At 35.0% G+C, this 510,158-nt stretch overlaps 1 protein-coding gene across 2 annotated transcripts; it reads right to left on the bottom strand.

Moving 5' to 3' along the window:
- Positions 1-112,179: 112,179 nt before the first annotated feature.
- NDST4 (N-deacetylase and N-sulfotransferase 4) lies at positions 112,180-350,179 on the bottom strand. Of its 2 annotated transcripts, XM_047798919.1 has the most exons (14): positions 349,748-350,179; positions 320,452-321,670; positions 234,165-234,252; positions 227,102-227,256; positions 201,883-202,068; positions 199,381-199,509; positions 145,426-145,608; positions 132,429-132,525; positions 128,270-128,393; positions 126,168-126,342; positions 119,823-119,993; positions 118,817-118,926; positions 114,933-115,035; positions 112,180-112,341 (listed from the first exon to the last, which is right to left on the bottom strand). In XM_047798919.1, the coding sequence occupies exons 2-14, from the start codon at positions 321,427-321,429 to the stop codon at positions 112,222-112,224; spliced, it is 2,619 nt and encodes an 872-aa protein (XP_047654875.1). In that variant the 5' UTR covers positions 321,430-321,670; positions 349,748-350,179; the 3' UTR covers positions 112,180-112,221. The 2 variants fall into 2 exon arrangements, with proteins under 2 accessions (XP_047654875.1, XP_047654876.1); XM_047798920.1 differs by lacking the exons at positions 119,823-119,993; positions 349,748-350,179 and having other exon boundaries at positions 112,222-112,341; positions 320,452-321,429.
- Between the last annotated feature and the right edge of the window lie 159,979 nt (positions 350,180-510,158).

Raw genomic sequence — 510,158 nt, 5'->3', positions numbered from 1 at the left:
GATGTAGACACTTTGTATTACAACATTCTCAGACTCCCAGGTACAGCATTGATCATTTTCTGTTAAAGTCTCCCTTGGTGTTTGTTTATCAGCTGAGGTTGGGAGTACTGTCCTTAGAGAATCACCTCTGAACCTTACCTACCCATATTTAACACCTCTCCCACTAGATCGTGCTATTACAACACCCCTCTCCAACTGTGCTGGAATCCACCACACTCAGAAGACTCCAATTCCAAAACACCTTCTCCCGTGACCTGATACCTGCCTCCCCCCCCCCACCCCTTCCTTCTCTGCTGGGAACCAGGAGCCATGAAACACCACTGAGACAAGATGTAGTATCCTGGGTTTTTCCCACCCGTTTCCACCAAAACTACAAGAATATTTATGCTCAGATGACCTGAGAGATGGTCTGCCTCAGTGCCCTGCTTTTAGTTTTGCATCGTAATTAGGCGTATTAGACTCTTGAGGAGGGGCATAAAACTCACAATTAACATGAGAGAATGTTTGTTCTTGTGAAACATTTTGTGGACTGTTGCTATTTGTAAATGGTAAGCATCTTCTCTAAAATACACAACCTAGTGAATCGAAGAAGGAATATTCATTTATCCGAAAGAACTTAAGGAATTTCCAGGGAAGGGTAGCGTGGGAATTCATTTGTCATTCAGTGGATGCCTATCACATTCCAGACAATATGCTAGATACCATGGGAATTGAAAGGTGACAAGGGCAGTCTCTCCTTCAAGGATGTTGTGATCTAGTGGGAGGTATGGATACCTAAGTAATTATAGTAAAGTGCTGGGTCTGAGAGTAGATGTATGTGCAGGGTACTGTGGGAACACTGGAGTCCAGAATACATGTCAGTGAAGCCTTTGTGTGCATCAGAGAATTCATACTCGTTACTGGCTCGGCTTGTAACACAATGCCCATGACATTGACTGCTTCGTCAGGAACGTCCTCATGAATTTTTTTTTTTTTTTTTTTTTTGCATCATGTATTGAACTCAAGCTTTGGTTGTCTGAGGGTCCTGCCTTGAAAGGCTCACCCACAAATTTACTAACCTTTAACTTTGTATGACAATTGGCTTATCATGAATATACACACACAGAGATACTCTGTGCTGGTCACTATACTAAATGTGTGTGTGTGTGTTTTGAAGCATTTAACAGAATGGGCCCTCAAATCAGTGGTATTAGTCCTGGATACGCTGAATAGACTTATTTCCTATTATTATGCTTTTGGTTTGTGAAAGTTGTTATTTAAGAAAATATGTTTTATTCATTAATTCACCAACCATTTATTAAGGCTTCTATTCACCTGGTGATATTTTAGGTGTCAGTGGTGCACTAGGCTAGCATAGCTCAGCTATTCACCAAATCCCAAAATGGTACTAAAATGGAATGACTCCACTTTGAAAAGGTTTAAAAATGGGGGAATCAAAATAAGGTGACAGAATAACTTCAAGGGATAGTACAATGATCTGTTTTTGTTGGAAGTATAATTATTTTTCATTCTTGTTTCTATGTAATTTAGCTAGTTTGTAAATAGAAAATGAAAATGCTTATTTGTAATTGATATCATCAAAAACAATTTGAAATTGAAATTTTTTAAATCTTACATGACCAAGTTTAAGAATTATATGAAGCTAATTAGTGAAATTCTCCAAAATATGCCTTAAAGTACTTATTCTCCTCCTTACTTCTGGGACAGTAAAAAATTTAGCCAGCTTTTAAAGACATTTTCATGCAAAAATGCTAGTAAAATTTTTGGCGGACAGAAAAAAAATTTTTTTTTCTAACAAATTTTAGCTAGCAGTACCTTAAAAATCCATACAATTAAGATATTCACATTGTCACTTTTCTACAAATTCTGCAAAATGTTACAAGTTCCCAATCACTTGGGTATTTGGGTTTCTGACTTGGGGCCGGAGAAAATGGCATGAGTGCTCATTGTTTTCAAAATACAGAAACCAAAAGGCACGCAATAATTATGTAATTTGCACTCTTTGCTTTTGGTTAAATAATTTAAGAAAAAATTGGAGTTCCTGTCGTGGCTCAGTGGTTAACGAACCCGACTAGTATCCATGAGGATGTGGGCTCGATCCTTGGCCTCGCTCAGTGGGTTAAGGATCCGGCATTGCGGTGAGCTGTGGTATAGGTCACAGATGTGGCTTGGATCCCAAGTTGCTGTGGCTGTGGTGTAGGCTGGCAGCTATAGCTCTGAGTTGACCCTAAGCCTGGGAACCTCCATATGCCTAGGGTGTGGCCCTTAAAAAAAAAAAGGGGGCAATAAAAAAAAGAAAAAATTCATATAATTCACAAGATAACTGACAATATGCCTAGTTAGTGTGATAAAACCAGCAGGTTTTTTTTCAGCAAGCAATATATAATCCAAGCTCAAACTGAAAAATCACAACTACATGTAAAATTACTCAAATAATTATAGTGTAAATCTACTCAAAGAAGTCTAACTCCAACATTAACTATCTCAAGACTTACAAAACATTTTATTAAACAATAAAACCCAAAGTCCTCACTGAACTTGATACAACTAAAAATATTTTATTGCTTAGTTTCGATCTACAATTTGTTTTTATTCTTTCAGTAACCCTATTTTGTGCAGTAAGTAGTCATTTCTGTTACAAAGGCAGAATTAGCTTGAATTCAATATAATAGTCAAACTTTAAAAAGGTAATTTCTATTAACCCATGGATCCTTAGTCCCAATATTAAGATCAATTTTCCACCTAGGTTAGAAATAAGTAAAAGACAGTGCAACCAAAAATCATTTTGTATTGAGATCCTAGAAACAAACAAGTAATTCTGCTGTTGAAGGACCTATTACTCTTAATACAGCATTGCATTAGAATGTCAAATAACTATAATGTTTAGAAAGGAAGAATTTTCTATTTTTATGCTAATTCTACTTTAGTTAGCCTCATGGAACTGTGGCTGAAGTCCATGAGTATTCCTTACTTTTAGTAGAAAATGGTAACTTGAGTATAAACTTTTAGATAAATAGCATGTAGCATTAAAGTTCAAGTTGATGTGTGATGTTCTCTTTCTGGGTGGTGTCTATGCATTTTTTTCACAGATCAAAGGAAGTGGTAGTCTAGAAAATCCCAAGGCTATGGTATAAAAATCATCAATTCTGTCTCCAATCCTGATTCTACTGTCTGGATATAATAAGCTCAATTTATGAATAAGAAGGTGGTTCAAAGGGCTTAAATATGCTGCTGTGAACAACTAGTTAAAGCCTTGGCCAATAGGGAAAAAAAAAGCAAAAATAAATGCTTATGTATATATATTACATACATATATGAAAAATGTATAGTGTTACTACTTACTCTGTGTGTGCATGTGTGTAGTTAGCATTTAAGTTATGCTAAGCAATTCTTTAGAATTAGATTAGAATTAGAGTCTAAAAAATTAAACCAAAAACTCTTACCTCTTTTTGTTTGATTGGCAGTATTAAAAATACTGGAAGATTTAAAGCCTATTTCAAGAGACAAAATCTTTGAATAATGTTCAAAAGAACTAGTGAGTTTTAGCATCTAAGTCAGATATATGTAACGCTCCTTGATAAAGTATTGTGAAAACAGGATGAAATTGTTATAGAATAAAATCAAGCTACTGCTCTGAATATATTCTTCCTCTTGGAGCTTCCATCTTATTATTTATTCTAGAATAAAACATATTTTGAGATTTAGAAGTTTAAAACTAGATCTTAGTTATGAACAATATTTTCTCTTACGACAAATTCAACTGGCACAGACAGTTTCTCATTTAGGGTCTCAAGGAAATGAGAACAATGAAGAATTGTACTCATGTGCCTCTGAATACATGTCATGGATCCAAGAGAATGGATAAGTCAGTTTCTCCATCTGTGAAACACAATTAACTTTTGAGTTGAACGTGTCAGCTTCTGGTTCCAGATTTCATATTACATGTTGCACAACCTGCCTCTTTCCTTCCCTGCTTTTCATCTTCTTGCTCCCAAGCTTTTGGTTTCCTCTCCTGGGTTTTCTCCTTTTCAATGTTTTCTAAGTTGCCCTGCCATTTCCAAGTCTATGGTGCACAGATTGTGCTTACATGTAAAAGTATGCTTTTTGTTTTTAACAGAGTATGGAAACACAATTAGAAGTTCAAGATTTCCAAATTACAGAAGGCCAATTTGAGGAGATCTTTAACTGCATTTAAAAAAAAATCTTTTGTCCACACTAGCTGAATGTCATTTAGGATGTCAGGTCCACCAAAAATAATGAATGTACAGATGGTGCTTCCTTGTAGGATTGGGGGAAATTCTGCACTGGGTAGGGCACTGTGTGGCCCTCCGGCTGGGGGACCCTGTGAACTGAGTTCAGGTGTTGCTTAGTGAGCTTTAAATTGTCCAGCTATGGATACCCCTTCTTCCCTTCCACTTGGTCAATCCAAATTTGTATACAACTGCTTAGTACAAAGACCTTCCTCCAGTGGGATTCTGCCTCATATTCCTTATTGTTGCTCCTCAAAGGATCTTCTGCACTAAGATGCATTTTTTCTCTGATTCTCTTTCATTATTTAGCATCACTAAATAATAACAGATATTAACAGAAGATGCTGGAACTATATATAGCCAGCTGTCAGGTAGAACCAGAGAAAGGCCCAAACCTGGCGGGTGGCAGGCCTTCACAAACGTATCTCCACCTAGGATGGCAATGCTCTCATCTTCCCACAGCAGTAAACAGAAAGGTGGGGGATGATAGCAAAGACAACCTAGGAAGAAGGCAGCAGTTTTAGATCAAAAACTACCTCAGAATGCCCTTCATGCTTTTCACAGTGTATTTTTATTCCACTTGGTATATTTCCGTAATATTTCAGAGAGGCTTTATCTGAATTGGATGAAGGGTTTCTCCAACCATGGAATTTGTATTCTGGAATGATGGCCCTTTTTTTGTGGGGGGGGGGGGGCGGGAGGAGGGAGGGCGCACCCATGGCATATGAAGTTCCCAGGCTAGCGGTAAAAAAGGATCTGCATCTGCTGGCCTACACCACAGCCACAGGAATGCCAGAGCCAAGACGCGCCTGCAACCTATATCACAGCTCATGGCAATGCTGGATCCTTTAACCCCCTGAGGGAGGACAGGGATCAAACCTGCACCCTCATGGATCCTGCAACCCTCAGTGGGTTAAGAACTAGTCAGGTTCTTAACCCACTGAGCCACAATGGGAACTCCTTTTTTTAGTGGCCCTTTTAAAAAATGTATTTATTTTTTATCAGGTATAGTGGGTTCATGGTGTTGAGTCAATTTCTGCTGTACAGCATAGTGACCCAGTCATATATATATGTACACACATTTTTTTCTAATATTACCTTCCATTATGGTCTATCCCAAGGCAATGGATATGGTTCTCTGTGCTATACACTTTTTTTTTCTTCACCAAAATGAAGGTTGGAAAGGGACAAAATCCAGCAAGGACCTTTAGAAAGTCTTGAATATAGGAGGACCCAGGGAAGTCAATGGGATTTGGCAAATGCAAGACTTTGGCAGTATCCAGGCATCTACAGCCATGTGGGTCCTATAATGTAAATGTTTTACTGATGTAGCTTTCAACATAAGCAAGTGTGTTCCCTAAGAACATAGCTGTAGAACTTGGAGTGGCAGGTAGAGTCAGGTCATGTCTTTGTGCTCAGATAGAAAGCTGCAAAACATCTGTCTGCTGGCTATCTATTTTCTCAAGAGGGAAGGACAGCCATTTAATAATTTGTTATTCTCCAATTTTAAAAGTAAATAGTTTAAATTTAGCATTTGAATCCAAGGAATTTTGTTTTATGGCCAAGTGTGTTCTATTAAATCTCCCTCCCAGCTTCAGATGTCAGCTCTAATACATTGTAAAAAGCTTTAAGACCTTAAAAAGTTTCCTTTTTTCACATCAGGATTTTCTCATTTAATTGATCAAACACTTCCTTTCCATAGCTGCGGTTTCCTACGTCACTGGTTAAGAAGCTACCTCTGGATATTTCCTATAAATATTTTCAAATTCCTTACACAATGGAGCCTATGAAAACTAAATAGAAGAAACGTAGATGAGGGACATAGTACATTTTTAGAAGGTGTTTTAGATTCTGTGACCATTTCATGTTACTTCTATTTCTTTAACTTTTTATTCTATCAAATGAATGGTAACCTTGGAGTTTTGTTTTTACCTCGTGGCTTTTTACTACCCAAGTATTAAATTTCTAGTCTTAAGCGTGTCATCCTAAAATCCTTTCAACAAATACAGAAGACCAATTACTATGCCTTTCCTTCACCTGCGGAAGATATAAACCTTACATTTATGCAATTAAACTGAATCATTTGTTATTTTATTTATCACTGCGTTCAGCATGGGATGCCAGGTCTATTTGTTACTTTCAAGGTTTTTTTTTTTTTTTAAATAATCTTTGCTTTTGGATTCAATTGTAAACTAAAAATTAGAAGCTACGTGTTGCTTAGTTTGGGGCTGTAATGCAGAATATTGTTCAAGGCTACACAGGCCTTCACCCATGTCCCAGCCCCTGAAGTCCCTCACCAGTCAATCCAGATGCTCTTATTAGTTCAGGGTAGAAGAACACCTTGTTGTTATCAGCATCAAATAACTCCCATTGCTCTTGTTCTGGTGTCTCTTCTCCTAATAGACTCGCTATTTCATTGTAAGTCAAATATCCACTGGCATCATTGTCAGCACCGTAGAAGAAGATCTGAAGATCTATGGATATGAAACCCTTCATATATTTCAACTCAAAAATCTACCACCCTTCAGAATATAGGAGGACCCAGGGAAGTCAATGGGATTTGGCAAATGCAAGACTTTGGCAGTATCCAGGCATCTACAGCCATGTGGGTCCTATAATGTAAATGTTTTACTGATGTAGCTTTCAACATAAGCAAGTGTGTTCCCTAAGAACATAGCTGTAGAACTTGGAGTGGCAGGTAGAGTCAGGTCATGTCTTTGTCCTCCTTGGGTTGGTGTTTCTGTTCCTTGGACACAGGTCATTTTACACCCCACTCAGGTTTTTGCAGTACATCTCTTTAACAAGTCAGTTGTCCCTTACCTTTATTTGAATACCAATGTACCACTTCATTCTACTCTGAACTACTGGATCGTTTACTTTAATACTTATTCTTCTGTTATGTGCGTTCTCACAGGTGTTTTTATTTTTTATTTTTATTTTTGGTCTTTTTGTCCTTTTAGGGCTGCACCCGTGGCATATGAAGGTTCCCAGGCTAGGGGTCCAATTGGACCTGCAGCCGCTGGCCTATACCACAGCCACAGAAACTCAGGATCCAAGCCATGAATGAGACCTACACCACAGCTCATGGCTACACTGGATCCTCAACCCACTGAGCGAGGCCAGGGATAGAACCCACATCCTCATGGATGCCAGTCCTGTTCGCTAATTGCTGAGCCATGATGGGAACTCCCCCTGGGTGTTTTTATAGTTGAACCATAAACTCTGTTTTTAGTGTTTTCTATTTGCCTTATTCATTAATTAGTATAGGCATTTTAATGGACTGTATTCTTCATGTACACTACAGGTTTTGATGTATCTATTGGATGTTTATTCTCTACTAAAACTATTACTAAAAACATTCATCTGACCAAATTGTAATGATCCTTTTATCCATGTCCTTGACTTATTTGCTTATAGTCCCTTTCTAACTTGTATTTTTCTAACATTTCTTAATGTTACATCAAAAGTAGCCTACTCTTTTTGCTGTCAGTTCTGAATGTGCTGACATTGCCTATGCTAAGCCAGATGTCATCTGTAACATTTGTTTTAATTAGCACATGATCAAAGGTTTCTTCATTTATAGCACCACTAAATAATATTCTTTTGTCAGTATTCTTATTATCCTCTCCATCTCACTGCTCTGAGTGCTGCCTTTATTAAAACACAACCAAACATTGTTTTCTGTGTTTCTAAAGTGCCAGGCACTGTATGTGACCCTAGGAATACCAGGATGAAGAAGCCACAGTCCCTGACTTGAAGGAGACAAAATCCATAAGTAAGCAGTGATCAGTAAGCAGTGGATTAAGTATTGAAATGTAGGTATAGACAGTGAGCCATTGAGGTGTAGAGATGAATGAGGGAATGTACCACCTGGGGCTGTGGTTGAATTATAAAGAATGAATAGAAGTTTATCAGGCAGAGAAGTGGGTAGAGGCCCTTTCTGGAAGGCATGGGGAAGGTACTGAGTCATGGAGGACTGTGGCACATTGGGAAACAGCAAAACAGGGGGAGTTCCCATTGCGGCACAGCGGAAACGAATCTGACTAGGAACCATGAGGTTGCAGGTTTGATCCCTGGCCTCACTCAGTGGGTTAAGGATCCGGCATTGCCGTGAGCTGTGGTGTAGGTTGCAGGCATGGCTTGGACCCTGCGTTGCTGTGGCTGTGGCGTAGGCCAGCAGCTGTAGCTCCGACTGGACCCCTAGCCTGGGTACCTCCATATGCCATGGGTGCAGCCCTAAAAAGCGCAAAAACAAAACAAAACAAAAAAAGCAGAAACAGCAAAGTAGTTTGTTCTGAAAAGAGAGGATGTGGTGAAGAAGGGATGGCCACCATCCTAAGGGAAAATGTTTTCTGATAACAGTCTTTCTTTGGATCTTCAGTTAATTGCTGTCAAGCACAATCTGCACAGCATTAGCTAGGAAGTAATTTCCCCCAAAAGCCTAGGTCTGTGCCTGCAGAATACCTGGTCTGTGGCACAGCTCTCACCTCTGTTGGTGTCAAGCTTCTTGTATTCAGATAATTAGACATCATGCAAAGGCCCTTTGATCATGCTAAAGTGTAGAAAGAGTCTAAACTAACACTCTTTAAGTTTACCTGTGCTTGGCATAGAAAAGCTGCAAAACTAGTTGTCCTGTGTCCAATGTTTCTTAGCTAGTTTGGAGGAAATGAGGTGTTTTTTCATTTTAACATATAAAGAATATGTGCTAGTAATGAAAGGATTCAGCAAAAGCAGCAATTTATACATTGTGTTTTACTTAACATTGGTAAGGAAAACTAAATGCCTAAGATCATTGGTTGACAGAGTGTTTGAGAATGACAGTGAGACAGTAAGTTTTATTATCTAGGCAGTAGTGTGTCCAATGTGAGAATGGAGATGACAATGTAATCTTGTCCATGAGAGAAAAAGAGGATCTACTACAGCAACAGTAATATACAAGAAATACGTAATAGCCCAATGCCACATATTACGATTTTTAGAGATTTTAAATCTAAATCTAGCTCTGTATATTATCCGATTAGTACTTGTTTGTCCCTAAGTTTTGGGCTTTGTTTTAACAGTTATTATTGTTTTTGTTGATCTCTATTTCACAAAAACTTGTATGCCAAATACCAAACCTAGGTGCCGGAAGTAGGTCTGGCTTCTGCAGCTTCCCAAAAGTGTGGAAGGAAGGGCTGGGCAAACCCAACTTCAGGTCGGTTTTGCAGAAACCATGTGTGGTAAATGAAGCAATCATGGCATCTGCCTGTTAATTCAACAGCTCTCTTCTCAGATTCAATAACTTTTCTCTGCCAATGGGCGAAGATATGCTATAAAGTTAAGGAAAGTTTCAGGAAAGTTTTAGGAAGCATCTCCATGGGTCTTATAATTTTATTTATTCATTTATTTATTTTATTTATTCCAGTGTCCATGGAAGTTCCTAGGCCAGGGATTGAGTCCAAGCCACAACTGTGATGCCACAGAGCCTGGGATCGAACCCATGCCTCTGCAGTGACCTGAGCCACTGCAGTCAGATTCTTAATCCACTGCATCATAGCCCGAGCTCCCTGAGACTTTTAACTAGGGTTTGGGTATCTTGTCTAGCTCTGTGGGTATGTTCTATCTTTGCTGCTGGCAGTAACACTCCTCTTTCTCGGGAGGGAAGGGAAATACAACTTTTTTTCCCTTAATCTGGACACATTTTTGGAGTGAAAGTGAGAAAAAGAGACTGGGGAGGCAAGTAGCCTTTGGATAGAAGCTGATAATGGTAGAATCTTCTAATCGATTCAAAATTCAGTCTAAATATTGATGTTTTGAATATGATGGGTTCCATATTAAGTCCTGGGGTGCATTTCTATGACGGTTAAAAATATGGCACAAATGAACCTTTCCACAGAAAAGAAAATCAAGGACTTGGAGCATAGACTTGTGGTTGCCAAGAGGGAGGGGGAGGGAGTGGGATGGATTGCGAGCTTGGGGTTAACAGATGCAGCCTATTGCCTTTGGAATGAATTAGCAATGAGATCCTGCTGTGTAGCACTGGGAACTATGTCTGGTCACTTATGATGGAGCATGATAATGTGAGAAAAAAGAATGTATACATGTATGTGTAACTGGGTCACCATGCTGTACAGTAGAAAATTGACAGAACACCGTAAACTAGTTACAATGAAAACAAAAATTATATAAAGTTGAAAAACAATAGGGTCTAGCTGTCTGATATGCTGCCAGACCTGAGCATTTAACATAATAGAGCTGTCTGAACAACAGTGGTTGGGCCGGGAAAACTGAGATTGGCTTCCTGCCTGTGCAATGAGAAGTAATTTAAATATCAACGCTGAGCGAGCCTTGGTTACATCCTTGACTGCTTCTCCCATAGAAGTCTTGTTCAAGTGCTTTTGACTAAGAGGGAATCAAAAGTTCCTTCTTTTCAAATCATATCAACCATTTCTTCTGAAAATTAAGTAAAAATGACAAACTACTGTAAGCGAACGAGCATTCCTCTTAAACAAAATTATCACGGGTTTTATTTTATACTCTCTTGAGAGAACGTGAGTGAAATCCTTCCTAGAGGCTCTTCTATTTGGGAGTCATGACCATATGCTTAGGAGGACAGCTACTTGGCCATGATTTACTAAAGGTTATGCCTTAAAATAAGTTTCTGTTTAAGGAGGTTGGGTTAGTGGCCTTTAAGTTTTTTTCAAGTATTCCTGGGTGGACCTTCTAACAAATTAGTATCATATGTGCTTGGAGTTGTCAAAGCCATACTTTTTCTTCCCTTCCTCTTTAATCCTCACCTCTAGCCAAAAAACTTTTTGTCACAGAGACTGCCCATTTCTGAAATATCCTTCTCTAGTCTCTCACTCGCTGACTTAGCTTCTTGTTAACGGCAGTAGTACCCACTTCTACTACACTTTATTGGTGTCCTGTTCCGTAACGGTTCCATTTCTTTTCTCTCCATCTAAAAGCATCTTTCAGAGAGTTCTCGCTGTGGCGCAATGGGATTGGTGGAATCTCTGGAGCAGTGGGACGCAAGTTTGATTCCTGGCCTGGCACAGTGGGTTAGGGATTCAGTGCTGCCACAGCTATGGCGTGGGTCACACCGTGGTTCTCATCTGAACCCTGGCCCAGGAATCCCATATGCCGAAGGGTGGCCAATAAATAAAAAAATAAGTAAACAAATAAATAAAAGCTTCTTTCTGGAAATAATTCCTTTGATAACAAGTCTGGGCCTTTGATCCCTAACATAAATGGCTATTGTCCATACAGACAAATTTTTGGTCTTTTACTTTCCTGCTGTATCCATGTAGCCAAGTCTAGTGCTGAGTCAACCCAACCACCTGTGTTCTCTGTTCCTATACCTGGATTGGTAAGCAACACTGGCAGAAGTCAAATAGCCACATAGGTTGATGCCACTAAAAAATTAAGTTCTTCATTTTAGTTGCACTGCTAATGATATCATTTTATTCGTTTCATCTCAGCTCTTTGATCCTCCAAAGCTATCTCAGGCCTCCATCATTTTCCCCTCAGGTCTTTCAACTTGAGATACCCCCACTGGTTCCAGCTGATGATCTTGCTTTTATGTTACTGAAACAAATGATGTTGATAAGCAAGTGTTCCCTCTCCTCCTGCCACTTACCTAACTCATTGTATCTATGCCTACCTTTGTCTTCCTTCCTATAGTTTCAGTGAAAAAAATAACAATATAACAAAACAAATGGTAAGAAAATTCACACGCATTCCCTCTTAATGTCTGCATTTAATTTCTTTATCTAGACTCTACTTGGGAATGCTTCAATTTTGTCATGCCATCGAAAGATGCAAATGACATATCTAGGAGGCATTTAAACATACAGATCTGGAACTCAGGAAAGAAATCCTGGCTGGAGAGACATATTTAGGATTCAACGACAAATAAAGATTGAATTGGAGTTCCCTGGTGACTAAGTGGGTTAGGGATCTGGCCTTGTCACTGCTGTGGCATGGGTTTGAACTTCTGCATGCCATAGGTGTGACAAAAAAAAAAAGATGGAATTAAGTTGTGGCAGAAGAAAAATGCTGGCACATAGAATGCACTCAATGTCAGCTATTGCTTGTCCCTATTCCCCCAATCTCTTCCTCATTGCCTCTTAATTACAGACATTCGCACTCATAAATCACGCATGAACTCTGGATCATCTTAAGCGCCTTCCTTACTCACCACCTCCATTCAAGTCTGACTCGAATTCCCACCTCCCACCGTTCAGAGGGTTATCTCTTACCTGACTTATTGCCACACCTCTCTCATTGTTCCTCCTGCTTCCAGATTTGCTTCCTCATAACCCCTCTTCCTTCTACTTAAAGAATGGTCTGTCTAAACTTGAACACTCAATCATGTTACTTCTTACTCAAAGCCTTTAAATCACTCCCTATTATAAAATCTAGACTGGCATGTCAGACCTTTCATTATTGGGTGCTCGACACCATCCCCAAACTTGTTTTTTGCCACACACTATACCATCACACCAGCCGAATGAAACTACTTATAATTCCTCATATGAGTTATACTCTCTATAGTCAATACAAGCTTTAGCATTTCTTTCACCTCTTCACAATTCTGTTCACACCCTGTCCTTGGCCAGCCCTTTCCTCTTCAAATCTCAGCACAGATATGACCTCCTAGATCAAGACTTCTCAATCAGAGATATGCGCCCTGCCCCCAGTTTTTCTTCTGGTTTTCTGTATTCATGCCTGCTCATCGTAATTTTCACATACCAGCTTTTCCACCGCAGACACTGTATTAGAGGCTTTTATATCTGTTTTTCCAGCACTTAGCACAGACCTGAGACCCAGGAAACACACATAAAGTGTTTGTTGAATGAATGAAAGAGCATTATAATTCTTTTTTGTCTTACTGCATTCATATCAAGATATGTTAGGAGCTGGGATGAGAATTTGGGGTGGGAATAGGGCTAAACTTAGGTATGAGGTAATGTAATACATTTAACTGTTACCTTTTGATCACTCTGTCAAGTAAGAACTCCTTTCTAGCTTTCTCCCAGCACTAAGCACATATTTATTTTCCTTTCTCCCCTAGGGAGCTTTGGGTCCCTCCATTGCAAGAACCACGTCTGTCTTGTTCACTGCGTGGAGTCAGTGTCTGGCACAGGACAGGTTCCCAGCAGATGTTGTGGAATTAACTAATTCATTCCCTTCAGGGGGAAGTCTAGGGGAAGAGTGAGAGAGCCTCTGTTTCTTTCTTGAGTCCTTACTATTCTCGATCCTCTAAAGATAACCTTATTTATTTATTTATTTGGCTGCCTTGGCAGCATGTGGAAGTTCCCCGGGCCAGGGATCAAACCTGCGCCACAGCAGTGACCCAAGCCACTTCAGTGACGATGCTGGATCCTTAACCTGCTGCACCACAAAAGAAAGCCAAGATAACCGTATTTATTTATTTTTTAGGTTTTTATTTTTTCTGTGGTAGTTGATTTACCTTGTTCTGTCAATTTCCACTGTACAGCAAAGTGACCCAGTCATATATATACACATTCTTTTTCTCACAATATCCTCCATCATGTTCCATCACAAGTGACTAGATATAGTTCCCTGTGCCACATAGTAGGATCTCATTGCTCATCCAAATGCAATAGATGACATCTACTAACCTCAAGATAACCTTATTCAACGGTTTGTGTAGAAGTTGCCTTTCTTCCTTGTTACCCTGATTAATTTACAGATGTTACAAATTAAGGCATAAACACATGGGCTTTCCATGTTTGGTGGAAAACATGAATTCAGTATAATGTGTTTATCATGATTTTAAACACTATATATGTATATATAATTGTGCTATAATATACGGTGTATGAATTATATCTCAAAAAAGACGCTGTTTAAAAAAAATACAGGAGTTCCCGTTGTTGCTCAGTGGTTAACGAATCTGACTAGCAACCATGAGGTTGTGGGTTCAATCCCTGGCCTTGCTCAGTGGGTTAAGGATCCGGCGTTGCTGTGAGCTGTGGTGGAGGTCGCAGACATGGCTCAGATCTGGCGTTGCTGTGGCTCTGGCGTAGGCTGACGGCTACAGCTCTGATTAGACCCCTAGGCTGGGAACCTCCATATGCCGCGGGAGTGGCCCTAGAAAAGGCAAAAAGACAAAAAAAAAATACAAACACATGCAAATATATTAGTTTAACCTAAGTGGAAAGCTTACAATAAAATAAAAACAATTTTTAGCCATGTCAAAGGCAGGCAACCTAGAGTTGTTTTCTTAAGTTCTTTAATCACCATTTCCACCATGTTGGAAGGCTTTGTTTTTTTCATGAATTAATATTAACAGGTTACTCATGAAATATGCAGATAATACAGAATTCATTCAAAGTTTTTATAATTAGACAAGTGTCACTCATAGTCTTGGTGTGGCTTCATTTTATTGTTCTAAAACTTGTATACTAATATTTAAGTTCATATAATTTTGCTTTCATGTTATAGAACAAACTGTGTATAGTAGCATTGCAGGACAAAATGAAGAAATTATACTTTTCCATTATCCCGAGGCCTAGAGTTATTTTAGAATTAAATATATTTAAATATATTGAATGTTTTGGCAAAAGAAAAAGTGTATGCACACATCATTAAAATTGACATTTAATATTTACAGGGTAGATATTACTAAAAATAAGGCCAGTGGTTTGGAGGCAAACTGCTTATGACTTGTTAAATCTCCTCCAGATATTATGCCTGGGCACTCAGCTGCACATCAAACTGGAAGACTTACCTGCAAGACTTTCTGAATGAAACGATTATCTTAGGTTTCTCTTCCCATCTTTCAGAATCTACACCATCCTTAGGATCTTGTGATATTGGTTCTGGAACAGCTTTTTTAAAGAAAGCCAAACATTCAATGAATCTGTTGGTATAAGAGATGTGAGAAAATGAATAGGCCCATACTTGGTGTGGAATATCTAGGCAAACAAAATCTGGGTCTAAATTATGCCTCTGACTCCATAATCATCTCACCAAGTGATGTGGAACAGAAGGTGTAATTCCAAGCTCTTTTCAGTCATCAACACAATAGAAAGCCTACATATTCTCACAGGTTAATGTTTCACTTCCTTCTCCCCTCTTGGCTTAGTGCTTGTCTGTGTGTGTTATTCAGACTTCTCCACAGGATAATTCACTTCTTTGTTTTTTCAAAGACACAAATTTATTGAGCGCCCACTCTGTGCGAGGCACAGGACCATGTATGTGGATACCAGGTTGAATAAGACATTGTCTTCTGCACAAAGACTCTACTGTCTAACAATACGTTTGACAGCGAGACGTTTTCCAAAGCGTGATGTAGGAAGTACCCAGGTTGAGAATTTTAGCAGAATTAGTGTTCTCAAATGTAGCTTGAAGCCATGGGGACAATGACAAGCATGAAAAGAATAACTCCAAATAGCTCAAACAAATCAAGCAACAGCTACCACTGGAGAACTGTAAGAGGAATTTTGACTAAATATAAAACATCAGATGGCATGATTTCAAAGACTCTATTCTGTGCTGGAAGAATGGAAACTCCCCAGGAGTTTGGGGGGGCTGGTTCTAGAGAACAGCAAAGGACAAAGTGCTGCGATCCATTTCGTGAATGAATATAGTTGAACCCATATAAATGTTTATTACATGAGTTAAAAAAAAATCCAACACTACCTCACCTCTGCATTTTGTGAGAGTGATAGCTCTAAGGGCATTTTACCTACGAAGTAGAAGTTTGCCTCAGAGAGAGAAGCAGGTAATGAAGACAGCAGATTTCCTCATTTCAGTCCAGCAAAGGCACATTTTTGGGTATCATACTTTAGGGTAACCACTGCCCCAACTTCCAGATGTGGATCTTCATTAAACTCTCCTGAAAAAACCAGTCCTCTATCTACTCACTCACCTGGGAAAATTCATTTCTCTGCTCCTCACCTACCCCAGCACAGCTGAAGCTTGCTAGAGAAGCCTCTCGTTATATGCATTGTCACAGCCTTAAATGGGCTGTCGATGCAGCCCACGCTTCCCTCTATCCTTTCTTTTTCTTCTTCTTTTTTTTTTCTGCCCACATCCTGCAGCATGTGGAACTTCCCAGGCCAGTGATCAAACCCACACTGCAGCAGGGACCCAAGCCACAGCAGTGACAATGTCAGATCCTTAACCCACTGGGCTTAATCAGGAATTCCCCCGCTACCCTTTCTTAGTAGAGTTGCTATTTTTATGTTCTCTTTTTGCTAATCTTTCTACATTCTCTGTGCTCCCTCATATTCAGACATCGCGGTTTTTTTTTTTCCAAGAACTAGAAATAGTCATGAACTTTCTCCTGCAAGCACTCTGCATCAAATCTACCAGTCTTCCCTGCCTCTGTATCTGAATTCTTTTTGCCCTAATAATTGTGAAAATGCATAATGTCTCAGTTCCTATCAAAAGGCAGTTCCTCTCTACTTGCAGTTTGGATCCCATTCTGATTTTTCAAGATTTTATTACAGCAGTTACTCACCATCTTTCCTGTGTATTATTTTCTCTCCATCTACATCTCCAGCAGAATAAAAATGTTCCTTGATATCTCCCATCTTAAAAAAAAAAAAATTCTTTACATGGTGTTTCCCTCCAGTTAACTCATGTTTTCTCTTTCCCTTTAACTGGAAAACTTCTCAAAAATGTTCCCCCTCCCATTCTTTACATCCACTTTTGCTGGACTTCCTCCTCCTCATTCTATTAAACTGATTTTTTTTTTGACTTCCCATAACTTCCATTTTGTCAAAGTCAAGTATCCCTCTTCATCTTTATCTTATGCAAACGCAATCTCTCAGAATATTGACGTTATTTCCTGTGTCTTGAAATACTTTCTTTCCTTAATTTTCTGCCTCCATCTCCTCTTTTACAAAGGAGAACATAGGACCTATGTTTAACTTGTGTCAGATGGTAGTTATGAGGGTTGATGAGTTAATACGGGAACAGAACTTAGAATAGTGCCTGGTATATAATATTTCTCAATAAATGCAATAAATGAAAGCTATTAATGTTTCCTAAGATGTATTGTCCTGTATCCCCTATATTTCTTTTTATAAAAAAATTTTATTAGAGTCTAGTTAATTTACAGTGTTTTACCAATTCTGCTGTACAGCAAAGGGACCCAGTCCTACATATATATACATTCACTTTCTTATATTATCTTCCATCCTGGTCTATCCCCTCCTATATCAATGATCTCATCTAAATTTGATTTCTAGCTCTCTCTGCTATCAGATCTCTAAACGTTGGAGTCCTGGGTCCTTTTCTCTATGGTAACTGTCTCCATGTATGATCTCACAGAAACCACGCCTTTGATTATTATGCATATGTTGATGTCCCACATTTATATCTTCAGCTCTTACCTGGCTCTACAGTTCCCAACTTGACTGTCTACTTGGCATCTTTCCTTTAAGTCTAATGACACTTCAAATGTAAAATGCCAAAATCAGAATTTTTAGGTTCCCCCATGATTTTCCCATTTTGTCTCTAGTTCTAAAACTGGCCCAGTTACTTAGACATTTTGATTGCTGTATTTTTCTTTTTCACCAATCCAACAATTAGGCCCTGTTGGTTTGGATGTTTTCCTGAAAGCTTTCATTTCTCTCTGCCTCAGCCATGACGGCCTCCATCTCCATGTTTCACAAAGCTCCTGAAAGGTCTCTCACCACCTATTCTTGGCTTTCTAATGTATGGTTTAGACTCAACAACCAGACTCCTCTTTTTTCTTTTCTTTTTTTTTTTTTTTTTGTTTTAGGGCTGCACCCAGGCTAGGGGTCAAATCGGAGCTACAGCTGCCAGCCTACACCACAGCCACAGCAACACGGGATCTGCGAGCTACACCACAGCTCACGGCAATGCCGGATCCTTAACCCACTGAGCAAGGCCAGGGATGGAACCTGCGTCCTCATCGTTCCTAGTTGGGTTTGTTAACTACTGAGCCATGATGGGAACTCCCAACCAGAGTCCTCTTTAAAAGTCTTACATCCTGCCATGTCACTCCTCTGCTGAAACCCTCTGGCTTCCCAAGCATCATACTGTGGTCCACCTGGTCTGTGGTTCTCACGGTCATCCATGCTTTCAACCAGCTATACTGCACTTTCCACTTCCTCACTGAGCTTCAGCCTTACTGGACTGTATGTGTTTCTCAAACAGGCTCAGCTCATTTCTCCCCTCAGGTCTTTGCACTGCTGTCCCCTCCCTGCCGTGCTGCTCTTTCACAACTTCATCCGATGGCCTTTCTTCTCACATAGGCCTCTGTCCACGTGCCAACAGCCCAGAGAGACCTTTCCTGATTGTTCAATGCAAACCACTCTTCTCTGGTGGTTTCTTATATAAAGACTCTTAATTTCTTCATAACACTTATCACTATCTAAAATCATTTTATTCATGCATTTCTCTCTCTTGTTTATCTTTATTTCTCCCACTGAAAATGCAGTCTTGGAGTTCCCGTCGTGGTGCAGTGGTTAACGAATCCGAGTAGGAACCATGAGTTTGCAGGTTCGGTCCCTGCCCTTGCTCAGTGGGTTAACAATCCGGCGTTGCCGTGAGCTGTGGTGTAGGTTGCAGACGTGGTTCGGATCCTGCGTTGCTGTGGCTCTGGCATAGGCTGGTGGCTACGGCTCCGATTAGACCCCTAGCCTGGGAATCTCCATATGCCGTGGAAGCAGCCCAAGAAATAGCAAAAAAAAAAAAAAAAAGAAAGACAATGCAGTCTCCACAGAAGCAGGGATCTTCTTCAATATTGAGTCCTTAATGAGCAGAGAAATGCCTGGTACCTGATACTCGCTAAATAAATATTTTTGAATAAGTGAAGTTTCAAGAAGGGATATTTTTCATCAAATGTGGGAACAACTAAGGAAAATCCAGGTATCATTTCTGTTGGCAGCGCTAAATCTTATAGATATCCTTTCTTTACAAGTAAGTGAACAATACATCCCTTAGAGCATAACACCACCCTCCAAACTACCCCTGGTCAGCACCGGCTTGAAAATCAAAAGTATTGGGTTCCAAAGAATATGGAATATCCATACTAAAGTTTCAGAGGAAAATCTGCTAAATATAGATACTTGATTTCTCAGTTAATTTATTGCAGGCTGCTGTGACAAGTTGGACAATCCCCTAATTCTCTTCATTCATGAATTGTTGCTAATAATCTCTACCTACTTGCAAGTGTAAGTTGCACAAGTAAAATACTTCCCATGTAAAATGCCTTGCCAGTACATCATTGTCACAAGTATTACATGTGACATTTAGATTATTTACAGAAGCAGGGATAGTATGGAAAAATCCAAAGTCTCTCTTCTCAGGATTATTGTTATGTGTCATCCATGCATTTATTCATGTCTTTAACCTAATATGTGCCAGGAAATATGCTTGAAGATCAGCAATAAGTTACTAAACACATTCTATGCCCACACTTTTCTGAATTTCATGCTGAAGCCCATTATCATTATAACTAATGATCAACATACCAGATGTATCATGACTTTCACTAGACATTACATATGGCAGTTCTGTAGTATAAAATTTCTTTTGTTTTTCTTGGACTGATTGAGTTGGTGATATATACACATTTAAATATTCCATCCTGATAATATTCGACATATTCTCCATAGCATAGAGATTGTCCTTAAGTTGGGAAAGTTGCAAAAAATGTCATCCAAGTCCTAGAAAGCAAATTATACTCAGTGAATGTTTAACGGAAGATAAAAATTACTCAATCAAAATAGTTTCAATTATATTACATTATGTCAAAAAAAAAAAAAAAAGAGAGAGATGCTACAGAGCACACCTAGGGAAAACATTTAATACCCAAAGGTGGTTTATTACAGTTATGTTATGAAAAAAAAAAGCCTATATTTAAGATAACATTCATTATTTAAATTATGTTATTATCAATTTTTCTTTCTTCATCTCTTTAGTTTTAAAAGTCTGTCCATCAGGTGAACCTTGCCTTACCCTAAACAAAGAAAAGAGATGATTAGGCTGGATTTTTCAAATAAAATTCTACATGTGGCATGGAAGTTTGCTCTTTGGAGGAATTCCACTATAAAACCTTATGAAGCAAGTACTTCTATCATTATTTCTCATGGAAATAAATCCAGTGAATTAAAAGTACATATTAAAATTATTTAATACATTTAAGCACGTAAAATTAATTACCAGATTTCCATCCTGGGCTCATAATAAGGTTCATAATGATATGAACAGTTTCAATTGCAAACAGTCTTGTAATTCCCCACATCAATGAGGCCTCTCATGGGTGAAAGAAGCCAACCTATGCTTATTTTCTAAAAAAAAAAAAAAACCTGGAGAGAAAATACACATAAATATATATATTCATAATTTTTATTATGAATATATTAATATATATGTATTCACTATAAAATAACTCTCAAGTTGGCAACACCTGTCAGCTGGGTCTACTAGGGGCTCTGAAGTAATAAACAGTGACCTCTCTATTAATATACACTAGAGTTATTTTGTGTTGCATGTAGAAACACATTATTTAAGCATTAAGAATACTGTACTAAAATTAGGTTCCTAGTTGTGCTGAGAAATAGAATACTTTTCTGAAAGGAACCAGAAATCCAATGGCTGAGGCTTGATAGTTAATGTTATGATAAATAAACCTTTGGTGACATCTAGTGGTGAAATGTAGATTTACCTAGTCACTTTTTTTTTTTTTAACTTTTAAGATGCCAGTGTTGAATGTAATTGCTGAGATAAATTGGAGACTGGAAAAAAAATGGAAAAATTTAGTAAACTTCTCTTCTTAAGAAAAAATAGCTTAAAACTTATCAGTAACAAAGGGGATTGCATAAAAGAAAAAAAACTTTCACTAACGATTTTAACATTTTATTGATGTTAAAATGCATCAGAGAATAAAATTTAAAACAATTTATTCACCAGTTTATACTATAAATGTATTTTTCTGTAATTATGTTTGACATATAAAGATTTAAATTCTGAGAAGTACCACATTTTCTTACTCTTATCAAGTAAATTCCAGAAATGTGGGTTTTCAAGAGAATTCAGATGGCACCTGTGTATATATTTTGTGCTTTCCATGATCCGCCACTTTTCATTATATTTTATTACCATTATATTTTTAGGATGATGGTGTTTAGATGTCTTTATAATTTGTGGCGGTAGATTTTATTGATCCAGGTTTCCAATTTATATATTATTTAAGCAAAATAATTTGCCAAACAATGGAGCCTTTGATTTCTACTTGGCTTGAATACAGTGCTGGAGATAGAGCCTATATTCAGATGTATGTCTACTAATAAAAAATCAGGGCAAATTAGTTAATATCTCTAAGCTTCAATCTGTTTTTTTTTCTTAGAATAAGCATATTGGGTTAAACTCTAAGCGCCCTCTGAATCACAATCTTATCTGATTTTTATGTGGCTATGCATATGCTTTATTTACTCTTTGGAACAAAATTCTACCAAAGAGTAGGAAACATTTTTCAGTTAGTCTTCTGAAGGTTGTGTCTACATATTACAAGTGGAATTGGAATTTTGTTAATTATCCAGCTAATTTAATTACGTTAGGCATTTAAATCCAAACTCAATTTTTCATAGCCTCATTTACCTACATTAATGTGACTATATTGATTAAATTAAATGTTTAGTCTACACTTTGCTATGTTGATTTAGCCCTGTGAACTGACAGGGAAATAATGAGAGTATATAATAATGTAAACTACTACAGTTTCTCAGGGGAAACATGCATTTTCTTTACACTAGATAAGCTCCACTGCATTAATCATACTCTAAATGAACAAGAAAATATTGGAAATATGTGGTCAAAATTTTAGGAACAGTTATTATTTTTTTTTTTAGAAAAAATTTCCCTTCCTTCTTTCCTTCCTTCCTTCCTTCCTTCCTTCCTTCCTTCCTTCCTTCCTTCCTTCCTTCCTTCCTTCCTTCCTTTCTTCCATGGTGTGCAGCAGCTTGATGTGAGATTTCGGTTCCCAGACCTGCCATCAAACCCCAGCTGCCTTGGTGAGAGCTCCAAGTCTAACCACTAGACCTTCGGGGAACTCACGGAACAGTTATTACTTTTATTAAATCATTTAAAAATATCTACTGAATGCCTGCTACATGCCAAGGGCGCTGTGTTTAGAGAGACAGTCGAGAACAGCAGATCCAAGCCTTTAAAGAGCAGCCAGCCAGTCTAGATGGGTCTTGATGAGGAAATTGGCATCAAACTAAACGGAGCGCTGCAGCTTCCTATGAAACTTTATAATAATGAGTATAATAACGAGACCCTAATTTTGTCAGAAACTTTAGGATGCATATTAAAAGGTGTTTTATACACTATTTCTAGATGCCTCTAAAACAAAAATTTCAGGCAGTTTTAGTCTGTCTTCTTGCCGAAACTAAACTTGAGAGCTTTACTCAAATACAGAATTGAAAGACATCAGGGGGTGTGATCAGTTACAAGGTGTGTCACAAGTAATGGCCTACTTTTTAAAAAATAGAGCAAACTCAAAATCACTCTGTAATAAAGCTATTCTCACTCATGTTTTTTCTGACATTTTGGTAAGTGGGAGAAAATGTCTAGAGCTGGTGCATCGGGACTTTCATGGACTTGTAAGAAGGCATTGTTGATGCTATCTGTGTGTCCTGAACATCAGGGTTGAAGAAACCAAAGCCCTTACCTTTGCTTTGGAGTATATTTTGTAATTAAAAAAAAAATGTTTGCATCTGCTAATACCCAATTTTTGTAATATTTAATTTTCCTTTGATTTGGTGTCATATATAATTCTTAGGCTCTCATGCTTTTCAGAAAAGAGGACAATTTTTTTTTGTCTTCTTGTGAAAAATCTACAGATTTTAAGGCTGCAGCTGGCATCTTTGGCTATAGAAAGGAGACCCTAATTTGCACCCAGCCCTGCCCAAGTTATGTGATTACCACAACATGATTTTACATGCAAAGAAATGGAAATGGATAAGCGTTAATTAGAAAAGACCTATGCCATCCTCATGTTCATTGCAGCACTATTTACAATTCCCCAAATATGGAAATAACCTAAATGTCTATTGATGGATAGATGAATGAATGAATGAATAAAGGAATGAATGAATAAAGAGGATGTGGTTCACATACACAATGAAATATTATTCAGTCATAAAAAAGAATGAAATCTTGCCATTTGTAACAACATAGATGGACCTTGAGGACAATATGCTAAGTGAAATAAGTCATAGAAAGGAAGACAAATATTGTATGTTCTCACTTATATGTGGGATCTAAAAACAGCAACAACACAACAGGCTTATAGATACAAGAACAGATTGCTAACTAGCAGTTGCCAGGCTCGGTGGTGGGGGCAAGTGGGTGAAGGGGGGTCATAGAGTTCTAGTTATAAAATAAATCGTCATGAGGATGTAGTATACAACATGGTTAATAGTTAATAATATGGTGCTGCATATTTTAAAGCTGCCAAGAAAGTAAATCTTAAAAGTTTCATCATAAGAAAAAAATCTGTGATATGTATGGTGATGGATGTTCATCAGATTTATCCTGGGGATCATTTGATAATATAAACAAATATTAAATCATTAGGGTGTGTACTTGAAACTGATGTAATGTTAAAGGAACATTACATATCCAAAAAAAGAGAGAGAGAGAGAGAGAGAGAGAGAGAGAGAGAAATGGAAGCTGTGAGAGGCTGAGTTACCTAGTGCTAACAAATGTTGGAAGAACAATGACAAAAAAAAAAAATTGTACGTAACTTTCCAAATGAGAATGACCTTATTTTAGAGTATTCTTTTCAGTCTTTTAACTATACACTGTTTCATTTTTAAATACTTTAATTTTTAATCAGTATAAATTTGTTTTAGAATTTCATGTGAGATATTTGCCTGAAATGATTTTCTCCCCAGTTGATAAACAATTATTCCAGCACTCATTACTATATGCTTTCTTTATTCTGATTTGGTCATGCTTTCTTTCTCACATGCAAGTGTTTAAGTTTATCAGCACCAATGCCCGTGTCTTGTTTAAGGGGTCTATTTTCTTCTCGCTCAGGTTTCATCCTGTTACTTGCTTTGCTCATCACTGACCTTGATGAATATTCATTGAATGAATGGTTAAAATTTTTACTATGATGTCTGCTGATAAGCTAATTGACATTTGGATTTTTTTGACATCAAGTCAGGGTGTCTGTCTTTTACAGTTTGTTCCTTTGTTCATTACAGTGCAATTTTGTTCAAATGTCTTCTAAATATGGTTGATCGCAGATGTATCATGTGAAGACTTCTGAAAATCCAGCTTCACTCTTTGATGCAGCATTTTTTTTTTCCAAGAAAAGCTCTGTGACTGCCTATTTATGAATCACTTAACATTTGACCAATTAGCAACAAGATACTGATTCAGAAACAAAGAGAAAGTTTCAACAAAATGGCATGAGCAGATGACAAATCTGGGAAAGAAAGCCTCTTTTTTTTTTTCTATTTAACCCCCTGACCCTCCCCCTTTTTTTTTTTCTTCTGAACCAGAATAGGGATGACTTCAAAGATGCTCTTATGCTATTGCATAGAATTATTCTGTGCTGTTTATGGATGAAGACAAGCTAGCCATTCAGTGAAGCAACTCTGCTGCTGTCTTCAACACAAAAGAACAATTCAAGGAGAACTGACTTGATATCTAAGTATTACACCCTAAACATAAAATATCTGCAGTCTTAGTCTGAAGTACACATTTGAAAAGTAAAGCAGAAAAGACATGTGAATATAAACTCAGTTATTAATACTACTCGTATCATTAAACATAGTCTATTTGGAAACCTTCCCAAGATATAAGGAGTGATTTATTTGTTTGGGGAGGTAGGTATGGAAATTCCTCCTCCTTCTCACTAAACAATCTCATTTGAGTTCTTCATGTTCAGTAAATTTTGAGCACTGGGGAATACATTTTCCTTCCTAGAACTCAATGTGGTTTGCATTAGTCCTTAATAAATATATTATGATATGCTATATACCTCCATTTGCAGTTCAGAAATCATTGTGTAGCTTCCTGCCAGCCACCTCCAAGATGAACAAATAGGCTATTGCACTCAAGGTGAGTAACTGTGTATCTTTTAAAATTGAATTATTAGCCTTTTAAAAAATTAATCACCCTCACTTGTGTACCAACCTCGACAGAGCACTGACCTCCTCTAAGCGATTTTGAAGGTTATTCAAAGTGGTGGTGACATTTTCAAGTCGTTTTTCAAAGGCATTCCTTTTCAAACCCACAGGATTCTGTAGCTGCTAAAACAAAAGCATCACAGAGGTGATACACCAGGTAAAAACAGTGAGACCATTAGTTGGGTTGCAGATAAAATTACTTGAGGCTGTTTGATTTTTGAGTTTCTCCATCAAGTATTAATTATTTTTTCAGCAGGGTAAATGTGCCAGTGATATTTTATTAGTACAATACGACATCCAATGGATAGAAAAACCCAACCTTGTCCATATTCTTTGAAGAGATAGGAGAGTTGCTGATTGTTTCTAAGAAATTGTCCACCTTGAAGAGTTCCTTAAATTTTAACTCATATCTCTATATCATCCCTTTAAAATAATTATCAACATGATTGTTGCACAAATAAGTCAAAAATTTTCTGTTGTAATTCTTTTTGTTGCAGTTGATCACTGGAAACTTGCTGCAGACAAATAATTGTTTCTTGGGTCATCAGACTGTTTTCACTAAGTCAATATGTGTCATTTTCTTACATAGAATTACATTCAATAAGTTAAAATAAATCTATAAAAGATAGGTTTTTCATCCTAAAAAGAACTAGTTGTTGTGAATTTTTTCCCCTACAACTGGGTATAGTTGGGCTGAGTCAATGTTTGGTTGATTTTCTAATTTACATAATTAGATGTGCTTTAACAATTTAAAAATACGAACAAGCCGTTAGTGCTGGTACACTAAATCATAGCCTGTGTAAGCAAATCTTTCTAATATGCCGCTGATGTCAACAGAAGTCAACTGAAATCAGAGTGAACCTTAAGCCTAGAGTTTTCCTGTCAGCAGAAAGCAAGTTGTATGTGGCCCAAGAGGAATGAATGGATTCTTATTAACACCTCAGATTGGGTTTAATCATCTGGACTGAGAGTTTAAGAGCCACGTTGAAAAAACCTTTGAAAAGGGAGCCATGATAGACATGATGTAGAAAATCAGATTAACAGCATTTTTTTCATTTATTTATTCAATGAATCAATTCCTCATGTACTTATTGAATGCCTGCTGTGTACTAGGCACTTTGCAAGAGTCAAACTTTGCAAGTGCCACGTTTCCAATTATTTTGAAAACAAAGGTATCAACATTTGGTTATTTGAGATAGGAACAGATGAAGGTGGTGGGTTTTTTTTTTTAACTTTTTTTCCTTTTCTTTTTTATTGAGGTATAGTTGAAAATGGGTGATTTTAAGCATTTTTCTTTCTTTTTTCTTTTTATGGCCACATCTGTGGCATAAGGAAATTCCTGGGTTAGGGGTCAGATTGGAGCTGCAGCTGCCAACCTATGCCACAGCCACAGCAACACCAGGTCCCAGCCGTATCTGTGACCTACGCCGCAGCTTGTGACAATGCCAGATCATTAACCCACTGAGAGAGGCCAGGGATCAAACCCACATCCTCACTGAGACTATGTCGGGTTCTTAACCTACTGATCTCCAAGCATAATTTTAATTAGCACATTTTTCCCATAAGATTGGATCTCTCTGTATACAAATTTGTATTGGGCAAGACAGGATAGAACAGATAAAGTGCTAAGACAATGTCCTTGCAGATTGTATTTGAGATTTGCTGCTGCTTAAAGACCACTGAAAACTCTTGACACTTGAGGGAGAGCTTCTCCTTTCTCACCACAGAGGATAAATAACCTACACTTATTTTATCAGTACGATGTCCCAGGAAACTAGAAATTCCTGGTTTAGTATCCACTCTTGGCAGTGGGAAAAGATTAGGCAGTGGAAAAATTTCTAACCAGATTAGTGAGATAATGAGAAAGATAAAAATTGGAAGCAGTCGTTCAGAATATGATTAAATGTAGCAATGTGTATGTTTACTTTATAATTTAATCACAAGTAATTCTGTGGGGGGAACCCAAGGAGGTGGATATATGCAGGAGGGAGAATGGGTAGATAGACAGACCTATCATCCATGCATGAACTTGGTAAGTAAGCTGTTGAAGCTCGCATACAAATTCCCACAAGAATGATTTAATTTTCTCAGTATAACATTCCAGTACCAATTGCCAAGTTCTTAGCTCCTCTGTAATTGGACCATATATGATAACTGAGCTGAAATGTACTGTGTATAGAGTATAGGAGGGTTGGGAAAGTTGTTCCTTTTCTGACTGTATAAAGCTTTTTAATAGTTGTATTGTTTTGTTTGACACTATTTTCCTATTTGGTATAACTCTAAATGTGGTCCATCCTGTTTTTTTAAAAGGCAGCTCTTTATTTCACCCCAAGGGTGAGACCATCAAGATTTCAATATCAAATGTATTTTTGTTTTTGTTTTTGCTTAATACAAGGACAAACATCTCAGGCCAACATGCAGTAGGAAGTGTAAGCTGTATTTAGGCACTGATGTTCCAGGACTAACCACTGTTACACTTTATTGCCAGAAATTTCCATGGTAATCTGAAACTGGCGTTCACTGAAGTAATCGCAGTCTTTTTTATTTTTTTATTTTTACGGAAGTTTAGTTGATTTTCGTCGGGTTAGTTTCCGGTGTACAACACGGTGATTCAACCTCAGTCTTTAAATTTATGGACAGAAATTACTAAGGATTTCACTGCACTGATTAACATCAGCTAGTTATAACGCATAAAGATTTACATGGTAATATTACTGAGAGACTCCAATTCGGTAGGAATGGGTTATTGATGCATCAGATAATGCCTTCGAGAGGGAGGAAATTGCGATGTGTTCTGGTCACTCTCCCCCATTTTAACTTACTTCGTAAATATTTTATATCTCTAGATGAATGGTCCCCTGCTACAGACAATTGAATGATAAGCATTCTCTTGTATGAAAATGAATTAGTGTTATTACCAAGTCTTAATAGAAACTAGCTCCAACGATCTATTTCCTGGCAGGAAAAAGAGCTACACATAAAATATTCTAAAGCGAAAGCTAATATAGGTACAACATTTCGCTTATTTACAACTTACTGCGTGTTAATATGTAGAATCTCATTTTGTGCTCTGTATGATTTAGCGGACATTTTCACATTATCGGAGCAATGCGTAGACCCCTATAAACATGTTCTAAGCTAAAATTATTCAGGCACGCACTATGGCTTTGAATCGTGAAGGCTTGCCTGCCCAGTTGTTGCTGTATAAGATCACACCCACTCTTGTCTTCCTCTTACCCGTGGGTATTACCTGGATCAGCTGGAGCAGAGGTGATCAGCCCCTCTAGTCAGGTACATGCCCTTTTAAAATTTGTACAAGAGGATGTCAGCCTGCTCCCTTCCATCTGCCTATTGAAGCAGACAGCACTGCACTGAACCCCCACAGTGAAAGTGCCTGTACTCAGGGTCCTTTCTAGGAAAATAGTTTTGACCTGTCTTTCAATAGCTTTCAAAAGCTTGGTTACGCTGAATAATAGTCACAAAGGACTGTGTAAAGATGATATCATCCGTTTATGTATTGAAATGTGTGTTCTCAAATATTTTTAGTCGCAGAATACTTTTTAATCTAATGGGATTGCATGTGCGGCCTAAAAAGTAAAATGGATTGAAAGAGGAGTCTACCCCAAGGGAGTTTCGTTCAGTTGAGATGGGCCCCCTGATGTCCTTGGAACCCACAACTCTGCAATGAACAAACCATTTCTCTAAATCTGGGCTTGCAAGCCCAAATATCCTTAGAAGTCTGCTCAGGTGAAGGTATGTTAGTCTGCGTCTAAGAAATTTAGGAAGTACTGTGGGATATGTTATAGAAACAAAGATCATATGAGGTATGTATGTTCTTGTTACAATATAGTGTGTGTGTGCGTGTGTGCGTGTGTGTATGCTTGTCTGTGTGAGCCTATATACATTGGAGGATAACTAACCAAACCATGTAATCTAGGAAAACTATTTAATCTCTCTCAGATACTGCTACCATTTTAAAAATAGAAACATTATTACCTAACAAACAAGTTTGTGGGACAATTAAATGAGATGATGCATATGAAATACTTATTAGAGTACTGCACACAAAATGAGCGCTCTGTAACGATTGTGTAGTAATATTTCTTTTATCACAGGAAGAATGTAGGCTAACATAGGAGCAAATGAAAACCATCAACTATGTGTTGAGAATTGATAGCTTTATTTTTCATTTATGACTCCATTTTTTAATTTGCTGAATTATTGTGAACTGGATTGCCTGCATCATTACATTTCATCTCTAACTACTTCCAATGTGCATCTTTACAAAAATACGAGCACACATGCACCTACAATAGCATTACTACATTTGAAAATAAAAATTCCTTAATACCATCCAATGCTCGCCCCGCTCTCACACTGCCATTTGTCCCCAAAAGTTCTTTTATTGTATGTTTATCCAAAAAGCAATTTTAAATGGAAAAACACTTTTGCTCTCTATATAGTCTAAACATCACTTCACCATCTTAAGCAGTTAATTTCATACAAGTTGGCTAGTAGAACAAAACACATGTTAGGCAAGTGGAAAGAGCAAGGAAAAGACCTGGCTAGAACAGTCTGTTAACCTGAGCCAACAGCCAGATCATATGCTGTTCATGGCAATTGGTATTTTTGCAGTTGGAATCCATTCCACAGGATTGAGAGTCATGCTTTTAGAATTCATCAAGTAATTTGACAGTAAACAATATTACAAACCTGAAAACTGACGTTATAGAACAGAGAATTCACGACTATTTCCATCGAAAGAAACTGGTCTGATAAATTATGCATATAATGGTGCAGCCAGATGATTTTGCCTTTCATCTCCTGAAGTTCCAGTGTAGTGGACATACTCAGTTTGCGAACACATTCAAATAGAAAGGAAACCTCCTGTGAGGTGAAAAACAAAGGAGCATGGAAAGCAAAGTTACTTTTTATAAAGTTAGTAATATTTTCTGTGTACTTGGCTGAATTACAATTCAATTGAAAGAATTCATCATCAGGAAGAGATATTGGTATATGCTGATATATATATTCAGCACAGGAATAACATTTTAGTAAAGTCAGGGCAGTTTAAAATTTACATCTTCTATTAGAAAATGATAAGGCAAAGGGTTATGTTTTTGCTCATCAAGTGTGAGTGCTGGTTGCCTTGATTTCTGAGCTGTTGACAAACATTTCCACCACCTGTGGTTTTGTGCTTAGTGAGAGACTCACAGAAATCAGAGAGAAGATAAATAAAAATAGAACTGAGCATTTGTTTTTAAATATACTTTAGCCTGAGGTTTTCCAAGTTAGACATTAAATTCCAAAGAGTTCTGATCTTTGAAGGTAAGGCTAAATTTGGTTGTCATTCCTTCCCTCTCCTAAATCCCCATCTCTCTTTCTTTCTCTCCCTCTCCCTGTCACAGTGTCCTTGTATGATATTCAGAAATAATTTGACAACTTCAAGAATCATCAGTATGAATTATGCAGGAAGCAACTGATGTATTGTGAGTTTGGGGAGCTAGAATCAAATCAGATGTTTCAACCATTCCTTCTTAGGGTCCTTCCTTGTCTCCTCTGCTCCATGTTTTCTCATCATAAACATTCTTTCTGAGTGATCACATTCATTATGTTTCAGGTAAGTTAGGTTTTCTTTTTCAAAAATATAATTAATTCAAGCAATAATGGAGCACCTATTTTATATCATGCACTTTTAGAGGCACTAGGGCTCCAAGAGTAAAGACGATAGAAACCTATCTATCTGCATGGATCTTGCATTCTGGCGCAGAGAGAGAGAAACTTAACAACAATAACCAAAATAAACAAGTGAGATATATAATGTTCAGTGGAGAAAAAAGAAGCCAGGAAGAAAGGAAGGGAGTTCTGGTGAAGTGGAAGAAGGAGAAGGCGTCAGAATTATAACTAGAATAGGCAGGAAAAGATTTTATTATGCCAAGTACCTTGTTGTGTGGGGCTCTATTTACTAGAGGAAGTGGAAGAACTATATTTCAAAGACACATTTTTTTAAGAGCAGTGTTAGGTTTACAAAAAAAAAAAAAATGGAGAGGAAGGTACCAGAATTTCCCATATATCCCCATCCGATACATGCATGGCCTCTTCCATTAGCAACATCACTCACCAGAATGATACTTAAAAACCAAATATGAACCCACATTGGCACATCACTATTACCAAAAGTCCAGAGTTGGTATTAGGGTTGAATTTTGGTGGTGTACATTCTATGGGTTTGGAAAACTATACAATAACCCATGTCCTCTATTCTAGTATCCTACAGAGTAGTCTCACTGCCCTAAAGAAACCTCTGTTCACCTATTCATCCCTCCCCCAAACTCCTGGCAACCACTGATCACCTTACTGACTCCATAGTTTTGCCTTTTCCAGGATGTCATATACTTGGATTCATACTGTATATAGCCTTTTCAGATTAATTTATTTTATGTAGTGTATGAACTTAAAGTTCCTCCTTGTCTCTTCATGGCTTGATAGTTCATTTCTTTTTAGCAGTGAATAATAATCCATCATCTGAATGTACTACAGTTTATCCATTTATGTACTGAAGGACATCTTGGTTGCTTCCAAGTTTGGTAATTATGAATAAAGCTACTATAAATATCCTTGTGCAGATTTTGTATAGACATAAGTTTTCAGCTCCTTCGTATATATACCAAGGAGTGTAATTGCTAGATCATATGGCAAGTCTAAGTTTAGTATTTTTTTAATTGAGGTATAGCTAATTTATAGGATCATGTTATTTTCAAGCATACAGCGCAGTGATTCAATTATATCTATATCTATGTATATCTGTATCTATATCTTTATCCATATCTATGTAGATCCAAATTTGCTCTTCTTCTTCAATATTACGTTGACTATCCTGGATGGTTTATAATATTTTGTACAAATGCTCAAATGGGTAGATTTGGCTGTGACTTTCATCAACTAGGATGAGAAGCCAGTTGGTGGTGGCCTAGCTGAAAAGAGTTGGGAGGTTACTGCCATAGTTAAATTAGCTGTGACCAGGGATATTGCAGTAGGTATAATGGAGACACGGTCAGATTCTGGAAATATTTTGAATGTAGAACCAATAGAATATGGATATTAGAGAAAGGAAAGCTTCAGATTATCATCTAAAGTTTTTGACCTGAGAAAATATATGCCAGTGAGTTTACTTTTTAAAATTGAGATATAAAGAGTTCGAAGAAGCAGGGTGTGTGAGTGTGTGTGTGTGTGTGTGTGTGTGTGTGTGTATAAGAGGAGGAGTTAAGAGATATATTTTGTTTCAGATGACTATTGAACATACAAATGTTGGTTCAGTATAGAATGTCTGGAATACAATAGGCTGAGTTTCAGAGGTGAGTTCATGGGTAGAGATATCAATTTGGGAATTCTCAGCATTGCATCTCAGCCATGAAGTTAAATGAGATCACTCAGTAAGTGAGGGAAGATAGAGAAATGTCCAATGAGTGTGCTGTGGGGTACTTTGCTTTTTAAAGATTGGAAATAGGATATGAAAACAAGCAAACAAAAAAAGATGAAGAAGGAGACATCACTGAGATAAGAGGAAAATCAGGGAAGGGTGGTGACCTGGAAAGCAAATGAAAAAAGTCTTTTGAGAAAGAGTGTGATCTGCAGGATGGGATGCTAGTGATAGGTCCAGCAAAATGATAGCTGATATTTGTCTTTGGGTTTTAGAATATGGGGTCATTGGCAATCTTAAAAAGTCTGTTATTTTGTGTTTGAGGAAAGTGTTTGAGGAAAAACTTGCCTGGAGTAGGTTCAAGAGGGCATGGGGGTGTAGAGATAAGGAATGAAAGATAATGAGTGTAGGCAACTCTTGAGAGGTTTATTTAAAAGAAAAAAAAAATGGGACAGTTGTGGACAGAGTTGGGAGAACCAAGAGAATACATTCAATTTTTAAGGTAGGAGAAATAACAGCATGTTCATATATAGAGGGAAATAGTCCAGGAAACAGGAAAGACTGAAGCTTTGAAGCTTGAGATGCACAGGAGCGTTTCTGGACTGATATCCTTGAGTAGATGAGAGGAGACTAGACTTAGTACACAAGTGAAAGATTTGACTTGAGCTAAAAGCCAAGGAGAATCATCCAGAGTAAAAGAAGTTAAAGTTGTAGGGCACAGATGTGGGAAGGTCGGTAGAGACAGCGGTGCAAGCATGCAGATGTAATCTTCAGATTGTTTCCTTTCATTGAATGAAATAAGGTCACTGACAGAAAGCAATGGGGGAAGTGATGTGAAGGTTTTGAGGAGAGAAATCGGTATAGACTTGTTATTAGGAGAGTGGCTTAGTAAATGGACTAGAGAAATACAGTATTTTAGTGGGGACAGTATTAGGGAGCCACTTGATGGAAGACACAGGGAATTTAAAGTGGTTGTGATCTTCATGTGTTGTCATCACCACATCTATCCTCTAAGTGCAGGCTTAGAGTGAATTGAGAGCTAGTGCTTGGGTTTTGCTAAGTGAATCTCACAAAGCAAGTGAGGGGGGTGATTATAATAATTGGTGAGGGATTTTAAGCTGGTGAATTGACTGAATAAAGTGAAGTGAGAGGAAAGTGGGAGGCAGTGAAAACCTAATACAATCAAAGCATTATTGCTTTTTTCTGGGGTTAAAGGATTGTTGGAGCTGGAGTACATATTAGTTTCCTACCACTGCTGTAGCAAGTCACCACGGACTTAGCAGTTTAAAACAGTACAGATTTATTATGTTAATCTTGGATGTGACAGGTCTAAAACATGTCTCATTGGGCTAAAAATCAGGGTGATGGCAAGGTTGAGCTTCCTTCTGGAGCTGTAGGAGACAATACTTTTTTCTTTTTTTCTTTTTTAGCTTTTAGAGGCTGCCTGCTCCTTGACTCCTGCCCCTCTTCATCTCCAAAGCTAGCAATGTCTCTTTGTGTCTTTCTCAAGATGTCTTTTGCTCTGAATTTTTTGCCTCCCTCTTCACGTTTAAATGCCTGTGATTATCTTGGGCTCACCTAGATAATCCTGAATAATCTCCATATTTTAAGGTTAGCTCTTTAGGGGAGTTCCTGTTGTGGCACAGCAGAAATGAATCTGACTAGTATCCATGAGGATGCAGGTTTGATCCCTGGCCATGCTCAGTGGGTTAAGGATCCAGAGTTGCTGTGAGCTGTGGTGTAGGTCACAGAGGCAGCTTGGATCTGGCATTGCTGTGGCTGTGGTGTAGGCCAGCAGCTGCAGCTCTGATTAGACCCCTAGCCTGGGAACCTCCATGTGCCATTGGTGTGACCCTGGGGAAAAAGAAAGATTAGCTCTTTGGTAGCCTTAATTCCATCTATAACCTTAATCCCCCCTTGCAAGGTCAGAGAGCAGGTATTAGGGCACTGACTTCTTTGAGGGCCATTATTCTGACTATCACAACGTATTAAAAGTAGTGAGCAGGAAACATGGGGAGGAGACAACATATTACAATGAAAGAGGTCATCGAAGTGTGGAAAGCTTGACGTTGTTATTTGGTAATGGGAAGTCCTAGAAGTCGAGCATGCACCAAGTTCAATGGAGGAGAAGACTGTAGAAAACTAAGAGGCTAGAGTATTGAAATGATCATTTTTAAAGGGTTATGAAAATATCCATGAGATTATGGCAAAATCAACTTGAGACAGAGAATTTCAGAGATCTCTGAGATAGAACATTTAATCAGAGAATAGATTTTTACTATTGTTTAGCAAATATTAGGCTTGCTTTGGCAGCATCATGGCACAGCGGAAACGAATCTGACTAGGAACCATGAGGTTGCAGGTTCGATCTCTGGCCTTGCCCAGCAGGTTAAAGATCCAGCATTGCCGTGAGCTGTGGTGTAGGTCGCAGACGTGGCTTGGATATGATATTGCTGTGGCTGGAGCATAAGTCAGCAGCTGCAGCTCTAATTAGACCCCTAGCCTGGGATTCTCTATAGGCTGTGGGTGCAGCCCTAAAAAGCAAAAAAAAAAAAAAAAAAGATAAAAAATACCTCAGATACAATGTTGTCATCAGATCAATTCAGTTTATGCTTCTGAATAATATGATAAGAATTGATCACCAAAAGGCAAATGAGATGGAAAAAAATATCATGAGCTTAACACTCAGGGTTCCTTACCGTTCTCATCTTTTCCTGTAAATACTTTCTCACTAAAGTATAAAACTCTTATGAAGTGCCCTCTTCTGGATTACCTCTAAGTGACAGCTCCAGATTCTCCATGCATTTGCGGGGGCGAACAAGCTAATGGAGACCTGACTCTGTTTACACCAAGCTGCCTGTATCCTTCAGACCTAGGATTACCTTCTTCCAAGATACAACTATTGAATTTCACCTGATAGTTTGAAATGTCCCCATTTTAAGCAAAAATAAGCTTAAAGAGAAAGATTGGCTGAGTCATATGCTTATTACAATAAAACAATAAAAATGCATCTAGAATGACAATTTCTCATCATCTACTATCGCCTATTGTCCGTGATTGAGTATGTAGGGAATGCAAGCATCATGGGGATGAAAAGAGAATAATACTTGGTTAAAGCCATCTGCCGCTAATGAATAAGGAGTCTTCATCTCTCTGTCCATCTTTCTTTCAAAAGATTACCAGACAGCTGCAAAGAGGGGATCACCCTCAGTTGTTCTATGATTGTTGCAACCCAAATCTTGTTGTTCTGGGCAAGCTATGCTGTGATTCACTATTTTAGGGGAAAAAAAGATAGCAATGGTGGAGACACATACAAGTTGTTATTATTTTTGAAATGTTAAAAAAAAGTGGCTTTAAAAATGATAGGACAGAAATCACAGGCATACCATTTACTGGCCTAAAGAAATTTACTTTAAAGAAGTATTTGCATACTAATACAAAGGCATACTATTTCTGACTTAAAGAAGTCACAGCACCCATAATCTAGATTTTTAACTAATATCCTCTATACTTTCTACCAGGTAAAGTGGAAAAGAATTAGGCCATTTTTCTTCTTGTAAGAGGACTAGCAAAGAATTATTCTGAATTCTCTGATTCAACATAGGAATCCAGACAGGGAAATTTTGGTGTGAAAATTCCATAGCCTGAATGTCACATTCTCTTTTATGCCTTAATTATTTGTACTCAAGTTTTCAAAGTATTTAACCCATGATCTTTTCTATCATAGAAGTGCTAGTCTTACCCTTCTCCAGTCTGTCCCTTGTCATTATGACACCAGGAACCAAAAATTTGACAATTATTAAACTACGTGTTTATTTCCACCTGGTGCCCTCCCCTCCCACCCCACAAAGACCTTGACATATAACTTATCCACGTTGTTCTAGTATAGAGTACCTTTCGCTCAGGAACTCAAGTCATACCTGAGTCCTCCTTCCCTTCTTATTCGTCTTCCTTTCCCTCAGCCAGTCAGCCCCAGGGCCTTCTCTATTTTCTATATATCTCGCATCAATTCTCCTTTATCACTCTCGGAGATTTTATTCAGGATCTTGTCACTTCTTTTCTAGAACCAGCCTTCTAACTGGACTTGCTATGTCTGGTGTCTCTCCTTTCTAATTTTACTTCTTCCCTTCCCTCAAACTTGTGTTTCTGAAATGAATTTCACCTTTTCACTATTCTGATTGAAAAACTCGATTCAGCCCTTATTATATGCGTGACAGTTAAGATTTCTACCTTGGCTTACTTTATGAGGTCTTCACATCACCTTTCTTGGACCACCCCCTACCATCACCTCATGTTCCAGCCACACTGCCTCACCACTCTTCCCAGGGCACCGCACACTCAGCATGCCTCACCCTTCTTAGAACGAGAGATTGGAGGGGCAGTTTAGATCAGTGCTGAGGGCCATGGATTTCAGAGTCCACTTAAACAGAGTCTCTGCTCTGCAATTTGCTCTCCGCAAATTAGGCTTGATCAAGTTACCTAAATTTACTAAACCCAAGCCCCAGTAGATCATCTGTGAAATAGAGATAATAGCATCTACTTCTCATAGCTGACATGAAGATTAGAGGCACTTACTTTTATAAAGTGCTTAGCACAATGACTGGAAAAGAGCAAATGCCCAATAAATAGTAGTTATTATTCCATTACTGCTACTGCTGCTATTACCACTATTGCCATTCCTACTATTGCAGTTGTTTTTGCCTTTAGTTGTTAAGACACTTTTTGAAATTCTCAGTGATAGATATCTCTTTTCCTGAGAGAGTGCTTGATTATTAAAAACAACTGAAAAATATGTTGATTCAATTCTTTTAAAAGGAGTGATTAAATTTTTGATACTATTCTGGTCATTTGATTATAAAACAATGTTCAGGTCATTGACTTTGAAAATATGTTCAAAGGATGAGTTGAAAAGTGTTTGGAGGAATATCAGCATCATAAAGTAGGTTTAGGATGACTGTGTAATTAACTATCCAATAACTTTTACAGTGAAAAAGGCATTATTAATAATTATGCTGAGAATAGAGGGATAAACAAGGCTATCCCCTGGTGAAGTCCCTTCTGCCCACGGAGTTATTTTAATTATTTTATCCTAAGTGAGAAGCAAGGACTTGGGTTGCAGAAAATCCAAGGCCAAGCATCAAATATTATATCAATGACATATAAACATTGAATAATATATTATTTAACATTAAATAACCCCAACCCAAATCAGTTATTATCTTTTGGATAAAGCTAAATTTACCTTTGCTAGGTTTCATGATGTGTGTGACATATGGAAACAAAACCCATTAAACTGGCAACAGTCAGATACATATTCACTGAAATTTAATTTTGATGAGGGAGAAGAGTAGTTTGGATCATTTTCCAAATATGGTAAAGACAAAGTAGCTCATATGTTAAGTTACAGTATGGCTAGCTGCCAATAAGCTTTTGTGAGCTATTGAAACAACAGAAAAATTTCAGAATTTTCATTACTATTTGCATAAAGAAGACGCCTGTCAAGTAAAAGGTGATATTGCATGTTCTCTGGAAGAAATAAAATGACAGGTATGAAAATACAAAATAAACACAGTGTTGAAAGGTTGTTATCACTATTGGGGAGATCCCAAAGAAGCACCCTCTTTTCTCTTTGACATCTATTTCATATGCCTTTCACACCTTTTCCAAGAAAGGTGACACAGAGATTGTTTCTCCTGTTTGCTTAGTTGGCAATCAGTAGTCTGCACTACGACAGGGAAATGAAATGCAAGCAAAGTGCTCTATCTGCTAAAGGAACACATTTCTGAGAGTATTCACCTGCTGAGAATCTCACATATATTTTAATAAGTTGTAAGTCTCCTATTTTTAAAATTATTATCTTCAACTTTATTGCATGCTTATTACGTGCTTACTGTGGGTAGAATACTTGGCTAGGTACTGAGATTGCAAAAGTTTGTAAAGCAGAGTTCCTTCCGGAAAGATGTGGTGGCTTTAAATATGATGTATCATTACATTCGCCCAGCAATTAAGAACAGCTTCACCAAAGAAAGACCCAGTCTGCGCTGCCAGAGTTAAATAGACTCAGAGTTTATACCTTTTTTTTCCCTTACTTTTCCAAGTCCTAGTCCTTGACTCCTTTTTCTAGACTCAAGTCCAGGATTTTGGTTCCTGTCATTTTACAACTTTGTCCTCACATCTTTATCTAGAGTAGTCTCATGAATTATATACTCATGAACACATCATGAATTGCTCTTGATGTGTTCAATTGCTCCAGAATCCACTTAGAATCTACTTGGACAGGAGGCTGGCATTTCTAGGAAGGCAATGTTACTAAGAGATGCAGAATATCACAAAAATAAACTTGTCAGAAATGTTTGGAAATACACATAAAGTCTGGATAAATATGACACTCATTCAAAAACATTTATTGATCATCTACAATGCACCCAGCGTTCGTGAAAATGCTTTTGCTAGCAATCAAAGAGCAATAACTTTACTCCTCTCATGCTGCTTATATTCCATCGTATGCATAGAAAACAGACAATGGATGGTATGTGTCATTATATGTAACATCCGATAAGATGTTATTTGTGCAGAGTCAAGAAGGAAATAAAGGAGCTGAGGATAGATGAGGGAAGAGAATTCCAGATAAAGAAAACTCCACCTGCAAAGGCCCCAGGTTGAGTCTCCTTGGAGTTTCCAAAGAATGCTAAGTGGGGTTAGAACTCAATGAATAATAAGGAGAGTTTAAAGAAATAGGATGGGAGAGGTTGGCAGAGGCAGATGAGGAGATTCATTAGACCATGTTGAGGATTTTGGACCTTACTGTGTGAGATGCAAAGCCATTGAGAGTTCACAGCCAAAGAGTGACATGGTCTGATTTCCATTTTAAAGATTTATGCCAGTTTCTGTGTGGAGTATAAGCCACAAGGAAGATACACGTGGAGACCAGGACACCAGTCCTGAAGCTATCGGAATATATCATGTGAGAGAGGTGAGGGCTTGGACTGGGTGGAAATGATAAATATGGGGAGAAGAATTTGAATCTTGGAGGTGTTTTAAAGGTAGAGTTCACGAGATTTGTAGATGTGCAGATGTATGGGCTGTGGCATTAAGAGTAAAGATTAAGATTGATTCTAAGTATTTGGGCTTGAACAACGGTAAAAATCAAGTTGTCATTTATTAAGATGGAAAGGACTACAGAAGAAGAAGCAGGTGTGTGTGTGTGTGTGTGTGTGTGTGTGTGTCTGTGTGTCTGTGTGTCTGTGTGTCTGTGCATACGTGTGATCCAGAGTCTGGTTTCGGACATGCTGAGTTTAAAATTCTAATTAGACAGCCAAGTCAAGAGTTTGAGTAGAAAGAGCTCACATAAAAGTTCAGTGCTGGAGTGTGTATTTTGAAGTCACTAGCTTCAAAACAACATTTAAATCTCAGTATATAGATGATATCACCTTGAAGTGAGTGACGATGGCAGATTTAGGCTCTGAGCTTAGGGAGCATTCGAAGATTAAGAAAGTAATAAAATGAGGACACAGCAGGAGTGTGATTGAGAAGTGGGCAGTGAAGTAGGCATAAGAAACATGAGAAAATCACATCCTGTGGCAGAGTGAAGAACATTTTTCAAGAAGTAGGGAGAGACCACTTGTATCAAAGTACTGCTTAGGGATCTGGTAAGATAAGGTCCCTGGCATGGTCACTGGATGTGGCAACATGATGGTCACGGCTGAGTGTGACCAAGGGCATTTCCAGTTGGGTGGCCGAGACATAGACTTGCTAAGAGGAATCAGATTCAGCAAAGTCCTGGAAGAAGCTAAGGAGTGATTTCAAGAACAACATGAATTATTTACGGAGTGCTTAGGATATCTAGATATTTCTTCAAGGTCTTTCTATCCATTACATTTCTATGAGGAAGGTACAAGTATTAGTCACAATTTATAGGCAAGAAGACTGAGCTAACAGAAAAGCTAAGTAACTTGAAGAACACACAGTAAGTAGTGAAGCCAGGATTTACAACCCAAGGAGTCTGGTTACAGAAATCTCACTCTTAATCTGTATGTTATGTGAGAAGAACCATTCCAATCAGTTCCATAATTTCCTAACACTAAGACTGCAAAAATTAAATGGGCCATTTCATAGGAATAACTTTGATGAGGGTACATTCTGGTTTAGATGAAGGCACTAGCAAACATTTCAGATCTTATGGCCTCATGCCTTCTCCTTCTGAAAGTAAAACATTTCCAGCTTATATTAAGTAGGGAAGAAGATGAGAAAATACACTGAAAATATGTGTCATGTGATTACTATGTACCAGGCACAGCAGCTACAAAGTCATTGTTCTCCCAAAAATTATAGTCTCAAAAAACAAAGTCAGAGTTCTTGTTGTGGCTCAGCATGTTAAGAACCCAACTAGTATCAACTAGTATCCATGAGGATGCAGGTTTGATCCCTGGCTTCACTCAGTGGGCATTACCGCAAGGTGCAGTGTAGGTCACAGATGCAGCTTGGATCTGGCATTGCTTCGGCTGTAGCATAAGCCTTAGCGGCAGCTATGACTCAATTGCTCGCCTGGGAACTTCCACCGTATGCCTCAGGTGTGGCCCCAAACAAACAAACAAACAAACAATAACAAAGGCCAATTAAAAGGTGCAAAACAATGAAATATTTTGGAAAACCTTGTATTAGAGCAGGCACAAGAGCAATAGAAACACCAAGCAATAGAAACACTTGTTTCCCTAGACTCAGAGCCTAGGGAAACAAGTATTGTTTAAGTTGAGATATGAGGAATTTATTAGATAAATACTCAGTAAATTGCTCAGTGGGTAATTTTATGGAGGTATATATAGATTAGGGTTGGCAGACTAGGATTATGGGTCAGATCTGCCTCTCTACCTTTTTTTGGTCAATAAAGTTTTATTGGAAGATAACCATGGGTCATTTTTGTACATATGGCTGTTTTCTCACTAGAGTGGCAGAGCTTAGTGGCTGCAAAGTAGAAAATATTTACTATTTAGCTATTTATTGATGGGTTTTCCAACCCTTTCTATATATGACCTACTGGATTGCATGCATAAAGTTACTTATCATTAAAATAAATGTTTTTAAGGTACATTTGTAAAGATTTGTCATTTAATTGAATAATGTTTAAAATTATTTTGAATTAGCTTCTCTAATTAAAATTATTTGAAAAAAAATGTAAAAAGGTCTGGAATCACTGCCCTAGCTTTTTTTTTTCCACCCCACCATGCCCTCAGCATGTAGAAGTTCCCAGGTCAGGGATCAAACCTACAGCATATCAGCCACTTGAGCCACTGCTGTGACAAAGCTGGATCCTTAATTTGCTGCACCACAGGGAACTCCCTGGACTAGATTTTTATAATGCAATCAGTGACTTATTTGTGTGGCCCCTTTAAGATGGGGCACAAGCCCTCCAGATCATCAAGGTCTTTTATACTCCTTGTTTTTCTCACTCTTGGATCCTTGTCACTTATTTATGTTACTTTTCTGGACTCTCTGGGAACTTGAGTGTTGATGCTTGGAAAATGAATGTAAGATGAAGTGTGTCTTTTTAAGCAAAGATTGGTGCATACAATCAATGGGAGTTCAAAGATTAAAATTTAGTCCATTGGCAAAGGCCTTGACTCATGTAAATGAATTTTTAAACGTTGAACCCTCATCAGATTTATTTTTTGTCTCAGCATAACAGAGACCAAGATTGGAGCTTCCTATTTAAGAACAAAGGAAACTCAGGTGTTTACAAGGAAGGAAAGAGAGAGATTTTACTGGACTCCAAATTTGTGGAAATAGGAGAAGTGAAAGTGAAACAACACGATAGAAATTAGTCAAGAACATGTCTAACCCAGTTTTACTTGAATAAAACATGAATTAATGTTACAGTTCTCATGACCAGTATTTTCTTTGTAATGTTACCCTTGTCTATCATATAGTCTCCTCTATATTTCCTTCTGGTTATTTCAGAGACAGAAGAGTAGAGAAGGCACAGGAAAATAGCATTCCTTTCTGCAATGAACCTAGAGAAATTGTCCAGCTGGGGGAGAAGAAAGCAGAAAGATGCAGGTCAAAGGAACCGGATGTTAGAAGTCAGAGTCGGGGGGTCCATCATGGCAGGAGGCTCTGTGTGGGGTTGCACATGATCAACAATAAGAGTAATATTTTTCTGATTCCATGCCAGAGCTGGGCTTCTTAGTATATCTTCTGTGTAGGCTGAGAGGTCCCAGAATGTGGGCTGAGGGTTAAATGATCCCAGCTGTGAAGATTACAGAGCAGCAGGACTTTGTGCTTATACTTTTCAGAGCCAAATGTTTGGCATTTCAATTGCATCAACTGAAGTTTAGCAGAAAATGCAATTCTTCCATCAAATATAATACAAGTAAGTGGATATCCTTTGATATCTCTACATTGTAATTTCAAGTAGTAGATTGAGAAACAAGTTGCCAGTTGCCAGGATTTCTTTTGAGCCCAAAAATGTGAATTAATTCTTTTTTTTTATACATTTTTGGAAAATGTAAATAATAGCTAATCGGGGAGGAGAGGGAAAAAAAATGACTCACATTATGTTTAGGCACATGGGTAAATTTTTCAGAATTGCTGTGTTCCTTATGATCTAACTAAAGCGTTGGTGTAGATTCATTTGACAGCTTTCTGAGTATATAGTTACTTTTCTTTGTTAAAGAATTTTTAAGATGCTTCATGATTCTTCCCGATTTCCTGTCTTTTTGTTTCTTTCTCCTTTTGTTCTATCTTCCATCTTTTCCCTTTTCTTATTCTTTTCATCTCTTTGTCTAAGAAAATAGACACTGGTAAAGGGGGTAATTTGGCAAATTACTTAAGAGCAAAAGGTTCTTGAGAAAAGAAAACTTCTCTGTTCTTTTTTCTTTATTTCATCTTTTATATTAGGTTGAACCTTAAGAAAGTACTGATACTGAATGCTTTTGACTTACAAAAAAGTGCAAATGCATGTGGTTCAACCTATTTCAAGGTTTTTTATGTTACTCTTCTACCCAAGACACTTGGAATTACTTCTCATTGCTCACAATGTAAAATTCACACTCTATAGCCTGGATATTCAAGATGATTCACAATCTGGGCACAGCATTTTCTACCACAAATTCCCTAATCCAAGCAAATCAGCCCAACTCAAGACCCATTTCCTTTAGAAGCCTTCAGAGCTCCCTGTTGAAACCAGTTACCTTCTTCTAAACACCTGGTGCTGTATTTACACACAGACTGTGGTGTACAACGTGTAATTACATGAGAGCTGATTTTTGGTGTTGTAATGCTCTGTGAGATGTTATTGCGATCCCAAAGTAAGTTGAAACTACTTATGAAAAGAGCCCTTGTCTTAAGCGTTCTTGTGTCTCTCCATCTATTCTAATATCTTAGAGCACAGTAGGTATTTGACTACTACTTCTGAAAATTTTCTGGGGAGTTTTGGGTAGCGTTTGTTCAAGGCTTCGAGAACTTTGCCCAAACTAATATATTCTGGGGGTTTGAAAAGTATTAAAGCTATGAATTCTGAAGTTTCCCTTGCTATGCCTTTTTGTATAATGTTAGGAGAAGATCATTTAAAGTTCCTGTCTTGTCAGAATCTAGATTCCAGACTTAAAATTTCATTGCTTTTTTTCAATGATCTTATTCAGTTCAAGAAAGTTGTCAAAATGTGAGAAGCAGACATGTTTTTGAGAGCATCTCAGCCAGTGTACCAACAAAAGCATCCCTTTGCATGAAATATGCAAACTGTCCAAAAGAAGGAAATTAAACCACACCTCACTCAAACAATGAGCTCAGGGGAAAGAGGCGAGGTGGGAAAGTTTATTTTAGGCAACCCACTGCATGATTTTTCTGCACGTGACAGCAGGGCTGACACAGGGGTGCAGGGGCTGCCATGTGGCAGGTAGGAACTGCTGTGGAGCTGGCAGAGGCCCCAGCATGTGACTGGCAGGAGCTGTCTTTGGGCAGCTGGGAGCACCAGGAGGCAGCAGCGGTGAATGTGGGGCTGGCAGCAAGACGGCTATGCAGCTGGCCCCGGAGACTCTGAAGCAGTAACCTGGCTGGAGCTGCTGTCAGCAATTCAAACCAGGCATCGACCCTGCTTAGAGTTCTCTGAGAAATCAAGGGTTGATTCTACCAGATTCTAAAAATAGTCAGCCAGACCACAGGAACTGGCAAAGCCGAACATTTCGTGTCTGTGTAGAATGACCTTCTTCCCCATGAATACCTATGATGGGTTATTTTGTTGGTACCTGTTTTCTTCAACGGAAACTCCATTAAGATATTTTACACCAACGGACAGACTCTTGAATCCATCCTTGTAAATGCTTAATTAAATGTTAAATCTTGACCAGGAATAAGCTAGGGAAGCACTGGGTTTCTAGCCAAGGTTTATACATTAGTGCTCAAAGGTAACGTTCCATTTTTATAGAAAGAGATTGTAATCTAATAGTAAAGAGAGGTCACCTTTGCTGACAATCCACGTTTGTGCTTTGCAATTGTTTTAATCCAAAGTACATCCAAATGAAAGCACATTAGGGCAGCTAAGGTTAGAATAGGGTTGCTCTGGAAAACACACACACACACACACACACACACACACACACACACAACTCCTGAATGTGCTCAGTTTATTTACAAAACGATGTGATTATAAGGAAGGAAGATCAGTAGTACTGTACAAAAGCTGAGCAAAAAGCATAGCTGAAGAATTCTTTGCTTTTATTATGCTTGCTACTACGTCTACAAGAAATTAATTTTTAGCATTTACTCAGAGCAACATGATAGGGATTCGTATTTCTCATATTGAACGTATGGCATCTAAAGAAATTGTAGGGCAGTCCAAAGGCTTTAAGGAAATGAAACCTGTTACTCTGGAGAGTGACAGCAGCACTATTTTTGAAAGGATAATCTCTCTTCTCAAATCTACATTCTTTCACCATTTTCCCTAGATTTCTTTCATGCATTTGATGTCGTCTCAGCTCTTTGACCAAAATTTCAAGCGATCTCTTTTGATAATACCATTTAACCATATTTGCAAGAGTAGGTAACTCTGTACATAGTGTAGTGGTGAGAAACAGTTTTTGTTATGTGCGTGTGATGGGGAGGAATGTGGGGAATATTTTGCAAAAGAGAGCCTCTTTCCTATTTCTGGCTCTGCTGGCATTAAGAGTCACTTTGGATAAGTCACCTGCTTATATTTCAATTTATTCCCCAAGAGAATGGGAGTTAATCTAATGTAACATCCCTCTCCTCTAGTCTGAAGGACTGCTAACTTCTGAAATTATAATTTACAAATTGTGGTGTGGTCCTTAAAACTAGAGAGAGACTTTATACACTTACATAGTCAACTTTTTCTAACATTTTTCACACGACCCAGTAAATTAACTAGAAAGCTTTTCACTGCTTTCAACTTAATCTAGCGTTTTTATTAGTGTGCCAGTCACAACACTGAATATATGAATTTACTTATTTTAGTTTATATATATATATATCAATTTACCTTGATATATCGATCAAATACTTGATAGAAGGATATTGCAAACAATATGGAAACATTTCCCAGATGTTTACAGCTAATAGTCTTTTTTGCTATGCCATTTTATTTTCTTCCATGTCTCAAGACGTCCTAAGCAAGCTCACTACCGAATATTACTTTCTAATATTGCAGGGTATATTTTTTTTCCTTCTAACTGTAAAGATGACAGCTTTCCAACATTACCACTATGGAGGAAGAAATGACTCTGAAATGAAGGTGTAATTATGAAACTAGGCAAATTAGAGAAAATACATCCATTATTTGGATTTTGATGATCTCATGAGTCTTACTTTTATTTGCAATATGGATAAACTTGTTTAATTTGAACCCAGGATCAAGATCACAAAAGGGCACTCATGAGGCATTCAGGACAGTCATGACATGGGGTCAGGGGGTCCTGGGCTGGGAACCCATCTCACCTTCCTGCCAGCAGGCACCCCTGAAAATGCTAAACTTCTCCTAAGACACACTGACTCACTGACAAAATGGAGGCAGTAATAGAAGGGCTACCACAGGGCTTGTGTGAGGGTTCAACACGTATTTCATGGGAAGACTTGGCCTAGACCCTCACAGCGTGAGGAAGGACCCATAGGCAGCTGGGAGCTGCATCCTCATCTCTCAGGTTAGTCCCGGTGCCCGCGTGACAGTACCTGGCGTTTCTCTTTAGGGATGTCAGTTTCATTTTTCTCAGGTGACACAGACTGCTCTTCAGTATTTTTGGAAATACTAGTTTCTATGGAGGCAAATCTCTGGAAGATAAGACGAAAGTAAGCAAAGCAATAAAAATCACAAGGGAGCAAATTTATGGGTACAAATAAAAGCTGTTAGAACTGGTCAGCTTTGTTTTTCAGGATATTGGCACCTAAATTCCCTAAAGATGACTTAAGCTATACTAAAAAAAAAATTAGATCTTCTTTGAGGCAAACTGTAAATTTCTCACTAGTTACATTACAATTTAAAAGAAATCTTGCTTGCCTATTGTGTCTCAGGCCTTCTGCCGTGTCTTGGGCGTTCAGTAGGAAACAGACTTTGCTATGGAATGCTAAAGCCCATCTCCTGCTGTCCTGCCGCTGACAATGGAGTATGGAGTCAGATGTGAGTCATGCAATTATGAGTGTGACAAGTGTGGGGAAGAGAAAAGGCTAGGTGATAAGGGAACAGAGTAAGGGAATTTACCCTAATCTGGTTTGGTCATAAATTCTCTCTAGAGTAGAGAATATATGATTTCAACCCTAAGAAGAAGACCAGTTAGTTGCATCAGAGATAGGGAGCTTTCTTTGCTAGTAAAGTGTTTTTACTGAGTCTTTATGATCAATATTTAGTTTTTTCAATTTGCTGCTATTATAGATAGAGAGTATAAAGTTCTTTTTTTTTCCTTTGCTATGTACAACTTAAAAATAAAAAAATCAATGGGATTAAGTGAATACTTGTTATTGGCGAAGAGTGTTGTAGCGGGTTTACTGGATTTATTAATGACTCTGTGAAGTATTTGTATCTGGTAGATGCAGAAACTGTGAGAGGTACAGAATCGATGTTTCCAAGGTCACAAAGGCAGAAAGTGATGCAGTTGAGATGTGTGTCCATGTCTGGTGTCTCCAATGCTGACAAGCTTTGTAGTTCTCAGGGCAATAGAACCCCAGTCAGAGTAAGTATGTTCATTAGCAGGAGTATGGTATTTGCATTTGACATTCTTTAAACTATATCCACACATGTTTAACAATGCACTGAATCAAGATTTGCATAGAAGAGAAATTTTTGACACTCGGATGAAACCAGTTGTTGGGTTATTACTAAATTAAAATACAATAACGAAGCTCCAAAGGAAGGATTGTTGCCTGATTTAGTCACTGTTAACCCCAAGTTCCTAGAATGGTGCCTGGCACTATAAAGTATTTGTTGAATCAATAAAGTGACAAATGAGAAAAACCGGTCAAAAACAAAAGGGTCACACTTATTATTGGGAAGGAGAAAGACACAGCACTTATTAGGATTTGAAGTTGATTAACTTTTTCATATTCTTTTGAATGGAGATAGGCATATTATTGGACCACTTTAATGGAGAAATTACCAATTTAGAAATTATTTAAAGCCCTGGAAAAGGATTCTGATGCCAATATCCTGATTCAGAGTAAGGGGAAGACAAGTAAGTTGCTTGATATGTAGTGGAGTCAGTTCATTTTAAAAGATAACTTGAAGATAAAGTGGAAAGTTGTGTCTTCAAAGATGCAATGACATTAATTTTAGGGATAGGAGATGGTTATTGGGAATGTCTTCTTAAGCATTCCCATAAACCATTATTGAAATAGATTATTTTTTACATCTGTTTCCCTACATTAAAAAGTATGAGGGTCTAGAGAGGAATGTTGATGCACTCAGAATAGTGTATTGAACATGTAAAACTAATTATAAATATAATAACAGCTCTACAAAAACAAGATATTACCATATTTTAGAGACATGACCAATTACAATTAGAAAGCACGATCCTACAGGATTGCTGTTTGTATTTATTCAGTCATTTATTCATTCAACAAATATTTAACAGGAAGAGAGATTATAAGAACTAACTTTAAGCATGAAGGTTAAATTTTGCATAAAGTTAAATTTTGTTAAACATGAAGTGTTGAACCATCATGACTGCCTTACCCTGGTAAATGATTTTTATTTAAATGAAAATATTTCATGTGACTTAATTCCAAGCCGTTGATTTCACAAATGACTTAAAAATATATTTCACTTATATGAGGTTATGTGGAGTAAGCCTATGGTTCAAGTCCTGGTTTTAGATTAGTATTACCTAGAGAACTTTAAAAAACTTTTAGATGTCACGTGCCACTCTGGAACAACTGACTGAGACTTTCTGAAGTGGTATCTGGGAATATATATCTATCTATCTATCTATATCTTTTTGCCTTTTCTAGGGCCACTCCCACAGCATATGGAGGTTCCCAGGCTAGGGGTCTAATCAGAGCTGTGGACGCTGGCCTACGCCACAGCCACAGCAACTCAGGATCCGAGCGGCATCTGTGACCTACACCACAGCTCACGGCAACGCCAGATCCTTAACCCACTGAGCAAGGCCAGGGATTGAACCTACAACCTCATGGTTCCTAGTTGGATTCGTTAACCATTGCGCCACGATGACGGGAACTCCAGGAACTAATATTTTTAATTTAAAAGTTCCCTGGATGCTGCTGCTGCTGTGCAGCAAGGTTAGGAACCCTGAAACATTGCCTATTTTTGCTAAGTCAGGAGAGTAATGCAACCCCAAAAGGAAAAATATCATTAAGTTGATCTTGATATTCCATTAATGAAATTTAAATTCTTTCTTAATAATTGAAAGGCAACAAAAACCTAAGCAACAAAAATATTTTCTTAGCTCTCATGTTGAATAAGGGAGGCCATGTATAACAGCTTTTTAGCTAGGAGTTGCAGAAATTAGCACTTGATCTAAGGAGATATACACATGACTTCTGAAAGCGTTACTGATGCCAAGCCTAGCGTGAGGAAGGAAGCCATGTTAATCACACGGGTTTCAGGTCCATTAGAAACACCATAGAGGGAGAGAAACTCCTTTTTGCCAAATGGAAAATGTCAAAAAATCAGCAGGGTAAAAAAGAATTGGATTTTCATGCTTCTAAGAAGGGGGGAAAGAAGCAGAACAGAAACTAAAAAAACAGGCCAGCCGATTCTCCTAAATAAGTCAATGTAGTATGTGTCCATCATTAATTCAACATAGTGCTCTGTTTAATTGACCACCTCTTTAACATAAAAAGAACCCCTTCTCTTGACTCATGTCTTCTCCCTACCTGCTGTTTCAAACTACAGATCTAGGCTTGGTAAACCATGAATCTGTTCTTACCTGCTGGTTTAAATCCTTCAATTCAGATTCTGTCTGTTCTTTTCTGCTGTTCATTGTTTCTACATCTGTCTGCCCCCTGGCAGAGTTAAAAGATGCTGTTAAAAGAAAAATACAGACGGTGAGATCACTTTTGAAATATTTTTCAGAACATGATGAGTTTTCATTAGAGTATATGGAATGTATGCTTTAAATAACGTACCTATTATATAAAGAAGTTAAATCTTTAGTATAAACAGTGTAATGAGGCTTGAAAATTCAGAACTATCTTGAGAATTGAGTTTATAATTATAAATAGAAGACTTCCTTCCAAATGGAATCAATATTTTCTAGCAAAATTGGTTACAAGAAATGTCTTGTAAAAATAACCATTTTTTATTACTGTCTTTGAGGGGAAAATAATCAAGGTGAATTGAAATGTATCCTGTATAAACTAATTTGTATAAATTAATATGTATCATGTATAAATATTGTTCCTTTATAAACTCTTATAAACTAAGACTGTGAATACACAGTGATGCATACAGTAACACTTAATACTGAAATATCTGAAAATTCTAACCATGGAAGGGTCTTACATGGCATTTGGCTTCAATACAGATGACATACTGGGGAATGCAACCCCTAATACATGTACTGAAAGACAGAACCCTCCCTGCAATTGAAACTTGTGCTGTAGGTTCATCACATGGACCAAGGGGATAATAATAGTACCTGCAATTAATTAAGACACTTAGAATGGTGCCTGGCACAGTGTAAGCTGTGTGCTATTACCAACATATTTGCTATTATCAACATTATTAGCACAGTTCTCTGTAATGTGATTCCCAAAGAGATAAGTTCCTCTGACATTTAAACACAAAAGAGAAAAGAGTGAATTTCCTAAAGGCTTTACAGTAGATGATGTTGATGTCACTCCTTTAAGAGTCTAAAGAAATTAAGCACAGCACAATAAAAAGGAAATATGCAAGGCATAGACATATATAAAGCATATTCTATGACTTAAAAAAAATATGCTTTTGATCCACCTATGTACTTTGAAAATACCTATCAAAATACCTATCAATACCTCTTGGAATGTGAGGTATACAGTTCATTGATGACGGGTAGGTAGCATTGCCCACTAAAGAAGTATGAAGAAAATTTGAAATGCATTTCCAGGTGTGTTCATTGAATGAAATTCATCAATAAAAATGAGAAATACTTTTAAAGTTCTTCATTTACTGTGTATAGGAGATTTAGCTTTGATGACATATCCGATGGTCAATATAGAAAGCTCCAGTTCACATTGACATTCAAAATCTTTTTTATAATTTTAATTAAAATTTAAAGGAGTCCAGTGAATTATATCGTTAACCTTTCACCACTAGAAATCAAGGAATCGCATTTTAGGTTGATGTGAATAATGAGTTTGTTATCTCATCCAAGCGTCCTTTTGTACATGTCCCCATGCCAGAAACGGGATTATTAAATCATCACATATTTGGCAGTCTTCAAGGAGAGAAAAGTGGGAAATAGGGATTTCAGGTCAGGACTGTTTTTGATTGACAATACTGCATAACAAATTTAGGGAAGATTCTTCTCAGTTTCATTCATTGTTCTCAGCACTGCAATTTTTTTTTTTAATCTGGAAATGGTTAAAGGTCTACCAAAGAGGGAAGAGAAGCATGATTTTTTAAAAAAAGTTTAATAAAGCAGAAATTTGTTCAAAAGTTTTTAGCAGTGCTGTCTGTGATATGGCTGATTACATCTGTGTTTGGATCTTGTGATGGAAAAACTGCTAGAGGACTAGTGCTAATCACCTGGCCAATTATTATGAACTTCTGAATTTTATTTTTATTTATTTATTTATTTAGTCTTTTCTAGGGCTGCACTTGCAGCATATGGAGGTTCCCAGGCTAGGGGTCTAATTGGAGGTGTAGCTGCCGGCCTATGCCAGAGCCACAGCAACACAGGATCCGAGCCACGTCTTCAACCTACACCACAGCTCACGGCAACGCTGGATCCTTAACCCCCTGAGCAAGGCCAGGGATCGAACCGGCAACCTCATGGTTCCTAGTCGGATTCGTTAACCAATGAGCCACGATGGGAACTCCTGAACTACTGAATTTTAAAGCAAAAGAGAAGGTGAAAGAATGGAAAGAACTTGTGTTTGATGAAGATTACTGGGGTTGAAATATTCCTCTATTGCACATAAGACATAACCTGTATTTTAAGAAGGGGGAGGGATGGGGGATAGTGGGAGGAAGTGGAAGGCAATCCAAATCAGCAAAACTTGGCTCGTGACTAAAAAAACTGATGACAAAGAAGGGAAGCTTTGAACCAACAGTGCTGTACGACAGGTTAATTCCGTTTCACATGAGCAGAATTGATAAATCTAAAGAGGAAATGCAGCCTTTGTTTCTCACAACAATAAAGAGGATTTTTAGTCAACAACAGACTCGAGGAAATCTGTTGGTGGCCCCCAAGAAAAAACCCCCAAGGCTGTTAATGGCTGGTGACCGAAGTGTAAGGGCCCGTTTTTGTGGACAGGCTATTATGAGGAGGGAAGTGGATTGCCTTCCCACATGAATTACCGTTTCCATGGCAGAGTGTCTGATGAAATTTTGAAATGACCTTCTTCCCGTTGGCCTATATTGTAGCAAATGCCACTGCCAGATCAATTGGCAAGGAATCTCTAAGGAACTATACACATTCAGGTAGAAAACAAAAGGGCTCGAAGATATATTTGACTTGACCTCTTCTTACAATGGAAGATTATAAGTTTAGAGAAGAAAGAAAATTGGGAGTGAAAAAATGGTAGCTGTGTAGAAAAACAGGATTTATTTTCCTTGACATGTTTTAATCTATGAAAATATGTTTTTGATTTGGATTGAATTATTTGGTAGGGAAAAAAGAACGGTGACCCAGATATTGCCAATATAATCAGTAGGTTTTTAATCTAAAAGTAGAGAGGGGGAAGGGAGAGAGGAAAAAAAAATCTTTGGTTAAATTAAAAACAAAAAAGGAACTAGAGTCCATAGATTATTATAACTAAATTTTATTGAGTACTTAATATATATTATAATTCTAAACTTCTTCCACCCATTAGCTTGTTTAATCATCTCCACTAACTTACTGGCTAAGTTTTTTTTTGCACTTTTTAGTGAAATCATCAGATGTAGATGTGGAAAATGGGACCTGAAGAAATTTAAAAAGACTTGGTTAAGGTCATTTGTTAGTAAAGATATAAAATCTGCAATCCAACTCCTGAGCTCATAGATGTGAATATTATTCTCTATGGGCAACCATGAGAAATTGCCAAGCAACTTAGTAAAGAAAACTTTGAGTGTCCTCTCTTTAGGATGACCAAGCAATAAACAAAACAAAGGTAAAATTTACATACAGGTAAGACTTGCCAGCCAGATGGAGAAAATGGATGATAAAATTTAGGAAAAATTGAAAGAAAAAAACTGATAAAGGAAATACACAAGTTCCTATAGTAATGGGAGCTTCTTATTATGAGGATTCATCTGGAAGACAAATTCTTTTAAAAGCATACAATTTGATGACTTTATAACTGGTTGTATTAGTTTCCTAGGGTGAGATAACAAAACACTGCAAACTGGGTGGCTTAAACAAGAGGCACTTAGTGTCCCCCAGTGCTGGAGGCGGGGTCGTTTCCTTCTGAGTGTGGTGAAGGAAAATCTGTTTCATGCCTGCCTCCTAGATTTGTTGGAAATCTTTGGCATTCTTTGCTTTGTAGATGAATCCCTCTGATCTCTGCCTTCATGTTCACATTGGGTTCTCCTGGTGTGTGTCTGGGTCCAAATTTTCCCTTTTTAAAATAAGGACACCAGTCCTATTGAATGAGGGACTTACCCTACTCTCGTTAAGACAATTAATTACATCTGCAATGACATTATTTCCCAGTTAGGTCCCAATCTGAGGTACTGGAGTTTAGGATTTCAAGTTTTGAATTTTTGTGAGGACACAATTCAACCCATACCAGAGATCTTGAATTATATTTTCATTTTTCAGAACACAGGACAAGTAATAATTGGAACGGGTACTCTGTACTTAGTGATGACCATCAAATAATGGTGGCTGAATACACCGTTGTAACTAAAACAGGAGATGCCAAGCAGATAATGTCACATAAGCAGTGGAAAGTGCAGGAATGTAGATTATACTAGGTAAAAGTAAAGATACTTATGGGACCTCATCCTGGGACTTTAAAAGGGAAAGTAGTTTGGCAGGGATTGAGAGCTCACAAACCAAAAATTCTCCCAAATGAGGGATTCCAACAGGAGTGAGTAAAAGTTGAGAAAGAGTAAAAAGTATTGTGGCATTGCTCTTTCCAGAAAGAGCATTTTGAAGAGCTCAAGTCTATAATATAGAACATCAACTAACGCTTAGGCTCTGTTGATTTAAAGTGGAATTCGTCATGCACAAAACATGGAAATTGGTTTACATGACCAAGAACTCATATTAGAAGTGTTGTAAACGTATACAAATTACATCAGGAAATCGCTAACCCTGAACAAAATGCGGCTTCAGAAAAATGTCAACAGTACCAAAGGGCTTTTTCAGGCGTGTTAAAAGCAAGGAGAAGACAAAAGTAAGCCTGCTGCTTGGGACAGATGGTATAATGTTAACAGACGACAGGGGAAAAACAGAACTCCTTCACCTCACAAAGTTTTAGCCACTTTGTCAGAGGAAATGATCCTTCCGCCGGAGAGGGGAGAGCACATAGTGTCAGCTGGGAATTGAGCTGCAAGAGAGGTGAGGTAATTTATAGAGTGGACCTGGTGTTCCACGTGATCCAGACAAATTGTATCCTCGGTTCCAAGGGAACTTGGGGAAGGGATGCCCAAGTCTGCTGCTAATAACGTTTTGAGGCCTTGTGGGAAATGGAAGGTCGCTAGGAAATTGGAGGCAGAAAATAACATCCTGGTTTCCAATAAATAGAAGACAGAATAGATTATCTGTACTGCAGATTGGTGAGCCTGAAGCAGTTCCAGAAAGAAATCTACGGAACTGCAGTTTTACAAATGTTGGTTGTCAATGCCTTATGGTTCTTCCTGTTCCTGGGCTCCTAGCAGAAATCACAAGGATAGGAGCCCAAGAGGGAAGGGCTGGAGGTGAGGAAGAAGAGGTCCAGCCCTGAGACCCTAAACCCAAACATCAATACTTTGCTTTTTTTCAGATAAGACTTTGGTTGGGATGAAGAACTCTATGAATTTTTTTAAATCATGAAAATCACATTGTACAATGGACTAATAAACCCTTGATCTGTGAACACTTGGAAAGAATTGCAGTGAGCACCACTGCTTATGGTGAACTGAGTGAAGATCAATAATGGGACTTTCTTTCTTTCTTCTTTTTCATTTTTCTTTTGTTTTTGGTTCTTATTCATTTCCTCCCTCCACATTTCCCTCCTCCCTCCCTTTTCCCCCTCCATCCTCCTTTTGTTTCTTTGTTTTTAATCTTCTTTCCTGCCTTCCTTGCTTATTAAGTTTACCAGAGAATTTTCTATACATGCAGAACTTGTTTTTCTGCAAGATATTGACAATAGCTTTTAATAGCATTTTTGTGGATGAGAACGAGGGGTGACTTATGGCATAATTAGGTAAAATTGTGAAAAGTTGATTAATTGGATGCAAAGGTTGAAAATCTAATGAGCTGCTAGCAGGGAAAGATACCTAACATGAAGTCTCAGAGCTCTTTTCTCTTCACAGTAATACTCGACATTTTCAATTAATAACTTTATTTCAATTAATAAAGCAGGCTGATCAAATTGGCACATTACATGAAGCTGTGAGAAAAAAACATATTTATTTTTAGATCCTTTTTAAAAATTGTTTCCAGCAGGCTGGAGGAGGAAGAAAACCTGTCTATGAGCCCAGCATGCCTGGTGACCACACCAGCAGGGGAGGTGGGATAGGTCACACACTGGGGATGGACAAAGGGAAGTTTTAGCCCTGCCTCTAGAGAAGTATCCAAGTGAGGAAACTGTGAGAGGGCACAGATGGGCACAGGAAGGTCATTGTCATGGCTGCACAGTGAAAGCCGGTCTCAGAACCCATCTATGCCAAGAGAGACGGTGAGGTACCTGTACCAGCTGGAGGAACAGATGAAACCGAAGAAATGACGTGCTCCCCACAATTATACTGATGTTCACCCAACCATGAGTGACACTTTTATCCTGCCCTTGCTACTCTGGGCTCCTGGCACAAGCGAGGTAGGAAAATGAAAAAGGTGGAAATAGGTAGCATAAGAGGGAAAGACTTTTGAGAACTGGAAGAAAGCCAGAGAGGGACTGGGAAGCACTGGCTAAGAGAGTAATACATCAATTACATTAAAGAGTCACCTAGTTGTATGTTTTGATTCATAATTTTCTATCCCTGTTAAGTAGCAACATTATTTCCCAAAGAGAAATAGAATCTCATAGGGAAGTTTAGTTTTCTCTCTCTTTTTTTTTTTCTTTTTGGCTGCACACCCAGCATGTGGAAGTTCCCAAAACTTTATAAAAGGTCAATAGATGACAGTTTCACAAATAGAAGTTCTGTTGTATAGTATGGTGTGTAGGTCACACATGAAAAATTAGTCATTTTAAGATGAAAATTAATAAACGAGGGTGTTCCCAGAAAAGGCTGAGATGATTTGTGTTATTCTTACCCCAGGCATAGGAGTGTTAACACTCTCCCAAATGGTCTAACCATACAACTAATGTATATAAGGTAGATGCAGGGAAGGGGGCAGGGATGTGTTTCTCAGGAAAGGATGGCAAACCAGGGTCCATGGTGAATAAGGGGAAATCTAAGCCATATGCTAAACCAACCTTGCTATGGAAAAGCCAGAGGAGTGGGTTTCCCACTGTAAGTTGTTGTGATGCAAGATTCTTTTGGGATATTGCCTAAGTGTGTAAGGGAAAAGATATAGGTGAGAAATAATCCTATACAAGCTTAAGAGCTGACTAGGACAATGTATTTCATAGTGGCATGAGGTAAGATGAGGCTTTCTGCAGGCATTCGATTTTTGTGTTGAGTTTATATTATTACACAATGAGTTGGTCTGGGAAATTCAAAGTTACGAAGATAAAATCTTGTCCTCAAGTGACTTACAGTTTAGTGAATTAGGCATATTAATGACTACACAAATAAATTGCTCTGTCATGAAAGAAACATGTTGCCTGTATACAGAACAGACACAAAAGAGAGATGGGGGCGGGGGAACCAGAAAAGATTCTCAAACGAAAGATATGCTGGAATTGAGTCTGGGAGGATGAATGTATTTCTTCCAAATTGACTAGAGAAGGGCCCCGTAGGGAGGAGGACTCCATGATGTTCCACAATGGAAGACATATTGTCAGGAAATAGCCTGGCAAATCTGAAATGCCAGGAACTCAGTGCTACTGGACTAAAAGAAAGAATATCATGAGAAATAAAAGTTGTAAAGCCATATGTCCTAGATCATGAAGAACTGTAACAGGATGCTAATATGTTCTGCCAGTTTCTCATAGAGAGTAGGGAACCAGTGAAGATTTTTTTAAGCCCCAGAATGGAAAATCACACTGGCAAAGGTTTGAAGAAGAAGTGGAAGAAAAAAAAAGAGCAAAGACAGAGGGACTTTTTTGAGACTGGATCAATGATCCCTGGAAGGAATGAAGAGGTCCTGAAGGTAAGCACTAGTGGAGATAACGCTGGAGAGAAATAGCATTAATAGATTTTGGCCACCTTCTGCTTTTGGGTAGGAAGGAGGATAAATTCGTCTTGACTGGATCTCAGGTTTCTGCAAGAACATTTACCAAGGACAGGAAAACAGGGTAGGAGACATTTCAGTACATTTAGTTGAGCTCAGTTTTAGACATGTTGACTTTAGGGTGTCTGGGGTCACCCAAGTGGCCATGTCCCATAGGCACTAGGCTATATAGGTCTGAACTTAGAAAAGAACTAATTACTGATTCTGTTTTCAAGCATATCAATAGCAGCTGAATCACTGGGTTAAGTGTTTAATGAGAAATATTATTGTGCAACGATATGTTGTACATGTTGTGCAATGAGAGGAAGGAGTGTGCAAAGTTTTAGGTTATGTCAACATTAAACACATTCATGGAAGGCCAACAGTCAGGAGAAGTGATTAGAAGAAAAACTTGGAGAGAGCAAAGGAAAACATATGTGATATATGTAGCAGAAGCCAAGGAATCAGAGTTTCCAGAAGACAGAAAAATGCAATTTTGTGGCAGAGAAGTCAAAACAAGTTGAGGACTTGACTGCTGTAGATTGAATTTTTGACCGAGTTGCCAGGGCAGAAATAATATTGCAATAAGTAGAGCAGGAATGCCAGGTGAAAAAAGGAACACATTTGAACATAAATGATTAATTTTAGGAATGGGACTAAGATTAATTTTAAAGAGGAGCCATCACTCTTCGACACTAAAGAAAAGAAGTGATGGTGGGTTCAACTATAGCTAAATATGAGTGTGGAAACAGAAAACCTTGGATGACCCTATTTTTCTCAGAAAAGGAGGAGGCAAGGGGGATGTGGCTGGGAAATAGTGCAAGTAGCTGGAGGAGGGTAGTTGCCCCCGACACCTGCACTCAATTGAATGTATTGAAGGCATCACATGCTCACCCTACAGAAAATCTAACTCACAATCACCCTGACAGCCTTGACTGCTCTTTTTAGCTCTAAATCCATAGATTTCAATATGTACTTTAAGTGGTTAGCTCACAGATAGCTTGAAACCTAGAACTCTGCCTTGTCAAATCTTCTCTCTCATCCTTCCAAAGCCAGGGTCTCTCTTACCTGATTTTGCCATGCACATACCTCCAAAATCTCTTATTTGTGCTTTGTCTTTCCATCCAAAGCTTCTGTCATTTCTTATCTATACACTGCAGTATCCACCAGCATGTAAGCTACTTGGAAACTGAGACACTGCCTGTTAACTATTGTCTTGTTAACCATTCTATTCCCTAGAAGATTTGCTGGGGCTGGCCCTTAGTAAATACGAAACACATATTGATTAAATGAATCAAAGAATAGCTTTCTAACTGATTTCCTTGGCCTCCCATCTTTCTCTATGTGTATTCCTTTCTCTGAACCCTGGCTACTCAGAGCACAGTTGCTGGACCCAGAGTAGCTGAGTCATCTAGGAATTTGTTGGAAACGCAGGTTCCCAGGCCCCACCCTGCTGGGAGCCGAGTTTCAAAAGGAGAATTTTCAAGAAGAGAATCTGCCTGATGACAAAGTCCAGGGGATTCTGAAGAAAGGCTGCAGAGCAGCACGTCCGCCAGCACACAGAAAGCATGAGGCTATAATGCCTAGGAAAACATGTTTCTAAATCTCTGTCCTTCCTGTTTTTAACAATTACTCTGTGCTCTGTTTACCGTGCCTTAACTCCTCGGTCCTCGCCTTAAAGAAAAAAACTTATTAACTTGTTATCTAAATCTTGGGAGTCATTCTTGCTTGCTAAATGTTTGGGAAATTAACTCTTCGTTATCTACACCTAAATTCCGTGAGTTTTTAGAAAGATTCCTTTTCCTTCTAAGAGAATCATAGATAACAATGGTATTTACTACTTGTAGTTTTAGAAGAAATTAAGTTTTATAGATATAGTTTGAAGCATTTAGAGTTGTTAATTAGTTCGATAAATTGTTTTTCTTTGGCTGGTTTATTAATCTATAAAGAGAAAATAGGCGTAAAGGCCTATTGCTGATTGTTAAATATCAGTTAGTGTAACAGGTTGTGGTTGTTGAGTTACTAACCAAGCACCTGCCCTAAAAACACAACGCATTTGGGGGAATCACAAAGGTCACGAGAAATCTTACACCTCTGACATTTGTGGCCAGTGTGATCTATTAGTCCTACCTGGTTATCTTTTAATGGGTTTAGGGCATACCCCGCCTGGATAACGTGCTTCTTAATCTTTAACTCTTATTGCTTCTGCAAGTTATAGTCTCTTCTCCTATTTAAGTCACTGCTATCCACTGATAAAGTTGAGACTGCGTGAACACTACTCGAGAGTGTGCGTCTCCGTTATTCCTGCGCCTGCCGCCCCCTCCTCTTCGGGAACATCCCTGGCTGCTGGGGCTGGACTCTGGCACACCCCCAGACACACTGAATCAGAATCTGCGTTTAACATCTGTAGGTGATTTGTAGGCATGTAGAATCGGAAAAGCTCTCAGGCCCTTAATGCTCTATACAGCATTCAGAGAGATTTTTCAAAATGCACATATAATCATGTCACCTCCTCTTTTCTTAAAAACATTTCAGTGGCTATCCTTGCTAAAAACTAAAATCAAATCATTGATATATTTGAGAAGACACTGTTTGGTTTTGTTTCACCCGTCCCTACCTCCCCACCAACTGCCTTTCCTAACTGGGTCCCTTTCAGCCACTCTGGCCCTCTCTCTCAGACACCTGAGCACACCTTCCTCCTTCCCACCACAGGGCCTTGGCTCCTGCTGTTTCTTTTGCTTTGCTCACTTCTGTTCTCACCCCCCGACAATACTTTTCACCTCCATAACTCTTTCTCATATTTCAAATCTCATGTCAACTTAATTTTCACTCAATAGAGCCTTCTTACTGACCCTCTCTATGGTTGCAAAGACCATTTTTCTTTCCTATGTGGTATTTAACAGTTATAATACTTTATTATTATTACTTTTTGGTATATTAGTATTGTTGGATTAAGGGCTGGCTCCACAATTGAGTGTGAGGTGCTTGAAGGCAGAAAAACAAACAACAAACAAAAAGTCATAAATATACAAAGTGTCTGTTTGGTTCACAGTAATATCTCAATTGCCCAGCATAGTGTTTATGATTGATATGTGTTTAAAGGCAAAATGAAAGCGAGGAAGAAAGAACGAATTTATTTTTCACAATGAAGTCACTAAGGAACATGGTAAGACTTGGAGAAAGAGAGAAAATGGAATAGTTATACATTTCTGAATTAATAAGTGGCAACGGTCAGGAAGATGTATATAAAAACTTTCAGAGGGAGATATTACAAGATTTATTAATGATCTAACCAGGGAAAAGGAAAAATAAAAGTGCCGTTAAACCACTGAGGAAAAAAAATATTCATTAAAGTTTAAAAAGTAACTGAGTAACTGATTTTAATATTGTTAAAAAGAGTAATCCTGCTTTTTCTTTGAGTTTACTAAACCAGACAGTAGACATTTTTCCAATCAGTATTTTGAATTTTTTTTAACCATCTTAAAAAACAGATATGAGTTAATTTCCTCATCAGAACATGGGGATGATGAATCTCAAAGGAAAAAAGTAACTTCTCCAGGTCATGTAACTGATGTGAGCTTAAGGTTGCTTGAATCCAAAGCAAAATTATTTTTTACCATATTATGCTTATCTCTATGAACAAATATTATTTATATAATACGGTTTCATCATTGACAGATTTTAAGTCTTTATACTAAAGAAAAACATTTTGAATAAAATAATAAAACTTCTTTTTTTGTTAGAAATTTAAAAAAATGCAAGGTGTACTCTTTCACAAATAAAATTTCATATATTGTCAGTAAAGCTTGTATCAACAGAGAGCAGATTAAATAACAAAAAGATCCACCAGTTCCTTCATCAGCATTATCTAGCCTTACAGTCAAAGGCTACAATGTGAGACAATATTTTACCCGGAAAAAAAGTGCACAAAATTTGAAAAATTATCAGAGGTTCATATATGTGTATTTGGGATTATTTTCTTTGCTTTTGGAAAAACTGAATATGTGTAATGAGCAGGACATTTGCAAGCCAAAAATCCAGTCTCCAAATTAATTAACGAGGACAGAAGTAATCAGATAGCAACATCTATCCCGAGGTATCTCTCCTTCTAAAAGTGACAGGACTCTAATAGACAAAGGCTGACTTCTGAATCTAATCTGCCAGCGCCTTTCAGGACGCATTCCTTGTTGATGTCAACTTAAATTCCTATTGCAGGAAGGACAGACTAATAGAACAGATTCCCAGAGCAGTGCTGAGGTTAACAAACAAACAAACAATAAACAAAAAGTCATAAATATACAACATAAAGGAAAACTAAGACTGGTAAAACTAGCATAGTAGTAAAACCCTTTTCTTTCTCATTAAACGCAGAAACGGCCTGAATTTTTTTAAGGTGAAAATTCTCATTGTAAATCCATTTTTTTTTCCTTACCAAATAGGCCCTAGTAATTTTGTCTTGTAAATTGGACTAGAGGATTGTATGAGGTCTCCCAGAGAGAAACTGCTGCAATGATCACCACTCTCCTTCTCAGCAGGACCCCTGTGCTGCTAAGTGTGATTTTCTTTTTCCTTCTCCAAAATGGAGATGTTTTCCCAGCTGATAGAATTAATGGGGGAGAATTGTGAAGGATGTGACACTAATAATCCCAGGAACCGAAAAAAAAAAAAAAAAAGAATCATAGTACTCTTTGCTGCTCAGGGCCATTTTTGCTCACCACTTCCTAAATTACATCCATTGTATGATTTACAGGCATCTCTCTTTTATCCGGAGAGTCATCTAGATCAAAACACTAATAATATAGGTTTGTTGACAAATGCCACAAAGCCGACTTCATTCTCAGGATCCTTCTTGAATTTCTGCTTAGTCACAGGCAGACCACAAATGGCCATGACGATAATCTTAAAATGATCTTTAATACCCAGCTGCCCATCTTGGCAGCATTGGTTTTTCAGGGGTATTACTCAGTGCTTCAGTGGTACACCAGGGTCATGTAACTCACCAGCGCTCTCAAGGGGGACATCTGGCAGGGAGAAATCAATGTTATGATGCACATGCCAAGCCAGGAGATCAAAAGAGTTTTCTGGATACGGAATATTTGGCAAGTTCCAAAAATGAGAGAGAAAAACAGATAGTTTCAGGGCAGCTGAATACAATAAAATTTTATTCCTCCTCAACGTCACACGCGTAAATATTTTTTGCGTGTGTGTAAGAAATCCAGAAAGCTGGTAGAATTTTAGGTCCCTTGAAGGGCCAGAAGCTTATAACAACTTTCTCTGCAGCTACCATCAGAGGAGGAAGAAAATTGAAGGAGTTATTTTTCCTAAGTGACATTGTTTCCAATTAATAGACAGAGGGATATGAAAAGGGTCATGTGGTTTAAAAAAGTCCCCAGTATGGAGATTTGCTGAAATAATTGTCCAGGTTGGAAGCTTCATCAGCCCGTCAGATCTTTCCCTTGTACAAGCACTTTTATAGTATACTTTCAGAGACCACTGTGTAACCTTCACAGGCCAAACATCTACCCAGCAGCACATGATTAAATTCTCAAACATATATAAAAAAGAGCCCTGCTGGATATTCTCCTTTCAGCTGGCTGGTATTTCAGGCTTCACAATGTAATGTTTTTTATAACAGCTTGCATTGTGAGGAAAGGCTGTATAACTGGAGGACTAGCCAGCAGTGGTTGAAGAAAGTGCATGTTGCAAGCTGCATGTCTTCCTGAAACTATTAAAGGCATCACAGCCATTCAAAATTCAGTAATGTTTATTGCACATTCACATGCATTCTAAACTACCTACCTTGATCAAAAGTAAATGTTAAATTCTAGCATTAAAGATGATATTGTTGCGTATTATTTCTCATATAATTTAAGGGAATGAAAGAGGTTGACATATAACTTATTATTATCATTATTATTAAGTACAGGTGGTGTAGGTAGTAATGGCATAGTATTGGAATCAGAATGTAGGCTCTCATTCTGTGGTTAGTTACACAGGTACTACCATCTAATTCTCTGAGTTCGGATCCCAGGTTTCTGATTTTTGTCAGATGCAGGACCTTGGTCAAGGATTTTGCCTCCCTACGCCTTGGGTTCTTCATCTGTAAAGTGACAGTAATAGTATTTTCCTAAATGGGTACAGGATGTTTTGGGGATCAAACCTTGCAAGGCATTTCAGACAATACCTGGCAAATTGTTAGTATTCAGCAATTGCTTCAGTTGTTCTTTGATAACTTTTCTTATTACCAACATTGTTCTTTGGATATAAATGTGTTATAGATATAGATTAGATATAGATAGATAGCAGATTATTTTCTTTTGGTTTACTCTTTATTAAGGAGAGGACCATCCAAAACCTTGAAATGCTTAAGTTGGCAGCAATAGAGTTTGCTGAGTGTGAGACAGTATTATGGCAGATGAAGAAAACATAAATGAATTATCACTTATACACATCAGATCTGTCATCTGGCATTCATGAACTTAGAGACTAGTACTAGGTAACTATCTGTAACATTATTTTTTAGACATGAAAGCCTTATAGTTTTCTTCTTTGTTTTAGAGGGTCTTTTCTGGAGATTCTGTATCTAAAGAATATACACATCCAAGTAGGTTAGAAGTCAACACTCCATTTTAATGTTTTTGAATTAGTTAAGAAAGCTCTCTGTGCTTTTTATTGCACTTCGAGCCAGTTCTTCCTGATTGTTCCACATAGTGTATATGAATGCTGAATATGCCTGATTCTTATCATGATAAGCAAGAAGCAGGACACAGTCATGAGAAAGACAGGATTCCAGTCTTCTAAGAAGAGGATAAACATAAACGAGTACAACTGAACATGAGGAACACTTTTCCTGGGGTTCCATGGGGGTAGGAAAAGGTGAATGGTCAACTCTTAAAAAGAGTCAATATTTGGAGTTCCCGTCATGGCTCAGTGGTTAACGAATCCGACTAGGAACCATGAGGTTGACGGTTCGATCCCTGGCCTTGCTTAGCGGGTTAAGGATCCGGCGTTGCCGTGAGCTGTGGTGTAGGTTGCAGATGCGGCTCGGATCCCGTGTTGCTGTGGCTCTGGTGTAGGCCGGAGGCTACAGGTCCGATTAAACCCCTAGCCTGGGAACCTCCATATGCAGCGGGAGAGGCCCAAGAAATGGCAAAAAGACCAAAAAAAAAAAAAAAAGAGTCGATATTTGGGCTGATTGCTAAATGAGAAGTGGTAGCAAACATGGAAGAGAGGAAGGAGAAAGAAGGAGGAGCTTTATAAAATCCATGCTGTGCTTGGTACAACTCCAACTTTTACTTTCTGCATTCGTGGGGAACACACAGAGGGGATACTGGGGAGGAAAGCCAAGTAAGCAGAGTCTCACCACAAAGGCTTTGCAAGGAAATTTAAATTTTACTCTAAAGGCAAACGAAAGCTTGAAAAGCTTTGGTGGGCAGCTAAGTTTTACAACACCTAGTTGTGGGGGGGGGGGATGAATTTTGGGGTGGTGGCAGGTAATTTAATTATAACCTTTGAGGAGGAGTTACAAGCCAGCTGCTGTGGACTCTTTGGATTCTAAAGTCGTCAGGTAAAACTTTATAGTCATCATTGCGTGTTGTCTGAGTATTCGTATTTCCATCAGTGTCTCTGGCTCAAAGTTTTTACGCTTTTTGTCTTGTTTTTCTAATATGTATAATCATATTAGAAACCAGAGTAAATAAAAAAGTGACTCTCTTGCTGGAGTTTTGTTTGACCACAAATTTTTCACCAATTCAAAAGTGACAAATCTGCTACCATTTTGCCAAAACATCTAAAACTGAAATGTCTGAGACGTTCCGCAGTTGCTATGCACATGTGTATAATCATATTTTTGCTATTTCAAAGTAGTTATTAAATATTTTTTTATTTTCAAGAGCAAACACAGCTTCAAGAAGTAAAAAGGAATTTTTCTAGGAAAATATCTCCATAATAGTGAAGGCAAGTGGGATTGTTTATCAGTGGAAGAAGCATGCAGGCCTAAGGTAGTTTTATGATAAGAAAAAATATAGTTTCGCTTCCTAAAGACATTTTGCCAAAATACCCACATAGCAGTGACAAGCTTCAGTTTTATTTTACTTCTGGCATATGTGTGCCATTTTAAATATTATCAGGGGATCTATACAATTTGTTCTGGTCTCTGGGAATGGGTGGCTTTTGGTAGTGCATGGAACATTTGGAGACAGGTGTGAATATATTCAAAAAATATTACTTTTTTTATACAAACACATATGCACATCCATGTAATATATATATATATATACATATGTGTGGTAGAAATCTCCATGATTCAACAGATCTCAAATAAAATATATTCTGACAGACTTTGAATGAGGGGAAGAGTGGCAGTGGTTTCTGAGCCACTGTTGAAAATTGTAGAAAGCTTACCTATTTTTCCAATAGAGAAAAGAACTGTAAAACCTTCTAACCTTTGAAAGAAAAACAAATCAACTGAGCTACCTATGCCTACATTTTCACCTGGGACCTATCTAACTTAAAACTGGAAATGTGATTGAAAGACAAACAAGAAATTCATTCATTTACCTGACATTCCCTTTTTAAGTATGCTCAAATCTTGATGAATTTTTAGGACAAAGAAACTTAAAAAAAATCTGGGAAATTAGTAGCAGCCGCAGAAAAAAAGCATGCCAGAACCTTTGGGGTTGATCCTAGGATGAAAACTTCTTAGTTTTATAACTTCTTAAGAGGAGTTTCCTGCCAAAACATAGACAGTAAGTTGTTGAATTAGGGTATATTGTATTCTCACAGTTACAAGAAAGCAAGCCGTATTTCTCTATAGCGATCAATGAAATTACGAAAAGTATGTAGAATGCAACAGGAAAAATTGCACAGCGCAATACATTGAATATCTTATCTAAAATGAAATTGTTTGCCTTTGAAATAATGTAATCCTTTTGTTTTGATACATTTGGTTACTAATGACATTTTTAGGGGGGAAGAAACACCTCAGTATTTTAAGTTAATATATCTGGAAGGGGAACTTGCAGTTGTCATCAGTCCATGAAGTGCAGCTTTACTTCTCTTATACATGGCAAGAAATGCAGGGCTACTGCTCTATTATCACATTAAATATAAACTTGACCTTGACCTATAAAGCCAAAGAACTCCTCCCTCTCTCCTTCTCTCCCTTCTTTCCTTCCATGTGACTATCTTTTAACCTCGTGCCTATTTATAAAAAACATCTCAGTGAGGTTTTCTTTCTTCTTTGCATTTTTCCATTTGAACACTTTAATAAGTAACTTCATCTTTATCTTCCTGCTAATGGTATCTTTGAAGGTTACTGAGCAGAGGAGAGTTCTGGCCATGAACTGCAGGATGAGTTGGTGGCATTACAGTCTGGAGGACATGTGGCAATTACAATAGGTCACACGTGAAGGACTGGTTAGTTGGTAGCAGTGAAAAGGGAAGGGCAAGACAGTTTTGAAAAGGAGAAACCAGAGAGACTTGCCAATTGGCTGTTTGAGGAGTGAGAGCTATAGTTGTAGGAAAGACTTCAGCTACCCTGTGTTAAGGAATAAATGATGGAAACATATATAGTAAAGAAGAAAGAGAGTGGAATATTGTAGAGGGAAAGTGGTGGCAGTAGTTACAGCTGGAGAGAAAAAAAGATAATAATTTTTTAAAAACCATGTGACTAGATAGAATATCATATTGGAGGGACAGTCATATTATTTCTTGCAGCTATTCACACAGCAAGAAGTCTTCGTGATGACAAGTGAAGCTGCCCTCTCAAGATTGGAAAGCACACTGTCCTATGTCACTTTGGTTAGTTTCAGTCAAAATTCGTAAGATATGATAAAGGATGGGCAAGGTGAAGGTAGAGAGCCTGGTCGTGTTAACCAGTTCTGGTTAATTTTTTTTCCCAAGATTAGATAAAATTGCCTTCATCTTCTGCATGCACATTGTGTGTATGAGTGTTACTCTGGATTATGCTTTGACTACAGTTATAACAATCATAACTAACTTACTAAATGCTTAGTGGCCTGAACCAAGCAAAGCACTCATAAGCATGACCATATTTATTTTTCACATTAAACTTGAAAGGTAGTAGTATTATCATTTCCATTTGACTGATGAGGACAGTAAGGCTTGGAAAGATTAAACAAATTTGCTTACCTTCCCAAAGCTGGTATATGTCAGAACCAGGATTCAATCCAAGTAGTCTGACTCCAGAGTCTCAGCTTTTAACAAATATGCTTTACTCTCAAACTCTATGTTGGGTTTGAAGAAAGGTAAATCACTTCTTTGTGGATTGACTTCATCTCCACCTTTTTCACTCCATGTAGAGATTGAAGGACTTTTAGAAATGCAAAATAGCAGCATACAACAACTTCTTAATCGGCATAGAGAGATTCTATGCAGCCTGGATTTTTGTGGGGAAACATGGCTTTCCCATCCTTATCCAAGAGCATATACTGTGGATGCTTCAAAGCTGCCATGTATGTATTTAATTAAGCAGTATTTCACCTGAAATAAGTGATTCCTTGGGTGTAATATTTCTTGCTGAATGCTTTAACACAAATAGCTAAAGACATTTTTCCCTTTACTTGATTGTACAGATCTGGATTGCTTTATCCCTTCTCTACGTAGCAAACTTCTCCTTCAACAAGACTTAGATCAAACTGGATTCCTTAATAATTCAGGGAATTAGTAGCCCTCTTTCTGGGATTATCTAGCACTTTATATAAGACTCTCACAACATGTGACTTTGAGCAACCATCCCGTGGGGGCAAGGATCATACATCTTTATATTTCCTACTGTCTGACTCATGGGGAAATGTACTAGAGATTGTTGAGCTAGTGAATAAATGAAAGGTAGGTGTATTTTAGAAATCCATTGTGAGCTTCTGAAGCCTGAGTTTAATAGCCCTTTGTTCTAAGGAGCACAAATGACTTTTGGAAGTCCTGAGGTACAATGGAGATTTGGTGAAAAAAACATTTCGTTTATGAGCCAAATGAAATTGTTAGTAATTTTACTTTAAAGCCATAAGGCACATTGTCTGACTACATTTTAAAAAATATGACTGTTGATGGAGCCTTCTTCAATTTTTTTCTCTCTGATTCTGAATCTATTCGTGATTGCCCTGAGTATCATCTTGCTGTTCAGAGTCATGTCCAATTATATTTAATTGCATCACTTTCACAGTTAAAATTTCCACCAAGACCAATTTTTCTGTGTTCCTGGATGGTTTTATGAGTAATCTATTATTTTTTTAATTTCCAATTTGAAATAATGACATGCTCAATTTGCTTCTTATCTTTGTCTAAATATATATGTCTGTGGGTATCAATTGCCTCTATCCATCCTAGCAAAATTGTTTAATTCACTTTAATTGTAATTTTGCTATGTTTTGTTTCAACTAAGCACACTATAAGATTCAACACTTTTTTTTGCTATACAATTCAATTTCTCAGATGGCAAATTATTGGTCCAGAACAAGCAAGTGACCTGAGTATTTAGCCATGGGGGATAATGGATGTAAATGAAGGATTTATTTGGCACACTTAGCCCGAAGTGATTGTCTTTTTTGTTGTTTGTTTTTTGCATTTGGAAAAGAATACATTTTATTCACTACTAGGCAGAAATGATAAAAGGAACCATTTTTCTCCAACCCCCTATTTTAAATAACATATATAAACTTATTCCTGCAACTTTAGTGAAATCACTTCCTCTGAATGAAGTTATGCTCTCATCTACATAGAGAGAAAACTCTGTTCAGCACCTTCAGTGGATAGAAAGAACTTTGCTTGGCAATGGAGTTTGAGTCAAGTATTAGCAAGTGAGATTGCCACACAATCCACTGCTTAGCTTGTTTCCAACCAGAGAGGCAAATGCTTGACCATGAGACACTATTAATCATTTAAGTGGCTGCTGTTAGAAGGTTACCATTTGCACTGAATTTAATCTTTCCCCCAAGCCGTTGAAATCACAGTAAGTTATAATAATTTATAACCCATGATTGCAGAAAGCATTTCCCGAGCCCCAACTACATGCCTAGCACTATGTCAGTCTGGGGAAGTTAAAAGTTACAGAATACAAGGCTCTCCGGCAGCCTGCAATCTAGAGGGGCCCATGATCATCCCACAAATTATTAAGGAGACACTCAGAGAGCAGAGGAAGGACAGTTGGAATGACTGACCTAGGGCCACAACTGGGAGGGGCCAAGTCAGGTGTTTAACATTTGTTAAAGTCATCAAATCTAATGTAAGCACTTAAACGCTCAATCTACCTCCAGCAGCCAGTGAAATGCACAAATGTTTCAATACCTTTATAAAGAGAAAGATGGATGGTTAATTTCATAACTTTAAAACTTAAAAACGGGTAAACAACATTTCTTGAGCCTGTTTTCTCATCTGCAAACTAAGAGAATCTACCCTATAATTTTGTTGCCAAGACAATTAATATATTCAATAATGCTTCATACATCATACTCAATAAATGGTGACTCCTGATTTTAGTCAGACCCTATATATGAACTTTAGAATAAAAGAAGATTAAAGGAAACATGTAGGATTTTCTAGGAAGACTTGGTCTAGCTCTTTCCAACGTAAATCGGTTCGGTACAGCTTCTAAATTTTGGAAAAATCTGTAATATTGTCACATAGAAAGCCTGGGAAGAATCTGGAGAGAATCTTTGTCACGATATTCTCCGCTCCCCCCCTTCTTCTTTCCCTTTCTCCTTCCTTCCCTACTTCCCTCCCTTTTTCCCCTCTCTTTCAGCACTTGGGGTGCATTTTATTTGCCCTTGTTGAGGGGACTGTTATCTCCCCAGGTTTTCTTGGGGGCAGGGAAAATAGAAAGACAGCACAGAAAAAGAGGGGCTTTAAGTTTCACAAAGAACCTGTTTTGTGCTCATCTGCTCTGGAATCTGAGAACATTCAGCTTTAAGCTTGCCAAATACCAACTTTTCTAGTAGTCAGTGCATTTACATCATCGATGAATGATCAGAAACAGCATCATACAAAACATAACTAGATGAAATGAAGCTGGGAAAACCCAAACAAAACCCGGGACAGGTATTTTTTTCCCTGTTCTTGATAACATACACCACACTACTCGTCACAACTGAATGGGCAAAAACTTCGACCTAAAATCTATACATTTATAGATTTTCTTTCCACAAAAATGAGTGTGCTCCTGATTTTTTTTTTTTCCAGTTAAGATGTTCGTTTAAGGAAAGAATGTGTTAACTTTAAGCAAAAAGGACGTAAGATGTCAGTAATATGAGCAATTCCTTTTAAAAAATGTCTACACTTTTAATTAAAAGAGACCATTTTTGTTCAGGAGGTAGAATATCTGATTTAAATTGTTTCTAGTTCTTACTTTTCTTCTCCTTAATGGAATCATTGGGCAAATAGTGTAGTGCTTTATAGGTCTAAAATTTTTTTTCACCTGTGTATTCTTCCTCCATTTTCTATGCTTAAGAAGAGGGATTTGTGGTGTTACCAGGAGAAGGGGGATTACTAAATGACATTTTCAATTGTAAGAGTTCTGTGTGATTTAGAGACACTGAATTTAGTGGTTTCAGTTTTATTCTTTTTACAAGAAAGTGTCACTTTATATCATGTGAAAAGTACCCTTTCTCAACTGGGACACAAAACATGAAAATACTTCTTTTAACCTTTCAATACATCTCCTAAGCTAAATCCAAAATACTTGTCTCTACTTTTCACACTGTACAGACTATTTTTTTCTGCAGTCTTCACCCCAGATTAATTGTGATGTCTAAAAATTTTTGATTATTCTAACATTTAATAGGTCTGTTTTGATGTTTATATGTCATGATGACATTCGACTTCTGCAATGCAAATTTATAATAATTAGGATATGCAAAGCATATTATTATTTCCAAATAAAATAAGTGTTTCTAAAAGTGTATTGTATTGAGGTAACATTAGTTTACAACATTCTGTAAGTTTCATAGTTTTTTTTTTTTTTTTTTAATCAGCAAGATTCATGGAGAATTAATGACCCAAGCACATCCTGAAAAATCACTAGGATTACACTTGGGATTGTATTTACCTGCAGCCTCTTTTGATAACAGAGGCTTAATGCAAATAGACATTGAAAGTTAATGTCGTCACATGGTGGAGTGAGGTAATTTACTAAAAGCACCTATAACTATTTTCCATAAAAACACGTGCGAAGCATTTGCAGCCTTCACATTACATAAAATTACTAAAAGCAAAGCTAAGAATTTAGGCTGGTGTTATATTCTACACCAATCTGTGTCTCACTTTCATTGCTGTCTGCAGTTTTTTAATCTAAATGTCTTTCCCTTGTGTGGAATTAGCCTTTTTTCATAGACAAGCTGAAATCTCTGAAACTGTCTGTCATTATTGTTTGCAATTTGGAGCTATTTTCCCGAAGGATTGTAATCAGTTTGCTTTTAAAGACTAAGTGATAAGTTTGAAAGAAAGTGACGGGCAGTAAATTAAAAATAAAATGATTGTAATATGGAAATATATAAATTAGCTTGAAACATTGTCTTATCATATTTGGCCAATTAGTCTGACACAAGCTCTAAACCCAAGCGCTTATAAATGTCAAATCTCTGTGAACCCAAAGTGGTTCAATTTTAGCCCTTCTATACACCTATGATTCGGAAAAATAAAAGAAGACTCCTGGTGACAAACATTCCGAAATGACCTTATTTACAGCTAATCCATATTGGACAAAAACCACATGGTTTTTTATTTTTTATTTTTTTGTTATGCTTGGCTCTAAATGAACAGATTTAGAGTAGCCATAGATTAAATCTGAGTAGGCAAGGCTTAAGAAACAAGTTTTTTTAAATGTTGATACCTTTATGTTTAGAGATAGGTAATCTGAGAAATACCCACACGTTTAATAAATATCTCTTCAAAATTATTAGAATCACTTAGCAACTACATATGATAATAAAACACCCCACTATCTCATATTCCAGTGCTTAAATAAAATATTTTATTGTCATGTAGCTCATACCTTCATATGTCTATAGATAGAATTTCTGAGTCTTCATTTACTCTATGTCCACATATAAACATATAGCCGTATATCAGGCAGTCAGTTTTGAATAAAATTAGTCTATCCACAGATCATAACACTTACCCTTTTTGAGTTTCCTGCATCACTGTAACTTTACTTTTGTTAAACTCTTCCATGTCTGAGTCATTGCTTAAGAGAATGTATTTTTCCTGCTTATCCACTTCCATCATTTTCATTTCTGAAAGTCTTGATTCAATAATCTCTGAAAGTTCACATAAATCTTCAGGTGGTTTTAAACGGATGCCTATTTATATCTTATAGCAACATATAGGAAACAACTTCAGGGCAGAAGGCTTATTAGTCTGAATTCTCCAATTCAGCATTAAGTCCTAAACCCAAGTGGCTGATGGGGATTTTCTGGCCAATCTCCTCCCAAAGCTGTCATGGCAGGTAAGATTTCAGTGCCACCTTCACAGGACTGGATGTGGGGAGGCAGGAGGAGGGAGCAAATCTGGCCACAAAAAGGATTCCTGTGTAGGGAGGGGACAGGAAATCCAATATCTATGAATAGCCAGCAACCTCTTTGGTGAATTTTCACCTACATATTTCTCTCATCTGAAACTTATTTTTTAAAAGTCAAAAAGAAGAATTTTTAAAAGGAGAGAAAACCACAGTGGCATCTTGAGGTTACATACCCTGTGAGACACAGATACAACACTGAACAGCATTCATGAGCCAGCTTTTCTTCTCTCTACCTCAGGTAATTCTAATCTTCCAGCTCTGGGATAATTTTTATTCAACTTGGAACACAAATTATTTCAGATAATATTTTAAAAATATTTCTTCTGATATGTAACCCTTGCAATAAAGGATTAATACATATATGTTGGAAATAAATAAAGCTCATTACTCATATGATTATTGACAAGGGGTAGAAAATTAATAGATTTCTCCTATGGGCACAATTTTCTTCATGACCTATTGGTTCTGTTTATTTTGTAGAGGTGGTTACCTACATGTGCAGCTGTTGTCTATTAGAGAAATGGGTCTCAGTCTTACTTGAACATCATACTCATCTGTGGGAGTGTTTAAAAAATACCAATGGCGGGGCCCCAAACCAATTAAATTAAATCAGAATCTTTGGAAGTAAAATTTATTTCAAAAAAAACCTCTAAGTAATTCTAAGATCCAGCTCATATTAAAAAAAAAATACTGACTGGAGTTCCCATCACGGCTCAACAGTTAACAAACCCAATGAGATCCATGAGGATGCGGGTTCAATCCCTGGCCTTGCTCAGTGGTTTCTCAGATCTGGCATTGCTGTGACTGTGGTGTAGGCTGGCAACTGTAGCTCTGATTGGACCCCTAGCTAAGGGTATGGCCCTAAAAAGACAAAAAACAAAACAAAACAAAACACCCAAAAAACAAAACTGCCTTCAAAGTCTGTTTTCAATTGTTGCTTATTAGGTAACACTTTTGGGTGCAGGCATCAGGAATCTACTCTTACCAGCTTAGACAAAGGATTTGGGGTGTGAAAGAGACTTGGCTCCAAGCTTTTGCCCTTTCCTGGGACTGGATGTAATGACCATGGGATGCTTGAATGGTGTCTCTGGAGGGTGGGGTAAGTGTGTTCTCTGTGTGGAAGAAGGAGTAAGAGACATTTGGTGGCCACAGGGTTGGCTATGCAGAGACTGACTAGCTGGTCACCAAACTGTTTTCCACTCTCTACTGGGGACATAGCAAGATGCTATGTGGGTAGTGTGTGGCCACTGAGTTCCAGCCAATGGAAGGTATAGAAGGGGTTCTTACTCCTGCAGATCTGAACCACAAACATTCTTTATTCACTTGCTCAGCCCTGAGGACTTAGAGGAAGGCAGAATCATAAGATGGAAGCAGCTGCTGAAGCCTATAAATTGACAAAAGAAAGACTTCCGCTAGGAGAGCCATCTCACCAAAACCACCCCATTGTGAACAGCAGATACACTCTTACCATGTAAGCCGTGGTAAAACCACTGAATTTGGGTGCTTCTTCTTTACAGCAGTTAACCTGGAGAAGAAAGTATTAAAGGACAAGTTTAACAATCAAGATTCAGAAGACAGGATCCAGGCCAGCTGTGAGAATTCTGGCAGGGCTTTTACTAATTTACACCTCAGGGCTCTGTTTGTAATTGAGGTCCCACAGGCACCAGCCTCCATAGTACCTCATCCTGAACTTCTGTTTGCTGGAAATAAAAATCTGAATGGTCCAGAGGTGATTAATAGGGAGTTCCAATCATGGCTCAGCAGAAACGAATCTGACTAGCATCCATAAGGACACATGTTCCATCCCTGGTTTTGGCTTTTTTTAGTGGGTTAAGGATCCAGCATTTCTGTGAGCTGTGGTGTAGGTTGCTGATGCAGCTCGGATCTTGCGTTGCTGTGGCTGTGATGTAGGCTGGCAGCTATGGCTCTGATTCGACCCCTAGCTTGGGAATCTCCACATGCCTTGGGTGTGACCTCCCCCCACCTCCACCAAAAAAAAGACAAAAAATAAGCAGACAAAAAAGAGTTGATTACCTGCCAAACCTTGGATCAGTCAGTTAGATGTGGCCAGTGGAAAAGAGTCTGGCTTGGAGAAGACAGGATAAGTCTCTTAAGAGCACTTTTCATACCAGCAGCCAGGCCTTTCCCCTTTCCACCCCATGTAATTACTTTTTTTCTGTGATATTTCAATTATTGCTATTATTTCTACAATGCTTTTACATAAATCCCCTCAAAGTCCATATGAAATTAATAGGATGAAAATAAATGTATAAATAATAAATAGGTAAAAGAGTCTATTTCTCCTTTTTAAATTAGCAGTGGTATTTATTTCTCCACAGGACTTTGGCATCATTTATACTCTCCCAACTCTTCAAAGGTTTCTAACAGTAGTTCACTGATCTCATTTACACATTTCCCTATATCTTGATATATAATTATCCTCCCACTATGAGAACTTAATTCATTTACAACAGCCTGGGTAGTCTCTTACAATCTCCTGTTCATATTAGATTTTATTTCCTCCTTACCATGCTGAAAATCATTCTCCTTGAGAGGAAAGACAGAAACACCATAACAGAGAAAATGTGCCTCGTGTTGTCCCATCAATAGCGCATCACAGCCTCCTGAAAATAAGACTTTGTATTTCATCACTTTTTGATTTGAATTAAACAAACAAACAAACAAACATTCTTAAGAGCAATTAAAAAAAAACTAAATCCATTAGAAGCTTTGAATGGAAAGACATTGATTGCACTAGTATGTGTCACCTTCTTATTTATCTTTAAATACATTTTCCCCACCTTTTTTATGTGGATTTTAAAGTGCTCGCTCATCAGAGCCCACTGTGTGTACTTTTCCTGGCATTCTTTAGGTATCTTCTTCTATCTTTCTCAATGGAATCATTTATGACTGAAAAAATAAATATTATATTTCTGAGAGCCCTTAAGCAGTTTCTATGACAGAATCTCATATCATGGGATCAATACTATCTCTTTCCTAAATATTTGGATTTCTGCCTTCAAGGATACATGTCTTCATCTTTCAGTTATTATCAATTTTAAAATGACATGGTTTCCTTGTCCTTGTTTCATTTTTGCAATGAGAAGGAATAGTGCCACCCAAGGAGAGCTAGTCATCCTTCAAAAGAAGTGACTGATGATCACATTTCAAGATTTTGTTCCCAGATTTGCTGCCTTGGAAATATAATTGTTAATGTATGCAGAGTCACTAGCCTAGCTGCCAAACTAGCTGAGAGCACCACAAAATGAAATTTAACAATACAGGACAATTTATGAATTTACACAAACAGATATATATCAACTAGGACATAGAGATACTTGCATTAAATGATGAGCTAATTCTTCCTCTGTAGTCAAAAGCACACGAAAAGTCAAATTATAATCTAAAATCATGAACACATATAAATTAAAATGAGTTCAATGGTTTTAATCATTAGGACATCATTCTGTGATAGCCTGATGCATCACCCTAAGAGGGAAATATCTAAATACAAAATATTTTTTCACAGTGCTGTTCAGGAATTTCGAAAGACTTTCAATTTGGGGGATTTCTTAGTTCCATAATTATGTTTTACTTCTGCTTTTCATTTACAGGTTTATAAAAATGAATTGTAAAGACAAGACTATTTTTTAAGAAATTATTCACAGTTGAAAAGAACTTTTAATTATCATGTAAATGTTCTGAAATTGATGTGAATAGACTCTTAGAGGTTTGAAGACAGTCTTTTCAAAATGCATATTTCCCTTACAGTATATTTTCCCTTATAAGAAGCTCCATAGCCTACTCAATTTTGAGAAATTCTGCTATAGTGGATTGATTGGGACCATTGGCCCAGATAATACCCAAAACACTAACATTTGAGAGTGTAATTTCTCCTAATTCTTTTCCTCCACTTCTGTGAACACTCGAGCTTTTATTAGATATCTTAACTCATTGAATTGGGTAACAGTCTTGTCTATAAGCCATTTATCTCCCTATTAAAAACTAAAGCTCTTTTATCTTTCATAAATTACCTGCAAAAGATTATTTTTAATCCAAGTCCAAGTTTCAGTAAGATTTGCTCAGAAAGCCTTGAGTGTGCAGAAACATAAAAAATTTCCTTGCTGCCCCCACTCCCTAAGGCAAATTTGCTTATTTCTATTTTAAGCTCTTATGTGTTAATAGTTTAACTCTCCAAAAATCTCACTTTCTCTATTTTCAAATTCTCTGTGGTTTCATCCTTCGTGATTTCTGCTAATTTCACTTCAACAGAAATTCATCCTTATTGGTCTAGAGTAGTGGTTTTCTTTCTTTCCAAGATGAATCTTTCATAAGGTGAGAATTTGTTAGGCACTAGATTTATTAACTAAATACACTCCAAGGATTTCCCAGTATTTTGAAGTTGCCAGTGGCTCTAGGTTTATTAACTAAATAAACTCCAAGGATTTCCTAGTACTTTGAAGTTGCCAGTGGCTCCTTACCTTTGTGACAAGACTGGATCAGATGGTCAAGAATACTTCCACAATATTTCCATTTCTCTTTCTGTTTCTCTTTACTGAAATATATTACGAGTCAACATACATCATGCCAGCAGATTCATATATATATATATATATATATATATTTTTTGGCCTTACCTGCAGCATGTGGAAGTTCCTGGGCCAGGAAATGGAACCTGTACCACAGTAGCCACTAGAGCCACAGCAGTGACAACACTAAATCCGTAACCTACTAAGCCACCAGGGAACTCCAGATTCACAAAATTTCACGCAGGTGCCTATGTTCGTGAGATAAATGTATGGCTGCAACTTCAATTGGTCTTTCAATGACACAACAAAACCACCATGTTTTTCTTGTTGGTTCCCTTTTCAGTCTATATGATAACTTTATCAACCATGCTCTACATTTCCTCAGAATTCTCTTGTCTGCCCTCTCTTCATAGAAATCAAAGACTTAATGGGTAAATAACATTAATTTGAGCTTGGGAGGGGTGGAGAGAATAATGAGAAAGCTATCTGTATCTGCAACCACCTTTATCTCTTTCTCTTTTCCTCCAGTGATTAGTTATTCATTGCTATGTGCCAATGAATAGATGCTGTTACTAGATTTACAGCCTAGGAGTCAAGGAGAAATTCAAGTACAACAGTAAGTCCAATAGGACTTGATAAGTGCTATTACAGAGGTATGACTGAGTTTAGGGTACTAACAGAATAGAACCCAGTCATACATCTACACCTTTTGAAACTCTATACTTTTTTTTTTTTCTATTTTCAATTCCACATTTCTTTGATGTTTCTCAAAATGAACCTTTGAGTGGAAGGTTTTCTCAGACCTAAAATATATTAAAAGTCTTCCCATCTTTGTATTTTTGTTTGGTGTTTCCTTTTGTCTGGGTTGTCATTCTCTTTTATATACACCTGTCAAGATATATTATTAGGTCCAGCTCTACACTTATGTCCTCCACAAAATTCTCCAATAACACTGTTCAACATATATCTCTTCTTTCCTTAAAAGTTATGGCAAATAGCCTGCTGCAATATTTACTGTAACAATTAATTACACTTTTGCTGTTGTTATTATTATTCTTTCACTTTATTTTAAATTATTTTTTATTAAAGTATAGTTGATTTACAATGTTCCAATTTCTGCTGTACATCAAAGTGACCTAGTCATACATATATATATTCTTTTTCTCATTACACATTCACTTTAGCAACTACCACACTCAACAATAATTTTGATTGACTGGTATAAGTGGCAGGCATTGTATAAATAGCAAATATGATCCTTCATTGAAATGGCTTATTCCTAATATTATTTGCAAAAGGGCTGATGAAACAACTGCATTATGTTAATAAAAGTTATTACTTTGTGGATTAGAAATTGTTAGACATAGATAAACATACCAGTCTTCACATACAAGTGAACCAGAAGGACAAATGAGCCTAAATAATAAATTATAAGTCTGCAGTGTGCTTTGTGTCACTTGACAATGAGTTCCATCAACATAAATTGATACTATGGACAGGTTTCTTATTAATCATGCTTCACCAGGGCATTGGGTTAAATGTTTAAATAACAGCATGAGAGGAGTCTTGCTGACAATTTAATTCCTGATTTCCAGGCTCTGGAAGACAGAGTTTCTCCTCCCTGGAGGAGGGGAAGTTCATTAAAATGTCATTATTCTGCATGTGTAACGATGTCGTTTCTCTTGGTCTCTGTGCAGGTAAAGTTGCAGTCAGTGTGTGGTGATGAAGTGCCAATGATTGATCCTCATAGATGCCCTCCTTTCCCCTCCTTACAACGAAGATCCTGTTTTTAATCACCTTGCTGTGTACTTCCTTTGCCTTATCCATTATGCAAGGAGGTCAGCTAGTTACATTCAATATGACTAATTAAAAAGTGAACTCCAATGTAAAGTGCACGGAGGCACTCTGGTAATTGCAGGGATATCTGTGAATAATAATGACAATTAATGAGACCTGTAATAGCTTTGTAAATAGTCATTTGCCCACTCACAGGAGGTGAATAGGAATTTACACTGAGTGAGGACAGTCAACTCTCGTGATTCATTTGAGTATTCCTCTTCTCTCCCTTCTCAAGCCAACTAGGTTTTTGGCATTTCAGAAATTCCTGAAAGAGGTGGACTTGGAACCATGCTCCAAACGATAGCACAGTGTCCCAATGCAAGGAACACCTCTGCGTGGGCTACTTTATGGGAAAAAGACACGGTTAAACTGAAGTACATTTGGTGATGGTAAGAAGGGTGCCTAGATTCAAAGGCAGAGGAAGTGTAGAAGGTAGCTGAAAGTAGAATCTTCTAATTTTATTGCTAGGAGAGGCATTAAAAAAAAAAAAAAAACTATCCTCTTGAGAAAACTGGAGTTAAGTAAGGTAAAAAGAGAAAAGTGCTCCAGGTCTTACAACTTGTTTGTGTCAGAGTTGAGACAAGAAGGTAGAAATCCTGGCTTTGTGTAAGTGATTGTCACAGAGCAGACCTCCGAGGGTTTTGACAGGCTTGGGAAGGAGTATAAATTGGAATGTGTTGGGAAGCCCTCACTACGATGTCTTGGTCTATCTAGGAGTTTAGCTATAAATGGCAGGTTGCTAGAAAAGGAACATAAAGTTGCACAGGTGAAACTAATAGCCAGAAGTACATGAAGGGTGACAGCAAAGAAGACAATGAAAACAAAAGACATTGAGCATTGCTCTCTTAATTCAAGCAGAAGCATCTAAGCATCCGGCATTGCCTTAAAAGCAAACAAATACACTTAGCTTCTGGATAATTCTTTGTTCTTTGGGAAAATTGGGATCCCTTTCTCTTCAGGGCATTCCAAATTCTTCAATCCCATTCTACCTCCAGATCTTCAAGTGGTATTATGTTGAGAATAGTTTCCTTGATTTCTGACAAGGTCAAATCCATCCCTTCTTTAGAGAATTTCACCACATTATAAATCTTTCTTTTGTTACAGCTCTTCTGTTTTGTTTTGTTTTGTTTTGTTTGGTCCAGTTCACTTGATTAATATGGGTTTTGTCACTAGGTTTAAAGTCCTATGAGACCAGAACAATATCTGTTTTTAAATACTGTTGTATTATTTTTCCCTAGCTTGTGCCTGACATATAGTAAGCGATTAGTTATAATGAATAAATGAATAAATAATGTATGAAAAGAAATGAAATAGAGGATAATTTTAGAGGGAAAAAAACCATAGCATATTGCTCTGTGAGGGATGCTGGCTCAACTCCTTCAGGACACAGCCTGTGCCTGCCTTTCTCACTGAAAAAATCTTTAACACAGGTTGTTACTTGATGCTCAGCTTAAGATAAGTTTAGCGATTGAATTGATAGCTGTTTCTTATGTTGGAAGGTAAATGTTACATTTAACTAGTATATTAAAATCCTGGAAACTCCCATGTGGTGCAGTAGTTTAAGGATCTTGTTTTGTCACTGCAATGGCTTGGGTCGCTGCTGTGGTGTTGGTTCAGTCCCTGGCCCTGGAACTTCCACATGCCTCAGGTGTGGTCAAAAAGAAGTTTTTTTTTTGTTGTTGTTGTTCTTTTTTTTTGTTTTTTTTAAATCCTAAAAATGTTAACAAGTTTACCAGACAGTGGAAAATTGTGTAGTCTGTGGGAGATTTACATAGGACATGATTCAATTGGCTGCCAAGACTCTTTGCCTGGGCTAGAATAGATGAGTACCAGCTTTTCAGAACTACAGGCTCTCTTAAAATTCCCACATTATCTTCAAGCTCTAGTTAACATCTGAAGGGGAAGTTTGTGAGAGATTTGGTCAGTCCCACTCAGATTTCACTTACATATTCTCATTTATTAAAACTTGAGGAAGACTTTAATGAATGGTACTGAGATAGCTGGAAATCCAAACTCAAGAAATGAAATTGCATTACCCACCTTATATTATATATAGAATTAACACAAAATGAACAATAGGCCTGTGCCTAAGGGCTGAAAATATAAGAGTCCTAGGAGAAAAAGATGAGTAAATCTTCATTGTTTCTTAAATATAACACCCAAAGCACAAGTGATCAAAAAAAAGAGAGATAAATTGGACTTGATGAAAATTAAAAATTTTGTGCTTCCAAGGACACCATCAAAAAAGTGAAAAGACAGCTCACATAATGAGAGAAAATATTTGCAAATCACATATCTGATAAGGGACTTGTATCCAGAATATATTATTTACTCTAAAAACTCAACAATAAAACATAAATGATCTAATTAAAAATGGACAACATATTTGAATAGACATTTCTCTAAAGGACATACACAACGATTCTGTCTCAAATGAAAAGGTACTCAGTCTCATTAGTGGTTAGAGAAATGCAATTCAAAAGCATGATGAAATGTTACTTTATACTCACAAAGACGCTTGGGGAAAAAAAGACAGAGAATGACTAGTGTTGATGAGGATGTGGAAAAATTGGACCCACATATAAAGCTGATAGGAAGGTACTGCACTGAAGTCAATTAGGAAAACGGTTTGGCAGTTCCTCAAAATGGTAAACATGTGGTTTCCATAAGACCAGAAATTCCACTCCCTGGTCTGTACTCGAGATTGAAAACGTATGTCTACATAAAAATGTGTTCACTAGCATTCATGCAAACATTATTTATAGTAGCCAAAAAGTGGATACCGTCCAAATGCCCATCAGCTGATGAATGAATAAGCAAAATGTGGTATATCTATATAACTGAATATTATTCAGTCATAAAAAAAAAATGAAGCACTGACACTGTTACAATACAGATGGCTCTTAAAAACGTTTTGATGAATGAGGGACTCCAGACACAAAGGTCACATTGAATAATTAGTTTTATATCATACATCTAGAATAGGCAGAGGAAAGAAAGTAGATTGGTAGTTTCCAGGGGCTGGGAAGGAGGGGGAAATAGGGACTGAATACTACTTGGCACGGAACTTATTTTAGGGGTTATGGGATTATTCTAAAATTTGATAGTGATGATGGCTATACATCTCCATGAATATAATAAAAACACTGAATCATACACTTTCAAAAGGTGAATTTTATGGGATTTGAATGATCTCATAAAGCTGTTACTTAAAGACAAAAAGGAAAAAGAAAAAAAACCTCAAATGAAAACAGCAAAAACTTTCACCTGTGTGCATTACTGATATTACAATCTAAGATTAGCTTCAACGGACAGAGATGTGATGATTTTATATGTGCCCTTTTTCAAATTGTAGAGGTTACACAGAAAATAAATTTGTAGATTATTTTTGTTCAATATGTTCACATTTACTTCTAAAAGAATAAGCTATTTGGAATAGTGATTACATGCCTATGAATTACAATCACATAGGATGATTCCATTTAAACATTTTTTGTCATGAATATTTCATAGATACACTTAAAAGGGTACATGTTTAATGCAAATGTGTTATCAGGTTGAAGACTTATCACCCTATGTCTAAGACAAGAAGTTTTGTCATAAATTCTTTGTCATCACGTGTTTTTGTTTTTGCCTCTATTAATACAGTCGTATGTTTATTTTCCTTCCGTCTGTTAACATGGTGAAATTCATCAATTGATTTTCTATTATAAAAACATCTTCATGTTAAAGCTACAAGTTAACACACGATATGTAAAAATGTTGTATTTGTCTGTCCTCTTTCATACATTGCTGGCAGATGTCTAAGAGTGTACTAGGGTGCCCTAGATCTAACCTCCATGACGTCAGGGGACACACACTCTTACCAGCACCAACCAGACTCTAGCCTTTGGTGGTGCGTTTCAAGTGTTGTCTTTCAGAGGTTAGCTTGAGCATCTCACAGGTACATTAGGCCATCATAACTAAGGCCAATTGGGATTAATTTTTTCTTGGAACTTTGGGGTTATAGAAGTAGGATCAGTTTTAGCATCAAACCTATATGGACCTGTGGTTAACAATTATAAAGGGGAAGACTGATAAAAATCTTCACATTTTTCTCTTTGGGTCAACTTTTTTTCAGGCTCATTCACAGAGGACATCACCCTGCTTCTTTCTCTGGCCTGTTTCAAATATGAAATGGATTACAGTGGACATAAATAGTCATTTATTTGTAGTTAGTCGGAGGATTCAGTTACAACACATGAAAGTCTTTCCAAAGGGGGTTTGAGGTCTGGAGAGTTAAGAAGGCAGGATAAACACATTACATTTGGAATGATGGACTAGAAAGATTAGCACTCACTGAGAAGGATGGGGGCAATTCCAGGGCTTAGTTCTCCTACTTCTTTTTTGGACCAACTGATGTATTATTAATTGCTAGTTTAGCAGGTGTTCAAAAGGACAGAGAGGACCTCTACCCTATTAAATATTCCAGTGTGGGATTAATTTCTGTACATTTAAATTCTGTACAACACAAAACTACTTTCTTCCTTTCATTCTTCTAAAACCTCTGCTTATAAGCATTAAGAAATTGATTATCTTAATCCTACAAAGATGGAAAATTTAAAGTAAAAAATGTAACCTATTCCACAGTATTACAGAAATCTTTAAAATGTCAGTCTGCCATGACACATACCTTGACTATTTACAGGCATTGTGGAAAAACATTATTTATTTCTATCTCTATTATAAATTTTTTTCTTATTTAATACAAATAGATTTGTTAGTCACTTCTTTTCTGCACCACGGCGCTCTTTTAACAAATTAATTCTTAGATGGAAGTCCATATACAAAGCTTACATGAAGAGGACTATTGGATTTGCAGCTCAACCTTCTCAGCCATTCTCTTAACCATTTACCCTGAGACATGGAGGCACCTCCTTAGGATGCCAAACAAACACTTTGAAAAATGGTAGAAATAGATGTGCAATTGGAGGTTCTGTCTTTACCCTTAAGCTTCATCTCCTAGTAGTTCTGTGTGGAAGGGGAGGGGCTCTCTCCCTTCTGCACTGAGTCAGCCTCTGTTAGAATTCATTCTCTCTCTCCCCCCTGACTTCTGTCTGCTATTCTCAGTCAATCATCGGATATTCTTTGTTTTCCCTGGAGCCACGGAACTAACCCCAGGACTTAACTCTCTCCCAGCCCAAGCTGGATCCAAACCCATAAACAGATCTAGGACTCAGCACCATACTACTTCTCATAATCCTTGTAACCACAGCGGTTATGCATCTCTGACTTGGAAGACCTGAGAATAATAAGAAATGAATACATTGCAGGGAATAATTGAGTTATATGTTAAATATGTCCATTTCCAGACCAGAGAAGATAAATATAAATCCTTTAGAAAATTCTCAGAATTCCCATCATGGCTCAGCGGTAAGGAATCTGACTAGTATCCATAAGGATGCACGTTCAAACCCTGGCCTTGCTCAGTGGGTTAAGGATCGGACACTGATGTGAGCCATGGTGTAGGCTGGCAGCTGTAGATCTGATTCGACCCCTAGCCTGGGAACTTCCATATGCCACAGGTGAGGCCCTAAAAAGGCAAAAGAAAATTCCCTTAATGCATATGTTCTTGTTCCCAGTCTTGTTGTCCTGAATCTATATCCACACTTCTCAGAATTAGACACTTATTCATTGATTGTGAGTATCCAATCCCTTTTGGAAAAACTTCATTTTACCAGGATTTTTCTCACCCTAGAATTAGGACCCCCGACCCTCTTCCTTTTACCAGGAAATTCATGATTAAAATAAGCTATAGTCTAGGAGTTCCCGTCTTGGCTCAGTGGTTAACGAATCCGACTAGGAACCATGAGATTGCGGGTTCGATCCCTGGCCTTGCTCAGTGGGTTAAGGATCTGGCGTTGCCGTGAGTTGTGGTGTAGGTCACAGATGCAGCTTGGATCCCACGTTGCTGTGGCTCTGGTGTAGGCTGGTGGCTACAGCTCCAATTAGACACCTAACCTGGGGACCTCCATATGCTGCGGGAGCGGCCCAAGCAATGGAAAAAAGCCCCCCCCCCCAAAAAAAAAACCCAGCCATAGTCTAGTTTCAGTGAGTTAGCATTATTCTGGCAAAATGACACCACAGGGTGGAGGGAATACACCAGAACAGGGAGGAATGACCCTAATCATTTCGAGTCCTGGCTCCTTTATTTTTATTTATTTATTTAAATAATTTTTATTTTTTCCATTGTAGTTAGTTTGCAGTGTTCTGTCAATTTTCTACTGTACAGCAAAGTGACCCAATCACACATACATATATGTATATGTATATATGTTCTTTTTCTCACATTATCCTCCATCATGTTCCATCATAAGCGACTAGATGTAGGCTCCTTTAATTTCTCCACATTTTTCCCCCTAGGTTTTTGTTTCATTGTTAAATCTTGTAAAGACATTCACAGAAATATAAACACCAAAAACTCACATGGCTTTCTCAGATCCAAAATCTACATGCATATTAAAGAGAAGAAATTTTCCAGATGGCACTATAATATGTCAAGACTTTTCCCGGCTTACTGTGCATAGAACATTTAAGATAATTATGCAAAGCATTTCAATTCTCCACTTCTGATGTATCACAAACCTGTAGAAAATCATAACCATCAAGATTAAAAATACGACTATTTTCTAGTGGTTTAGATGTTTTAACAAAATATAATATTACAAATATATCTAAGCCCAAGGTAACAAGGCAGTGTGTATATTTCTCATGCATGTGTTTTACTGCGGATGCAAAATACAGTTCCTCCTTTTTAATATTCCTGTTCCAGTCCAAACACTGGGGCCTACTGGGACCTACTCTTAAGCCTCTCCAAACATTTACCTGTGTTTTTTCTGCAGATATTTACACAAAGAACCCAGGGAAGAAAGTCGGAGTACCTACATTTTTTGAGACACAAATCTATTCAGATGTCTTACCTAGCTTTTAAAATTGGATTTTTACATATATTATATAAATGGGAAAATTGAGGCTCTAAGAAGTAAAGCGACTTAAACTATGCCCAGGCCATGTGGTGGTAAAGAGGAAGTAGTGGGAATTCATCTGACATCACTCCTGAGCTGGAAAGGGGAAAGTTTAGGGTCTCTTTAGGGTCTCTACTCTCAAGAGCAGGTTTGTTATTTAAACTATGAAATGGTTAATGTTAATAGTGTCAAATGAAGGATGACTCTACAGTGGAAAATGAGTGTCGCTTTAAAAAGTAACTCACCGTTACACTGTATTTAAACAGTTTATAATAGAATTTCCATTTCTAAATGCACATTTGAGTCCGAGAGATATCTTCAAAATAAATTTGGTAATGATGACCAAATTTTAAACTTTCAATAAGATCTCTTCCAGAAAAATAACATTAGAAACTATGCATAGACCAAATGAAATATGTATAATCATTTCTTTATTAGTAGACTTCTGATAGTGTTTGATATACATTTAGCTTTAAGAAACAACTAGGAATTAATATTATTTTGGTGTCTTCTAAGATTTTGACGTCAATAGCTGGGGTTTGGTTTATTATCACATATTTACTTTTGCTTTAGGAAGGCAGCTTATTAAAGTGTTTTTGTTGGCATTACCCTTAATGAGACTTCATAAGAGTAAACTGTGTTCTAATGTTTTGATGATCTCAATCTTAACAATAAGGCTCTAATATCCAATACATAGAAAGTGTTGTCATATTACCCCTAAATCTTAATGAGGAAAGGAACAGCCTTCCTTACTTTCTCTATTTTTCCACAGGCAGCTGGAACTTCATTAACAGTTATGTGACTAATAAAACATGGCATCTAATTTCTAATATAGAAACAAGGAAGTACTACTACTAAGCATTATTGTAAACTGGGTCACAGCCACATAACGTATTACCTGAAAAAGCTGAGTGGTGTTGCAATTAATGAATAACCTGGAACGATACCTGGACTGAAGTTTTTTTTTTCCAACCCATTTTTTTATAACACTAAGTGCAAAGCTTTGCAAAAAGAAAAAACACCTAATGGCATTATTATCAGTACACATACAGAATATAAATCAAGTAGTAAATAGTGGAGGAAAAGGTTGGGAAACGTAATAAATATTTAAAGACTTCTAATTTTTTTTACTGACGTGCTATTCCTCTCATATAGGTGACTTTATTTAACCCCCATAGAAAAAGCTGTGTATTGATAGGATTACTCCCATTTTACTGACGAAAAAACTGAGGGTCAGAGTGTTTGAATAGTCTTGGTAGGAGTAAATTGTGTGAGTGGAGTCGATAAGTCATTATGTTTGATTCTGGGACAATATTGCTCATTAAATTGCAACCCCTGTGAATGAGCAAGAGTGGTTTGAAGGAGGAATGTGTCCTTGAATTTCCAAAGAGGAGATTCTGAGGCGAAGTTTAGTGTGTAAGATAATTATTAGTGTTCCTAAGATTGTGGGAGGGAGATGACGAGGGAGGTATGGGCAGGGGAAAGTCCAGCAGAGACCCTCGCCCCAGGATGGGCTCAGCCTATCGCACAGGGAGCCACGAATAGGACATCTTCTCAGCGTTATTTAAATTGAGCTGAGAAGGCCAGGCCTTCATGCTTCCACATCAGCCAGACACTGAGTATGAGCCTCGAAAGAAAGAGGTTTGACTATCTGGGAGGTGGTTCTCTGCAGCTGTGTCTATCACTGAGGCCCCACAGCAGGTGGTGCTCAGCAGCCAAAGCCAGGAGTTCCTGGTGAGGCTCAGAGGGTAAAGAATCCGACTTGTATCCATGAGGTTGCAGGCTCAATCCCTGGCCTTGCTCAGTGGGTTAAGGATCTGGCTTGCTGCAAGCTGTGGACTTGGCTTGGATCCCACTTGCTGTGGCTGTGGCATAGGCAGGCAGCTACAGCTTTGATTTGACCCCTAGCTAGGAGCTTGCATATGCTGCAGGTGTGACCATAAAAAGAACAAAAGAGCATCTGAGGTTGGAGGTCTTGACCTCCTAATAGTGGACTGAAAGCGTATCTGGCATGTATGTCAACAGTGTCCATCTCAAAGTTGCTCTTTCCCAAATACCAAGCGAGCTAAGGGTTTCCTAACAAAATTGGTTAAAGGGAGTATAGGAACGGAATGTCAGTTTTTTTGGATCTGTGAAATATTCCAATGAATGGCCATTTTATCTATTACAAGCTGAACTTGAAAAGCAGCTGACATACTGCAAAACCGAGATACAAAGAGAGGGATTTGCTGTCTGTCACAGTAGATTGTTGAGCTTAGGACAGGGTTGCAAATGTACTTTCTGAGATAAACTGGAAAGCTATTTCTCCACGGAAAATGACAGAGGAGCAAGACCCTAGGTAGGTAACAACCCTAGGAAATGTGGATAAAGGGATCCTGTGTAACTCAAAGCACTTCCCAGGGAAAGGAGCAGATTCACTGTTCTGAACAAAGTGCAAATGTGTACTGGATTTCAGCTGAGATTGGGCTCCCAAGTGCAAGATTATTTTGAAAAAAAGCAAACATGATACAACTATTATATTTATCAGACAAAATACATTCTAGAATGGTATTTTTTTAGCTAGACTTTTCTCTGAATCACATCAAGTTAAAAAATATTCAATTGATGACAAAATGTTTATTTAATCTCTCTCTTGTTAATTGACTATTTTTTGCATATGCATTCATTCCACAAATGAAAACTACTTTCAGGTAAATTAGGGTCCTGATACTTTGAAGTTTGTGGTTCTTCACATTTCTATACCCTTTGGTTCTCTCTTGTTTTCTCTTTCTTATTGACCTTAGATCGCCTTCATTTTGAGAGAGGGAAGACATGGAGATGAAAGAAAATAGCAAAGGTTGCTAATGATATGCAAAGAAGTGTGGCCTGGACAAAAATAAGTGACAGTTTGGAAAGAACACTGAGAAACAGGACAGAACATAATTTGTCTTGTATTTTTGTACTTCTGCTTCACCTAGAGGGTAGGCATGCAGGACGACCTCCAAGCCTGGCACACAGCAGACCCTGCATAAATACTAGGTGAACACTAGTGAAAGGACAGATCAATTCAGTTTCTCATGTGATAGAAATGTATCACATGTACCTTATGGCAATCATGCAAAATCATCAGAATCAAGAGGAACCAACACAGTGTTGTCCGTGGCATCCTCAGTGTAACTTGCAAGCAAGTTGAGACCTTTACGCTCTGTGATAACTTCCAGGGATATTACACAGGGATTACCTGCATTTTTTCCCTTCAGCTAGTATTTCTAGAGATATCCATCTTGATATAGTTGCCAAAGAAATGTATTTACCCAAATCCTATAATTGCAGGCCATACTAAGCTTTAGAACAGCTTAGACACTGTATCTTGAGAATAAATCAGCACCCCAAATTCCTAGCTATTTTAGGGTAGAAACCAGGAGAAGAAAGAGCCTAGTTAGAAGCAGAATACTTTTATTATTGGGGGAAGAACTTGATATTTGATAGTTTCTTTTATCCTCATTGGCATTATTTGCCTTGGTCTTGATATCTTGAAAATCTTGGCATCTCAGTTAACATTGAAACAATAAACAATGATCAGTAAGAGAAGGAGATGATACAGAAAAGGGAAGAAAACACCCTATACTTCTGTTGACAAATATAGACCCCTTGAAAATAATAAGAACTGGTCAGTAATTTTTGGATGGGGAAGAAAAAAGTGGCAAGGCTGCTATAGTTAGCAAAAGAGTTCCTTTTGTAATTGATGAGGGGAAAGAAAATGGGGGAAGTTCCCTTTAAAAGAATAGAAAGAAGGAATACTCTGGAGTGTATGAGCTATCATCTCAATGACAAATAGACTTATAGATGGAATGTTACTGGCAAATTCATTACATTAAATATTGTCTGCCCTGTTCTTTAATACTTGCCTTCATCCACTACTCTATAGAAACTCTCACATAGGTCGATAACTCTGTGATGGGTGGGAATCCATTTGTAAAGGAGACTAAAACCTTTTTTGCTTTCTTAGAGTTTGCAATTTAGTGTTCAGATAGGGGTTATTGTTTTCATGTAAAGAAAAAAAAATAGAGCCCTGGAACACTCACTACCCAGAAACATTTTCCTCTGAAATGTACACATCCGTCTTACCAAGGCCCAGAATGGAAATCACCCTCGGATAGACCTTGCCTTTCTTTGGATCCTACTCACTTTTGCATATGTTCCTGGCCTTCTGTACTTCTTTGATAAAGAGAAATTTCTATATACTCAAAGTTTTTTTACTTCATTATCTTACCAAATCAGTCTTTCTCCAGTGTAGCCCTGGATTTTAATCTCAATTCTGTAATTTATTATCTATATGACCTTGATAATTAATATTCTCACTCTCACTGAGCCTTGGATTTCCCTTCTGTTGAAAGGATAAAACAACGCTAATACCGTAAATTTGAACATTGGGTCAGATAATGCATGATTTTGAGCATCTCGTCACAGGTTTATTAGCCATTCCAATTTTCTCTTTTGTGCTATGCCTCTTCATGGTTTTTTTTTTGGTTATTGTTTTGGTGATTTTTTTAAATCAGTTTTTCAATTGGGCAATTAATTCACTCTCTAAGTTCCAAGTTAAATTATTTTGTGAAATTATTTGCATGCTTGCTTTTCTCCTTTTCTAGGTGACTAGTGTGGCCTGAATGAGGGTTTGGGCTCGGCTGGTACTGATAAGGAGGGGAAGAAGAGATACACTGAAATAATAGAATATGTTAGGTTCTTATTTCTATTGTGAAGGATACATCTCAACCTCTAGATCTATATCTTTACCTACATATCTGTATCTTTCTTATATATACATATGTACATTTATACACCTACATATAATTATTATTACTATTTTTAAAAAGATAAGGGAAGAAAGTTCATGTTTCCTAGTAATATGGTAGGAGACTTTTGTAGCTGCTTAAAAGGAGAGAAAAAGCCTAGAAATAAGATTGACTCTATCAAGCCCTGAACACACTATTTGAAATCATGTCATTTTATTATATTATATACTATATTATTTCTATAGATAGTCATTTAAGTGAGTGTGCCATGTAATGAGTAATTTTGAGGTCTTGTCAATTTCCTAAAAATAAGAAATTAACCCAATGAATCTGCATTACACACATCTGTTTCAATTGTCTTTTCAATGAAGGCAATTACAGAATACATTTTATTTTAATTTAACGACTTTCTTGGATACGCTATTACAAAAAAAAGCTTTATAAAGTGACATTACATTCTGTCATTCATTGTCCTTGCTGTTTACATTTTGTCATTCTGCTCAGCCTGAATACTAATGTGAGGGAACCTGTTTCACTTCCCTGGTCTAATGCATTAATATTAAGATATATAAGACATTAGGTACTTCAAATAATAATATAACTTTTTTTATTTTGTATATACACCACTCTAAGTTTTGCCAATTCTCTGCTAAATTACTGAAAAATAAGTATGCAAAAATAATATGTGAAATCTAGAAAAAATATGTATAATTTTTGGGGAAAAGAAAGGGTTGAGAATTTAAGTCTTAACCCCCTTGCCAAGTGTCATATATATTTGTGATATTTACTTAAATCTAATATTTTAAAATAAAAGAGGGACTTTATTTTTAGGAAATTTTTAAAGGTTCAATAACATTTTGAGTTTTCAAAAGGCAGAATTTAATATTCTACACCATGGGTTTATTCTTTTTATCAAATCAGCTAAATCGAGAACATATTGCTATTGAAATTTACCAAAATCAGTGTTTTGACTCAGTAATTGAATTCTCAATAAATGTTGACAGGCCTGTAATATATTTTTAGTGATTGAAACACTTGAAATGATGCATACCTAGTTTATGGATATTCTACAATATGTAGTACAATATGTAGATAAAAAAATTAACATTTTTTATCTCGAGTCCCAAGTTTCAGTCATTTTAGTATATTTCTTTAAAGTATACACCTGGAACTCAGTAAATATGAGCACTTTTTAATCTCCCTTTTGGAGACATGTTTTATTCTTTAGACAACAAGAAGTCTTAAAAATATAATGTCATTCCTGAGCACACAAGCATCTGGAAGGCAGCTCAATTTGTAAAAATTGCAGTAGATTTTTATTGTCTAGCCTTATTACAAATTTATCAATCTAAAATGCACTTACTGTTACTTAAGTGAATCAATTGAGAAACTAAATTTTAAAAGTGCCCTTAACTTCAGAGAAAAACCACACTCAATGAGCCGTAGATGACCATTAAGGAGGGCATTTTTCCAAATACTGTTTATGACATTGTGCTTATGCTCCTTGACGTCTCTTCAAGGTAACTTACTTGTTTATAGTTACTTTTTAAAAATTTTTGATTTTTCATGTAACAAGCAGATACAGTGCATTGGATCATACAAAGACCCCTTTACGGTTTCACATCATTTTTATGCTACCAGTATCTTAATTTCTGTATTTGTGTTTATAATGAGTTATAATAATAATCACCTCACTTTATTCCTGGGGTGACTTACTTAGAGTGAACTTATAAAAACTATTGTTACAGTTGCTGTATTGATGGCAAAAATTAAAGCTTAGACATTTTGGTTAGAGGACATTTTTACATGCAAATTTAATGAACACTGCATTTTGAGAAAATTTGGAATGAAGTATTCATTTTAATAATTTGATATTTCTTAAAAATACAAAATCAGGGTACACTATTTTCCATCTTATAACAAACTTCCAAGTGCCTTTTTTATATACTAGCATATCATTAAATTAATGCTATATCTAGCTAAGTTTGCATGATTGCTTAAAATTATTAAATACTGTATTTTCTGTCATGTGATATTTTTCCTAGCTACATAGAATTCTCAGTTTCCTAACCGAAATTGTTCAAAATCTGATTTTTTAATTTGGTCCACTGTAAGTTGGACCATGTTTTTGTATGTCAGACATCAGAATGATGGGGGCGTGTAGACCAGAATTCACAAGTGGTACCAATAGCTGCAGATGCACTAAAATTTTTAAAAGGTATTATAATGCTTAAAAATGTTTTCTGTATCACTCTAGTCTGAAAAAAACACTTGCTTTTGGATTGATCACCTGCTATATCTGGTTAGAGGAATTTTTTGTCCCAAAATGATACTGATAGACCATCAAATCTCCTCCTTTGGGCTGCATGTATAGACACACATATTCAGGTTGAAAAATCAACTGAATTGTATAAGAACCATCTATTTTATTTTATTTTTATTTTTTGTCATTTGTTTTTTTTTATTTTTTAGGGCCGCACCCGTGGCATGTGAAGGTTCCCAGGTTAGGGGTTGAATCTGAGCTGTAGCTGCCGGCCTACACCGGAGCCACAGCAACGCCGCATCTGAGCTGCGTCTGCGACCTACACCACAGCTCATGGCAATGCCAGATCCTTAACCCACTGAGCAAGGCCGGGGATCGAACCTGCAACCTCCTGGTTCCCAGTCAGATTTGTTAACCACTGAGCCATGATGGGAACTCCAAGAACCATCTGTTATACTAAATTGAACTTTCTCTCTGAATTTTCTTCACTCCTTTCTTCTCTAATTCCTGGCTTTCCCCCATCACATACTTATTTTGCTCATATTCACAATTCAGAATTTAATTCAGATATATCTTCCTATGGGAAGTGTTTCCAAACCCTACTGCATGGATCAAGTCCCATGTGTATGTGTGTGTTTGCGTGTGTGTGTGTGTGTGTGTGTGTGTGCATTTATAAGGCATTTTTAATTGTTATTTTTGTGTTGTTTTGCTTTTTAAATTTTTAAATTGCAATATAACCGGCATACAACATATTAGTTTCAGGTGTACCATGTATTGATTCCATAGTTTTATGTATATTGTGAAATGATCAACACAATAAGTCTAGTTGACATCTAAACCTTAAACAATTAACAATTTTTTTCTTGTGATTAGAACTTTTAAGATTTACTATCTTAGCAACTGTCAAATATACAAGACAGTATTATTAGCTATAGTAGCCATGCTGTACATTATATCCATAACAAGTCCCTTCTTATTTCTCCCATATAAATCCCTGTGTAGTTTTATCAGAATATTAGCATTCTGCATTGAAATTGACTGGTCACTTGTCTTCCCCCATGCTTAACTCTAAACAGCTGGAAGGAAAAAGCTGTATCTCTGTCACTAATATCTAGTAATCCTGAACTATTTTAAGGGATCTGTAAATATCCATTTGGTGAATGTTTGACTCTAGTGTGTGTGATCTTACAGCTGAATTGTCAACCCATCTGAAAATGGTCAATTTCAAGCACTTCTGGATTTAAAATCTAGGAGGGCCTGATATGCATGGAATATTTCTTTCTTTCTTTTTTTTTTGTGCGGGGGGGGGGCTTCACTCGCAGCATATGGAAGTGCCCAGGCTAGGGGTCGAATCAGAGCTGTAGCTGCTGGCCTACACCACAGTCACCGCAATGTGGGATCTGAGCCATGACTGTGACCTTCACCACAGCTCACTGCAATGCTGGATCCCCAACCCACTGAGCGAGGCCAGTGATGAAACCAGCATCCTCATGGATACTAGGCGGATTCGTTTCTGCTGCACCACTGTTGGAACTTCCAAGAAATATTTCAACTGATGGAAAAAGAATGGGTATTTTAGAATAGTTGGCATCATCTTACATAATTAAATTAGTGATCTGAAAACAATCAGATGGATGTGTATAGGCCTGGGCATTGGTAGGTCAGTATTACAAGAATTTTAATTCCTATGATTTTGGTCCAAGTTCAAGGAGTTTTTTGAAAGAAGTTCTTAAGTACAGTGTTGTTTTATCATTTACTTTTATTTTACTTGATTCGTCAAAGCTAAATGATATATCTCAGGGGCAGATCAATTAATTTTATTGTGCTAATTTTTATATTCTGGTTGGAAAATCAATAAAAGAGTACATTTATAAAACAAATTATTAGACTAATATGGTAGTGGTCATAAAGTAATTAGATATAGTTCAATAATAAAGCGCTATGGCCATATACATTTTTATTGTCTGTTATCTCATTATTTAAGGACATGATATACGAAGTTAACTAGTACTTTAACTCTTCTTGTCAGATACAGCTATCTTTTCTTAGATACTATTTAATCTTATGAATAATAGCGTCTCCTTGTTAGAGAGAAAGTTGTTCTAGAAAACACATTTGGAAACGCTGCTTGCATATCCCTTTAAATTCAATCCAATCAAATGTGATTTAAATAGAGCTTAGCCAATTTTTAATATTCAAGTTAATAATTTTCATTAAAAATGTGTTTGGGCACTGTTCTGTTCTGAGTAGCTTTCAGTCTAGGCTTAACTATACATAAGCATCTCTAAAATCTCTTCCTATAACTGGGAGATTTGTCTAGAATAGTCTGGCAATATTTTTATTTCTATAATTAAAATAAATCTATTTACAGATACATCACTAGTATTTGTAGTGAAACCATATAGAATGGCTCTAACCTTTGTAGCATGTGAAACTATCTCTCGAGGCTTTGAAGGCAGGTAACAGCTCTAACGTTCTCCTTCATAAACCGTCTTATGATTTGCTCACACTCTATAAAGCTTCTAGACATGGTTCTTTTTTTATTCATACTTATGTTTTGAAGATCCTAGGGTTTATCCCTAGTGTCTAAACCTGGATAAAGTTTACTATATATAGTACAATGAGATTTTCACAAATCTGAACTAAACTTTAATATTTTAAATGATTAAATAAGCCTACCCCTGAAAGTACATGATACGCTCATCTATGCCCTGCTGAATATGAAGAAACAAATACATAGAACCTAAAATATCCAAATTGAACGTGTGTTGTTGATTTCAAAAACTGTGTCAACATTTTTGAAGTTCTTAATGATATAATAAAAATGATATATGGCTATATAAGGGGAAGAAATACAATTATCGTTATTTTACTATTTCAAAAATTTCCATCCAAGAAACTCAAGAAATTCAACTATAAAACAAAAATTTTGAAAATCATCATACATATAGTACCAAACCAAAATAATTAAAAGATTTTCAAGCTCCCCCATGCGAAAAAAAGTTGTTCAATACTGAAAATTAACACTTTAGAAGCACACTGGGGAAAATATTTCCCCATGCATAATATGAGCTAAATGATAAAATACGTGGAGGAAACTAATTAAAATTAATTAGGTATCTTAATAAATATTTCTAAAATCTTATTTTACATATATAATTTTATGCAAAAAAGACTTTACACAGTATTTTTGATAGAAGTCTGAATAATTTAATGATATTTTAAATTATATTTTGTATATAGTACAATTCTATTCAAAATCTTAATAGGATTATCATGTCTATTCACTTTTGTCAAGCATTATAAGTGTATTGGAGAATAAACAAGAAGAGATTTAAAACTTCCAAAAATCAAGAATAATTCCAATTATATGAGTAATAGCAATATTTCAATAGAAGGAAATGGATAACCTACTTAAAAAATTTGATAAAAATGGCACTATAAGCCTGTAGGGGGATGAAGGAGGGAAATTTGGACAAGTCCTGTTACTTGACAGGTGGGCAATAGTTTCTTGTGGGATAATGAGACACCCTTATTCATCAAGCAGAAACCTGTAGTAGAAAACCTGTTGATATTTGCTGGGGCTTTTTTCTGAAAGAAACATCTCTAATACATATAAGTAGTAAATACATAATACACTTCCAACAATTTTATTAAAATGAATAGAAACTAATTTGTTTAATGAAATTGGTAACTGTACAGTCGCAGAATAGTGTCAAATATGCACTAATGTCTCCTAACTTAAAAAATGTGGACCAGCCAGTAATATACAACACATGGACCAAAAAAAAATCTTTCTTGTTATGTGTTTGGGAATCATGGACAAACAACACTTTTTGTTGTATATTTCATCTTCATAAATACCAGGAAAAGTGATACTTTGTATCATATTGCCAATATAATATGTTAAAGTTTGCCTGTTATTTGCTGTCCCCGAATTTCTTGTTCATCTGTGGAGCCCTACAATTGTTATTTGGATCAAAAATACTATACCAATTGCCCAAATTAACTTTATTTTCTTTCTTGTTTTAAAAAGTGATTTAAGGAAGTTCCCTTGTGGCACAGCAGGCTAAGGATCTGGTGTGGCTGCAGCGGTGGTGCAGGTCCTATCTCTGGCCTGGAAATTTCCACATGTTGTTGGAGTGGCCAAAAAATTAAATTAAAAAAATGATTTAAGCATATTAAGAAGGAAAATAGTGACTATTGAACAACTCTTCATTTGTACTTTTCTCTTGTTTTATTTACATGTAAAATCCTTTTAAATGAAATTATTGGTTGCTAAGTTATGACTTGATAAATTATGGATGGGAAATAACTATCACTGATACCAAATAAAATGAATGTCATTTGCCTAATCATGTAAATGCTACACTTAATTTTTTATTTTACAACTTATTTCAACCATGAATTCAATGGTTTAAGTTCTTTCTCCTTTTTAATCTAAATCTGACACCAAGGCATATGTAACAGAACTGCAGCCTTTGGGAAAATTCATTGGTGCCGGTGTGTCTGATAGGAAGCACAGATCATTTTTCCAACTCTCTCTGGTTTCCTCCGAGCAAGGCAAATGGCAGCAACAACAAAAGCCATCCCCCTTATAGAATTTAACAATTGGTAGAGTTAAATTCATTCTATGTTATAATCCTCATCTAAGGTTCCTGCCGTAGATTTTTTGAGATGCAAAAGTCATATCTCCTGACCTCCTGGGTGCCCCCTCTCTTCGAGGCTTTCTGGATTGCAAGGACCCTCTGCCCTGGCCTGGCCAGCCCTACTGCAGGGAATTCGCTGATGTTATCCCAAAGTGTTGGGCTGATTTCTGTGGCTTGTCTTGTTTTCCTCGGGTTCCTCATGATGCAGGCTTTCTAGGACCAGTGCTGCATGCAGTCTTTTAGCAGGTCCCATTCAACCAGCCTTTTTTTCTTGTGCTCATGTTATTGAATCCAATATGGCTTTTCTTGTTAGGCTTCTCTGTGACTCCTGTGGAATAGATCTTTGCTGTTTCTGCCTTTAAAAAAAGTTGTAAAGGAGGCTAGGAAAAAATGCATTCAGCACCCTCTCCAGATCGGTGAAGTCTGCAATAAATCCATAGAACTTATTGCTGTAACTTTGAGCTTTGAAACAGGCCAATTTACTTTTCTTTCTGTAGGGTCCAATTCATTAGTCTCCTGTAATAAAACTTTTATTGGAGAGGTTGAATCGTAAAGTCAACCAGAAAGAAAGGATTTGGTGATAAGAGGTGTAAGTGTCATAATATGAAGAATAAAATGCTACAGACAAAATAAAAGTATTTATTTGGTGCTTTTAGAAGTGAAACAGCCTGAAAAAGATAACAATACTGCATTCCCTGTAAAGATAAATTTCAATTTGGCAAACTACTGTGGTGTGGCATAGTTTCGTGCTTTTTCTATTAGTTGCACAATTACTAATCTGTATTACTATACGCACCCACACGTAAAACATATGTATGCATATATGTGTATATATTTTGTGTATATATGTGTATATATTTTCTATATGTATACATACTTAGATATGCACATATTATATGATATATATAATATGATATATATAATATAATTTACATGCTATGGTTTTATGTTCATTACTATCTTGGTTTTCCTCTCAATTCCTTTTTTTTCCCTCCCTTTTGCTAATATTTTCTGACTAGAGCAGATGACTTAATTTGAAAAATGTGGATAGTTGTCCCTCATTTATAGAAGTTTGGGATAGAGATAAGCCCTTGCCTGCAATCTTTTCCCTGGTCGATAGATAAGATTGTGTAGCTGCATTATTAAATAGTAGAACAAATTAAATAAATGAACAAATAGAAATATTTCTGCACAATTAATTAACCAATCAAAATTAGTTATAATTCTCCATCAAATGTTATATCCTCTCTCTTTTTTACTACTAATTTCATACTCTTCAGAATTAGAAAAGAAAGAATATAAGGCTGAAGTTTTAGTTTTAATTTATGATTTTCCTTTAAAGTTCCAATTTATTCTATTCTTAAACACTTAAAAATAAGTGAAAGTTACCACTCCTCCAAGGAGCTCATTCCAATTGTCCTATTTACTGAACAGTAATTTTTAAAAAAACAAAAGGACATTTACCTTTGTATAATTTCTGACTCCTTTTGTGACATGTTCTTGAGACAAATAGGGTTTTGAAACCTATTCTTATTCTTGCTAATTTCATCTTCCTTGTTTATACCCAAATGTCTATTAAGACTTTCCCAGTTTCTACTTTTTCTCTTTACATGCTATGGTTTTATGTTCTTTACTATCTTGGTTTCCTTTTAATTCCTTTTTTTCCCCTCCCTTTTGCTAATGTTTACTGACGGCCTAATACAAAGTTCTAGAGGGGTCCAGGCACAGGTTATACGACAGTGAAAAAAAGAAAACCCCTTCTCTCGTGAACCTTATAATGTAATGAACAAAAAAATAACTCACATATCAGTTGGTGATAAGTGGTAGGGAGAAGAATGGAGCAGGGATATAGATGCAAAAATGATGGGGTGGAGGTCTGGAAAGACTTGTCTGATAAGGTGATATTTAAGCAAATATTTGAAGGAATGGGGAATGAGGGGTGCAGATATCTGGGGAAGTTGTATTTATGTAGAGTGAACAGAGAGTGTGAAGCCTCTGGCCTCCCATCTGGCATGTTCAGAGGAAAGTAAGGAGCGAGTGTGAATGGAAGATGGTGGGTGAAAAGAGAAGTGCTAAAAAGTTGATCAAAGAATTGCTCTGTTGCATGTATGGAAAATAGGCTACAGGTGCTCACATTTGTAAGTAAGAAATGCTATTTATACCCTTTGAGAAGATAGTGGGGGCTTGAATTAGGGTGCCAGGTTTGGATGTGAGAGGGTATTCTTGGAATCTGAATAGTTAAGAAAACAATACTGACAGAATTTGTTGACAGATGAAGAACGTAAGAGAAAAAAAAAGGCGGGGGGCGGGCCATAGTTGACTCTGCAGTTTTTAGACTAACAAATGAACCTGCCCTTCCTGTCAATGGGTAACCTATTTTTCCTAGGAAGGAAAATTGTCCATTGGGCTATAATCTCTTCACACATCACCCTCCCATAGTATGAAGTTCACTTTAGAAATTCCATGCCCTGGGTGTGATTGTTTTTAGCACAAAATAAAGCAAAGCAATCAACTCTAATCATCTGTTTACTGCTTTCATTTGCACTAATATTGCATCAGTATTTGTGAATGTTCACCATTTTTTATGTCGTGTTTGCCATTAAATTAAATCCTCTTGTTCCTTTCAACTCAAATCTGCATAGTAGAGGCTAGTTATGAATCCCACTCTTTTTTGTCTTTTTAGGACTGCACCCGCATCATATGGAGATTCCCAGGCTAGGGGTCGGATCAGAGCTATAGCCTCTGGCCTACACTACAGTCACAGCAACACGGGATCAGAGCCACGTCTATGACCTACACCGCAGCTCATGGCAACGCCAGATCCTTAACCCACTGAGTGAGGCCACGGATTGAACCCATGTCCTCATGGATACTAGTCGGGTTAGTTAACCACTGAGCCATGACGGGAACTCCTGTATCCCATTCTTTTGTATAGACAGCTCAATTACAATCCCCAGCCTTCATTGTGATGAAGAATGGTCGTATGACTGAGTTCTGACCAATGAAACATGGGCAGAAATGATGAACACACCTTCTAAGCTTGGCTTTCAAAGAATTTCTTGCTCAGAAAATATCCACTTTCTCCTACCCCTGCTGCTTCCTGGATATTGACCAAAGGCAATCTTGGGATTTACATGGTCAAAAAGGCAACTTTCTCATAAGTAGTGTGAAGGAGAACAATTTTTTCTCCACTATTTGGAGAACTTCTATTTTATGATACTCCTAAAAATTTGTCATTAATTTGTTACAGTAGCTACTAGTATATTAACTAATTTGAATATTGGTAGCTTAAAAAGTGACACTTATGGTAAAGGTAAATTAACATTTGTCATACTGTCCAGGAGTATAGGTAGATGTTAAGGAGAAAACTCTTTTAAGAGTCCGGATAAGAGTTGCAAAACATTTGATAGAACTGTCATACACGATAACCTGAAAGACAGATCAAATACCTCCAAGACTATATTGTTATGTAGAGAAATTTTGTGATAGAATGTTTTTGATTTGTAATAGAAGATGTTGGAAGAGATGGACTCAGTCAGGTGTTTGTTGGTTTGTAGGCAAATGTAAAATGGAATACGGACTTCAGATATTTGAGGCCTCAAAAGTTTGAAAAATGTGGATTCTCCTATACCTCCACCTATGATGTAAGATTGAAAGAAAACTTCAGTTACAAAGTCCATTGAGAGTCAGCCCTTTGACAAAAATGAGATCGAATGCTACCTTTTTCTTCTTTTCTTTCTTTTTTTTTTGTCTTTTGTCTTTTTAGGGTCACACCCATGGCATATGGAGGTTCCAAGACTAGGGGTACAATCAGAGCCATAGCTGCCCACCTACACCACAGCCACAGCAAAACCAGGTCCGAGCTGGCATCTGTGACCTATACCACAGGTCAGGGCAATGCCAGATCCTTAACTCACTGATCGAGGCCAGGGATTGTACCTGCAACCTCATGGTTCCTAGTTGGATTCATTTCCGCTGCACCACAACAGGAACTCCGAATGCTATCTTTCCACTAAAGCCTGATGTCTCCATGGTAGCTGCCATTACATTGAAGGAGGGAGGGAGGGGATGGAGGAAGAAAGAGGGAGTGAGACAGAGAGATGAGTGGAGGAGAGTGGAAGAATCACCAGAGCAAGAAAATGATGGAATAAAGCAGATCTGAGAACGAGGTCTAGGAAAGAGTTTGTGATAATCACTGGCACATAGAGCTGAGTGGAAACAATTAGATGAGATACCCACTAAATTTTTGAGGGCAGTATATCAGCAAAGAAATCATGACACCTGCTTAGAGATAGGAGCCTGCAGAAGGGGAAAAAAAATTGAGTTCCTTTTTTTTTTCTGGGAAAAATTAGGTTTTAAGAAAGAATTTCCAACTGCGAGGCAACCCCTGCCTTCTCAGTAGTAATGCAAAATCATCACCATCCATTGACAGCCATGCACTTCTGGTCCTTTCATTTTCTAATGGGAATGTTTATTGTGGTTATCAAGCCTGGGTTCATGGTTGTATATTTGCCTATGATGAGAGAAGGTAACTTTACATGGATTTCAGATCATGGAAGCCATCTCTGGAGCTGGTGGAGAACCCAAGAGGCTTCAGAGATTTCTCCACATTGAGCTGAAGTGACCAGAGTGGATTTGGTGTCATCTTCCTTGGGGAGAAGGTGAATGTGTTCCATGTGTAGGAGGAAGAATGTGATGGATATTCGGTGATGGGCAGGGTGGACTTCAGCAGAGAAGTCTAGCTATTTACCAGATCTCTTTCCCTTTCCTCTGAGCTTAGAGTGGGACTGCATTTCCCAGCCCTCCTGCAGTGGTGTGTAGTCCTGTGACCAAAATCTGGCCATTGCACTATGTCCTGGAGTGTTATGTATTATTCTAAGGACCATAAAATATTCCTAAGTGATTCTAGTCTCACTTTCCCTGTCTTAGGTGAGATGTCCAAAGTCCATAGTGATGATGGAAACCATGCTTGTGTTTCAGGATGTGAAAGCCTGGAATGGCACCATGGCAACACGGAGCAAAATTTCCTCCCTTCACCATTCTCGCTCCCCACTGATGGTGGCCAGCTAGTGTTCTAGGTGCTTGCATTTATTTTAATTCATACAATTCTCACAATACCCTCAAGGGTAGCCGTTATTATTATCTGCAATGTGAAGATGAGGAAGTTGTAGTGAAGTGAATTGGGTAAGGAACGTCACACTGTGGGTAAGTGGTATTGCCAGGATTTGAACTGTGACTCTGGCTTCAGAAAAGCATGCACCACATTATGTACTGTACTTATTCAGGATGACATTATTTAAAATAGTTTGATGGGCTTTGTTATGGAAATCACAAGGGATTCATAAACACTGGCTCATTTCTGAGAATAGCACACACACTGCTAAAGGCTTGCTTGATAATTTATGCTATTTGAAGTTAGCTGAAGAAGGAGGTGGTTGGATTCTGTATACACTGTGTGTTACCTGTGACAAAGGCATGACTTCTTATTAAGTAAGTCTATTGTCATATTTCTTTTTGGCTTCACTGTGGTACTGAAATGGGAGCCAAGCGTCCTCAGGGCCATGTCTTTGGGAACATTATTTATTTCTTCTATACATAGCTATAAGGTTACATATGCTTAATTTTATTAAGATGTTAAAGGCTTCTGGATAAGACTCTGTGTGATTTTTAGGCAACATCCTGGGAACATGTAGGAGAGAATTACAATTGATTTGGACCTGTGAGAGTTTAGTATGCAGACTTTATTACCTGGAATTTCAGAGAGAAAAACATTTCTATAGTTCCACTCTGTATACAGTGAAGAGAGCTTATTTTAGATAATGTAGGCAAACCACAGTCTATTGGTTTTGAACCTCAAATGACATGTGTTATAATAAGCCCATCACCTCCAACACTCCGCACCACATATTATCCCATCCTTGACTTATGATCCATCTTCATCAGCAAAGAAAATAGGCGAAAATATACTTGATGTAAAATTTCCTCTCCTGATACCCACTCATTTGTACATTTGGTCCATGTTCCAAGATGCCACCTCTTTCTCCAGGTCAGAAGCAGTTGATGTTTCTGTTTTGTTTTTGTTTTTGTTTTTTTGAGATCATTGTTGACAGTTATATAATCCACAGTAATTTTTCTCTCTTACAGTAAGATCTATGTGATCTAGAAATGGTCAGTGGTGGCTGCAAGACTGCAGTCGTGATTCTTTTAGATACTTGCAAGTTAGTTGCTGGTTTCTCTTTTTGGTGGCATAGTCTTATCCTACTGCTGGTGTCTTATTCCTGGGGTACCATTTGGATTTCTGAAAAGACATGTAAGATTTAAGGAAATGAGAATGAAGCCTTAATTAAGAATATCCTAGAAATAATTGTGTTTACATGGACAAATCTGATTATATGGAGACATTTTTGTTGCATTTGGTTTAAACAAGAAAGTATGAATGCTTTTGACATAGCAATTCCACCTATGCTTTTTCTTGGCAGTGTTTCTGCAGACATTTTAAATGTGTCATTAAACAATTAGCATTACTCTCTTTGTCAGTAGGAAAATTAAATCTCTAAGACTCAAGGGCCTCAATGGTTAAATACGAAGTCAATGATCTCTTAACCCCTTCAGTGTGTTGAATTCATTTTAATTATAAGCCATGCACTTTCACCACACAAAGTGCATTGTAGACAGGCGGCTCTTAGCTTTGTTTTGATTATCAAAAAACATATTTGTGGGAAGCACTACTATGAGATCTTTAAACCAATATAAAAGAGCAACTGTTGGTATAGTTCAATTCCTGATGTGTCTAGGAATGTTTAATTTGGTCTGTTTGGCTGGTCTTATTAAATAAGAACAGGCAACTTAGATATATAAACATAATGACTCTTTCAGAGAACAAGCAATACTTCTAAAGGCCCTAAGCCTTGAAAATTTACATCTTGGTGGCTCTGAATGAGAGAATGACTTTATAAGTTTTATGCTTACAAATTGAAATTCATTTCCTACAAGTGTAAAGATGTAAAGCAATGTACATATTCATTTAACAATTACTTATTTTGTGCCGAGTGTTCTGTTGTGTACAAGAGATACAAAAATTAAGACATCTCTCATTTTACTAATGTACAGTTTAGTGTGTACGCAAATGTGAAAAATTATGGTACAATGTAGTACAATAATAATAGTGTAATCTAGACTATCTAACCAGCTGGGATTACAGTTCTCTCTACATGATTGTTATTACCCAGATATTCATGGCTTGATGCCAAGGGAAAGAAAGATTTCTGGTACAACTTTCAAGCCCGAGATGCAAAGTTGAGGGACTTGCTATTTCTGTGATTGAAATATGAAGGAATTGGGAAACAAAAGAGAACCGGACTTCCACAGGCAGGTTGCTTGAAATTCACAGTGTTACTGTTTCAATGAATTAGCATTGCCATTTCAAGGGTTCTAGGCAGCTGCAGCATGTAAAAACCATGCGGTTATTGGAGAATTGCAAATAGGTGCTTGTTACTAGAATTTGGAATGTACTTTTTAAAAGATTGTGAAAAAAAGAACAGTCAGGTAGACAAAACCTCAGGTCATAAAGGAACTTCATGGAATCTCTACTGGAATTTGCGTATCTCCTTTAGGTGTGGGAAACATTTGACGTTTTTCTAAATTAAGGAATAGTTTGATCCTATTTACAAATTACAAAGACTGTTCTGGAGTTTCCCTCGTGGCGCAGTGGTTAACGAATCCGACTAGGAACCATGAGGTTGCGAGAGTGGCCCAAGAAATGGCAAAAAGACAAAAAAAAAAAAAAACCCAAAAAACAAAAAAACCCCACTGTTCCAACATTAGCATGGTGTATGATTTAGAGAGAAATGAAAGCTCCAGGTCAGAGTTTGTGGCAAAATTCTAAGAGCTATGAGGAGATCCTCTAGTAAAACAGAAGTATGGTGTGAGGTCTAAAATTAAGACTCAATATTATATGCTTCCTTGACATCTGATGAAACTAGAATGATCTTGAATGGCTTTTCCACAAAGTCTCTTTCCCATTCTGCTCCTGTGGGCAAGGTCCCCTAGCCAAAACTTGTCCTTAGCAAGGGGTGCATTTTCTGCTTATTCCTGAGGAGTGGGTTTTTGTTCCCTGCCAGCCTGCAGAATTATTCAAACAAGCCAATCACATATTCCTGTGGGAATCAGGGGTCACCTCACCCTCTTATTGCTACAAAGCTCTCACAGGCCCTGGTTGTTCATTCTTCCCCAAGTGCAGCCCCTTTGGAGTGCTTCTGGGCCTTGAGGATATGTAACAAATAAACCACAAGCCCATTCCTCTAGTGTTGGGAGGAGTGTGTTTGGCTTCCCCTGAAACCCTTAGGGCAAGAATTCCTCTTTCAACGATGGAGAGACTAGGAGATGATCAAAAACGAGTAGATGAGAAGAGTAGCGATTAGAACTGTGCCTCTAGCCCCAGGTGGCTATCTATCCCTTGAAATGTGGCAAGTCCAAAATTGTTATGTACTGAATGGGTGAAAGACAAATTGGATTTTGAAGACTCAGTATGAACGCAGCATATAAAGATCTCATTAGTAGGTTTTTATTGACTTCATGTTGAAATAGTATATTGGATGTATTAAATAAAATACTAAACTTAATTTCACCTTTTTATAGTTTTCTCAAGCGGTTACTAGAAAACTTGGAATTACATCTGTGGTTTACATTTGTGATTCACATTACATTTCTACTGAGCAGCTATGGTTTAGGGAAAGATATTCAGGAAAAAAAAATCAGAGTAACTTGAGCTCACAGAAGAGAAATATTCTTAGAAAGACAAAAAGCTTGATTTGACTTGATGCAGTTTTCAAGAAAGCAAAAGAGATAGAGGGGAAACAGAAAATTGACCTGAAAAGGGAAGAGGTCAATTATGGATGTGCTCAATTTAGGTGTCAAGCAGATATTTAGATGGTTTTGAACAGAGCAAGGTGGGTAACAGCTATGGTACTCATGACCACATTTGGGGCTGGTGATATAGAATCATTAGTTCTGGCTTGAAAGCCATGAAAAAAATTTACTAGAGCACAGCAAAGTAGGAAAGAGATTAATGACATATAGTAAGGTTGGACAAATAATTAAGTAGATTGGTACTGCTCAGCACATTTCAACACATTTCAATGAATTTTTATTGAATATCTACTATGTGCCAGGTTTTGGTAGTATATAAAATTCAGACATATGAGAGACAGTAACATTTTTTAATGGAAATTAACTATATGTGTCTTATCTGGGGCTTGAAACACCATATATTTGCAATAAAAATGCCCCAAATAATATTATTTTGTATTAATAAATATAATAGAAAACAGTATATTAAAGTATAATAGAATATGCCACTTGTGGAAAGGAGAACTTATTATAAGAAGGTGAAATTGGAGATAAAAGACTTGTAGAGAATTCAGATAAATTTTCTTATGATTTTTAACTCTAGGTTTTTTATGCATGATTTGTTATTATATGTATCCCTTCATTAAACTTTATGATTTATCTATGAGGAAGCTGTACCTCTAGATCTGATATTCTAATAGATTACCTGTTGGGTTGCAACATATTTGGATAGAGAGATATAAAGAGATGGTACAAGGGAGATAATCTGGTAGATAAACTGAAGAAGTAGTAGGAAATAGATGAAGAGACTTCAGTAGAAAGGAATGAGATGGAACAATTTTTCTCTGAATGTTAATTAGAACAATAGTGAGAAGCAGAACAAAATTTATTTTTGGAAACTGATGGTGAAGACAGTGTCTCATTTTAGCCAAATACAATTAATGATATGTTTAAGATATATATATATATATATCTTAAACATATATATATATGTATATATAAGATATAAGATTTATATCTTATATCTATATTTATTTAGCCAAATACAATTAATGATATGTTTAAGATATATATATATATCTTAAACATATGTATATATCTTAAACATATATACAATTAACGATACAATATTGTATATATATAATTCATATGTATATATCTTAAACATATATATGTTTTATTATTAAAGGGAGTAGAAAAACATTCTTGTTTGATGAAAGAAGAGACAGTGATTTGAATATTACACGTTAGTTTTTGGAAACGAATATGTTCCAGCCTAACTACATTAAGCATTGTGCTAAATTGATTCATATATTCTCATTTAATGTTTACAGTGACCCAACGAGTGATACTTTATTGTCTCTATTTTACAGAAAAGGAAACCGTGACTCAGGGAAGTTCCACAAATTGTCCGAGTCCACACAGCTTGCTCAGGGCAGGCCTAGGATGAGAAACTAGATCCCAAGTTCACTCTCATAACCTTCTGGTCACACTTGTATGTTTGTAATTCAGGGAGTAAATATACAGTGAACAAAGCAAAGGGGAAGGAAAAAGTTCCACCTACTGAATAAAACTTTGGATTTTAGAGGAGAAACAACGTTACTCTAATGGCCATACCAGCAGTAGTATTTATTCCGAAGAAGTGAGGACCAAAGATGCGTTATGCATGTTCTACATCAGTTATTTAACAATTTCAGTAAAGGCAGAGTTCTCTTTCTGCTTTTTCTACTCACCTCACTGGCTCACACAAGAAACTATTCATTTGCACATATATAGACATATTGATGTATAGATGTACCCACGGCCAAGCTGTGTTCTTGTAGTCGAGGTAAAATCCTGTATGCAAGACTATCAGATGGCTTTATTTTGGAAATAATTGGCCAACATTGTTTTTGAGGTGCCTCCATCAAACATATGGTTAATATGCTACTGAGCCACCCAAAACAAGCTTGTAAGATATTATTCAACTATAAAGTATTTGCATAATTAAAAATGTACACTCATTATAAACAAATCACTTTATATCATATTAAGATAGTGAGACAGAAGAATGAAAACTGTATATGGTACATGGGAACAGGTTTGTTGAATTCAGGTAAATTAAATCTCTTATTAGACAAAGAGCTAATTTTTTCCAGAAAAAAAATACAGTATTAGAAGGCATATGCATTTTTCTTACCAGCATTCTTCCTTGTTGCTTCATTGTTTTGAGGCCTTTTTAAAGACAAAAAAAGTTTGTTTTCCTATGAGATTTGTAATGTAATTTTTAGAGACTGGTATTTGACAGGCATGTTATTTCTTTACGTAGGCTCATAATGAAATATTGTTCCTTATCTTTGTCAGTGTAAAGTAATTGGTGGCTATATTTATAAGTTAGGCAACTGTAATAAAGAAACACAGGGAAAGAGAAGACACTGGCTTGTTTAAAGGTTTTAGTAGTAAGTTCTTTAAAATTTTTAAAAATATGTCATTCAAGACCATGAAACAGGATCTATTTAAATGTTAAATAATTACATATGTTAAGTCTTGAGTCAATAGTTCTGAAGTAGCCAGTGTGTAAAAATTGGGAAAACCAAGATATTCTTAAAACTAATTTTTTTTTCAGATTTTTTATAATCTTCTCACAGCCCAGAGTCTATGTAATTTACTGTAAGAATTGAAGATGAATTACTTAATTAAAATTTGTTTTGTCTTCATTATCACTGCTAGTAAGAAAAATGTACACACTGATTGAAATGAGCTAGGGGAGAGAGACTGGTTGAATTTGGGGGACTATTGCTCCCAGATATCTGTAGGCAAGAGAATGATACTGTATACATTATCCAGAAAAAAAAACAAAAACAAAACAAGAAAATTAGAAAATCTGGTGATGAGCTAGACTTTGAATTACATGAGTTTTACTTAATATGAAAAACTTCTCTTTTCTATAAATATCTCTGTTGTCCCACTTGGGAAAAAAAGAGTTAATCTCCACTTCATAAAGTAAAAAATTAGAATGTAAACTGGAGGAAACTAGAAAACAGATACATTAGAAGTTAGAGTGCTAAGTACACAATTATGATTTTAGTGTGCCTGACGGAATTCTATCAAGCACATGCTCTTAGTAACAATAAGGTTAAGAAATTGAGTCTCACACTTAACAACAAAACAACGAAAGTACCAGTTTGTGATTTGTATCAACTCATGCCCAAGAAAAATCTTATATATTCTGAAAAAAATTAAGAACCTTTAGCTGCAGTGGGAGAAAAACAGAAAGACAAACAAACAAAAAAAATCTTAATAAAGTATAAATCCAAAGTTGAATCCTGAAATAAACTATGTAAAGATTATACTTGAATTCTTTACTTAAAAGAATAAACAACAAATCAACAAAAAAATGATCTTCAGTTTCCTTTGAAGACATTGAATTATGTGAAGCATTATTTCTCAAATTATAGGAGAAGATAATATTATTTACAGCCTATAAAAATTTACTCTGGAGGAAGGAAGGATTGATGGCAATGCTACCAAAGCCAGTTTGATTTACTGTTCTGCTTCACGTATAACTGAAAAGATTAACAAAGCTTTAGTATATCTTCATTGACAAATGAGACAAAAATCCAACCAGCATGACAATAACTTCCAAAGAGGAGAGCAATCTATAACTCCAACACAGAAAGAGCATCACTTCTTCTCTGGAAATTATTTTTTTGGATGGTATGGCTGAGAAATAGGGTTTAATTTGGAGAATTAGTGGTATCTAAAGAGGTAAATTTTAGATTACATTTATCCTGTTAAGTAGGCATTAAAAACAATCTTTTGCATTAGGGTATGTATTGGCATATATAAAAGTTCATGCTTTGAACTATTGGAATATACTACATAAAAGGCACAAGTGCCTCAATCTATCTGTAAACACATGTTGCTATTGTCATTCCATGTATTCTCAATAGTTTTTTTTTTCTTCTGTATATAGTGAAAAAATATATAAATGCTACATCATTGTCAAGGTGGAAATACCTAGATTAATAGTATGGTGAGATTGTTTTACACATATAAAGATGGTCTTATACATTGAAGTTAATACTATGCAAAGTATACACTTTCTCATTTATTTTCTCTGATAAAAGAAATTTAGACTTTCTCTATCAAAGTCTCTGATAGATGTTGTTGGAACCATGATGTAAAATTCACCTAGAATGGCAAGCCCTGCCAGATAAAATACTATTATCAGTGAATGTGGAAACTTTCATATAATCTTCTCCTACAAGAGGAAAACAGATAAAAAACGTGGGAGGTTACATGTTCACAACTCCTTTAGCAAGTCAGGGAAATTCATAAAGAGAATGAACAGAGGAAAACATGTGTGGGCTAAATATAATAAATAATAAATGCTCAAAATAAGGGTGTGGAATTATAATTTCTTTTCGTAACAAAAGCAAAACTGTTTTCAAGTTAGTGAGGGAAAATGCTTATAAGCCCTTAATTCAAATACTGGGTATGACTAATATCCTTTGTAGATATCTTAGTGCTTAGCTTTTCCTCAAAATTCTAATTTGTCATTTGCTTATGGTCAGGGTTCTCAGTCAAACATGGAGTTTCCAAAACCTTACAATTAACAGAGGAACTGGGTTGTATTAGGATCTCCACACTGGAAGCTGGGCGATGCCACAAAATCCCACATTATTTCCCAAAAGCTCACACTGGGATTGATGCTAGTAAATGCCAATGCGTGTGTATATAACAGTTTTCATTTTATGAAAAAGATAGAAGGAGGTTTATTCATATGGTTTTCTGTTGACAATCACAAATGCATTAAGGGGATAAAAGATGTGGGGTTTCTTTCTCTGTTTCATAGTAAAAGTCAGTATCTTGAGGGCCTTGGTTCTCCTCTCTGGTGCTATCTCACTTTTTGCAGCTCCTGTCTCAGCCATGATGGTAGAGGCTGCCCCAGTCTATGCAGCAGTTTGGACAGTTCCACATTATGATCTCGGTAGTAATTAGAGAGGAAGGTTCTAGACTGGAAAGCAAAAAGAAAAAGAAGACTTGAAGGAAGGTATTAGTCTCTTAGATGAAATTGTGCACATTTCTTAAATTCTATTACAACAAGAGTGCCTATAAAATATGTATTTCTTTGTATTTTCCTATAGATATCACTCATTTTTACCTTTTGAAAGGTTTGGCAGTAGTGTAGCTATAAAATTAAAAAGGGTACATATATGACTTATGTGGCTTATACACCATTAAAGCACTTATTTATTGGGGGATTGAAAAAGTCTATGTAGGGAGAAAGGTTGATGAGAGGTATATAATGCTGAAGAAGAATGAGGTAGATAGGAAATGTGGTAGCAAATCTACAGAAAAAAACACCTACTTTTTTTTTGATATTGATCACTTTCTGTAAAATTGGACCATAGCATAAAAACAAAGAGTGAACATAAATATAAAAGCTGGATTTCCTGATTAAGGAAATAACTTGTAATGTTATAAAATATTTTCTATATTTATTCAGAATCAAAACAGATTTTTTAAAAATCAACAGGTTCTACTATAAAAATATAGTCTCATTATAATTATCTTTCTTGTGATTCTTATATTCCTAGCCAAGCTGGAGTGACTGACCATTTTTAGATGAAATATTTTTAAAAAATGATTATCAGATACATCTGTGGTTTTAGTTTGTTTAATTTTATGTCTGGAAAACAGAAAACTTATAATTGGGTTTTATCTCTAGATGTCACTTACCTCATATCATAACCCAATGAACATAGTTCTGTGTCTCTTTGATAAAATAGTAGAGATGAATATTTTTCCTGTGAAAATATACACAGTAATGGCCCACGTATTGGTGTATTAGTGTACCGGTTTCCATCTGGTCAAAGTTACACTATCTCTCTTAAGCCCTTCTCAATATTTGAGCACAAATTAGTCTCTTTCTTCATACAACTCCCTTAGCAACTTTTGTGTATACTGTGGAAATGGACTTAAGACAACTACATTTTGTCTTGTACCATGAACTAGGTATTTCATTACATTTCTTCCCTTAAACCAGATTGTAAACACTTCAAATTCTGGATAAGATGCTTATGGAAGTAGTGGGAACATTGCATTGATTTCTTGGCAGATTAAAGTGATTTTTGAAGCCCTTTTGAAATTATTGAGTTCAAAGGTAAAGTTTGAGCACTTTCTGGTTCTTCTATTTCCATAGCAACACCTAATCACTTCTATCCTCCTTTTGCCCATCTTGCCATAGGAGAGATACTCATTATATCTGCTCAGCTGATTGCTAACTGGTTTTCCAATCTTGGTTTAGCTCCTCATACCATAACTTTTACTGAGAGATTTTTTCCCCTGCCTTTTTGTAGTCTGACATTGTTTTATAAACCTTATTATAAATCAGTGGTCACATTTAATTTACCCTCCTATAGTAAATCTGGGCTCATAACTGTTTTATTCTGTATCCTATTTGTGATATTGTGATTTATAAAAAAGAAATGCATATTTGGTCACTGACCCTGTTTCTGGCACAAAAGCTCCAAAAACTCTTAGAATTTCCTAAGTGAGAGACTGATAAAGGTATCTTTTATTATGTTAATGAGGTGATTTTGGATCTCAAATAAGGATTGGGGATGGCTGCCTAGAAAACCAATCTTGTGATTAGGAGGCTGGAACTTTAAATCCTACCCCCTTGACTTTGGGGAAAGGGAAGGAGCTGGAGGTTGAATCAATTGCCATTAGTCAATGATTTAAGCAATCATGTCTATGTAATGAAACTTCCATAAAAACCCCAAAAGATGAGGTTTGGAGAGTTTCTGGGCTGGTGAACATGTAGAGACTTGGGGAGAGTAGGGCATACAGAGAGGGCCTGGAATGCCCTTACCTCCTACCTTGCCCTATGCCTCTCTTACATCTGGCTGTTTCTGAGTTATATCCCTTTGCAGTGAAAGTGATCTAATAAGAAAACTATTTCTCTGAGTTCTGGGCGCTGCTCTAGCAAATTAATCAAAACCAAAAAGGGGGTGGAAGTCTCCAATTTATAACCAGTTGGTCAAGGGTGCAGGTGATAACATGGACTTGCAACTGGTGTCTGCATAGGGAGGGACAGTCTTGTAGGACTGGGCCCTTAACCTGTGGGATCTGATACTATCTCTGGTCAGAACTGTGTTGAATTGTGAGACACACAGCTGGTGTCTGAGCATTGCTTGGTGGTGTGGAAAACCTCCTCACTATATGTCATAATTGGTGATCAGAACAGTTTACTCTCCTTTGCTTAGCTCAGTACCATGCATAGTAAGGCACTGGATATATCTTTCATATATGATAATAATACTTGTATTAAAAATCACTTGTTTAGCAAATAGTTTATTTAAGTACTTTACACAATTGGAAAGGAGTTGTTCAGTAAGTATTTATGTTTGAATTGCATCCCAACAGCATAAGATTTCTACAGATACCAGTCACTTGTGTTGATCTATCTATCTTCTAAATATACCAAACTATTGATAGCAAAGACAGAGCAGAAAAAGGAATCAAATTCATTGCCTACTAGTTTTGAAATAGTTGTATGCACAGGGTTCTACCAGAGCATTTCGAAGATTAGGAAACTATTACCTCTGGATCCATGGGTGGATATTTTCGACCTTTACTTTTCCCAAGGCATTTGGTCTTTCCTCCTTCCAGCAGTTGACACCAGAAGCCCTTTTGGGGATCAAAACTACAAAATACCAAATATATAAATGATAATAAAAATATGATGATTATAAATTGAATACAGAATTCTGAGTGAGAGATCCTCACCAACTGTATAAAGGAAATTCACTTTTGTATGCCTGTTGCTTTGATTTGATTTAATTTGATTCTACAAATATTCATTGAATTGATTTAAGAGAATGTGGGATTAAATAAACTCTGTGTTATTATATATTTTTGAATATTTCCACTCCAGTGCAAAAGGACATATAGATCTTTTACTTTTTCTTATGATAAAATTATTGTTTTATATTTTACCTATTCATCCATAGTAGATCAAGGATGAATCAACAAAACTACAACCCATATATAAAGGATCTTTAGAATATTCATTTACTTCTTAACATGATTTCCCTGCCAAAATATATTAACAAATTTCTTTGAAATCATTCAACGGTATATATTAAGGTGACTGAATATAATGTAAATATACTTCTGTGAATATCGACATGAATTAAAGCTTCTAAGAAAAACACCTTATTTAATATTTTTAAAAAATTTAACATATTTTTTAACATCTGAAAATGTTTCTACTTTTCAAGGAAGAAATGCAAAGGGTAGAGATATAATTCATTATATTTTTCCAGACAACATGGGATATAGGTTATATAACGGTGAGTGGAAGATTAGACAACTTTTCATTTCTTTGGTTGAAGGCAGATAATCCTATTGGATAATTCAGATCCCTATACTCTTAAAAGATGATTCTAATGTTGTTTTGCTCCCATGGCTGTACAAAGTTACAAAAGTAAGAATGTGTGGCCTATTGTTTCGTTTAAACTCAGATATACAAGAATTTTTGTTTAGGAATAACAAGATAGGAAAAATGAAAGAATGAACCAAATAAGAAGGGAAATTTTAAATTTATTGCTATGGGACTTGCGGCATGCATAAAACATCAAAAAGGTTTGCATTTTTGTTGCTCAGCAGATGTTTTAGAAGGATGAAGCATAATTGACTAGGACGTAAAGTTAATTAGTTGCAGAATATTTTGTTGCCCTGGGCCCATTCCTATAATACCAGTGCACCTGCAATTTACTTCTGCACATATGTGAGCTCATTTTGGGGGAGAGGGAAATTTTCTCCACAGTTCCCTGCCTGATCTATTATTAGAGACCTGATCCTTGCAGTCCAGGTTGTCCTAGTACATGTTATCGATTAAAATTAAATACATCACTGGTTAAATGGATAAAAGGAAGACAAAGTCATTTTCAACCTGGACGTTTCAATCTGCTCCTTGCATAGCACAGTCCTTTCTGTAGTTTTCATTAATTTCCCAAGAGGAAAAACAATTCAGCATGCTGTGCAAAATGAGATGGGGAAGTCGGCATAACGGTGCCCCTAAACAGCATTTTCTGCCTCAGGATGAGAATATTTAACCGTATTAAGTTAAAATACACTCTGGCAACCAAGCCAAGCTATTTATACACACACAGAGCATCTCCTTTGCTATCCAGTGTGCAGAGGTTTCAGGATGGGCTGCCACCTCTCCTTGCTCTCCGCAGCAGCTGTTGGGAGGCAGAGCTTAAGACATCCTGAGGAAGGAAAGCCATCCAGACAATTAAGAGCCATTCTTTTAAATAGGGTTGCCATAACCTTGAATTCGCATGATTTTGCCGTCCTGGTTTCATTTTTGTATTGACAATATGATATACCCTAAGTCTAACAAAGGGCACTTATTCTTACTAAATTATATCATTGCTTTATGGTTTGGTTTTAGTAGGGATGAAATTGTGAAATTAAGATGCAAAAGTTTTCTCAAATAACTGTTAGACAACTTGGAGGACAGGGATTGGTTGCCCTATGAGTTCTTTTATTACCCTGAACATCACTACAGCTATTAATTTTTGTGATGTGTGAGACATTAAAAACCATATATTCTGTACTTATTTAAAAATCTCTTTTTTAAAAAAGTATTACTTTATAGGTTTATTGAACCATAGGCAAATATCTGTAGTAAACAGAAGAGAACCATTCCCTAAACTACAGCAGGGAGGCAGGGAGACACGCCAACATCAATAACTATTACTGTAAATGTATTATGAGAAGCTTTGTCTACTTAATCAGCAGGGGCCATGCCTTGTGTTGTTATTACCATGTGTAGGTAAAAACTTCATTAGACTTGTTTTAGTGGATAAGGAACAACTCAATCTTATTACTGCTTTTCCTGTCCCTCCGTTACCCTCTCTAATTGTCTAATTGCTGATTCTAATCTGCTGTGAACTGGGAAATTATATCATCAAGCTTGTTAGAACTTTATCTAAAATTTAATGTGCTTTAAGATCAGGCCTTGTGAGGGAGTCAAGAACATGCCTTTTTAAATATATATTTGGCTGCTTGGAGCTTTGGTTTTTGTTTGTTATTTTGCTTTTTTATACCTTTTCCCTTCCATTCTCACTCAAGTACATGATTTTATTTTCCCAAGATGGCTGCAGCTATGTCCCCCCTCCCACCCCCTCCTTGACAGAATGCCTTTGCTCCTCCCCACCAAGAATGGAGGCTCCCTTCCCTCCCCTTGCAATTGGACTGGCTTTATTAATCTGGTTCCAATTAATAGAATATGGCATCAGTGATGCTGTGTGACTTGCCAGGCTAGGTCAGGGAAGGCCTTGAACCACATTCTCTTGACATATAATTCCCTCTCAGAACACACAGCCATGACACTGCCAGAAACCCACACAAAGAGATCTTGTCCTGCTGAGCTCGGCTTTGAGCCATCCCAGTCCAAGAGCCAAAGACATGAGTGGACAAGTGAAGATGTCTCCAGAAGATTCTAGCCGTTCAAGCTATGCCCAGATATTCATATCTTCTCAGATACAGCCCCAAGTATTCTGAGCAGAGACAACTTGTCCTGGATGTGTCCTGTCTAAATTCCCAGTCCCCAGGATCTGTGAGTATGAAAAAATGGCTATGGTTGCATGCCAGTAGGTTTGGGAAGGTCTATTGTGTAGTAATAGACAACTACAAGGTTATATGAGATTATATTTGGTTATACACAATTTAATATATACAGAGAAAAACATGAATGTGTCCTCTTCCCAGTTCTGCCCCAATACCACTCACTTTCACAGGGCTAACAGTGGCCATCAACGTTTTCTTTCTTTTTTCTTTTTTCTTTTTTTTTTTTTGTCTTTTTGCCATTTCTTGGGCTGCTCCCACGGCATATGGAGGTTCCCAGGCTAGGGGTCCAATCGGAGCTGCAGCTGCCGGCCTACACTAGAGCCACAGCAATGTGGGATCCGAGCTGCCTCTGCAACCTACACCACAGCTGATGGCAACGCCAGATCCTTAACCCATTGAACAAGGCCAGGGATCGAACCCGCGACCTCATGGTTCCTATTCGGATGCGTTAACCACTGAGCCATGACGGGAACTCTGATCAGCGTTTTATTTCTAACCAGTAAATTCCTTGGCGAAAAAGATTATATATTTTCACCTTTGTAATCTCAATTCCCAGAACCCTTTCTGCACAGAGTAGGAATGTTAAAAAGTCTACCTAAATTTATATTGGAAAAAAGCTCACAAAGGGGAATTTGTGACATATAAAGTGCCTTTAAGGTAAAGTGTTCCTGGTATTCAAAGGGGAGATACTACATGAGTAATGAAGATATTCCTTTGACTGCTTTTGAGTAGCATAATGATGTATAAATTCATAGCTAGTATTAATGATGCTATCTACACACCTACCAGTGATAATTTATGATGGCAAATAATGGAAATGAAATCAAGCATGAAAATAGACTCACGTTAGTGCTTCAGAGTAATTATAATGAGGTGTAACTCCCAGAAACTTCTGGACTTCATCCATCACAGTAGCTGGGTCAGATCTCAGCTGCTGTCCATCAATAATTAGCAACTGTAGAGTCAAAAATAATCACTTTATGAAGAACAAAACTAAATTAAGTAGACTGAGCTGCCTCCATTGACCCGATGTGATGTTAATCAATTATATCAGTATGAATAGGAAGAAAATGTACACTACTTAGCATACATTTTAATGTTTACTATTCCTGTGTCCTTCCAAACAACCAAGTTTGCCAAAGGCCTTAATTATAGTAAATAAACATTGACACTCTCTTGATTTAGTGTTCAAGAGAAACATCGTTTTCTGTCTGTTCTGTAATCAGATCATTATCTCACCTATGAAATCCAGTGAGTTAACCTTGGAGCCCAGGGCTTAGAAACAGCAGGCATGCGGATGGAAATTGCCCATAGATTCTCCTTACAAACCAGGACAGAGAATTCAGGTTTTAGTTGTGACCTGATCTAGGATGAAGAAGGTAAAGGATTTGGACGCTGTCTTCAAATCCTTATTTCCTGTTCTACCCCAAGTGCCTGGAGTTGTTATATCATTTCCCACTTTGACCATCTAATCCATGACCTCCTTCTTTCCCTAGAAGAGTCCCAAAGGACAGGTGACATGGGTACCTGCACAAGGTGTTCCATAAAAGTTTTGTCTAACTGGCTGATCTGCTATTATTTGCGGGTTATTGCCTACAAATCAATGCCTCCTGTGTGAGAACTTCCACTTTGAGACCAGCTACCATCCAAAAAAAGATCCCAAGAATGTGTTTCACTTGACATTGTAATACTGTTACTGACAGGAAATATGTACAAATACACATTTATTCCTTAGGTAGAATCATCTCTGATAATAAACTGCTGTCTGTGGCAATGTTAATTTATATTTTCTGTTTGTCGGTGCAACACAATCATGATATAATAAACAGGAAATTCATTTCAGGACATTACCTGAGAAGTAGCAAAGTAAGTTAGCCATCTTTCTATGTGGACTGCATACCATCCAGGCACTAGGCATCTCCTCTGTAAAGTTTTGAGGTCAGCTGGGGCCCAATGTCCTGTTGTGATAACTTCATAGAAATTAAACCTCAGGGCAGCTGGATCTTCATGTGATCGTTGGTGCTTCAATAAGAAAGTCAATTGTAAAATTAATTTTCTTTATGTCTGCATAGGTATATGCGCATGTGTGTGTCTGATGTGTGTGTATACGTGTGCGTATGTGTCTTTCATTCCAAATTCCAAATCAATGAAAAATGACTAATTGATTTTAGAATGAAAAATAAGGTGAAAAGTGCATACTATATTGAAACCTAGGCATTGGCATATTGCTTATTTAAAGTACAAGCCTTCCATATATATCAAGTAGCATTCAGATAAGCCTGTAGTTGTCTTCATGTCTAAAACATTTAGGTGCAAGGCAAGAGACAGAATACAAGGATTTTCTCCATGGGTCTAATCAGAAGTGAAAAGATGTCAGGGATCAGACAAATCAAGCCTAATGTAAAGAGATTTCTATTGGCAAGAATAGGCTTACATATTACTGGGCTCATTGTTTCATTACGGCCACTTCTGCACGTTCTGACAATTCTCCAATATCCCTATGTGGCAGATGCTATGGATATGGAGAGGGCAGATATCTATTCATAATGCTTGTTTAGGTGTCATATTTATGTTGATATTGCCCAAGGCATTTTGCTTTTGCCCTCCCAAGGGTTTTCACCTAACTCTGCTAATTCCTAAATACCAATTCACACTACGGTTCAGTACCAAATCCTCTTAGTTCTTCACATCAAACCATTGTTGGTCAAGCTCAAGAGCCCAACACAAGTCACTGCAGTTTCATAAGCATTTACGAAGATCCTTGCCAGAACAAAGGACTGCAAAAGATTCTAGAGATAAAAAGACATAGGCAAAACGACACTGACATCTTTAAAGAAATCAAAATCTTGTATGGAAGACAATAGATGAACAGATTGTAATAAAGTCATATATTTGACTAGAAGTGTAAGTTACTTGCCAAGATAGCCAAACCAATAAGCGATTAGTTCTGGATGAAAGATGAAGGTACCTTTTTGAATGGTTGAAAATTTTGAGCTAAAATATAGCGACAAAGATTTTGATAAGCAGAAAAAAATAAACATGGCAACTCAGAGAACTTTAAAGTAAATTTGAATGAAGGAGAATGAGGTATGTGGGAATGGATACATTGATTTTGCAAGATATCTAAAAGTGAACTTAAAGAAAATATACTACAGGATAAGGATGGAAGTATATTAGGGCCCGATAGAATTATGTAAGAACAGGCCTTATATATAAGTTAGAAATAAAACTTACTAAGAAAGTAAGGATGACTAAGTGGTGAAACATTAAAGAGTAACTACTGAGCGGTAGATTGCTAGAAATAAAACTTTTGAAGCCCTGTCATAATTATGTAACTATTAACCTTCTTATTTGTAAAGGCATTATGCTACATGTATAGAGACTATATGTAATTAATATAAGGTGTAGAAATGACATAACTTGAATAAAGATATTTAAGCATACCATGGGCATATTAGTAAAGTAATGCTAACATTTCTACTTTGCACAGTGATAATATGGAATTGTACTTTATCTGCTCTATATTGACTTATACCAGTTAAGCACCTACTTTTTGATATTTATGCAACTAAAAAGATTAATATAAAATGTGACCAGAAGTCACAAAGGAACTGGAAAAAAAAATAGCACTACAGCTCCTCTGTGAGGCCCATTATAAAAAATGTGGGGTAGAAATTACAGTGGCAGGTGACATTTGTAGGAGTGTCTGAATTACACCTGCTGAGCTTCAGATTTATGGTACTTACTGAATAGACAGGACTGGCGAAGTAATAGGTTGCATTATTTTGAAATGTGGAACAGGCTGGGACCCTACTCTGAGCAATATAGCAATAAAATGTACTATCAGAAAAAATTATTCCTTTCAAATGTGTATGTTCAAAGAATTTTCTTGAAGAAGCAGGCATAAATTCTCTCTTATTTAAATGGTTTACTCCATGTGGAAAAAAGAAGATTTCATATAAATTTACCCTAAATAGTGACCATGCTTTCTGCTGGGAAAATGTGCAACATTTTGCCCCAAGTATTCACATTCAAAATATTTCATTAAGATGTAACATCTCAATATTTTGGGTACAATTTTAAAAAAATGTTTATCTTGCTTTGGTGATATAAATCTTGATAAAGTAAGAAAGACACATTTTTGTATCTCAAGGGAGTCAGTGAGTCATGGATTCTAACAATAATTTCTGGATTTTGCTTCCAAAACAAGTGTTCCACTTGGATCCCCAACCACTTCTCTTGCAACCCAATTTGCAGCATTCTATTTTCTGTACATCTTCATTTGTTCTCAGCAATATGTTTATTGAAGAAATTTTGAAAAGTCAAGAAAAAAGAAAAAAATTACTAGTTATCTTACTATGTCATTAAAACTTTTAGTCTTCTTTATTTTGGAATCAATTTCTGTATGCTCTCATAACACTGGGATTTTAGTATGCATAGTTTGTTACCACCATAAGTTAAAGATTATCAGCTTTAATTAGATCTTCATTGCTGTGGGCAATTTTACATTTCTCTGGTCAACTTGATCTCACCCCTGTATCAAGATTTCATACCCCCTTTTTTTCTCTCCTCAAACCACTGCCTTCCAAATTACCCCCCTCTTGTTCATTAGATTAACTCCTCAACTTTTTAAAGGAAAAAGAGCCCACCACAATCACTTTAATTTCTCTATCCTAGACCTTCAGATTTATCAGTGTGTACATGCATATCCTTCTCTGTCCCTTAAATTTCAATGCAGGTTTTCTTAACCACACATCCATTGATAGAATTCAGAGGATCTATAAACTTTTATCTGCAAAAAAAAAGCCTCTTTATTTTTAGTAACTTCTAAATTAAAATTTAGTATTTATTGTAGCTGTGATTTTACCACCAATAAAGATCAGTTCTTTTTTTTTTTTTTTTTTGTATTTTTAGGGCTGCATTTGCAGCATGTGGAGCTTTCCAGGCTAGGGGTCTAATAGGAGCTGTTGCTGCCAGCCTACGCCAGAGCCACAACAATACCAGATTTGAGATGCATCTGCAACCTACACCACAGCTCACGGCAACACCAGATCCTTAACCCACTGAGTGAGGCCTGGGATCGAACCCGCAACCTCATGGTTCCTAGTCGGATTTGTTTCCACTATGCCACGACGGGAACTCCAAGATCAGTTCTTTTATATCACATTACAGGTCTTTCAGATATATCAAACTCTTATGCTCATCACTACTTCAACGTTACAGTAGTATTAGCCTCATCACTAGATCTTGACTTTTACTGAATCAATAAATATCTGTTACTGACTTTTAAAGTATTTTGATATTTCTATATAGTTGTTTCTTGTGCAATACTATGTAATATAATGCTTTTTTATAGATCTTTTTAAAGTTATACTTGTGGCAAAAGGAAGTTCCTGGGCTAGGGGTAGGGATTGATTGGGAGCCACAGCCATAGCAACGCGGGATTCTATGCCACAGCTTGCAGCAACCCCAGATCCTTAACCCACTGAGCGAGGCCACACCTGCATGCTCACAGACACGATGTCAGGTTCTTAACCTGTGGAGTCACAGTGGCAACTCCAGTATAATATATTTCTGAAATGAAGCCCATAGGCTCCACCAGACCGCCAGAAGGTTCCCAGCACGAGAAAGAACTCTGGAAATGGAGTGCTTCCCTCCCATGTAAGCTATTTCCTGTAGCTGTCCTTTCTGGCATTTTACAATCCTCACAGGGTTGACTCCCCTTTTTCCCTTGGGGGTGGGGGTGGGAGTGGGGAGGGGCTTTAACATCCCTCTTCCTTTGAAAACTTCTCATTATAATTCCAATCACCATTAAGCACCATTACTATAGAACACATCTTCTCTGACCCTCTTGTGTCCGGTTTGCTAAAGGTTCCACTTCCCTCCCTCCCGGACTTTCAACTCTGTAAAGATAATTCTGGCCTTATTCTGCCTAATTGTCTAATTTCTTAGCCGCTGTTTGACACTGTCCTCACCTCCTCTATTTGGCAGTACTCCTTTACCTGTATTTGGTGTCACTACACTGCTGGATTTTTTTCTTCTACTCCTCTGGCGATTTTCTCTTGTCCCTCTGGCAGCCTTATTCTGTTCTATTTTCTTCTTCTCTGAACCTTATTCTTGGGCAATTTCACCATTTTTATGGCTTTTTGCCTCTGATTCACATATTTCCGTCTCCCGCTCAGACCTGTCCCCAGAGGGCCAGCCATCTCTACTGCTGCTTTCAGTACAACAGCAGTGATTCCAGAACCTCAGAATCTCCATCTATGTCACACCTTTCGCTTCCTTCAGGTTGCCCCCACACTTGTATTCTTCTTCAGGGCTTCTTTTTCATGGGAATAAATGGGCATCATCCAGTTGCCCAGATTGGAAATCTGGTTTATCCTTGACATGGTGTTCTCACCAGGTTCAGCTGATTTTAATCCCTAAGCATCTCTTGATACTTTACACTTCATCTAGTTTCTACTTCCTATCTTCGTCCATGCTACCTCCATTTCTCAGGAAAACTCTTGCAAAAGCATCTATTTGATTTCTCCTTTCTTCCACTCCAATCCATTCTTCAAATAGCAGATAGTGTCATGTTCTCTAAAGGAATTCTGGTAGTTACACACTGGCTTAACATTTTCCAAAGGCTTTCAATTGCTCAAGGAATGGCGCCATAAGATTCTCCCACTTGGCTGCCAGCCCCTGTGTGTCCTCAGGCTCATCTCCCACAGGATTTCACCTCAAGTTTTGCTCTCTAACTGCATGGACGTGTCTTTAGTTCTTTAACTGTGCTGTGGTTCTTTGCACCCAGTGGACCACACATATTTTCTCCTCCCCGACTCTCCCTCTACCCTCACTCAGTTAATACCTATTTGTCTTTCAGTTTAAGTCTAGAGTTTATTTCTTTCTCTCTCTGTCTTTTTTTTTTTTTTTTTTTTGCTTTTTAGAGCCATGCTGGCGGCATATAGAGGTTCCCAGGTTAGAGGTTGAATTGGAGCTACAGCCACAGCAACATCAGATCTGATCTGCATCTGCATCCTACATCACAGTTCACGGCAATGCCAGACCCTTAACCCACAGAGCAGTGAGGCCAGGGATCAAACCTGCAATCTCATGGTTCCTAGTCGGATTCGTTTCCACTGTGCCACGACGGGAACTCCTAGAGTTTATTTCTTTAGAAAATGCTCTCATAGACCTTCCGCACTTCTTCACGGAACATTCAAAATTTCTAATTCGATATTTTATGATATGATAGATATTATTGATTAATATCTATCCACACATGAGAATGAGCATAATGTTTTAATGGTCATTCTATGGAGTAAAACTGTAGTTAAATGATGAAGAATACTCCATTTCAGTGCGACACACTTCTTATTGCTGGCTGTTAACTTTTCCTTTTGTTTGTTATTATTATGATGATTAGTACTGCGATGAATAAAAAAAGGGATACAAAATTTTATCCCTTTGCAGTTTTCTTAATGGATTACAAAAGAGGATTCATAGCACAAAACTACCGTTACAAATCTTTTGATAACTGTTGTCAAATTAGTTTTCAGAAACTATCTCCATATATATCTGTCTATGGGAATGTTTGAGCATTTTTATCATCATGCCTTTGTCAGCAAAGAGAATAAACATGACAAGTTTTGCCAAGATTATTTTTTTTCAAAGTATCATTTAATTTATCATTTGATTTAAAGTATCATTTGTTGATCTCTAATTGGGTTGATCATTTTTTCACGTAAATTGCTGTGCAGTTGCATTTTTGTGCATGTGTGTAAATTGTTTAGCTATGCCTTTTGCTTATTTGCTCATTTTTCTATTAAAATATTATATTTATTTATTTATTGTCATCAATTTGCAGAAACTTTTTTTTTCAAATTAAGGGAACTTAGCCATTTACCATGTATTGTTAAAGATGCTCTATTTAGATACTTACTTTTAATTTTGAAAATTGTGACAGACCAACATTTTGCATGTTTATATGGTTCAATCTATTAATTATTTGACTGGGAGTTTTTTTACGGCATTATGCTTGAAATTCCTTGACTAACTTAACATGAATTAGGTTATCAGCTCTTATTTCTCATCATCATTAGCTCTTTTATTATTTGACTGTTCAGTGCATCTAGACTTTAGTTTGTTAATTCACCATTGCTTACATTCAAGCTATGACCAAATGCTCTTATCATATTTTTTACTGCTTCATACCTGGTACCAAGAGTATGCCCTGTCTGAGGGGTCAATGAGGATGGTGATGATCTTGGCTTTGGGAACCAGAGATGCAGCTCGTTTGGGTGCTTCTTCTGAATGGAAGTAATTAGCACTCTTTTCAAATAGAAAGTCACTTGTAATGTTGGATGGAGTAGGGAAAAAGTCCATATACCTGAAGGCAGAGATAGATAATTAATTAATTTGTGGTCTAATTTTTTTCCCTTCTGTACTATGCATATGAAATAATTTAAATATTTTTAGATTCATTTATATCAATTTCTAATTATTGGTATTATAATAGTCAAAATAGACACTATTCTATGCAATCTGAATGTGAACACAACCACAGGTATTATGGTTCTAATGGAGTATTTAGGGCAGGGGAAAGAGTGAGGTGAAACAGGTCAGTTATTAAGGAGCAGAGGAAAAATCCTTTTGATTTGAGTAAATGTTCTATACTATTGGCAGCCAAATTCAGAAAATTTAAGTTTACCCTTGGCAAAAAGCAAATTATACCATATTGCCTAGTAAATATTTTAAAATAGTAAATTTATGTTTGCAAACTTGAATGCAAAATTCTTAAATTGAGATTAAAGTGCACAAAAGAGGAATATGTGTAAGTCAGAATAGCTATAAAATACTAAACAGATTAGGGCATAGTTGCTTTCCTCCTTTTTAACTTCTGCATAATTTGTAGTATGTGTAGCAATGTGAACACATTATAGTCTATCTAGAGTAATTAAGGGGATATTTCCTGCCAGTTGATCCTGTGGTGCCTCGGTAGGTTCACTCCTCCATATGCTGTTGGAACATTCCTCTGTGTGTAGATTATGGAATCAATATGTTCAGAGGTTAATTCAGTGCGAGGCGTTAATTATGTGTGTAACCCTCCTTACAGCTCATCACTTCTCTAACCCTCAAATGTTCTAGAAATAAATAATGAGAGCAATTAAGAATTCATATAAGACACTTATTTTCCTCTTTGACATTTGTTATTATGTTTCCCAAATGTGAAGTGGTGAAAAGTCTCATCCATATTCCTGCTTAACAATTTGTGTTCCATTTGAGCTCACAGATAAGAGCAAATTGCTACTCTGCTTTGAGTAACTTGCATGCAATTTCAAAATCCACTTAGTCTTTTTAAAGTAAGGTAGGATAGTGATAGCCTGGGTGCAGAGTGGATATGTCTCTACTCATGAAGAGAAGTCAGATCTTCTCAGTGGCATTGCCCCTGCCCCACTCCAATCCTAGCTGCATCTTAAAAGAATGATGTTTTCATTGAGGACAGATTCATGGGTGATGTTGACGTAACAGTGTGTGCTACAGAGTTATGCACTGAGGGGAATTTGCCTTGGGGGAAATTTACCTTAAATACTTGGGATTTGGAAATCAGGTGATATTTTCCTTAGAAAATTGGGATAGAGCTAGAAAAAAGCCCCAGAGTGAAGATCAGTTCCAGTATCAGGTTTATTCGATTTCAGTTTAGGGAAAATGTTGTGATTTTTAAATTTTCATAACTTATGAAATACAAAGCAATTTTCCTCTTAAGCACATGTGTGACTAGCATTAACATGATTTTGGAAACACGCTGCTACTTGCATGACAAATATCAGCTTGTGTTATAATACAACATTATTATAATGCATTATAACATAATAGTCTATGTGGTTAATGAAGATACATGTCACAGAGTATAAAATAAAACAACTACTGGGTTATTTGTTTCCTCAAACATCATTGTCAAGACAAATTATGTATTTAGTTAAAAAATTCTAAGCACAGTAAAATAATAATATGTTTAAGGAGAATTTTAAATATCCTTATGAATAATTCTGATGAAAAATATTCCATAATCCTCTTTATTCAATCATATTAATTTACCAGAAAAATATTATCATTATTGCATGGTCCAAATCAAATTATAGGCAACACTGATTAAACATAGCATCATTATAAATTAATTTCTAATTCACTATAGTAGAATTGAACATAACAAATTTATTCTGTCATTATGTAGATGCCATGCATACATCTATAATTGCTTAGCTGTGAGTGAGCATGTATTAATAATGGGCCTTATTTGTTGTTATTTTTCTTACCAGTCAATTCCCTTGTGGTAGTTGTTGCCATTGAAGAACTGAACTTCTTCAAATGTTTTGGGGCTGGGGAGATTGCTGATGATGGAAGGGTGCATAAGAAGAAATAAATAAAGTGCTGTTGTTCCTATGATGAAAATGGAGGCAAAAGGTTATATGGCAGTTAAAGACAACGCAAATATTATTTTAACAAAATTTTTGCTCAAAAGGTAATATTCAAAAAACCAGTTCATTCTGGTGTCAAAGTGATTTCCTAAAAATCAATTAAGTGCATTTCATGTGGCAATGATTTATGTTCTTCTATTACTCTTCATGATTCTATTGACCTCAAGACCCTATTTAATATGAGTACAGGGAGGGATAAATTAGGAGGTTGGGATTAACATATACACACTATTATATATAAAATAGATAACCAACGAGGACCTACTGCATAGCACAGAGAACTATATGCAATATTTTGTAATAACCTAGAAGGGAAAGGAATGTGAAAAAGTACACACTTGCACATCTGAATCACTGTGTTGTTTACCTGAAATAACATGATATTGTAAATCAACCATACTTCAATAAAAAAAAGAAAGAAAAATATATGAGTACATAGCCAAAGTAAAGCAAACTGACAGTATGCTAGGCGAGAAGTTCAGTTACTGGATGGTTCAATTTCCCCTCCCGGAGTCAGACGAGTGACTACAGTATCAAGACGTGCAGCACAATACTTGAACCTCAATATTATATTCAGATCAATTGTAATAAATCAAACTAGTGTGCTGGCTGAACAACAGTGACTGTAGCTGGGGATCTGGAAGCAGAGATCACCAGCATACTGCGTCATTAATGGAAAGTAACAACGGGTCTGAGGGGACCAAAGAGATCCAGACTGGGAGGCTCCTAGTGAAATGGGAGGGCAAAAAGAAATAAATTCCATTAAAGAGATTTCACTGCTAATTGAAAAAGATGTTTAAAAATTAACAAATACAGAATCAAACTATATAAATGTAATAATGTAATAAATAATTAAAGGAATCAGACCTGGTTACAAACTGAATTAGAGGCCCGAAGGACAGAATCTCAAACACATTGAAAAATGTAGACATGAAAGTTAGAGGGCAATAGCTGTCTTAAAGAACTGACTTGATTTTCTCCTGAAAATAACAGGAGTTCAAAAAGGAGAAAATGTGAGAGGAGGAAAAAATCTTGCAGGGAGAAGAAATAAATTAGAGATGAAGTGGTATAGAATTGCAGCTGAAAGGGAACAGGAATCCAGAACTTTTCTATTTTTAAATATTTTTTTAGGATGGGATCTATATAAAAGCATTTAATTAATGATGAGAAGGATGCTTGTGTGTGTGAGAGAGAGACAGAGATAGAGAAAGGGCGAGAGACAGAGAGAGAGAGAGAGATTTTTGAGACACAAAAGAGCTGAAAATATTGATCATTTAATATCCCTGAGATGTTGAGAGGGGATGGGTCCAGGGCACACATAAAGGAATATTTTTGAATTGTTGCTGGATATTTTAAAATAAATACCCCATAACCTCATTCAGTATCATGTGCACGTGTTTAGTCACTCTGATGGTGACAGAATTGCACTCAGAGCTCCCCTGGGCTACAGAAAGTCAAAGCCTTTATCTTCTGAGCCACACACCTTCCTGCTGCCATGAGCAGGGGTGATGTCAGGAGGCATCTGAGAGGAAGTAAGGAGAAAGCACTTTCAAGAAAGGACAGGAGACACAGGACTCAACAGTCTTATAATCAGCCATAAAATCTGGGTCCAAGGCTTCAAAGTGTATGTTTTCAATTAATTATCACCTGTGTTTTCATCTATCCTTGACATTCATTTTTATCCATTACCTTTGATACGAATATTTTGCAGAGGTAGTTTCTTACTGCTGTAATGCTTGAAGAGAAACGTTATTCTGTTTTTTGTTTTTTCTCTTTTTTAGGGCTGTACCTGTGACATACAGAGGTTCCCAAGCTAGGGGTTGAATTGCAGCTATAGCCGCAGGCTACATCACAGACAGCAATGCCAGATCCTAGCCATGTCTGCGACATACACCACAGGTCATGGCAATGCTGGATCCTTAACCCACTAAGGAAGGCCAGGGATCGAACCTGTGTCCTCATGGATGCTAGTCAGATACTCTGTTTCATATACAATAGACTTTTTAGTTTTACCAGAGTAAGTTTATTAGGGTGAAGCAGAGAGATTGTGAGAAATCAGTGTTAACAATGGAAACTCTGATCTTCTAGAAGATTTAATTGAAGCCAATGAATTATGCTTTTAGAATTATTGTGCTAAATTTAACCCTCTGGAAATCCTCTCCTAACCTGGAGATTCTGGGTCAAAATCTGACCCAGAATCATGAGGAATGCCTATGTGTACAGAAGATTCTATCAGGACTACAACTTAAACTTTTCCTTAAGCCCAGGCCTAGCCAGCTCTCTGTCTATCCACATTTACTCCCCAACTTTCAGCAGATGGAAATTTTTTCCCAGGATTCAACAATGGAGAAGTGGGTATTTCATCCTTCCATTCTCACCTCACATCATCTGAGAGGATAGGGGTTTGAGGACCACTTTTGTGTCTCATGTTTATTGCCAAATACGCATAGGCCATCTTGAAGTTGTTTAAAGATAACTCTGCATTAAAGGCCAGATTCTTAGCATTTATCTTCCCATCCCCCAGGAAACTTACAGCCTTTAACAGCAGTGGGAGTTTTGCCAATTGGAGCAATAAGGAGAACAAACGAAGACTTCAGACTTCCACGATTAAAGGGATTTTACAAATTATCACAATCATTTTCACATTAAAATAGCATTTGAAAAGCACATAAAATATTACCATTCAATTTCTTTACTTTAACTTGTTTGTCTTGATAGGTCAAGTACTAAAATCTAAAGGTATAAGTTATTGTCTCTATAGATACAAACTGTAAGGGAGATAATTATTTACATTTACCTGTAGTTTTCTAGCAGAACTAAGAACTAATATTCAATAACAACTTATAGAATGTATGTCTTTAAATTAAATTTTTAACATAATTAATAACACAGGAATGTTCTGTTTCGTTAGTAGTCATTGCAGTGTTAGAACTGCTGTGAGGGAGTTGGTAGAAAATTAATGCACAGTTTAAACAATGATGACCACAAAAGTGATATATCGGAAAGTATATGTTGCTTTTTTTCACCCTCCCTTTGCATGTGTAACTTACTGTTGTAATACAATTTACATTCTCTGAGGAAGAAAAGATTTCAACGACCAATGTCTAATAGTCCAGAAATTTTGCCCACAACCTTAAAAATGATCTACTTGCTTGTATTACAACTATCTTCATCTAAGCCAAGCTTATTTACTCTGACTGTTTTGTGTTATGGTTTGTGCACTCACTGATGAAAATGCTTCTAGTCAACGTAGTGAATTCAAAATGCAACAACTCAATAAAAACTTTAATTAATCAGGACATGAGCAAAGAATATAAAACTGTCACATACTGAGAAAAGTATAAAATATTCTAATTGAAAGTGCCATCTCATTGGTGAAATACTTTCATTCTCTTTTACTACATTCTTATACACTTGTCCTTTAGCACATGAGAAATATCAAGGGAGAAAGTGCCTGATAAACCATAGGTGTATCAGAAAATTAAGTCCAAAACATATTTATACATAATAATCATTAAAAAAAGACACATGTAGAATATTTGAAGGTAAAAATGGCAGTGGTTTTGAACCAAAAGATTAATTCAAGGCTGCTTTGCAGTATAAAATGGTTTCAGTCAAGCCAAAGCACTTCCCCTCCTTTTTTATAACTTAGTTCAGCAGTTAATTAGGCAAAGCCACAAAAAGTAGAAATTAAAAATCAGATAATACAACTGTGATAATACATAAGCTCAAAGTTGTCAAAAATTTGGTCTGCTGAAGTTTTAAAGTTGATACTTAAAAATTTAGTCCCCATAAGTCTAAACGAGAAACTTTTGGGTACTTTGAGGATCATGGCATAAAGATGGTCCATAGGGATGAAGAGTAATTCATATAATGAACTTGTATGGGTGTCTAAATATTTCACAAAGCAAAACTTGATCAAACAAAGCCATATGATGATATATTTCCAAAAAAAAAAAAAAGAAAAAATGTAAGCAGCACAGTTGGTTGTTCTTACCTGTTTTTTGTGGCCCGATTACAAGGAATTTTGGTAAGTGGTCACAAGTTTTCTCTCTGGACCAGATGTCTTTGTGTCTTTTATCATCACATGGATTCTGTAAGAAGGAAGAATAATGAATCTTATTGTGTAATGAATGCCTAGCTCTGTTTCATAAAAACTGTTCAAAGGACAGGTCCAAATTCTTGCCTGGTACCTTAGAACTAGGAGTTAGAGATTCTGTTCTGGTTCTGGTTCTCTGACTTCCAACTTGTTTCCTCATAAAGTGGCCCCTTCCTTTCTTTCAAGGCTAGAACTTGGCATCAAGCTGCTCCTGCGCTGTCTTGCCATATTCGTCTGAGACTTGGCTGGATTCTAATTGCTGAAACTCTACCTTCTGAATTGATGTTTTAATTCTATATACCTGAGATGTGTTTCTACCTAACTTGAACATAGTTTCTCAGGTATCTGTGCTCTGCCCTAATCGTTCCTAGGAGTTCTGGTTCCCAGAGAGGGATGCTTCCACCAGGAGGCACAGGAAGAAGATCACCACATGAAAAGTTGTAGCTGTTGCCCATTCACTTTGGACCCCTTGTGCCAGTAATCCAGGAGGTGTGGAAATGAGTTACCATCCTGATAGGTGTAATCGACCCTGATTCAGAGGTGGAACAGCCACTATTCAGTGAGAAATATCTTTGGCACTTAAATAATCCATTAGGTTACTTATTGATACTTCTGTGCCCGATTTTAACTGTAATTGAGGAAGCAGAGCTTCCACAGACGAAGGCTGGGCTGGGCACCTGAACAGAGTTTACCACAGTGTATTCCTTGCTTCACAAATTAAGTTATCTTTATCCAGGCACAGCCTTCCTCTGTCATCATTCCTAGGGAAATTTATAAGAAGAGCTAGTGAGACAACCTAGAGCTGCTGCTACTGCAGCTGGTCCTGAGACTGTACCTGACTCACCAGGCCAGCCATCTAGACCAGTAGAAGTGCTAACCATAGGTGGAGGAAATCCAGAAAATCCAGAAACTGCAGCAATACAGCAGCTGCTTTGGCATCACCTGCAGCAACGTGATGGGTTTCCAGTGTCTTCTAAGGATCCTCTCCTATAGGTTTCCCCAGGAATTATGTCCACAATCCTGGGAAAATTTTGCCTGGATGAACAAGTGTGATATGGGAACCGAGTATAGTGAGAGGTGGGGGAGTGCTGAGTGCTTTTTCCTCCACTGAAGGAAATACCCTCTTTCTGGCCAGGGCAGCACCCTATCCTCATTCCTACCCCACTTCCGCCCCCAGCCGGGGAGACCGAGTATTGCCCTTGGCCAACAGGAGCCCCCTGACAGAAAGTCATGGTTCCCCTCCCCACTCTCTGGAGGTGGGTCATGTCCAAGGACTGACCTATACAGGATGTAAAAGATTGGCCTGCTTGCCTCTTTATAGTAGCCTTTATTTTAATTTATTATTTTTTCTTTTTATGGCCACATCTGTGGCTTATGGAAATTCCTGGGCTAGGGGTCAAATCTGAGCTGTCGTTGCTGGCCTACACCAACAGCCACAGCAACGCCACATCAGAGTCCTGTCTGAGACCTACACCACAGCTCACAGCAACACTGGATCCCTGACCCACTGAGCAGAGCCAGTGCAGAGCCCACATCCTCACAGAGACAATGTCAAGTCCTTAGCCTCCTGAGCCACAACAGGAACTTCAAGATGAGATAACTCTCTCCCTGCAGACCTGGTCAAGGCCAGACTTTCCTAAGACCACATCAACGCTCTGCTCTTTTCTCTTCTCTTTCTTGTTCCACTCTTGCTCTTATAAGCTTTTTCTGAAAGCATTTTCTCAATAAGTCATTAAACCAGATCCCTATATCAGACTTGATCCCACTGCATTTTCCATCTCCAGCTTCCTCGGGAACAAGAGTATAGTGCAATATAAAAAGACCAGTTATGTATAAAGACAACTGCACTATGAGAGAATTTGCCTTGGAATAGGTTCTGCTATACTCTTAGATTTCTTGATGAATTCATTGATAGAAATTGTGATAAAAGGAGTTAATTTCAAGTAATAAACTTAACAGTCCTTATCTGTTTTGCATAACTGAATTTTGTTTTATTTTTACTGGTCTCTCTATTTTCTGGAATCTTTTTATTCAGTATTTAATCTTGAATCCTCCATAGCCTAGCTTCAGTTTAATCCTAAACATAAATTGCACCATAGAAGAGAAGGCTAAACTATCCAGTCTCCCTTTCTTCCTTCGGTACCAGAATATCCCCTCTGTTTGGTCTCTGGGTTGCCAGCTAGATGCTATATTTCACGATCTCTCTTGAATTGAGCTTTCTTCGTGAATCATTTTAGTTTACATGAGCCAATATGATGTAAAGTATCTTCTTTTGAGGCTAAAGTCACTCTCCCTAGATTTCCCCTTTCTGGTATACCCATTGTCAGCTATAAAATGGCTCCAAAGGCAGCATGAGCCACGGACTCAGAGCTGGAAACCATATATGCATATGTTGAACACCTGCCAATCTGGGAACCTGGAAAGCCATGTGGACCAGAGCTATCTAACTCTCCTAGACCGTCTGCCCATTTTTAGACAGTTGTATGAGTGGGAAGTACATTTCTACTTTACTTAGCCACTATATTTTTGGAATGTCATCATTCTAGCAACATTGCCTCTACCCTAACTTAATGTGTTTCAAAGCACTTGTCTGTGAGAAGGTAAAACACTTGTGTCAGAATGTGAATTACTGCACTGCATGCTTCAACAAGAACATCCTGCTACCAGAAAAAAAAAGAAAATTCTGGATGAAGCAGCCAGCTGCTTAGGGATATAGTTTGTTTATATGCTGGCACAAACTTCTTGTCTCCTGGCAAATCAGCAACAATAATTCAAGCCTGTTCGTGGGTCACACTTTGAGTAGTACTGTTCTGAACTAATAATTGCCAACATCAACCCAAAGCTTCAGTTATGACTGTTTTCACTGCTATAGACATGCTCATACCTGCACCTGAATCTTTAAATAATTTATCTTTCTGTGCAATGCTCTTATTCTTTTCCACAACGCAGAGTCAAAATCTTGCCACTTCTTCTTTCTGAAGTTAATCTCTACTATAAATCTTTCCTGTCTATTGAAGAGGGGCAGCATAGCCCAGTTATTAAGAGGGTGAGCTCAGGAGGGAGACTGCCTATGTCTTAAGCAATTTTCCGAAATTCTCTGGGCTTCAGACTCTTTATTCAGAAGATAATGATTGACAATATCTACCTCACGTGGTTATTAAGAGCATCCAATGAATTAATATATTTAAAACGATTAAATTGTGCTCTATAAAAGGGCTTATTCTGTAATCCCACCATAACCTTTATTTATTTATTTTTCTCCTGTGTCCAGATTAGTTAAGCAATTGGAGCAACAGAAAGGGGTTATTCTTTTCTTTTTTAGGGCCAAACCTGCCACATATGGAAGTTGCCAGGCTAAGGGTCGAATCAGAGTTGCAGCTGCTGGCCGACACCACAGCCACAGCAATGCGGTATCCAAGCCAAGTCTACGACCTACACCACAGCTCACGGCAACACCAGACCCTCAACCTGCTGAGCGAGGCCAGGGAATTAAACCGGCATCCTCATGGATACTAGTCAGGTTCATTACTGCTGAGCCACAATGGGAACCACCCCCCACATTTTTTTTAGGGCCGCACTGGTGGCATATGGGAGAAAGAGGTCATGCTTGCTGATGGACTAGTTTATTGCATATATCTATCATGAGAACTGCTTTCCTCGTCCATGGTTAGAAGCACCAGCACCTAAGGAGGTTTTCCCTCCTCACAGCCAAGTGGTTAGACTTCTGGGATGAATGAGTTACCTGGTAGGGAAATAGCCTGGAGTTGTTTTAGGCAAACTTGAGGCTATAGGCTATCTTACTAGATGACCCAAAGACCCCCATATAATCCTAATTCAAGTTATTTCTGGATATTCTTGCTGTTTTGATACTAGACTCATTTGTTGAATTCTTTTAGCACATGGCATCACTTAGGGCTGAACTCAGAGATGACCCCATGCAGGAGGCCTTCCCTGATGACTGGAGCCAGAGCACTTCCTCCCATCTCCTGTTTCTATCTCTCTTTAACCACTTCCTGTCACATTTTTTTTTCACTGCAGTGCAGTACCTGAAATTATTTTATTCAAGTATGTGTTTCTAGCAGTATTATATAATATGTATATTAATAGTATATATTTGTGATAATTCTATTCAACTAGAATCTAAGTTCTCTGAAGCGAAGACCTCTGCCTGTCTTCTTGATTGCTACAATCAAGAAGAGGTGGGTTATAATTACTGACCGAATGACAGATTAACTGCCTTAGGATAGGCACCATAAACAGTTAGTAACAGGCATAGGAAGAACTTGATATATGTTTGAAAACTAACATATTGTGAACTGTGTAGACATTTTGCTTCTCAAACGCCCTCAAAAAACCCATTCACAGTCTCCAATGATGTCTTTCATGGTGGCCCCAGAATCTAGTTCTTGCCGTTTACTCACACCATTACTTTAGAACTTAAATTCTGTTTTCCTATTATCATTTAACAGCTTCATTTGTAAAGAAATTTCTTTTTCAATTGTATTTTAGATTAAGCAATAGGAAGGCAGCTTCCATTACCTATTCTTACTGTTTCCCCATATGTGATTCAACAAAGAACAAACCTCAGAGTACGTGTTCAGTTCATTTGCTCAAATGGTTTCTTTATGTGGTTTGGATGAGCAAACTGAGGGCTTATTCAGAGCCACTACTGAAAGTCAAAGGCTTTTGTGAGAACTCTCTTGGTTCTGTATGTCCAAATAGACCAGTTTTTTTTTTTTTTTCATTATTGCAGTGCACATGTCTTTGCCATTCAAATTTCTGCAGGCAAAACTGGTGAAATAAAACTTTCACCGAAATAGGCAGATTCAATGTAAGACTTGGAAAGAGTTTCCTTTGACTCTAGCACACAGAACATGGATAAACACTTGTTTTGAGAGACAGAAACACTAGTTATTTCTAGTTGTACTTTCCGAAGAAGTTATATTGATAGGAGTAAACTATCAAATAAAATTACCTGCATGCTAAGATGTTACAATACTGTTTCAAATGTTTTTATTCTACATATTACTTCTGTTTTTCCTGTAGGTATCTTTATGGTTGGGGGCATTTTATACCTCAATCTAGGCAGATTGTCTTTGTAACTGCATTCCTTCTATGTTATGCTATTTTAGGGCTATCCGGATGCCCATATTTCTTGTTTCATCTCTTTTCCTGGCATGTTTCCCCTTGTTTCTGTTAATCACAACTTTAATAACAGGATGTTTGCATTTCCTATTTATATTCTGAAAATGTTTGTTTAGACTTTTCCTACTCTGACTTTCCTTACGCTGTCTGAATAACAGCTAACACAGTATCTAACTTTTATTGATCACTTCTTATATTCCAGGCACTTGCTTGACATAGATTATTTCTAATCCTCAAAGCAACCTGGCAAGACAGATATTATTATCCCTTTTTTATAGCTAAGGAAGCTAGATGCAAGGTGTTTTATTTCGGTCTTGCTGAAGGTGACACAGCACATTAGTTTAAGAGTTGAAATCCAAAGCTGGGGTTGTCTCTGCAGTTAAAGTGTGTGTGTGTGTGTGTGTGTGTGTGTGTGTGTGTTTGCGGATGTGCGCATGTGTGCACATGAGAAAACACTGCCATAGTTATGAAGAAAAAGGAAGCATTTCTGTGCACTTCATATTTTGTTCCATTGCTCTTGTTTTAATTTTAAGGGTCAGAAATTATAATTATATCCCTATCTGACTGTTATCTGAAAATGTTACACATAGTAATTTACCGTTTTCAGTATCTAGCACTGTACATATATATATGAAACTTTGAAAAATATTCAGTTAACATTGCTTTAGGCAGTTCATGGTTATAGTGCCAGTATAGTAAAAATGCATGTAACTAGCTTTCATACAGGTGAGGGGGATGCAGGTGGCTTTTGCACACGGAACATGTGATGATGTGAGGCAGATTTACTTTTAAGGAGCAAAGTGGACAGAAGATTCCCTGAGGGGAGAGGAACCAGACTTAGAAAAGGCCATAGATGCTGATGAAATCCTGTTACTTAGAACGGCCTGAGCACCCAGCTTTTCTCTAAGTAAAAACTTCAAATTCACAATCAAGCTAAAAAACACCTACATTAAAAAATCACACTATTAACCTTATCCTGAAGTTCACATTGTTATAGAATACATGAAAATAACTCGTGTTCTCATTAGATCTGGTTATTCCAACCTACACTGCCTTTCCTCCACCACAATCTGCTCTGCTCACTGCCTCCCCACATCCTTCCCTGACAAGGACGCCACGGAATTATCAATTCGATTTATTATCCCCTCTCAAGTCAGGTGCCTTTTCCAGATAACTAGGAGATCTCTAGACCCTCATAGCCAAAACATGAAAAGTGCCCAGTACTCAAGGTAAAAGGATTATTTTGTTAATTAAAAACATTTCCAGGTTGCTGGTTTCCTCTCCATTCCCCTCTGCTTTTCTGTACTGTCCTCACTGTTTGAAGGCAAATGCCATGAAAGGTGTTTTTGTTTTTCCTTTTAAATTTCTGCTTCTTCCTATCTGGTTGGGTTGCTTTAACTTTTCTTCTGCTTATTAAGTTTTGCTGTGCATATGTCATTAAACAAAATCCTCTTCCAAATCTATATGACACAGGCTGCTGAATTTCAATTTTTTGTCTCTCAATGTCATTTAAGCCTAATACAATCCAAGTACACTGATGAGAAATTTTTAATAGGTTAGAGATGTTGATTCTCAGGGCTTCAATCAGCAAATCCTTATGGAGAAACTGTGAGACACACACCATCTTTCCAAAGGCCCCCCCTCTACCTGCACACCATGGAGGCCCACCAGCTCCTTGGAAAAGCCTTTCCTTTCTGTATGCACTGATCCATAATGAATGCTCTCTCCTCAGAACTCCTGGGAGCACTTAATAGTCTGATTCTTACCCAAATTTTTCAACCAAAGTCATCTGACTTACAGAGAAGCCTAAATGCCAGCCTCTGGGGGTGGGAGTGGGTAAGAGGGGCCTGTGGTTCATGTGTGGGTCTGGGGTGAAGCACCACCAGTGTTGCTTTAAGCACAAAGTACCTCTAATTTATCCTTAACATCTATGCATTTTTTTTTACCATATGCCATCTTTAATTCAATAAATTTATATTATTTGTATTTTCCAATGAAATAGTTTCAAAAGTAAAATTGACTCCAGGAGAATTTAAGTGTGGCCTCTAGTTCTGAGTATCTTCAGACGACTACACATTCTTACATAAAGTACCTCAAATTATTATTTATGGTTTTATGAATATCCTGTCAGGGAATCTGGAAAACCAAGTCAATAAAAGAAATTGTGTTTTTAAACTCTGATTAATAGGTTGGTCTCATATAATGTATTCACTCACAGTATGACATTAATATTATCAGACATTTCCATAGGGCAGATACAAAAAATTGCTTTTTTTGTTGTTACACTTGAATTAGGGGCTCAAATTAATTATTTTATGATGATTTTGATTCAGAAAGTATGAAAGTATTATAACATTTTATTTTATTTTATTATTTTATGAACTATCTGCAAGTAGTTCTTCCGTGACAAAACCTCAGTAAGTTACTTGTGTAGAGAACTTGACACCTGACAAGAACGTATGTGCAACTGATTGATGGGAAAAGGAAAATCCATGACTTGTGTCACCATTTCTGGATGTCAGAATGTCTGACAGCCTTGTGTAATCAAGAAGTGAAGTGCTTCATTTTAAATTAAAGAATTAAAATTGTGAGGAATTACCGATCTATTTGGAAATCATTTCTGAGAGATTTAAATGCTATTCTGAGTTAGGAAGAGAAACATAACACAGTAAGACATAAATCCAAATTGTGATTAGGAAAAATATGTCAGATGATGATAAAGTCTGTGCCTCTGCTCTGCTGTCTGTGAAGTGATTGAAAAAAAAAAACTGTTATGGCTATTTCACTGGAAAGGCTAAAAAATGAATAAATGGAAGTTAAAAATGTGAAATTATAGAACTCTTATTTCCCCAGCTGTGGGGTAATTACTCACACATCAGTGTTCCTTTAATCTCAGCATCTCCCTCACAAACAATTTCTACCACTTTTTCTTTGAAGGTGTTCCCCTCCTTTTTCCCCAATAACCATGAAGCTATTCAAGGTTTCTCTCTCACGCAGCTAGATTATTATCCTAACTTCAGCTCCTCCCTGTTCTTACCTGTCAGAGATAACAGACTTTTGGTATCATCTTTATTGACCAACACTTAAAAAACTTATTTTACTCTCATCTTCAGAACCCACATAGAGCTGCTCCTTGCTGCCTGTCAAACCCAAACTATTGCTGTAGCTTTCAAAGCTTTCCTGACCAACTTGTACATGCTCCTCAAGGTTACTTTCCACTACATCCCTAGTCCTCACTAAGAAACAACTGTGCCGTCCTTATTAATCTTTGCGTACATGCACATATCTCTGCTTCTGCTTATCCATTTGTGAGACCTTAATGACAGCAGCTGTGGTTCTATGCTAGGTTCTAGGTTACAAACATGAATGAATGAACCTAGTCTCACCCCTTAAGTTTTGAGTGGGCTGGTGTATGACAAGCACAAGAGTCTTCAATGCCATGTGGTAAATGTAATAAGGGAGTTGTAAATAAGATATCGCGTGGTAAAAAGAAGAAAAAACACAAAGACAAATTTATAATGTCATTTTGTTCATATAACCAGGAGCTATTATAGTTGGTAAGTTCCATGAAGCCAAAGACCTTTCTTTTTATTATGGAGGTACTTCCAAAGCAAAGCTTCCATAAATTCACACCAAATATACCATCAGATTCTTCTGAAGTAATGAGGTATTCCTGATACTTCATTCCACACAATCCATGATAGAAGTAGATTCATTTTTTATTTTAATGTAAAACTACCATCTTTGTGCAGTTGGAATTACACCCGAGTAGGAATAGGGAACTTGAACTTCAGTCCTGACTTGTCCCTAATCAGCTAAATGACTTAGAACAAGGGCATTTCACCACCTTCCGTGTTTAAAATGAATAGGTGGGGCTAGATGTCCCTGTTCTCCTCCTGTTCTTACAGTCTATAACTCTGTGTCAGCATTCTTCCCACAGACACATCCTAATAGAGTCTATGGTGTGTATGGCCTTAGAGCTCGTGATTGGTTTATGTCACGGATATTCAGATTTCATTGTTTCTAAGCTGGAGTTGGATGATTTCACAGCTAGACTCAACTAAGGCACTAACTCCCTAGGGTTAGCACACTAGGGCTTTGCTTTCCTACTTTTTTAATCATGGAGACACTGGCCTGGAAAGAGAGAAACTGCAGCTCGTTGAGCATTCCCTTGGTCACACCGGCAGGCAGGAATCCACATCATGCTTGGCATGTTTATTGATAGTGAGACTCTGGAGTGACTGACTGAAGATTGAGACTGAGCTAACCTGACAGCTTGAGAGCTTAAAAGCATTGATTAGTGAATGTGCAAGAGTCTGACCTTTCAACTGCCTCCATGTTGTGGTTTTGGTTTCTATAATGAGAGTTTAAGAAAAAAAAGATGAAACCTTATTATTTCATGCTTTGTAGTGATTATTCTACCCAAGTAAAAAGGGATATGAATAAATAGGAGCTCATGAGTGTAATTTTAAGAATCTTACACATCAGGGACTGCAATGAGGAGGATACACTCTAAGGACAGAGTTCCATGTGTGTTCTCAGCACAACTCTCATATTCAACAGCTTTGAAAGAATCCACTTCCAATGAAGGGCGCACACACATTCTGCATTGTGCTTACCATGCATGCATGCATGCTGTCCAGGTCTTGAGAGATATTCAAATTGCACTTTTTAATTAGGTGAAAAGCAGTTTTCACATACATGGTAGGTGGTGCTAATGAAAATTTACATAAGGAACCAAAGAAAATTAAATAGATGTAAAGATTATTATTTTGCACATTTTCTTTTTACTTGTGGCAATAAAAAAGTGTGAATTGAAAATCGAAGGAAAAATAACAATTGACTTACTTTTTAAAAGGGAAATATACTATATAAGAAGGCATACTTATAAGTACAATAAAGTACCTGCAACATTTAATTTTGAGAATGTATAGCAATGGCAGAGACACATAATATTAATCGATCCTGACTTAGCGGTGTTTTGATGAATGGGCTATAAACCATTTAATTAGTGTTGGTTATGCTTATATGTTTTCCATAAAATTAAATTCACATTGTATAAAGGACATGCTGATAAAGAATAATGCTTATAGCTGGTTTGTTTGCTATTATAAACAGGACTATGAAAGGAAGAGAAAACCACCAGGAAAAGGAACTCAGAAAGTATTATGGACTTTACCTTTACTTGACCATTTGCAGCTTTCTCATACTCTTTATGACTGGCAAAGTTTATCAGATTTGCTTAATAAGTCAACTATTCTCAAAATTTCATGTACCGAATAATTCCCTCTTGAACTTAACTGCTATTCTGCTTTCTACTTCTTGTTTTCTTTCTTAAATATATTTGAGAATATATGGCACTTTACTTAATGGGAAATGTTTACAATTTTATTTTCCAGTCAAAGGAAACTGTGTAAGTAATATAATTCCCATGATAAGTGGGAATCTTTCAGTAAACATTACTCTTGAGCGTTATTTAAAAACTCTTATAATAAACTATATTTTGTTAATATTTATGAAAATTTCTAGACATATAAGTGATAATAATGAAAACAAAATTTTGTGAATGCTCTGAAGCCTTTTCTGACTAATCATGTTATTTATTAGGAACTCCATAGGAATTTACCTTTTTGATGCTGTTCAAAATTAAAATAATACACATTTTCAAAAGTTTTATTTGTGAATACACATGTTCATATGTCCTCCAAAGTGACATAGTTCTCCAAAGAATACTTCTATTTTCTGTTTCTAATTTTCTTTCATACCCCCAATCAACTGATCATATTTAATATTCAACCAATATTTATTTATTTATTTGTTTAATTTTTTTGGACGCATCCCTGGCATGCAGAAGTTCCCAGGCCAAGGATTGAACCTGTGCCACAGCAGTGAGAAATGCTGGATTGTTAACCTGCTGAGCCACCAGGGAACTCCTCCATCAATATTTAGAATCATCATGTTGACCAAATCATATTGGAGCTGGCATGCCTTTGATTAACAAAATGAAGTGTTGCTGGTATGGAAACAATACCAATAAATACAATTCTTTATATTATCGGGGGAGGACCACGCCCACAGCATATGGAAGTTTCCAGGCTAGGGGTTGATTTGGAGCTGCAGCTACTGGCCTATACCACAGCCACAGCAATACCAGATCCTTAACATGCATCAGCGTGGATTCTAGTTGGATTCGTTACCACTGAGCCACAATGGGCACTCCAATAAATAAAATTCTTTATTAAAGAAAACTCAAATCATATTATGATATACAAACTCTTCATTTAAAATATCATTTTCTCTATAGGAAAAGAAAGAGTTGAGCTTGGGGTCATCAACTCATTTTTTATATCAACTGCCTGCTACCTTTGTTAAATTGGCTACTTTTTATTTTTACTGTACCATGAATTATAGATATCTTATAAGTAAATGTGTGAGAAAATAATTGATTTACTACCGATGATTTATCAATTTTATAAGTATGTGAGCACTTTTCAGTAACTACTGCTTATGGGACATGACGCTTTGCCTTTATGAAATTCAACATGTACTTGGTGTGATTATATACATTATAGGAACTAAGCCTTTATCTATTTACCTGTCTATTTAACTTATACACCAAACATAAGGCTGGTTGAGCTACTGAATAAATCATCAAAGCAAATTATGACTTACGGTGGCATTTTTAAAACACACTTTGAAATAAATAACAGCGAAAAGCATAACAAGGAAATGTTTCACTGACTTTGAGAGAAAATGTTGCACTTACTCCTTGCATTCTCTAGGACAACTAGCCTTGCCTTATACATAGTAGATGCTTAATAAACATACAGTGGATGATTTCTTGGACATATAGACACACAGGGGCATGGAACATGGGTTATGGAATAAAGAAAAACACAGGGGAGAGAGAGAGGATGGCAAAAAGCCTGTTTGACCGTGATTTCTCATTAGTGATGATGCTTCTCCTCTACTGACTACTTAGCAGGGGACTATCTGATTGCTCTCTGCAGTCAGCTTATTGACTGTGTGGGTCAATGTAATCTGATGCAGAAAGAACCAAGAAAGTGGGGGGCAGCATTTTCCCAGATAACCACTAAGAAGCAGATAGTTTACATTTTCGTACGCTGAGGCTCAGTGGTTCCCACATAAAATTATTTGCAAAGGCAATGCTAAAACTGACAATTCCTTCTTTATCAATAGACTGATTCTAGTGAAAGATCAGGTTAAGAAACCATGAAGACATATTAAAAACAGAATCTGTATGAGCAAGTTAATATTGAAGTTAAAATTGCTTTTCCCTTTTTTACTTATACTCTCTGCATTGTACACATACATAACAGGTTCTGCATCACAAGCTGTAGTTACAGGGCCTTAGAATATGGTGGCTCTTGGCTTTGATCTTCCTAGATATCCGATACCTACCCATGTCACTGCTAGTTAATGCTCACACTAAATGCAAGTCAAGGTGATTGATTTTGAGAAAACACCAACAATAAAACAACATCCTCAATGTAAAACTTCCAAACTGTCCAACCAACTAACAAAACTCCAGAAAAACAAACCAAAAATACAAACACTTAATCCAAAAAACAAATAAAAAATGTTACTGAAGAGAATGAAACTACTGGATACCAAAGAAATTTGCATTAAATGGCAGTTTTAGTATCTCCCACAGAGTTCCTAATGCAAATTCAGCGCTAACACATTGCTCATTCCTTTTCTTTTACTGCAGGAAAGAATGTTCACTTACCTGCCAGAGAGGGTCCTTTTGCTCAGGAAAGAGCTCAAAGTACTTATGGGCTAGTTGCACTGGAGGCAGAGTTTGCAATTTCAGGTTGGTCCAGCTCTGCACAAAGTTGGCCAGATTCACAAAGGTATACAACCCTAGGCGGTCATTCCCATAGTTTGACAAGTGAGTCATGAAAATGCTGATCTGAAAAATATACAGCAATGACCATAATATCATATGCACATGCTGAGAAGCGGCATAGATGTTCTAGGCACAGTACCACACCTAAACATGGAATTTCATGAGAGGTACAATTATTATTTTAGGTGATGTTACCCTCTGAATTATTTTCCTCCACAGATTTGTGTTGAAATTGTAACCCCCAGTGTGAATGTAACCCCTCAAAACAGAACCTTTACTGAGGTAATTAAAGGTCAGTTCTGGGGCCCTCATATGAAAAGAGAGAGATACCACAGTGCATCTTCTCCCCTCCGGCCCCACTTCTCCCTCTGTCTCTTTCTCTTTCCCTCCAGCCAGTGCACAGAGAAGAGGCCAATGCAGAAAACAGTCAGAGGGTGGATATCTTCTAGTCAGGAAGAGATTGAATTTTCTGACATCTCGATCATGCACTGCTAGGCTCCAGAACTGTGAGAAAATAAATTTCTGTTTTTTAAACCACCCAATCTGTGGTGTCTTGTTCCTACAGCTTGCAAAGACTAATATAGGTAGAAAGCCACACATTAGATTTCTATTTCAAAGTCAACTTAAACCCACTCTTAAAATAGAAATTGGGAGGAGTTCCCATGTTGGCACAGTGGTTAACAAATCCGACTAGGAATCATGAGGTTGCGGGTTTGATCCCTGGCCTCAATCAGTGGGTTAAGGAACCGGCGTTGCCATGAGCTGTGGTGTAAGTCGCAGATGCAGCTTGGATCCTGAGTTGCTGTGGCTCTGGCGTAGGCCGACGGCTACAGCTCTGATTTGATCCCTAGCCTGGGAACCTCCATATGCCACAGGATCGGCCCTAGAAAAGGCAAAAAGACAAAAAAAAATTGGGATTGACATCCTTTCACTGTTTGTTAAAAGTATCGTACTACTTTACATATCAGCTTTTTTCCCCATTGTGGAATCAACACCATCAAATCCAATAGCCTAATAAATCCCAGCCTAGTAAAGAACCAGTATAAGACCAATTCTAAAATTAAACGATTGTTCCAGAGCTTTTTTGATATAAATATGTATAAATATTGAAATGAAATCAGACTCAAGAAAAGTTGTCTTTTTGTGGTTCAATGAAGAAATTTTACTGCAATAAAGAAATCACTAATATTTGCACAGAAACTGATTGTATTTAGCTAAAAACTCTTCTGTATTCATTAATTCTTTTAAGATTTTTCATACCTCCTTATTAACTCTAAAAATATCATAACATTTGTATATTGTATTTTTGTGGATCAGAGACTAGGAAAAAGTAAAATCTAGACTGATCGCTCTTGAAAGAGCAACAAAAATTTAAAAAATAATTACAGATTATAATCTAATATACAGTCCATCAAGAGTGTTAGAATGAAAAAAAAAAAAAACTAAAAAAGGATAACCTGCATAATCTTGATCTAAATTGCAGAAATTACTAATGCAACTCATAAGAAGGGAGTTCTTCATTCTCTACCATATTTGTACATGCTTCTCAACCTCACAACACATATATGTATCTTAAAAATATATTTTATTACTTATTATTTAGATATATAAATATTTCAGATAATTTTTAATGTTAAGAATAACATTAAAAGAAATACATTAAATTAACCAGAAAAATAATACCCACAGGTCAGTATATTTATGTATATATCTGTATATATATGTACATATATATATATATATGGAAAATCAAGTGCCACATGGCTCTAATTTTTGTACAGTTTCTCACTGAATTTTTCCTAAGGGTTTAGTTTCTTGGTAGGCTGATTTTGGCTGCTTGGACTATTTTGGAAATAAAAATGGGTTTTCACTAAGCCATTTTAATATCATGTCACTACAACCTGGTTAGAATTGTTAGCCATGCAAAAAATTTTATATTGTAGAATTCTTGTTCCAAAGATCTGTCTTAAGATAACTATGAATGCCCCAAGAGGACATTTATTTTTCTTAAAAATAATAGAGCATATTGGGTTAATACCAAAAATATACAAAGAACTCATACAACTCATTATCAAAAAAAACCCCCAAAAAGCAACTGAAAAATGGGCAGAGGATCTGAATAGACATTTTTTTTCCAAAGAAGACATACAGATGGCCAACAATAACATGAAAAGATGCTCAACATCATTATCAGGGAAACACAAATCAAAACCACAATAAGATATCATCTCAGACATGTCTGAATGACTATTATAAAAAAAGACAAGTATAATATGTGTTGAAGAAGGTGTGAGGAAAGGGAACTCTCTTGTACTGTTGCTGGGAATATAAACTGCTGCAGCCACCATGGAAAATAGTATGGAGATTCCTCAAAAAATTAAAAATAGAACTACCATATAATCCAGAATTTCTAGTCTTGAGTATTTATTCTAAGAACATATCTAGTTAAAAAAGATATATGTACCCATATGTTTATTGCAGCATTATTTATAATAGCTAAGATATGGAAGCAATCTAGATGCCCATCAATAGATGAATGGATAAAGAAGATGTGGTACATACACACACATACATATATACATATACGCACAATGGGATATTACTTAGTCATAAAAGATGAAATCTTGCCATTTATGACAACACAGATGGACCTAGAAGGTACTATGCTAAGGAGATAAGTCAGACAGAGAAAGACAAACAGCACATGATTTCACTTATATGTGGTATCTAAAGAACAAAACAAATGAATAGATATAACAAAACCAAAACAAAGTCGTAATACAGTTGCCAGAGAAGAAGGGGCTGAAGGGAGGGGAGAAATAAGTGAGGGAGATTAAGAGGTACAAACTTCCAGGTGCAAAATAAATGACTTATGGCTATGAAGTGTACAATGCGGAGAATATAGTCAATAAATAGGTAATATATTTGTATGGTGACAGATGTAAGTAGACTTATCATGGTGATCATCTTGAAATGTATAGAAATCACAAATCACTATGACATGGACCAGGAACTAACATACTGTGGTAGGCCAATTAAATCTCTAAAACATACAAACAAATACAAACTCATAGAAAAAGAGATCAGACTTGTGGCTACCAGAAGTAAGGGGAGGAAGACTTGAATGAAGGCAGTCAACAGGTACAAACTTTGTTATAAAATAAATAACTAGGAAGGATGCAATGTATAATGTGATAAATATAATTCATACTGCTCTATTTTATATATGAATATTGTGAAGAGAGTAAATCCTGAGAGTTCTCATCATGAGTAAAAATATTTATTTTCTAATTCCTTTAATTTTGTATCTATATAAGACAATGGGTGTTCACTAAACTTATCGTGGCAATCATTTCATAATGTATTTTAAGTCAAATCATTGTTCTGTACACCTTAAACTTATACAGTCCTATATGTCAATTATATCTCAATAAAACTAGAATTAAAAAAATAATAGAGCACTGGCTTGCACAAGAATTAAAAGAAATCAATACTCTGATAAGGTAGTATAAGTTAAAAGTATCAGGTTTATGGAATGCCCTTTACTAGAATGCTAAAAAGGATTCTCTGAGGAAAACACATTAAAATGATTAGAAATACTCCTCATCATGGTTAAAGGTGGGGAGAAACGTCGGAGAGCTTGGCCCACTGTCCTTAATATCCTAAACTACATAAAATATCACCTAAAAAGTATATAGTGCTCACTACATGCAAAGCATGAATCTAAGTCCTTTACATTTATGAAATAAGTCCTTAACAACAATTTTCTAAGATAGGTACAGTTATTGTCCCTTTCTGTAGATGAGGCACAGTTAAATAACTTGTTCAAGTTCCACATCGAATCAATGGCAGAGCAGAATTTAAAACCTAGGCAGTTTGGAAGTTCCTGCCGTGGCGCGGTGGGTTAAGAATCCAACTGCAGTGGCTCAGATCCTGGCAGAGGTGAGGATTCGATCCCTGATCCTGTGCAGTGTGTATGTGGCATAGGTGACAGCTGCAGCTCTGATTCAATCTCAGGCCCAGAAATTTACATATGCAGCCATAAATTAAAAACAAACACACAAACCAAAAAACAAAACAACAACAAAATACCCCTAGGCAATTTGATTCTCAAAACTGACAGATGATATACCTGAAACCTTCACCCAAACAGTTTTATGTATAGAGTTTTACATTCAAGATTTTTTCCTTTTTGAAAAATAAAAGATAAAGAACATCTACCAATAGGAGAAAGTGGAAAATCTATGTAAGTATTATTTGGCAACTTAAAGTTTTTTTTTTCTTTTTTAAAAATTGGAATGACAACATAAATTATTTTTGGACTTTTACATGAAAACTTCTAAGACAACAAATTATAGTATTTGACAAGAATTTTACTGAGAGACTGCAAATTTGTCTTTGAAGGCAGTATCACTCCTATCATATTTCCAGTCCATTTCCCACCCCCTCTCCCCCCAGGGTGTATTCAAAGCTTTTTATCCCAAAGGTCAAATAAGATAAAAACTATTTTAAAGAATATTCTTTATATAGCTTATGTAGATAGAAATTTAAATTAAACCCTTCAAATGTTAGTTGATAGAATGATCTTGAGGTTCATGTGGAATCATTTGAATAGGTTTAGGGTAACTATGTCACTGATTTTTACATTGGCCAAACTCTCACTCTTAAGCTCTTTTTTTCTTTTTTTCTTTTTTCCTTTTCCAAATAGGAAGTACCCTCTTGGCAGGATTTAATTATAGAGTTTCTAGACATAGCAAGTATCAGTGGTTGATGACCTTATAATTGCAATTGTTGTCATGAGAACGTCTTTGTAAATCACCACAAAATAATACACATTTGATCCCAATAAGTATGCATTTACCTCATGTCATTACTGTAATTAAGAAATAAGACAGTGTAAGTAGTATTCTCCAGGATAATTACAGTTTCTCAGGACTGAAATTATGAAAAACCAGGCAGCAGGCCGAATGCCTGAAGAAATATTACAATGTCTTAGAAATCTACCACCTGACCTCTAGTCTAGAGATGGCTGTTATTTTAAGACAGAACTTTAAGGCATCTGTAAGTGCCTAAAATCTGACAAAAATGTAAATAAAAATACTACTTGGAGAATATTGTAAAGATTATTTTTATATCATGGGCAGATGTATACTATTTTGTTAGGGTATTACATATTACCATAATGCTTTTAAAAGATTTTGTGGTCCACTAGTTCTAAGTCATTTATCCAGAATTTCCTGAGGAGAACAAGCTTTGCTTTCTGAAGGAAGTATTACAGTGATGCAGGGCAAATGGAAAAATCCACTTAGGAAGGAAGCAAAGTCTGGAGATGCTACGTGGTTCTAAGCTGAGGCACACCTCTGCATTTAAATGCTCCTTTGCTGAGAAAAAAAATGACACTCTGGCCAGGAGGGTTGCAATCACTGTGTACAGGGCAGCATGTGTACATGCCTTACTGGTTAGAAATAAATTAGTGCTGGTACATGGTCAATTGACTGTACTTTAAGAAGAAAATTTCTGCAAGCGCAGCTTAAAAGTGCACATTTCACTTGCTAAAAGCAACTATGGCGCAGGCAGAACATTTTAGTTTTAGTATTTATGGCCAAATGACTTGTTCATAAAAAAACAAAACCTATTTGGAGAGTTAGGAAAAATAAGACGAATTAAGAGTGGATGTGGTTTGAAGTATAAATAAGGGAAGACGAAAGAAATGCAGTATGAAGTAGCAGCAAATAATTTTTTGCAGACATAACATATTGCTATTTTTTGCAGGACTGTGTGGTTCTTCCACTTATCCTGGGCTATTATTTATTTATTTTAATTGTTATTTCCTTATATATATAGTAGGACTATTCTTGCTCAATACTCCCCAGAGCATCACCTTGAAAAGGTACAAATGCTCTATAGATGCAAACCCACTGTACCTCCAAATATTGCAGCTCAGAGATCTTCATGGATTCAGATAAGCAGTGCTTTACCTCTCACATGATAAAGACAGGCAAGGACATCATGTTCAATGGATAAGTTTAAGAATAAGATATCAAATGCCAATAATGTGAGTAGGCCACCTGCAGAAGGCCTTCCGGATGAGTCACCAAAGTCCTGGAGTCTGTCACCAACCCGGCCTCTGGGCTGTCTTGATCTTGCATTGACCCTTCCTCAACAATCAGTACTCTCAACTCCACTATAACTGAAAATGAAACAAATCGAAATTCTTTCTTTTGTCTGTTGTAAAAATTAAAAACCAAGCTTGAAGGCACTCTCATAATTATTCATTAGAAACATACAACAGTGTTTCTCGATGCCAGATGCAATATGCATGTGCTAAATTTAGGAAGATCATTACCTGTGGAACAAATCCATTTAATGATGTATCTATAGTCCAGAGAAAAAGGAAGTTTTAAATACAGTGATGTATAAATCTTGATAACAGGGAATTGAATAAAAATGACAGAACCCTAGAGGATAAGCCTTAAATGTGGGTAAAAGCACTGCCCATTGTAGCCACAAACAGAATAGTATTACACAAATGCGGGCAAGGAGCTGTTCTTCCAAATCTTGAGTTGCAAGTCACACATTTGTTTTGTATAACATTTTACTTTTCCTCTCTTACTAACTAGAAAGGATAAAGGAAAAGGGGGAAAATACAAAATAAAGTTTTCCTTTCAACCAGAAAATGAAGCATCAACTCTCTCTAAATTGAGTTACATTACTTTGAGACTGCCAATACCAGAATATTTTCCTGGCTTTTCCTACATGTATGACAAACACAGTGTCATTGTAAATTATATGGATGTTAGATCCATAACCAGAATATCAAGTATAGTGTCTTAAATTGGTAATTAAAACCACTTTTAGGAGTTCCTATTGTGGCTCAGGAAGTTAAGAACCCGACATAGTCCCCATGAGGATGTGGCTTTGATCCCTGGCCTCCCTCAGTGGGTTAAGTATCCATCATTGCTGCAAGCTGTGGCATAGGTTGCAGATGCAGCTCTGATCCTGCATTGCCTTGGCCATAGTGTAGGCCGGCAGCTGCATCTCTGATTCGACCCTTAGCCCAGGAATTTCTATATGCTGTAGGTGTGGCTGTAAAAAGAAAAAAAAAATCATTTTTAGAATATATATTCTTATTTAAAGTACACATTAGATACTTGGATATCAGTTTTAGGCCTTCTACTGCCTCTAAAATGAAATAATTTACAGAGTAGTCAGATACCTGGTTCATAGGAAAAACACATTATTGTAACAAACACAGAAAGAAACAATAGCTTTGCCAAGCAAGGAAGAGATGTATCCTGTTTTAAAGCAGCGTGCCCTATGTTCATGACGTAGCACAGAACTTTTCAAGATAAACATTAAATGTTAGCAGTTCATTTCCATTTTTGCCCCTGTGGTCCTGCTAGTGTGCTGCTTTTTGAGTGAGTCCATTGTGTTTAAAAATATGTCCATTAGCTTGTTAAATTATTGATTAGGCTTTTAGTTCTTAAAAAATGTGAAGATAGATGGAACATAGGGGAAGGCATCTCTGATGGCACATCAGATGGGCTCTGGTGTTGCAGTTGTATTCTTCCTATAAAAGGCAATCGTATGCCTTTATTCTGAATATAGGCTGGAACCACGTAAGTGATGCTAAGCATGTAAGACTAATTACCAATTTGAATGCCAGTATACTTCTAGATTTAAATACTTATGACACAATTGTTGTGTAATAATCAGAGGCACCCCCCAAGAACTGCCTTTTTGGTCCTGGGCAACTAATGACTTGGTGTATGCATATAGCTATGGTCTCAGACACCAAAAGTAAGGGATATTTGCCTAAACCTAATACAATTATATTATTCTTCCACTTGATCTAAAAACGTGTCATTAGCTTGGAATTCATTATTGAGAAATACCTCTCTATTTAAAAAAATAAAGTTGACGTTGGTAGATGCAAACTATTACATTTAAAGTAGACACACAATGAGGTGCTACTCTACAGCACAGGGAACTATATCCAGTTTCTTATGAGAGAACATGATGGAAGATAGTATGAGAAAAAAAAACGTATATATGTTTGACTGGGTCACTGCTGTACAGCAGAAGTTGGCACAAGATTGTAAATTATACTTTAATTAAAAACATGTATTAAGTATTGAATGATTAGTTAATGATTGATCATTTTTTTAATACATGATGCTGTTGAATCATATCATTGATTTATTTGTATGACTTTGCCATGAGGTTTTACGCTCATTTTTGTTGTTTTGCTTGATGAAGTTCTAGGAACTCACTGTATTTTAGAGAAAAGGAAATGAAGATCAAAGGGTTCAGGTGAGCTTTCTGAGACTACAGAGGGAATCCCAGCAAATAAGTGCTCAAACATGTACATGTGAACTGACAGTCAGTGCTCTTGCACACCCGAGGTTCTCTCCGAAAATTTGGCTACCAGTTCATCTAAATATTATTTTCTGCTTTTTCTTCTTTATCATTTCAATTACCTGGTAGATTTAATTTGTAACAATTCTTGGTTAAAGCTAACATTTCTTTATGTGCTCTTCCTAGAATTGATCCAACATAAAATTTCATTTACACATTAAACATTTTTTTAGAACTGCAAGAAATAAAGTCAATATTTCAATGTTTATATCTCTACACACATACATTTGAACTGATTATTGACTCTGAATATTTCAAGACAAAACACGCTGAAGAGAGAGTAGTGGTTATTTTATTTGTGAAGATTAGCATAATTCTTAATAGATATGTATTATAAAAATTGAAAGTAAATCCAACCTTCCAATCTTAAAGAAATACGTTTGATTTTAATAGACCTTTTGAGATGTACTCCTCTAAGAACTACTTTAGAAGGAGAAAGAAAAAGATGAGAAGAAAAAGAAGAAAGGAACAGAGAAGGAAAGAAGGAAAGGAAGGAGGAAGGGAAGAAGGCAGGTAGGCAGGAAGGAAGAGAATAAAAGGAAGAAAGAGAAGCAAAGAAAGCTCCAAAATAGAACACATCTCACCAGCTGTAAGGCAGATGGACAGGAAAAAAAGTAGAATGATTTTAGTTCAAGTCTTTAAACCTCTACTGATAAACTCCAGCTATTGATTCAAATATTCAGGATACCTCCCTAAGCAGAGGGAGCTCTTTTGCTCCATGTGACTTTCAATGTAGTTTCATGTAAGATGTACATTACCACAGGCATTTATTTTTTATTTTTAGTTTTAAATTTTTTTTTGCTTTTTAGGGCCACACCTAGTGCATATGGAAGTTCCAAGGCTAGGGGGTCGAATCTGAGCTGTTGCTGCTGGTCTACACCACAGCCATAGCAATGCCAGATCCCTGACCCATTGGGTGAGGCCAGGGATTGAACACGCATTTTCATGGATATTAGTCCGATTTGCACCACCACAGGAACTCCACCATAGGCATTTATAATTAATAACTATTCTTAATGTTTTAACATCCCATAGCCTCGACTATTAAAAGGAAGACTTTTCTTGAATGTGTAAAAAGACCAATCCTTTGTTTTGAATTTGGAACAGGTTCAATGAAAAAAATAATCCTAATCAAACAGTTTAAAAAAAAAAAACAAAAGAGACAGTAATCAAAATGTTACCCTGGGGGTCCTTATTGCTTAAGTCAGAAAACATAGAGAAAGGGCTTTGGGTTGCTTTATAATTCACATGAGTTTGGCTGGCAAACAGTGGGGCAGTTCTACATGAAATTTGGAACCAGAATGCCTAGATTTCTGACACAGAGGATTTTCTCTGCCTTACGATATCAATTAATTTCTCTGCTGTAAATGGAAACAATAACTTAGTTTACAGTTGTGTGTGATACTCAAATGAATTGGGATCTTTTAAAACATTCTGCAAAATGAAAAACATTGTATAAAATTTATCATCATTATACATATTTAATTAAGGTAACTATGGCATAGTTAACATACCCAAATATAATTTTTAATTAGTTGATTATCTCTGAGATAATATCTTTTGTAAGCAAAGTAGATGTCTCTTTGTTTCACTGAAATAACTGCATGTACCATGCTTCTGTTAATTACTGTGATTTCTGGTATCTGAAAATGTTGGATACATGTATACCAGAGTAAAAATCACTAAGTTTGATACCTAGTACATGAAGCTCCTTTGTAGTCTTCATCTAATTTCTTAATAAAGGCAAATTTTATCCCCCAGAATTACCTTTGAGAGTTGCAGTTAAAAAATCAATATAGGAGGAGATTGTTAACCCGAATCCTTTGTTTCATTTCAAAAAGTGCAACAAGGAGATTTTAGAAATAGACAGTACTCAGGGGTTAATAGCTTGATGAGCTAACATCTGCTTTGCACTACTCCTATGCACCCTAAATCAAAGAACACCCCTAGTCTTCTCCCTTGCCCTTCAAGGCACTCACTGCCTGACATATTGTGTATTTGTTTAGTTATTAACTGTCTATTCCCTCATTCCCATGTGAGAAGGTAAGCACCTTGAGTCCAGTCACTCTACTGCTGCTATATCTTCAGGGTTTGTAAGATGTCTTGTGATACTAGATGCACAACAAATATTTATTGAATAGGCAACTGAATCCATGGTACCATACACTGGTTTGCTAGTAGAAAATGTGAAATAACTTTATTGCTTTCTAATGATTCCCCTTATTCTAAAGATGTGTATGTGTGTGGGGGGGAACAAAACACTCCATCCTAAATTCCTGAAAATAGCTGGCATTTAACAGGATACGATAAATTGCTAAATTGCATTTTTGTGTTTTCCATTTCCATTATCAGACTGAATGCAACAGAAGTTCCATTCTGCATCTGATTATTTACCAGTGTCCCAGTTTTTCAGTCATAATATTTGGTTAGTGAATTATTAACAAATCCAAACTGTTTTGATTCAAGACCAACTAGGGTATAAACAGTGATCTTCCTGAATACAGAAGTTGGGCAGTGACTTCGTCAAAGCAGCCATAAATAGGGCAACTGTTCTAACAAAGAACAGAAGGCTCCTGCTCTACATCAGTGAGCAGGAGCTTTACTCTCCATTTTTCTTGTACATTAATAGAGGCCTAAGTCATTAAAAGGCAACACATGCTCACGACCATATCATTATTGCATATATTTGTGTTTTGTTTTGCTTTAATAGTCAAGTTTTTAGATGTTGCAGTAATTGCCTTTGAGAATGCCCTGATTTTGAACAAAGATCTACCATTTTTATACAAGCAGAGACAAACAACCAAAGCTACTTAGCATTACGCTCTTTCAAGAGATCAAATCTCCTTTCCAACATGTTGCAATAATAATGACACTTAAAAATCATCAAAGTGCAAATTTATAATGCCAGGAATAATCACAGGTAGTTCAGTCCCTGGGTGGAAAAAAAATATGTCTATTAGTAATTGGCATAAGCTATACTAACGGCCTCAGAGTTCAACAATATTCAAGAAATAAAATGTAATTTTTGTTTATTCAAACAATCAACCAACTGATAAACATTTATTAAATGCTTACTAAGTGCCAGTCAATTAGGAACTGGAGATATAATTGTGAATAAATTATGAATAGTTTCTATTAAGGTTAAGTGTGATGTAAACACATAGCATATCTGATACAATGTGATGTGGAAATTCCCTGCTCTATGACATTACACAGACTCATCGGGTTGGGCATTGATCCAAGACTTGTGCAAATCTTGAAAAAAAGAAGCTTGGAGCTAAGATGTGAAAAATAGTGATCTAGGGTCACTTTAGGTAAGAGAATGGGTTGCAGTAGGAGTGGATAACATGAGGCTGAAGTCATGCATTAGATGAAGGAACTGTTATGTGTGCAAGGCAGTTGGTGCAAATTTACTTTTTAGAAACTAAAAGTGCAATGTTGTCCATGCAAAGGGATAGGGAAGCAAGAGAAAAGAAAAGACCAGTTCATAGTGATCGGTTTGAATTTTAATCCTAAGAAGAATGGGAAACATTGACAGACACTGAGTAGTGATGAGACATAGTCAGATATGCATTTTAGGAAATAAACCATGATTATCTTAAGAGGAAAAGTGAAGATTGGAGGTCAGGAGTAATATAGGAGATTTTCATAGCCATATAATGGAGAGAAAATGATGACCTGGCCAGTGGCCTTGGAAAAGGAGAGAAATGAAACAAACTCAGATAATGTTAATCAATCTTGAGGAGTGATGCCAGCAATGTAGCTGAATAAGATGTCCCTGACTCATGTCTCTCCTTCAAACAACAAACTGACATACATCCATGGACACGAGTGTCTTTGAGAGAGATGTGAGATGGAGCATCATATGCCAAGGGACCTGGAAGGAGTCTATCCCATCTGTGGGTTGGGTAATAGGCACACGGTGTGGTCCCTGCAATGGCCTGTTCACAGAGTCTAGCCCCTCTTCGATTTGGTCTAGGAGTCCCTGGAGAACATTGTCGTAGACAATCACCCATTGATGGGAGAGCCCTTTTGGAAGTTCAGGTTCTGGTGGAGAAGTTCCAGCACACTACTCATTAAAGCAAAAAAAAAAAAAAAATGGATGCAATGGAGAAGGTAAGAGAAAGAGATTGAGTGTCTCCCACACCACTTCTCCCCTAAGACAGCACAGTTCAGGGCCACGAGAGATTTTTCTCAACCTATGATTTCTTCTGAGGAAGAAAGTGAGAGCTTGTGAGGATGCACCCAGGGACCCCAGCTGTGCAGGATACTGCCAAGGAAGCCTACTTGTCTCTCACCTCATCCAGGGTCCTGAGTCAGGAGCTCTGTGACTAGGAGGTGGAAAGAGACTGGGAGAGTGGCAGATAAGACTCTCCAGGGGATTCAAGGGTTGTGGATTCTAACCACTGCTCAGATTCCTTCAAGAAGCCCATCCAGAAGCCTCTGGTCATGCTTGTCAGCAGATTCCCCCAAATGGCCAACAGGAAACCCTCAGCACTCTGCGTGCCTCACCCCTACACAACCCTGTGGCCAGCTCTCAGTGCATGTGCCTGAGGGCAGGAAGAGCCTTGGTAGACAGTGAGCATGCATAGAAAACAAGGCAGATTCTGAAGGCTGTTAAGAAGCCACATATTTGAACTTCAGCTCCACCTCTGGGAAAACAAAAGGAAGACTGTCAGAATCCAGCCTGGGGTGTATTGCAGGATGAAGAGAAACATACAAGTTTAAGAATTCTCTCAAAAGAGAGAAGAGAATGTGTGGAACAAGTGTATTTATAGAAGAACTGAGAAAACCTCAGATCCCTAGCAGGGCTGTGGGAAGGTATCTTTCCCAAAGTCAGTTTCTAAAGACTGGAGGAGGTTACTGCTACTTCAAATGTGAGGATAGAGATGCAAGATTTAAAGGAACATGAAAAATCAAGAAAATACCAAAGGATCACAATAATCTTCCAATAACTGACCCCTAAGACATGGAGATCATGGAATATTATTCAACCATGAGAAAGAAGGATATCTTGCCATTTGAGATAATATGGATAGACTTTGAGGGGATTCTGTTAAATGAAATAAGGCAAACTGAAAAAGACAAATGCCATGTGATTTTACTTATATGTGTAATCTCAAAACGCCAAACTCATAGAGACAAGAGAGTCAAATGGTGGTTATGAGGGATTCTAGGGCAGGAGAAAAGGGGAGTTATTTGTCAAACAATACAAACTTCAGGTTGTGAGAGGAGTAGTTCTAAGGAACTAATGCATGACAGTGATTATAGTTAATGATACTGTATTCTTGAAAGTTGCCAAGAGAGTAAATCTAATTGTTCTACACACACACACACACACACACACACACACACACACACACAATAATTATGTGAGGTATTGGAGTTGTTAACTAACCTTACTGTTGTAATCATTTTGTGATATACATATCACATGATATATAAATATCCACCTTGTTGTATGTCTTAAACTTACACCAAGCTATATGTCAATTTATATCAATAAAGATGGAAGAAAGATAATGAATCTCTTATGATTTGTTTGATTATACATGAAAGGTGAAACAAAGAAGTGATCAAAGATGACAGTTTCTGGCTTAGATAAATGGATGTATACTGGAATAATTTATACAACAGGGAAAAATGGAAGAATGGATAGAAGAAAAAAATTAAGAGAAATAAAAACTTTAAAAGAGTGACTATAGAGAATCAGATAGAAAGTTAAAAAAGGAAGCACAAGCTCTTGCTATCTCTCCTCTGAGGGCCCTAATGAGTCTTCATAAATTTATAGAGACTCCAATCCATATGATATTCTCGAGCATTTTGTCAATTAGAAGGTAGCTATAGATCTGAAGGAAGCAAACAGTTGAATTCTTCCAGAAATAGGGATTTGCCAAATTAATGGAATGGAACAAAAGTGGGACAAGGAATTTCTTAGCAATGGCTGGCAGACAAAGGTTGAAATTATCCCAATGTGCTTTCTGTAAATTAACCACCTTTTCAATCTTTTAAAGTATATTTTTATGCTTTAAACTACTCATTTTACAGTTACAGAATGTCATTAAGGAATGGGAGGGAAGAATTGTGAATATTCTGTTATAAGGTACCCGCACTGCATATAAAACAATATAGTGGTATTTGAAAGTTGTCTCAGGTTAGTTAAAAATGCATATTGTAAACTCAAGGGCCACCATTAAAAGACTTTTATTTTTTTAATTAATTATTATTATTTTTTGTCTTTTTGCCTTTTCTAGGGCCACTCCCACAGCATATGGAGGTTCTCAGGCTAGGGGTTGAATTGGAGCCAGAGCCACCAGCCTACACCAGAGCCACAGCAATGCCAGATCTGAGCTGCATCTGCAACCTACACCATAGCTCATGGCAATGCCAGATCCTTAACCCACTGAGCAAGGCCAGGGATCCAACCCGCAACCTCATGGTTCCTAGTCGGATTAGTTAACCACTGAGCCATGACAGGAACGCCCCAAAAAGACTTTTAAAAGAAGTATAAATTATATGCTAAAAGAGAAAATAAAATGGAGTCATTTAAAATGTTCAGTTAAAACCAGAGAAGACAAAAAAGAGGGGCAAGAGCAAATGAAACAAATAGTAAAAAGTTATAACATGGTAGATAGGAATCCAACTGTCACATTAGTTGTAAATGTACTATATCCACCAATCAAAAGATAGAGTTTATAAGAATGGATTTAAAAAAAGATCCAATTATATATTGTCTACAAGAAACCCACTTTAAATATGACTCAGCTGGATTAAAAGTAAAAGGATGGAGAAAGATTTGTCATGCTGACATGAAATAAAGCTGGAGTACCTATATTTATTTTAGAAAGCTGGTTCAAGAACAAGAAGGATTTCATGGATAAAGAGTACATACACTGCCAAGAACAGACACCAGATTTTTCACACTCAGGCATGTACTCTCTCTCACACACATGTGCAGGTACATTCATGTACATATGCACTCACACACATTTACTTGCGCATTCACACGTAGACTTGTGTGCACACCAACCAACTCCAAGCTACTGGGAAGACAAGAAGACCCAGCATTTAGATAAGAAAAAAAAAACACTTTGGATTTAAAATCACAACTTTCAACTTAAAATATTTATAATGTTCTTATAACTAAAAGTGGCTAGAGTTATGGATTTTGGCTAAGATATTCTTATGGAATTCCCTACCTTGCAGGAAGCAAGGTTCAATGTCACACAGGTGAGAGTTTTCAATAAACATTATATAATCATATGTTTTCCAATAGTGTTTCTTTAATAGTTCACAGTGATATGGTACCTTTAAAAATTATTTTATCTAAACACTTTAATAGAGGTAACGCTTATACCTATGTTAAAACTTTTTTAAACATGGGTTAAGTCAATATCCACTTACAATATTGATTTGAATTAACTTTTAAGAGGTACTGGGTCCTCATTTAAGAGTATCTGGTTTTTTGGGTTTTTTTTTGTTTTTTACCTTCGTCACCTTTTAGTAAAGAAGTTGTATAAAGGATATGAATGGTTCTCCAGCTTATGCTAAACTAAGTGTATTAGAATAAATCCTCTATTGAAACATCATGATAGACAAATAATATCAAAACACATACTGTAGTATTTAAAAATAGGAGTACTAAAATTTTGATTAAAGTGAGTCAGGTGGCTAAAATGATTTTTGGTTTGGGGACTGACTCTCTTGTGTGATGGTCATCTCAGTGACTTGTGACCTTGGTGGTTTGCAATGGTTACATAAGAAGATAAAAACTGGATCTCTCCATTTCACCGTGTTGTGGTTTTTTTTTTTTTTTACTACTTCTGTCTTCTTCCTATTTTCTACTCTTTGTTATATGCCAGTATATGTATGGGCTTTGCGGACCTCAGCCTTTTGTATTGAACTAGAAAAACGTTGTATAATTTCCAAGCTGTCAAAATTTGATCTGCATGCCAGCAGGCTATATTTTTAAATACATGAATAGCATTGTGAACAAAAACATCCCTGTCAAGTGTCCATTTCTCGGTACCAAAACAGCTCCATCCTTGGTTATCTGTCACAGCCGTTCTTTGAGATTTGAGTGTTTAACATGTGTCATCTCCTGACAGTCTACCATTACAGATTACAGTCTGCTATTATAGATTAAAAAGTATAGCCCATTCACTGCTGTTGGATCTCCTGGAACACTTGGATCTGGTAGCTCAAAAAACAGCTGCAGTAACACAAAAGGATTGCTGAAACAGAGATTTTGGATTGACAGAGCACTAATTTTAATAATGGCAAATTGTCTCTGAATTCAGCACTTCCCATATTAATTACCCTTCTGCACCTGAAACAAAGTAATTTATGTGGCCGAAAATTGTTCTGGTGCTTTAATTTGGTACTCCTATAGAGATCGTGTGTTTTTATTTCAGCATATCTGACATAAGAGTTAAATGTTTTCTTAGTAATATTTCTTCAATGAAAGGTCAATGAGGCACCATGCGAATGGAATTTTTTCTCTTCCGCAGTCCCATAGCACTTTGAATATGACTTTATGCTATTTTTTACTATATTTTAATTAATTAATTGTTTCCTCCACAAAATTGTGAGCATATCTGGAATAGGTAAATTTTATACTTTTCTTCATCTTAGACTCTGCATAGTTCCTGCAGTAAGACAGAACGGAAAACACACACTCAGACGAATGTAGGGTTTAGCAACTAAATTATGTTAAAAAAAAACAGTTTAAGTTTATAAATTAAAAAAAAAAAGGCCCAAGATGTGCATGATAGCACAAATTCACATTCAAAACAATAGGGAGTGGTGATATTGACTGGCAAGCTCATGCTTTGCTCTCAACCCTCCAATAGATGGCCATGTCATTTTACAAGATTTCATATAAATTTTACTAACATGTTTACTTTTTAAAATAAATGGTGAACAATATTCCCCCCAAACAAAATATATCATTGAATTGAGTTTAGGTCATGGGTTGACATTTTTTTTTTTAACCTCCAAAGAAGTTACTCTACAAATATATAAATGGCTAAAAGTAGGACATCAAACACTATATATTTTTATAGCCCACTTATTTTGAAACATGGTTTCATTAACTAGCTGTTTGTATCTTAAATTTATCATTTATTAAGATATACATCTAAATGAATAAAACTAATAACAATTTTTTTTTTGTCTTTTTGTTTTTTAGTGCCACACCGGTGACATATGGAGGTTCCCAGGCTAGGGGTCTAATCGGAGCTGCAGCCGCCGGCCTACACCCCAGCTACAGCAATGCCCACTCTGAGCCATGTTTGTGACCTACACCACAGCTCACAGCAACGCCGGATCCTTAACCCACTGATCGAGGCCAGGGATGGAACCTGCAACCTCATGGTTCCTAGTTGGATTCTTTCCTCTGTGCCACGAGGGGAACTCCAAAACTAATAATAATTCTATTGATAATGACTTTAGAATTATAAAAGCACTAAAAATAAAATGCAGTACAATTCTCTCTTTTTTGGCTGTATAAATTTATACATCAAGAGCATAGAACTGAATGAGTACTTGCAAGTTTTAAAAGTTGCTTTTCTTTTAATTTAAATATTTTAAGCCACATACATTGATCAAACAAGCTTTTGTTTATCTCTTCATGAATTTTTAAATTTCAGTAATGGGCTCCATGCAGCACATGAAGAAATTTTGTCAGACTGTTACAAATAATGAAATTGCTATTGATCTTTCTAAAATATGAACCCCCAATATTTTTTGCTTTAACCATCCATACTGAAATTTAGGAAATCAGAAGAGAGAAGTGAATGACTGCTTGATCCAGATATGGCTACTTAAAATATTTAAATTAAAAGAAACCTTTCAAATTCTGCAAGTACTCCTGCACTTTGAAAAATCTGTGCTCTTAATAAAATTATTATTAATATATGACATATTTTCGTGAGCTCACCATTTAATAGGGAAATAGCAGATATAAAAAAGAGTGTTTTGAACAGATCCAGCATTTGTCCCAGTTTTTTTAGAGTTATACTTACTCGAGACCATTGACAGTTATAATCCAATGAAAATGTCAACAGAGAAATTAAGGTAAAAATTATGAAAATAAGCAATGCAACATGTTGTATGGCAGTTAGATGAACACAACGGATAGCATTTGCTTTGAAAATAGAGAGGAGGCGTTCAGTATGTTGGCATGGTCCAGGCAGAATTCACAAAATAGGAGAAACTTCCAACTAGATAATAAGTAATATAAGTAAATTTTGACTACCTAGAGAAGAAAGTTCTTAGTATTATTTGACCCTGGATAGGAAGGAAAGCATGAACATGAGACACATGAGGCACACTGGGGAATAGCAAATTTTATGACCTGACTGTGTCCCCCTAAAATTCATAAGGTTAAGCCCTTATTCCCAGTATGCCAGAATGTGACTCTATTTGGAGATAGAGCCTTTAAAGAAATGATTACATTAAAATATGGCCCCTCCATTAGGGTGGGTCATTCTAAGAAGAAGAAAGTGATACAAAGGATGCATGAGCAGAGAGAAAAGACCATGTAAGGAGACAGCAAGAAAGTGACCATCTGCAAGCCAAGGAGACCTGAGGTCTCAGGATCATGGGCTTCTAGTCTCCAGAACTGTGAGAAAGTAACTTCTGTTTAAATCACCCAGTCTGCGGTATTTTGTTATGGGATCCCCAGCAAACTAATACAGTGAGCACTCCATCTCAGCAGTAGATTTATGTGGATAGACAGTGGGATGCAGCTTAGGAAAAGGCCAGACAGGGAAGACCACTAAGTCAATCACTGTTGAGAAAGACATTCATGGGATGAAAAGTGAAGGCATGGAGGTATATTACACTGGGAGCTTGTTTCACTGTCTTACGTAGTAGAGAAGCAATGATTCGTGTAGCTCTTACTTCATGCCTAGAATCGGACAAGGAACTTAATGTCCATCAAGTTCTTCCAAACAGAGTCAAGTCCCTGGATTTACTGAGGAACCCTCTAGATGGATGAAGAAAATACCTTCTTGTAACTATTTACTATTTCCCTGCCAGTTGTTTTCCACTGTGTGTGTGAGGATTTCACATTGCCAATGCTTGGTGAAGAGAAATACATATTTGTGACATAAGCAATGGGCCTCTGAACCTAAACAATGTAGCAGGTTGTACCCTATCAGGTATCGTCTCATTTGTACGCACACCTCTTAAATTTTTATCTTTATAGTTTACAATTTTGCTTATTACCAAATAGATAGATAGATAGAACTAATCATTTTTGATGAGAAAAAAGCTGATTTCTCTTACTCAGATACCGTTTGCTGCTTCATTCAATGAGAAAGAGAAACACATGATGAATGATGGAAAGAAAGAAATCCATCAGCTTACGTGGCTCTGGATTTTCCACATCTCCTTATCTCCTGCCTGCTTGCCGGCAAATAGCAAACAAGTTTTGAATATTTTTATGAGAGTACACAGGGCTTAGATTTATGAACCTCTTACAAACAAAGGAACTCACAGGAGGACTGAGAAAACTGGAAAAGATAAGAAACAGTGATGCGTTTTAGTGAGTATGTGGTATCTGTGAGATAGGCCTATGTCGCTGCTTTTTAAGAGATGCATAATAGCAATGAGTCCCTTGTGAACTACACTCAGACAACAACAATGCGGTGACAAGAAACGAATGTGAAACCAAGTATTCCTAAATGTGCTAAAGTGGTTTTTTTTTTTTTGTTCTGAAAAAATCGGAATTCCAAACAGTTTCCTTAGGAGAAAACAAGTTATTTATAAACAGACTTTTAAGAATATTTGAGTCTAACCTGGTACACTCTGAGGAGCAGCAGCAAACTCTTTGTTATAAATAGTAATTGACTTCAAAAATTAAATAAGATTTTTTAACGTAAAGAAAGAAACCAGATAAATTGAAATTAGTAAATATTGTAGCAATGGAATCTGGATTGTTTTAAGAATCATGCAGGAGAAGATTTCAAGAAAGTTCAATGCTTCAGTGGGAACTCTTTAAGGAAATGTCTGCCTACACACACATCTATAAGATCTGGGGTTAAATTTTAGGTTAATCATATGCTGACATTCAGCAGCAGCTACACAAAAGAGGCTCTGTGATTAAAACAAGCACCGCCTGTGTGCTTGTTGGCATAAAAACAAATACATATTCATGTATAGATAGGCTTACTAATTATTTTATGAAATCCCAAACTATCTAGCTAAAAGTAATTTAACATTTAAAATCCCTGAAGGAGTTCTCATTGTGGCTCAGCGGTTTAAGAACCTGACTAGCATCTATGAGGATGTGGGTTCGATCCCTGGCCTTTCTCAGTGGGTTAAGGGTCGGGTGTTGCCATGAGCTGTGGTATAGGTCACAGACATGGCTCAGATCCAGCTGTGGTGTAGGCCGGTAGCTGCAGCTCCAATTTGACCCCTAGCCCAGGAACTTACATAGGCTGCAGATGTAGCCCTAAAAGGCAAAAATAAATAAATAAATAAACAAATAAATAAAATAAAATCCCTGAAATGTTAGATAATTATCTTTGCTCACTTGGAGCACATTCAATTCACTAACGTAATTAGTTTATTTTCCCCATGCAATTTAACTTTTTCACCTTTTGGACTACCTGTGAGCAGGAATACTGATGCTTTATCCAGGGAATTCCCACTTGCTGTTACTAGGTAAGCTCAGATTTCCTTTATTGCCTTCATTATGGTAAAAAAAGGGAGGTAGACTCTTCTCATATAATTGAATGTCTGGGTCCTAATTAACCTTCTAGTGGAGTTTGCATATTAATACTGCTACTCTTCCCCCTAACATTGTAGCTAGCACTCCTTTCAGAACGTGACTATGCTCTATTCCAAGTGATAAATTCCCGGGAGAAATAATACATCTGAGAAGTATAATTAGTTCAGTTTCAAGCTGCTTGTTCATTAAGGCTCAAGCTTAAAAGCATTTATTTGCCTAGTCACTGATTCAGAGGGCGTCTGAAGTTTAATGTCTAGTCATATGCACACTGTGGTGTATGGAAATGATGGTTAATGGGGATCTGCTCTATAATATAGTACAGAGAATTCTACCCAAAATTCTGTGATAACCTATGTAGGAGGAGAATCTGAAAGAAAAAAAAAAAGGATATGTGATATGTACAACTGAATAACTTTGTTGAACAGCAGAAATTATTACAACATTGTAAATCAACCGTAATTCATAGAACTTAAAAATAAATAAAAAGGTCTAATCAGTAGTACTCACAGAGCAGCACCTATATTCTTGTTTTCCAACTGTTTTATAATGCTCATTTAACTAATGCAGCAGCTAAGCTCAGAGAGATTACATAACCTATGCACAATAACACAGACTGAGCTTAAAACATAGGGAGTTTATGATTCTCAGACTTTCCTAAACACTAGTCTGTGTGCACTATACCATTTTCTTATTAATCCATGATTTTTTTTTTTACATTTGATAAAAACTTCCCCCTTAACATCTTTAATTTTGCTGGCCATGTTAATTACGTTACATATAAGTAGCCCTTGACTTTGGCCCTAAGAAAAACAATCAGTCACTATTTTGTCTGTAGAGATCATGACAGTTTAGCTACCCAGATCTTATATCCCATATTCAATGTGTTTTTTTTTTCATTCTATATTTTGGTATTTTGGAAATCAGAACCACTAATTTATGTCTATTCTAATTTTATTTTTCTTTATTTCTCTTTTCTTTTTTCTTTTTTTAAATGTCATTTCCACCTCCAGGCTCTCAATCGTACACCTTTGCTGAGCTGACCCTTCCTCACATATTTAGGCAGGCTGGATATTATCATTCTTTCTTAAATAACTTCATGGCATAAAATATGCACATCTACATTTTCAAACCCATTTTCATAGATTTTTACATCTCAAAAAATGCATATGTTTGAGCAAAAGAACAGCTACCCCTTTTGTCACTTAAATATTTCAATTTGTAGCCCCTTTTTTAAAAAATGGGGCTATGCTTTCAGATTGCCTTCACAAGATACTTATAAGTGGCTCCTTTTAGTACATCTTACACTGAATAGGTTTCAGTTCCATTTACTTTAGACAGTAAAGTATGTATCTGTGATGAATATACAGATTATATAACAGGTTATTGCTTATCAAATATTAAGGAGAGGTCAAAGAAGGGAGTAGACTGTTGATGACCTTGACGAATGTACTAAGTCAAATAATAAGCCTACCCAGAATGCGATATCTGGCAGAGATAATAAAACCTGTGTTCACATTAGGTAATAAAGTGTTTGAAGTTAAGCCATACTTGGAACAAAGCACAAAACTCAAGAGAGGTGCAGCAAAATTGATAATCCTCACAGAGGTTTAAAAAGACCTTTAGAAAATGTCAAAGCAAACATCCATTATAAACTCCTTTAAAAAATGTTATGTGCTGTCTCTAAATGGAAGAGCTAGCTGCAACTTCCAGGAAGGTAGACTTGGATGAGAAGAAAAGTAGAGAACTTGATATCAGATGCACTCATGTGCAAATTCTGCCTTCATCATTTTCTACTGCTGGCCATGGGGAACCTGTTTATTATCTCAGAACCACAGTGATTTATCTGCAAACTGGGATGATGATACTCACATCATAAGGCTTCTATGGGAAGAAACATACTTGGTTCATAGTGAACACAAAACTGTTTCTGAATGTTCAATGAAAATACAACAATGACAATGATGGATCTTAAGAGATCTTGGCACTTTTCTCAAGCTGTTTCTTGGAAATCCCAGTGCCTTATCACACTCCAAATTGCTTGCTGTTTTATCCATTGATAGTTCTTTTAGATCCATTGTAAAGCACGTATACACATTTTGAATAGTTAAAAACAGAAAGTTCTTTTTTTCTAAAATCTCTTGACATCTTTTTTGTAGAGTCTGCATTTGTACCATTTTCCAAATTATAGTTTTGGGGTAAGAATATTTACAAACCTAATACAGTTTATTGGGAAGTCTTTAGGTCAGACTATAAACAAAATGTTAGAGCAACTTTAAATAAATAATAGCAAGACAGTGGGATCATTCTGATAAAACTTCATTAACACACAAAGCCTTGCCTATAGAATCATAAACTTACAAGTTATGAGATGAGGACTCAATTATGGGAAATGACCTGGGAGATGCCCCAGCACATGGTTTCCTCGAGTCATCACCACCAATATTTTCATAATTCTATATGGATGTCGACTGCAATGCATAAGCTTTTCACTAACCGAAATAACAGCTGTTATTCCTATCTCAGTACAAGAAGCAGTGCATAGAGATAGTTAAGGATTCCTGCAACTTCTTCCCCAGTATCTCCAAACAACTTTAACTTATCCTCTTTTTCACACCTCCTGCTTCCTCAGAATAGCACAGACGAGGCTGAGGCTGGCCCACCCAAATTTAATCCTGTGTGCTCTTCCTGTTACTCTCCTCTGTCCTCAGGGCATTTTTCCTATTAATTACCCACTCTCTTCTATTCTAAGACACACTCTTGCTAAATTATTCTACCTACTCTCTTGCCACTATCACTTTGCCTACAATCATCTAGTCCCTTTATTCTAAAATAGCCTTCAATTTACTTATACCCTGGAGCTGCTATGCAAACTTTCTCCTACCTCCCCCTGACTGAATTCTTGAATTTTTTTCATTTTTGCCCCTAGGCACTCACTCATTAGTAGCTTTATATTTGGCTTTGGTTTTGACCTCCATATCAGCAACTCTCTTTTGAAAGTCACTAATAACTTTCTAACTGCCAAATCTAGAAGACTTCATCAAATCTAGAGGCTTCTTCATCAAATCTAGAGGCTTCTTCATCCTGCTTGAGGTATCAACCCTCTTGACAATGTTGACTTTTCCTTTCTCTGCAGTGCTCATCTTTCACTGTGCTAACAAACACAGGTCACGCTTTCTTGTTCTTTTCTATTGATTCTTCCTCTCCTCTTGAAAAGTCCTCTGAGTTCTGCATACAGTCTTTTCCTTTTCTCTTTCTACTCAATATTGTCTCCTAATATTATATAAGGTCTTGTCTCTGATAATTGTCTTAAAGGAATCAGAAATATCTTCAAGGCTGAAAAAATTTAGTGCCACATTTGCAGTCTGTGAATGCACTTCTGTTCTTCTCAACTCCTTGTTTTATCTCTCCAAGCTAACATCCCCTCTCCACCATTTCTATCAGTTTAAAATCTTTATGTCCATTTGACGATTAAGTCTAATCTGGCACATCTCTTGCGCAGTTTTTTTTTTTTTCTGTTCCATTTGCATTTCCATCATTCTAATTAAGAGTCTTTTCCACCTTAGCTTTATTGCAAGAATCTCCTCTTTGCTATCAACTTCCATCTTTGCCCTCATAATTTATCCTTTATCAACCACCACCTTATTTACCGTAAAGCATATCTTTGTCTTTCTTCCTCAGAAATGTTCACTGCTTTCACCACCTACTGATTAAAGTTGAAGCTGCTTCAACACTCTTTGAGACCCACTATGATCTGTATCAACCTATAGTCTCAGATCTTGACTCTGCTATAACAGCATGCTACTGCCATTTCTCAAACATAACATTTATTTCCCCGCACCTTTACATATACTCTTGTCAATGTGATCACCTTTCCAGTTTTACCTTTGGAAATTCTAGTCCTTCTACAGGCTCACCTCCTGAAGGATTGGAGTACTTCATCCTTCTCTTACTGCCTGTACCACACATACTGTGTGAGTTTTGTTGTTGTTGTTGCTATTGTTATAATAAGTGAACCATATGAAATTGCCATTTTGTAGGCCAGAAAAGATTGAGTACAGGGAATTTTAGGTTAGGTAGTGTTACCTAACATTTTCCTTTGTTAAATTAGAAGCTCTCCTAGAGCAGTGTCTGTTTGGCTCATTTTTTAATTGGGTGGTTTGTTTTCTTACTGTTGAGTTTTAAGACTTCTTTGTGTATTTTGGATGATAGTTCTTTATCAGATGTATCTTTTGCAGATAAATTCTCCAAGCCTGTGGTTTGTCTTCTCCTACTGTCTATTACTTCTTGTATGAGTTTTGGCAAATATTATCTTTCAAGGAATTGATCCATTTCATCTAGTTTATCAAATTTGTTGGAATAGAGTTGTTCACAGTATTCCTTGATTATCTTTTTCATGTCCATAATCTGTGGTAATAAACCCTCTTACATTTCTAATATTAGTGATTTGTGTCTTCTCTTTTTTTCTTCCCTGGCTAGGGTCTTATTGATTTTATTGACCTTCTGGGAAAAAATCTTTTGGTTTCATTGATTTGCTTTATTGAGTTAATGATTTTTTTTTAATTTTAAAAATTTTATTATAGTTGATTTATAATGTTCTATCAATTTCTGCTGTATAGCAAAGTGACCCAGTTATACACACACACACACACACACACACACACACATTCTTTTTCTCACATTATCCTCCATCACATTCCATCACAAGTGATTGGATATAGTTCCCTGTGCTACACAGCAGTGTGTATTCATTTCAAATGCAATAGATTGTATATACAAACACCAAACTCCCAGTCCATTCCAGTCCCTTACCCCCCTCCTTGGCAACGACAAGTCTGTTCTCTATGTCCATGGGTTTGTTTCTGTTCTGTAGATAGGTTCATGTGTGCCATATTTTAAATTCCACATATAAATGATATCATATAGTATTTGTCTTTCTCTTTCTGACTTACTTTATTTAGTATGAGAATCTCTACTTCCATCCATGTTGCTGCAAATAGCATTATTTTGTTCTTTTTTATGGCTGAGTAGTATTCCATTGTGTATATGTACTACATATTATGTTAAGATATATTCCCTTTATACCCACTATGGTAAGAGTTTTTATCATGAATGGATGTCGGATTTTGTCAAATGCTTTTTCTGTATCTATTAGATGATCATGTGGGTTTTGGCTTTTGTTATTGTGGTGTATGACATTAATTGATTTGCATATGTTGAAACATCTTTGTGAACGTGGGATGTATCCCACTTGTCAGAGTGTATTTTTTTTTTGCTTTTGCTTTTTTTTAAGTTTATAGTACTTTTTTTTACTTTTTTATTTTTTTATTTTTTAAATTATTTCCCCAATACAATTTTTTTTCCTACTGTACAGCATGGTGACCCAGTTACACATACATGCACACATTCTTTTTTCTCACATTATCATGCTCCATAAGTGACTAGACATAGTTCCCAGTGCTACACAGAAGGGTCTCATTGCTAATCCATTCCAAAGGCATTAGTCTGCATCTATTAACCCCAAGCTCCCCAACCACCTCACTCCGTGCCCCTCCCCCTTGGCAATCACAAGTCTATTCTCCAAGTCCATGATTTTCTTTTCTGTGGAAAGATTCATTTGTGCCATATATTAGACTCCAGATATAACTGACATCATATGGTATTTGTCTTTCTCTTTATGACTGACTTCACTTAGGATGAGAGTCTCTAGTTCCATCCATGTTGCTGCAAATGGCATTATTTTGTTCTTTTTTGTGGCTGAGTAGTATTCCATTGTGTATATATATATACCACATCTTCCTAGTCCAATCATCTGTTGATGGACATTTGGGCTGTTTCCATGTCTTGGCTATTGTGAATAGTGCTGCCATGAACTTGTGGGTGCATGTGTCTTTTTTAAGGAAAGTTTTGTCTGGATAGATGCACAAGAGTGGGATTGCTGGGTCATAAGGTCATTCTATGTATAGTTTTCTAAGGTACCTCCATACTGTTCTCCTTGGTGGCTGCACCAGCTTACATTCCCACCAATAGTAGGAGGGTTCCCTTTTCTCCCCACCCCCTCCAGAATTTGTTATTTGTGGACTTATTAATGATGGCCATTCTGACTGGTGTGAGGTGGTATCTCATGGTAGTTTTTATTTGCATTTCTCTAATAATCAGTGATGCTGAGCATTTTTTCATGTGCTTATTGGCCATCTATACATCTTCCTTAGAAAAATGTATATTCAGGTCTTTTGCCCATTTTTCCATTGAATTGTTGCCTTTTTTGCTGTTGAGTTGTATAAGTTGCTTGTATATTCTACACCACATTAACTAAAGAAAAGTCAAAAACCACATGATCATCTCAATAGATGCGAAAAAGCATTTGACAAAGTCCAACATACATTCATGATAAAAACTCTCACCAAAGTGGGCATAGAGGGAACATACCTTAACATAATCAAAGCCATTCATGAAAATGCACAGCAAATATAATACTCAATGGAGAAAAGCTGAAAGCCTTCCCACTAAAATCTGGAACAAGACAGGGATGCCCACTCTCACCACTGCTGTTCAACATATTATTGGAAGTCCTAGCCACAACAATCAGACAAACAAAAGAAATTAAAGGCATCCAAATAAGAAGAGAAGAGGTAAAACTGTCACTGTATGCAGATGACATGATATTATATATAGAAAACCTTAAGGACTCAACCCCAAAACTACTTGAACTGATCAACAAATTCAGCAAAGTAGCAGGATATAAGATTAACATCCAAAAATCAGTCATATTTCTGTATATTAACAATGAAATCTTAGAAAAGGAATACAAAAATACAATACCTTTTATAATTGCACCCCAAAAAATCAAATGCCTGGGAATACACCTGACCAAGGAGGTAAAGGATTTATATTCCAAGAACTATAAAACATTAATCAAGGCAATTAAAGAAGATATAAAGAAATGGAAAGATATTCCATGCTCCTGGTTTGGAAAAATTAATATTGGAAAAATGGCCTACTTCCCAAAGCAATCTACAGATTCAATGCAATCCCTATCAAATTACCCATGACATTATTCATAGAACTAGAACAAGTAATCCAAAAATTTATATGGAACCACACAAGACCCAGAATTGCCAAAGCAATCCTGAGGAACAAAAAAACAAGCAGGAGGCATAACTCTGCCAGACTTCAGGCAATATTACAAAGTCACAGATATCCAGACATTGTGGTACTGGTATCAAAACAGACATACAGACCAAGGGAACAGAATAGAGAACCCCAGGAATAAACCCAGACACCTATGGTCAATTAATCTTTGACAAAGGAGGCAAGAAGATAAAATGGGAAAAAAAAAGACAGTCTTTTCAGCAAGTATTTCTGGGAAACCTGGACAGCTTCATTCAAAGCAATGAAACTAGAACACACCCTTACACCATGCACAAAAATAAACTCAAAATGGCTGAAAGACTTAAATATAAGACAAGATACCATCAAACTCCTGGAAGAGAACACAGGCAAAACATTCTCTGACATCAAACTTATGATATTTTTTCATGTCAGTCTCCCAAAGCAACAGAAATAAAAGCAAAAATAAACCAATGGGACCTAATCAAACTAACAAGCTTTTGATTTTGCTTTTTATTTAGGGCCACACCTGTAGCATATGGGAGTTCCCAGGCTAGGGGATGAATTGGAATTGCAGCTGCCACCCTATGCCACAGCCATAGCAACGTGGGATCCAAGCCACATCTCTCACCTAAATCACAGCTCACAGCCATGCCAGATCCTTAACCCAATGAGCAAGGCCAGAAATCTAACCTGCATCCTCATGGACACTAGTCAGCTTCGTTACCACTGAGCCACAAGGGAACGCCTGAATGATCTGTTTTATGTGTTATTGGATTTGGTTGGTTAAAATTTTTTTGAGAATTTTTGCATCTATATTCATCAAAGATACTGGTCTATAATTTACTTTTTGATAGAATCTTTGCCTGGTTTTGGTATTAGGGTGACGGTGGCTTCATAGAATGTTTTTGGGATTATTCCTTCTTCTTCAACCTTTAGGAAATTTTAAGAAGGATGGATATAAATCCATCTTTGTATGCTTGGTAGAATCAACCTATGAAACCATCTGGTCCTCACTTTTGTGAGTAGGGAGTGTTTTTATTACATATTCAATTTCATTTCTAGTAATTGTTGTCTTCAGTTGATCTATTTCTTCTTGATTCAATTTTGGTGGGCTGTATGTCTCTAGAAAGTTGTCAATTTCTCCATGTTGTCAAATTTGTTGGCATATAATTGTTCATAGTATTTCTTATGTTTTTTTTTTTTGTATTTTTTTTCTCCCAGGTTAATTAGGTTCTTATAAAATCCCTGTAGCTTAGTTAAAAATTTCTCCCGAGGAAAGATATTGTTAAAAAAAAAAAAAAAACGGAGTGCTATGAGGTGTTTCAAAATGGTTTCTTGTTCCTTCCCTCTGCTGGAAGCATAGTGGGGTTTTCTCATATATTCACTCTTAAAAAAAAATTGTTATTGAAATGTAGTTGATGTACAATTTTATGTTAGCTTTAGGTGTATTATGTGGTGATTTAATATTTGCATGCATTGTGAAATGATCACCAAGATAAGTCTAGTAACCATTTGTACTCATACAAAGTTATTACAGTATGATTGACCATATTCCTTATGTTATATATTACATCCTTGTGGCTTATTTTATAAGTGGAAGTTTCCTGGTTGAACTTCTGAATGAAAACTCAAAAAAGTGTGGGAGGTTCCCGGAACCTGGGTCCCCCTGTTGGATCCTCAGACTTGTCTCCCCTGAGCCTTCAGGTACTTATCAGCTACAGTTCAGGTTTTTCCACCTGGCCACTGGTTTATATGGAGGTTTCTGCTCCATGAATTGTGATTCCCTCTACTCACCACTCTGTATTTTCAGTTTTAGGGGGTGGCAGTTTGTCCTGTGGCCTCACTTCTCTGCCCTAAGAAGAGTTGTTGATTTTTCAGTTTGTTTAGTTTTTTTTATTTATTGTTAAGATGGAGTGGGGACTTCCAAATTCTTTACATGCTGGAGCAGAAAACTAAAGTCTGGATTGATTCACAGTAAAGAAAAACAAAAAGAAATAAAGAAAAAACAACACATGCACAATCTTTAAACTTGAAACACCTGTAATCTAAACTTTGGTTTCCTGTCTTAACTCTCCAGTACCTAGAAATCTCTAGATTATAGACACCTACAGGAATTTTTAAGTTACAGATGCCAAATGCAGAAGCTAATGGAATGAAATAAGATTCTGCAACTTTTAGTTTAGGGTTCCTTTGGGATTGGCATTATAATTTTTATGTTCATTTTAAAAAAAAAGTTAGTCTTGATACCACATATCTTTCATAATATTAGTGATTTAAATATGAAAATATTTTCTCTTTGATTAATGCATATTTAGAAGTATGAGAGAGATCTTCTAATTCACAAACTGTTATACTTTCCAAATGAATTATATCTGAGTAACAGTACTTTTAACAGTTCTTATTTCTCACTCAAGTATAAGCTTTTGCTATAACATATACCACATATTTTTCATGTATTTTTCTCTCATCAACTAACATATTAATAAATATATACAATATAGAGGAATCCGAAACAGTAGGATGATGACTAAGGCAGGAACAGAAAATTTCACAGATTTTTTTCTTGTTTATTTATTCTAGAATTAAGTTATTATTAAAAATAATTATTGCTATCATGTTCATAATTAATGAAATTATCATCTACAAGAAAATTTTGGTGTCAATGATACGTGTTCACTTTATATGCATATGATACTAGATTGTTTAAGGATGATAAAATACATATAAAAAAGAAATGTATATGTATATATGAAACTTACTTTTGACAATATTTATCCAACTACTTTGTTACCTGGATGCTAGAAATAGCTGAATGTTAAAATATATTTTTAGAATAACTATATCAGTACTGAGATACTGGACAAAAAGAATATACCATTTTGGTAAGATGTAAAGATTGTTTTAGATAAAGAACAAGATATAAAATATCAATAGCAATACTATTAAATATGTACAATTCCAAGTAGACCCATAGATATTATGTCTAATATTTCCTCCACTCACTACTGTAGGTCACATATGTATAATATAAATTTTTATATAATTAAACAATTTTGAGACTTTGTTATTCTTGCCCATCCATATAATTAACAATTAAAGACTGGAACAGAACCCAGAAGGAACATTTTCACATGTTGGTAATGGGTTGTATAGTTTAAAATTTCCTCATATTCTTAAGACTATGTTATCTACATCATCAAACCATGCTGAAAATGGAAAACAAGTGGAAAAAAAAAGGGACTATAGTGATTTGTTTAAAGTCAGTTTCTTTCTTCATCTGCCCTGCCCAAAATATAGAGGCATAGTGGAAGTTATTTTTTTTCCCTCTTGAAAACGAGTCTGTGGTACGTGCATAGTCTCAAACTAATTAATATACCATCCTATAAAACTCTTACATTATGTACCCTTGGACCACTTCATTGCTAATTTATGAGAACAAAGCTTGCTAAGTGGGCTATTCTTCCTGGGCAGAATTATACAGATAATATTTAGCTGCTTCTTAAAGCCATTGTGTAGCACACACAAATTGAATCTCTCTGTAATGTGTTGATAGGGATTTCTTATCAACTTATCAGCTACATACAGAGAAGACAATCTGATTTTTTTAATCAGAATGTCCTTATAAGTGTAGATAAAGGGCTTTATTTGACTTTGCCTTAGATTAAGAATGCTTTTCAAAATTTAAGCTATAAAACATTGAAAAGAACTAGTGAAATTGAGATACAAAAGAGAAGTTATTTTCATGACTTTCTCTTTGTTTTCCATTGTCTAGCTGATTTTAAAAATAACTTTTATGATTTAAAGAACTTGCAAATGATAATTACCACTCATTTTGGAGCTCTCTTATTTGTAAACAGTCCTTTGAATTAATTTTATTCACTACTGTGGTCAGTTTTTTAGCGAATATTATATTTTCAAATCAACCAGTTTCCAATTAATTCTGAATGGTGAACAGCACGGTTACAAGTTCTGTTCTTTCCCATTTACTTACATTAAAGATTCATTTTGGGTAATCAGAGAATTGTGTATCAGCTATTTTTTACCTTAAAGGTTTGCTTCTGACACTTTAATAAATTATCCTGTAGTCTGTGCTAGAAGGTAACTGAATTTTTTGCTCAACAGCCCTCTCGTTGACACATGTTCATTTATTACTATTTCTTCCATCAGCTGACTCACTTGAGGCTAATTCTGATGAAGTGTTTTCAAACAAGGGCCACTATTGGTTTACATTAATGAGGAAATGGTGGAAAGGCAGCTTTCAAACAGAAGAAATTAGAAAAAGAAAAATTACAAACCTTGGGATCAATTTTTCTATGAGTCATAACATAATTAACTATAAAATATGAGGCTGAAAAGTATTACTCTCAGTACACCCTGATATTTTACTTCATTTAGGAACTCTGTATTAAGAAGGAAAATGAGGGAGGAGGATTGAAAAGAAAGATAGACTTACACAATCACATTTATGAAGAAAAATTGTGCAGAAAAGCTTGAGTTAGGAAGAAACAGATTTAATCATATATCTGGAGTTGGATGATAAAAGTCCCTTTGACTTTTATGTTTGTACTGTAATTTTTCTATCATGTTATCACCCCTAGCAGCATTTCTTGTTATGAAAGGAGATATCTGAGGGAGATTATTCTATAGATAAGTATTCTTTAGTAACATACCTTTCACTATAAATGTAATTTTTAAACTTCCATACTGTAAGCAAATGGATTGGTTAACCCTTTCTGTTCCGTAACTCAGTTAATTTCACATGCCATCACAAATACAAGATATGTAAATTACCTAATTATTAAGTTTCCCCCATATTTATTGAAGCAGAATAAAATGATTTTCTTTATCTGTCTTGCTATAGACCTTCTGACTTTAAATCTGGAGGATACATATTATATGTAGAAAACAGGTCTTTGTCTAGACTTCTAGTTAAATTGCATTTGAATATATCTAGGATTCTGGCTCTTCTGAAGAGACTGGTGCATTTATTTTTCACAATTAAGCTTGTTTGTCAAGACTGGCATCTTTGCATGTTTTATGAAAATTTTGCTTTCAATAAATAAAAATAATAAGTATCTTTTTCTAGTGATTCATGATTCCATTTTCTTTGCAACCATGTTTTAATTTTATAGAAAATAAGGGCTAAATCAGCTTAATCTACTGGGAAAGTACTTTGGTATGAGGTAAAGAAGAACTAATTGTTCTCTGATATGCCTCTAAGAAACACTGGCAAATTACCCCTGCTTACCTCTAATTTTCTGAAACTCTGGGAAATATTGTAGAGGTCTTTGCTGTTTTAGTTGGTTGCTTTGCTCTAAAGTCATATCTCAGGCTTGTCCTTGGATTTACTGTAGTCTCTGAGAAGACACATGTGACTCAGAGAGCCGAGGGTCTTTTTCATGAGATCTTCCCTGATTACCTGTTTCTGACATGTAATAAATGTCTAACTTCAAGCACATTACATAACCTCATTATGCCTCAGTTTCTTTAACTATTAAATTTAAAAAGCTACATAATAGCACCTCTCTTGAAGGCTGTTTTGAAGATGAAACTAATTTAATCCATGCAAAGGACCAGAATAAATAAAGAAACTGACTTTAAACAAATTATTATAATCTATTTTGTTTGTCCATTTGTTTTCCACTTTTATCCCGGTTTGATGATGTGTGTAAAGCAGCTTTCAAAGCAGGTAAAAATTTTAAACTCCACAGCCCATTAACAAAGGGTGAAAATGTTTGGTACATAGGAAAGCTCTCAAAAAAGTTTTCATTTGTTTTATTTAACAAATCTATTTATAAGCACTAAGTTGCACTAGTGAAGAGAAAATTAATTTCATACACAAATTCAGCTCTGAAGCTGCTTATCATCTAAACAGACAGGAGAAAAGGGAGTTTTACTATGGGATAATAGGCACTTGAAAGTTAATATAAGCTATTGTGGGAGCTTAGAGGAGAAGCTCCTAACTCAACCCAGGGTGAGGTGGTCAGGAAGTTTCCAAGAGGCCATTATACTTAAACTGATTGGGAATAGATAAAAGGAGAAGGTAAATGAGGGCATGGGAAGAACACAGGCTCTATTTCATAGGAATGAAAAAAAAAAAGCAGCCAATGTCAACACTGCTAGATATTATTGTCCATGCAATGAATGCTGAGAGACCAGTGTGGACTAGATTCAAATGGAGAAGAGATTTGCATCTGTACCAAGAGGTTTGGACTTAAAGCAGAATCATTACATTATTTTGAGAAGAGTGACTTGAAAAGATTTTTGTTTAACACAAGATATAACTCTGTTGGGTGTGTAGAAGGTGAAATAAAGGTGAAACACTGGTAAGAAATATATAGCAATAGGAAAATGATCAACTGAATAAGGCTAAAGTCATAATATAGTCTATAATATAAGTTTTCATAGGATAACTTTAAATGATTCTGATGCCTGAAGAAAATCCTCATGCTGTAATACTAAGTTAAAAAGACAGGATAGAAACTATATTCTATGGCAATGCCTATTTATTGATTTTCTTTTCTTTTTAAGGCCACATCTGTGGCATATGGAAGTTCCCAGGCCAGGGGTCAAATCAGAGTTGTAGTTGCCAGCCTACACCACAGCCACAGCAATGCCAGATCCCGAGCCACATCTGTTACCTACACTACAATTCACAGCAATGTCAGATCCTTAACCCACTGAGTGAGGCCAGGGATTGACGCAAGTCTTCATGGATACTAGTTGGTTTCTTAACCCACTGAGCTACAATGAGAACTCTGGCAATTCTTATTTTAAAAGTCCTTTACAGCACCTTAAAATGTTAAAAATGGCAGGATATGGATGAATTTTTTCTTGTTTTATTTCCCTTTATTTTTCACATTGTCCTCAGTGAGCATGCATGTATTGCCTTTGTTATCAGAAAAATACATAATTTTAAACAGTTAAAATCAAAGCTGTTTAAATTAAATTCTGGTGAGCTTTTCCCTTTCTGGGACAGTAAAAAACTATGCTGACCTACTTTTTAATTATGTACAGTTTGTTAAATATAAAATGCTTGGCCCTTCCATTCCATGTCATATGCAAAGCCATTTTACGAGATGGCAGATGCAGGATACTTGTGCAATTTCAGTTATGAATTCCATTTGGATTTAGATTTTTTTTTTGTTATCCAGGGTTAGATATTTCACTCTAACTATACTGGATAAATAACAAAATCAAGGAACATGTTAACATATACATGAACAGTAATCTTGCAAATCTTTTTCCTTAGAATGATAAATTAATGCATATACGCCTGAACTTTTACTATTCAAAAGCAAATTTGATTTAACCTAGGATTTTTTTTTTCTTTTTGCAATTATAGTAAAGAAAGTAAACCATAGACTGAAGTAGAATATTTTAAAAATTGTTTAACTAATATGAAATGTGTTCTGATATTATTAGGTTTAAAAAATAAAGGATATTTTTACCAATAAAATGTTGCAAAATATAATGCTTAGAATGGACCAATTATTTTCCTGTTATCTCAATATTATTCCTCTGCCAATGTACTAACCAAAATAGTATTTTGATTTGACCCAAACTTTAAAGAATATTTATATATTTATTATTGTTTTCAAAACTCCCTTATCAAAAATTGACCCCCTCCTATTTAGGAATATCCTTCAAGGAAAAGTAAACAACAGCCATGATAATAAAAAATTTAGGAAGTTCCCATCATGGCTCAGTGGTAACCAACCCGACTAGTATCCATGAGGACTCAGGTTCGATCCCTGGGCTCACTCAGTGGGTTGGGGATCCTGCGTTGCTGTGGCTGTGGTGTAGGCCGGCAGCTGCAGCTCTGATTTGCCCCCTAGCCTGGGAACTTACATATGCTGTGGTGAGGCCCTAAAAAGCAAAAAAAAAAAAAAAAGTCGTCCCTTAATCATTTGCATGACTATAAATAAAGCATTTTGAAGATGGTAAAGTTGTTAGGTAATTCATTACATATAGGCTGACATGGCATCAGGGTTAGTGGCTTAAAAAAATCTCAACTGCTAAGACTTATTTGAAATTTAATTCAATGCCCATTCAAGAATTTATAAATTAAGATATCACCAATTTCCTTGGGCAAAGTCTTACTCATTAGTAAAAATAATCTTATGCATTAGTATGAAATTAAAAGGTTATTGAGATGAGTAGTAAGATGTATCATTAAAATGCCAGAAGAGTTGCTAATATCTCATTTGAAATGTAGATTTTATTTTGAATTTTGACTTAAATGGTTTGGCTTTATAAGGAGCTCTTCTTGGTTCGCATAAAGAATTATTCCAGGACAGATAATTCTTGGACTATTGTAAGAGGATGGTATTTAGAGCTGTATTTATTAGCTTATCTTGTCTGTTAAACATTTATGAGCTGGTTCTTTATCATCCAAAATGGCAAGAGAGCAAGAAAGATGAGCTGGAAAAAAAGATACTATGAGACCTTGTAGACACTAAAGAGATATGATCATGGGCACAGATTCTGTCCAGGATGCCTTAAATATGTCAGAGCACTTTCTCTTCAGACTTACTCAAAAGCTTGATGAAGGAAAGGAGGAAAATTAAAGGTATCCAATGAGGCATAAACTGTAAAATGTGAGCAAAAATGGAAAGCTCATCTCAATCATCCATGTTTTTAATTTCTCAGAATTGCCATTTGAGGAAATGAGCATTTCTATTAGAAGAAAAAGAAGCCCTAAAGCGTCATCATGTTTCGATATTTTTACAGTCATCATAGGAGTGGGTTTTGTGTGTGTGTATACTGGCTGGCTCTTTGTCCTAGAGAAAATGAGATTTTCCTTGCAATTATTAATAAGACATAGCAGTCTGGATAATATTCATAAAAATAAGAAAGAAATTTTGCATAGTATTGAATCTGTTCTTCTGCTCTGTTGATGGATCATTCAGTCCCATGACTTTATATGCCATCCTGATGCTAATATATCTTTTGGTTACAGAACTCCTGAGCTGCAGACTCATGTAGCAAATAACAAACACATCACGTTATGGATGCCAAAAGATTATCTCGAAATAAACTTACCAATAAATGTCCCCAAACTGGCTCCTCTTCCAATATTCCCCATCTTAGAAAATGTGCTTTCATTCACATGCATTTAATTTTTTAAAATAAGGTAACAATTGTCCATTCAGAATTAGTACCATCTTGAGACAGCAGGAACTTGGGATGGGGATGCCTCGAATTTCCAATTCACACTTTTAATCATTATCTTTTGAAAGGCAAGAGCAACTATTTGTTTCCCTTTATGTTTCATTAGGTTCTTTTTCACTCCTAGCATCACCAGGCAGAGAATAGGTAACCTGAACCTAGAGGGTGGCAAGTGGACATAGGGGCATTTTTTTTATGTCTGCTCCTGTAATTTCTCCTTTACTATGGATGTTGATCTGATCTTTATTATTTCTTAAAATATTAAACTGGCACTATCCTTAAGAATTTTTTTTAGATGAAGAAAAATTGAATATTACATATTGCTTAGCAAAATTGTTAGATGTGAACCCTAAAAGCAAGTTCCTCCAGTTAATTGATAAGATGATCCCTGAAGACAATCATTCTCCCTAATCCCCATCTCTTCTCAGGGATTCTTCTCCAACAATCAAAAATAGGTGGCCTCTGCTCGGTCTTCTAAGAACAAAACTACGGAGTTGTCAGATCCCCAAGAGGGAACCTCAAAGGACTGGTTGAAACCATAATGGAGCCGGAACACCAGTTGTACTTGAACTTGATTTCATTTTTTAATGGTTCGCTATTGTCCCCCCTCAGCCCATCAGTGAAACCAGATAGTGTGCAATGAGGTTAAAAAGTCTAATTAGACATACATGATATTAAATTTATCCATCTTTTATAATAATCTGTTTAACAGTCAAAATGCACAAAAAATTTATGCCCTCCTTTTATCATCAAAATTATAAGTTAAAACTTATTTTTCTTGGGTAGTGACAGTCTTAAGAGTAGATTTCTTTCTGTTTTTATTTAAACACAGAAAATATTTCATTAAAGATTCTAGGTGAAGCAGTATAAAGTCTGTGTCTTTTTCTAAATATAAGTTCATTTTAAAGTTTAATTAATTGGTTGTTAACTTATTATTTTTATCTTTATAAGTGACATTAAATATCAGTGGGTGGTATAAAACTACTATTTTTTTGTGGTCTAATAATAGAATGATTCTAGAAGTAATGAACGGAAGCTGTTAATTAAAGAGAACAGAAAGAGAAGAAAGAGAAAAAGGAATGGGGGAGGAGAGAGCAGAAGGGGAAGGGAAGAGAAGGGAAAGAAGGAGAAAGGAAAGAGATTAGGAAAGAAAAGAAAGAAAAAAGGGAAAAAAAATCACAAAGGCCATGGATCCAAAATTCAATATTTTCATTTGTTATACAGTTTTAAAATCAGTTTAAAAAGACTAATTTTCAAAAGTCTGGAAGTTGTTCATTTTGCAAAGACAGACAGCCTAGGAAGAAAGGATAGCACATACTGTTGGTCTCTTACACCACCGTCTTTGTGAGCAAAGGACTAACAAGATTTATTCTTGTGTTCCTTGAGATGAGGACAGCTTTTTAAAATGTTCTGGCAAACTCATGGTCTGTTAAAAAAAAAAAAAAAAAAAAGCTATCCTTTCTCAGGGAAGGTCATCATTTTGATGAAACAGTGTGAATATTAAGAAATATTCGTATTAGCTTTGTCTCGAAACCTGAGTATCATGTCCCTCGGTGCCCCTATGAAAGATCCATGAAATCCTGCACAATGCAGCCCCAAGCCCTCTGCCCTCTCCTTCTCTGCGGTCACTCTTATCCCTCTCTCTTCTTATTATTTGTTTTTTCCATACTCTTTTCTTTATATGTCCCAACCCATTAGCTCATTCCCTTCCTCAGTGTGAAATGCCCTTCTCTTTCAATGACAGTCAAAACTCTATACATTATGTTCAGCTCAACTGTCACATCACCCTTGTAGACAAACCCTTTCACTCAGTGACAATCTCCTTTTTTCTGGGTTTTCATGCCTTTATGACTGCACTCACCAAACAGTATCCAAATTTTCCGTTGTATGTTTATATCTCCCACCAGGCTGTGAAGACGGCACTCTTGTTTTCTTTTACCCCTGACACACTGATCATACTTAATGGGTGTTTATTGAATGAACCAAGGAGCCTACAGCTTTGAGGTAAGCATGGAAGTCTGAAAGGTATCTATATCCACAATTAGATAAATGTATGTTGGAGTAGTTACTACTGTTAATATCCCTCTCCCTTGAAGATATTTTTCCCAAGTTATATTACTATTTTGAACAGTAGTCTGGCTTGGAGAGACAATGTAAATTGACTGCTGAAAGAATGAGGGTTTTGGAACCTGACCTCCTGAGTTTAAATTGTAGCTTTCTTTCTCTACATCTGCATACTGGATTAATTAGCTAACTTTTCTGGATCGTTTCCTCATTCAGAAAATGGAGATCATAAGACCATCCTCATTTTACAGTTGTTGGGAGGATTAAATGAGCTAAAACAGGAAAGTCATTTAGAATTTTAAATACAGTTAACATCGAACAAATACGACGTACTATAAATAGAACAAAGAGCTTTAGTACACTACAAGTAATGGGTGTCAATATTTGAGTGAATATTGAAGATAATTTGGATAAAACAGTAATTTTTCAGATTTTTCCTCTTATTCTAGATTTAGATTTATGTCTCTTAAGATGTGATTACTAGGTATCTTTTTCTAATTTTAGGCAAATATTAATCTAGCCAGTTTGATAAGGTAAAACAAAATATTACTTTAAGTCAAATTTGCATAAATATTATAAAACACTTCAGGTATATGGATTGTTTCTCATAAAATGTAAAATCATCTGTGTGCATAAAAACGAGTAAGCAAACAATGATCAAAAATACATAATTGCTTTCATTTTCACGTTAACATTTTAACCTTTAGCTAAAAATCAGTTCCAACGCTCATAAAGATACTCATACAGGAATACAGTGATTAACAATCAAATGCTTAGCAATTTCTATGGCACTCATAACCTCCCTGTACCCTCCACCCCAACATAAATGTTGACGGACTGATGGAGCTAATGTGGAATGGATCACTGGTGGTGTGAGGGTGGGGAATGAAATGGGTAAGGGAGACAGATGATGAACACATAAGTCAATAGGAGAGTTCTAGACAGTTGTAAACACTATGAAATAATACGACAGATAAATGATAAGTTCACTGGTGGCCTAGTAGTTAAGGATCTGGCATGGTCACTGCTGTGGCTCAGGTGACTGCTATGGGGCAGGTGTGATCTCTGGCCAGGGAATATCTGCATGACAAGAGAGTAGTAAAAAAGAAAAGTACATACAACATACAAAAACAATACTGGTGTTCTCACCATGGCTCAGCGGGTTAAGAACTCAACTAGTATCCATGAGGATTCAGGTTCAATCCCTATGGGTCAAGGATCTGGTTGCCGTGAGCTGTGGTATAGGTCGAAGACACAGCTCAGGTCCAGCGTTGTGGTGACTTTGGTGTAGGCTGGCAGCTGCAGTTCCAATTTGACCTCTAGCCTGGGAACTTCCACATGCTGCAGGTGTGGCCCTTAAAAAAAAAAAAAAAAGACAGATAAGTGATCAAGAATGGCTGGGAAAAGGTGGTCAGGCAACCACTCTCTGAGGCGATGACTTTTGCCCTGCGACAGAAAGGGCAGATGAAATCAAGGCTTACAAATTCCTGGAAGAAGCTCATTCCAAGCTGTGATAGTAGCACAGAAGCCCTGAGGGACAAAGAATCTTGGCCTGTTTGAAGGATTGTATGGAAATAAGCATGGCATGGTTGGAATGGAACTTGGTCAATGAAAAGATGCCAGAAGAGGGCCAGGTCATGGACCAGAGTGAATTTTATTCTGAGATTAAATGAGAAGGTTTTGGAGGGCTTTAAGAATGGCCACTACATGCTCTATTTTGCATTTAACAATATCATTCTAACTGCTGTTGGGCATAAGAGATTCTATGTGGCCAGAATAGTAGCAGTTTTCTGAAGGAGAGATAATGGAGCCATTGTCTAATAGGTTCACTGGGGAGAGAAAAGCACTAATTGGAACATACTTCTAAAGAGAGTTGCTGGTACTTACTTACAGATTTATTCATTAAACAGATATAAAATAGGACCTACTAAGAGCATAAACAAGTAAAGGCTCCTGATGTTACTGGGAGTTTGCCTGTTCTTTAGAAAATCATTTCTAAAAACCTAATAATTGTAATGAGTCCTTACACTGTAAGTCACTTATCACTGTGCTTCCTATGGATGAGCTTCTTTTCCAAAATTTAAATTACTAAAATATTCAAGAATCACTATAAGCTATAGCATATTTATTTTTAAGATACATTCAGCAAAAGATGGGATAAGATGTGATTCCAATTTGGGGCAATGCAATATGTTTAAAGTTTCTTTTTTATTTCTATAAATAGCTCATAAGCCCTAAAATCTTTGCGTTTATGAGCATAACATCTCAGTCCACGCAGAAAGCTCTGCCTATATAGATTTGCTTGCTCAAGCAAGTTGTTTAAGTGAACTACAGAATGGACTTCTGAAAAGAAATTGCAAGAGAATGGCAATTTTCAAGGCACATCTTTTATTCACATTTGATTTGAATGTGTACCTGTGTGTGAAAGAGAGTTTAAGTGGATATAATAACAGCTTCAAGAAGGAGCGAAATTCTGCTACTTACGCTTCATACTTTGAATGGTACTATTGGATACCTTAAGCCGTGTTGAAAGTGACAACTCTAAATCAAGGGAACACTTCATGAAATCTTATCTTTTACATTGTTTAAAGCTAGTAATTTTCATATAATGCTGAAGGAGGCTGGCAGTCACCATGAACTCTGTTCACAAAAACAGGACCTTTTATCTACTTTAAAATCTCTTGGCTCCTTCTCTAGTTTTAATGTTATCACAGAGAGGTAATTGAACACTGACTGTTCTGTTAGGTGTGAAGTCCAGTGGAGACAGATCTATAGGATCGATGCTGGTAGACATGAAAAGTATCTTTCCCCTTGTGAATTGTAATGAAATCCAGCCTAGTGTTTTCTTGGTTTGTGGAGTTGTGTTTTCTTATTTCTATGAAATTTGACTCATTAGTCTAAATTACCTGTAATTGTATTGCATTTGGGAAGGTTCTCCATTTTTCATATCATTAATTTTATGTACTAAACACAGAGATTGCTGTAATCCTACTTCCTCATTTGAGCCCAAGAGTCAGAGTTGACCATAAAACATTATGAAGTATGGAAGTAGCGTTCCCAGAAAAACTTTATTAATAAAAAAATAATGAAACACCGTAGAATCAGCAACAATAACAACAAAAACAAAAATCATTGGCAAAACCATCTGAGGTACTTTGGTAGACAACAAAATCAAATTTAAAAAACCATCTTGACTACCAAGCAAGCACTACATTTTGATGACTCAATTTGTTTCACTGGAGTAAAAATAATGATAGAAATTTTATCACTCAAAAATAGCTCAGAAAGCCCAATAAAGTGACACAACAAGAACATTTTCAGAAGTGAAACCTATAATGGAATAAACACCTTTGTAAAAGAGAATGCCTTTATCACATGATTTATGAATTCTAGCAGGGAGAAACAAGCAAAATTCAAACTGTAAATAAACCCAGAGTTTATGGATTACTAACACACCTCAAATATTACTTGATGATAAAAGTGATATATACTTCTACTTTTTCAAATAAGAATTATGTCCACATTATTTACATTTTCTCTAAAAAAATCAAAGTACTTGCTTTTTTGCCACATCTCATACTATGTGTGTAAAACAGTAAGGGAACCAATATTATTTTCCCCATTTTACAGACAGAAATTCTGAAGCACAGAGAAATTATATGACTTTTTCTTCAGTGTTTAGTCAGAAAGGAAAAATCAAGCCAAACAAGATGTTCTGGGTTTGGTTACTAAATAATACAGTTACAGCCCTCCTGCTTATCTGATTTTATAAACGAGAAGAAATGGCTTCCCATTTGCTTTCTTCATTCTTTCCATCCTTGACTCCTCTCCTCTCCTTCTCTTCCATTCCTTCTTTTTCCTTCCATATTTCCCCTCTACACTTATCCCCTCCCCCTTTCCTTCCTTCATTCTCTTTTCTTTTGCTTTTTCTTCTGATACAATTTTAACAACTCATGTGAAATGGCAAGTGGTAGATACATGCAGTTCTGATGCTATAATTTTTATTTATTGTCTTATTTAACAAGTACCTATTGATTCAGTACTATGTTCCCGGGGATGCACACCAGCACAGGTGAGGGAGGCAATAGTCAATAAACATAAAGATACCACCGTGAGCAGTATACACATTTGTATATTTAGCAGTGAAAGTGGACCTAGACCTGTGAGAGGAACCAGGTGAGAGAGAGAAATTGGAGGTAAAACCTGAGGGAAAGTGGTGAGGTTAAGTCAAGAGTAGTGGGAGTAGAAAAGAAGTGCAGGTGTAAGAAGGAGTGTGTATGAAGGCCCTGACTCATCTGATAGAACTGTGGATCATTTGGTTCTATCACTCCCTTGCTTAAATTTTGTCTCTCTTCACAACAGAATAATAGTATGCAAACTGTCAACATGTCATACAAAAACTTTCATAATTTTACTTACACATTCTTACAACTTTTCATTTTTTAAAGTTTTATTGAAGTATAGTTGATTTACAACGTTGTGATAAGTTCTGCTGTACAACAGTGATTCAGGTATGCATGTACATACATCCATTCTTTTTCAGATTCTTTCCCCATGTAGATTATCACAGAATATTGGATAAGGTTCCCTGTGCTATACGGCAGGTTCCTGTTGGCCAGTCGTTTCATATACCACAACGTGTATATGCCAATCCCAAACCCCCAGTTCATCTCTCCCCCCTCATCCCTTTGGTAACCATAAGTTTTTTTGCAAAGTCTGTGAGTCTATTTCTCTTCTGCACATAATTTCACTTGAATCCTTTTTTTGGATTCCACATATAAGTGCTATCATATGATGTTCATCTTTCATAACTAGCTTCACACAAAAAAATTATAAGCCAATATCACTGATGAACACAGACACAAAAATTTTTAACACAATACTAGCTAACCGAATCCAATAATACATTATAAGGATCATACACCATGATCAAGTGGGATTTACCCCAGGGATGCAGGATTTTTCAATATCTGCAAATCAATCAGTGTGATATATTATGTTAACAAATTGAAGAATAAAAGCCATATGATTATATCAGTAGATGCAGAAAAAGCTTTTGACAACAATCTAACACCCCTTTATGATAAAAACCCTCCAGAAAGTGGGCACTAGGGAACCTACCTTAATATAATAAGGGCCATAGAAGATAAACCCATAGCTAATATCATTCTCAATGCTAAAAAGCTAAAAGAATTTCTGTCAAGATCAGGAAAAAGGCAACGATGTGTACTTTTGCCACTTTTATTCAACATGGTTTTGGAAGTCCTAGCCATGGTAATCAGAGAAGAAAAATACATAAAAGGAATCCAAATTGGAAGAGAAGTAAAAATGTTTGCAGATGACATGATATTGTACATAGAAAATCCTAAAATGCTATCAGAAAACTACTAGAGCTCATCAATGACTTTGGTAAAAGTGCAGGATACAAAATAAATACACAGAATTCTCTTGTATTTCTATATGCTAATAATGAAAGATCAGAAAGAGAAATTTGAAAATGATCCTATTCACCATCACATCACAAAAGAATAAAATATCTAGGAGCACATCTACCTAAAGACGCAAAAGACTTGCATCTAAAAACCGTAAGACACTGCTGAAAGAAAGCAAAGATGGTATCAACAAATGGAAAGATATGACATATCCTTGGATTGGAAGAATCAACATTGTCCAAATGACTATACTACTTAAGGCAAACTACAGTGTCAGTGCAATCCCTATCAAATTACCAATGGCATTTTTTACATAACTGGAACAACAAAAATTTAAATTTGTATGGAAACACAAAAGGCCCCAAATAGCCAAAGCAATCCTGAGAAAGAAAAATGGTGCTGGAGGAATCAGGCTCCCTGACTTCAGACTTTCCATTTTGTACTCCTGCAAAAGGCAAACATTTACAGTTCCCAAATTTGCCATGACCATTTTACCCTCCTTAACATTCTACGCCTCCTCCCTCTCCCACTCCCCATATCCTCCATGTTGCCTCCTTTGTCTGATGAGTCTCTACAATGCTCAGTTCAAATATCAACTCCTCTGGACAGGATTTCCATGCCTTCCTTGACTGAGTTATGCACACACACGAACATCTACACAATAGAATGATCTTATAGCAAACACATCAAGGTCTCCATGGAAAAAAATCTAATGAACAAAGAAATAAAATGACTGAGAAACAAACAGTAATTTGTAATCTAAGCAACCGATGGCATTCTAATAATTCATTATAAATTAAGCACTGGATTCCCAATTACTTTTATCCACAATTTTTACATTTGAGATTTTTATTCAATCTGAAAGAAAAATTTTAACAGATAAATATCAATTTGAGCTAACTTTAGTAACAGCCCATTCTGGATATCTGCTAATTAGACTGTATGGGTGGAAATTATACGACATTTTCTTTTTAATTCCTCAATGGATACCAGCAAATTTAGTATTTATATAAGTAATCCTTATCATATTAGTATGTAAGCTACTAATGGAAAAAAAACTGAAACAAAATAATTCATTTTCCCAAAATACAAAAATATGAAAATATCAACATGTTTTAGAAAACAGCTAATATTTGTATTTCACAATATCTGACTGAGGAATAGCCAGAGGATGACAAAGCAGGAGTAAACGAAATGAAAATAAGTGAAGTGATTCAAAATGGTCTTTCTAAAATTAAAAATAAATAGATAAATATATTTTGAAAATAAACAAGACAGATTGAAATACCTACATGTTATATAATTTGTGGAAGATAAAATACAATCAGTAATTTTGAATGCTATCATGGGGTAAATACTCACAAACCAAAAAAACCCTACACGTTTCAGTGCTAATTTTATAGGCTCCCATATAACCCAACTACTTTCCTACTATCTCACTAACTCACTGAGTAAAATAAACACCAAGGTAGAGGGTTTTTTTTTTTTAAAAAAAAACAAAAAACATGAATTCACTGATTTTGCTTCTAAACTATCTCTGAATGTCAAGAGCATTACACACCTAATATTTATATAGCAAGCCTCAAAATAGAGAGAAAAATGTTTTATCTGTCATCTAACATCTATATAAATAGGAGGCTGTATTTTTTGCTATTGAAAATTTACTTATGCTAAAGAGCTATTCCACTACCTTTCATAACATGCTTTGGGAGAACTAAATTATCCAGTGACACAAGATGAAACAGATTTGCCCAATAAAATATTGCTGCTTTCATTTATTTTTCCAAGGAAACAAAATTGAAAAAAAAAATGCAATTTAATGGATTTGTTCATGATGTAGAAATATATAGGAATGTAAATTGTGTTCCTTCAGGACCTGTAGCAATCACTGCATTAGAAAGATGCACGTCTACACAATAATAGCAATCTTTCTCATATTTGACAAGAAGACAGAGTTCAAGTTTAGGAGACAAAAATATTCTATTCTTTTGTGGTGGCATACTTTATATTCTGAACTACTAATTGCTAAGTAAATCCGACTGCGGAAAATTGAACAAAGCCTGCACTACCCCCAAATCAGGAAAAAGCAACATTTTTTCCACATTCTCAAAAATCTTACACTAACTCTGATCCTGATTTTCGGTGCGGACAGAAAAAATAATATCATCTGTAGTGAGGCCATGGATCTTAGCTGACTCCAGATTCTACAACATCCCTGCTGTGAGTGAGAATCTCTGCAGAAGTGGTGATTCATGTCCTTCTGTAAAGGTTAGTCTTGCAAATCTCTAAGAAAAGTTAAAAAAAAAAAAAACACTCAAAAATCAGATAAAGGAAAAAAAGGAGGTGACTGTAGGTCTTTCAGTGAGTGGAAATAGAATTTTCCACAATCTATATACTCTACAGGGGTCCATTCTTCTCACAGTTGGTGGCTGTTCTTCCAGGCTCTAAGCCTCTGAGCTCCCAATAAAATTACTTGTTTCAAAGTCCCTGCCCAGATAAGAGGCACATTTTACTGTAGTAGAGCTTTTAGGTTAATTTATTATTTTTTTTTAAATAAACACTGCTAGAACATGTGTCAATATTTCCCATGACCTTAAGTTAGAAATATTATTACTTTATAAAGACATATTTTAATAGAATATATATTTGCTTTGTTCTACTTGAAATATTATGTGATTGTTATAATTTTCTATAAAGCATGACATTTATAGGACATCAAAATCATTAAAGAATACGTGGATGCCTTGAATATCAGTAATCTCTAATTCTTTATAATCCGCTCTAAAAAAAGACAAGAGATATTTCTTGCATTTTATTTTGTTGCATTGCACATAAAATATGTTTCTGTATCTTCCACATTTACTTCCATGTTATTTCAGCATTAAAAAGAACTTGAAGTTCAGTTCAGGTTATTTCATGCTGATGTTTTCTTATGCCTTGCAGCTGCCTTTTCTCTAATCCGTCTGAAGAGCCAGCACTAATCCATAATGAACTGCACCTGCTATTAGATTCCATGAATTTAGAGATTGATATACATGAAGAAGGAAAGCTCATTAACCAGCCTAGGTGTATGAAGGTTCAGGAGACTGCACATGAGGAAGTATATCATTGCATTTCCATTATACTCTACTGTCAATTTCAAGTACACTGCTCCTTCAGGCACATATTTTTTGTTCACCTGAATTTGCAACTGGGCAAAGAACAGACAAAGGTTACTGAGTCTAGGCACTGCTCTGAACTTTGGACAATGTAGTCAGTTTCCTATCTCCAGCACTGCCATTTCAAAGCACTCTAGAATTGGAGGATCATTAGATATATTTGTCAAGAAAACTTAGACAATTCCATTTTTATATTGTACTTTGTATAGCACAAAATTAAAATGAGTAAGAAAAAAATTAAATCCAGCAATGTATATTAATTTCAAGCTTTTATAGTTACCAGTGACACCATCTGATAAGACTCCAGACTTCCTTTATTATTGTCAGTTGCTGCATATTTTATAGGGTAGTGTCTCAACTTGAATGATGGTGGGTTACCTGGTATAAGCTGTTTCACCTCATACATGATTAAATTATATTTCTTCCTGTCTGTACAGAGATTACATTGAAAATACAGGAAGGATTTGGCACCAGGGAAATACATGTTAGTATCTGACAAGTGTGGAACAGTGCAGGAAAATATCAATATGTGATGAGGTCATGATAGAATCTAAGAAAAATAAGAGGAAGTTATCTGAATGTTAAGTGGACAGATGCTTAGCTCTTCTTTGGAAATGTCATTCAAACGGTCCTTATAACATTTAATTTTCAATTGTTAGATTTATTTGGGCAAAATAAGTTGGTATCTAAGGAAATCAAGTAACCCGAATTTCTTGCAGTTTGCTGAATCAAAAGATCTAATATGCAACAGCAACAGGAGTTCATACGTGAGTCAAGATGTGAAAATATATTCCAATTTGCATTTTCTGTTTTATGGTATGTTAGAAAATGACATATTTTAAAATGTGTAAAACTGTGAGAACAGAATAGCAGCTATAGTCAAATTAAATTGTAAAAAACTGTTAAAATGCATAAAGAAAAAAATATCAGAGACTTTTGAGCACAGAAAGGATACAGGTCTCTTCTAGAGGGAGACAACACAAAATAATGTGAATTCCTACATTGGAAGCTGAACATGGAAAGATGCTATGCTGGTCTGGGTGTGCCTCATGCCTTTTTGACTACAGGGCAGTGTTGTGGAAGTTATAAACCAGGAAAAGAAAAACAAAACAAAACATATATGGACCTTTTCAAGGTTATTTAGTCGAGTTCCCTTCCTTTAGACAAATGAACTCCCAAGGTGGTAAGAAAGCACTATATCATTATTGATTCTGTTTTAAAGTACTCTAGAAAGGGAGATTCCAGAACATTCTCTCATATACCATTTCCTGCTTTTATTAGCCTCATAGGATGCTTACATACAAATGAATCCAGAAACTACCAATCAGTTCAAAATGGACTGTTAAATTTGTCAATAATACTTCTTTCAGTATACTGATGATAAAAATTTGTTTTCTCCTACTTGCCTCAATACATCTGTCACTGAATATCTTCCTATTTTATCTCATTTTAACAGTTCTTACACATGTTGATAAGTAACCATTCCCCTTTTGCTCAAACCTTGAGATCACAGATTATAACTAAATATATAATGCTGGTTTTATAATATGTAAAATTAAACCTACCTCATATTTCTAATGTGGTACAATGCGAAAATACCCCAATGTCTAACTGGGTAAGAGTAGAATCACATAGTCTTAGCATCTGGCAGATGAGATATTAAAAGTAATTCTGTTTTCCTACAAGATTTCCGTTTAGACAACTTCAAGGAACTGAATATGCCATGATGCGGCCCATACGATTTTCTGGCAGATTGAATCTATCTTTATATAATATTTACTTTTATATAATGTTGGAATTATACCACTGTTTTCTCTGAAAGTAATTTGGGGGGGTTCATTATTTTCTGTTAAGTTTCATCTTGCTAGATTTGGTCTATAATTCCATTGTGCTAAATAAAATCTGGTATTAACATTATCATTTGGTATAGTTACCTTCTCTGCCAGCTTTGTGTCTCGCTGCCTATATCCTTATTCAACTATTCATTAATATACTAAAACCCAATACAAAGGACAAAAATCTAGATCATTTTATAAATCTGCAGAGAATATCACCATGCAAGAGATGTCATAATATATGATTTTTATTGTATTTCCCTAATGTGAAAGTACAGATCATTAATGAAAAAATGAAATAAAGTTAGATTGGACTTAAATCATTAGAGTTTATGCTAACACTTGTTATCACTTATCCTACTTATAAGCCCTCAAAAACAGCAGTTTTCCACATTTAGAATCAGTTGGAATAGCAGAAGAGGTGGTCATCTTTCTGGATGATCTCATGGATGTTGACTGCTTTCTACGAAAGTCGTATTTCCCCAAGGGACATTGATACCTAAAATAATGCAATCATAGACCTCTCCTTTGGGAACTGGCTCTGTTAGAATATGAATATTCCTTAGAGTTAGCATATTAATTAAATCATGTTGATAACATATCTTCACATCAATCAATTTATAGATTCTTCTTCTTTAGCATGATTTTGGTGAAAGAATAAGGAGACACTCTTTACGGGGACAAAGAATTAAGTGATGATTGGAGAAAAAGAATAGATCAGAGGAGAAGGTTGGGTGTCAGTATTATTTTTTTTCTGTTTTATTTTATCTTTTCTCATTCCATTCCTGCAGGCTCCTTCTTTGCCAGACATTGAACTTAAAATAGTAATTAATCAAGTAGGTTCAATTCTTTTTTTCTGCAAATCATTGAAATGACCATTGATCATAGCCCATCAACTATGGTGCCTCTCTATTCAGAATAGGACACATTTACAAAAAATCTCCAAGCTTACATTATCTTAACTTCATTCATCATTTCCTCCTCTTTTTCTGTGTTTGCATTTTTCCTCACTCACCACCAGTCTGCTTCCCACCTTAAGTTCTTCATTTGGTGTGATGGTTAATTTCATATGTCAATTCGACTGGACCACGAGTTACTTAGATATTTGCTCAAATATTATGCTGAGTGTGTCTGTGAGGATGTTTTCAATGAGACTAACAACCAAAATGGTCAACTGAGTAAAGCAGATTGCCTTCCCTAATGTGGATGGGCCTGAATAGAACAAAAGTCTTGCCTTCCTGTGAGTAAAAAGGAACTCTTTCTGCTGGATTGTCTTTGAATTGGAACTTTCCTCTTTTCTTCCTTCTTTCCTCCCTCTTTCCTTCCTTCTTTCTTTCTCTTTCTTTCTTTCTTTCTTTCTTCTTTCTTTCTTTCTTTCTTTCTTTCTTTCTTTCTTTCTTTTCTTTCTTTCCTCCTTCCTCTCCTTCCTTCCTTCCTTCCTTCCTTCCTTCCTTCCTTCCTTCCTTCCTTCCTTCCTTTTCTTCCTTTCTGTTTCTTTCTTTCTTCCTGTCTTTGAATTTGACCTGAAACATCAACTCTTCCTGGGTCTCAATCCTGCTAGCTTTTGGACTGGAATTATACCATCTGCTCTCCTGGGACTCCAGCCTGTGGACTGTACAACTTCAGACTTGTCAATCTCCATAATCACATGAGCAAATTCCTTATAATCATTTCTCCCCTCACAAACCATCCTCTTGGTTCTGTTTCTCTGGAGAACACTGACTAGTACATCTTGTAACTTCTGCTCATGTGGCTCTAGAACTAAGCCTCGTTTTGATCTGGTTCTGTCTGATGCCACCTGCTGAATGTCTACCCAGAGAGCTGAGTAGCATCTACCTGGATGGCCTATGGCAACACTATTCATGTTTTGAGCAACACTGTTCCTTACTCCCATATCTTTGTGGATCATTATTTGCCTGATCCAGGCTTCATACCACTACTCATAGAATGCCCTGTACTATCCACATTATTGACCATCTTTAGCATTGCTCTTTCTGCTGTCTATCTGGGTGTCTCTCCTTTACTCATGGGTCCTATTTTGAGATCACCATCAATTCACAATGATAAAGTAAGTGCAGTTTGTGACTGGATAGAATTCTCTTGAAAACTCCCCTCTTTCACCATCTATTATTCCTCCTGCAATTAAAATAAGACTATGTGGCAATGAGAAGTTTTTTAAGTGAGGTCAAAGTTGTTTTGTTAGTTCACAACAAACGCTAAAGATAGCAATGCCAAATAGTCTTCCATCTTATTTAAAGGACCTACTATTAGTTTCCAAATGATGCTTTATTAGGCATATTGAATTCAAAAATTTTAAAATCATTGTTATAAATCCATCTCATTAATGACAAGTAGTCAGATGGGTACCTAGGAAGTAAATATGAGCAGCAATCAGACCTGGGGGCAAGAGGTTGAGGGCGGGAATCTCCACTGTGCTGATGTTTATCTACTTCCCCTAAGGAGGCGACCAGAGCAGATTAAGGGTCAGGAGTGTAGCCCCAGAGTGAAAATGGTATGAAGATGTGATCCTTGCCTCTGTGGTGATCAAATTCTCAATAAGTGAAGGAAGGGATAAGGAGAAAGATTTCTCACATTTGTTTTCATTAAAGTATGTATGCACACTCACATTTCCAAAATTTTTTCTTATAATGGTTTTGGCATCTTCTAAGTCTCAAAGAGTTTGAATTATACCAAAATTATAGAATATTTGTAAAGAATACTTTTGAGGAACACTGAAGATTATCTACTTCAACCAACTTGATTTATAGGAGAGCAAGTGAGTTGTATGAAATAGAGTGTCTTGCTGTTTCCAGATATTCCTCAGTTAGTGGCTCCCCAATGCAACAAACTGTTTTGCTTTGTTTTGTTTTTAGTAACTGCATAGTTTGAGGAGAAGTTGTTTACTCATACTCAAATAAAGCATTTTTGCCCCCACTTCCTTACCTTTCCTGTCTAATTTACAAGTTTTCAACTTTACTCAGTGTAGGTTTTTACATAATTTCTTCAGGAACTAAAAACGCCATATATAAATTACCTAAATAACTCATTTTAAACAAATCTGGAACTTTGCCACAGACAACTAAGCTATAGTTTTGTTTAAAGCATGAATCATTTTCTCTGAGTATGAAAATTTCTTACACTAAACAAGGTGGACATAGCATACACCTCCTTATTTCATATTTTTTGTGTGCACTGGGATGTAAAAAAGGACATGCCTCTCTTAGATCACAGAAATGGAATCTTTATGAGATAAAATTGAGAAAGCTAAAATAATCCCAACATTATCAAATGACAATACATTCCCAGACTAATATACTTTTCCACATATAACTGGAAATAAAACTGAAAAACTGTGAAAGATAAAAAGGGCACAATTGAAGGAGAAAAGAGACAAATTCTCTATCTTTGATTCCAAATAAAATTCATGGAGAGTTTAAAAATAGGTCTCAGATGACCATAGCGTACAAAGATAATGCATAGGTATGTATTTTCTATGCAGTTTTGCATTGTGATCATTTTTAGAGACTGAAATATGTATGTCTACTGATATCTTGAGCTAGAAGCAAACTCAGTTTACAGACAAAATATGCACCATCATATTGCAAATGTTAATTTTTAGCTAGAGAACTGCACACCGAAACATGTTTACTATAATTCAAGAATAGAAGCTGACATTGAGATGTTATCTTACATTTATTGGTGATATTCAACATGTGAATCTTAAATCTGTGTTTTTCTTGATTGACGACTCTAAGGGAATTCAGAAATTTGGAGATGTAGTCTCATTTCTCTCTAGTATGCCTAGTATTTGCCAACTATTCTTGTGAAAGAATTGGCAATAGCAACAAAATGAAACATACATTTGAAAGCTCTGATGTTATCATAAAAAGCAAAAGTAGAATACGTACTGGGTTTAGAAGAATTGTGAGGAAAAGTTCACCTCCTCTGATACTTTTATCCAATTCCTGGGGGCCCCCTGGATACTCTTTGTAGAAAATAGTGTGTGTGAACAACCCGCAGGTCTGTCGAGGGAGGACCTTAGGAAAAAGGAGAAAAAGCAGTACATTGTCAGGACTTAAACACTTCATCAACGTCATGATTTCAGAGTCTGCAAGTTATCATTTCTACTGGAGTTCCTTAGCTCTTATACCCAAAATCTTGTTGTAATCAAGAGCTGATGTTGCTGTAATAGTGTAAATGTTAAGGGAGTTGCCAAATCAAAGCTATGGGATGTGCAGGTTAAAGTATTTTCACTCATTCCTACAAATCTCACTCACCATCTGTGTTGTTTAAAAAACATGGTTAAAAAAAATTCTTCTTAGGTTTAATTTACTCAAACATGGAGATTCTCCAAGGTCACATTTTTCATGGTATTCATTCATTACTCTCCTTCACTCTGAAGTGTATGTCTTACATGGTTCTCAGGTTCCAGGGTTTAAACAATCAAATTTCATTGTCCTCACCACCTTTACTTTGTTTTGTTTTTACTACTCTGAATTAAAAGTTTAATCACAGTAGTGGATAAATCATCTAATGATTGCTTCTGGCATATTCTGTGTTTAATTCTGTGGTAAATCTGAATGTTCAACAGAGAAAGCAAATAAGTAATTTTATTCCCCAAATGTATTTTGAATAATAAACTACTTATAATCTGATGGAAAAATGCATCCAACTGCACAAAATAACTATAATTTTATTTATTCTTTGCTTAGTTTTTATAATAGTTCGGATTAAAGTCAAGGTAAATGAATGCATGTCATACTGGTTTAAAGGAATGTTTTTATTTAATAATATACCAAATGTCATGTGATTCAAGAAGGGGTAAACTGGCTACTTTCACTATGATTCGAAATTATAGCGAGTAATACTCTTCGTACCTCCTGGAATTCTATGGACATCAATACCATTATTTGCATTATCAATAGCTCCATTTAAACCTGAAATTTCTTTAGGTATTCTAGTATCAATTTACAATAAAAAAAATTAGTTTTATGATTAACGAAAACTAGCTATTAGCTCTGGTTAAGGATGTGTGCTATTGCTTTTTCTTGGGTTTTAATTCTGATAGGTACATAGACAAGTAGATAATTCTAAGAGCAATCTGAATAATAGATTAAAAACATGTACCTATTTAAAGTGTAGAGAACACTTGTAAATGTTTAATATGATCTTGACAACTGACCATGTGAACATAATCTACAACATTGGACATCTTAAGAGGGGCTATTTTATCTCAAAGTAAAGAATATCAAATTTTTCTTTCCAATGAATAATTGTAAATTCCCATCTAAAATTCATTTGTTTTGGGACTTCCTGGTGTGGCTCAGCAGAAACAAACCTGACTAGTATCTATGAGGACATGGGTTCAATGCCTGGCATCACAGAGTGGGTTAAGGAGTTGGTGTTGCAGTGAGCTGTGGTGTAGTTTGCAGACTTGGATCTGATGTTGCTGTTTCTGTGGTGTAGGCTGGCAGCTGCAGCTCCGATTTGACCCCTAGCCTGGGAACTTCCATTTGCTACAGGTGCAGCCCTAAAAAGACAAAATAAAATAATAAATTAAGAAAAATTTAAAAATGAAATAAAATTCATTTGTTTTTATTCTAATTTATGGAATCATGTATATCATACTTATATCAGATTATTCTTTTTTAAACCTATACATATGAAAAGCAAATATTCATCTTCATTTTTATAGTATCCAAGGAAAAGAACAGTGAAAAAAAGATGGTATTCTAAGATACTCTTTAGTGTGTGAAAGCCAAAATAAACTGAGTGGATAAATTTAACTCTCAGATGCCATTAGATTATGTCTGTTGATAACGTAGTGACTTGAGAGGTGATTTCTTGATTTATAAGCCCACATTTTGCCTGGAAAACTCTAAATAAAACCACCCAAACAAACAGACATGGAGAAAATCTCCAGAAGTATAGAGTCCCTAGACAAAACTTTAATCCGGAAACTGCAGTGGATCATCTATATGAAAACCCTTTTCAATATTTTGATCTTGTCTTGAATTTGCCAAAACTGCCCCACAGCTTAAGAAGCAAGTCTATATTATATATGGAAGGGATAAACAACAAAATTCTACTATATAGCACAAGGAACTATATTCAATAATCATGAAATAAATCATAATGGAAAAGTATACATATATATACACACACACATACATATATTATATATATATACACATACATATGTAATCACTTTTCTGTACAGCAGAAATTAACACAACATAGCAAATCAGCTATATGTCAATAAAAAAGAAGCAGTCTATAGCCAAACAATGTATTAATATGTGACTATCAAGGTATGAAGGAATTTATTATATCCATGTAAAAGAGTTTTGGAGTTTCATTCCACATGTAGCTACTAAGAGCCCTCAATACACATAGCAGTATGTGCTCACCATAATGCTATTGTGAATGAAGCCCTTTCGGTATCGTGCAGGTTTCAAATGTGGATATTCTTCAGTGCTGGTGACCTGTATACCCCAGACCTTCTTCCAAGCTGCATACAGCTGAATATGAACTGGATAGACCCCTGAGTGATGTGGCGCCACAGCATAGCCCATGTTGATAGGTATTCCATGTTCCTATAAGAAAGGCAGAGAAACATCATATGAAGTGTGGCCAATTGAATTCAATTAAAATTGTTTCCATGAAATCTATGTCGGATCCATTAAATTCTATGCTAAGGATGAGAAATATAAAAATTAATAGCATAGAGTTATTGTCCTTCAGCAGCTCATAGTCTTATGGGCTCTCATGGTATGAAAGACATAGTAAATACTTTGGGGATATGGTGTGTGGATAAGATTCATTCTGAACTTTGAATACAGGAAGTTTGGGGGAAAGAAAGAGAGAGAATGTAGCCCTTCCTCAGACAGATATAGATAAAAAAAGTGTCACTTGATTAAGTGCCCAAATATGGGCCCAATGTAGTGTTTGTATGTATGTGTGTGTGTGTGTGTGTGTGTGTGTGTGTGTGTGTGTGTGTCTATGATGTTGAAGACAACAAGAAAGGTAAGTATGAACCATAAAGTGATGAGCTTTTACTGCTAAACTGAGGGACTGGGAATTATTATTTTTGAATAGTGTAGATAGGAAGATTTATGAGCATGGAGGGCCATGATCTGCTCTATGTCTTAGGAAGAAGGATATAGTGGCAACATGTTAAGATGAATTAGACATGGGGAAGAAATAAATCAAGGCTATGAAGCTTGATTTTTGCATTAGGAAGTTATTGCAATGGTGTAGATTAGGGGAAACCTGAGTACCTATACTAGATTATTGGTGGCTGGATTAAAAGCCAGCGGATAAATGCCATAAAATATTCAGTGATGTTCTGGATACAGAGGGTAAAGAAAAAGTAAAGACTGGTATCGGGTCTTAGCAGATAAATTTATTTTTATAAAACTTTCTGTTTACTATGAAATGCTTGCCTTGGAAAGCAATCAACTCTAAAGGAAAACAGGAATAAATTTAAAACAAGAATATGAAAAAAACTGTCAAAGGATGGTACTATTTTGTGAACTACATGATACAGATCTGCAGCCTTCTAATTTCTGCTTCTTTATATTTCTCCCTTTAAATGCTTATCTGCTTTATAAAGATGCCTTGTAGGGTTGAATCTGCCTCGTAGGGTTATAAATGACAATATACAGTAATACACGAAGGCTGATTGAATCAATAAACAGAACACAAAACTGTTGACTTGACAACAGCCATTTATATTTTCTATTCCATGATACATAGTACAAGAAAAAAATTCAGTCTGGCATAATAAGCAGTGAACAGATCACATATCTACAATACCTAAGTCATATGCCACATTCAGTTCAGAAGGTGGGTCCTAAATCCTTTGCAAGTCTCTTTCATTCTTTCTTTCATAGAATGACCCTCATCGTATAGCCAAATTCACCTCTCTTTTACTAGGAGTATGTGTTTTCTAACATCTATTACTATAAATGACTTTGTAGAAAGGCCGAATTATGAAATCAATGCTGTAAAATGAGCTGAAGTCTTGGGCTAGGCACTGGGGAAAATTCATTTTTTTGTGTTTGTGCAGAGGAAAAATACTTCTTCCAGAAGCTTGTACTTTCAATATAAATCAAAGTTGGAAAAGTCCAGTAACAAAACTACTTGGAAACTACCAGAGGGAGTAGGCAACCACTGTTATCACGACAATCACTGGAAAATATGTACTGGGAAAAACCTTAGATCTCTCTGGTTAGTTCCATGTGGCCTAGAAAATTGTCATAAAACATTCTGAGAATGAGTATCATGGAGTAGCTGAGTTGTGGATGCACTGGATATGAGATGCAGATGACCTTACTTGTGAGAGAATCTAAGGTCAAGAGTGTTCAAACCTGTCTGTCTGGAAAACAGAATTTGTGTGACTGTTCCTTTAGAAGTAATTCTGGTTTACGAAAAAGGAGAAGACAATTTGTTATACTCTTATTAGTCTTTCACCGATTCATGCTGAAGTTTTGTAAGTCTTGTCCCATGATTAGAAGAATGACAAAATCAACAGTGCGTGAATCCTAATAGTCTTCACTAATCACTTTGCTAGTCCTCATTTTTTATCACTGTGTAATATTTTACTCCAAATTTTGGGCCTAGAACACTAGATAAGTATATGAATCTTCTAAAAGCAAAGAGACAAGAAATAAAATCATGAGAGAATTGAAATATTAAACAACTGTATCTCTTTAGAAAAAAAAATTACTTTTGACAGGTAGTAAAAAGAATTGTAGAACTTTCATGAAAAAAACTGGAAGGTAAAAAGCAATTGATTTGATGAGTAGGAAGGAAGGGACAGTAAAAGGATTTTATTATATTTATTGATTTCTGGGATCTTAATGTTATACTGCTCATAGGGTCATCTTATCTCACTGACAACTGGAGTTCAATCAAAATGGTAAATCATACCAGGTAATTATGAGTTTATATTTTTCCAATATAAATGATAATACAAAATGAAAAGCAATTCCTCAGTAATGCTTTTTCTGCTACCAAGGGTTTTGCTGTAGAAACCTTCATTCTTTACTGTCCAGAGCTTAAAACATACTTCACAGTGACTTGGTCAACTAAAAAGTGAACTAAATATATATTCACACAAGATAACAGAATGACAAAATTTGAAAGACTTTCTAATGTGAAGACAGGAAACATTTGAGACTATAACATTAGACATATAAATGACACAACAAACTAATTCAAATGTGGCTTTTATTATTTATTAAAACAATGTCTCTTACAGGATCTAGGAGTTCTATGATATCATAATATGACATGACACCACAGATATTTACGGGGGAGCTTAACTTGTTCTAACTTCCTAGTTACATTAAATTTCCAGTTGACTGGAAAATGAGATAATGTGGTAATTTACAGACAGACTATATAAAAATAGGGTCATCATTTTTCAAAAACTAAAGTAAAATAAAGGATATTTAACACCAAACCTCGAACAGTAACGGACATGACCTCATTTAATTTTTCTTTAATTTTCCCTACTGATCATTTCTGCTTGCAGTTGCTTAGTACCTGATATTTACGAAGTGTTTTTAAATTTATGTCTAACATTATTCTTGTAATCACCTTGTTACGTAGTGATGTTATGATCAAAAGCGGAAACTGAGGCTCAGAGAAGGCAAGTGACTTGTTCATGATCACAAATGTAAGAGTTTGAATTACACCCAACTCCTCTAATTACATCACTTTTGTTTTGCTACTGAGTTACTGCTACTGTGACCTTCTCTCCCCACTCCCAGTTAATGAATAGAAGCACTTTACTGACAAAAAATAATTGATTTTAATATATATTTCTGAATTGGAACTCCTACCACTCTATTTTTACTTGGAGAGGTTATAAAGCAAAATTATACATTTTCCAAACTCTGCAGCTATCATTTTTGATGAAAACAAGCTTCAGCCAATTAGAAATGCTTAAGACAGATGTCAGAAGGCAATAGGTGGGCAGACCTTAAAGTCTGGCAGCTCCTGGATCCTGTTGCTGGTAATGTAACCTTTTTTCTGAAGCAGTATTGGTGCCCATTTGCAGGGCGGCAGTGAAAACTTATTGCTTCTGTCAGAGCTCCAGTGGCAGCTTTAGAAGTGGTTGCTCCCTTAGGGAACCAGTTCTGTCTGGCTCTGCAAGTCCCTGAGGAGTATAGCCCAGAATCTGCTCCATCAGCCCTTCCAAAGTTTTCGGAACCATTTAAATTGCTGAATAAAAACTCTCTGTTTAAAAAAGCACCAAATGGCTTCTGCTTCTAATATGGAAATTTGACTGATACAGGTGCTCTTTCTCCTTTCTAATAAGTATAAATGGTTCAAGTGAGATGTCAGTGGTCTGACTTCTAGGAAAACAGAGGAAGAGTTTGCTGAAGCATTGACTGGTATTTTCCAAGAAAAGTCATTGATACATGGGAAACATCTATTTGTTTAGCTGGATACTATCATACCATATACATGGCTATTAAATCTTATGTACCAATTAGCCATTGACTAGTGTTTAGAGAAAATAACTAGGAGATTAGTTGTTTGAATAATAAATGTCACAGGTCAACACCATGGTGAAACCATATAATAACACAAAGAAGGCGAACAAATCCCATTGAACGGAAATTGCTCCAGTGGATTTTGATGACTGTAAGCCCCTTTGTGCCAGCATGGAAAGCAATGCCCCTTCATGAGGATAACCACATCTCAATATATGGGCAAAAACATCTGCAGGCATCGTATGCAGAGGCAGAAAGAACAATTCTGTGATCAGTCATTGGTGGACACTTTTTAGAAGACCTGATATACTATAGAGAGCCAGAGAAAAAAAGGAGAAAAAAGGAGTTGAGAAGATTGGGTTCATGGGCATATAGGAGATAGTCCCTGGATCTACAACAAATAGCTGGAAAGAAACCTGAAAAATGGATGGAAGTCCTAATTAATACAGAGAAGAGGAAGAGCCAGACACACAGCATTGGCCCCTACTATGAACGTACATTTGCACTCCAGAAGGAATGGGTTATGAGACCAGATCTAATACGTTTAGGATGGTTTAATATTCCCAGTGCTTAGCAAGATGGCTAGCACATTATTGTTTGGTAAATATTGTTTTAGAGGAAATAAATAAAAATTGTATTAAATTCATCATAGATATTTAATGAATGACTATAAAAGAAATAATGATTGCATAAAGGAATGTAATTATAATAAAGAGATAATGCATTGATCAGTACCCTTTTGAATTTAATGTATTGATTTGTCCTCCTAAAAACACACTTTCTAGGAAGTGACACCAGTGCTAAAGAAAACAGATCTCATTGTCTATTTTTCCCTTTAATGAGGACTTGGAATCTATTAATCAACTTTGAGAATGATCCCAGGATCATTGATTTTGCACTATGTTTTGGGAACTGAAATTGTCTTCTGTTTTCATAAGTGATAAAAGCAATGACTGTGTTACCCTGGAAATTGGCTGGGTCAGTCCTGACACTTTTTGGAGTGAAGTCTAGTAAATGGTGACATATCTCTGGAGAGCTCTGTGTTTCAAATGGATTTTTCTTTTGAAAAAGAAATAGCACAGCAATGGTACTGCTTCTATAGTGTGAACTTTCCAATTCTAAGTGGAGCTATTTTGGGCAATTGAGACACATCCCTTTAATATTCTTGACCCTGCTGAAGGTCTACCTAGGGAACTAACAGAAAAGCTAAGTAAGTCTTCTTACTTACTCTATAAAATGTGGTTGATTAGGCACTTTCACTGCTAACTTTCTGTGGTCAAAATTCCCACTTTATTGACAATCATTCAGCACATATTTATTATTTACTAGAATGTACCAGGAACCATTCTAGGTGCAGAGGATACAGTAGTGAAAAAAAGATAGAAATCCCTACCACCAGGAAGCTTAGATTTCCGTGGGGTGAGACCAAGAATACACGAAACAAGTATGTAAGCTGTATATGATATTAGAAGGTGCTAAGAGCTATGGAGAAAAAATAAAGCTGAGAAAAGGAGAGGAATGAAGGGGTGGGCCACAATATTAAACAGATTATTCAGTGAGGGCCTCATGGAGAGGATGATATTTTGAGTCAAGGTCTAAAGTGAGGGATGAAGCCATACAGATAATTTAGGGAAGATTATTCCAGGCAGAGGGGACAGTACACACCTTTTTTGAAGCTGAAAGCACTTCAGGTATTTTTGAGGAAGAATAAGAATTCAATTATTTTCGGAGCAGATTTAGCAAAGGGGGAGAGTAGCAAGAGATAATGTCAAGGCACAGTCTTGTTGCCAGAAGCCTTGTCAGTTATTTACTGAACAACTCCAGGGGGCACCGTTCACACTGACTATCCTTTTACAGAGGTTGTTCAATGCAGTATATCTGGCAAGAAGGAATGAGTGCAGACTGTTTAAGTCATACATGCCACAATAAGGATTTGAGTGAGACGAGGAGGTACTGGAAAGTTTCAAGCAGATAGATGATCTAGACTATCATTTAAAAAAAATTCTTCCGGCTGCAATGACGAAAACTGACTGGAAGTGACTGGAAGGACGTCGTCAGGAGGAAAGTAGGATTCAGTTGGGTTTTCTAACAATCTAGGTGAGAGATAATGATAGCCCTAGATCGGGCTGGGACAATGTAACTGGTTAGAAGTGATTTTATTCTGGATATATTGTGAAAGTGGAGCCATGGAACTTGATGAGAGATTGATTATGAAATATGAGAGAAAGTGCTCAATTAGAAGGATAGAATTTCCATCAAGTGAGACTGAGAAGTTTAAGAATTAAACATATTTGGGGGAAAAAGATAGGATATATGTTTGAGATTAGACACCCAACTGGGTATGTTAGGTAGGAAGTCAAATAAGCTTAACATTTAGAGGAGACAGTTCAATTGGAAACCTAAATTTGGTGAGTAACCAACATATCAATTTTATTTTTCATAAAACTCATTAATATCACCAACAGAATGAATGTGTAAACAAAGAAAAGAAGTCCAAGGATAAGTTTTGGGACAGAAGAGAAAAAAATCCAGGAAATATACTGAGAAAGTATTGCAGTTGAGATGGAAAGAATGCCAGGAATTGACTATGAGAACTGACTTGCCTGCCCACTGGGTTTAACACTGGATGTCAGGGAAATTATTTTAGAAGAGAAGGAAAATTGCAGGAATAGATAGATTAATATAGATACATAATATATGTCATAGATATATATCAATATCTGCATACAGATAGATTGGCCAAGCCCATTGTTAGCGTTTATTTCATCCTCATGACCCCGGCCAGAAGGCAGCGGTAATCCCCTCACAGAGAAGGTTAGGGGAGCTTGCTGACATCATGCAGCTGGTGTGGGTCTAGACCTGGGAAGAGAGGCCAGAGCCTGCACTCTCGCCCACGAAGGCACAGAGTAGGGGAGGAGGGTGGGGGTACCTGAAGCCCTGAGAACCAGGGCGTTGTGGTCCGCTGAGCCCCTGGGCCCGGTGGCCTCGATGCCTGATGACCAAGGGCGATCATTTGCCAGAAGGAGTAATAGCGGCTGACGGCTGGCGAGACCCGCTGCAGGACCTGTGTTCAGATGCTGTTCGGCCTGAAGCTCTGCTCCAGCAGCGCTGGCACCCTCCGGAACACAGTGGTGATGTTCCAGTACTCGGACTTCCTCAGCTCCTCCGAGGGATGAAGTTGCAGTAGATGAGGACGCCCGGAGGCTTCAGCAGACCGAAGCAGGAATGGTCCATAAGGAGTCTGAACTAGTGAGTGTGCCGGTCCCCTCAGAGCAGAGGTACGGCTCGCATAGGATCCGATCAAAGTGACTGTCCGGTAGGGTGGGCACCGCCTCTTCCCACGATTGTTTCAAGGAAGCCACTCTGCGAGGCTGCCGCTGCGGCCAGTCCTAGAGCCGCTGGTGGCGGCCACTGCACTCATAGAACCAGAGCTCCCAGTTGGGGGCCTCCCGCACTTTCGCTGCTGCAAGGACCAAGCTCGCCTTCAGGGCTCGACCTCTCTGCCAGCACGTGCAGGTAGGGGTCTCCAAGCTCTCCGTCCAAGGTTTGCCAGGACCTGTAGGTGCATATCCGGGGCTTTGTAGGCCACAGGCGCCGCTCACCATGCGGGCCTGCAGTTCCTGCCAGCCTGGAAGACGGGTCGCCTCTGGGTCGCTTGTGCTGTGGGCGGGACCACACACCCAGTCCACTTGGGACACGCAGGGCCGCCCCCTGCAGGGCCTTCTGGGTGGGGGCCTGGAGTGCTATTCTTCAAAAGTTGGGAAGGGACCGAATTGAGTCCAAAGGGTAGAATTTGGTCTTTGCATTTCCAGTTCTTTTATTCATAGCGTCAAGACAGAAGCCTAGGTTGTGTGTTCCCCTCACAGGATGCCAGTCCCTTATACCTATTTAGGTTTCTGTTAAGTTTATGAGTGGTACCTATACATTAAAAAAGATTGTACTAAATAATTAGGACCACTTGACTAGTTGTAACTAGTAACTCATTATGAAGATTATTATAATTTTTGCGGTTTTTCTGTTTAGATATGTTTGCAAGTTTCGAATTAAAATCAAACCTATTATTATATTTCCATTGTGTTATCATCACGTTGAAGCCGTAGTTGTAGTAACCATGTGGAAGTCCTCTTTCATTCGACTGATACTGTTTTCAGTTGAAATAACCTCAGCTGAGAGCGAGGATGGGGCAAGATGTATACTAGTTTGCAGAAAGATAAAATATGAAACAGTGGTCTAGGTGAGTAAAATTAAGGTCTGTGGTCATGGCTTTAAGGTGAGAACAGTTAAGTGTTGATCCCAGCCACATTCATTTTTAGGGGTACATGTGTGGACTAAGTAGAGATTTGGATTGTAATGGAATTGAGGCCTGGTAACGGAGTATGAAGCAGGAAGAAGGGCAAAGGAGTTCAGGGAGGGTTCAAGGGGATGCGATGATGACTGGCTGTTGAGAAACGCTGAATAAAAAGGAAAGCAAGGGGAAGACTGAGGGGCAGCAAAGATGTGATATCAGGCTATTTCAGGAAAAAGCTTGAACTGCATTTCAGTACTTTTCTCTTCATTTTGCCTCTGCTTCATGGAAAGATATAGTTCTGCATTTTTACTTAGGAACAAGAGAAATGATACCAGATATTAAATATTTAGAGTTTCTAACAATGCCTTTAACCTGGAAGAAATAACATCCAAGATTCTTAAGTATGTTAAGAGTCAGATGGAAACAAAAGTAGAATTATCTATGCCACTATGGTATCATTTCTATGGTTACTAGAGGCAGAAACATGCAAAAAAAAGGTCCTCAAAATAGTTTTGCTTAATACAAGTCACAGCATTTTCACAATATGTTCATTTGTAATTTTATCACAAATAATACAACTAATTTACCTTGCCATGTATCTATAGTCTTAGTACCTGAAATATCTATACACACTACATATTAAATTTTTTTTTTTTTTTTTTAATCTTCTACCTGATTGCCTACATTCATAGACTGAAACACTGGCTTAGGTGAAATGGCTGTGTGTGTGTGTGTGTGTGTGTGTGTGTGTGTGTGTGTGTGGTTAGACAAATTGAGGAGGGCTACTTGTCCTTTTTGAAGCTGGCTAGACTCTCCTTCATTTTCTAATTTTGCACTCATTTCCAAACTTTTTGAATGCTTCTACAATTATATAGCTGATGGCTTGGAATCATTGATTTAAACACACCACTTTGCAGAAATAGATTTGCATAAACTATTACTTACTCTGAGAAATGGAATATATTTCTAATATTATTTTTGACTCAAGCTGAGATTTCCCTTAGGAGTCATTTTCCCCATTAATGTCAGCTTAATGCGTTTATGGAAAAAATGCTTTAAACATTCGGTGTAGAAATGAGCCATCCCTCTGGTTGTAAATTTCCCCCTCCACCTCCAGAATACAAGGTGTTATTACATTTTATCCTTTTATGACATCCTATGCCTTCTCTAAGAGTTAAATTAATCCCCATCTGTGATTGTTTCCAATTTTGTGGAAACTTTACTAACTCTGTCAAATTTTATCAGAAAAGTTTATGTTAATAAATTGTATCTAAATTGTAAACAAAAACTTAAATTATGAACACTTAAATAACTGCCTATAAACATGATTGAATTACTGTATTATTCTGTAGACATGTTGTCTTACCAAATACTATATTTCCATTTTGTAATCTTCATGTTAAAGTGGTATCATATTTGGAAATCAAATTATCAATACATTTTCATCTCAAAACAACTCCACTTCAGGCACTCCATTTTTCCCATATTATTAGCCACTTTTAACTCTCTCCGCTGTCAAGATGTTTGAAAACAATTTCTCATAGTCTCATATTGCTCAGGTTACTGCAGAAATGACTGCAGGGAACTGAAGTGTCCATGCTCAATAGGTAATTACGGAATGATGAAAATGTTCAGCCAATATAGATAAAGCATAAAAGAAACTGTCGAGCTGAAAGAAATTTTCCAAATGTAAATAACAGAAAAGAAAAGAAAAAGAACAACGTTATAACTAATGCTTTGGATGGATTATCTAACTTGAATAGGGTTTACTCAGTAGAGCAACAGTTAAGTTTTTAAGAAATCTTGAATGCTTTGGTTCTTGATTAGCTCACAATCATTTAATAATTAAAAACAAGTTTGGTCATTGAAGCAATAAGATTAAAATCTGTCAGTGAAAGTTACGCTATTCTTGAGCATTCTCAGAATTCACTCACAAACTTGCTATCTAATAACTGATAGATAATTAGGCATAACATTTTCACTATGGACATTTCTTAAAGAGTGTTAGGCCATGTTCAGGATATTCTATATTCCTTTGAAGGGTCTACACATTTTAGACAGTGGGGCAAGTTCATTGGGCAAATTCAAAGCAGCTTAAGAGAAAAAAATGCAATAGAAAAGCATTGTGTAGGGAATGGTCAAACTGTTTACAAGAAAAATAAAAATGAAAACAAAGAAACAGTGCATTTAAAAAAAAGAGAGAGAGAGAGAGCTTATTTTTCTTGAATAATTGGAAATCTGGAGATAAGTGGTTGGTTGGGAAGTTCAAGAATGCCAGAAATGAGTGATGTCTCTGATTGTCTTGGCCGTTCCTTCCTGGTTTTAAGATGAGTATCTTCATTCCAGCCAATAGCACCATATATGAGGCAAGAGAAAGGAATAAAGGCAAGGTAGGGAAGGGCAACATCAACCATTTCTAATCTCCTTTCCTAAAAGTTCCATACCACGACTTATCCATGCATGTCACTGGCCAGAACTATGTTAAATGCTCCTACCTGAAATAAAAGTCTTTAGTTAGAGATTTTGGCTCCACAAGCAAACTTTGGCTTTATTCACTAGGAAGAATGTGAAAATGGATACTGAGTATGCATTTAGAAGTGGTGCCCAAGTATTAAAGACATCTACACCCTGAAATGAGAATGTAGAAATCAGAATTATCATTCCCTGTTGCTAAGCAGTCTACTTCCTAATCTTACCCATAAAAGACACACAAGAGTATTGATCTAGGAGGTTCCAGGAAAGCAGGAGATTTGAATACATTAATTAGGAGAGGTGATATGAGAATCTGGAGAATTGGAATTCCAGAAGGTAGAGTTCTAAGCAAAAATGATCCGTACAGTTGGATTTAGGGTCCCTGAGACTCTAAAACCGGGGTTGGGAGTTGGATTTCCTGCCTATTCTCCCACCTGAGCTACAAAGTCTCATTTTCTCCTAGTTCTGAACTCAAAGCTTCTTCTGACACCAAGTCAATTTCTTCTTCCTTTCCTCAATATTTTATGTGCCTTTTGGAGATTCACAAGGGCAAGGATTATCAGAAATGTATTTTCTGTTCCACAAATTTCATATACGCAAGGACACGGTAGGTTACCAATAATCACTATGGAAAGATGTGCATTAATTAGGGATCATGAAGTACTGCCTCTCATTGTGATTCTAACTTGATATATCTTACTCTGCCTCATTATGTGTGCAGACCAAATTTGGAAGACTGTTTCTCTAAAGTGCCATGTAGTACCTATTTTGGGCTTCACCAGCAACATAATGTCTCTGTCACATATTTTTTGTTTGTTTGTTTGTTTGCTTGGTTTTTACAACCATTTAAAAATGTCAAACTCTGCAACAGAAGAAAGGGTGGGGGAAAAATGTAATTGTAATGTATACATGTAAGGATAACCTGACTCCCTTGCTGTACAGTGGGAAAATAAAAAAAAAAATTATAAAAAAGAAAATGTCAAACTCACTCTTAGTACACCAGCCATATGAAAACAGGCTGCAGGCCAAATCCCATAGGCACTAGTTTCCCAACCCACAGAAAGGTTGTTGCCAAAGTGATATATGTTTTGCTGGAAGCATGGGACATGTTTTGGCCTCTGTCTTGTGCTCCTTCTCACCTGCTCCCCTCTTTTGGATGCTCCTCTCCTGCCTTCTGTCTCAAGTACACCTACCCATTTTTCACAAGTGTTGTTATCTCAATTGTCTCTCCTGGTTATTCTTTTTCTTCCTTTTATAACTAACCTTTGTCTCCTTTGTGGCTACGCTGGGTTCTATATGTCTCTCTCAAAACCCTGAAATGCCACTCTGTTAAATTTAGGTTACATCCCTGAGAATAAGCAGCATCTCATTCATTTTTGCATCTTTGTCACATAAAGGGCTTGATAGATAATACATATTCTTTAATGGTATGTTGAAGAGAGGAAAGAAGGTAAAGAGGGAGGAAAGAAGGAAGAAAGAAGTGACAGACAACTGAACAAATGAAAGAAGGGAGTTACTTTCCATACTGGAGGAAATATCTGAAAAATTTTAGACATAATTGGAAAGCAATAGTTTCAAAGATTCAAGGGTTCACATTATGTATAGATCAACTCTTTTAAAAAATATTTCACTTCTTTAAAAACACAGCTTTTATCATCAAGACTCTTTTTTTTCTTGGAATGTTTGGTAAGGTCTTAGTCTCTTTTCATCACTAAAACTTAGTGACTACATTTAGTACTGGATGATGGGTGGATGGAGGATTGCCAAGCAAATGAGAATGCCTCATATCTGTTCCCAATCTGCATTTTACATTACCTTGAAAAAGTCACTTGGTGGTTTTACCATCATCATCAACCTCTTATTTCAAAAGGAATGATCACATACTTCCTGAAGAAATATGGTAAAAAATGATAGTAGCCGTAGTGATGAGGAGGAGGAGGAGAAGGAGGAGGAAGACAAATACTTTCTGAAATATTTATGTGTCAAGCACGTAGCTAAGCATTATACATGTATAAACATGTACACACATCATCTAATCATCATTAAAAACCTATGTGGTAGAAATTGCTATCATCCCCATTTTACATATTGAAAATTAAAGCACAGGATTTTTTTTGTTATTGTCTTTTTAGGGTCACACCCATGGCATATGGAGGTTAGGGTGAAATTGGAGCTGTAACCTCTGGCCTACGCCACACTCACAGCAATGCCAGATCCGAGCCTCGTCTGCGACCTACACCACAGCTCACGGCAATGCCTTATTCTTAACCCACTGAGTGAGGCCAAGGATCGAACCTGCGTCCTTATGGATACTAGTCAAATTCGTTTCTGCTGAGACTTGATGGGAACTCCCAAAGCACAGGAATTTTAAGTCATTTACTGAGGGCACCCATCTAGAAATCTATACATAGAACTACCATATGACCCAGCAATCCCACTCGTGAGCATATATCCAGAAAAAACTTTCCTTTAAAAAGACACATGCAACCGTATGTTCATTGCAACACTATTCACAATAGCCAAGACATAGAAACAACTCAAATGTCCATCGACAGATGATTGGATTAAGAAGACGTGGTATATATGCACAATGGAATACTACTCAGCCATAAAAAAGAATGACATAATGCCATTTGCAGCAACATGGATGGAACTAGAGACTCTCATCCTGAGTGAAGTCAGTCAGAAAGAGAAAGACAAATATGACATGATATCACTTATGTCTGGAATCTAATATACGGCACAAATGAACCTTTCCACAGAAAAGAAAATCATGGACTTGGAGAATAGACTTGTGGTTGCCAAGGGAAGGGGCATGGAGTGGGGTGGTTGGGAAGCTTGGGGTTAATAGATGCAGACTATTGCCTTTGAAACAGATTATGTGAGAAAATAGAATGTGTACATGTATGTGTAACTGGGTCACCATGTTGTACAGTAGAAAAAAATTGTATTGGGGAAATAACTATTAAAAAAACAATAATAATAAAAAGAAAACAAGAAAACAGACAACTCAATTAAAAATGTGCAAAAAAAAAAAGAAATTGGCAAAGATGCAGTTTGAACCAGGATAGGTCTGAAGGTAAACGTATGAGCTTAATTAATACTCTGAGTAGTTAGGTAATGTCATATACAGTGTAAACCCATGCCATAAAATATTTTTATTTATAAAAATAGCTAAGGTTTTGTTTTTCTCAGAGGAACATAACTTTTTATTTTTATCTTGTGCAGCTTATTGCTCTGTATCATATAAATAAAACTTAATATTTAGAGGAAATATTTATTTACCTTGAAGCAAGTAAATTAAATATTAACAACTACTTTAAGCAGTTATCAGCTTATATCCGGGGGAAAATCTTTGTTGTTAATGTTATATGTACCAGCACTTGGAAAGAATTGGAGCTTCTCTAGTTAATCTTAAAATATTATTTAAATGTATACAAAACCACGAAGCAGAAAGAATGATGTTCAAGACTTTACACTTACCGAAAATAATGATAACAAACTACCCAGAACAGACAGATTCAAGCTTTGATAGATCTTATTAATGTATCCGAGTAATATAAATAGTTCATTTCCTGCCCAATATTAAAGTGCATTTTGTAGGTGGTATTTATTCCTTTGATGCTGAACATATTAAGGAAAAAAATGGTTATTTGACAAAAAAAAAAAAAAAGATGCTGCAGCTAAAATAGGAATTTGGGAGATGAAGGTGGCTGATGGTGCCCTCTTCTAGGAAATCAAATAGATAAATATGTATTATAAGGATTTTCTGTCTAAGGGAAATTCTTTCATCTCCCTGTCAATATAAGACTGACAAGTCAAAGACTTTCCATGATATAACATATGACAAGAACAACCCTTTTTTTCCTCTAAATCCATTACTAAGCAGTATGAATATTAATAACCGATGAAAAACCATCTCTAGTTTCCAGGCAAAAAGTTTATGCTATGCTTCATATTGTAGGTTTGGTGAAAACAGGAACTGAGAACTTTAACAACTACTTGAATAAACTAGCTAAGAACTTTACTAAACAATGTCATCCTGCTTGCGAAAAGGGTTCAAATCTTTCTGCTATCCATGGGTAGCTGAGAGAGAAATCAAAATATTTTTTCTTGTTCTGCAGTATATGATCATCATACCATGTGTACAATTAAGTTTTCATAATCTTTCCATTAATCTTTGAGGTTTTATACAAGAACATCTACTTCTCTCAGTACAGAAAGAAAGGTCTGTGTTCTTCCACAATTATTCAGCTTTGCAGAGGTCACATATATCAATTACCTTAATTACCTGGACTATGGTTAACAAAAGGCCATTAGGAAAAGAGAACACACAAGCCGGTTTATTTTACCTTGGGGAGATATTCTTTGGTTCTCCCACAGATCACCAGCTCTTGCTTGGGGTGCTGCACGGTGGAATTGAGAGCATTGGGTTAGGAACCAGAAGGCAGAGTGTGGGTTTTCTGTGTGACTAAGTATAAGTCATGTATGAGCTCAGTTTTTTCACTTGTGAAATTGCACGCTTTCATTATCGCTTTAGAAACAAACCTAAGAAGCCTGCTCTATCTGATTTCCAAGCTCAGGGCCACTGAGATTCCTATAATTTTAGAGATATCAGGGACCTCCATCTAGTTTGACCACTTCATTTTACTGAAATGGGAATCTGGCTGCCAGACTCAGATGACAAGACAGTAGTTAGAAGAGAAAGCTAACGATATTACACACCATAGACTGGAAAACTAGAAAAGTAGATGCAAAAAAAAAAAATTCTAGGAATATAGTTCAGGAGCAAATAATCCACATAATCCCAGCCAACTCTAAGAGCACAGCAAGAATGCAGTACATTAAAATCATTGGTATTAATATGTATTGCTTAGTACATATTTATCAATTTGAAAGCCTTAAGTTATGGATTTTAAAAAGTTAATCTCTGAAACTGTTAAAACAATAAAGCGCTCAAATCCTGAAGATTTTCAGTGACAAATGGGTAGCTCACTCATTGTAATACAACATTCCATCTTGACATTGCATATATTAAAGGTTGAATCTATAGGTGTACAATTTTGACTGTCCAGAATAAAACACTGAAGTATTAACAGGAAAGTATAAAAGCATTGTGGTAGGCAGTACTGTCACAGAAAAGGAATGAGGCGATGGATGAATTGTGTCTGTGAACAATACTTTTGAACAATATAAGACAACTACCTGCAAGATATAAAAAGGAAAAATAATTTACAGAAATAATGATGAAGAGGCATCTCCACTATCCATGCAGATATATGGAAATACTTTTAAACTATTGGAAAATGCCATCTATAAGTAAATGTACTATACTCAGTAACGAAATCATTTAAGTGCTCAAATAAATGAGCTTCAAGTTTGCCGCCTGGTGTCCTATAATCTTCCCACGGTGATTTTATTATTTCTTCCTTCCTAAGACCATTTTACTCATCATAGGTTTCCAATAAGTAGAATTAAATATATTCAAGATCATACAAATATTCCATTTATTAAACATTTAGCAAATTTTCACCGCTCTGTCTTCCAGAGAAATGCCACTTAATATTCGATTTCATTGTTTAATGCTTTTTCAAACTTAAAAATATGTTTTTCCTACTCTGCTTTAGGATTTAAGATATGGATACGAAAAAAGACACAACAGATTTAACAAACAAATTATTTTTAAAACACAGTGGATTTCAATTTGAAAACCCAGTCTAGAAATTCTAGTTTATCAGTTAAATTACCAGCAATTACAGCTGCATTTCTATCACAGGGTTGAAATCTAAAAATAGTATGGCAACTTTGATATGGAGAATTAGGGTAGTGGATGACATAGATCAAAGTATATAAAAAACAAGGTAAAATAAAATTGGTCCCATCCTTAGGGAGCAAGGAAAAGGGGAAATGGAAGATAAGACCAGAACATAGGTAATTTATTTTTAGGTAGAAGGAATAAAGGCAATATTTTCTTCTCACCATTCTATGTATTTTTGGTACTAGCAAGAATAACTTTTGAATTAACACAAGATGATGTCACTAAAATATTCCTTAACCCATGCCTTTCTAATTTGTTGTTAAGCATGTATATATGGTGGGGAGAATGGGAGGTAAAGAAATGCTCCTTTAAATTCAAGAACATTGGAGCCTAGATGGAGTTAGGTCAGGAGAGACTTGTAGGAAGATCCTTGGGATCAAAGCAGAGTCACCAATCTGGAAGGATGAGTGCAACACAAGTATGACAACAGTGAAGATCAAAGTTGTCATCAAGGACTGGTGAAAGGAGCCACATTGGAGACTTTCAAGTATCAATCATTAAAAAATCAGATGGTTGGATAAACAACAAGGCAACTATCTATATTCAATATCCTGTGATAAACCATAATGGAAAATATGAAAAAGAATATGTATGTACAACTGAGTAACTCTGCTATACAGCAGAAATTAACACACTATAAATCAACCATGCTTCAATAAAATTTTAAAAAATCAGATAGGAGACATATATGATACAAAGGAGCAGATGCTAGGAACTTGTGGGCTATTTTTTTTTTTTTTTTGTCGTTTTTAGGGCCATGACAACAGCATATGGAGGCTCCCAGGCTAGGGGTCGAATCAGAGCTGTAACTGCCAGCTGACACCACAGCCACAGCAGGATCTGAGCCACACACAGTAGGATCTGCGACCTATACTACAGGTCACAGCAATGCCGGATCCTTAACCCACAAGGCCGGAGATGAACCAATATACTCATGGATACTAGTCGGGTTTGTTAACTGCTGAGCCATGATGGGAATTCTGACTTGTGGGCTATTTTAAAGCAGTTTGGAAGGCTTTGAGACAAAATGTGATAGAATGGGAATTACATGTTAAGAAGATCATTTCTGTTCCTTTGATAAGAATAAACTCAACAGGGCCAAAAGTAAAACTGGAGACCAATGAAGAGGCTATTGACACAAATTAGTCAAGAAATGATGATAGGAGTTCCCATTGTGGCTCAGTGGAAATGAATCTGACTAACATCCATGAAGATGCAGGTTTGATTGCTGACCTCACTCAGTGGGTTAAGGATCTGGCATTGCCATGAGCTGTGGTGTAGGTCTCAGACACAGCTCGAATCTGGCATTGCTGTGGCTGTGGCTGTGGCATAGGACAGCAGCTGCAGCTCTGATTTGACCCCTAGCCTGGCAACCTCCATATGCTTCGGGTGCTGCCCCAAAAAGGAAAAAAAAATGACGATAAAATTCAGCATTGGAATGGTACTATAAGGACCTCTGTCAAGCCTTTCCTAGCAAAACATTTCATAACTGGTAGAAATTATAAAAAACAAAACAAAACAAAAATCCCAAGCTTTTAAAATCTCTGGAAAATAAACCAAGAACATATAGCAAATGAGGAAATAGTTATTCAAGAAAATCTAAGATTGGTAAGAACAGTGAAAATATGTGGCATTTGAGCCATGGCCTTACCCCCATCCCTGCTTTCTTCAGTTTAGAGTGACAAAATCCCTACCTGAGTTGGATGTAGCCAAGAACACAGGGGGTTCCTTTCTCTCTCACTTCCAGTCTAAAGCTATGGTTCACCCCACTCCCTATGGGGTGGCAGACCAACATCATTTCCTATCCCTCCAGCTCTGAATGCTGAAGCTCTGTTTTAGGCAAAAGCAGCTGAAAGATATGAAACTCTCCTCCTCAAGGTAATCACCCTCAGAGAGAAGAAGCTCCACCCTAGATGCAGATCAAGAATACTGGAACCATGATTTGTCCTGGCTCAAACTCAACTGTAGGGTGGTGGTTCTAAGCCTACAATCAGAACCAAGCTGAGAGGACCACCGGGTACCATCTCAACCCATCACCCTGGTCATAAATCTGGGTTTCGCATTGAAAGAAGTGGGCCATTGTCTCCACACTCAGTGCTGGAGCATTGGTACAGAGATTTTGCCTGGGGTTGGAGGTGGAGACAGGTCATAAGAAGAGAGAGTTCCTACATTCTCTCCAAGGGAACTGACTTTATCTGAGAGGTTTAAGAAGTTCAAGCCTAAGTTCACTCTTGAAAACAAATGATGATTTTGATGATAAGCAATTAAGAAGACCTTGCTTTTTTATTTTAATTAACAGCAAGCTAATAATAGACTAAGCCAACGTTTACTAGAGAGTAACAAAGAAGGAAATATCTAAGATTACTCTTGGAGTCATAAAAAGCCTTAGATACTGATCTCAAATACTACTGTGAAAAGGACCGCATTTTACTGGTTCAGACTCTGGCACAATTTTCACCCTTGGGCATTGTCCAAATAATGAAGCATACCCTTGGTAATTAGTACCAATATTGGCTATTACCATATCTGGCTAATTTTTATACCAGAGATAGCCAGTTAACAGAGCCATCAGGGAAAGATGCAAAACAACTTTGCTAAAACAATTGTTATTCCAGAGTGATTGTGCTCCCTCTGAGGAGTAGCACTGAGGCTGCATATTGTGGGGAAAGAATTTGCCTTAAATTGCCCATTCATATACTAAACAAATTAATAAGTAAATAACAATTACAACAACAAAACCCTGGAGGTTGGGGGGAGGGGATCAATATCAAATTGTACAACTATAAATGTAATAAATTCACTGAGTAATAATAATTAAAAAAACAGTGGTACAAACATTATTTAAAGTATTCAGTTTTAAACAGAAAATTAAAAGATATGCAAAGAAACAGGAAAGTGTGACCTATAGACAGGAAAATAAAGTAAGCCTTTAAAAGGCCCAGACGCCAGATTTGGAAGACAAATATTTCCAATATATTCTAAGAACTGAAATAAACCATACTTATAGACATAAAAGAATATATGATGACAATGACTCATCAAATAGAGCATATTAATTAAAAAATTATAAAAAATGATCAAGTAGAAATCCTGGAATTGAAAAGTACAATTACTAAAATGAAAAATTTATTTGAGAGGTACAACAGTACAATGAGCTGGCAGAAGTGAGGTCTCATAAACTTAAAGATAAATTGATAGAGATTATGCAAACCGAAGAACAGAGAGGAAAAAAATTAAGAAAATTGAAACAGAATCTCAGAGATTTGTGGACAGCGTTAAGTGCATCAGCATATTTGGGTATTACTCTAACGCCAAACCAGACAAAGATATCATAATGGAAGAAAACTACAGATGAATATCCTTATGAGTATAGGTGAAAAATCCTCAACAAAATACCAACAGTTAATTTCAGCAAATATAAAAAGCATTATATGATACACCATGTCCAAGTGGGATTTATCACAAGAATATAGGATTGGGTTGACATCTAAAAATCAGTTAATGTATTATACTATAACTATAAAAAAGGGGGGAAAAACCCATAACTGAATGGATACCATAAAAAGCATGTAACAAATCCAACACTATTTTATGATAAAGATACTCAACTGAGCAGGGACAGACAGAAACTTTAACTTGATAGTGGGTATCTATGAAAAGCCCACAACTAACATTGTGCTTCATGGTGAAAGATTGGACACTTGCCTCCTAAGATCAGGAGTAAAGCAAGGATATTTGCTCCTATCATTTCTATTCAACATTATATTACAGGTTCTAGTCAGGGAAATAGACAATAAAATGAAATAAAGTGTATCCAGAGTGAGGAAGTAAAACTATCTCTATTTACATATGCCATGATCTTGCATATAAGATTATCCTGAGAAATCCATTATAAAACCTTTAAACTAATAAATGAGTACAGCAAATTTGAAGGTTACAAGATCTATATACAAAAATCAATCGTACTTCTACACATAAACATGAACGATGTGAAAAATTCCATTTACAATAGCATCAAAAATAATAAAATATTTAGAAACAGGTTAATAAAATAAGTACAAAACATAGACCCTGAAAGTTATAAAAATACTGTTGAAAGAAATTAAAGACCACCTAAATAAATGGAAAAACAGCCCATGCTTATGTATCAGAAAAGTTATCATTGTTAAGATATTTCCCAAATTGATCAATGGGTTCAGTGCTGTCCCTGTCAAAATCCCAGCTGGCCATTATGCAGATATTGATAAGCTGATCCCTAGATTCATATGGAAATTCAAAGAAACCCAAATAGCCAAAACAAGCTGCATGTTGTGAGTTGCCCTCAAGAGTGGCCCACACATGGTGAGGAAATGAGGGTGGACCCAGGCCAGGACTGAGGACGAACTCAAGTCCACATGCTAACTATCCATGAAGAACTGAATCTTGTTAACAACCATATGAGTGAGTTTCTGAGCTGGTCTACCCACTGGTTGAGCCTTGAAATGACCGCTGCCCCAGTTGACACATCCACTATCCTACTCCTTTTATTTTTTTAAATGAAATCTCTACATAGCTGATTTAGTGCGTAGGCCATTATGACACTTAAAGACTGTCCATAGTTGCTCTTTGATGAATCTGGGTTTTTATGAAAATAATTTAAATGTTAGAATTTTTCATATCAGGAATATTGTGTCATTATGGAAAAAAAGGTATAGCATTCATAAATATGTTAGCACTTTAAAAGCAGAATTTAAAAACCTGTGCCTTAATTTCAAGAATCCTTTACTTATTTACTCATGAATAAGGTTTCTGACTGATAAAATGTCAAAAAAGCAAAACAAAACAGAAACAGAAACAAACGCTCACAGCATTTTTGTAAAGATAGCATTGAAGACAGAAAGGGCTCTTTTCCCCCTCAGGATGTTTTTTGGTCTGCTACTGGAACTGAAAGGCTCCGTTCATTTGGAAATTCAATGAATCTATATGGAAAACTTAAAACAACAAAATACCATTTCTTACTTTTATCCCACAAATCTATTTTTAGAATAAAAATAAATAATTCAGGTTTATGCTACAGGCATTCTCTCTGTGTTTGAAAAGGAGATATTAGTTAAGTCCCGAATGATTTTTGGTAACTTTTGCATCAAGCATTTTAGGATTAGCCAATTATTCTTGTTTTCTTTAGCCTTAGTGTGTCTGTTGTCATCTTTGAAGTGTTGCTTCTATTTAGTGATAGCAAAAGGTATGACTTAGTTAAAAAAAAAGAATCAAAAAGTATTTCTCCCTCGTACAGGTGTAGTATCTTGTAATGACCCTACATTGGTTGCCTGTGCTAATCTATACAAACACACACATGTGTGCACACACTCACATATATTTTTCATGAATTAAACACACATACAGATATATGCACACCAAACACACACTGCATACACATGCACTCCTGGATTAAGTATGGAGATAACACATAACTGCCCATACATACCCACATTTGCACTGTATACATAAATCTGCCTGGATTAAGAAAGGAAGATGCTTTACAGTAATAATGGTTCTTCTGACATAATGAAATAGGAAAGAAACAGTCTTGAAATATGTTTTCTCATGATTTTTAGACCTATTTTCAACAGAAAATAAATTCTATCCAGAGAGAATTTGGAGAAACTCTCTGAAGATACCATTTTGATTGATGTTTAACTGTTTTTGAAATATCAATACAAAAGCTATTAATATGTTATTTGAATCATTTTTATAAACATTGTGAGAACATCTGTGCTTTTCACTGATAGTCCCTGTGCCAGCCAAGGTCATACCAAGGAATAGGGAGGAAAGTCAGGATGGAACAAAAAAGAGATTTAACATTTTTTTTCAGTATAAATTGGTCGTTTAGTTTGAAAATCTCTTTCCATAATTGCTTCGGTTGCAGGTAGGTGAGTATTTCAAGATGTTCATTCCAAATTTGTGGCCTGGTGCTGTCAATGATCACAAAATTTTAGATTGGAATTGATCAGTGGATTATCTGGTCCAGTGCTTTTGGCTGGCAGATGAGCTGATGTAAATTAATTATCTAAAAACTCCACAGTTTAGAGAATGAAAAAGGAATCATTACCATTTCAGGGGAGGAAACCCGAAGCATGAAGACATTAAATGAGCTGCCCACTGTATTAGAACTAGCAGTCAGGGATAAAATTTAACCTGCTAAAGTAGTGCTTTCCACTATCCTACCCTATCTTGATACCATTGAAGGTTTTGAAGTGTCATCTAGATATGGAAAGATAATAATTTAATAAGAAAGAAATTTCCTGGCTCTCTGGGCAACACACATACTGTCATCCTATGTTTACAATTAAAGGTGGAATCCTGAATGTCACTACTTGAAAAGTCCTGAGAAGTTTTATTGAACTCAGCACCAGAAGAAAAAAAACAATGTCATTTTCGTATGTGTGTGTAATGGGCTTCACTTTAGTTGTACTATTTTGATTATGCAACATATAATAAGATTTTTTTTCCTACAAAATATATTTATAGGCTTCAGTCTAGCTTCTAGCCACACTGACTAAACAAATGTAATTGTTCTGAATGGACTCTAAATAGCTTTCAACATTTCATTACAAAGCAATTATATCTGAGTCTTTCCCAGTGTTCTTGGCATGGCTTTTAAAAAAGAAATTACACAAACAGGTGAAATCAACCATTATGAAATATAATCGACACACCTAAAAAGTCAGCCTTCAGAGTGGGAATGAGGTGGGGGAGGTTTAAGCCAAGTGATAAACAGTTTATTTTCAAGGTAACTGCACTGAGATTCAAACACTCTTACTCAAGGTAAGTTTATTGTTTGAAAAGGCAATATTTACCTAATTTTACAATGTTATGAAACAGTACAAAATTTGTTAGGTAAAGACTGGCTTCTTGTATATTCATATTTTGAAAAATATTTGGCTTTTTTAAAAGAAAGACATAACTGCATAATTGGCTGCATTTAGAAAGATCATTATTGAGTAATTAACACCTACTGAATTCTTATTGTATGCCAGCAATGCTCTAAGCATGTTGTATGTAGCCTAAAAACAATCCTATTAGGTAGTTGTCACAATTATTTGCATTTTTACAGTTGGGGAAACTGAGACACAGAGACTAAATAATTTTTGTTTAAGATCAAGCAACCACTGATGATCAAGACTCAAATACAGGCATTCTAGTGCTTAAATTCATAACCTTAACTGCTTTTGATGATGCCCCCACTTAGTAGTAAGGATGCTATGTGCAGATTGGACACAGGCCTGGGGATTTATAGATAGAAAGAGGGGTGAACCATTAACATCATAACTAGGCATAATGTTATAAAGTATAGTATTCATATGGCCATAAGTCCATACCTCCTAACTAGGCTTAAAAAAATTAAATATATCAGCAATAATACAGTGCAAATAAACTGCTTATTTTAAATGAACACTTGAAGACAGAGGTTTTAAGTGGGGCTCCGGGTTTTGGGGGGATTTACCTACCCCTTCTGACCATCCGTCCCACTGTATAAAGATATGACACTGTGCATCTGAATATTTTTCTAGAGAAAAAACTTTTTTCATTGTATTGTTCAAGGGATACATGATTTACTTGATATCTAGCATAGAAGTAGGGAAACTTTTTCAATAAAGGTCCAGATAGTAAATATTTTAGGCTTTGTGGTACATATGATCTCGTTTGTAACTACCCAACTCTGCTGTTACAGTGAAAAAGCAGCTGCAGACAATGGATAAAGAGTGTGGTACTGTTCATATAACACTTCTTTTATTGGTGTTGAATTTGAATTTTATATAATTTTTATATCACAGAATATGTGTTTTTGATTGGTTTTCAATCATTTAAAAATGTAGTAAAAATTCCCCCCAAACAAAGCAATTTTAGGTCAAAAACAGTAAAAAGCAAGCAGCAGGCCAGATTTGGCCCATTGGGCCAGAGTTTGCCAACTCCTAGTCTAGAGTGGTGTCCTCAAAGTTTAGTCCCAGCAGCATGGGCATCCTCTGAGAATTCGTTGGAAATGCAAATTCTCAGGCCTATCTGACAATCTACTGTATCAGAAACTCTAGCATTGGGCCCAGCATCTGAGTTTTAAAAAGTCATCTAGGTGAAAAGAATACACGCTAAAGTTTGAGATCCACTGGTCTAGAGTCATTGTTCTAATTGTCCAATTTATCCATTTATTTATTCACCCTCACAATAAATACTATTTGAGATGGCAATTATATGCGCTAGGAATACAATGGAGAAAGTACTATTTTTCCTTTTTGTAGAATAATCCTATTATAAGGCAGGAGATGGTAGTTTTCTGATGATAACTTTTTTTTGGAAGTACATTTTAGAGCACATCATGATCCAATACATATATAACACATGCCTGAAACAAAATAATATAAAGCAACATATATCCTTAAAATTTGTAATGCACTGTTATGTTTGGCTCCATTCTATTTCTATTAGATTAAACCCAATAAATTGACTTTACAACCCACTAATACATCGCAACTCATAGTTTGAAAAATACGGCAATAAGGTATGCTCACCAGTGCAAATTCCTTGTTGAGAATCATCTGCTCAACTAAAGATGACTCATTGTGAAAGAGGTGGGGCTGCATGTGGCTCCACATGTGAGGAAACCACCAGAACTCATCCACAGACCGAAGCAAAAGGTCATCTCCTGCATCCTCCTCTTCAGTCCCTATAAAGCATGTAAAAATAGCTTCAGTGCAAGTTTTGTATTAGCTTAAAGATTTGTCAGATTTTTGTTCTTCTTGCTACTGATACATAAATCCAATTTTGTGTTATTTTACTAAAGGAAATGAGCATAACCTAAGTTACATCAGAGGCAGTGGAGTTGGGGGTTGGGATGGGATGGGGGTAAGTGTGGTGGCCACAGATGCAGATAGTGGTTTAAATTTAGAACTTAGTGGTATTTTATCACTGATGTTGTTTAGAATTGCTAGAATATGGTGGTAGTAAAAAACAGATCGAGTTTTAGTTGATTATTTTTGTTTTAAATTTATCATCTGTTAATTTTCTCCTTTATTGCATTCATGGAAACCTGATTAAAGATGATGATTTTTTTACTTTTAAAAATTTATGCATAAGTCTCAAATTGGTCTGAACAGTTTTAAATTTAACTGATGAAGTTTGTTAATTTTTTTCTGATTATAAAAATAATCTTTGCTTATTGAAGAATATGGAAAAGATAGACAAGTGATACAAAACAAAACAAAATCTAGACAAAACCAAAGCAATCTTCCAGGACTATTTTTGGTATCATTTTGTTTTTTGGTATCAGAAATATTTTGCTATCTTTCATTCAATATTTTTTGCTTTTTTTAAGAAGTTGAATTCTTAACTATACAAATACATTTGTGCCCTTACATTTTAAACTTACCATTATAAACATAAACATCTCCCATTTTGATAAAGATATTTCATAAAATGTAAACAATAAATTTATTAACATAATAGAAAACTTGATAATTTAAGGAAAGAAAAACAACATCAGTAACTTACTTTTAAGGGAATTCACTATGTCACAGCTATCTAAGAACACTTTCACTGTATGAAATGATATAGTTTTTGTATAATTCTACAATATTCAGTCCAATTTTCAGATATTCTGAATCAATAATATAAGAACTGATTCATATGTGGTCCTTGAGATGCTTAATTAAATATGTAAAGTACAAATTCTAGCTTACAGGGAGAGGTAAATTTATTTGTATTATTTTTTCAAATTGGAATAAGTTTTAATGGGCAATTTCACATTATTTACTTAAATTTAACAAATAAATATTAAAGGTCTTTTCTAAAGATCTTTTTAAAATATTCCACTTGTGTGTCATATAGTAAAGACTGCATGGATTATGTAGTAGTGCCATGAAGTGGTTAAAGTATATATTTGTTAAAGCATAGGCTTGGCTATGTGACCTTGTACAAGTTCTCTGCGTCTTGGTTTCCTGGTTTCAAATGAGGATATAAATATCTATGTCAAAGGTTCTTGTAAATAGTCAGTGAGATGAATTTATTAAAGCACTTAACATTGTGACTTGCAGATAGTAAGCAATTCGTAAATATTTGCTTTTATTTTTTGGTCTTTTTTGGGCCGCTCCTGCGGCATATGGAGGTTCACAGACTAGGGGTGAAATTGGAGTTATAGCCGCCAGCCTACACCACAGACATAGCAACTCAGGATCCCAGCCACGTCTGCGACCTACACCACAGCTCATGGCAATGCCAGATCCCTAACCCACCGAGCAAGGCCAGGGATGGAACCTGGGTCCTCATGGACACTAGTCAGTTTCTTTAACTGCGGAGCTACGATGGGAACTCCTGCTTCACTTCTTAAAAACAGTATCACTGGTTTATACCTGTTGTGTTCTAAATGTACTCTCACACATTCTTAAAAATATTGCCTGCCTAGATTATTAAATTCTTAAAGTCAGAAACTGGATGCCTTTAACTTGCATGGAATCATGCCCCTTTCCCAGGAGAGTAAATAAGGGACTATTTAATTCAGTCAGTATTAATATATAGTCAGTGAACTTTGGAGACTTTATATGTTTGCTTAAAGGGATGTCAACTTTTATGTATATTTATATGTATGCATTATTCTTGGTATATGCTCCACAATCCATAATTCTCAAAAGGTGTAAGGGGTGTCAAGTTTAGTGTTTTGGCACCATTACTGTTACAAAGGTTGCTAATATGTAAAGGGTAAAGAAACAGAAGTTTTGAAAGTGATACAGTTCTCTAAGATGAGCCAATAACTTGAGCCAAAATTGTCATAATACATAGACTTATAATTCATTGACTTTTGTTAATATGTTAAGAATTTCAAATATTGAAATCCAAATGAAGATAAGTTTGTCACTTCCTCAGACGAATTTTAAGTTTGAAGTGTTTATGCTGTAGACCAAGTGTTTCTTATGGTCATAATTTAGCAGACTAAGTCGTAGATTAGAAAGAGCTACTTTATGTCACATGCGGTGAATGAACTGATGTCCCAAGGTTCTGTTGAATATATAGAATGTTTGAGAAATGCTTCCATTCACTTTAAACTTCACAGGTTGTTTGAAAGTGGCAGGAAGTACGTAATGCATACTTAACAAGGAATGAAGTCAATTACCAATTTAAAGAAAAATTTGCAGACTATTGATATAAACAGATGCATGACTGGGCATCAAATCTTGGTAATTTTTATACCAGAGACTGTGTTAATTTATAAGCACTCCCATAAGGTTAGGAATGACATTTGAAGCTTCTTTTTTTTTTCATTCCATGGATTAATTTCTCATCAGCCTTTCTCTTATTTTATATAGTCATATACTTCAAAGCCATGTAAGGGAAGCTCATGACACTAGAGGTTGCTTAATGAATAATATGATATCAAATCATGCTAAGGGACAAAAGCAGAATTTTAAATGTTTTCGAATTCAACTAAATGAAAATATTAAATTTTTGACTTGTATCCATGTATTTTATAAATCTAATTTATGATTAAAATACATGTGAGAATATAATTTATAGTTCACACATGACTACAGTAAACACAAGTTCTAGTCCATTAAGGTGTCTGTTCAAACTGTGCCTTTCACTTCTAACCTGATCTAGATTCAAATCCACATCATTACTAATTAAAAACATGGTATTTTTTTCTCATTTAAAAGTTATGTCATTTGACTTTCCTAATTCCTAGAAGTCCAAATGAAGAGAAGTTTGAATTCAGAAGCAAAATATTTAAACACTTATTTTTTTGTTTCCACTTTTAGAAGATATGTGTTTTAAGTCTGTCAAAGTAAGAATAATTTTAGCAAGATCTGGGCTATAGGTTAGTTTCCATAAGGCACATTTGTGATACTAAAATCGGGAGTTCCTGCCGTGGCGCAGTGGAAACGAATCCGACTAGGAACCATGAACCATAAGGTTGCGGGTTTGATCCCTGGACTCACTCAGTGGGGTTAAGGATCTGGCGTTGCCGGGTGCTGTGGTGTAGGTTGAAGACTTGGCTCGGATCCAGTGTTGCTGTGGCTCTGGTGTAGGCCAGCGGCTACAGCTCTGATTGGACCCCTAGCCTGGGAACCTTCATATGCTGCAGGTGCAGTACTAAAAATAAATAAATAAATAAATAAATAAATAAATAAATAAAATCAGAAGTATAAAATTCCAGTGTCTGAATTATCAATTTTGTACAAATGTTTGTCTTTCTTTTGCTATTATATTTGAAACAATTTCTAAATGTCAAGAAGAGGTTTCATATTTTCTTTATACACTGAACCTGGCACAGTTCCATATAGGTGGGTATAGAATAAACTAAATTTTAAATTAAAAAAATTGTCTGACAATGCAAATTGATTAAAGCTTTTAATAGTTCCAAAAATGGAAAATAGAGCCATGTGAATTATTGACTTTTTTGGCTAGTATTTGATACTTATAGAAACATTTAGAAGTAATAATAATAATAAACATTGACATAGCATGACTGCTATGCACTGTTCTAGGCAAGAGATACCATTATAATTCCCATTCTGGAGATGTGTAAATTGTACAGAAAAATAATCTGTTTATGTTCACATAGCTAGTGATATGTCAGATCTTGGATTTAAACAAAAGAAGGCTGTTTCCAATATCTAGTCTTTGAACCAATATCTTATACTGAAAAGCAAAAACAGACAAAAAAAAACAAACAAAAGAGAAAGAATGTAACACTGTTTTTCACTTTATTTAAAAGATTTTTTAAAGGTCTATTTTCTTATAAAATAAATTCTCATGGAAAAGACCAATGTTTATTCAATTTGCAAACATTATACATGAGGTAATTGTTTGAGTCATGTTCAATTTATTATCAATTACAATGAATGAAAGTCACCAGAAATCATGTCCTACGAACAAAATTTGTAGCCCTTCATCCCAAGGCATCTTAATCTTGTAATGTCTCCATTTTTCAACTGAGCTTTCATTGCGCAATTCTAATCAAGCTTTAAATATTTCCAGATTAAAATATTTGACTCTAAACACCATGCTGCTTTTATTTTCTTTCTTTCTTTCTTTCTTTTTTTTTTAACTTTTAATCAACAGTATGTCCTTCCCATTTCGATTTGGCAGTTGTGAATGATTGACTTTTAGGGAAGGCTTAGTGATATGTCCTTTTCGGGTGAGATTGCTTTTAGCATGTGAAGGACAGAGAAGCGGAACAGGAAAGAATACATGGGAAATACAAATAAGTGAAGCAGTCTAAGAATGCAGAATCTATCATTATTACACTGGGCATATGTGATTAAATGTCTTAAGAACAATGAGGCTCATCAATCAGAATCTTCATGCATTGGGAAATCAGATCATCCTGGGAGAGATGTGAGACCGTCACTATGATAGGGCCATCTTCTCATGGTTACACATCACAATCAAGTGCATAGGTAAGGAAAGCACTTTTCTGATTTGTTAACCTCCTGATAGTTAAACCTCCATATAGGGATGTGACTAGATAGGGAAGAGGTGTGCCCTCCGGATAATATATATATATCATCAGTGTTTAACTGCACTCTGGAAGAAACCGTGATATCCTGAGTGAATAAATAAGTGGTTAATATAGTACAATTGCACCCTCGAAAAATGTTGACTCATTTCAGTGATTTTACACATAAAGTCGCCAATCAAAAGAGAATTTCTCATTTGTGAATATTATTAAACTTCTAGGACTTATACATATATACATTGCTTGGTGTCTCAAGTGCACTAAGAATGTATTAAACTTCTAGAACTTATATACATTGCTTAGTCTCTCAAGTGCACTATGATCACAGCATAAGAGAATATAGTATTTCTTACATTGTTTTTATTAGGTCAGTACCAACAAAAAGAGTCTATTTAAGAGATATAATTAAAACATCTTTTTTGCTATTGTTTGGTATCTTCCTCCACCAACCATACCTGTGATACTAACTAGTGCATTCATTTCCTAGTGGATGTGTAGTGTGTACATGTTCAGGATTATAAAAAAGAAATGGGAAGTGTAATAACCTGCTATCAACATTAACTCTGCAAGTGTCTGGCAGGTTTAATAGGTCTGAATATGAAAAATAAATAAAAGCTGAGGCAGTTATCTATATATATTTCGACCAAAAGAATGGCTTTTCTTACCCTATACAGCTATTTAAGACAAAATAGTATTGTTTGTGTGTGAATGCCAAATAATCCCATATTTTTTTTCCCCAGCCTTCAGAGTTATCTGCTTTATAACTTCATAGTCAGTGCTTCTTAGGTCTGAACTCATTTCTTGAGGGGGCTTTTGAAGAAGATTTACAAAACCATGTCTATTTTCAAAATTGTGGCTGGAATTGCTTTGCCTGTGCAGATACGATGACCCAAATCTTTTTTCTGCAAACTGTCCTTTTAAAATATGCAATGATTTTATTATCAGCTGATCTAAATACAAAATTTCCTTCTATTACTTTAAACAGATTTACATGTTTCAAAGCAGGAGGAAAAAAGCATTAAAGAAAAACCAGTAAGATATTGCTGCTTCAGTATTCTAATAAACCATGCTGAGCCTCTTTGTGTAAACATTAAAAGCCTTTCTGGGTAAACAAACTGCATTTATGATAATTAAAGACTACCTTTGCATGGGAATTTTTAACAAGTCAATAAACTGCATGCATACATACAGAATACCATGAAATAGTTTCACTAAGGTACTGTGAAGTAACAACAATGCAAAGTCCTAAACAAAGCATTTAGCTTTCATCAGAGATGCAGAAATAGGAGCAGATGGTAGGTGCTGCCCTAATACAGGCTCTAAGACACCATTTTGTCCCATTTTCGTTATTACTATAAGACAATCACTTTTATGAAAGTAGTTTTCTCTGTACTAGTGCCTGATGTTATAATGCTCCTATTCAGAAAATGAGAGTCAAATCTGGAGGTGATGATGGGTAAAGAGGTGAGAAATATCAGAACGTAGAATAGTGTGTGAGCACCAATCACATTTTAAGGATTTGAACAAAATTCAAGATGTGACTGGATAGATAAGAAAAGAAATACAAGCCTGATTGTATGGTTTTAATGTATGTTGGGACAAAACATTGTTAATATTTTTAAGGAACATCCTGCAAGGGAAGGTAAATTAAGCTAGATGACTCTTAAAATCTATTAAATTTCTTTGAGGCTATAAAATGCCTCTCTCATCACCAGTTGTTTTCTAAAGGGAGATTATACAAAAATGACTGCCACTGAGACTGTCCTACAATTTAAAACACTGTCCATTATGATTATCCTTAGTCCGTCATTGCCAGCATCATCATTGTCACCATGCTTCCTACTTAGACTATGCTGACACGAGATGCACTTACACACTACAACAATGGTTATAGTTTCTTTTACTGAGTTAACAAAGTCAGTTCTCGTCCTCTTTTGCCCTTGATTCGAACGGTGTTCCCCAAAGTAAACAAACTCATTGCTTTTGGATTGGGCTACTCATGAGGCACCCAAGCCTTTCCCATAATCAGTCTGGATATGCTATTTCTCCTACTTAATGAAACATCAAAAATCCTTCTCTCCTATTTATATGTAGCTGCCTGAGAACACAAAGCTCCTTCTTACCTGTGTGGTAAAACTTCCCTGAAAATCCAAGGTTGAAGGTAAAATTTGCAACCTGAGTGCGCAGTAAATTTTGAGTCTCTAGTAATGCCTGAAATAAATAAGAAATTAACATGATTTTAGAAAAATAAATATGAAGATTTGGGATGCCTCTTTTTCAAATGTGTATGCATGAGTGAAACAAAATAATGTGAGCTTTGTTGCTTTTTGGGTTTTTGACAGCTACTGTTATGTGTTATTCATATTTCAGATGTTATAATCATTGTTGTTACTATTTTTATTGAACAAATTATGAAGCAGTTAAGTCCTAAGCAGTTAAGTCCTAAGCATATCATTGAGAGGCAATTCTATAACCACACAGCACTGAAATCAGTTTTCATTTCTGTGTGAAACATTTCTTGAAGTTCACGTTAGTATACTTCTTTATCTTAGGTAAAATTTTTCAGAATTTTTGGATGTAGACAGGTCCAGTATTTGTCGGGTAAGGGATAGGAAGATAACTTTCATTTGAGTTGCAGTTGAATATTTTGTTTAATTGTGCTACCTCTCCTAACAACTTTTTTTTTGTCTTTTTGCCTTTTCTAGGGCCACTTCCTGTGGCATATGGAGGTTCCCAGGCTAGGGGTCCAATCGGAGCTGTAGCCACCAGCCTACACCAAAGCCACAGCAACGCGGGATCCAAGCCATGTCTGCATCCTACACCACAGCTCACGGCAACGCCAGATCGTTAACCCACTGAGCAAGGCCAGGGACCGAACCTGCAACCTCACGGTTCCTAGTCGGATTCGTTAACCACTGCGCCACTACGGGAACTCTCTTCTAACAACTTTTAAGACAGAAACTTTGAGTTGAAAGCTTGGATTTTTATTTTGTAAGCTAGAGAACAGCTTACATTTTATAGGGTTTTAATTACAAATCTTGAGATATGAACAAGGAAAGATAGGTAGGAAATTGGTAATTCCAAAAACAAATTTCCTCTAAAGATGGCAACATTTTTCCTAGTTTCTCAATTTGGAATTTTTCTTGGTTAATTTCTTGTTTGTAGAAAAGATGAGAACATGCTGATAATAAACTTCAGTTCAGACTTAGTCCTCTCAATTTTCTGCCAATTCTTCCACCACTATTTTTCCTGTATCGATGTACATAACGCAGCTCAGAACTCTCATATCCTTTGGCTTTTTAGTTTGTTTATTGATTTGGAATTTTTTTTTTCTGTTTTTTAATGGATTTTTTAAAAGGGGGCTTATTTTGTCCTGATGGAAATGAGGAACTCAGTTCAAACTGGAGATATTACTAAGACTGATTTTCGATTACTGCTATTCATCTTTTAAAATGAATAAAGAGACAGAAGGTTAGACAGTTTCTTTTGAGCATTAGTTATGGTGTCTAAGCATTTGCTACAAAAATTTGTGAATCTAACCTTTTATTCCCCCAGAGGGCTTTCCTGCAAACTTGTAAAGAAAAAAAGAGAAAGAAATGACCAAATAATTAAAAAGTTCATAAGCTATATAGCCCCCCCCCAGTTATCCAAGATTATGATTGTACTGGCTAATCTCATTTGAATATTATCTATTAAATAGAAAATGGGAAAAACAGACCTATTAGTTTGACTTAGTTATATGAAACATTCAAAAAAGTTCTCCAAAGAGAGAACTAGATACTAAAAAGAAGGTAGAGTTAAAAATAAATTTATTAAGACAAATACCATATGATATCACTTATAACTGGAATCTAATATCCAGCACAAATGAACATCTCCTCAGAAAAGAAAATCATGGACTTGGAGAAGAGACTTGTGGCTGCCTGATGGGAGGGGGAGGGAGGGGGAGGAGTCGGGAGCTTGGGCTTATCAGACACAATTTAGAATAGATTTACAAGGAGATCCTGCTGAATAGCATTGAGAACTTTGTCTAGATACTCATGTTGCAACAGAAGAAAGGGTGGGGGAAAAAATGTAATTGTAATGTATACATGTAAGGATAACCTGACCCCCTTGCTGTACAGTGGGAAAAAAAAATATTAAAAAAAAATAAATTTATTGAACTAGTTGAGCTTATTAGTAAAAAAAAAAAAAAAAAAAAAAAAAAAACAAAGAAACCCTGTGGAGTATAGCTTTAAAATTTAAAAAGAAAATATTGTACACCTTTTTTTCTTAGGGAGTTCCTTTTTCTGGCTTTCTTGTTTTATTCAATGTATATCCCCTGAGCTTCCACTTGAAATAGTTTTTCTAAAAAGTTCTTCCTCCCTCTGTTCTCCTCACCACTCAAACTCCAACCCCTCAACTTTCTGCCTTTGAGCTCTTGAGTTATTCTTTCTTCCACATTTATTTACTCACCATCCGCTCTTAAATTTAGTAAATATTTATTGTAGATGGATACAGTGTTGGGTTTGGCAAACATAGCCTCTGTAACCTTGGGCTTTTCTGAGAGGAAGAGAGATATTAAAGAGAGGGTCACACAAATGTGTAATGACAAGTCATGCTACAAAAGAAATCTAGAACATGTTGTGACAGATGCAGTAAGAGATTTAATTTAGACTGGGGAATGAGTCCACACTTAATGCTTTCTTAGGAGCGATCTAAAAGATGAAACAGCCTATGTTTTTTTGAAATCAGCTTGACACCACTTTAGGAAGGGCTTCATTGTCTTGTTCTTGGACTTAAAAAGCACTAGGGACACATACTCCCCGCCTTCCTCTGCTCTTACACTCTGCAGTTACCCACACATCCCAAAGGCAGTAAATGCATTTCAACACTGAGCCCGGAGAAGCCATCCAATTAATGACTCAGCTTTGTTGGCCATTTTACTTCTCACATCTTTTCCTTTATCTGTGAAATGGGATCATACTTAACACTTGTTTTGTGCTACTGTTGTGAGGATTACACTGTATAAGGCATATATAGTGCTTAGCTAAGTAGCCTGGTAAGTAAGAACTAAATAAATGCTGTTAATGACCACTTAGTGTCATTCTCTTCCCACCATTTAGGTAGCAGGGGTGCCTCCATATTCCAGTTAAGCTACAGGCATTGTTATTTCCCCACAGATACCCTTTCTCTCCTCTGCACTGTTCCCTACCTCCTACATTTCTCTGTTTTGTTTTTGTTTGGCCTGAAAAGACTCTAGCTGTTTCCAATCCCATTTTCTAGCCCCATCTATCTTTCAAGCTCTCCCCAAATGCCACCTTTTTGTATGAAGCCTTTCCTGATGTGTTAAAGATTTTCCTTCTCTCATCTCCCAAAATAAGTTCCTAAATTATTTTTGACTTGAATCATTTTCCATTTTACAATATCACTTTGTATCTTAGTTCTCCTATTAATACCTGAAAGTTGATCAAACTTTGCTCATTTCTACACATGCCATGTTGTTATATATATTTTCGCATATATGGAAGCCATCCAAAATGTGATAAAAATGTACATTAATGCACAACAACCAATTGAATTAGTCTCATTTATTTTTATTACTAACATTTTTTTTGGGATGATAAAATGATAAAAATGGCTCATGGGCTATACCATTAAATGATACAGATAGGTTTCTGCATTTCACTAGCACATTTATAATATGGATGTCTTATAATTTTTTATTTTTATTTATTTATTTTAGAGCCACACCTGTGGCATGTGGAGATTCCCAGGTTAGGGGTCTAATTGGAGTTGTTGCTGCTGACCTACACCAGAGCCACAGCAATGCAAGATCCGAGCCGCGTCTGTGACCTATACCACAGATCATGGCAACACCGGATCCTTAACCCACTGAGCAAGGCCAGGGATCAAACCTGCAACCTCATGGCTCCTAGTCCGATTCGTTTTTGCTGCACCACGACAGGAACTCCTGGATGTTTTATAATCTTATATTGTAAATCACCCAGCAAGGTAAGCTCACAGAGGCAAGGGTAGATGGATTTCCTTCTACTGGTGCTAATTAGCTATATGAAGAATTTTATAGGCTTTTTCCATTGTTAAAAGAAGTACAGTTGTCTAATTACTGCCTCCCAACAAGTAATCTAGATTAATGTGGGAGTAAAAATGACAATATCTTTAAGTAAAAGCAAAAACAATTGGTAAAAAGAAGCAAATTCTAAAATATTTAAGCTTTCCTACTTCATTGTAACTAAATGTTCTTTGAGGCTCAAAATTCAAGGAAGGAAAGGTTCCATGTTGTTCAATGACAGAGACACAAATTCATATGTAAAAAATATATAAATTATAAAAAATAAAAAATAAGTGTAAAAGAAAAAAGTATTAAACCATAAAAAGCAATGTAGAAAAAACCGCTGAAATACAGGAAAAATATAAAATCTCAGAGGAAATATCAGATATGAAAAATACAAGTTTAGAATTATGAATAAATAAAATATAATAAAAGCAAAAACACCTTATTTTAGGAAAACTTGTTAATGGACAAGAAATGGTATGTCTCAATTTGAGATACAAATCAAATAGTTAAATATAGGAAATAGTACACAGTTATATGTATGCTATTTTTATATGAATATTTTGTGCGAAAATTTGACTAACTTTTGAAAGTATATGGAAAATAAAATTATTTAGTGTTTGGCTAATAAACCTCAGTTATTTTCTTTTATAGTTTACAAGTCATAAATATAAATAAAGATATATGTATACATGTATATGGCGTTGACGTTTGCCCTTGCATTATTCCTGAAGAGTTCACTAAGTAACTTGATTGGATATTAAGAAGAATAACTAAATACCTTGTTTAAACAAAAGCAGAAATTCATTGTTTTAACAAGTAATACTTACATTCACTTATTATTCTTATAATTAGTTCCTCAGTATTTAATAAAGCAAGTCAAACTTGGCCCTATACAACATATTAAAGAGAAAAATCATTTTCAAACTGGACATAAAATTTTCTAGAGGCTATTACTAAAATTGTCAGTTCTGGGCACCCACTTGTAGAATTATTGATTTAGTCTTTCTGTGATAGGGCCCAAATATGGATATTTCATTATAGACCCCAGTTGGTTCTTAAGAACAATGAAGCAGTTGTTTCCAGTTTACCCATAAGAAATGAGATGAATCACTGGGATGTTTTTCCCAGGCTCATTTTATGCATATTCTGAATTGGAGTATAAGATGGAGCATAGGAATCTGTGTTTTTAAACAGGGAATCTTATAGCTTCCAACTAGAGATTGTAAACATCACAGAACTTCAGGAAATATTGAAGGTTCACTATTCATATTTATTTCATGGTATATTGTATATGTCTTAAGCCATTCTGATATTCAGATTGTTTATCATCAGGCTAGCCCTTTCCCTATATGTACATGATTAATAAGTCATGACTATATACATTGGTATAGGCTTACACTTTCAGAATTTCAAATCAAACACCAAAGGGTGATAGTTTTTTTTTTTGACTGTCTGCCTTGGAGAGTTTTTATTATATTTACTAACTCAATAAAAATGGCATGTTATTTACTCTTACAATATCTGATATGGGAATCAGAAGAGGTTACATCTATACTTATTTTCCAGATGGAAAAAAAATTGCTTCATGGAAAGTTTAAACAGCCCACCCAGATAACACAAGGAGAGGGATTGAGCATGTTTGCCTTAATATTTGGTCCAGCCTTAACCTCATGTCTTGCTACAGTAAGTTTGTATGGCCACCCAAGATGAAACAGACTTGGGATTTCATGAACTTTTGTGCAGAGACTATTTGTCAAGGTACAAATGAAGATGAATAGGACTGACCTAGGGTGCAAATAAGAAGCTTTTGAAGTTTGCCTTTGATATGATAGTTTCTGCCTCCCTCCTCGTTCATCTCTTTCTCCTCAGAAAAAAATCTCCATTTATTTAGAAATCTACTCTCTTCCTTTTTTTTTTTTTGATGACCTCTTAGTGCTATTAAAAAGGAAATAATCTGATTTAATTTATAAACTGACAAAAACTTATTATAGGAACACACTTAGTTTTCTAAAAAAAATTCATGTTGAATAGCTTAGCTATGATTGCGGAATAGGTAAGTTAAGGAAGAATGAATGAATGATTCTGATAATACTAAGGAATGTGGGGATCTTTGAGGGGAGAAAGGCTTGGGGTTTGGGACTCCTTCTGTGGAAATCACATTTAATCTGAAGAACAACTTGCCAGGTAGAAAAAACATCATAGTGTTTCAGAGAAATTATTTTTCATCTTCTTGCCGATCATCTAAGTGTCCACAGCTGTCTATCTCCTCTCGCCTAAGTCTCCAGGAAACAAGGAAACTGGAACTCTCTGGGCTCTCTTCCTTCTTGTACCATTACTCACTCATGTATCCATTCATACAATATTGATTGACCCTTGGCTTCTTTTTAGGCACTCTTCTAGGTACTAATGACACAGTGGAGAATGTAACATTTGATATAATTGAGCTTTTGCGATGTATTTAGGTATTGTTAGGTACTATGAGAAGCAGTCTACTTGAATTATATCTTTAAATTTCTTCATGATTGCTTTATTAACTCTTAATTTACAACTGGGGAAAGCAAGTTGCAGAGAGCCTAAATAAGCTACATAAGGTTTTGGAGACAGAAAGTGTCTGACAGACAAAACTGCTAAGTTTGTTGTTCTCGTGGAGCTTACATTCTTTTTAGATACTCATTAGGTACACAGGGCACATCAATCAAATAAGTTTTTTTTTGTCTTTTTCAAATATATCTAGATATTTTAATTCCAGATTCAAAACATTAACCAAATATGTCATACACACACACACACATACACACACACACACACACATACACACACACACGCACACATATATATACACACACACACACATATATATATATATATGTATATATATATATATACACACACATATATATGTATATATATATATACACACACACACATATATATATATATATATATATATATATATATATATATATACTCATGTGATAGCTCTAGTTTAAATTACTTTCCTTGTCTTTTTTTTTTAGGGCCATACCCATGCCATATGAAAATTCCCAGGTTAGGGGTCTAATTGGAACTGTATCTGCAGGCCTATGCCATAGCCATAGCAATGCTAGATCCAAGCCATGTCTGTGACCTATACCACATCTCACAGCAACACCAGATCCTTAACCCACTGATCAGGGCCAAGGATCAAACCCACATCCTCATAGACACTAGTCAGGTTCATTACCTCTGATCCACAATGGGGTCACCAAACAGTTATTTAATTGAAATTATTATTAATGATGCAGAAATAATTACAGTACATGCTATTATTGAAACTACACAAACAGGGCACCAACATTTCACCAGGATAGGCAATGAGGATTATGATGGTCTCTCTAAAAAGTGTCCACTTAGTTGAGAGAGAAATAAGAGGCCGTCTATGCCCCAAACAGGGGCTCTGGATGTTGTGTTCCAGGCAAAGAGGCCAGTGAGAACAAAGCTTTATGTCAGGAAGGACCTTGGTGTCTTCTAAATACACCACACTCTACTTCACCTCATGTAGGATATGATTTAAATTTTATTTTATTTTATTTTTGTCTTTTTTGTCCTTTTTTAGGGCTGCACCTGCAGCATATGGAGGTTCCCAGGTCAGGGGTCGACTCAGAGCTGTTGCTGCCGGCGTATGCCAGAGCCACAGCAACGCTAGATCTGAGCTGCGTCTGTGACCTACACCACAGCTCACAGCAACGCTGGATCCTTAACCCACTGAGTAAGGCCAGGGATCGAATCCACAACCTCATGGTTCCTAGTCAGATTCGTTTCTGGTGCGCCACGATGGGAACTCCAATTTACATTTTAAATTGATTCCTCTGCCTTCTTGCTAAGAAGGAATTGTAGGAAAACTAGAGTGAAAACAGGGACATCATTTAGGGAAATCTCAGTAGTTCCATTAAGAGAAAATAAAGGCATGGCTTCTACTGGTGGTACTGAGACTGGAAAGAAGTAAATAGTGTAAGTATTGATGGATGGATGTGGGAAGTGAAGTGGAGTGGTTTTATTCGTGATTCAGATTTCTGACATGCAATGTGGTAAGGGAAGAGTTGAGAACGTTCTGAGGGGAAAATCACTACTTCCATGGCCACACTAAACATTTCTTCCCCACAACAGGATGGTTGTGATGTTGAAACCTCTGTATCACCCCTAAGAGGAAAAACAGAGTTTAAAGTCACACAGCATCATTGTTTTTGAATGTTGGTACCCATGGTTGGAGGTAACTGCACAAGGAGTGTATATATTAGTAAGGGGAGTGGTCTCATAGTACCTGAATACTTTTTGGATATAGAAAGGTTAAACACTGATACTGAAGATAGAGGCGAAGAGAAACAATGAAAATTGGTTTGACCTTGTAAAATAATATTAATTCTTGTCACGTATGTGAAGAGTTTGCATTTTCTGCTTGATTATCAAAGAACACAATGAAGGTTATATAAATCATTAAACTCGAAGTGCATTTACAGTGTTATAAATTTTATTTGATTGTATCAGCAAAGCACTCCATGTGTCGTCTTTGACTCCCTTCCCAGTGGCTGTGGATGGATTTGTCCTGTGCCCTAAACTTGGTTATGGGGGAATGTCATTGGCATTTCTGTGTCCATAGAATTCTATGCCACTGACTTCAGTCCATTCTGAAAGTATGTGAGATGAGCTTCTGTTTCTGCTTTCTGATTAGCACTCTGATTCTCATCTTGGGATCAGGAAAATTCTGTAAACATGGTAAAATACTGCCCAGGTCTTAAAAGCCCCAGTTTCTCTTCAACTCTATCTCAGGTGCAGCCCACACAGGACATCTCAGATTGTGGGTGTGGCCTGCTCTCTTTATTTCTTTTTCTGTATGTCTCATTTCCACCTAATCAATTAGAATTTTGAATCAAATAAATAAATTTGAATTAAATACGAACTTGTATGACCCTTCAGATAGTATATACTTGAACCGCTGGCTTTTTCCATTATAAGTTAGTTCCTCTAAGTCTCGTCTTCAATTATATTATTTCATTTACTTTTTCTATAGACTTTGCTTCCAAGGCTCCAGCATGGCCTACAAGATTTTCTGAGATGTAAAAGATAAATATAATGTAACTTAATGGAGTTCATGGTTCATGTAGCATGATCATTTCCTTAGGATTTTATCAAGTAATGACAAAAACAACTGTATCATTTTTCCTAGGCCCAAACGCTTAAGTAAATGATAAAGTAAGAGGGAGATAGAACTATCTTATATTAGGCTTTTTGGGGTATGTGGAAGGAAATTTATTCATTGTTAACCTGATGACTGAAAGAAGGCTTCAGGAATCATTAGGAATCCGAGAGCTGAGAGAAACATACACATGTACAACAAAATAACAATGTCAAATTTTAACTAGGTGAAGATGGGAGCAAAGTCATTTATAACTCAAAATATTTCTAGAGATTTTCAGTAAGGATCTGCACTAAACTAGGCCCAGATTCTGTGTTAGGGTGAAACTTTATAACCTGAATCGCCCTGCAAAATCCTGACTTCTTCCCTGGAAGAAGAAATATCTTGATAGAAATATCTTGTCTGCTCTGGAAGCACCAAAGCAGAAATAGAATCACCACCTTCAGAGCTGGCTTGAACCCTGGGAGTGGGAAAGCTTGGGCTTCCTTCAATAATGAGTCATCATGGACGACTCTATTGTATAAGGGGAGATAGCATTGAAACAAGTTCCTGATTACAAATTTCCAAGTGGTGATCTATGAGTCTTACGGTCTGTAAAATTTTACAATTGCATGAAAAAATAAAACCATGTTCAAAATGTTTGGGAAACACTCTATATTATAACCCTCTTGGGAGGTTCTCAATTCACTTTAACATACGGAAGTCTTCAGTAGGAAAGATTTTGTACTTGGTTTATCTTAGCTTTTTCCCTAAACTATTTGCCAGCAACACACACTCCTACCTGCCTAATGTTAAGATAAAGTCTTAGGCAAAAACATCAAGTGGATGGCTAACACCTGGGAGCTAGAGGTGTTTCCTGGGTAGCTATATCTTTGATCAAATACAGGTTCCTATTTAGTATCCAATGGAAGTTGCAAAATATAATAGCTGTGATGTTATCTGGAATGTGGTTCTGCATATGTATTCAATTTTACAATCACATTAGCTCTCTGCACGTGATCTGTAGAAAGAGTACTTTTCCATTATCCCAGGATTTATTATCCCAAAAAAGCTCCAGGTCAAAATCAATTTCTTAATATTATGAAACTGTGGAAGAATACTTAGAAATAACAATTAGACTTTTGATGAATATGGTGTTACCTACCACTTGATGCATCTTATTCTTGTTGAAAAATTATTGCAAACAACTATTAAGTTGTGTTCATTACCAAAACTACTTTTCACTTCAAGTTCCCCCCCAATTTTTTTTTTATCATTTTAGTTTTTAGGCCTTAAAAATGTACACCTCTAAAACAGCTATGTCCTTAATCAAGGTTAGATATTGGCATTCTTCCTTAGGAATCCTACTCTGCCTTTGCTCACATTTCTCATTCTCCATTCTCTTATCATTCAGCACAAATCTAGGGGTTTTATAACAATTCTTGACACAACACAGATAATTGGTAACTGTTGGTTCATGTTGTAATCGATTTCCTTAATTTCATCTCTAGAAATACTTCCTGCTCACATACAGTCGGAAATCTCTTCAATGTCGATGTATTCACTTATTAGCTATATTATGCCATTCTTTCATTAAATATTATGTTGTAACAATTCCAAAATGTTTCTTCAGCACAGAAGTAATACTTTCTATTCCCAGTTTTATACATCTCCCCATTCTTTCATGGATGCATCTTGGAAACATCAAAACTCTGTGCGATTTTTAGGGTCCTGGAGACAGGCTTCAGAGAGTCCTGTCCTGGCTTTGATAGCCACACTGGTCCTGTAATTATTCTCCTAAAAATGTCCTGGGACCACAGAAGGGGAATTCTATAGAAGGTAGGTATTCAACATTTTAATTTCAATGTTATTTTTACAGTCATGCCATTCAAGAATAAAAAGAAAAAAAAATTTTTGTCCATTTCCCTAATTTTTGTTTCACAGGAGTAAGGGATATATTATTAGAAGTGTCAAGGGACGGCTGCAGGTTTTTATCCACTTTTACTTAGTAACGTATAGCCACTTCCCAGCTTCTCTGTGATTTTACTCACAATCTTTCTCTACACAAAATATAAATGAATTTCAGGTTAAAATCCATATGATCTTTGCAATGACCAAACTTTTCCTTTTACTAAAGCTATTTCACTTAGACGACACTTGAAAATTACAAATCATGCATTATAATTTTGTTACTGCCTTTCTGTTATTAATTTAAAGACCAAAGTTTTGCCTTATTTTATTTGCTACATTAACAGAGTGAATCTTATAAAACTGAAGTTACCACTGAAGCAGAGCAAGGTGATAATGGCAAAAACAGTTATGTACAGTAATGATTCAACTGATTGGTATGCTACAAGTGATTTGAACAAAGGTAAATCACTGACTTTACTCGGGATTGAAAAATTGCACACATGTAGTACAGGTGGTACGCTGCTATGTATATCACCTATCCTACATGTATTTTATATATAACATATGTGTATGTGTGTGTTTTATGTTCCACAGTGAATATATTTGTCTTCTCTCTGAATAAGAAGGATATCTATTTTTAAATACATAATTGGGCTAATAGCTTAACAAACTATACCTATTAGGAAATATACTATTTATCATTAAAGGTCTACTTTATTAAGGTGGTAAATGATAACTTAATTGCCTAGACTTTTAAAAAGGATCATTATTTCTGAATATTGACATATTTGGATAAAATAAGAGTGTCAAATTTAAAATTCAAAAACATTCTCTTGATGGCTTAGAAAACAAACAAAAAAAAGGATTAGTACTGATAATAGTATTTAAACGAAAAGGGTCATTAGAGTTTTTCATTTAATAATTGTAAAAGCATAAATTCAATATTTAGTTTACTTAAAAAGTGAAATGAGGAAAAGTTATTTGTAAATAAACACATCTACCTGTAGCAACAAATTGTCTTTAAGTGAATACCAAAACTTTATTTCCATAAGGAACTGTATTTCAGCAAGCATTTATCAAACCATTTCTATTATCCAAGTGGCCTCCTAGGTCTTGCTAATATACTGTGGCTCTTTAAAAATGATGTAAATAAGTAAAGAGTCTCCAAACTAATAGTCTCTGAAAGAGTTCTGTTTTATTTTCATGGGTTTTTTTTTTTTTTACCATATCTGAATGAATCTGGATTAGTTAAAATGTCCATGATCAATTCTATGCATTTTGTTCATACGCTACATAGTTTAATATTTTGCAAATGCACATTCAGATGCATATATTTTAAAATGCAGATCACAAAAATCATTTCCAAAGGCTAAATATCAAGTCGTGAGTCAATTTATGTACATGTGAAGCATTAAATTTTATTTATTGCTTAAGCCCATATGTAGTAGAATCTTCTCATTATACTGCTGGCATGGAAAAAGTGGATATATTTGTAGTTTTTTTATGATAAATATGAAATACATATCATTATCTATATAAATCATGACCAATGTATATTGCAATTTATGGTATAGATTATCTACCTTAATTATCTATCTTAAATTATAGAAAATTTAAGGTAGATTTTTCCTATGCATAGTAGACAGATCATCTCCCAGCAAGTCTCTCCTTCCTTCTGACAAAACTTAAGAGTTTTGAAAATAAAAATCTCCTGTGAGATCTTGTTGTCACCTCCTCAAGCTCAATTCTATTTAAAGCCTAATTACAATTCACATTCTTAACAAAACAGTCTTGACATCGTCTGATAAACACCTAGTGGTCTACCAACTCCGCTTCCCAGTAAATGAAGAGAAACTAGAGAGATATTCATAAAGGAGAATAACAAAACAACAACAAAAATATATTAATGTAATAGTTTTCATACAGCTCTCATTTCCCAACAAAAGAAGACATTCCAAGTGTTATCTATGTAAATGGTATCCATTAGAGATCTATGACTGACATTGTCCACTTTTCACCTTATATTTTTTATAAAGGAATTTGGCTGTAATTTAATTTTAAGAGGGGCTCTCAAATAAGTGAAATGTATTGCTGTATTCACTTATTCAGGAACTATTTGACCAGCTAATATATTCTAGCTGTTCAACATACCGGAGATTCGGCTTTGAACAAAACTAAGTTCTTTCTTTAGGAGTTCATATTCCAGTGGGTGAGACAGACAATAAAGTCATGGTACAGTTTAAAATGACAGTACTAAAAATCCACTGGACAACTTTGATTAGCAGAGATATAGTGTTCATCACACCTTAAAATTTGGTCATCATATGAAGAATGGACTGAATCAAGGAGGACATGTATGGAAGAGGGAAACATTTAGAGGGAAGAACTAGCCTAATTGAGAAATGAGTGTCTTGGAGTTAGTGGTAATGTAGGAAGAAAGTGGGGATATAGTATGGGATATAGTTCGAAGATACTTAGCATTCTAAATATCAAATGATAACATGAATGCAGGTGGTGAAGGAATTGGATGTGATGCATGATGATGCCTGCATTTGTTCCCATATTTTGTGCGTCACATGAACGTTGTTTGGAAATTACCAGCCACTTTTATTCTCGGGTATTGAAGTAGCTCTTCAAAATCCCCAGAGTATCATTTAGTTAGATGGCTTTGGCTACAAAAAGCAGGTGTTCCTAATCAATTAAATTTTTTGGCAAAACAACATTTTTTTTTCTTTCTGTGGTTTCATGAGAACTCAAAAAATGTGGACTGAGGAAGTTTTTTCAAATATTTTGGAAAAAAAATTGGGATGCATTATCAAGTAAAAATAGTGCTGTAATGATTTATTTGAGAAGAATATTAGATACAGGTTAAATAAAGAGGAAATACATTGAAACATAGTTAACCTCATTTAAGAAATCTGAATGAATGTAGAATGAAAACCATATCATTATCACTCATTTGATGGAAATGTTGTGGTATAGATATTAGATGTTAAATAGGGTTTATGCTTTCATTGTATTCTCTGAACTGTTGAAATAAAACTATGAAAGTTATTATTTTAATAATTATGGCTCATTTAGCATTATAAAATTTTAACAAAATATTAGAATTTGTTGAAACTAAAATCTTTGTACTTTTATAACTGAAGTGTAGTTAATTCTTTTAAATAAGTTCTTAAGAATCTCTTTCCCAGAGTATATTTAATCAACTACAGGGACATTTCATTTTATTAACCAACTCTTTAGTTTGACATTGCAAATATCTCTCACCTTGGGCCATAAATGAGATAAAGCCACTTAAAAAGTCTTACTCTCACATTCTGCATTATTTTCCATTAATCTCTAGAATTACCTTTAGAGATTTTGAGCCATCTTTATTCTTCCTAATTGCTGCATCTATTAAGCAAGACAGATATTTTTCTACAATATCCTTGTTAATTACTAACATATCCCACATTTACATAATACACTTTTTGGGGCAATTTCTGTGGTAACATTTCATGGCTAATAGGAAGCAATTTGCTTTCCTTTATTAAGTGCATTAAAACTTCATGCCCTAGACATCACTGACGGTAAACATTTGATTCTGCTCAAATTTAATGCGCTGAGGCATTTTGCTGTGCCATATTAGGTTTATTTATGTGCTGTGTTCTGCATTGTTAGCTGCTAATGAGACTTCAACTCTTATTGCTCTAAGGCCTGAACACTAACCTCATTTTAATGAGTTCATTATTTGCTGTCTTCTGAAAGGAAGACAACAAATTTTCCTTTTAATTAAAGGTCAAAACACCTCTGGTGAAGGAAAGGGAAGAGGTTATCAAACCCTAGGAGAAGCTGAGAGATAGCTCTTTCAGATTTCAAAGCTAAAAGGAGAGTTAGCATAGACTGGGGCAGTCAGTGGTTTCTCAAGAATACAGACAATCAATCTCTAGAGACCAAGGTGCATCTAAATTTAAGACAAATGAGAACACTACAGCATGATAGCTAATGTGCCTAAGACTTTGTGAAAAATGAAAGTCAGCCAAAGTAATTAAAGAGGCTTTACTCCTAACCAAAAGGGCCACCTGGATCAATAGGGCTTCAGGAGCAAGATTTGTCTTTTGCATGAAGAATGAGTTATGGGGTTGAGAGAAAACATGCCATATTAATGGAGCCAAGAAAAACGAATCTCAAATATTTTATCACAGAATGTACAGCAAAAGCAAATCGATATTTTGGGGGAACTATTTTAAATAATGTAAAAGATATGTGGATCTAGCATGAAATATAAGAATATGTATATTCAGAGGAAATTAAGCCCATAAACTGTGAAATTCCTGGGAATGTCAGTTGTTATTTGCATTTGCAGGCAATGCATACCTTTAACCAGTGGGGAAGGTGAATTTAAATAATGTATAGTCCTGTCATAACAGATAGTATGAACAACTTGCTCCTTCTGTTAATTTTAATATGAATGAAACTAAGAGGTTAAAGCATAACAATTAGATGGAGCCTTTGCCCTTAATGGTGTGGTTAGATTAAAACTCAAAAGAGTGTGTTTTGCTGGGAGAACATACACATTCCACGCATGGATAATTTTAATCTTGTACATTGCTTTCTAATTAATACCTAAATGTTTAAAAATAGTATATTTTAATTTAAACATAAACCTTTAATAACTTCATAGTTATATATGAATCTACTATATACTTTTTTATATTTCTATAATTGTTCCTGGCTGAGAGTCTATGATCTATAAATATTTTTATTCAACAAACTTTTTATTTTAGGATTTTTTAGCTGTATAGAAAAATTGCAAAGATAGTACAGACTTCCCATCTGCCGACACCCACTGCATCTTATATTAGCATGGTATGTATGTCACAATTAATGAACTAATATTATACGTTATTATTAACTAAAGACCATACTTTATTCATATTTTTCTAAATTTCCCCTTAAGACACTTTCTTTGCTTCAGGATACCACATTACATTTAAGGATATGTCCCTTTAGGCTCCTCTTGGCTATGAGATTCATACCTTTTTCTAAGAGCAGTTTTAGGTTTATAGAAAAAATAAGCAAAAATACAGAGTTCCCATATACCCCCTCTTCCCTGAATCCCCTCACGGATTATCCATTTGTTACAACTGATTAATATTGATATATAAGGAATAGTTTACTCTAAAGCTCCTTCCTAGTATTGTAATTTCTATAGGTTTTGACAATATAGAATGTCATGTATCCACCATTACAATTTTACGAAGAACAGTCTCACTTACTTAAAAATCCCCTATACTCCACTTATTCATCTCTTCTCTGTCCTCCTGGCAACCACTGATCTTTTTTTGCTTTCTCCATAGTTTTGTCCTTTATAGGGTATCATTTAATTGGAATTACACAGTATGTAGCTCTTTCAGATTGGCTTCCCTCACTTAGAAATATGCATTTAAGATTCCTCCGTGTCTTCTTGCAGCTTTGCTGAATAATATTTCATGTCTGGATGTACCATCGTTTGTTTATCCATTGACTTTTTGAAGGACATCTTGGTTACTTCCAAGTTTTGATGATTACGAATAAAGTTTTTATAAACATTCATGTGCTGGTTTTTGTGTGTCTTCACACACATGTGAGTAAATACCAAGGACTGCAGTTGCTGGATGGTATGGTAAAATATGTTTAGTCTTGTAAGGAACTGCCAAACTGTCTTCTAAAGTGACTACACCAGTTGATATTCCTACACGTAATGACTGAAGGTTCGTGTTGTCTTCTCCTGCATCTGGTGATGTCAGGGCTTTGGCTTTGGCTATTCTACTAGGTGTGGTCGTGATAGCTCATTTTAATTTGCAATTCCCTAATGACATTTGCTGTTGAGCATCTTTTCATACACTATTTGCCATGTATTTATCTTCTTTGGTGAGGTATCTGTTTAGTTCTTTTGCCCACTTTTCATTTGGGTTGTCTGTTTTCTTTTTGTTGAGTTTGTAGAGTTCTTTATAAATCTGGATGCAAGTCCTTTGTCACATATTATTTGACAAATATTTTCTCTTGCTTGTCTTTACATTGTCTTAATAATGTCTTTGACAGAGCAGAAGTTTTGAATTTTAATGAAAATTCTTATTATTTTTTTCCTTTCATTGGATAATCCTTAGAATAAAATTTATTTGGCAAATTGACTCAATACAAAGAGGCAGATCAGTTTTTATTGAGTATCTTTTATGTATATAGCACCATGATGTGGACCAGCGTAAAATGAGGTGGGAAGGAGACAATACAGGAAACATCCCTTGTTTTCAAGGAGCTTAAATACAATTATTGTTGATTATCAAGAAATTTATTTATATATTTCTTTAAATGACATTTTATGGCTTTGTCTAAATGTGAATGAAATCAAAGGTGGTCAGTTATGTTCACTTGAAATTTATCCAATGAATATTAATATAAATTAGCTTGAAGGAAAGTTTTGTCTGGATATAAAGCAATGATCCTGCTGTATAGCACAAGGAACTATATCTAGTCACTTGTGATGGAACATGATGGAGGATAATGTGAGAAAAAGAATATGTATCTGTGTGACTGGGTCACTTTGCTGTACAGTACAAAATTGACAGAACACTGTAAATCAACTATAATGGTAAAATAAAAATCATTAATAAAAAATAAATAAAATAAAATTCCATGAAATGAAAAATAATTGGCTTCAAAGCCCAAAATACAGTTTTGAGAGTCAGTAAAATTGGCTTTGCATTTTCCCATTGACAATCTCTTTGCTTTTTCCAAATATGCAGAGGGTGAAAATAAGATTTGGAAAAGAAGAGAATTTTTTTTAAATGAAGACATTTCAGAAGTTTTCTTTTTATATTGAGAAAACATACCATACTACTATACTATGAATGTCTGTTGAGTGTTTTAAAGCTTTCAAAATATTGTCATATAGTATTTCACTTAATGTTCAAAAAAATTCTAGCACAGCTTTATTTCTTGCACAGGTGAGGTTAACAAGTCATTGAGAAACTGGTATGGCTCAACCAGGCTATGAAATCTGAACCTTATGATTCCAAAGCTCTTGCTCTTTATGGTTCCTGTGGGAAGACTGGCTACTCTGCTGTGTGGCATCCTACTCACTGATGGACTGAACTGGGAACAGTTTAGCTGAACTATGTATATTTTACTTAGAGTAGCCCTTTCAGTTTTAGAATTTAATGTTTCAAAGGAAGGAGTTAAAACTCACATCAATGAAATTGTATTTAAATAATTTTATATAATTATAATTTAGTTTCATACTGAGCTACAGATAGTAAGTGCTTGGAATTTCAAATAAAGCAATGAGACTCAAATTGCAAAGCATCCATATTTTCAAAAAATTAGTTGAGATTGTTTTAAATCCTCTTTGCTCATTACTAATATTTACATGCTAGGAACCTAGAAGTATTTTAAATATAAGAATTTCATCTGGGTGTGCACTACTAAATTGGAATATTTCATTTATTTTGAAAATAACCTGAAGTAGTAATGTATTTTTTCATATTTATCCCTTATCTGATAAGAATAAGATAGGCTGCGGACTTATTTGGGTTTTCTTTGCCCTCTAACCTTAAATTACTGTTTATGTTTTAAAAAGACTCTTTTTCGATATGGTGGTGGGTGAGGAAACGAAGAAGGCATAGAAAGTAGCTGTCTCAGCATTAATTTCATGTTGGTTGATGCCTTCCAATGGAAACCTATTCTGCTGATTCTTAGATCTGCTTTTGTTGGATAACCTGTGTGTTCTTTTCAGCCTTTTTTGACTGAGTAACAAATTTAAAATATTTTTTATATTATATTTGAGCTTCTGTTTTAAAAACCAAATGATGAAAGCAACTGTCTGTATAGGTTTTTATGAATCCTGGGAATCTACGCACTCATAAAATCTGTCTTCTGCTAAGGAGTACTCTAGTTATTTAAAGTTATATCCTTGTCCTTAAAGTGAAATCCTATAAAGATATTGCTCCTCTGATTTTAGTGTGTCACCTCAATTCAGAATGTAAAATCAGATTAGTAATTGTGTTTTTATTCATGACTCATAAATGGTGAACTATATTCTGTATCTTCTTTTCTAGGGACACTTTTTATTGGCAAATCTTAAGGAAATGGTTAAAAGTACGATTCTGCATCTGTTTCATTTTTGAAAGCCATATTTGACCTTGCTATTTGGTTCAGAGACTGATGCCAAACCGTTAAGATACATTTCTGTAAGTTTCAAAAAACATGTGCTGACTTTTTTGATGTAATGTTCCACCTGTTAAAAATCATATTCTTATTCAATAAAACCTGTACAGATGGAGTACTTAGTATATACTTGAAACTACTGCATAATATTATCAGGAACCAAAATGAATAAAAATCACTGTCCCCTTATCTAAAAGTAGTAATTTTCTGTTGAAAAAACAAAATAAAATAAAGCTGTATAAAGGCAGCATGAAAAGAATGATATAATAGAACCAACTAGATATAAATGCTTCATGAATCCAAATTAAAGAAAAGAGTAGTGTAGTATAATGTTGCTCAGAGGAAGTTTCATTAAGTGCATTTTTAAACAGATCTTTGAGGAAACAATAATATTTGACTTAGTGTAAATAAAATTTGGGAAAGTTGACAGAGATAATGCAAAGGTGAATTATTTACTATCATATTCTTTTGTAAGTTGTAGTTCTCGTCTCTCCCTGGTCTGATTTTGGAGAGAACGGGGTTATTTTTAATGACATCTCACAGTTTGAATATCTGGCTGTGAGAATACATTTTGTTTCCACATTTCCCATAAAGTGACATACTGTCAAATTTCCTGCACCTCTTTACACATGTGTCTAAGAAGCTTCTACATATATAGTGACTTTCTATTAGCCTATATTTTCTCAAATATACTGAGCAATGACAAGTAGAGAATAGTAGGCATTGGATGGTACTGAAATATGTTAAAGTCCATTTTAAATAACCAGGGAAATCCTGCATTATTTTAGAGTACTTTTACTCATTAAATATTAATTTTGAGTACTGATGAGCATGAAAATATGCCTGAAGATGGTAAGGATTTTTTTTTTTTTAATGTGTAAATCATGGTCTCTATCCTCAAAGGCAATCGGTATGAAGGAGAACATGTACCTGAGTAATTACAATAAAAATAGAAAAAGTTTCATAAGTATTTTATCAGCAAAGTGCTATGAAATTTCAAAAGAGGCTTAACATTGTTGTCTTGTACCAGACAACAGGCAAAATACAGAAAACGCAGGCCCTAGAGTGCAAGATAAGACAGGTGAGGCAGAGAGTTTTGTTGAGCCAAGTGGGAGAAATTAAAGTACTTCAGTACGGTTTTTTGAAGAGAGTTGCAAATAAGTCCTCTTCAAAAACTTTCATCTTTAAAACTAGAATAATCTGGCAAATGTAGAAAGATCAGTCACGGCTATTAGATGGGATTTGGACATGACAGAGGAGACCAGCAAAAAAAAAAAAGAGGTTATTAAAGTAATATTTACCTGGGCTTTAAGAGCTTTGGTGGTGGTAATCATCAGTGGAAAAGAAGAGACAAATGTGTCTGGCAGAGGAAGAAAATGTAGGACTTGCCAGTTTTCTTATACACCAAGAAATAGAGAGGAAGTAGAGAAAGCCTTTAAGCCTGAGTGTCTAAGAAGACACTCACTCATAGAAAGATACTGAAATTAAAGGAAATAACTGGTGTGGATATTGACATCAATTAAGTGTTAATATTAAATACCTTAACTGAGTCAAAATGACCTGAAAATGAATTAAACATTCAAAATGAATTATGATGTTCTTGCATAAATGCATGTGTAAGCCCCTCCCAAAAACAATGATAAAAGTACAGGGGAAAAAAAAAAAAAAGAATGATAACTAAGCTTGAAATAGTAAGATTCATTCAGACTTTTATGGTCAGTATTCAAAAGTTGTAAGTATGGACACAATTCCTATTAATTTGTATGTTAATACAGGAGTAGATTAATGTTAATTTATAATAACAATTCATTCCCATTTGTAATGGTAATTGCTTTGATGATCTAGATCTGTGATCTCACAACTATAAGCAAGTATTTTGAGACTGCATCCCTAATACATTAATATTTATTTTTATAAATTATATACTTGTGCTCCTATAATCATTTGTATACTTTATAAAACTTGCAAAATGAAAATGAGTAAATGAAATGAACACTATTTTAAATATTTTATTCTATTTATTAATATCATAACACCTTTTTTGTTGCTAACAAAAATTATAATGTCTTAACTGGAATGAATGTGACCTAATAAGTTAGATCTGATTAGAGATCCTTGTTTGAAAACTGTAATGTAACTTGACTGACAAAATGTGCACTAAGAAAGTGGGAATACTGTGAGCTGTGCTATTTTCTGGCTGTTCATTTGTGCTTGGGTTATTGGTATTATGATTAATTGGAGGTCTCTTCCTAGGAATATTTTTGAAAGTACTTGTTTCATCTTGGGAGGGGATTAATTTAGTCAAACTAGAGCATAAAAATCTGTAAATGCTTTTATACGGTTTCATAAGCTGCAATATGTAGCAACAGAGTGGAACGGAAGAAAGCAGAAAGGTTGCTACTTTCAAAGCTGTTCACTGCGTCACTCCCCTTTCCCTCCAAGGATGCTGTGCATATGGCCTGAGATACGAGGCTGCCTGAGATTCAGCTTAGTGGGGCATCAGCGTTCATCTCTACAAAATAATATTTTAGGTCAATATCTTTCTTACTTTTAGATCAGTGTCAACCAGTGTCCTCATACCTTTTTCCCAAATGCCAATGGATTGCCTTATATTCAACACACATTGAAGCAGAGCTCGTCAGAATTTTTTTTTTCTTCTACAAGAAATGTTATTTATTTATTTATTTTATAGTGTTTTTTGTGGGTTTTTTTTTTTTTTTTTTGCTATTTCTTGGGCCGCTCCTGCGGCATATAGAGGTTCCCAGGCTAGGGGTCCAATCAGAGCTGCAGCCACCGGCCTATGCCAGACCACAGCAACATGGGATCCGAGCCGTGTCTGCGACCTACGCCACAGCTCAGGGCAATGCCGGATCGTCAACCCACTGAGCAAGGGCAGGGACCGAACCCGCAACCTCATGGTTCCTAGTCGGATTCGTTAACCACTGTGCCACGGCAGGAACTCCCCTATAGTGTTTTTTGATTACTCAATGAATTTATTACATTTATAGTTGTACAATGATTATCAGAACTTCTTAATAGGAGTGAAGGTCACATTGTGGTTAGGAGCTCAGGAGTCAGTACGCGTGGGTTCAGAATGAGCTCTACCACTTACTTTACTTATGTCTGCTGTTTCATAGCTACCCCATCTGTAAAGCGAGGATGTTACATACTTTGTAGACTTTTGGAGAGGAATAACTGAGGTAACATAAAAGGCTCCTATATATGAATAATTTGTGGAACATAATAAGCCTTCAATTAATATGAATTGTTTTTATGTGTCATTAAAGAATCCATCTGAGGTCATACAGGTTCCAGAATGTGAAGTTGTATTAGTGCCACAAAATCAAATGTGCATATATGTTAGAGTTTTTCTGGCATTACTTCAAACCTTTCTCTTTGTCAGTCTTCACTATGATATCTTCCAATGCGTGGGGGCTCCTGTGTCAGCTGTAGCTTTGTTTCCTTCTGGAATATATTAGTAGATTCCTTCCTCTCTTTTAGAAAATTAATTTTCAATATGTGATAGAATATAATTTTCTAAAAATAATCTAAGTTATCTAAAAATGAAACAACAACTGTGACCTAGACTCTTTTTCTTGGAATGGAACTCTCAGTAAGAAATTCGGTATAATTTGCATTTCAAATGTAATGGGAGTTATGTTTCATCATTTCATGTAATTATTTATTTTGAATAGGTCTTCCTTGGCTAACAATGATTTTCTTGGTTTCACACAGAAAACAGGATCCTTGGTTTGTTAAAGTAGTACTGATAATCAATTCTGGGACCTCTTTCAAAATTTCCATCTAATTTCCCCTAAAGCCAAACTTAACCAAGCTATTTAATAATGCCGGCTCCACCAACCCTCAGCCAGTACTCCTTATCCTGTTCTACATTTTCTTTATTTTCCATAGACTTAATTCAGTCAATATTTTACATAATTTACTTATTATATATGTTAACCCCATCCCCCCCCCCCCACACACACTCTTTCAAATAAGGGTGGGGAACCTTTCTTTCTTTATATCCTTACATATTCTCAGAGGCTAAATTAGTACCTGGGACATAGAGTGCTGAATAAATATGCATGGAATGAATGATGGCAGTGTTTGGAACTGATGGAAATCAATTACTTGGAGGTAGGTGCTCAAATTCACAGACCCAGGGTGAAGCTGTTTCCAGTGGAGCTGCAATTACTATCACTTGGCCAAGATAAATAGAGAATCATGTTCAGAGGTCCACCATGTTTTCCTTAGTTACTGAGCCATTTTTCCTTAGTTACTGAGACATTTTACTGACAGGTATTTGAGCCCATTGGGTTAGATAATCAGATGATACTATAAGATTTTAAGATTGTGACTTGAAGAACACTTTGACCTTGTGAGAAATAAACCCCTCAAATTAAAAAAAACCAAAAACCAAAAAACAAAAACCCAAGCAAATGGCTTTCATTTTTCCTGTTAATTGATCAGCAAGCCAGAACTAACTAGTTAGCATGATTAACCAGAAAATGCCATGGCAAATGGAGGAAACCATAAAAATCCCGATAGACTTTTTGAGCAGTAACATAAAAATCTCTGAATAAGTCATCTGCTTCTCTTGGAATAGGTCACTTCAGAAAGTCGCTGAAATTCTCTCTGATTTGTAACTTCTACAGATCATTGAAGTGGTACCAGAGGTATAAATTTAGAGACTGAAATGTGTGCTAAACTGTATGCTCTAACTCACACAATTCCTCTCCCAGAATCTCAAAGAAGCAGTTTAACTGTTGTTTCTCATTTTTTTTTCTAATTTCACCTAAAATGAGTAGGAAGTTATACAGTTATGTATTGTTTAATGATATAATCAGATGAAGCCAGAACTACCTCATGACTGTTAGGGGAGTTGTGAACCTGGAATCCGTACATGAAACATTTACAATGATATGTTGACAAAGATTTCAATTTGAATTAAGAGATTAGATTCATAATAATTTATACTACTGATTCATTTTCAATAAACTGATACTTCTGCTATTTTCATTTATCAGTAATGAATGATGAAAGTATTTTAACATCTCTTCTATATAACATTGTCATTACACTGTTAAAATTCTTATGTTAAAATACAATATTACTTTGAATAAGTATCCACGCTAGATACATGTATAGTTACTTTATGTGGTCCAGTGCATTTCTACTAGGCCACTGCATATGATCAGAGACTAAATAATGTTAAATGATCCTGACATTTCTGTGCAAATTTTGTTTGAATTCTCTAAAATTGTCTTTCCAATCATTCATTTTAGTTAGAATGCCTTGGTTTTTGTTTCCTCTTTTGTACATTTGATTTCTACAAATACCTTTTATAATTCTCTATAATGATAGCCCCTTTTAAAATCTCTTTTGTTACTGTGGAAAAAACTTCTATTGGTCTTTTGATGCACTAAAATTATAATTCAGTAAAGATTTAAAGTAGAAACTTGGGTTGTCCACTGACAGAGTTGCCAAAACTTGGTTTTGCCTGTCCTTAAAATAGAAATAAAAAGACCTACCTTGAAGAATTAATGTGAGGTATAAATTATATAAATCATGAAAATCTACCTTGTGCATGTACTTTTTATGTGTGAAGAAGCAGAAAACTACGATCATAAGATTTCTTTAATTCCTACAGCAAATTCCTCTTAGAGTAGTGATTGGGACCTGTTATTCAGGTTTAACTTCAAATTTTTTTTCAGAGAACACCTTTTCACCATAAGGACACATTTAAATAATGGCAATAAGAGGTATTCTCAGGGCTTACTCTTCATCTCTTAACTCCTCTTTCCAAAGTTCCAGCTCAGACCTGGAGGTGATTGCTCTCTGCATCAAGCCTAGTCCCGCTCCCTGTACCTGCCAGAAAGGGGATCAGCCCAGAATCAAATAAACATCCCTCATTTTTATTATGACAAACTCCTTAAGTTATTTAAACAAGGCCAATATTAAAAATCAAATTTTCATTCAGTATGCAGCCTTCCACTGGCTTAAATTGAGAACTCAAATTACTTGCCAGTGTGAGGCTCTTCATTCTGGCTATATTAGAAAATGGCTCTGGAGATTTCCTTTCATGTGTCCATAGGTGGTCTAATAGACCAAAATGAAAAAAAAAAGTCATATTTAGAAGAAATAACTGCTTGTTTTTACGTCAGTGCCTCCTTAAAAATCAATGATGCTGCAAGGTGTTGTATTGAACCAGCACTTCAAGTTTCCATATGGCAGCTACCTGATCTGGCCATGCTGTATTTATTTAGTTGAATGTAGGGATGCTGGAGGGGTCACATTTCTCTATTATCCAGGCTGATGTTATTACTTGTTGCTTAGCAAATATTTTTTTTCTTCCAGCTTCTGAGCTTTTGGGGTATTTTTCACTTCTGCTGCAGCTCTATTATAAAAATTACTCTTCCTCCAAATCTACATATAAATCTAAAATTTCCATGATGATTTCCTCTATTCTTCATTAGGAGAAAAGAAATTTTCCTTTTCCACCTTATTTTCATTCTACTTCTCCTAGCTTATTTAGTCAGCAAGGTGAAGGGGATAGAATAAAGCAAAAATGGAGATAAGCTCTCCAAGTTTGTAAAGGAAATACATATCTATAAAATAGGCAATGATGCTATAAAAATTCATAAAATCAGTTCTTCAAGGTGTGAAATATGTCAGCATTGTAATTGTTTGGTGACAGATTTTTCCAGTAAGGTGGAAAATAATGTGCACATCCATTTGCAAGTAATCTGAATATATAGGCTAAATATTACATCCAAGGAAAGCTGTGTCAGTGATTCAGCTTGTAGTTATTATGGGTCTATTCTTAACTTCCTATATAACAGGGATCAGAAAGAAGGAATTTAATCTTATTCATCTTCATATTTCTTATATAAACAAACATGCATGGTCCTCTGTCCATAGTACAGACCCAGCAGGTATCAGATTGAATCGAACTGAACACACCATTTGATTTCTTAATATACCCAGAGAGAAATATGACTCATTATGGTAGAATTATATAAGTGATGTTCTTTTTGCCCACTCCAACCATCAAAATCCTGATTTTAATAAAGGAGTGATATTTCTCTGGTTCTAGGGATTTTAAACTTGCATCCTTTTGAAGAGGATTAAAGGATTTGTTGGAAATGACACTCTATATTGGAAATTATATGTAGTCTATGATCCATAAGCATCTACAATACGTTGTGATAGTCATCTCTGGTTTTCCTCTGCTGATGATAACTTAAGCAGTGTGGCTAATGGAATCATTCTGCTTTGGACTGGATTTCTGTACTTAGAGAGCCTGGGGATTAGTCACTTCCACCAGAGGCTCTTATCCCTTGCCTGCTTTCCTGTCATGTCCTCTGGTCTCAGAATTCTTGCAACTGTCCACAAAACTTAGTGATTGTTTTGCTAAATGGAAGAGTGGCTGTTTTACACTGTAACTTTCTCTGTCTGTCCTCTAAGTGAACATCTTGTATCTACAGCCTTTTCTGGAGATCGGCTTTTTTCTGGCATACTGTGGGTATGAGAGAGGCTTTTTAAAACCTGTTTTAAGGGGAAGAATCACTTCCAGCTTAGAATCCAAGTTGAAAAAGGATTCTCCAAAGTACAGAGACCTGAAGGTCAAGGTTCATATTGTGCAACTCCATTAACTATTCCCTGGGTAGTGGATACTCAGGAGTAGCACATACCTCCCTCCCTTGATGAAGGCCTTAGGGAAGCATTGTTTCTAAAAGAAAGCAGACTCTGGGCAAGAATTAAAAGCAGTGGCATAACATAAGTGCTGGAATTCAGGCTTTTAAGCCTCATTGCTCTCAGCTATATCATCAATGTGACATTGCTGATAGAGGAAATTTTGTGGTCTGACTATAGTTTTGCAATCAGACTTTTTTTTTTTAACTTAACCCCAGACTTAATCAATAGAGTGTTTTGTGGTCTTGCCTCTGTTTGTCAAGGCTACTGCATCATGGAACATACTTTGCCCTTTGGTTGAGGGTGTCTTAGTGGCAAAGAAAGAACACTTTTAGGCCTTGGATTTAAATTTGGCTTGCCTTTCCCAGATAAGTCACCTTAACCACCAAGACTCATAACAAAGCATGATTTGCTATCCCCTCCATTCTTGGTCTAAACTTTGAATCGAGTTGAGAATACATCTTGCTTATCTCCTATGACAGTCACAAAAAAACTGAGAGAATGAGCTTCATGAAAGCAGCCAATGTCTGTTTTATTTATTGCTATATCATCAGTGGCAAACGGTTTCTGATTTGTACTAAGTACTTTATTTATTATTATTATTTGGTCTTTTTGTCTTTTTAGAACCGTACCCGAGGTATATGGAGGTTCCAATGCTAGGGAACTGGAGCTGTAGCCACCAGCCTACGCCACAGACACAGCCATAGCAACACTGGATCTGAGCCGCATCTGTGACCTATACCTCAGCTCATGGCAATGCCAGACCCTTAACCCACTGAGCAAGGCCAGGGATCAAACCTGCATCCTCATGGATGCTAGTCGGCTTTGCTAACTGCTGAGCCATGATGGGAACTCCTGATTTGTACTAAGTACTTTATTTTTATTTGTAATGATTTTTATTTTTTTCCCATTATAGTTGGTTTACAGTGTTCTGCCAATTTTCTACTGTACACATGGTGACCCAGTTACACATACATTTACACATTCTCTTTTCTCAACTATGTCTAGTTCCCAGTGCTACACAGCAGGATCTCATTGCTAATCCATTCCAAAGGCAATAGTCTGCATCTATTAACCCCAAGCTCCCAATCCACCCCACTCCATGCCCCTTCCCTTGACAACCACAAGTCTATTCTCCAAGTCCATGATTTTCTTTTCTGTGGAAAGGTTCATTTGTGCCATATATTAGATTCCAGATATAAGTGATATCATGTGGTATTTGTCTTTCTCTTTCTGACTGACTTCACTCAGGATGAGAGTCTCTAGTTCCATCCATGTTGCTGCAAATGGCATTATGTCATTCTTTTTTATGGCTGAGTAGTATTCCACTGTGTATATGTATCACGTCTTCCTAATCCAATCATCTGTGGATGGACATTTAGGTTGTTTCCATGTCTTGGCTATTGTGAGTAGTGCTGCCATGAACGTGCGGGTACATGTGTCTTTTTTAAGGAAAGTTTTGTCTGGATATATGCCCACGAGTGGGATTGCTGGGTCATATGTACTTTAAATGCATGTGTGCAAATGAATGCATAGAAAAACACATCAATGTCCATTTTATATTTCATCCGGATATTTAATCACCTGCTCATTTTTGTGAATGTACTTTTAGGTTGTTCTTCCACAGAAATTGATAGGTAATAAAAAACTAACCTCTCTATTAAGCATTTATTAAGCACTATTTTAAGCAGTATATTCATATTAACTCATGTAATCTGTACAAGTTGGGTACATGTCCCCCATTAATTCACTTTATAGATGATGAAACTGTGGCTCAGAGAGGTTAAGTATATTGCTTAAAGTGAAACAGGTGGTATGAGGTGAAGCCTGGATTTAATAATAGATGATCTTCAGAGTCCTTGCAGGATCTATGGATTTTGAAACCTGGTTTGCTAAGTACCAGTAGTGTGACCATTTGGATATTCACTCATCTCTTAATTCCATCATATGTAAAATGGGACTAATATTTGTATCTACTACCTAATAGTTTCTTGTGATTGATATGTTACATAGAAAGTGCTTACAATTGTTTCCTGGCCAACACAAAGTGCCCAATAAGAAGTGGCTAATATGATCACGATAAATCAAAACATGTATCATAATTGTTATTTGAATGTGCATTCAGTTAACTAAACTTATTGCTTACCTAACTTTTGCCAAATGGAGAAGATTTAAAGCAGAAAAACTGTATACAAAAAGACAGTTATTAAAGGTCACAGATGTTCACGGCATGGTAAAACATTCTGAGTGCCCTATCTTTGCTTGTCCTGCTAAGAAGCTGGAAGTTTTTTTTTTGGGGGGGGCATATTCAGTTTTTTTTTTTTTTAACAAGGATGTGTTTATTTTTTAAAAGTTTTATTGAAGTACAGTTGATTCACTAGGTTGTAATAATTTCTGCTGCACAACAAAGTGATTCAGTTATACATCACACAATATAGGTTGGAAATCATATTTTATGAAACAGGTAATCAGAGAGGTTTGCCAGAAAGATTTTTCTGAGGTATGGGCTGCAGTAGGGAAAAAAAATTGGTAAGGACAGTTAATAAGTTTATAATACCACCTGATGAGATATTTAATAAGCCTATAATTGACATTTGTGGAAGGCCTTTGGTGGAGGCAATCAATTAAAAGACCTAGTTTTATCAATCCTCATTTGCCAGTCTTAGTTTAAGTGGCACCATTTCCATCTTTCTAGAATATATTCAAAATCTGTATTAAGTATACACTTCTGACTTTTTTCCATCAGTTATGAAAAACTGTCAATCTGTGTTGTGATGCAGCAACGTGAAATATAAAATTGTTTTAAAATATTAAATTTTATAATTGTTTAAAAGCTATAGTTTATTAATCCAATTCACTAAAATATCATAGCAGCTAGATCATCTGACACTAAATGGGAATTGATTAGATTATTATGCCAAGTCTAAAGAATGATAAAATGAGGGTAAAGTTAATGAACATGAATTACAGACAATGTGGAAAAATCATGTATATTCATTTTAACATTTTACCAGATTTCCCAGGAGTGCAAACTTTCATTTCTCATATATATTGCTGCATGTGAATATGTACTTGGTAGAAGTTTGCTAAGAAATCAGATATTGCAACGATAAATAACAAAGATACAAGGAATTTTAAGATGTTTTAGTTTCTTTACATGTATGCAGTGAGAATTTTGTCTAAACATAGTTCCAAGTGGATGACTAGTCATTTAAGAAAGAAAGTAAAATAAAACTAAACAAGTCCCAAATCTCTTAAAGCAGAAACTTAAAAACTCTCTCTTCATCATCCCAAGTCTTGGTATGATACTAATTTTTATTCAAAAATTATTTCCCTTCTCCAAGAGTTTTCTGCATCCAACTGTTCCAATCCTATTTATCTTAAAATTTCTACATCTTTTCCTGAGCCTTTGTTGAAATCCTCCACCCATCATAATCTTTGATTTTTTTCCTTAGAGTGGTCATTTTTATTTTTCTTGCCAATTAGTCGTTTCCTTGTACTGTAAGATCAGTCATTTTTTTTTTCCATTGCATGAGGTCTTAGTGGGACTACTTTTTATTTATTTTTTTGTCTTTTTGTCTTTTTGCCTTTTCTAGGGCTGCACCCGCGGCACATGGAGTTTCCCAGGCTAGGGGTCTAATCGGAGCTGTAGCTGCCGGCCTTCACCAGAGCCAGGGCAAAGTGGGATCTGAGCCACGTCTGCAACCTACACCACAGCTCACGGCAACACCGGATGCTTAACCCACTGAGCAAGGCCAGGGATTGAACCTGCAAACTCATGGTTCCCAGTCGGATTCGTTAACCACTGCGCCACAACGGGAACTCCATTAGTGGGACTACTAATGCCTGCCCTGCTTTATCTAAGAGGTGAGCACATACTCAAACTAGGCTGACCAGACTAGCTCTTCCAGGAATTTAATTACTCAGTGGAATGATCCAAAGATATACTGGTTAGAGCTGATTGACTTATAAAAGTGAAGCTGTAGACGTTGAGCATTTTTTTCATGTGCTTGTTGGCCATCTGTATATCTTCCTTAGAGAAATGTCTATTCATGTCTTTTACTCATTTTTTAATTGGGTTGTTGGCTTTTTTGCTGTTGAGTTGTAGAAGTTGTTTGTATATTTTAGAGATAAAGCCCTTGTCACTTGCATCATTTTAAACTATTTTCTCCCATTCTGCAAGTTGTCTTTTTGTTTTCTTTTGGGTTTCCTTTGCTGTGCAAAAGCTTTTCAGTTTGATGAGGTCCCATGGGTTTATTTTTGCTTTTATTTCTATTGCTTTGGGAGACAGACCTGAGAAAATATTTGTAAGGTTAATGTCATAGAATGTTTTGCCTATGTTCTCTTCCAGGAGTTTGATGGTGTCTTGTCTTATATTTAAGTCTGTCAGCCATTTTGAGTTTATTTTTGTGCATGGTGTAAGGGTGTGTTCTAGTTTCATTGCTTTGAATGAAGCTGTCCAGGTTTCCCAGCAATACTTGCTGAATAGACTTTCTTTTTTCCCATTTTATGTTCTTGCCTCCCTTGTTAAAGATTAATTGACCATAGGTGTCTGGGTTTATTCCTGGGGTTCTCTATTCTGTTCCATTGGTCTGTATGTCTGATTGATTATTAGAGAAATGTAAATCAAAACTACAGAGATACTACCTCACACCAGTCAGAATGGCCATCACTAGTAAGTCCACAAATAACAAATGCTAGAGGGGGTGTGGAGAAAAGGGAAACCTCCTGCAGTGTTGTTGGGAATATAAGCTGGTACAACCACTATGGAGAACAGTATGGAGGTACCTTAGAAAAGTATACATAGAAGTACCATATGACCCAGCAAGATATATGACTCTTGGGCATATATCCAGACAAAACTTCCCTTAAAAAGGACACATGCAATTGCATGTTCATTGCAACAGTATTCATAATAGCCAAGATATGGAAACAACCCAAATGTTCATCGACAGATGATTGGATTAGGAAGATGTGATACATATACACAGTGGCGTACTACTTAGCCATAAAAAAGAATGAAATAATGCCATTTGCAGCAACATGGATGGAACTAGAGACTCTCATCCTGAGTGAGGTCAGTCAGGAAGAGAAAGACAAATACCATATGATGTCACTTATATCTGGAATCTAATATATGGCACAAATGAACTTTCCACAGAAAAGAAAATCATGGACTTGGAGAATAGACTTATGATTACCAAGGGGAAGGGGCATGGAGTGGGGTGGATTGGGGGCTTGGGGTTAATAGATGCAGATTATTGCCTTTGAAACGGATTAGCAATGAGATCCTGCTGTGTAGCACTGGGAATTATGTCTAGTCACTTATGATGGCGCATGATAATGTGAGTAAAAAGAATGTACACATGTATGTGTAACTGGGTCACCATGCTATAACTGTAGGGAAAAAAATGTATTGGGGAAATAAAAAAAAAAAAGTGAAGCTGTAGAGAGAATGACCATTAACTTCCATCACTTAGACTATCAGGGCCCTCTGGATCCCCATTTTGAAAACTGTTTCTTCCCCCCTTCAGCTTTTTAATACATGTATGTGAACTACCATATACCTTCCAATCATTTGACTTTGCTTAAGGTAACCAGAGCCTGATCCTGTTATATTGTCAAATAAGAACTCTGTATATTATGTAACTTCTACTGGAGTCCCACATTAGAATTTAGTTACACATTTATAAGAGGTTTCACTAGATTTTTTTTTCACTAATGTATTAGTCTTGTGTATAAATAACATTGTAAATTCCTTCTGGGTTAAAATCATGTAGTATACTTTATTTTTACAGAATCCCTCAACATAGCACTGGGCAGTGCTTAATAATGATTATTAAAATATGCCCTGTTTTCGATAATGGTTTCTAGGTTTCAATTTACTTCAAAAAATCAACTCTTTTTTTGTCCACTTTGTGCATGTTCCAAGACAGATATTTTCATCACACCCAGAGGCAGCAATGCCCATAGCAAAGGACATAGGCAGGGAGAGGTTTGAACTTTCTCCACCACCTAGGAGCTCTTGTCTGCTGGGGTGTGTTATACACTATCTCTGTAGGTTATTTCCTCTTCTGTTAGAGAGTTAGATAACTTCGACCTTAAATTGTGAGGCTACTATAGAATGATGGAAAGGGAGTATTATAAAATTGGTACTAGGATTTAATAAGTGTTAATTATTTTATAATTCTTTTGTAAATAAAGAAAATGAAGCATGAAATGTTTCAATGGGTTTTGCCTGTTCACTTGGTCAGTAAGTGCCTGAGTGCAGAGGAGACTTGCTCTGTGTGCCCCAGACTCCTGGGCAGCCTGTTACAGCAAGGATCTGCTCTCTCCTTGCTTATTGACCCATGGCCATCTTTACTTTTCAAAATTAAATATATGTCCTGCCTTTTGGCTATCTCCATGGACCTAATTTCCTAAATTTTATTTTTTAAATTAGCTAAAAATAAAATAATTAAGTTGAAGCATATAAACAATTGAAAATTGATCATTCGTATTAACACAACATCATAACTCATTAAAACAAAAATAACTATACTGTTTTATCATGATCACCCTTCAATATTCATATGGAAATATATAAGCATCTTTAGTGGAGAGCTAGAAAAACTGTAGTCTTCCAAATAGTACAAGACAGATTTCATTGCTTTGGGAGGTAAAGGGATTTAGCTGACTGCTTTTGCAGCTGGCACTTGGTAATACTTTATTTCGCAACCCCTAAGCTTTGGTTCCCTATGAGCAGTGACTACAATGGGAGGCTTTCTGAGCTGTGGCAGGAAAACTGCATCTCTATTTGTCATTCTGTAAATTAAGCTGACCTTGAGCATGGAATTGGTATAAATATACTTTCGTCTTACTGTTCACCACACTAACTGTCCCTTCTCAGTCAGCCCCAAATCACAGCACCATTTGAACATATAAGAGAAAGTTATTCTACTATAACAGATGTATTAGTTTGGTGAGTTGTTCTTGACATGTATGGTATTTCCTCAGTACTTAATATTTCATCCTTTTCAGGGCTAATTGGGCAAAAAGTTCCTAGGATTGTCTCTATATTGGTGATAGGAGAAAAAGTGAAAAACAGTTTAACCTCTTTCACCGGAAAATTAAGCTGTAACCAATTTAATTTTCCGGTGGCCAAACTAAAATATAGTTGAATTTACAAGGTTGGGTATTTTTCAATCTTACCATAATGTGGGAATTACCTCTCTAATTTTAACAAAGACTTGATAGTTTAATTTAAAATTTATCTTTAATTGTTAAAACTTAATAGTTTAAAGCTTTAACGTATCACTAACTCTATGAACATTCATTGAATATCTATTATGTGCTTGGTGTTCTACAGTCTAAACAGAAGAATAATTCATTTATCATTCTATTATCTTTCTATTACTTTAAAGTAAATATTTGTTGAGTATGTGTTTAACCTAAGAAATGGCCTAGAGCTTAGTAGGTTTTTCTAAAATTTCTGACCTAGAAGAGAATCTCTGCGTTGGCCTTAAGAATAGCCTCAGAGATATGACAAGCTCTGATAGGTCTTTCTGGATGGACAAGATGGGGACATCTTAATGACAGAATTTTCATCATATACACATCAAATGTAATATATTACAAGAGGGCATAATAAAACCATCATGTCATAAATATACCATTTGTCGTTTCTTTATTACCATATAGTTGCCAGTGACTCATATCGTTAAGAATATAAGATGATTTTGTGGTTCTTCGATGAGTAAGTTCGTTGACTAAGTCTAGCACCGTAAGTTTAAAATTTTAGATTTTCCCTTTACCTAGATTCATCTCTTACTCAAGATTTCTCCCAGATTTCAATTAAAATATTAGATGATAATTTTGACTAGAGGTTGTTGCATTTGCCTCTACTTAATGTTATTTCTATATTTGACAATAGTAAGTGACAGTTACATATTTGAAAGACATAAACATAGTTTTATACGTTTATAAATAACTTACTGTATAATATTAGACCAAAAAGTATCACACACATAATATAGTTAATATAGTGGATTGCCATTATTCCTGCCTTAAGCAATCACATACGCTTGCGCACACACACATGGGTGTGTCAGATGGTGTACTGTCTTTTCTGAGGCTGATACAATTTGCTTGTTAGCTTGGCCATAAACTGCACAGCTTCAAATGTTTTGAGATGAGGTCACAGCAATTTTCTTGTTCTTTCAGTGCTTTACTAAATAATTTACTATGGTAACCTTCCAGTAAGGATTCCTAGAGGAAAAACTCCTCACAAAACTCACTGAATTAACCACTCACTTGTTTCTAAAATGTCTACTCTGGGGAGTTCCTATGGTGGCTCAGTGGTAACAAACCTGACTAGTATCCATGAAGATGTGGGTTTGATTCCTGGCCTCACTCATTGGGTTAAGGGTCCAGCATTGTGGTGAGCTGTGGTATAGGTCACAGACGTGGCTCAGATCTGGTGTTTCTGTGGTTGTGGAGTAGGCCAGCAGCTGCAGCTCCGAATCATCCCCTAGCCTGGGAACTTCCATATGCCACAGGTGCTGCCCTAAAAAGAAGAAAAAATAAATCTACTCTGGACAAATGAGTCATTGATCTATAGGACAGAGTTGATATACTGGTGCTGTCCAAAATCTTGAGAACTATTTCACTGTAAACAGATAATTAAACAAGAGAGAATTAAACTAGGCAAGACTTGAAGCTGAACTGTCATCTCTGAAAGTCACTTATTAAAATATTTGTATGGAGACCAAAGTAGTTATTAACTCTTCAAGATAGAATTCTACTGTTTCCTCCTTCTATCTTCTTCCCTTCACCCTGTCAGATGACAACTTATATTTTAGTGTCACTATACTAGGGGACGTTATGCTTCTTACCTAAAGTAATATTATTTGGTTACCTTTTTAATTTAATGAATTGACTCCTTAAGGGTATAGGGGATTTTTTTTTCACTTTTAAAGTGAATGTAAGATATGAACTCCTAGCTTCCTTATTCTTATAAATGTAAATAAGCAATGAAAGGAAACCAAAAAGAAACAAAAAGACAACTTACAGAATAGGAGAAAATAGATTCAAATGATGCAACTGACAAGGGCCTAATCTCTAGCATATACAAGCAACTTATATAACTCAACAGCAAAAAAGCCAACAACCCAATGGAAAAATGGGCAAAAGACGTGAATAGACTGTTCTCCAAGGAAGATATACAGATGGCCAACAAGCACATGAAAAAATGCTCAACATCCCTGATTATTAGAGAAATGTAAATCAAAACTACCATGAGATACCACCTCACACCAGTCAGAATGGCCATCATTAATAAGCCCACAAATAACAAATGCTGGAGGGGGTGGGGAGAAAAGGGAAACCTCCTGCAGTGTTGTTGGGAATATAAACTGGTACAACCACTATGGAGAACAGTATGGAGTAACTTAGAAAACTATACATAGAAGTACCATATGGCCTAGCAATCCCACTCTTGGGCATATATCCATACAAAACTTTCCTTAAAAAAGACACATGTACCCGCACGTTCATGGCAGCACTACTCACAATAGCCAAGACATGGAAACAACCCAAATGTCCATCGACAGATGATTGGATTAGGAAGACGTGGTATATATGCACAATGGAATACTACTCAGCCATAAAAAAGAATGACATAATGCCATTTGCAGCAACATGGATGGAACTAGAGACTCTCATCCTAAGTGAAGTCAGTCAGAAAGAGAAAGACAAATACCACATGATATCACGTATAACTGGAATCTAATATACAGCACAAATGAACCTTTCCACAGAAAAGAAAATCATGGACTTGGAGAATAGACTTGTGGTTGCCAAGGGGGAGGGGCACAGAGTGAGGTGGTTGGGGAGCTTGGGGTTAATAGATGCAGACTATTGCCTTTGGAATGGATTAGCAATGAGATCCTGCTGTGTAGCACTGGGAATTATGTCTAGTCACTTATGATGGAGCATGATAATGTGAGAAAAGAGAATGTGTAAATGTATGTGTAACTGGGTCACCATGCTGTACAGTAGAAAAAAAAAATTGTACTGGGGAAATAACATTTAAAAAAAAGAATCTGTCTACAAATATACATATATATCAAGGGAGAATACCTTTTAAAATTAATACACTCCATAAAAACAAAATAAGAACATGATTTACTAAAGAGGTACAAGGTAAAGATATGAGGGAATTAGAATACAAAGAGCTATAGTGTATATTTGAAGTCTAGTGCACTTTAAAATATATTGATGATGTTTAAAACTTTTCATGCCATGATCTTCAGTTCTTGCTCTGAAAACCAATAAAAAAAATAAGTAAGAGATTTCCTGAAATTCCTTTTTTTCAAGGTTAGGCTTCTACCAAAAAAATAATTGAAATGAAATGAAATGTGTGGATCTTAAATGCTTAGTCTGGTGCATTTTGTTAATTGAAGACACCTGTGTAAACACAAGGTACCAAACATTTATTCCACCTGAGTTCCCTTGTGCCCCCTTTTAATCAGTTCCTGCCTTTTGATAAGGATCTAGGTATTTCTATCACCCTATAGTAAGTTTTGTACTAAGGTATAATACACAGTAAAAAACAACTATTTCAAATGTTTAGGTCAATGACTGTAGTTTGAACTATGAGTTTATTTTCATCATCATAAATTGTTCCCTCACGTCCCCCTCCTTTTTTTGGCCATGCCCATGGCATGTGGAAAGTTCCCCGGGCCAAGAATTGAAACTGCCACACCAGGGACTTGGGCTGTTTCAGTGACAATGCCAGATCCTTAACCTGCTACACCATAAGGGAACTCCCCTAATGCCCTTTTAAATCAACCCACTACACTATCCCAGTAACCATTGATTTGTTTTTTGTTGCTACAGGATAGTTTTGTCTGTTTCAGAACTTTATATCAATGGTAACATGTAGTTTCATTACTTTTATATACTAGTATTTCAATGTATAGATATATCATAATTCTCCTGATGATGGACATTTGGGTTCATTTCAATTGTGTTCATATGAAATAAAATTGCAAGAATAGATAGTGTAATGTTGTAAATTCTTCCAATCCAAGAACTTGTATATCCCTACATTTTTTAGGTCTTTAACTTTTTTGAGCAATATTTGATGGTTTTCAGTATAAAATGCTTTGCGTATTTTTTTGTTTTTTGATGTTTTAACTGGTATCCTTTTAAATTCATTTTACAATTTTTTTGTTGCTAGTACATAAAAATGCAACTGATTTTGGTACACTGATAATATATCCCATGTCCTTATCTCTTGAGACCTTGTTTAATTCACTGGAAATTTAGATTACTCGTTTGTACCTTTTAAAATTCCTAATATAAATGTCAAAGCTGTTGATTTCCCTCTACCCACTGCTTTAGCTGTAACCCACATATTTTGATACATAGTGTTTTTGTGACCATTAAGTTTTAAATATTTCTTCTGCGATTTCTTCTTTGACTGGGTTATGTAGGATATTTTACTTTCAAATATTTAAGAATTTTCCATATACATTATTGTTGTTTGGGTTATGTAGAAGTAGGATATTTTACTTTCAAATATTTAAGAATTTTCCATATACATTATTGTTGTTGATCTCTTTGATTCCTCTGTTTTCAGAAAAACAGTCCATGTTTTGATTCTCTGACATTTGTACAAAAATATTTTATGGTTCAATATATAGTGTGAATGATGTGTTTGTACTTAAGAAGATCAGACATCATAAAGTCTTTTATTATAGTATTCTATAGATATCAATTAGGTCAGTTTTCTTGTTAGCATTGTTTAATTCTTTTGCATACTCACTAAACTTTTATATTATATGCTATTTCTGCCAAGCCCTGAGAGAAGAGAGTTAAAACCTCCATCCATGATTATGGATTTGTGTGTTTTACTATTATTTCTCATAATATGGCCATCATGTATTTTGCAACTCTATTTTTAGTTGCACACCTAGGACTAGTATATACTTTTCTTGAGGAACTGGTCCTCTTATCATTATGAATATCACTGTTGATATCCGGCAACACTGTTTATCCTGAAGTTTAATGACTGGTATTAATCTAGACAGAGCAACTTTCTTTGCTTCATACTTCTGTGCTTCTATTTTTTCTACCCTTCACATTTAAAATATTTTCTATAATGGCATAGAATTGGAGCTTGCATTTGTTCAATGTTATAATCTGCCTTTTAATTGGAGTCTGAGTCACTTATATTTAAATAATTACTGATAATGGTTATGTTTTACATAAACCATCTCAGTGTTTATTTTCAATAGGTTTCATATGCTTTCCATGCTCTTTATTCCTTCTTTTATGCATTTTTTGGGTAAACTGAACATTTTATATTCTATTTGTTCCCCTCTATTAACTTTTTAGATATAGACATTTTAAGTGACTGATTTAAATATTACAATATGTACCTTTAAGGCAGTACAGTCTATATTCAAATAATATACTACTTCACTGACAATGTGAGAGCCTTACAAAACTTTAATTCTGTAATTCTTTCCTTTGTGCTCTTGTTGGAATATATTTTACTTATACATATGCTATAAACTCTCAAATATATTGTTGTATATGTCACTTTAAACAGTTAATAGACTTTTTAAAAATTTAAATTATATGTGTATGGAAAATAAAGATAAATATATCAATTATATTAATCCATATATTTACCTCTTTTTGGTGATCTTGTTTCCTGCGGATCCTGGCTTTTATACAGTATCATTTCACTTCAGATTCAAGAACATCTTTTCAGCCTTTCTCATAAGTTATACATATTGGAAAAAAACTCTTTCAGTTATTATTTTGTTTCAAATGTAATTTCACATTAATTTTTGAAGAATGCAATTATAGGGTACAGAACTTTAAGCCTCAGGTTTTTATGGATTAAATATTTGTGTCCCCCATAAAAAAATGCATTTGTTGAAGCCCCAAGTCTCAATGTGACGGTGTTTGGAGATATGGCCTTTAGAAAGTGATTAGGTTTAGATTATGTAATGATGGTGGGGCCCTTCATGATGGAATTAGTGGAGAGAGGGGTGGGGGAACACCTGTGTTTCTATATTAAGGAAAAGGTATGTGAGGACATAGTGAGAAGTTGGCTCTTTGCAAGCCAGGAATCACATCAGCCAGCAATTTGATCTTGGGGTTCCCAGAACTGTGAGAAATAAATCTGATGCTTAACTTACTATGTATGGTATTTTGCTACAGCAGCCTGAGCAAACTAATACAGATTTTGTTATTAAGATGCAGGGTGAATACCTAAATATATAAGCAGCTTTGGAATTGGTAATGGTTAGAAGCTGGAAGATTTTTGAGGTACATGCTAACATGGACATTAACAGTGATTCTAGGAGTCCCCTGGTGACCTAGCAGTTAAGAATCCAGTGTGGTCACTACTGTGGCTCAGGTCACTGCTGCAGTGTGGGTTCCATCCCTGGCCTAGGAACTTCCACATGCCATGGGTGTGGCAAAAAAAAGGTAGTTCTGGTGAAGTCTTTTGTCTATGGATATTCGGTTTTCCCAAGACCATATATTGAAACAATTTTAAAGAGGTTTATTCTCAAGATCTGATGGGATTTGCGTTGCTAGGTTTTAGACTTCCTTGGGACCAGTCACTTTTTTGTTCTTATCTATTTCTCCCCTTCGGAAATGGGAATGTCTATTCTTTTCCTGTCCCAGCATTTATCTAGTTTTACAGGTTCATACCTGGAGAGGAATTTTGCCTTAGGATGAACTGCATCTCAAGTCCCACCAGGTATGATTTAGATGATATTTATATGAAAATTTGACTTCAGACTTTAGAGTTGATGCTGAAATGAATTAAGATTTTGTAGGCTGTTGGTATAGAATTAAGATATTTTTCACGTGGGAAGGACATGAATTTTAAGAAGCTGGGGAAAAATGGAATGAATGTTTGTGTCCCTCAAAATTCATATGATGATGCCTTTACCCCCAATGTGATGGCATTTGGAGATGTGGCCTTTGGAAAGTAATAAAGATTAGATTAGATCATGAAGGTGAGGCTCTCATTTGGGATTAGTGGCTTTATAAGAGGAAGAGAGAGATCATTCTCAGCACATGTGCATCTAGAAAAGGCCCTGTGAAGACAAAGCAAGAAGGCAACTGTCTGCAAGCCAGAAAGAAAGGTCTCACCAAGAACTGACTAACCTTCACCTTGATCTTGAACTTTCTAGGTTTTATAACTAGGAGAAATAAATAACTGTTGCTTCAGCCACCTTATTTATGGTAATTTGTTACGCAGCTCAGGTAGACTAATACACAACTTTTTTTTTTCTTTAAGCATTTTAAAGATATCTTGAAGCTGTCTTCAAGCCTCTTGTTTCTGATTAGTAAGCCATGATTTGAATATTTGCTCCTCTAGCTCCTCTATGCATGTGCTTCTTTTGCATTTTCTCTTTCACCTTGGTTTCCTGTAGCTTGGCCACAATGTGCCTAAGAATTTTTTTTTTTTTTTAGTATTTATTTCTTATTTTTTGCCTGATTTCTTGAATATGAAACTAGTATCCTTCAGCAATTTTGAAATATTCTCAGCCATTATATCCTTTAAAGTATTTTGTTTTCTTCATTCACACTCTTTTCCTTTGTCATTCCAATTAATATATGATAGATCTCAATATTCATAATTGCATTCTGTCAAAGCGTTGTGACTTTGAAATCTTAAATGGTTGACTGAATATAGACTTGGTATTTCAGGAAATATGAAAGACAGTTACTGTATAAACTCTCATTATTTCAAACATAATCCAAATTTCTTCTAAACTATTGCTAAAAGTGAAGTTGCTAGGCATGCTGCTTAATTAAAACAAGAAATGAACCCTTGCCTAAGAAAACTTAGTGACAATTCTATAACCATTTGACTAAATAAATTGCTCTAAAGTTTATCACTAACTCAGAATTGAATAATGCAAACGGTGGTAATCAAAGAAGTCTATGGTGCAGGGATTTTTCCTCATTGGTGATAGTTTACTTTTCTTATGCAATTTAATTTCAATGCTTTTCCTTTCTCACAATCACCACAATAAGAGGCAACTGGCCACTGACAATGAAAAAGAAAGGAACATGATAAAATCATCCATAATTTTTATACTCATTTCGCCTTCAGAAGTTCAGTAGTCAGACATAACGTACTTATCTTATCCCACTATATGACTTACTTGCCTGTTGAATAGTTTCTATTCATCTCTGTGTTACATGTCTACTGTACACCAAACAATTACCTTAACCTCATTTCACAGCTGTCATGCCATTCTGGTAGTTATCTATATTTCTACATTCTGAGAAAAGTCTTATCACTTATCTCTTCAGATACTCCATTCAAGTCTGTTTCTTAACCTTTCATTATACTTTCATGAACCATCAAAATTTCTACTTTTATATCAGTTTCAAACCAACATTAAGGCATCACTTTTTTTTTTTCCATGCTGCAATCTTCATGTGTACTGGCTTTTCTAAAATGAATGATGGCTTTATAAACTGACATTTCTTGCAAGGCTCACTGCTGCCAACTTAGACACCTCTTTCTTTCTTTCTTAATCTTTTTGAAGGCGGCACCCATGGTGAATGGAGGTTCCCAGGCTGGGGGTGTAATCGGAGCTAAAGCCACTGGCCTACGTCACAGCCACAGTCACAGCCACACCAGATCTGAGCCGTGTCTGCGACTCACACCAAAAACAGCTCATGGCAACGCCAGATCCTTAACCCACGGAGCGAGGCCAGGGATCAAACCCTCAACTTCATGGTTCCTAATCGGTTTCATTTCCGCTGTGCCACGATGGGAACCCCGACACCCCTTTCTTAAGTGAAGTATTTAATATGTTAGAGAAATAACAATGTCAAGTAATAATAAAAAACAAAACTCTACTTCTTTAAGGTCTGTGCATTCTCAAATTGTAAGTACTATAGTATCTATTAAAATATTTTCTCTCTCTGAAGAACTGCAGGACTTACTTTATTTTATATACCAATATATTTTCCTAAGGCAAAAGAGCTCTAGTTCACATGGAATCCACATGCCAAGAATAGAAATAAGAACATTTTTAGCTTATAACAGTTGCATGGTCCTACCTGAATGGTATTACAGACATGTTAACCAGTGCTAATTTTTCATGTCTACAATCAAAAACAGTTTGTCAATTGTAATATAAGAATCATAAAAATTAATAAAAGACTTTACAAATAGGTACATAAATAGCAACAGGAAAGAGAGAGAAAAGTGTATGTGTGTGTGCAGTTATACACAGCAGAGACTGAATGGATAAAGTGGAAGGGGGATTTAATGACCACCTAGAATGAGTGTTAGAGTCAGAGCTAATCCAGCATTTCAGAAAATAACATTAAAAAAATACAAACAAAAAAGCAAGCAACAATTGATTCTGTCAATGCTATCATCATAAAACAAATGATAATTTATCAGTTTTACAATCTAGATATTATGCCTATTAAAGCCAGGTATTCCTGAGACCATTTTTTACAACTAGCAAAACATCTTATTTTTATGTTTATCACTGATATATGGGAGCCTCACTTATAAATGGCTGGGTTATCTGATGGGAAATTGAACAAGCATCTTAAATTTTCACTACCGATGCTATGGCTCAATGTCACTCTAAATCAATGGTGTTATTACCTGATGGTAACAAAATACAACCATCATCCCAATACCAGAGTTTAAATGACCTCACTTGCTCTCTTTTCTTATTGGAATTTCTCCACCCAAATTAAGTTAAAATAAGCATTTTATATTGGAGTAAATGTTTGCCCTATGATGCTAAATGTAAAGTATATAATATAAAAATAAAAGGTAATATGATTCCTATAATATAAAAGTTGATTCAAATATATTTTAAGTACCATAATTAATTTTGATAACTATATCAGTTTTGTAAAATTATTGAGCATTCCATGAGTAACTCAGTTAGTGAAATTTTCTACCTTTAACTTGTGCTTTATTTTGTCGACTTGAAAACTATTCCTAAATGTGTAAAGAATACAAAGAACCTTTCTACCCTGAAAAAAAGATACAAAAACTTTCTCACTCCTTCAATATTATTCCAGCTGTCTATTAGCAAACTTCTCTTAACAATAAGCTACATTTATGCCATTCCTTCCAATCATTTAGCTAAAATTAGAATTATCTGAAATTCAACACAATTGATATTAATAAAATCTAGTTGCGGAACAGATGTCTTTATCATCTTCATTTTCTTTGATCACTTTTTAAAAATTCTCTCTCCATCTTGGTATGGTAACAAATAGGGTTGGTTTCTTCTATTATTCCTATTTTTTCTATCGCAGTGGCTCTCTTAATCTTTCAATGTATAATAATCCCCAAGCCTCATACTCAATACTTTAACTTTTGTAAAATTTAAATACTTTAAAAATAAATTAAACTATCACCACAATATGTACATCCATTAAATACACATCTGGCCTGGAACTCTTTCCTGAGTCACGGTTCATTTGTCAGTTGCCTGAGGAACCTTTCAAGTCTAATGCCTTCCATCACCTCAAGTTTAATGTATCTAAAATTTAATTATCTTCATTTAAAAATGATATCCTGTTCAGTTTTCTGATTTTTTTTTCTAATGTTACAATCATTTCTAATGATTTACCCAAGGCTAAAAAAATCAAGGTCATGCTCTAGTCTCTCAACATCTTACCTACTGTGTCTTTAGGGTTTTCCTCTCATGATTCATTCTAAAAAGCTTTATAGGAGTTCCCCTTGTGGCTCAGCAGGTTAAAAATCTGACTAATATCCATGAGGATGCAGGTTCAATCCCTCGCCTTGCTCAGTGGGTTAAGGATCTGGCACTGCCGTGAGCTGTGGTGTAGATCGCAGATGAAGCTTGGATCTGGCATTGCTATGGCTGCGGTGCAGGCTGGTGGCTGCAGCTCCAATTCAACCCCTAGCTTTGGAACTTCCATATGCTGAGGGTCTGGCCTTAAAAAAAAAGAAAAAGAAAAAGAAAAAAGAAAAAAAAGAAATCTTTTCATTGCCTCTAACTACTTGAGACACTTATCAACCCAATATCAGTTTATTGTCAGTGTTAGCTACTCAAAAATATTCAGTGGATACATATTATTAACCAAAGCTTATACAAATGCTATAGTCTGGGATGCAAAATCTTCTAAAATGTGTCTCTCACATTATTTTCCCAGCCTACCGCCCAAAGTTTTCTTTATGTAGCCCAAGTTCAAACAATATTAAGTAAAGTGCAAGTGAGGAATTTTTTCTATGTATATCATCTGTATTCCACTCTCCTTGAAAAATGACATTCTACTTATCCTTCATTTTCACATATTCGAGTTGAATCTATAGTTTAAAGCCTAGAGCAAATATTGTTTCCTCCTGTAAGCTTAAGTGATGCCACTCCTACCTCCCTTAACCCACCCGCATGATCTAATTGTACTGTCATGTGGACTGAGCTTAAAGGCAATCTGCCTTGAGTATATTATTTACAACACTTAATGACATTCTGCCATATGTGTATTATTGATGCATTATATTTCAACTGGACTTAAAAATAGCCTATAATATATGTATCTGCTATCACCTTACCACACTTAGTGTGGGGTCTCAAATACTTGAATAAATAACTCAATTTACTGAAAATTCCTTGTGTTAATTTTATGTTTCAACTTGATTGAACCACAGGGTACTCACATTTGTTCAGACATTATCCTAGGTGTGCTGTGAGGGTGTTCCTGGATGAGATTAATATTTGAATTGGTACACAGAATAAAGTAGATTGTCTTCCATAATATGGGTTGGCCTCATTTAATCAACTGAAGACTTGAATAGGAAAAAAGGCTGAGTTAGAGATTACTCTTGCCTATTTGAGCTAGGACATCAGTCTTTTTTTCCTTATATACCATAAAATGAGAAAGCTTTCTGGATCTTGAGCCTGCCAGCTTTCAGACTGGATCTTACACCATTAGCCCTCCAGGGTCTTCAGATAATGGGACTTCTCAGCCTCCAATTTATGGACCCAATTTCTTATAATAAAACAATCTCCTTTTATCTCTTATCTCTATATCTTATTGATCTGTTTCTCTGGAGAATCCTAAATAACACATTCATATATTACTTTTCTCCAGGTTTATTGAGATAAAATTGACGTATAACATTGTATTAGTTTAAGGTATACAACACAATGATTTAATATATGTATATATTGCAAAATGCTTACCACATTAAATTTAGTAAACATCCATCACCTCACATAGTTACAAGTTTTCTTGCTTGTGTTAAGAACTTTTAAGGTCTACTCCCTCAGCAATTTTCCAATATACGATAAAGTATTGTTGACTATCAGAATCAGACTTCAGAGCAATTTTGAAAAAACTGAGATACCTTAAAATTAATAAATAGTTTTTCTCTGACAAAACCTGGAAATTCATCATGCTTTTCAAATAATTTTATTGCTCAATTAGTCATTTGATGTTTAACTGTAAAATGGTTTCAATTAAAATTAACTCACTCAAACAGAACAAACACTTAAAAGTTGTCAAATATTATTGATTGTTAAGGGAGAACATACTATTTAATAAAGCAAATGGCTTTTTAAAACTTTAGCATGCTATTACAGAAAAAGCAAGGATATAGGACTAAGCATTTTCTTTTGCTTAATGTCACTTTTGAATTCTATGAATTCAATTACACTTTGTGGCCATCTTTATTCAACACGTTTAGTTTTCTTCTTTGTTTTATCCACCAAACACATCATCCAAATAAAGAGCTGCATAATAGATATTCTTTCTTCATGAAACATGGCTGCATACAACTCTTTTCTCCAGAGCATTCCTTCCTTAGTCATGCCTTCTCTCCCTAAACACACATTCCCAGTATCATCTTACTTTATTCAGTCTGTGAATCCTTACACACTCTGAAGCTTAGTTTGGACAACAACGAGTATGGATTTGATTTTCCCTTGACTCCAAATTCACTTCCTTGAAAGGGAGTCATTTTATTTTCTCAAGGAATATGTAGTAAAATATTCAGATGACTAAAGATAAATCCAGTGTAAAAATGACTTAGCTATATCATGGAATGTCTTGATCACTTAAGAATAAGAAAGCAGTAGTTTAAAAGCGTGTTGTCTAGAACAGTGCTTTTTTGAACTAGAGACCATCCAGAAGGAAACCAAAGGCCTCCAGTGTCCAACCTCATAGCCCATTCCTAAATTTTTTAGACAGAGAGGGGAGTGGAGAGTAGTATATATGTGTTTAGTTATAACAATTACAGGACATTTTTCCACAAACAATTGTAGAAGGAAAATTAATATGTAGCTACTATATTAATAAACATATGATATTATGGGTCAGTAGAAAGGGGTTGGATATATGTGTTGAGCAACAATATATATTTTCCTCAAGACCTGGTTTTTATTTTTTTATAAGCTACAACGCTGTTGAAGCATGCCTAATTTGCCATTGAACACTACTGTACCCAAAATATTTAAAATTGATAAGTATAAATTAAATTAAACTAACAATAATTATCTTTCAAAAATGGAAAAATGATAGCCACTGAGAGAAATGACCAACACCATTCCCAATGTACTGATTTCCAAGTATCTTTAACCCAAATTGCAATTTTTTTCATTTGTGCATGTGCAGCAGAAATTTTGCCATGTTAACTAGAATGATGTGTGGCAGATTTCCTCATAGAAGACAGAGTTAAAGTCCTCAGTAAAATATGGAATATGTTAATTTAAATTTTGCTTATGAAATCTCTTTTTCAATATAAATAATATGGGGGTTGATGAGTTTTTAGCTACATGTTTTAAAATTCTTCTTTGCAAGCAATCTAAGCTACATTATTTTGACTTTAAATTATTTTTTTTTTACAAATGAATGAAAATGAAAGAACTCAAAATTATTAAAGTGTGTTTCCATATTACTCTATTCTAATAAAATATTTGTCAGTGATTGCAAGATGGACTATAAAATTTCCATTATCAATTAACACCCTGGGAAGAGTTTTATAAATACTAGGAGTCAAAATTAAGTGGTATATGTGGCAGACGTGTTATTTTCTTTTTTAAGATTGCAAAATTCAGAATCTAAAATAAATTGTGGAGCTAAGAGAACAAAGCACTTACAAAATTATGATTAGTTTTACTGTTCATGCTCTGTAAAAATATACTGAGCAATATAATAAAAAAATAAAGTACCAGAAAGTGAAAACTTTGATCTTCTGATATTCATTTTTTTTATTCCAAAAGGTATATCAATTCCTATATTGCAAAACATATTTTCTCTGTGAGAATGTAACTGCTAACTTTTAAAGTAATAATAATTTCTATGAGAACACTTCTTCCATGCCTTGTTTGTAGCTCTCCTTTTAAAACCATTTCCTTTTTATTTTCTTTTTTTGTCTAAATATTCATTTGACCAGTCAAACGCTTGTTCTCATTGACCATTTCTCCTGGATCCTGCATTATCAGCAATGTGGTCATTAAATAACTTGGGATAAAGTTTATTGTGTTTATTGAAACACACTGGTTTAGGTCTGTTTAGAGCTCTCAAAGAAAGATGTGTTATAAGAAAGAATCATAATCATTACTGTCTCTACTAAGAAATATGGTATAGGTTAACTTCTCAGTAAACTATATATGAACTATAGTTTCTGCATGTTTGCTCTCCAAAACACTTACATATATACCCACACTCACATACACGTGTATACTCACTTACATGCATCACTTATACTCAGACACACACAGCTATAAGAATTACAGTTTCATTATTGAAGAAAAAAGAAAGATTTTATATACACACATACAGATTTTGGTTTTCATGTAATACTGAGTCTTACCACCTCTCTGGTTGACTCTCATGCTATACTCTACATCAGCCCCATTAAAGTCCAGATAGATCTGTCATTCCTTAATCATCACTTTTTTTTTTTTGCCTTGACTCAGATTATCATCTCAAATATCTCTGTGCCCCTGGAGAGATGGGCAGGCACAGCTTTGGGAAGGGCACTCTAAGACACAGAAGTGTATAGAAAAAGGAGTCACTGAAGGGTTTTATGTAGGAGATTATGTAGGCCTTGATTGAGTCATGTTTTAAATAGATTCTTCTTATAATTTTGTGGAAGATTAACTTAAAAGGAACCACAGTAGAATCAGTAAACAAATGGGGGGGCTGTTGTAGTTTTACAACAGAGAAGACAGAAACGATTGGACCTTAAGCCTGGGAATCTCCATATGCCAGGGGTGTGGCCTTAGAAAGACAAAAAAAAAAAAAAAAAGGAAAGAAAATGTACAAAATATGGTCTGATCATAAGCAACATTATATGAATGCATTTCTTAAGTTTTTATTCTGTTAATGCTGAACAACTAACAAACTTTTAATGGAATTTGTAGACAATATCTTATTTGGAAGAGGTAATAAGAGAAACTGATAGTTTGAGCCTAATTCTGCCCTCCACAAAAAATTGCTTATTTGTAATGTCATCTTGATAGAAACCTTAAGTCACAGCAATCATGTCATCCTACACTGTTTAATAGAGAAAGAAAGGAATTCTGAAAGGTGAGTCAGACTTTTGAGAAAAATAGCAGAAAAGGAATAGTTTATTGTTATCTCATGGTCAGAGACACTAACCAAAAAAACAACTCAAAGAAGATGAATGGCTGATGCTAAAAATGTAATTCTGATAAAACAGTTGCAAATAATTATAATGAAAATTTTAGAGCAAGGTAAGAAAAATAAATTTAATGGGATAGAGGGTTCTCCAAAGATCTCAAAATTCAGAAGATGTGTATAAGAAAAAGTGAAGAGCATGTTGCCAGGGATGGGTACAAAATTGTGTCATGTTCCTTTGAGGACTGTATTACATTAAGGCAAGTAGCGGATCTCATGCTCTAATGGAGAAATGATGGATAAGTTAGATAACTCAGAAAAAAGTTACAAGGATGTTTAGAAACCTTGATACTGTACTCTTTAAAGAATGGTTAAGCAACTGTAGCCAATGTAACTAGTTGAATTTATTCTTTTTTCCCACAATGTCATCGCCCCCTCTGTGTTGGGTCTTGCTTCTCTGTTCCATACCCCATGATACCTCAGGTGTATCTCATAAATTTCTTGTCTACTTCAGTGTGAGTTTAATTTTCAGAGATTACAAAAATCCAGTACCATTAAATAAAAATTTTGATCCCTTATCTGATTTAATATCTTTTTTCTCCCCGGCTCAGATTTAAAATGTCAGTGACAGAAGTGTGGTGTGGTCTGCTCCTTTGTTATTCTTTTTTTTTTTTTAATTAAAAAAATTTTTTTTTATTTTCCCACTGTACAGCAAGCATTACAATTACATTTTTTTCCCCACCCTTTGTTCTGTTGCAACATGAGTATCTAGACAAAGTTCTCAATGCTATTCAGCAGGGTTATTCTTTTACCTGATTCTTTCATACCTCCTCCCTCGAATAGGCTGCTTCTGGCTCCTCCATGGCCCAGGGGATAAATGAGTGGGAAAGGGCTAAGGTCTTATTTGACTGGAGGGGATCAATTGCTGAGATCACCCCTTGGGTGGAACTTACATGAGATGAGTCTAGCCTGTGCCATCCACTCTGTAAGCATGGCTGGGCACAATGTAAAAAAAGATACTAGCCAGAAATAGCACTGACTATATTTCTAGTTTTGTTATTTTGCTTTTGTACTGTTTTTCAGTTGAATCACTGTTAATTTTTCATGCAGGAACTAATCTTCATCCCTGAATGTTTTTTAGAACACTTTGATAGGCTATTTATATAAATTATATTAAAGCGGTATTTTATATCGTTGGAATTATTCGAGAAATTTCAGGGTAAAAGCCATACCAGCATTCACTCAAAAACCATATAAGAAGAGATAATACATGAGGAGTTTTCAGATAGGGGTAGGTAATTAAGAAATACAAACTACCATGTATAAAATAAATAAGTAACAAGGACATATTATACGGCACAGGGAAATATAGACATTATTTTGTAATAACCTTAAATAAGTATAATCTATAAAATATGTAATCACTGAAAACACATAATATTGTAAATCAACTATACTTCAATTTAAAAAAAAAGGAGAGATAATAATGCTGGTCCCAGATTTAATATTTCGCACTGTCTCGAAATTTAAATTTACATATATCTATAATTAAGTGGTAAAATGATGTATTGATTTTGGTTGTCATATTTATGGAATTATCTCAGGCATTATATATTTTCATAGTCCCACTTATTTTTAAGTCTTCTGACTAAAGATTATTTCATTGCAAGAATATGTGGTATATAAGTATTTGAATTGTTGTTGTTACAGAAATCTGAATTGGCCAAAAACAGTCAAATTCATTAGTTACCAGGTGAATCATGTCATTTGAGTTTCCTAAAGGATATGTGTTCCCTAACAATTTTCATGACTCTTGTCCCTATTAGTATAAATACTGCTAATTTTGTAAGCAAGCATTGTTTCCTTTCTGATTTTACATTTTTTGTTACTAGTAAACTATCACCTACCATTTACAAATGTCTGTTTATCATCTATTGCTTATCTTTTATTTTTATCTCAATATCATCTTTGTCATTTACTTGCGGGGATTTTAATGGGCTTAATCTTGCTGATGAGTTGATTAAATTTATTTTTAATGTAAGGATGTTATCCATTTTTCAGTAGTTAAATGTATCTTCAATTAAAAAAATATTTCTCCATCAATTTAATCAATGTTTCTTCTACATACTTTTAAAAACATTCAACTTTGAAAAATTAAAGTATAATTCACTTACAATACTATATCAGTTGAAGGTATGCAAAATAGTGGTTAGACATTTATATAGGTTATGAATTGTCTACCATTACCATGTAGTAGCCCTCTATTATCATCTAGTAGCCATCTGTCACCTTACAAATTTATTATATTATTAAGTATATTCCCTTTGCTCACATTCTATCCCTGGGACTTATTTATTTTATAATTGAAAGTTCATGCCTCTTAATCCCCTTTATTTTGTTCCGTCTCTCACTCGCTTCCCCTTTGGCAACCACCAGTTTGTTCTTTGTATCAATTAGAATGTTTCTGTTTTATTGTGTTTGTTCATTTATTTATTTGTTTATTAGATTCCACAGACACATGAAATCATACTGTATTTGTCTTCCTTTGTCTGACTTATTTCACTTAGCATGATACCGTCTAGTTTCATCCACATTGTCACAAATGACAAGATTTCATTCTTTTTTATGGCTAATATTCCTGTGTGTGTATTTATAAACGTCATCTTCTTTATCCAGTCATTTATCAGTGACACATAATGAGCTGATATCAGAGTGGAGCAGACAGCACCAGGGAGGCATTATGTCTTGTAGACCCCTTCAGAGCTGGGAGAACATGGAGAGATCGGGCTGGGTGTTGACAATCAACTCAGTAATAAAACCAAGAGAACTGTTAGAGAGGAGGATTTCAGGGTACCAAAAATTATCAAACATTATCATGTGTTGGTGAAAAAGCAGTGAGCCGAGTTCCAGCGCAAAGGGTGGGAGCTGCAGACACAGGTAGCCCACTCAGGGCTGTGTTTGCACCTTTGCTTTCTGCTGAACTTGTGTTGGGGGAGGGACGCTTTCCAATCAAAATAACCACCCAAATATTGCTAATCTAGAGATGGAGAAATGGGGTTGTTATTTTTTAGATTGGAGAGTGGAAGTTTCTGACTTAGTTCAGCTGTTTTAGATGCTATTAAATGCGGAGACAATGGTACGGTCCTTTGAATGCAATTTGCAGTAGCAGAAGCTGGAGGTCCATGTTCCCAGAGGAGGAAGAACCCCAGTGCAAACCTTCCCACCTGAAATAGTTTAAGGACCAATCTCTTAGTAAGTTTATTTAAATGCAGTAGGTAAGGTAAACTAGGTTATGTTTACATGAACTTCTGCCCATTTAATGAATGTAATACCTAGAAGAGCAGTTCTGCATTTACTCTATTTCCTAGATGCCATCAGTGTGTCCTCTTGATCACCTCTGGTTTAAAGAATGTGAGTTTTATATGCTTAACCTGAGCCTAGTGGGGCTCTTTGTATATGGGCATTATGGAAAAATCTTAATATACATTTTCTGTAATCCTTTTTATGTTGTCCTTTAAAGAGTTTTTGATTGAACAGGTTTTTTTTTTTTTTTTTTTCCCTTGATAACATCTCTTTGGACACAAAAGCCTTCCTATAGGGTCAGCCAGGGTCTCTCAGCCCCATGTTAAGCATAGCTGATCCCTTTGTCTCAGTGTCCATAAGCACAGACTCTGTCATCTTTGCAGATTGATCCAACGGGTATATGTGCTAATTAACATGAGTCGCTTTTCTTATTTAAAGGAGTCCCTCTTGCTGAACGATGATTACTATTACTGTTGTGTTATGAAAGCATTAAGTTTGTGCTGAAAATCCATTGTCATTTGTACAAGTGACATTTGTTCTTTCTATGAGAGATGCCCTCGAATGTGTTAGTACACAGACCCTTATGACGGCAAGTTAATGAAGAACCATCAGCTCTGCTCTGATTTTGGCGATGGGTGATTTCACAGGGAGATTGCAGACAGATTGGGCTCTTCTAAGCCATTCTCTCCCGGGCTCCACTGGCAAAACGGCCGTGGCCCCTTTATTTCCCATTTAATCTTTCATGTTTGCCTCAATGTCCACATGCTGAAGCTTGCAGGGTGTGGTGGACATCTGCATGTCTGCAGGCCTGGGAAGTGCCTATGTGGGCCCAGAGCATGCCAGGTTAGCCATCGTGTGAGAGCACTTGTTTGCTATGCTTAAAAACATCTGCATAGTTTTCAGCTGGAAAAAATAAAGTCTCACCAGTGTGATATAAAATGAAAGCTGCTAGTAATCTAGGAAGAAGAGCTGAGGACCAGTAGTTAGGAAATTACTGGGAAGTACTCTGCCCTGTAAGACTGCACATGGCCCTTCTGGAGTGTGTTCTTGAAGGTGCTGGCAAGATTAAAAAAAAAAAAGGTAGAAATAAACTCTTCCTCTTTTTGTAAGTTGATGAAAAGGGAATGTTATCATTTTTTCCAGTATCCATGTATTTACTCTGGAAGCCTTGTTTTTCCCTGTTTTAGAGCATGCTGGATTAATAAAACTGGTAAAAAGAGACTTTTTGTTTAGAATAAGTTTCTTTCCAAGTGAAAACTACATTTGGGGGTTTGTTTTGAAGGTAAGAAAGGAAGGGGAAAACTTTGTTAATTTGACAATGACAAAGTATTTTGATTATTAGACAGCAACATCACTAATAAGTTTTAAGTTGTCAAAAATTAATTGTAAACATCAGGTCAGTGCTTTTAGTTATGGCAAAGACAACTGTCTTCAGATAAATGGCTCACATTTGGGTGCAGTGTTTGATGTCCAAAACGAAATGTTACAACAATAAACAAATGTAAACTGGAAACACAAAGACTCCACTTTTTGATCTAACTATAAGTTACTTTGATACATTATTTGGAGTGGGAGCTCCCATTTGGTTTTTCGCACAAATCAATTCTATTTATTTAATAGTGCAGAATTTACCTATCAATTAGTATTTACATTTTTATGACTTATTAAGTGATAATTCTCTTTAGTGATGGTCTAAAAAAGCTGCTCTATTGTTCAGTCTTTTGGGTCGCATTTGAACAATGTTTATCAAGCATTTAAAAAATAATGAGAAACAAACTTCTAAAAAGGTATTTTAGAATTAATCTACATTACAAAGATTACTCTTAACATTCTGGTTGCAGAACTAACAATTTTGACTAGTTGTAAAAAACCTGAAGTCTCAATTTTGAAAGAAGTTAATTGTATTTTGATACTAACATGTTAATTATATTTTGACTCTAATCATTGTGGTGTAAGGCACATTAATATTCTTCCTAATTACGTGCTGCTTTGACAGCACAAAGGAGGGCCTCAAATGGCCTAACCACGAGTTCCCCTCCTCACCTTGCTCCAGGAGATAAGGTCCCCTAGCACCAAATCCTTTTTATCAAGGGACCAGACAGAGTTCCTCTTTGTTTCTGAATAACAATTTCAGTTACCTGTTAGCCTGCAGAATTATTCAAATTCAATTATATCCACCAGTAAAAACTAGAGGTAGCCTGTCCTCTTGTGGCTACAAAGCCTGCCTCCTACACCCCCTGCTTATTCAATCTGTTCCCTGTGGCCCTGCAGGATGGATGTTGGGTGTCTGCTTTTTTAAGCTGTGAGTATGTATGACCAATAAACTGCTATTAATCTCATCTGCCCAGTGTCAAGTGTTATGGGCTCAGTCACCCCCACACCTATGGTGAGAATCCCTCCCTCACCAATAAGGTGAAGAGGAGGTGACTGAAACTATAATAATATCATGCAACAATTAAGAAATCTTTACAACAATTTAAATCACAGTGGAAGTGCTCATGTCATAATAGTGAATACAAATATGCAAGATTCAAATTTCTATTACTTTTCTTCTAAAAATATATACCTTAAAATGACTGGGAGAAAATAATTGAAATATCATGTTGATAATTGTGAAAGCCATAAGAATGTGCTGTTGTAATGTCATAAGGGAGCAACTCTGATTGATGCCCCCTTTGTAGCCCCCTGGATCCACTATCATCTTTCACACCAAGTGCTTCATTTCATGCCATCCTACTCCCACGGGATTACCAAGCTTAGGAGGGGAGCTAAGTATGGACCATTCCTGTGAGATACACGCCTCATTTAAAGACTGTCTTTGAATCCAGGATTGCTCATCCGTCCAGTTTAACTTTATTAGTACTAGTTTGCAGTCTGACATTCATATGTATCCTCTTTCCTTCTCTCTTTTTTCATTAGAAGCAGATCAGCATCACACTTTGAAAATATTTCTCACTTTCTCCATTTCATTCCCTCCAGTGAATCACTTGCATGTCTAATCTCAACTTGGTCTCTGTTCCTTCAAATACTCAAACTAATATAGTAATCTTTAAGGGATTGAATTATAGATGGTTTTAATTTTTTTCTCTTATTTTTTTTCCAAACTATTGCAGCACACAGTCAAATATTACCCCATTATTTTGATATTTAATTTGCTTCCCACTTGTTTACCATAAATTTAATATTATCCCACTAAATCAGAGAGTCCATACCATTAAGGGGCTTGTAAATTTGTAAAAAACAATACTGTGTCTAACTTAAACAATAGGGGTGTGTAAAATAGCATAAAATAAATTTCACTAGGTAGTATTTCATTATATGATACAGAAAACCAAAAAACAAAAGTAATGAATTGTGAAGAACCAAGGGTCATAGTTGAAATGAGTAATCTACATGGTCATAGGATTGGAGCTGGTTCTTCAATGTAAGGTATTACAAGGAAAGAGAATGGCAGGATGTGCATGGACGAAGGACACAGAAACTATAGAAGAGCTACACAAAAGGCAGGCAGGACATGTTTGAAGAGTGATGAATAACTAATTCTGGAAATAAAATTTGTAGTCACTATTAAATTTGAAGATTAAAATACATGCTGTGTTATTTAAAATACAATGGCATGTTTTTGGTTTTAAGAGAACCCAATGAAATGTTTAATCATTTAACCTTTATTCTTTGTGTGTACCTATTTGAATTACCATTTAAGGAGTAAGAACATCTGTCATGCGTGTATGTGCATTGTGCGTGTTTGAACACGGTGAGTATGTTAGTCACATGTGGGAACTGAACTACCATGTTGATTCCTAACTGTCTGCTCAGTGCCTCCTTTGTCAGCTGCAAACTAAAGATGTAGCAAAAAGTCTAATTCATTCTATGAAAGTCAATTAAAGAATTCTACTCACAATGAAAAATGTCATTACCAGTAAGGATACAGAAAGATAATGAGAGCATAAGTTGGATTTTTCTTATCCTACTGTATGCAGGCCAAGATAATTGGGACTCTAAGCTTTTGAGTAGTTATCTTTGGAAACAAAGATTCAAGTAAATGATTAGTTGGACTGCTTTCTTTGATTGTTAAGACATAGCAGTTTTAACAGGTAGTAGGGGAATACAGAATTAATGAAAATATAAATGTTAATTGTGTTTCTTATTTCAAAAATCTTATTTTTCAAAAGAGAAAAATGTTTTCATCTGGTTAGAAAATTTTCTTAAGTTGACTACTATATAATATTTCTTATTAGAACTTTTCCTGGAACAAATATTCGCAACACAAGTTTACAAGAAACTCTGATCTTTCTGTTTACTGCTTTAAGATAAACAATGTTTACTTATTGTTGTAATATAAAACATTTCTATATAACAGCTATAAACTATTAGTTTTTAAAATAGATTTAATACAAACTATATATTTCTATAATTTTAAATACAGTGATCATGTGAGTGAATGTATTGGTATAATTAAAGTCTAAATTTTATAACAAGAGAAACTAATAATTGTAAATATGTATAATTTATAAAGTGATGAGATAAATTATTTAATTTAGTCATTTCAAAAGAAAGATGAAAATAAAAATCTTTATGTATTCTTCCTTTGTAAGTGGAGATTCTGCAATAAGAGGTTAATAAAATTGCCAAGATTATATAACAGACAGATGTCAAAACCTAAATTCTTCCCTAGGACTTTTATTGCAAGTTTGTACATCTTTTACATATAGAGAGAATCAACAGAAAGGTGTACTTTAATGATAGGTGACTAATCTACCTCCCAAGTAGTTGATTCTAAGGATGATCCTATACTATAAGGATATTAAAATGAAATCATTATTCCCTAAAATTCCACAAAAATTTCAAACATTATTTTGACATTAAATAAGGAACACAATTATATAATATCCTTCATAGTTGTTTATTTTCATACTTATAATATTTTATCAGCAAATGGAAGTTAACTAAAATATAAGAATAAAATTTTTAAAATATACAAATTTTTAAAATATACAAATTTTTAAAAAATATATATAAGATATATACATGTTATCTCACTTGGTGAATTATGTTGCATTTTAGGAGAGAGAAAAAGGTGGGGGGAAGACAGAGAAAGAATGTGTATGCTACAAGAGCTTTCATGAACAGAGAAATAAAATAATTTAATTAAGATCAATAAGGCTGTGATCTGAAGGCTCTTTCTCCTTTGTAAGAATGGTGGCTGTTACTGTGCCTTCCAAAAAGAAAAAAAGATGGAGAGAAGACAATAATCTGTAACACAGTGAACGCTGCTAGAGACCAGTGACCCGTGGAAATAGAGTCAAAGCAAGACAAGTCAAGGTAAATAAGCTACATGTACCACCAAGGAGCAGAGGAGGTGCGGGTGACTTTTGAATTTGGAATTGAACATTTAATTGCTAATTTGTGGATCAAGAGTTGAGTCTATAACTCCATAGCAAACTGAGAAACATATAAATTTATCATTTAAAATATCTGTCTATACATCATGCAGATCCCCAGTAACAGAATTTTTGGTTGTTCTTGCCATTGCTCTGTGTGTGTGTGTGTGAATATATATGTGTGTGTGTGTCTATGTGTATATGATGTGTATGCTTTTCTCTCCAGGATGTCCTCTGTGATTAGGGATTTTTTTTAATGTCACCAGGGCATAGATTTAGTGTCTGGAACATCACCTGTGTTCAACAAATATTTTTCAATTTAAGGGATAAATAATTGGTTTGAATATCTCCCAATAAATAGCTAATGCTGAAGACCAAATTTAGAAACCTCGTAAGTCTAGTCAGTCAGTTCTGAGTCATCATTATTGATTCAGGCATTCAGGTAATCAACAACATAAGCATCAATGTTACGCCAGCTTCAATACCCTACACTTAAGTTAGAAGAAATATATTTATGAGGCTATATCTGAAGGGAGCAATTAGAGGATGGGAGAATGACCCAATGACATGGTGGAATAAATAGGCCATCAAAGACGGGAACCTGAGATAGGTTCATAAGTGATTTCTATGATAAATACATGTTTTAACTTTGTATTTGTAACTCTGAAGCTAAAATCAGAAAGTAAGAGCAAAAACAAGTTAAAACCTCATCTAGGTAGAATAGATTATGTATTGTGTATAAAATATACAAGCACAGTGTCCTACACTTTATACCTGTTCAATTAATATTTGTTTAGTGGGTGAGTGGACTCAAGAGGGTTTTTCTTTACCATTTCATAAAAGAGTGAGAAACTATAAACAGAGATAACTGCAGTAAATTTTAGAAAGTCCAATAACCTTTCTAACTCTCCTTTTTTGTTGTTGTTTGCTATCCTTAGTCTTTTTTATGTGGTTATTGGCTATGAAAAGTATTACAGTTTGATTTGTTCTTAACTTCAGAGGCAACAGGAAGGAGAAAGCTAGTGAAAGGATAAGACAATGGTAAAAGGAGCCCTATGTAAGAGAATGTGAGATGAATGCCATCGAAGAAGCCGTAGATATCTGTCTTTTGCAAAAAACCCAAAAAACCCAAAAAACAAAACAGAACAACAACAACAAAACACCAAGAAAGCCAGGAAGCAAACCTAGGCCTGAAAAAAGGGTCCAGTGACTTAACACCCATTCATTAAATTTAATGTTGAACGACTGAAAAAACCTGAGACAACCCATCTCTAATGTCAATATTCTGTCTTCAAGTAAAGATTTATGATCATTTATTTTCAAAGCATTAAAGAATATATTATTGAGCATGTAAGTTTTTTAATATGTGAATTTCCCCTTTTAAAAATTAAACTGTGATAAATGTCCTGGGAATATGGTAGTAGCTGCATCTCTGTCTGAATTTCCCACAAACATAAAAATATAGGGAACTAGAAACCACGGTCTACATCTAAAAAAAAGTAGGTGAACAGGCATTCCAATAAAACTCATAAAAAGGGTGTGTAGGATCAAACTACCTATAGGTAAAAGATTAATGTAGTCACAGCATCTGAGAGGGGGAAGGAAAGGGAGCAAGAAGGTATGTGAAACACCTGACAACAGACATGGCTCCTTTCACAGACCAATCAAAGGGAAACACTGTGCAATTGCAGTAATTAGAGATCTCGGCATATGAACTTCAGAACTAACCGACAGAAGCTTCCAGTGTGGACAAATTTTATAATGAGGAAAAGGAAAACACTGTTAGTAGTAAAACCCAAATTAAGCAAGGAATGAAAGCAAGGCAAATGTATTGATATGAAATGTGTGTGTGCACACACATGTGCATAATGTAACAGAACAAAGCTAGCCATATTGATTAATCAATAAATATAAATGACTTAACTCATCTACTAAAAGAAAATGCATTCACATTGCCTAACAAGCCTAAATTCAACATTATGCTCTATATCTCTCTACGCTTCTATGAATTGATCTTCAAGTTCTTTTGTTCAGAGAAAAAAATCAATGCAGAGAAGCATTTATAGAGTATAATAGCATTTATCTAAGAAAAGAGGAGTGTATGAGTAGTACATGTGTATCTACTTACATCTGCAAAACTAGTTTTTGAAAAGGTAACCCACATGAGACTTTTCGAACAGAATGAAAGACAGGCATAAAAGCTCTACTTCTTTGAATATGCCTTGTTTGGTGAATTTTTCTTTGGAAACATGTAACAATTTTACATGATTTTTTAAATCACTTTTTAAAAAACAATCAATATTAAAAATAAAATGAAAGAAGTGAAGATAAATGTGCATCCAACTAGAGGTATAACCACATAGTAGGGTATTATTCGGTGATGCTTTTCCTACAAGAATGTACCTGAAGGACTAAAGGAATTACAAAAAAGTTTGTGTTATCAATAATCATAGTGGTATTATTAAGAATGTTTGGATGGTATGGCGAGACATGGCAAATAAGTAAGTTGTCCTCTTGAAGTAGTCTCGGTGTCATTGAATACCTCTCACCATTTGAGAAAGGAGATAACACCTGAGACAAAAACAAAACCCTGTGGTCTAATTTGAGTTAGGAGTATGAGTATGACACTTGAACAGATAATATATTGTATATGAAAACAATGAACATCCTTAGGGTATGGTTTGTGGTCATGAAATATGTCTAACCAGCCCTGCCAAAAGCCAGAGCTTTTTGGCAAAATAATTGAATCCAGTTCTAGACCAAAAAACAAACAAGATGAAGCTGGAACATTTTGTCATACTATGTAGTAAATTGAATGGTTTCCCACTAATCAAATTGGAATGATTTGAGCATCAATAATAGAAAAGAACCTCTTTGATGGTTTTAAATATATACATGCATATATAATTATATAGCTGATATAGCTCATAAGGATACTGAAAACAAAAGGCAAATAATTGTTCACCGTTGGAGAATGCCATTAACCAACACTCTCTTTTGAAAACTAGTGTGTAAAAAAACCCGTGTTTATTCTCTTTATAGAGGTACTCTGGCTAATGAATAAAGAAGGAATTACAATATCACCATTTTACAAGTCCTAATGAATTAATGGAGCTAGGCATTGATCATTAATTAATGGCTGCTAAAACCAAACAGAGACAGCCAGACAGTATGTCTCCTGACAATAGAAGACAACCTCCTTTTTGAAGGAGTTTTATTTAAATATTGAGCCGGAATCTCATCTAGTTTCTAGATCCAATTCTCAATTTATAGAAAACACAGAGTATGTTAAAGATAACTTTTAGAAAAAACATTAATAAAAATGATTTTGCTTTTTCTTGGATCTTGTATTATTATTTACTTAATATAACTTTTTAAAAACATGTAATTATTTATCAAGAGCCCCAGCCTTCCAGAAGAATTCTCCCAGTTCATTGAAGGAAAATTAAAACAGATTTTAAAAAACCCTCAGTATTAAATAGAAGTATGATGCAAATCAGTTCAAGGTGCTTTCTGGTTAGCTCTGTGCTGACAGGCTGGCTATCGGCATTGTCTGAGAAAGATTACCTCTGAATAAAATTGTATCACTGAAATATGAATATAAAGGAAAAAGATTAAATGTCTTGTTTTGAAGTTAAATTAAGCACCGAGCTTTGATATCTATTTCCTTTTCATTCCAAGGATGTTTCTGATCATTATCAGCAGAATTTGGTGTTTTTCATTTATTTTTTTCTGACAAATCACATTATGCATTTGTGAGATGTCTGAGTCCCTGCCTATAGGTTTGAGTTTTCTCAACATATACCGAGTAAAGATATTGTGATAGGAACTTGAGAAATTAAAAAAAAAAAAGAGATGGTAATATTTTCCTTACAAAGTAATGGCTTTTGATGAAAGGGCTTAGTTATTCATTTATTCATTGTCATCAAATATTGATAAAGTGTCTATTATATGCCAACTCTTAAGGTTAGTGCTAGAAATATAATGGTTTACTTATTAAATTTAACAAATAGTTTATAGCACTCATTGTATGTTGAGCATTTTTACAGCTGGCAGATCTGTCATTTAAACACAGAGAGATTGACTTCAGATTCTGTGTCAGAGGTTCCCAAACTTTCTCTGTTCACAGCACTTTTAGTGTCTAAGTAATTTATTTTATAGTATTCGTAGACCAAAAGAAATATCTTAGAGTTCCATTATTATATATTTGGTTTCCCACAGTTAATAATGATAGTATATATAGCACCTGACAGATGTCCCTGTGTTTCTTTAAATATTTAAAAGATCTTGTGGCACTCCTGGGAGTTTCCTGTGTGACCCAGGTGCTTCAGGTGCAAAGTTTGGGAAATGCAGATCTACTTGTTTAACCAGTACACGTGCTGCTTCCACATTAAAACAACAGCAAAACAAACAACAACAAAAACCTGTACCTACTTGTAGGCTGGACTCGGACAAGGAAACTAGAGATAAACTATTAATTTAAAATTTATTTATTATTTATTTATTTTGTCTTTTTGCCTTTTCTAGGGCTGCTCCCGTGGCATATGGAGGTTCCCAGGCTAGGGGTCAAATTGGAGCTGTAGCCACTGGCCTACAACCAGAGCCACAGCAACGCTGGATCCGAGCCACATCTGCGACCTACACCACAGCTCACAGCAACGCCAGATCCTTAACCCACTGAACAAGGCCAGGGATCGAACCCGCAACCTCATGGTTCTTAGTCGGATTTGTTAACCACTGCGCCACAGTGGGAACTCCAAAGTTTATTTTTAAATGTGTACTTTAAAGCACTGGTTTTTAGTCATGGTCTTCTACTGATACACTGGAATGTGTGTAACCGTTGGCAGAAGTATTATAGGAAAGCTTTAATATTAGCTACAGTACCCAAGTTTCAGGATGAGGTACATTTTAAAAACAATATAAAAGTAATTCAAGAAGTTGCCATCTTGGCTCAGCAGTAAGGAGCCCGACTAGCAATCATGAGGATGTGGGTTCGATCCCTGGCTTTGCTCAGTGGGTTAAGGATCCGGTGCTGCTGTGAGCTGTGGTGTAGGTCACAGACATGGTGTTACTGTGGCTGTGGCATAGGCTGGCAGCTACAGATCCGATTCGACCCCTCGTCTGGGAACTTCCATATGTCTCAGGTGGTGTCCTAAAAAGACGAAAAAAAAAAAAAAGTGAGCGTGTGATGAGTCTTACCTAGGAGGGAAAAACTAAGGTGAGATAGAGAAGGGAGAATTTCTAGAGCAAAGTCCATGAGCAATGAACTCCATATTGGGCTACAATTCTTGAAATAGCAGGGGATTGGGTGTTATGGATAGCTGTAGTGGATCTGCTGGTATTTTTCCAAAAAGCTTTATCAGAAGATAAACTGATGGTTGAAGTGCTGTCTGTTAATGGCCCACAGCTATTTCTTTCTCAGGAGAATGAACTATAAAACAGGAGCCTTGTTCCCCCATTTGTTTATGAAGAGCTACCTTCACACCTTACCCCATCCCAGGACAATGCCTGTGAAGGAGCTTGTGCCAGACTCTCCCCTGGGGAAAGACTGAGGCTAATTTGTCACAGAGATCCCTTTCTTCCCTATCTTACACTGCCCCAGCCTGCCTCCCAGCTGTCCTCCTCCTAAGCCCTTCCTCAAGAAACCTCTCAAACAAGAACTGCTTCATAGGTTCTGTTTCTGCGGAACCCAAACTAAGATAACGTCCAGGGAATCACTGTCCAGATCCTTATTTTCCCTATTTCTTTTTACTGAAAATACATTTAGTACTTGCCTACATTCATAGTGGTCCTTCTGCCACTCAGTAAGAGGAACAAAACAAATAACACCCTTACCACAACTGTGTCCTATGTGATGTATTTTTCCAAGGTGAAATTTCTCGGTGTATGTGAGGGAGGACAAAGGGATAATTCATAATTCTGACTGTAGGATAGCCTCCTTTTATCATCAATCAAAACCTTAAACACATCAGATTCTTTTTTATTGTTTCCTGTTTGGTATGTGTTAATGCGTCAGATAGAGAGAGAGATTTGGTATTTAAGAGTAATTTCTGCTAAGTCTGTATTGTAGCCTATATTGGAACATTCCTTATTCAGAATTTTGAAAAACGAAGTGGTAGGAGTAATGACAACTGTCTACTAATATATCTTCCATCTCTGAATTATTGTCAAAGAATTCACTGCACTGGATGGAAAGTCCACTGAGAGCAAATCAAAGAGAAAACTGGCAAGAAGGATTAACTCCTAAAAATGACTTCATTTTCACATATTTAAATAAATACATTTACATAGTGTCAAAATTCATCCCAAGTCTGTACCTTTAATCAGATTACAAATTACATTCTAAAATCTTATGCATTTAGTGGTGTTTATTCTTTAAAATGGAGTGGGAATATTTTCCCAGACCTCTTAATTTTTCAAGCTACAATAGATATTTTCTGCAAAAATTTATGATTTTATTTCAGATATAGTATAATTTAAAACTATTTTATCAGTTATAGCACAAAATTATCCAGAGGCAATTATTATTTGTTTTCATTTAAAAATATTTGATATTTTTAAAATCTGTTAAAATAAAATTATGTATCTACATATATTTTAACAGTATACACATTTACTTTTATATAACATACAAATTAATAGAGTTATTTCTGAATTTTGTTTTTTGTCTTTTTAGGGCCACATCCACAGCATACAGAGGTTCTCAGGCTAGGGGTTGAATCGGAGCTGTAGCTGCTGGCCCACGCCATACCCACAGCAATACGGGATCTGAGCTGTGTCTGCAACCTACACCTCAGCTCATGGCAACACCGGATCCTTAACCTACTGAGTGAGCCTTGGGATCGAACCTGTATCCTCATGGATGCTAGTCAGATTTATTTCTGCTGAACCACGATGGGACTCTTATTTCTGAGTTTTTATATCATTATTATTAAATAAATCCCCAAACCTAACACCAGATAGACACATATTTATCAAAGGAAAGCTATGCTTTTAGCATAGTCTTTGTCTTGCTCCATAAATAATATTCTAGTTACATATGATTAGCATTATTATAAACTAATCATGAAAATAGCATGATTATGATTTTCTTATAGATAATGAAATTAGATCCATTTAATTTTAATTCTGTTTGCTCTGTAACAATCTATTTCACAAGATACATCTTTAATTTATTTCACAGTAGTTTTTAATATTATTACTAATTTTTTTTTTCTTTTTTAGGGTCACACCTATGGCATATGGAAGTTCTTAGGCTAGGGGTCGAATCAGAGCTGCAGTTGTCGGCCTATGCCATAGCCATGGCAAGCAGGATCTGAGCCACATCTGTGACCTATACCACAGCTGTGGCAATGATGGATCCTTAACCCACCGAGTGAGTCCAGGGATCCAGTGATCCACATCCTCATGGATACTAGTCGGGTTCTTAACCCACTGAGTCACAATGGGAACTCCCTTATTACTAAAATATTTTTAAATTTAATAATGAGGATAGACTTTTTCTGAGAGTAAAGAAATATGATTCGGCTGGTAGGTTAGACTGCCCATGTTAAATAGTTTTAATGGTAGATATATCGAAGAAATTAATTGAGTCAAATTTATAGCTCCATAGTTGTGGTGACTATATACCTATGTACCTCTCTCTAATTGCCAATAAAAAAAAATTAATGAAAATTAAGTATTAAATTTGCAATAAAATTAAAGATATTTTGATCCTTCCAGTACTTTCTGGGTGTACAAGGTCAAAGTGCCACTGTGTGAAATTGTAGTATGAGTATGCGAAGAAGTTATTTGATAAATATGGAAAAGCGTTTTTGTGCTCTTTCCAGAAACTTACTAAGGGGTGCGCTCTAATGTCTGGGTATTCATTCTCTTGTAGAGCAGGAGGTGTATAATTTTTACCTGAAAAAATTGGAAGTGTATATAATTTGATCAACTTTTTAGCTGATAGACCTTAAAAGAGATTTTTTTTTTTAAATGAGAGATTATTACTTGGGTTTTTTTAGCATTTCATTTGGAAGCACTTAAAAGAATTGAATCATATTACTAAAAGACAACTTCCATTCCCAATTACTTAGTTATATACTTTCTTTTTTTGGCTTTTTGGCTTTTTGCCTTTTCTAGGGCTGCTCCTGCAGCATATGGAGGTTCCCAGGCTAGGGGTCTAATCAGAGGTGTAGCTGTCAGCTTACACCACAGCCACAGCAATGCTGGATCCGAGCCGCATCTGCGACCTACACCACAGCTCATAACAACACCAGATCCTTAACCCACTGAGCAAGGCCAGGGATCAAACCTGCAACCTCATGGTTCCTAGCTGGATTCGTTAACCACTGAGCCACGACGGGAACTCCAATTACTTTGTTTTATCAACAAGGCTTTTAGCATTTACAGTTATAAAAACAAAATAGAGGAAGAGAACCAATCTTGAACTAATTGCTTTTTAAAAATAAATCAAATTAATTCATGGAAACATAACTCATTGAAATAAAAGGCCTTATCCAACATCTTTAAGACATTTCAAATAAAATATTTTATGCTTACTAATTCCTTTTCAAAGTTTAAAAGACAATTGCATTTTGAAGAAAATCCTACTAATGATAATGCCAACTCAATTCAAAAGAATTTTTAAGATTCAGAATTTTACAGAAAAAGGGAAATAGAACACATTATACAATTTCAAGTTACTACATTTTGCTAAAGTTGTAAGATTATGAACAACAAAGTATTTCCATACATAAAATACATTAGGATAATATTTTTGTGTGTGTGGTAAATTGAGTGGAATCAGAATTATAGAAGAAAAACAATAATAAATGAATAATCAACCTTTTAATTTGAATGTGAAAGAAGAGCTTTGTTTACGATACTGCATGGTCCTTCTCGTTCCCCCAAATGAATGAGGATGTTCAATTACTTTTGTTGAAACCAAAAATTGGAACCACTTGATGTTAGATAGGATTTGTTGACTCATCTTTAGTCAGTGTGTTCTATCAGCACCAATGTTTTGTAACTCAACAATACAATTTGTAAAATTTGTAAAATTTAGATTGACGAGAAATAACAGCTTTCTTTTCACAAACTGGGAAAAGATGATTATGCAAGGGGGACTGGAAAAGGAGACTGGTGAGATGCCAGGACCTTGGGTGCCTTCTTGCATAGATCAAGTGTAGGAAGGAAGGCATAGAAAAGTTGAGGATGTTGTAATTGATAAGCTTAATACCACTCCTGCTAGAAATGTCCTAGTATACATCTTGGATTACATATAACTTAGCTGTTTGGTACACCCAATTGTGTAGATGACCAGGTAGCACTAAGCACCTTTTAAAGGTAAGAGGTAATCAAGTAAAAATGAAGTAACAGTGTGATTGTGTTTTTCTCCAATGAACTTTAACAGTTGGAATCACATGTGGAGTAAATGGACAGTTATTTTTAAATAGGGTGGAGTTTTGCCCTGTGAGTTATGGCCAGAGGTTGCAGGTATAGACAAGGGAATTATAGTTGTAGTGAATTAATTGGGAAATGAGAGCATGTGTGCGAGGAGGGGCAGAGAGGTAAAAATATTGTTGGAATTTGGATAGTAGAGGAAAATATGTGGCGATGGCATGAGAGAGGGAAATTTAAAATTGAGATTATGTAAAACATGCTCTCTGCATTTTGTTGCAACCACACAAAATAATCAATTGTGTAACATGCAGAAGGCTTCATGCAGCACCACTAGTTCGCTATTCTTATTTTGATTTTAAGTGAGAGAGTTTTGCCTAAAATTCTATCAGAGCTGACTTTTTTGATTATCAGGTTCATTGATTTTTTCCATCTTTCCCACAGTGAATTTTTTTTCAATATCTTGTTTTCATGTCACATCCATAGGGTTCACATTTTTCCTCCTTTGAGAATACAAATGAAGTGATTTCTTAGTTTTACTCTTCCATGTGCAGGAAAGATCCCAATGATAATATTTTGTGTCTGTAGTGGGTCAGTGCCCTGGGAAACTGCAATCCTCAGACATGTAAATATATTTTGCCACAATTAAAACTTTTCTGAAGGCATCAGTTACAAATATTGCAAAGTAATCTTCCGGAAGCATAAAACAGTTAAAAGTACTTAATCAATCATAAGTTATACTTGCTTAATTGGCATATCTTGCTTTGAAAATGAAACAACACACACACACAAATACAAACATACACATGCCACTGTTGATTACATGTCTGTTGGCTTTTAGTGGAACGAAATAGTTCAGAGACTGCTAGGAAATATTTATGGTCCTTATGGTCATGGCCATGCTTTGGATGAGTGCCTCTAGTTTTCAAAGAAATAATGCTGTCATTTTATGGGAAACTTTGTTTTTGTCTTCAGTAGTAAATTGAATAGATTTACAGTTTGTAATGTCCTAATCATGCTTGGTTATTGCGTCCATGAATCTTAGCAGGTACTACTCGAAGGAGACATGCACAGTTTGTGAGAGTTATAAAGGATTCCGTCTGTGTTTGCATGTTTCCCTCCAAAAGGACTGTTATTAGTCACAATTCGAAAATGTGAGATGTCAGATGTTACACTACATTAAATTCTTGTGACTGTAGAAATAAGTAGGTTATACATGCCTGGATAATATAAAGTCTCCTTCAAGCAGGGAAACATTATGGGTTTGTAATGCAGAAAATCCTATCCCAGAAGCAAATCCCCAGATTAATCAGTAGAAAATGGTTTCTTAGAGTGACATACTACATTTTATTTATATTGTATGCATTTTAGTAAAATTGTTCTGAGTAGCTCTGAACTTACCTAAATAAGAATATGCTTTTATAACATAAGGCTAAACAATTTTACAGATAAAATTCTTTTTAAAATTGCAAGATTTTACTGAACTAGGAGTTGTTCCCTGGCTTCCTAGATGTACTCTTCCCCCCAAGACTGTAAATTATTACTTATAATGTCTAGTTTTATTAAATTCTTACTTGCTTTTATAATTCTGCTTCATTTTAAATGTATCCCCAACTGTAGTTCAAAATTCAGAGCCTCTACATACTGTTTAACTAAGTTCAGATAACCCATACATTCCTATAAATTGTATGTGAAAGCTGGTCTCTAGCTTACCAAACAGTGAAGGATTGCCTTAAAATTTACGTGAATCTAAACCTAAACACTTTTCCATCTCCAGTCTTTGTATTAAAATCAGAATTGTCTGCTTGTTTCACAAGCCCGCACTGTCAATAGGCAATCAGATTGAAAGAGCAATTTCTCCCCTACAAAGGTTTTACACAACTCTTCAGAAGACACGTAGAGAAAATGTATAGAGATAAATTTTCATCCTAGTGTTTTGCCAGGATACAGCACTTCATTCACCTTTCATCCATTCCAACAAATGTCCAGTGGATCCTATAAACATTGCACAGCATTAGCAGCTTCATTCTAATTCACTCAGCATAATTATTAAGAACCTTCCCAGAAAAAATTATTTAAGAAAGGATGATAATCACTTTGAACTTTTTCATGATTCTTTAATGTAGAAAAGCTGCATAATAAATACTCATGTGAAATACATGTGTGGGAGCTCCCATTGTGGCGTAATGGAAACAAATCTGACTAGGAACCATGAGGCTGAGGGTTCAATCCCTGGCCTCGCTCAGTGGATTAAGGATCTGGTGTTGCTGCGGCTGTGGTGTAGGCTGGCAGCTGCAGCTCTGATTTGACCCTTAGCCTGGGAACCTCCATATGCCACAGGTGCAGCCCTAAAATAAAAAATAATAAAATAAAATAAAATAAAAATTAAAAATTTGAAGTTCCCGTTGTGGCTCAGTGGTTAATGAACCTGACTAGGAACCATCAGTTTGCGGGTTTTATCCCTGGCCTCATTCAGTGGGTTAAGGATCCGGAGGAGTTGCCATGAGCTGTGGTGTAGGTTGCAGATGTGGCTCGGATCGAGTGTTGCTGTGGCTCTTGTGTAGGCCAGCAGCTACAGCTCCGATTCGACCTGTAGCCTGTGAACTTCAATATGCCATGGGTGTGGCCCTAAAAAGACAAATATATATGTAATAGATAGATGTAAACGAAGTTAAAAAAAAACCAAAAATATTTTATGTCTAAATGTCACTGTATTATCTAAGACACTTATTTATAAAGAAGTAGGACATTTATTCCTCACTAGAGCCCAGAGGAAAAATCAGGGTGACCAGCCTATGCTGAACCATCAATAAACAGACGCTCCATCCTATGTTATGGAGGATTAATATATTGACTGAAAATAAAACTGAATGAGAAACACATTGCTCTCAGTGCCAATGAGCAGCAGACATAGATGATTTAGGCAGTGTAAATAAAATCTCATTGCCTAGTTTATAAAGATATGGATAGTAACCACTGAATATATTCTAATCAGGAATTCCTGTCATGGCTCAGGGGCTAACGAATCTGACTAGGAACCATGAGGTTGCAGGTTCAATCCTTGGCCTTGCTCAGTGGGTTAAGGATCTGGCGTTGCTGTGAGCTGTGGTGTAGGTTGAAGCCATGGCTTGGATCCTGCGTTGCTGTGGCTCTGGTGTAGGCCAGTGGCTACAGCTCTGATTAGACCCCTAGCCTGGGGACCTCCATCCATATGCCATGGGTGTGGCCCTTGAGAAGACAAAAAAAATAAAAAATTCTACTCACTAGTAAAGAATTAATAGTGGAATTTCAGGAAAACATGCTCAATGCATAGACCTATTCTATAAAAATGATGAGAATTGTAGTGATCATTTTGCAATAAGTGTATCAAATCACCCTCAGTATGCCTTAAACTTACACAATGTTGTATGCCAAGTATATTTCAATAAAGCTGGAATAACTTATGAGGTAATTGCCTCAGTACTCTTCATTTTATTATTCTCTGGGACCTAATTCTGTCTCCTTCTCCATGCCATACCCTTCTTTGGGCAATTTTTCCTCACTATTAAAGTGTCAGTCCTCTGTACCCCCATAATACTTTATTATATGCTTGGATAGCTCTGATATTTGAGTAATAAACACAGACATACCCAAAATTGTACTCAAGGACATGAACATTTTCCTGGGAATGAAAAAATCAGGTGTACTACTTATCAAAGCTGTTCTAATAATTAGTACTGCCTGGAACTTCACTGTTAGAAAAGGTAGAGTAGACTAATGAAGAGAGTGAGGGATTATGAATCTAGATAATACAATTCCCCACAAAACTATCTCTGAACTTCTCAACAACACCATACTGGTTCGATAGATTTCCATAACCGCTCAGTCATGACAATGATACTGCCCTTTCTTTATTATCTACATTTTCTTTGTTTAGTTATCTTAGCTATAGAAGCATAATGGAGCCTAATCATATTGGCTATCAGTAAAGAATTTCATATTACTGCGTCTCTATTTGTGTTACCCACTGAATTTCTCTAAATGCTAATAAGTCACTATGTATTTTTTAAAAGGATCACTGAGAGAGGATTGGATAAAGAAGATGTGGTAAATATATGCGATGGAATATTACTCAGCCATAAAAAATAACCAAATAATGCTATTTGCAGCAACATGGATGGACCTAGAAATTATCATATTAAGTGAAGTAAACCAGACAAAGACAAATGCCATATGATATTATTTATATGTATAATCTAATAAAAATGATACAAAAGAACTTGTTTGTAAGACAGAAACAGACTCAAAGATTTTGTAGTCAAACTTAGGGTTACTAGCAGGGAAACTGTGGTAGGGATAAATTGGGAGGATGGGGTTGGCACATGCACACTACTACGTAAAGGGTAGATAACTAACAAGAACCTACTCTATAGCACAGGGAGGTCTACTCAATGTTCTGTAGTAACCTATATGGGAAAAAAGAATAGATATATGTATACGTGTAACTGATTCACTTTACTATAAGTCTAAAACTAATACAAGATTGTAAATCAGCTATACCCCAATAAAATTAAAAATAACTAAATAAAATGAAAAAATTCTGGTCTCTGTATGAAAATAAAATAAATTATTGAAGCTTAAAATTTTATAATATGTAATAATAAATATTTACAATATTTAAAACATAATCTAAACAGGAAATGGCATAAAAAGATAAGGCATAGTGCGTTTATTTTCACTATAAGAATAATCAGAAAACTAGACAAAGAATTAGAACCTCTTCTATTTATTGTGAAGCAAGAAGTCACTGGAGTTGCATACTTGCATTTGAGTTATACTAATAAAAAAGGAATATCAGACATAAAGTCACTGAATTGAATCATTTTCTTTGTGATTTTGTATATTTATCTAGCACAGTATTTTTCAAACTGATGTCCTTAGATTTATTCTAGTGAGCATACAAGTCATGTATATAGCACATGATTTCGTATTTATTTTAATGATAATCTTTAAAGATATTATATTTCAGATCAAATATAAATATTATCACTAACCTATTTATTTTATGAAAATTTAAACATATACACTACAAAATATAATTATTATAAAGGCAAGGTAAAACCGAAAGAGCTGAAACTCTAATTTCTCTCAGCATTCCAAGGGGGTGCATGAAGCCTCCTTTATAAAGCGCTGATCCAGAACACCAAGGGTGGTCAATGACCTGCTATGAGCCTTATGGTGTAGACCTGACAATTACATATAAGGAGTTTCTTTATATATTACTGTTACTTGGAAATTTTTGTTCTTTGATTCTTGCTGTGGTCCTTACCCCTTGGCGGAATGTTTTATAGAAGTCAGAAAACTGAATACTCAATTCACCTTTGACTTAGAGGGCTCCTTATTCCATTGCAGTTACATTGCCCATTGTAAAGTCCACTTTCTCCTATGAACAAATAGATAGCTGTATTTACATCTATGTTACGGACTTGTCCTTTTACTGTTTGTTGTTGTTGTTGTTTTCCTTTTGGATATAAACCAAAATGAGAACAAGCTTAATCTGAATTTAAGTTGTCATTCATGTCAGTTATGGAGTCTAAACAGATTTTGTGGTCTTACTAAACTCTCCAACTTAGGGCCTAGTGCAGGCGATGTTATTGCCTAATGTGTCTATTTTAATGTGATTTGGGCAAATTCGTATTCATTTTGTTCTGTAAGTTAATGAGAATGGACACAGGGATAATTAATTAGTAAGAGGTATGATAAAATCAAGCAAAGGCCAACAGGATGTACAAATGAGAGGCACTGATGCCAAGAGAAAGTTTGAGCAAGCTGAACTTCAGTGAATCTCTGCACAACAGATGGTACTGTATTCACACTGCTCGGGTTACTCTCATTGTGAAAGATATTTAATTTAAGCAGTAACATCTTCCATCACATTAAATTAATGTTGTTAATTTTAGTACTGACCTTCAGTTAACTTTGTTTTTATATAAATTATGAATTTTGTGGGGTTATAATTGAATGCAAACAAGTTTACATATAGTTTAATGTTAACAAATATTTGTTATAAAATGATTTAAATTATCTGTTGTTTATAACAGTTTTTCTTTAAAAAGGATCTGTAAAACATTCAAATTTGAAAAACACTGATAGGGATATGGGTAAAATGCAATTAACAGTAAACTGCATTAAAATTAGAGTATTAGCTTATACTTTTAAAACAGTAAAACAACCTCTATAGGCTCCTAAATTAGTTGTAATCTTGTAAGGGTAATGGTCATGCTGATAGAGTTAACGTATTTTCAAAAGACTCTTGATTTCTCTTGGAGGTTCTTTCCAATTTAATTTAAGTTTTTCAACCAGGGAGCAGCTCAAATGATTTGTAGTTTCATAAAGCAGTCTGAAAGGCCATTTCATTGGCCATAGGAAATAAACTTAGAATCAGATTCCCTCTACCCAGTCTATGATAGAATGCCACTTTCACAATGAGCCATACAACTTTTATTAGAAATTGCTGTATCACCATAAAACCAAACCCTTCACTATATTTCTGGTCATGCTCAGTGAATAAATATTTATACTATGATTTAAGCATGGTTTATAGACTTTCAAGACCGTCAATCTTAACACTAACATGATTTCTTTATTTCCAAAGACTAATTGCTCTTCTTTTAAGACATTTAAATTATAGTAAAAGAAATGTCTCACATCTCTGGATGCTTTTAATCAGAGATTTCAATTTTGAAAGCTAAGCTGTAGTAAGTATTAATAACAGTTATAAATAGCAACAAAAAATTCTGGGGAGAAAAAGCAGCACCATTTGGGGTTTTTCCCCTGCTTTTTTTTTTAATATTATTTTTCTTACTTTTACACACACACTTATTTATTGTAAAATTACCTTTAGAAGTTAAAATGTCAATTTAACTGGAATTGTTGCTACTCAAAGATCATATATTTCAGGCAGCATTAATTTCCATAAGGACTTTAGCATAAATAAAAATAGAAATGCCTTACATGTCCGTATTAGTATAGATGTTGTCACAAATGCTTCAAATGGTTTTAATTTAATACCCCTGGTTTACTTTTTGCACTTAGTCTTTTTACTTTCCTCTTCTACACCACCTGTTTATAAAGAAGAGTCTTCAAAAACACTTGAAACAAAATATTCATAAATATGACCACATCAAGTATTAGTTTAGACTTAACATCTGAACTCAAACATGGTAGGCTGCCATTCTTGAAGCTGCAGTTATTAATAAAGACTAGGCCAATTTACATTGTCATGTCAGTGGTTTGGGGAACTATTCATCTAGCTTATTGGTCATCTAAGCCTGAGAAAAACGCAAGATTGAAAAGCACCACACATATTATAGTAGATGATTTGTTGCCTAATAAGAAGGGCATCAGTATATTCAATGCATGGGAAGATATATTGCCAAATGAGATTGTCATTGTAAAAGCTGATACTGTGTATTAAAATATTGCCAAATGGGAAAAATATTAGTATACTGCATTGTAGTTACTTCAATCCAAGATGACTTATAGATGTAAGTAAATCAGCAGTACAAAACCCCAGAGGCTGATGCTTCTCCCACTAAATTTGGAGTAACAGAGTGAATGAAGATTTAAAATACTGCAAAATTACTTTAGAAGAGTTAAATAACTCTTACAACTTCATCTAACATATTTCATTAAAATGTGTTTTCAAGACTCTTATAAGATTCTCTCTGTATATTTGGTACTTAAAACAAAGCACTTTTATTAATTTATTGTTTGATCACTACAGTAAAAATATAGCCAACAACAAGCAGACCATTAATAATAATACCTATGTAGGATTAGAAAATAGGCTTGAGATAAATAAAATACATTTCTAAAACCTTCTAAAAAGTTTTTCTGCCTTCCAGTATTACATGGTAAGTAATGAACACACTATAAGGAGATAAATTTTCAGATATCTGCCAAAAAAAATCACTTTAATGATTGTGATTAAATATACAAACATATATGCATATATAATATATGTATTTGGATAGTTTATCAAAAATCGAATTCTCATAATGGAGGAATTTAACAGATTAAATAATATCTAATAATTTTTAATTTATGCTTCACTGTTTCATGTTAAAAAACAAAAAAAGGTATTAGATGAGTTTGGCAAAAGAACAAATTTTGAATTATGATTCCTATTTTAAATTTCCACTTACTAGGGTTACATCTTCTAATGAGGACAGTGAAATTACAAAAGATTTGTTCAAATAAAAATATATAGAGAAAAGAAAACATTCTGCAAATATAATGATCAATGCGAAAAAAGATAAAAAGTCAATATTAAGAAGCACTGTAGTGAATTTAGTAGGAGTTAAGATTTCCAGAATTCAAACGACTTTGCTACCTTCTGGTTATGTAACTTTGAACAAGTTTTGTAAACTCAAAGCATCTCTGTTGCTTCTTCTGTAAAATGGAGTACTAGACACACCCATGACTTTGTTTTATGGATTTCAATTAAAACCTATAGAACTCTAAGAACAATGCTTTGCATAGTGTCAGTAGTAAATTTTTTTTATTATTGTTGCTTTTTAATTTATTGCTTGGTTGTCAAAACGTCCATTCTAACACTTTAATTTCATTCACTACTATGACATCCCTATTATTTCATCCCTCTTTCAGTTAAGTGAGCCAATCACAGTAAATACACTAAAGCTATGCTTTAAATTATAAGACATTTGGCAAAAATTTCAAAAATTTAAAATCCAGTCCTGTTTTGTTTCTGAAAACAGTTCCACACAGGTATGCAGTTTATGTTTAGCATAAACTCTTTAAATATTTTAATTTAGTCCGCAAGGCTATTATTTAGGCTGACTTAATAAACATATCAATTCAGCTGCAGTGCTTGAATAAATGCTTTGGATATACAGATACAGCTTCTTTGTGACTAGAAATTTTCTGCCTAGCTGCACACATATATACACACACTTGAATGCATGGACACACACACGTATCAGTAGCACAGAGTTCAGATATAGATTCTTATTCATTTAGCTGATTCATGTCTTTTATAGGAATCCATATAAAATAGATATATGTGTGTGTGTCTTCATTTTCGCTATATACATATTTTCTATATATATACACATGTCTATACACATGTATGCATTTGTATATAAATAAGTATAAATACAGGGCCCCGTCCCACCTTTTCTTCCCCCTCCTTACCATGCCTAGGAAATGATACTTTTATCTTTTCATAGCTATTGATCCACCCACTATCACTGAGGAAAAGGACTTTTTTTTTAAACTTCTTGAATAATGTTAATGATCTTAAACTGTATTATTGCCCCAAGTGCTTAATTCTTTTACTTACATTTGAACAGCAAGGCACCTTCAATAATATCATTGCAAATGGAAAAACAATGTTTTGAAATTTTTTTTGTGTGATGGGTTTTTTACTGCAGCAAGGGTTTTTAAGCTAATCATTATAAAGTTGCATTTTAAGTTTGGATGATCTAGTTACCCTAGTAGTATATTTGTCCTTTCTGTTTTCTGTTTTCCAAGATAGGAAACAATTCTTTTTGTTTTCCCTTGAAATTTTATTACTTTCTTTTGTGATTTTAAAACATAGTTTAACTTTATCTCCCCAACACCCACGACCTATGTTTCTTTCATTTCCTTTCCTTTTTTTTTTTTAGCATATTAATACATTGAAATCAGATGTGCTTTTCTATAGCAGAACACAAAGCTTTGAAGTGATTTCTCCTGCTTGAGGTAAATGCAGCAATGTTTGAATGTAGCGTATTCTCAAACAGTTTCAATTTCAAGATCTTTTTGAATTCCCTTTTTTTCAGTAGTAATGGTACAAAGTGAAATTGTACTCCACAGGAACGCCAAACTTTTTTTCTTAAGTAGAGTAATAAGGAAGGCTTAGAATTAAATTACATAAACTTAACAGGTAGCAAAAATTAACTGTACTTTTTTATTTAAAAAAATGGTTTCAGAGAGTTAGAACAGATGAATAGCTGGTACTATGCAAAATTCTGTCAAGTTGCATAGACACACACACACACACACACACACACACACACACACACACTCTCAAAATTGAATTTATTGAGGCCAAGGACCAAGAGCTTGATTATTCTTCCCTGAATGTGAGGAGTAAACAGGGAGCAGATTATGAGGGTACATCTTATACATTATCAAATATTGTTTTGGGGGCTGGAATATTCAGGAGTTTATAAAATAAGTAATGATACTTTTTTTCCTAGCAGCAATATTTCAAATGAACATTTTTCCACAGACACAGAAATGTTATTTTTTCTTTTATTGTAGGTCAAACGCAGCATTTATGAGTGGGAATTCCTTAAAATAATTAAACAAATTAGGCAAACATACATAAATAAAATAAGCAAATTTTATCATTTAAATTAGTATGTTTAGGTGATTTATAACTGAGTAAATTGAAATAAGTTTTGGAATATTGCTCTATTACTAAGGATATGTTAAATAGTCCAAAAGTGATGATTATTCCTACTTATATGTGAAATGAGGTTAATGTTGGAAAAGTAATCAATGCTGAGGTACTTAGAGATAAAATGTGATGTTTCGTAATGTACTTTCAGGGCATTTAAAAATTTTTAAGAGTTACCGTTGCAGCTCGAATCCCACATTGCCGTGGCCGTGGCGCAGGCCAGTGGCTGTGGCTCCGATTCAACCCCTAGCCTGGGAACTTCCATGTGCCATGGGTGCAGCCCTAAAAAGACAAAGAAATTTTTTTAAAGCTTGCAACAATGTAATGGTCATTAAGTACAAGAAAAACTACTCAACATCATAAATAATCAGGAAAATGCTAATAATAACTAATATATAATTTTAAATCCATCAAATGGTCAAAAAATTTGAAAGTCTGAAAATACCAACATTGTAGACAACAAACACTGGAAAGAAATTAAGGTTGGTCAACTAGAGTTATTAGCATCAATGTGGGTGAATGTCATGTATAAAAGTAAGGAAAGAAATTTCAGAGAATATGTATAGTAGTAAAATTCAGATTACCAGTTACTTCTCCAGTGGATAAAGTAGTACGTGATTGGAAAGGTGGTGGTAACATCCAATAACCTAAGCCAGATGGTGTGTACAAGGCTGTTTTTATTATCATGCTTTAAATTGTAGATGGCCTATATGTACATGCTTTAGAATTTATAAAATGTTTCAAAATTACAGTAATTAAGAGATACATCAGAGGAATTATCAGGAAAAAAAGAGAAGTGGCCAAAATTGCAGAGTAGGAATACTCTGAACTCCTCTCCTACCATGGAGAGACCAAAATTACAACTATTTACAGAGCAACTATCTATGAGAATGATTCGAAGACTAATAGAAAAAAAATTTCAACAACTAAAGATATATAGAAAGAGCCACATTGAAATGGGTAGGAGGTCAAAGATGAAGAATAGTTGGGACCATACCCCTGGGCCTACATCCCACAAAGGGGAGGATAATCACACAAGGCTGGAGGTATCAGGCTCTCGGATTTCCAACAGTAGTACAAAGCTACAGTAATCAAACCAGCATGGTACTGGCACAAAAATAGATACATGGATCAGTGGAACAGAATAGAGAGCCCAGAAATAAACTAAATTTCTAGGGTGAATTAATACACAACAAAGAATACAAGACTATACAACGGGGGAAAGATAATCTCTTCAATAGGTGGTGTTGAGAAAAATGGACAACTACATGCAAAAGAATGAAATTAGAACATTTTCTCACACTACATACAAAAATAAACCCAAAATGGATTAAAGACCTAAATGCAAAACTAGATACCATAAAACTCCTAGAAGAAAACACAGTCAGTATCCTTTTTAACATCAGTTTTGGCAATATATTTTTGGGTCTATCTCCTTAGGCAGGGGAAATAAAGAGAAAATAAACAGACAAGACAACATCAAAACAAAATGTTTCTTTGCAGAGAAGGAGGCCATCAACAAAATGAAAAGGTAGCCTACTGAATGTGAGAAAATATTTGCAAATGATATATCCAATAAGGGTTAATATCCAAAATACACAAAAGAACTCACAACTCAACATTACAAAAACAAATAATCCAATTAAAAATGGGCAGAAGATATGAATGAACATTTTTCCAAAGACATACAGATGGCCAACAGACACACGGAAAGATGCTCAACATAACTAACCATCAGGTAAATGTAAATCAAATACACAATGAGATACCACCTCATGTCTGTCAGAATGGCTGTCATCAAAACAACAAATAACAAGTGTTCATGAGGATTTGGAGAAAAGGAATCCTTGTGCACCTATGGAGAGATTATAAATTGGTGCATCCACTATGGAAAATGGTGTAGAGGGGATTCCCATTGTTTCTCAGGGGTAAAGAACCTGATTAGTATCAGTGAGGATGTGGGTTTGATCCCTGGCCTCACTCAGTGGGTTAAGGATCCGGCATTTCCATGAGCTGTGGTGTAGTTTGCAGTAATGGCTTGGACCCACATTGCTGTGGCTATGGTGTAGGCCATCAGCTACAGCTCCGATCCGACTCCTAGCTTGGGAACTTCCATGTGCCCCAGGTGTGGCCCTAAAAAACCCCCAATAAACAACCCCCCCCAAAAAAAAAACAGTACAGAGTTTTCTTAAAAAATTAAAAATAGAACTATCGAATGATCCAGTAATTTCATTTCTGGGTATTTACCTGAAGAAAACAAAAACATTAATTCCAAAAGATAATGCATTTTGGTATTTGTAATAGCATTATTTATAGCCAAGATGTAGATACAACCTAAATGTCCACTGATTGATGAACAGATAAAGAAGATGTGATGTATATGCACAATAAAATATAACTTGGGCACAAAAATGAAATTTTGCCATCTGTAATGACATGAATGGATGTAGAGGGTAGTATGCTAAGGGAGATAGGTCAGCCAGAGAAAGACAAATACTGTATGTTCTTCCTTATATGTGGAATCTTAAAAAACAAAACAAAGAAACAATGAAAACAGACTCATAGATACAGTGAAAAAACTGATAAAATTGTCAGAGGGGAGTGGAGTGGGTGGTTGGGTGATATAGGTGAAATAAATAAAGAGGTCCAAACCTCCAGTTATAAAATAAATAAGCCACTGGGATATAATATACAGCATAGGAAATATGGTCAATATTGTTATAATTACTGTTTGAGGACAGGTGATGGTTAGAGTGGTGATCATTTCATAAAGTATGCAAATATCAAATCACTATGTAGTTCACCTGAAACTAACATCATATTGTATGTCAACTATATTTCATTTTTTTTTTTTTAAAGAAGGAAAAAGCTCTTTGCTGGTCAATCTCAGCAAAGAGCGAGAGGGCAAAACTCAGAGCAGACATAAAAAATGGGGGGTTGAATGAAAAGAAAACATGATACCTGTGACAGTTGTAACAGTTCAATCTATTATCTGAATGATAATTATGATATAGCCTACCTGCCACAAGATTCTATAACCAAGGTGCTTTTGTCCGTAATAATTTATTTTAGAACACACTGAGTATTTCTACAGGGAGTATAAAAGGAGGAAAGTTTTCATTTTGTTTTGTTTTTCTCTTTAGTCATTCTTTAGATATGAAACCATTCATATTCTTTGGATATGAAACCATCAGTACATTTTGATAATAATTACTGACAACAACATTCTGGCCTTAGCTGAAGAGACTTATTAAAATTTGAGCTAATAATTGACTAGTTATATATGATCACAGAGAATGACAAAATATACAAAGTTATCAGAAAATATCCCCTACGGATATCCTGGAGGCTTTTATGGCATTAACCATGAGATTTAAGGGATATAATAGGGGTTGTTTTCTATCTTGCTGGGACATGGCCCATTTGGTTGCTCTTACCAAAATATGATCTAACATCTTCTCTTTCCCATGAAGACAATAACTACATTGTGAGCAGCAAGATGGAGTTCTATGGGCTTTACTTGGGTTCTTCCCTGTTGTATCAAGAAATTGCTCTCTGCTCAGTAATTTTCTTACACTGTGAACTAACAAAGCGAATGCTCAAGTTAGTGTTAGATCCATTACAATTTAGCCCTTTTTGTGTGCAAATAAGTTCAGAGAATGTCTAGTCTTACATTAAAATCTAATTTCTAAGCAAAAAGCCTTAAAATCTTTCCTGAAGAGAAAATCCTTACTTGGTAACAGGTCTTATTTTAAAACATGCTATTTAAATAACTAATAATAATTGATTGATAGGGAGAAAACAAGTTTAAATGAAAGTAGGACTCTAAAATCCTTGTTTCTAAAAAAAATAGATGTGTTCACAATAAACAATATCATCAAGAATATAAATACAGGATTTCCCATTGTGGTGCAGCAGAAACGAATCTGACTGGTATCCATGAGGACGTGGGTTCAATCCCTGGCCTACCTCAGTGGATTAAGAATCGGCTTGGCTGTGAACTGTGGTGTGGTCATAGACGCAGCTTGAATTCTGTATTATTGTGGCTGTGGCTGTGGCTGTGGTGTAGGCCAGCAGCTGCAGCTCCAATTTGACCCCTAGCCTGGGAACTTCTATATGCCTCAGGTTTGGCCCTTGGGAAAAAAAAAAAAAAAGAATATAAATATAGAAAAAACAAATAAAATGCTCTTAGTAGAATCTAATTTCTAAGCACAATAATTTGAAGTGAAGATGTAGCTTTCCTTGTTCACTTAATACTGAACCCCTATATATCACTACAAATTTCAGGAATATTTATGACAGAGTCATTTGTTAGGAGGGGGGTCTACATGAAGATGCTCAGTGACAGTTAATAACATTTTCAAATCATGTCTAAGGTTGCTTATTATGTATGGGACACAGTTAGATGTATGAGAAAAACTATTGTTTCATCATCTAATTTTGGAGTTGACTCATGTACATGAAGATGCTCAGTGACAGTTAAGGTCGGTGATTTTTCACACATTCAGTGTTTAAAATGAAATCACCATCACTTGGGGTCATTAGGGTCTGTGTCACCTTCTCATAAGAAGCTGGACTTGAGATATATTATGAAATATGGGTAAATTCAAGGAAAGTATTTTAGTCAAGGTTTAGAAGCTGAAAAAAAGAGGTGAAAGTAAACATGAGCAAGCCATCGCAGAGGAATGGACAGTGGGCTGGCCTAACAGAAGCAGGGTGCATTGAGCGGTAGTAAGCATAGATGTTGAAAGGTAAATTGAGCTGGATCACATAGGACCTTTAATTTGGATTTCTCAGGCAGATAATGTCTTAAATACAGTCTTATATATACAGTAGATGTCCAATGAATAAATGAATGCATTTCCTTAAGAATTATAAAGACATATAAAAATGCTAATAATGATGTTTTCTTGCCAACAGAGAGAATAATGACAGGTCAACAGAACTGATTAAGGCACCAGAAATTAGTGGTAGCATCAATAATAAATTTGATTTCATTGCCAGTGTGGAGGCTTACATTCACCATGTTCACTATTTTCAAAAACCTTATAGAGAAGAAGAATTTATTTTATCTTAGGGAAACTATGAAAAAAAAGAACATATTTTCTCAATATTATCAAATTTCCATGACTATACCAAGGGTTGCAACCAACTGTGGAATATTATTCTTAGAAATCAGGTTAATGGGCTGCAAGAAAACTTTTTAAATTAAATTGTTAATAATCAGGATGGCCTCTTATTATTTTAACTTTCTCTAAAAAAATGCATTATCATTCAATTGATATCACTTTTGGAGTGAACATTACCTACATGTAATCAAGGCATGATGAAAACAAGAGTTGCTCCCAAAACCAAAAAGAATAAATTGAAGTGTGTAAGACATGACCCTAAATAGCCTAAGGTCATCTTGCTAATAGAGCTTTAGATAGATATGAAGTATTTTGTGACTGCCTTGAGGACTACATAGAAATATTAACAAGTCAAAACATGACTGTGTTTTCTGACTTCATCCATAGCTAATATTTCACAATCATTCAAGTACAATTAGTTTAAAAATATAATTAGTCTCTGTAGTTAAATTTCTCTCATACCTTGAATTTCTGTATAAAATTCAATTAACAATCAGATGACACTCCTGAAACTCCTGATCTTAATTTTGCTTGCCTTAGAAATGGACATATTAATTTCTATCTCAGTGGCTTTGATCAGATAAGGGCATGATAAAATAAGATAAAGCACACACATCTTTAAAAAAAGCTGGATATATTATAGTTTAGATTGGGCCGAACCATGTAGTGGGAAAGATATGAATTTTCAAGTTCAGTTAAAAAGCTTTTTTTTTCCTCATTGGATCAAGTTCTGTCCCTTAAAGATCCTAATTCTTTATAAGCATGATACAGAATCTCACTCTCCCAAAATATACAAACATTTCATACAGTTTTATACCAAAATATACAAACATCTCATACATTTTATACCAAAAAAACCAAAATAACCCAGTTAAAAAATGGTCAGAAGATCTAAACAGACATTTCTCCAAAGACAGACGGACGGCCAAAAAGCACGTGAAAAATGTTCAGAATCTCTGTCTCAAAGTGAGAAAACTGGCTCAATAATAATACGCTATTATATTTTTGTCCATACAGTGAGGTGGTGCTGTAGACAAGACGTTTGAATTTGTTATTAGTTACTCCCAGCTTTAGGCTCCCAGCCTAAATGTGGAAGTGGCCCAGGGAGGGTCCAGTTGTGCACACAGCCAAGAATTTTCAACCATGACTTTCCAGCTTTCCTCAATGTTTTTTTTTTTTTTTTTAAGGAACAGAATTATCTCTACCCTCCATTTTGGAATAATATAGAAAAATGTCACCAGCTATCCAATACCCTTGTTATGGAACATTCAGGGAGATTTTGAGGGATGATAGCTTTCTCCTTATCTGTCAGTGTGCAATGAAATATTACACCATTGGGAAAGGAGCATGAGGAGAACTGGGAGTTGCAGAAATTTTCTACACACAGTTGAAGATTTTTTTCCTGCAAAGTCATATGTAATAGACCTCAGTTCCAATCAAGTTTCTAATATTCTTTGATTAATAGTTCTGAGAGAAAACTGGATACAACACACAAAGGGGCAGAGAAGAATATTTTCTTCAAAGTGACAGTTAACTTAGCACTTGAGTTTGACACGTGTGTATGTGTCTGTGCATGTGTGTATGTAGAATATATAATTAGTTTACATATGCACATGTTAAATTTTGGTAATCTGTTATTTTGTTTGGAGTTATATCACTTAGGAAGTCATCAGTAACCCTTAAACATTACATGAGTAGTAGTGGAAAGCTATTTGTTTTTCTATTGAGAGTGAGATAGTCACATTTGCGCTGGCAAAATTTGTTAGAGTTGTAAAGAACTTTTTCAAGTCACACAAGTGGTTAGACTGAAATTAGGAAACCTTTCCTTTCTGGGTTTCAGGATATGAATCACTCAGAGAAGCATTTGAAGCACATGGCCTTGTCTTAAGTTTATGATTTTTAAATTAAAATAAAACTAGAATTTATATTAAAGAACTATATATATAAGAAATGGAAGAAAAAACAGAAAAATCTAGACAGAACTCAAAAAGGGTCATTTTAATTCCTTTACAACAATGCCCAAAATGTAATATTTGTAGCTCAGTCAAATGATGCTTCATTCAGTGGCTTATTAAAAACAGAGTTCACTGGTCCATATGTACTTTGACATTTTTTAAAAGTGAATTTATTTAACTGATTTTAATCATATTTTATTATAATGGTCATAAGGTTTTAGGATGGGAAGAAAGCTATTATTCTGAAGTAGTATCAAAGTTTCATCTCTGGAGGATAAAAAGCCGAATAATAAAAATACACACAAAAAAATTGACGTGATCTTAGCAATCTTTAGTTACTTTATTATTCTAAGCTGTGTCCTATTATTTTTGTTTATAGGTTTGCTAAAATTATTTTTTCACAGAATAAATTTAATTACATATAAACCAAGATAGGCCCAAGTGAGAATGTTAAATCAAGATGAGAAAAAGGGGAATTGTTCTCAGAATTTGCTGTCTAACCTAGTTAAACATATTTGTCTTTTCCTTTAATAGCGATCATGGAGTGAATTTGTTTATTGCAATTTGATCATAACTGAGAAGTGCTACCAGTAATATTGTGGTGTTACCCAAAATAAAAGCCTCCTGAGGGCAAGTACAAAGCCACATTCCCTATAAAACTAGTTTTGTTCATATCTATATTTATAAGTGTATGAACATTTCATATAGGCAAGCACTATGCTTAATTGGGGTTATAGAAATGTCTTGGGCTGCTTCTCTATTTTGTATTTCAATCACCATTGTCAGACCCAAGTAGGGCAGGAGGATGTATCCAGCAATAGATTTTCATGACTGGATTAGTTTAACAGCTACAAATTGCAATATGTGGAGTGAGGGTGGCTGTTCTATGGGTTGGTAGTTGGGATAGGCAAAGCCTATGAAGAGGCATGGAGATTAAGTTTAAATACCTTTTGAGATAGTTTAGGTCTATGCCTCTCTGAAGCATCTCTGGAAGTGGTGAGGAATGGCTAAGGCTTAGTTCAAGGTTTTTGTTTTTGTTTTTGTTTTTTTTAAATGCTTATTTTATTTCAAACCCACTGAGTCTTAAATTTTTGAGTAATTCAGAATCTAAAATATTCAAAATTATATTTTACCAACAACACAAGTTAGTAAAATAAAAATAATGATATAATTTACAAATGTTCTTACCTTTACATCTTTGACATTCATCCTTGTTCCTTCTTTGCCAACAAAGATATCATCAATGTCCACAAGGATGTACCTGTCCAAAGACAACATCAGCCTCTTCCCTGACAGGAAAGAGATGGCATCTATGAAGATGAGCCTGTGCAGCCAAAAGTTTAAGTTGTTGCCGAAAAGAACTCGCTGAATTCCATCATGGAGCCCCAGGTCCTGAATCACTGTCGCATAGAGTGGTTTGCTAGACAAGGATGAAAGGGATTTTTCTGTCTGTAATTCAGTTAAAAGCACAGGTTGGTAGGTTGAATGATTATATTGGAAAATTGTCCAGTCTTCCCCAGGAAGAGGGCCTTTCTCAACCTTGGGCGCTTTGGTAATATGCAGCAAAGGAGACTGAGGGTTGACGAAACAGTCCTTTAGAGCTAGATTATTGAAAAGATTTAATGGAAAACCTTTTAATTGTGTACTTGGTGAGCTGTTTTCATTGGCTTTATGAAAACCAATTATACTAACACTGTATTCCACACAGTATTTTTCTAAAAGCTCTCGATTCCATGAGTCCATGCTGATGTACTTCAGAATATTTTCATAAATCACTAAAATATATTTCCCTTGGCCATTATCTGTAAGAGGAGGTATGTCTCCTTTGCCAGGGGCAATGACCATGTGATACTGGAATCGGCTGGACTCCAAGATAGCGATGATATCTTGACCGAGTTGAGAGTACTGGCTCTCCACAAACAGGAGGACAACAGGATCAGTTTTGGATGTGTCAATAGGTTTAACTGTCTTCAGCTCCATTGACCGATAGGGTAGGATTTTAACATCAGTGCATTCTGCTTCTGCAGTGGTTTCAATAAGTGTCATTTCCTGTTTATAGCCAGAGTAGAGAAAATAGGCGGAAATGACAATGCTCACCAAGCAAAAGGTAGCTAAGAGAACAATCAAGGTTCGAAAACTTCTCCGAAGCTTCACAATAAGATTCATTTTTTAAAATACTGCTTTGGAAGTCTTTTCCGAGTTCTTTTCCTAAAGTGCCATTGTGAATAAAGTATGAGATGGTACAAATGCCACTTCCCAAAAATTCATGTAACCATTGCAAACCATGTAAAATGTTTGATGGGATTGCAAGTTAAAGCTGGGGGACAATGGACCAGGAGAGTGAAAGCTGAAGAGATTTTGAGTATGTCCAAAACCAAAGATTGCTGTAGAGTCCTTTAAACATTATCTGAAAAAGAGGAAAAATGTAATGACTAAAAGGAACATAATAATATAAGTATTTATGTGTATACATATGCTGATATATAAGAAACATACAAATCAAAGATAATTTTACTGTATTAATATCCTAATTTTTTTTGCCTTTTTTTTTAGGGCCATACCCACAGCATATGAAAGTTCCTAGGCTAGGGGTTGAATTGGAACTAAAGCTACCGGCTCACGCCACAGCCACAACACTGGATCCAAGACACGTCTGCAACCTATACCACAGCTCATGCATGGCAACGCCAGATCCTTAACTCACTGAGCGAGGCCAGGGATCGACCTGCATCCTCATGGATCCTAGTTGGGTTCGTTACCCCTGAGGCACAACAGGAACTCACAATACGCTAAAGTATTAGTAGCCTGATGTTTACAGTCTAGATTTTACTATTTAGAGCATAGTAGATTTTTTCATGTCCTCAAGAATATAAAACGCTATTTGATTTTGCCAAAATATCCATATACATAGAAACACAGAGTGAGATCATTTTTCAAACAAGTCATCTCAAAAAAAGGGGATAAGATAAAAGAAAACTTCAGTGTAAAATGGTAATACCATAAAACTGGCCTCTTCAAGGCTAGTAAACATTAAATACATATAGAATTAGGAAATCAGGTATCCATGTGGGGTTTGGAGCAGTGGGACATGCTCTTAAATATCTACTTAAGTAACTGGAGTGCCAAGCCGAGGGAACAATTTTGTCTTAAATATATAGTATTTAAGATTTTTCCCTTTAGTCACACATTCTTTGCTGAAGTCATAGGGAGACACTTGGCCTTCTGCAGTATAACAGCCAAAATAGACAGTATTTCTCTTTCTCCATTCTTAGAAGCAAAGTGGGAGAAAATCTATGGGAGAAAGAAAAAAATGGAACGAGTGATTTCAGATCTTTCTACTGAAGTAGAGGTCAGCAGCCTAGATGAGAAGAAAAACCTTGACATGTTTTTCTCAGAGCATATTCCTAAATTTGGCTGATTTCCATAATCAGAATTAAAATTGTTTTCCTTTAGTAATTTTTATCCAACAAGCAAATGCTCTATTTTTCTGATCACTATCATTCAAAGAAAAAATTATAGAAAGCATTTTTTAAAAAATTCCCAAATTGCTTCATCACAAATGGACATAAGTTTTACATTACTTTTTTGTGTGTGTTTTTACTTGTATGGATAACTGATTCTTAGTGAATTCCTTTCTATGCAAATTTTTTTCACTCCCCTAAACCCCGTGTTCTACTCCTTATGGGTTTTGCTATTTGCCAATTTGCCAAAATAATGTCCCAGGAAAGTAACCAAAATAGTTCCTGTTTTCAGTCTGTGATACATATACTTTAAGGTGTGTATTATTGACATACTATATCATAGAAAATCAAATTAGTATGTTTTGTAACATGGGAGATGTATATTCCATCACATATTTCGTTTTTTAAATTTTTTTCAATTTGAGGATTCTGAATAATTAATGTATTAGTGATTAAAAGATTATAAGATTAAATGATTAAATATATCAATACCTCTATTTTATATTTCTATGTTCTGAAATACATTTTTTCTACTTAGAAAATTAAAATTAAAAAATCAGTAAGTAGTTGAACTAACATTTCTTTTTGTTTTAGGTTTTTGGAAAAAAAATTTAAAGCAATCTCAAAAAAGTCAATTTAAAATTTTCAAAATTTCTACCAAACATTTTAATTCTTCAGATTCCAAATATGTAAATATACCTGAATTTTTCCCTTTGAAAGAGTAAACCTGTTTAAAAATCTTCACAGTAATTTCACATTCACTTTAAAGGTAAATTAACTCCACATGCTAGGGACTTACTAATACCTTGTTATCCAATATAATTTTTTAGGATGATCATTTGCTCCTCCAAAACCTTTCAATTGTTTTAAAGTTCTATTCACTTTAAACAAATTGAATTATATTTTACTAAAAAAAAATACAGTGATAGGCTTATGTTTAGTATAAAATATATAAACCAATCACGGTCTACCCTCCACTTTTACATATGTCTGAAAATGTTCTATAAATTTTAAAAATAAAAATCAAATTTATATAATAAATGTTGAAAAAGATTTGGAATTTGCCAAGGAAAATTATCCAGTTTGGCATTGTATTCATTCCCAGACTTCTTCAATTTCATGTATTTGATTAAAAAAACCCATTTAAGTAAATAAGAATTAGTCCCACTCCTACCCCCACCTTCCATCACCCCACAAAAATAGAAACCTTTTATTTATTTTTTTCTTTTTAGGGCCACACCTGTGTCATATGGAAGTTCCCAGGCTAGGGTTCAAACTGGAGCTTCAGCTGCTGGCCTATGCCACAGCCTTGGCAATGCCAGATCTGATCCAATCTTCCACCTACACCACAGCTTGTGACAGTGCCAGATCCTTAACCCACTGAGTGAAGCCAGGGATCGAACCAACAGCATACTCTTGGATACCAGTCGGGTTCTTAACCTGCTGAGCCACAATAGGAACTCCAAAAGTAGAAATCAAATTCACATATTTTGGTGGTTCAGACTACATTCAATCAGGAATTTGAAAAAAAACTAAGTGCATGAGAAGTTAATATTTATTAAATCCTTATCTGTTCTGACATCAAAAATGTGATTTTTATTTTTGAATGTACAAAGGATGAGATGTCAGTTTTGCATATTAGAACAGCTCATCCTAATATGCAATAGTGAAAAAGAAATACAAAGCATATGGGACTTGAATCTGCCAACCAAAAGAATAAATAACATTTAAATGTGACATTTATTTAACATTAATATGTTCAGAGTTAGAAGAATGATAGATGCATATTATCACCACTCTAGATGTATGTTTGACTCTGTGTGTATGTGTGATTATCGAAAGAGTTATACTTTCCATTCAATCCTCCCACTTATTTTTCCCTGGCAAAAGTTGGCCACTGGAGGTGAGAAAGCCTGGACAATAAAAGATGAAGTAACAGAGAGGTTTACTTATGTTTTATGTCTGAGATAAGAGTTGGTTTGGCATTGCTTGGGATGCCAAAGAGATGTAATACATATGTTTGGGGAGAGGAAAAATTCTCCCCCAACCCACTTGGTTCTTTTGGTTGGTCTAATAATTAAAATGGAAAAAAAAGAAAAAAGACATTAGCAGGAGAAAATCAAATTTAATTTCATAGTATAGAGGCCTTATAGATATAGGACCTAAAAAGTGACAAAAGCAGGCAGATTTTATACCTTTTACTCAAAGAAAGAAAGCATTTGAGAATTGACAAGACAAAGGAATTTGGGCTTGGGTACTACTAGTTAGTGAAGAATTTTAGGAGCATTTGTTTACACAGCCTTTCCACCCTGAATTCCCTATCTCTGCTGGTAAGGATGCCTCCCTCCTCCTGGTGCAGGGAGGGTACATTTCACATGGCAGATTTATTTCCTCATTCCTGGAAACAAAGGAGAGGTAGAGTGTTTTTGTACTGGCTGTTTAAGTTACTTTAATTCAAAATAATCAAAATGCCACTTGGGCATATTTTGGGGTGGCCTGCCCTGAGCTCCAACAATATATGTTCGTCTCTGCCCCCAGTTCCTGGCACAGAGCTCTTAAATCACTTGTAATTTTCCTGGGTGATATGATTGTCTTTTGTCCTAATGAGGCAACACTTAGTGGGTTCCTGGATGGGAGCCGGACACCACAAAGGCCAGACAATTATTAAAAGCTTGGAACTCTAAGCCCAGCCCTATCCTCTGGAAAGGGGAGAAGAGCTAGAAATGATTGCTCATGCCTGTGCAACGAAGCCTCTATGAAACTCCCAAAGTATTGGGTTCGGAGAGCTCCCAGGTTTTTGAAGACATCCACTCATGTGGCTATTCCCAACTGTGTGAGGACAGAAGCTCCTGCTCTCAGGTCCCTACCCCACCCCCACCCTATGTAACTCTTCACCTAGCTTTTCATCTGTATCCTTTATCATGTAATTAACTGGTATCACCATTTCCCTGAGTTCTGTAAGCTACTCTAGCAAATAATCCAATCCAAGGTGGGGACACCATGGGGACCTCCGATTTGGACAGAGCTGGGAACTTACTACATATGATTGGATCTGAAGAGAGGAGCAGTCTTGTGGGACCGAACCCCTAACCTGTGGGGTTTGTGCTATCTCTGGTTCATGTCAAATTCAGTTTCTGGTATCACAAAGCAGTGCTTCATGTAGGGATGGGGAGGTAATCTCTGGTAGCAGCAGAGAAATTAGTAAACAAATGATTGCAGGTACTACTGTAGTTATTGCTTTTTTTTTTTTTTTTTTTTGGCAAGAAGGAAATTCAGAAATAAGCCAGGGGAGAGAACTCACAATGATTTTATACATTATTATTTCTTTCTTGAAAGTGATCAGATGTATTACACAGATGACCAACAAGGCTCTTAAAGATCGGTTGACATTGAAAAAAAAAAAGAAAATATTTGCCAGCATTTAATGCATAGCTAATGCTCAGTCATTATGCTACGTTCTTTGCATTCATCATCCTGTCTAGCCATTATTAATTTATTTTTACAATGAAGAATTTGAGATTTAGAGGATACAAGAAAAAGACTGAGATTACACCACCAGGGATTTATGGTGCTTGAATTCTATTTTCTCACCATTGCACTGATGAGAAAAGCCAAGAGTTAAGTTAGATGAAACCAAAACCCTCACACTTACTTAATTACTTTAAGTCAGAGAGCAGCAAATTTTATTTCAACTTTAAAAATTCAGATATTCAAAGCTAAAAATATCTAACAAAAATTAAGAAAACTTCTAGAAGTGAATTAGATTAACTCAAAAGAAGCAGTGCTATAAGTTGGATGATATAAGAATTTGCAATAATTTGACCACCTTTGATTTCTCATGATATACATGGTGGGGGGAACTATATTTTATCAGGTACCTTCTTTTTATATCCTTTGTCCATAAGAATATTATAAATATTTAGCTTATATTCATAGCAATAAAGCTGTATTTTAAATTAAAAACTGTGCTGTGTAAACATTTAACCATTTATTCAAATGTATTAATGACACCTTTACTCTTTAGGGGAGAATTCCAAAATTTATAACCATATTTCAATAGAGATACTCTTATTTTTCAAATTATAGGCCATCACCACATAAAAGAAAAATGAAATAGGCCAGAGCAAAAATATCGGTGTACTTCATGAAAAGAGAAGTTAAATAGTGCTTTAGGAAACGTGTTGGTATTTCTGCATGTGTGTGTGTGTGTGTGTGTGTGTGTGTGTGTGTGTGTGTGTGTGTTTCTGGGTCCAGATGCATGATTATTTTTGATTCTGAGTCAGGGTCAAAAGTGTTTGAGAAACACTACTCAAGAAGGCACAGATAATTCAAATCATTTAACCTGGTTTTAAGACAATTATAAATATCACAGAGGTTCCAGCTGAAGATGAATGTAATCTCTTGTGATTCCACGTGGTTCCTGAAAATATCCATTACTGATGCAAAAGAATTTGAGACTAAGTACTGGTTGATATCATATGGTTAGGTGAAGTGACGTTCCTTTCAGCTTCCAGGACACAAGATATTGACACTATTTTTTAGAAACAATCATAGTTCCATATACAACTTTTTTTTCAGGTATAGGTGCAAAGTAATGAATAATTGTTATATTTAATCAAAATCAAAGGAGTATGCTTAGTTTATGATGTTCTGCAATAAAGATCTTTCCTACATGTAAATAACCAGTTGCTTATTACCTAACTTTTATACATTTCCTATTTTCTTGATTTCAGTGACATACAATTATTTTAGTCCCCAAAGTGTGCATTTTTATAAGTGCAAATTCCTAAAAGAGTCAGTTCAAACATAATGATAACATTATACCACCATATTATATTGTAACACCATATTACACTGGGTACATAGCTCTGAGCTATCAGCTTTATTCACACTGCAAAAGATTGGGAAGACAACTCAGTAAATGGAAGAATAAATGTCAGGTGATTTCTTTTCTCACCATTCCCTAGAGATACACATGCATAGTGCCTATTTAGCATTTCCCTAGGTCTTGTTTTCTAAAACAGAGAGACAATATGATTTTTCAAGAAGAATCCTTTTTTATTAAGACCAAACCATAAATACTTATGTATTTATCTCGTTTATTAAAACACGGGAACTTTGAGAAGATGGAAAATACTAAATGGACCTTTTTTTGGCTTTTCCACCTAAAATTTCTAGATATAGTAGCAGAAATGATATTTATGACAAAATAGGGTGGTTTAGTAAATTGTGTAAAACTCTGTTTTATTTTTATATTCACAATTTCATTATGGATTTTTGCCCTTAACACTACTGAAATATTAATAACTTCAGTATGGTTCAGAATTAAATTGAATTAAACAGCTTTGAAATGCCTGTATCCTTCCTAAGGGTTCCTAAAATCCAGATAATTTCCACTGAAACTTGGGATAACTTTGGGATAGATCTGTGGCATTAGTCTAATTTTTGTAGATTTGGAGGTAATGTTTACAGTAGGGCTTCAGAATCAAAGTAGGACCAGACAGATTGTCTAAAATTCAATTCTATTTTGGATATGCTCCTGTTTTCTCCCTTAGGTAAGAAGCAAAGGCATTCATCCAACATTCATTCTACACATACATGCATCAGCCTTTATTAAGAGCCTGTTCTTTTCCAAGTACATCTGCAAATTTAGCTGTATAGCTTCTCATCATAAAAAACACCTAACAAACATTTTGCTTTCATCTGTTCTTACTGCTTTTTATTTACTGTTTATTTATTTGTTCTTACTGCTATTTATTTTATTTACTGCATCTTTCCCTTTCATCTCTAGAAAGTCTTTTATTTTTTATTTTTAAACCAGTGGATGGTTTAAAGTTACTGATATAAAGCTTGTGCTAATGGATTTAATGGGAAGAGTGTGGCCATTAATCAGCTAATTTATGTAACAATATTTCCATTTACTATCTCCATTTTATTTTCTCTCCACATAAATAATTTATATAGAGCTAAAAAGATAACTGAGGAAATACAAGATCATGGGGTGCTTCCTTACTTAGATATAATTTTAACAATTTCCCTCAAAAGTAGGCTCTTTTTCTATAAATTGACTCATCTACAAAGGTGATAGGAAAATATTTTTGAAAACGGACAGTTACTTTCTCTCGTTACACAGTTTATGTGAATATCTTATTACCAAAGCATGAAAAATGTGAAAACCCAGAAAATAAAAAAAAAAGAAATGAACAGTGCTTAACAAAAACCTCTCATGCATTTCTTCCTAGTCCTTTCTTGATATGTAATTTATAATACGGTTTTATGTAGTTGTGATTACACAGCAAACATAATTTTTATCCTACCTTTTAACTTAAATTTCAAAATAACTTCTTATAATAAATAGGAAACATGATTGAGAAGTCCTTATACCTATCATTGTTTTTTTTTCATTTCTATTCCCCCAAATTATTATATTGTGATGCTTTCAATAACTTTTTCTTTTTTTTTTGGTCTTTTTGTCTTTTTAGGGCCACACCTGCAGCATATGGAGGTTCCCAGGCTAGGGTCTAATTGGTGCTGTTGCTGCCGGCCTACACCAGAGCCATAGCAATGCCAGATCTGAGCCATGTCTGCGACCTACACCACAGCTCATGGCAACTCCAGAAGATCCTTAACCCACTGAGCGAGGCCAGGGATCGAACTCACAACCTCATAGTTCCTAGTCAAATTCCTTTCCGCTGCACCACGATGGGAACTCCTGATTTCAATAACTTTTATTTATTTTTTTAATTTTTTTTTATTTTTTTGTCTTTTCACCTTTTCTAGGGCCGCTCCTGATTTTTTTATTTATTTTTATTATTTTTTATTTTTGTGTGATTTCAATAACTTTTAAAGCCAGATAGCCCCACCACCTAACTTACGCTACAAAACAATAGAAGGTGAGGGTTGCCCTAGATAAACATCATCCTGGGAGTCAAATGGACTCCCATCAATGTTTGCTTATGGGATGGTGGAGGATAAGAAACCTGATTAGATATTGAGGGTGATCACAAATCGAGGGTGGAGGGTCTCGTTAGACTGATTTGCAGGATTCTTGCTAAAAATAGATTTTTCAAGAAATTGCACCTTCAGAAGCCTGCCTAAAGTTTGATCAAGCAAACAGTCTTTATCACATGCATAAAACAATCAGGTTAAATCAACAACTTATTCACATCTTGTATATATTAACCTTTTTTCTCTACTCCAAGGAGTAGCTCAAATGCTATCTTCTCTAGAAAATTGTACGGTGGAAGAAAAAGTCTGAGCTTCAGTCTCATTATTGGAAAACTAAGGAAACTTAACTGTTTACCTTTTATTTCCATGTATCCATTCAAAGGGGGAGATTTGAAAGGATACTCCTTAAAAGATTGATCATCTTGTCTTCCTTAACACTTTTCCATATCATTTGAATCTTCTACAGGAACCATGTACTATCTTTATTAAAGCCACAAAAAATGTTAAGTAGAAAATTAAAAGGAGATGTGTTGGATAATGTTGTTTGTTTCAAACTCTAAAATTTTATAATCTTCAGAATAATAAGCCTTCTCCATTCATGCTGGTCCCCGATAATCCTTCTTCCTCTACATGGCTAAAGAGTATGTTGTTCATATCTTTTTTGTGGTTTCCCTACAATTTTATTTAACTTATTTATGTATCTTCCCAAGATGATTGTGGGTACATTATCAATGGCCTTGTCTGTTTATTAAGTTTCTCTTTTCACACTAAATACCTTCCCTCCCTTTGAGCATAACCCAATACTAAATTAGACACATAGTTGAAACTTAATAATCTTCATTAACACAGTTTCAATTTAGATATTCCATTTTATTATATTTGTAATAGTTCTATTGGAACTATGATCTCAGATTTTAAGTCTAACGTTTTGAAAATTGGAAAAATCAGTTGCATCAAATTATATCTAAGTTTACTTATAGCTAGGATATCATGATGCATCAGTTGTTTCCGATGAGTCCAAGTTTGTCAGAAGATATTATGCATAAAAAATTAACTAAAAATACCCAATTTGTTTTAATCTGTTCTAGAGAAAGAATATAAAATACTTGGATTAAAAAGAGTAGTCAGATACCTAAATGTTCAAGTTTTGTCTACCCCTGAGACAGGCCCTGGTATCTCTGAGCAACTCGAGTCTTCAGGGAGTGGCAGATACACATGCATCCATTTGCCTGGGTTGATCTTCAAAATTTGTTCAAGACCCTCATGCACACAGACTTCTGGGGATACAGGAAGTCACTGCTCTTCATGCACACTAGTGTCTTAAAGGCAGGTGCCTGCAGCAGTGGCCTTACTGAGATAGTGAGTGATCTGTGGCAGGAAAGCAAGGATGGACCTTCCGTTTGACAAGCACAAGTGAGATCTTAAAGGGCACTGAAATGACCATGTGACAAGAGAGAAGAGCCAATGATCTGTGTGCTTTATTATTAACCAGACCCCTTTTGTACCCACAGACAATGAAGTCTGGATAAATTTGGACTATATTAATATTGGTATATTTTCCCCCAGAATTTACTTTGTCTCAGTCTTCCATTTTATGACAACAATGATAAATATATTGTTAGTTATGCTTTAATCAGTAACTTCTTTCTTATATATTTTCTAGATGACTTCTTCTAATGTAAGTTTCACATAATCATTGATCTTGCATTTCAGAGAAGGGAAAAGAATTTTCACTAGGCACAGACTTTGGCTACAAAGGACCCATAAAGTCACCTCTGCTAACTGAGTGACCCGTGTACAGAATCGTGTTCATTACTTTTTTTTTTAACAATTAAAAGAATACTTACAACTAATTTTTATAATACAAGAAAAGCTATTAAAAGAGTAGGTGATAAAGTATTATAATTAACTCTTTAATGATGTTTAAAACTATAATAAAATGTAATATAATTAATTTTTCAAGCAGTAAAATATTCAAAATAAATAATTTATTCTCAATCTAGTTAACATTTTTATAATACAGGTCATAGAGATAAGCTAATCAATCATGTTTGGCATTTGTTTCTAGGATTCAAGATGTTAACCTAAATATTGGTATATTACATTTATATGAAAAGAGAAAATGAAGCATTTGCTTTTTAAAATTCATTCTCTCTGTATTTCTAAACAATCCTTGACTCGCCTAGCTTTCTAAACACTAGAGGGCGATATGTTCTTGCTTTTATTGCAAAAATAGACCCATAGCACTTCCTATAAAGTGCTGAGTATAGAGCTCACAGGTAACTTTACTCACAGGACAAGGATCTTGTGGACATTAGAGAAACATCAGTGACTCTGAATATTAACACACCAATTATGCTACAATTCTACACCAAACACATTTAGTCAAGTCTCTTCCTCATATTTAAAATAAACAACCAATATTATATTGCTTGTGTGATTGTTTCTGAATTCTTATTTGTTTTTTAATTAAATATTTTTTTGCTGTTGTGCCCAAGAAAAAGATAAATGAAATATCACCTCTTAGTAGCTTGCTAATTTTTGCAAACATTTTAAGATATAAATCTTTTTCTTAAGAGAAGTATGTCTGTAACTCAAAGATGCATAAAACTAGCTTTGCCATATCTTGTTTCCAAATTAACATTTTCTTTAAGATGTATGAATTTTATTTCTTAAGTAAATACAATATTTTTTGTGTTAAATAGAGTTATCATTGAGTTTTATATTTATCTGCTATGCTAACATGTTTCTGCAGTAATTTTATTTGCCCTCCAAAACATGATTTTTGAAGATTTGAATCTGCTTAAATGATTAACTCCTTTTAATAATCCTAAGAGTAAAGAAATATCATAAAATGAATAATAAGTACAACTTAGAAATGTGAACTCCATAATTTAGGTCATTTCTCAATTTATTTCATAGCTCTAATGTGGAAATATAAAATGTAAGAATTATATTAGAAGCAATTTAAAATGGGGATACAATTATGATTATTTGCAAAGAAAGATTTCTACTTCTACTGTTCAAAGTTATATCTTAATTATAATATTACGTGCTTCCATTATAATTTATCATTTACCTGAGAATCTCTAAACTACCTGTTCATATGTAGTTGCTTTGCTGATGAATTGAAAGATAATGTATCATTAGGAGGTTGTACATGCAATGAAATGTACTCTAATTAATTATCCTGAGTAATATGTACAAACATTCAATATAATTTAAGTCTGCTCATGTTTTGATTTTTTTCCAAAGGTGATTTCCATAAATTAGTCATTAAAATTTGTCAAAGAAAAGTGTTTTTAGAGACTGAGGTGATGTTCAATATCACAGAATATATCATAAATGAATACTGAATCAGATGGTAATGTAACTCACAAACTATAATTGGAATGCAAACATCAAGGTGATTGAAAATTGCAATCCCCAAATAGTTCTTAATTAAATGTAGTCACATCATTCCACACATGTCACTGTTAAGGCCACCCCCCCCCCACCCCACACACACACACTCTCTCCAAATCATAAAGATCCATTTTGAAGGAGTGGCCATAGAAAAAATATTGCACGATCAATACTGTCAATACTGAGATCTGGGCAGTGTTCAAGAGATGCTGTTTCTGATGCCTCTGAAACGTGGATATAAGGTGATGACACCCTTCCCTAAAGGGAATCTGCTTTGGACCTGCTTTTTCACTTCGCTGGCTTCTGATTCAAAGTCTGTTAGAGGTAAATCTGATTAGACACTTTTAGTTGGCATATCCATGCCTTGGCTGTGAGAGAAATTGGGAAATAATTATCTGATATCTAAAGTGAAGTGGAAACATCTAGAGGTCATGAATTTCTCAAACATAGGAAGAGTGTCCAAACTGTTGAAGAGAGTAAGAATAAAATAATTGATAAAATGCTAATTACTCTAAATGATTTTAAATATATGCAATGGTAGTAATAAATGCTTATAAGACTAAAAATAAAATTAAAGACTCATTGAAATAAATGAGAACAATGCCATAGAAGTCAGAAGGGAGTAAATGGAGTAAGTGTCCTGAGAACCCTGTACTAAGGTCATGATATTAATTGACTTCAGACATAGTAAGTTAAGATGCATATTTTGATTTCTAAAGAAATCAATAAAGAATGTATATCTTCAAAACTAGTAGAGGAGAATGAAATGTATGAAAAATATTCAATTAGAGGAAGAATAAAGGGAAGAAAAAGGAATAGTAGGACTGATACAAAACAAAATAAATAGGTCTGTTTATGTTAGTAATTGCATTAAATGTAAATAACCTTTTATAAACAAAGATTGGCTGATTGACTAAAAAACTTACAAATCCAAGTATATGTTGTTTAAAAGTGACATATAAAAGAATGTGTGAAAGAAAACATCTAGAAAAAGATACATCAGAATATTTTAATTAAAAGAAAACTGATAAAGCTATGTAAATAGGAAATTAGATTTAAGGCACAAAGAATTACTAGGGATGCAGAGATCACTGTAAAACAATAAAAAAGTTCAATTCACTAAGAAGTCATTAAAATTTAAATTTTTATGCATCTGATATCATAGCCTCAAGAATATAGAGCAGAAATAGGCAGAATTATAAGGCATTATTCACAAATTTCCAATCATAGAGGGCGAATTTACGACATTTCCCAAGAATTGATTGAAAAGTTAGATAGATTAGTAAGATTAAAGAATACCTGAACAAAATGATTAAAAAATTTGGCCTTAAAGTATATTTAACAGCTATATAAATGCATACTTAATTTGGAGACATTTACAAAAATTAATCATTCTGAGTCCCAAAGAAAGTCTTACTAAATTTCGAAGAACTGAAAACCACATAGAGATGTACTATAACCATGATGTAATTAACCTGAAAACTAATAACTAGAAAATTCTCATATGTTAGAAATTTAAGAAACATAATCCTAAATAACTTGAGGCAAAGAAAGAATTGAATATGTATTGTATGCTACAATTTATATCCAAAATCACACACCAAATTTTGTGAATTAAACTGTCATAATAGAGAAATTTGGAACCTTAGAAGCATGTACTTGAAAAAAAGTGTGAAAATTAATGAGCTAATAAGGTAAGCATTCTTCTCAAGAAGGTAGAAAATAATGAAATAATAGCAAAGATAATAGGAAGACACAATAAAGATGGGCTGAGAATAATCAAATAAAAAATACAATTAAAAAAAGCTCAATGCGCTTCTCTTTAAAAGGCTAATGAATATGACAAACATTAAGATAAAAAGGGATAATCATGCATAAAATATAGGGATGAGACAAAGAAGATAACACTTTTTCCTTTAGACATTAGCAAGATAAAATCATTGAATATATAAGAAAAATATTTTAATTTTAAAAGAATTTAAGTAAATAAACTTTTGAGAAAATGTGGCTTTATAAAATAGATTTAAAAGATGCCTCGAAATGAATAAAGCAAGTGCAAGAATCTGAATAGTCATAAATATACTGACAAAGAACACTCTAATCACTGATTCCTTCACCATAAGGTCTTATCAAAGCTTCAAGGAATAAATAATTCCAATCTTACACAATCTTTTGCAGATTAATGAAAAAAGAGTAATGAATGTCAGCCTTATTTTATTAGGCTTCCATAACCTTGATAGCAGTAATTGATGAAGGGCTAATGAAAAAAGAAAATTACAGGAAATATAATTCATGAATATAAAGTGTAAAAAAATCTAACCAAACTATTCATAAGCCAAACCAGTTGTCTATAAAAATGAATAAAATAGCGTGACGAAGTTGAGCGTAACTCCTACAGGTTGACTTGCGTCCCCCCCAGATGTGTATGTTGAAGTCCCAGTACCTAAGAATGTGAACTGATTTGGAAATAAAATTATAATAGGTGTAATTAGTTAAGATGAGGTCCTACTGTAGTAAGGTAGGCCCCCTAAACCCATAGGACTAGTAAAAGGGAAATTATAAGAAGCAGACACTCACCACAGAAGTCAGGAGAGATGCCTGGAACAGATCCTTCCCTAGTGACTTCCAAGGAAGCCTGGCTCTGCTGATACCTTGAACTCAAACTTCTAGCCTCCACAACATGGAACCAATAAACTTCTGATGTTTAAGCTACCCAGTTTGTGGTACTTTATTACAGTAGCCCTAGCAAACAAATTTCACAGCAATGAAGTGCAAGGTGGGTTTTAATATTAGGAAATTAATCAGTGTTTCCAAAACTATGACAGAGACTATTACCTGTCCACCAGAATCCTGGCCCCACCCCCATTCAACTCTTACAGCCTGATCACTGCTGTCAATTTAGGGCCCCTCTGGACATAACTTTCATAAAGGGAGCCTCACAACTTCCCTCCTAATACCGTTTTTTTTTTTTTTTTCCCGACCGCGTCAGTCACCCCTAGGACGTTGCTTACCCTTCTAGAAAACCCTTTTGTGATCCCATTTCCCACCCTCTCCATCTTTTTGAAACCACTCACTGTGCTAATCAGAATACACCGTAAATTATTAGCAAAATACTTTCGCTAGACAGTGGCACTCTTTTCTGAAAGTTTTCATCTTCTGACTCTGAAACATGGCCCTCCTTTGAGGACCTTGGAGCCCTTTGGTGATAAGTTTTGCTTCGGATTTTCCTGCCATTTAGTCAGGAGATTGGTTAGATGTTCTTCTTGTCAATTCCAGGCTATTCTCCATTCTGACTCCCTAAAAATCTCTGATTTTTCATCTTATCAGACCATACCACCCACTTTTTCTCCTGATAGCAATTATCAACTAATGCCTGGGTGAGACTCCTTCAACCCTAGAAAAGAATAGTTTCTGTATAACTTTCTTTTAAAAACTACAATACATCCATATAGATGATCTTTCTAACATTGTATGCTCAGTTTTTAATTCCCCTCTTGAATAATCCTGCCTTTCTCCCCACCATTGCCACCTAGTCTCATAGTTACACGCTAGAACTTTTCATTATAACAAATAAATGTATAACTGTAACCCACTCATAACATTGATTTTATACATTCCACTATCCAATCCCAATCGCCTATCTTTTCACCTATTGCTCCCAACTTCAAAAATATTTCAACTGTGAACCATGAACCTTTCACTTTTTTACCCTATCTCATGGCCTCCCACCCCTTCTCAGCCAGTTTAGATTCAATAATCAGTAATTATATTTGTCTTGTCTTCTCTCACTTTGGCATGTACATTTATCTAAACAACATGATTAAATTTTGCAATCCACCAAATCTATGCCTGAGACTCTGAAGATGGATTGAACATCACCAAACTGACTGGTATCCTCTTAATTTCATGATAGATAACTTTAGGTGGCCTTAATGTTACTGGCAATCACGCTATATTTTCTTAGTCCATTAACTACATCCTCTCCTAGATGGCTGTTTTATACTCTTCTCCTCTCTCTTCAAACTCCTATTTCTTTTCTTTCTCTCACTCTCAGCTGATTATCTTGTTTTCTATTTCTCAGAGAACATAGTTACAAGCATTAAAGAATTTCCATAAGTACCTACTGCCACATATACTCATTTATGCGATTAGATTTTTCTTCTGGATGAATTATCCATTCTAACTAAGGACAATTCTCCACTGTGCATTAGTTCTAGGCTTTATCACCTATTCATGGAAGGCATTGCTTTAATAATACTCTCCTCTGTTCATGTAGCCACAATGTTTTCCTCCTCTATAGAATATTCATGTCTGTATAAAAAATCCTATTACTTGTTCATAATTCACTTACCTCAATAGCTACTATCCATTCTTTTATTTTTATACAAAAAACCCTTTGAAATGATGTGTGTAATTTTCTTTGGAACCTACTACAATTAGGCTTATCTTCATCATTTCAATGCATTCAATGAAATTCATGTTGTGAAATCCAATTGTCATTTCATACTCCTCACCTTACGTTACCTGTCATCAGTATTTTGCATCACTAATTATTCTCTCATCCACACAAAAACCATCTTTACCCAGCTTCCAGGAAATCATACATTTTTGGTTTTCTGTAAGTTCCTAGTCACAGTTTCTGGTTCCTTCCCATTTCTCTATCCTCCAAATGTAGACTTCCCTAGACTTTAGTCCTTGAACCAACAACACCAACAGTGAACCCAAATTCAGTTCTTATTCAACCCCTAGCTGGGAACTCCCATATGCTGCAAGTGTGGCTGTAAAAAGGAAAAAATAAAAAGTAAAAAGTAAAAGTAAAACACTCTGATGATGCTGTCACTGTAGGTTCATCCTATATAAGGGATGTTGGTGTTGAGGAAGGCTGAGAGTGTGTGTGTGTGTGTGTGTGTGTGTGTGTGTGTGTGTGTGTGTGTGTGTGTGGTAGATGGGGAGTGTATGGGAACTCTCTATACTTTCCAATCATTTTTGCTGCTCTAAAAAGCAAAATCTATTGTTAAAAAATCGTAAGCAGTTCCAGAACTTATATATATAATTTTTTAGTTTTTATAAATTTGCAGCCTCATGTGGGTAGCACAGTCAGATGAATTTAAGTACAATATGAGAGTTACAATAACTTATCTGAAAGGAATTATGTTCTTCACTCACATTTTCTATACAGCATTACAGAGTTCCAATTCCCAAAACAAAACAACACTTCTAAAATGTTGGCTTTCCTACTTACCATTTCCCTGTATCCAAAAGCTACTCTGAAAATCCATACAAGATGACATTTCCTTTCTGTCATCTGATTCACTATCTTTTTTCTTTTCTCTCTCCTCTTAACTCTTTTCCCTAAGACTCTATTATATTGACCAATTATCCTCACCCTCAGAAAGCAAAATATCTTTCTTTTTAGGGGAGAAATAGAAAAGGTAAAATGTTTTTCACTGTTTGTTGGAGGCCAGGGATTGAACCCACAACCTCATGGTTCCTAGTCGGATTTGTTAACCACTGAGCCACGACTGAGCACTCCATAATGGAATTTAAGGTCTATGCTGGAATGGTAAGTTAAAGGATAGGAAAAACCACTATATTAAGTGGAAGAGATAAAGAACCATGTGTATAGTAAAATGGTACAGGTATACCATTAAAACCTTTGACACTGCTTGAATTATGGTTAGAGGAAGAGAGTCATGGAAACTACAAGGAAAGGGACACACATGTATCTAATCAAGAACTGAATACTATATAATAGTCAAGAAATACAACTGAAAATTGACCTTGACTTTGGTGACCTTAGCAAAATGTTCAGTGGTGTAGTGATGTCAAGTAAAAGATTAAACTAAGTTAAGAAGGAAGTAGATGGTGAACAAGTTGAGAAGAGCTGCAAATAAAAAGATCAAGAAAGTGACAGAGGAATTCCTGCATAATGGGCTAAGGATCTGGCATTGCCATGGCTATGGCATAGGCCACAGCTGTGGTTTGGATTTGATCCCTGGCCTAGGAGCTTCCATATGCCATTGGTGCAGCCATAAAAGGACAGAGGAAGGAAGAAAGAAAGAGAGAGATAAAGAGAGAAAGAAGTAAAGAAAGAGATGGAGTTAATAGGAACAAAATTTGTTGATAAATGAGAACTCTAAGGCTGTGCTATGAGAGAAGGGATGTTCTAACTCTTGAGGAATGAGAGGATTTGGATTTTGAGGGGAGAGGACAGAGACTTGAAACAGAGGAGAAAACCATGATCCAGACCAGGCAGGAAAATGACATGACCAGTTATGCCCTTAGAATTCCAAAGTATTAACTTTCTGTGCTTTTCTTCATGTATTTTAGTTAAATCAACTTATAGCCAGCAGCAATAAAATTATTGCCATCGACCAATAATTGCTTTGGGTTAGCTAAATGATCATCCTCTAAATACCGTTATTATATTCAGTATTGATCTGTATCCTTGTTAATTGTCTCAGCAGACAATCATGGAAGCAGTTAACCATGAAACATAAAATGCTCACTTAGCTCTCATATTCTTACAGGCAAGGAAACTAGAAGATATAAAAATGAATGAATGAAGCTGTAATATAGAAGTGTACATCTTGACCTATTAATGAATAGAAGGGAGAAAAAAAAATTTGCCTAATATTTAACATGGAAGTTTAACTTGAAGAATTCACAAAGGAATTTATCAAACTATAAAGTTTTATATTAACCGGCATTTTATTTGTGTCTTTAATGTGTTACCAATAGTATTAAACTTATGCTCACAAATTACATTAAAATCTGGAGTCTCTTGGAAGCTCTATTTTTAATATTTTAAATAGTCTCCTTTTGAATTGAGATATTATTTTATTGATATTTCTGGAATTTGCCTTTAGCAGAACAAAAGATTACTATCTCTTAAATTTCATTTCAACAATCACTTCTTTACCACAGACTTTTTTACTTAGAGACTCCTAAAGTTCTAGATACATAAATGCCTGGAGAAAATTTAGATTGTTTTGGGGTGGTATAACTGAAGTCTATTATCTAGTTTATAGAAAGTCCTCATAGTTTTTTTTTTTTCATTATGTTATCTGTGTATCATTTTATACTACGGACTTTGAGTTGCTTGTAATGGAGAATAAACTCTTTTAAAATACACACTTTTTATCCTGTGTACAAACAACTATAAATTCCAACTATCCAAATTATTATTCAAAGAACCCAAGGAATGAATTAATGGAGAATTTAATGTACAGAAAAGTGAAGAGAGCTGTCCACTGCCACACAGCTCACGTGAATCCACATTTTCTGATTGATTCTATATCTCCCTCCCGTTACCACTGTTCTGCATTCATACCCTAAATATTAAGAAGTAGACTTTCATTGCCATGAACAAGACTAACAAAGAACTTTGTGAAATGGCAATACTGAGACTTTTTGATATTTTATTTCCTAACTGTGGATTTTATACATCTTATAGTTACCACTTCCACCTTTAACTTACTTCTCTTATTTCAGAGCATTTTAAATTTTACACAGCACAGAACAGCTGGAAAATCCTCTACCAAGGAATGACATACTCCATTCATTTTCACCAGTGATCTGTGCCTATTTTTTAAATTTAATTATTTTATACTTTATGTAATTTTAAGTTTTAGATACTGTAGAATAAAACACCAGCTTGGCCATCAAGCAGAAATAACATGACTGGTTACATATAAATATATCCTATAAGGAACTTCATTCTCCCACCCAAAACTGATCCAGGATACACAATTCTCAAAGTTTGGAAAAATAATGATAAAAACTCATGAGACGAGACCTGGAATGCTTCTAAGCATTCTGCTCCTTGTCAGAGGCAACATTTCTTGAGATGCTCCTACTTTAACATTTGATGAGTGGAATCTAGAATTATTATAAACATCACTTATGAATGCTTTCAAAGGATGCTATGCCCTGTACCAAAATAATTCACTCAGCAAACTCATTTGGTAGAAAATAGTGGAAGAATTTGAAATGTAAAATATTTTGTTAATTTCCAAAATACCTTTGGGAAAAAAGAATAGGAGGAGTGAAAGTGGTCTTGTTTGAAATGGAAAAACCATAAGGTCAATTTAAGATATCAACACACTTGTGGCAAACCTTAAAATACAACTTGTATCTTTTTATTCTCAGTCTGGGTCAACCTTAGTAATTTACGGTAGTTGAATCTATTGCTCATAGCCTTCTGTGGAAGGAATTCCTGCCATGACTAGAAGCAGGATGGCAGTTATCAAGCTCTCTTGTGTTTCTCATTGTGAGATAACAAGGCGTGTGGATGTTGAACATCCTGCTCACCTAGAAGCCTGCTCCAGCAGTTGGTTAGGAAACTGTTCAATAAATTTCAAGTAAACAGCTGGGTAAAATTCCCTATTTTTTTCTTCCCAAATATATTTTTAAGATCAATAAAATATTTTACATTTCATAATATCCCAGTATTCTCTAACAAATAGGTTTCCTAATTGAATTATTTTGGTTTAGTGCCTAGCCCTGAACCTTTTAAACCATTCATAAGTCACTTTTGTAATAATTCTAGAAAACATGTCAACACAACCACCACATGAAACCTTTTTTAATGTTTTACTAGAGAAAAGTGCAAATGAAATAACATTTGTATTTGTTTTAGTTTTATCCAGTTTGTTTTTGAACCTTTGCCTTCTTGCCTTCTTATAATCCCATGTTTTTCCTTACTCCAGAATGCCAAAAAAAAATTAAGATAAACTATTTGGCACCCTTTTCTGGCAGTTTTTTCTTCTGGTTTACGATCTGTTTTCCTTAAGATATTTGAATGTGAATTAACTCTCAAAACTGTGATTAGTCAGATTAAAATGCTGATCAATGAAGTTTGATCTTTTAAGTTAGATTTAATAGCATTAATTTCAAACATATGATCAAAACTACAGTAGAGACAGTGCAAAATGTGATTTACATCCTTATATCCAAGCAAAGAGGATTGGAAACAGTCAATAGTCATCACTTAGATGTTTCTTTCTTTTCTTTTTGGTCACAACCACAGCATATGGAAGTTTCCTGGGCCAGGGAATGAACCTGTGCCACAGCAGTGACCTGAGCCTCTGTAGTGACAACATTGGATCCTTAATCTGCTGCACCACAAGAGAACTACAGAGGTTTCTTAAAATCAGTACAAAGTGTTACAATCCAGGCCAAAGTCAGAGGACTGATGCATGTAACAAATACTTAATTCTATTAATTTAGCATCTCTCATGTTTCCAACATTGTACTAGGAACTTAATGTTTATTGTCACATGTGGCTTTCCTAGCAATTCTATTAAGTATTTATCATTACTTCCATTTGCAGATCATGAATCTGAGGCACAGAAGGGTTAATTAGCTTTTTCAAGGTTATATTACAAGATTCTAATTCTAGTTTTGGTGGAATTTAACATTAATTCCCACCTTTTACTATGCCACGATGCCATCTCATTTTTAAATCAATTTGTGTTGATTGATGGCAACATGATGGAAACTCTTCTCAAGCAAGACTTATACTTTACAATTAAGCCACACAATCTCTATATTTCTTATCATTTAGAAGTTCATAGAAGCCAGAAGTATCTTTCTTATTCATGTATCTAATCTTTAGATATTTTTTTGACTAGTTCAAAGGAGGAGTAAAGCCAATATGTTTAAATTTTTAAAAAATCAATACTTTAAGAAATTTATCACTTTATTTATAAGTGACTACACGCTTTATAAAATGATCTTCTTATAAAAATACATTTTTACACTAAAGGCCATATTCTGATTAATGAATATATTCCATTTGGGATTGTACTCAATCATTATTTACTAGAATGTTTTTGATCAGTCTTCTCACCAAATGCTAGAGCTGAATTTTAGTTGGACAGAGTATTCACACAAAAGCCTTTATCCACACTCCTCACAGTTAGACGATGAACAACGCAAGGCACCTGGGTAGCCACCATTTATCCCCTGCTCAGAGCAGACATTCCTTCCACAGAAGTCCTCTGGAGAAGGGGCTCCAACCTGTGTGGGTTGCTTCCATTGACTGGAACTCAATGATTTTCAGAATGCATAATTTCTCTGCTATTGCCCAGAAACAACCTTCCACTATCTTTCATATAGTCTTCTAAAGCAAATTTCCTTTTCATTAAGAAAACAATCTTGCAATATATAAAGGTAACCATACAGTTTCTGCATAGTCTTTTGCTCCTTAAAAATCATTGTTTCTTCAACTGCTGCTTAAAGGATATGCTTCCCAGATGCTGCTTCACAATTTATATTTACACTTTACATTTCATAGTTTAAGGGTTTTATCAAACCTTTGCTATCTGCCTATAGGTCAAGTACTCTCTAAGCATTCCTGCCATGATTTTTTTTTTTTTTGTTATATTAGGGGCACTGAAACACATACAGTAACTACAACAGAAGGCAGTAGGTATTGTGATAAAACTGAGAGGGTAAAGCAGGAACAATGGTCCACCCTGGTGGAAATGGAAGGTCAGAGAAGACAGCTCCTAATATGAGGCATCAGGAACCTGAGATTGTAAATATGCCAAATGATGTTAGACTTGTGCTCACGAGGGTGACTGTTTCCTTACTGTTGATGCTGTTATTCCATTAACTCATTTTAAGTTTGCATTAGCATTGTATTAGCCTTTTTACATTTTTGGTTCTTGTTGAGTCTGAAGAACTTTTGTCATTGGTGAGATATTTTTTAAAAAATCAGTAATTACATTTATCCCTCTGTAATTTCATTATGTTAAATCCATTGTTCCAGCCAACTGAAGGATGATTTGGAATATTGGTTCTTACACCCACCAATTTGTGAGAATGAGATAGGGGGCCAGTTCTGCTCCTGCTGAGGTTTAATAACAGCATTAACCTTCAGACTATAGGAAAAATACGATAATTTGAGATAACTTACTCACACACTATTTTTAAAATTCCTTGGAAATGTAGAGTAGAAGTAATGTTAAGAATTATGTTTTCTAAAACTGACTGGTTGGTCTTTTTATTTTCCAGAGAAAGTAACACTAAACAGTATGTCATATCCTAAACCCTACCAGACAGTTTCACAGAACCAAGGATAGCAATCAATAGAAAGAGTCAAAATTCAGCTTGTCAGCTTGCATATTACAAGAAATTGCTACTCCTCATCACATTTTCCTACAAGAATGAAGTAATGGTCTCAGTTTGGCACATAACTTTTAAATAGATTTTCTGAGTGTCAGTTTATCAGAAAGGTATTTCCTGATGAGGTTTATGGCTTTCCCTTACACCCTTTAACCTACTGCCTTGATTTATTCATCTTCATAGTACTTAACAGCCCTACCAGAGTCTTTATTTGTTTACTGGCTGTTTTCTCCCACCAAAATACAAGTCTCCTGAGAGCTGTTTTGTTCACCATAGTATCTTGCATGTCTGACACATATTAAAAATAATAGGTAATATTTATTATTATCACTACAAACATTATTGAACAAAAATGAAAAGCTATTGTTTTTCTGTTTAAACTCAAAAATATGTCTAGATGGGAAAATAGAACCTAAGTAATAAATTGAGTTCAATTTCCTTTGACCAATTTGAGAATCTTTTTTGTGGTTATTCAAAAAGTGCTCTATTCCAAGGATAGTGGCTTCACAACCTAAGATATCAGGAGCCATAATACTTGAAATGAATTAATAAGTGTAATTTTAAAATGATTGTTTGTGTTTGATTTCACATATTACGATATGTGAAATCTCAAGTGGATTGACATAACTATTAGTGAAGGAATGGTTGGGAAACAAATGAAATTTAATTCTGATTCTAATGATCCATTTGCACTTTAGAGTAATGAATAGAATTAGGACTTTTATACGCGTTCACAGGAGCATATGTGTCTCTGCATCTGTTTCCTTTCCTTGTATTAATCTTTAGTGTCGCTATATTTACTTCTGAGGTTTAAATTATTTTTATGTAGGCGTGAAAGACTATTCAGTACATCAAGAAGAACTCTTTTGAGATGTCTGATGAAATATGACAAATTCTGTGGATCAGCAGTCTACAATTGAATTTCTGATTCAGGAATGGAGTCAAGCCAAAGCATCTTAACATGCAAAATAGCTCTCCCTTCTCTCTTTTTCTTCCATTAGTATGGCGGTCGGCCTTAGGCTGCATATGAATGCTACTATGTTTAAACTACTAAATATAAAAATGATTTATGGGGGTTTAAAATACCAGCATAAAATTATTTACATTTATTATTATTTTATTTTTGCTACTAAACTGCATTTTCTGCATGAAAACATTTCCACTGATGATGAAAGGGAAGTATATGGAAATGGAGCAGAAGGTTCTACTTGAAGAATTTAGTAAATTAAAGGGAAATTCATTGGTAGGAGAACAGTCAGTATTTTAAGGTTGACATCACTACTTCTCTGACACAAATTTCCCATCCTAACTTAATTTTCTTTTATGCTTTAGTGTAGTGTATCACCTTTTTCCTGTGCATTTTTTCCATTTACTCCCATGTTGAGACCTGGTCATTAGATAAATAATAGCTGCCATACTAAACAGGAGTGGTGTGTTCCTGGACTTTGCAAGAGAGCATTTTAGCTGAAGTGACAAAAATAAAGCGAAAAGAAAGGTGGAAATGAGGAAATGAAGATAAGACAGAAGGAAGGAAGGAACAGAGAGAGGAAGGAGGAAGGAAGAAAGGGAAAGAAGGAAAGAAATAAGGGAGGGAGGGAAGAAGAGGTAGAAAAAAGAAAGAAGGAAAAGGGAAGGGAAGAGAGAGGAAGAAAAAAGGAAAAAAGAAGGGAAAGAAAGAAAAGAAGAAAAAAGGAAATGCAAAAAAAGATTAAAGAAGGATTTCTTAACAGAGTCATCAGTTCTGTTTTTTCAAATACCCTGAGTACATCATCAAATTAAGTTCTCAAGCATTCAAAGTCTTTTTTAACCCTTCATTTTCTTTTCAAGTTTCCTAAATTCTGATGAATTAATCATGACTCACATTTAATATTCATAAAACATGAAGTAAATCTCTTGAAAAGCTATGTTTAAGGTAGTCTATATATGCAAATTTCCTCAGTGAGTCACTGGAAAGCCAACATTTAGTTTATTATATATGGGCTATTTTGTTATAATCTTTATCATGAATTATATGGATATTTATGAATATAGACAAATTATAAGAAGGCCAAGTACATAAATATATCAATTTACACTGGCAAACATTTTTACCAGTAGGAACAGATAATAAATTACTATTCGCATTATTTAAAAAATCTATTTGTCTTGAAATGAGAGAAAACATTGATATGTTTGGATTTCACTGTCAGACTATTTTGGATGTGGGGAAAATCTGTTATCAATTCAATATTACTCTAAAAGAAAGTTTAGATTTGTCAACATTAGAATGTGATAGCATTCCTTAGAAAACTGAGATAAAGAAAGCTTAGAAAAAAGACTGTATTTATAAAAGTTCTGCATTGCAATTGACACCTCTAACTTCTGAAGCTTGCTGGAAATAACTAAAAAAAGAGTGCATCTGACACTCTCTGTAACAGTATAGCTGAAAGTTTCCTGAAGTGTTAAAGAAAAGGTTGACTAAATGTTATTCCCTGATGGTTGAAGGCAACAGCATTATGCCTGCCACCTGACCTATTTCTCTTGCCTCATAAACTTAAAATAAATCAACAGACAACATGGTTTCCCTTTTTCCTAGTTATTTGGAATACATAACGGATAAGAGTTAACTTTCCCTTTTGTTGTATAGCTTCAAAAGATATAGACCACCACACTTTTAGTATGTCTACTTCTACTACAAATTTTACTAGGCCAGTTACTTTCAGAAAACCTTCACACTTCTTCTGGGTATGTTTCCATCCATATGTGGCATTTCTGACCATTTTGCTGTCTCCGAGATAATGGTTAGATGATGCAGCTATCTTTATTTCTCTTTCTGCTCCTGAGCATAAACTACATTTTATGAGTTTCAGCAAGGCTATTTACATTTTTCATTAGCCAGCCTTTAATAAAGAAGAAAACTTTGAACTCAGAAAATATATTTGTTCTCTAAATATCCCACAGTTTGTAGTAGAGGAAAAAAAGTAACATTTCAGGTTAGACTTTAAGCATAATGCATTATCAATGAATTTCAGCCCAGAAAGAATTAGCCTTCTGGGTGCACAGCTTCTCTGTCTTGGCTTCTAGCCAGAGCTGGTATTCTAGCTTTGTTTTATAACTTTCCCCAGCTGCTTTCCAAATCTGGGAAGTCAGTACCAGCTAGAATCTTCTAGTTTGAACAAAGCTTGCTCAATGCTTCTCTGTTTTTCTCCCTGAGCAATTGCTACTATATGAAGCACAGAGAGTTTGATCATTGCACTTTAATCTCAATGGCACCTTTCCTGCTCAAATAGAATGTGCTAGGGGATAGTATAAATATTAGACTATTGGGTACAAATATTTTGTTGAGTTTGAAGCTCTTATATAGTATCTTTAAGAGGTAAGTTACCATTTAGATTCGAATTAAGAAACTACATTAGGAGTGATTTTGGGGGAGAAGAGGAAAGAATAGGTAGCATAGTTTTCATATTCAGATAAAATATAAAAGATTGTCCTTTTTTGCATTGCATACATATATAAACATGTATTTCTATTTTGACTATCAAATATAGAAATTCCAAGTTATGATTTTATGTATTTATATATAAAATAGTTTCCATTTAGTTTCTTTTGGTATTTAAGGGAAACCATTTAAATGGACACATTTCTTAGATAATAGCTTCAGCTGGTAGAAAACAAAAAAGCACTTTACATATTTTGCAAGTTTATAGAAAGAAAAATAAATATTAAAATCCTCATGAAGTTTTACCTTTTCTATTTAAAAATGATGCCTGAGTTTCTTATTTGCATATATATTTTTGAAGGGTGAATTTCATGTTACAGTTAATAAGTTATATGTATTATAATATTTTCAAAGGATCAATCTAATTTTTTCTAAGGATAATCTTAGTGCTGACCAATTGCCGTTAAGATAGAGTGAAAAAAAAAGATGATTCTGCTTAGTGTTCAGTTTCCAAAAATTTTATGTATTAGCTTATCCTGAGACTTCTATCAATGTAGGTGATATGTGATATTGAGAATCATAAGATAAATATTCACAGTATTCCTTATTTATAGCAATATCAGCAGGTGTTAAATGGTATTAAATTCTCGTTTTTACATTCAGATAAATGTACCTAATGAATATATTTTGCTTATTGATCACTCATTTTTATGAATTCCAGTTGCAGACTTAAGCTGTTTTAGTCAGTGGAGTTTATATTCCCTACATACATTTGCTTCATGAAAAAACCGTGACCAACATACGACCTATTTGGCATTGGGATAGAGTAACTGGAATATTTTAATAGAAGAAAATAAAATGATTCTTTTGATATTAAAAATACCTTTTAAATCCTTGTGGGGAAAAATGATTACCTCAGTTTTGGAGATACTCAACCAATTACAGCAACTTTAATCTTCATCTATTCCCATTTGTGTAAAGAAACACAGGATTTGAACCATGAAGTTGGTGAGAAAGTGAGTAACTAAAATCATTAAGAAAACACATCAGTATCTTTGTATGCAATTTACTTTAAAACATTTATGACCCTGAGTTGATGAAAAATATTGATAGACACCATGAAAACAAGAAAAGATGAGTTTGAGAAAGACCTAATAAAGTATAAACTATTGAAACTTTTTCAGAGTTATATTAGAACTCACAATATAACTTATCATAACAAACAAAATATATCATCATTTGAAAATACTCTTGATAGTAACTCTGAAAAGTACAGCATCTTTTAATCAGTAAAAATTACAAGGAAAATACAAGTTTAAATTTCCCTTTTTATTTATTTTTCTCTATCAGAGGTATTGGAAGAGATGAATAAAAACCATATTTCAACAGCATTTCTTATTTTTCAACTTATTCTGTGCATGAGGAATTTGAAGGCATTTACAGGTAAAACAAAAGCAGTTTTCATCCTCCTGGGAATCTCTGCTGATTGTATATGGCATATATTGTTCTAAGGATATATTTTTCTTTCCTAATAGGACCTAGTAGGAAAGCATCTATTTCTTTAAAAGCGGTTTATGACTGTATCATACAATTTCAAATGTCTGTGACAGCTGTTTCTCTAAAGCAGACCAGTAGGACATAGAGTGGCTATAAATCTCAGGTTCCAAAGAGAGGAGTTCCCCTCTAGAGTAATTTTTATTTTTTAATTTGAATGCCATGTTGTCAGTAACACGTCTCAGGGAAATATTTGTAAACCCACAGTTTGGCTATTGAATTTGGGATATTGGCATTTCAATATCAAAAGGCTAAAATTGTTATCAAGTGAGGTCTTTATTATGCAAGATGTTCTGGCAACAGTTTACAATCTTTCAAGTTCTATCTTTTTTTAGGCAGGACTGTATTTGCCATTTACAGTGCAAATCTATCTTCTACGAAGCCTGATGACAGGTCAGCACACATATGTTGAAGAGGGAGGCTGCATCTGGTTTAAAACTATTATCTGCTTCTACATAAATCTTTCACAAATAAAACTTTATTGTGTTCAACTTGTTTACACATCTAAGCAACATATTCATTTAATGCACACACCTCGGTTTCAGCAAATTAAGCAATAACTTACCTAGAGAAGCATTTCAATTTTTTTTTCTTTTTCTAACTTGAGTCTATCCCGAGTTATAAAATGGATATCCAGTATTCAGATTCACTTGCCTGCAGGTTAATTAGAAGGAGCTTTCAGTTCATACAATCTGCCTTAATATTCCGAGAGCACTCTTTAGCTCCAGTCCTAGTATCTGAACTCTTCCAGCAGAGTCTCTTTTTATTTATACACACATTGTCCTTTTCAAAACAAGCAGCCAGCTGGAATGATTCAAACCTCTGTTCAGCACACCGTTAAAATGCAGCTTCCTTCTTGGACACGAGAATTACACCAGGGAGCGGACCGAGTACAGCAAAAAGGCTATGGGAACTATTTAATCACCGGAATACCAGCTGCTCCTGCTCTGCTCTTGCTACTGCTGCTGTGCTTCTGGTTTAGCTGTAGTCGGTCTTTCCCTCCCTCCCTCTTTCTCTCACATCTCCAGAACTATAAAGGCAGCTCTGCCGGATTATGATTGGCAGAAACAGCCAATTCCTTCAGCTAATCATCCTCAAGACTTTCAAGGACCTGGAGCTGTTGTGATGTCATCCAGTCAGTGGGATGTTACACATGAATACATTCCAACAGAAGCTCATTCAGCGATCAGCTGCATTCCTCTCACACCACGGTGATTGATTAGATGCTCCTTGAGGATTTGCATAATCTTTCATTGTACAGTTGGACCCTTTCCTATGAAATTCGAGAGTAAAATTCCACTTTGCAGCTATAACACTGTGCCAAAATTCTACTGGGTGAAAAAAGAAAAGTTCATGACAGTGTTTTCTTGGGTAAATGTGTGCGTGTCATGCACATGAGTTATGAACTCAGCACAAGCCAAAGATGAGCAGGAGGAAACTTTGAGAAATATTAGTGACCTATATACTCTTGAAATTAATAATAATATTTTAGATCATAATAAATGTTAGAAGAACTAATGACTAGACATATGTGTGTGAGTGTGTGTTTAGTGTATTGATTGCTTTAATAATTGAGGTAAATTACTGGATTATTATGGTAAAGTTCTCCTCTATACCCAATATGGACAAAATTATCTCCATGTCTCATTTTCTACTGGGAGAAATAGGAGGAGAATTACCTGCTCTTTGTTCTCTGATAAATCATATTAACTCATAAAGATATAAATTGCATTAATTTAAGAAAAGTTCTTTGACCCTCTTCATTCAAATACACATAAGATAAAAGCATAGAGGTTTCAAGTGTATTTATTTCTTCCAGGCTGTCTGATTTCCTGGGTTCCTCTTGCTTTTGGTACCTTCTTTAGTCTCCATCATTTAATTTGATGGACTATAATGTGTTAATAACAATTTGGCCCAAGACTCCTGATAGGCTACAGAACAGAGCTGCAAACTTTTCTGAAACCCAAAATTCCCTTCTGGTATGTGTATGTCTTTAGTGAGAAAGAGTTCTACTTGAACTGCTGGGTTGATGTCAGGGCACTTTCAAAATGTTACAGGTGTGGATTAGGGGTTTTCTCTCAAAACTCAGCACTTATTGATGATCCGGTCTTTGGGTGAATAATTTTATTGCACTCAGTTTTACTAGTGTTTATTATGCTGCACAGAGTTTTGAGGGCCAGCAAGCTGTAGGCACATACTAAGTAGAGGATAAGAAAAGAAATCTCGTAAATTACCAAAAAAAAAAAAATCTACCAGTTATTTCCTAATCAAACAGCGCTATCACTAACAGATCACGGATCATATGCCAGTTATTTTTTCAGGTACACAGGCTAAAAGTATGCTAAAGGAAAAACTGTATTTTGAAAATCCTCAAAGAAGAGTCAAGGTTCTTACTACATTTTAAGAATCTTTGGAAGGCAAAGATACATTTGAAGATTAAATCGAGAATTTCCATAGGGATTACATCAAAATTTAGGATAGATAAGTAACTGTATTAAATATTTCAATGATAGCTTAATAAAATGATTATTATTAGAATGACATCATTCCAAACACTAACTGCCAAGAAACAAAATAAAATTAAAAAAATAAATAAAAAGTTGATCGAATGTTTTCCATCTTATGGAGTTTCTCACGCTAATAATTTTTTTAAATTTTTTTTCACGTTTAGTCAACATTTTTTGTCTTACATATACACAAATTAAAATAAACATTTAAAAATTACTCAAATTATTTATCCTACTGACATATTTCTATTTCACAACTCAATAGTGAATGCTATTTTCATTTATTAAAACTCAGTGACAACAGAGTTGTCATGGCAGTAAAACATGGAGCAGGATTTATATCCTTAGCACTGGTGATAATCACAGGTGGCATGAGTTGATTACAAGTGAAAGTTGATAAGTATTTTATCCAGTATTCGTCTACAAAAATGCCTGTAGCTAAAGAAATAGCATTAGTATGTGGAGTGAAACAAATAATTAAGTGAAAGCACGTTGACAATGTCCCAGTGTTATAGACAACAATAATGGAAGATATTAACACAAAATACTTTAAAATATCTGATAAATACTAACTTTAAAACAATAAATTTCCATATTTTTGACTTCAATATCCTGGTAGGAAAAAAAGCAATTTACTGTCCTTTTCTCATTGTTTATTCAGAAATAAAGTCTTGGAGACAGAGGGTCCCACCAGATATACAAGGTACAAATGATGGTAACCAACCAAAAAGTACTTTTTTTTGCTGGGGAAGTTGGAGAAATTCACAATGTCCATACTAAACAATAAAAATAAAGTAATCCCCAGATAATACTCCCTTGAATAGTTTTCTTATAACTTCCTTTGTATGTCGTATTTTCTAATCATTAGAAAAACTTGTGAAAATTTTCACTTTTCTCATTTTCTAATCTTTCATGTTAGGAAAATGAAATAAATGACCTTGAGTGTTGCAAAGAAGAATTGTGAAATGCAAGAGAAGATGGGGAAGAATTACTTTCTCAAGTGTTCATTTTTTTTTTGTTTTTGTTTTAATTTTATGACCGCACCCTCGGTATACGGAAGTTCCCAGGGCCAGGGATTGAATTCAAGCCACAGCTATGACCTACACCGCAGCTATGGCAATACCAGATTCTTCAACCTACTGTGCCAGACCAGGAATCAAACCCGAACCTCCACAGCAATGCAAGCCAATGCAGTGAGATTCTTAACCCACTGTGCCACAGCAGGAACTCCTCAAAGTGGTTTTTAATCACTTAACCTGTGTTTCACAATTTACAGGCCTTGGATTTAAGTCTAATGTAGTATCTATTCAGTTAGCTTGTAATAATACACATTATGCAATGCATTTGCCCGCCTGATCATAGTTGAGTTCTATTAGCTTTCTTTTGAGATCCCATGAAGTGTAATATAATTTGTTCTTTATCTGTTAAGATATAGGTTCAGTTCTAGATATACACTAAGTCCTCAATGGATCTGCATTCAATTTAATTGTTTGTTAAACTAATAAATTTTTAGAGCTCCCATATTTTTATTCAATTTCTTTCAAAATCTCTTTTTTCAACTGTTTCCTTGAACATTCAAAAAATGCATCACATGAATAGTTTTGAAATTGTGAAGATAATAAAAATTAAGTCTTCTGTAAAACACTTAAAAAACTATATAAAACATATAAATAATATATCTGTTCCTATTTATTCAATAGAAGAAACAGAAAAACAAATCATATGCATTTATTAAAAAAACCTCATTGTTTGGTTTATATGTCAACTCATTTTTTACAGTTAAAGTCAGAGAGTAAGTATAAGTAAATAAAATAGAAATAATAGAAGAGTTCAGAAATAATAGAAGTATTCAGAAAAATTCAGCAAACTTAATTTCTAAAATGTCCATTCATTATATTTTTCTCATTAACTTTTTTGTTAATTAATACCAAAGTTAAGTTTTAAATTCATGATCCAAAATAAATAGCAATTTGCAAAGAAAATGCCAAAGAAATATTTACAAGTATCTTGTAATTTTTTATTTTTTAAAAATCCTTTGCAAAGGGTTTGCAAAAATGACAATTTGAATAAACTCAATTTAAATACTAATTTCCTTTGCAATTTAAACTACTAAAGCTTGTAAGTGCAGGATTCTATTACAATGGTACCATTTTCTGTCCTCTTTCCTTGTAATGATTTTTTTTTAATCATGAGTAACTTTCCAGTTGTCCCAACTAACACAAAAAAAGCTCTTCTAATGCTTTTTTAAAGGAAAAAAACATGAACAGAAGAAAATTGTGTGTTCAAAGTTTAAGCCTTCGGGAGGGGAAAATCCTCTAACTGGGCTGTGGGTGACTAATACAAAAAAAATTTTTTTTTCTTTTAGAAAATAACTTTCAGCTAGTAATTACTCAGATAAGAAATCATGTGAGAAAGGGCAGAAAGTCAGTTTAGTTCCACTGGAATGATATACATGGTGAGAAAAATTAGTGCCATGTAGCATGAAATATATAACAGGCACTCCAGTCACAGACTTAAAAGTTATCTTATTACACATCTGGAGGTCTGGCTAGCAAGCTACTGAGAGAGAGAAAATTGGGAACCACAGGTTGAGAGAATGAATCTTATTTCCAGTATCACTGTAGCACATTGTTTTAGCAAGAGACAAGTCACCATGTTAATGCTTCAAATAAACCCTTTGAAGATGCAAAGCTTGAAAGGCCAAGTGAGGGAACAAACAGACTAACCAGTCCAATTCCAGTTTGGCTGACAACTGCCTAAAGGAACATGATTTTCAAAAAACAGCAGATGTTGGACAAAGCATTATTGAATCATAAAAATCGTTGCGGTGTAGTGAAAGGGCAGTGCACAAGTGAGAGCCCTGGTGAGGGGAGGAGAAATCGAATTTATGATTATTTTATTGTCTGATCCTTGCTATGAAAATTTTCAGTGAATTTCATTTTTTGAGGCTAAATAAAAGTGGTTAGAGTTCATAAAATACATTAATTAGATCACGGCTCCATGTGGAGTCTCTTAGAGGAGAATCTTTAAATATGGCAAGGTGCTTCAGTATTAATGGGGTATAATAGGGAGTTTGACTTTGTTTCTTCATTTCTCTTTCTTTTCTTTGTACTGTGTTTGCCAACTTTTTATTATGGTTTAATGTTAATTTCCTTTTGAATTAGGTCTTACAAGTCAAGTCATTTTATATCCTTAAAGTCCAAAGTGCTCGAAATGAGACATCTGCTGGAAGACCGGAATCCTGGCATCACAGTGATAAATTTGTAAAAACTCATTCTGTCACAAAGGGTATTTTGTTTCATCTGTTAGCACATTGTTTTTTGTCTTAGGTATCCCCATGTCATTTGTTTTCTATGTGTTCTGGTCCTTCGGGGAAAGGCATCTCTTTAAGAGCTACTCTTGGTAATGTTCTGATCAGCATGGGAAATCTTAATGTTTCCTTAAGTCTTCCTAAATCCCTTTCTGTCCCGTTAGCTTCAATGCCTCACTCTAAGTTATCATTGCTCTGGGATACAGTCAATCTTTCTCCTATTTGGTTTCAGCATAGCGGTCAATATGTTGGGGGCAGGCACTGAGAGGGCGGGTTGTGAGCAATGGTATAAGAATATGATGTTTGAAAGCTAGCCAGCAATGGTTGAAAGCTTCCTTTATGCTTGAGAGATGATACAAATAAACATATGAGATACATAACCAGTGTCAGACTGTATTCCACCTATAAGCCCAGTGGTGCCTTCTATAACCAGCTAGTAGTTAAGTATGCATCATTATATGGCTACCATTACTTGTCTTAGAGACACTAATTTTGGGTCCCTAGTCATACATAATCCAAGCAATGAAGTCTTTGCTTTTTTGAGGGCAAAAATAATATCTTATTTTTCAGTTATAGCTTCAATACTTGGAGCAGTATCATGGCATAGAGAAGATATTTGTACCTTTTTAAAAAATGAAAATTATGAATGAATGGTGGTAACTTAGAGCTAGGAAATGGGTAGAGAGGTGTACTAGTAATGCATGTATTTGTATGTACTATTATATACATACAAGTATATTTTCAATGCAATGATTGCACCAGTTCTGTATTCTACAAATAGAAGCAACAATTTATTTCAAAACGAAGTTACAAAGATGTTTTTAAAGCAATTTTCTCCATAGATAAGAAAAACCAGATTAGTTTTCCTTTTTAGAACCTATGTCATTTAATTCTCACTAATGATTAGTAAGATCATTACTAAATGATTTAGTAAGAATATTTATTTCTTCATTAAATGTTTTATATATATGTATATTTGATTTGTATTTAGAATATCAAAGGAATGATATTGTGGGAGTTCATAGTGTGGCACAGTGGTTTAAGGATACTGTTTTGCCTCAGCTATGGCGTAGGTTCCACCTGTGGCTCAGATTGATCTTTGGCCCAGGAAATTCCACATGCTGTGGGTGTGGCAAAAAAAAAAAAAAAAGAGGAATGACGTTGTAATTTCTGAATGCTTCATCATATAATATGATTTGTCTGTCATTTCATGTTAGAGTTTTAATTGATGTTTCCCCTTTCTGAATAGAAATTATCATACATGAAATGATTATAAATTAACTGGAAATAAATACAGTACGCTGAAGACAGAAAAATTTTACTGAAAAAAGATACAACAAATAATCAAATGCAATATAAGACAAATAAATAAAAGTAAAATGAATTCTAGAACGAAGAAAGTAAGATGATACTGTAAACATACTACATTATGAAGGAACGCCAGCCCAGCTATTTATGACTGTTAGAGGGTGAGGAAGAGAGCAGTAATTAAATTTAGAGGGGAAATAAAGCATGTGATGAGCATAGAAGTATATAAAAATGTTACTTATCACTCTACTAAAATCTTTAATATTTTAGGTTCCCATAGAGGGCAATATTGTATAAAAGATGGTGAACCCAGAATCTGCCAATTCATCTTTGTTGATATGCTTTAAAGAAGACTGCTGTTACCATATATTTGGTACTCCCCCTCAAACTCTGACTAATATATAAAATGATGCACACAAAAACACAGAGCAGAGACTCATCAAAAGCAAAGAAAATTAATTTGGTGTCCTACTTACTGATAGATTACTTGAGTGAATAGTCTCCAGTTTCACCTATAATTGGACTCAATCACTGAATCTCAGATAGTAGATTGCATTCTATCATATAACTACTAGATGCACAGTTACTTAGTCTAGTGGAAATATTAATGGTTAGTGCCTTCTTCTATACCTAAAAAAAAAAAACTGCATAAACTGCAAAATAAGATGAAAGTCATATTTCATAAGATGAAAGTCCATATTTCAAATCTAACATCACTGAATCACAAAAATCTCTGTTGTGTAGCACAAGGGTAGCACATGAGTGAGACCCTAGATGAGGTAAGGGAAGGACAGTAGAAATTAATCAAAGATAAAGCCATAGCTCAGGGATAAGACATGGAAAATGCAAAGTTATAGTCAGCTACAAGTTTTAAAGTTATTTCTATCACTAAATATGCATGCATTCATTACTTTCCTATCTCTCTTATAACTTGAAAAATGGCTGCCTCACCATAAGTCCCTTCCTCTCAGAGAGGCGAAATATAACTACAACTTGAAGCATTTATTCTCAAATGACCTTTATAGTAATTGCTAATTTGTATTTGAGATTATGCTGAAAGAGTAAGGGTGTAATATTGTGCATTGTATAATACCATTAACTCTTGATAATTCTTTTAATATCCAGTTATTTATAGATTTCAATATATGTGGTGATATGGGATACCTGGATTATGGGACGTGCTCCAATGATCTATCAGTCTCAGATGCAGTTCTGAGAGATGACTTCCTGAGTTTCCCTTTCCAAGATTATTATGACGACATCACATAGGAAATATTTTAAGTCTAACATAAATGAACTAAAATGAATAAAACTAAAACTAAGTCAGATTTTCAGTCCCTTATTCATTCAAAATAGAAAATTAATTTTTTGTTTAGGATATTGCTTTCTACATGACGTCAAACCAAAGAAAAAGAAACTTAGTTTAAGTTATGCTAATCTTTAAAAAAAAGTTCACAACTTTTCAAGTCTAAAGAATTAACATTTCCCAATCTCCAAACTAATTAAGGGGTGTGTGTGTGTGTGTGTGTGTGTATTTGAAATTAAGCGGGAGCTACATTTGGGACAATCTAGTTTATATTCCTCTCTCGGATTTCCAGATTACCCTGGAAGGCATTATTTCCCCAGCATGAACCACTGTTTGGCCTGGCCCTTCCATGTCTACTGTTAGGGTGATGTAGGGAAAAAAGTTATTTGTTAGACTTAATGTTCTCAATCATTGCTGCCAGCAGAAGTTTGTTTCAGTATGCTTGCTTTCATAATACATTCTATATCAAAGTTATGCTATCCTCAAATCATTTTAAAAATACTTTAGAGTTTATGAAAGATGTTCCCAAAGATTGTTTCGAATCTCACAATGATCCTATGATTAGAGCAATATTGTATACACTGTACAGATTAGAACATTGAGACCCAAGCAGCAAATCTGGCATCTGCAAGAGAACTCAGCGACTCCTAGTCCTGTTATCTTTCCACTATAGCAAAGAGTTTCTCTGAATGAATCTGTCTAGAGAATGCTCTTTCATATAAATCTGTAAGCTAGGTGGCCTTTCAGGTGGCCACGTAAAACCTATACTCTATAAAACACCTGATGGGAGAAGAATCATGCTTTCAATTTTTCTATACGGCTAGTTATCAAAATTTGGCAACACTCAAATTTCAAAATTCAAGATATTCCATAAGTACTTATACACAAAAACTTATATGCATCAGACCTGGTTTATAGGTCCATATAGCAAGAAGGATTTAAGTTAGGCTTTAGAAATGCTAAGCATATTGAGACTCATAGTCATTGAAATATGCTAATGGGGAAGATAAAATAAGGGCATTTATGAGATTTTCTTTTCTCTTTTATTGAAGTATAGCTGATTTAAAATATTAGTTTTAGGTGTACAGCATAGTGATTCAATATTTTTATGGATTATACTCTATTTAAAGTTATTATAGAATATTAGCTATATTCCCTTTACAGTATGATATATCCCTGTAGTTTATTTATTTATACATAGTAGTTTTTCTTAAACCCCTAATCCTGTCTCGTCTCTTCCCCCTCCCCTCTTCCCATGGTACCACTAGTTTTATCTCAATATCTGCGAGTCTTTTTCTGTTTTGTTAGATTGATTTGTTGTAAATTCTAGGTTCCATGCATACAAATAATACACTTATTTGTCTTTCTCTATCTGACTTATTTCACTAAGCATAAGAGTCTTCATCCATATTATAAATATTAGAATTTCATTTTTTATGGTTGACTAATATTCCATTGTATATCTATAGGACATCTTCTTTATTCACTCCTCTGTTGATGGAAACAGGCTTCTTCCACATCTTTGCTATCATAAATAATGTTGCCATGAACATGAGGGTGTGTTATCTTTTTGAATTACTGTTTTCATTTTCTTTAGATATATATACAAGACTGGGATTGCTGAATCATATGGTAGTTTTAATTTTAGTTTTTTAGGAACTTTCATACTGTTTTACAGAGTGGCTGAAACAATTTACATTCCCACCAATTAGGGTTTCCTTCTCCCCACATCCTCATCAACATTTGTTATTTGTATGTTTTTGATGATAGCCATTCTGACAGGTGTGAGATGATACTTCATTTTGGTTTTCATTTACATTTCTCTGATGATTAGCAGTATTGAGCATCTTTTCACATACTTATTGGTCATCTGTATATATATTTTTTGGAAAAATGTCTATTCATGCTTTCTGCCCATTTTAAAATCAGGTAGTTTGGTTTTTGTGAGATTGTACTTTATGTATACTTTTATTTAAATTATACCTTTTTTTTCATTTGTGAAAGATGGATGAACCAGAGAAAAATCTTAGATCTAGGCTATGATATTACAGTCTAAATTACTGGTTGTCAAATTTTTGTGACCCACAGCACACATATGCATGCACGTGTACATGTGCATGTGCACACACACACACAAACAGAAACAAGAGTTTCATAAAAACAGTTCTTACTATAACTATGTGCAGTATATTTGATTCTTTGCTTTTTGTTCTATTACATTTCTTTCCATTCCATTCCATAAACATGTGAAATGCTAACCTTAATCTGTTAGTGTAAATGCACATAATGAGCCATAGTCTGTATTTTGAAAAGAATTAACAAATCTGGATACATTATATATCTATACACTACTGAAAATAAAAAAAGAGCAAATCACTACTATGATGTTATAATTAGAATCTTTCCTAATTTTTTCATGAGGCTGTTTTCACAATCTTAACAAGCACTGGTTTGATTTCACAAAGTGATTGTCAATATATAAAGCCATTCTTTAGAGAATACAGGTCCAAAGAGACACAGAACAAGTTAATATATGAACACAGAAACAAATGGAGCTTTCAATTACACAATAATAACACTGGCCTCTTAGTATAGATAGTAATAGAGTAACTAATTAATTAAAGTAATTAATTCCCTTTAGGACTTTCTTGTTTGCAATTATAAATTTATAGACAAACCCCAAAATTCCAACGAAAGGGAGAAATGAGGGCCATAATGCCACAGAAGGAAGCATTCAGTATTTTTTCATGATTATTTGTGGGAAAACAAGAAGTCCATACTTAATTACATCATGGAAATCTTACTGCTACCTTATACAGCTAGATTGCTTTTTTAGAGCTCCACTAAGTTCATTTTAGTTGTGCACTATTTATAATGCCAGTAGTTCCAGCCTAACTCTAAAGTGAAAAAAACAAAGCAAAACAAAGCAAAAACATGCTTTTCTTTTGTGAAATATATAGCTATAATTTGAAGGAAATAAATTAGTGCTTCAAAATAAAGAAGGAAAATGGAATGGAATGTGTTTATTATTATTATTATTATTATTATTATTATTATTATAAACATGTCTTACATGTTTATTCCTGCTGGAATTAAAGCTCTTTGTCACATGGCTTTGTAGGTCCCTCCAATAAAAGGACTACTATATTTTCCCAACCCTTTACTTTCGCATGTGCTACATGATATGTTTTGGACAATAGAATGAAGAGACAGTTCTACTATGCTAGTTTCAGCCTGAAGCCTGAGAGGCATTATGTGTTTCTATTCACCCTTGTAATCTCGTTATCACTGTAGAATGATAATGCCTAGGCACATGGGGTAATGCTGTCCAGTTGAGATGTCCTAGCCAAGCAACCTGTTTAGAGCCAAGTCCCTAGCTCACCTTTAGAGGCATGAGCAAGCTTCTTTGAAGTGAGTGGAACAGTTACATCAGCTGATCCCAGCTCAGCTAGTGATTCATGAGCAACACAGTAGAGCAGAGAAAGAGGGAGACTTTATTACTGCAGTGGAAAAGCCCTACCAGACAATAATTCATAAATTAAATAAATAAATAGCAATTAAAAGGAATGCCAGCCTAAGACATACAAGATACCTAATATACGAGAAACTTTTAGATAAAATAGCCCATATGATCTGGTTTGACATGGACAATGCTGGTTAATTATTTTTGTTCTTTTGTATCCTGTCTACCTGGCTTAGCATTTTTTTTTTGGATTTTTTTCATTTTTTTTTAAAAATGTAAGTGTTAATAGTTACATAAACCTACATGAGGTTGGTGGACTCCCACTTGCGACTCCCAGCTTCTGCCATATCTTCCTCTTGTATCATGTGAGACACATGTGAAAAACAGAGTTCTTACTTTAACATATGGTCAAAAATGAAAAGACTGTCAGTAATAACACATCTCTTTTCTATCTTTCCTTGGAATACTCCAATATCAACTTACCTCCAACTCTCTTTAGAGCTCAGCATTTAGAATATTTGCTGATAAAATGAAGATGTTTGGATGATTAGCCAATAAGTTAGCCAAGAATCTAACTTATATTGCTGGGGTGCCATGGAGAGTGTGGAAACCTGCCAAATGCATGAAGCCATCCAAATGCCAATCAGTCAGATCACTGGCCAGTGAAAATTATATCTTGGTGAATGTGAAATGTGTGTGGATGATAAGTTATGAGCAACTTTTCCATAGAGTTTAAAGAGATTATAGAGTGTAGTACAAATATTCTCACCACAGGGCTTTTGTAATATATCATATGACATAATTTGCAACTATTTATATTACTACTTGAAATGTTTTATTTTGCAACAGTACTTTTTTGCCACAATGAGATGAAAAGTCCAGGTATAATTAAAAAGATTATTTTATTTTTTCAGAAAATGTTGATAAAAATCAATATTTATCATCTACTAAGACTATTGTGATATAATTTCCTATTAAGATAACTACTGCAAGCCTGCTAAATAAGCTCTAGGATCTAATTAAAAGGTTATAGTTAGTTTAATTAGAATGTGCTCTGTGATGATGATTTGCCATACAGAGCTCCAGAAAGGTATTTACATATCATTAGGTGAAGTATGAGTTTTCACTGAGATCATATGACTTCTCCTAAATTAAGTGTTATCATGTTCTTTCTTTCTTTCTTTTTTTTTTTTTGTCTTTTTGCCTTTTTGCCTTTTCTAGGGCCGCTCCCATGGCATATGGAGGTTCCCAGGCTAGGGGTCTAATCAGAGCTGTAGCTACCAGCCTATGCCAGAGCCACAGCAATTAAGTGTTATTATTTTCAATGACAAGTTTTCTGTAAGAAATTTGATCTGTTAGTATTGGTTCTTCAGAAGAAAAGCCGTATCACAAAAAGTTAAATGATGTCAATTGAAGATAGCACATTCAGAGATTAAAAATATAAACTGGAAAACTTAAATCCAATAATAGTTCAAATTATTTTCCTCCAATTCTTGGAATCAAAATAAAGCCACCAAAAGTTAATGTGATATTTGATATTACTATAGGTGGTATTGTAAATTCAATTGAAGCTCAACTTTGAAGATAAAAGTAATTTATCTTATAATCAAAAGTGCAGATTTTGGGGAGTTCCCAATGTGGCTCAGTGGAAACAAACCTGACTGGTATCCATGAGGTTGTGGGTTCAATCCTTGGCCTCGCTTAGTGGGTTAAGGATACTGCATTGCCATGAGCTATGGTGTAGGTCACAGACTCAGCTCGGATCCTGCATTGCTGTGGCTGTGGTGTAGGCCAGCAGCTATAGCTCTGATTCAACCCCTAGCCTGGGAACTTGCATATGCCGCAGGAGCAGCCCTTAAAAAAAAAAAAAAAAAAAAGTGCAAATTTTTGGTAGAACAACGAATCATGGTAGAAATAATTTTTTTACTAAATAAGTAAAAGCAAGAATGAAACTGAAATGTATTTGAAATCAGTTGTGGTATATGCATAATTCGTGAGTGATTCTGACAACCTCAGTTATTTTCCAAATGTAAAGAGAAGGTGTACTTGTGATAACTTCCAAATTATTTGTGTATGTATATCTATATCTATGAAGCTAGAGTAACTGAACTTCAGTATTTTTATAAGGGAGAGATATCATATATATGTGTATATCACATATATATAATATATATATATACTCAGAATAGCAGCATGTACTTTTTCTCTTTGCTGTATATAACCAATTGGATTTTAGAGATGGTAAGCCCTTTGAAGACCTATTTTGTTAATCAACCTAAATGCCCCATGATGGTATTAAATTTTAAATGTGTTGGTCCTCTGTATTTTGTTTGACTCCTTTTCTAATGCATTCACAAAGTTTGAATAAAGTATTCAAAAATGGAGCACCAAAATTTCCTCATTTTTCAAGGTTTACCAACTTATAATTATTAACTACAAAAATTGCAAACAGAAAAGCACTGAAATTAGCTCATAAAGGAAAGGGTTGCGCTGAATAAATCAAATTGTGTGAGCTCATGGGGTGTATAAAATTGAATTTTTGAATTATATAATTGTACTTTGCAATATCATGACTTGTAGGAATGACTTTATGGCTTTTCTATTTTATTGCATGTATTTCCAATTCTATATTGAATTGGGATAAAATTGCAATCTATCATTCTAAAGCATCAAAATTCGTTAAAATAGTCAAAATAATCATGACTAGAGACAGTTTGTCTTGGAAAAAGTGTGTTAAAAGAAAGGAGTCCTAAAAGTGATCAAAAGACTATTTTAAAAATGGAAAAAAAGGAAGAGCCTCTATTTAAGAGGTGGCTTGACATCCCCAAATTATTTCCTTGATTAAAACTAACATGGTCTGCATAGAAGAGTTAATTACAGGTGTGAAAAATTAGAACTTATTAATTATAAAATTCAACTCTGAAGACTTACAGGCAACATTATAAAACAAACTAAAATAAAATGCTATAGTAAAATACTATTCTTTAGAAAATATTTATGACACGTTAGAGTTAGGATAAGAAACTGATTGAAGTGTGTAAATGTGTATCAATAATTATTATTTGACTCATCTTTAATCATTATAAAGAGATTTTTTTTGAAAAGTTTGCTTGCGTGAGGTTTCAAAATGGCAGCATGGGAAGATCCTAAACTCACCCCACCCATAACACAACAAATCTGCAACTACCTATGGCCAAATTCCCTCAGAAGGGGAACCAAAAGTTGGATGAAAAGAGTCTCTGCAACAAAGCCTCCACCCAGCATTAGATGGTTAGGAAAGGCAGAGAAACAGTCTCGCCATGGAAAAAAGCTACAGCCCAGGAGCAGTCATCCATAACCGGAATAGATTACAAAGATACCAGCCTCTTCCCTGAGGAGAGAGGGGTTTGAGCTCCACATCAGGCAGAAGAACCCTTGGATTCTGCCTGGGAGAGACAAGCCACCCCAAAACCTGGCTTTGAAAATGAATGGGTAAATGTCCAGGAAAATCATACAACTAACCCTAAACCTAACTCTAAAATCATAACCCTAACCCTAACCCTAAACACTTAAAACACTTTTTTAGGATAATGTCTGATTTAATGCTTTTCTCCCTGTATTGTATAACTTAGTTGTACAATATATGACTAATGATTGTTGAATTGAATGGTGAATTGCCAATACTTCCTAATTTATATTTTGTCCCTTTAAGAAGAACTAAACTTCACATCACCACCAGATTGCCTGGAGTTATGGAGCTAATAGGTTATTCAAAGCAGTATATAAGTATGATTTTCTTATTCTTTTTAAAATATAAGAGTACATACATATTTATATATTTAAAAGAGTAAATATAGTGGTGAATTTATGTTTTCCTAATTATCATAATATCAGTCTGGTCTTATTTTATCTTTTCAGTAAATTTTTACATTTATCTAGTATGCCTTCATTTAACAAACATTTAAGCACATGTTCTACAAAAATAGTCATTAGGGATATAAGATGAGTAAGTGATGAGAACCCATTATTAAGAAATTCAGAACAGAGAAGGAAATATTCATTGGAAAAATAAGATCTCTATACCATACGTTAGGAATAATGATAAAGGTATTTGTGTGTCTGTCTTTCTGTCTGTCTGTCTGTCTGTCTATCTATCTATCTATCTATCTATCTATCTATCTATCTATCTATCTATCTATCTATATACCTACTTACCTACCTACCTACCTACCTTCCTATCTACCTTCTTAGGGCCATGCCTCCCTCTGGTATAAAGAAGTTCCCAGGCTAGGGGTCTAATTGGAGCTATAGCTGCCGGCCTACACCATAGCCACAGCAATGCAGTATCTGAGCTGCCTCTGTGACCTACACCGCAGCTCATGGCAATCCTTAACTCGCTGAGCGAGGCCAGGGATAGAAACTGCCTCCTCATTGACACTAGTCCAGTTCATTACTGCTGAGCCAAGATGGGAATAATGATAAAGGAATGATGGTAAAGGATGATGATAATTTGACTTCTCTGTGTCACCAAGAATGGACATCTAGTCATAACAACTAACACATATATAACAATGGTATTCCATACACTCTTCTAAATCCTTTACATTTCTACTCTAAGTCATGGCATGCAATCATTACTGCAGAGGTAGACATGTGCAACGAGTGGGAATCTCAGGACTCTTTCTTGTAATGCCAGGAGAAAACCTCTTTCTTTGGAAGTCTTGGTGTACAGAGACATGGTAGTTGCTATTATTTCACTGTAAGACAAACACCTGAGAAGAGAACCTGCAGGAGGAGAGTATAGCTAAGAGAAATGCATGTGAAATCCATGGATGCAAAGCCACTGAATTAAGCTCACAGAATCCTGCACTATTTCTGGACTTTGAATTACATGAAGCAATAAATTTCCTTTTTGTTTTAGTGAGATTGAGTGGAGTGCACTGAGACTTGTTACTTGCAACTGAAGGACAATTGGTTTAAACATTGTAATCTTTCCATATTTTATTCAAAGCCCTCCCAGTCTTCACACATTTCTTTTTTCCCTAATAAATTCCATCCTACCTACCAAGGTGGAACTTAGCTCTAATAACCTATAGTAAGCCTTTCATGATCTCTCCAGTCAGAAGTAATTAATTACTCCTTTGGCTTCTACTGTACTTAGTGGAATTGATTTAACTATGTCTTGTATTTTAGCTAGCTAATTTTCATGAGAATTTCCTCACTGGTTTTGTGATTAGAAAAATGACGTTCAAATGTTAACTTCTCCAATTACTAGTTGGAAGTTCATTAAATATCTTTGACTTAAGCTGCTTTATATCTATAAAATATTGATCATCCAAGGCAAAATAACAGGATTAAATGGAATGAAATTAGAGAACCTATGTTGTAAGGATTGAATTGGGTTCCTTCTAAAAAAGATTTGTTGATGTCTTAACCTCCAGAACCTCAGAATGTGATGTTATTTGGCAACAGAATGGCTGCAAGTGTAATTAGTTAAGATGAGCTTATACTGGAGTAGAGTGGGCCCCTAATCCAGTATGACTGGTATCTTTACGGAAACACAGCTCTGTGAAGAAAGCAAGACACACAAGGGAGAGCACTGTGTGGCAAGGAAGACAGAGACTGGAGTTGTGCAGCTGCAGGGCAAGGAAGGCCAAAGGTTGCTGATAAACCACCAGAAGCTGGGGAAAATCAAGAAAGGATTCCTATATGGTTTCAGAAGGAGTATAGCCCTGCTGACACCTTGATCCTGGATTTCTTGCCTTCAGAACTGTGAGAAAATAAGTTCTATTGTTTTAAGCCACCACAGTTCTTGGTATTTCATTAAAGTAGCTCTAGAAACTAGTACAACATGAAACATACTGCTTGTAGTATCTAAAACTTACTAGGTGTAAAATAAATATCAGGTAAATATAAAAAGATTGTATTCCTCTCTGTACAGATTATAATATTGAGGTATCTATCTATGTATATAGATAGATAAAAAATTAAAAAGTGTGCATTTTTTTTAAAGACCAACCAAACACTGACTCTCTCTCTCTCTCTCTCTCTCTCTCTCTATATATATATATATATATATATATATATATATATATATATATATATATATATACATATTTATATATCACTGCAGCTGTAATTCCACATCAAATCTTAATCTTAATTGTAAGAACTGGGCATTTATTCTTCACATCATTTGTGGAGTCTGGCAGAAGAGGATACTCACCTTCACCAGAGCCTCAATGGAAGAAATGACATCTAACAACTGGTGGGCTTATCCTGCTCCACCCAGAGTATATGTAGGAAAAGTATATACATATAGGTATGTATCCATATATACATATACTATATTTATATATTTGTGTGTATTTTTATATATGTGTATAGCAAATGTTTAGTTTATAATAAGGTCAAATTTGTCCTCTTAGGTAAAGCCGACAGGAACTCTACTTATTATCTTCTCTAACATTGACACATCCGGATTTAACAGAAACCCATAATAGCAGCACGACAGTAATGATAGTTGTTCCTCTATAACTTTACACTCATTTTTCTCTTGCCATGTGGCTTCATTATTAACTAGCAGTATTTCTTTTATAGATGGACCAGAAGCTACAAAATTAAAAAGAAAATTTAAAACTTTAAGGAATGCAGTCATTTTTAATATCATAGCACTCAATGTTCTCATGGCCTACTAGATTGTAATTGTTTTGATTTACTTTTGGAATTTCATGAAGAATGGAAGAACATTCTAAACTGTATGATATTATGCCATTATGCATTTAGTACGAATGTAGTAAAACATTTTGAATCAGTAATTTTAAGGAGAACCTTTTTTAAAAAGACTGATAATAGAACTATATGGACATTGTTTATGAAATTCTCTTCTTATTCCATTTCTTCAAGTGGAAAAATTTGGGTTGTAATTATTCAAGTATATGAAATTGTATCCACTAGTGAATGCAGGTACATATTCTCCATAAAAACATACAGATCCTGGCATCTGAAACTATCCATATTGTACACCCTTGAATCCAAAGCTGTGTTCATTGTGTGCAATGATGTCTAAAGCACCAGACCTGGGGATACGGGTGTCTGAAATTACACACAGTGACATATCAAATGACGTACCTCACAGACGCAACTGCAGCCTGGAACAACTGTATGCACAGTTTAAAGGGAAGATTCTTGCTCTGAAGCCATGCACACTGGAAACGTGACTGACCTCATGCACCTGGAACACACTGATCTCTGTGGCTCTCCCTGCTGTCTGCATGGGCATTGGAAGCATTTACTACTCTTGTTTTACATGCTAGCATCTAAAACTGTACAGACAGGGATTTAGATCTTTATTAAATCTTCTTTTCCTTTCACCCAGAGGCACAGTTTTAAGGTCTTATATTTAGGCATACCTATGTGTAAAGGCCAACAGCTTGGGATTTAGTTTATTATTGACTTTTAAACCTCTGCAATTTTCCATGACTGACTGACTGAGCTGGTTAGATGCTGCTGTTGATGTAATCACGCTTGTGTATTCAATCTCACTATGAAAGTGATCTCCATCCTCCTTTTTTCCCCTTCTTTCCTTCCTTTCCCTCATCATTGTATCTACTCCCCACTGTGAAGCTTTCTCATTAATGTATGTGAAGGTATTTGAAAGAAACCTGGAAAAAAGATTACTAGACATTTGTAAAATTACAGAACTACAGCTAAATACACAAGTACAATCAAATCCCCTCTTTCAGTTCAGTTCAGAAAACCTACACCGAGGACTGACCTTCTTGTCTGTTAACTGGGACGCAAGGATCAATGGTTGTCAAATTTTCCAGAATTTACAGACGGAGACAAACTGCTATAAAGAGGACCATAATATCACTTGTACCAAAGTGAAGTTATTAAAAACAATTGAAATCATTAAGATGAAAGCTATTAATATCAGTTGGGACAAGGAGCCGAGTATCTCATAGACAAGGGCTCTAAGAATGACCTGGAATTGGAGAGATGGTTTGTAAAAGGTCTTGGTAACAAGCTACAGAAATTGCCTCTAGTTCAAGGTTTATAGATTTAGCTAATTGGTATGGGATGCACTTTCTTATGTTCCCTTCCTCCTCCCCCTTTCCTGAAGGATATTTAGGGAAGGAGGGGGTTAGTCGTATTTAGGGCGGATGTGTGAGGGAGGGAGGGAGTGGGGCGTTATGGCTTTATTTCTTGTCTGATGAAGGGACACGTACGTGAATGCCTTTTAATTGAATAAGTAATCTTACTTCCTTCATTCCTTCATGGCATTTCTTGCTTTATTTCTTTCTTTCTTTCTTCTTGATTTCTTTCTTTATTTCGGGAGTGATGATTTTTCTTCTTCTTCGCTTTCTTATTCCTGCGTCCTTCATGACAGGATTAATTCCTTTCCTTCCTTCCTTACTTCCTTACTTACGGACTTATTCTTCTTCCTCCTCCTCTCTCTTTCTTTCTTTCTCTCTTTCTCTCTTAGTAATTTTTGCTAATACAGCAGACTTAGAAAGGAGGTAACAGAGAAAACAATGACAGACATCCATCGACATAAAATGTTAAGCCATAGTCATTGAAAACTTTAAAATGAAACTAAAAACAGCATTTTTCCCTAAAAATTCAAACATCAGGGAAATTGTTGAATCTCACACACAACTTTAAAAATAATCATGGAGTTCCCATTTTGCCTCAGCGGTTAACGAATTCGACTGGGAACCATGAGGTTGCAGGTTCGATCCCTGGCCTCGCTCAGCGGGTTAAGGATCCGGAGTTGCAGTGAGCTGTGGTGTAGGTCACAGACGTGGCTTGGATCCGGCATTTCTGTGGCGTGTGGCTACTGCTCTGATTAGACCCCTAGCCTGGGAACCTCCATGTGCCACTGGTGCGGCCCTAGAAAAGACTTAAAAAAAATTAAAATAAATAAAACTAATCATAGCATAAAATCATAACATAATATAATCATAGCATAAAAACTTATACATTTATACCACTGTAGAGTTTTCTGCTCATTATATGTAGAATATGTATATATATTCAAATGTAAATTACACAGTGCTCTCTTAAGAGATGGGCTTTGATCTAGAGTCTTTAAAATGAGAAGTAAAGAGATACAAAGTGTAGCATTATATTTCAGGAACTGTGTGGTGCCCAGAGATCTATGTGTGAAGTCTGAAAACACTACTCTACGAGAACTGACAGCAAATTTGAAGAAGCTATTTTCACAGTTTCACAAACTGTGTAAGAGCAGTCCTTGGGGAAATACTAGGTCTTTGTCGAAAACATATGATAACTTGAATTTCAATCAGATATCAATTTCCTGCCAAAGAATTGTCTCTGTTATCTAATATAGTTATTTCCATGGCAAAACCTATTAGATTTAAAAGGTCAAAATTTTGGATGCTCTGCTTTTATTTAATAAGTATTAAATGGTCTGTTGTGCACTGAAACATTTCAAAGGGTACATAGATGTTTTGAACCTATAGCTGAATTCTTTTCTTAAACAGAGATCGTTTTTATTTAGAGAAGGCACTTGAACTTCCAGATTATTTCATTTTTATATTCACCAGCCAACCTATGCAGCATTGCTCTGGACATGTTTACATTTTTTCTAGGGGCTAGATAAAACAATCAATTTAAAATTATCTCTGGAGTTCCCATTGTGGCTCAATGGAAATGAATCTGACTAGCGTCCATGAAGACACAGGTTTAATTCTTGGCCTTGCTCCGTGGGTTAAGGATCCAGTGTTGCCATGAGCTGTTGTGTAGGTCACAGATGTGGCTTGGATCTGGCATTGCTGTGGCTGTGGTGTAGGCCAGTGGCTATAGCTCAGATTTGACCCATAGCTTGGAATCCTCCATATGCTGCAGGTGCGGCCTTAAAAAAACAAAAAAAATTTATCTCTATAGGATTTATGTAGAACAAAGATTGTTGTCTTTGACACAAATCATGGCAACATTTTGTTTGTTCCATCTCCTAGAATAATGAAAATAAAGATACAAATAAACCGATGTGACCTAAATAAACTCAAAAGTTTTGCACAGCAAAGGAAATCATTAAAAAAAAACACACAGAATGGGAGAAAATTTTTGCAAATGATTAACGGATAAGGACCTAATATCCAAACAATCCAATTGAAAATGGGCAGAAAACCTAAAGAGATATTTCTCCAAAGAAGACGTGGATGGGCAACAGCACATGAAAAAATGCTCAACATCACTAATTATTAGAGAAATGTAAATCAAAACAATGAGGTACCACCTCACACCAGTCAGAATGGACATTATTAACAAGTCAACAAAGAAAACATGCTGAAGAGGGTGTGGAGAAAAGGGTGGGGATGTGAATTGATACAACCACTATGGAAAAATGGCACCTCAGAAAACTAAATATAGAACTAACATATGATCCAGCAATCCCACTCCTGGGCATATATCCAGATGAAACTTTCATTGAAAAAGATACATGCATCCCTATGTTCACTGCAGCATTATTCACAATAGCCAAGACATGGAAACAACCTAAATGTCCATTGACAGATGAATGAATTAAGCAGATGTGGTACATATACACAATGGAATACTACTCAGCCATAGAAAAAAATAAACTAATGCTATTTGCAGCAACATGCAAAACTAGAGATTCTCATACTAAGTGAAGTAAGCCAGAAAGTAAAAGAAAACTACCATATGATATCACTTATTTGTGGAATCTGAAATATGGCACAGATGATCCTATCTACAAAACAGAAACAGATCATGGACATGGAGAGCAGACTTGTGGTTGCTGGGGGGATGAGGGAGGAGGGGGATGGATGGGCACTTTGGGGTTTCTGGAATCGATGGGCAACAGGGGACTGTGTATGATTGGGTCACTTTGCTGTACAACAGAAATTGAAGAAATATTGTAAATTAACTACAGTTTGATGAAAAATAATGAAATTTTTTCAAAAATATCTCTACTAGAGAATTATTTATTAAGTAATTATACCATTTAAGTCTCCAATCATTAAAATTTTATATTATTTTAAAATGAAAGGTATCCTAGCCTTTATCATCTCCCAGGATTTAGGACCAAGATTAAGGTAACCAAGATTAAGTCACAGATGCAGAGTCACTGTAGATAGAAGAGAACAGGCATGTGAAATGAAAACTGGACTTTCCTGAAAGATTTTTATTCATTCAGCAGAATGTGAGAGATTATCTCACAGACAGAGATAATATGTCCAATTTTACTATGATAATATGGTGGATACAATTTATTTCATATCTCCAAACAGATCTGTTGGTGCTATGAGGCTACTTTTTATCCCAGAGCATTTATTAAAAATATGAACTATAGTCCAGATCCATTTCCCAACAATTAAAGGTTTGCCAACTCTGGTTTCAACCAACTCAGGTATCAGAAAGACCTTCATTTAATGTAATTTTATCAGGCCAGTCTCCGCAAAAGGATGTGTAATGACTCTCCATTTGTATCATATCATATGAAAACTAATTGGTGATCAAAGCTTTGCATCCACCTATTTTCCTCCCTCAAAGCTTTACGCTTTAAAGCAAACATCTGTACAACACAGAATACAATATGAATGGTGCACCTGGGATTGTGCAAAATGGGTGGGTCCATCATGCAGCCTGTCATGTTTAAAGACTAGCCAGAATAACAACCTGGAGTCAGAATTAAGTTACTTTTACAGATTACATTGTCAAGCCGGTAACACAAAAGATATCCATAAAAAATCAAGGCTATCTGTGAATAGACAAAACTCCCACTTATTTCTTTGTTCCTTCCAGGGACATAAATGGAATTCTGTTCATCTTGGAAGCTTGTAAAGATAAACGAATCTAAAAATCAGAAGAATCCAGAAATGAGGACTCTATATACACAGAGATGATCCAGAATCCCTTCTTATAGAAGACATGGACAAATTTGGGAAAAAAAATACTGTGAGATATTTTGATAAAGAAATAATGTTGGACCTGCATGCTACCTCTCCCAGAGTCCTATTAAAATAAATACAGATTATTAAAAAGACAAAGATTTGAAATAGCCCATGAAAATAGGGTAAAAATATAATATTTGTCAGTGTCGGGAATTTCTACTAACCGCAACAATGATGGGGTTGCAGTGGAAGCATGTTCAAGTCTAATTAATGCAGTAATGTGAGCAGCAGTGTGGGCAGCAAACATGAAACCTGGAAGCTCCCCCACTTTCACTTCTGAGGTATATCATTACTTCTTTCTTCTGAATTTCCCTTTGTTTTTTCTTTCTGCATCTACTCAAAATTACAATTCTTAGTCAACAAGCAGAACAAGGGAAGAGGAAAATGGGTCTTAATGCACTTGATCTTAAAATATGTAGAGCTGGAGTTCCCAGTCCTGGCACAGCGGAAACGAGTCTGACTAAGAACCATGAGTTTGTGGGTTTGATTCCTGGCCTCGCTCAGTGGGTTGAGGATCTGGCGTTGCTGTGAGCTGTGGCGTGAGTCGCAGACATGGCTCGGATCCTGCGTTGCTGTGGTTGTGGTATAGGTAGGCCAGCGGCTATAGCTCTGACTCAGCCCCTAGCCTGGGAACCTTCATATGCCATGGGTGCAGCCCTAAAATGAAAAAAAGATAAGAAAAAAATATATGTAGAACTTTAGGAAATGTTCTGTGTGTGTGTGTGTGTGTGTGTGTGTGTTGGGAGGGGATTAGAGGTGAATATTCATAGGACCCATGAATTTTACAGAAGGAAAGATGTCTCTTTTTTTAATACATCAGACATGGTTTTAAAGAAGTTAAAAATTGTTTTAGGGCACTTTTTGTTCTCAAAGGATGAGATTCCTAGGCAGAGAAGACATACAGTGTTACCCCAAGTCCTTTGTTCTCAAACTGTTAGATTCAATATCCTTTTTTAATACTGAATTATGGATATATCTATAAATTAATGATGACACAATAAGTAATTTTCAAGCAGAATAATTAATAATTAATACAATTTTAAAATAAAAAATATATATTAAAATTTAGAACAAATTAACAAAATCTACACAGTAGGAATGTGATCAGGCACCACAGAAAACTACTTATTTTTGAAGTTATTGTAATTTAAGGAATATAAGTTCAAGAATATAACTGATCAATTAAAAGATGACTTCCAGTATAAATAGAAATAAATCTTTTGACTATTGGTTTTCTCAGTTATGAGCAATGTGAAATTATAAATAGAATCACCTTTCACACGCTACAATAGAGTTTTCAGTATAAACACTATTGACATTTGGGCTGTGCATTAAAAGACATTTGGGAACATACCACTAGAGGACAGTACAAAATGCTCTCCTTTATCCCTCTGAGATGTGCTAAGCAAAAGTAGCTCTAAACATTGCCAAATATTCCCTAGGGGGAAAATCTCCCTTGATTGACAGCCCCTGCCCTGCAGGTATAAAAGCAACAGGCATATCCTTTATAACAAGTACAAACAAGCAAAGTTAGTATTTAGCAAGCACAAGAAAAGGAAGAAAATCTACAATGAGGGGATGGAATTACACATCTGAGGTTTTATTATGTATTATGGTTTAAATGTTTTCTGTTAAAGGTAAATCTAAAAATTACCTTTAAGAGATAAATAAGAACCAAGAAAGTTTAAAAATACCGATTGAAATTTAGTGAGGATTGATCCCTATTATTACGATAAAATATCAGAAAAACATAAATTCAAAGAAATAATATTCACTGGGATCAATAGGTTAATATTTTAATAAGAGAAGTTAAACCCACTAACCCTTACATACAAAGAAATATGGCATAGAGAAAAAATATTAAAAATATAAGTAAACAATGACAATATGAGAGAAAGAGGGAAATGTAACATATGAAACTATATCTGGTAGGGAACAATTACCAGTTGATATCATAAACCACAGAACAATAACAGAAGTTAAATTGTTTATTTTAATTTTTTTCTACAAATAGAAATTACAAGATTTTTTTCAATGTTCTGAACAATAACAAAATTGACTAAAAACTTAACAAAGATATCTAAAATATCTGCATGTTTGTGCTCATGTGCATATTGTGTAAATTATAATTACAAAGGCCATAATCTCTAACTTTAGCAAGCATGCTTAAAAGGTAATACCAAAGAAAAAATAACAACACAATAAACACTAAGATACTAATAATAAACACTAATAAGTATATCTAAACAGAGAGGATACAAACAAGACACGATACATTTGGAAATTTTAGCAATACGAATAAAACAACAAAATGAAAAGTCTTCAAATAAATATTGAATAATAATAACAATAGCAAGATCAACTCTTGTGTAACAGACATTCACTCTCTGTCTATCACCATGCTAAGTAATTTTATATATGCATTTATTTCATCTTTAAAATAGCCAAGTGAAATCTGGTGTTCCCAGCACTCTGCCATTATAGACAGTTGCCGGATATTAAAATGGGTCAGTGAGGAAGAGCATGGTTGGTGTGTGTGTGGACTGGGGAACAATAGATTCAGGGAGAATCAAGCTTTTTCTCTAGGATACAGTACCTTTAAAAGGTTTTTGCATGGCCTCTCTTTCATCCTGGAAACCACAGACCTGGGATTTGCACATGACATACATCCTCACTTTATTCAGGTCGCCTCTTTATGTGGCCCTCACTGACCACTTTATTTAAAATGGCACTTGGTGTCACCTCTTACACCACCTACTTTCTCTCTCTCTGTATGTGTGTGTATATATATATATATATATATGCGTGTGTGTGTATATATATATATATGTATATATATATATATGTTGTTTGAAGCAGTTGAGATAGGGTGTGTATCTAATCCATTTTTTATGTCTAGTCCCTAAATAGTGTGTTCCTAGTAAATAGTCTATAAGTATTTGCTGAATTCATTCATTCATTAATAAAGCAAGAGAGAAAATGAGAGGATATCCCAGGAGAGAGTCCTGGAAGAATCACAAAATCAAACTGTGGATTTTAGAGCCAGGTGTATTCACAGGATCCCAGACAGGATTCCAGACACGATCTGGTGTTCTACTGAAATGAATGGCCTGGAGGGACATGCTTTTGGTGATTGAATATGGATATCTCATTAGACCAAGTGAGGGCCAAGGGAGAAATTTGAGTTTTAGCCAGCATTACAGAACAGTTAGCTAACACTATAAAAATGAGATTTTTCAAGATATGTAAGTTGCACAGGAAATTTTGCTTTCAATGGTTAACTGTCATTTAAAGTAGCATGCTGGAAAATTATGATTTTTCATAGTTTGCTGCTTGCAAAAAGTTGTGATGTTAATATTAAAAATAATTTACATCCTTTAGCAAAATAAAGACATATTTATGAAAAAAGTCAGTGACTATTTTAACTTATTTTAAATTATATTCTTTTATATAGGCAAAGATTCAGTGTCTTAGTCATAAGGTTTAAATCCTGGAGTAGAAGACTTCCTCTGCCTTTGAAGCTCACTGACTTCTGGTTATTGTCTCCCATTAGTATATAGCACAGCACACTCAATTTTTCACTTTCTGAGCCTTTTTTTTTTTCTTTCTGAAGAGTTCTACTTTAATTTCCTCTACCCAAACCAACTCATGCCTTGATGAAGCCAGAGGAATATTTAGTCCACACTTGCTTTTCAGATCAGTGATCTGGTTAACCTTTAATCAGATTAGATGTTACTACTTAATCCCAAAAAGTAGAAACTTGATCATTTGCTACCACAGTTAAAATACATTGACACACCTGATACTGACACAGTCACATTAGTAGGAATTTCATCTAGTAGCATTCATTTTGGCATATATTCTTTATCCCTGCTATGTAGAATGTCTGATCCATTGTTTCTCTGCGCAATTGTCCTTCATTTTTTTTCCTCAATATTTATGCTTTGTAAATGCTATATTTATTTTTTCAGCTCATATTTATAGTTGCTTCTGGATTTCATGTTTTTTTACTCTTTATTTTTGGGGAGATTTTTATTCAGAAGATAATAAATCATTATTTGTTATTTCCCTGGCACTTAATATGTATATATTTTTTAATATTTCTGAAGAATGATGTTAAGAAATAATATCAGAACAATAGGAACTAGGGAAAATACTTCATCTAAAAATTTTAATTTGTATTCATTGCAAATATTCGCACCTATGAAAATTTTAATTTCAGGTCTATATTTTATAATACAAGATAAAAATGAGAACCAAAGAAGAAATTATATATTTTTAAGCTCAGAACATGGATTTGACATGTCATTTTACTTTTGTTTTAAGATTCTTTCCTCTCATCTGTTGCATTTTACTTTTATACACCAGGACAAAGCAAATCATCCATCACCATCCCTAATTCGCCTCTAAATATGTTCACAAATGGGCACGCACGTACTTACTAAGGATGAGTTACCTCTGCTCTTTAGCCCTAGCTTTCAATCAAAACTTGATAATGAGAGACCCTTGGATACTTGGTCCTCATTTCTTTTGGGCCCTCAATATGATTAGATGATTTCTATGTATGAGTGTTACATTTCTACAAAATTCTTTTATAATGGATTCAGAATCCATTAACCAAAATAATCTTTAAGGAAAATAAACACAATGAGAAATGAAAAGAAAAATTTCATTACATTTGGAAGTGATGACAGAGGGAGATGGCAGCCCTATGTATATATAAAATGCCATTTTTCTTCATCTGTTCACTTAGGAGGCAGAAGCGAAAACCACAACAGGATGCTCTCATATTCTCCTATTCCTTCAGAATGTTATATTCCAAAGTTCTTCCCTGAAAGTTTAGTAACTCACCCACTAAGGGTCTCCTTTACTCAAAACTTTTTGCCAGGCATTGTGGAAGCAGCTTAGGTCTTAGATTCATAGCAGATCTGACACTCATGATATGACACTGATATGATAGTTAACCTTGTTGAATTCTAATTTGTTCATTTACAAAGACCTTGAGATATTTTTATAACAACTAAATCAGACAAATTAAGAGAAATGCCAGGTGCATAGTAGGAGTTTGGTACTGCAAAGCAAATCGTTATTTTAATGGGCATTCCACATATCGTAGAACAGTAATATCTAATGTGGTCATCCAGCTATTTACACTAGATTAATAATTTTGTCCGTGGATGCTTTTAAATGAAGAGCACACCTTTAAATATATAGTGTGTAGTTCTACATGAGGATGAGTGCCCAGTTCAGCTACCACCTCACAAGGTAGCATTTAACTTGAACTCTCTTTTTGTCAGAGTAGAACTAGAATCCGATATAGTAATTATTCTGAGAATCAATTCCTCTCTCAGAGTGGTCACAGATTATGGAATGCACAAGAAATGATGTGTAGTTTTATGAGTTTACAAATTTCTAGTCAGTATGAGAAGACTGCTTATCATTTAAAATGCTGCTTAGCAACTCTGAATCAACAGAAAGGTAGTTAGTTTTAAATTGAGCTCTACCTGTATCAGAACACCAGTGCTTCTACCATTTAACTTTTAAAGCATCAGCATGGAAGCCACACTTGGCAAGGTATAACCCTTCAAACTTAAAACCAGTCTCCTGATCCAAACACCTGATTAACCGATCAGTTTTCTCACTTCAATTATAATCAGCAGGGGAAGCATTTTTTTTTACAGTGCTATTGCTCTTAATAAAAAATAAGTAATAAACTAAAATAGCACTTTTAAAAAGAGAGCTAAAATATTTATAAGGTTTAAGAATCTTACAAAGTTAATGAGCAGATAATATTTTCTAAGGAAAATAATATTAAAATGCAAAGGACATGTAGCCACAAACAGGAGATAAGGCACTTGTAAAATACACAATATCTCCTTGGAAGTAGTAAATATAATGAGAAAGAAGTATTTTAAATCAGTCAGTGAAATATAGACTCTGATATTGCAAAATGGAAATTTTAGGTAGCATATTCATTTAAACTTTCCTAATGATTCATTTATTGAGGAAATGGAATGTTTTACTCAAAGAGGAATTAAAAGCAAAACCATTAGTGACATTTAAAGAAAAAAACTTGAAAGGAAATTCATAAAATCACTGTCATCAACAATTCTGTTCAAAATTATAGAGTGAGCAATTATATTAGAGGTAACTTTTTTTTTTTTGCTTTTTAGGGCCACACCTGTGGCATATGGAGGTTCCAAGGCTAGGGGTCTAATAGGAGCTACAGCTGCCAGCCTATACCACAGCCACAGCAATGCAAGATCCAAGCCGCGTATGCAACCTACACCACAGCTCATGGCAATGCCAGATCCTTAACTCACTGAGCAAGGCCAGGGATCGAACCCGCAACCTCGTGGTTCTTAGTTGGATTCATTTCCACTGCGCCACGACAGGAACTCCTAGAGGCAACTTTTAACTATGAAGGGATATAACTTTACAGATTGATGTTATTCTACTACATTAGGTGGCATAAGAGTAAAGAAATTAGCGTCAGTAAAACTAAGCAAAGAAGTCTGGCATACCACCTATATATATTTCTTAATTCCAGATGAGTGTGTCCTAAAATTTGCAAGGCAATATACTTTTTAAAAAAGTTCAATACATCAATGATACTTCAGTGTTTTAGTTTTAAAATAACAAAGCATGATATTGAGATACGGGGGCATGGGATCTGCATGACACATTTTCTCTGGCACATTGCCATTCAGAGTATTACAGTGGGACGTGCTAAATGATTTCCCAGCAACAGATCATTAAAGTATCTAGAAGAGAGAACAACACTAGTGCACTATCTCACACAGAGTGGGCATCCAAAGAATATTTAGGGAAAGAAAGAAGGAAATATGAAGAAAATAAAAATGAAAGAATAGCATCAATTCTATGATACAATTTTTGCTGGCCTCATTTTCCTCATTTACATAATGAAGGTCTCAGATAATAGAAGAATAAGTAATAGTTTGTCAAGCACTATTCTATGCATTTCCTATTAATGGACTCATACACTCTTCAAAACATCCAGAGAGACAGATATTACTACTCTCTCCATCTTAGAGATGGCACAACCTGTGGTGAAGCATTTTATTTTAGGGCACAGAGCTAGGAGGTGGAGGAGACAGGACTTAGAGCCACATAGTCTAACTCTAGAGCCAGCGCTGAACATTGTACAAGAGAGATGATTTTTGAGACCGCCTCCCCATCCAAATGCCTCTATTGCAGTGATTTTGGAGAAAAGTTATTGCACATATTTTGCACTTGCGATCTTTAGACTTGGAAATAATAGGAACTACAATTTACCTCCTTTGTCTGCGGGTTTCACATCCATGGATTCTAACAACTGCTGATCAAATTTTGATTATATGGAGTGTTGGCTGTACTGCATCATTTTATACAAAGGACTTGAACATCCCCACACTTTGTTATCTTGGGGATATTCTAATGTCTCATGTCAACTGGGTAGTGGTTTAAGACAAAATGAACAAAATCTGAAAAAATAAAACATATTTAACACATAATGTCAGTTAGTTGCTTGACATTAGTCTAAAATAATGTACTAAAAATACTTAGGGTATTCCCATGTGTCTTGTTCGTGTTTTTTGGAAATGCTGATGGCATGTGGAAGTTCCCAGGCCAAGGATGGAACTGGAACCACAACAGTGACAATGCCAGGTCCCTAACCACTAGGCAACCAGGGAATTACAGTATTCCCATGTCTTACTTTCATCTTAGTTGCATTAAATAATAGCCTATGCCCCAGTATCTATTTGAGGTATTTCCTATCCATGGAACGTTTTGATTTACCTAAAGCCTTTTGATGACCTAATATGTGTAAAAGTTTATCTTTGAACCATAAAGAAGAAAGAGAAGGGAAGAAAACAAAGAGTGTAGAGTGGGTGGTGGAGGGTGCCACCTGTACTCAGTCAGACCCTCTGACTAGTTTGGAGCCTCTATATGAAGAGGAGATATGACATTAGGACAGGTTATGGTTAGGACAGGTTATTGCTGACATTAGGACCTGTTACTGTTTGGGGATAAGAGTGCTGTTTTAAGGGCTAAATGACAAAGAATGGCATGGAGTTAAGTGATACATCTCTTTATTTCTGCATTGAAACCAGCCTCACTTAGTCATGGTCCTGTGAGCAGCCAAGATAGTGCCTTTATTAAGCCAATGACATCTGTGAGGTAAGTTCAAGGTTTTCACGGGAAGGCAATACTTATTGATAAAGGTGGAATGTAAAAGGAAGAACATGAGCTGTCTCCTGGTTAAAATAACCAATTGAGTCTTTGATGATCTCATAGAAGATATATTTTGGGGTTTTCCAAGAACAGACATGTGGAGACATCATTAGAAGAGAAGGTGTGATTGAGTGGTCTGCATTGCATATGCAAAGGGTAATAGAATATATGGTAGGTAATTGACACAAATGCAACTTTATTTCATTTCACTGGATTGTGAGGCCTGGGAAAACTTGTTTCACTTATTTTGAATCGGTCAGTAGATACCTTAAGAGTTGTATTTAAATTTTGAAGCATGTTACTTAAGTAAGCTGGGCAGTTATATCAGTTTGAATTGATAAATAGCATATCTTAACAATATCATCTTTAAATATTTATTATTCAAAATCTCCATCTTGACATCAGGTATAATTAGGCAACAATCTTAACATTTTAATTTTCTTTCCAATATCCTGAGCACTGTGAAATGTTATGTTAGTGTGCCCAGAGATGTTTTGGAAGTGTACAGTGTATTATACAAATTTTAAAAACACATATTTTCATCATTCACTTTCAAGAAAAATAAACATATGTCAATAACCACTCTGTCATTTTGTATGCATTTTATACATGTGTAAAAGCTACAGATATATTAAATGTATATATTCCAGTTTTTCAGGTTATGCACTTATTACTATTTTATTGTATATGACGCCAAGTAAATCTCTGGCACAAAATATGAATGTATGCAAATTAGTTATGCTAGAACTATTTGGTAGTTACTAAAATTCTCAAATAGGTTCTAGTTATTACTATTAATATTTAACATTTTATGAGTTTAAATCTTTTTATTTTTTGGACTCTAGCTATAGTTGTAAAATGTAACTAGTAGTTTTAGCTAAATTATGTAACTGTAGTCATTTACATTATTTATAACTAGAAAAATTCCTGAAAGAGATTTTATTCCACAATATATGTGAGTTCCTATCTAATTGTTGACAATTTCTCAAAGAAACAAATTTTACAAACATCTCAATTTACATCGTTTTATGTTTACCGATTGTTAAAATAATCTTTTAACATGCAATATACTTCTTCTGATAACAACTGAAATCTATTCCTTTACTTAATTGTCTTTAATAGTTTGTTGGTATATTAAACAATAATATATAATGAACACCTGTTATAAGTGCCACAGACCCAATGTTAAAGAAAAATAGGTACAGATCATGCCTCACAGAGCTTACAGTTGAAGAGGGACAGGAAAACATTAATTAAAATATTACATCTACGCAAAATGTTGAAAGAAAGAAGCATAGGCTTATAGAAATTTGTTGAAGGATTGGATCTAGTGAAAATTAAGACAAAATATGTTTGAGTAAAAATTAGACTAGTCAAGTTATATTAAAATTTATTATCAGTATTTAAAATGACATATAAAGGGGGGAGGAAACAAAGAATCTTTGATAAATTGCAAAAATTCCATATGGTGTCATCATAAAGAGCAAGACGGGACAAAGGACAAAAGCTTGGAGAGTGAGCACATGTAACTGCAAGGCTACAGAGAGGCTGAGCCATCTTAGATTTTCTATACCTCTTGCAAACTTAGGACTGAATCTGAAAAGCAATGGGATACAATGAAGGATTTTGTCTAGGAAATTCATATTAATAGATATGTGTTTTTTAAAAATAATCTATTCCACCTGCAGGGTGAAGAATGATTAGGATGAAGGCACGAGCAGATACAGGAAGAAATTTTAGGAAACTGTAATAACAAAGCAGGTAAGAGACAATGGTTTCTATGTGTAGTGGCATGGTGGGTATAACTTTAAAAAAATAATAATAAGGGATATTTAAATGATAAAATAAACATGGCCAGATGAGGGTTAAAAGAAATACAGATTTTCTAATGTATACAATGGAATGCATATTGGAGAGAGTCACTGAAACAACTAATTCTGGAAAAGAACAAACTGCTGGATTGGGGTGTTTGATAACATTTGATTATGGATAGGTTGAATTTGAAGAGTCTTTGTTAACAAATAAGTGGTCTTCAATATAAAATAAGGGTGAGTAAAAGCAGGGGAGGTGTCACATATGGACTGGACTGTGCTGGTTTGAAATTCTAAAGCAATGTCCAATCTAGAGATATACATTTATTTTCAGGTTTTCATATAAATGATAACCTAAGTTGTTCTCAAGGTGGAGTCTAGAAAATGTGGGTGAGAATGTAAGAGGCTTAAGGCTGAGCCATGAGTAAATTCTGATTATTGGTTATGACAGAGATTAAAAGTGAAATTTCAAAGAGGTTAGTGTAATGACAATAGAAGAAAAGAGATTTAGAAAGAATGGTCAACATCATCAAATATTGCTTAGAAGATAAAGAAGATCAGGACTGAAAATGAATCACTTGACCGTTTGGTATAAGATATTTTGTGTCCTTGGTGAGACAAGAGTGAAAAATCATGGTTGGTTCAGAGTTAATGGGAAGAAATGATACAGAGAAAAACTTTTTGTGTTCTAATAGTAAAAGAGGAGATGATACGTAGTTTTGTGTATTTTCTGTTGAGGAATTTGAAAAGCAGTTGGCCATCATCTTTCTTACAATACCCTATTATCCATAGTCGAATATTAATGTAAGTGGGAAGAATATATGTACACATATTCCACACATTTGAAGTCATTCTACCAGAAGATTAATGTAGAATAAAACAAATTGAACTTGGTCCCCAAATCTATGTTTTGTCCAATATTAAAAAAAGGAAATATTATTGAATAAAACAGAAAATAGCAAAATATATTGCAAGTAGTAAAGTAAATATTGTTTTCAGTAATATATCTCCAAATTATGTGTTGAAGGGAAGAACCGCAATGTAAAATTTATTTTTTACTATGGTCATGTGCAAAAAAGTATATTTTACTGGGTTCCTGTGGATGGAAATGCCAATGATATCTCATTATAGTTTTCAAATTTTCTAGAAAAGTAGTCTACATAGTGGATAAACAAACTAAACAAGTGAAATCAAATATTATCAACAACTTCAACATTTAAGCCAAGAACTTTAAAGGATTATTCTGTTTAAACCTGTTGAAGTAAAAGTCAGCAACAAATCTCTAATTTTATTTCTGAAAGGTCTTTGTCATCCAGCATAATGTGATTTTGATATATTTATTTGTGGTTTGCTAAGATAGTAAAATAAAATGAGAGCACCTCTCCTTATTTTTGGTCTACTTAGGAAGTTTCTCTTGTGCACTTTAACCCATAAGCTTATTAATCATCCTAAGGCTTTTGTCAACAGGAGAGTGTGGCTTAGTGATGCAGTTATGAATCTGGATATCCAGGGTCTATTTTTAGTTCTCTGCCTTGCTTGGGTTTAATGATTTAGGAAGTCATTTAACTTCACTGGGGTAGAGTTTTGTGCATTTTTTTTTCCATTTACAGGGTATCCCAGTGAGAGGAATCCATGCTACACATGCTCAGCAATGACCAAAGAGAATTCCCATGGGTCAAAGGAATTCTTGGAGATGGTGGGCAATGCTGGTTGGCTTTAAATGTATTACCTACTGGCAACACTGATATGTCTCCAGAATGATTTCTGTTCCTTTAAAAAAATCTCTTTGAGCTCTCATCTATTTCTAGACTAATTTATTCACATCACATATGTGATTTCCATGAAGTTTGTTTGATATATACTGGCTGGTAAACTGGTGCCAGTACTTTGTAAAATGCTAACTCTGTGTGTGTGTGTGTGTGTGTGTGTGTGTGTGTGTGTGTGTGTATGTGTGTATACATGTATATATACACACATAAATATTCAAAAGTTTGATGACAATGATGCTCTAAAGTCTTAAGTGACCACTGTAGAAGCCAAAGTAGAATAGTTTCAATGTTACTATCAAAATACACATATATATAATGATCAGAGATGAGAAGACATGGATTTTGTAGACTAGACAACTTCTAGTTTAACAGCACATCTTTATGAAGTAGCAGCTCCCAAATTTATTTGATCACAATTGTTTTCTTTGAAGAGTATGTGTGACCACTGAGCAACTGAATTCCCTCTAAAAAATGTCAGATGGACTGTCCTTTACAGCACTGTGACTGCATAAGGAGTTCTAAGTATGTAAATTTTTAAAAATATTTCATAACATCACCTAATATAATAAAGATTTCACTTTTTAGTCGGTCTATTTTATTTCTCCTCTATTAGAATGAAAACTGCCTAAGATCATGGGTTTTGTATTGCTTTGGGTATTATTACTTCTCCAGGACCTTAGAGTGTCTTTCAAACAATTTCACCTGATAAATATTTGTCAAATGAAAGAAGGTGTATGAAAAAATTCTGAGGTGGCAATGTTGATTTTCCCAAGGTAGGATATGGAAACAGGCAGGATACAATCAGGAGTTGCAATTTTTGTTTATATAGATCAAAACAAGTATAAAGCTATGTTTTATAAACAAATCTTTAATAAATTAGAAAAAAACATACTTATATTCAATTCTATATTTTAAAAAGATAAATAAATATTCTCTAAAGGCCTGCCTTTATTATCAAACAGCCTACTTTTTATTGCATTTAATAACTCTTTTGGATATACTTATCAGCTTTCTCATATTTAATTTTTAAAACAAATTAAAAATAGTAAAGTAACAAGTAATATTATTTCTAAATGCTTAAATTGTACAAATTCGGCTAGTAGAAGACGCTTCACATGGACTCATCCTTTCACTCATCCTCTAGCATTTTTGGCAACAGGATATCCTCAACCCTTCCTCATTGTATTAATCCCAAGGCATGGAACTTTGCAGCTGCAAAGAAATCTAGGTCTTCCTCACTGGAGAATATTAACAGAGGGCTATAGGCTCACCTGTGACCTCTTGTAGGTAAAGTGTTTTGCTCCTGATGCTGCTACTGAGGCAATGCTAGAGTGAAAGAACTTGAAAAATATTTCCTTTCTGGCTATGAGTTGATATCGATCTCAGAAATTTAACATATCATATTGCTTACCCTTCTTTTCAATAGTGTGTGGTTTCATTGATTACCAAGGATTTGTCTATATGGACATTTGGCACACCAGATGTCAGGCTGAGTTAGCAACAAAGACAGCCTAGGGCACAGGAGGTAATATAGGATCCAGAGACCACAAATAGACTGCTGGGATATAAATATGATTTAATGTTTTCCCTTATAGACCTCTATCAAATACCAACCCTTCTTCCTGCCCCTGACACCCACTATCACTTTCACCATCCTTCATTTTTTTTTTCTGTAGCAGATAAAACTATTTTCATATTTATCTGTTTTCTTCACTGGCCTCTAAGCTCTATGAAGAAATTATACTAAACTTTGTTCACCCTTAGGTTCCCATTGCTTAAAAGAGTGGTTGACACATAATAGTTCCTTAATAAATATTTGTTAAATAAATGAAATTTTTTTCCTATAAAATCCATAAGCTGGATGACTTCACTAAAAGAAAATGTTTAAAAAGAGAGAGAGAGAGCTGAAGGTGAAGAATGTAGTTAAGTCATTTTGTTTTTCAGGACAAGGGAAGAATAGTCCAAAATGGTGGCTATTTTGAAGTAAAAGAAAGAAGTAAAGAAAGAAGGAAAGAAAAGAAAAGAAAAGAAGACCAAATTAACCGACCAAACAAAAAACAGAAGTGACAGATGCCAAAGAAAAAGTTCTAAATTGGATTTTATGGTCAATAGCACCAAATGCACATAGTGGTTAAGAAAAAAGTTCCCATTACGTCTGGCACTAAACAGTGCTGTTTTGAACTTGGCAAGAGCAGTTTCAGTGCAGTAGTGAGAGTGATGCCATGTATTGGATCTGGAGGAGTGAATGGAAAGCCAGGACTTAAAGAGAACACACATTTAGTATTTCCTCAAAAAGTCTGGTAGAAAAGAGGATGGTAATGTGAAAATTTTCTGTGCTTTTCTTTGTAAAAAAAAATGATTTGAATATATCATAATTTATATTCTGGGAATATAGATTAACTAAGGATTTGAAGATAAGAAGATAAGATTATTGATGACTCAACTTCCCTGAAGGAATGAATAGGTAAGAAAACAATAACCATAAACAAGATATGGGTACATTTCTCCATTGAGCTCAGAGAGCACAATGTAACTGATAGGATAAGAACAGCTGGGGAGGTTTCCAAATGACAGAATTGCCTCAGTAATTTCCAAGGAAGTTAGAGGCAAATTCTCCTACCAAGAATGTGGGAGAAATGACAGAATGATATATCTGAAGAGAGATTACAGATGAGAAGTCATGGCTTTTGTGGACTACACAAAGAAATGAATAAGGGACAAATAATAGTCCTGAAGTAGGACTAGCATGAAACTCTGCAGTGTTGTTAGGATGCACATGTATGGCACAAATTTATAAGGGTAGCTCATTTTCTTCGTATTCTTTTGCATACCAGAGTAAGAGCTTAGAAATTTAGATCTTTTAAGTATTCTAATTTGGGTAAAACTGTCATAAGAAGATGGGTATTTTGTAAAGGACTGGAATGATGATGGAATTGATGGTCTTGATGAAATCAAAGAGAACTAGAAGCAAGAATTTTATTTATTTATTGCCTTATTATTATTATTTAGCGCCACACATGCAGCACATGGAAGTTCCCAGGCTACGGGTCAAATCCGAGCTGCAGTTGCCAGACTGTACCACAGCCACGGCAGATCGGAGACAGGTCTGTGACTTACACTACAGCTCATGGCAACGCCAGATCCTTAACCCACTGAGTGAAGCTAGGGATCTAACCCGCATCCTCATGGATACTAGTTGGGTTCATTATCACTGGCCACAACAGGAGCTCCCTAGAAGCAAGAATCTTTTAAAACTGATAGGGTCAGTTATCATAATCAAAAAATTAATGGTAAATATTCAAGTAATTAAAAATCGTAGAGCTTTGTCATAGTAATGCTTTACAGATAAAAAAATAAAGAAATTTTACCTATAATGGAAACTGAGAGGTCAAGAAATTGTGAAATCAGGATGTTAAGTAGGTCACAGATAACACATATAAAGTTCTCAAATTCAATTCCAATTTTGCCACAAACCAATGAAGTAGGTGTCATTTTAATTTTGACTTTGCAGGTATGTTTTTCAGTCTCATAGAACCCGGTAACTTATCCAAAGTTAGAGACAGCCTGTGGCAAAAATGAGTTCAGACTCAGGTCAGTTTAACTCCAGAATTAGTGATATTAACAATACTTTCACTGACAAACTCAGGCTGGGTGTATTGGGTGCAATCACTATATAATGGCCTTCATTCATGGTTTGCAATAGAGTAATAGCGAAAATTGATTGGCTTCTCTGCAGAACTCAAGTCAGTATGGAGAAAGAAGGTACAGGCAGGACCCAAGATGATACATTATTGTGCTTAAGTGCAACTTTGGGACAGTTCAGTTGAATGTGAAAAAAAAAATAGTGTGATTCTCCATAAATTAAGACCATAGCGATGTTGACAATGAAATGAAGAAAAAAAAAAGGAAGATAAAGAAAAATGTAGTGAGAGGAAACTTATACAGTAGAGTCTCCACCCCCACTCCCATAATACCTTTGTCTCTATGCTTGTATATATATTCCTCTGCTCTTTGAAAAATAAAGAGCAAAAACTTAGAAAACTGTATCTTAAGAGAAAACAGAAGTAAGAAAGGAAGAAGACAATGCCCTGGAGTTTTGTATCAAAACCAAGACACGTGAAATGTTAGGAGCAATATATAAAGGACTTCAGTGGGATGGAAAGCTTTGGGGATCAAAGAAATGAGAGATAGGAACAGGATAGAAAGGGGATATCTATTGAATTCTCCTTGAGGTAAGAGTTATTATTCTTATTTTACTTATAAGAAAACTAAAGATCTGGGATGAATAGTCACCTAACTCTAGGCTTAGATAGTTAGAAATGGAGCCACGATTCACAGTCAGAAATCAGTCTACAATATCCAGACATGTATGTGGCTGTTTAGCTTTTGTAAAAGTTACACTGAGTTATATTTGATTTCACACAGGAAGTACTACTGTTTAGATAAACAATATGTCCTCGCAGACCTTAAGAAATGGTAAAATAAGGCCTATGTCAAAATGGAATCAGCTGGCATATAGGTCATTTTCTTTTCTTTTCTTTTTTTTTGTCTTTTTGCTATTTCTTTGGGCCGCTCCCGTGGCATATGGAGGTTCCCAGGCTAGGGGTCGAATCAGAGCTGTAGCCACCGGCCTATGCCAGAGCCACAGCGACACCGGATCCGAGCCGCTTCTGCAACCTACACCACAGCTCACCACAACGCTGGATCGTTAACCCGCTGAGCAAGGGCAGGGATTGAACCCGCAACCTCATGGTTCCTAGTCGGGTTTGTTAACCACTGCGCCACGACGGGAACTCCCGGTCATTTTCTAATAACATCAAAATTAAGTTCAATCATGGATAAATTTTAGCTTAATTTTTTTTTCTCTGTTATTTAGAAATGGTTACCTTTATAAACTTTCAACTTATTCAAAGGTATACTGTTTTCAGTAGTGACCTCTGGGGGTATAATTTATGTACATTTTAAAAATATTTTCTGTTGAATGTGTACAATACTTGAAATTTATCATTCCATTTTATCTCATTCTTATGTTCCTTTTTTCAAAATAGTTTTTGAAATTCTAGCAGTTTGATTTTGAAAATTTACTTGTGCTTTGAGGCAGGCAAAAATATGATGTCTCGCACTCTCTCCCCATCTCATTTCAATCAGTTTATAAAAGAGATATTTAGTTCTCTACTAATATCAATAGTTTTTAAAATACATGCAATCAGTGATAGTTTGTTAATATTCTATAGAACAAAATTTTGTTAGAAAGTGTTTCCCTTGGTCGCAGATTTCCAGTCCCATTCCCAGCTTGAAACCTCTGGGAGATTGAGATACTCACTCCATTTTACTGAATAAAATGCACTGCAATACTAATCTCACTTTTGGGATTGTGATGCATTCCTTAACTAGAGCTGCCTTTTACCATCAATTAGTGGAATGGTATTTCAGTATATTTTAATTTAATGAAAAAAAATTTTTTTTCTTCTACAGTACAATTTGTTTTTTCCTCTCTCCACTGAGTTTCTGCTAGATTTTACTTAAATCTGTATTTTTTCTAAAATTGAAAACAAATATAAATAAGGCAAGCAAGAAAATATGGACTAATTACTGCTAATTCACAATTTAAATTTAGTATGTTCAGAGTTCTAAACATTTAAAGGCAGGTTAGCAATGAGCTTGTCCCAAAATATGGCCCCAAATTTCCACAGGAGATATTTAAACTAAGGTCTGAGCATCATCAACAGGTTAGTTGATGACTTAAGAGAAATTCACATGAGCTATACACAAAGGAATACAATAATGCTAAAAATGGGCACCTAACTGAATCATCCACAATGCATAAGCCAGAATAAGCGGAACAGACCAGTACATTTCCAATAAGCATCTTACACATTCCACTGACTTGATGGATCATAAGAAAATTTATTAATTACTTGAAACTGAATGAAGTGCAACGATTTGAAAGCAAGCAATAAAATTGTTATTAGTTGCAGGCAATATAATCAGCTTCATGAGTCATTCCAGTATTGCACAGAGAGAATCACTTGGGGACAAGTTGCCAGATAATATGCAGGACATCCAGTTAAATTTGAATTTTAGATAAACAATGAATAGCTTTTAGTATAGCCCATTTTTTGGATGGGGCATACTTATTCTAATACATTATTTGGTTTTTTATCTGAAATACAAATCAACTGTACCTCTATTTGCTAAATATGCTAGCCAAAAGTGGAGAATTTCAGCTCCTTCACTACCACTAAGTATTAGGGACCCAGTATTTTTTTTTAATACTTTGCTAATTGACTCTAACAGGTAGATCACAAAAATTAATAGTATTTATTTATACCAACAATAATAAATTGAAAATTGAAATTTCAATAGGAAAGTGAGAAAATAATTCCAAGAATCCCAGGAACTATAGAGTGGTTGGTCAAGCAAACATAACCTTGAAAATAATATATATGACCTCCAACTGAGAAAAGTCATTAACTTTAAATAAAAGGCACAAATAAAGATATTCTCTACTCCTATATAAGATGGTTTGATATTTTTAAATGTCAATTTTCCAGAAGTATTACTTAAACTTGGTGTAATTCCAATCAAATTCTGTGGATAGATTAAAGTTAATTCTAAAGTTATTCTGATTATTCTAAAACCTATTCTAAGACAAATGTAGGAGAATGAAATCCTCAGGCAGTTACATCCAGCTTGAAAGAGAAGAGCAAAGTGGAGAGTGTGGGGAAGAACATGCCCTGTCAGGTAGTGAGATATATTCTAGAGCCACGGTCGTGAAAACTTGATGTTCATATTACAACAAAAGTCAAGACCAATGGTACAAGATAAAGACCTCAAAGGTGGACACTTGTATATGTGGAAAATTTATGTATCAAAAAAGATAGTACATCAATTAATAGAGAAATAATGAATTGTGTAGTAAATAGTGCTTTGAAATCAAACTTATGTAGGGAGAAAAAATTGTATATTAAGTGGATTTGGGCCAGACTAAAGACCAGAATATGACAGAGATAATGATAAACATAATAAAATAATAAGTAGGAGACAAATGAAACTTTCCACAGAAAAGAAAATCATAGACTTGGAGAATAGACTTGTGGTTGCCAAGGGGGAGGGGCAGGGAGTGGGATGGATTGGGAGCTTGGGGTTAACAGATGCAGACTATTGCCTTTGGAATGGATTAGCAATGAGATCCTGCTGTGTAGCCCTGGGAACTATGTCTAGTCACTTGTGATGGAGCATGATAATGTGAGAAAAAAGAATGTATACATGTATGTGTAACTGGGTCACTATGCTGTACAGTAGAAAATTGACAGAACACTGTAAACCAGGTATAATGGAAAAAAAATTAAAATCATTATATATTCTGTATATATACATATATATACATACAGGATTCTGTATGTATTATATATATATAAATAAAAGTAGGAGAAAAATAGGACCTTACAGAGATGATGAGTTGACTGGTATTCAACTAGAACAAACCATAAGATAAAAATTGATATAAAATTCTAAGCATTCACAAAATTAACAGAGAGAAGGTACATTGTGCATAGATTAGTTGCGACATTTGAAATTCACATGAGACTATTATCTAGAATGTGTAAAAATTTCCTATAAATCAATGAAGAAAAAACTATACGTAATAATTGGACAAAGAACTTCAATAAGTGACTCACAAATTATAAATATAAATTGATAATCAGTGAATAAAAAGTACGCTCAATTTATTAAAAGTCACTGAAATCCCAATTAAAATAGCAAAATATCACCTATAGCATTACCTCACAAATGAAAAACAGAACATTTAGATGACAAACCAAATCATGTCACTTATTTGTTATTTTTTCACTCTGACTCAAACTACTGCCAGAAGTACAGAAGCTCAGAACTAGTTTTCTAACTTTTTCTAAGTTTTTGAGATGACTTAAACTTTTTTCTCAGTGGAAGAATATTGAGACTTTCATTTGCACATATAATAAAATTCTTAAGAGTGTGTGTGTGTGTATACATATATACACCCAGTAACTAAAGAAAAAATCTGCCTGCCTATCTATCATCTATCCCTCTATCTGTATCTCCTTATATTTTTCTTTGGTTACTGTCACTTGCATTTTGAAAATTTCAAGTGAAATTTCACATAGAAATCATTTCCCTGGAAACATCTTTTTGATTATAAATCCTTATTTCTTTAATTGTGTATTTCTTTAGCCTGTAGATGTTATTTAACTTCATGTTTAGTATTGTTGGTCTGCTTATTCATCATTTTTATTTCAGTTGATGTGTACTAAGGTTAGTATAGTATTTCTCACTAGACATAGCATAACCATGTCAGGGATGTGTAAACAGAATTACAATGAGTATATAGGAAAACTGGTGTAGTTCTGCACCTATAATTTTTTCCTCAGCTGATGAGTTGTGTTAAATATTAAAATACATATTTTATTTCTAAATTCTGATTTTGGAAACATCTTTGTATTTACATTAAACAAAGTTGTTGTCTAAAAGAAATAAAAGTTTTATTGGAAGTTTCAATAATATTATAAATTAACCCTCAGTCTAGAATAAAATTAAGTTATGATGATTGCAGGGAAACAGCAACACTCATAAATTATTCAGTGCATATTTCTACCTAATATTTTGACTTCTATCCTGGTAAATCAATTTTGGGGGGATTTCTTTGGTTCTTAGTAGATAACATAATATTCCTCTAAGGCAGAAGGTTATTATAAGTATTTATAATTAAGGAAATTGAGGCATTGTTAATCAAAGACAATCAATCAAGCACAGTTGATCATGTTTAATTAGACTCAGAATACAGAGAAATAAATATTAATGTCATCCTCTAAGCTCCTATAGTGGAACAAAAATGTCCAAGAAAGTAACATCCATTATTTAGGTCCCTAAACACTAATGATACCTCTTCCTTATAACTGATTTCTTTCTTATAATATTCAAAAATACTATATTCTGTACCTACAGGAATATTTAAGAGAATAAAGGGAAACAACAATGGATAAGTCTCACTCCCTCTTCATTTATATTTAATTTGCTGAAGCGTTTGGGTCTTGCTAAGTAGCAGAAGAGATCTTGGGTTATTTTCACTTAAATCTTCTACTTTTACATTCAGTAGCTTTTATCCTCATTTCAATATCAATGTTCTTTTCCTGCTTTTGCATGTCACTTGAATACTATATTATTTTTCCATTCAATAACCAAAGCCCTAAAAATTATTTAAATTCTTGTACCCGATAGCTTTGTTCCTGTTATTTCTTTTTTTCCTTACTTATCCAAGCAACCTTAGAACCATTCATCACTACATCTGTGCAAAAGTGGGTACAACTTCTCAAATCAGAGTGTGTGTCTTATAATGCAAAATTAAACTATTTAACTTTTCACAAATAAGGAGTATGAAATGTCAGTGACATAATGGACAGAAGGAATAGTGAGACCAGCAGGCCATTTAACTAACATTATCCCCACAGTGCTTTCAAAAAATGATTATGCCATTATATGCTTTTTGCTTCTACTATGTCATAATTATCTTACATCTCACATCATTAATTAAAACAGTTTAAGAGCAGAGAACTGGCAGATTTAGAATAAGTAATTTAAATCTGGGAACGGGTTTCTTCTAAAATATGTCAAGGCTAACTTAGAAGTTATTCTCTTTTATTTATACTCTCTGAGGATTGAGTATGTGACAGAAGAGATGGTGTTACAAGAGTTCTAAGTTCAACAAGGAGGATTTTAAGAAAAAATTCTGAAAAAATGTAGACTATGTAACCAAAGTACTTGCCAGAGAAAATAATTTTCATGTCCAAAACATCTTTTCTGTATTTTTAATAAGAAATCATGAAGCACATTAGTTTCAAATTTATAGCTGAAGAATGGATAAACAATGAGGTCCTATGATCGAGCACAGGGAACTATATCCAATCTCTTGGAATAGACAATGACAAAGATAATATGAGAAAAAGAATGTGTGTATATGTATGACTGGGTCACTTTGCTGTACATCAGAAATTGTCACGACATTGTAAATCAACTATAATAAAAATTTTATAGTAGAATATATTCATTTTCCACATTAAGACATAAATTTTTCTTAATTTCAAGAAGTTTGAAATCATACAGACATAAAAACTGAACAGTATCAAATAATGTCAACTTTGTTACTTATTGAAATTAAATATTAGAATAACAAAGACATTTTTGAAATATTCAAAAATCACAATTTTACATAAATAAATGTCTTTTATGAGCTCACATTTTAGTAGAGTAATACAGAAAATAACAAAATATACAAGTAAAAATAGTATTTTATATGGTGATAAATGTTATGAAGAAAAATAAAACAAGGACAGGAGAAGATTGACATTTTAATAGAATATCAAAGAAAAGTTTCACTAAGTCAAAGAGCATTTGGACAGAGACTGGGAGAAGTAAGTGTCAAGCTACATAGATATGCAGGACAGGAGAATTCCAGGTAGAGCAAGAGTTGTTCAGTAGCACACCTTGTGTGAGCCCAGAACAGCAGGGATGTGTTTGGCTGAAATATCTATTAGCAGGTAATAAAGTTGGAAAGGTGTTGGTGGTGGTCCTGGTGGGAATTTTCTGTTTGCTTGTATACATCTCTGAGGTCTTTGACATGTACTCTGAGTGAAAGAGAGGACTACTCTAAGTTGTGTGTTTTATGAATTATGTTTTAACAGGACTATCTTTCTGCTATGTGGAAGAATAACTTGACATGTGGTCGGGGAAGAGACAGGAAGACTAGTGTCAAGGAAATGACAATAACTCCATGAAGAAATATTGGTGACTTGAGTGAGAGAAGTGGCAGTGGAAGCAGTAAAAAGTGGGAGAATTCTACATGTATTTTCAAGAAAACGCTGACAGGCTTTTGGGAAATTGGAAATAAGGTGGAAAGAAAGAGACATGAAGGGCTACCCCAGGTTTTGGCTTGAGTAACTGAAAGGATGAGGTTGCCATCAATGAAATGGCAAGTTTATGGGAAGAGAGTTTGAATGGTGGTGATGAAGAAGGATGATTAGTAATTGAAGGTTCAGCTTTAGCGATTTTAAATTTAAAATGCTTGTAAGAATAAAAGCCAAAGTACTAATTAGTTAGGTGAATATAAATCTAAAGTTCAGGAGAGAATTGTAGAGCTATAAGCATTGGAGCTATTATCATAAAATGCTATTTAAAATGATAAAATTGGATGATATCACTAAGGGCTTGAATGAAGATGGAAATGAGAAGAGATTAAAGGTCTAATTGCTGAGGCATTATGATATTAGAGATGAGGTAGCACCATTAAAATAGAATGAGAAGGAGCAGCTAGGTAAGAAGAGAAAGAAAACTAGGAAAATATGGTTTGGGAAAACAAGCAGAGATAATGTCTCAGAGATAAAAGTGTCAAAATGTTGCTAACTGATCAAGTGAAGACTGAGAACCACCACTGAATTAGGCAGAGTGGAAGTAATTTATTACCCTTTCAGGGAGTGGTGGAGTAAAAATCATATTCAAATGAGTTCAAGAAGATGTACTGGAAATAGCAAACTGAGGAGGTTGAGAAGCTTGGCTAAAAAAGGAAGGAGAGGTATGGGACAGAAAATAGAGTGACTTCAATCTCTGTGAATCTCAGCATTTCCTTATAGTGAATCAGAATTTCCAAACTTTCATTAGATATCTTTATATCTAAATTTAACTAGAATCTGAAAGCCAATAATTTTCATTGATTTGTATTCTTCCTTATTAGCAAGGACCTCAATTTTAATATCTGGGACATTTTCAGGTATACATAATTTTTACAATATTTTTTCCTGAATATATGATTTTAAACTAGACCAGTAACTTGGGCCTAATGAGCTTTGAAATGGAAGCACAGATCAAGTAGCACCTATTCAATTTCTCTCAGTTATTTTGTAGAAGATACTGTATCAAGACATACACATCCATAAAAATATTTCCCTAGATTGTCTAAAGAGATATTTTGCATTCCTTTGCAACTGCTTTTACAAGCAAACCATCTTCAAAGTTTTATATTTGATACACATATAGCCAGGAAAAACTTATATAAAGAATGGAAATTATGATATAGGTTTTTTAAATCAAGGGGCTGGTTTTGGCTAACCAAGCTTTCTTAAGTATCAAATGTTACACTTTCAGAGAGCTTTGTTCAGTCATGCAAAGAAGAGATGATGGTCAAACAAAAACTACCTTCATTTTCACTTCATAAATGTACCTTGGGCTTGCTGAGAGTATTTTTCTGAATCAAAAGAAAATATAAAACAAAACTACACATCTTCATTGATGTGAGTTTTATCATCCAAATGAGGAACTGAGAACATCTACTCTCATCAGTGGTTATTCTAGAGAAGCCAAATTGAAAAATGTTAAGATTTTGGAGAAAGCATCCTTTTTGAGGCAGAGAAAGTCACATTCAGTTCTATATTTAGTTTTGCTTCAAGTTGTAATACAAGCTTGAATAAAGTTCAGATAAAATGTTATTATTTAAAGTTGTTTTACACACCTACCCCCACATACATTGTATTTTTAACACTCCTAAGTTGTGTGAAAACACAGTCTTCTGCTGCCTTGCTTTGACAGCTTAAATAGCCTCCGAGTAATACATGATCTTTAGGAAAACATCATGATAGTGAGTTTAACTAATGTACTTGGCTTTGAACACATGTCTAAATGTGGTGTTACATTTTCCTCAAAATATATGAAGCAGTTGGCATCCTGTTACAGTATTACTGGTCATGAATGAATCTAGATCTTACTAAGAATAATGCGAATCCATTCTTTAACATATGCATAATTATTAAATTCAGTGAATTTTAATATTACCTTACATTTCGATTCAACTCATTTCAATCTGACTTAGCAAAAAACTCTACTAATCACTCTTAACATACAAAGACATAGTTTTGATGGGTAGTGAAGAAAGAAGAGAGAGATGCTCACCATTTATAGAGTGACCTAATTAACCATAAACAAGATATGCACTAAAATTAGAGTATGGGTGTTTTATTCAGTCTGAAGAGTTAGGAAAGTTTACAGAGAGGAGTTATTTGAGCTGCATCTTAACAGTTTAAAATAAAAGACCTGGTTTGATATGCATGATTTCACTTGATACCCCTGCTTCCTCCTTAACCCACACTAATTGGGCTTTCTTCTCAACCTTTTCATTGAAAACAGTCTTTGGTTAAGGTCACAAGGAATGAATTGCTACGAATTTTAATCGTGAATCATGAGCTTTCAACAGTATGCAAAACAAGTTGGCTACCTTTCTCTTTGAAAGTCCCTTCCTTATTCACTAATATTTTATTTACCTTTTTTGACTATTTCTGAGTAAAGATTGATCATTAATATCTTTTCTATACTCTCTTCCTATGATTTAGGTATTAAATTTACACCAGACTTAAACACTGTGTTGGGGAATGTTTCCTTCTTTTTTTATCCCTTCTTGTTTTGGGAAATTTATGCAATATTAGAATTCTCAGATATATAAGTTGACTATATATTTTCTAAAGCTTGCCTGTCAAACACATTTCCTCTGTGAGAAAAATTTAAAAATGCCAAATAACTTAATGTTTCATCTTGAAAAAGGTAAAATATTTTTTTGTAGGAATTTGTCACTAATTTCAAACTTATTAACATAGCCATCTTTATTTTTATTCAACTCACATCACCTTTTTTTTCCCACTCACTTTTTCATCATGGTTCTTACTTCCCTGGATCCTATAATTTAGGTGTCACATCAAAAGCAATCTCAAAAAAGGCTTATCTGATCCCACAATTTCTTAGACATTGAGTATCTTTTGGTGTCATTAACCTAAACACCTCCTACAACTCTCTGCCTTGCATAAGGCATAACAGCAAAGGATCTTCATGAGAGCAGGGACATGGTTATTTATTACTGTGTTCTGAATTCCTTGAATAGTGTCTAGATAGAGTAGTCTCTAATATATTCTGAATAAAAGACTGATGCTTATTACTGTCAGAAGACAAGTTTTCATAGTTCTCTCACTTTACTGCCTATCTTACAGTGAGATGTTGGTTGCCATTTTGTTCCGGATACGTTTCCAAGGCTGTTTATGTAGGGAACAGCCTCTGAAGACAGAGTGTCTTCCTCTAGAGCAAAGAGGAGACATGCTTATTATCCAGTATAATAAAAAGAATGCTCTCTCCAGAGTATAGGCTAAACATGCTTAAGCTCAGGATTCCTTTCCTACAACACAGCCCATTATATACCCCATCCATTGGGCCCACCTTCTTTGTTTTTGTAGGACTGGGGAATCAAGGAGAACAACACAAAAATGCTGATGCTAATGCCGCATGCAGTACTGTATGTAATATGGTCCTTTGTTTTTGACCCAGGAGTATCATAGGTTCTCCAAGCCTTCATGAGACCCTTGCAAGCTAACTTGTTAGCTTACTATAGGATATAATCTGAAATCTTCACATTTCTTGATTTAAATGTACTCTTTTAAGGATTTGAGTATCTTGTCCAAAAGTATAACGAATAATGAGGTTTGGGGGCTGGTTCCCATGTATTCTATCTATATCATTAAAAATTAGAATGAAAAACCCCAGTTTCTATGGAAATATGTATTTTTAATTTTCCTTTGCATGTATCCCTTTAATATTTTTTGATATTCTAAGACTATATTCACATTTATATGATAATTATTAATGCCCAAGACACATTCTATTATTTTCAGCTAAAGCCATTTAGTATGTTAACATTTCTGAAAAAAACCTTTCCAATTTCCTATAATAAAATGGTGCTAAAACAGTATCATTTTTAAGTACTTGCCAATAGCTCATTTCTATTTTAGTTGTATTAAAATATCTATTTATAAGCAATTTTTACAAGTCCCATGAATATAAACTCTTATTTGTTAATGAGCCTGAATAAAATACTTCTTTCCCACAACATATTTTGAAATGCTTTATGGAGTTGCTACTTCAACTTTGGTTGTACATTTTTAAGTCAAGAAAATAATTCAGCTAAATCTATTACAGCACAGTTATCTTATTTGTTACACTAGCTTTGAAGCTACCAAAATTTCATTGAATTATAGCCTCAGAATTTAACCAAGGTCTCCCACCCTAACCATCCATGGCTGAAATCATCCTTAATAATTTTCTCCCACTTGAAACATAAACAGCAATATATTGACTTTATATTCCATCTGGATATAGCTAATAAATTTAGGTTACTCAGCTTTAAAATTGTTTTGGAAACATAAAACTCATTTAAGTCATCAATTATGCGGTTGCAATCACTGTCATTTGGCTTTTTGGTGTATAAATAACTTGCCGCTGTTAAGCTACTGAGCTGTTGACTTAGTTTTATCAGCTGGGGGATTATTGCAGATACATGCAATTGTAAAGCTAAAAAAACTATTTTTTTCAAAATATATACTCTGTAACTTAAATATCTTTGTAAATAAGATTCCATAAATTTATAAATATTTCCCATGGCTTAACAACTTTTCCCCTAAAAATCGATATATTTTAAAATAAGTGCTGATCCTCAATGTTAGGAGGACAAAGAAGTTACCTAATATAATATTATTTTCAAAGAAATTAATAAAAAATATCAATGTGGGAGTTCCCGTCATGGCGCAGTGGTTAACGAATCCAACTAGGAACCATGAGGTTGCGGGTTCGGTCCCTGCCCTTGCTCAGTGGGTTAATGATCCAGCATTGCCGTGAGCTGTGGTGTAGGTTGCAGAAGCAGCTCGGATCCCGTGTTGCTGTGGCTCTGGCTAGGCCAGTGGCTGCAGTTCTGATTCGACCCCTAGCCTGGGAACCTCCACGTGCTGTGGGAGCGGCCCAAGAAATGGCAAAAAGACAAAAAAAAATCAATGTGTAACACTATCTTGCTATTCGTATATATGCAGAGATGATCAAATTCTCTTTAAACTTACCATTAAAATCTTATTAGTTTGTATTTGTTCTAAAAAAGGTAAAATCTGGGGAGTTTGTTTTGAACAAATAGGTAATACTTGTTTAATTTCTCTTTAATCTTTTTACATTTTAATATAAGAACACTTTTCTTAATGTATACCATTTGCCAACTTTGAAATTTTAAATAGTGTTCTCCATACCATTTTAATTAAAAATTGGTATAAAACAAACAAAAATTTCCTTTGCCCTTATTTATCTCAACAAAAGAAAAAATGCTTTGCAAAATTTGTTTCCTTTTGTGTAATACTATTTGAAAATACACAAAGTATTTAATTATAGGATCTTGAAGCTTCTGCAACGCATTTTTCCATTATTTGAAATAACACCTTTCTGGCAGGGCATTCATTTATATGTAAAGAGTATGTAACTTAGTGTACAGACATTAAATTACTGTCCTTGGGTTTAAGTATTTAAAAAGAACTAGCCCTCCACAATTTGCTTGATTAGTTAATTAATATTTGCTCATACACTGGAAAAATGGAAAAGGGATTCTTTGGTTTACCTTCTGTAAACTATATTTTTACTAGACATGCACAGACACAGCACACAAGTACAGCACACACTTGTTATTCCTAGTAAAGAGCACTCACTGCATACATGTTATATCCCATTCTTCACTTATGAACTGCTTTCATTTTCAACATAATATTTACAGAGAAACAAGCATAGAGGTTAACTGAGGTTCTTCACTCATCCTCTGGCAAAGGATGTTTCAGGGATTTGAACCCAGACAGTCTGGTTTCATAGTCCAGGCTCCTAACCATGACACCCCTTGATAAAAGATTTTGAAAGTTATACTTGTCAACTTTTTATTAAAATATATTTTCCCCCTGAAAGTTCTTGTTCAAAATCAATATATCTCTTATGTTTAAAGCTCAGTAAAAACAAGCCATTTATTTAAATCAGTGAAATGACTATGCCATGTGTTAAAATGATTGATAAAAGTTGTTCTTCAGTATCAAAATTAAAGGGAGCATTATTTCTTAAATTCTTACAGGCTCCCCCTTCCCTTACTAGTAAAATTCCCTGGACTCAAAGAAGGAACAAAGAAAGAAAAAATAAATTTTTCACTTCATTGTATAGATAGCAACTGATAGTTTTCATAGCCAATTCATCCATGGGCTGTAAATACACTCCTTAATTTATTACATGCAAGTTTCAATGTATTCTTCTATTTCACGTAAACTCTTTCTAGGTGCATCCAAACTTTTGCAAATAAATTATAATTTCACTTGAATGTGTCTTTATTATATGAAATATGGGGCTATATAATAGTATATTTGGTAGGAATTAAAGACTGAAATTTTACTAACACGGCATTGACATTTGCAGAATATGAAAATGGTATGTTGGGCTAAATTTCAAGTAAATTTTCTATTAAAACTATGAGATTCTGTATGTTTCTTATTCCTTTACATTCAAGATATGTATTACTGTCCACTCTCTGATAAGTTTAAATGGTCATTATCTTTTCATTTATTCTTTCTTTTTAGTAAAGGGTGTTGTAGTATTTATTATATTTTTGTTTTAGCTTAAAATTCATGAGAAAAATGATGTAAGCAAAATACGTTATGAGCCGAGTATGCAGGACAAACCTCAGATAAATGTTTAAGATTCCAAATAAGAAAAACTTAATACGAAGCAAAAGTTTATACTCAAGCTTGAGCTAATTGTGAATTTACAAATGTATACTTCCTTTCCTGTTTTTACACTGTTCGTGGCCATTGTCATTATTATAAATTATGGCTTGAGAATAAATGAACAATTTTTATTTTGTGTATGCCTAAGTAAAATTACTTTTGGAATACTGACTGTTGGAGCATTAATACCATTTTAATACTGCAAAAGTGACATTAAACAAATCTTATAAGTAAAGAAAAACACAATGATTTAAAAAAAAAAATACACTATCTAGGAGTTCCTGTTGTGATTCAGTGGTAAGGAAACCAACTAGTAACCACGAGGACGTGGATTCAATCCTGGCCTCACTCAGTGAGTTGGGGATCCTGCACTGCCATGAGATGTGGTGTAGGTTGCAGACACAGCTCAGATCCTGCATTGTTGTGTCTGTGGTGTAGCCCAGCAGCTGCAGCTCTGATTTGACCCCTAGCCTGGGAACTTCCATTTGCCACAGATGAGGGCCTAAAAAGCAAAAAAACAAACAAACAAACAAACAAAAAAACCAGAACAGCAACAATGTGGGTATTAATTTGATATGAGATAAGCTTATTTGAAATAAAGAGATACAGCCATGAGATAGGTTTGCTGATTCCTTCATCTAAATATATACCCCAAAGCTCAGCACATCACCAAATTAAATATTAACAATGTAAATTCTGAACTAATATATGTGGAATCTGAATTTCAAGCTGGGAGCTCTTTTGGATATATATTTAGATGTGCAGGGTTCTTTCAAACATGCTTTGATGCTATAAAAGTCACAAATACTTTAGTAGAAGTTCTGACAGATCCATTAATATAACAGGAACTTCCAGCTGCCTAGCCAAAATATTGTTCACAAAATAATTTTTATCTTATTTAGAGACATTATATCATAGAGCTATAGAAAGTCTAAATAGGCAAAATGAAGATTTATGATTGTTTCTATTACTCAGGTTTCAGGTAGTTTATAGTTCAGCTTGTTCAAGAAATAATGCATTTTATGAATTTAGCAATTCTATCATAATAAGTGTATGTCAGTTTCTAGGAAACTGGAATGTCACTACTCCTTTTTACCCAGAGCTGCCATGTTTATAAAGTAAAAGATTTACATTAAATGAGTGAACAGTCCTGTAGTTACCTGAAAAATTCAGATATACTTAAGAAAGGTAAGATATAGTATATATAATTTCTAGTTATTTTCTTATTCAATACAAAATTTATTTTTATTGTTGGCTGAAGTATTTTTAATTTGAAAGAACACATTGCTTGCTTGCTTTTCCCCCTTCTTTCTGCCCTCCTACTTTGCCTTCCCTTTCCTCATCTCTTTTCTCTCTCACTCTCTTCCTTACTTCCCTCCTTCTATCCTTCCCTTCCCTTCTTCCTTTATTTTTGATTCTCTCTCTCTTTTTTTTTTTCTGACATGAGCAAATGATGTCACTTATGGGCATTTGACCATATGTAATTCAATCAAGTAACTGGTTTTCAACTGGAAAGAAACAGAAAATCAGAACAATAAATGGATATTTCCCAAAATAAATACACATTCTAGGGACTATGATATTCTCACATATTGCTGTCTGGGAATGAGGAACATGTATATTTTTAAAAAATAAGTGATTGTATTATTGTTCTTTACATGCTCCACATGCCCAATTGGGAACCAACTGTCCAATATTTTAAGATATCACAAAGATGCCCTGAATATGTGATGAAGATAATTCCACACAACTGTATATAAATCTGAAGAGTTTCAAAACATTTCAGCATGTAATTTCAATGATGAGTCTTCCAAAAATTATTTGAAGATTAGAAATAATCTGCCTCAGATAAATGTAATGAAATTGAGCAAGTTACAGACAACATATCAGCTACCTTCTGGTAATGCTTAGCTTAGAATTTATTTCAATCTAATTTTTTAATTTCATAATATCTATATATTAGTATATGTATTTTTCAATATAAATTAATCATTAATATTGAGACATGTCTATCAGCTTCTTGGGAGATTAGTTAGTGGGAGCCAGTATTCTCAAGTCAGATTACCTCTGAGTCAATTAAGAAAATTATGTTTTACTATTTAATAACTGATAACAAAGTTTGGTTATGCTGACCTCAAGACATTTCATGCCTTGCCTGAAACACTTGACACTCTTTATCCTAATCCTTTTACTGCTACATAACCCAATATTAAATATTAACAATGAGCTATGACATTTAGAAAACTAATTCAGAGAAGCTTTATAATTTTAGGAAGATTTAGTCAAGTATCTAAAAAACCATTTGAATATAGCAATTCTTGATATCATTATTAATGTTTATGTTTCAGCCAAGGAACTTATATTTTTCTATAAATAAACTTTTGAGGACTATAGAAGATGGTCATGGCTGTAGCCAAAGAAGCTAAGCCTATATATTAGGCTATGATTCCTACAGATGTATCAGCAAGTTGAAGGTCACACCTTGTGCAAATGTCATAGAAAAATTTCTTTTTCTCCTACATCTTTACCTTGAGTTATGCCTATAAAGAATATGTGTTGATATGAATTAATTAGTCAGCATAATTCTAATTTTTATCTTCAAAGACAAAATCAAGCCTTTATCATAATCCACACTCTACCCTATGAAAGGAAGATACGGGATTTCATTATTCCAAGGGGTATAACTGAGTCCTGAGAAACAATGATAATGAAGATAGTGGAAGATACTGCAAAAATATTTCAAGTGGAGTGCTTATTAATGTCAGTATTACTGTGCAATCCCACTGTAGATTATTCACAAAAAATAATCAAATAAAACCACAGGAAAACACAGAAGCATGGTAAGTGCTAAAGGGAAAGAAGTTTGTGGATTGATTAGAGAGAAAATTTGACCAGTGAAGATTAGAAACAACCTTCTCTGTGACAGTAAAATGATGAAGCTGCAGGCACCTAGTAGGAATTGGAAAAAAAACGAACAGAAGATTACCAAATTTAAAAACTAAAATCATTTCTTTTCATTTTTGTGAAACTAGTGAATTTCTCAGTATCTGCATGATGAATTTTAGCAATGCAGAACTGCATACAACGGTAACACGGTGAATCCCAGCAGTAAAGGAAGGAGGCCAATCATAGGGACTGAAATGAATGAGTCATCTCAGAAAGACTACAAAAAATCTAAATAGATTCTAAATAGAAAGACCTCTCTATTTCCAGTTATTGTAAGCCTAAAGACAAACACCTCTAAAAATCAAGAATCTGTTTGCAGAGTGAGAACAGAAAGATTTTCTAGACTCATTAAAGTTTTTTTTGTGTTAATTATAACTATTAGTAAAATTCTGTTGCAAAAGTCCCAATTCCTTATTTTAGTTATCCCCAAGAGTACAAGGAAAAGGAGCCATGTTGATGAAACTAATTGCCTGGTAAAATTATTTTTAAAAATTGTACTGAAAATGGTGCTTCATTAATATGAATCAATAATGCGATTTGACTGTTAAAAAGGCTAATGTAATCTCAGGCTGAATTAATTGAACTAGAGCATCAAATCACAGGAAATAATAATTTTCCTATACTTGAGTTCATTAAAAATTAGTTTAAAATACATGTATCTGTGCAACTTTACACTTGGGGTGAAAAAAATCCCAGACTGTATCAGAAAAGAGGGCATTAGAAATCATAAAATAAGCCAAGCAGTTTGCTTCTAGTGATTATGTGTCTGGAGATACTTTGCCTTTCTTTGTCTGAAATGCTTTTTCTCCAGATTTTCTTATGATAGGCTAGGCTTTTCTTATCATTTAGGTTTCAGCTGAAATATTACCTGCTAAAAGATGAACACTTTGATCGTTCACTGTATCTATTTTTCCCTCCCAAGGCAGCATCTTCTCATCATCTTGTTTATTATGGTCATAGCAATAAACATTATTTTATTTTTACATGTTTATATATTCTTCATACAGAGAATATGATTTACAGGAGGATAAATTTTCTTTGCCCAGGTTATTCCTATGTCTCCTGCCAAGCACTGTACTTGGCACATAGTAAGCCCTTAATATATACGAATGAAAAATTTTTTAATAGATTGACCATATGTGAACTAGAGAAATGTAAAGGAAAATATAATAGCTTAATTGAAACAGTCTCTTAATGTTTCAGAATACAGAGTAAAGGAAATAATAGTTTGTATTTGAAAGGGTATATATTTCACCTCAATGCAAGCAAGAGTTTTACAACTAAAATATCCTTTAATAGAAAAGAATTGCCTTGTGCAGAAAACTGTATGAAACTATAAATTCATTTGTTAATTGAATTGTGTAAGATTGAGAACGGCCTGGATAACCTTAGAGAACTGCCAAATTCTTAGACTTTGTGATGTAATCCATAATTTGCTACACATCTTATTTCAAAAACAAATTATTAAAAAGTATAAAAAGAGAATTTATTGTGCTTATAAACCTAAAAATCCCTGAGATAGACACAGCTCTTATCAGCTGAATTCAGCAGCTCACTGCCTCCCCGGCACCCAACTTGATATTCTCCTTTGTGGGTTCAATCTAATGCAGGCTATCTTCTAAGAAATTACTAAATTATATTCCACCAGCTTAACCATCCCAGAAAAAGTTAATTTTCCTTTCTCAACAGTTCTAGAAATTTATGGTCATTGACTCTCATTGGTCCAGATTGGGTTGGATGAAGTTTTCAGAGAAGACCCAAAGCTAAGACAACGCTTGATCTTCTTCCAACTAATAGCAATAACTGAAAATTAGGTAGTGGGGACATGGCTCTCAAAGGAGGAAAGAAATATGCTTTGTTGCTAGAAGAAGGGGAGATGGGTATCTGGCCAGTAAAGCAATAGCCATTCACTGCAGGGCGTCGTCTTCAGCGTTTGGGGAATTGGTAAATAATTCTGAGGTTACTTTCACGGCTTCACCACCATCATTTTGACAATCTGTTCTCCATCTCCCTCATTTTACTTCTTCATTTTAAATTAGTTCCTCATTTTACTGTTTCCTGATACAATCTTCCTTCCCTTACATATGGGTTCATTTTCATTGCCCATTTGTGGTTCCATCATATCCTTCTTGATGCATAGTGCTCATAACCACATAGCCATTTATATAAAACTAGAGGATAATTTTCTGTTGAGTTTCTAATGTCTTTCTGAAACATCATTACATTGGTGTTTAAGATTGATGAAAAATTTTAGGCCCATTTTCTTATAACATGATCGAAAATATTTTTCAGACTTTTTTCTTATTATCTAGAGCTCAGTACTTAATTAATTTCACAAATGGTTCATTTTAAAAATGCTTTATATTAGAGTTGTTCTCATGTAAAATATCTGGGTACTCCAAACAGACTTTCTCTGGAGATACATAAATAGATATCCAAACTTAAACTAGATACAACTACTCAGCATAATGTTTGATTTCTGAGATGTCATATTAAAATATTACCAACTTACAAGGGCAACTCATAAAGCCCAAAGATTTTGTAACTCTTTATTGTAGGTATCTTTAAAATACACACAACATACGCCACAGAAAATATATCTTTAGGCATCATCTTCTCTCACCAAAGATTTCTAGAAAAACTGTGGAGCAAGGAAAATAAATCCCTCTGCTAGTCCCTCTCGATCCCCCAGTCTCTCAGCACACAGCCCACTTCCCTCTCACTCTACCCCTTGCTTTTCGCTGCATCTCCATGTATCTACCATAACTTGGTGGAATCCAGTCTCTGCTTCTGTCTGACACTCCTTGATAATCAGCAACTTGATCATAGTGATAAAAAGTTATTTACTTGTTCTTTTTTGATCACTCGATTTCAGAAAAATTTGGGTTACTCCCACCAAACTTGGGGGGTTTCATTACATATGTTCTCCTTCAGAAAATGTATGAAGCATCAAGTGAGGTGATTAGAGGCCCCAATTACTAAGGAATCACCTTTAATAAATCTGCCATTTGATCTTGATGAGCAGTATCCTGTTTTGAAAGAGACAGCATAAAATAAAAGTTAAGACTCTGGAGTCAGAAATGTTATTCACTTAAACATTTCAACTGCCTTGCCTATAACATGAAGATAATATTAATTTGTCTCATAGAATTGTCATAATTAAATGATGAAACACATGACACATGTTAAACTTTATAGTACTGGCATTTAGTGTTTCTTATCTGAAGTCAAAAAGCAATAGAAACAATTACTCAGTTATCTTATGAACATCTATGGAAATGTTTTTGAGAGGATAGTGTCATGTTCCAGTGGGATCATGATGGTTTTGCTCATTTTACCTTCTATTGTGCTCCCAAGCATGTTATTTATTTCTTATGTCATTATTTTTCATATTTTATTTTTTGTTTGTTTTTTTTTTTTGTCTTTTTAGGGCCACACTGTGGCATATGGAGGTTCTCAGGCTACGGGTCAAATTGGAGCTGTAGATGCTGGCCTATGCCACAGCCACAGAAACACCAGATCTGAGCCTCATCTGTGACCTACACCACAGCTCACAGCAATGCCAGATCCTTAACCCACTGAGTGAGGCCAGGGATCGAACCTGCATCCTCATGGATGCTAGTCAGATTTGTTTCCACTGAGCCATGATGGGAACTCCTTTATTTTAATTATTTATATGATGAACTAATTTGCAAAACAGAAACAGACTCAGAGAAATAGAAAATAAACTTACAGTTACCAAATGGGAGAGGGTAGTAGGGATAAACTAGGAGTATGGATTTAGCAGAAGCACACTACCATATATAAAACAGAAAACAAAGATTTACTGTATGGCATGGAGCACCATATTCAATATCTTATAAAATCCATATTGGAAAAGAAAAAAAGGATTTATAAATATATGTAGAGGGATAGAAAATCCAATCATTTTGCCGTATACCTGAAACTAATACAATATTATAAATTAACTATACTTTATTTTATTTTTTGGTCTTTTTCATGGCTGTACCCATGGCCTATGGAAGTTCATAGAGGCCAGGCGTCAAATCAGAGCTGTAGCTGCCAATCTACACCACAGCTGTAACAATGCCAGATCCGAGTCCTTCTGCAACCTATACCATAGCTCACGGCAACACTGAATACTTAACCCACTGACTGAGGCCAGGGATCAAACCCACGTCCTCATGGATACTACTCAGGTTCATTACTGCTGAGCTGAAAGGGGAACTCCTAAACCAACTACACTTTAAAAAAAAAAAATTCTTTATGTGACTGACTTCTCATTTTGACTCAGTTTGCTTGAGGATTTTTTTCCATGCCTTCATCTTTATCATTCCTCTCTAAACTTCTGTCCCTCAAAACAAATGCACGCAAACACATCAGTGCACACTCATGTTCTATAACATTAAGGAGTTGGTAGTTGGTTTGTGAAAGAATATGTACAATATTAAACACAGTTTGATAAAATATTTTGAGCTTGATGGTGGAAAAGTCCCCCAGCACATTTACAAGAGTAAGATTCAGAAGAGGATTCCAACAGAGAACAGCTCAATGAACTGAAATCACAAAATCAAGAGCCGATGGGGGAAATTATAAATGACCAGCCAGGTGAAAATGCATCATGAATGTGCTACAAAAAAGAGTTAGCTTTAAAGACCTGGAAAGCACAGAGAAATGCAATGCCAAATAATATCAATAACAGTCAAGTAACAAAATTCCTGCCCTTTACCTCTTTTCTCACCATTTCCCCACTCCTTTTAATCTTCGAGCTGCCTACTACAGCCTAGCAAGGGAGAGAAGGGGGTAATAATCTAATGAATGGGAAATAGAAAACATGCATTCAGCCCTTTTCTTCCGCAAGCTTTCTCTCTGGAAGACTCATTCTGTTGGAAGGGACAGGATTTAATTTCGAAAAAACAGCCTTAGTTTTTAATTATGTTGGACTCCCCTTGTTAATTATTTGTTTGTTTCATTTGTTTTGTTTGTTTGTTTGTTTTTATATAATGATTTTTTATTTTTTTCCATTATAGCTGGTTTATGGTGTTCTGTCGATTTTCTACTGTACAGCATGGTGACCCAGTTACACATACATGTATACATTCTTTTTTCTCACATAATCATGCTCCATCATAAGTGACCAGACATAGTTCCCAGTGCTATACAGCAGGATCTCATTGCTAATCCACTCCAAAGGCAACATATACAGATGGCCAACAAGCACATGAAAAAATGCTCAACATCACTGATTATTAGAGAAATGCAAATCAAAACTACCACAAGATACCACCTCACACCTTGTTAATTATTAAAACGAGATCTTTCTTCTCATTTGGATGAAAACTGAGTGTAACCAAAAGAGTTAAAGAATCTGTCAAAATTTTCATCTAAAGCAGGAAAGTTCTGTTCTCATAGAGAAGGTTTAAATGAGTAGAGAAGGGAGGGAAACACAATTGATTTCTTATTATACTCTAAGATCCCCACTCGTTCAATTAAAGTTTTCCATAAATATCTTCAAGTCCAAAGCATTACCAAACATATCTTTCAATTGTTATTTGAATGAAAAGATCAAATATCTAACAGGTTAAGCAGTTTTATCAGAAAAAAAAATTTTGAGTCTATAGAATCAAATTTCTTATGTTGAGGCATATTTCTAGGAAGGATTTTAGAAATATTTGTAATTAATTTAAATGTAAACTAGCTATATAAAATTGGACTCTTGCCATGTAAATGGAATTATCAAATAATTTGTTTTTAAGTCAGTATCTATCAATCCCCAGGACTGACTGCTTTATTTTTGTATTCTCAGTTAAAAATCAGTGCTAGTGGAAAAAATTAATGATCAAATGCATGAATAAATGAATGAAACTATAAATTAATGAATAAATGAAAAAATGTACCTGGAATTTGTGAAAGATATCTGAATAAACATGCTAGGCAGTGGTTACTTTATTCATATTAAAGTTAAAAAAAGATGTGATCTGAGCCTTCTATGATCTGAACTGCAAGTAAGGTAAGAAACAGAAGTAGGAAGCAGTACAGATTCAAATAGACTCAACACTATATTTGAGTATATTCAGAATATTTAATGCAGCTAATTCAATACTGTGAACCTTCTTTTTTCCTGAGAGTAATCTGAATTTGTGCTACTATAAAAGTAGGGGAGAAAAACCTTCTATTATTCGACCTCCATGCTGGCTGAGCAGAGAAATAGAAGCTACACGAGGGAATTGTAGTGAGAATTCAGAGTAGATTCCCTCAAGGGAAAATATGGTTCTTATAGAGGTTAGATCACTGTTTACATTCATCACTGACTCCATGGCTTGCTCCTGGACATGTGGCAGAAAGTTTACACAGGGGAAGGAATGTGACGTAGGAAACTTGGTTTCAAAAAGTTACTAAAAGGAAGCAAATGTAAGACCTGGAAGCTGATGTGCCTTTTCTATATTTAACCTTTCTCTTGAACTCAATTTTTAAAAATAAGGTGAAATGCTTAGGTTTGATGATATCAAGTTTCTTCTCCAGGTGTAAAAATGGAGGAAGTCCATTTTCTTATTCGAAAAATTAATGGGAAGCTTGGAAAATAGGACTATTATTTCTATTTGGAATTAAATCAGTGCAGCTGTGACAAATACAAAGCACTGTAATAGCATACTATATTAACATTCATTTAAGGTGACATTAATAGAAATATTTTTGAAAGTGGTGATTGCATCCTACTAACATTCCATTTTTCATGCTTATTGAAGTAGTCTTAAGACAGGTTGACTAATTTTTTTTTTTCAAAAATCAGGGAATTTGATGCACTGAAAATTAGTAAGTATTGATTTCACCATGACTACCTGTCTACTGTCTACCTGACTCCTCCATGTAAATTTTTGTACAAAAGTCTTGAAGGCTGGAGTTTGTTTTTAAATTAGGTGATTTTTCCATTTGAAGTAAATGTACAAATAAAGAAAATATGGCAAACCTAACCGAACACTGGGTTTAATAATAATAATAATAATAATAATAATAATAAAGTCCAAAGCAAAGAGAGTAGGCATAAGGAAAACAAGTGTATGCATCAAAACAGGCTCCAGGAAATACAGCAGTATTTTCACACAATGGCTAGTGTATTGAATATATACTTGGAGTCCTAGTATTCACTCAGAATTACCTATTATTAGGTGAGGATGGCAGGTGTATGACAGGTTCAGCCTGATCACAGGACTAAATTTAAATACGAAGGCATATTTCAGTTCTTCTGAGAGATGCAGTTTGGCAGCTGGAGAGCAGAGCCTGAGCAACATGGGAGAGGAAGATGCTGGGAATAAAGTGACTTGTGGCAATTAATCACACATGTCAAGGAATAGTCAAGAGGATATGTTGAATTTGACAAAATAAGGGTTGCCTCATGCCCCTGAAGAACAGGGCCGCCAATTCCTCTGGTACTGTTAACTTTGGTCTAATTAGAGCGCCACTGCAAAGGGATACTAAACAGAAAAATAGAAATTCAATAAATATAAATTAATTCATGACATTTTATGGTAATACTGTGGATTTTAATGTAATTTTAAAAATCAATAAAAGAGCAGTACGCAATCTTGAGTTTGATATATAATTACAAAAAAATGTAATTTTGTTCCCTTTGGTGCTTGGGATTATTCTTCAGGTGTACTTTAACTGCATGACAATCCAAGGCAAGTGGCATCTTCTGTTTTGCCTCAATCTGTGTTTCCTATACTGTTTAAACTCATTCCTATGCTCTACTCGGCTCCCACATTGTTAAAAACTTCAGTTATCACTTACTCTTCATTCTCCTCCATCCTTAGCATTTAATCTGTCACTAATTTTCTCAGATAGCTTGTGAAACATCTTTCTAATTCCACTTCATTTCTGGTTCCCAGTTTCTATTTATCTAATTTCTCCTCCAAAATACTGTAGTTATTTTTAAGTGTAGACATCATTATAATACTCCCCTGTGTAAAAGAAGAGCCTTGGATATCAGCACAAGGGAAATCTATTTTGTTAATTAAAAACATGATGAAAATGCATGTTTCAATATATGATATATGATAGAAAACTAAAAGCATATAATTAAAAGAAAATCTACATTATTACCCAATGTTTTATTTTCAGTAAAAATAATATATGTTAATTTATTTTGTGTATACAGATTTAAAGGCTGTTCAACAGTATAGTCACTGTTTCTAGGTAATGACCTTGCATTTTTTGGTAATGAGAAACTCATCTCTTGCTCAATTAGAACATAAAAATGTGTTAATGGTTCCCTAAAGGCTACATCATCTAAGGCTCTCCCCTTACTGAGCCTCCTTCCAGCTTAATATTCTATGTTCTTTTCATCCCTTCCCCTGCCTACATCATTCTGTAGCCCCATCAGATGGCGTGATTTTCCCAGAGAAATCTGGGTACTTCCTGTGTTTTTCCTCCTCCTATGCATTGTTCCTTCTGCCTGAAAAGATTTTCCCTTTCTTTTTGAATTGCTGAATTTCTACTTGCTGTTTAGGGCCCTTCGAGTATTTTTTCCTCTGTGAAGATGTCTACAATCTCACCAGGGTAATGAATCACTCTGTCCTGGGTAAGGTATTACATAGCAAAGTGAAAATATATAACAACTATGAATTATACTCTAGTTGGTTTTTAATTTTCTTGACTCCCTGATAAATTATGGGCTTTCTCAGCCTATATCATGGGTTACATGGACTGTACTTTATTCCCTATGTTATCCATAGTCTTAAGTGAAGTATCAAGTACTCGCTAAGTCTTCAGCAGATATTTATTTAGCAAATGCAAGAAAGAATGTGAGTGAAAGATGAGCGCTTTATCTTTAAATTATTAGGAAATTAGAGTATTTAAATTGTGCCTCTCCTAAAATCCTAACTGATTTTTAAATGTAATTTTCTTACCTTTTAATTTATGTTTACTTCCCTCATTTCTTATTCCTTACAGCCATCCTCACATAAGATTATTGACAAACACACAACCTTGAATTACTGAAAAGTATCTTCTTTCAAGTAGAATTTGCAACTGTTTCTATATAGACAGTCTTTCCAAGGAGGGAAACACTATAACAGCACATTTGGACTTTGGCCATTCAATCTTCTCCCCAGTTTCCCTCTAAATTCTTATGCCCTCAGAACTTTTCTTTCGTTAATGGAAGATTAATCTGAAAAAAAAAAATAAAATTGAGGATTATATCTAACATTAGAAATGAATAATAGCTTTAAACATAAATGGATTTCAATAGGCATTTAAACTGTCTCATAGCCTTTCTAAACTTCTGTTCTTGATAATTTTTCACAATAGAATAGTGTTAAGTGATGGAATTAGGAAAGAAGAGAATTGGCAGATGGCAGGGGAGTAGGGCATACATTTTATATTTGCTTATATTAATTCTAATTTGCCCAGCAGAGTTCATGGCAGACAATAAACACTCAAAAAACTTTATTTGAAATACAGCCTCTGTATCCAAGGTTGGTTGACTCTGTGGGTTCCAGATATGGAGGGTTGACTATACCCTTGCATTATATGCAAGAGACCTGAGCATCCAGGACTTTTGTATCCACGGGGATCCTGGACCCAATCCCCTTCAGACACCAAGGTACCACTGCATAGCATCCACAGGTATTAGCTGAATATCTATTACTATCAAGTCCTTTTGAGGTTTAGGGAATTCCTATTTTAGTGAAGCAACACTGTATTGTGATTCATTTATTCATCAAATACTTAAGGAACACACAGGCTGTGCCAGATACTGAGCAGCACTCTGGATGCAGGGGAGAAGAAACCAGCTGTGACTCCTGAATTCCACAGACATTTCAGACTGGTTTCTGAGATAGAAGAATATTTAAGTGCTATGGGTATAAACTGAGAAAGCATTTCATTCTACCTAAGGGAGAATGAAATAACATTCAGAAATTTGTGGAGCATCTACTGATGGATATGCCAAATACTGCATATGGAGGTGTCATTTACGCCACCCTGCTGGTTTATTATAGTGCTATTTGCTTCTGAAATGCTTCTAATAATTTTGCATATACTAAAATGAACAATTTATTATAGTGAAATCTGTAATTTAATATATCTTTATTATATCTATTATATCTTTCAGCCACTATTTGTTCTAACTTACTGTTCTTAATTGAGCTTATTATGAAGTATGGTTTACCCTACTATAAACACTATCTGCCATTTATTTTTACTTTTGATTAACAGTTTGACTCATGTGCCCAACGAAAGAAAAAGCAGGTGATAGGGCTTAACCAGCCTCAAAAAAGTAAACAATTTATTACACAGGATATTAAAAAGGAGTCAAATAGATGAGGAAACCCATCAGTCAGTGATTAAAAAAAAAATGACAAAGATTATCATGCAATTTAGAAGTTGTGGTGGATGGACTCTCACATTACGAAAGATACCAGGAAATTTAGTGCAACTTGCTAGTATAGCCAAAGACCTGCATAAAAAGGTGGCTGGAAAAAATATGACTAGAGCAATTCCAAGTTTGCTGTGCACTAAACACCTGTTCTGTGCTGCAAACTTATTCCCATGGGGATCATGCTGTGAAGACCCTATAAGTGATCAACCTGATTAATAAGACCATGTTTAACAATGCACACACTCCACTCCTGACACACAATAGGTGTATGTAAGCATAATGCCTTTATGTTTCTTACATTAGAACAGGAAAAGTTCTAAATAAAAAGAAGTAAAATTTAAGCTGCACTTAGAACAATAAATTGTGTTTCAACAGATGGCCAATGAAGAGAAAAGAAAAGTAGTCAAAAGAGGTGACCTAGATATGTGTGCCATATTCTGGGACTTTGAGAATGTTACCAGATGAGGCTGTGACCAAGATAGAGTTTAGAAAGAAAAGACAGAGTTTTTAAAGAAAAATAGTTGTAGAAATTAGTATTGAATTTTGATGTTATTAAACTTTAGATAATTATTTGAAATAGAGTTGATATAAAGTTGAAAATATCATTCACATACTCAAATGAAAACAAAGAAAATACTGGAAGCCATTTATTTCACATAAACTTAGTTTTTCTTTTTTTTATATTCTCTATTCATCAATTATACAAGTCTTAATATGCATCTTTCTTATATGTTAACCTCAACTATTTAAACACAGATAAGAAACAAAAAGTAAGGTAAAAAATTAAATAGCCATAAATTTTTCTGGAATTTAATTTATTTTATTGACAATAGGCATCCTCACTTCTATTTAATGCTTTAAATTTCCTACTTTCATCCATCTTCCTATTCCACAAGAAATCGAAAATAACTTTAAAAGGTATAAGAAGAGACTTCTTCTGGACGTGAGAAAGGAGCTTGCAGGAAAATAAGACAAGCTAAAATGCTAAAGAAAAATATCTTTCTAGAATTGCCAGCTGGAATTTGAGGGAACCAAGAAGTGGGCTCAAATTCTGCAAGCTGCTCTAACTGTAGTGCATTTGTCAACTTGGGGGAAGCCAAAAAGGTGATGAGGTCAGACACAGAGCTGTTACTAAGAGGACAAAAAACCAGTAGAGTTCTCTGAAATTTCATAAGTCTGCAGAGGAAAAAGTAGAGTTTAGAGCTACAATGGCAGGCAAATCTTGAAAGGCCAAGATCTCCAAAAAATTGAAGTATAGAGAAGGATGGTAAAATCCTGTGATTTTTTTTTTTCCACTTTGGGGCAGTCATTGTATTCTTAAACTACACAGGTAAATAAACAGAGAAGCTAAAGAGAAAGTTACTCAAAAATACCACATGATTTTTGACAATCTTATAATGTTGAAGAGATTAAAAAAATTGGAGGACATAGTGAAGAGAAACATACTATGAGTAGTTCAGTTGTTGATTGAATTAAGATATTCTGCCATGCTCTAGCTATTCAGCAGAAGGAAACATAATATTCTCTGGAGCAAAATACAATTATTCAGATTCTCCATTATTATTATTATTATTATTATTATTATTATTATTATTATTATTATTTGTCTTTTTGTCTTTTCTAGGGCCGCACCTGCGGCATATGGAGGTTCCCAGGCTAGGGGTCTAATCAGAGCTACAGCTGCCTTCCTACACCACAGCCACAGCAATGCGGGATCTGAGCTGCGTCTGTGACCTACACCACAGCTCATGGCAACACCAGATCCTTAACCCACTGGGCAAGGCCAGGGATCAAACCTGCAACCTCATGGTTCCTAGTCAGATTCGTTAACCACTGCGTTAACCATGACGGGAACTCCCATAAAGTTACTTTAAAACAAACAAATAAACCAAAACAAACAAAAGCTTTCAACTGTCTTGTCAAGTTTCAGCCAAGTCAAAAAGTAAGCATTCCTGGCAGTACTGAACAACTCCACAATCTACTACATCCCAAGTTCCAGAGCCACTCCCAAAGATAGCCAAAATACATGTGGTAGAGGTATAGTGGTGAGCACAGCTGCCTTCCAATGATAGCCAAAATAAAAATTACTTAGACAGTTCTACCCTGAAAACTGGCAACAGATAGTTGGCCCCAGCTGCAAATGGGGAGCAGCCCACATTTCTGACCAGTCATATTTTTGAACCCCCAACTTGATGGTTAAACTGCTTGCATACATAAGAAGAGACAATCTGAGTATGCCAGACAGGCAAAAGCCAAGCAAAATTCTCAGGAAACAAAATGAGACAAACAAGAAGTATAGCTGCTCCTGGGAGAGAAAAGATTTACAAAAATGAATACTCCAAAACTGAATTCACAAGAATCTTGATTTGGAAAGGAAGGGGCAACATGAAATTTTACCTTCCTCTCTGAACCAGGCACTACATAAGTCTAGGAGAACTGACTCTAGTAAGAATTCTCACTCCTCATTGACTTCTTCCAGTTTTACCTTGATCTCATCTTCAGACCCTTGTGTCAGCAGATTTACAATAGTGAGTGCAGCCTTGGTATCTATCAGAATTTGGCGAGGTTTTCCCTTAATCTTAATTTTAGTTTCTCCTTGGTTGTTTAAGGGAATGACTGGTAGCAATAATGGGTACCAGAGAATCCCTCAGAATTCTGTCAAGTAGAAGGGACCCAATATGGGAACCCTCTTTTGAGGGGATATATGGGGACATTTGACTTGGTGCAGAAGAATTCAATAAAACCTTTGAGGACAAACTGTTCCAGTGTCCCAGTTGATTGCAAATGAGACAGATTTCTCGACCAGTGTTTTGATGATGTGCCCCTAGGAAAGTGCAATGAAAGAGACATAGACATTTTAGCTTTTTGGTTTTGGAGCTGTTGGAGTTATAAGTACTCTAACCTGGTGGACTTTGGTTTATGGTCTTACAGTCGTTTCAGAGTGGAAAGGCAATTCATACACAGGTATAGTAGGTTGAGTACTTAGGTAAATGAGTGTAGAGGGGAGTAGTTGGAGTCAGGGAAGTGTTACAGTGTTTTGTTTTATGTACCTCTTGCTTCTTTAATTTTTCTTGAGCCTTTGCAATGAATCTTTCAATGAAGCTGTTTTTGAATCTTAAAGCCTTCTGGAAGCTTATGGATACCAATTAAATTGAGTATCCCATTCTGTTTGTTGATTTGGGAAATTTTGCTTTCAAGTGCACTTTTAAAATGAATGATTGGCTAACTGGAACATTTTATACAATGGCCATTGTAATTCTAGGGTGTATTAACAAGATTTTACCATTTCTGTATATTATTTATAGCTTCTGTGACCACAGCACTTAGAAAATAAGCAAGTGTGCCAGAACGTGGTGTGTTCAATTCTTTAAAACTTGAGGATCCCATTTCTTTAGCTAAGCTTTGGGTCTATCAGAGCCAAATCAATACTGAGTAGGAATGTGCCTCTGGGTTGAGGATTTTGTGGTGTTTTTCCTTGTTGCATGGAAACTTTCTTGAGGTTGTCGATGACCCAGTGTCAATCTAACCTATTCCATGGCCAACTTATCCTAGCACAAGAGTCTTAGAATTAGGTGGGGGTGTTCTAATAGCTTTTAAGTGCTCGACCTCTGACCACCACTTTTGTGGCTTTAGTTTCTGAGATGCCCATTAGCAATAGATCTATTATTCTTTTCACAAGAAGATGTCTTTGTAGTGGCTCATATCCTGATAGCTTCCAATAGTCTGGCTTGTGTCTATTTAGACTTTGATTTTGATAATCAAAGCAGTCTATATTTCTTAATTTTATTTCCCCAAGGCGTCTAGTGGTTTATGCTGTGAACTTACCTCAAGGCTTCATGAGTCCCCTACTAGCTGCCACCCATTGAGGATTCCCAATATAACTATGCCAGAACCTTTCCAGGAACTCTCCCCCCACCATGTGTGTGTGTGTGCATATATTTATATATATAGTTTTAGATATAGTGTGTGTGTATATGTACATACATATATATAGTTTTAAAACTATATAGCCATTGTATGTTTGGATTCAAGGACTGCATGCAAGGGGGTGGTGATCAAATCTGAGAGTGACTTACCCAAGGGCCAGGGGTAAGGACAAGAGAGACAGTGGATCAAAAGGTTACTTTGTTTCACTGTTCCTCTTTTTTCTTTGTTCAAGTGAGCATCTTGCCTGTGCTTCTCTTTCACTCTTAGGCCATTAACCTTCAGCTTTGGATCCCATTCCTTGTCACCAAGAGCTGATTAAGGAATACGACTTGGGTTATACAAATAACTTTATTTAACACTTTATGAAATGGGCTAGTATTTTTTGGAGAACAGCAAAATGGTCAAAAGGCAGGAAGCTTTTAGAGAATAAAAATTAAAAAAAAGAAAGAGGATAACCTTACCCCCTTGCTGTACAGTGGGAAAATTAAAAAAAAAATAAAAAAAAGTAGAAAAATTATGACAGCTGTGTATGATACAGTTTGTATACACCAAAATGTGTAAATCATATTTTTGATTCAGTGAATAAACCTTAAACCAATTAAAAAAAAAAAAAAAAAGAAAGAGCCTAATAGAAAATATATGGTTGGTTGGGACCATCTAGTCACTTTTGCTTGAGATGAGAAGAGCCAGAGTAAGCTTGATATTGGGGATTAGCTGACTTGTGGTCAAGCTGAGTGTTTCTTGGGACACAAAAGTTATATAAGTTTCTGTCCACTGACATGGTAACCCAGGGAGGATATCGTGGGACCAGAAATTTATTTCAACAGCACCAAGCTGTTTTTCCGGAAGAGTTTATTCCCAACTCTGGGACCTTGAGGTTCTGTTTTAATGACTGCATAAGGCGAAGGGAACAGAAGATAAAGCTTCCTTCTGCCAAAGGTATAGAAGTAGATTGGTGACTCCACATAAAACAGAACCTTAACATTAATGCAAATTAAACTCGCTGCACAGAAAGAGAGAGATTGGAAAACTTTCAAATCTTGGCCTTGGAAATGGATGGAGATAAAATTTTCCCCATGCTTCATAATCAAACGGTGGTTTTGACTAAGGGTGAAAACCTATGAAGATAATGCAATTCCAAAGTGATTAACATACAATCCTCCAAGTGGTTAATATAACATTTTGCAGATGAAAAGGTAAAGATCATATTATTATCCTGACAAAAAATGTGCAGTTAAATTCATCATTCATTCTCTTTAAAATTTTTTAGCAAAAGAGAAATAGTCTTTTTTAACTTCATAAAGTACACATAAAAATGATTTTAAAATATCACACTTGATTGAGAAAAAAATGAAATCACTGTCTTTAATATTAGGAGCAATACAAGGATGTCTGTCATCATGACTCCTAGTTAAACATAATTATAAGGTCCTTGCCAGTGCAAGAAAGTTAAAAAATAAAGTAAATGTATGAAATAGAAAAACAAATTTTGATTATGTATATAAAATATGATTCTCCACAGAGAAAATTCCCCCAAATCTACTGATATGTTAATAGAATTAAATGAGAGAGTTTATCAAGGCTCAAAATACAAAAATCAAGGTAGTTCTAAAATCTAGCAGCAATCAGTTAACACACTTTTTAGTAAGAGAAAGTAAAATGTAATCATTTATAATAGCAATAGAAAACAGGAATAAATCATTTTTCCATGTGTGAAGTTTGAAGGAGCAAATTATTAAACTTATTACAATAGTACCTTAAAGAAAATCTGAAGAAATGGTAGAAATATAATGATTCCAAGGATTGGGATACTTAACATTGTTATGATATAAACTTAACCAATTGAGAGAGTACAATTTTAGTAAAATTCTCAATATGGTTTATTTCACTTAATTTCACATTTAATTTAACAATGTCATTTAAAAAAATTTATATCATAGAGCAAATACCCAGAAACACTCAAAGGCACTTTAGGAAAAGAACAAGGTATAGAGACTGATCCTTTCACATATTAAAAGGCAGCCATAAAAGTACAGTAACTAACATAGGGAACACACAGCTTAGGCAAAACACTTAGACAAAAGACACTGAAAAGAGAGCTCAAATAAAGACCCAGCATAAGAGTTTCCATCATGGCTCATTGGTTAGTGAACCCAACTAACATCCATGAGGACTGGGTTCCATCCCTGGTCTCACTCAGTGGGTTAAGGAGCCAGCATTGCCATGAGTTCTGGTGTAGGTTGCAGATGAGACTCGGATCCTACATTGCTGTGGCTGTGGCATAGGCCAGCAGCTACATCTCCTATTTGACCCCTAGCCTGGGAATCTCCATATGCCGCCGCTGCAGTCCTAAAAAGACAAAAAGACCTTAAAAAAAAAAAAAAAGAAGACCCAGCATGGAGAAATAGACCAAAGCATATAGGGAAAACTGATTTGAGATAGAACAAAAATGATGGAGTGGTGTGGAAACGAGAGATTCTTAAACAAATCACAAAGTAATAATAATACCAATAAGGAACGAATGCAAAAAAAAAAATCATTGATGGTTGATTTGGAAAGAGGGGAATATGATAACTTATTACTTTCCTATTTGTATTTTCTTTAAAAAAATCCCCAAACACAAAAAATAAAAAGAAATAAAACAACAAATGTCATTAAAATATGGTAAATGAAATAGTAAGTAAGTAATGATTATTAATAACTTGATGCTTGGCTATGAAGAAAAGCAGAGACTTTAAACACTAGTGTGAACAAAGCAAGGACAAAAGGATATGGTTTCTGATGCTGGAATGTAGAGCATATTTACAGGCTGATAGGAATGATCCAATGAAGGGTGAAAACTTGATGATGCAGGAGAGTAAGGCAATTAATTATTTATAAGTTTGTCTGTATATGGAACTGTTAATCCTCTAAAATCTGATACAAATGAAGCACAGTTAAAATGCAGACAATGTGGCTATGGGCTGGAATAGCACTAGTTTCTTGTCCAAGTCTCTATCATATATTTCCGAAAGAGTAGACAATAGCTAAAACAATGCTGGAATATTTCTGTAATAATTTTTTTGACATGGAAAAATGTAAGGCAGACATCAATGTAAAATACATGAGTATGGATACCAGGAGACCAAAAAAGATAATTTGATAAAATTTTACTTTTTTCACTTTCACTGGGAAGATACTCTTTCTTGATAGAAGTTGGAGTTGTTCTTTGGAGTTTCTTATTTATAGAAAGTGCTGTGGGTCTACTAAACTAATGAAGATTTTATAAATAAGTGGGGTATGGAGTGGCTGGAGTATAATGAAGTTAACATCATTGTAATTCTTCCTTGACACAAAAGCCAGCATATCTATTTTGTTGTATTTTTAGCATTATGATTCTAAGTGACATTAAGTTATAAATATAATTTAGAAATTATTTATGGGCAAGTTAAAAAAGAAAAAGCTCTTGGGAAGCATTACCATTGTTGACCAAAATATGGTTCTTCTTTATTTCTGGACACAGAGAAAGACTTCAGTTCTTTGTCCCCTTGAATTACAGAGTGACTACATGACTTGTTCTGTCCAACCCAATGTGAGGAGAAGTGAGGTATCTTACTTCTTCTGGAAGTCAGTGATCATTTTTCCAGGCTGACTCCTTGCTACAGTGAGTATGAAAGCATATGTTGAAGTGAAGATGCCATATATTCAAGAGTGGTCTGGAATGCTGAGTATCAACAGGGAGGGCAGATGGTCTTGGGGGCTGTCCTGTGCCCACAGTGATGTGTACACAAAGGCAAATATTGGATTAAGCCAAAGAAAACTTAGAATTTTTGCTACCAGAGCATGGCTTAGAACTTCTAGAATGAATTAAACACGAGAATCAAACCCCAGGAGAAGTAAAGAAAGCTGGATAGAAGAAAATCTAAATCTTTCAACTATCCTTGAGTCTTAAGGAGAAAGAATTTCTATATGTAAAAACCAGAAAATCTAATGACATGGTATATAGCTTAAGCTATTTATTCCCTTCTAGTGGTACTGGGTTTGAATGTTACCTACTTATTTACCTGTAATTTATACCTTAATGAAATTTTACATCATTAAAAAAAAATCTATTTTAAAAGGCTTTGTTGCTGTGCAACCAGGGAAACTGAAGTCTAAGATTTGAGCTCTAAAATTAGGAAATTGTGTATGACAAAAAGAAAGTTTCCATATGAACATCCAGCATTTTACTAATGTTTTGTGGTGAGGTAATCTAGTGAAAAATACAGTGCCTAAGGAAAGGTAATTAAAAATGAAATAGCTAGTACTGATTCTTAATATTTTAAGAAAATATAACACATAACTGATTTTTTTATACCTATGTGTAGTCTTCATTATTTTATTTTAGGCACCTGGATCTATTTTACCAAAATTTTCAAAAAATCCTAGCTTGGGAACTTCCATATGTCATAGGTGCTGCCCTAAAAAGCAAAAACAAACAAACAAACAAATCCTTAAAGCTCACAACAGACAGTATTTCCATCAAATGATTTCAAAAATAATTTTTTATGATTGGGAAGTAACTCTTGCATGTAATAAGGAAAAAAAAATTTGTTAGTGAATTCCCAAAATATCTTTTAAAAGGTCTCATACATTTCCCTGTCCATTTCACTGTTTTTTTTTTTAAATTTTTATTTAATAAAATTTTATTTTTAAAACAGGTATATTCTCTTCATTTCAAAGATCAAGTTATAGAAGTAAACTGGCTAAAAGTAATGCAGCACTATTACATAAAATTAAACAAGAAAACAAAGCTCTAAATTCAGATTACCACTTTGTTCTTACTTTTGCTTGTTGTGAGAATTTATTGAAGAAGCCTCTTAAACTTCATCAAAAAAAAAAAAAAAAAAGCCTTATACCAGTTAATGACAGTATGAGGGAGAAGAGGTTTTGCTATGTTTAAATTCCATTAGGGCATTGTGGGTTTTCACTTCCTAAGTGGACCTTTTAACTTTCGAAGTAAATCCTTTGAGGTCTAAGCTTATTTGCTCTCAGCAAAAATATGGTTTCAGTGACTTGGAAAAAAATATAGTTTTAAGACAATAGTAAATTTTAAAAATGTGTAATTGAGAAATATTTCTGTATCATGAACATGTAGTTTAAATTCATTTTTAAGATTTTAGCTATAATGTATGTTTAAATTTTTGTTTATTTTTTAATTTTTATGATTGATTTACTATGTTCTGTCAATTTCTGTTGTACAGCTAAGTGACCCCGTCATACATATCTATATCTATATCTATATATATATATATAGATAGACAGATAGATATAGATAGATACATTCTTTTTCTCACATTATCGTCCATCATGTTCCATTACAAGTGATTAGATATATAGTTCCCTGTGGAGTTGGCTACACTGAGCACCAATCATTTATAATTTCCTTTATTTTATTTATAGGAGGAAGTACTAAATAACAAGAAAATAAATAGCTCCTAACAGAAATACGGTGAAAAGAAAAAAAGACAATTGAGTCATTTTAAACCTCATGATATCATTCTTTTCCAAACTTTGCTGCTACATTTTAATAAAGGCCAGGTTAAATTCTAGATCCTCATACAAAACAAAGTTTGCTTGACCTATATAGGGTCAATAATAAGTTTACATTAGATAAATCCATGATTATATGAGATAAAATGCATACAATACCATTGATTTGCTTATAGCAATTGTATTGAAATATATATTCAAAATATTGCAAAACCAATATCTTTCTTAAGAAAATCAAATCCTTTTGATTCACTAATTTGACTCTAAAACTTCTGGTTAGACATGGAAGGTTGAAAGATTACTAATATTTATCTCTTTTCCTTAGGAAAACTCATGGAAATATAAATTCAAAATGTATAAAAACCCATGAGATCAAAAAGATCAAGAGAGGAAATCAGAGCAATGGACAGGCATGGTTCCTAACTTACAACATACTATCTCCAGCAGGCATGACTGACATGAAAAGGAATTGTTTCCACAGCTCCTGGAAACTTCAATTATTAAAGAAGAAATCAGATGGGGCGATTGTGTAAAATTTGGACTTCTCATTCCCAGATCACTTCCTGACAACTAATAAAGGTGATATGTATATTGACACAGAAATTGCAGACCTCCCAAGTGACCCTGCCCACATTAAAAAATCTAAACCTACCTCAGCCTCTACGTGTGGTAAACACCTCACTGTCAAGGAAACCTAAAATATGCCGATCACAATTTCCCAACTCTAGAAGATAGAACCTGCTAGTCTTATTGGCAACCCCCTGGCCTCCTAGCCAATCATGCCTTATTTCTGAGTTGCCTCTTCTAAAGCTCTCTAAAACTTGCTCTTCCCAAAAATCCCTCGGGAAGGGTGCTCCACTGGTTTTTGTGAGACACCGCGCTCCCGCAATCTGTGGATTGTTTCCCTTTGTGTAAAGGACATGAAGCTTTGACTAAACTTTCTTAGTTTTGTCATTTGAAAGTTTTGTTATGAGATGGGACCCTAAAACAGGTGCTAAAGATTCCAGATACTGCTCCTGGATGCCAGGTGAAAGTAGCACAGAGACCCTTGGTTCCCTCTCTTTTTGGCTACTCTCCAGGAGTCTCCAGTAGCTTTTCTCAGATCAAGCTTCACTGATTTTGCATTCTAAGCTCTTCAAGCTTGTTTGTCCTAATTCTTCTGGGGAGAAAACTGGGGTGTGAGAGACTCAAGATTTTTTCACAGTGAGACTTAGTGGGCCACAACATTTGGGTTTCTGGCTGACCTCATCAAGGCCTTTGGGAGGTCCTGATAAGACTCAAGGCCTGTTCACATGCAGCCAGAAACATTAACTCGATTAAATATGGGAGGATTATTTCAATGGTGGAAGATAATGGGAACCCTTCAATCTGATAAAGCAAGAAGGCAGCTATTAGGGAACTCACAAAGCCTGGATGTAAATCCACAGCATAAACCACTGAGGGTCTTGCCTATTTCCTCTACTTTTCTTTCTTTGAATTTCTCATATTTTTTTCAACTTCTTAAGTTAATGTTTAATTAATTTTGTTCATTTTTCAAAATGCAAGTGTTTGACTTTATCTCAGAAAACAGCTGTGACCACTAAAGCATTTGGAAGTAATCCCATTTTGAAAAATAGGTAGAGTATTGTAATTGAGAAGAATTTTTAGAGGAATGTTGTTTTATTCACCTGGATATTTTTGGTGAAATTTTTATCAGTTAATTTATAATTTTATTACGTTTTGAAGGAAGGTGTGACTGGTACAGCTTCTGTTCATTGGAGTTTGTTGAGACTTTCTTCATGGTCTAACATAATATTTAAATTTGCTTAGGAAAAAAATTTTAGAAATAAGAGCTATCCTACATATTTAGCTTTACTAACTATGCTATACAACTCTCCTAATTCTCTTTTTGTTTATGCCAATGGGTGTAGGCAAAGCAAAGATTATATTTTCTAGTCATTTTGTATGTAACTGTATACTTACCCAGGGAGTATGGATATATGTACTTTGCATATTTTTTGAAAGATTATGTGTGGCTTGTTAATGTCTCTTACTTGTGTTTCCTTTAATTTATATTTGTATGTCTAAGAATTTCTGATTTGTATATATTCAAAGTTACGAAGTTCAGCAAAGTCTCTTTTCCGTTAGGATTATTTGCCCTCTTTAATACTTTTTGCCTTGAAATATACTTCACTGTTACGGTTTATTACTGTAACTAATCTTGCATTTTTTTGTTTGAACTTCTTTGGTGAAATTTTGCTCAATCTGCTACTTATAATTTGTCAATATTACATATTTTATAAATAATGAATATATTGATCTTTGATTTCAACAGATTTTTAAAACCTTTTTATTTTCTTTTTTGCTGATTTACTTTTTTGGCTATACTCATGGCATGTGCAAGTTCCTGGACCAGGGATCAAACCCAAGCCTCAGCTGCAGGCTGCACTGCAGCAATGCTGTAGGCTTGATCTCCTGTGCCACAAGGGGACTTCCAAAACTCTTTTAAAGAAGGCTTTAATGCTTTCATTATTTTATAAGCCTTTTGTTTTATTATTCTGTTTTGTGATTTCTGTTCTTGATGCTTTCATTTTTCTGTTTTTATTTTATGGACTATTTACCTTTATATTCTTCTTTATAACCTCTAGCAAAATTGGGTACTGTACATATGTTTTAAATTTCATTAGGTGTCATTTTATGCTTATGCTCATTGCTAAATGTGATATGCTGATTCAATAGCTTTTATGAGTTTTAAAAACGAGGAAGGATCTAATTATGTCTTAAGATCTGGGATTGTATCTGACTATAAGTAACTGAAAATCAAAATATGTTTACTTATAGAAATAGAGGTTTATTTTTCTTATTAAAAAACAAATTTGGAATCATGTTCGGCATTAGTTAAGAAAAATACAAAGAGGGACAATTCCCCAGTATTCTTTTGGCCTTTCCTTAATGGTCTTAAAACAGCTTCTCAAGCTCTAGTCATGAAAGATCTATGGTCAGAGTATTAAGAAGGAGTCAGCCAAAAGTTTTACGGGAACGACACCCTGTCTGTAAGTAGCTAGCTAGCATCACCTTACATAATATAGGCAAATTTTTCCCTTGTTACCCATTTCCATCCTCCCCTTAATTTGACACTTGTATTTTTTGGTTCATTAGGTTTATTTTTCCTAAGAATTTTGTTTCCATCTTATCTTTCAGAACTGATTTCTCCTATTTAATGTTACATTAAGTTTATAAAATTACATATGACAATTACTTAAAACATTTAAGTGCTCATGAGGTGATTTTTAGTTGTGTCTTTTGATATTTCACTGATGAATTATGAGTTATATTTTATATAATCCATAGAGTTAATATGACCATACTATCTTTTCAAGTTCTTGGAGTCTCTAACTTATTTCCTTGAAGGTCCATAAAATTTTCTCAATATTAGACAAAAGGATGGGACATGCACTACTGTAATTTGTTCTTGGGAAGTCTTTGGCCAGTATGACCCTTCTTTTAAGTTGCAATTTTTTCTTTATGGTTGAAAGAATAGTTTTCTGTCTGAATGCCTCTAGATTATTTTATTTTAAAAATTAAGAACAAAAAAATCCACCTACCTATTTTAAGAATGGAGATTTATTTTTACTTAATTTGAGAAATCTCCATTCATTACCATTTATAAGTTTTAGTACTATTTAAGATCACTATTTTTTTTTAAATTGTTTTAATTTGATTATTGTTTTGGCTCCACTAGTTCTGGTTACTTCTGAAAGTCGAATAACGATTTCAAGATTTATAGTAACCTCTCACTTATTATTTTGATTGCCTTGATATTTCTCTCCATACTCAGTGGGAAGTTCTCAAGTTTTGTTTCAGTTTTCTGATACCATTTTCTATATTATTCAGTTTTTTATGATCTCTAGATTTGATTTCAATATTGCTTTGAAAGTGTTAATTATCTTACAATATTTTTTCTCCCACATAATCTTTTCATGCATCGTAATCACTTTCATTTTCATTTCAGCTTATCTCATTTTTCATCATAATCCCTTCTTTGACATACTCTCAGAGTTCTGAAAGTTTAGTAATTTTAGTGTGCTTCTCTTGTATTGAACTCAAGTCCCCCCTTTGTTTCAGGGTGTAGAATCTTTTCATGGGCAGATCTCTGTAGCCAGGCCAGGACTCCACAGCATTGTATGGTGTGGAGACTGCCATCATGCATGGGTAATAGAAGCAAACCCCCTCTAGCCTCCACCACCACCCAGGAATTTAAATATGAATGTAAGAAATGCTTTCAGGTGGCTAGGGGGGAATAAAGAGAGGATGTTAAGGAGAGATAGGTGAGTTATATTAATATCAGAAAACTAGACTAAAGATTAGGAAATTGGGTTTTTACTGTCTCCAGAGGTTTAGTCATGAATTCAATATCTCTACTTTATTCCAGTTTCTTTCAGGAATGGCACCATAAAGGACAACTAGGTACACATGAAATTTCTTCTTATGTATAATTCCACATACATTTTTATACCAAAAGTGTTTATCTTGTGTTGGCTGAGTCAGTTATAGTTTCTTGATTATTTCTCTTTTGGTATTACAGTATTATTATGCCTTCTCAATTCCAAATCCAAGAATACTGACATATTTTACTTGTGTAGTTCCAGGTTTTGCATCTTTAGTGTATCTGTATTTATCTGGCCACATGATAGGTGGTCAGACTTAATCTTTTCCCCTATTTAAATAACTCACAATTGTCACAATCCTGTATATTAGTGCATTGTACCTTATAATTTATATGCACTATATGTTAATGTTGTTACTAATACTAAGTGATTACTAGTGTTAGTAACCTTGAAAAGTGGTTGAACACAAGACAAGGTTGAAGAGAGGGCATTGCATGTTATTTTTTGCCAAAGATTCTACTGACAAGATGCAAGTGCTTAAAATAAACTCTTTCTGTTAGATTAAATATAACTTTTAATTGTAGTACCTTCATACAATATGGCTAATCAGAAGCCTATCTCAGGTTTATACAAATGTGCTCTAAACATGCAGCTTTAACCTCCACTGATTCAAGGACTCTGTCATTATCCCATTTTCCAGGGTGAGGTGATTTCTAATTACTGCACATCCTGGCATTTAATTTCATGTGATAAGCTTTAAACTAATAGATGAATGGCCCTGCTTGTAATCTGAGAACAAAAATAATTGGGGTATAATGGCATGAAAAAAATACTTAACAAATGACAAAGGTGAATTTCATAAAGCCAAACATATTTTAAATGAGGTTTACCTACGATTTTTCAGCCTGCAAAAAACAAAAAGCAATTTTGCCCTTTCAAAACCCATGAAAAATAGATTAAAATGAAAAAGACAACCATTTTGCTATGAGTTTACATACAGTGTCTTTAATGAAATCACAGAAAATAGGCAAAAATTTTTGTTCAGAATGTGATATAATGGGAAAAATATGTGATTTATATTAGATATCTAATGCTTTTTTATTCATTTTTTAATATTAGTGAGGTGTTTTAAAAAATACATTTAAATGAGTATTCAGAGTCAAAATGAATTTTATTATACTTGTTTTAGAAAAGATCGTTCCTTTCTGTGTTCTAGATTTAAACATATATATATACATATATATACACATATATATATAAAGACAAGCTCTGCTGATGCTTAATGAACTTTAAATATACATCAGTAGTGTAACTGTACAGAGTTATCAGTAGTCTTGCATTAGCAAAACAATTCTCTATTTTGTGTAGTGTACATTTGTGACGTACAGGTGTGCTTTTATTGCTGAAGGCATCAGGGCCAAAATGCAGGCTGTGTAAAAAACACACGTTTTAGTCAAGCATGGTTTGATATTCCCTTGCTGTTCACTCTTTTGAGTGCAAAAAGTGGCTTTTGCTAACTCCATTTTGCTGCTCATGGAAAGCTGAAAAATCAATAGCTGCAGGTTGATGAAACCTAAATCCATTTGATTCCTTTCCACCATTGCCATTATGCAGACAGTCAAGTGTGATGTATTTAGTTCATGCAGTACTTATTACTCTCGAGCACAGCTTCTCATCAGGGAAAAATTAGACCAGATGAGAAGTAATCAAGAAATTCTGGAGAGGTTGCAAAGATGTTCCTTTTAACTGCTTCCTTTTTTTCCCCTGTCTTTGGATCTATCAGTCTTCTGAAAGAAAGCAAAGTTCAAATCTCTGCCAAAAAGCTCCAGAAAGTTCTGTAGAAATATTTTATGTCGCTATTTTCTTCAATATTTTTTACTTAGTACAGTAATAACAATAAAGAACAGAAGCTGAATAAAATGCCAAATTATGAAATTTATCCCCATTACTAAAGCTACCAGATTTATCACTTTGGCAGAACTGAACCAATAACAAAATCTGCTTAAACTGATTTGGACATTTTCATTTTTACTGAATGGACTGTTTCCTATATAGACAGATAATGGAAAGTGGTTATATAATCCAGAGGTTCAGAGCCTGGACTTTGGCAATGGACTGCCTTGGTTCAAATCACATCTCTGTCAATTTCATCATCTGTTTAGGAAATCATAATAACATCAACCTCAAATTTTGGCTAGATAATAAAGTAGTTAATGAAAATAATGTGTTTAACACAGAAAACATTCCATATGGGTTAGTTGTCAATATTAATCCCTTATGTGGCAATGGTTAAATTTGAATATGCAGCAACTCTTCTATTTTAGCAATGTTTTTGACATCTGAATTGAATGCTATAGATATTTGACTGATAAAACCTCCTATATCATATTCCTATAATAAATATGTTACTGCAAATGATCAAATGATCATCTGGTCCAACCTCCTGTTTTAGTAGCTAAAATCCTAAAATGACAGATTCTCAGTGATTTGCCTAAATATAAACAGCCTTGTGGAGTGGAGAACCAGGACTAGCACTTGGGTGTCCTGACTTTTAGAAGCATCTCCTGCCTTTCTACCCCCATTTGCGTCCACCTTGACTAGCTTTCAGACTTGGATGGACAAGATAGGTTCCAGATTATAGAAACTAGAATTTAAATGGAAAACTCAGTCACAGGGCTATACATAAAGATTATCCTTACTACACAGGATACAGGCGGCTGACTACTTGGCAGGAATTAAGAATTGGCAAAAATCATTATTTCTCTGGAGTAAAAGCCTTGGTGGTAGGAAAAGCCAACTGCAAGACACTAAAACTGCCATACTCTTAGGAGAGAAAATAGTAAAATAAGACAACGATACATTTCAGGAAGAGATTTTTCACCTTCATAGACATTAAGGATGTTGAAGATGCTGTCATTTCTATTTTCAATTAAACTATGTTGGTTTTGCAGAAACCACATGGATTGTAATAAGTGATAGTGGATTACCATAATTTTAACCAGTTGTTAGCTCCTATCACATGTGTAATCCTGAAAAAGGTATTTTTATCTAAATAGATGAAGACACCTTTGTACACTTAGTATACTGCTATTAAAATGGTACATACATTCTTTTCACTCTTTATCCTTTAGTGAAAGGACTAAAAACTGCCCTTTCATGAAAAGAACAGAAGAATGTACTATCTTGCCCTACTGCTAAGTCAACACTACTTTGCTCTGTTCGAAAGGCATCTGCATTACTTTGATTATCTTGACATTCTGCAGAACATCACCTTGGCTCACTAATTTAATTACATCATGAAAATTGGACTCAGTGAGCAGGAAATGGCATACACTTAGTATGTCCTGCTAAGGCCCATGGATGTTAGCTTGTGGGAAATAAACTCTATAGAAATTCAGAAGAATGCCATATTAATATGAGTTTTTAGATTGTTTAGTTAGGGAGGTTATATAATGTGGGCAGGGGTGTGTCCAGTATTCAGATGATACACTAGACTGTCTCTTCTTATTTTCCTTGTGAGCACAGCCTAACAAGGATGAAACAATAAAGAACGCAGATCTTTATGGGATTCTTTTATGAAGACTCAACCCCCTATAAAGCAACCTAGTCCAGCTGAATTGCTGATTCAGGGTGAGAAAAATCTAGAATGAATTGTGGAAGAAGAAAATTATGTATCTAACACAATAGCAATTATAATTTGTTTCAATGACTATTGTATATAGTCTGTTGTATCATACACAAAAAATAGTTACCCCCAAATTGAAAACTCAATGACGGAAAAGACCATAATGGTGCTAGTGGTGGATGGTGCTAGTAGTGGATGGTATCAGATGCCTAGATTTCCTCACCCCACATCTCCTTTGTCTTGTACGTAATTCTAACTGAGGTTTTGTGGACAGTTCTGATGGGCTTTGAGACATCTGATGACAAGGATATCTTGTCTGTTTCAAAGGTTCTCCAGAGCTGCAGACATAAATGGAAGTTACTCTAACACTCCCAATAGTAATCTGAAAACAAAGAGCAGTCAGTGCCCTTGAAAACAACGCTTAACCAAAGCCACGATGGAAGCAGAGGCATTAAACTCAGGTGAATATTTTCAGGAGGCATTCTGTAGCCTCCTTTGAATATCCCAATTGAAGCTAAGCCTCTGTTCACAGCTTTGAGTTTTGTTTCACATTTACTGTTTTTTCCTCCTTCCCTAGGTTCTCCAAGTTTTTAACTCCTGCTAAGATTAACTTAGAAACAAAAAACACCTGCATCTAAGTCTTTCTTTTGGGCTCTGTTTCAAGGGTTTCCTAGGCTAAAGCCACCCTCTGAAAGCAAATCTAACATTAAATTCTGCATGGTCATACAAGATACATATTTTGGTACAGCAATGATACCACAAGTTCAATTGCTGGATAAAAATACTTCTCTCGATTATGAGACCCACACTTTGTCATGTGGTTCTCTTCACATAACTTATCTTCTACAATCGATTTCACAAACTAATTTTCATGTATGTATGTATATGTATAAATCTCCCTATTTATTGATCACCACTATGCATTTTAAACCAAGTTTGTTTCTTTCTTTGATCTAGTTCCAGCAAACCCCTGCTGCCTTTAGTTTTAAAACTTCCCAGCCTCTGAAATTTAAAAGAACTATATTACATCATAAATTAATTAGAGAAAAACAGAGAAAGGCCCAGTACTTACAAATATAGTTCAGGAACCATGGGGGAATTAGATAAGGGAATCTAAATGCTTCACTGTTTGAATAATATATTTGTAATGATATTAAATTTAGTAGGATTAAACACATAAGAGAATTGTTAAACTCATGCACAAATTGACTTTAGTTACCTCTTATACTGTGTTGTTACTGGAAGCACTCTTATTATATTGCGAATCTCTGTGGCATGAATTCATTAGAGTCTTTTATTACATTTTGGAAAGCCAGAAATGCAATTTATATCAATTTGCTTTCCATAGTTCTTAGGGAATTTGATTGAATAGGAAAAAAGTTGTTCTGAGTTCCTGCATGATATACTGGTAATTGGGATATATACCTGTACAACTCACTTGCTAAAATGTCTGACACTTTCAAATAATTCACTATTGAATATAAAAGGCTACCTGCTCAGCATCACAAAGTCTAGAAATATTTTCTCTGAACATAGACATATACACACATTGATTTTCTTTGATACACTTTTGCATTTGGAGGGGGAGAAGCATGGAAAAATCAGAAAAGTGTGGGAAGACAATTTTCTCATGTGATTCTGTAACAAGAAATTTACTTAGCTGTGTTTATTATATAACAGGTATTAGTCCTCAAAGGCTCTCTGTGTAGTAGGTTTTATTTATTTTTTTTTAAACAGGTGAAGATACATATTAGGGCTTGGAGAGTTTAGACCATTTGCCTTGCTTTCACAGATAATAAGTGGTAAAATTACAATGAAATTCTTCTCATTTTGTTTGAAATTAATATTTTTATAACAATTTATTTCTTTTTTGACAAATGTATTAGGCTTTTGCTTCAAAGACTTGCTTTTAGATTTAGGTATGCCGTTATTTGTGACTTGATATCTTACATAATTTTCTGTTGTCTAATGTATTTCATTCCCTCTTTACATGCTTAATCAAAACATTTGTCAAATTATGTTAACAAAAGTTTTGGTTCGACTCTAAATTTTTCTAGACTGTGTTCTTTGAAGGAAAGTATTTCATAAATTATCTTATAATGTGTACATAAAAGATGTACTTTTCAATGATTAGTAATAATCATTATACTACTTTCGATCATAGTCTTATACTCTATGAATTGATTTATTTAATATTGCTATGCATAATGGGAAAATATATTTATTTTACAGATATTACTATTTATATACTTGATGAATCATTTAAATATGTAAATATGTAAAATATCCAAAAAATATTTTGACTTTGAATAGTGAAAAAGCCAAAAATTTTCAACAGATGCAAGAAAAAAAGAATAAATTACATAAATGAGAGGGAATTTTGAACTAATGATTTGAAGAAAATAAAATATTGGTGAGATGTGAGATGACTCTATACCACTCAAAGAAGACTTTTTAAAGTTTTTTTAAAGAATTTATGGCCACACCAACATCTTAAGGAAGTTCCTGGGCCAGGGATTGAATCTGAGCCGCAGTTGTGACTTATGCCACAGGCGTAGCCATGCTGAATCCTTAACCCACTGCACCAGGCTGGGGATTGAATATGTGCCTCTGCAGTGACCTGGTCCACTGTAGTTGGATTCTTAATCCACTATGCCACTGTGGGAACTCTGTAAAAACTTTTAAACTAGGCTTCAAATATCACTTTGCCTTGTAATTTTTCTGGTTCAAAGACATGACTTCATATGAAACCGTAAAAGACTAATCTATTCCAAGTGCAAAACTAACTGCAAGGCCAACAGACATGTAAAGTGATTTTTGCCTTTGATGGCTCTATATTGAATTTATATGTGTCAGCAGAGAGAGAATTGGAAAAATTCTAAGGTAACTTAACCTCTTGTTAACTAATCCCAGTAATTTGCCGAATATTTCCATATTATCAGGAAGTTCTTCCAAAAGTCTAGTACTAAATTTTTTTTAGTACTCCTGTAAGACTGTTTTCTCTTAACTAATGTCTGTTCTTTGATAAGTATTATAACATAACAGAACATAGCATTTAATTTTTGTACATTCCATATCCTATTCCCTGGTTTATGAAGGGCACCAACAATATATTTTGACTTTAATTCTCATTACTTAGATCTAAACTTATCTCTTACATGAAAAAAATGGACTTTTATCTTCTAGATAGTCAATGTTTAACAATCATTTATAATATTATTAAATACATTTTTTAATTTACTAAATTGATTTTTCACTTTACTTTGTAATTTTGATATGGTTACAAAAAACCCAATAATTTTAGTTAATTTTTCTATTTTACTAGGAAGCCCACTTTTATTAAAAGATGGATTCTGTAAGATAAGGAATCTCTTAAATAGTTATTGTAAAAATAAAAGTTGTGAATCCTGGAAAGTACATTACAAATGCCCTAACACCTTTGAGAAACTCGTATTTTCATTTGAAAAAAAGAGAAAATAAAGTTGGCATTCTTAATAGTAATGAACTATTAAAATCAAATATGCCAGGATCAAGTTTTAGAAATCCCACTTATACACATATATTAATTAGTCTAAGTAGGCCCCTTTAAATCTTTCTACTGGCATTCTTGAACAGATTCAAACTTCCTAACCATTAATGAAGTTTATAGTAGAATACTATCATCTTTATGGCTGCTGAGCTTCAGGCATAAGGGAATAACTAATTTGATTCTAAATGAAGCTACATTCTCTTAGATTTATTTCTCCTTTACAGCTAATGTATATCTTTAAAATGAAAAATTTTACAGGTCAAATATCAAAGACTTATGTAAGGTTAATTCTTGTTTGAAGGAAAATGATCTCAATATTTTACATAATGTCTACCATATGTTCATTATGAAGTTAAGTACTGAATAGAATTTTTAGCAGTAGTATTTAACAATCAGTTTGTATAAGCACTACTCCTTTGAGAGGGTAGCATAAACAATAGCCTGCCTTGAGCAAAATTCAAACAAATTCCTTTTTCTCATTAACTGAAAGGAAGGAGTGACCATGAGTACTTGTTCTACCTGGGTTTTGATCATGTGGGGAGAACACATGAAGACACATAGAATAATGTAGTTGAGAGGTTAAAAGCATGGGTTCTGTAGCTTGACTGTCTGGATTTTGATTTTTGACTTTCACTTACTGGTATTTGAACTTGGAAAAGTTACTTAAGCTCTGTGCATCTCAGTTGTTCTTCTGTAACCTATGCACACATTTCATGTGAACAATGTCTGGTGCACAGTAGATGATTAAAATGTTATTAATATTATGAGAAATGAACATAGTTTAATGTTCAAATGCTGGAGAGTTCTAATCTTTTTTTCTTAGTCACTACTTTAGTTTAACGCTTGTATCTCAAAACATTCCTAAAATTTTGAACAATGCTTGACAACATTTAAGTTAATTTTCCTGAGAGTGTTATAATATGCCCTGAGATATATGAATTTAACTCAATATTGGAGTGGTATTTTAAGTTGTATTACTTTAATAATATAGAAGGTTAGAGTTGGAAGCAAACTTAGATGTCATTATTTAAAAGAGAAGTGATCTAAACCCAGATTGATATTATAACCTTCTGAAAATCACCACCAAGGAAGTAGAGGATCTGTAACTAGAATACAGGTTTTCTGAAACTTAAGTCTGTTTTTCTTGCTATACAACTCTCTTGTTTTAGCTCTTAAATTTCACACTTTTAAATAAAATGTGCATTTTTTCTTTATATATATGTGTATATATATATATATATAAATAGTCCATAAATATATTTCTTAGATATGAGAAATCCTTTTATGATTGGGAAAAATAAATTTGTCAGGCTAATTTATAAGCAGACAGCATTTCCCTAGCTTTCTGATTCTTAGTAATCCTTATACTATTGAACAAATGATTAGGCATTTTTCACATCTCAGGATATAAGACCAATATTGTTAAATCTTTAATCATGCCCAGAGGCAATACATCAAAGGAATCAACTATTGTCATGATGATGACTTCAATTAACTATTTTGTAATCCAATAACATATTTCATTAGAGTATTCTAAGAACTTTCCAGGCATCATTACTATACTCTTCAGTATTCCTATTTGGTATTTATTTCAAGTCCTGAATATAATAAGTAGAAAAAGCACAGTCTCTACCATCAGACAAGTTTCATATCTTAGTAGAACATACAGCAGAATAATATGTGCTGACAAAAGGAAATGTTTGCTCCAAAATTTTACTGCTGTGGATTTGTAACGGGTTTTTGTTCTTTATCAGAAAGGAAAGAAGAGGGGGAAACAAATAAGGGCTCTTTTTTGGGGTGGGGGTGGGGTTGTCAGAAAGCCAGACAACAGCTCCTGCTAAATATTAAATCTGCTACAATTTCTAAATGAAGGTGAGATATGCACTTCCTTCACAAAACACATGTGAGAAAGAAAACAAACAGCATTCATGACCTTCAACGCTGGAGACTTGAGACATTTACTAACAATAGGATCCTGGGTCTTGTGATAGTCTCATTACCCAAATTAATTCTCTTAAAACTAATCTCTGTCTTATTTCACCAAGTATCTCCTTCTATAAAATAATTTCTCTTTTAAGAGCTCTTTGCCTTTGTGAGTCTCAGTACATGTTTTTGCTTAACAAGAACAGTTAACCTATTTAAAGAGTATCTGGTAATTCCTGGTAAGCAACGTAGATGAGTAAGCGTATGCACATATATTTATTATTTTAAAACCAAATGGTCTCTCTGACTGAATAACAGGGGTTTTTTGACATGTGAAGACTCCACAGAAATTCAGGTGCATCTGATCTTTTCCTTAGGCAAAAGAATCCTGCTTACCTCCCTAGGTATAGAGAAAAAAAGATGGTCTTCATGTTCATTTCCCACTTTCTAGTAGGAAAAGGTGTGTGTGGGGGGGATAGGGCTCATCTACAAGCTACCTACGGTGGCATGGCTGTGACCACCTAGTGACTAGGATCTCTGTACTCATCTTTGCATAAATGGTAACATTTCTGTAAATTTATAGTGCATGGTTCCTTAATATTTTCACTGCTCTGTCTGAAATGCATTTTATCTAGAGTATAATTAACTCCTTTCTCTCAAATGCATAAAAATAGATCCTAATGACAATGGTATGAATCTTATAATTTTAACAAGTACTAGTTTGTTACTATGATTTTTTTCCCTACTTAACAGGCAGAGGCAAAAAGTATACTGAACTTAAACAACATGATTTTTAGAAAACCATGTATTAGAAAATATTTTTCTTTGTTTTTAAATTTAAGTTAATGAATCTAATTATTTCATATGTCATAGAGCAGTTACCTTAATAATTCAAGTTAAAAAATTATCAATGGTCAAAACTTTAATATTTCATTTTGAATGCATTTCTTCTTATTATTATTATTATTTGTCTTTTGTATTTTTAGGGCCGCATCTGCAACATATAGAGGTTCCCAGGCTAGGGGTGGAATCAGAGCTGTAGTTGCTGGCCTACACCACAGCCACAGCAACACGGGATCCGAGCCATGTCTGTGACCTACACCACAGCTCATGGCAATGCCAAATCCTTAACCCACTGAGTGAGGCCAAGGATTGAACCTGCAACTTCATGGGTACTAGTCGGGTTCGTTAACCACTGAGCCACGATGGGAACTCCCTAAATGCATTCCTTATTACTTGTCTCAATATTACCTTTCTGAGAAATACCCCCCTATCCTTCTAGATTATCATACTAAATGAGGTAAGTCAGACAAAGAAAGACAAATGTCATATGATATCACTTATATGTGGAATCTAAAAAAAAAAGAATGACAGAAATGAATTTATTTACAAAATAGAAATAGACTCACAGACATAGAAAACAAAGTAATGGTAATAAAAGGGGAAAGGAGGGAGGGATAGATGAGGAGTTGGGGATTAACAGATACAGTTTCCTATTGTATATTACAGAGAACTATATTCAGTATCTTGTAATAGCCTAAAATGGAAAAGAATCCAAAAAAGAATATAAATTCATATATATACTTATAATATATCTGAATCACTTTGTTGTACACATAAAACTAACACAACATTGTAAATCAATTATACTTCATTAAAACAAATTTTTTTAAATCCCTCAATTTCCTACCAGTTTCTTCCTTATATAGGCATTCCCTCTAGGATTGATTTCCTAATGTTTAGGAACGTTAATTCTGTATGTACTATATTTCCTCGCCCATTTGACATCAGAGTTGGCCATGTGACTTACTTTGGTCAGGTGAACCTACAAAGGTGTGATGTGCACCTAACAGCTTTAAGATCTAGCATGAAATCACAACATTTTTAAATTCCTTAACCATGAAATCAGCAAGCTTCAGAACAAAGAGAATTTGGAACTAATAAATGCAATTAACCATGAGGAATTTAGCCAGAATAGGTAATAATCATTTGCTATTATAAACCACTGAGGTTTTGAATTATTAATACAGCATAACAATCTCAACTGATAAGTACAATATCTGCTTTGTCTACAGTTAAGCTTCATTTTTATTTGTTCCTTCTTCTTCGCTCATATTTTGTTCAACATTAACCAGAAATTTGGCCTTTTCATTATTTTCTTCATAAAGCCTTTTCATTTTTTCAATCTCTATTTTTTCTTTATTTTTATTTTTATTTTTTTGTCTTTTTGCCATTTCTGGGGCCGCTCCCGTGGCATATGGAGGTTCCCAGGCTAGAGGTTGAATCAGAGCTGTAGCCACTGGCCTACACTGTAGCCACAGCAATGCGGGATCCAAGTCACGTCTGCAACCTACACCACAGCTCACCGCAACACCGGATCCTTAACCCACTGAACAAGTCCAGGGATTGAACCCACAACCTCATGGTTCCTCGGATTCGTTAAACCCACTGAGCCACAATGGCAACTCCCTGTTTTCTTTTCAATCTCTATTTTTTCTTTGTTTTCTACTTTGTTTTTGTTGATAGGCATTATCCCTATAACAGAAAGTATCTTTACTTTATCATTACTTTCTTCTACTTCCTTTGGACTCGTTCCATAGTTCTTTTCAGATTTCTTAATGTGGCTCATTAACTCATTTTGTTTTAGTATTTCTGTTTGGACTTTTAAGCTATAATTTTCAGCTCTTAGTAATATTTTGTTTCACCCCACAAGTTTTAATGTGTAATAGTTTGGTTTGGTTTGATTATTTTTTTGAAACTTGAGATAGAGATGTTTTTAAAATTCAAAGCAGATACCGTTTTTTTGCTTATATTATCCTTATTGACTTCTAATTTAATTGTATTGCATGCAGAGTGTGTTCTATATGATAATGATTTGAATATTTTTAGACTGTTTTTAGTACCAAGTTTATAGTCAGTTTTTAGAAATGTTCCATTTGCACTATATAATAATTTGAATTTTTTCATTGTCAGGTGCAAGGTTCCATATATGTCCAAAAAATTATACTTGCTGATTTCATTATTCATATATGTCTACTTCCCTAAATTTTTTCACTTTGATTTTTCACTAATGAAAAGATTCTGTTAAAATTTTACAAATTTCAAACTTTTTAGTCCTTGTCGACAAGTTAAATCTTTAACTACTGTATAATGGCCTTAATACTCAAGGCTGCCTTTAACTTAATGTTATTTATATAATATATAATATTAATAGTTATTTTATATAATATTAATTTTGGTTAATATTTTCCTGGCATTTATTCTATTTTTTTCTTTCTGTATTTTCTTTTTTAATTTTAGGAAGGTAACTTATGACTATCAAATCTCTAATTCTGAATAGTCCAATTTGAAAATTTCTTGCTTCTCAATGAAGAATTTTTCTGAGAATACTTGTCTACTGAAATCTACTTTTGCTTTTCTCTAATTTTCCATCTTCACTGTTTCCACAGACTTAATAGCTTTTCAGAAAAAATATTAGATACTTCTGTACTTTTTATCCTATTTCTTTCTGTTCCTTTGGAAGCTGAACATTTTATTTCTTTCATTCAAGAGGTTATCATTTGGAAATTATACTTCCTAAAGTGTAGCATATATATTTTAACACCATTCCAAAAAGTTAAGGAACCTAGAACACTCTAACATATATTAATTTCTTCTGACATTTCATTCCATTTTTGGCCAAGAGTTTTTTTTATTTTTAACAAACACAAAGACAATCTAATTATGATTGTTTATAGAGACAAGGTATTGTTAGGTATACCTGTATTTACTATTTTTTTTCTCACTGATGGTATCGTTTTCCTTCTTAAGCACATTTTTAAAAACTTTTTTTTTTTAATTTAAGTCTTTTTAGTATAGTATCAGTTTTCTTGATTGAAAATGTTCCATTTTACTTACATACTTGAAAGGTTTTTTCTTTTCCCCTACAAAGATTACTGTTCATTCAAAGGACTTCTTTTTCAGGCTTTAAGAAATTATTTTAGACATTCCTATGTCCAGGTATATTTTGATGCATCTGTGTGCATTTCTTTTAATCATTATATTTGATACATATTGTGTCTTTTGTACTTGTAAATTTAAGAATTTCTTCAGTTCTGCATAATTTTATTTTTTTCAAATAATTCTTCTCTTCTTTCAAATCTCTCCTTTTTAGTATGCAACTTATTTTCTATACCTTTAAACCACTTTTCTAATGTTTTACATTTCATTATTTAAGTCCAGTTTGAGTAAATTCTTTAGAATTTTCTTTAAAATGAGTTATTCCCTATCAGCTATGTGTATTGTGCTATTAAATTCATATTTTGGGTTTTTTCAACATTTATGCTTTTTATTTAAAAAGCTTTTTTTTTAAACTAGTATTCTTTTTTTTTTTTTTTTCTTTTTAGGGTGCCCCCGTGGCATATGGAAGTTCCAAGGCTAGGGTCAAATCGGAGCTACAGCTGCTGGCCTATGCGGCAAAACGGGACCTGAGCCATGTCTGTGACCTACACCACAGTTTGTGGCAACACCAGATCCCTGACCTACTAAGAGAGGCCAGGGATTGAACCCACATCCTCATGGATACTAGTTGGATTGTTTCCTGCTGCAGCACAATGGGAACTCCCAAATATTCTTACTGATTGCTCACTTTTGTCATTCTAATTTTGATCTTTAAACATTCATTCATAGAAATGTGTGAATTTTCTGAATTCACTACTTTGGATATTAAAGTTTTCTAAGTGTGCTGCTGGCAGCAAGAAGAGGAGCTAGTATCATAGGGAAGCAAGCAAATTTCAGAATTTTCAGAAAACTTTAATATCCAAAGTAGTGAATAGTTTAAATCTATCTTTGATGGCTTAATTCTCATTCAGGATATTTGCTTGATTTTATATTAGCTGAATATTGATTTTGAGCTCATATTTTACTGATCACAAACTCTGGGAAATGTGGAGGCCAAAATTGATGAGACTTTTTTCTGCAGGAGATTTGATTTTGCTTCCCTGTGATACTAGCTCCTCTTCTTGCTGCCAGCAACACACTTAGAGCAGCCCTTCCTATTATATGTGGTAACTGATCAACATTTGTTAAGATAACTTTTTTTTTTTTTTAACCACACCATGCAGTGGTTGGATGTGGGATCTCAGTTCCCAGACCAGGGACTGAATCTGGGCCACAGCAATGAATACACCAGATCCTAACCATTAGACCACCAGGGAGCTCCCAAGATCACCTCTGATTTGATCAATGAAGATTTCTCTTCATTCTTGTGAACTGTAACACTTTGTGCATTATCTTCCATTTGAGGACACCTTTGTATGTCTATTGAAGGGTGCATCTGTAGTGGTGGGTGAGGTGGAAGAGGGCACCTTGTTCCTGCTTCCATGTGGTTTCCACTGTCACTGCCTGGGGCAGCCCTTTCCTGCCTGATGGAAATAAAGTCCAAAGTCCCCAGTTGGATTTATCTTTTATTATCACCCCAATAAGGAGTAAGGACCTTTGCTGATGGGTGTAAAGGTGGAGTCACTGTTTCATACAAGGCTAAAGAAGAATGGTTATTGTCCAAATTATTTGGTCTTGCTAATCTGGCATTATTCTTATCCTTTTCAGGGAAAGAAGACTTTCCTTTTCTTTATTTAAATTTCTTAAAAGTTTTATTGAAATATAATTGATTTATAAGGTTGTGAGAATTTCTGCTATACACCAAAGTGATTCAGCCATACATTTGAATTTCTCTAATAATTAGTGATGTTGAGCATATTTTCATATGGTTTTTGACCATCTCTATGTCTTCTTTGGAGAAATGTCTATTTAGATCTTCTGCCCCTTTATTGATTTGATTGTTTTTTATATTAATATGCAGGAAGTATTTGGATATTTTGGATATTAATGCCTCATCACTGGCTTCATTTGCAAATATTTACTCCCATTCTGTGAGCTGTCTTTACGTTTTGTTCGTAGTTTCTTTTGCTGTGCAAAAAGTTTTAAGTTTTATTAGCTCCCATTTGTTTATTTTTGTTTTTCTTGTCATGAATCTAGGAGGTATGTCTGAGAAGATATTGCTGTGGTTTATGTCAAAGAATGTTTGGCCTATGTTTTCATCTAAGACTTTTATAGTATCTGGTCTTAAATTTAGGTCTTTAACCAATTTTTCTGTATGGTATTAGAATATGCTCTAATTTCACTTTTTTGCATGTAGCTGTCCAGTTTTCCCAGCACCACTTTTTGAAGTGACTGTCTTTACATCATTGCATATTCTTGCCTCCTTTGCTGTAGATTAGTTGACCATAGGTGCATGGGTCTATTGCAGGGCTTTCTATCCTTTTCCATTGATTTATATTTTTTTATGCCAGTACCATACTCTTTTGGTAACTATAGCTTTGCAGTATAGTCTGAACTCAGGGAGCCTGATTCCTAAAACTCCATTTTTCTTTCTCAGGATTCCTATGGCTATTCCGGCTCTTTTTGTCTTTCCACACAAATTTTAAAATTTTTTCATCTTGTTCTGTGTAAAATGCCATTGGTAATTTTACTAGGGATTGTGTTGAATGTGTAGAGTGCCTTGGATAGTATACTTATTTTGACAACATTGATTCTTCCAATCCAAGAGCATAGTATATCTTTCCACCTGTTTGTGTCATCTTCAATTTATTTCATCAGCATCTTATAGCTTTCAGAATTCATGCCTTTTGTCCCTTTAGGTAGATTTATTTCTAGGTAATTTATTCTTTTTGATGTGGTGGTAAATGGGATTGTTTCCTTAAATTTCTTTCTGATCTTTCATTGTTAATGTCGTTCTGATCTTTCATTGTTAATGTATAGAAATGAAGTCAATTTCTGGTTATTAATTTTGCACCCTGCAAATTTACCAAATTCATTGATGAGCTCTAACAATTTTGGTAGTGTCTTTAGGATTTTCTAGGTATAATATCATGCCATCTGCAAGCAGTGATAATTTTACTTCCTCCTTTCCAACTTGGACTCCTTTTTTTTTTCTTTTTCTTCTCTGAATGAGTGGCTAGGACTTCCAAAACTATGTTGAATAACAGCTGCAAGAGTGGGCATCCTTGTCTTGTTCCTGATCTTAGTGGGAATTCTTTCAGCTTTTCAAGTTGAGAATGATGTTAGCTGTGTGTCTCTTATATATGGCCTTTATTATGTTGAGGTAAGTTCCCTGTATGTCCACTTTCTCAAGGGTTTTTGTCAGAAATGGGTGTTGGATTTTGTCCAAAGCTTTTGCTGTATCTATTAAGGTAACCATATAGTTTTTATTTTTCAGTTTATTAATGTGATGTATCACACTGATTGATTTGCAGATAATGAAAAATCCTTGCAAAACTGTCATAAATCCTACTTGATCCTGGAGTATGATCCTTTTAATGTATTTCTGGATTTGGTTTGCTGATGTTTTGTTCAAGACTTTTGCATCTATGTTTATCAGTGATATTAGCCTATAATTTTATTTTTTGTGGTATCTTTGATTTTGGTAACAGGTTGCCTCATTGAATAAGTTTGGGACTCTTCCTCTACAATTTTTTTTTGAATAGTTCAGAAGGATAGGTGTTAACTTTTATCTAAATGTTTGATAGAATTCACTTGTGAATCCATCCAGTCCTGGACTTCTATTTGTTGGAAGTTTTTAAATCAGTCTCAATTTCACTACTGGTGATTGGTCATCTCTATTTCTTCCTGGTTTAGTCTTAGAGATTGTACTTTTCTAAGAGCTTATCCATTTTTCTTAGGTTTTCCATTTTATTGGCATACAGTTACTCATAGTGGTCTCTTGTGATCCTTTGTATTTATGTGATATATATTTTAACTTCTCCTTTTTTATTTCTGATTTCATTGATTTGAGTCCTTTCTCTTTTTTTCTTGATGAGTCTGGCTAAGGGTTTATCGATTTTGTTTATCTTTTCAAGGAACAAGCTTTTGGTTTCATTGATGTTTTCTGCTGTTTTCTATTTTGTACCTTCCTCTTCTCACTTGTACCCTCCTCTTTGCATGATTGCTAGTTTTGGTATCATATTTGTGTGTTGATGATTTCTTAACTATATTTTTATCTTTAATGGTGGGACTTCTCATTTGTAATTTTTCTGTTTCTGGTTTTGGCCTTTTCTTTTCCACCTAGAGAAGTTCCTTTGGTACTTGCTATAAAACTGGTTTAGTGGTGCTGAATCCTCTTAGCTTTTGCTTGTCTGTAAAGTATTTGACTTCTCCTTCAAATCTCAATGAGAGTTTTGCTCAGTAGAGTATTCTTTATTGGAGGTTTTTTCCTTATACCACTATATCATATATAGTGCCATTCCCTTCTAGCCTGCAGAGTTTTTTCCTTATACCACTATATCATATATAATGCCATTCCCTTCTAGCCTGCAGAGTTTCTGCTGAAAAATCATCTAGTAACTGTATTGGAGTTCCCTTTTGTATTATTTCTTGCTTTTCCCAGCTGCTTTCAATATTTTCTCTTTGGCTTTAATTTTGGTCAATTTGATTAATATGTTTCTTGGGGTGTTTCTCTTTCAGTTTATTTTATATGGTGTTCATTGTGCTTTCTGGGTTTGAGCAAGTGATTCCTTTTTGATGTTAGGGAAATTTTCAGCTATTATCTCTTTAAATATTTTCTCTGGCGCTTTCTCTCTCTCTTCTCCTTCTGGCACCATTATAATGTGAATGCTAGTGCATTTAAAATTGTCTCAGTGTTCTCTTAGACTGTTCTCTGCTTGTTAGTCTTTAAATCTTCTGTTTCTTTGTTCTGTGTTTCTTGTAATTTATCAATCTTTGCTTCCAATTTCTTTCTTTATTTCTTTTCAAGATCTTGGATCATCTTTATTATCATTATTCTAAAATATTTTTTATGGAGATTGCTAATTTCCAATTCATTTAGCTGTTTTTCTGGGGTTTTGTCTTGTTCCTTCATCTGGCTTATATTTCTCAGCCTTTTCATTTAGTATAGCTTTTTGCGTGGTCTCCTTTTTGTAGGCTAGAGGGTTGAGCATCTCTTGTTTCTGATGTCTGCCCCCTTGTGGGTGAAGTTGATAAAGGGGCTAGTCACAGGCTTCCTGATTGGAGGGACTAGTTCTTGCCCTGTGGCAGGTGAAGCTGAGTCTTGTTCCTCTGGTGGGTGGGGTTTTGGGTATGATTAGAGGCATCTGTGTGCCTAGAAAAACTTTAGGCAGTCTGTTTGCTGATGGGTGGGGCTGCTTTCCCACCATGTTTGTTGTTTGGCCTGGGGCTTCACAGCCCTGGTGGGTGGGCCAGATTTTCCAAATTGGCAACCTCCAGGGGAGCTCATGCTGAGTAATATTCCCAGGTCCTCTGCCTTCAATGTCCTGGCCACACAGCAAGATACAGCTGCTCCCTGCCTTCCCAGGAGATGCTCCAAGACCCGCAGGAATGTCTGACCCAGATTCTAATGGAGTCCCAGCTTTGCCCAGGGACCCAGTGAACATAGAATCCTATGTGCCCAACAAAATTGGACTCTTTGTTTCCCAGTCCTATGGAGCTCCTTTGCACAGGCCCCTCTGGCCTTAAAGTCCAAATGTTCCAGGGGTTCCTCCTCCCAATATCATGCTCCCAGGCTGCGGAAACTGACCTGAGATACAGAGCTCTCAGTCCTGTGGAGTAGTCTCTGTGATACAGTTATTTTTCAGCCCACAGGTCACCTACCCAGCTGGAATGGGATTGCTTATATCCCGTAAGTGCCCCTCCTACCATCTTGATGTGGCTTCTTCTTTGTCTTTGGGTGTAGGATATCTTTTATGGTAGTTTTTAGTCTATTTTATTGATGATTATTCAGCGTTTAGTTGTAATTTTGGTGTTTTCATGATAGAAGTTGAGCTGACCGCCTTCTAATCAGCCATCCTGTCCCAATCTCCCCTTTTCTTTTTTTAAAATTCATTTTTAATTGTGAATTTCTTTTATTGTGGTAAGACCATTTAGCATGAGATCTACACTTTCAACTAATTGCAAAGGTTCCTTATGTTTGCTCTATTCAGTGTTATTTTCTGTATAAGTACAGAAAGCCAAGAGGAATAGAAAGAAATGCATCTAGTTGATCTTGTCTCAGCATCAGAACCCCTGTATGAACCCTTTAAACTTGTAGCCCCATCTCCTTCTCTTGCTCTTTCCTTCTAAATGGGAAATTAAAATTCATCAAAGAAAGAAAACAAACTACAAGTAAATCAACAAAAAGATAGCACAGGGCAGAAAAACAATACTAAATATCACTTCTACTCCCAAAATGTATTTATATTCTATAAACACACACACACACACACACACACACACACACACACATTTTCTGTTTTCACTTTGCAGGTTGGTTTGACCTACTTTCACCCCTTTAGGTATTATCACATTATTCTGTCATTATTTTATTTTATTTCACTGCCCCCTTTTCCACAGTATGGCCTTGATAAAGATTTTTATGTTTTCTATAATCATAATTTTCAAGTATCTCTTCCATAGTACAAGGAATGGTAATTTTATTCAGTCTGAGATAGAACTGACTTTGGGCTATTTGAGACTTATTTTTACTTTTGCTCTGTCTCAGACCCCTGCCTAAAATATTTACCATTGTACAAATCAATGGTACATTGCTATATTTATTGAATAGTCTAGTGAGTTTTACAAGTAAATATTTATTTTTTCTTATTTAACTTGAGATATGGAAATAATTTAGGTAGAAAAAAACAAAATTCTCATATTGATATATCACATTGCCTGAATCAGCAATACAGCAAAAACTAGATGCATACTAAATCACTGGGTTATATAAATAATTATGAACTGTTTATAGAGTTATTGTATCTAAATGGAAGAAGGGAGTTATGAAAACAGAAATCCTAAGTTTCACATTTTAGTAACAAATACAGCTCTATTAGTACAATATTTTGGTAATCAATCTTTGAGGAGAGCATCAAAATTCAATAAGCATTTTATTTAAAAAGATATTAAAACTATGATTAAAACATGTAATTATAGAACTGTAGATTATAGCTACTGTTTATTGGCCACCTACAATATAATTTTCACTTGAAGTATAATTTAATTTTTACCAAAACTCTTGGCAGTAGGTATTAACTCTCTTTCGCTTATGAAACAAATGATGCTTAGGTAGTTTAAACAAGTTTTCCATTATCATGGTTAATAAATAAAAGATCCAACTCATGCTTATCCATCCAGACTTACTGTACAATGCAAATCTAACTTCCAATTTTATTAATTGCCACCTTAAATTAGGCTGCATTATTTATTTTTATCATTTAATTTAGTGAATAATATTTGATTAAAGGCAAAATAATGTATTTTTTTTATTTTTGCCAGGTCTTTCCTCTTCCCCCTCCCTTACTTCCTCTTTTTATTATTTTTTTTGAGTGATATGTACAGTCTAGGTTTTTTTTTTAAATGAAGGATAAATAGTATTCTTCTCATGAAGGATGATGGTTCACAAAGAAGAATGAATAAGCACATTTTTTTTCTGAAGTCCTGCTGCTTTCCTGAAAGCAGATTTATAATGATGTTCAGATAAGAATTTTTTAATGATTTCATGGATATTCATATGAAAGACAGCTGAGTACCTTTTGGAACAGAGAGTGCCGGAATCTGAAAGGTAGGAATAGTGTGAGCAACATCCTCTGCTATTAGTGTACTAACTAAATGTTAGGTTTTTCAAAATATCAGATACTTATTTCAGATGATATCTTTTAAAAGAAATAAAAGGCACCATTCTATCCTTTGAACAAAAGAGAAATTCTATATACTTTTCTCCAAGCATCAAGGTATTAAAACTACCTTCTTGTCTACTGCTCATGCTCTTCTGTCTTCTTTCCCATCCTGACCTATAGGGAGAATGGTTTTCCATCTGCCTAGGTCCTAGGGATATTATGTTTCCTTTTCAAGAAGTATGAGATAAACTGTCTTAGGGAAAATGAAAAACTGTGTTTTCTGTGCAAAAAACTTGAAGATACTGAATTTATGATGCCTGGGAGAAGACTGAAGAAGAACAAATTTATGTTGGGGATTCAGTCTTCCTTTGAGAATTTATGACAACTCTCCACCCTCAAATTCCAGAGAAAGGAAAAACAAAGCATATATTCAATTCAAATTTCATCTTTAAAAATTTTAATTTGGTGAAAATTTTATTTTATACTTTTTGCTACACATAAAAATAGTCTTTTAAGCTAACACTTGAGATTTTTCTTATAATAGAGTCCAATGTTTGTGAAATATAACAAAGGGGAAAAAACCATTTGATATAGAATTATTATAAAATTACAACTGAAAATTCCTGCAAAACCATAAATAAATTCAATATTATATATTAGAACTTTGTCATGATTCTGTTATTACTAATAGTTAATAGTAGTTAATAATTATTGTGTGCTATGTGCATTGAACTAAACACTCTGCATAAATTATCCCATTTATTCCTTATTTGAAACTTAAAATATTTTTATTTTATATATGATAAAATTGAGGATTACAAATCAAATAACTCATCAATTGGAAAGAAACTTAAGAATTGAACACAATTACAACTACCACCAAAACTTCCACCCTAAGCCACTGCAGGATATTCTGTTTATATGGTGCTGAGGCTGGTACAGATATGCCCACATTGTAAAGATAAATATCTCTTTTTACACATTTTTCTTAACTCCATTTTCACTGATTTGCATTTTTCAGATATTATTCATGAACTCTGACTGACCTGAGAATAAAGAAATGCTGCTGCTTTCAGTTGACAACTGATATACTCTCCTAGCATTTTCATTCTGAATTGGAGGAAAGTGTAATTTCTCAAACTGTTCATGAGAGTTTAAACATGTAGTCTTGGGAGGAAAGAGAAGGACTTCCATTGGTTACATAAAATTTCAAAAGGTATTTATTATTGATATTTTCAGGGCCCCACTGTGTATTACTATGCTATAGCAAAAACAAAGAAATGCAAAGAACTGTGGTCCAAATAAATGGAAAAACCTAATTTTTTTCTTTAGAAAATATTTACAGAGTGCTTTATTTTCTGCCTCTAACTGCAACGTAGCCCTATACAATTTTGCTAACTAGAATATTCATGGCTCTGTCCTTCAAAATACTTTTCTTTGGTGATGTGAATCATCACACCCTCACAGTAAAGTTAAATATTATTTCAGACAAATAAGTAACTTAACAGAAAACAAGTCATAATTTTTGAAGCATTCTTGTTTTTGTTTTTTTCCATGTTTTCACAAGAAAATGAAAAAGATTTTATCAAGTGCCACTAATCATATGGTGTTTCAAATTAGAATACTTATTGGCATCTCTTGACTAAAACAAAGGTGATTTGACCAAAGAAAATAAACTAGCATGTAACTTGCATCATTAGATATCTCTTTTCCAATTGCATTGACGATGTATGTAAAGAAAGCATATTAGCTCTTAACAACTGAGAAAGTATCAGAGGCAGCCAAAATGTTGCGTAAGATTCAAATCTACTCTCAAGAGAAATTACAGTGTAATACATATATAGCAGTGATTTAGTTAGACAGAACCTAATTACAATATTTGCCCCAACACTTACTTAAATATATGTCCTAGAGGTGTTGTGAAGAGAAGTTAGATAACTTTTGTGATGCTCATTATTCACTGTAAGGCACAAGATAAGCAGTCAATAGCTAGGGTCTTTAAATATAATACAATAATAGAATTCAAAAAATGTTACTAAAGGTACAACCTCAAACATTTCTTAGTTTTCTGATGAATTCTAAGACAAATATTCTAAGTACTGCTTTATCTGTATCTATTCTGTCATTATCTTTGGAAAAAACTGCAGAGGCCAAGTGAATAATAATTCTTTAACCACAAAATTGTCCATGTTGAATTAATTTGTATATTCAGATCTCTTTGTTCAAAACATATTTGACTTTTTGAAAAGACATTTCTTTACATGATAAAATTATAATAAAAGGGAAGAGTATTATATATTTAACATGTACTATTTTAGGTAAAAGTAAAACAAAAAGTTAACATAAAAGTGTACACATCATCAGAATTTACATAAAAGTTAACATAAAAGTGTACACATCATCAAAATTTACCAATTTTCAGGAAGTAAATCCATTAATGTAAGCAGTACACACAGACCATCTACTGGTTTGTTTCAATATTTTGCTTGTGAGAGCCATCACATCACAGTTTACAGTAGCGGTACATTCATTCTCCTCACTCCATAATGTCAGAGTACTGTGTTTTGATATGTGTTTTTCTCGCTAGTTTCCCCATGGTTGCACATTTTTCTGATTTAGGTTGAATTTGCTCCAGAGAATGCTTGTTAATAGCCTACTTATTCTTTGCCTCTTTACTGCCACCTTGAAACAGCTCCCTCAGTCAGTCAGTTTAACACTTGGCAATCAATGCTTAGTGGCCCAGAACAATGAACGATTACTGCTTTCATCATGTGAAAACCTGAGAAAATACTGACTCTGTACAAAGAATTAAAACTCTTCAAGCATTTTTTTTTAAATTAAGTAGCTATTGAATTTATGGTTATTTTCTTTTCTTTTCGTTTTAGAATCCTTTATAATTGAGCATAGTCAATGACTAATTTCCTAAAACCTTTGCTTTTTAGTACTTTTATCTCACACGTGGATTACCTTTTTGTGTTTTTAAAAACCTAGAAAGTTATTGGATGGGGGGGGAGAGACTTGTTTAGACTTGTTTAAAATAAAATTCATGTAAAGTTGGGAAAGAATTACTCAATTACATCAATACTATCAGGGGGTTCTGGGCTTCTGGCCAGCAAGTTGGATGCTGGATGGTTCTTCAGACATTGTTGGCTTTGTCTCTGTTTGAAAAAATCAGCCAAGTTATTTTTATTTTATATTGGTTTTTGGTTTCTGACAGTATGTACAACTGTATTTTTCTTCTTTACTTAAATAAAATTTTATTACATAAGTAAAATTTTACTGGTCAAGTATATTGTGTATTTTGAATTTTAGTTTTTCTACTCTTAATACATAATTTCAATGTTCCTTAGAGATTTTGTCAATAGTGGTGTTAAAAGTAAGATTTTAATGAAAAATTTTTTATAGAAGAGGATTCTTAAAAACATATACAGGGAGTTCCTGTTGTGGCGCAGTGGAAACAAATCCACCTGGTATCCAGGAGCATGCGGGTTTGATCCCTGGGTTGCTCAGTGGGTGGGGATCTGGTGTTGCTGTGAGCTGTGTAGTGTAGGCTGCAGAAGCAGCTCGGATCCCACTTTGCTGTGGCTGTGGCATAGGCCAACAGCTGTAGCTCCGATTCAACCCCTAGCCTGGGAACTTTCGTATGCCATAGGAGTTCCTAAAAAAAAAAAAAAAAAGAACACACACACACACATACACACACACACACACACACACACAAAGGCAAGGTATCTTAAGTTATTCTCAAAGATTTACTTATTTATTTATTGCTTTTTAGGGCTGCACCTGTGACATATGGAAATTTCCAGGCCAGGGGTCAAATTAGAGCTGAAGTTGCTGGCCTATACCACAGCCACAGGAACACAGGATCCTAGCTGCGTCTGCGTCATGGCAATGCTGGATCCTTAACTCACTGCATGGGGCCAGGGATTGAACCAGCATCCTCATGGATTCCAGCTGGGTTCGTTATCACTGAGCCATGAGGGGAACTTCTCAAAGACTGTTTTTTAGAGTAGACTGAAAACATATACTATAGCAATTTCCTTTAGTTGTTATCTATTTCATCTTTTCCCGATTTTTTTTTTTGGAAAATAATAATTATTGACATTGTGGATTGGTATATTTTAATTCTGGGAGGAAAACATCAGGAAGGTCATTTGGGAATAATGAATTAATACTAAACTATTTTTAAGGTACTATATGAACTGTCAAAGAAAAACTGCACCAGAGTTAAACAAGCAAGGAAGACTTTATTCAAGATTATTGTGACAGAGGTCAAACCACTATAATGGGGAGAGAGATTATATTTACCTCCACTGGAACCAAAGGTAAAAGGATTTTGAAAACATAGGATAAGCTAAACTACCATAGGATATTAGGAGTGAAAGATGGTCCACGTTACTAGGCCATCCACTTTTTTTTTTGTCTTTTGTCTTTTTTGTCTTTTTAGGGCTGCACCCACAGCACATGGAGGTTCCCAGGCTAGGGGTCTCTTGGGAGCTGTTGCCCCCAGCCTATGCCACAGCCACAGCAACGTCAGATCCAAGCCACCTCTGCGACCTACACCACAGCTCATGGCATGCCGGATCCTTAACCCACTGAGTGAGGCCAGGGATCGAATCCGAAACCCCATGGTTCCTAGTAGGATTTGTTTCTGCTGTGCCATGATGGGAACTCCCTGAGGCCATCTGTTTTTGTTAATTGGCTTAGCAATGCTGGGGTCCTACCCTCCCACAAAACTGGAAGATAGGGGCCATATCTTCTTGCTGATTATATTTCAAAAGGATGACATCTAGGTCCTTGAGAAAGATATCCTTGGGTTGTAGAAGATTTATATCTCATGCAACAGAGGAATAATTTTCAAAGGCAGGTTTTCTAAAGTAAACGCTCTAAGCAAAGGGAATTCAGGGGATGATAGTCAGGAAGAAACCTAGTGAAAGTTTATTCAAGTTGAGCGAAATGTTAAGACCCCCTTGGTCAATACAAAATAGCTGTTTTCATACAAAGAGTCATGGACAGAAGTACCTTTGTATTTTTAATCCAGTAATATGTTTCTCAAAAACTAATAAAACAAAAAACAACCTAACTAGCCTTGTACTTAGTTATGGCTTGAATATAAGAATTGACCTTTACTCCGATTCCTGCTTAGGCAGAGTTATAATCACAGGTAAGAAAATACTTATTATATAGGACATAGTTAATATCCAAAGACATATTCTTATAATTCCAACATAAATATATATTAATTATCAAGTCATAACTCTTCTCAAGAATTCAATATCAATCTTAGTACCAACTGCTTTCAATATCTTATGATTTTGAAATGAGCCAATTATCCAGAAGTGTGTATAAGCTAGACCTGATAAGTTTAATTTCTTCTAAGAGAAACACCAAAACAATGCCTTTATCTGAACCATGCACAACTTCTAAATTGCTGTATTTTAGTGTTATAATAAAATAATAATAAAATATTTCAGCTTATTTTTCTGATGTGCAATGAGTATATTTAATCATTATTAAAGCAATGTGATTTTATCATTGGAGAAAAAACATGGAAAAAATTCTTAAAATAATTTTTGCATTTTTTTTCTTTTTAAGACCCCACCCATGTCATATGGAAATTCCCAAACTAGGTGTAAAATCCGAGCCACATCTGTGACTTAAGCTGCAACTATAGGCAATGACAGATCCTTAACCCACTGAGCAGTGCCAGAAATGGAACCTGAAACCTAATGGATACAAGTCAGGTTCATTACCTCTGAGCCACAATGGGAACTCTTCTAACTTTTGCATGTTAATTGTCCACTGTTTAGAGGTCTGTTGACAAAGGATTTATATAGGGTTACATAGATTACCACTTACTGTTTTGGTCTTAGTCATGAATTTACTGTTTCCTACATATGCCATCTTACTTAAACACTTTATCTCTCTGTTTGTCATACTGCTACTTCTAAATTTCACATCTTTGCATACAATAAATGATGTGAAACACAAATTGTATTAAAATTTATATTGCATAAAGTGGTTTTATACTTTGTATCATAATAATGAAAATGAAGCAATTTTTAAATGATTTCTCTGTATCTCTAGTACTTCAAATGTAAAATAATTTGTTTTCTTCAGTGATAAGTCAAAATAAGATCACAGACTACTGATTTTTTTACATCAGTTTGTATATCTGAGGATTGCTGTAGTATCTCTCATTCCATAATATTTTGAATATTTGCTTTCTAAAATGTTATCAAATATGAATACATTTTGAGATCAAATGAATAAACATAGATGAAATTCCTTTGGCTTTCACAAAATATTAATACAAGAACTAGTCATAGTTTTTAAACAAAAAAACAAAAGAATAAACAGTCTTTGTGGAATTACTTTAAAAGTTTTGTTTTGGGAACTATACATGACCTTCTGGTTTCCATATATCTTTTATAAACATGATTTTATAAACATACTCAGTCACAGACTGAAAAAAATTACCCATCCTTTAACCCTGATTGTTTTGTTCTAACTTCATTTCTGATCTACTTACTAATCTAGAGCTACTGTGTGAGCCAGAAGAGCATCACAACAAGAGAAGCCTTGAGTTGCATTTCAGGTCTGCAGACTCTACGACAAATCAGTAGTTTCAGTTCTAAGAGTTTTTCCCTATGATCTATGGAAGCTATAAAAGGAAGAAAAGGGAAGCAAGGTAGGAAAAATTGGAATGTTAGTAAAGGGGAAATAACTTGAAACCCTTGGGTTGCAGAGAAAGTGGGAGTAAGTGATTATAGCTTGAATGAGATTGGAATTTCTCTGTTACATTTGTTATCATACCATTTTCTTTTTTTTTGCTCCCTGCTTTCTAGGAAACTGTGGAGAGGTCTGGTTAGTTGTTGGACAAGAAGCTGTATTCTCTTCCACCTTGACACTTTGCTAGACTACATTTCCCAGACCTCCTGCTGTCACTTGGAGACATACTGCAGAACTATGGTTAGCACAGTTAGTAGAAGCAGCGGATATCAATTCCAGCCTTAATACTTAGACATGTAACATCTCTCACATAATCTCCCAAATTCTCTAACCTTCCTCATTTGCTGGTGAGATGCAAAAAATATGGTGGATCATTCCAAGCTCTTCAAAAAACCACATAAGGGAGTGGCCTTGATCTCAGAATATCTCTGTGAAGTAGAGTCCTACAAAAACAGTTATATTTATACTCTATGGTGAGTAAGAAATAATCTCTGACTGGATTAAGTCACTGTGATGTTGAAGCCATGTTTTTTAAAAAATAGTAATTAATAACACTTAGCATGATTAAACGGAAATATATTTTATTATTTGTCATTTCATGCTCCTGAGATATTTTGGAAACCATAGCAGGACAAAATTTCCATCTGCTAAAAGGGTTACTTAAATGTTTTGCTTATTCTATGCATCAGGATCTTAACCGTCATGTTCATTTGAGGTCCATATCTCTGTTTAAGCATATTAGAAAAAAACCCTCTTTACCTCAGGACTTTAAAATAATAATATATATATTAGAAATAGTTGTTTGAATTATAGAATTCATATTATCACATGAAATTACACATATGCATATATATGCACATATATACTCACATTTATTACAGCATTTAGTATCTAATTATATATTTTAATATATATATTTAAACTTGCTATATGGTTATATTTAAGTAGGTAAATACATGTCAAATACTTACTAGTCAATCAACCACAGAATAAAAGTATCACAGTTGAAGATGTGATATGAATTTTAAATATTTCTTTGGGGAGGGATTTGGAGACATCCCTCTACTAAGGTTGCTAAAAGAAAAGATCGCTATTCTGTTTTCACCTGAATTTTTCTTGTTACAGTATTCAGTTCTGAGGAAGATACTTTTTGTCATATTGATATTCTAGTCCAACCTGTGCTGGATGGGATGGTGTCTTCTTACAAAAGGTCTTGATAATTTTTGAAGAAGTTGTTGAGTCTTTCTTAAAGTACGGAATTTATTTTAAGGACATGTATTGTTTGGCTTATTAATTTCTTCAGTATTATCTTAAAAAAGCAAAAGAAAGTATACTACTTCCTGACAAAAACTGTGAAGGGTCTGAGAATTGCTCTACTTGCAAACTAACAAGATAATCTGCCTCACGGTTTCATAGATTCTGGAAGAGGGTAAAAGACTACTGGGTTAGAAACAAAGGAGTTTATCAGTCACAGCAATAACTTTAGCCAATGCATCGGCATTTCCTTATGTGATTCCCCAAATGCCAGTTTTCACAGGGCAACACTAAGAGGATAAAATAGTAGATGCACTCACAGGAAAGTAATCTCAATCTTGGGGAACTTGAATAGAATTGTCAATAGGGAGGTCTACTCTTTGCTCGAGAGGGAGACGTTATTCTTATATCCAACTGTTCACGATAAAAACCATCTTGAAAGACAGCTCAGAACAAAGGAAGTCAGGGCTTCTGCTTGTAAGATATGAAGAGATGTGAGAGACCTATGGGGAATTGCCTGCAAACTGTATCAAGTAGCCTCTATATCCATGAATGCTTCTACATCTGCATTCAACATCTATACATTCTATCAATCTCCATTTTCTCTGTTCCGGTTGCCACCAATAGGAGAGAGATTTCATCCTATTCTATTTAACTACAAAGAGTAAAATCTAGATTAAAATCTGAGCAAAAATCTGTTTCTCCCACTGGGCTGAGTCAAAATGTTTTGACACTTGTTTGATGTCATCCTTAACCAGCTTCTTCTCTGCATTCTGTTTGCAGTTGCTCACAGTGTTAATATTAAATATCCACAGTCTGTGCCCTCTTTTATGAGTAATGTGAGCCACAAATCAAATGATTCTTGGACTTTCCCCTTAAGGGATAGAAATTACAATAGCTACAATAAGGCATGGTATATGCATGTAGATATAACAAAATATAAGGGATTAAATGTGAACAGAATTAAATGCCAAAGTAAATATTAATACTATATAAAGTCCTTTATTTCAGACAAAAACTGCTTATAAAGTGGATGCTCATAGACCATCCCTCCCAAAGAGTTTATTTAAATAGAAGTTTTAATTTAGTTGAGCATAAAAGTATATCTTCAGATGTCAATAGAATTAAATTTGTCAGTTTGCTCTCAACGTCACCTAAGAGCAGCACTGTCCAATAGATAAATAATATGAATCTCATGTGCAATTTAAAAAGTTCTAGTAGGTACATTAATAATAGAAATACCTGAAGTTAAATTTAATATATTTTATTTAAACCCACTTATCCAAAATATTATTTATATTATATAATCCATATAGAATTATCAATTAACTTCTTTACATTATTCCTTTATCCTAAACATTCAAATTGCCAGGGTGTAGTTTACTCTTATGACACACCTCAGCTTGGGCAAGACATATTTCAAGTGCTCAGTGACTATCTGTGGCTGAAAAACGTGTGAAAAATAAAGTCTACTTTCATTTAATTGTTTCATCAAACTCACAAAATGACTATCAAGCTAAAATTACACAATGCCAAGATCCTCTGTAAACTGTACCTGAACACATTTTTTGAATTTAAGCTTTGCATTATAGCAGAATGATACAGTAGCAAGAACATTGGATTACTGGATTACATGTCTAGAGTCACAGTTGAAGTTCCTACATAGTAGCTATAGGAACTTGAGTGAGTCACATAAATTCCTCGGTGTTATTTTTTCATGTGTAGAAGAAAGGCTTTGAGTTTTATGATTGATTAACCAGTTTTAGTTCTAAAATTCTATCAATCTATGGGACCATAGAGGGCATAAATACCATTAACTTGAGAAACAAGTAATCATGACTTTGGAAAATCAATGGCTATGCTACTAAATCTCCTTTGTATAAGGTCACATAAAAATCACATAAACATATGTAGTTAATTTGACATAAAGCATTGGAGTATCCTGATAATAAACATTTAACAAAAATTACAGTGATTATCTCTTGTCTAGATGTGAGGGTTAAAAGGTGTCTCTTTGCTGTGTATCATCAAAACTTCTATTGAGCCGTTACATCTAATTCAGAAGTGCATTTTTGTTTTCTTCCAAAAAGAAGTCAGGTACAATGGAATAAGCAAAATGTAGTAGAGAAAAACTATGTATTAAACATGCGGCAGGCTTCCTAGACACATACATTAACCTGTCTGGCTGAAGGTATTTGCTAATTCATTTAGCCCAAAACATTGTCTTGAAAACTCACAGCTGGTTACAAATCCAATCCTTTACAAAGCTATATACCTGCAGGCAGCTCAAAGAAATATTCAAGTTCAACTTCAACTGTAATAGGAAGTTAATCATTAAGTTAACTTCCTGGTTTTCTTGTACAATTGAGTCAATCATATTGAATTTGGCCTTTAACATTTTGACTTTTTTTCCTGACAAAAAGGGATTTGGCCCAACAAGGAGAGAAAAAACAGTATTGATAGAACAATTATAGGTATAGGTATAGGAATATTCGCCTTGCAACTGTTGAGTCTATCATTCCTAGTCTGCCAAGGTCTTTGATTTCAGATTGCAGGAAAAGAATATTTTATTGTTTCCTTAATTTTTATGGCAATGTAGGTGTCTGAATACCTTCAGAAATAATCGGTTCCTGCCCCTTTAGTTAACCAATATCAATGTACTACCAAGGCATACCTTGTGTCATATTTGAGAATAAATCTCATTGAATCAGAACTGAAAACCCCTCTATTAAATAAAAGGGATTGTGTTTTACATATCAAGGCAATATGCAAAAAAAAAAAAAATCAGAAAACTTGTCCTGATACCTGTTTTATACCAAAAGGACTTTGGAGTCACTTCCTGGCAAGTCAAAAAACTCAGTATATTTTGGGATTCTTAAGGGGTTGGAAGTTTCCAAAATCAACAAATATTGCTGGTGAAATAACAGGCTTTTAGAACATCCAATCCTGTATTTTTTAAGAAAAGTTAAGGATATCAATTAATTATTTTGTCCTAGCAGTTACTCAATAATTTGTGTTCAATGAGGTTTACACAGTATCTTTAGTTGTAAACATTCAGAACAAAACAAAATGATACCAGCTTTCTTGTTAAACCAAGTTACATTTAAGATTATTTATGATAAAAATGATGATGGAGTTCCCATCGTGGCTCAGTGGAAACAAATTCGACTAGATTCCATGAGGATGCAGATTCCATTCCTGGCCTAGCTCAGTGGTTAAGGATCTGGCGTTGCCATGAGCTGCAGTGTGGGTTGCAGACGTGGCTTGGATCCCATGTTGCTGAGCCTGTGGCGTAGCTCTGATTTTACCTCTAACTGGGAACCTCCACATGCCGTAAGGTTGGCCCTAAAATGCACACACACCCACACACATGGAAAGATAAGAAAAACTATCAAAATTTTATAAAACATATATTGTGGCAGTTTTAAAAAGCCCATCTGAAAACATCAATTCTTTAGCAGAATTTACTAGTTATTTGCTATTTAATTAGAGCCCAGTCACTGTAAAGTTTCATTTTACCTTAGACATTTCTTTCTGGTAGAAAAGATAACTCTAAGGGCTATGAAATAGGTTTATATCTAACTTGGCAATCCTTTTTTTTTCTTTTCTTTTCTTTTTTCTTTTTTTTTTTTTGGTCTTTTTGCTATTTTTTTGGGCCGCTCCCGCGTCATATGGAGGTTCCCAGGCTAGGGGTCAAATCAGAGCTGCAGCCACCGGCCTACACCAGAGCCACAGCAACGCGGGATCCGAGCCGCGTCTGCAACCTACACCACAGCTTATGGCAACGCCGGATCGTTAACCCACTGAGCAAGGGCAGGGATCGAACTCGCAACCTCATGGTTCCTAGTCGGATTCGTTAACCACTGCGCCACGACGGGAACTCGGGCAATCTTTTTATAGTATTCTTCTTTTTTAAATGGTTTTCACAATGGACTATATATTCATTAAATGCTTGTGAAGTCACCATTTTACTAGTTCATTAATCAATGAGTTGACTAAAATAACCAATATACATTCTAATATATGAGAGTAATGTCTTTGGCATTTGAAATTGATTCTTTAACACTTAAAACCATCTTGACAACTAAATTAATCATATTACACAGTTATCTTAGAAATGGCTAATAGGAGACAAAACATACCTAAACAGTTTAGTCATTTGGGCAAATACTTCTCCCATCAGGACAATAAACTGTTAACCTATGCAAATAGACAATTGCTTATATATTAAGACTTACTCACTTTATTATATCACATACTTTGGACAAGTCCAAAGAGTTCTCTGCTTTGAGTTTAATTTGTAAAATTCTATAACCATGCTCTCCTGATTTCCCCCCACAATACGAAACCACTGGAGCCCAGATTCCAAAACCTTGTATATTTTTCTAACCATTCTCTTCTCCCAAACAACAAAGAGTCTGTCAAGATGTATTCTCGCTTAGCAAAAGATCTAATAAATTTAGCTAAACTTGGGCAACAGGTTATTTTGGTGGTCTTTTGAAAAGGGAATTGACAGTTGGCTTTCTGGGCTGTGGACCTGGCTTTTAGTTATTTTCAAGAGGTTTTGTGTTTATGAGGATATGTTAATTAGTGGGTGGAGAGCATGACTTTATCAGATGATAAAACTACCCTGCATCTCAAAAACATAAGGTCTGTGTTTTACAAGATTTACTTTCTGGGTTATTTTAATGATAATTAAAAGGTCCTAGACCCTCCTTATTGTTATACCTGCAGAAACAAAGTTCTTTAGATAGGTAAATAGGATAGTTATTATTGCAGCTTTTCTGAGCATGACATTATCTTCAGTTCTTTTCAAATTTCAGTTAAGTTTCCTCACTGTATACTTTGGCTGCTAAACCTCTTTCCGTTTATTTGTAACTCTAGTGGTATGTTGATATTTGCATTAATATAATGCATGTCTTCTTGGAAGAGATCTCACCATTTTTTCCTATGTAAAATGGTCAAAAAGAAAGATTTCAAAAGTAACAAAAAGAAATTTGTAAGGAAAATCTTAGGGGATATATGGTATCAAGACAGGTAACAACATGGCAATCCATTCTTATTTTCATTATAATACCCCTTTTATTTGCTTATCCACTGATTTTTTTTTTCCCTCAGAGGGCTATTCATATAAAGCAAATCCTAAAATGATAAAAAAATATTAGTAGTATAAGAAAATTTTGTCTTGAAGAGAAGACTATTTCAGGTTGTTTATATTTTTGATGCTTGTTTTTCCCAATAATTTTTATACATAATTCCTAAATTAACATAATTAATAAAAACCTACTTTATTGTCCAACAGATGATATGCTTGGCCTGAATTATATTTTTCTTCCATAAATTATAAAATTTTAAAACTATACATTAAATACAATGGATTTTTCTGTGTTGCTTTTCCTACTGGATGGATGTGGACAAAGACAAATACAGACTAACTGTTCCTCCTGGGTGAGTCAGATCAATTGTTGTCCTCACCAAATCTTTAGAAGGACTGATGAGGCCGGAAGATGTTGATTGCACTGGTTCTGAGAAAAGGTCAACACAGGTCAGACTTAGATGTATGATCACCAGATCTGATTGGTGACTCCTCCTCAAACTGCTCTTCAAACTCTTGAGCACATCCAACCATCAAATTGACCTTGCCTCTTTCTGATTCCTTCCCCATACTGTTTTTATAGGGCCAGCTTCAGGGGTATGCAAACCATGCCTTTACAGAACATCCTGAACACAAACGGATCCACATTTAGTTTTATGCTCTGCTGTCACCATCCTGGAAGTCTTTGTATTTTTGAACAAGGGGTCCCACATTTTCATTTTGCTCTGCATCTTGAAGATTATGTAGATGGTCCTACCACTTACATGAAAAGAGGGATCATCTCTCACGGAATTTCTTCTTAAAGCTAAGGGAAACTATAATGATTAGTTCAATTACTGCATCTTCCTTAAGAAGACAACATTCTAAATTCTAATAATCAAAATAATCACATGATTAGATCTGTTTTACTTCAGAGCATAAACTATGTACATATAGACTATATATGTATAAAATAGGATATAATGAGTATATATAAATGCTTACACATAACAGCTTAACCTAAACAAATTCAGCAAGATTTGACTTTTCTACAAAATGAGGGAAACAGAAACACTCTTTTGTGTAAGTAAATTTTCCATGTAACTGTGAATTAACGGTGAATTATTATTTGATATAAACCCAGTAAAAACTCAACATGTCACGGTATGGTGGATCCAAAAAGAGTACCTCATGGTTGTGTTACTGTGAGTTTAATGAAATGACCTAAGCAGCTCATTCTGGACATCTGCTCTGGCTTTGCCAGCTCAATCTGTCCTGCTCCCACTTTGGAAACTGGTTGCCCTTTTTCTTTCTGGGTTAAATTACTTGATCCTGCTGTTGATTCTCCACCATTCCCATCTTCCTTTCTTGCCTATCTTGTCTACCTTCTCTCATACCAAAGAAGGGAAGAACTCTAGCCCTCCTCTCCCTGAGACTGGATAGAAGACTGGAGGCAGGTACCATTAGTTCAAAATGTATATTTAAATTCTTGTTATTGCAGGAAGATTTTCACAGGTCTTTTCCGTTATTTTAAAATTTAATAATTGACAGAAATACTCTTTATCTAGATATGTGAATAAATACGTCCTTACCTAGATATATCACCTAGGTGTGACTCTGTTCCTTTCTCCCTTTGGATCAAATGTCTTTTTCAGTGATGCCTTTCTTAAGCATCCTAATTACCCCCATATCCCTAAAAAAAAACTTTCATTCCACTTATTATCTTCATTCCACTTATTATCTATCATGTTACACATTTTTATTTATGTATATTGTTTATTTTCTGTCCTTTTTGGCTAAAATGAATTCTGATAAGGGCAGTGATATTTTGTGTTTTATTTACTAACACTATAGTATTTAGTAGCTGCTTACTAAATATTTCTCAAATGAATAAATAGTCATTCATTGTTAATTCCATTTTTCATTATTTTTTATTTTATTCTGTTACATCAAATTAACTTTTAGTATTAAGTTAAATCCCACATTGTATATGGGGTTCTCATAGCTTGCATTAAACAGTTTTTGCAGTAAGTGAAGTTGGATAAAATTTTTAGATAATTAAATTAACCTCCTTTTTCCTAGTTGATATATTTTTAAGCCCATAGTAGTTTCTAACAGTGAAAACCAAGGCTTTCAACTGCTGAGATCTGGCTCTCTAGATAAAAGGTATTTTGACATTGCATAAATCGTAACCAGAATGTTAAGAATAAATAGTTTATATAATAAATAAGGATCTGAAGAACACACATGTGGGTACAAACTAATTCCTGTCCCAAAGGAACTCAGTTTTCATCAGCTAAAAGACTAGAGAGTAAGAGAGTAGAACTGGAGCTGGGATGTTTGCTAGGTTCTGGAAAGGGACCCTCCTACCCCATGAAGGTCCACGGAGAAGTTTAGTGGGAATCTGAGAGCAGTGAACTTGCCCTTCACTTCCTGTCAATGGATCCTCCCAGGGCAGCATCACCTGGAGCAGGGCACCAGCCTGTCAGGACTCGCTAAGTCAGTGTGGGAAATAAAACTCCTTGCATATTTCATATGCTTAGATTAAAAGTCCTGGCTTCCTGAGCCATGGAAATGCATACAACATAAAGATAAGGAATATTTGCTTTCGTGTCCCCAGGACCATCAAACTATTTAAATACTATGAGAATTAGATGTAGCCCTTTGTCTAGTTAATTGCTCTAACTCAAGAAGGCCAAATGGTTCCAGCAGGGACTAAGTGCCTAGGTTAAGTCCATATGTCTGAAAGAGAAAAAATATCCCTAGGTTGAGAAAGTCACAGATACCTGTGGTTTATTTGGAAAGATGTATTTACATTCTAAAATATAAGGCTGAGAATGCACGGTCATTTCTCTCCATCTCAGAGAAGTACAGTCCCCTATTCTTTCAAAGGATGAGGGGCAGTTCTTTCTCCTTTACAGAAACAGAGAACACCCTCTCTTCTCCATCATTGCCTACAACTGCCCAGTCACTCAGGGATATTTGACTTGGTTTTCTTCATGTTGCCGCAGAATAAAGCCTGGGCCAAGGAGCACCAACATGTTTATTAGTTGCTGTAATATAATTCATAAGAAATCTTCCTCTAACCCAGAACACCTCTTATGCACACTCAAGATAAAAGTAATAAAGAGGGACTAAAAAAAAAAAAAAGATCTTCAATTTTCAGGTGTTCGGGGAACTGCTCCTTTGTTCCGTGAGAGAATGTGACACTCAGGTGCTAAAATTGTAGTCCTCTGGAGGACAACTTCCAAAAAGACAGTGGCTTGGTGTGAGGATCTGGAAGATAACGATCTGATGACCAACAGCCGTGGTAGAATGAACAAATGCCAAAAAATCTGAGGAAATGTGCATTTCAGTGATGCCAACATGGCCTGAAGTCCATGGACAGACTCAGGAAGTTTAATCAGGGTTAGATGTCACATTCTTAGCTGAATTCTTAACCCAGCACTTAAGTTAGATCATGCTTGGGGAGAAGAGAAGGAGAAGGCAACATATCTTGAGAAGAGACCTGAAATAAACAATTCTTCAAAGCTTATAAACCATAACTAGCAGAGTTACTTTGCATTGGCAAATTTGTTTTTTATTGTCAGCACAAAGGGAGCCTCAAAAGCTCAGACTTATTATAAATAAAGAATTCATAATATTTTTGTGATTTTGAAATTCAGAGCTTCCATGTAAGCATAGGGAATTCTTTTTTTCTTCAAAGTTTAATTCCTTTTGACTTTCTGTGTTTGGGAGAACAAGCTGATTTTAATGCAGTATTAAACAGTTTACCACCAAGATGCAGGCTGTAATTTTATGCTTCTATAAATATACTATCTAGGCAGATACTTTTCTGAGGATATTAAGGATAAATCTAAATTTATGTATCTTGCCTCTATTTCTTTTTTAATTGGTAAATTTCATTTAATAATTGCATTACTTCCTCTTTTCCTTCATTACATTGAAGGAATATTAGTATTTATTTCAAAGGCAGTATGTTTTGTGATAGGACTGAAATCCTTTCCTTTCCATGCTTCGTATACTGTGCTGCTTTATCCCTAATTATCTTCAAAATTTCTTTGGAAGTTTAACATGAATGCATATACCTAAATCCTTTCCTAAAGCATTCTGTTTACTTTTTATATCTTTGCTATGTTTTTTTAAATAAAACTTTTAATATATTAGTGACACTTTATGTTACAAATATCCATTGAGTACCTATTAGTGGACAGGTACTTTTCTAGGAGGTGGGTATACAGGAGTACAAAAAGCAAAGTTTATGTTACATTAGGAGAAAGACAGGCACAAACATTGCACTAACTTATATGGTATTTTAAAAGGCATTGCAATAGAAAATAAAAAGAAAATAAAGGTACAAAAGGAATATGGGTTGTGTGGAAAAGAAATTTTAAAAAGAAGAGTTTTTGAGAAAGTGGTATCTGAGCTAAAATTTAGAAGACGTGAGAAAGTTCACTTTTTCATATCTGAGATCTAAGACAAAATTTCCCAACAAGGCAAAAACACATGACAAGCCCCTTAAGCAGGAGCGTGTCTAGTGGATTCCAGGAACAGCCAGCAAGCCCATGTGGTAGCAGCAGCGTGAGCTGAGGGCTTGGAGTCTTGGAGCGGATAAGGTCAGAGAGTTAGGGAATGGGGAGACACAGAATGTGAGGATCTACTTATGTGTTATGGATTTTAGCTTTTAGTCTAGTAGTAAATGAATGTATTGTTATTTGCGGCCACAAAAGCTATCAGAATCTAATTTCTGTTTTAAAAAGAACCGTCTGGTTTTTGAATACGTTGATTCCTATAAGAACAGAAGTGGGAAAAACACTTTTTTTTTTCCTTTTTTAAATTAAGGACTTTAATTTTGTAGAGCAGTTTTAACCTCAGAGGAAAGTTAACAGGAAGGTACAGATACTTCCCACATATCCCCTGCTGTAAATGGATTATCTTCCTCCATTATTAACATCCCCCACCAGAGAGGTGGGACTGATGAACCTACAATTGATGAACCTACATTGACAGTCATTACAGCCTTAAGTCCATAGTTTACATTACAATTCACTTTGGGTGTTGTATATTCTATGGGTTTGCACAAATATATCTTGCGCCATATGACATAACATGGCATAAAATGTTATGAGTCATACAGAGTAGTTTCTTTGCCCAAAAAATCCTTTGTGCTCCACCAATTCACCTCATTCTCCTTAAACTCTGATAATCACTGATCTTTTTACAATCTCCATTTTTTTGCTTTTCTCAGAATGTCTTATAGTTGAAATCATACAGTGTGTAGTACTTTGAGATTTATTTATTTCTCTTAGCAATATGAATACAAGGTTCTTCTTTATATGGCTTGATATTTTATTTCTTTTTAGTGCTGAATAATATTCCATTGTCTGGACGAATCACAGTTTGTCTATTCACCCACTAAAGGACATCTTGGTTGTTACCAAGTGTTGGAAACTATCAATAAACTACTATAAACAGGGTTTTGTGTAAACCTGGAGTTTTCAACTCCTTTGCGTATAAACCAAGAAGCAATATTGATGGCATGGATTTCCCTGTGGCATCCTCTCTCTTATGGATTTGAGAAGAATTCGTGTTTTTTTCAGTGTGTTTAGTTTCAACTTGTTAGTATTGAGTAGTAATTTCCAAACTCTTTACATGTGGAAATGTTAAAAGGAAGCTATCTTTTAAAATACTGCAGTCATCTAGATGACAAATGATAATGGTTTAGAGAAAAATCATGAGATGCAATGGTAAAGAAAGCTGAATATGCTTTGAAGTTAGAGTAAAATAGGATTTGATATTGGAGCAGATGCAATGTGTGAAAGAAAAATAGGAGTTAAAGACTTTGACGAGACTGGAAGGATGGAGTTAACTGTTGTTCTGGTTTGTGCGTGTGTGTGTGTAACTAAAACTCAATTAGCAAAGCTGTAAACAGCTTAAAGAATTGCCAGTGTTGATACTTAATTTTAAGGTAGAATTTACTTTAATTTTAGATCATTGAAATATGTATTTTTTTGCAGTGAAGAAAGTAAGAGAGAGTCCACAGGACTAATTTTGCTTCTAAGGAAGGACTAAGATTCTTTTGGAAACATGTAGATAATTTGTTTCTTAAGTAATTTTGAAAAAGTATAATATATAAAAATATTTACATAGGACCTTCTACATTTCTAACATTTGTGTCACTTTATATTGATTATGTTTTGAAAGTAATAGTGATAAGAAAAGTGTGTCATAGAGAATGGTTTTAAGATTTTAAAATTAATTGATCATTCTTTCTTAATTGACTAGTATTTACTCTTGGGTTAACTTCCTTTTAATTCAAAAATGTCACCACACTATCCTTCACTATTCTGGCATATAAATAACTGGAATAAATTTAATATATAGATTTCTAGTCTTATTTTTTCAAAGTCATCATCAATCTCTATGATTAACTTTTCTTTAGCACTAGGTATAATTAATAAAACTGAAAAAATCTATGTGTATTACTTTTCCCATTTTCTAAAGATTTTTTTATTGCTACAGAAAAACAGAACTAAAGAATGAAAAATATAGAGGTTCAGGGAAGCTATAAACTGGACAATTAATTTCTAAATACTTAATACTCAGTTGAAATTTAAAATAAAATTTGATAACGAAGGTTTGATAAGTGTTCACTTGTTTTAAAATAGCAACAAATAGCAACTTATTCCACTGGCATAAACAAGCTTTTGGCCCAATAACCTAATTCATAATAACACACATTTAAAGGAATTACATGTTAAATAATGTTTTTCTGAGGTAATTTTCTAATAGTCCAACCTCAATTAAAACTTAAAATTTCAAGGCCAGTGACTTAACGATAAATTCAGGTTTTGAACATGGCACCACACCAAGTAACAAAGACTAATTTAATTTTTTCAAGTGTGCAGAGTGTAAGGAATACCTAATAGCATAGTGATCACTGTACTTTTGTATGTTAATGGTTCCAGGTGGTCATCCTGAAAGACTGGGAATGATTAACACATTGGAGCATAAACCAGACAAAATGTCCAACACTTGATAGAGACAAGAACATTCAGCACAAGTGCAAAAACATCTGCTCAGGAAATTGTTTTCCAAACACTGAAAATTATAAGCAATTATCAAGAATTTTACCTGACTATACTCATAACTCTGACTTAGTGACAGCTTAACTGGTATAAAGCTTCATTTTTCAGCACTAGGATTTGGGGATAATCACTGTGTGCATGTAATATATGCTGCTTCTTCTTCCTTCTCTGTATGTGCAGAAAATATTTCAGCAATATATTTTCAAAAGGGTAATTAGGTTGGAGTTGAAGCTTGATCTTATTTTTTTAAGCTGGTGAAAACAAATTTTGTGTTATTGTGCTTAAAGTTTGGGAACATGGATTTTCTCATTTAAATTTATTCTTGTATAAAATAATACTAGGCCAATCACTTCTCAGTATCCAATGTGTAAAATTTCAATTGCACATGTGTGTTAATAGTAAAATATAAGGTTAGTGAAAAATGAGGAAAAATATTGAAAAATTGTATGGCACATTATTGATTTTGTATCAAACTAATATTCACATCTTAGCTTCCTCACCCACCCTATAACATCTCTTGATCTCAGTCTTTGTTCCATCTATGAAATGGAAAATATTTCTGCTAGAAGGGATAATGAGGTAGTGTACATAAAGTCTTTGTTAAAGTAGCCAGCACACAGTAAACACTTAATGAGTAATAATGGCCAATAATGCATTTTTGAAAAATAAGTTATATCCATTCACTGTTATTCTTACCATGACATAATTTATCTGTTTTATTTTCATTAATATACAAATTTTCCACATAAGAATAAAATAAAAGAGGATAAGTGGTTAAAAGAAAGATGAATGAAATATGTATTAGTCAAAGAACACTAGCAGAACAGCAATCAAAAATATCTATTAGCTTTTAAATAAAACTCAGAGAATACAACTCAGCATCCTGTGTGTAATGTATTTCCTTTCCAGTTCTTTAGCCTACATTTGAAGAAGTAAAACACAATGTACTTTTGACATGAAATTATATTCCTTCTTCCAATCTGCATAGAGGGAAACTGCATTTAGATAGCAAAACAACAGCATATATACTAAAGTATATAAAATCATATTAAAATCAAAATGATGGAGTACCGGTGACAGTCCTGAAGACTGTAGAAAAAGGATTTGATGCCTAATAAATTTTGAAATCTAAGTTTCAAAAAAAGATAAACCCTAACAAAAATAGATAATATAGCTACTTAGTATTTTATATCTCTCAGGGTTTAATGTCTCTAATAGAACTCCATACTCTGAATTTAACTTACTGCTACAGAAATAATATATCTCTAAGTAAAATTACAAAAATGACAAAATCAAATACAGTGTATCTATGCAGCTATTTCATTAACCTGCATTTCTCTGGGGAGGGAGTTTCTTCTTCATTTGCTTGATACATACCTGAAACTATTGTTTTTATGTTGTAGTTCAGTTTTGATACGAGCAAATCACATACAAGGTTCAAGATTTAAAACTATACTTAATGATCTGTCATGTGTTACAGAATTGTGTTGATTATAAATGCTATTTCCAATGTCAAGGTAATACTGAAAGAAAACATTTTTTGGATAGCAGTATAGTTTTGTGGCATCTGTTAATAAGGAAATACTTTGTATAAAGAGAAACTTTAAACAACAACTAAATAATACACCATTATCGTTATCATCATGATAATCAACACTATCATTTCTAATAATTGATAGTGATATTTATGTGTATGTGTGTGTGTGTATATATATATATTATATATATATATATATATATATGGAGAGAGAGAGAGAGAGAGAGAGAGATACTAAGACACTATTAGGAAAGAATGAAAGTTATCTTTTTATTGATAGATAAATGAATGCATTGAATGTTTACAAAATACTTAAACATATTTTAAATAAAAATGTCAAATAAATAGAGTACAAATTATGTTAAATTAGGAGTTCCTATTGTGGTGCAGTGGAAATGAATCTAACTAGTATCCATGAGGATGCCGGTTCAATCCCTGCCTTTGCTAAGTGATCCAGCATTGCCTTGAGCTCGAGTGTAGAACAGGCTCAAGATGTATTTCCATAGAGAGATATGTTTCAGAAGGATGTTAATTTCATGCCCTCTTTCCTCAAGAATCCTGGTGGGTAGATATAAACATTAACCTATATATGTCCAATTCTGGATTTTATATGAACTCTAGGACCTTTGCCTTATTTAGTAGAAATCCTCTGTGGGACAAAATGTAGAATGAATTAAACTTTACTAAGTTGCATAAAGTAAATATGACATTTATTGTAAGCATTTTGCTTTGGCAAAAGCCAATGATAAAAAGTATTGGGGTGATTAAGCCTAAGAGTAGTGAGATCAACATGTGGGTCACTATAGTAGTCCACTTGGAGGGAGTGATGGTCTGAACTAGGATTATACAGTGACAATGTAGTTAAGGAGGTACTGAAAAATATTGAAGAAGGTTGATTCCATAAGACTTAACAATGAAGATGGACAGATGCTCTTTTCAAAGAACAGGGCTAGGTTTCAAGTTAGTGAACTATGTAACTCCCAGTTTCATCCCCTGAGCTAGAGAGGGCTGGTGAAGAAGAAAGTTTGGGTAGGGATTTTAGACCTGCTAATATTAGATACATGAGGGTTCTTGATCAAGATAAATAGGAGTCATTTAAATATTGATTTGAAGATCAATAGGGAAATCTGAACTAGCGATGCAGATTTGAGATCATTAATATAGTGATATTTAAAACAAACTGTCATGAAAAATGTGCAGAAAAGAAAAAGACTTGAAGGTTAGTTCATAGTAAATATTATTTTAGTCTTCCCAGTTTCTATTCTTTTATTCTTCTATCCCAAGAATGTGTACTTGGCCAAAATTAGACCAATCATTAAATAGTACTCCAGTCTCTTGGTTACAGTAATTGATATAAGGAGTAGGTGTGTGACCCAAATGAGGGTAATCGAAGCTTTAACTGGAGCTGGAAAAAATATTTACAAAATTTTTTTTTTTCTGCTGTTGTGAACTGTGAGTACATAATCTTTGAAGCAGCTCTGAATGGAGAGAGCAAGACAACAAAGGAGGAGAACATAGCAAACAGAAAGGAATAAGAGAAACAGTAAGATAGTTCTGATGGAGTTCAGGATTTTGGTTCTACTTTTTCTCAAAGATAGTTTTTAATTTTCTTGATTGGCTTAAGTTGATTATATACCAATATACAGCATTTTCAAGAAGTTAAAATATGTAAGAGAAAAATATGTAGAGGAGTGAATGCATGGAATCATAGATGCAGGGGCAGAGGGTGGGTTAGGGCTTAGAAAGTGGTTTTGTTCATATATGTATTTAATCTAAAAAGAGAAAAAATAAAGTATGTTTAAATGCCTATAAAAAGAACCAATAGTAAAGAGTGAATTGTAGTGATGCAAACTAAAAATGTTAACACTCCTTTTTTTTTATTTAATGGCCTTACCCATGACATACGAAAGTTCCCAAGGCTAGGGACTGAATGAATCCAAGCTCCAGCTGTAACCTACACCTCAGCTGCAACACTGGATCCTTTAACCCACTGCACCATGCCATGGATCAAATCCACCTCCCCAGTGACATAAACTACTGAAGTCAGATTCTTAACCCACTATAACACAATGGGAATGCCAACACTCATTTTTAATTATATAACTTACAAATAAGAAATGACTTAGACTTAACAGTAATAACATTAATAAATATGGCTATTTTGTCAAAGAAATCACAAAAGAAATGATATCCCCCCCCCAAAAAAAAAGACTCTATAAGACTCTAAAGTGTTCAAAAAGAGGAATTTAAAAGCTTAAGAACAAGTAACATGATTTTAAATAGTAATCTTGGCATTAAGTGTTTTTTCCTTTGATCTTTAAATCATTTTAAGTTCTTTATGTAAGCAAAGTAATATACTACTGAAAGTACAATTTAATTTTGCTGTAAAAGTTGTTTTGGATTTATCTTTATCCTTATCTTAATCTTTATATAAAAACAAACACTAACGTTTTATTTATCAAGCTCTCCAATGTGACTCTGACACCTTTAATTGATATTAAATTCACTAAAAATTTGGACACATTAGGAACTGTGGTGATATCCCAGTCTTATTCTAAAGGGCAACATAGAAATGTAAATAGCCTGGGTTAGGTTGGGTAGTGTACAAAATCATCAATTTCTATTCCCAATAAGATTATGGTAAAACCCCCCAAATTTACATTCTCACAAAATGAATTATGTTAGGAATTACTACTTCATGCTGACCATGAGGTCCAGATTAAAATTATGATAGATAAAAGGTCTCTATTTTGAAGATATTTCAGATATCAGCAGATAATTGTCCTCATTATAAGTGTTTTATGGAATTCTTGTAAAGCTGGTGACCAGCGTAAATGGCTCTTTCTACTCTCTTGAAGTCATTTGGCCACTTCAATTCCCCATCTGGAAATTACGTTTCTAGAATATTACTATGAGTCTAATCCCTTTATTTGCTTAGTTATAAAAAGCAACTATTTTGGATTTAAAATGACATGTTATTATTAAAGAAAGTTATTCACATGCAATTTCAATAGCAAGTAGGGGCATGATAAGGCCTCATTTATTATTATGATTATTTTTAATCAAATTTGTCTAGACCTTTTAATTTCCTTTTGGTCAAAGACAGATTTTACAGAAAGTAAGTCTATTCTATTTATGATTTTTTATTTAAGAGTCTATGGAAAGAGAATAAAGGTGAATTGTACTTGTTACAATACCTGTTTTCTATACACTTTCAATTGAAAGATAGGCATCTTTTAATTTACATATGCACCTTATATTCTTTAAATGGTAGGTAAGTAAATGCTCAAACTTATTTTTTAAAATGTGTTATAAACAGCCTTCTACCATGTTGATGGAACACCCTAGATGCTACTTTTTTAATTTAAAATAAATCTAAGCACTTCTAATGTATATATTGGCCAATTTGCAATTATGACCTCCATGATGAGATTCTTCCAGGAAATAAGAGGTACATTATAATTTAAATGGAGTTGTAGATCTGGTTGATTTTAATTTGTGACCTAGAGGTCAATAGTTATTGGGTGTAATAACCCTCTGGTAATGGGGAAATTCAAGGCACATTTGTATAATGAGAAATCATAACTAGTTATGGTTCAGGATGATGATTTTTCTCTTTGCCATTCTGATCTGCTACGATTCTGCCTTCATTTTATAGATTTCATACTTCTAGCATTTGACATATCTTTACTAGGCAAAGTTATAATGCTAGTCTTTGATTTACAATAAAGTTTATATCTACTATATTCAATGCAGAGTTACTTGTGTATGCTTGCTGTTTATAAGTGAAGGATTTTGTTGTCTTTCTTATAACTTTTGCATTAGTATTTGCCTAATGCTTTTGTCCTCAGGATTGTCTCTTAAATAAGCAAATTTTCCTAGATTTATTGATTGATTGATTTTACTAAGTTAAAATGCATATTTCTAGGTAGAAGAAAATTAGGAGCAGAACTGTCCTTGTACAAAAGTTTCTTACTGCACATGAGGAAAAAGCATAAAATTTATTACAGGGTTAGAAACTAGCATTTCTAAGTGAACTTTAGCTTATAAATGTGATCTTTATTTATCATTATCTGAATCAGAATTTAACCTTGAATTTAGAATAATGCATATCAAAATACAGCCAAAACACTAAAGGGTAAATGAAGAGGATTTTACTGTTTAGAAGTGCTTCATTTAGGAATAACAACAACAATAAAGTAAGGATATACTTTTGAGCAATTATATGGTTATATGGTAGATAATCACTCTTTAAGTGATTATCATTCAGTCCTTTAGTTAATCTTCGTAACTACCAGGTGATATAGATACCCATGTAAAAATAAGAAGTCTGAGGTTTAAAAAGATTAACTAGGTCAAAGTCGTATTTGCTATCAAGTTGATTTAAGTCTTTGTGGTTTCAAATTCCATGTTTTATTAACCACTTTTCTTTGAAATTTTGTTTATGTTTTGTTCTTGTTTTTAAAAAATCTTTGACCATCTGCTTCAGACCTTTGAATCAGAATGTCTGTCTGTGGCATATAATCTTCTGCATTTTAAAACCTGAACAAGAATTTGCTTTCTTACATATGGTAGCCTGCAGAATACAAGCCATATCAGTGAATAAATAATGTACCAATGAATAGGGATTGTAGACAGTTACCAATAGCAGAGTGGAGATAAGCTGCCTATTTTAGTAGAACACTCATTTATTTATTTGTTTATTTTGCTTTTTTAGGGACGTACTCACAGCACATGGAAGTTTCCAGGCTAGGGGTCGAATGCGCGTTGCTCACCTGTACCACAACCACAGCAACACAGAATCCGCAGTAAGTGCAGGGCAACGCTGGATCCTTAACCCACTGAATGAGGCCAGGGATGAAACATGCATCCTCATGGATACTAGTTGTATTTGTTACTGCTGAGCCACAATGAGAACTCTCAAAAACTTCAGTGATACATAAAATAGTTAAGCCTTTAGACAGAACTTTTGTTGAACTTTGCCTCTCCCAGTACTGAGTGAGTTCTCCATAACCTTAACGTGTATTTGGACACTTGTATTTTACTTATCCATCTGTCTGTAATCTGGGTGAGAGGAAATTTTGCAAGGACAAGAGCACATGGTGTAAAAATCCACTCTGTTCCTAGTTATATGGAATTTTCTCTAGGTGTGATTTCAGGAGTTTTGTAGGTACCCACCCTTGCTTTTAAATGAATATATCAGAGAATTTGAAGTCATAATTAGAACTGATTTAATATCATCACAGCTTTCCTGGGTTTGAAACAGCTATAACAGGTGAAACAGATATGTTGACTTAAGGTCTTTGATATCTAAATAAAAGAATTTTTGTTCAACCACTTAGCATTAAAAACTAACCCAGAAAACTGATCTATTGGGGGGGGGGGGGATTTAAAAGAAATTAGTATCTGAGAATATCAATGCAGGAATTTTGATGTTGAGTGTTTGAAATATGGATGAAAGAAATATTCAACATGTGCCAGGATTTTTGATATCTTCAGTCAAGTTGCAGAAATTTTGGCTTATTGGAATCCTGAGGAAAAAAATTCAAATTGTAATGTATTATTGGGTAATTTATGGAAGCCTCAATATAAATGACTTTTCTAAAGATAAAAATCACACTTTAAAAACACAGCAAACACAAACCAAAAAAAATGAGGTAAAAGAATAATAATTTCAGTCATGTGAATCATTCTTCTAATAACTGGCTATTCCCTATCTACCCACCTATAGTGAAAATTAAGTGTCTATTTCCCACTGGCTGAAAAGACTTTAGCCAAAGTAAGCAATCCTTTCAGAAAAGACTAATTTGCTTAGCTTCTCAAATCTTTCAGAGGAACCAGCACTAAAACAATCACTTTAACATTACAAGAATAAAGAATATATATTAAAAAATAAGCAAAAGGAAGAAAAATAAAAATTACCTATTATGCACCATCGTTTAGGGGATATTTATTCTCCTCTTTCTCCCTGTGCCCTGCAGAACTGGAGTCATAGTGGTATGATATTTGATAAATTCTTCCCTTCACTTAAGAATGTCTTGTATTTTGTTATAAAAAAATAGTCTTGTGTAACTATTTTTAATGCCATTATTCCATTCTAGAGTTGACAGGGCTGGGTCATCTTGCTCTCCTAACTACTATATGAGATGACCTCTTCTATATGACAGCACCCTGACATGTTGGGAAATTGACATAAAAGTAGTAAAAAATGAAGAATGGGTTCAAATGCTAGGACTGTGGAGCTGGAAGAAGTCTTTGAGATAGTTTGGTTCAAAGGCTTCTATTTCTTCATAGGTGGATGGAGACGAGGACCAGACTGATTAAATATCTTGCCTAACATATCATCTAGGTAAGACTTTCAAGAATTTAAATTAGAGCTGGAGTTCCCATTGTGGCTCAGCAGTAAAGAACCGGATTGGCATCTATGGGGATGGGAGTTTGATACCTGGGATCAGGGATCTGGTGTTGCTGTAGTGAGCTGTGGTGTATGTCACAAATGCAGCTTGGATCCCACATTGCTGTGCCTGTGGCATAGGCCGGCAGCTACAGTTCCGCTTTGACCCCTAGCCTGGGAACTTCCATATGCCATGGGTGAGGCCCTAAGAATAAAACAAAAACAAAAAGAATTTAAATTAGGGCAACTGCATATCTATATATCTATGTATCAATATATCTATACATGTATATATCTATCATACCTGGTTGATGTTTTTGAATCTGGAATTAAAATATCTAGATATATCTGAATTGATTGTTTAGTATGACAATCTCTAGTTTTATTCTTTATGTTTACATACCTTTAATGTTAAAAATGGTGTTTTATCAATATTTGTTCATAACTCTTGCAATTGTCTCCTTTAAGGAAAGATGCAAGCAGGCTATTCAATACATAAGACAATTAGTTAGCTTTATTAAACATAGGAAATGATGGATAAATTATGTTTATCATATATTGTTACCTGCATGTATGCTATATGCTATGTAATATACTCATTCATGTATTTTCCCTCTGCCATTAGGTTTGTAAATAATATTAATACAAACATTTTCCATATATAACTCCTTCCAGACAGCATAGTACATGCACACCACCTAGCAGGTTTATTTTTCCTCCTTCTTTTAGAATCAATACCACAGCTGACAGCAGAGCCTAGCAGAGGCTTTAAGGACATTCATTGCTTTTCAGAGCTGGAGGCAGAGAGAAAATATCAGTAAGGTCCTCAGCAGAATCATTTTTCTAAATCTTTTTTATATACCTTGGTTCTCATATTAAGAGAATAATACATTTATAGGTAAACTAATAATATGTGTTCTGTGCCAGGGCAGAAAACATTAAATGAAATAAGTAGAGCCCAACTCCTTTCTGCTGGAGGTGATGGGTAACACCAAGTATGCATTTCCCTACCTTTTTCAGCTCTCCCTGAGTTAACCTCTCACTCCATTTACAATGTCATCTCAAGTTTGTTTCTAGGACTAGTTCTGTATAGTAATATGAAGCAGTGAATTGGAGAAATAAACACTGATTTCCTCATGAAAACTTTCTTAAACTTTGGAAGAAATCTAAATGGAAATACTACATTTTAATTAAATCTCTTCAAATTGTCTTTCTCTATCCCATTGGATTTATTTTGAGTAAATAGGTACTTGGAAGGAAGAGTCAGAGACAGACGTGTCAGAATCAACATAGGTAGAACTGAGTACAGGCTGATACTTATAATTCTCATTAATTTAAGTCTCTGTTAGGACCTGCTCCTCCTGCTGATAAGTCTGAATGGTATTTTGACTCCAGTTGTTGCCGTCTCAAAACATACATTTTCCCATTTATTTTGGTACATTGTGTTCTTTATTCTTTGGTTTGATCTTTCACGCTATTGACTTCACTCTCATCTGTTATCTTTAGAACACACCGATTTCCCATTGTCCTATCTATTTGCTGGTTTGATCATTTTTTCCTGTTGTAAATCCACTGAAGCTTTATTTAAAAGATCTCCTAGGACAGTCTTATAAAGACTTGAACAAATTGGTATTCTTTTATGTGGCTAAGGTTGGAACATTTATAGCATACAAACAAACCTATGTTAATTCACTTTACTAACATTTACTGAATGTTTATCTATATACTAAATGCTGTGCTAGGTGTTAGGAAATTACGAAGGATAGATACTGTTTCTGCTTTGGGAACACCAACTTCTTTGGTGTCTCTCTAAAATCCAAGAAGAATGAGCAGTCATAGGATAGTCATAGGGCAGTCATAGCCTCCTTAGGGAACTGGATATTCCCAAAGAGAAAAAATAAACTTTAAGATTGCATAAGCTTTGAAAAAAGGCACAAATCAGCAAGTGGTGTGAAGGGTAGGTCTGTGATCTATGTCCATCTACACCTGTGATCCAGTGCCTAGGGGTATGTGTAAAAAGAGCAAATGCTCTAGGAGTTCCCATCATGGCGCAGTAGAAATGAATCTGACTAGGAAACACGAGGTTGCAGGTTCGATCCCTGGCCTTGCTCAGTGGGTTAAGGATCCGGCGTTGCTGTGAGCTGTGGTGTAGGTCGCAGACGTGGCTTGGATCTGGCATTGCTGTGGCTCTGGCGTAGGCCGGCAGCAATGGCTCCGAGTAGACCCCTAGCCTGGGAACCTCCATATGCTGTGGGTATGGTCCTAAGTAGACAAAAGACAAAAAAAATAAATAAGTAAAAAACAAGAGCAAATGCTCTAAAAGTATTATGTTGTGTTGGCTGATTTTTGAATATCATCAGAACTTAGAACACTGTTATTCATTGAATCAGTCTCAAGGGCCTATTGGAGGAAACTTTATCTTAAATGAAGATAGAAACAAATACATGATGGGGCAAAAGGATATTTAACTCAGCCTTTAGAGATTATTTTAAGCACAGATATGAACCGATGCAAGAGAAAATAACTGCCATAGCCATTTTAATGAATATACTTATTTGAAGACAATAAAACATGCATATATATATATATATATATATATATATATATATATATATATCACCCTAATGTAATTTAAAAAAATCACATCCATTTATTCTTTAAGAAGAAAGACTCGAGTCTTCCTGAAGCTGGGGCATTAAAAAGGTACACTATTCTAAAAGACAGCAAAAGAGCTACTGACGTGAAAAAATTGTATACACTTAATTGTATTCTTATGACAATTCTTCATCCTGAATGTTTTTACTTCAAGCCAAGAGTAGTTATAGAAAAGTATGCAGATATTCTCAGAAGTTCCCTTTTCCTTGTCTTTGTTTGCAAGTAAATGTGTCAAGAAGAAAAACTAAGAGAGGGAACTGAAGAGTTAATATGGCAATTTAATCAGTAGGCATTATGCCAAAACAGCACTTTGTGTGAACAACTGAAGAAGAACCAATAAACTCAAACAATGGGGACAGCTGAAAGCCAAAGAAGGTAGAAATTTTATTTTGGAACATATAACCATGACATTGTTGGAGAAGCAGCAGGCTTAGCTGATTATGCTTTTGTGCAATAAGTAGATGTGGTGGTTTAATTTGGAGTAAAAGCATAAAGTCAGCCTGAGGTTAGCAGAGTGGGTTTTAGGCTCTTTCCCAACCTCTAATACTACGAATAAATGGCATGTGCTGACTAAGTGGGAGAAACGGCAAGGATAATGTCTTTAAATAGACAGAAAAAAGATCACCTTTCCATGGAGAAAACAGTCATTATTGGAGAGTGTCCATCTAAAACTACAATTCAAGATTAAACTTATGCAAAAACTCTGAAGAAGGTGGCATTGATTTCTAAGGTCTCCAGGCTCTTCTGGGTAATTTTAAATGCCCCTAGGTGCTATACACTTGAATAAAAAAAAATTGTCACAGACGGCTTTATACAGCTAATATGAGGTGTCAGATGTGAAGGACAACTCAAGATGGAAAAAAAGCAAGTACAAACTCAGGAGACATTCTAAGAAAAAGCAGGAACCCGATAGCAAATAAGAAACAAATATGCATAATTAATTTTTTTGCAGAAGGAGAATGATAAATGAAGATTTATGAGCAATAAAGATAAAAATAAAATGTTTGAAGTCAAGCACATTTTAAAATATAAGGCATTTTAAACATCAGATTGCCAACTATGGATGTATATTCAATAATAAGACATATTGATAAAAAATCAAATTTGTAGGACAATATTAATAACTCAGTAAATATGAATAGATCTTATTTATAGAAGCCTGCACAATTATAAGTATGCATGTTTCAAATTCAAATTTATGTATCATCTATCTATCTATCTATGATCTATCTTTATGATCAGGATGAGTAAACAGTAAACAGTTCATTCTGGACATTTCTGAGAAGATGAATAGGATTGCAGGGCGCTTAAGGAGAACCCCACTACACATTTCATTAGCCAGAACTGGAAAACACGGGTAAGTCAAAACCAAGTTTCCTCATGGAAACATTTCCAGCATGAGAAATGAGATCAGCTAGTGGATGGCTTAAACCAGTTCATGGTTGTGGGCATCAGTTTCTAAACCCTTCTTCAGTGACATCACGTTAGCATACTCTATGTTAATATTTACACCAAAATAATCAATACACACTACAAGTGAGGATCTCTCTCTCTTTCTCTCTCCTTAATCTATAAAGATGATGCTGAATATTTATCAGCATACCACAGAATGGGTTGAGACACGTTAAGATTTACCCCTTAGCTGTGAATTATATGTGAGGAGTCTTATTAGTAGAAGTTAGAGTTTTTAGCAGTTTAAAAGGGTTAATGAATGTTAAATAGTCAGTGAACAGTGTCTGATATTATAGTACAGAGGCCAAAACAGTGATAATTTCTATGTATTCTGGACTGGGTTCACACATTTGAATTACCATATTCATTTCTTGAGAATCCATTTTCAAGTTTACACTGATTAATTAGGGGATAAGAGTTCTCCCCTATGAAGAAAGTAAAAGCTGCAGTGTCCTAAACACATGACAAAACATAAATAGTTATACAAGGACATATGAAGGCTTACAATGAAACAGGAAAGTATCAAAGAGGATATAGTATGTTCCCTCAGTATTTGAAGGTCCATCACTTGGAAGAATGCTTTGACTTTTTCTTAGAGCAAAATTGGAATTGTGTACATACACATTCATGGAAACCAAGCTATATTCTTGACAACTTAGGTGTGATTAAAGCATAATTATTATGGACTTGACTAGTTCTAACTCAGAAATATTTTTGTTTTTTTTACGATGTATAATTTAATAACCACCATCTCATTACATTTTTGAAGACATAATACCATCTTTAAATTAAATAAAAAAGGCAAAATTTCACCTCATGAATCTCTTCATAATCTTATTCTCATCAACTCCTATAATTATTCACATTAATAATTCAATGTATGAAAAATAATCTTTACGCTGTTTTAAAAACACGTTCGTCTCTACACTTTCTTGCATAACTCATTTCCATGTTAACTATGACTGAATATTTTGGATATTAACACTGAGGAACATTGCAGGTTAGAAGCAAGCATATTTTTACATAGTGTTCCTGTCAGCTCAGGGAGAGAAGCAAAAATGTTTGAGCATAATAATTGCTACACACAAGAAACCAATGCCACATTCAGGACAGGGAAGACAGTTCCTTACCCCAGCTTCTTACCCCATTTGACTAAGCAAAAAGGCAGTTTCATTTATATATTTAAATCACAAGCAAAATGGCTAAATGTATGTGATTCATAGAGGGGTGCTCAAAGCAGCGTATTTTAATTGAGAACATGGCATTTAGATAAGTTTTTACTTTAATAAATATTTTTCTTTCTCTGTTAATACATGTAAATAAGGGAATATAGCTTCTTTCACCCTTTCATTTTAAACCAATTAACAGTATGCAAGTATTTCCAACTTGGAGCCATATGTGGGCCGGGGACTGCTGAGTAAATGTGCTGTAAGGTGTGCTGTTTACTCACAGTAGGTGAATGTGAACAATGCTCCGCACTTCCTTTTATAAAAAATGGGAAATTTTTACATGAAACCTATTTATTCTTTAATTCAACATCAATGTAAGAAAATGCCAGAGTTAGGAATCAAAAGACCTGGAATCGAGTTCAGAATCTACTAAAGTGTGTGAGGAAATCACTTCAACACACAGAATTCTCAGCTGTAATATGCAGAATGGGAAAAAAATAGTTGTCTCATCTTTCTTAGGAAGCTTGAACATTAAATAAAATATATAATCCCGGTTATAAAATACAAATGTGATATATTATCAACTTTTTTATTTATATATTATCCATACATATATATGAACTATCTACCATGTTCTAGATATACTATAGGATGGGGCTTTTGGTTTATGCAATATTTATTGAAATCAGCTAAATACCAAAGTACTACCCTAACTCATTACCCTGTTGCTTAACCCTCTGAATAACCAGTGAGTCACAAAGTCACTAAATATAGATGAGAGGAGTTCCTGTCATGGCAAAGCGGAAACAAATCCGACTAGGAACCATGAAGTTGTGGGTTCGATCCCTGGCCTTGCTCAGTGGGTTAAGGATCTGGTGTTGCCATGAGCTGTGGTGTAGGTCACAGATGTGGCTCAGATCTGGCATTGCTGTGGCTGTGGTATAGGCTGGCAGCAACAGCTCAGATTAGACCCCTAACCTGGGAACCTCCATATGTTGGGGGTGTGGCCTTAAAAAGAACAAAACACAAAATAAATAAATAAATATAGATGAGAAAACTGGAGCTCAGAGATGTGAAATTACTTATCAAAAACTAATAAACAATAAAATAAAATTAAAATTTAATTTAGCAAATTATAGCTCTGGTGCTCTTTGGTATATATATGAGTTAAACACATAACAGCGGTTTTATCTTAAGAGGACTCCAATTCCACTTAAAGAAAAAAATTAACAAAAATTAGTTAAAAACTTAAAATAAGGATTTAAGACATTTTACTGTATTTTTCTGGTATAGAAATAAAAGATGTAAAAGTTTTAAGGAAGAAGAGATTATCATGGGCTGAATACTATAGAATCTGTGATTCAAAAGTATGTTAGTATTTTTAATGGCAACACTGGGGCTAAAAGAGGATAGTTCAAGCAGGGGTAATGGTGGGGTCAAGAATTCATAAAGACTGAGGGGAGTAAATTGTTAATAGATATGCTAGTATAAATTAAAATTATTTGTCCACAGGCTTCGTTAAGTGAAACAATAGAAACAAGATTGTAAAAGTGCACTTTGAAAATACTTCCCATGTAGGTAAAATCCTAGCTTATAATTAATTCCCAAATTTACATTTTATAAAATTTGTAATGAAATAAAAAGACCTAACACAGTGACTTTCACTTACTCACCTTAGTCATTCACTTTTCTATTTGCTTGTACAACTTGATCCACACACACACATTCTTAAATATTTTAAGAGACATTTTCTTAAGAAATTCAGGATTGTAATTAAAAGGAACAGTTGTTGCTGCATCATTTCCCCACTTCCATACACCGCTTTTGTTCTACAATTATTCCATCCCAAGTGTCTTCTGAATCCTGACATTAGTTCTTCTGCAGTCTTTGCTTACTAGCATGCTATGTGTAAGAGCTAAATACACATTTTGTACTTTATTTATTGTTGCAAGGCAATAATGGGAAACAATAGAGGGCAAAGCCATTGGGGCAGAGGTTAATCATTAAATAATTGGTTTTCATTGTTATTTTAATCCTCAGCAGAAGATTAGTAGTAATTGGGTCAATTTTAGAATATTTACTTGTCAATTTACTTGGAATAAGTGATCTTAATTTCTCCCACTTTTCACTCTAGAATTTATAGGTCTGAAAATCAGAAACATGTAATTTCTTACAAATGAGGATTCATATTGATTATCAACAGTTACACTTAGGCCTGGCTTACTCATCTGTACAATGTGTTAATAATATTTGTCTCATACTTCATTTGTCCTCGGGCTCTGCTAATTAATCATTATCTACTTTAACAGTTTTGAGTCACAGACTAGAAATGCCATTTATATATATTTTAAAACTGAATATGGGTAAGTTTGGAACTTTACATTCTTAACTTTAAAAAAATCAAAAAACAAAACAATAACAACAAAAAAAACCACAGTCATTTACGAGGGAAGTATTGTCAATTCAAGTAGCCTAGAATTCTGGCCAAAAAAGTACTTTGATTTTAAAACATAACATATGTACTTAACATAATACATAAATAAATAATATCCATATAAAGCAAACTGTTTAAGATACACTGAGTAGATGGGGAACATACATTTGGGAATACTTTTCACTCTGCTTTTGTTTACCTTTATATACATATACTTTTAATAATTAGAGATGTCATTAACATTTAACCACTAAAAAAATTTATCCCAAGTTTCCAAAAATAAAAATCTATATAGAGTTCATTGTGAATGTAAAAGAACATTAAAACTATTTCCATTATAAATGTGATTGTTAATGGATAAAGATGTAAAAAAAAGGAAATCTAGCTGTTAAAAAGACTTTGTTACATATAGTTCAGGTCTGTATATATGTTAAAATTTTTTAAATTTTGATTCTTAAAATTGATCGAGATACATTTTAATTTTGTTAAACTATTCTGACCATTGATAAGATGCGATTTAGAATATTACTGTTAGTTCTGGGACTGAGCAACCTAAGATTTACAGAAAATTGGTCATATTTGAAGGAGGGTAATAATGATGTCTTCATTTTGAAATTTAATTTCTGCATCGCGTGGCATCATCAATTAAAGAAAAAGAACCAAAGTAAAGATAATAATGTGATTTAAATGCATTTCAGTACTTTTGTAAGTTCACGATATCTATGTGCACCCAAGAGGAGTTTGAATATTTGTGTGAGAAGAAAATAGAACTTTGATCACATTTATTTTGTCTCATCCTGTTATTCTTTCAATTATCAAACACATGCAATACGTATATCATATGTTGATATAATACTATAGGCATATAATTTATAAATAAATAAATATATATTTATATGTAAGTTAATTTTTAACCAGTTTTAAAGTTAGGAGATCACTGTTCTAGAAAATCCCCTTTACACAGCACCTAGGACACAGAAAATTCAAGGGAATTCTAGAAAATGTTAGTTGTGCATAATCGGTGGAAATGTTGCATACATCATTTAGTTCTGTGGAGAAAAAAGGAGAGAGCTATGTTCATTTCTTTAGTTTTTAAATGATATCATAAATATTATTATATATGATTTTGTAAATCGTACATGATGAAGGTGATTTCATGATATGTGAAATCATATCCAAATAGCTTCAAAAAGGTTGATTAAATATATAATGAGATTTTCCTGGTGAATTTCTTATTCCTCTTTTTTTTAATAAGAAATTAGGCCCTGTTTCATCTTTTTAAAATGACTTATTTGTGACTATGCTAGGTCTACTCATAAGAGAAAGATAGGATAATTTATGAGGTTCTTTTCTGCTTTTTAAAACCTTTTTTTCTCTATTAAAAGTATGAATAGAATGTTGTTACTCAGTCTTAATTTGTTTTTCTTGGTCCTTTGAATAATTCTTTTTTAAAAAAGTCAATGCTTCTATGTATATGTATTTCTAAGTAAAACTGTATAGTTCTTCCTGTCTTGGCAAAATTTACAGTTATTACCTGTAAGACCTGAAAAGAGTCATGAATAGGCTTGCTAAGGTTGAATTAGATTATTCCTAACTTATCAACTGATCATACTTATTATATTTAGCTTAGTATTTCTTCTGTGAACATTCTTATTTGACAGTTTTTGTATGTATTTTAGGCAATTGTATTGATAATATGGATATGCCAAGCAAATGTATTCCACTGTACATTAGGAGTAGCTGCCCTCACTTACAACTGGCAAGTGGCTTCTGCTATCGCAAAGAAACTACTGATAGTCATAGGGACGGGCTGCATTACTTCGAAATGATTAAGGCATGGATTGTTTAAAGAAAACTATAAAATTTTAAATATATTTTATTTCAAAAATACATTTTCATTTAGGGTAAACAGAAGACTACCCAAATTAAACTGCCTTTCAATAAAACAAAGGGGAAAGGAGGAAAGTACAATAGAGGTAAAGCATGATTTGTACATTCTAGGGTATGCTTTATGTTGCAAGATAGGCATGTATTGATTGGTCCAACTATGACTTCAGGACAGGAGGTAATCTTTTAGTGGACATTGAAAAATTAAGTATTAGAAATGTCACTTGTATTGCTTTTCTTCTTCTTTCCCTTCCTTCTTTTCCTTCTATGGAACAACTGATAAAATGCGTTTGTGAAATACCCTAACAAATGCCATTTATGGATGATTTACGTGACAGAAAAATAATGGAAATGTTTCAGTATCAACGCATATTATGGTCATACTAAATACATTTTGTGCCTAATTCTATTTTTTCCTGAGTCATAAGTATCAGAATACAAATTCACCATCTTTTTAAGAAGTTATAAAACTGAACATCATTCATTAGAGAGTTTAGTATCAGGGACTATATTATCATTTGTGATTCACAGTTTAGATTAATCCTGCATAGGTAACTAGACTGCCCTCCACAGGGTATTTTCATGAAGTCACAGCAGACTCTACATTTCTGACATGTGCCCAAAGATACTTCATCAAAGCTCATTCTGAAATATAGCATGTGAAGAGTTGAGTCTTGACTCCTAGAGTTAATATTTCTCATTTTCACTGTCAGTGAGAGTCAATCATTTACTGCTTAATTCAAGCCTATCAAACTTTCTCAGCCAAATTAACAATGTCACTTTTGGATAACAGCAATCTTATTCGTGGGCCTCACCTTGGTTCATTTGAAAACTTATTAATATGCATTCCTTCAATACTTCCAAATCCTACTCTCCTTTTCTGAGTCCAGAAAAATTTCTAGATATTTTTCTTGATGTTATCTATTATGCAAATGATGTTTCATACTTAGGAACAGTAAGAAATCTATTACTCTATTAATTCATTTAATGAAGAATTACTTTAGTGTCTGCTTTACATGCTACACTGCACAGGCAAAAGGAAATATGTTAAGACTCTAGGAATATATGACCTCACTGACAGACCACAGGAAAAAGTCATATATCAATAAAACTTGTACCTAACTCAATATGTCAAGTATCTGATCATAAATATAGTCAATATATATAAAAATTTCAAATATTTAAGTAGAGAGAGGAAGCAACGTGAAGGATATTTTATAAAAGGATTTGACAATTTTAGGGATTCAATAAATGCTTATTAATTGGAATTAAATCCCCTACCCTATTCCTTTAATTGGCCAGAGATTGCAGAATACCCTATTTTTTCCCATTATGTTTCAGGAACGTAGAGAAAATTACACATGCCTGGCAACTGAATATGCTGAAAACAGCTTTGCTAATAAGAAATGGCTATGTTCCAAACACATTCACTTGACATTTACCCTGCAGGCCTATAACTTTCAGCTTTCCCAGGTGAGTGACATTCAAGATGTAATTGGTCACTGAATTTTCTGAGCTCATATTATTTTTAAATGTGGCTATATTAACAGAATAACACATAAATAAATGTATTTTTTTGCAAGTTCCACTTTAAGTATGATGTTTATATAGATGTATATGTAAATAAAAATGTTGTCTTTGTAGGCAAGTTAGCCTTTGCATTTCTGTACTGAAATCTGCAAATTAAGACTCTTTCGAAACCCTATAGTATCCTTCTTTCCATCAGAAATATGCCTGAAGGCTGCCAAGTGATTGGAACATCCAATACACCTAATAAATAATAGATGTTCCTATTGACTATGGTTAATGTGGACCTAGGCTTCCTCCAGGATATGGAAAAATATTCAATTATTAATTTTAAAATGACATTCAAGAAATAAACAGTCTTTTAGGTTTAATCAGTGAATCTTAGAAAATCTATTGTTAAAGAGCTATTATTTTCTAATGTGTTTGTCTACATTTGTCTCGAATAACTCCTTGTATAATCACCTATAAATTTCAGGTTTTCTAAAGGCTAGCTCTTTCATGTTCCTTGAAATCTTATCATTTTTTATTTATTTTTTTGATATTTTTTAAATTTAGGATTTTACACATTATATGCCTTAAGGTGTTTTATATATATTTATATTGGCCATATTTGCATTTTGTATTGTGAGAAAGCTGAATTACTTCTTTCTCAGCTAGATATTTTAATATTAATAAAAAATTTACAGTTTACTCCTATTTGTTACTCTGTAGTTTGATTTGCAAGGTACCCTATGTTTTGGATAGTTTTGTATACACAAATAAGAAAATCAGTTTATATTATACTTAAACTGTGTGACTGGAAAAGAATTATTTTGAAATTACTACATTTTTTAAATGACATCAAAAGCCTTAGAACAATCACTACTAATATTTTGCGATTTCCAGGCCTAAATTCTTTCGCTGGCTTCCCATGACACCTGTACAGCAATATTCATGATGTTCAACATCCTCCCTGGAGCCCCTGTATTTCCAGGTCCGTTTATCACTACCTCTCCGAACTTCATCACAGCAAAATAGCAATGACTCCATGATCCTTATTCTCCAAACTGTCCCGCTTTCACAGTATCCCTTCCTCCATTGTCCCCAAGCCAAGACACAAGTTCTTGTTCTACTTTATCATAATAACTATTTGCTCCTTACTCAGTGCCAGGCACTGCTCTCAGTGCTTTATGTTAAGTCACTTAACCCGCAAAGAAGCGGATGAAATAGCTATCACTCCCACCTTCATTTTCTATATGGGGACACTGAGGCACAGTGAAGTTAAATAAGAGCTGATGGTCACCTCAGATAGTGGTAGTTTTAGTCTGATTGGGATGCTGCTGCAAAAAAAAAAATTACCATAGACTAAGTGGCTTAAACAACATTTATTTCACGCAGTTTTGGAGGCTGGGGGGTTCAAGATTTCACCAGACAAATTCTATTCATAGATGGCCAACTTCTCCTTATGCCCTCACATGGCAGAAAGGATAAGTGAACTCTTTGGGGCCTTTTCTAAAAGGAAGTTAATCCTACTAATGAGAGCTCTATTCTCATGACCAATCACTCCCCAAAGGCCACACCTCCAAATAGTACAACACCTGGGCTGAGAATAGCCACATAAATTTTGGAGGGGCACAACCATTCAGTTCATAACAGTGGAAGAACTAATATCTGTACCCAAACAATAAGCTTCCAGAATCTATACTCTTACCTACCACTGTATTTCAAAATACCAGCCCCAGTTTAAGAATAACCTTTTTAGGTAGGATCCTAACTCCTTACAGTCAAAAATACTTTTCCTTTCACTGAAGTGCTTATAAGCGTTAAATTTCTATTTCTATAATTGGGATTTCATTATAATAATTGGATATGTGAAATACATCAGTCAATTATTATTTACCTCTTTCATAAAATCATGTATCAGTAGCATTTAAAATTTGAAAGACTTCTTGGGGAACTTTCCCCCATTTTCTCCAGAAATGCTTTTACCTCATTAATATCTCTAAATAAAAAAGCTTTATAAAAGCTGACTAAATAAAATGAAATATAAAATAAAAGGCAGATGAAATATAAAATAAAGGCAGATGAAATATAAAATAAAGGCAGATGAAATATAAAATAAAGGCAGATGAAATTGCTTAAAAAGTATTATTAGGTAAAAAGTCTGAAAACTGTAGATTGTTGTCCTTTTATCATTAGAGAGTCAGTAGTAGAAAAATCAGGACTAAAAATATTTCCTTGACTTTGATCAAAAGTGCAATATCTTTTTATATTTGTTCGCTTCTCCATTATCTTTGTCTGTATTCTGTACATCTTATGTATTTAGTACATATTTCCCAAAATTCTCCTGAACTCCAGAATATACACAGCCTGCTTCTCCAGATTTCCTAGACAGTCACTGAATTCTTTATTTACTTCAAATCAGAATCAGCTTGAATTTCTTGACATTACCAAAACTGATATAGAGATTTAAGTACCAGGAATAGCTGCTAACTGCAGACAGACTTTTTTTTTTTTTTTAATGTGGTAATATGATACTGATTATTTGGCCCCAGTTGGAGCTGAGAGCAATTAAAAATCCAGCAGATATTGCATAATTAGAATTTGGCAGCATATAGCATGCAGCAGTAAAACAACTAATTAAATAATAATATATGATCATCTGGAATTGAAGGACACATTAAGGAACTGCTTTGAGAAATCAAGAAGACATTGATTAATAAACAATAAAACAATAGTATAATACACCTGTTTTACAGGAGGATTGGGGGTAGACTGGACGCCTCTAATATTTATAGATAACCAGAAGAAATGAAAGACAACCTAAAACATCTACAATTTAATCTCAAAACAGACTGAATCCCAGGGACTTCCTAGAATTATTTTAATTCATGCAGCCACTGGGACAGAGTTGTCAAAATCCATATGCAAATTCTGAATTGGTTGTTTGCCACTTTGTAATTCTTAGTGGATTTATTATCTCATAAGATTTTAAAAAGGAAATTGATGGCAGTTGATAAGATAGAAGGGGATACTAAGACTTGGAAGGGGGCTCTCAGTAAATTCATATCGCAAAACCCCAAACAGGAATTAGGTGTTCAAGGTTTTCCACCTGAGTAGCTGATTCCAAACTACTCGGGAATGGTTTCTTGTGTTCCTCGAGGTTTGTGCAATAACTTAAGCAAATTACACACGAGGGAAAGCCAATATTCCTTCTCCCCCAAATTTCTCTTTCTAACCTTCCTTTTCCAAGGCTGTCATTGCCTCTGTACACACAACTGGAGTCAGGATCTAAAAGCTCTCTGAGGAGCAAATTATAAGGCCAAAAGTGGAAGTAGAAGGCTTGCCTCACAAAAGTATTTCAAGGCCTTTCTCTTTTATGTACATAACATTTGGACAAATATATGTGGGAATGGAGTTTGGAAGTATAGACAAAGGAAAGGAGAATGTAATTTTAGGTGGAAATAAATTTAGAGATATGGTTGGACTTACATGCCATTCTATATTCAAATGTACTAACACATTATTGACTATTTCTGTATGGCACTTTTAAAACAAGTTGTTGTTTTTATTTTACATGATGGAAAATTCACTTATTTTGGTATATAGTTCATTTAGCTTTGACAAATACAAAATATTATAAATACCAACACCTTCAAGATATAGATCAATTTTAATATCTTATAAAAATCCGTCATGATTCCCTTTTGTAGTCAACCTATCTCCTCTCTCCTAATCCACAGTAACTACCCAATGGTTCCATAGTTTTGCCTTTTCAGAACATCAGATAAATGTGACAATCCAATGTATAACCTTTTTAGACTGCCTTTTTTCATGTAGCATAATGAAATATGTTGTTGTGTTTATCAATACTGAGTTCCTTTTAATTCTGAACAGTATTCCACTATATGGGTTACCAGATTTTTAAAAAATGTCTTCACTAGTTGGAGGACATTTGAATTGTTTCCAGGTTTTGGCAGTTATGAATAAAACGGTTACATGCAGATTTTTGTAAACATTGTTTTTTTTTTTTTCTTAATGAAATACTTAGGAGTGGAATTTCTACATCATTTTCTAAATAAATGCTTAATAAGAAGTAGAACTGTTTTCCAGTTAATGCAATTACTGATATGGCTGAATTTAAGTCTTTAATTTTATAAGTTATTTGTTGTTTGCCCTCCTTTTTTTCTCTCTGCTCCACTTGTCATGTTTGGACTATTTAATTTTTTTTTAGTATTCCATTTTAATTTCTCTCTTGGATTTCAAGATCTTTGTATTTTTCTTTTTTTGTGTGATTGTGTAGATTGTTGCATCTAATCCTTAACTGTCTACCTAGAGTTTATATTTAGCAGTTCAAAAAATATATAAACCTTTGATTTCTTTCACCAGCATCATAGTTTTCAGAATACATGTCTTTTGACTTTTGAGGTAGGTTTATTCCCAGGTAATTTATTCTTTTTGATGCAATTACAAATGGGATGGTTTCCCTAATTTCTCCTCTGCTCTTTCGTTGTTAGTATATAGAAATGCAACAGGTTTCTGTGTATTAATTTTGTATTTTGCAACTTCACCAAATTCATTGATGAGCTCTAACAGGATTTGGTAGCATCTTTAGGATTTTCTATGCAGAGTATCATGTCATCTGCAAACAGTATAGTTTTACTTCTTCCTTTCCAATTTGGACTCCTTTATTCTATTTCTTCTCTGATTACTGTGCCTAAGACTTCCAAAACTATGTTGAAAGATAATGTATATGTTTATATGTATAACTGAATCACACTCTCATTTACCAGAAATTATCACAACTTTGTAAATCAACTATACTTCAATAAAACTTAAATATACATATTTCATATATATATATATGTACACAAACTTTACAACCATATAATCCCATTGCCCACCCCACATTATGTTTTAGTTGACATACATACTACATCTACATACACTGAAAATATCAATAAAAAATATAATTTTGTTTCACTAGTAATATATATTAATTTTTAAGAGCAGGATAATGGTATATAGTATTTACCTAGACATTTGCCATTTATTTTGCTTTTCATTCCTGAACTTCCAAATTTCCCTCTGATTGTTTCTTTTTAGCCTAAAGAACTTAAATTATATTTCTCTCAGAGCAGGTCTGCTACTGACAAATTCCTCTAGTTTTATGCTTTTCAAAATGTTCTTTTTCTAACCCTTCATGTCTGAAGGATATAGAATTATTGGTCACCACTTATTTTTTTTTTCAACCAGTTAAAGATATCATACTTCACAGTTTCTAATAGGAAACTGCAATCCTTCTAACATTTGCTCTCTATATAAATTGAATCATTTTTTTTCTGACTCCCTTTATTTTTGATTTTCAGCAGTTTGTTTATGATGTATCTAAGTGTAACTTTATTCTGTTTGGAATTTTTCAATATTTGAATGCACTTTTTTTTTTCTCCCCAAATTTGGGAAGTTTTGAGTCATTATTTCCCAATTTTTTTCTGCATTAATTTCCTTTTTCCCTCTGGCTGGGATTCTGACATGTAAATATTAGATCTTTTGATATTATTATTCCATAAGTGTATTCTGATGTTCTATTTTTCTTCTTTTTTGTCTTTTCATTTTTACTCCTCTCTTTTCATGAGATGGGATACTTTATATTCACCTGCCTTGAAGTTAATCATTGCTTTCCTCCATCATCTCCATTCTATTAGATAGTCTTTTATTTATTTATTTTGGATATAGTATTTTTGGACATAATATTTTAGATATAGTATTTTCAGTTCAAAAACTTCCATCATGTTCCTTTTCTATAGTTTCTATTTCTCTGCAGAGAACTTAGATCTTTTCATTTATTTCAGGATGTTTACATTTATCTCACACTTCTTGATTATAATAATTACTTTAAAGTCCTTGCCATCATAAAATTGACATTTGTTGGTTATATATTCCTTAGAGAATTGTCAAGGGCTGAACTGGGAAGAATGAGCTGCCAGGTATGTAGGTGATCAATTAAAATAATAAGCAAAATGAAGGTTAAGCCAAGCCTTTAAAAACTAACTATGAAGGTATAAACAAGAGGTCAAACTAGAAAAAGCAATGTTTCTCCAGTGGCACATTTCCCCTGACAGAATATCACTGGTAAGGGGCAGGTAGACCAGCTAAAACCCTCCAAGATTCTATCCCTGCTGAGATATTCCCAAACAAAAGCTCATGCCCTTTTCTGGGCCTGAGGGAAGGGAGAGGAGAAGCATAGGAGTGGAAAAGTACTAAGTCAGAGATAAAGATATCTTCAAAGCTATTTTCCTCCTCCAGATAAGGACAATTGGGAAAGGTCTTGGTTCAGGAATTCCTTACCTACAATGGACTCATGAACAGGCCTTAAAATGGAAGCACCCAGGTTCAGAATGCAGCCATGTGCCAGACCATGGACTGTTAGCTCCTAAGTCTTTGATTGAAACTCCTTTCAGAGATTCCAGTGTACACCCTGGTGTAGGGAGGGCAGTTTTCCCCAGTAAGCCTCTTGTAATGCCTTTGTAATTGAATACAGTTGGGCTTGAAAAATCACCCATAGGATTTGGCCTGGATTCAGACTCTTAAATTTTCCTGTTTGTTTAGGAGGTTGTTTTTGATTTGGGGGTTTTGGGGTTTTTTTTTTTTTTGTCTATTTGTTTTTAATGTTGAATGATTTTATTTTCACCTGGAGCATATTGAATACTATGACCTTAGTCTCTGATACATTTGATTTTCTAGAGACCATTGATACTTTATTTTGCTTCTTCTCTGCAGGCTTCCCAGATATTAAAATATTTCTTTCATCACAGAAAGTTCTAGTAGACAGGGATGATCTAGAGGTTGTTTGCTTTACTGATTGACTGAAATTTTGATTCAACAGTGACAGAATGGTGATGAACCTAAAGTTCCAGACATTACTTTATATAATACAGAGGAAAAAAAAATCACAAGATATAAGGAAATGTAGCTGTTGGGAGTATGTTTAATATATACAATCTTTTTCAAGCACTAACTTAAGTTTTCTTGAAAAGATCTACAAAATTATCTTTATCAGGTACTGATAATATACTTGTAAAAATGAGTTCCAGCCCAGATGGAGTCACTGGTGAACTCCACCAGACATTTAAGGAAAAAATACAAATTTTGTAAAATCTCTTTTAGAAGATAAGAGACTTCCCAACTCATTCTACGAGGTTGGCATTATCCCAACACACACACAAACACACACACACACACACACACACATCAGACAAAAACATTACAAGGAATGAAAACTACAAACCAGTATCTCATGAATATAGATGCAAAAATTCTCAACAAAATGTTTTCAAAACCAATGCAGAAAAGTATAAAAAGAATGTACACCACAACCAAGTAGAATTTATCTCAAGTATGCAGATTCAACATTTGAAAATCAATAAATTAATCACATCAGCAGACTAAAGAAGAAAATCAAATGATCATAACAATAGGTACAGAAAAATCATGTGACAAAATTCAATACCTATTCATGATAAAAACTCTCAGTAAACCAGGAATAGAAGAGAACTTCCTCTTTTCGTTAATATTTCAAATAAAACCATAGCGAATATCTACTTAAGGGGGAGAAACTAGAAGCTTTCCTGCTAAGATCAGAAACAAGGCAAGGATGTCTCATTACTCCTCTTCAACATCATACAGGAAGTATTAACTAATGCAAGAAAATAAGACAAGGATAAAAAAACAAACACACTGAGGAGTTCCTGTTGTGTTTCAGTGAGTTATGAACCCGACTAGTATCCAGGGGGATAAGGGTACAATCCCTGGCCTCACTCAGTGGGTTAAGGCTCTGGCATTGCCCTGAGCTATGGTATAGGTCCCAGACATGGCTGGGATCCCATTTTGCCAGCCTACTCCCAGTGATGGTGGAGTAGGCTGGCAACTGCAGCTCGATTCGACCCCTAGCCTGGGAATTTCCATATGCCACAGGTATGGCCCTAAAAAGCAAAATAAATGAATAAACACATTGGGAATGAATAAATAAAACTTTTTGTTCACAGATGATAGGATTATATGTGTAGAGACTCTGAAAAAAATCAACAGAAAAGTTCCTGTAAATCAAAAGCAATTCTAACAATTCTGGAGGATGCAAGGTCATTTTCTTATACATCAGCAACAAACAGGTGGATCTGAAACTAAATACTCAACACCATTTACATCAGCACTCCCAAAATAGAAATACTTAGATATGATTTTAACTAAGTATTTAGAAGATATGTATGAGAAAAACCATTAAACTCTGAGGAACAAAATCAAAGAAGCATAAAATAAATAAAGAGATAGTCCATGTTCATGAATAGGAAAACTGTGAACATGTAAGTTTTCCCAAAGTTGACCTATTAGTTCAATGATTCTTAAGCAAAATTCCAGCAAGTTATTTTGATAATATTGACAAATTGATTCAAAAGTTTATATGGAGCAGCAAAGTCAAACACTGACACTATCCAACTTCAAGGATTACTATATAAAGTTATAGTAATCAAAACAGCATAGTATTGGCAAAAAAAAATAGTTCAATGGAAAAAAAATAGAAAATCCAGTAATATACTCACATAAACACGGTCAACTGATCTTTGGCAAAGGAGGAAAGGCAATGCCATGGAGCAAAGATTATTTATTCCACGCATGTTGTTGGATCAACTAGACCACTACATGCCAAAAAAAAAAAAAAAAGAATTTAGAAGCATCTTATATATAGCACAGAAATTAGCTCAAATGGATCATAAATGTAAATGTAAGATGCAAATTTATAAACTCCTAAAAGATAACATAGAAAACTTAGGTGACCTTGAGTATGGCATTTACTTTCTAGATACAATACCAGAGGCACTATCCATGAAAGAAATAATTGATAATCTGTTCTTCATTAATATTCAAAAACTTCTCTGCAAAACATTCTGTCAAGAGCATAGGAAGACAAACAACAGACTAGGATAAAATATTTTCAAGCACATATTTGATAAAAGAAAGTTATTCAAAGGACTACCCTCCAATAAACTCTTAAAATTCAATAATAAAAAACATAACCCAATTCAAAATGGGCAAACACCTGAACATAAACCTCACCAAAAAGACTCTACAAATGACAAGCATGTAAAGTTATGCTCAATATTATGTATTATTAGGTAACTGCAAATTAAAAATAATGATATACCTCTATACACCTATTAGAATGGTCAAAATCCAAAACACTGACAACAAATTCTGAAGAGAATGTGGAACAACAGGAACTCTCATTCATTGTTGAAGGAAATGCAAATGGTACAACCTCTTTGGAAAACAGTTTGGTGATGTCTTACAAAACTATGCATACTCTTAACTATGACCCAGCAATTACAGTCCTTGATATTTACCTTAAAAAGTTGAAAATTTATGTCTACACAAAAACCTTCCCAATGAGGTTTATAACAGCTTTATTCATAATTGCCAAAATTTGGAAGCAGTCAAGATTCTTCCAGTAGATAATGGATAAATAAACTGCGGTCCAGTAGATAAATGGATAAATAAAACTGTGGTCCATCCAGACAATGAAATGTTACTCAGTGTTAAAAAGAAATGAGCTATAAAACCACAAAAACACATCTAGGAAACATAAGTGCATCTTACTAATTGAAAAAGCCAATAGAACAAGGATGCATACTATATGATTCCAACTATATGACATTTTGGAAGTGGCAAATGGTCAGTGGCTGTCAGTGATTGGGGAGGGGTGGGGATAACTAGAGCACAGAGGCTTTTTAGTGCAGTGAAACTATTCTGTAAAATACTGCAATGGTGGATACATCATTACAATTTGTCAAAACCCACAGAATGTACCACAGCAAGAGTAAATCATGATATAAACTATGAACTTTGGGTGAACGATGGGTCACTGTAGGTTCATCACGTGTAACAAACGTACCACTGTGATTCCAGATGTCAGTAGTGGGGAAGATTATGCATGTGTAGGAATGGAGGATATATGGGAACTCTATCTACTTTTCAATCAATTTTGCTATAAATTAAAACTACTCTAAAAAACTAAAAGGACTTCCAGATATTTGAAAATGTTTGTTTGTAGATGTTCCCTATAGCCAGGAGATATTTTTGTGACATATGTCAAAATGTCCTTAGGATACTCAGATGGTAAACGCCAAAATGGATACTTAGAAACACAAGCAAAGTGGATGCCAGTAAACATACTTTGGAAAACTTTAATGGAGAAAAATCTTAGTACAAGAAAGGATCCTGCAATAACATCATTACATTATGTTGTGAATATTCTCTATAGCCTTTATCAGGGTTCTGTAAATAATTCCCAGGCTACAATTGCACTAAGAAAACTGAAATACCCAGTTGTTGCCAGAATTATCAGAAGCTAAGACTAACTCTTTAGATCTTGAAAGACTGCTGTTCATTGTGATGGCTTACACAGGGCAGTTGTTAGGAGTTTTGATACATGTCTGATTCTAAATAATGTTCATTAGACCCTGTAATAACCCTAGGCTTATTTCCAAAATTCCTAAGTTGGGTAGTAGAGTTGGAAAGGATATTTTTAGGTAAAATTATTCCATTTGTCTTCTAATTCTAAATTTAAGGAACATTATTATAGGATAAGTCAAAGGCAACCATAGAATAAAAAAAAAAAGTACTTGTAAATAAACTATTTAAAGAATACAATAGTATTCATATTGTACCCCACAGATGCCTCTTTCTAATATGTTGAAATCTCCTGAAAAATGTCCAGAAGGACAGTTAGCACGGGAAATCTTTCCAGTAGGCAGAGATTAAGGAATATCTTTTGTTTTCTCTTTGCCTAGAAGATTAGGCTGGAGAAAAGTATCTATACTTATTTACGAACTGTCATTTTTTTTTCTTTTTTTGCTAGATGATTATGGACTTTGAATAAGCAGTATATAAGGACTGATATCAAGATTCTTTGGAAGAAGTACTTCAATAGTCTGTAGCACAAAAATGCAGGTTACTAGGAATTTAAGGCACTTTAAGTTTAAGGACTTAATCATTAAAGTGCCTATTCACTGAAAAAGATTCTTGGAAATCATGCCAATTGATAGATGATGAATTCAACACTTTTTCTGTCTTGTACCATGATTGTTCAATGGGCATATTTACTAATTCAGCCAATATTAGAATTATTGGGAAGTTTTAATATGCTAGGGAGTATTTTAAGTGCAAGGAATCTAGAAGTAAACAAATCAGACAAAATACTTGACTTAAAATCTAGTGAATGAAGTAAGCAAGTATGTAATATTATGTCAGATAATGCCATGTGCAGAGTAAGTAGATAGGCATTAAAATGCGGGACAGGAACAGTCAGGAAAGGACTCTGAGCAGAGCTCATACATTTGTGGATTTAATGGAGGGATGGAAATTATTATAGGCCTTTACTAACACATCTCTCCTCATATGAAATTCCTCCTTCTGTATGAACAAATTTCCCTCCAGTAGAAATGAGCCATGAGCCCAATGTGGCAATAGACATCATGTGATCAGCTTGTCCCCTACAGTGGCTGATCATACTGGAACCTTTTCTGTCATGTATGGCATAGCAATGTTTCTCAGGGAAATATGAACTTATTCTGAATTTATTTTTGCCTTCCATGTGTGCCTTTTTTTTTTCCTGCAGAATTACTGAAGACTTTTGTGATTATATGGAATGTCTTTGATTATATCATGTAGCCTACTCATACTGCTTCACATTCAGAAACTCTTTCACTTGAGAGCAAATGAAAGAATTATTCAAGAGATTTGCTAGTTTTACTATATATAAGCTACACCCCAAACTACCTAGTCTTAATGAATAACCGATGCCAACACTAAGTAAGAATTCAAACTATGCTCAGGTTAGTGATTCATAAAGGAGATGATGTTTCCCAATGCCAAAATATATATATCTTGTCTCCAATATGCCAAAGTGGGACAGATCATTGGACTATTGCAATTAGTAATGTTTTCAAAATAAACAGGAACTTGTATTGTTAGCTGGAGGATAAGAGGGATGAAAGGAGCAGGAATGTGAACATACAGTGCACCCTTCATTAACAAGCACACTAGCATAACATTAGGTAAATCCTAACTCTATATGCAGGGCTATTTAAGTATTGTCTGTATAGTTTAAGACCACTAATATAACTTTACGTGTAGGTCACCAATAACTTAGATCCCATGAGACAAAGTTTTATGTTTCTCAGGATGAAAACTTTTATTGCATTAAAGCAATAGTTGAAGATAAAGAAAAAGGAATAAATAGTAGAAGAGTGAAATCATTTATATAAATGACATTTATGCCCCAGTGCCAGTTAGAGAAGTGAAATGAGGACTGAGAACTCCATCTCAGATCAGCATCTCTTTCCTGTTGTATCCCATATATATGTATATCATACATATAATATATATAACCTCTTGAATTAATATACACACATATATAAATATATAGATGAATGTATATCACAGGTATAATACACATATACATAGGTATAATATTTATAAATATTATTCTAGTGTATATTTTATCTTGTATAATAGATACAAGTTATGTCTATTTATCTATGCAGTGAATTTTTTTTGGCTTCATTTCTGAGTCTAGGGAACTAAAGAAAGAATGGCCATCACCCAGATGTATTTAGCTTGGAGATAAATGTGGAATTAATGAGCCTTGAGATGTACTTTGTATTGCTTGAGGATAATTGGATTACATTAGTGAGAACATAGCTGGGGAGAGTGAAAAGATGAGAGAAAGGATTATATTGACATTGTGAAGTCAAAGTTTGAATTAGGACATTTTTATTCATTTTAACTTTACAACATATGTCCCCTTTTCTTTGGGGAAGTCTCTATACACATGGGGATAGAGTTTGACTCTACTTATAGAAAAACAAAAGAAGACTGAATATTCACTTCTCTAGTTGCCCTTTCAACTAGATACACACACAAAAAAATTGCTTAGCCTAGAGGCTCTTACCTCTGACTTGTATGTAGGATTTAATGATGTAAAGAAGCAGAACCATGAAAAATGCATTTGGAGTCAAATGCTGCCCTTAGTGGAAAGAGTAATATGTAGTTTTCACAGGAGACAGCAACATGATTGCCATTGCTAGCATCCAATGTCTGTTTCAAATGGTATCCATGATGTAGGATTGTTGGCAGTTGGTTTCTTCACTAGACTGGTGAATCATAATGTGCCAATAGCTGGTCAGCTTTCTTTTCCTCGTTCTGAGTTTCTGAGCCTGTTTCCCATTCCTTCTAGAGATTCAGTGAACTGCCAACATTAATATCAATACATTATGTTCTGCTTAATTCATTCAGAGTCATATTATATTGTTCACAAATAAGAAACAAACAATACTAGCATGTACAGAGTACATATTACCCATATCATGACACTGTGTTTGTTCCATTTAATTTCAGTCAATATTTTAAAATTATTTTTACGGATTTGTCTTTTGTCTATCTGTGAAATCTTCTCTGGTCTTCTAAATTACACATTTTGTTTTTCATGGTATCTTTTTTTTTTAGTGTTATTGAGATGATATTATAATGGTGCTGTTGAGATACTGAATATGAAGTAAACAATAAGGAAGCCTACTTGTGATTATTATTATTTTTAGAAGCCAAGCAAGGTGAAGTCCTCTAGAGTCATTAAACTTTTATACCATTATATCTTTTATACCTTCCTTTGCAGTGTAATGTTTTTCTGTTGTATCAAGTTCTTATTTTTCTGATATTCTAAATGCAATGTATGTGCAAGTACCATTCCCCGCACAAAAGTCCCAGCATTCAAAGGTTATCTTTGGTAAAATGAGGCACAGAATTTTAAAAAGTATTCCATTGACACCAACTCTTTTCATTTTTATTTTTTGAGTTGCAGAAGTCACTTGGTTATAGAAAATAATGTCAAATAAGAAGATGAAGTGGTTAGAAATTGGGAGGAATTCTTAATTATAGCCTCATAAGGTAATGTTTTTGGTAAGTTCTACATCTTGAAAATATGGGAGAAATTGAGGAGATTCTAGAGTCCCTACCTGATTCTTGTTTTATAAAACAAATCAGTGCTATGTTGGAAACTGGTATGTTTTTCTTATCCTAGTGCTATTTTTCTACTAATTGCTCCTGTACTTTAAATTTAGTTATCTGTCATTTTAGTTTTAAATGACGTCGAGAAGGTTTTCATCATTTTTTGTGAATAGTTGGAAAATTAGTAGAACATCTAAAAAAATTCTAGCAAAATGCCCTTTTCAGTTGATTTTTTAAATTATTATAATTTAAAGGTAAAAAAATAACATAAAAAGGGAATATTGTTTAGATGAACTCAGTATCTATTTTTTCCAGATTAAGAACACCCACACTTCAAGAGAAGAATGTCCTTTTGTATTTAAACAAAACTAAGAGTAGATCTCTTACTTCATTATCTAATCTTCAGGGATCTTTTTTATATTTCATTAGCTTTAGATTGTCTTGAGGTCAGTTTCCTAAAACTTCTCAAAGTAATATGAAACCTTTTAGAAAGGGCTTTTTAATAAGTTGCAACTGTCTGTAGTTACAGAATTATTTTTAAATTTGGACAATGAAGAGTAGTCCTATATTGATTGCAAATTATTGGCTCATCAAATGAATTACATCCATTTATAAGGAACTTTTTGTACTATTTTAAAATGTAAAATGCTCATGTTTAGTTTGTAGCTCAAATTCAAATGTATAACTTCTCTTTGTTTTAGGTACCTTAGGAAGAAGATAATCTTAACTTCCATGTACCATTGCATGTTTCTCCTGCCAAAGTTGCTGATACTCTTATTATGCTGACATTTTACTATAAGTAGTACAATGACAAACGCATAGCAAAACCTGGAAAGTACATAAATAAAATTAGAATTCATGTTTTCATTATAGAAAATTCTATAGCTAAAAAAGCTAAAGAGATACAGGTTATTCCAATAATCAGTAATCATGTTTTTGCGTTATTTTCAGAATATAGGATCTCATTCATACAATTTGTTCTGTTGTTATTATCATTCTTAAAACCTTGTTAGAAAAGTATCAGTGACCCTTCTCCAGATATATGGTTCTCAAGTCTGAGAACATTTAATAGAATAATTTTGACGATAATAACTTGTTTAGATAACATCATATAAGTCAGATATTCTCTTTGAACAAATGAAAGATATTGATTACGTACTTAAGATCGGTGTTAAAATTGAACATATAAAATTTTTAGATGTTAAATATAAAATATTCATTATCATACAGCACTTAAACATTTGTTATCAAAATGAATACACTCCATGAAACTGATTAGCTAGACAACTGCAAATGAATTACAGTAAAATGGTATATTTGTCTCTATGATGTTTATTATTAAAGAGAAAAATTTTCCAGAAGGAAGTAGAGTCATGTTGTAAAGTTAGGACAATTTTCCTGAGATGTTTAGCTTTTATTTTGATAGCTTCTATTATTTTCTTACTGATGTTCATTTTATTTTATTTTATTTTTCGAATTTTTTTTTTAGGGCCACACCCATGGCATATGGAAGTTCCTAGGCTACAGGTCAAATTGAGGCTGCAGCTGCCAGCCTACACCACAGTCTCAGCAATGCCAGATCCAAGCTGCATCTGTGACCTACACTGCAGCTCACTGCAATGGGGATCCTTAACCCAGCTACTGGGTCCTTAACCCAGGGATTGAACCTGCATCCTCATGGATGCTAGTCGGGTTTGTGTAGTAGCCACAACAGGAACTCCCCTATGTTCATTTTAATATCTTTTTCAGAGCGACTTGATTTAGAGAAACACTAAGCTGCTGGTAATCAAGAGACACAATAATACAGTGGCTTAAAACAAACAAACAAACAAAAAACCATCTCCCTTAACTGTCCTAAATGATGAGGACTATCAGGGCAGTGGTGCACCTCTGCTCAATCAGTGTGCTCATCTCGTGCTCTGCCATTCTCTAGGGCAGGCTCTGCAAACATTTTCTGTAAAGGCACACAGTGTAAAATATTTTAGGTGTTGCAGGATATACGATTTCTGATGCAGCTACTCAATGCAGCCATTGTAGTGGGAAACTAACCGTAGACTCTATGTCATGAATGGACATGACATGGCTATGTTCCAGTTTTCTAAAAGTAAGCAGAGGGAGAGATTTGGCTTGTAGGCTGCAGTTTGCCAACCTCTGTACTAGGGCACCATTGTTATTGCATGATTGATGCTGGGTCACTTCTATATCTGAGTTTCACTGGCAAGGAGGGGAAAGGAAGTAGGGAATCAGCATACTGTTTTTATAACATCCAAACAAGAAAGTAACAGATATCACTTTGGTGTAAATTCAATTAGCAAAAATTGATTCACCATTTCTATAAGGAAGGCTGGGAAAGATACTTTAGCCCATCAATAGTATGTCCAGCTACATTTTTTTTTTTTAAATGGGAAGAGTAGAGAAACGGTATTGGTGAAAACTAAGCCATCTTTGTCACAATACAGATTTTAGTAGAGGAAAATACAGAAAATGGTTATCATAATATTCTCCTTTCATGATTTAGCCAGACAACAAAGAGTATAGAGAATGAGACGTTACGACCTCTTAAATAGGTAAAATAAGATTGGACTTTTTAAGATTTTATATATCATAAAAGCTGTCCCTCATTATTATTAACTTTGACACACGGAATAAATTAATGGTAAGTTGGAAGGCTTAACTTTTTAGATACTATAGAAATAGTAGTTTTCAACTGTGAACCCATTTCTTTAAGTCTGCATGCCTAACACATTCTTAAACAGAATCTATAATTCACAGTCTGCAGAAATTGATAAATATATCTATACAGTTCTGCAGAGAAGGTATGTCATCTGAAACAGTGGAATGCAAACTGGGTTGATGACACTCTCCAGCTGTCAGTAGCTGGCTCGAGAGTGTCATGCTGCCTACAGATATGTCAATATTTTATCAAATATTTTTCCAAAATGCACATTCTGAATCAATTCAATTTTTTTAAAGACAATCTGAAAAAGAATTCCTCAAAGTTACTACAGTACATGAATTTAGCTGCCTATATCTGCCTAAGTCCATGAATAAGATGAAAATGCCAAAACTATGTAATAATGCAGTAATGAAAATGTGCAATATATTAGTGTTTTATTTGAAGAATTGGGCTTAAAGCGTAAAAACCTTTGGCAACTATTTGTACCAAAACTCTATTTTCTCCAATCACTTTACATTTTTTTCATTAATATAGAATGATAATGGTATTGACTCACTTCGCTCAAAGGGCAACTTGTAAGGACATAGTTTCTTGGCTATATTGTACTGAACATATACTAGGATTCACATACACTTTCATTCCTATTTTTTGTTTCATATCAGACTCCTTCTCTGTTATGCATGAATTAATTCACATATTGTACCTTCTCTCACATTTTTACCTTACTGCCTTACTGTTAATAGTTAAACCTCAATCCCCAAGTTTGTTAAATTATTGTTGAATTTTTGATACCATGGCAATACAATATGAAAACCTACATTTCTCTTGTCTCCTAAATTTTTCCTATATTGATATGATTTCTCAGTACATGATAGGTTTTAAATTAATTTGGCTTATCTGCCTGACTCACTACAATGATGACATTTTCTGGAGCAAAAAACAAATCTAACATAATGGCCTCTTAAATAAAGGGAGTCTTTTTTAAGGCGAGTAAAATCTGGCTCCTATTTGCATTTGACAGGAATGACAATGAATCTTGCATCTGAATTTGTTTAGAATATTCTAACATACCTCCTATATTCCTTTTGAAATGTACATTAAGTTCTGGATTAACATAACACCAGAATGGCAGCCCTAGATTTCATTACTCCTGTACCCAGATCACAGTGTCCTTCAGCACAACAAAACTACAGACAACATTACCATGGAGAAATAGTAAGATTATGCAGTAAACCTGCACCAGTTAAAGGGATGAAGGATTTGAATGTTAAACCAATTTGGAGATGGATGGATAGACAGGTAGATAGATAGATAATATGTTTAAGATCAGGATTATTACACAGGAAGTACATATAATAAGATTTTGGTCCCACCTATTTTCCCTCTCCATTAAGATGAAGATTTTGATGAAATAATGAAAAATGTTATACTGTCCCTATTCTTTTTTTTTGTCTTCTTTTGCTATTTCTTGGGCTGCTCCCGCGGCATATGGAGGTTCCCAGGCTAGGAGTCGAATCGGAGCTGTAGCCACCAGCCTATGCCAGAGCCACAGCAACGTGGGATCTGAGCTGTGTCTCCAACCTACACCACAGCTTATGGCAACGCCAGATCCTTAACCCACTGAGCAAGGGCAGGGATCGAACCCGCAACCTCATGGTTCCTAGTCAGATTCGTTAACCACTGTGCCACGACGGGAACTCCTACTGTCCCTATTCTATCAGAGTCTTTTTGAGTAACCAATAGGGTATCATTTTTTTAAGCTTCTTTCTCACCTCTTTTCTTTCCCTTATCATGTGCCATGCACTTTTTTATCATCCATCCAAGTATTGCAATACTAAGGCTATCAGATTGTTTTAGTTGAAGAGAATAATTTTAGGGCACTGTATCTTGAAAGGTACCATCAATGAGCTTAATGTGTTCTTGTTCTGGGTAGGCTGGAGCTGAGCTCTAATTAAGAAAAAGTGTTTTTCATTTACCTGCCTGTTCCCAAAGAAAAAAAAAATGAAGATTTTTCAGACATACTGGAAGATATATATTTTTTTCCTGTTTAAAGTTAAAGAAAAGAGCAGTAAGGATTGATGAAAACCTTTTATTCCAGTGACCTACATTAATGATCTTCGGCAGAATAAAAGAACAAATGGGAGGATTCCAAAACCATGCAATAGATAAGACCTGGCAGTGCACCATGCCTGATGACAAACAGTAAGCTTCTAAGAATATCAAAAACAGGTCTTATAAATAATACTGACATTCAAAAGTAAGTATTACATTGAAGGCTAAAAAGAAAAGCACACATTAATAATGAAGAAAAGTTATGTGAACACATATATAATCTGTTACATATTACCAAGTGGGACTAATGATATGATCTTTAGTAAACAAAGAAATAATGAATAAACAATAGAATATGTTGAACCAAGAAAGAGACAAGTAAATTAACTGGTAGGAATAGGACCCAGGAAGAAATATTGGAGGGAAAAAAGAGGAAACACAAGTATCTGCATAGAAGCCAGATAAACAGAATTAGTACTATAGAAAGTTCAACGGATACATAAAGAATAAAGTTGAGACACATTTATAAAATATACAATGAAAATACAAAATAACACCAATGACTAGGATGAGGATGGAAGATGTTGGTGATGGATTCTTTGAGATTCTTTATTGCCTCTCACATATTGCTACAGAGGCCCCCAATCAGGTACTGCCAACAGGCACAGACAAATATCTCCATGAAAAATCTGTTCTTAAACAGAGGACTGGGATAACAATGGCCTAAGGACAGAAAGGCTTTTTGCCAATACCCATCCTTCTCCAAACTAATATCAGTGGAAACCACCCCCTAAACACTCCCGTAGGGGGGCTATTGACCCCCTATCTGGTAGAAGCAGGCAGTACACCAACTCCCCCAATTGGCTGGGTCCATGGCCCATGGAGGGAGTATGTAGTTCATCCTCTGTCAGGTGGCGTATAGTGACCCCTCTCTGGTAGGGTAGGCTGTGCTGTCATGGTACTTTCAGAGGGGTTCAATGGAAAGAAAAACCTCCAAAAGATTTTTGACAAATATGTGAAAATTATTCATTAGAAAAAGGATAGTTTTTTTTTTTTTTTTCAAAAATGGTGCTGCAGCAATTGGACGTCTATAGGTCAAGAAAGAAAATAAAAGAAGAAAAAATAATCTTAATCCTCATAACTTATAAAAAATTAACTCAAAATGGATCATGGACTCAAAATGAGAAACTATAGAGCTTTTAGTAACAACCATAGAAGAAAATGTTTGGACATTCCCTGAAGAAGATACACAGATGGAAATAAATGCATAAAAGCATGTCCTATATCTTCAGTCACTAATGAAATACGAATAATACTATATTAGATAACATGATTAGATATTATTACAAAGCTATCGGAATGGCCAAAATAAAAAGTATTGACAATATCAAATGTTCTAAAGGAGTTGGAGAAAATAAGTCAACCATATTTTGGTGACAGGAATAACAAGTGGTATAAATCCTCTGGAAAACAGTGACAGTTTCTTATAAGGCCCAACTTACAACTACTGTGACTCAGGAGTTGCATTTCTGGACACTTATCCTAGAGAATGAAAAATATATTCACTGAAAAAGTGAATATCCATGGAAGCTTTGTTCATAGTACTCCAAAACGGGCAACAACCTAGATGTTCTCCAATGGGTAAATAAACAACTTGTGCCACATTCATACCATGGAATGCTACTCTGCAATTAAAAAGGAACAGACTGTTGACATATGCCACAACTTGGATGCATCTCTGGAAAGTTATGTTTAGTGAAAAAAGTCAACCAGGCTTTAATATAGGCCACACACTTTGTTATTCCAATTATATTGAAATTACAAAAGTTTGAAATGAAAAACAAATTAATTATTGAGAGACATGTGGGGAATAATTTGTTTATAGCTAAAAAA

Source organism: Phacochoerus africanus, chromosome 10, assembly GCF_016906955.1.
Source record: "Phacochoerus africanus isolate WHEZ1 chromosome 10, ROS_Pafr_v1, whole genome shotgun sequence".
NCBI classification, from domain to species: Eukaryota; Metazoa; Chordata; class Mammalia; order Artiodactyla; family Suidae; genus Phacochoerus; species Phacochoerus africanus.
The sequence above is the reverse complement of the archived record's forward strand: the minus strand, read 5'-3'. Positions and strand labels throughout refer to the sequence as shown.

What these genes read in the sequence shown, in the direction of transcription:
- NDST4 (XM_047798919.1), bottom strand. Translation starts at nt 321,429, where the DNA reads ATGAATCTTATTGTGAAGCTTCGGAGAAGTTTTCGAACCTTGATTGTT. An exon ending in TGAATGTCAAAGATGTAAAG is followed by an intron (nt 234,253 to 320,451) that starts GTAAGAACATTT and finishes TATTTATTTCAG; the next exon opens with GCATTACTAGAGACTCAAAA. An exon ending in CTTACTTTGCTACTTCTCAG is followed by an intron (nt 118,927 to 119,822) that starts GTAATGTCCTGA and finishes TTGACTCTACAG; the next exon opens with TTGCTAATTATTGATGGACA.